Source organism: Girardinichthys multiradiatus, chromosome 3, assembly GCF_021462225.1.
Source record: "Girardinichthys multiradiatus isolate DD_20200921_A chromosome 3, DD_fGirMul_XY1, whole genome shotgun sequence".
NCBI classification, from domain to species: Eukaryota; Metazoa; Chordata; class Actinopteri; order Cyprinodontiformes; family Goodeidae; genus Girardinichthys; species Girardinichthys multiradiatus.
Window position 1 is genome coordinate 9,047,339 of NC_061796.1, and position 576,716 is coordinate 9,624,054.

At 39.0% G+C, this 576,716-nt stretch overlaps 6 protein-coding genes across 17 annotated transcripts; 5 read left to right on the top strand and 1 right to left on the bottom strand.

Annotated features, from left to right (window-relative positions):
* Positions 1-237: 237 nt before the first annotated feature.
* On the top strand, positions 238-10,502 carry mal2 (mal, T cell differentiation protein 2). The gene is made up of 4 exons (XM_047360821.1): positions 238-426; positions 5,678-5,848; positions 7,789-7,989; positions 9,486-10,502. The coding sequence occupies exons 1-4, from the start codon at positions 310-312 to the stop codon at positions 9,555-9,557; spliced, it is 561 nt and encodes a 186-aa protein (XP_047216777.1). The 5' UTR covers positions 238-309; the 3' UTR covers positions 9,558-10,502.
* Positions 10,503-18,056: 7,554 nt separating this feature from the next.
* LOC124865594 (protein MTSS 1-like) lies at positions 18,057-75,208 on the top strand. 9 transcript variants are annotated; one of them, XM_047360811.1, is made up of 17 exons: positions 18,057-18,577; positions 21,564-21,625; positions 28,576-28,649; positions 50,894-50,978; positions 52,308-52,399; positions 52,574-52,648; positions 54,058-54,069; positions 61,942-62,099; positions 62,205-62,312; positions 62,455-62,552; positions 65,016-65,280; positions 66,234-66,344; positions 67,516-67,758; positions 67,963-68,169; positions 69,459-69,621; positions 71,279-71,569; positions 72,544-75,208. In XM_047360811.1, exons 1-17 carry the CDS (start codon positions 18,506-18,508, stop codon positions 72,990-72,992), a joined length of 2,565 nt encoding a protein of 854 aa, XP_047216767.1. In that variant the 5' UTR covers positions 18,057-18,505; the 3' UTR covers positions 72,993-75,208. The 9 variants fall into 9 exon arrangements, with proteins under 9 accessions (XP_047216767.1, XP_047216768.1, XP_047216771.1 ...); XM_047360812.1 differs by having other exon boundaries at positions 69,459-69,618; XM_047360815.1 differs by having other exon boundaries at positions 65,151-65,280.
* A 1,653-nt stretch (positions 75,209-76,861) lies between these two features.
* LOC124865740 (transmembrane protein 65-like) lies at positions 76,862-115,611 on the top strand. Of its 3 annotated transcripts, none has more exons than XM_047361107.1 (8): positions 76,862-77,122; positions 77,375-77,728; positions 99,149-99,193; positions 102,872-102,939; positions 104,285-104,339; positions 106,344-106,386; positions 111,664-111,769; positions 113,833-115,611. In XM_047361107.1, the coding sequence occupies exons 2-8, from the start codon at positions 77,425-77,427 to the stop codon at positions 113,974-113,976; spliced, it is 765 nt and encodes a 254-aa protein (XP_047217063.1). In that variant the 5' UTR covers positions 76,862-77,122; positions 77,375-77,424; the 3' UTR covers positions 113,977-115,611. The 3 variants fall into 3 exon arrangements, with proteins under 3 accessions (XP_047217063.1, XP_047217061.1, XP_047217060.1); XM_047361105.1 differs by having other exon boundaries at positions 76,863-77,122; positions 77,391-77,728; XM_047361104.1 differs by having other exon boundaries at positions 76,863-77,112; positions 77,391-77,728.
* Positions 115,612-121,786: 6,175 nt separating this feature from the next.
* Positions 121,787-139,773, bottom strand: mboat1 (membrane bound O-acyltransferase domain containing 1). Its single transcript, XM_047361379.1, has 14 exons — positions 139,723-139,773; positions 139,507-139,635; positions 138,495-138,634; positions 138,207-138,284; positions 137,066-137,161; positions 131,602-131,657; positions 131,308-131,362; positions 129,457-129,649; positions 129,005-129,197; positions 128,687-128,790; positions 127,431-127,495; positions 127,187-127,319; positions 126,862-127,013; positions 121,787-124,691 (listed from the first exon to the last, which is right to left on the bottom strand). Exons 2-14 carry the CDS (start codon positions 139,594-139,596, stop codon positions 124,499-124,501), a joined length of 1,548 nt encoding a protein of 515 aa, XP_047217335.1. The 5' UTR covers positions 139,597-139,635; positions 139,723-139,773; the 3' UTR covers positions 121,787-124,498.
* Positions 139,774-143,627: 3,854 nt separating this feature from the next.
* LOC124866374 (transcription factor E2F3-like) lies at positions 143,628-171,744 on the top strand. The gene is made up of 8 exons (XM_047362128.1): positions 143,628-144,170; positions 147,430-147,553; positions 149,522-149,652; positions 150,292-150,380; positions 152,091-152,249; positions 153,372-153,486; positions 155,192-155,333; positions 168,815-171,744. The coding sequence occupies exons 1-8, from the start codon at positions 143,892-143,894 to the stop codon at positions 169,105-169,107; spliced, it is 1,332 nt and encodes a 443-aa protein (XP_047218084.1). The 5' UTR covers positions 143,628-143,891; the 3' UTR covers positions 169,108-171,744.
* Positions 171,745-173,768: 2,024 nt separating this feature from the next.
* On the top strand, positions 173,769-455,271 carry cdkal1 (CDK5 regulatory subunit associated protein 1-like 1). 2 transcript variants are annotated; one of them, XM_047361870.1, is made up of 15 exons: positions 173,769-173,919; positions 179,482-179,645; positions 180,832-180,944; positions 214,866-214,950; positions 247,630-247,726; positions 255,533-255,581; positions 264,552-264,672; positions 285,571-285,674; positions 319,305-319,471; positions 343,310-343,455; positions 370,235-370,415; positions 380,735-380,797; positions 427,122-427,205; positions 433,587-433,751; positions 454,450-455,271. In XM_047361870.1, exons 2-15 carry the CDS (start codon positions 179,488-179,490, stop codon positions 454,600-454,602), a joined length of 1,686 nt encoding a protein of 561 aa, XP_047217826.1. In that variant the 5' UTR covers positions 173,769-173,919; positions 179,482-179,487; the 3' UTR covers positions 454,603-455,271. The 2 variants fall into 2 exon arrangements, with proteins under 2 accessions (XP_047217826.1, XP_047217827.1); XM_047361871.1 differs by lacking the exon at positions 427,122-427,205.
* The last annotated feature ends 121,445 nt before the right edge of the window (positions 455,272-576,716 follow it).

Sequence of the window (576,716 nt, forward strand, 5' to 3'; positions counted from 1 at the left end):
AAGCATATTTGATATAAATATATAAAATATTGATAATTTTAAAGGCTCCACTGTGGCTCCTCACACGAAGTTAAAAGGATATGAGGATCTAGAAACTTCCCTGATTTCCTTGAAAGCATCATCACTTTCCAAGGAGTGGCCGCTGCACCTGTCTGACCTGTTCGGGGGATACATGACTCCAGAGGAATTTCTACCCCTTCTCTCGTCTTTTGTTCAGCGGCGAGTCTTCGCTTTTTATTCCTGAGTGAGAGGACAGTGTACGGGCCAGAGGAGAGGAGACGGGGAGACAGACAGAAGACAGAGAGAGAGATGTCGGAACCAGCCGCAAACCCCGCCGCCACCTCGTTTCCAACGCCAACTATCTCTTTACCTTTGGGACTGGATGTGTTGAGGACCTACTCTGGAGCCCTTGTCTGTTTAGAAATTGTAAGTGTCATTTTCAAAAGGGTTATTTCAAGTTGTCTTGGTACACGCTGTCCTCCAGTGTGTACTTAGTTGATATTTCTTCAGAAATTAATGGTTAACTTCTGATAACAGACGTCAAGTTTGAGCTTAAACGCTTTTATTCGGCTCTAATGGACAGGTCGGGGTCAGAGTTGTAAACAAAACAACCCAGACCAGCCATGACTTCCAGCCATAGTAAGAGCATTGTCCATGCTTTCTAACATGGATTTTATTTTTGAATCGTTATTAGCCTCTTTAACATTCTGCTACATTGATGAGGACTTTTTTTGCGGCCCATAAGCTCTGGTTTTACCTGCACTGTAGTTCTTTTACCTGCAAGGTGACCTCTGCGTTGCCTTTAAATGTTAGCTCTATTCTTTTGGATAATTTTACCATTATCTGGAAATTCCTTTGCTGCTGAAGGCTGTCATATTCCCATGGACGGAAACAGTGAAATTTAAACTCTTTCTTTAAGCTGTTATTGAAAGTTGCATCTTCCTGATAGTGACGCCCAATCCATTTTGTTGCCCAATACTTGTTATCAGCTATAATTCATCAACTAATGTTGCTTTGGATTGCAGTAACACTAGTTGTCAGGTTTTTGTGTCTGTACTCTTAGAAGGCATGAAAAGATACAATGGGCTGCTTTGTTAAATCAAAATCCATAAAAGCCAAACTGCAGGCATTTTACAGGATCATTTTAAGTATTGATCCACAATATTAGACGTTGATAGGATGTAGATTTTAGTGTTAAAATTGCAATTACTGTATTAGTCGTCATAAATATAAACCATCTTCACTGCTCCCTTGGTACTTTGTAGTTGTGCCATACTCACTGCAATCACACTGCAATTATTTGGGGGTATTTTCTACCAGCTTTGAACATCTAGTGACTGAAACTGCCTGTTTTTCTTTGCAAAACATCCCAAATTCAGCCAGTGCTCAGTGTTCCGAGTATTTCCACAGATTCTCAATTGGAATTAGATCTGGACTTGGACTGGGGCGTTTTGGATGTGCTTTGATCTAAACCATCCCATTGTAGCTCTGGAGGTTTGTTTAGGGTCGTCCTGGAGGAAAGGACCAGCATCCCTGACCCACTTAAAAAAAGCATCAGTTGAGTTTTGGCCTCGTCTAAACCAAGCACCATTTCCCAAGTCGACTTCATCCACCAGTCAGCTTAGGCGGAAAGCCGTGTCTTAGTAGGTTTATTGTTGTATTCTAAGTTTTCTATTTCTAAATGATGGATAGTAAAACAAACCTGAGGCCTTCACAGAGCAGCTGATGGTATTTTCTGAGTAGTAAAGGATGCTTAATAGAAAAATTAACAGCACAGGCTTTTATTTTTAAAGAAAGCAGAATTTTTCTTCCTCTTCACACAGATGTACTACATTTTCTTGGTCCATGACGTAAAATCCTCATAACATACATTGAAATGAGTGGTGGTACAAAAATGTTCAAAGGGTGTGAAAACTTTTGCAAGGTACTGCATCTTTTGAGATGCGTCGGTAAAAACTGTGAGAATCTACTGCAGTGGGATTTCATGCTGTGGGTGAAATATATTATTGCTGTGCATGAAAGACTATATGTCTCTGCTAGTTGTGCAGCCCTGACTGGAAAGTGAACCATGTTTGTATCTCACTATTAAATATATTGAGCAGATTCTTTTTATCTCGCGTGACAAACTGACAATATGGCACTTATAAATAAAGATGTGCGTTTAGAGATTGGAATATATTTTTTCCTTTGCGGTTTCCCTTTTCTGGGCATCCACAGTTGCTTTCTAAGAGCACATACAAAATGCTTACCTTGCAGTTTTACATCAGACCAGAACACTAAAAGCTGAAACAGAAGTTTACACTGTATAAAAAGACATATAACCGTTTTTCTCACTGTCTGACATTAAATCAGATTAAACGTTTCCAGTTGTATCTCAGTGGGCATTACCAACATTATTTCTATTTCCTAAACGCCAGAAAAAGAGAGAGATGGAATTCTTCAAAGTTAGAAGTTTACATCAATTTCCTTATTATTTGGTAGAATTGCCTTTAAACTGTATAACGTAGGTGAAACATCTGCTATAATATCAGTTAACAATAACAATTTGCTATAATTTTCCTCTTGACAGAACTGGTGTAACTGAGTCAGGTTTGTTGGCTGCCTTTGCAAAATGCTCAGGGTCATTGTCCATTTGAAAGACCCATTTGTCCCCAAGCCCAAACTGTTTGTTATTCATGATGCCATCTATATTGTAAGGTGCACCAGTACCTCCTGCAGCAAACCGCCCACATGCGGCCACCTGGTACTTCACAGTTGGGTTGCACTCAGATCACAGGACATGTCTCCAAAAATTACATTCTTTCTCACTGGCTGCATTTGCAAACTGTAACTGTCTTTTGATGTTGGTTTTGGAGTAATTCCCTTCTGAGCGGTCTTTCAGTTCACATAAATCAGACGTGTCAAGCTTGTGGCCAGTGGGCTACATTTGGTCCGCATATGAGATGATTTCACAGGTTTAATGACTCGGCAGTAGGTAATAAAGTGCTCACACCAATCACATTACATATCCCACAATGCACAGCAACAGTCACCTCATAGGTAAACACTGGTCTGGGTGCACCTTTTGGTCTGCCCAGATGCTTTAACAGTTAAAGCATTTTTTTTAATCCAAACAATGGCAAACCAAGTAACCCCTGCTGTGTTCCCAACTGCACATATTAGTGATAAGCTGAGCACACTCACTGATTTTGAAGTGCGAAAAAAACAGTCTGGAACTGTTTTCTAATCCATTTGGTTTCGATGTCGAGAGAGAACCTGCAAACATCCAGAAAGAGCTAATAGAGCTCCAGTGTAACAGGACACTAAAAGTTACATATGACTCCAAGGGTCCCGTACAGTTTTCCCCTTTCATCCCTGAATCGATGCCCCTGAAGCTCCGCCTTCAAGCTGCTCGAATTCTCTGCATGTTTGGTAGTACTTACTTTGTTTGAGCAGCTGTTCTCTGTGATGAAGATGAACAATACGGCACATAGAAGCCGCTTAACACCTCCAAAGGGCTCAGAACCTAACAGCCAACATTAATAAACTTGTTGCCAAGAAACGAAGCCAAGGACCATCGTCAGACAAAATGGCATCAAGAGCAGAAAAAACAGGGAAAAGAAATAAATGTTTTCACCAGATTTTTGTTCTGCTCTTGGTTAAATGTATTTTTATGGAATACTTATTTGTTTCACTGAGAATAAATACATTTGTTCAACCTAGGGATGGGTACCTTTCACATTTGAACTGATAAGGTACCGATAAGCGGTACCTGGGAATCGATACCAGTGTTTATGTGATGTGTGTTTATGTGGTAATAAATGTTAATTCTTTAATAGTAAAATCTCAAAAATTTTCAATTTAACATATTTATTTCTCAATATATAAACTTTAATGAATATTGCTAAACAGCATCCAGCTGTTTGTATTGTAACATCTCAGTTGTTTCAAATATTTCTTCAACATGAAAACCCTTAACTGACTTTGCAGTGTTTTTTCTTAATAATGCAAAATTAAAACCCAGCCATGTTGCTGGCTGCAGACGACCAGTCGCTAACCGATGCAGGCATACTAACGGTGCCGAATGCAGGAGTTGTAGCTGTAGATCTCAGGCTGACGAAAATTGCTCTTCAGCCTTGTAAAAAATCTGGTGCTTCACCAGGTGCTTCCTCAGATTAGGAGTTTTTCCCGCCGCTGACCTTGCACTTCGCGTCACAAACATTGCCGCGAGCGTAATCTGCATCGCATTTTGAAAATTGGAGCCATACTTTTGAGCGCTTCCTAGGTATTAGCCATGCTTTGTTGTCTATACACATATTTGGTACCAAAACACGGTCCTCTCTGGAACATACTTCCATGCTATTTATTCTTACATATAATTGTTTGAAAAGATGAACGTGGTACCTCCAGGCCTCTGCAAATTGAACCCAATGTTGAATCAAAATTAGGGATAGTGTTTTCCAATGATGTCCCACAGTAAAGTGGTGTGTTTGAGATCTTGCCTTAAAATACATCCACAGGTGCTCTTCCATTTAACTCAGATGTTGTCCATTAACCAAACAATAGCGTACAAAGCCACGACATCATCACCTAGGTTTCCCAAACTGTTTTAAGGGTAGAGTAGTCTTACTGTTGGTAAAAGTCTTAATTTTAAGGCGATAATCAAACTAGAAAATCATTTAGCAAATAGAATTTTTTTTAACAACCCTAACTGAAAGAAATGGTTATGTGTCTTTTTATACGGTTTATTTAAAAGGCTGGATCCAACTGTATTTATATGCGAAAATAATATTTGATCATGTTCTAAATTGGGATTTTCTCAATACCAGATTTTGGAAAAGAGAAACGCTGACATCAACTTAGAAGTTGGCAGTTACCTTAAACTTAAATATTAAAACTACTGTGAGAAAATATTTAAAGATATTTCCATGCAGACTTTATGAATTCACTATTCTGACCAAAAGGCATAACTTTAATTTGTGTACATAGATTATACGAATGTAGGAAGATAGCTGCCCTTGGTAAATAACTCTCCAGCATCTTCTTCGTTCATATCCGACACAATAACATGCTAAATTTGATCATCAGCTATTGCAGGTTCAGGATTTTTTGGGTCATGTCGAAAGCATGAGGATCTCAAGACATCCCACTGCTTCTTAAACATTGGAACAATGATCCAATGATTTAAGAACTTGCTCTCCTGCTGTGCTATGCAAACACCCTGTCTGCACTGATGAAGATTCATTGACCTTGAAATGCCAATTGCTTGGAATGGCATGAATTTATGGCACTTTCTAAATACTTTCTAAATTATTCAGCTAATAATTATTGACCACTTGGGGTCACTCAGACTGCTTATAAATTTAAACTTACCTCCATAGATGTAAACATGGTCTAAAATATATTAAAACAAAATGTTAGAGGAAAGAAAATGTCAGAGGAAAAGTAATGTGTTGTGTCCAGTTAGTGTCTAGTTAGAATACTTTACTTTCTACCCTCCCAGGTAACACACATGTTACAAACTGCATCAAAAGCTTCACATTTTGATATGGCATCATATGTGGTAAAATAAGAAACAATGTTACAGAAACTTAACTTTTTTTCCAAGATCAACATCCAGAGTAGTGCAAAGGAATCACACCCAAATAAAAGCACCACTTTGGAGACTTTTTCTGACCATATTCATTTCTGTTCCCAGTTATTCGGTGCTCTGGTATGGATCCTGGTGGCCTCCTCCAACGTGCCCGTGCCTCTGCTGCAGGGCTGGGTGATGTTTGTGTCTGTCACCACCTTTTTCCTCTCCTCTTTCTACCTCACTCTGCTCATCACTGGCTTGGCTGACCGCATCAACACGGACTGGAACTTCTTGGTAAGCTGCCGACTGAAAAAAACTAAAGACAGTTAAAACCTAACCGAACAATGTATCCTGCTTCTCATCTTTCTTTTAATCCTTAACCATACAGTAGGCTGTTCAGTGAGTCTACCTCCTCATGTGTACACGTTAGATATTACACACAGCGCAGGACGTCCTAGAACTAAACAAGAACTTTAGACAGGTATTCACTAGAAATGTACAGTAGAAAAAAATTATACAGATTTATTTGAGCTTTCACGGTGAAAACAGTATTAAACTCAGGAGTACAAAGTCGAGAGCTTAGTAGTTAAAAAAAATGCAATGAGAAGTGTGGCAGGAACAAAACCGGACTTGACCGGGAGGATTTTTTTACACAGTTACAAACAGACTCAGGTTCTAGAAAATGTAAGGTAGAACGTAACATTGGGATTTGGTAGTCACTTTTCTAAACTTTTATAAACAAGAATGGAAAGGAAAGCTAGAGTAGTGCAAAAGGAATCACACCAAGGATAAATTATTTGAGGATTTATCAAAGTAAAACTGACTTAATGCAAAAAAGGAGACTTATGAAGACTTATGAAGACACCTGAATTAAAAAATAATATATGATGCTGCAAAAAGCATAGAAGTCATCTCACATTACTTAGTATTTTGCTTTAAATGAGCCAGGCTGTCTTGTAATCCTTTAAAGTGGTTCAGAAATATTTCCTCAGGCGCTCTGAGGGTCTTTGAGAGTTTTTCTTCAGATCTTTGCTGCTTTCAGCAAAGATCTGCTCCATTTAGTGTCTACACATAACAGACAGTTTAGCAGTTAACCAGTTTGAAAGTTACATCTCTCTCATCCCCTGTGATAGGGCTTTGCTGGAACATTTCCTCTTCCTTAAAGTCACAATGTTTAGAAACTGTTCATTGGCTGCAGTTAGTTTTTTATGTATATGTGTGCTCTCCATTTGTCTGATTCCTCCACTATTGAACACATGCGGCTGAATATGCAGACGTGGTCCATCTCCAAGAACTGGACAGAGAGTAAGAGGGAAAAAGCAGCCAAAGGCTACAGAAATGAACTCAGAGACATTCAGAGCAACACTACTGTAGGAGATTAAAGGTTGGTTGCTTCAGAATAAGAAAATTAGTTGTGGTTAAAGATTTTGCACTTTACTGTAGCTTATACCTTAATAATCGTATTCTATTGTCATAATCTATTTTTACGAAGTCTCATTTCCAAGAAAAACCTATTAAAGATTGTATCAGAGAGGATACAACAGGCTTGGCACAGAAAACAGGTTTCAGATTTTTCCTGCTCATTTTATGTACCACGTAGTCAGCTGTGTAAAGTCACCAGATTGGGTAAAAAATATTAAAAAGATATTATGTAAGCCAAAAATACAATATTTCATATCACCGTAGTGACCTCACATCTGGGTCAAGTCTGGGCTCTCAGACAGAGCCAACTTTCCTCCGGCTCCATGCCCCAGCTCCTGGGAGTAGCCGGGAGTGTAGGGTTGTTTGTTTTCAGCCGAACAATGAGTGACATGGATGATGAGCTCACACTGAAACACAACAAAGGGCTCCTTCTTGTTCAGCCATGCTCACAGTAGTCAGAAACAAACTCTCATTAACCCTCCTCCTTCTCAGACACACCCTGTCTCATTCCTCCTTCTCTGTCTTTTATCTCTTTTTGGCGTCTTTGTTTGACTATTCGTTCTTGATTTTGGTTTTCTGATTCGATCTTGGTTGTGTTTATTTGTCTTTTATTTGCAAGATAATTCAAAAGGCTACATCTTTGAAAGAAGTGGTATAACCAGTGTCCAGCTGGCATTTTTCTTATAATAACCTTCCTTTCTGTTCTTTGCTCTTAAATACTCAAAATATGTTTGTTGTTTATGGCTGAAACGTAAAAGTCTTCATCAATTTGTTCCATCTATTTCAAATAACTATCCCTTCTGTTTTTTCAGGATGTGTTTTATCACTTCCTAGCATTACTGTTCTACTTTGCTGCGTTTGTGTTGGAGGCGGCGACGACAGCAGCGAATGGAGGAGCTCACATCAATTCACTACCGAACAGCACTGACTCTATCCTGTGTATAACCCACCCTCGGGGCAACATTTTCACTGTGCTGAGTTACAGGCAGTACAGCATTAACGTGGCAGCCACGGTCAGTTAATTTTAGGATAAATCAGTTTAGAAAATGAAGGGTTTTATCTGAACTTTTACCGCTGTTCTGAGCAAATATGTACCAAAATGGGGCAATTTCTGATGCAGTAAAACAGAAGACCTCCATGAATATTTAGTATTTCTAGGATTTACATCATTCAGAGGTTTTCACAAAGCTCAGAAATTATTAGGGATGTTTTTTTTTTTGTTTTTCTGTGAGTGAAAAGCTCATCAGTGTTGATGATTAAAACAGTCATATTGTGCAGACAAAACACTCTCATGGTGCAATTTCATTTACACTACTGTAGGTACAGTAACATTGACTGGTGGACTGGTCTTTTGGTATTTATGAGCTTAAACTGCAGTTTAAATTTGGTATTTCCACAGTAGCAGAAGTTTCAGAAGAATTTCAAGGGTAAATTTCTCAGATGTTGACTGCTTAATTTAGCTCTAGCTAAACTAGGCGTTGAAACCAAATGTTTACATACAGTTTACAACAATTAATAGGATTATGCGATTATTGAAATAATCGTCAACTAATTTAGTAATCGAATAGGCGTTAACTGAAGTATACAGACTAAAAAATGCCATTTACTTAAGGAAAAAGTAATTAAGCCAAAACTGTACAAAAAATAAATACATTTTGCATTTAAGATGAAAAACCTTTGTGTGTAAAAATGCTCTATTCAGAACTGGTCAAGTGGCATAGTTATAGCTTCGCCAGGTTCAAATTCTGTAAAGATCTCCTTTTGGGGACCTTTTTTGTTTTTTTTTTTTCTTCTGTTTTTGCACTAAAAAACCAGGGGAGTGTATCTTGACGCTTACGTACACTACGAGGGTTCCATTTTACCTGGATAAAATTATGCTTTTTGAGGTTGAAAAAAATTCTTTAAAAATCCCAAATCCAATATGCAAGTGACCCTTAAAGCACTTTTTAGTTTGTAGTCATTTTCACTACAGAGGTTTCTGGCACTGTATTGGTCAACTAGAAAGGGTTTAGCTTTTGACATGTTGATGTTAGAACTTTTTGTTTTTCCGGCAGATGCATCCTTTGCTACAAAATGGTAAATAGTGCACGTATTATTGCATTTTAGGCAATACAATGTTGATAGGCTTTAGTTAAATACAAAATATGCAGAATGCGCCAATTTGTTTTTATTCGATTACTCAATTAATTGTCAGAATAATCAATAGAATACTCAATTACTAAAATAATCATTAGCTGCAGGCCTAATACAGTATATTGTATAAAAAGGAACATACCCCTTGTAATTCCATCTGTCGGACATTAAATCAGACTAAATGTTTCCTGTTTAAACTCAGTTAGGATTAGCAAAATCATTTCTATTTGCTAGATGCCAGACTGAGTTTTACAGAAAATGTATCTTTGCATTTTTGAGGTTTTCTTTCTTATATTATTTATGTTTATGCTATAAAACATCTGTTTTAAGTTAGTTTTTGTTGGCTTACTTGTTTATTTTTCCCCGTTTGTCTCAGGTATTTGCATTTGTGGCGACTCTTTGCTACGGCTCCAGTATGGTGATGGGATTCAAGAGATGGAGGAAGTAACCAGGAGAATGAACATAATGTAACATCACATCATCAGCATGTCTGTCTTATTAAAATAACCAAACCATCCAGTGGTTCATTGAGATCCACTGCTGTTCAGTTCATTGAAGTGCAAGCTTTATAATCACCCCAATGTGACGCTTTTTTCAGATAAATTTCTTTGTCGGAAAACATTTTGTTAACACACCAAATGTGTCGGTTTTTATGTAGGTTCAGTCAGGTCCTTCAGCCAAAACCCACTGGAAATTAGAAAGAGAACCAAGAGGACTTTATATTTTAATATACCATTTTTAGACTTCAAAAGTTAATTTTGAGAGATGAAAACGATGCATGAAAAACATTTTTTACCCATGGAATTTAAAAGATGACCCATTTTATTTTTGTAAACTTTGTGTTGGCTACTTTTGGTGTTGATGAGTTGAAAATATATCTGATATTACAGTATGCTGCTTTGAGTACTGTCAGATATTGTCATTAAATTTGGGAATAGCTTTTTTCCCAGTATTATAGCAGACACATAGAATCAAAATTTGGCACGCATAACTGCTAAATGTCATAATTAGAAACCTAGATTAGGTTGATTTGTGAATCTGATGATTTACTTAAAACTAATCATGTAATCCTGTGATCAATTAAAAAAAAAACATACAAAAAATGGTACAATATTTCAAGCATCTTTGTCTATGTGGATCATTTAGCCAAGTATGTTCTGAAAAGCATTGTATTTGTGTTTGGTGTTTATATTGCACTGTGATGTATTATTTAACTGCTTTGATCTAACTGATTTTAAATCTCACATGATTTATTATCTCATTTGTGGTGCACATTTGTTTGTATTAGATGATTAATTTAACAGTTTTAGATTAAATGTTTGTTTTGACTCCTGCTACTTTTGAAAACTGAAATGCATTTTGGATCTAAAGAAATAAAAACATGAAAACCTTACACATGCTTTATTATTGGGTGTTTTATACATGTCATTACACAGAGCTGTCAACAGAAATAAGATTATTAATCATACGCATACAAGCGTTATAAATGTGTAATAAACCTTTCTGGCTGGCAATGACAAAAGCAAGTAATGCATTTTTAGGATATTCATAACTTTTCCCACTTTTTTATGTCTTATTTTTATATAGGACAAGCAGCACTGAACCAAGCTTCATTTAGAATCTGTTGGAAAAATATGTTAAACTGTTTTCTAACCTAACATCACAACTGACTAATAGGAAATGTCAACGGAAACATGCAAAACAAATTATTGTTAATTATTGTATTATATAAGTTCATCGGAACTGGACAAGTCAAATGACCATGTCTCCTGAGTCTTAATGCTGTCGCCTCCTAACTGTCAGTGGCTGCCGCAGGTATCCTCAGGACAGGACTGAATCAGAGGACGGACTAATGCAAGCTCTTAGATTTACTACACATCAGCTACGCAAGATTTGATGTCAGTGATTTTATATAAATATTGAATGATACTATAGTTTTGTATTGTATTTAATTATGTTGAATTATAATCTTTGAGATAATACAATCTTGATCATTGATCGGACTTTAGAAGAAAACATAAACAAGTTAATTAAAGTATTCTTAGATGACTTGTGTGAATTAGCTCAGTCAATTTGAACTGAATGTTATTTCCTGGATAAAAGTTTAAAAATTCCTTTGAATTTAAAAGTGGGGATCAGTTTGAAGTGTGTTTTATAATTACAGTAGAGAATACTTCTGAAACACAGAAGATGTTTACTGATTACATGTTTATCCCTGGAGGAATCATCATGACCTGGACTGATATTTTCTACATACAGATCTTATTACTGGCCTGACTCTGTGTCTACCTGTGACACCTTCCTGGAGGGGGGAATCGTCCGAGCTTCTGCTGGCAACAACTTAATGCTCACCCTCTACCGATGATCCACATTGCCCTGTCTTTCAGTGTTTAACCCTTTCTCTCTCCTAGACATGGGAATTGACTGAGCTTTACTGTGACTAACTCTATGTGCTCTCTTTCAGACTCTAACCTTGAAAACTGGCTCAGAGTTGATCTGTTCTTTCTTTCTAGGTGAAACAACTAAAGGAGCTACATCCATTAACATTTACTTTTCCTTCCCATAGAAAGTACTCCTGGATCAGTGCTTCTGTGTTCTCTTTGTGTCTCTGCTTTGTTCTCTCTAACCCCCAGTCGGTCGTGGCAGATGGCCGCTCACACTGAGCCTGGTTCTGCTGGAGGTTTCTTCCTGTTAAAAGGGAGTTTTTCCTCTCCACTGTCGCTACATGCATGCTCAGTATGAGGGATTGCTGCAAAGTCAACGCCAGTGACTGTCCACTGTCTCTACATGCTCATCCAGGAGGAGTGAATGCTGCAAGTCTCTGACTGGATGCAATCTGCTGGGTTTCTTTAGACAGAAAAACTTTTTATCCCATTTGAATAAATAACTGAATCTGACTGCACTGTTCAATGATTAGGATTAATTGGAATGTATGTAGCTGACTTTGTGAAGTGCCTTGAGACGACATGTGTTGTGAATTGGCGCTATATAAATAAATTGAATTGAATTGAATTGAATTGAACATAAACATGCTGTAATAGCTTGTAGTTTATTGGTTGATATCTTAAATATGGTTCATTTGGAAATCCATAATTTTCCATAGAAAAATTCAAGTATGGTTGATTTAGTAAAACGTGTACAGGTCCTTCTCAAAATATTATCATATTGTGATAAAGTTAATTATTTTCCATAATGTAATGATGAAAATTTAACATTCATATATTTTAGATTCATTGCACACTAACTGAAATATTTCAGGTCTTTTATTGTCTTAATACGGATGATTTTGGCATACAGCTCATGAAAACCCAAAATTCCTATCTCACAAAATTAGCATATTTCATCTGACCAACAAAAGAAAAGTGTTTTTAATACAAAAAACGTCAACCTTCAAATAATCATGTACAGTTATGCACTCAATACTTGGTCGGGAATCCTTTTGCAGAAATGACTGCTTCAATGCGGCGTGGCATGGAGGCAATCAGCCTGTGGCACTGCTGAGGTCTTATGGAGGCCCAGGATGCTTCGATAGCGGCCTTTAGCTCATCCAGAGTGTTGGGTCTTGAGTCTCTCAACGTTCTCTTCACAATATCCCACAATTCTCTATGGGGTTCAGGTCAGGAGAGTTGGCAGGCCAATTGAGCACAGTGATACCATGGTCAGTAAACCATTTACCAGTGGTTTTGGCACTGTGAGCAGGTGCCAGGTCGTGCTGAAAAATGAAATCTTCATCTCCATAAAGCTTTTCAGCAGATGGAAGCATGAAGTGCTCCAAAATCTCCTGATAGCTAGCTGCATTGACCCTGCCCTTGATAAAACACAGTGGACCAACACCAGCAGCTGACACGGCACCCCAGACCATCACTGACTGTGGGTACTTGACACTGGACTTCTGGCATTTTGGCATTTCCTTCTCCCCAGTCTTCCTCCAGACTCTGGCACCTTGATTTCCGAATGACATGCAGAATTTGCTTTCATCCGAAAAAAAGTACTTTGGACCACTGAGCAACAGTCCAGTGCTGCTTCTCTGTAGCCCAGGTCAGGCGCTTCTGCCGCTGTTTCTGGTTCAAAAGTGGCTTGACCTGGGGAATGCGGCACCTGTAGCCCATTTCCTGCACACGCCTGTGCACGGTGGCTCTGGATGTTTCTACTCCAGACTCAGTCCACTGCTTCCGCAGGTCCCCCAAGGTCTGGAATCGGCCCTTCTCCACAATCTTCCTCAGGGTCCGGTCATCTCTTCTCGTTGTGCAGCGTTTTCTGCCACACTTTTTCCTTCCCACAGACTTCCCACTGAGGTGCCTTGATACAGCACTCTGGGAACAGCCTATTCGTTCAGACATTTCTTTCTGTGTCTTACCCTCTTGCTTGAGGGTGTCAATAGTGGCCTTCTGGACAGCAGTCAGGTTGGCAGTCTTACCCATGATTGGGGTTTTGAGTGATGAACCAAGCTGGGAGTTTTAAAGGCCTCAGGAATCTTTTGCAGGTGTTTAGAGTTAACTCGTTGATTCAGATGATTAGGTTCATAGCTCGTTTAGAGACCATTTTAATGATATGCTAATTTTGTGAGATAGGAATTTTGGGTTTTCATGAGCTGTATGCCAAAATCATCCATATTAAGACAATAAAAGACCTGAAATATTTCAGTTAGTGTGCAATGAATCTAAAATATATGAATGTTAAATTTTCATTATTACATTATGGAAAATAATGAACTTTATCACAATATGATAATATTTTGAGAAGGACCTGTATATATTCATATATTTAAATATATCCTGTATACTTTTAATGTTTTGAATTTATTTGTAAACTCAGGACTGTTTCAGAAGAAATAATTATATTTACAAATGTAATATCTGCGTTAATTATTTCAATTATAACCTGCAAAATGATGCAGTTAAATGTGTCCCAGGCATAGTTGTATTAAATGCGTGAAATAAATATTTGTTTTCTAAAAGTGGTGTGTTTTCATATTTTTAACCATATTGCCATCTTGTCTGTACTGACAAACACTGGTCCAAATCCCACCTAGTTGCCCGTAGTTAAGAAAAATTTACCTCTGTGTCACATATTTATAGACCAAGGAGAAAGGAAGTCATGGTTTACTACTACAGCTGAAAGGTAAAGTGTAAAATAATAATAATTTTAAAAAAACTTCAAGTACATTTGTTAAGGAACTGTTCAAAGAGCCAGCAATTGTGGCACCAGGATTTTGGTTAACAACAGCTTGCCGAAAAACAGTACTCAAATCAAAGGTTGGACATTTCTGTAGTTTCAGTGAAATGATGTCACTGCAATAAAATATCTATTCAGTTTTAGGCAGTGACCTTATCTTAACCAGAGGTTAAAATTAAATGTTGAGGGTGCTTGTATAGTTTGTGAATTTGAAAAACTACCACCTGGGTGAAACCATAAATAATAAAGAACAACCAACACTCAAGTGTTTTTTTTTCTCCTTTTTTTGGAGCCATAGTTGAGAACCAGTTTTGACAGGGTCAGAATTGTGGGGTCACCTGAAGAAAGGTGTTGATAAGAGATGTCCTCCAACCTGGAAGATTTGGAGTGAGCATATGTGGTCAAATCAGTATATTGCACTTAAATGTAATCTCCTACCAAAAACTGAGCAAATAATATACAAGAAAAGTCCTGCTTAATAATTTCTTTCTTTGCAAAAAATGTCAATAAACAGTTTCCACAAGCATAATAATTTTATCAGGGCTACACTGAATTGTCCATCAGTGGACTTGGCACCAGGACACCCTAGGCAGGAGGTCGATGATCGACTTTGTTGTCGTATCATCAGACCTTCGGCCGCATGTTTTGGACACTCGGGTGAAGAGAGGGGCTGAGCTGTCCACTGATCATCACCTGGTGGTGAGTTGGATCCGCTGGAGGAGGAGAAAGCCGGACAGACTCGGCAGGCCCAAGCGCATAGTGAGGGTCTGCTGGGAACGCCTGGCGGAGCCCTCGGCCAGGGATGTATTCAACTCCCACCTCCGGGAGAGCTTCGACCAGATCCCGGGGGATGTTGGAGACATAGAGTCAGAGTGGACCATGTTCTCTGCATCTATTGTCGATGCTGCTGCCCATAGCTGCGGCTGTAAGGTCTGCGGTGCCTGTCGTGGCGGCAATCCCAGAACCCGGGGGTGGACACCGGCAGTAAGGGATGCTGTTAAGCTGAAGAAGGAGTCCTATCGGCTGTGGTTGGCTTGTGGGACTCCTGAGGCGGCTGACGGGTACCGTGAGGCCAAGCGTGCTGCGGCCCGGGCTGTGGCAGAGGCAAAAACTCGGGCCTGGGAAGAGTTCGGTGAGGCCATGGAGAAGGACTACTGGTTGGCCTCGAAGCGATTCTGGCAAACCGTCCGACGCCTCAGGAGGGGGAAGCAGTGCTTTGCCAACACTGTTTATAGTGGGGGCGGGAGACTGCTGACCTCGACTGAGGACATTATCGGGCGGTGGAAGGAGTACTTCGAGGATCTCCTCAATCCTGCCATCACGCATTCCGTGGTGGAAACAGAGGCTGGGGACTCGGGGTTGGACTCTTTAATCTTTGTCCCAGCCGTGGAACACTGGACCAGCTCTATACCCTCTACAGGGTGCTCGAGGGTTCATGGGAGTTTGCCCAACCGGTTCACATGTGTTTTGTGGACCTGGAGAAGGCATTCGACTGTGTCCCTCGTGATGCCCTGTGGGGGGTGCTCCAGGAGTATGGAATCGGGGGCCCTTTATTAGGGGCCATCCGGTCCCTGTACGAGCGGAGCAGGAGTTTGGTCCGCATTGCCGGCACTAAGTCGGACCTGTTCCCAGTGCATGTTGGACTCCGGCAGGGCTGCCCTTTGTCGCCGGTCCTGTTCATAACTTTTATGGACAGGATTTCTAGACGCAGCCAAGGGCCGGAGGGGGTCTGGTTTGGGGACCAGTGGATTTCGTCTCTTCTTTTTGCGGATGACGTGGTCCTGCTGGCCCCTCTCTAGCCAAGACCTACAGCATGCGCTGTGGCGGTTCGCAGCCGAGTGTGAAGCGGCTGGGATGGGGATCAGCTCCTCCAAGTCCGAGGCCATGGTACTCGACCGGAAAAGGGTGGCTTGTCCTCTTCAGGTTGGAGGGGAGTTCCTGCCTCAAGTGGAGGAGTTTAAGTATCTCGGGGTCTTGTTCACGAGTGAGGGAAGAATGGAGCGGGAGATCGACAGACGGATCGGTGCAGCTGCCACAGTAATGGGGGCGCTGTGCCGGTCCATTGTGGTGAAGAGAGAGCTGAGCCGAAAAGCAAAGCTCTCAATTTACTGGTCGGTCTACGTTCCTACCCTCACCTATGGCCATGAACTTTGGGTCATGACCGAAAGAACGAGATCACGGATACAAGCGGCTGAAATGAGCTTCCTCCGTAGAGTGGCCGGGCACTCCCTTAGAGATAGGGTGAGGAGCTCGGCCATCCGGGAGGGGCTCGGAGTAGAGCCGCTGCTCCTCCACATCGAGAGGAGCCAGTTGAGGTGGCTCGGGCATCTATACCGGATGCCTCCTGGACGCCTTCCTCGGGAGGTGTTCCAGGCACGTCCCACCGGGAGGAGGCCCAGGGGACGGCCCAGGACACGCTGGAGGGACTATGTCTCTCGGCTGGCCTGGGAACGCCTTGGGCTCCCCCTGGAGGAACTGGAGGAGGTGTCTGGAGAGAGGGACGTCTGGGCGTCTCTGCTGAGTCTGCTGCCCCCGCGACCCGGTCCTGGATAAGCGGAAGACGACGAACGAACGAACACTGAATTGAAAAATGCATTTCAAGTTAGGGCCTATATACACTTTTCAGGTTTTTCTACATACACTTTTTTATTTTTTCTTCCCTTCTAACATATTTGATTGTCTCTAAGTTGAATTGTATATCACATTACAGGCGGAAAACGTTTTAAACAGAAAAAGAAAAAACAGAAAGAAATGTTAACAAGGTTGTTTAGATTGTTGAGAGACTCCCAGATGTCATCCTATCTCTGGGAAATAATGAAAGTGGTTTCTCATTGGGCCTCCAAAAGAACAACAGATGATTTCAAAGAAAGGTCTTAGTAGACTAAAGTTTTATAGTTTTCTTCTTCTTGTTTGTAGTGTTTCACAAACTCACCCTGTGTGGGACGTCACTCAAGTGATTCAGTTGTGTAATAGTTATTTAGGCCACTAAGTGTCCTCCTTTATCTACAGTAGAGTTTCTAAATCTTGAGCTCCTGTTTGTATCATATTTTTCTTTCCTCAACAGTAGAAAAGCGTGGCTTTTTATTACAATTATAAAACTACATCCAGGATATTTTGAAAAATCAAAGGTTTGCAAATTAGTTTATACATTTTTTTATTGGCCTGTGAACTTTAAAATAAAACAAAAATAACTCCTTATGTTTGCTGTTTAGCTTGCGTCTTTTAAGCGTTATCTTTGGCTTTTGGCTAACTTTTCCAGAGAACAAACAGCATTTAACCTATTTGTTTGTTTATTTATTTATTTATTTTACGTGTCCTGTCCGGCAGAGTAGCACTCAGATGTTGTCTGAGTGCCACAAAGAAGCCCAACAGATTTACTTTCACAAGTGGAGCATTGCGACTAACACTACAATGTACCGCTTGATATATATAACTTTACTACAAACTGCTTTGGGATCATTTCACAATTTCAACCCATTTAAATCTATTTGATGCGCGCGAGTGTTTACTTCAGTTACAGGCGACAAACCGGAAGTAAATGCTTGGACTTTCACAATAAAACGGCAACGTGTCACTCATGCATCGCACGTAGCAAGCGAAGCGTGTTAATATTTATGATATATATTCAGTTTTAAGTATATGGTGGTGTTTCTAAGTTGTTGTAATGGGGTACCAACGCCTATTAACATGTTCAGTGAGCTCTTATTTTTGACGAATGCTGCCTTTCGGATGTACATTTCTAAATTAGGAGAGCTTGGGTATCTCAATTTCGTCCTCCCTCAGTTAAGGCAGCGTAGCGAGAGTGAAAAGAGTATGTAGGCTACTTTGGCTACTTACCTGTCGGGATACTGAGTAGCATTACCATATGAACATTTTGGAGTAGATTCATTCACTATCAGCCTTGTAGAGATTAAATTCCCGGTCTAGTCATGGATCTAAACGAGGGGTCGTGGAGGGAAGAATGGGGTTTAAATTTTTCTCTTCCCAACAGCTTCTGATTTTCAGCGCTACCCCAGGGCAGGACTGAGCTGTGTTTTTAAACACACCTGACTGCGGTGAAAACTAGTATTTCTCCGGTGTTTTTTTTTTCTTCTTCACAGTAGACGTGTTTAATTGCTCGTTTGGTTTTTCCTATACATACTTTTTGGGAAGATTTGGCTCCCCTGGGCAGCGGAGGCGGCTGGCGGAGTCAGGTCTGACCACCGGAGCTGGTCCTGAAAAATGGAGGCTGTTATCGAGAAGGAATGCAGCGCTCTTGGAGGACTCTTCCAGACAGTCATTGGAGACATGAAAGTAAGTTAAAGAAACGTTTATGAGCACAACTGGTGTTAGTTGCATCAAATCCCACAAACAGCTTGAACTCCATTTTACCCTTAGTCAAAAATCAGCTAAGTTTACCACTCAAGGTAAGCGTTAAGAGATCTGAGTTCAGCTAAAATACACTTTTTTGGGGGGTTAGAGTTGAGTAGAGCCTATAACCTTTCTACTGCAGCATATTTAGACTGTGCTCCAGTTATAACACTGGACACCTTTTCGATCCAGTTTGAAATGAGTGCAGCAGCCATCACTAATATCCAACTGGGACAATCAAAATCAGGGCATATAACTTTTGATGATATTCTTGAAATAGCCCTGCAAGACCATTTATGCCCTCCCCAGCTGGTGAATGTGTCTGAAGGCATGCTGGGATGTAGCTGTCCCGGCAGAAAACTACCCAAAAGGTAGGAAGACTTTGACACGCACAGGTCAAACGGCCATCCTCCGGGTCAGCTGGAGTGAGGGAGTTGGTTATGAATATGTACTGAGGCCTTCAGCACCTCTCACTGTGCCATACCTCTCTGCATCCCTGTGTCCCTCTCTGTAACTTACTGCAACCTCTAGTAACATGCTGCCAGATGGTCGATGAGAATATTGCAAATGCCGAGGGTATTTTAATCTTTCTATAAACAATTTACATATTTATTCATATATTTTATGGTACAATTAATAGGAGATTGTACACTTGCAGGTCACACTGGCTTTATATCTTTCCGTTTGAATTGTTTTATATGAGCAGGGGAAAAAATGCACACCATCTTGTATTTTAAATATAGAGTTACGGGCAAATTTATAGCAGGGTTAGGTTTTAACAGTATATCTCAGGTTTGAGCACCTCCCACAGCTCCGTTCAACCCATCATCTGAAAATAAAAAGAGAATGGCGCAACTGCAGACCTATCAAGACTTGGCCATCCACCTCAACTGACAGGCAGAAGAAGTGGGCGGTGCAAGACAGTGCCATGGTCAGACACCAAATGTGACCTTTTTGGCCAATGAACAAGTTTCTTTGTTTGACAGAAACGAAACCTCCGCATCTAAGTGAGAATTTCAAGAATAAAACATAGCGGTGGCAGCGTCATGCTGTGGAGATCTTTTTCAGCTGGTAAAAACTTACAGGAATACTAAATACAGGCTAATCCTGGAAGAAAATCAGTCACAGGCTGCAAAAGACTTGAGACTGGGCCAGAGGTTAACCTTCTAACAGGAAAACAACTCTAAATGTACAACTGGAACGTCTATGTTCATGTGTTAGAATGTCCCAGTCAAATCCCAGACGTAAATCCAAAGAGAATTTGTGGCAACCCTTGAGAATTCATTTTCACCAATACTATCCATCCAACCTCACTGAGCTTCAGCTATTTTGCTAAACGACGGGGGTAAAAACTTCAGTCTCTAGAGCTGGTAGAGACATACCTCAAGAGACCTGGCAGGAGCGAAGGGGGGTATTACAGGGCATTGATTTGGGTGGGCTGGTTGTAAACCTATTTATGTTGGTCTATCAAATAACACCCTATAAAATACGTTGAGGATTTTTCTGTAAATAGACAGTTTTCAAAGGGTATGGATACCTTACACTGTACTGTTCTGTAGAAAAACAGAACTATTGGACATAGTGTATAAAACGCAAGGTATAAGTCTTAATGTGCCAAGTCATTATAACTTTGCATTTGTAATGACTGGTAAAAAAGGGACATAATACAGTGGTAAGTCCTAGTAGCTCAGGTAGATATGAAAATAAGGCTTGTAAATTTACAATTTGCACAAGCCAGCACAGTAACATGCCTTGGAGTGTCAATTTCTAAAGAACAAAAGGAAGAAAAAAAAAAAACACTGTGCAAGCTACTACAGAAGAGAACCCCAAAACTATTACAATAAACATGCCAAAAATAGTTGAAATGTTCAGGAGAGACTCAAAGAACACCAGTTCCCAATGACTGGACATGCTTTTATTTAACTATAACATTCAAACTCTAGAACCTTGTGTAGCCTGTTAGGTGGGATGACCTTATTGTTGGTGAAGCTGAACTGCTTCGAGGTCTAGTCTGTGAACAAGGGGTAGAAAAAATATAGGAAGCCAAAGGTGAAGCTGTTAAGTGACTATATTAAAAGAAAGTTCAGTTATAATAAGTAAAGTGAAGGATTAGAGACCTCCAAATGAGGAAAATTGCTGTAGAAACGGACCACAAAACGTGCGGTGGTGATGTAATCCCAAAAGAAATTTAGGGGTCAACTTTATTGTTGGGTGTTATGTTCGACAGTACAACACGACATTCCTCAGGCCCCTAACACTAGTGCCACGGCACTGACAAAAATGTAAAGATTCTTTAGGCATCTTTCTCTCTTTCTTACAAACCTGTTAGCCATCTCTTTCTCATTCATTTGGCCTCGATCTCTGCAACTGTTTGGGTACAGAGCTCTTCAACCTCTTTTAGTCCAGAAATTTGGAGGAAAAAAAAAATCTGTGTCCCATCTGGAACTGGACTCATTATACCATAGCATAAGTGCACTCATTGTTTTGGATTTGTTCCAACGGAGGCCCATGACCCATTTTGCAGCCTAACACACAAGGAGGACATGACGGTAATCTCTATTTTGCAATGAAACGTGGACTAAATTTGACTTTAATTGAAGTAAATGAAACCTAGTTTTTGGGAAAAAATTTGAAGTACTCTAATATGAGATTTTACTCTGTTTTTGTAAAAACATTGTTTCCTGATATCTTAAAATTATGAAACAATCAGGTTTAGTTGCAGGTATTTAAAAAAAAAAAACTGTTATAAATGACTTAACAGAGCTACATCCATGGGAAAGTCCAGGCTGGGGTTAATTCTGGTCAGGTAAGGTCAAGCATCAGGATGGTGCCATATGTTTTGAGCTGCTATGTTTGTAACTTCTGAGAAAAGAAAAATCTGCTCTGAGGGTGAAACTGCATCACGTTGTTTTTATCTTTGCTCCCACAGAGCAGCTGCCCTATCTGGGAAGATTTTATCAACAAGGCAGGGAAACTGCAGTCCCAGCTCAGGTAAGCATGTGACTATGTGCACATATGACATTTCTGTATGTTTGTTCAAGTCTTACTGGTAAAGAAAAAAACAGAAATATAGTTTAAATTAAACTGGAGCGGAAATCTTTTGTAATTTGTCTCTGTCAACTTCAGTAATGCTGGTTTTTGCTTGGTTGTTTTAGCTAGTGGAGCCATGTGGCCCATTTTTTCATAAAAAAAGTTTTTTGCTCTGTAAAAGTGAAAAATTCTCAAAAGGCCATTGTCATAAGTTAAGATTTACATGAAATGTGTGTCTGAACACAGTAGACATGTTAGGAGCGATTTCGCAAATTTATCCAAATATATCTTTCTATTATGCCACTGTGCGGTAATTTGAACTGGTAATGAACTGAACCCAGAAGCTGTTTGAGTCCTGACTGTAATTATATCACTGTAACTTCTGGATTTGGCCAATAATTAGGATTTTCTTTTTTCGTTCAGTGAAATGATACAAAACTTTAAACAAAATGTTTAAAGGAACCAAGGTTATAAAAACAATTCATTTTTGTTAAAGTCCTGCAGTAAATATAACAGTTATTGTCCAGAGACATTCCTTTGGCAGCATGTAAAGCAGCTGCCTCTTAACCTTAATCCCAGTTTTGCTACTGAGTTTGCACCTAAAACAAGTTTTTACTGTAGCCGTGTGGCTTCAGAATAACAACCAACAACATTTACAGGAAAACTTTGTTTCTCAACACTTATACAAAGTCCTTATGTATCCCTTCCCCGTTTCAATCGAAGTTGTCTTATTTAATTCATTCTCCAACGATTGTAAATTTAAACGGCCTCGGGCCTAATCATTCCAAGTCATTGTGAACAATAGACACCAACCCCAGCCACCTCTCCTTGTTGGGTTAAGTGGCCACGTGTCACAAGACAAACAACTTCTGACATCTGAAATAAAAGATCTTTGTCCAACAAGTACTGCAAGTACAGACATCCCGCTGTGTAAATTATTCTTTGATTAACTATGCATGGCATTTCCCCAGCAGTTTAGGTGTCCATGTGTCTTCATGCTGACAGTTACTGACAGTTGTCTAAAGGTTCAGTGACATAATAATAATACTCGCCTGGGTCAGCGCAATGTCCCATTGTTCTGTTTTCCTCACTATTAAGGTTGATTACTGCTGAAATGTTATTCGAGTCTCTCCATCATTCAGGGGTTAAATATGTGACCCTGCCATCCGAAACGTCTGAGGAGTATTTGTTAACTTGTTGTTAATGACTGGCTAAAGTTTGGTCACCAGGTGAGTGTTAAAAAAAAAAAGTCAGACGGGCTACTTTACATCCCCTGTGAAAAAGTAAGTTTAACGTACAGCAATACGCAGCTACAAGTAGGTTGGTAGCTGCATCATTCTGGTTACATCGGTTTACTCATTGCGTCATATGTGTTCACGTGTTCTGCAGCCAAACCTGCAGGCTGCCAAATAATTTTCATGTGGACTGGATATGAGGATGAAAACGTCAGCAGTTTTCATTATTGCAGATATTTGTTAATATTGGGGATCCAGTATGTAGCTCAGCTCAAAAACAATCGACCAATTCAACGTGTTGTCAACAAAATGCTTCAATTTATTTTAGGAATGCATCTCCACACACACGCAAAAAAAAAATCACCCACGTTGAAATACACGTGTGAGAGCAGGAGAAACCATTGCTTTTCACAGCTCCCTGTGTTCAAACCAGATTCACTCATTGAGTGCTTTCAGAAATGCTCCCTTCCTGCTTTACACTGAAAGCCATTCTTAGAAAGATGAATGCTCTGTGGTATATTTAGACTGGACTGGACTTTTCCAGGTAAAGTACAGCCGCCGACCTGCTCCCAACAGAGCAGTGGTTGTAATATTAGGCTGTGCGTAAAGATTTGGCTTCCTTTTGAACATATGAGTGTGTGTTTTTTGGGGATCTACATGTAAGATGCTTTCTGTCCATTTTTTGGCCTGTTTCCAATCATTTGTATAAGAAAAATGACCCTTTACACTCTACTGTTTTGCACATACCTCCAACCGACGGACCTCTGTAATCTGTTTGGGGACTGGGCTATTTTGAGCAGCTAGCACGTGCACACAGTATAACACAAACACACCCCCTTCTCATCTTGGTCGGGATAAGATGAGAAGGTCCCTGGGTATAATGCCACTAAAGGCAGTCTACTCTGTAATTAAGGCCCTCTGTTCACCCTTGCAAAACAACCAGATATCAGCCAGTTACAGCTTAGGAACCATTTAGTGGGTTTTTATTTTCTTTTCAAATGAAATGTGCTTTCTGGTAATAAAAAACAGACCACACTGACACATGCTTTAATATTAGGTAATTTCTCTGCAAATATGCCAGCTAATATTTTGAAGTTTGATGCAGTTATATCAGAGCTGAGCTAAAAGTATATGAAACGTGAAATGCTGAGGGGGGTATATAAATTATTATTATTATTAATGATGTTTCTGAACTAACTTGGGTGGTTTTTAACTGATGGTGGCTTTAGAAGGGGTTCTTAGATAGATAGATAGATAGATAGATAGATAGATAGATAGATAGATAGATAGATAGATAGATAGATAGATAGATAGATAGATAGATAGATAGATAGATAGATAGATAGATAGATAGATAGATAGATAGATAGATAGATAGATAGATAGATAGATAGATAGATAGATAGATAGATAGATAGATAGATAGATAGATAGATAGATAGATAGATAGATAGATAGATAGATAGATAGATAGATAGATAGATAGATAGATAGATAGATAGATAGATAGATAGATAGATAGATAGATAGATAGATAGATAGATAGATAGATGCACAGTTTACCAATGATATGTACTGTACAAGAATACTTTAAACAGCAAGTAATTACTCTAATATAAGTCCTTCATATTATGTTTTCTGAGACAAGCTCAGCCAACACTACAGTCATTCTACAGTTTCAGCGTCTTTAAGAATAGATGAATGCAGCAGGGCTAAATGTATCATTGTTGTAAAGAGCGCTCTACTGTACTGTGACATTCTCTATGAGGAGCTCAGATTGGCCAAGGCCTTGTGGAATGGATATGTTAAAATCATTTGTCTTATAGCAGGGGTGTGTGCAGAGTTTTAAGCCAGTGGTAGCAGTCAGATCCTTGTTGGAATACGGCTCAATGCTTAAGTTCTTATTGTATGTACATTCACACCCCTTGAGCTGTTTAACATTTCGTCGCATAGCAACCACATCTTCAGTCTTCGCCACAGCTCGGGTGGGTGAATCTGTTGACAGAAATGCTATTAGTTGTGCTACATATCTGGCGTTGATGGAAGAACTGCTGGTGAGGTAGAAGTTCCAAGCTTAAAAGCCTGGAGAAAACTGAGAAACCCATTCGGAAGAAGAGTGAAGCGTCTTCAATTAAAAGAACTGAAGTCCAGTTGCTTTGTTTTTTGTTTTTGTTTTACTTTTTTTGGACAATGTGTAGTGGAAATATATAGCTGCACGTCACTCTGGACACAACATTCCCACAGTGACACATGGTGGTGGCAGCATCATGCAGTGGGAATGCTTTTCTTTAGCAGGGACAGGGAATCTATTAATGGGCAGAGTAAAGGAACTAAATGCATGGCAGATCTGGAAAAGCACTACTCATCCAGTCTCACTGAGCTTGAGCTGTTTCGTAAATAAGAACAGACAAAAAAAGAAGTCAAATTTGAATGAAACAAAATGTTATGGCTAGGGCAAGTATTAGCTGAGTTTACTTCACACAAATCCACTATTAGTTAATGATCTAGTTAATGATTTAATCTTTGGTGAATGTGATTTGGCTCCAAGGACCTGAAAAATATAATCCACAGACCAGTGAGTGCATGTAATAAATAAGTGGAGCCAGATATCGAGGTTGTTAAGGTGCCGTACTGGGTTTTAAATAGAAAGGCATCTGCGTATGTTTCTTTTTCCATTTGCAGGACACACCCTTGGATCTTCTGGTCAGCTCTCCCACAAAACACTGCCTGTTAACCAATACTGCAAGAAGTTTCTGAGTGAAAAAAGGAAAAAGATTGTGAAAGAATATTAAGGCCAACCCATCTTTGGTTGACTTTTTTTATTGAGATCCAGTCCGTGAAAGGCTGCTCTGTGATAACCTGAAGCAGTTTCTCAAATCAAACAGAAAGTTCCGACAATACGAGCTAAAAATCACCAAACAAAATAAATATTCAGGTAAAAGGAAAACATTTCAGTCTCATCAATATTGCAGTCTTACCCTTGTCTCATATTTGGGAGTTACATTGTCGCTGTGACGGAGTTACCTCAGTTTAAAGTTGATGGAAATTGCCGAGTTGTTTATGGAGATTTTTTGTTGGCACACGAATAACATGGGTTTGCAAATTACCCACTTGGCTTTGGAACAAAAGAGCCTGTGTGAGTGAACAGACTTTGGAAAAATTCTTGACAATTGTGTTACTTTGTGTGGTATGCATCGCATACAAGTGGCCTAGTCTCCTTAGTGGGGAGATCATATATTATGCACACGCGCTTGTGCACACTAAGCTCCTTTCATCTTCATACCTGTGGTCATAATCCTGCACAGTTTGCTCTTTCTGAACCGGTCCAGTGTTTGTAGGTAAACCAGCTGCCAACCAGCATTTTAACTGCTCTTTCAGGTACCTAGACAAGTAGGCATTCTAGCAAGATAGAGTAATTGTAAATTAAAATTATAATCCTGCACCAGTTAGTTGGTTTTATATGAATAACCAGACTTGGACCTCTCTTCTGCTGCTGCGTATGTTTGTTTTTTTCTCACTTACTAAATAATGTGAAAATTATGCAGAATTAGGAGAGTTTGGGAATCACTTCATGCTCTGTTTTCAGTGTAGGACTCAACAGGGTTGATCCCACGCTGATCCCTCCATTGACCTGGAAGTGAGGCAAACTCAGTGTAATTACATAGACATTCTTCAGTCAGCAAGCCGTGTTCAACCTGTTGTAAAAACATCAGTCTGAATGTTTACAATTTTATCTTTCCAGAGATATCAAATGAATATACGTATGTTAGTCCTTACACTTGTGTAATGTGTTTATTACTCAATTCTACAATCTGATTGATTTAGTTTTATCTTTGGTCGTGTGTAATTCATGCTGTATATTTTGTCTCTTCACCTCTTGTCTATCTAAACGACTCTGGATTTTTATTCCCCTGGCCTCGTATTTACTTCAGTTCAGCTTATTGCTACAGTGTTGTGAAAAATCTCTTCTGTTTTTGCTCTTTTGTCTCACTTTAATGTTTTAAACCATTATAAAGTAATATCAGTGAAAGAAAACCAGAATTAAGACAAAAAATGCTATTATATTGTCAGTCAGTCATTTTCTACTGCTTATTCCACAGTGGGTCGCAGGGGAGCTGGTGCCTATCTCCAGCAGTCTATGGGCGAGAGGCAGGGTACAACCTGGACAGGTCGCCAGTCCATCGCAGGGCAACACACAAACAACCATGCACACACTCATTCATACACCTAAGGGCAATTTAGAGTGACCAACTAACCTAACAGGCATGTCTTTGGACTGTGGGAGGAAGCCAGAGTACCTGGTGAGAACCCACGCATGCACGGGGAGAACATGCAAACTCCATGCAGAAAGACCCCCGGCCAGGAATTGAACCCAGGACCTTCTTGCTGCAAGGCAACAGTGCTATCAACTGCGCCACCGTGCAGCCCACTATTAAATTGTTTACAAATGACATCACATGGGTGAAAAAGCTGTCCAGTTCAACCCGGCCCCATGTGAAAATAAAATCCCCCCCTTGTTAAATCGCTATGATTAACTACATTCTCTTGGTTTTAATTCACTATCCACACCCTGACCATATTACACGTGGTAGGCGAAAAGCGCACAAAACGCAACACATGATGCCCCTGATCTAAAGAAATTCAAGAACAGACCAGGGCTGCAACAACCGATTATTTGAATAATCGACTAATCCGTCGATCATCTTTACGATTAATCAATTAATCAGTTTTTATATTTACTGTTACTGTCATTAACAAAGCAGCGCCCACATCTGCAACATTAAATTAACATTAATTAAATTAATTAACAGTATTTAACGTGTTTAGTTTCTTATTAGGTATATGTTTTTTTTTATCGTGCTGGATCTTTCTCTCCCGCTTCAACTCCGACATGCTTTTGTCTCAGATGTTCATGTAGAGAAGTCGTGCTTCCGTGCCATGCCAGACCGTTTTTGCATATCTTGCAGGTCACTCGTCTTTTTACTGCATCTAGGGTGAATTGCTCCCATACTTTTGATGTCTTTGTTCGTGTTTTTTCTTCTGTTTTCTCGTTTGTTCCCCTTTTCTTCCGTAACTTTTTGTGCTTCAACATCTAGCTTAGTGCAAATGTGTCAGCTCTAGAACAGACAAGAAACGAAGTCACTGACAGCTATCAGTTTGAGAAATGGTACAAAGTTATTTCTATGCTTTGGGACAAAGCTAACCAAAATAAGGAGCAATTTTCCACAAATGGAGAAAACAGGTAACATTGGTGAACGTTCCCAGGAGCAGCTAGCCTCCAGAAATTTCTCCATAAGCACAGTGACAACATACCTTGGTTATGCAGAAGGACAATGATCCAAAGCACACAGAGTCTACTTTTGAATGGCTAAAAACAAACCCAAATGAATGTCTTGGAGTCGCCTATTCAGAGTCTGAGATGCTGTGCATGACCTCAAACACGCTGAGGTGATTTACGAAACAAACGGCTCCAATTCATACCCAATTATGTAGAATCCACTTCGGTCCAAATCAGTTTCAAATTATCCCAGTTCATTTCAATACAATCTGATAATAATATATAGCGTTTAGATCAATTATGATGCAATACTTTGATTGAATTGGACAGTCCACTGATTATCAGCTGTAGTGTGAGGAAAGTAATGTTTCCTTCATAAATCTGTTTTCCTGTCTTAGGGCGACAGCGATGGCTGTGACTGTCTTCCTGGATGCTTTCCAGAAGGTGGCCGACCTGGCTACCAACTCAAGAGGTAGGAATAGTCTGTAATGTAGCTAACCCAACATGTTTGACAGCTGTGTTACTCTGTCTGTCTTTGCAAATGTATTATGATGGAGTCCAGTGTTTCACCCCACGGTGTTAGGAATTTTGGTGGATCGTTGGCTGTATTGTGTGGGTAATAAATCCATCGGTATGCTGTTTGAAGCTCTCTTGTTGGCTCTGTGTTTGACCTCTGCTCACCTTTTTTCCCCGATTTCTGTCGCGCAACCCCCCCCCCCCCCCACCTCTGCTACATCTGGCCACTCTGCTGCTCCGTTTTTATTCTGTATGTGTGAGAGTGGGAAAGTGGGAGAGTAACGGATCTCATCCTTCCCTAGCTTGGACACTTCCAGCCCCGCACCGTCCTATTAATAGGAACTGAAACAGACACACACATTCATTACCTCAATCACAGGAGTGAGGATGATAGTGGAGAGAACAGAGGGAGGTGGGGGAATGCAGGGAGTGATCATCCTCTCCTTCGCTCTCGCAGGTTATATCAGTCCAGATCAGTTAGCTGAAATTACTTTTCCTCTGCTCTTTTCTTACTTTCTCTCCAACTCTTACTTAAAGTCTTTATTTAGATTGAAAGCGATGATATAAAAATGAACTACAGTGTGCAACACTTATGCTTGACTGATATCTGCCTTCACGTGGCTGTGTGCAGGTGTATTACAAGCATTTGTTGCCATGTTGTCTTAACGTATGTCTTTATTAGGACGTTTTTGAGGCATTTTCCTAATTCAGGGCCCTCAGATGGCTTTGGAAAGATGAGTTCTAGACAAGTGATTGGTTTTTCCTACAAATAAGTCCTTTCTTTAATGTAAATTTAAATTATGTTAAATGTTTGTAGTTTAGCAATGAGCATATGCTTTAGCAATTCAGTGTAATGAAAAATTGGACAGATGTTTAAAAAAGCACATTCAGAGTTTCTGTTGTCGTCTAACCCGGCCCAGCTTTAAGGCAAAGGCTTGCTGTTTTTACAAAACCGTGAATATGTTGGATGTTCTGGTTCTCATTATTCAGCTCAGTAGGGAGGTCAAGTATGCCTGCAGTTTAAAAAAAATAAAAACATGTATGAACGTAGCCATGTTTTTCATCTTAACAGCTCTGTATACTGACGTGGATAGCTTCTAATTCAAGGAGTCTCTGTTTCTGTATCTACATCAATTAAAGTACTGACACAATTTTCTGTTGGCGAGTCATGATTGCCAGGAGGCTGCTGAGGACTTATATTGTGAAGCATGTTAATTCCTGCCTTTTTCTATCTTTCTCCTTCCATCTTCGGGTCTTTCTTTCAAGTCTTCTCCTAGTTTCTTTTCCCTTTGCCTGACAGAAAATTCAGTGGTTGGGAGCTCAAGGGTAAAATGTTTGAAGAGCTAGATTAAAAAGCGAACAACAGTTTATCTGCAGTTAAAGCAAAAAATGTCACCATAAAAGCAACCAGTATAATCAGTGAATGCAATTAAGGCCCTTAATCACGAAACCGACCTTTCGGCAGCTTTTGTGAAATGTCTTATGCCTTTGAGATATTAACGTTGATGGCGCCTTATAAAGATTCAAATCTGTAGACTTTATGTTATCTCATTGGAGGAAGGTTTACAGTTTTCAAAATGAAACCTGTTTGAGGACTCTGGACACGACTATCATTTAGGCAGTCTGAATCATAACACATCTAAACATTATTTATATAAAATACTTTGTTGTATTTTAGATTTTTAGGAACATTTTCAGTCAGCGTCAGTCCGGGACGGGATCTATTTTCATCAACAAATACTTCTCGGAAATGTTCTTTATTTTTAAGGCTCAACCACAAACCCTTTGGGCCATTTAGTATGATGGAATGCTTGCAGCAGACAGGATTTCCTCAAACCACCCGCTTTCATTGAGCGTAGGTTCTATGGGTTTCAGCTTCCCATCCAGAAAGAGCTCACTTTGTTGCTCCACGCTCATCTGAAGTAGTCTAAAGTGGTCTTTTGTACATCCAGGCGACTTTTTGTTCAGTCCTTTGGGGAACTTTGACATATAGTTTAGAAATAGCTCCTCTTTATTGAATACTCATTGTTTGTCTTCTCCTAATTTTCCTTTTCTTGTTTCTGAGTAAATTCATTTGCACAGATTATTTTTCTTGCTTTAGCTTTTGTTTACTTTGACAGTAGGTGAAAGGTTGCTTAGCTGTGGCTCCTTCATGTATTTTTAAAACAGATTAGCCATTTTTAAGCATAATATCAATGCTGGTTGGCTGTCCTTGTATGTGAAGGCTACGTTTCTCTAGAGAGAACATGAGCATACTTTTCAACTTTTAATCCTTTTAAAAGGTTTATTGTATACATGAGCTTTAGTTATGTTATGTTTGTGCTGTCCAGTAGAGAAACTCACACCAGCGCTGTAAAACAAACCAAAACTTTAAAAGGAAGGTGGGAATTTGGGAGAACAGCTTGAGGAAAGGGTGACTCTATGCTTTTCTGTTTAAATGCTTTCCCTTTGACCTTCTTTACTCTCTTCCCCCTTGTGTATGTAGATTTTGTATTTTTATATATATTTTTTGAAATTATACATTTATCTGAACATCTATCTGCACATCGGCATAAACCAATTTATGGAAACATCAAATATATTATTATGTTCAAATACAGTGTTTCTCATAAGTTTACAAATCCCCGTTAAAAAGCCAGGTTTTTACAGCGCTAAAAATAGGACCATGATAAATCACTTTCCACTATTAATGTGTCACATTTTCAGCATAATCAGCTGAAAAACAAAAAATATGAGGAAAGAAATGTTAACAGTTAACAAAGCTGTAATAACAATATGATATGGATGCATACTTCTAAATTAAAACTTTATTGACGCAACTTTTGTACCTAATTGTTGTTCATCATTCAATCTTCTTGAGGTCACACCTGCCAACAGTTGAAGAGTCTTACTAACCAGACACAGTGTAGCTGCCCTAGTAGGGTTATCCTGACATTTGCTTATTTGCATCCTTTAGCTAAAGTCCAGACAAGTTACTAAGGATCTAAAAGATCTCATTGTACAATTCAAATTCAATTCAAAAATACTTTATTAATCCCAAAGGGAAAGATCTCCTTACTGTTACAAAAGAGAAGGGGACAAAATGCCATTCTATATGTACCGTGACATGGTGAACACAGTCGTCAGTATTTCTAGAAATAATGGGAAACAGTGATAAAAAATACTCCAAAGTTGATTTTAAAAAAAAGACATAAACTGATCAGGATAAGGATTGTTTGGAACAGAAACCGCCGTACCTTTAAAAGTACCCCATGTTCGCAGCAAAACATGGAGGAATAATTGTGTTCTGGGGTCCAGTCCAGGGATCGGTTCAGGGTTCGGCCCGGTTTACGCTTTGATTTTTTTAGACCGACCAATGAAATACATGCAGTTGCAACGGATTGTTTCAGAGGCACCGAGAAGAAAAAAAGCACGAAGCAGAAAGTCTGTCTCATCGAGATTTCTGCTGCTACTTTGGTTTTCAAATGTAGCACGTCTTTTCTACTCTTTACTTTCTTCTTCTTCTCAAATGTGCCTCTCTTATGTTACATCCTCTCTTCCTGCTCTTACACTGCAAGCGAACCGGTCCAGGGTCCGGATAACTGTTCCGAGACCGGCAGTTGTAACCGTGCCAGGTTACGGTTCTCTGGTCCATTTCTGGGTCCGGGATGGGTTCACATCAGCGGGATCTGCTCCGAAACCAGATTCTGGCACAGTACAAAGTGTTCCAAAGGTCTGGTGTGAAAGCAGTCACATGCAACTAGGTTTTTTTGTCAAGGTGGATGATATTATTGACACGTCCAAATACAAGTTAATTCTGATCCAAACCGTTCAATTTTGAAGACAGAGAGGGATTTCACCTGTCAGCATCACAGTGAGTCCAGGCATACCAGAAGAATTCAAGTTTTAAAATGTTGCCGTGGACACAAGATGTCCTCCCCATCTGATAGATCTGGAGAACTTATTAAAGGCAAAGTGAGCAAAAATGGCCAAGTCAACATTTGGGAGGCTGAGAGACTCTTACCAGAGAAGACTGATTGCTAATTCAGGAGGTGCTTCAACAAAATAGAGGGTTTTGTAGCCATTATTATTTTTAGTTTGGATCCCTGCAAAATGTTTTTGATTTAAATTGTACAGGATGATACAGTTCTTATTTATCCCAGTTTCATTTTCTACACAAAAATGGTTTTAAACGAGTTTTATACATATTTTGTTTTCACTCCCTGAGCATGAATGCAGTTCAAAATGATTTAAATCTTGTTGTATTCTTGGTGTAAACAGACAGCAGGTTAAGTGATTGTAGTCCTACAGAGTTGTTAGTACCTTAAAGCAGTGTGGCTGTTGCTCTAATAGGTCTGATTGTTTGATTTAATTTTAAACCCATGCGCAAGCATTACTGAATTACCATGTTTTTAGACTGATGTTGGAGGTCTAAAGCTTCCTCTGTCTAAGAGACTGTTTCCAGGAGGCTTCTAAATGTACACTCACAACCAACACAACTATAGACTGAACCGCATTGGAGAGACCTTGCCTGTTTCTGGGGTTCCTGCCATCTGGAGAAGTGTGGAAAAAGAAAATACAGAAAAAAATACTTGTCTTTACTATTCTCTTTCCCATAGTCTAGTTAATAATTTTAAATATCTAAAACACCTCAGTCACAGTGTTTGTTTTTCATCATCTATTCACTCCCTCTATTTTTTGTTTTTTTACGGATTCCATATTTAAAGCCTGACCAATGCAAAATAAAATGCTATATTTTCATGTTGACTTTTTATTTTTAGCCTTTATAAATGCATTAATGCACTGGAAACAGCTAAACTGTGAGTCATCAGAGTAGGAAATTTTAACATTGGGAAATGTGTTGAAAGCCTTTTGTTTTTATATAAAAATATTATTTATACTTTCCACACAGCTAAAATACACACAAAACTCATCAATATATATTTCCTTAATTTTTCCCTTTCCTCCAAAAACGTGAAGCTTGCGGGTGGAAAAACGGGACAAAGATCCATTGAATCCATGAAAAAGGCATAACAGCGACATGGGAACATCACAAAAGAACAGTTTCAGAAGGAAATAATCCTCTCTTGTTTCATCAAGCTTCAGTTCATTTTCTGCGTGAATCCCCTTCTTTCTTCTGTTCTCTATCGAGTTACAGACACGTCACAGTTTCCATCATTGTATAACAGCATTATGTCTGTTTCTGTGTGCCTGTTGTCTGTTGTTTACTTAATTGTCTGCGTATCCCTGGATGCCTATTCACAAAACAAATCATGTAGTATTCAGATTACCATGAGACTGTGAAGGAGATTGCTCTTGAGTCAGCAGAAGTAAAACAACTGAGCTATAGAGAGATTTTCTGCCTACAAACGTTGTCTCAATGCTGACGCTGAAGATAATTTAGGTGACTTCTGAAGGCGTGGTGGGCTGTGTGTGGGGGGGAGAATGCAAATGCCCCCCTCACTTTTCAGATTTAGACTTGCTTTACTTGATTTATATTAAACTATATAAAAGATAATGATACGATAATTGGCAGTATTATTAGCTGTTTCTCTCCAGCTGTTAGATGTTGAAACTGCTCAGACTTTCTCACATCACCCAAACGATAGCACTTTTATTAACAGTCATAAAACCATGCATTTTGTCACGTGTTGGTTGGCAGCTATTAGAAAACTGCCTCTGCATGACCTTCCCTGTGTGTGTGCAGAGAATATATGGTTGCTTGGGTCTCTGTGGTAGTATTAATCCCAATGGCTCTTTTAGCAGCTGCAGTGCTGAATCCCTTTAGACAAGTCTGAGTTTGTAGTAATGAAATATACACCTGCCACAAAGCTAGCATGTAGAAGCACGTTGGGTCTGTTTCAGATAAAAAACAGTATTCAGGAGTTGTTAGAATGGCCTAGTTGCCCACCATCAGTGTGTCTTTTCTGTTTCATTAAAAATGTGGTGTTTTTCTGCCCCCCACACAGCTTTATTTTAACTAACTTTACTTAATTTATTTAAATAGGGTCCTGAGAGTCTCCAGCTCAAACTAACAACCAAAACTGAACACTCGTATGATGGTACATGACGAGTCAGAGGCTGAGGGTTCGAGACTTAAGTGAAGGCAACTCAAGCTATACATTTATCTGAATGTTATGAGTCAGTGTAATGGGCAGTGAGACATGGGCCGTTTATGTTTTATGTGATTCTCACCTTTTAAAAACCTTGAGTAAACGATATTCCAACAACGATAAATACTATACTGAGTAGTAGTTTCAGAGGCTTATTGTGGAGAATATTATACTAGTTTTGTTGTGGTTCACTTTATAGAGTAACAAATAACAGCTGATATTAGTCTGGGGTTCTGCCCGGGTAGCCAGACTGTAGTTTTCACATCCTGCAAATATATCTAAACATCCTCATAGGAAAAATGGGATGAACCTTTCCTCAGCCAGCTGACTAGTAGTGTGCAGCAGCAAGTTGAAGGGCAGCAGAAATGCTATGTTGGTAAATGTAAGGGCTTTTAAAATCATGACTTTCAGTGTACATTGATATCTGTAATTGGCCCATACCTTAGTATGGGGTGGAGTATTATAGTATGTATGTAGTATGTTTTCACTGTTATTTATCAAATAAGGAAATATTTTTGGTTTGTTTCTCACTTGGCAGGTCTCTTCTATAAGTAAAACAATTTCTGTAGCGTCTTTCTGACATCTACTCTATAAACTCCATACACTGCTTCTATGCTCTGCCATGCTGCAGCCTCTCCCATCAACTGTCCAAAAGGTTCTCCCCAAGTACCTTTTATGCCTTTTTCAATGTAGGTGAGTACAAAAGTGCTTTTACGTGATGCATTTAATTGCAGTTTAACACATAGAGTATGATACCCTCATCTTGGGTTCGCGGGCTCATCATGGCAGTAATTTGGGTTAGGAGACACTTGGGAAAGCAGTGACTATGTGGCAGCTATTAATGTTTTAAAGGTTGTTAAGTGTTTTCTGGTTTATTTGTGGTTCTTAAGCAGGGCACAGTTTAAGACAGGTTGACCTGGTTAGGGCTCTTTGAGTATTGATGAGATCATCTGATAAATTGCTGATGGCTTCTACAGGGGTTGGACAATGAAACTGAAACACCTGGTTTTAGACCACAATAATTTATTAGTATGGTGTAGGGCCTCCTTTTGCGGCCAATACAGCATCAATTCGTCTTGGGAATGACATATACAAGTCCTGCACAGTGGTCAGAGGGATTTTAAGCCATTCTTCTTGCAGGATAGTGGCCAGGTCACTACGTGATACTGGTGGAGGAAAACGTTTCCTGACTCGCTCCTCCAAAACACCCCAAAGTGGCTCAATAATATTTAGGTCTGGTGACTGTGCAGGCCATGGGAGATGTTCAACTTCACTTTCATGTTCATCAAACCAATCTTTCACCAGTCTTGCTGTGTGTATTGGTGCATTGTCATCCTGATACACGGCACCACCTTCAGGATACAATGTTTGAACCATTGGATGCACATGGTCCTCAAGAATGGTTCGGTAGTCCTTGGCAGTGATGCGCCCATCTAGCACAAGTATTGGGCCAAGAGAATGCCATGATATGGCAGCCCAAACCATCACTGATCCACCCCCATGCTTCACTCTGGGCATGCAACAGTCTGGGTGGTACGCTTCTTTGGGGTTTCTCCACACCGTAACTCTCCCGCATGTGGCAAAAACAGTAAAGGTGGACTCATCAGAGAACAATACATGTTTCACATAGTCCACAGCCCAAGATTTGTGCTCCTTGCACCATTGAAACCGACGTTTGGCATTGGCATGAGTGACCAAAGGTTTGGCTATAGCAGCCTGGTCGTGTATATTGACCCTGTGGAGCTCCTGACGGACAGTTCTGGTGGAAACAGGAGAGTTGAGGTGCACATTTAATTCTGCTGTGATTTGGGCAGCCGTGGTTTTATGTTTTTTGGATACAATCCGGGTTAGCACCCGAACATCCCTTTCAGACAACTTCCTCTTGCGTCCACAGTTAATCCTGTTGGATATGGTTCGTCCTTCTTGGTGGTATGCTGACATTACCCTGGATAACGTGGCTCTCGATACATCACAAAGACTTGCTGTCTTTGTCACAGATGCACCAGCAAGACGTGCACCAACAATTTGTCCTCTTTTGAACTCTTGTATGTCACCCATAATGTTGTGTGCATTTCAATATTTTGAGCAAAACTCTGCTCTTACCCTGCTAATTGAACCTTCACACTCTGCTCTTACTGGTGCAGTGTGCAATCAATGAAGACTGGCTACCAGGCTGGTCCAATTTAGCCATGAAACTTCCCACACTAAAATGACAGGTGTTTCAGTTTCATTGTCCAACCCCTGTAGGTAGTCATAAAAATAAAAATAAATGGTACCGCAAGTGGTGTGAGCCTGTTGTGAGCGGATCTGAATCTAAAATGACTTTTTAAAACACACCTAATACATTCCAAAACTGTAGATAGTAAAAAGGTGGTTATAATGTTACTCCTTTAAGTACTTCCCTCAGGTGACAGGGGTCGTAAATAACAGATGTCTTTAAAGATGTATCTTTCAAACATCTAGTAATGTACTCGGTGCCTCTGCTGGTTTCTGGTCACATCTGGTTAACTTATTTACACAATAAGAATCATTTTTATTATTTATTATTAGTAACCCGTAGACAGAGCTCCAAACATCTCCCTGGTAAAGTAAATGGGTCTTTTTTCTTCTGCACGCTCCCAGTTCATCTCGGCCTCAGATACAGAGCAGCCTCAAGGTCTGAACTAACCCACTGTCTCAACTCTCCATGTGAGACAGCTCTGTTCTGCTTTTCCGGTTTCAGTCCAAGACGAGCCACCGCTCTGTACAATCCCTGTCTTCTGTCCAGGCCAGAGCAACATCCTGTCCCTTAGACAAGCTCTGTGCCTTTCAGTCAGCACACCTCCGCTACTGTATACTAAGAATCTTGTCCTGGGCTTCTTGCAGATCCACACAACCAGCTAATTGACCATTTCAGAGGTTAACTACCCAGCTTGTAAAACAATGAGTATACTTGGATATTTACTGCTGGCTTTTGTAGATTAATTACAGAAAAATCTATTCGCTGCACAAGAAAAAAAAGAATTTGACACAATATCTCTAACTGGACAGACCAGTTATTTATTACATGCTGGAGTTTTTCTCCAAAATAAGTTTCTAATAAGGTTTGGGTAAGTGGGAGGAGTTGTTTTCGGGCCATAACAAGTACATTTTACTGTTTGTCTGACTCAGAATTCCAGCAAATCCTCTACGCTTGCATACTCACGTGTCTGCAGGTGTTGGCTCTGTTTGCTCTCCTGTTTTTGTTTAAACATAAACCTGGTTGGACGAGTGAACTCTGGATGCCAAGCTGAACTCAAAACATTTCTCTGGCAAATTATTGTCAGTCTTGTGTCTCTCAGCGGCTAAAATCCAAAGTCATTGGCAACGCATAACAGTGCTTTGAAAGAAGTTGGCTTCTATTTGTTGGTTCTTTCTTCAAAATGAACATCTAACTCACAGCAAAAGTGAAAGAGTAAAACACAGAGATAGGGTGATAAATCTAACACATTGTGTGTATGTTGACGTTAAGCAGTCAAATCAAAGTGCAGTAAATAGGCTTCATTTACCGTAAATATTTTCATAGCAACCAGTACGCTACAGTGTGAGCAGGTAAATAAAGAGGGCTGCAAATAATTTTCTTTATGCTGACCCACGAGATCCTACATGTAGATTGAAGTTGATTGGAAACCGGGCATTATCAGGCTTGGTGATGATGTCTGTATTTCTAATGACCTCAGAGTTGTTTTTTTTACCAACAGAAGTTTGTTCTCCGTTGCATCATTTCCTGATAACATCTCTACTGTTTGTTTACGTGTGTGTTCCTGATAAAATGAGTACAGCCCTGAGCTGTCTGCTCTGTACACAAGTTTTCTTTAAACACACAAAGTGTGTGTAGGTGTTATCATGACATTTGCATCCATCTCCTGGGTGTATGCGTACTAATTTGTTTACTTTAAGATACTCTTGTGCTTTTGTGTCTAGCTCTTTTACATGTGTGTTAGTGTATGTGCGATAACCTTTAGTTTCTGTTTTTAGTGGTGGGTGTCAAACTCAGTGACCAGACTTTGACCCAGAAGAGGGCACATTGCATTACCAGATGAACATAGTGACCTACGGTGACAGGGCATCATTAGTTTAATCACTGGAGATTTTCTGTCCTAGTACTATTAGGCAGAGATGATTACATGTACATTTTATCATGTAAAAGGCAACCCTGAAGTATTTTAGGATCAAATCCAATACAAATGAATCCACGCCATCTAGTCTGTGTATGACTGTACTGCTGCAGATTATAAGTTTAAATTATATAGTTTCATCCCCTGGTCTTATTTAACACATGAACATTGATCTGTTTTCAGAATATTTAATTCACCTGGTAAGACACTGTTGATAAATGTGGGTTAAAAACTGCTAATGTTGCATTTCTGAATGGCTTTTATTTTTATGAGCCAGTATTGACTTAGCAGTCATTCAGTCAACACCTGTTAATGCATGTGATCAAATCATCCCTTTCTGTATATTAGTATTACACTGAGTTTATAGGCCTTATTTCTCCTTATTGAGTTAGACTATTTGCAGAATTATTAGATTACTATTAAATAAGCATGTTCCAAGGTACATTATGATTTGTAAAACAAAGCACAAATGCATTTTAGTGAGTGACACTTTTATATTTCTGAAATTAACAAAAATCCATCCTTTTTACAATTGCTTAACAGCTAGGAAAGTTGATGTCACAGTTAAGCTAGGTGTCTTTTGTTCTAAAATGAGCTGTTTATTTTCTACTCGTATATACTAATAATACTAATAATTTGATACAGAGATTAGTTGAGAGTTATAGCTGTGGTCGGCATTATATTTGTTTAATAAACATGAACTGATTGTTATAAACCGCAGTAGTCCACAGTCCACAAATATCCATGGCTGTTAGCACAGGCTGTCCCTTTCAAGGTGAATACGTGCCTCCCTGTCAGAGCTGCAGGTTACTTTCACACCTAAATAAATCAAATCAAAAGAGTCCCAAACCTCAGCTCCATGTCAAGTTGAACTCAGGTCTCGAGTCTTTGTGCAACTCAAATGTGACTCGAATACAAGACTCGGACCCGACCTCCGCTGTCCTCTGCAGTAAGGCACATGTTAAATATTATGGTGCTAGAAACATCATTATGGTACATACTCAATGTGTTTCTGCCTTTATGTCTGTAATAAGATCTTAATTTAAGGACAACGCCTTTTAAATGTGATACATCTCTCATACCAAATACTGGTTAAATGTTGAGTGAAATAATAAGCCCATTATGTTGCTATACAAGTAAACAATGTTGAAAATCAGATTACTTAGAAGGTTGATCAAGCTTTTAAAGTCTTTGTTATTTACTCTATAAACTGCTGCATGAGCGATGCATTTGTATGAAGTGTGTGTAATCAGCGGTGAAGATGGATCTGAGCTGACATGGGGTTGGGAGAAGTCCCTTCACTAACTCTCATTTTATGATCAGCATTTACACATGTGAGCACACACACTCGAGCACAAAAACATGCAAAGCCTCCGACATACACATAGTGGATGTAATCTGGTGGTCATTATTGCAAACAAGGCACTGTTGTGTTGCACTGACAAACAGTTCAGTCTGTGTAGCTTGCCTCTGGTTTAAATTATCACCAGTATCCCACAGACCCCTGAGCTCTCAGTCTCAGTGTGGGGAAGGGAAAGGTCACAGGGCTGCTCGCACAGTGAGTGCAAAAGTCCTGCTTGGTTTCATGTTAGTGGTAAGAAAAGTTTCTCATTTATTTCACGCCTCTGTTCACAGTATCACAGAGTGCTTTGCAGTTTGCACTGGTGTTATGTGATAAAAAAAAACACAGAATGACTTTTTAAAATGTGGCCAGGATTCATCGTTCAACCACAGTTTTAGAGTCACTAATCCTTGTTCTCTTGTTGATATTTCTTAAAGCCTAAAACAACTTCTAGAGAGTCAGAGATGAATAAAGCCGGTCAGTGCAGATGTTGTCATCCGAAATTCTCATAACTTGCCTACTATCTTTTAATTAAATTGATCTGGTTATGTATTATCTTCTTTACTTTGCGATGCTTCAATGTTTTGCTGTTTTATCTGATTAATTGTTTCAATTGTTGTGTCTCATCCTTATCACCTTGCTTTTGGCGTCATGCTTCATTATCTCGTGTTTGCAGACAAAATCAGGAAGGTAGACGTATTCATAACAACACTGTGTAACTTGTTTGTGTGGCTTTGATGATTGGTTGTTTTGTTCGTGTCAGGCCAGATAGTGATTAATCTAGACAATTATTTAAGCTGTTTTCAAATTGAAATTATTATTTTGTTAATCACGAAACAAGTATAAATTTGGGAGTGTCTTGCCAATATTTACCAGCTTCTCTTAAAAAAAAAGTGCTTATAAGGTTATAATTAACATTAAGTGGTATCCTCTCCACTCTTCTAACTTGAATTACCAGTTTTTTTTATGAGTATTGCATTGTGAAGCCAAGTTTTCTGTTATTATGTTGTGGTGTTTTTATCTCACTGAGGTTATTAGCTGTGCTTTTCATTCTTGACGGTTGTTGAATCACACGTAGTTTTCCTTGAAAATCTTTCCAAACACCTTTTTCCAAAAGTATGGCCGCTCTTCCGTCTGAACTTTGAGTGTAGTCTGTTGCACAAGCGTGACTTAGACTTAAGCTTATTCAGTCTTTGCAATGAAAACATAAACGTCTGTCCTCCTCACTGTCAATGATTAACTGTGGCATCAGACGTTTTTGCACGTCCTGACCATATGCTTGCAGTGGAAACTGTTCTCAGCTCGAGGTACCATAAAATAACATCGTCGTACCAAAATAACCAGACAATTTAGTTCATTGCTAGAGGTCTTAGTCAATTCTTTCAGTGTCTCTGTGATTAGAATGTGTGTCACACCAAAAAAGGAAGATTAGTTAGAAAGTGGGGCACCAAAGCCCAAAAAAGAGCAAGAAAGGTCTCAGAGGTAATCTATTCTTTTATTCATTCCCTCTCTCTCTCTGGTCATCTCATGGCATGCTTAATCCCCTCGTTGCTGTCTTTAACTGGTCAGATTCGGGGCAAACAGACATATGTAGCCTGATCCTGGCACAATCTATTTAGCAATGAAGTCTCTTATTTTTAGGCTTATTCCTAAATGTTTTTAGGTTTTAATTATTTGTGTAGCATCTTAAGATTCCTCTTGGCTGTTACCTAAAGTTTATACATTGCTACATATCTCTATCACTCTAGATTAAAATGAGACCCGGCACTAAAGATCAATTAACAAACCTTTAAAAGGACGACATTTAGTCCAAGTTCTGAAACATTAAGATGGCACGGATAGTAGGAGTAGCTTTCATTACTATAATGCATGAAGTTTGCATATATGGAGCAGCTTTTACTATTGTGTCAATGGAGAGGATATTTGCAAAGATACGGCTCTTGTTATCAGCACAAACTTTCCCATGGTCTGCTTCAGTCGAAGGGTTTATTTTGTCTTGACTTTGACCGCTCATTGAACTAGGCAACTGCTTATTGACTGGATTAACTCAGACGCTGTGAAAACACTGTGGAACTTTCTTCATACATCAGAGGAGAAGGTTGGGAGCAGAATATTTAGAGTTACTGGGAGAAGATAGAAAACTAAATATAAACAGAGAAAAGAACGATGCACACAGAAAAGCCAAAGACCTAAAAGACTGAAGGATCACTTTAATCAAACACTTTAATCGCTGCTGTCTACATCAGAAAGCAATGTACATTTTAGCCTTCCAGCTAAGAGAATATAGTTGGCCAGTTACCATAGATTTGCTCTTCAACAGTGGCTGAAAATATAGGAGAGGATTCTATTAAAGAAATATTGCCTCCTGTCTTTCTTCTTGTGAGGACTACGGTGTTCAATCAAGGAGGCAGGATAATGAAGACAGCTGCATTAGCAATGCTGGCGACCTACAGTTCTGAGTTACCTCGTATTTTTACCTTTAGGCGGTTTCATTTTTGACACTCAAAATGTTGGTTTTTTTGCCAGAATTTTCCTTTACCTCGGCCATTTATTTGTCACCAGATACCGAGCTGTAATCCCTTCCACTAAATCAGCGTCTGAGAATTAAAATTTGGGATTTTCAGCAATGAGATGATAACTGGTGATTCAGTCACAGCAACTAAAATTTATACCTTAGATAGATTCACTACATTGTGAATCAAATGCATCTGGAAATGAAGAGTTGAAAACAATCATTGTCCGTGGAACTGTCATAGTGCAATTAGGGTTTTTGTTCTACCTTCAAACATTTAGTTGGTATTCAGTGAAGATACCAAGGGCTCAGCTCCTAAAAGTGTTTACGGTTCATTTGGCTGTTGAACAAAGACAAGCAGCACTATATCGACTATCTCTTATAGCCACTGTCTGTTTCCTCATTGTATATCTATAAAAACCCAAACGTGTAGATAGAGTTGTCCCTTGGACTAGAGCTGCACAATATATCGAATCACAACTGCCATCTTAATGTTAATGTGTGCAATATTGCAATACAAAGGTCTACCTGGAGACAGTACATTGGTAAGCAGTGCTATCTCAGGTGCCCTGCAGGAAAATTCTGCATGGCAATAATATATCTGGCCCGTCGGATGGGCCGAAATTTGATATATGTCTTAGATAAAGATATATTAGAAGTATGGTGGAGAAAACAGGGAAATGTGAGTATCATCATCAGTTTTTAGCAATAATATTGAAATGTTATATTTTTATGCGTATCGTGCAGTCCTACTTGAGATCCAATCCACTCAAATGCTATGCAGTATATTTAAAAAACCCTCATCCCTCCTCATCATGTCCCCTCATCTCCTGCTCTTGTCTTGTCTCTGTCTCTTGTCCTGTCTTTGCATGGCAGCTGTTGGGAACTGTAGTCAGACAGGCCAGAGCTTTTCAACGTCAGCACTCGTCACACTACAGCAGGTGCGTGTGTGTTTGCACGCCCACAAGCTGTATGTGTCAGTGCTTGTTGAGGCTAGACTTACTGTCTGTGTATGTGTGTTTGTGTGTGTGTGTGTGTGTGTGTGTGTGTGTGTGTGTGTGTGTTTGTTTGTGTGTGTGTGTGTGTGTGCGTGTGTGTGTGTGGGCAGGCAACACAAGACAGACAAGCTGACTCTCTGTCAACAGCTATAGATGAATGAGGAGATGAGGTTGGTGTCCGAGGAAGCCAGGCCACAGCTGAAGGAATATATTGTCAGTGTGTTGACCTAAAAATTTCAAGCAATATCAATGTAGATCATCTTACTTTACTCCTTTCATTGTTATGTGATATAACAGCAGCGTATCAGAGTGACGGAGTGAATGAAAAGCCAGCTCGTATCTGTGTTGTGTGGGTGTACCAATCTGGGCATGGCAACTGCTCAGCTAGAACCCTCTGGTGTGTATTTGTGTTATGTATTTGCTTAAGACAAAAACTAATTTTCATGCTAAATTTGACTGATTGTGCTACTGTACACAAATAAACTAAAATCTGATCAATATGTGAGACAGAGAGGAAATGGTCCAGCTTCGCCAGTTACAGACAAAACCTACTGTTGGACTTTCACCTTGTTTTTCCCCTTTCATGTACCTCCAGATCATGAAAAATAAAGGTATAACATAATGCCAGGGAAGACTATGGAGTCTGACAAATTGAATGACATCATATTTGTTTTTTAAAGAGATTTCTAGGGCTCTTCTGAGAAACAGAAACATTAGACAAAATACACTATTCTCCATATATATTGGAACCACTGGCAGAGATGTGTTGAAACCTTTAAGATTAAACTATCCTTTATTGCAGTAGCCTCATTTCACTGAGGCCTATTTCTTCAAAATCTTTTTAATGAAAAAGAAAAGAGAATATGCAGTTAAACCAGATGCGTGTTGAAGAAAGTAGCTAACTGACTAAATGTAATAGTTTGAGAAAAAAAACAAATAGGACTGTGACACGGTTATCATGATGCAAAAAAAGGAGGGTGTTAATGGACCTAGAACAAAACCCGCTGATGAAGAACTGCAGCAAAGAGCTGCAACTCAGGGTCACCACAACAATAAACTGTCGACATGGCCTCTAGTTGAATTGGTGGCATACCAGGAAAAACCCGTTTCGGTCCTACAATCACGAAACTAAAACTATGGAGTTTGCAAAACCCTGTTGGGGCTTTAACTGGAACTTTATTGTTTGGTCAGACAAGATTAAAACTGAATTTACGCTCACCCTTGTTGTCAGGAATGGCGCAGACCCGAGATTGGCGGTCGCAAATAAGGAAGAGCAGCGTCTTAGAGTTTCAAAGTAACTTTGTTTAAACAAACATATGTTCAGCTAAACATAACAACAGAAGGAATATTTATTTCAAGATTTTATGTAAACGTCAAACACTGTGTCGGAATGTGGAAAAGCCCCTCATGTCCACTGTTGAGTACGGTGAAGGATCTGTGATGATGTGGGCTTTTCCCTTCTGCAAAGACCCCAGGGGACCTTATTAGTATATGGAATGGTGGGCTCTTTGAAATACCAGAACATTATAAGTAAAAATATTAACATGGGGATCTGTCCACTACATTAAAAGGTTAACTTATATTTTAGGGAGACCTCTGCTCTGTTTGAGTAAAAGGAGAATCTAAGAAGAATAAAACATATTTTTAAAGTTTTGGTGGCTAAGTGTGAAGGGCACTTACCGTTTCTTCGGCTCTGTAATTAACTGCTCACCAGATCTCCATACCTCTGTCCAGCTGGGGTGACGTATGTTTGTCTGTATCCAGCTGTATATAATCCTTGGTCCCTTATCTGCTTAACCACCAGCCTGTAGTTAACTGCAGCCATTTGCTGCCCGTTCACAGAGTTGGTTGTGGCCACCTCTGATCTTCATGTAGCAAATCCCACCACTACACTTTCTAATTCTCAAAGAGTTCTTCCTTATTCCTTTTGGCCTTTCCCTTTTCTGGTTACTTTGGCTTTTACACATTCCTGTATAGAACCAATCATCTTCGACTGGTTCTTCCTTCATATCAGATTTATTGAACATCTATTGAAAACGCAAATATTCATAAACTTATTTTCTTACATTAAACAGCCACAAGTAAACAAAAAAATGAATCTATCTAGTTTGGCTATTATTAGACTTGAGCATCACACTGTTTGCGACTTTATCAGAATTTATCAGAAGACAACTTTTGTTTATTTCCTTTAAAATCTCACTATTTCATCTAACATCTAATGTAATAGCAGTAATTATTGTGTAAGTAAAGTCATTTTGTATTATGACGTATATTTGTATGAAGCTTACATTGCATGCTTACAACAGAATACACAATATTATTTTGCTTCCTGCTTCACTGATGCCATTATTACTGATGGCTTTCAAATTGCATGAAATTAGGTCTCATCTTACCAGCAACCTGAAATTTTATCTTGCCGTGTAAATACAGGCAAAGGAAGGAGATTTGTGCCTCTATCTTTAATTATCCTGTGTTGAAGATCACAAAACCTGCTGTTTCCAGGGAGGTTTCTTTTGTGCGTTTGTTTTAATAAGGGACTTTATGGGAAAAGTATGATTTTGAATCCAGTATAAATAGTGGCAACTAGCATGGGATCATTTTTTGTGCTGTGCTATAGTGTACAGCTATTGACTTCCATCAGGTGAATGTTAACAGTAAAGATGAGTCTAATTGATTTTTATGGAAAATTTCAATACATTTCTACAGAATTGTTCTAATTAACTTGAGTTTTATAGACGTCTCTTTTTTTAGACTCTGTGCAGAAACACTCATGCACTCCGTGTCTGCTGTGTGAATTTCCAGTCTTGACTAGATTCAGGACAGAGGCAGATTTGGTATCTTGACATTAAATCACCATTTTATCGCTCTGTTTATTACGTTGACGCATCGGGCCAATATCTACGCCTCAAGAGCAGAGAAATTCGTTCTGTAAAGTTCTTCCTGGCGAGGATATTTCATACTTCACAACAACTAAGGCGCAGAGCTCCCTGGAGGTCTTCATAGGTCTCTCCCCGTGCTGGACACCCACTTTATATTTCACGGACACCACACAAGAAAACGTTCCTGCCCAGATTGTGCGTCATGAGCAAGCTGCAAGAAGTACCAAACCAGGACTGCCAGAACAGAAGGATATATTTTTGTTCTTGCAGCCCTGGGAGGGTGAACGGATTTCTTTGATCTTGCAATCGCGTATCGGCCTTCATGCGCACATCCCAAATACCCCCATGAACTTTCCACACTGTAGCTCACACAGAAACCCTAAATATCAGAAACCATAATACATTATTATATTGAATAAAATAAAATACTGTAAAACATCAAAATGTGACAGCATTGCTGCATTTTGGCATAGCAAAAATAAAACAACATTAAACACTATTTTTTTACGCGGTTAATTTGATGGAAAGAGGTCATGTTAACCCTCAAAAACTATCATGTTACACAGCCGCCATTTCTGCTGACAGCCTGCTATGCCTCAGCATGCGCCAAACAGACATACAAGGCTTGTTCTGACAGTGAGGCAGTTGGGCCAGGATTTCTGTATTTGTGTGTTTGTCAGACAACTGGAGCTGCATTGCAACTATTTTCATCTTTAGGGATCACTCAGTGCTAGACTACATGTTGTGCATTGGTTTTAGCTTTTCTGCCCTTGTTAAAATAATGTTGGACAAAGTAAACTTCTCCAAGATTCGATCATGTTATTTATTTTACATTTAGAAAACAAGACACAAAGAAAGAAAACAACAATTCGAGCTTAAGCCAATTTTTTGGTTATTTTGATCCTTTGGCAATTTTTACCCCCAGTTCATACCCACATATTGCCATTTTATCCACTCCTACTTTCTTTTCATATATATATAAACAAACATATTGTAACTATGCTCCTAAATCATGGCATCAGTTTATTTTATGTTGCAGTAAAGGATTTTGCCAAGAAATGGTCATAAAAGTGCTCAGATCTCACATGTAATTTAATTCCCTTGTATTTGAATGCTCTATTCCCATTTATTTAGTTTCTGAGTCCAACATTATGGCAGAGAAGGACTGGTGATCAAATGAAAGTAACTCATGAGTGACTTTCTGCTGATAGATACTATTTATTGGAGTCATATAATCCTTACAGTCCACTAGGAGTAGAATATCAAGATTCACTTAACAGGAATTTCCTACCATTGCAAAAGGTCGAGGGGCAAAATTCCCAGCATCAGACTAAGTTAGGTAGTTGCTATTGGATAGAGTAACTGGTAAGTCTTCTTTAAAAAGCTGCCTGCTCTGAGAATAGACCAAATGGAAGTCTGTGCCTCCGTTTTCACATACAGTTTCTAGGACTTGTATGACAATTCAAACATTCGATTGAAAGGGAAGCTCCACTTGTTGACAAACTTCCACCTGAGTTAGATTTGTTTTTGTGGCAAAACTAACATCTCATCAACTTGAGAAGACTCTTTAAATGGAGATGAGTTATGCATTTGACCAACCTGAGGTAGAAAGCTGAGTAACAGTCAGGTTTTTTAGATGTTGCACCTCTGTTTGCCTGATGGAGGGTTTCAGGAGTCTCTAACAATGTTCAGGGTCTGGTTCTTTCTGGGGGTGTGAAGCAGATTCTGGAAAGATCTGTGATGTTTTTCGATACCCTCACTATCATTTACAAGGCCCTCATTTCTGCCACATTGCCATTGGACTGAATGTGTATTATTCTTTATATTAGACCTAGAAGGTTTTTTGGTAAATTTACTATCTAACAGAATAGTGAATTTGAACAGAACTTAACCTTCGTGACTGGTGGTCGAACTCTGGAAATTTTCTAATGAGAAATTGTTCGTGGCGCCCCTGTGGGAGTGTCGCATCAAGCAGGCACACCCACAAGAATAAATAACCAAAACTCACAGCGAGGGAGACGTGGCCTCAAGGATGGCTGGTTATTATGAGTAAATGAAGATTATCGCTTTGTGCAACAGTGAGGTTATTGTGATACCCACGCCCTTTGTAAAAGCAAACCAGCAAAAAGGAAGACTTAATAAAACAGAAAAGGGGTTAATACTGAGCTCAGTAGCCCTTACAGGATATGAAATGTAGTGGAATAGTATAACAAAGTTTTAATTTGCCATTTTGAAAGATTTAATACTCTTTAAGCCAGAGCCTTTGTGCTACACGTTGCCACGCTTTTGTCTGTTATTGAGCAATTAGAAACTCTTGAAAAAGTGAACCAAACAGAAGAGCAAAACCGAGTTAGATTGTGTAGCAAGCTCTTTCACAATGAGTTCATTCAGAAATCACTGCTACTAGAACAACACTAGGCATACTGTTTTATTGCTGCAGTAACATACCAGTAAGCCCATGTTGTATCAGTTATAAAAACATTCACTGTTTAGACAAAACTGAAACCAGAGCTGTGTTTTTTAAACAACTCCCTCTGTTTTACATTAGCATATGTTGGGGATTCTTTTCACACCTTAAGTTGTCAGGGAATCCAACACTTCTGGATGGTATGTTCATCAGTGTAATTATATTTACGCAGTCCAGACAGGGCGGCTAAAACCATCTCACGCAATCTAAGCAACGGGTTTGTTGAGGAATCTGAAATGTCTTTCACAATTTGAAACCATCCTTATCAAGTCATAGCTGTAAACTGTCTGTGTTTTTCCGTTGGAGGCGACAGCAGGAGCTTCCTGCATGCGTTGCGAGCCAATTGTCTGTTGGTGTTTGTTATTAACGTGGGTGGGAGTGGCTGAGTGAGGGACGGCTATGTATCTATCTCTGCATGCTGTACGGACTGTGCCGACAGCAGGATGGCTCGCTCTGGTGGAGATTTTACACTTGATAGGATTGTCGTAGCCACACACACACACACACACACCCAGTGTAAAGCATGGGGCAGAATGGAAAAAAGCTTCAACTCAAGGTTCCCCAGCCCTCTCTTCTCTATATGGGCACTGACACATCAAGAAGTAAACATACACACAGTGGTCCGACAGAGAAGCTATTGATTCCTGCTGAACATCTAGACAATAGTTCTGTCAATCAATGTCACCTCACTGCCAGTGGATGGCTGTGAGGAGGAATCCGACACTTCACCCAATCACATTCTCTTTCCTGCCTCTTATTTTTCCTCAACTGAATATGTATAAGCTATTTGTAAAAAAGCTGTTAGAGGCATTTGTAAGGTCGTTAACTCAGATGGAGTAAATGTTCATGAACTTTCTTTTTAAAGTCCTGCATGTTTATTTACATCTCTCCCAGTTTTGAGGAAGGTTGTTTTCTCATTCACGTCAGCAGCCTTTTGTACACTACATTTTTATTACTATTTAATCTTGTGACGTACAAGAACCGTGCAGGACAGACAACAATTTCCTGTCCGTCTTTTCCCAGAGCAAGCTGATAAAAAAGAAATCCATGAGTCCCTTCCAGATTTCCATGTTTAATTGAGTTCAGGTTTTCTGCAGTTTCTCCTATTTAAAGAATAGTTTGGTGTACAGATAAAAACTCAGATTTTTATAGTTAAAAAAAAAAAGGTATTATCACAAGCGATATATTTTGTACTTATTAATAGACATTTAACTCTAACTGTAATTTTGTTCTGGATTAACTTGCTTCCAACTCTGCCCTGCTGGTTTTAGTGTCCTTATAGCACGCACAAAACTCTCACATATCAGGTCTTTGTCAGGTTGCATTTAGTAATACTGGTTAAGAGAGTGACATCTGTCACTCTCTTAACCACTCAAATCTTTTTATGCAGATGAATAAATATGTTACTGCTATGATATCCCAGTTGCATGTGAATCTTTTTTCCTTCCACTCAACTTTTCAGTAATATGCTTGGATTTAGCAGTTTGTGTCCAACCAGTTTCATTAATAATGATCTTTTGTGGCCTGACTGTTGATGATTGTCCACTAGACAAATGTCAAGTCAGCAGTTTTCCCCATCATTATGTAGGCTGGCATTTCTTAGTACAAACCTTTGCTCCTATTCTTTTTTTAATCTTCTGAGAAACAGAAATTTGTGTTTTCATTTGCTGGAAGCCATAATCTTCAAAATGAGCTAATACATTTCCTTTCATTCTGATTTATTCCGATGCACCTGTATGAAACTTTCATTTATTCATGTTCATTTCTGTTTCAGGTGGCACCAGAGACATCGGCTCGGCATTGACCAAGATGTGCATGAGGCATCGCAGCATAGAGGCTAAACTCAAACAGTTCTCAATGTAAGGAATGTTACACACTGAAATGTTGTTCAGTTGTATACATATTGCTCTTTGACCCGACCACTCAAAAAGAATTGTTTTAACTTCTCCTTGCCTTGCTTGTTTTGACATTTCGGGTGTGTGGACAACTGTGACGCCTTGTCGTGGAATGCTGGGAAAAAGACGACATTTTTCACAGCATGTGCATCTATAGTGTCACAGGAAAGTTGCACACACCATAACGTTCTGCTGTACCCCCTCCCATTACCACACACATCCCAGACAAGAGGCTCTTTAATTTCACTTGGCATTTCAGTACAGATTCCATTTGGATCTCCATAGCAGGAGCCGTACATGTGGGGGCTGCGATCAACAACCACCCACTGACACACACTTTGTGGAGATGTCTGCAGGAGGGAGAGGTCTAATTTTAGCTCGACGCGCTAACGCTGCAGCTGTCCGCATTTTACACACTTTACAAATGTGTCTCGGAAGACGTTCATGCTTGGGTAATGATTGACAGACATAACTGCACAGCTTAGTACTCCGTCCTGTGATGCACAATCAGACACTTGCAGATTCCTTTCTCACAGTCTGTGTTTTTTCTCCCCCTTCCAGTCTGTCAATGATTGACGTGAGATTATATGCCACATAAATAAACCAGACTTGATGTTTGTACATTTTTCAGCGTCTGACAGTCTGGTCTCAACTTACAATGGATGATGAATGTACAGCTGTCCTACATTGTTTCCATGAGCTTAAATGTATTTTATTAGGACTTTGTTACTGTAGCTGTAATAATTTTGAAGTAGCCAAAGGAAAATATCAAATGGTTTTCCGATAAAAATCTGAAAAGTGTGGCCTGCATTTCTGTTTAGCCCTCCTAAATCAATACTTTGTAGTACCTATTTTTGCCGCGGTTAAAGCTGCAAGTCTTTTGTGTCTTTGGCTTGTCTCTACAAGCTTTGTACATCTGTACACTGATGGTTTTGTTAATTCTTCTTGCCGCCACATTGAATCAAGAGCACCAAACCTCTGAGGCTTTCCCAAAACAGCTGCATTAATACCGAGGTTAAACTACACACAGGCCTACATGATTGCATTTAGGGGTATTGGAGTAAAGGGGGCAGAACACAAGTACATGTGTTGGGATGAATAATTCGAGCCACTCTAAAAACAGACGTTTGCCCTTTTTTCTTCAATAATGTCAGCATAGTTTCATTTCACAAGAGCTATATGTTATTCCATTCCAAAAAGTCATCTGAAGGGCAGGAATGGAGAAACTATTTGGTTCATTTGCACTTATCTGACTGACCTCAGATCAGAAGTGATAAACCTCTTTTTGCACAGGTGCTTCCTGGAGGGCTTGATCAACCCTCTGCAGGAACAGATGGAGGATTGGAAAAGAGGTGTCAACACATTAGACAAAGACCATGCAAAAGGTGAGTAGTTGCGTAAAAATCCTCTCAGCCAAAGTAAATCGTTGACTTTGATTCACAATTGACATTCATCTGTTCGTTAGTGTCATTGGTTCTGCTGTTACACCAAATATCTGGGCAAATACATGCTCAATGGAGCAGTTAATTTACCGCTGTTAATTGGTCTCTTTGTAACAGAGTACAAACGAGCTCGACAGGAAATCAAGAAGAAGTCCTCAGACACGCTAAAACTTCAGAAAAAAGCAAAGAAAGGTAAGAAAACCTTTTGTGAAAGCATGCAACCATTTACGTTTGATGTGGTCTGTATCTCTGTGGAAAGTGGAGACAAAGCTTTTACCAACAATTAACAATTCACCGATCCTTCTAAAAAGTTATTCCATCTATAGGCAAATATTTATATGAAAACAAATGTACATCAACTACACTGTATGTATTAGGATTCACATTTTTTTGTAGGCAAACCAGCTATCTGTAGACATTACCTGTTTAACTTTGGGCTCACATGTCATCAAGTCAGCAAGTTAAAGGCTTTTCACCCTTGGATAATTTATTATTAAGTCTGGAAACCTAAAACGTCAATAGTTACTTTCAAACCGTTGTTTTAAGTAGCAGTAGTCCAGTGCCTGGTAGGTTTATTGAAACGAAGCTGCTGTTTTTACCATAGGTGGTGTGTTATTGTTAGCCTAGCCAGACCTGAGGCTTGTTTTTTCCATAGACCTCTTGCTGAATTTGTCTTCTTTAAACATTTAGCCTGGTAGCTGTTCTGGAGTATCTTACAAGAGGTTAGAAAGGGTAAAGCTGTGACTCATTTGTTTGTGACCCACTGGTTTATATGTGAGCTACTGTTGTTTTCTGAGAAGAACAATTTATTCATTAGAAACTGACTGTGTTGTAACTAAACGTAAAAGCTGATGAGAATATTTTCCAACATAGCAAGAAAAGAGTACGGACGGATAAATGATCAATGGAGGGAGAACTTGAATTTAATGGAAAAATGTCTAAACCACGATTGAGTTTTATTTAACAACCTGTGCTCCAAACAAGTGTTTTCCTACTGATGAAGTTGTGCAGCTCTAGTAAGGCTAAACATTTCCTTACTTGGTAAACACTGTGAGAGGACAGGGGCCTGTTCCCTCTGCAGTTCTCTTGGCCTGGGTTTTACGCACTCGCTCACCTAACTGGAAAATAATACCTACAGAAATAGACGGTTGGCTGCCTATCATAGTAGCATGCTTATAGATTCGTGTTGGTTTACGTTTTAAATTAATGGATGTTTGCAGTTTCTTGTGTTTTTACCTCCAGGAACGTGAAGAGGGAAATTGTTTCTGGTTTGTTTTTGCCATCTTTTTTAGTGTGGATAAATGAGTCTGTCAGGATCACACTAATCATTACAGGAACATTATCGTACAAAAGATGCTTTGATTGCATATAATAATATATGGACAACCCAGATAGTGTTATTCATTCAAATCAACATACCCATCACCTTTTAAATTCCTCTTCACATGTTTGAATCCTTAAACAAGGTTTTAGACATTCATGCGCATCATAGATATGATAGATTGGTGTTTAGAGCTGGCAGTTTCTCAGCTCATTAGATTTTTTTCTCTCCCTAACCCCCCCTGTTGTTCTGATATTCTTCACCTTTTGCTGCACTGCAGCAGATAATCATGGTAAGTCACTTTATGGATGCTATTCACATTGTTGCTTATGCTACATTTATTAAGCATCTTGGTTTCATTGTGAAATCACTAATGTAGGACTTGCTATCTTTTCTGTAATGCATTCTCAGTTTTCGTTTATAGAAACCGTAGCTGCATTTTAGAGACTGTACCAACATGTTAGTCCTATTTGGTGTGTCAGTCTTTATTTTTTTAATGTTGGAGCATAGAAACTATAATGAAATATTTGTCCTTCTTTTCATATTCCCTTTTCCAACATTTTTAGTGCCATCCCGTTCATTACTCACAGTTCTGAGTGAGACGCCTTTCATTCTTAAGAACCTGAAAGATTTCAATAAAAAAAGAGAAAACGTTGACTTTTACGGAGGTGCTCCGCACAAATAGTTGTTTGTTTTTTAGCTAAGAGCTAAATCACCAAATGATTCTTAAGCACATCTGTACTTATGTTAACACTGACATTAACAAATAAAAAATGCATTTCAATCAGAGCCCAGAATGCATTCATTTTATAAAAAATGTATTGCAAGATTTTTTTCTGCCTAAACTTTTGCTCCATTAATAAATATACAGGGTTCCCAAGCTAGAAATGTATGGGGTTTGAGTTATGTATTTGTTAGTTCTGGATAGGTATGGAAAAATAATGAAGGATGGAAAAATATAAATTAAATACAGTACAGACCAAAAGTTGTGACACACCTTCTCATTCAAAGAGTTTTCTTTATTTTCATGACTATTAATATCGTAGCTTCACACTGAAAGCATCAAAACTTTGAATTAACACATATGGAATTATATACTGAACAAAAAAGTGTGAAACAACTGAAAATATGTCTTATATTCTAGGTTCTTCAAAGTAGACACCTTTTGCTTTGATTACTGCTCCGCACACTCTTGGCATTCTGTTGATGAGCTTCAAGAGGTAGTCACCTGAAATGGTTTTCCAACAGTCTTGAAGGAGTTCCCAGAGATGCTTAGCACTTGTTGGCCCTTTTGCCTTCACTCTGCGGTCCAGCTCACCCCAAACCATCTGGATTGGGTTCAGGTCCGGTGACTGTGGAGGTCAGGTCGTCTGGCGCAGCACCCCATCACTCTCCTTCTTGGTCAAATAGCCCTTACACAGCCTGGAGGTGTGTTTGGGGTCATTGTCCTGTTGAAAAATAAATGATGGTCCAACTAAACGCAAACCGGATGGAATAGCATGTGGCTGCAAGATGCTGTGGTAGCCATGCTGGTTCAGTATGTCTTCAATTTTGAATAAATCCCCAACAGTGTCACCAGTAATGCACCCCAACACCATCACACCTCCTCCTCCATGCTTCACGGTGGGAACCAGGCATGTAGAGTCCATCCGTTCACCTCTTCTGCGCCGCACAAAGACACGGTGGTTGGAACCAAAGATCTCAAACTTGGACTCATCAGACCAAAGCACCGATATCCACTGGTCTAATGTCCATTCCTTGAGTTCTTTAGCCCAAACAAGTCTCTTCTGCTTGTTGCCTGTCCTCTGCAGTGGTTTCCTAGCAGCTATTTCACCATGAAGGCCTGATTCACACAGTCTCCTCTTAACAGTTGTTCTAGAGATGTGTCTGCTGCTAGAACTCTGTGTGGCATTGACCTGTTCTCTAATCTGAGCTGCTGTTAACCTGCAATTTTTGAGGCTGGTGACTCGGATGAACTTATCGTCCGCAGCAGAGGTGACTCTTGGTCTTCCTTTCCTGGGGCGGTCCTCATGTGAGCCAGTTTCTTTGTAGCGCTTGATGGTTTTTGCGACTGCACTTGGGGACACTTTAAAAGTTTTCCCAATTGTTCGGACTGACTGACCTTTATTTCTTAAAGTAATGATGGCCACTCGTTTTTCTTTACTGAGCTGCTTTTTTCTTGCCATAATACAAATTCTAACAGTCTATTCAGTAACACTATCAGCTGTGTACTGTATCCACTTCCTGCACAACACAACTGAAGGTCAAAAACCCATTTATAAGGCTTGAAATCCTACTTATTAAACCTGACAGGGCACACCTGTGAAGTGAAAACCATTTCAGGTGACTACCTCTTGAAGCTCATCAACAGAATGCCAAGAGTGTGCGGAGCAGTAATCAAAGCAAAAGGTGGCTACTTTAAAGAACCTAGAATATAAGACATATTTTCAGTTGTTTCACACTTTTTTGTTCAGTATATAATTTCACATGTGTTAATTCATAGTTTTGATGCCATCAATGTGAAGCTACAATATTCATAGTCATGAAAATAAAGAAAATTCTTTGAATGAGAAGATGTGTCCAAACTTTTGGTCTGTATTGTATATCTATCCATCCATCCTTGACTCTGTCATGTTAAACTATGTAAGAACACTGAATAGATATTGAATGAAATATAGACATAAACTCATTGCTTTTAGCGGTCTGTAAGCTTTGGTAAACCTTCTTGTCTTTGTTAAAGATGAGATTATTGTTGACTTGATATGTTCAGCTTGATTAACCTTTATGTCCAAGCTTTACAGCTGTCAACAGCTTGGACTTGGGCTTTTGACTAAATCAACACAAGACTACATACTTTCTCTTCTTATTAGCTTCACACTACAAATCAGAGGTTCTGCTACATCTCATCTAAAAGAGCTCAGGCTCTGAACGCTGCTGGACCTGGAGCCGGCAGCTTGAGTTGACACAGGTTAACAACATTGTTGTTGTCTACCACAGTCGCGTCCACTTCAGTAAATTCTACAAATAAGCCCTCAATCTTCTATCATCATCTGTATCTTTTAAAGTGTACCTTCAGCAGCTGGTGCTGTTTTATGTTACTGTAGTCATATCTCCAAGTCAAGCTGAGCGCAGTTGGTGATGAAGACAAAACAGTTACAGTATCTGTTAGTGTACCTCATTCTTTAGTCAATTCAGTCCATTGTCAAGGTTCTTACTTTTCAGATTGGTTCCTTCCATTGACTGATTGCTGCTCCCATCGAGGACAACTCAAATATCGTTAGGCCTGCAGTTAAGCCCAGAATTATTCATACTCCTGGCAAAGTTAGAATAATTTTTATTCAACTTAGATAGTTTTATTTCTGGTAGGAAATGAGACCGTCTCATAAAAGAAAATAAAACAATGTAAAAGAAAAAAGTACATTCATCTTTTTATTTACATTTTATTAAAAATCTAGTAAAAAATCTGTATATCTTTCTCAGTGGAAATCAATGGACAAATCCTAATTTGCATCACAGCAATCAAACGGTTCTTATTATTGCTGACCAACTTTTGCAAGATTTCGCTGGTCTTTGACTATTTATCTTTGGTGATAAGCTCTAAGTCTGAGGTTGGAAGGCCTCATTGCCATTACCCTAATCTTTAGCTCCCCTCAATAGATTCTCTGTCAGTTTCATGTCGGGACTTTGACTGGGCTGCTCTAAAACCTCTAAATCTTTAAATTTTGAATAATATAACATAGTAATTAACAAAGAAGTTAATTTAAAAAAATTAACTCTGAAAGTCAACAGAACTTAAAAAAATAGGAACTCATGAGAATTATACGTTGAAGAAACCTTCTTGCTCTGAGGTGAGAGTAAATCACTAAACTGCCATAATGCCCTCAAAAATGATCCAGCTGTCATAGAAAGTTACAAATTTGATCTAATGTTTTTGTGTTCTAACTTTACTCACTGGTCTCATAGCCACTTGCTTGTTAGCTCTAATAATAGGATTTAAGTATAGGTTTATGCAAATTAGTTAAATGAGGAGAACTTACTCTCTCACCAAAATAACACACCATCCGTTGTCGTCTTGTTGTTTAGACAAGATCTGATGTTTTATCTATCTCATGAGTGTTTTTCTGACCCAAAAGCCCAGTAGCACTCAGAAAAAGTCTAAAATTACAGCCTAATTTAATCATTGGCCATGTGAAAGCTGGAACAGTTAATCCCATTTGTGTCTGGACATGTGTCCTTATGTGTGCAGAATGAGGGACAATTCAGCCCCTCCAGTCAGATAAGTTAAAGCTGCAAATACTATCAAAAAATATCATCATCCTTCCGTTTTGTTGTTTATTCCAAACTTCTTCATTCAAAGTAACTCAATAACAATTGGTCACCTTTAGTGAGATAAAGTAATGTACACTTTTTTGGTACCATTTATTAGTGTCATGGAGAAAACTCACAAAGGTGTTTTTGCACCATTTAATGGCAGGTTGTTTTGATGTTGTAAATCTGTAAAGATAACTAAGGTCTGTCCAAAAGATAGGTCCCCAATATGGATTACAATTTCATTGTTTTTTGTTTTGTTTTTTTAAATAAAACAGTGGTAAAATATAGTGTAGATGTTACTATTCTTCACTCTAGCTTGGTGGTTGAAAGTGCAGCTCCAGGTCAGTCCTCTCTTTGCCAATTGGTATCCCCATTTTCTTCGTGTACATTGGCAAAATTGCTCAAATCCCACATATTTTATTTATCGAGCAGGATTATGTTTTGGAGATTTTGTATCACACCCAATTTCCATTGATTGTAGCTCTGATCCCCATTTGGGCCAGTGGAGTCCAATTAAATCTGACAGTTTATGACTTTTCATCAAACCAGTATAACTGTGATCAACCTCCAGCTGTTGGGTAACATTTATTGGCGTCACATAGTATTTCCTTACAGTAGGCTAGAGCCAGAGTGTATAAAATTGCTTAAAATCAGAAAGGAGTTTTCAAAACAGGAACGAAATGTTCCCAGGTTTGGTACATACTGATTTCCAGTGACAAACAGGTTCTTTTCATACCTAAAAATAGTCAGGTACAAAACCACCCCAACTGCAAAAGTAGGAATTGACAAAGTAAAGAGTATCCACCACAGCAGAAACAAAGCTGCGGGATAACCAAATACCTGTATTGCTTCTGTTTATGTTTGCAACATTTTCAATAATTGTATTTAGATTTATTATTACGTGTATTTTTTTTTTATCTAATTGTGTGCATAAGTGTAAAATATTGCAGCATTTGTTGTAATTTTTATTAAAATGATTCCTAATTGACCAGTCTTTAACAGACCTGTAAGAGGAAGCATTGCCAGGCTGCTCTTGGACTCTACAAATATGGAAATGAAGAAAATATTTGGCTTTCTGTTTGTCTTAGGCAACGTTCCCTAACTTATGGTTCTGCCTCTCCAAAACCACTTTGGTTATGCAAAGAAACCCAATTGTCACTGATTGAATGAGTTATGAGAAAACAAATCTCCCAACAAGACTCATGCCAAAGAGACACCACAGCGTCCTTGGCTTTAGGAGGCAAGAGTTGCTTTTCTCTATTAAAGTCAGCTTAGTCCAGTGTTTTAAAACATAAGGTGTACGTTTCGTTCTCAAATTTGCTTGAACTTTACTGCAAGCCTGCTTTCAGTCGAAGCGTATGTGTTGTCATGACATGTAAAACGCATTTTTAGCCGTTAATTTGCTCTCTGTAGTTTCAGCTGTTGTATATTTTATTTCATAGATCCAAATTACAAATGGTTTTCGCATTATATTACAGTAATGAAAGAGGAGCTGTTTGTAATTAGTGATTACAGGAGTATTTGAGATGTCAACCCAGCTTATGAATAATGTCCAAGGCAACAGGACGGAAAAAGATTTTGCCGGCCGGGACGACGATAATGAAGTAGGTTCTGCTGTGGAAAACAGACTAATGAGTGAGGCTTGTTAGCCTGTTCAGAGTCAGTCATACCCTTGAACAATATATTTGTACGCTGGTCTGGTCAAAAAGTTCCCTTTGGATCAATACTGGACAGAAAAACATGCTGAAGTTTGGACTTTCCATTTAAGCCACCATTAATTTACTTCTACCTAAAACGCTTGCATAACTCACCTTAGCGTTAGAATCACTGTACTAGGCTTGATAAATGGGCTCCATACATTTCCTCATAAGAGTACTTGTCTTTGTGTTGCAACCCAATATTGATTTTCTTTTCAATAGAGAAAGAAAAATATGTAAAGGGCCCCTACAGTGCTGTGATGTTTTTTCTTTTCTTTTTTTAGATGATGTGTGGTTGTTTTAGGATCATCAAACAAATATTTAATACAAGACAGAGATCACTGGAGCAACAGCTATCTTTGCTATCAATTTTAAAATGACTTAATTTATTAAGGGGAAAAAAGACAACAAAACAAATGTGTGGTAAAAGTACTATAATTATCACCTAAAGATACTACTTGGTTGAGCTATAGTATCTAAATTAGAGTTAAGTATGGACTTTGACTAGACCACTCTATCTGGTGAGTCAACAGAAACATTTCCCAAGAATCTTGGTCATTATCAAGACGTTTTTTTGGCAAAGCTGAAGTGTGCCTTCCTGCTGTTTGGTCAGCTATGGTTTTTATCTTGTAATTCTTCTGTGTGTGCCCTTTCTGTCCGACTTCTTTCTTACTGTTGAATGATGAACAATGATCTTGATGAGCTTAGGGTGGTGAGATCACTTCAAGTAATTTGGGTAGTCTGACCTCTCCTGGGAAGGTTCACCACTGTTCTTTTCCTCCATTTTTAGATAATGGTTCTCATGGTGGTTTGCTGGCCTACCTTACAATGGGCTTTTTAACACCTTCTTGCCTTATGACAATAATTCACATTTATTCTTGAATTCCTTTTGTTCAGAACATTTTGTGTTGCTTTTTAAGATCTTTTAGCCTACTTCATATTGTGAGACAGGTTCTATATGTCTGGCAATAACCAGTCCTGGTTGTGGTGAGTTGAATTGAAATTTTGTTGATTACAGTTAATTCATGATTTAACAAGGGGGATTACTTTTTCACATATGGGCAGGTTGATTTGGATATCTTAGTACATTAATATTTACGCTGGTTATCCTGGTCTTTGTCCCGTTTGCTTAGTTTGTTACCAGTGTTAAACTTTAAAAGGTTGTAATGTTTTTTTTTAAACTTGCTAATTCATTGTTGTGTACTAACAGGCTAAGCAGAGATTGATGAATGTAATGTGAGATCTTTGTTAAATTAAAATCTATGATGTCATCATAGTGTTGGTAATGTGTCCCACAATGTCCCTCATAAGCATCCTTGTTGTCCCGCATTTGGGTTTTTGATATCTAGTCACCCTAGCCCAGACGTATGAGCGGACAGAGACCACAGGCCTTGATAGACATAGGTCACAGCATGTTTTTGCGTAACTGTACGTTTAGTGGTTAAATAATGGCTTTGAGGCCCACAATGCAACATACGGCCATGGACAGTTGCTAACCTTCCTGCCTCCTTGGAGAACTCAAGAGGGTCCGATATGGCTTCAGGGCATCTTGTCTTCGAATCATACCCATACACACACACAGTCACAAACTGTACACACACATTTCTGCTTAGACGCACAGCATGGAGGCAGGCAAGGCTGAACGGGAAGATAACCTTGGAATTATAAATGTCCTACTCTGGATTTGCATATTTATATTAAAGCTCAGATATAGACAGCTGGAGGGCCAGGTGGTATTGTTGGTACTTTGCTCTTATGCTGTGATAAAAAGGCTTTGTGAGTTCCTACAGAAACTTCCAGGAATTATTTATTTTTTGTGACACAAAGAGGAAGGTAAAAATGACCCTAAACTTTGGTTGTATTGTAACAACAGTCTACAGATAACAGATTATTCTGAAGAAGATAACCTTTTTGCCCCTCATGCTGAGGGTGATGCCCAAACTAGTGGAGACATTTATGATATGCCACAAGAAATACTCACCAACTTCCTTCTTACCTACAAGATCATACTGTTTTCCATATTCACTCCATGTTATTGTATGGTAAATATTTATTTATTTGCAAAATAATTATCTTCCTATTTTATGTTTTTAGGTTCATGCCTCATGTAATGACCAGTGTATTTTTGTGCATGTGTTTGTACTCTGTTTCTGAAGGCCGTGGTGACTTCCAGCCCCAGCTGAACAGTGCGATGCAGGATGTGAGTGATAAATACATCCTTCTGGAAGAAACTGAGAAGCAAGCTTTGAGGAAAGCTCTCATTGAGGAGAGACAAAGATTCTGCTGTTTTGTGGCTTTGCTGCAGCCCGTAGTGGTGAGTAAAAAAGAGAACACTTGTTTTTATGTTGTCTTACTGTAAAATGGCATAAAATATAATCTGCTGATGGGTTTCTGTTTTGCTTGTGCTCAATGCTTTTAGGATGAAGAGATTTCCATGTTGGCAGAGGTTACCCATCTTCAGACCATCTCTGAGGACCTCAAGGCCTTGACCTCTGACCCACACAAGCTTCCCCCTGCTAGTGAACAGGTATGTAAAAAAACGTGTAAAATTTTATGAAATCATAATTTATTTATTTTTTACATTTTGTGCTTGTTTACAGCCCTGTAAAATAAATGTATTGAATTTTCTCTTACCGTTAAAAATCATGATTAATAATTACTTCTTTAAGGTGATCTCAGACCTGAAAGGCTCAGACTATGGTTGGTCATATCAGACGCCGCCTTCTTCCCCAAGTACTACAATGTCCAGGAAATCTAGCATGTGCAGGTAAGTTTTTATGTTTTTACCTTTATGTTTTAAAGGAAGTAGAGTCTGGAGTACAGATTGTCCTCCTGCATCAAAGAAAACAGCTATGAAATACTGTGTGGCATGAGTACAAAAAATAAGAAATGGTCAACAACTGTAAGAAGAAGGTCACTACTTGTATACATGTACATATTTATATACAACTGTACATATAGCATCTCTAAAAACCTGTAAATCTTTTTATCCAAATCAGAAAAGATGAAGGCATTACAATCTTTAGTTTTCCAAATATTGGCTGACACCTAGTGGCCAGGATGAGCTAGGAAAAAAACATGGTTCTTTTTTTGCATATAAATATTTTCATAGTGATGTGTAATGATCATATTTATCATTCAATGAGAATAAAACCATTATTATACAGAATTATTTGTTTTTTTAGCTGTTCAGACTATGTCTTCTACACTGTCCTTTGTGCTTTCTCTGATGGTATTTGCAGAACTGCTCTGGTTTAAAGTCAGACACCTACTTTCTGGGTAGCTTTGTTCTCTTTGCATCTATCCTGTTAAAATCTAAAATCTGAAATCTAAAGTTTATTCTTGGGTTGTGAGTGAATTTGAATGCTAGATAGATTAGGGCTGATATTTATTTTAAACGGTGTCAAAAACATCCTTTTGCCCATCAAAACGATGATATTTTAAACAGGAACCGCAGGATGAGTTTTATAACCGAGGCTCCGAGTTTAAATAGCAAAGCAGGGATTTCTTTTACTTTTTCAGCTTTTTACTGAAGACTACTTGTGAATAGTCAATTTCTTACTTACCCTAAATTTCTTTTTAAACTATTGAGCAAATGTTCGACAAAGAAGGTCCAATCCTTCCCGTTTTTACTTCTGAGTGACTCATATTTTGTACTAGACCAAACTCAACAACCACACTGATGATAATCTACCGATTTGATTGTCAGATTTCCCCCCCCAGTCTCTATTTGACTTACAGGGGTTGGACAATGAAACTGAAACACCTGGTTTTAGACCACAATCATTTATTAGTATGGTGTAGGGCCTCCTTTTGCGGCCAATACAGCATCAATTCGTCTTGGGAATGACATATACAAGTCCTGCACAGTGATCAGAGGGATTTTAAGCCATTCTTCTTGCAGGATAGTGGCCAGGTCACTACATGATACTGGTGGAGGAAAACGTTTCCTGACTCGCTCCTCCAAAACACCCCAAAATGGCTCAATAATATTTAGATCTGGTGACTGTGCAGGCCATGGGAGATGTTCAACTTCACTTTCATGTTCATCAAACCAATCTTTCACCAGTCTTGCTGTGTGTATTGGTGCATTGTCATCCTGATACACGGCACCGCCTTCAGGATACAATGTTTGAACCATTGGATGCACATGGTCCTCAAGAATGGTTCAGTAGTCCTTGGCAGTGACGCGCCCATCTAGCACAAGTATTGGGCCAAGGGAATGCCATGATATGGCCGTGGTTTTATGTTTTTTGGATACAATCCGGGTTAGCACCCGAACATCCCTTTCAGACAGCTTCCTCTTGCGTCCACAGTTAATCCTGTTGGATGTGGTTCGTCCTTCTTGGTGGTATGCTGACATTACCCTGGATACCGTGGCTCTTGATACATCACAAAGACTTGCTGTCTTGGTCACAGATGCGCCAGCAAGACGTGCACCAACAATTTGTCCTCTTTTGAACTCTGGTATTTCACCCATAATGTTGTGTGCATTTCAATATTTTGAGCTAAACTGTGCTCTTACCCTGCTAATTGAACCTTCACACTCTGCTCTTACTGGTGCAGTGTGCAATCAATGAAGACTGGCTACCAGGCTGGTCCAATTTAGCCATGAAACGTCCCACACTAAAATGACAGGTGTTTCAGTTTCATTGTCCAACCTCTGTATGTAAAATGTTTTTATGTCTTTTACAATCCATGTCCCAGCTTATATGATACATATTTAGGGAAATCTAACTTAAAACAGACACCTTAAAACAAATCAAGACTATTCTCATCCTCTTAAACATATAAATGTTTAGCTAGTATTTGAATTTTGCTTTATATTGTGTACTTGTTGCAACCACATAATATTTTTCAGTTTTTATTTGCAGTGATATGTGTAATTTAAATTGAAATAATAAGTAGAACCAGAATGATTCAGTTTTTGAGTATTTTGTGTACTTTAGTCAAAGTTTACCATCTGTTTTGTGGTTTTATTGGATTGGGTTCTGTTACTGCTTGCTGCATCATGTTGTGCCGTGTTAATCGTTTCCCCAACCCTGTCTCCTCCACATTCCCCGTTATCCTCTGCCCATCTCTCCCGTTATTCCCTTTATCTCCCCTTTACTCAACTCTTCCTGCTAAACCCACGGCTTCTGGTGGACTTACTCGTCTTTAACCCTCCTCGTCGCTGCTAAACTTTCCCCACTGGTCCTCCCTTTGTACCATCCTCCTTCCCCTTTCACAGTAGTCTGAACAGCGTTAACAGTAGTGACTCCAGGAGTTCCAGTGGCTCTCACTCTCACTCTCCTTCCTCGTCTTCTTCTTCCTCTTCCTCTCATCCCCTCTTTCACCATCATCACCCCTGCCATCGATACCGCAGCTCCACGTTTCCCCTGCAGACCCCGGTTCGACTTTCTAGCATCTCTTCCCACGACTCGGGGTTCATTTCTTCATCGCAGGACCAAAATGCATCGTCCAAATCATCTTCACCAATGCCAGCTGAAACAAAGGTAAGAGGGGAAAAAACAGATACCCATTATTTATTCATATTTTCAATCCAGCTCCCTACTGAGAGCAAGTCTCCCTAAGCAGACAGTTGTCTGCCTGTGGTAAGTGTGTGAAGTCATGTCAGTACTATTATTGAAACATAAATATGCAGGAAATTAGTCTGCTTCCTTTCTAGCCCATGGTAAAACAGGTCCGAACCATCCCGCTATAAAAAAACCACTGTGACAGACCACAGTCTTGGCTAAACTTAAAGGCCCCAGAATATGTTCTGCTTTATTTTTATTAAATGAATCATAGCTAAATTATACGCTGCCTGCATGTTTTACATGCATTAAAAGTAAGTCTCTATCATTGGGCTGCGCCGGGCTCAGTCTGACCGTCTGACAAAGGTTACGAGATAATGACGTGTGAGTCAGTCCAAGGGATTGTCAGTGCGGGCTTTGAGGCTTGCGATCGACCGTGAGAGCAGCTGCTTTATTCGACGTTGTGTTGCTCGCCAGCAACCAGAGTTCCTCAGCCCAGAGCATATTGGTTTAGTTGGGGCTCCAAGTTTTTATGATCCACTGAAGGTGGTTTGGCAACTCAGTGCCTGACCCATATACAGTACAGCCCTGGGAATCAGGCCTCATGTTTACTCACTCTGGGTGTAGTTACAGTATCGGATGTTTAAAAGGGGCCATTGCTTTTTGAAGGGCTTTAACTAAGCTTCTTTTTAACATTTTACTCTTGAAGGCCATGCATCTAATGCTGATATAACTCTTCTTCTAGTGCACAGTTTCCTGGCGGTTTTCCTTACTAACCTGTGGTGAAGTTGCTGCAGCTTCCAAACATTCCCTGTGCTTGTACCTGTCAATGTGGCTTTCTTTTAATTCTGTCTTCTCCATCAATGTCTGTTTGTTTCTCCCACCTCCTTGTTCCACTTCCTGCCTGCTGCTCCCTGTCCTCTCTGTCCCAGCCTTGTCCCAGTTTCAGTTCCTCTGAGACACCAGAGAATGAGCAGCTTCAGGGTGACTGCAGCACTGCCTGCTCTCTCACTGCTACTACTCTTCAGCGTGCCACTCACAAGGTGAAAAACTCTTTTAGTATGCACCGTGTTATAAACCACAACCCTTGGCATACCAAGTATCAGCTTCCGTTCAGTGGTAGGAATATGGAGGGAAATGGAGAGGCTTACAAAAAGGATAAATACTGCTTAAATTGTGGTTTCAACCTGTTTTTGTCAGGTTGAAACCACAGACTTCTTGATAGTTTACTGAAAATGTATGCTTTAGACCAACACAGAGTAGTTAATGATATTTAGGTGGAAAAAAATAATACAAGATTTTTAAATTTTTTTAACAAATGAGAATCTGAAAGGTTTTGGTGTGTATTTGTTTCCAGCCTCCATTTTGATGCTTTCACTGCAATCACAAGTCTTTCAGGGCATGTCTCTACCAGCTCTTCCATAAGGGCCAAATTAGTGGAGTGCACAACTAATAGTTGTCCTGCCAATAGTTATTTTCCATCGTAAATCTCTGCAGCTCCTCCAGAGTTATCACGGCTGCTCTATGGTTTGCTATTGTGTGCACTCTTTCAGATGGAGGGCTGAACAAAGCTCTGAGAGATGTTCAGAGCTTGTGGTGTTGTTTTATAATCTAACCCTGCTTTAAAGTCCTGCCCCGACCTGTCTGCTGTGTTCTAATGTCCGATAACAAACTTCTGAGACCTCACAGAACAGCTGCATTTACACTGAGAATAAATAACATACATTTACTAATTCTGAAACTTCTAAAGCCCATCGCATGCACTGGATTTTATTTGGGAGTGTCAGAGTAAAGGGGGCTAAATACAAAAGTGCACCACTATTTTTAGTTTCGGAAATTTAAAAAAGACAAGTATCATTTTCCTTCCCTTTGACAGTAATGTGCTACTTTTTGTGGTTTCTGTTGGTCTGCCATATAAATTGCTAATAAAACACACTGAATCTTGCAGTTTTAACGTGAATACCTGTTTGAATACTTTGGAAAGACAGCCAAACTGAGCTTCCATCTGTCAGTCATTTTTTGTTTTTACATTCAGACTCTCATCTGTATTGATGTGGGTGCATCAACATAGATTATTTTCTTATTTTGTTTTCAATAATTTATCCTGAGTTTTGTCTGTTTTGTTTTTTGTTGTTCATCATTTCAGTTATTGATCCTATTGCTACTTTTATTTGTGTCCCTGTTGCCATCTGTCTGTCCTTCCATCAACACCAGTTCTCCAATGGTTTCGACCTCTACACCCCAGCCAGTCCCTCCTACCTGCATAGCAATGGGGGGAGTTTGGGTTCAGTTTCAGGCACTGCCTTCCCATTCTTCCCCCAATCCTCCCCCTCAGCCTCCACCTCCTGCCCCACTCGTTCCTGGTCACGTCCCGCCTCAGCCTTGCTGCCCGAGTATCCCAACTACTGCACGTTGGGTTCCCCGATGGTACCTTCATCAAAAGTCCCCAGCTGGAAGGTCTGTCATCACCTCAAACCTGATGAGCAAAACATTTCCATTCTCCATTCTGTACAGTTTGTTTAGAAATGCATCAGACAAGTTTACTCAGCAGTTTTAGTTCACTTCTTATTTGTAGTTTCAAGCTTAAATGAAAAAAGGAAAAATGTTTGACCCTAAAGCTGAGAAATGTGGAAAATCATTAATAAACAACTTTGTTTGCAGGACTGGGCAAAGCCAGGGCCTTACGACCAGCCAATGGTCAACACACTGAGGAGGAGGAGAGACAAGCAAGCTCCAGCTGTGGTGGACAATAATGGGAGTATAAATGGTGGTAACAGCCCCCCATCAGGCCAGACATCGATCTCAGCCCCTCCTCCTGCTCAGATACAAACACCAAGCCGGCAGGAAGAGAAGAACACGATCATGAAGGTCCGTTTCAGATACCGTCTTCTACTGCTTCTGATTTTCACTGTATATTTACAGTGGTGTGAAAAGGTATCTGCCTGTTTAGAGATTTCTGTTTTTGTGCCAAACCTAAATAGTCAGTCAGTCATTTTCTACCGCTTATTCCATAGTGGGTCGCGGGGGTGCTGGTGCCTATCTCCAGCAGTCTAAATATCTCAGATAAATATAAACTTGTAAATACAACATGCAGTTTTGAAATAATGATTCTATCTTTAAGGAAATAAATATCAGAAGCAACCTGGCTCTAAGTAGAACAGTGGTTCTCAAACTTTTTGTGTTGTCTTGAAGTACATTAAGATGTCTTTTGGTAAATGTGGGACGGGCAGCTACATTTTTTGCCTTGAAACTCTTCCATGGATGTGATTTTTGCTCAGACTCTTTCTCATAATTAAATCATGAACCCTGACCTTAATTGAGGCCAGTAAGGCCTGCAGTAGATGTTGTGGGTTCATTTGTAAACCTCCTGGATGTTGATGCAATCTTGATCTCATTTGGATAGGTGTTCCATGTGTTTTCCATTTGTAAATAATGACTCTCACTGTGGTTTGCTGGAGTCCCAAAGCCTTACAGAAGACTTTGTAGTGACTTTGTTTCTCGTCTGTTTTTATTTTTTATTTGATTAGGGCCTGATGTGTTGTGTTTTGAGTTCATTAAGCCTACTTCATGTTGTCAGACAGTTTCTATTTAACTAATTTCTTGACTCTTCAGGTCTGGCAGTAATCAGGCCGTGGTGACAGTGAGTTGTGCTGTCCAAATAAATATAAATAGATTACAAATAGTTATTTGTACATTGGTTTTTGTTATTGATTCTGTTTATCTTTTTTCTGGTACAAGTTTTTTTGATGATATGAAACATTTAAGTGAAAAAACTATTTCACACTTTTTTCACTTTTTTTATTATTAGATCCAGAAGAGCTTCTTTTGCATTCAGCAAATTTAGTAATTTCTCTAAACAGCAGACACAATTACAAAATTAGTCAATGAACTGAAATGATAAATGCAAGCAGCTGATTCTTATTCACATGCATTGTTTAACGTGTAACGCCATCTGTTAACTGTCAGTGTACAGCAAAATCCGCCTGCAGCAGACCAATGTTGTTGTAGTAACGTCAACAATTGAATAGTCCGCCACCATTAATGTTCCCATTTAATGGCTTTAGTGGGTTGGACTTAATTACTTTAATGTCTTTAATAAACTGTACTTGGCTGCATCCATTCAGAGTCTAATGTTTTTACTTTTCCCCACATGTCAGGCAGATGAACTTGACTCCCAAAATGATCTGACCCTGGCCTTATCCATGGGGCTGGAGCTGGATGCCCAGAAATCAAGTAGAGACTCCATCCAGTGCTCCAGCGGCTACAGCACACAGACCAACACACCCTGCTGTTCTGAAGACACCATACCATCACAAAGTAGTAAAGTTTATCCCTAATATCTGTCAGGAGTTTTTGTGTCATAATACAGGTCCTTCTCAAAATATTAGCATATTGTGATAAAGTTCATTATTTTCCATAATGTCATGATGAAAATTTAACATTCATATATTTTAGATTCATTGCACACTAACTGAAATATTTCAGGTCTTTCATTGTCTTAATACGGATGATTTTGGCATACAGCTCATGAAAACCCAAAATTCCTATCTCACAAAATGAGCATATCATTAAAAGGGTCTCTAAACGAGCTATGAACCTAATCATCTGAATCAACGAGTTAACTCTAAACACCTGTAAAAGATTCCTGAGGCCTTTAAAACTCCCAGCCTGGTTCATCACTCAAAACCCCAATCATGGGTAAGACTGCCGACCTGACTGCTGTCCAGAAGGCCACTATTGACACCCTCAAGCAAGAGGGTAAGAAACAGAAAGAAATTTCTGAACGAATAGGCTGTTCCCAGAGTGCTGTATCAAGGCACCTCAGTGGGAAGTCTGTGGGAAGGAAAAAGTGTGGCAGAAAACGCTGCACAACGAGAAGAGGTGACCGGACCCTGAGGAAGATTGTGGAGAAGGGCCGATTCCAGACCTTGGGGGACCTGCGGAAGCAGTGGACTGAGTCTGGAGTAGAAACATCCAGAGCCACCGTGCACAGGCGTGTGCAGGAAATGGGCTACAGGTGCCGCATTCCCCAAACCTGGGCTACAGAGAAGCAGCACTGGAGTGTTGCTCAGTGGTCCAAAGTACTTTTTTCGGATGAAAGCAAATTCTGCATGTCATTTGGAAATCAAGGTGCCAGAGTCTGGAGGAAGACTGGGGAGAAGGAAATGCCAGAAGTCCAGTGTCAAGTACCCACAGTCATTGATGGTCTGGGGTGCCGTGTCAGCTGCTGGTGTTGGTCCACTGTGTTTTATCAAGGGCAGGGTCAATGCAGCTAGCTATCAGGAGATTTTGGAGCACTTCATGCTTCCATCTGCTGAAAAGCTTTATGGAGATGAAGATTTCATTTTTCAGCATGACCTGGCACCTGCTCACAGTGCCAAAACCACTGGTAAATGGTTTACTGACCATGGTATCACTGTGCTCAATTGGCCTGCCAACTCTCCTGACCTGAACCCCATAGAGAATCTGTGGGATATTGTGAAGAGAACGTTGAGAGACTCAAGACCCAACACTCTGGATGAGCTAAAGGCCGCTATCGAAGCATCCTGGGCCTCCATAAGACCTCAGCAGTGCCACAGGCTGATTGCCTCCATGCCACGCCGCATTGAAGCAGTCATTTCTGCAAAAGGATTCCCGACCAAGTATTGAGTGCATAACTGTATATGATTATTTGAAGGTTGACGTTTTTTGTATTAAAAACACTTTTCTTTTATTGGTCGGATGAAATATGCTAATTTTGTGAGATAGGAATTTTGGGTTTTCATGAGCTGTATGCCAAAATCATCCGTATTAAGACAATAAAAGACCTGAAATATTTCAGTTAGTGTGCAATGAATCTAAAATATATGAATGTTAAATTTTCATCATTACATTATGGAAAATAATGAACTTTATCACAATATGCTAATTTTTTGAGAAGGACCTGTATATATACACTGTGGTGTGAGTTAACCTCTTCATATTCACCTCTTGACAGTTTCAGATTATGACTACTTTTCCATGGCTGGAGATCAGGAGCCTGAGCAGCAACGGCAGCCGCCATCTGACTTTGACAAGTCCTCCACTATCCCCAGAAACAGTGACATCGGCCAGTCCTACAGACGCATGTTCCAGACCAAACGGCCAGCCTCCACAGCCGGCATGCCCATTACGCAGCCCCCATATCCTGGACAGGGGACCTACCATGGGGGAGCCTATGCTTCCACACCAGTCCACACAGGAGCCTATCCTTCTACTCCCGCTCACCAATACACTGCTACTTCTACTGGTACAAATAACCCTGATCTTATCACATATGTTCACTAGCATACCTTTGGCTTACACAGGACCATTACATATCCATTGGTTTGTTTAAAGATTTGCAAAATGTATTTTAATGTGTTTTCTTACAGCACCTTGCAAAAGAATTTATACAACTTAGCTAATTCACATTTTGTCTTATTGAAACCACTATATTGGGTGTATTTCATTGGGTTTTAGTTGATAGACCAACTCTTTACTCTGATATTCCTAAATAAAATCAACAATAGAAGTACCTGAGGGTAATTTATTCTGAGTATAAATACAACTGTACTGTGAATCCATCAGAGGTATTGTAGACAAAATTAGGAAACAAACTGCATTTTGAGGACCAAGGAACACAGCAGGTCAAGGACAAAGTTGTAGGAAAGTTTAAAGCAGAGTTGGGTTATAAAGCGATATCCCAAACTTTGAGCATTTCTCGGAGCTCAGTCCTTCATCCTTAAGATGCTGTTTTTTTCTGGACAGAACAGATAAACCACAGACACATCCCGAAAGGTTAACTGGTGCATATGCAACAAAAGGTAGAGGGGGACTGAATACAAATTGCATGCCACACCTTTCAGATTTGTATTTATTTTGTTTTTATTTGAAAACTATGTATCATTTTCCATTCCACTTGATATTTTTGCACTGATTTGTGTTGGTTCATCACATAAAATGTAAATAAAATACATGCATGTTTGTTGCTATAAAGTTACAATCCATGGAAGGGTATAGGAGGCATACAAATATTTCAAAGACACCGTGGTTGATTTGGGATCTGATTTTATTTGTTTCTCTTTTCAACCTTGTCTTCTTTTGTCTATAACAAAAGCTACTATATCTGGTTTTATTAATTTCAGATATTAAGAAAAAAGGCATTTTATTAATGTCTGTTTTGTATCATTATACGGTTCTGTTTGTCAAGGATTTATCCCACCTTCGTTTTCCTCTCTGCAGGAAATGGTCCAGTTATTGTCACCCCTGGAGTTGCCACAATCCGCCGCACCCCCTCCTCCAAACCCTGCGCACGTCGCTCAGGCTCTGTGGGTGGAGGCCCCATTCCTATTCGTACTCCGGTCGTGCCTGTGAAGATCCCTACAGTGCCTGATGTGTCAGGAACAGTTAACAGGAGTCCAGAGGAGACTGGAGGAGGAGAGGAAAGCTCGCATTCCCCGACATTTGTAAGACCGGAAAAAGCTGGCGCGCTTCCTATGACGTCCTGGAGTGGTCAGGCCTCCACCAACCCTCCGACGGTTCCCTTGACCAACCAGCTGGTCCAGCACTACCAGCGTGGTGAAGAGGAGGCTGATGAGCAAGATGAAGAAAACATGCTTGTGGCCATCCGCAAGGGGGTCAAGCTCAAAAGAACCCTCACCAATGATCGTTCAGCTCCACGCATCGCCTGATGGCATCGTCCAATTGGAAGGCTGGTTTCACAAGAATTGTGATCTTTTATGATCGAGATTTCTACTGAAAGATATTTGGGAGTGTGGTCAAAAGCTTTAAAAAAAAAAAGAAAAAGCTTTCTGTGTTAATTGTAGACACCCCTGGTACTAAATGTTCACTTGTGAGAACCTGTCACCTCAAAAGCATTTAACATTGACTCAGTGTAGATTTTAAGAGAGCTTTTTAGTTGACCATCAGGTCCATCAGATATAAGCAGAAATGTTGGTGTATACAGCAGAAGTAGACCCTTGTGGTAGTTTCTGTACACGCTGGGCAAATATACAAACTCATGAGCAATAAGAGAGCACTAGGATCCTTCACAGGTCATCAAACAGAAGATCTAAACCAAAAGATGTTTTATTTCTGCAGGGTTGGGTCCTTGTAGTGTGTAGTAATGGTGCGAAATATTAGGAAGAGCTTCTGTGAATATGTTTCTGAAAGAGGGCACAAAACACTTAGCTTGCTGGATTCCTGCTTTTTTTCCAAGTAGAATAGCCACTGTGTCTCATTTTCACTCCATCAGTGTGTCTGGTGTTCATTGCACCATCATGGGAAAAATAAATAGTCCTGTAATTTGGTGGCTTTGCAGCAACCCTTTGGGCACCAAGAGGGCGAAACTCTGGTTCTGTTGAAGGTACTGACAAACGTCTCGACTTCTTTCGTGGAGCTGAAGAAAGATGGGGATGTACATAAAGCCTTCCTCCACTTGGAGCTCAGAGACATGAACGCAACACACATCAGTCCACAAAGCCACCCTGGACCAGAGTGGCCAACCCAGACAGCTGTGGCTTTCAGAGTAATGATCATTACTGTGACCTGCATTAATGGCTTTTTGGTTAAATTATCCAGGCTTTTGTTTTCTAATTTATTCTGCAGTCTACATGCTGAGATTTGCAGAATAAATGAACATTAGTTTTATTAATTAACCCCCTCTAACATACTTGAGTATCTGCCATATCAAAGGACAGCAGCAATAGAAATGTATGACCAGACAAACTATTATTAGATGTAAAGATTCTCTGTTAAAAGTTGTAAAAAAAAATTGCCAAGTTTAACTTTTTTGTTTCCTTTTACTCAAGTAACAGGTACATACTTCTGATCAACATTTCCATCTTTTGCAATACCATCCACTATGTACAGATATTATTTCCCTTAAAACACGGAAGTCACATCAAAATGTGTAATTTTAGGACTATAAATATAATTAACATTTTTGGGGTTTTTTTGGTTTTTTTTTTAGTCCGGACTTGTGCTATAATATGAGATTAATCCTCATATGTCAGCATTAGACTTTAAGCTAAAGAGGCTAGTTAGTGCCACTAACTCTGTATTTCATTTGCATTTCAGTTCAAGCACTGTGAGAGCATGGCTACTACAAGATGTATGAAAGTGTAAATAATTTTTAGGGTTAGCCAGTCCAGGGACTCACACACACAGGTTTAATTTATTTTCTTTTTCAGTGTTTTCATTCTGGCTAGGTTCTCATCTAATTTCTATTTTTATATACGTCCAAAAAAACAGAGTGAGATTGTTGCTTATCAGCTCCAGTGTGAGAAAGATATAAGACAGATGTGCAAATATTACATATTAAAGTCATGCTGTTAGAGAGGCAGGCTGTTTAACTGAGTACATCAGTATTATATGTTCGGACTTCATGACTGTGTACAAAATTATCATATGTTTTCCTCTGATCTAGTAAAAGCGTCTGTGTTATCATTATTAGTTTTTGCCTGTACAGTTATTTTGGCATGGCTGAACAGAGAGTGGACTAACACAAACATATGCATGAACACGACAGCTGTTTCTTAAGGCAATTTCATTTTATGATTTGTGCATTTTTTTTTTTCTGTCTAAATATCTAAAATATACTATGAATCTGTGATTTCCATATTGAAATTTTTAGCATAATTATATATATCTAGATATCTATAGATATCTAGATATATATATATATAGAGAGAGAGATTTCCTATATAACCCTATAAAAGTTTATAGTTGGTGAAATTTTGAACATCCAGTTTGACCTGTGATTATTGTTTAGTTTTCAGCTCATTTTCTCTCAGCAGAGAGTTGACCTCTCACTGCCTGTCCCTGTATAGTTCAAGCTTTGATGCAGTTTGTTTTACGAGACAAAAGCGACAACTTTAGAAATATAATAAACAGAATAATCAACTTGCTCTGGCTTGATTGTGGATTTGTTTTTGTTCAAACTATATAACCAATGTGAATAAAAAAAACAACAACGTTAAATATAGGCCCAGACAGTCTTTTAAACAATTAGAAATGTTATATTCTTTTTTTTCAGACCTGAGAGTAGATTCAAGATGAAAAGACCAACATAAAATTTAAAATCCGATGCACATTTTCTTTGATTAGTGTATTTTCATACAGCTTTCATGCATACAATGACAAAATAAGACTTTAGATGCAAATGATAGAAAATAATCAACACCACAAAAAGGAGAGGAACAAAAAATGATAACACTGAAGGTGAAAGAGAAAACATTACAAAATTATCCAGAGTTGTCATCAAGTTATCTTGTTTACAGCACATTATCTAGAGTCAAAATGCATTCTCAGCTTCCCTACATATAAAATGAAATTGCCATATCATACCAAACCTTCTCATTGATCCATGCAGTGTATATCTAAGTGTATCTAATGTTAATGAAAAATACGAAATCACATATCCATCTGCACAAAGAAGGGGGCTTATATTCCATTGTAGAGATGCAGTCTCCTTGCTAAAGGGGATGGAAAGGCTGTGATATTAAATTGAGACTTGTAGCCAAAGATCTTTTGATAGAACACCAAAGAGTCAAATAAATGCACAGGGGAATATTTTCATTTTTTAACAGGTTACAAACACAAACTTTCATATATGTTAGGAAAGTACTTGGTATCTCCAAAATAAAACCCAGATCTGTCAGTTGCCTTCTGAAATCAACTTAAACAGTAAATGTAAAAAGTCCACCTACAGTATGTGAAGATCAAGGAACACAGCAGACCAATCAGGGAGAAAGTCGTGGGGACGTTTAAAGCAGGGTTAGGCTGTAAAACAACACTTCTACTTCTTTACTACGCACTACTTTGTTTTAATCTGTTATCTTAAACCCCAAACATATACATTTAAAATTCTGAGTGTAACGTGGCAAAAAATGAAACGTTTAAGGGCATTAAACTGAAACAAAGATTATGCCACACTGTGGCCACAAGAGGCCGCTCTCAACCTCACTGATCTCCACATGCCCTCATTAAAGATGTGTAAACACTCCTATAATCAGCAAAACACTTTATCATTCGCACAGAAGACGTTCGTTTTTTTTAACTGGATTTTTATTTTTAGGAATAAGCGTCTTCTAAAAATAACACCATAATATGTTTTCTTTGGGTGTGGACTCAGGTCTGGGTGAACAGTTGAAGTGCCCCACCTGGTTTGTAGCATAGAAAGGAATGGATGGACACACCCGTCTGCTACCCCGTGATTTACGCCTCTGATATCTAATATTTTCATTTTGACTGAGACGATTTTTTGAGTTGCATAAAAACTTCTCAAGCAGTCATAGCCTAGAAATAGTAATCTCAGTAATCACGTGTATCACTTTGACGCCTTTTTATTTCAAACGTCACAGCAAAGGACCTTTATAACATGTAGTTGGTCATCTAAGGACAAACGCTGAATGTTCTCTAACATCAATTTACCATGTTCTTCAGCACAGCAGGCGTTCTGAGCCAAGCAGTCCATAGTTCTAATGAGACGGTGATGAGAGGTGCGTAACTCTGACGTTGCCGTCAGAGTTACGCACGGAGGAAAGCGGCGCTGCCATTGGACAATATTTTCGAGGTCGCTTCCCTCCCATCCGCCTCACTCCATCCTGCCAGCCAGAGGTTAGCTTGGACACACCGAAAATGTGATTTCTCTGTAACTACACAGGTCGGTTTAATGTTTGCGTTTTCTGTGGCGCTGTGTGGAAACTCTCCGAGCGGGTGAAGGAGCGTATGAACCGGAGCGACTGCCGTGTTTTTGGGGGCTTCTCCCGACGGAGGTTGTCGGACGGGACAGAAGAGCATCGACTTTAGGTGCGTCCCAGTAAGTCATGTTGCTGTTTGGGTAATGCAGCTTTTTCTATCGGAAGAAGGTCGAAAACAAAAATGCCTGTTTGTAAATAATGTGCGGGGAAATTGTCAGGGTCGTATTTTGTTCTGACTCGGTTCTCGGATAGAGAAGCTGTTTTTGTGCCACCATTGTGCGGTGGTTGATTAAATTGTAGCAGAAATAATGAAATTATGGGTAATATGACTTGGTTTAGGTTAATAGTTTTACAATAATAATAATAATTAGTCCCGTTGTCCGTCAGGACTCCGGGTTATTTCTCTACCCCCATCCCTAAGATGCTGCCCTGCCTGTGGAGAGTCATGCGGCCTGCCTTCTCCCTGACAGCCGGGAGAAGACTGTCCAGAGCCGGACACAGAAACACCCAACCACCCGCTGTAGTATCAGGCTCCACAGGGCGGCTCGCCTCACAGCTCCCGCTGGTGCAGCGGTGTTACCTGGGCACACACCCCCTGAAGGAGCCCGTGGAGCCTCTTAATTCACCCAGCGGAGCAAAGGACTTCATCTACAGCCTTCATCCGTCGGAACGTAGCTGTCTGCTGCGGGAGCTGCACAAGTTTGAGTCCATAGCCATTGCTCAAGGTAGGTAGTGTTTTACAGTGAGGCAGAAGGTACAGCAAGGTGTTACATCACGGTCAGTATAATAAATTCAGCCCTTTGGGTTCAATCATGTTGGATACAAAAGATTTTCTTTTAAAGACTGGCACAGGAATATTTTTTCCTTGAATATCTGTATTTCAGTCCTCAATTTCTGGAAATATAACCCTTTAAATGTTTTGTTAGTAAAAAAGATGGTGTAACATTGATTCAGATCCATTTCTCCTCCTTGTGTCCCTTGCAGATTAAAGAAAATTCTTGCTAGTGATAAAGTTCAACATATTGTTGTTATAAATGCCTTCATCGCTCGTCATTGTACGTTGCAGAAATTCATTAATTTTCAATAACGGCAATAAATAACTCCAGGGCCATCACCAAGTTGTATGAGGTCTCACTTCCAGCTAAGGTCATCACAATTATTATAGACTGGGGAGAATCAGGAGGGGTGGGGCAAAGATTGTTTTCTCATAAGCAACCATAAGGCTGTTACTCATTTAGGTAATTAAAAACTGTGCATTTCTACACATGTCTTGCGATTTCCAGAACAGCAGGGATTTAAAAAGTTGCAAAGTTTGCTTATGCATTGAGCCAGCTCTTGTTACCTCTGTGCATTTCAGTGATTCACGTGTGGTCTGTTTAATTAGAACAAGAATAAGTTACAGTTTTAGGTCCCAGCAAAAAGAAACAAATCAGATGGTTTATAAAAATGTCCATTTTAATTAAGGTCTGCATGGTCTTCAACAGTGGGCAGAATCTGGTCAAGTTCATTAAAATGAGAACATCCTAATCCCTTAGTGCTGCTCTAAAGCTGACCACAGCCCATTTTTTCAGAGGCGAATGTAATGATGTTCATCTATAGTAACCTTCTGATCAGCTTTGGCCCATTTTTCTGGAGTTTGCATGTATTACTTCAACATGCTCCCAGGTTTCCTCTCTGGCCCTGTAACTTTCTGCAGGATGGATGTAATGTGCAGGAGAACTGATTAGTAGCTGGCACTGTCTTCAAACACACAAGCATCCTTGCCTTTGTTTTGATTTATGTCTTCACAATCCAACGATTTTACAGTTTGGTTTATCGGGAGTCTAAAGGACTTGTATGCGGTGGCGCCGCCGGAGGGGTCAAGGAGAGTCATGGACCCCCTGGAATAACATTGGCCACCCCAATGCCCTTCTCCAGATGTGATAATGTGTTGTCTAACGACTGAAGCTGAGTTGTCCTCGTGTCAGCGAACGCACCTGCCTTTTCCAATTACCAGTGCATGCAGCATCAAACCATGGTTAATTTGCCCTGTTTCTAATGCTTTAAGTCACTAGTTTCTACTTGTAGTGTAATAAAACACTGCTCTATCTCTTTAAATTATCGTTGTGTCTAAGCTGTTGGCCCGGTAACATGTATAGAGTAATCTTTGGGAGGGAGAATTTGTCATGCAGTGTAGAGGGCTGCAACAGGTTCTGATCCAGCTGGTGAGTTGAAGTAATTTGTTTAGCCTTTTCTTTCTGAAAGTCAGATGGTGTCTGTCAGTTATGTTGCTGGGTCTAATGTGGTCGCTTTAACATGGATGCAAACCGTCTATATGTATACATGTGGTATTTTAGCTCTCATGCTGACTCCAGCTAGCTGCATTCCACCTGTGAGAGACCCATGTACCACAGTTTACATGTTTGCAGAAGTTTAGCACCCAAGGCAAGCGAAGTATGTCATATTTTAGATTTATAATGTTCTTAAGTTGACTTATTAGGTACTTTGCATGGTATTCTGTATAAAAGTGTTTGGTTTTATGATTTGGAGTCAGCTTTATTCACATTGATTTTACTACCTAACAAGTCAACTTAAGAACATTATAAATCTAAAATATGACATACTTCGCTTGCCTTGGGTGCTAAACCTAGCAGATTGCATCCAGTCAGTGACTTGCAGGATTCCCTCCTCCTGGATGAGCATGTAGAGACAGTGGACAGTCACTGGCGTTGACTTTGCAGCAATCCCTCATACTGAGCATGCATGTAGTGACAGTGGAGAGGAAAAACTCCCTTTTAACAAGAAGAAACCTCCAGCAGAACCAGGCTCAGTGTGAGCGGCCATCTGCCACGACCGACTGAGGGTTTGAGAGAACAGAGCAGAGACACAAAAAGAACAAAGAAACACTGATCCAGGAGTACTTTCTACGGGAAGGAAAAGTAAATGTTAATGGATGTAGCTCCTTTAGTCGTTTCACCTAGGAAGAAAAACCAGATAAACTCTGAGCCAATTATCAAGTTTAGAGTATGACAAAGAGCACATACATTAGTTACAGTAAAAGCTCACTCACTAGCCATGTCTAGGAGAAAAATAGGGTTAAACACTGAAAGACAGGGCCAAGTGTATCATCTGTAGAAGGTGAGCATTCAGTTGTTGGCAGCAGAAGCTTGGACGATGCCCCTCTCCAGGAAGGTGTCACAGGTAGATACAGAGCCAGGCCAGGTGTAGCTTCTAGGAAGAGAAAAGAGAGAGAACATAGAGTTAAAAGCTGAAATAACAGCAAATAATGCAAAATTGGAGAGTAGTATGAGAATGTAGCAGAGAACGTGAAAGTGGTCATTATGTCCTCCAGCAGCCTAAGCCTATAGCAGCATAACTACAGAGATAGCTCAGGATAACTATAAGCTTTATCAAAAAGGAAAGTTTTAAGCCTAGCCTTAAAAGTAGACAGGGTGTCTGCCTCACGGACTAAAACTGGGAGCTGGTTCCACAGGAGAGGACCCTGATAACTAAAGGATCTGCCTCCCATTCTACTTCTAGAGACTCTAGGAACCACCAGTAAACCTGCAGTCTGAGAACGAAGTGCTCTGTTAGGAACATATGGAACCATCAGATCTCTGATGTATTATGGAGCTAGATCATTAAGGGCTTTATATGTGAGGAGGAGAATTTTAAATTCTATTCTGGATTTAACAGGGAGCCAATGAAGGGAAGCTAAAATAGGAGCAATATGATCTGTCTTTTTCATTTTCATCATAACTTGCTGCAGCATTTTGAATCAGCTGAAGGCTTTTAACTGCATTTTGTGGACATCCTGATAGTAAAGAATTACAATAGTCCAGCCTTGAAGTAACAAATGCATGGACTAGTTTTTTAGCGTCACTCCTGGACAGGATATTTCTAATTTTGGCAATGTTCCGGAGATGAAAGAAGGAAATCCTAGAAACCTGTTTAATATGGGATTTAAATGACATGTCCTGGTCAAAAATAACACCAAGGTTTTTTACTTTATTACCGGAGGTCATTTTAATGCCATCCAGGTTAAGTGATTGACTAAGCAGTTTCTTTTTCAAAGACTCCGGTCCAAAGATGACAATTTCTGTCTTGTCTGAATTTAGAAGCAGAAAATTTAAAGTCGTCCAGGTTTTTATATCTTCAAGACATGCTTGTAGTCTATCTAACTGGTTGGCCTCATCAGGATTTATGGATAAGTAAAGCTGAGTATCATCAGCGTAACAGTGAAAATTTATCCTATGCTGCCTGATAATTTGACCTATTGGAAGCATATTTAGGAGAATTGGCCCAAGTACTGAACCCTGTGGTACTTCACAATTAACCCTGGAGTTTAAAGATGATTTATCATTTACATGAACAAACTGGAATCTGTCAGACAGATAAGATTTAAACCAGCCTAGTGCTGTTCCCCTGATCCGTACAGCATATTCCAGCCTTTTTAAGAGAATATTAAGGTCGACTGTATCAAATGCAGCACTGAGATCTAAGAGGACAAGTACAGACACAAGTCCATTATCTGAGGCCATAAGAATATCATTAGTGACTTTCAGCAGAGCTGTTTCAGTGCTATGATGAGCTCCGAAACCTGACTGAAAATCTTCAAACAGGTCATTGCTGTGTAAATGCTCACACATTTGATTAGCAACTATTTTCTTAAGAATTATAGATAAGAATGGAAGATTGAATATAGGTCTGTAATTTATTAAGTCATCTTGATCAAGGGAAGGTTTCTTAAGTAAAGGTTTAATTACAGCTACATTAAAAGCTTGTGGTACATATCTACTAAGGATAGATGAATCATATCTAAATGGGGCTGCTAATCAGAGGGAACACTTTCTTCATTCCGCGCTGGGGATAAAACACAGCGTTACTGTTTTATGATTTCTAAACAGGTTTTGGTTTCGTATCAGTCAAGTTGGTGGATATCAGATATTCATATTGGATCAACTCTACACTTCTGATAAGAAATTAATATATAATAAATATAAGTTTTAAAAGCTAGAAATCCCATTCAACTATGTCTTCGGCAGCACCAATAAGGAGCTGTGTTTTGTTCTGTCGCACGGTTTTGCTTATTTGTTTCTTTACAGGTTTTACTGGTTGGTCTTAAATCTCTTTTAAAATAATCTACAATGAACTGTCCCACTGACATGAATTGAAAAATGCATTAGTTTATATTCTTGTTTTTTTTTTTTAAATTGACCTGCAGAGCATTACAGCAGTTTTCAATGTATGTCATGTTACAAACATAAACTTAAATGTATCTTATTAGGATTTTCTCTGATTGACCAACACAAAGTATCACATTTAATCTGATACTTCTAAATAAGATCCAGTGTCACTAATTGCCTTCAGAGTCTTGCACAGTGCGTAATTTAGTCACTGTTCTGTGACGGCCTCAGAGGTTTGTTAGAGAAGATCAGGGAACAAACAGCTTCATGAGGACCAAGAAACACAGCAGACAGGTCAGGGATAATGATGTGGAGAAATGTAAAGTAGAGTTAGGTTATTAAGTTGTATAAGTTACTTATATTAAGTAAAACAATGGCACAGATAATAGCTGGAAATCTGAGAACAGCATCAAATAGCAAATGTGCTGAGATGACAAAATGCAGAGGACGTCTGTGGTCCTCCTCTTTCATCTTTAAGCCCTGTCTGATGGGAGCTCGCTGACGTCTTCACCTTCATGCTATAGAAACTCTGTTGTATCCTCTTACCTGCTATGTATGCAGGCTGCAGACAAGCTGAATCAGTGATTTCTGGACTGGTTGACTCGCTGTGGCTGTCGTAGCAGCAGAGAGATAGATTTTGTTTGACAGACTTATCAGCATCCATCATCATTCCACCCAGAGGCTCCAGGACACCTGAAGACTAACCCTTATTTTTTTACCCGTGTTCAGGGTAGGTGAATGGAAGGGTGCAAGATGTCTGGGTGTGACTTAAGCCTGCTGTCGTAACTGTACAGGGCAGTGAATTAATACAGCGTGCTACAGGAGATTTATGATGATGGTGGGCAAATTTGAGTGTGTTCTTTTTAATCAGTTGTTAGAAATTAAGGTTAAAGATTACAATAAACTGTGCAGAGATCGGATCAGCCTGTTTTCCCCCAATCAGCCCTGGTGTGTGATCTGGAGTTCAAATACTAAACAAGCAGATGTTTTCCTGTTCATTGAATGCATCATGACTAAGAACTCCCACCATTTTAAGTCTTTGAATGAATCAACTAGCAACATAAAAAACTTTGAGGCATACATTTTTATAATCTGGTAGTTTGTACATTTTCATTTGGATTCAAACGTACTACCTCAATCAAATCATCTGCAGTACAGTCTACCTCTTTTATGTTACAGTTTTTAAAAAACAAAATCAGGATTAGCAGGTCATAGAAAACTGGAGATCGGTTTTGGCAGGGAAAACCTGATCAGTGCAACTGTAAATATTACAGTGAAGAGTGCCTGCTTTGAAATAAGTGCACAAATCTTAAAATGGGATCCAATGGCTTTCAGCTTAGCTGTCTTTCTCTCCTAGACTAAGCAACTAAAGGAGCTACTACTACCTTTATTTTTTATTTTTCTATCACATAGAAAGTATTCCTAGATCAGTGCTTCTGTGTTCTTTTTTTGCATATGCTTTCTTCTCTCAAACTCCCAGTCGGTCGTGGCAGATGGCCTTTCACACTTAGTCTGGTTCTACTGGAAGTTTCTTTCTGGGTAGTTTAGCTTTCCACTGTCGCTACCATGCTCATCCAGGAGGAGTGAATGCTCCAAGTCACTGACTGTCGATACAATCTGCTACTTTTCCCTATATAGAAAACGATTTAACCAATTTGAACAATAAACTGAACTTGACTGCACAGTTTGGTAACTAGGATCAATTGAAATGTATATATTTGACTTGGAATCTGTATGATTCGATTAAATTGACTTTGTAAACTGCCTTAAAATTAATGCTATAGAAAATGAATTAAATTAAAACCTGTATGTAATTGTTTTATTTAGTTATTTGTTTAGTTACATTAACCTTAACTATTTTCCTCTATCGTAACTCTTGTATTTCATTATGGCTATTTTTGTAGACCTATCACTTTACTTTGCACTAAAATAAATTGTGGTGTTTTAAACATCCCACTCATCATCATCATCTTTTATTCATTTAAAAAGCGCATTACCAACCAAATGGCAACCAAAGTGCTATACAGGTGAATACAAAACTAAAAATGAAGATAAGAATAACAAAATCATAAAAAGCAATAAAATATAAAGTTGACAATTTAAGCAATAAAATCAGTAATAAAAGCCATGGCAGTAACAAGCACTGGCCTAATGGTCATGTTCTCTGGAATTAAAAGCCAGTTTAAAAAGATGAGTTTTTAAAATAGATTTAAAATCATCTAAAGTCCAGCGGATCGTACAGAAAGATACAGAACCCAGAAACTGCGGCTGAAAAAGCTTCTGTCACCCCCTGGTCACGACCCGAGTCAAAACGTAAACTAGTAGCAAACAAAACCAAAGAAGACACGCTGGCGGCATCTTGGACAATCTACATGCAGAAGGAAATGACTAGATGGAGAGAATGTCAGCCTTCCTGAACCAAGTAGGTTTTGAGGACTGCAGGTTGTTTCATTGGAGAAAAACAATGTATTTGTAGGTCATTTATATAGAGGTGGCAGCCTTTACAGTGTCAGAGGTTTGCGTTTTGATGTATATGTCTTACTGTAACAGTTACGAGTAGAAAATGTTTGCAGGCAGCACATGACCTAACAGCTGCATAACTGTGGATCTTCAGTTGAAGAACGTGGAGATATTTGAAAGAGAGGAACAAAGGTAAGAGAGGGAATGAAAAGGAGGGAAGTCAAAACAAGGAGGACGCAGGACTCTAATAATCTGGTGCAAACCGAGTCTATCTCAGAAAAAAATCTATTTTATTTTGAAAATGGTGTTTTATGGGAGGTCATCACTCAGTTCACATAGATTTAGTTGGTTTATTTTTATTATTTAGAGTGGGGAAATTTATGGCCAACGTCAAGATGCGTACATGGGAAGAACAATAACACCTTAAGAATTGATTAGAGCAATTTTGCTTTAGCAGAGTCTAAAAATAAAATCTAAATGAAATATCAAAATAACACTAAACTTTTTAAAAATCCTTTTAAATGCCTAAAATAAACATTAGCCATGTTAAACCCACAGAGTTCTTATTAGTATGTTCTCAGAAATTACTTCTGTAAATGGAGTGTAGATTTTTTTTTCTGATTACACAAAGCAAGGAAATTGTGTGTGCATAAGCACCAGAAAGGTCTAAATTAAATAGAAACTTGGATATTCATATCAAATACTTACTCTCACTCACTTAAAACTGTGCACATATATTTATATTATATTGTAGATATGTTTATACTGTTTAATTTGTACTGTATTGCACCGACTACGCCAAAACAAATTCCTTGTATGTCCAAAAACGTACTTGGCAATAAAGCTTTTCTGATTCTGATTCTGAAATGAGAAAATGATCATTTAGTTTAAGAAATGAAAGAAGCCTCCGATCTAATCATAGCTTAACTCTTCACTGTCACTCATAACCGCAGGATAATGAGATTTCTTTGAGCGGAAATCATTTTGATTTAATTCCATTTATTGTTTACTCAACTCATTATGATGCTTATGTTCAGTCAAAGTAGGAATATTTGAATTTCAGGGTCCAAGTATTAAACATACTTTTTATTAAGCCCACGTTTCTGTATTAAAAATGCGTTGTTTTTTTTATTGCTCTGATGTAATATTCTAATCTTAAATGCCCTTTTTTTCATTAGCTGTAAGCAGAAAATCATCATAATTAACAGAAATAAAGGCTTGTAAACATCAGTCTATGTGTAATGAACCTTTATAATGTGTTTTACTTACTGAAATGAGCTTTTCAATAATACTCTTAATTTATTGAATATGACTGTATATGTTGACACTTAAATACAGTCCTAAAAGATTAGATCACTCTATGAAAGTCTGGGTGTTTTTAATATATTTAAAGTTATGTAAAATAATATAAATATGATTTAAATAAACACTAAAATGTGATTTTAAAAAACAAAAACTGAAAAAAAATGCTTCTAAAGTTTTCTGTAAGATTTAAAAAAGCAATTTCTGTTAAGTAATAATTTAGTACACCCTCACATGTAACGTCAGGATACTCAGCGTTTTAAAGGGTTTTTACCCTGTTTAAACCTCCACCAGACCTACTAAGGTTGGAAGAGGTGTCTGAGGTCTTCAGAAAGAAGATTGCTGCAGATTTTGAGTCTGATGAGGGATTTAAGGAAAGTTGTTCCACTGTAGAGAAAATAGTCTATATGTACAAGCGATGGACATTTGAAACAATTGCCAACATCTCTAGGTCTGGCTGTCTAAGCAGGTTCACTGTGAAAGCAGTCCGCAAGATACTAAAACAAAACAATGTTACCGGACCTACAGCAGTCTGTTGCTGCTGTTGATAAGGTTTAACTTTTCTGGGAGATGTACAAGGAGAAAACATTTCCTCTAAGAAAAAGTGAAGACCAGATGGAACTTTGCCGGAGAACACAGACAAAAACCAAGACTTCTGGAATAATGCTATATTTAGAGATTAGTCTAAAATCGAAGTATTTAAATGCCAGAACAGAGGACCTGTTTGGCATAAATCAAATACATCATTCCAGGAAAGGAACCTCCTACCAAATGTGACGGAAGGATGTGGGAGTGTCATGGTTTGGGGTTGCTTTACTGCAGCAGGACCTTTTCAGCTCAGAGTCCACCATGAATTCTACCGTGTATCAGAGGAGGGTGGTTAGGGGGAAATGCGAGACCATGTGTAGAGACCGTTACAGCAAAGGCAGAACTGAACCCTGGAAGATAACAGTGACCCAAAAAATATCAGTAAATCCACAAATGGCTGTTCAAGAATTAAGATATCTCATTGAGATTCTGTAAGAGTGGCTTACAGGAAATGCTGGAAACAACCGACCACCAGAAGTGAAGAATGTCAGAGACTGGTGGCCACAAGAAGTGTTCCAATAAAGTTATTTTAACCAAATGTGGCAACACCGGCTTTCTTAACTTTTCCTCAGTTAGAATACACACTTTTATTGGTATTTTCAGAAGATGTTGAGTACTGTCAGAGTTGATTAGAATTTCCTTGGCTCTGACAATAAATAGGATGAGGATGCAAAAGATAATCAGAGAGCATTAAAACATAACTCTTAATAACTAATTCTGCATTTGTTTTAATATTTAAAAAATGTTTTCCTGTTATAAATAGGAACTTCCAATGAATAAAAAGGTTCTGCACAAAAGCTTCTTTTCGCCTTTCAATCTGAATAGGGGAGCAATGAGCTCTCACTTCTTTTCACAAGATAACCTTTTCTTAAAGAGCCTTTTCTTGTGTCAGGCTGCCTCAGCTCACACTGTTATATTCATAGTAATTCACACAGACGCTGCTGCAGCATGAGAGTATTTCCTGACATATAACTGACTGTGACTGATGGACAATCACATTACCTTTCCATTAATGTGGAAACGGGAACACTCCTACACATCTGCACACACAGCTATAATGTTTGATTCTCCTTAAATTACTCGACCTACTAACATACCAAGTCAGTTTGCTTGCTCTCTAGTAGTTTCTGAGAGAAAACCATAGCAAAATGTTTTAAATTATATTACATTTACCATGATTTATGTCCAATCTGATGTCCAATCAGACATCTTTTGTTAAGAAAGAAACCCTAAATGTTCAAATTTCTGGTAACTACAGAAATACACTGGAGATCAGTGACTGGTACGCTCATATTGGACATCTCACAAACTGGAGGGTACATGAAATTCTCACTGGTAATACTTAAAAAAGTCAGTAGCATAATGTTTGCCAAGAACACAACTTAATAGTAATGTTTATTCAGTTTAAATATTTAGAGAATAAAGGTTTTTTTCTTTTTGGAGTATACATATATATTTTTTTAATCTTCTTTTTTGGATCGCCTTTTGTCATTTAGATCATCACCGATCTGCCACATTAGTTATGTTTTCTTTCAAAACATGCAACTGGGATAGTGGAACCAAATGGGTGTGGCCTATTATTCAGGAGCATTGAGAGTTTCCACAAAAGGTGTTGGGCATTTCCTGTAAACCTAGTATTATTTGGCTACGTATTGTGTCTTGATTTCCACTCTGGGCGTCCAAAGACAAACAAAGTTGCTGTATCATCCTAACCAAGCATCAGATCGGATTCTGTTTTTCCTTCTGTGTAATTTATTTCCAAATCTCGCCTTCAAACTATCATAGTTTGGCAGATGCCCTCTAAACAAATTAACATTAGACACTGAAAAGACGACGTTTCCTCCCACCTAACAGAAATTGTTCCTAAGAAATGAAAGATGAAAACATTTACAGATAAAATGTCTGTCAGTATCTTAATGTGAATTGATTAAACATACTAAGAAGGCCTGATTTCAAGGGTCTTTCTTTGGGTGAATCTTGAAAAGGACCTATGGGCTAAAAAAAAGTCTGATTTTTAAGGTATTGCCAACCTTAAATAATCATAATAGAGATGTCCATGGACGTCCTGTGTTTGTAGGGTAGATGGAGGTATGAATTAAATGACAGAGCCACAGCGGAAGCCCAGGTTTGGTATTAATAAGCAGAGCATGGCCTGCTTGATATTCAAGGTGGCTTTACGTTTATATGAACCTGTCCACTAAGTATTGAGGTCAGAAGGCGGTGATGGATCATCTAATTTTTTTCTTTATAGGAGACCTTGACCTCTGAAAACAACCCATATTTACAATTTGTCCTAAGCAGGTTTTTATTTACCTTTCTAAAATATAAACTTTTGAATTTTTGACACAGACATTAGTAGGTAGCTTCTAAAAACGTAACAATAATTGCTACATCTGTTTTATTCATTTTAGTTTTAAATAAATGTAGCACCTTTAATCTGAATGTGTTGTTCTTTGACACCTGTGACAAATCAAGCGAGAGTTGGTACCTGAGGCTTCAATACTCCTTCTTGGAGATGGTATTTACTGGAGTCACTTCACTGCTACTGAGTACAGATGTTCAAAGAGTAGAATTGTAAATCATTGGTTTGCAAAGCATATACAGCAGGCCTCCAAGGCGGGTCCAAATTAACACAGTATATGGCAGATGGTCTCTTTTTGCACCTGGAAGAAGTGGCACGAAACGATCAAAACTTCACAAGTACTAATCAGGGTTCCTACACAATTTGGAAAAGTATGGAATTTGAACCTATGTCTGGATAATTATGAAAAAACGAAAACAGAGCATGGAGGAATATTTGTATTTTTAGACTTTATTTGCCGTCCCATTGTATAAATGCTTTATTTATCAATTTATCTTTTCATTCATCTGTCTGAGATCAATCCATGTGTCAGTCTGTCCCTCTGTTTGTTCATTATCTTTTCATTAGTCCAGTCAACCAGTTCATATAATCTGCTTTTGTCAGATTCCATATTTTGTCAGCTTTTAGTTATGTGATTTCATCTTTGAATCTATCATAATATGAATAGAAATACTGGTGTTGATTAACTGTAGTAACTGTTTTAAATAAATATATGAAAATGGGGAAAATTGCCTAACCTCTTTAGAAAAATCTGCACTATATTTATAGTGAAAGTATGTGTTTATAAAAGTTGGCTAAAAATAGAAATGGAAATTTGGATCTGGAAAAGAATGAAGCTTAACTCAGAATAAAATGTGTAGGAGCTCCGATTAATTGTCCAGCAGCACTTCTGAGCACCTGATCTGCTTGTACTCCACGTCAGGACCGAGGAAAATATCTGTGAAGCAGCAAGATTTGAATCTGCTAACACTGTGTTGCACCCTGTTCACATGCCCATGGGAAGAGTAGGCTTAACGTGTTTTTTGAGTTTCATTGTCAAAATAAGAATTGGCAGACACGTTTTGTAGCCGGAATTACTCTACTAATGTTTCAAGTACTGTTGCTGTGTAGATGTTGAGCTGAAGACAGCACATGCTTGGCCATTGCTAGTTATCTTGTTAGTAACAAGACTAAACCCGTCTCATCTTCCTATTGATGTCAGTTTGCTGTTTGCCTGGAGGATCATTAAAAATTGGTTTCTCCATGTGTTCGTCTGCTTAATGTGCCTAATTTGGAGCCAAGGGGACCAAGGTGTTTTTCAGCTACAGCACAAATCTCAGTGAAGTCAAAGGAAAATAAATCTTGAAATTTAAACCTTATGTTTGAAGGTCTGGCTTTAGTTTGTCTGGACTCCAGTTCTGTTGCTTAATAAGTTGGCACTTGCTGAAAAGCTCATCATTAATTTCTGTCAGAGGGGAAAAAAACATTTGACCTTATATTGCTTGCAGAGGTTATCCAGTATATGTGATAGGTATAGCCTCGCTGGTTTTCTTAGTGTAAAGTGCTCAACACACCCAGGACATTTAACTAATAGTTGGATTTAGGACATTTAGAAGCAGATACAGTACAGTTGGTATTGATGCCTGTCAGTATTTGGGATTTGTATGCTAATTGTATGCGTATATCTCATTTCTTATCACCAGGGCTACTAAATCCAGAGTTGCTGCTGTGTTCTTCCTCACATATTAAATTTGCAAATGAATGCCCTGTCAATGAGGTCGACTTTGTTTAATTTCCTACTTTCTGTCTCATACATCACAGGGGGAGGCTGCTGGGTACCTGATGAATGGTTTTAACCTCCTATTGTTCCTCTTCTATTGAACCCTGAGACACACACACAGGCTAAATCAGACACACATCAGTATATTTTCAATCAGGCGACACTGATTCATACGGCACGTGTTTATTGACACACACAGCACACGCCTCCACACAACAGCCTCTCAGATAATGAAACATTTAAATACCATAGATTTCTGAAAGAAAGGACAAAGGTGTCTTTAATTCACATTTGCTGTGTTAGGTTAGTAAATCTCACAAACAGAAATAAAGAATATTGTGCCAGTTTATATCGGTCTGGAATGAAAAATGCAATTGCAGCTTTTCTTGTTTCTGCCTCTTTGACATTAATACCTGAATTTGCAGAAAATTTCACCACCCATATTTTTCTTCGAGGCGAAGGGAGCTCAGTGTGAGCTGACAGTTTCACATATCAAAGCTGAGCCTTGCTTTAGTTCTTGGTTGCCTCAGACCTATCTCCAATTTTCCTACACTCTGTTAGCACTTCAGTTTCACGCTGTACCAGCACCAAGCTGCAGAGTCTGGAATGAGCCATTTGTCAAGACAGAACAGAGTCAACAAAGTGTGACTTTCATTTGTGTTTTTTCTTATTTTTTAACAAAGGCAATAAAGTTCAGTGTTGGTGGCTGATTTATACAAAACAATAACAGAGCAGCAGGCATCTGTGGAAAGCATAAAACAAAGGTGAACAAATAATCTGCAAATACAATCCAACAAACTACCAACACAAATAAAGACAAACCAGACCTTAATTTAACTTCTTCAATACATGAACTGGAAAGGTGTTTTTCTTTCTTACCATTTCTGTACATTTTTCTCTCTTATTGAATGAACCAATTATTTTACAATAATAAAAAGTTTAGTCAAAGAATTCCTGAAAACCATGTGTGTTTTTTTTTCATGCAGCTACATTTATGCCGTTTTTTGAAATATATATATAAGGGGATATTTTAGATGTAGAATCTTGATATATACAATGTCCTCCACATTTATTGACACCTCTGGTAAAGATTTGTAAGAGAATCTTTAATAAAATCATTAAAATATCTCAATTTATAAAAAATTGTAGATCAGACCAGTCAGTCTTAGATCAGTTTCTTTAACATAAAGCTTTGACCTGCTGATGCCGTTTTTTTTTTTAGGAACTAGAATATAAGAAGATATAAGAAAAGCATTCCAACTATTAGCCTTCCTACTGTGATCAGTCATTAATTATTTACATCAGAGGCAATGTTACGCCGCTTGTGTAAGAGAGCTGTCAATGCTGAACAAGATTTTAGTCTTTTAACAAAAACAAAATGATTACACAATGATATTTTAACAGTGATACAAAAATAGCCGTCTTTGTGTTTATTCTCTAATAGATGGAGACCCTTACCTTACCTGTGAGATTTCCAAAGGGCTGATAACATTTTCCATAAAAGTTGAAATGATGAAGCAGCGATTTTGCCGTAACATGTTCAGCCTTCCTGTTATCTGCTGAAAGTCTCGCTTGTTCTTGCAGCCTGAATAAACTGCAGATATGTTTTGGCAGGTTGTGCAAAATATAGTTTCTCTGATTTTTAACTGACTTCACTGATACTGAAAAGAAATTTTCGGTCAGTAACAATGTCCCTATCAGAGAGTGTTGCTTTCAGTGCTGCTTGTTGGCGCGTTCACCGATGAGTAAAAGATTACATTTTTGAGTTTCTCACCGACCACTCATTGGTCAGGGACATTCAAGCTAAAATTTGGTTGATTCCTGCCTCCAGCTGAACTCTAAAAACATAGTTTTTTATAAAGTCACTGGGGCAACAGTTAACAGCACCCCAACAGTATCTCTGTAAAATAAATGTTTCTGAAGCATTGTTGCATTGATGTGCCAAAATTTTCTTCAGCTGAATCAAAACAAAACTGAAGCAATAATCTTTGGACCAAAGGAAGAGCGTTTAAAAGTTAACACACAGCATCAGTTAATACAGCTAGAAACTACCAATCAGGCTTGAAGCCTGGGTGTAGTGATGGACTCAGACCTGAACCTTCAGAGGCACATAAAGGTAGTAACTAGGTCGGCCTTCTATCACCTAAAGAACATCTCCAGGATTAAAGGACTAATGTCTCAGCAGGACCTTGAAAAACTAATTCATGCGTTCATCTTTAGTAGAATTGATTACTGCAACGGTGTCTTCACAGGTCTGCCTAAAAAGTCAATCAGACAGCTGCAGTTGATCCAGAACGCTGCTGCCTGTGTCCTCACTAGAACTAAGAAAGTGGACCACATCACCCCGGTTCTAAAGTCCCCACACTGGCTCCCTGTAGCTCAGAGAATAGACTTTAAAATACTTCTGTTAGTCTATAAATCACTGAATGGCTGAGCACCAAAATACTTTACAGACTTGTTGTCAGTATATCAACACACCAGACCTCTCAGGTCTTCTGGCTCAAATCTGCTCTGCAGAACCAGAACCAAACTTGGAGAAGCAGCTTTTAGTTTTTATGCTCCACTAATCTGGAATAAACTCCCAGAAAACTGTAAAATTGCCGAAACCCTAAGTTGCTTTAAATCAAGATTAAAAACTTATTTGTTTAGGGTGGCCTTTGAACGTGTTATCTAAACATTATTAGTTACGTTTTCAGTCCAATTTTCCTTTCATTTTCTTGTCCATCATTCTATACTCTTTATTTATTTATTTATTTTTTATTATCTTTGTTGTTTGATTTTCTGTATCATTGTAATGTTTTTCCTTGTGTACATCGCCTTTAGTGCCTTGTTGCTGAAAAGCGCTATATAAATAAACTTGACTTAACTTCAAATTTATGCTTTGACTTTTAAAATTTAATCATAGTGTCTAGAAACTTTTAGTTGGTTATCTGGGACTTCCTGTTTCCGTGGGATGCGAACATGACACAGAGGCCCATTTCTCTTAGCCAGTCTTCAAAATGGGAAAGTCAAGAGAACATGGCATTCAAGCAAGGCAGATGTGGGTTGATCTTCATAAGTCAGGGAATAACTTAGAGAAAATAGCTATTAACCTGCGCTTGTCCCTATCCACATTTAGACCAATGATTAAAAAGTTGAAAAACAACAAAAACTGATACAAATAGAGGGATGAGGACCAAAGTTTACTCTTCCACCACACAAATTAGCTTGTGTTGCCACCCAAGTCTCCATAGCAACCATTACTGAGCCTTGTGCACAGTATTTCAATGGGATATTAGTAGTTGTGAAGGGAGCTGTGCATCTTACTTAATGAAACTGCAGTTGCCCCATCATGTATGGTGTAATGAGTTTAACGTATTGCTGAGAGACAGTTTATAGTGTTGTTTCTTCTTATGACTTATTGTTTAAATAATTTTATGTAATAGAATAGTAAACTTCTGAAAGGAAAAAAGGCTGTCATTGGTATGTGGCTTTTTGTGTTTATCTGTAATCATTGTAATCAGTAGGTGTTGCTGATCCTATAGTATTGCTGAAGAGATAACCTGGCTGCTGTGCAGCTGATTAGCAGCTCGTCACAGCCCACTAAACCTTTTCACCACTCGGGTCTGCTGAAATTGAAGTCACTCTGGACAGCAGCTCTTGGAGATACAAGCCTCCATACAATCAATACTCTGAGAACCAGAGGGGTTGTGGAGGCAATACACAACCATGTCAGCTACAGGGGTTGGACAATGAAACTGAAACACCTGGTTTTAGACCACAATAATTTATTAGTATGGTGTAGGGCCTCCTTTTGCGGCCAATACAGCGTCAATTCGTCTTGGGAATAACATATACAAGTCCTGCACAGTGGTCAGAGGGATTTTAAGCCATTCTTCTTGCAGGATAGTGGCCAGGTCACTACGTGATACTGGTGGAGGAAAACGTTTCCTAACTCGCTCCTCCAAAACACCCCAAAGTGGCTCAATAATATTTAGATCTGGTGACTGTGCAGGCCATGGGAGATGTTCAACTTCACTTTCATGTTCATCAAACCAATCTTTCACCAGTCTTGCTGTGTATATTGGTGCATTGTCATCCTCATACATGGCACCGCCTTCAGGATACAATGTTTGAACTATTGGATGCACATGGTCCTCAAGAATGGTTCGGTAGTCCTTGGCAGTGACGCGCCCATCTACCACAAGTATTGGGCCAAGGGAATGCCATGATATGGCAGCCCAAACCATCACTGATCCACCCCCATGCTTCACTCTGGGCATGCAACAGTCTGGGTGGTACGCTTCTTTGGGGCTTCTCCACACCGTAACTCTCCCGGATGTGGGGAAAACAGTAAAGGTGGACTCATCAGAGAACAATACATGTTTCACATTGTCCACGGCCCAAGATTTGCGCTCCTTGCACCACTGAAACCGACGTTTGGCATTGGCATGAGTGACCAAAGGTTTGGCTATAGCAGCCCGGCCGTGTATATTGACTCTGTGGAGCTCCCGACGGACAGTTCTGGTGGAAACAGGAGAGTTGAGGTGCACATTTAATTCTGCCGTGATTTGGGCAGCTGTGGTTTTATGTTTTTTGGATACAATCCGGGTTAGCACCCGAACATCCCTTTCAGACAGCTTCCTCTTGCGTCCACAGTTAATCCTGTTGGATGTGGTTCGTCCTTCTTGGTGGTATGCTGACATTACCCTGGATACTGTGGCTCTTGATACATCACAAAGACTTACTGTCTTGGTCACAGATGCGCCAGCAAGACGTGCACCAACAATTTGTCCTCTTTTGAACTCTGGTATTTCACCCGTAATGTTGTGTGCATTTCAATATTTTGAGCAAAACTGTGCTCTTACCCTGCTAATTGAACCTTCACACTCTGCTCTTACTGGTGCAATGTGCAATCAATGAAGACTGGCTACCAGGCTGGTCCAATTTAGCCATGAAACCTCCCACACTAAAATGACAGGTGTTTCAGTTTCATTGTCCAACCCCTGTACCTTCCTGCTAATGAATGGCTAGAAGAAGTTCAGCAGAATCAGACTGGTTGGGAAATGTTTCAGAATTCACTCTGTGTCTACTATCCTTGAGAGCTATACATTTAAACCACATTTTTAAATTTGTTTAACTTACTAAAATAATAAGAGGGACAAAACCAGTTGTCTGTTTTGAGTCTCCAAAAAGTATAGTTCATACTTCATAGCAGCTTTAGTTAATAGAGATGTTTTTTATGCAGAGTCCCCTTATTTATTAGGCTTCTAAAGTGAAGGTATTTATATGTTCATAGTGGGACAGAAATAAAAGAATTGCTTAAATTGCCCCCTAATAGATTTATTCTCTTTTTGCTTTTTTGTCATTGTAAAATGTTTTAGATCATAAAACAAATTTTTATATCAGAAAACAGTATGAGCAAATACAAAATGCAGTTTTCAAAGGACAATGTCATTTTTTAAGAGTTAAAAGTTATATAAACCAACCTGGCTCTGTGTAAGAAAGTAATTGTCCCCCTTAACCTAGTAACTGGTTGTTTTGGAGTCTTTTGCATCGCTGTGGAGAAATGTTTGACCACGTTCTTTGGAGGATTGTTCGCCAAAATTCAGCTAAATTGGAGGGATTTGAGTATGAACATCCTGTTTAAGGTCATAGCAAAGCATCCAAACTTTGACTAGGCCTCTCAAAAACATTTATCCTTTGACTTATTGAGCTATTCAGGTCAGAACCTGCTAGTGGGCTTCACATCTTTGTTCTTAAGCACAAGTGCACTTCAGTCACAAACTGATGACCAGACATTCTCCTTCATTATGTTGAGGTAGAGCATAGCATTTACGGTTCCATTAATTACGTAAAGTCTTTCACACCATCACACTTCCACCACAAGTCAAGTTACTCACTCAGAAAAACTCAACTAGTTGAGATTTGAATCAACAAGCTTGTTTCTGTGAGAAAACGCAGCCAATTGCTGGAGGTTTAGCAGAAGCAGATTCTTCCTGTTGTTAGTTAAACTAGACAACCACCAGAGGATTCTGTCATCTATGAATCAGAGCTTAACCAAATCACAGTTTTTCTACTGTTCTTTGGCTCCAGCGTGCTCCAACACATCTGATTCTAACGATCTAATTATTTCCCCCAGCGTGTCATTAATGTCAGCACAAGGCTGCTAATCAGTCAACAATTACAATAGGCGTGTTTGACCAGGGACATATCTAAAACCTGAAGGTCAGCGAGTCATGGCGACTAGAACTGACTAGAACAGATCTAAATGACTGATGGTGCAGTCGGCAACTTTGCTTTTTGTAACTTCAGCAGCAGAGATGGGTTCATTTTACAATAGATGATCCTTTAAACACCTGTTTGTCATTATTAAACCGTTGGGATTGGATCTACTAACTGTTGTGCTTACTGGCCAAAAACACTGTAACATGCACAGTTCAATTCTTGTTTATCATTATTATTATTATTGTTGTGTGTATCTTTGTGCTTCTAATTGCCCTTCCCTTTTGCCACTGACAGGTTGTATTTTAAGGATATAAACACTTTACCAGTGTGATATTAGTATTGCAACTTTCACAGGTTTTAGGTCACACCTGATGGATTTTCAGAAGCTGGAAATTACAGCTTTTAGTCTCATTTATGGTCCTTTTGATTTGTTTTTTTTAATGATATTTTGGATTCATTTTTAAAAATCAGTGTGCTATACATTTGGAGATGATGATTATTGCAAGCTTGTGAACAGGGAAGACGTTTTGTGTTGTGGCCTTAGACACATTTTAGGCTAGATATTGCTTCGGTACATGACTATTTCAGCTGAACTTCACGAGTTTCATTTCTGGGAGATTTTTTTATTCACTTAAAAGAAAAGAATAACTGTACTAGTTTAGTTACAAAATTCTGTACGATATTTAGAATGGACAGATTATGTACTTTAACATTGAATGAATTTATAATAGACACGTTCTTATTCTGGGTAGAAGAGAGCTGAGGGTATTTCTGCATCTGTGAGAAAAGCTATAAAGCTGAAACTTGGTGATGGGTCAGCTGCATCAGAGGAAGCTTTTATTTAATACTTTAACAGCTGCTAAATGAGAAATAAAGGTTTGGAGATGGTTTCTGGTACAAAACAATCTTTGCTCTGTGGAAATTACTTTAATCACTGTCGATATGTTCTTCTGCTGTAGTGGAATAATTGATGCTCATTAATCTGCGAGGGTTTTCCACAACCTGCGACCAGAGATAATATTTGATTAGCTGAAAGAATGCCCCAGAGGGAATTTTGAAATGAGCAATACATTTTGTACAAGCTGCTGAAGCTGGAGGCAACAGCAGATATGAAATAAGTTGATGAACACAGTTCATACATTCAAAGTGGGTCTTTAGTTTTCTGTCTTTGTGAGAGCAACATGAGAACCTTGCAATCTGAGTCAGGAGAGAGCTGAATGGGAAAAATGAGAGCAGGAGGAGAAGATGGAGCAGTGGTGTTTTTCCTGGAGCACGAAGGTTGACTGATGCCACTGAGTGAAACTGGAAGCGCTGGTGGCCAAACTCCCATTGGATTTTCCTATAATTGGTCACCAGTCTGTTGCAGATCAACTCCCAGAATCGCTTCTCAGCAGTAACAGTTTTCCTCCTATCTGCCCTCATTCCATCTTATATCAGCACAGACAGCATGTGGGGACTGCAAGTCAATCTGTGTGAATTCTCACACAGAGGTTGAGGAATACTCTGCCGGGAGTTCATTTGGCTTCCTCCCTTTAAATAAACTCTCCCTCCACCTGTCTTTACCATGCAGTGGCAAAATAACACCAGAGAGTGATGTCACAGACTTCATTACTGGGACTTACATTTCCTCTGGGAATCCAGTTTCCAGCAACCCACAAAGGAAACGATCCTTTCTTATCTTCAACCCTAGACTTGTGTAATTGTCTCTAGTTTTACAGCTGTCCTTGTGTTCCTTCACAGTCTGTAGGCTGAACCCGACACCCAGTTTATCCTACAGTCTCTCATCCCAGATACAGGTTACAGAACCTTATCTTCAACCTGTCTTCGCTTTTATTGTCACAACACATAAGAAACTGTCATTTTAGTCTCAGCTTAGTTTTCTTTCGCTAAGTAAGGTCAGAGAACCACATTAAATCAACAAATGATTTGTCTTCTCATCTTTTATCTGCCTGTTTGTCACCACACACTTTCACGAACACTTGTCATATCTGATAGCAGGTCCCGTCTCCAAGGCCTTGTTGGTGGCAGAAATATCCATTTCTGATGTCGCTTTTGTCCTCACATCCATGCTTGCCTCAGATAAAGTGACGAGAGAAAGCCGTTTCCTCTTTCCTGTGACTATCTTCTATCTTCTCTGGCATCTTGCTGCAATTTTATCCCATTCGTCTCCTTTTTATTTATTTTTTTGTGGCCAAACAGTCCTTAATGATCAACTTCGTCATTTGAAATGTAAACATATTATTCATGCTGTGAAATTGCTAGATGCTTTTTGATAACTGTTTTTTCATCCATCTTTTTTCAGGGCAGCTTGAAATTGCACCACCTACTGCAGCCCAGTTGAGATATGGTAAGAAACCTGTTCTTCTCTTGCTTCTAGGAGATCACCATTTCTGAATTCCTGTTCAGAGTGAGTGAGTGAGTCTGTCTGTCTGTCTGTCTGTCTGTCTGTCTGTCTGTCTGTCTGTCTGTCTGTCTGTCTGTCTGTCTGTCTGTCTGTCTGTCTGTCTGTCTGTCTGTCTGTCTGTCTGTCTGTCTGTCTGTCTGTCTGTCTGTCTGTCTGTCTGTCATCAATAAGAAAGAGACCGGGCAAAATGGCTTCCATGGGAGAGTTGTTGACCAAACACAAAGGCCCGTCTTAGATTTGTCAGAAAACATCTTGATGATCACATATGTCTGGAATAACTTGAAATGACATCCTTATTGCTTCCCATAGACATGCTCAGTAGGGATAGGATCTGGACTGTTGGAGGGCTATTTAGGAATAGTGTAGTGTTTTTCTCGGTCATTGCTGTGTGCATTTAGCTGATTTCTTGGGGTCCTTATCTTGTTGGAGGATCCATGAGCTGTGACTGAGGCTGAGCTTTCTGACACTAGGCAGCATGTTACGCTCCACGATGCCTTTGCAGTCTTTATACTGCATCATGCCCTGCACAGATTAAAGGTTCCCTGTTCCAGGATTCAGCAAGCCCTAAAACCAAGCTGAGCCTCCTCCATGTTTTACAGCAGGTCTGGTGTTCTTTTCTGTGAAAGAAAAAAATAATTGTTTCCTTCTGCAAGCATAAAGCTCATGTGACTGGCCTGAAAGCTCCAGTTTTTATCTCATCAGTCCTAAGGATATTTTCCTGGAAACTGTGGGGCTTGTCAGCATGCATGTTGGCTAAATCCACGTTGGCTTTTGTGTTGTTTCTGTTAATAGTGGAGTCCTCCTGGGTCTTCTTTCACGGAGCCAATTATAGTTCTAAATGCAACAGATGGTACAATCTGATGCTGTCTAATCAACCTGGAGTTGCATGTCATTTTGCATCTACGTGCTGGGACACTAACCACACTCCTATCGGCCTTATACTTTGAAAATATGGGAAGCTTTGGTCACAGAAAACATGAAGCTGTTTGCTCTTATAACCTTTACCATTAACAGCTGTAGTCACCTTTCTGAGCTTCTCAAACACATCTTGTCTTTGCTGTCTGTGCTCTATGTTGATTATGGTGCACACAACAGTACCCAAATAACTTGTAGCATGTTTTGTTCCCTTTAAATGGGCTGATAAAAAACTAGAAAACACCTCTAATACTAATTAGTGTCAATCTGCAGGACTTAGAGAATTGTTTAGGAGTTTTGGTCTATTTAAAGTTTCTTCTTTAGTGATTCATGTTCTGTCTTTCTGTGTTACCTGATTTACTTAATACCTTCCCTCAGTGCCTGGGCTTCATACATTAGCACATATGTTCCTCATCTGTTCATTTACTCATCTGTTTTGCATTCAGTTATCAGAATCTCCAGTATATATTATACTGGAGATTCAATATATTATAGTATATATACTCTGGTTCAGTCACCCTATGTCAGATCCTCTGCTGTCCACAGCCCACTATGTCCAATCTAGTCTTTTAATTAAAACCGTCTTTACTTACCACGCCCCTCCTGCCTTGTATCTGCAACGGTCCCCAACAAAACCGAAACATGACATACAGCAAAACACTTCAAAGGCACAGAGTCGGGCATACTTGGGTGTACTTGTGTCACAAAATAATCTGCTCAGCAGGAAACGGTTTTCACATAGAACTGTTTTATATAGGACACCAAGCATTTAACAGGACATACTTTTCCATTTTTATTAGATAGAAGTCTGTAAAACTACAGTTTTATATTAGTTGAAACACCACTGCCTTCCCTTCGGTTGGTCTTAATAAAAATCAGTCCAAAAACATGAGTCAGTTTATTCCAAGACTCACCTCTGACATTATTTGTGACACAGTTTATGGGCTCTCTACCGTACTGGCAGGGGTTGCGGTGGGTGCCCTGGTGGAGAAGAAACGGGGCTAGGCACCCAACTAGCTCATCAAACTTGCCACTGTCCATTCGGAAGTAAAAATGTTTCTCGCTTTTCATCGTCTTCATGTCCTTCACCAGCGTATTGTATTTCCCTTCTTCTTCCCTAGTCTGGTTTAATGCCCTTTTGTACCGCCTTCCTTTCTTTTTTATTTTCCAAAGCTACAAGGTAGATTAGCTTTTCCTCCTCGCCACTGCAGAAAGTGTGGGAAATGTAGGAATCTGGTACGCTCAACAATGAAATCTAAAACATCCGCAGACAGTGCATGTGGAGTCCGCGCCCCTCACAGGACACACACATTACGCCCGACATTTTAAGAGCCTTTAGAACATCTCTGTAATGCAGAACTAGTCTCTTTTAAAAGTACACACAAACTTATTTATACTATTTTTGAAAATATTTAAAATGGGCCAATTAGCAAATAGTTTCTTTGCGCAATTTTCCCTTTTCTCACATACCACGATATTATCACATGTAAAATGCATGCAGGTTTACCTAAACACTTGTTTTTACCTGAATCACTTCAGGTGAAATAAAGTATTTTTTCAATAAGCTGCAGGGTCAAAACCAAACGTCTCCACATCTGTATATATATTGTTTTCTTTTGCGTTAGAAATATGCCTTCATGTCTGGAGATGTTTTTTAACTTGCTTTGCTAAAACAACCCATTTTCCTGCTGCGACACTTCACTGAGGATGACAGAAGTAAGTGAAACTTTAGGTAGTTACAGATAATTGTGAGCTCTTTGTTTTTGTTACAGTAGCAACAGATTTAGTTGTGTCGCACCTACTATGACACAGATTTCATTAAATAGAGCAAAAATATTGAAATACCAGCACCATGAAATCCTACATATTTTATTGGTGTTAGCTAGCTGATTTTACAATGTATGACTATTTTAAGCGGTGACTCACCGCAACAGCTTTTAGATCTCCAGGAGTCTCATTAGGTTTGATGTCAGGATTTCTCGAGACGTATCAAATACTGAGTTTTCACAAATTACAGGGATTGCTTCTCTGCCAGGAATTATGTGCAAACAGGAAAAAAGAACAGTGACCCGTATGAATCCACTGAGTATGGTTTAGCCTGATGGCTGCATTAGAAGAAAGGTCGCAAGCTGACCAGAATCAGTTCACATCCATCATAAAAAGGAAAAACAGGTCCAAAACTCCATGAAAACAAATGGGCAACGAGTAATAAAGATCTGCTACAGTACCTGAAATACTTCACCTTTAAGTCAGAAAATCCTCACTGTGAAAATGTTCTCCTAGGTAGACTATTTTCATTATATAATCCTATTCAATAAAATAGAGTATTACTGAAAAGTTCATTTTTTTCTATACAGTGCAACACACTGTATAGATTAATTACACACAGACTGATGTTTAATAAGCATTTATTTCAGCGCCACACCCATCTTTATCCTGTGGATTAGCCCGACTGAGTTGCCCTGCAGCCATCAAGGTTTCTCCAGCTGCTCCAGCACCATTGGTGTTGTTTTTGTAAATCTTGGTTTAAGGCAACTTTTATTGACGGAAACAGATAGGATCAGCAGATTTTTCAGTCAATCTCTAATTCACTTCATTTGATTAATAACTTAATTAAACTTATGTGTTAATTATGTTTGGAAAATGTGTCTCTTCCTGTCAGGTCTTGTCTGATGAAAGCTTTCTGTTTCTGTTTTTGCGTTACAGTCCTGCTGCATAACGCCATCCCCTTTGTTGGATTTGGATTCTTGGATAACTGCATCATGATTGTTGCTGTAAGTATCAGCTTTATCCACATCTCTCAAGGCAATGTAGGTTTAAACGAACAATAATGTGTTTGCTGAGCATGAATGCATGGAGTTTCCAGATACAGTAAGTTTAAATAAATACATTTCTACTGAGCAAACATATTCCTGCTGAGTGAGCAGAAAAGGTGCTCCCATGGTTATATTTGATCACAGTGGACAGATAGTTATTTTCTCCTCATTTAGCTGAACATGGCTCATAAAAATATAAATGGCAAAACATGGTATTAAAAATGTATATTTTATAGTTTTTGTTTATCTAGTATTTCCTCGATTTTCTCGCGCTGATTATTATTTTAAGTCTTTTTAAAGTTGAAATCCCTATTACAAAATAACAAAAAAATATTTACAAAAAAAGTAGTTGGATCCTCCCGAGTTTTTTATTTTGTTAGTTCAGAGTGAAGGGAACTAATGCTGCCTGAAGGTCCTGTTTTTCTCTTTGAGTCGTTTTGGGTGAGAAGTTACAGAGCTGGACAGGAAACCAGACACTGAGACTGAAAGCTTCTCATCCTATTCTAAGAGGGGATTTTAAAAGGTTATTTAAAGTTTTAGGTTGTAATCGAGCTTAACGCTTTGCTGTGATCTTCTAACCTAGGACAAGAAAAAAAGTAGATGAGACGCCTAAGAGATGCCTAATGTGAAAAACATACAGACAACAAAACTATTCACACATTTATGGTTCACACCAAAAAAGACAGAAAGTTTACCTCAGTTAGATGAGGGATTTTTGTACTCTTGTCTGAATATCACTCATAAATATCAGGAATGGTCATTTATGTCATAATGAGGTTGAAGGAGGATCCAAATAAAGAACATGGTCATGGGTAAAATAAAGTTCTTTTAATATGGAAAATAGGAAAATTTACAGAAATTCAGGAAACACGGGCAGAGAACCAGGCAGAGCAATGGAAACACAGGGAGCACAAACCACAGACCGTCAGGCAGGACAACAGAAGATTCCAGCAAGGAAACCATGACAACCAGTGTATATGCACACACATAGGGAGAGAAGAGACAGGCAGGGCAAGCAGGTGAGAATGAGTAAAAGTTTAGACCAATAAAGGCTGAGGGAACTGATGGAGAGAAGAGTAATGAGAAGAATGAGAGCAATGAGGTAAAACATAAACAAATAAACTGAAAATAGCATCTATATGACTAAAATGAACGCACAGGAAAACCAGAACATACCACCAGTGGATAATGACAATTTACCACAGTACATACATATACAGTATGCCCTTATTGTTTAGAATACAAACGAAACAAAGACTGCCTCCAGTACTCTCCATCTATCTGTGCTTTATTGCTTTCTCAGGGCACACAGATTGAGTTATCCATCGGTGTGGTTCTTGGCATTTCAACTATGGCAGGTAAGAAAGCGTATATTTAATGTTCTGTTCATCCTTATTTAATTTTATTTTTTTTTATAATTTGTTTTCAATGAGGACCGGTGTGCAGGTACACTTAATATTCAGAAAAAGTAGATCCCTGCAGAGAGATCCGTTCTGGTCTTGGCCAGCTAAGCATAAAATTGCCAGATTAAGGTCACCAGACGATTTCTTGGCACATCTTTAATGATCTGCTGTTTGCAGCCATGTACCTCCGACAGCAGCTCAAAGGACTGATCCAAGTACATAAGACCTCGTACTGGATTTGACATTTGAAGTTTTGTGTTGCAGCAGCAATTAATCTGCTGATCTTTTGCCTTTCCCTATGAGGGTTTCTGTGTTTCTGCTTTAATAGTACTTGACATTCAGGGTCATAAACAGCTGAGATGACAGCAAGAAGTGCAAAGCTTTTATTTTCTCAAGCATCTAAATTGTGGTCCCATTTTTTTTTCCACACTACTCCACCCGGTGAAAGAAAATAAGATACTTGGAAACGATTCAATTGATGTGTGCTAAATACTTCATAAAGTTTAGACCATTAGTATGTTTATATATATCTACAGGGGTTGGACAATGAAACTGAAACACGTGTCATTTTAGTGTGAGAGGTTTCATGGCTAAATTGGACCAGCCTGGTAGCCAGTCTTCATTGATTGCACATTGCACCAGTAAGAGCAGAGTGTGAAGGTTCAATTAGCAGGGTAAGAGCACAGTTTAGCTCAAAATATTGAAATGCACACAACATTATGGGTGACATACCAGAGTTCAAAAGAGGACAAATTGTTGGTGCACGTCTTGCTGGCGCATCTGTGATCAAGACAGCAAGTCTTTGTGATGTATCAAGAGCCACGGTATCCAGGGTAATGTCAGCATACCACCAAGAAGGACGAACCACATCCAACAGGATTAACTGTGGACCCAAGAGGAAGCTGTCTGAAAGGGATGTTCGGGTGCTAACCCGGATTGTATCCAAAAAACATAAAACCACAGCTGCCCAAATCATGGCAGAATTAAATGTGCACCTCAACTCTCCTGTTTCCACCAGAACTGTCCGTCGGGAGCTCCACAGGGTCAATATACACGGCCGGGCTGCTATAGCCAAACCTTTGGTCACTCATGCCAATGCCAAACGTCGGTTTCAATGGTGCAAGGAGCGCAAATCTTGGGCTGAGGACAATGTGAAACATGTATTGTTCTCTGATGAGTCCACCTTTACTGTTTTCCCCACATCCGGGAGAGTTACGGTGTGGAGAAGCCCCAAAGAAGCGTACCACCCAGACTGTTGCATGCCCAGAGTGAAGCATGGGGGTGGATCAGTGATGGTTTGGGCTGCCATATCATGGCATTCCCTTGGCCCAATACTTGTGCTAGATGGGCGCGTCACTGCCAAGGACTACCGAACCATTCTTGAGGACCATGTGCATCCAATGGTTCAAACATTGTATCCTGAAGGTGGTGCCGTGTATCAGGATGACAATGCACCAATACACACAGCAAGACTGGTGAAAGATTGGTTTGATGAACATGAAGGTGAAGTTGAACATCTCCCATGGCCTGCACAGTCACCAGATCTAAATATTATTGAGCCACTTTGGGGTGTTTTGGAGGAGCGAGTCAGGAAACGTTTTCCTCCACCAGTATCACGTAGTGACCTGGCCACTATCCTGCAAGAAGAATGGCTTAAAATCCTTCTGACCACTGTGCAGGACTTGTATGTCATTCCCAAGACGAATTGACGCTGTATTGGCCACAAAAGGAGGCCCTACACCATACTAATAAATGGTGGTCTAAAACCAGGTGTTTCAGTTTCATTGTCCAACCCCTGTATAGATATACCCCAAACCCACATCCTCAGTTGGATTAGCATCTTTTAATGAAATTTCCAGGAGAAATGTTGTACCTTCTACCTGTTGACAGCATAAGGTTGTTTAGCAATTCAGGTTATTTATATTATTCATCACTCCTCTCTTCTCACATTTTCTGCAGCTGCTGCTCTTGGCAACCTGGTATCGGATCTGGCGGGACTGGGGTAAAAGCTTTACACATACAGACAGGACACAGGCAAAAGTAAACTGAATCAAGTTCCCTTGCATGTAAAGAATACAAGTTTGAGCAGAGTAGTATGTGTTGATATTAACGACATCATTAATCAGGGCTATGCCAGCACAAACATTTTACTATGTTTTAAGGTTTTCTTTGAAATGTGGATGTTTTTTTTGCTTTTTTCTACAAATTTAAAAATGGTCTAATAAACAGAAAATATATTTATAATGCTTCACGGTCAGAAAAATACTAACAACATTTAAAAGAAGAGTGTATGTATTGCGGGCTATGAAAAAAGCTTTTGTAAATAGGAACATAAAAAATAAAGTTTTTACTCGAGGTTTTGGACACATGATTTCAGAGAGACTCTTAAGACTCCTGGTGCTCTCTGTCAGGGTTCATCAATGTATGAAGCTCATTGTTTACATTTCTTTATGCCAAGTATCCTCATTAATATATGTTTAGCGCCTCCTAGAGTCAACATTAACCATAAACCACATACCATTATCAGTTCACCCACCATAAAACATTATGGTGACCATATCAACAGTCCGCTCTCTAACGTTTAACAGATTTCTATTTGTTCTTATTAGAATGTACAGTGATTGAAGGCGGCGGGGGGATGTGGGCCATGCTTTTACATTTTGATCTTGTCAGTTTGATATATTAATCAAATTGGTCTGAGACTCAGTGGGCACGCTCTGCTTTGCTGCCATTCAATCATGACAGACAGAGTCCTGTTGGTCAGTTTTTCAAGGTGAGACTTGATGGGACCTGTCTGAGTTAATTGTTTTGTACAGTTTTGATGGATTCGTGTCAGTGTGCGTGAAGACTTATCTGTTTCTGGGTGGAGCTCCTTCAGGCACTAAAATCCATGTGCATCACAGACTGCTTTTGTTTCAGTTACAGTAGGTTTTAAGTGTGGGTTTCTGTAGGATCTGGTCCTATAATGGTGGCTCAGGAGGAGGCTCAGTTGAGTTCTGGTTAGCTTTGATTCTAAAGTGAACAGATGAATAGATCTCAGATAAAATTCTTGCACATAGTTTATTGGTTTGAGTTACTAAACCAAGAAGACGTCAAGGAATACCACATACTAAGTCTAATTTCCCATTTTATTTGACTTGTCTAAAACATCTATGTTTTAAAAACATGTGTAAGCTGTAAGCTAACAGTATAGACAAACACCGAATTGTAGAGCTACATCAACCAGAGATATTATTGCCAATTTCCAGTCATTGGTATTTTAAAGCTCTGACCTGCTAGTACTGGGTTTATCAGATTTTTCAATTACTACTAAAAACGTTTTTCTTCTTTCTGCACAAACGGAAAATGCATTTGTCTGTAAAACAAAGAATTTCTTAATAAAAGGCCAAAGTTGCATAGCTGTCCCTCTCTCAATAACTGCAAATGAATCATTGTAAAATCCTACAGGTAATGTCACAAAAGAACCCAAAAAGTATTACAGCATGTCTCATTTACTCCTGCACAAGACAGATTATAGCTCTGCATTTGTTGTTTTATACATCCTAAAATATAGACGTGCAAGAAACTACTTTTTTTTATGTTGTGGGTTATGATCATTTATTTATATTAGAACCGGAGGTGACGTCACACTGTGTGTAAGAGTGAAAGAGAGCAGTCAGTACTACACAGCTCTGCAGTTAGACAGTAGTCCCGTACAATTTTAAAAGAAATAAAATGATCGCAGGGTCGGCTTTTTAAACTTTCTTCAGCATCTTATGTTATGGGATAGCACAGTTAGATTTATCAACTGTAAAACTCAGTCACTGTTAAAGTCTCCTGTGGAGATATGAGACTCATTGCCTAACTGTGAGATTTCCAAAGACTGCGATTATTTCCAAATCCAACATGTTCCATGACACCAGTGACTGAAAGCTTAGAAGGTTAAATAGTTAGTTATTAGTTAGTTGTAATACTTTTAACGATAGCAGCAGGAAGGAACATCCAACATACCTCCATAGAAAATGGTTTTCTTGAAGCTTTTTACATCAGTGCTTCATCTGACTTCCTTCAGACTAATAATGGCTAACGATGGGATTTCTTTCATCAGTAACCATCTCCACACCGAAGTGTTGTCGTCAGCACGACCCACTTGCCTTATTATACGGTGTGTCAGCTGATCTGGCCAGTCCAAAGTGGATTAATTCAGTATTACTCCCCAGCTGAATTCTGGGCGAATATCTACTGAACTGCATAATATTTGTACGTTTTCTAGCCTTTGCTTGTCTTGGTTTGAGTTCGTCTCTCATAATATAAGGTGTGTGATGGAAAACGGAGCATAAAAAACACTTTTTCTGTCAGCATGCTTGTGATGTGTAATTATCCCAAATGAAGTAATCAACAGATGGGATAAAATGCTGCATATTTAGATGAAGCTGCAGGGTTTCAGTTTGTGCTGTAATGGCTCAAAAGGTTCTGGTTTGGCTTGGTTTTGTAATTGCCAGGAGGGTTACTCTGAGGTTAAACACTGTCACTGTTCTATCATGTTTATGTTGGTAAATAAGGGGACAATCTGTGGAATATGATGATGTTTAAGGTCGGATGTTTCATGTCAGGTTTCTTACAGAGCTTTGATGGACAAGATTTAGACCACAGTGGTAGGAACAGAAACAAGCACAGAATGTCAGTAATTAGTGATGACTGTAAATCCTTCATCGCCTCTCGTCTGTCTCCATACGTTATAGTCTGTGTTGGGACCTGTGGTGAACAATCTGTGCTACCTTCACCTACATATAATCCGCTCTGTGCATATAGACCTCGTGTTTCCCTGTGTTCTTCTCCTTGGTGCATGTTTCCATTGACCGATGTAGGAAATTACTCCGTTGATACTCAGTAATTTCGCTCATGAGTCCCTCCCACCTTTCAGGCTCGTTGGTACTGATGCTGCCTCCTGGCAACTCCTGGCTGCTGTTTGCATCTCATGTTCGCAATGCATCAGGGGCTTTCTGGGGCAGACAGTCCAGACAGAAAAGCATTATAGCACTTAGCCAAGGTTGACAAAATAGGATGAAAACTCAGGCCTCCCATTAGTCAGCTCTGGGGAAGAAGTGGGGACCATGGGCTTATTTCTTGACTGAGACGCATTACTTTTCTGTTTTATTTCATAGTCCACCAACTCACTGTTTTGATGCTGAAAATGTTTTATTATCATCCTGAGTTAGAAAATAGGTGTCATGGCATAAATACACAACAGAGATTTCCATTTCTAATATTTTATTTCTGTGTAGCAGTTGATACAGGCTTTGTCATGTTCTATTTATGTATTAAACTTTATATGTCCAGTGATAAAAACAGTAGTATTTATCTTTTGAGTACCAAAGCTATCAAAAATCTATCTGCATTGATTTTCTTTAATGGAGAGATATGTTACTGGAAATGAAGTGGTATGATTTTATGAATTAGTAATCTCACTTGTCTGTTTTAATTATTGTTTAAGTTAGGAAATAAATAAAACCAGAAATCATAAAGGGAACTTTCAATCATCAGTTTTTTAGCTGATTTTAGGTATATCTGCCAAATTGTCTATAATTTAGTTCTGTAAAATTTAGATATGAATGTTTTGTTCATAAATTTGAGTTCTTTTACATGAGTTTAACCTAAGGGAAAAGTCAAAGGAGGAATGAACTCTAAGTAATACCTCCGAACCGCCATGATCAAGCTGGAAACCATGTTTGGACCTCTGCAGGTGCAGTTCCCACATCCCCGTCTCCAACACCGCTAAAGGAAAATATTGGGTTTGTTGTAAAGTCGGCCAAGCTTTCAGAATGGTTCCTAAAAGATTTCTTTCTCAAATATTTCTGCAAATTTGAAGAAACTCAGTGGCCCCCCTTGCTCTTGTCTCAGCACCAACGCCCACAGAGAGGCTTCGCCATCATCTTCTCGGATACACTCAGGGCTGCTATCCGTCCTCCAACTCGACATCTCCAGCTGCAGCTTATTTCTGTGAGCAGTGAACCGAGAATCCATTAGTTCCAGACACTAATCCAAACCCACCGAATCTTCTTCTCAGGCACATTCCCACATTCCTTGCTTTGGGAGCATCAGACTGGCACATTACATCACACATGAATTTGGTCATATGTTTGTTGTTTTTTTTATTTAGTTTGGCTCCTTTTTGTGTTGTGTGAACTAAACAGTCAGAAGCTCTTCTCAGAGCTGTTTCTGAGTTTCTTCAATCCTTCAACTGTCCTACGCAGAGAACTTCAGAAATTCTCTTACAACTAAAAGGTATTGATTGAACTTCCTTCTCAGTTCTCTACATAGCTGCCAGAAATGGCCCTCACTAAAGATTCCTACTATTATTTTATCTGGGATTCAGGAAATTCTCCCAGTTTATGACTTGTCACCATTTTTACTGCAAAGCTCTCTTTGATTTTAGACTTTAGTTGTGCTCTGACTTTTGCCCTCATTAACACAAACATGTACCTTTATTTGCTGTGTGCCTCAATGATTGTTCTGAAAACATCTGAATAGTAATTAAAGCAAATAAAGAGACTCCTGACCTCAGAATAAAAGAGATTTAGGTCTTGGATTTTGTTTGTTTCTTTCCAGACCTGAATTATTTGTAAAAACTGAAATGTTTCAGCACCAAATGATTTGGTGTTTCCCATCAGATAGAACTAAAATAACAATGTTGTAGGTGATTGATTGATTTATGCGTATTTATGAGTATTTCCTCCGCTGTCTTTGGAAAGCAATTTAAAACACCACAATGAATTTATTTATACCCTCCAGACTTCCTCTCTGATTTCTCCCTCATGTTTGAGAACATCCTGCTGCGTTCCTGACAGATGGTGGTTGCTAGGAAAGTTACGGTTTATGATTATTATCACTTCCTTTTCCCCACAGTAAAGTGTTCTTCTGGGGACAGTTTTGTGAATTATAACATGCTGCTCAGACCAATATGAAACTGAACAGGGAACCATCTGAATATCTAGAAAGCATACAAATGTTACAGAATCAGCCTGAAGCGTTTAAAATGTTTTCTGATTATCTAATAAAATATAAATAATTTGGTCAGACAAGATGATTTACTTTTAATGTGTTTAAATGAATGAATATAAAAACTCTCACTTGATGTTTTAATGCCTTTACAGTGTTATTTTACTCTTCTCCGTCCTACTGTTTTATCTTTTTTTTAATCATGCTTTTTTACATATCATTTGCATCATACAATGACAAAATAAAAATTAATTGTTCTGTTCCTTGCCCCAATTACTTGAAGTTTTCTTCTTATGTTCAGGCTGGCGGGTTACGTGGAGGCCTTGGCGTTTCGACTTGGCATGCAGATTCCCGAACTGAGCCCGAAGCAGGCGGATATGTGGCAGACCAGAGTCAGCTGTCACACGGTTTGTATCACAAAGCCCAGAGTCTCTGTAGCATCAAATAATCCATCTGCAACCAGTTTCTGGAAGCATTTCTATGGAGTTTTTAGTTGCTGTATCATGTCTGGTTTTATGAAAACTGAAAGCACTGAAAAAACAATCAATGTTTATGATTACAGCTGAATATATGGTTGTTTGGGATTTACAGCTCTGTTCAAAATAATAGCAGTCCAACATCACTAAATACATCAGTCGCTGTTTTCAAAAGGAATTACAGTTCTGCATGGCAAATAATTTGGATGTAGGTGTAGTAGAGTAATAGAAAACCAACAGACTCAACAGTCATGACCTGCATGCGGCTTATTCTGTGTAACTGAGTCATTAAATGACAGGTAAAATGGGAAGTTATAGAGATTGTTTAGAAGAAAAGAGTTGATTGGGAGGGGAGGGGGGACATAGAAAGAAATGCAGAAAAATGATGGGCTGACCATGTAAATGGATTAAATAATAGCCCAATGGGAGTGACAGCCAATCATCAGCTTCAGGGTGATCTGATAGGATAGGTATAGTAGACACCTGTGTGCAGCTAAACTGTCGGTAAGACGCCCGTCACGCAAGAAGTCCCATTGTTACAAAACTGCATGGCCTGCAGAGGTTTTTGAAGAGTGCATCGACTGGCCTAAAGAGAAATGTGGCAACTTTATGTGGACTGATGGAAGCAAGATTTTGCTTCTGGAGTCAAAAAGCTGCAAACAGGTTGTCAGACGTTCCCCAATCACTGAACACTAGCCACAGTATACTTTGAAGCATGGTGGCTCAGGCATCATGGTATGGGGATGCCCCTTATACCAAGGTTTCAGGCCTGTTTACTGCCAGACCAACAAGATGAAATGTTTGGATGGCCAGCCAAATTCTTCTGATCGTAACTCAATAGGCAACATGTAGGGTAACATCAAACATGTTGTTTCTGGAGGAACTGTGGAATGTAGTCCAATGGTCCAGGGCTGGAATACCTGCTCACTGGATCCAGAAGTTGGTCAACGGCATGCAGCACAGATTCAAAGCAGTTCTTAGAAACAGTGGTTATACATCTCAATTTTAGGGATTCGTACTCGTCGTCTTCTGCTTATCCGGGACCAGGTCGCGGGGGCAGCAGACTCAGCAGAGACGCTCAGACATCCCTCTCCCCAGAGACCTCCTTCAGCTCCTCCGGGGGGAGCCCAAGGCGTTCCCAGGCCAGCCGAGAGACATAGTCCCTCCAGCGTGTCCTGGGTCTCCTCCCGGTGGGACGTGCCTGGAACACCTCCCGAGGAAGGCGTCCAGGAGGCATCCGGTATAGATGCCCGAGCCACTTCAACTGGCTCCTCTCGATGTGAAGGAGCAGCGGCTCTTCTCCGAGCTCCTCACCCTATCTCTAAGGGAGTGCCTGGCCACCCTACGGAGGAAGCTCATTTCAGCCGCTTGTATCCGGGATCTCGTTCTTTCGGTCATGACCCAAAGTTCATGGCCATAGGTGAGGATAGGAACGTAGACCGACCGGTAAATCAAGAGCTTCGCTTTTCGGCTCAGCTCTCTCTTCACCACAACGGACCGGCACAGCGCCCCCATTACTGTGGCAGCCGCACCGATCCATCTGTCGATCTCACGCTCCATTCTTCCCTCACTCGTGAACAAGACCCAGAGATACTTAAACTCCTCCACTTGAGGCAGGAACTCCCCTCCAACCTGAAGAGGACAAGCCACCCTTTTCCAGGCGAGAACCATGGCCTCGGACTTGGAGGAGCTGATCCTCATCCCAACCGCTTCACACTCGGCTGCAAACCAACCCAGCCAAGACCTACATGCTGTAGGTCATGCTGCAAAAAGAAGAGATGAAATCCTCTGGTCCTCAAACCAGACCCCCGCCGGCTCTTGGCTGCGCCTAGAAATCCTGTTCATTCACAGTTTATTAACCTCATAGTATAATTGCCTAAGTCATATTTAACTTTATGATAGAATGTAAATAGAAACGATTGAGTTGTAAAGTTAAAATGTGCGTTTGAGAACAGTGCTTTGACACTTTGTTGGACATTTCTTCTTACCTGCAGGGTAAAGCCATTGGCGTGGGTATCGGCTGCATACTCGGTATGTTTCCTCTTCTTTTCTTTTCTGATGATAATGAGAAGAAGGAAGGACAGACGGAGATGAAAGATGAAACCGCACCTGCTCCAACAACAAGCAACAAAAACTGAAACTTACTCAGGACAGACTTGTAGTCCTCTAGACAACCTGACTGTTTATGAAACTGACTGGTCTGTCCTCACCGTCTGGAGTGTATGAGAACGGATACTTCCCAAGAACCAAACTATCAGGGTATTCTGAGGAGGATTCTACGTAATATATTTGACTAAAGCACAGGAGACTTGTCATGTGTTGGTGGAGTCCAGACTGGAATGCTGCTAAATCACACACCATTATAACCCCTCCCAATCTGATACAGACTCACACCTCCGCTTTAAATCATTTAATTATCAAGCACTGACTTTACATCATCGGAAGGTCAAGTTGGCTGACTGACAGTTGAATCACTGTTTACAATGTTGTAGCAGAGTTTGCTGCCAGTTCAGAGACACCAAACAATACTAGAACATATTTAGATGTAAGCTTTCTGTTACCTTATAGTAAATAGCAGTTAATCACCTGATGTACTTTCAATTATTTATTTATTTCGACTATGCATTAAATGTTCACATACATTAGTTGATAAGCGGTAACCTAACTGCACTGTTACTAATATAAAATCCTTTATAAGACCGAACAAACAGTGTGTTGAAGTGCAGAGGTGAGTTACCTGAGGTGTATGCATGTCTAACTTGCATAACTTCAAAACTCTTTCATTTATCTCCCTCAGCTGAGCAGGAGCTGCCTGGAGAGCAACAGCACTAACTGTACCTCAGTTATAATGTCTGCTCTGCTGCCCTCTGCTGGTCAGCTACAGCTCATGTTTTCTTTTAGTTTTTGTAGAGCTTCTTCACCAGTGCTGCTGAAGGGTTTTCACCTACGCAATGGACCTGATGTCAAGTATTGTTCCCCTTACCACCTAGTGAATCAACATTTTTGTTTGTTTATTTTTTGCATGTGACGTTTATCTAATCAAGAAAGGTTTTTATGAATTTCTTGCTGTCTGGAAGTTAAAATGAAAGAAAGCAACCAAATACAGTGCTGTAAATCAGTTTTTGTCCTCTTAAAGAGTTCATCAGCTTTATCTTTTTGTCATATATAACCTGAGTAAAGTCCAACAAACTTTTTCAGACATGTCTAAACCAACCTGGCCTCTTGCCAAAAAATATGTTATAAAATGGCCTAGCCAAAGTCTCAATTTAAATCAGAGACCTCAAACAGGCCTCTGATGCTTAAAAACCCCTAAAATGTGACTGGATATAAATTCTACTTGAGAAGAAATCTGAAGCGACCTGTGAGGGGGCAAAAACTTTCATACAGCACAGTATTTCTGCTAAGAACTTTATTTATTTGTGTTGTAATATTTATATTGTTTATGATACCACTGAAAATAATACATCGAGACTCCGGAGTATTCATCACAAAAAATACATTTTTCTTCTAAGCAGAAAGACCTTTCAGCTGACTGCTATGTGTTGCAGCTCATGATTAAAATGAGTGAATGCTGTCTAAAAACACTTCAAATAGGGACTCAGTGTCTAAGGCTGTTTCAGTTTTGTACTGTGTGGATAATACAGTTCCTAACAACTCATAAGAATGAACAAAATGTACAGAGAAATTTACATGTCTATGTAGTTTCTTCATTTTCATCTTGCATGCGTTATAATAAATTCAATGGTAATAAATAAAAGTGTTTATCTCTCTAAGGTTTGCAGCACAACATGAAAGATGGGAGGTAAATACAGGTGGAGATTAATCCGGTAGAAGCCTAACATGCAAAGGATGGTGTTTTTGTGCCACACTTTTTGTTACCCTGATCACGCTGATCATTCTGAAATATGATGCGTTTCGTTTTAAAATTAGCCAAAAGTTGCATCAATCAGAAAAAAAGACAGCCCAGCGGTTTATGGCTGCACTAATGATGCATGCTAAAAAAGGATACCTTTGTTTGATGTTTAAGCTGACTGTGTGTAAGTGGTCTTGTTTGCACTGAAAAGGTTAATAACCGCTTCCATTTTTCTGGTGCAAACTTCGGTTTTAAATTCAAACTATGGGCTTTCCTGTTTGGTCTCATGTAAATCACAATGCTATTAAGAGAGATAAGAAAAGAAATAAATAATGGAAATATGAGTATATGTTGTTTTAGACGATTTATGGATACAGATTGTGGCCATCTGAAGATAAAATCAGAAATCTGCAAGTTAAACTCGGCTGTACTCTAGCATTTGAGTAAGAAGTGCAAATTGTGACAATTTTCACAATTAAAACTGATTGGACAGTGACCAAATAAACCAGCGAATCAAAAGAGATTATTTTGTTGCATGTCGAGTACCCAGGAAATGCAGGTGTTAATATGGGTTTAACTGCCCAGCTCAGGTGACTGTATTTAATTCAGTTTTATCTTTTGTTTATGAAGAGCCAAACAACTTCAAATGAAATCTCGTAGCACTTTATAGGTCAAACAGACCCAAGTAATATCCAGGTATGCAGATCCAAGTTTAATTCAGATGAATTAAATTAGTTTCTAAACCTATCCAGTCATATACAGGTACATTTAAAAAAAATAATAGAATATTGTGTAAAAGTGCAATATTTTTTGCCTGGCATTTCAGAAATTGAAACGGTTATTTTATAGAGATTCATTATACATAGAGTAAAATATTTCAAGCTTTTATTCTAAGTAATTTTGATGATTATGGTTTACAGGGAAAGAAAACCCAAAATTCATTGACTCAGAAAATTACAATATCATATCAGACTAATCAAAAAAGAACGTTTCAAGCACTAATGTCAGGCTTCTGGAAAACCCATTTCTATGGACTCAATACCTGGTTGGGTCTCATCTTGCATGAATTACTGCATCAATGCGCCGTGGCATAGAGGTGATCAGCTTGTGGTTCTGCATAGGTGTAATGGAAGCCCACATGCTTTGATAGCTGCCTTCAGGTCATCTGCCTTGTTGGGTCTGGTGTCTCTCATCTTCCTCTTGACAAGAGCCCATAGATTTTCTATGGGGTTCAGGTCAGGGTAGTTTTCTGGCCAATCAAGAACAGGAACACCATGGTCATCGAACCAGCTTTTGGGTACCTTAAGTGCCAAGTCCTGCTGGAAAATAAAGTCCGCATCTCCATACAGCTTATCAGGAGAGGGAAGCATGAAGTGCTCTAGAATTTCCTAGTAGATGGCTGCATTGACTGAGACTTCAGAAAACACAGTGGACCAACACCAGCAGATGTCATGACACCCCAGGCCATCATTGACAGGAAACTTCTCACTGGACTTCAAGTAACATGGATTCTGTGCCTCTCTACTCTTCCTCCAGACTCTGGGATCTTGTTTTCCTAATGAAATGCAGAATTTACTTTAATCTAAAAGCCCAGGTAAGACACTTCTAACTTTGGTGCAGGAGTGGCTCAACACAAGGATTGCAACATTTGTAGCCTATGAGCCAATTCACAACACATGTCGTCTCAAGGCACTTCACAACAGTCAGCTACATACAGGTCCTTCTCAAAATATTAGCATATTGTGATAAAGTTCATTATTTTCCATAATGTCATGATGGAAATTTTACATTCATATATTTTAGATTCATTGCACACTAACTGAAATATTTCAAGTCTTTTATTGTCTTAATACGGATGATTTTGGCATACAGCTCATGAAAACCCAAAATTCCTATCTCACAAAATTAGCATATTTCATCCGACCAATAAAAGAAAAGTGTTTTTAATACAAAAAACGTCAACCTTCAAATAATCATGTACAGTTATGCACTCAATACTTGGTCGGGAATCCTTTTGCAGAAATGACTGCTTCAATGCGGCGTGGCATGGAGGCAATCAGCCTGTGGCACTGCTGAGGTCTTATGGAGGCCCAGGATGCTTCGATAGCGGCCTTTAGCTCATCCAGAGTGTTGGGTCTTGAGTCTCTCAACGTTCTCTTCACAATATCCCACAGATTCTCTATGGGGTTCAGGTCAGGAGAGTTGGCAGGCCAATTGAGCACAGTGATACCATGGTCAGTAAACCATTTACCAGTGGTTTTGGCACTGTGAGCAGGTGCCAGGTCGTGCTGAAAAACTAAATCTTCATCTCCATAAAGCTTTTCAGCAGATGGAAGCATGAAGTGCTCCAAAATCTCCTGATAGCTAGCTGCATTGACCCTACCCTTGATAAAACACAGTGGACCAACACCAGCAGCTGACACGGCACCCCAGACCATCACTGACTGTGGGTACTTGACACTGGACTTCTGGCATTTTGGCATTTCCTTCTCCCCAGTCTTCCTCCAGACTCTGGCACCTTGATTTCCGAATGACATGCAGAATTTGCTTTCATCTGAAAAAAGTACTTTGGACCACTGAGCAACAGTCCAGTGCTGCTTCTCTGTAGCCCAGGTCAGGGGAATGCGGCACCTGTAGCCCATTTCCTGCACACGCCTGTGCACGGTGGCTCTGGATGTTTCTACTCCAGACTCAGTCCACTGCTTCCGCAGGTCCCCCAAGGTCTGGAATCGGCCCTTCTCCACAATCTTCCTCAGGGTCCGGTCACCTCTTCTCGTTGTGCAGCGTTTTCTGCCACACTTTTTCCTTGCCACAGACTTCCCACTGAGGTGCCTTGATACAGCACTCTGGGAACAGCCTATTCGTTATTTCTGTCTCTTACCTTCTTGCTTGAGGGTGTCAATAGTGGCCTTCTGGACAGCAGTCAGGTCGGCAGTCTTACCCATGATTGGGGTTTTGAGTGATGAACCAGGCTGGGAGATTTAAAGGCCTCAGGAATCTTTTGCAGGTGTTTAGAGTTAACTCGTTGATTCAGATGATTAGGTTCATAGCTCGTTTAGAGACCCTTTTAATGATATGCTAATTTTGTGAGATAGGAATTTTGGGTTTTCATGAGCTGTATGCCAAAATCATCCGTATTAAGACAATAAAAGACCTGAAATATTTCAGTTAGTGTGCAATGAATCTAAAATATATCAATGTTAAATTTTCATCATGACATTATGGAAAATAATGAACTTTAACACAATATGCTAATATTTTGAGAAGGACCTGTACATTCCAATTAATCCTAACCATTGAACAGTGCAGTCAGATTCAGTTATTTATTCAAATTGGATAAAAGGTTTTTCTATCTAAGGAAACCCAGCAGATTGCGTCCAGTCAATGACTTGTAGCATTCACTCCTCCTGGATGAGCATGTAGAGACAGTGGACAGTGACTGGCTTTGACTTTGCAGCAATCCCTCATACTGAGCATGCATGTAGCGACAGTGGAGAGGAAAAACTCCCTTTTAACAGGAAGAAACCTCCAGCAGAACCAGGCTCAGTGTGAGCGGCCATCTGCCACAACCGACTGGGGGTTTGAGAGAACAGAGCAGAGACACAAAGAGAACAAAGAAGCACTGATCCAGGAGTACTTTCTATGGGAAGGAAAAGTAAATGTTAATGGATGTAGCTGCTTTAGTTGTTTCACCTAGAAAGAAAGAACAGATCAACTCTGAGCCAGTTTTCAAGGTTAGAGTCTGAAAGAGAGCACATAGAGTTAGTCACAGTAAAGCTCAGTCAATTCCCATGTCTAGGAGAGAGAAAGGGTTAAACACTGAAAGACAGGGCTATGTGGATCATCGGTAGAAGGTGAGCATTAAGTTGTTGCCAGCAGAAGCTTGGACGATGCCCCCCTCCAGGAAGGTGTCACAACTAGGCACAGAGTCAGGCCAGGAGTAGCTTCTAGAAGAGGAAGACAAAAGAGAGAGAACATAAAGTTAAAAGCTGAAATAACAGCAAATAATGCAAAATTGGAGAGTAGTATGAGAATGTAGCAGAGAGAGTGAAAGTGGTCATTATGTCCTCCAGCAGCCTGAGCCTATAGCAGCATAACTACAGAGATAGCTCAGGATAACCTAAGCCACTCTAACTATGAGCTTTATCAAAAAGGAAAGTTTTAAGCCTAGCCTTAAAAGTAGACAGGGTGTCTGCCTCACGGACTAAAACTGGGAGCTGGTTCTACAGAAGAGGAGTCTGATAACTAAAGGATCTGCCTCCCATTCTACTTCTAGAGACTCTAGGAACCACCAGTAAACCTGCAGTCTGAGAACGAAGTGCTCTGTTAGGAACATATGGAACAATCAGATCTCTGATGTATGATGGAGCTAGATCATTAAGGACTTTATATGTGAGGAGAATTTTAAATTCTCTTCTGGATTTAACAGGGAGCCAATGAAGGGAAGCTAAAATAGGAGAAATATGATCTATCTTTTTCATTTTCATCAGAACTCTTGCTGCAGCATTTTGAATCAGCTGAAGGCTTTTAACTGCATTTTGTGGACATTGGCATAAATGTTTCTTAGCAGGTAGTTGTCTAAAGACAGATGTTACACGCACCTAACCAAACACATGCTAACACTACATCATGCGATAAAATCCAGGAACATTAGGCTTAATTTACATCCTTAGACCTGTCATTCTTTACCATAATTCAGAACATCACAGGTTATCTAACTGCACTAAAAATTGTCAGTTCTGATTTACAGATTTCCTCCCATATTTTACTGGATACAAAAGTCTGATCGAATATAGTCAGCGATAGCTGCACATTATCTTGCTGTTTTAGAAAGTACTATTTAAGTTGTAATTAAGAATCCTAAAATGAGTTATTTGGTTTTAGAAGCATATTGGCTACAGACAGCTAGCTGCGGTAAAACATCCTAATTTTATAGAATATTTCCAGCTGGACTACCCTATATTTATTTTTCAGATAAATGTGAAAAGGACAATAAGGCCGCGAATGTTAATTACACAGGAGGTACACCTCTTTGTTTCCTGGTAACTGTAAACACAATCAATCTCTCTTCTCATTGGTCAGTTTGATTGGGTACCATCCAATCTGCTTGACTGTGCCACAATGTACATGTGTAATCTAAGGAGCAGGTGCAAAGCAGCTGTGATGAAGTGGGGAGCCTTCCTGGGTGTGCCTGCTAGGGATAAGCAGAGGGAGAGAGAGATAGAAAACGACTTTATCCCACAGATTCTTGCTCTGTACCTTTTATCAGATGTTCACAAACTGCATACAGCAGAATCACAAAAGAGCCCTTTTCCACAGCTCCACAAATTGCTTTTTTATTTATTTCACAAAGTCACCAAGCTAGATGTCCTGATAGAAGCAGTTATTTTGGCCCAGATGTTTGGTACTTTACTGAAACATTTTTCAAAAGTGTGGTAAATATCTTGCCTGAGTGCCCCTATAATGCTGGTAAGTGCTGTATGATAGTGTTTAGTTAATGCTGTATCCAATTCAGCTAAAACAATTATTTGTATTGTATGTTAAAAAAAAAAAAAAAACATAAACCTGGTTTAAATGATCCTCCAGGGAAAATCTAATTGCACCTGGTTAACAGTTTATGTCATGCAGCTTCCCCAAACAATATGGATTTAGTTTGTAAAACCTTTTCTTACTCAGAAATGGATACAGACACCCTCTGCAGAGAGGTCAGTTATCCACCTTGATGCTAATTTAAAATTAATTTAGCCAGATTTGTTTTTTAACATCCGACTGGTTTTCTCATGCTGAGAATGTTTTATCTATAAAATCTTGTTTGTGCAGGTTTTATTGTACCACATTTTTGTAATATAGTCATACCAATTTTTGGATGTAATTGTGATGTTTGTTGTTAAGATTACTCAACTTCTGTTTCTTTCTAGTCATTTTGAGATAACCATAAACTCGGGGGGGGGGGGGGGGGCAGCGCGCGCACACACACACACACACACACACACACATACATACAGACGGAGCCACTCTTCTGTGGGTACCAGGGAGGTTACAGCATGGAGAGGGTTCAACTCCTCGAGTCTGACACAAAAAGATGCTTGTTTACATTATTGTTCAATAAAACTTTATTTCACTTTCAGATTAATGTTTAACCACTCACTTTTTCCTCTAAAACAAACAATAATGGATCAGTGGTGTCATAATAAAATAAAACAGTCCAACAGACACTCTTCCAGTCAATGCATGTAGATAGCAAGGCTGCCAACACAACAAATCTTCATTAAATTGTGTTAAATCATTCAAATAGCTGTTCATTCTGACAACACACTCATACTGTATATGTGCCGCACCTTTCCCTGCTCCCATGACACTTTACTCACATGTAGATAAACAATGCAGTGTTATTTTAACAACAATAAATTCAGAAGTTCCTATGCGTGGGGAAAGCTTCATGTTACATGCCCAGCATTTCTTGAAGAGCCTGCATGCCTCAGCCTTAAACACTGTATCGCCAGACTGACGTCTATAATAAAAAAAACTAGTCAACTAGTCATCAATGCAACTTCATACACTGTGAGTTACCGGTAGGCATTTAAAGGTTAACACAATTAACATCATTATAATGCCATGTTTTAGCTGAAAATATTTAGTAAGAAAATGAACTCAGTTCTTTTAGCCTTTGCTTGCATCCGCTTTTGTTTTATTGCACATTGCACTGATGTCTTCTCAGTTAAAAATGTTGAATACCTCCCCTTCCATTAATGTTATTTTCTCCGATCCTTTTTTCAGGCCACCACCCAGTAGCTATTATGGATTGGTGCCATGTGGGCAATTAACCAGGGTGGCATTAGTGGGGAGCATAGATAAAAACAAATGAAACCTGTCAGTTGCACCTGTCAGCAGGTTTTGTATTGCTTTCATGCATGTGGAGTAAGTGGGACCCACTGCTTGCTCCTGAGAACAGGGACGCTTTATGGTGGACTGCAGTGATTTTATCTCACCCCAGAATTACCCTTATTTGCTACATTTGATTGGTTGCTGGATGGCAGAAGGCGGGACTTGCCAAGGTAATTCATACACGAACCGCTACGTTCACAATTTCTCTGCAAACTGGATGTTCACATCGCACATCAATACTTATAACTCTAAAGATTGATAAATTAAGTACAGTAGGCGAAGAAGATCAATCTTTGACATAAGCAGAAACAAGGACAGGCACAATGCACATCTACCTGGGGGTATGACAGGATTAAACAGTCAGAGTTGGCATGCCATCCTGCTATAAGGTCTTTTAAATCAATACTGGACATTAGGTCATTTATATATATATAAACTACTTATATAAATGTAGCTGGAATTTCAATAAGCCTACAGATAACACCATTAACAACCACATCAATTTAAAAATGGCCAAACACATCATCAAGTAAATTAAGTAAAGCCTCATCTGTGATCAAAACACAAACATCAGTTCAAAATGTGCAAAAGTGGTAACAAGTGTTACAAAATTGTAAGATAACAAAAATCGACATTTTAGGATTTCTAGCAGGTAAACAGTGTTGGAAGAAGCTGGATTTTAGTCAGTTTCAGCTAAATTCCTTTCACTGTTTAACGGATTAGGTTTTGCAACCAACCACCAGATGTCTCTGTTCAATCGGCATGTCCTACAGGGAAAATCAGTTTAAGAACAAACTCTTCTCTTTCCGTATTGTCCATTTCTCAGAGCCCAGTGTTTACTGCCTAACCATGGATAGTCTAAGCACGTTTCTTCTCGTTTAACCCAACTTCTTGTGCAGTTCCTTTCTATCATAGTAATAGGTATTCAGCCCCGAACACATGATTAAACACATTTAGAACCGTGTCACTAATAAATTGGTACCTCTTCAGCTGAGAAAGAGATACAAGAAAAGCGGATAAATTACATTCACTAACCTATAAAACAGTGTTTCACCATTAAATCTCTTATTACAGTTACGCAAAAACCTTTCTACTCGTGTTTACTGCAGGTCACAGATTTAGCTCCTGATTATCTGTGGCATCATGAATATGAATCTTTTTCTTTTACAGGGATTGCGTTGCATCAAGTATTTCCTGTAGTTCTCATCCCATTCTAAATGCAGTGAGACTAATACTGCTGGACACAACGGGTGTTGGTGTGTAACTGTGGGCAAATCATCATTCACAGACTCACCCACACAAATTGAAAACATTCTCTGGGTAAAGTAGGCGTAGCGTCTGCAGCCCTGTGCCCTCTGCACCCTCTTTTGTGAATTCACAAGGCCAGCCTTTGTGTACGATCAGAGTGTGACTGAGTGCAAGCATGTCAGAGGAGCATGTGCATATTTGCTTCCTCAAGTCTGTTTGTGGATGAGTCTCTGTGTACGGGCTCTGGTATTTGCCACTCTCCTACTGCAATAGCCCCCACTTCACCAGTTTGGGGGGGGGGGGCTGTCTTTTTACATTCGGCTATTGCAGTTGAAGCAGGCACGTTGGTGTCGAGGTGGGTGGAGGAGTGGAAAAGCTTCAGGGAACAGGGGTGGGGGGTTGGGAGAGACGTCAGCCATCATGGCAGGGGTGGCATCAGAGATATTCCCTCAGATTTTGCTTCTCCTTACAGTCTGTGTGCTGTTGGTGCAGGCTCCTAATTGTCTAACATGGCTGAAGGCTCTTATTGTGTACATCCAGTGCATCAGGAATACAGCCTGAATCTTCTATATTGTGTCAGAAAAATAAATAGATCCATTTTTTCACATTTGAGGCAGGCAGAGCGCACTAAGAAAACTATATGCCTGGTTAAGAACCATGTGAAGATGGGATTTTCAGTTTTCTTTGTCATTATTGTTGGAGTGGACAGGCTGGCACTGGGCTGGGCACGCAGCCGTGGAGGAAGAGGAGGAGAGGGAGACGGGGGGAGCAGAATTGTTGGCGGCGGAGGTTTCTCTGGGTTTATGTTTCCGATGCAGGGCAACTGCAGCCAGAATACTGATGATGTGGACATGGAAGTACATAGATCTAGGGAAAAAAAACGGAAAACTAAGCGTGACTTTTTTGTTATAGGCATTTAAACACTGAGCACAAAGAGCATTGCTAGCTAAAATAGTCCCTACATCATGAAAAGCCTTCAAATTTATCCACACTTCTCTTATAAATATAGATATCAGAAAACATTGTGAAACTGTGAATCTCACCAAAACGTTCCAGAAACAGACATGCAAGCCCGGAAACCCATTTAATTTATCAAAACGTTTTAAGATTTTCTTTTCCAGCCTTTTGTAAAAGCTTCTGAGATATTTAATGCGTGCAAAGTTGCCTGTTTTACTTGCAAGTTCACCTAAACAAATCAGCTAACCAAGCTAGACTACTTTCTGTGTCACTTTCTGTGTCACACAGAACCATGAACCTCAGGATTTAACAATAAACGCAGTGCTGTGAAACGCTACAAATACAAATCTGACAACTGCGGCGTCCATTTTCTCTGATACTCCTAAAAAAAAATCCAGTTCATCCAATTGCCCTCTAGACATTGCCTACTTAGTAATTAGAGTTAAAATGTGTAGAATTTATTTTCAATATAATAACAAAAGCTGCATGGTGGCGCAGTTGGTAGCACTGTTGCCTTGCAGCAAGAAGGTCCTGGGTTCGATTCCTGGCCAGGGGTCTTTCTGCATGGAGTTTGCATGTTCTCCCTGTGCATGTGTGGGTTCTCACCGGGTACTCCAGGTTCCTCCCACAGTCCAAAGACATGCCTGTTAGGTTAATTGGTCTCTCTAAATTGCCCTTAGGTGTATGAATGAGTGTGTGCATGGTTGTTTGTGTGTTTCCCTGTGATGGACTGGCCACCTGTCCAGGGTGTACCCTGCCTCTTGCCCATAGACTGCTGGAGATAGGCACCAGCTCCCCTGTGACCCACTATGGAATAAGCAGTATAGAAAATAGAAAATGACTGACTGACTAATAAAAGCTGTTCTGTGAAGGCCTCAGAAGCTTGTTATAGAACATTAGTGAACAGATAGCATCATAAAGACCAAAGACTGTGATTGGTTGTTAAAAAAACAACAAACAAACAAATGTGCTCCTAGTAATCGATGGAGAGAAATAAACCAAGGATAGAATTTCGATAGGATTCAGAAATGAATGATGGGGTGACGGTGGGGGCAGCGGTATCCCTGCTCTGTCTGTCTCAGTTGTTGTGTCCCTGGCCATGACACTTCACCTGCCTTGCCTGCTGATGGTGGCGCCTGTGTATGACACCCTCACTTCTGTCAGTGTGACCCAGGGCAGCTGTGGCTATATTCTACACCACGGTGAATGACTGATTGTAGTGTGAAGCGCTTTGAGGTCTCTGGGGACTTGATAAAGTGCTATACAAGTACTGGCCATTTACCATCTAACATTTACCATGACGACTTAGCAAAACAAGATTAATTGTTACGCAGCATCAACATGTTTGACCGTAGCTTATTTACATGCTCATCATTTTGATTTGCTTATGCCATGCAGGTAGTTTTCATACTGCATCTATTTCATATTAATATTAAAATTCAGCATTTTTACTATAATTACCTTCTTGTATAATGAGGTTTAGTTTGGTAAAATGGCCAAAACAAAACAGAAAAAAAGGTGGAGAAAACCAAACTGAACAGAGGAGCAGAGCCTGCTGGTGGAGGAGAAGAGAGGAGTGTTGAAAGGTAGGTTTGGTCCTGGGATCACAGTACGAAAAAACAGACATTCCTGAGCAGATCAATGCGTCGTTCCCTCTGCTCTCAGCACCAGCCTGGAATGTGAGCAAGTCTGGTACCTGCTGCAATCAGAAGCTAGAGAGGAGATAGCAGCCAACCATAGAACCTCTCCGCAGATGGGGAGAGTTGTGGATGACTATTTAGGTTTAGGCTGCTGACATCATCACGTGCAATACAGCACTGCATGAGGCAAATGGTAGTTACACCAGATACTGACTGGTTTTCAGACCTCCCCAATAAAGCAAAACAGCACATTTCAGAGTGGTCTTTTATTGCGGCCAGCCTAAGGCACACCTGTGCAATAATCATGCTGTCTAATCAGCATCTTGATATGCCACACCTGCAAGGTGTGATGGATTATCTATGAAAAGGAGAAGTGCTCACTACTTTTTCAAGGCACTGTAGATTCAGTGCCATGCGGTTTAATAGCAGGTCATACATACCTGTAGTAAACTATAGTGTGCTCTACTGAGAGAAGAAGAAAAGGCATGACAGTGTAGCAAATGGCTAGCTGGGTTGCCGCCCAAGTTACAATGTCGTAACAAAGCTTTAAGACTTTGGAGCCAATGAAGTAGTGCCTAATGGACCTCCGTATCTGGTGCAGAGAGACAGACAAAATAAAGATAAATAACTTTTTCTACACAAATTCAAATACGATCCATTTTACATTAACTGTTGCCATATAATATGCTTAAACTCAGCTTCAATTTCAATTTGCATAATTTCTTTTTTCCAGTGCAGAATTTCCAAAGGAGGGGGTTTACTCACAGCTCTTGCTGCTATGGTAATGGGGATAGCAGTGAGGAAGGTAAAATAGTAGCCTGGATAAACACCATGCCACAGGGCAGACAGGATGAAGGTCAACGGCAAGCGGTGCTTCGGAGCTCGGTCATAACACACCCTGAGAACAGGTAGAACATGACAAGAATATTTTAAGTGAAGCATACATTTATTCTAGGTTCTGTCTGTAAAATTGTGTGAACGGGTCTGCAATATTATTCTGTGAACTTACGTTTTGAGCCAAATTCCTGTTTGAATATTCCAGTTGTCAATGAAGGTCTTAAAGCTGGTTGCCGTCTGGAAAGAGTCAGTGAATGTTGGAAGTGTTTCCATCGGGATCGAAGTTCAGAATGCACGAACGTGCATGAATTAGAAAAGGCTCAAAGATTATTCATTACTGGTCAAAACTTTACATATGCTCATTGTTGGCATGAATGTCGTGTTTAATTGATGCATTCAAACCTTCTTTTTCAGGATGAAATGATAATACATCATACAACTGCGGTGTGTTTTAAACAAGAATAGTGTGTTTCACAGTGTGAAAATTACATATACAAGCTCAAATGTACGCATACACACAGCTATTATTTGACAATCCCTTAGCAAGCTGCAGAGAAACCACATTCTATTGTAACCATAAACCATAAACTTCAAGCAGCATTCTGACATGATGTTTGACCTCTTTTTATCAGATCTAGCAGAGCTCATTTTAATAAAAAATCTAACTAAAACATAGCCCACATGTTTTTTAGTAAGTTGGAGGTATTGGCTATTCCAGAAGCTAAATGTTTCCAAAACCAGTTTGTGTTTTAGACCATTGTCCTGTTGGAAGACCCAACTGTGTCCAGGTTTCAACCATCTCAGCTGAGGATTTGAGGTGACGTGGAAGATTCCTGTTTTCATTATTATATTCACTTTATGATGGTTTATTCTGAAACACCAAAACCAATTTTCTTTCCACTGAGGAAAGTACCTTTTTAGGTTAAACAGTAAAAGGGCACAGTGGGGTGTTCCAAAAGGACATTGATCCTACATGTTGATAAAAACTACTTTTAAAAGTTTTATATTGGGCATGGCCTTCCCAAAGCCCAGAGCCCAGTTTTAGATGCAACTTCAGGACTACGCTTAAAAGCTGGATTTGGGTCAGAACAATGACCAAGTTAAACGAGCTCTACCATTTCTGAGAAGAAGAGAAATCAAACATCCAGTCAGCCAACATAAAGTGTGTGGTCGATCTGAAGCTGTATGTATACATGTGAACCTGAATTTATAAACTTGATCTTCCGTGGATCACAGAAATTTCCCCAACAGTTCTGCCACCAACTCTTGTAGTTGCATGTTGTACCATTGTTACACAGTGAAAAAATGAAAGGTTCAAATGTATTATTAGAAACCCAGAATAAACTTGACATTCATCTGCATAAGAAAACACCTCATCAGAACTTTTTTTATTTTTTTTATTTTATTCAAGGGAAACAAAGAACTTACTTCAATTCCTATTATGTTGAGATTGGAGACGAGGTCCCATGAGGGTTTTCCGCTCTCATCCATCCCCAGAAAACCATAACCTGCTGCATTGTTTACTGCGTCAGCTGAAAACACACAAGAAAACAGTCATTAAGGGCTGAAGAAATACAAATCTCTATCAAACATTGTTGGAAAAAGAAGAGGGGATACACAACAGATTCCAACTTCTATAAAATCTAAGCTGACAAATAACTTACTTTCAAGAGCTAACATGTTTGTCTATGTTGTAGCTTTAAATCCCTATTTAATCAGGGGACAGGGCACATGCACAGAGCTTACCGAGCGTCCAGGCAAAGTAGAACTTGGGTCTTGCTGCTTGTATGGAGAAGAAGGCATAGGTGAGCCTGGTGAGGAAGGAGGCGTGACCGACAAAGTGGTTGTCTGCGTTATAAGTAATCGGCAACGACCGAGTGATAACGAGGAAGAGGAACATGCAGCCGCAGCAGACCAGCAGCTTTCGACAGACTGCGTTCTGGGAAAAAAATCCAGCTTCATCAAAACACATCGAAGAAGCTCAAAATTATACACGGACCAATAAACTACCGTAAACAAAGCAAAAACATAAGGAAATAATTAAATCCATACAGTTTATTTCAATTTGTTTCACTTTAATAACTTAGGTCTATGATTTAACCTTTTAGAGAAGAAAAACCCAACGTTTATTTCTGATTGGGCTTTGCTCAGTTCACATTTCAGCGACGCTTCAGCCACACATGGCTTGATGAACTTACAAGAGGGGATAGGTCAGGTGTCTTGTCGTAACCGTTCTGCCCGTTACACGTTCCAGGGTGCTGCTTTAGCCTGCAGCTGATGTGTTTGCCCTCTATGAAGTCAACGTAGTCCCTATAGTTGCTGCAAGGCCCGACCAAGACACTCAGGAAGTTCAGATTATAACTCAGATACTCAATGAGAGACGGCCTCACACTGGAGAGAGAACGAAAAGCAAATTAAAATAGATTTTTCTTTCTTCTAAAAATCAACAAAAAAGAAAAATTGAGGCAGTCGATCTGTTAATGTTATGTCTGATCACTTGAGGTCAGGTGCTCCATTATTGCTGCAGTCCATTCCACTGAACATTTCCCCATTTTATCACATTACAACCCCAAACGCTTATGTATTTAATTGAGATTTTATGTGAGCAGTACATAACCATGAAGTGGAAGAGAAATAATACACGGTTTAAACCTTTTTTTTTGTACAAATAAAACTTTGGAAAATGTGGCATGCATTTGCATTCAGCCCTGGGAAAGTAGAGCATTAATCAAAAGAAGAAGAGAACAAAGAGACAAGGCAGCTTTTAGTCATGGACTCCAAAGATGTGGTTTTATTATAAAAATAACAACAAGAAAACCATCTTATTTACAGTTTGCCAAATGCCATGGAGGGCTCACAGCAAATATTTTAACAAATATGGTCTGGTTGGACTGAGACCAAAACTAAACAGTTTGAAGTGGATGGAACAATGAACACACCATCCCTAAAGTGAAACATGGCAGTAGCTGCATCATGCTGTGGGATGCATTTCTTCCACAGGACAGGACAGAGAAGCTGGTTTGAGCTGAAAGGACGATGGATGGAGCTAAATACAGGGCAATCCTGGAAGAAAGGTCAACGTTCCAGCAGAACAATGACATTACTCATACAGTCCGAACTACAGTGGAAGGACTTAAATCAAACCGCGTTCGTGTGTTTGAACGGCCCAGTCAAAGTCCATCCATTGTCCAGGTGTCTGACTAAGCTTGAGCCATTTTGCAAAGAACCCCAAACAAGTAGCAGCTGTACTTGCAGCAGAAGGTGGATTTACAGTACTGACTCAGGAGGCAGAATACAAAAACAGATGACAGTCTGCAGAAATTTATAGGTAAAACATTGTCAAAACCATGCATCATTTTCCTTCCACTTCTCACTTATGTGCTACTTCTATCACATAGAATCCCCACTAGAACATGCCAAAATGTGCAAAAGTTAAAGGGGGAGTGAATACTTTTCTAAGGTGTTGTATATTTTCTTGCCACTTTTAGATGAAAACAAAAATAACTGCCCTACAAAGCTGTTATTCCTTTCAGGTGAATTAAACTTACACTGGAACGCTTCAGGTAACAAAAAGTAACTTTGCTCCTGACCCTCTGGTCAGAGAGGTCACATTAAAAGACAATAAAGGTCAGGTTGTAAACTAACAACAGTAATTGAAGATTTATAACCAGCAAGTGTGACACTAATCTTTATGTTTAAATCCTTCTTGTTTTTACACGCAGTTTATATTTAATTGGTCATGCGTGGTTGATGACTGATTTGAATTCGCATGCAGAAAAATGTAAGATGTTTCATGCAAAATGATGTTTTTGTTCAAAGTTTACAGCATGCTGCTTTTAGGAACAGGCTATTCACCATGATTTCACCTCCTTGTCATTGTCCTTTGTTGCTAAAAGAAAAGAAAATGTTATTTACTCTTTAAATAAGGTGTTAGTTCAGATACAATCCTCTAGTTTTTATACCAGACCTCCTTCCTATTTATTCCATTGATGCTTGACAGAAAAAGAGAGGGTGAGAGCAACTGAAACCGTCTTTCAGGGAAAACTTACCGTATAGCCACATGCTTCTGCTCCGATGTCAGCTGCTCGCTTTTCTTACAGATGCCTGAAATAATATCATAAAAAATGAAAAAAATCTAAAACTGTTCTCCACTCTGCAATACGTTTTTAGAAACATTCAAATTAGAAGGGAACCACTGGTTAATATCAAAACATGACTTTTCTTGTTTACAACAGCTCAGAAATTCAGATTATCCAGAGAGCTTTTTGCAGACTTTAAAAATGGCTGCCCTGCATTTGTTGAGCTGTTGTTTGTGTTTCTATGGAAATATTTTGGTGTCTTACCATCATGGAGCTGGAAGGCGAGTGTGGTTATCTTCTGGGTTACAATCATCAAAGGTCTGTGCAGAAAGAGGAGGAGCATCAGTTTATTGATTAATTAGGTTTTAGAGATTGTGAAATATTTATAACAAATTAAATTAAAACACCAAAATAGGAAAAAATACAATCTATGCAAATGATGAACAGAATTATGTGCAGTGATAAAAGTAACGGGCCAGAGTGTCTCTGATTTCACATCTGGGTGGCAGGAGAGACTTGTTACATAAAAGCAACTTTGAAACATCTAAGGAAAATTGATGATGGGAGCTTAGAACACAAGGAAGGCTCAAAAAGAAATAGGTTTTACAGGAATGCTGCCAAAAGCAACATTTATATTTAAATTTAGAGAAAAACATCTAGAAAGTGCAGAGCCCTTGCAGATACAGTTACAGCCAGAGTTACTGGCACCCCTGGTAAAGTTATTTAAAAAGCCTTAAAATAGATAAACATTTTCTTGCCGTAGCATTTTCTAAGACTGGAAGTTTTAGAAAATTCCAACCTCCAGTTTGAGTCTATTTTTGAATTGGTGGGGAGAAAAAGTCCCATGTTAAAGAAAAGAGGGTTTGTAAGAGAATTACCAGTAGCACAATGGCTGATACCCCTATAAAATCAATTTTGTGTTGCTTTACTTTAACCTGCGATGGGGTGCCAACCTCCACCCTACTGGCTGCTGGAGACAGACACTGAGATCCTGCAAGGATCAGGTGGGACAGAAAATTGATGGATGGATGAACTTTATTTTATTCATTTATTTATTTTAATAATCAGACTTTCTAGGAACTTCTAATTATTTATTCATGACTTTCGGTTTTCCGGAGGTATAAATATGACATGACACAGAGGCTCATTCTCTTTGCCACTGGTCACTAGGCTGGACTCATAGGCCAATATTAATGCTGCCACTACGCACAGTGAGCAAGGTTGGTACGGGAGGGCAGAAAAATCCCCAAAGCTCACTGTTAGATAAAAATTCATTAAAAAAAGTACATCTGGTCACCAAGTCTCCATAACAACCATCAGACCCTATCTACATGCAAGGCAGCTGTTTCAGACCTCATTCCTGTAGAAACCTGCGGCTGAGCCGAGGAGGAGAGTGCAGAAGAGAGGCCGAAGGGCTCTGGGCCATCTAGAAAAACTGAGCAAAGATCCTTTTTCTCTGTTTGCTCCATTCTTGTCAAATGTTACTAGAGAGGACTAAGAACTGCCCTAATGGAAAAGTATTGTACAAAGTATTGACAGCAGGAGTACTAATATTTAGTTTTTGTCCTCTAAATAAAATGGGCTCAAATTAAAGACATTTTTTAAAGTGATATTTTGGCACTATAGTTGAAGACCAGTTTAATGCACATTTTGCAACATCTTTACACAGAATAAATGGAAATGAAGTAAAACAAAACTACAACGTCTGCTTAGGTGACATTGGCCACATTACTATGTACTGAACAAGAGCCTGGAATTACAAACAGGAGATTATTATGATGAGCTCTGAGCATCAGAGCCCAAACCCCTCATTACCAACATCCATGGATGGATGCATTAAAAACATTTTAAACAGTTTTGAAGACCTTTTAAAATCATAATTTGGTGTAAACTGAGATACTTCAGAGGCATGAGTAAGATCACTGGTTGATTCTATTGTGATCCAGCTTTGAGCAACACTGATGTTAGAGGGTGTGCTCTAAAACACCAGCAAATATCAAATTAAGGGTTATCCATAGGACAAGTACACAACATAACTGAAGTTATTTCAAAAGGCAGGAACCATGGTACCTCTAAACAGTCTCGCTGCTTTAGCAGCAGGATTTTTTTCTAAAACAAGGTCATTTTCTGACATTTATTAGAGCCATTTCTTGGTTAGAGTTTGCTGTTTGGAGGCTACAGAGTGTATTTTCTTTGGTGAATCTCAGCGTTCTGTCTCAGTAGAGCCAAAGCAGGTCACTTATTAATCCTGTGCTATTTCTTCTAATCCTCTGAGTTTGGCTGAATCATCTTCTCTATTTGAACCATCTACCTCCACTTTTTAGCTTGTGAAAAAACACAACCTAAAGTTTCTACAGCATCAAAACAGCAGTGTCTTCTCCCCTCAGTTTTAGTGTCATGCAGTTTCAGTTTTAATACGTTTTTCTTCGAATACTGCCTTCTATCGCAATATACTATCCTCAAAAGTGCCTGATGAGAAGCGACCTGACATACAGAGTCCAAAACTTCAATTCTCCCACACCTTCTCCTGGTTTCATTCACATACGGATCTCTCTGTCGCAGGAATGTGATAGCGTGTGTTCACAAAGGCATGTATACACTGCATCTCTCTCCCCCTGACACAAACACACTCTCATTCCTCTCTCTGAGTGGGCTGCATTGTATGCATGGAAAGCTGTGGAAGAAAGGGGGCAGGCCATGCGGCTGGCAGTGCCAGCTCATCAGAAATTGGCAGGGGGTTGGGGGTGTAAAAGAAGCATAATTACCACACAGCATGCTTACTGCTCCACCACTGTGGTCCACACACTCAATTTTACCTGCAGACTGTACAATAATTATCTCATGGAGAAGTCCATGAGCATAAAACCTTACAGGTTAATCCGAACCAACCAGAACCTCTCTCTGCAAAAAAACAACAACACAGAAGCAGACGATCAGAGCACCACGATGATTTCGTTTCCCAGTGCTTTGCATATGTATCAACCTTTTCCACCTTTAGCACATTACAACCACAAACTTTCATGTATTTCACTGGGATTTGATGGGAAAGACTAAAATAAAATAGTTTATTGTTGTGGAAGAAAAATTATGCTGTTTTATTTATTTTTTTTTTACAAATACAAATCTGAAAAGAGTGGCATGCATTTGCATTCAGTCTCATTGAGTGAATACTTTGTAGAACTTCTGTTTGCTACAAATATAGGGGTCTTTATTTTGGCCTGTGCCACTACCAGCTTTGCACATCTAGAAATTGCCCATTTGTTTTTTTTTTTTACGATGAACATCAATTTTTATGTTTTGTCACAGATTTTGAGTTGGACTTAATTCAGGACTTTGATTAGGCCGTTCTAACACATGAATGTGCTTTTATCTAAACCATTCCCCTTGTAGTTCTGGCTGTACGTTTAGGGCCTTTGTCCTGGTAGAAGGTAAACCTCGTCCCAGGTCTCAAGTCTTTTGCAGCCAGTAACCGGTTTTCCTCAAGTATTTTTCAGTCTGTAGCTCCATCCCTCTTCTCATCAACGCTAAGAGGTTTTTTTTGTCCCTGTTGAAGAAGAGCATCTCCACAGCATGATGCTACCACCACCATGTTCCAGTTGATGTGTGGTGTTAAGTTTCACTCCACACATTGTGTTCTGTTTGTAGATCAAAAAGTTGATCGAAAAGTTCACATGTGTTTTGTGGACCTGGAGAAAGCATTCGACTGTGTCCCTCGTGGTGCCCTGTGGGGGGTGCTCCAGGAGTACGGAATCGGGGGCCCTTTATTAGGGGCCTTCCGGTCCCTGTACGAGCGGAGCAGGAGTTTGGTTCGCATTGCCGGCACTAAGTCGGACCTGTTCCCGGTGCATGTTGGACTCCGGCAGGCCTGCCCTTTGTCGCCGGTCCTGTTCATAACTTTTATGGACAGGATTTCTAGGCGCAGCCAAGGGCCGGAGGGGGTCTGGTTTGGGGACCAGAGGATTTCGTCTCTTCTTTTTGCGGATGACGTGGTCCTGACGGCCCCCTCTAGCCAAGACCTACAGCATGCGCTGTGGCGGTTCACAGCCAAGCGTGAAGGGGCTTTGATGAAGATCAGTTCCTACAAGTCCGAGGCCATGGTTCTCGACCGGAAAAGGGTGGCTTGTCCTCTTCAGGTTGGAGGGGAGTTCCTGCCTCAAGTGGAGGAGTTTAAGTATCTCGGGGTCTTGTTCACGAGTGAGGGAAAAATGGAGCGGGAGATCGACAGACGGATCGGTGCGGCTGCCACAGTAATGGGGGCGCTGTGCCGGTCCATTGTGGTGAAGAGAGAGCTGAGCCGAAAAGCGAAGCTCTTGATTTACTGGTCGGTCTACGTTCCTACCCTCACCTATGGCCATGAACTTTGGGTCATGACCGAAAGAACGAGATCACGGATACAAGCTGCTGAAATGAGCTTCCTCCGTAGTGTGGCTGGGCACTCCCTTAGAGATAGGGTGAGGAGCAGAGCCGCTGCTTCTCCACATCGAGAGGAGCCAGTTGAGGTGGCTCGGGCATCTATACCGGATGCCTCCTGGACGCCTGTTCCAGGCACGTCCCACCGGGAGGAGGCCCAGGACACGCTGGAGGGACAATGTCTCTCGGCTGGCCTGGGAACGCCTTGGGCTCCCCCCGGAGGAGCTGGAGGAGGTCTCTGGGGAGAGGGATGTCTGAGCGTCTCTGCTGAGTCTGCTGCCCCCGCGACCCGGTCCCGGATAAAGCGGAAGACAACTATTACGAGTATGACGAGTATTTGCAAAAAATTTTTTAATGCATGTGTGATTTTGCTCCACTATTATGCACCAATTTGTGTTGGTCTATCAAATAAAATCCTCATAAAATACACTAAGGTTTGTGGTTATAACGTCAAAGATTCAAGGGGTGCAAATACTATGTGGAAGTCCCAAAACATCATCTGCTAAGATTTCTCAGTTTATTCTGGACAGGTACTGCATATGCTTTCTGAGATTCCCAACCCTTCATACAGAGTGGCTATGAAGAAAAAACAAAAAAAAAAAAAAAAAGCCTGACAGAGTTGGATGCCTAATTCAATATATGACCGTAGGATGAGCTGGCTCACAGGCCTGGCTGGAAGCAAAGTCACACGGAGGACAACTGAGGCTGCCAACCAGTTCATCTACAGTGGAACGAAGCAAAAACACTGGGGACTAAAGTTTACTGTTCCCTTTATAAAATCGAAGTGAAAAAAGTATTCTGAAAACACACATTTTACCTGGAATTAATGTTTCAAATGATATAATGCAGTACCAACGTTATTTAATCCAACTCATATCTGCTTTATATTGAATAATTGCATTTCTCCAAGAACTCCTATGAAGGTTCGATCCAATGGGGGGGGGGGGGGGGGTGGGGGGGGGGGGACACCTTCTGTGGAAGGTAATCTGATCTCACCTTCCTGCTTGAACTCCTTCCTGACCCCAACACACAACAATCAAACACACCACATAAAGAAAATCACAACAAGAGTGCTCACTCTTCAGACACAACTGAAGTACAGTTCACTGTACCTGGATGGACAGTGTCAACTGTGAGCAGCTCTTCCTGCTCCATTCAAACCAGTGGGGTTATATTTACACAAGGCTGTGGCGACCGCGGAACGCTCGCTGTTTGAAAAAGTTCACTGGCAACAAAGGAGCTGTTCTACAACCGAACATCAAGAAGGTGTGGCGAAGCATAACAACCGAGGCAACAAAACAATTTAGTTCGTCCTCACCCGGAGAAGTCCGTGGAAAGTATGCCGTAGTTATAGATGAAGACTCGACTCATGTGACACGCTGTAAGATAGCCCATAGCTGTCACCATGGAGTACCTGTGTGGGAGGAGTAAACATTAGTAATGCAGACCAAAAGCCATTCAGATATTCCATAGGAATGATTGCAGAAATTACAGGAGGCTTTTTCCACCTCTGTGAGTCATTAGATGACTCACAATCTCTAAGTGCTGGAGTATTTCGCGACACTTCTTAGAAAACCATTTTTGCTGATAAAGCTCTTAAGAAACTGTGAGAAATATTAGGAGAAAAGGAGGGGTTTGATCCTTCAAACTGCCTGGACAGGATGATTGCCACATGAGTACCCTACAGGCTCTCTGGCTCTGTGAGTTTCCATTTCTAGTTATTTCCGTTTCTTTTTGGTTTTTGAAAGGTTTTTCCATTTTACTGCCATCTATAGTCTGAAAGAGAAAAGATTTATTTTTTGAAGTCAAGAAGAATCTCGAGGTTAAGTATTCACACCCCTTAAACATTTCCACGTTGTACCACGAAACAACCACAAACTACAATGTATTTTATTGGCATTTTATGTTTTAGGTCACCACAAAGCAGACAGAACTGTCAAGTGGTAGGAAGGAGATGGAGGCGTGGTTTTCGAAAGGTTTCATCTACGGTTAATACAGTAATGCTGATTTCTTTATTGTTCGGGAAAATCAGGCTGCCTAACACCTGGCATGTTCCTCATTAGCTTTGAGGTTTTGGAGACAATAATCATATAAAGATGAATTATGTGGCTGACTCCAGTGCACAAATGTTAAGTGTGGGAATGCATAGACACAAGGACTTTAAACTGTTAAACTATTAAACCTACAAGACACTAAAAAAAAGATCCAACAATGTTCTACAAGAAATAAATTATTGCCGTCATGGTCACTGGGTAAAGTAAGTCCACCTGTAGTTGTTAATAGTTTCTGGGAGGGACTGATCTAGTCTGACAAGATCAACCTGAAATCAAGAGTAACTAGGATTGCTTAACGAACTGATAGGAGTCATGTGTAGAAATCACAGACATGATTGTCAGGTCTGGAAACATGACAGGTGGCTCCTGACACATTTCCTTAAATGTATGAAGAAAAACACTTGCCTGTGTACATTGTTAAGGTCAGCTTTAATGATGAACAAATAGTTTACAGCCACCACAGCTAGAATATGAGCTGAATACCTGCAGAAAAGAACAAACACAATCAATAAACAGTGCTGCAAAGTAAGATAGAGAGATTTAGTGCATTTATCAGTACAGCTGTCAAGTATTTAAAAAATGCATCCTGTGCTACCAGATTTTGTTCTTTTTACCTACAAGAATCATGTCAACTGTCTCTGATTAGACAATACTCCATATGAGGCACATCAGTGGGACAGTATTATACAGTACCATCCAAAGCAGAAGAAGAGAAAAAAGATCCCAAGGAGCGTGGCGACGGCGTGCCGGACTATGGAGCTCGCATGACTGAGGTAGAGACGAAACCAGAAGGCAGCAACCAGGGCGAATAGCTGGCAGGCTAGGAAATTTACCTGCATTGGAGGGGTGGGGGATCACAAAAGGTAATCGATGAGTCTAGAGCGAGGCTTTGTCATGGCCACCCCAAAATGAGGCTCCACAGTGTATAAAATCTCACTCATTATGAGCAATATAACACAAAATCTATCTATCTATCTATCTATCTATCTATTGTGTGTTTTTATTATTTGTTCTAAAACCTAGAATTAAAAAATAACCTTAACCAGATAAGCAACATATACACTTAAAAAGAATGTTTTTTTTCCAAGGGTCAGCTAAGTTCTGTGGCTCAAGACAAATTTCCTCCAGTATGAAGAGGACAAAAGAAGACTTTTTGGATTGTAAAGGTTGCAGACCCCTGATCTAGGAAGTATTAATTCTACAGAGATAGTCAGGATTGGGGATCCAGGTCATATTGTTTAGGAACATGACATTAAGAGAGAGGAAGACAGGTTTCTAAAAATTATTTATTTACTTAAGTCATATGTTGTGTTTGATAGAAACTCCTGGCTGCTCACCGACGAGGAGCATAATTAAACCTCCATGACAGAGCAGTGATGGCATTTTGGTTTGAATATTATTGGTGAACTAGCCACACTTTGGAGACTTTCTGGTGGCGCTCCCCGACGATTACCTGTAATATCAACCTGCGATAAGGCGCTAAATATGTATGCTTCGTAATTGAAACAGGCCAGCTACGGTATTGATTTTGGACATGAATGAACGTCTAGTCTCTGACGTCATTCACAACAAGGATGGCGTAAACGTCTCCTCACAAACTCAAGGTTTAATTCTATAAGCCCAAACATTAACCATTACCGCGCCTACATTTACGTTTAATTTTGTTTCTGCGATATGAGCTTGACTCGTGTCCAGTTTGTCCTACCTGGTCCAGAGATAAGCCCAGGTATCCACTGACAGGGAGAAGCCACTTGGAACCAGTGGTTTTAAACATTGCATCTTCCCGTTCGTCCATCCTGTGTCGTTTTTCAGTCACGACGCCACAGTTTCGCGGCTTTTTAATGAAAAGAAAACCCCTCCGTGATATTGTCAGTGAGTGAAATACATTGCTCTGCCTCACAGGGCGTGTGACAAGCCAAACCTGTCCGGTGAACAGTGGGGACAATCCTCCGCTCTCTCCTCCCTCTCGCAGTTTTTCTCTACATCAAGCGCAACGTAATAAGAACCGATACTTGTTCCGGTCGCTGCTTTCAAAATAAAGGTATGTGGAAACTTTTTCACAATCAGTATCCCGAAGGAGCGACGCTTTGATAACATGTAGTTACCAGTAAACATATTTTAAAAAAAATACGGCACATTGTTTGCCCTGCGATGGACTGGCGACCTGTCCAGGGTGTACCCCGCCTCTCGCCCATAGACTGCTGGAGATAGACACCAGCTCCCCCGTGACCCACTATGGAATAAGCGGTAGAAAATGACTGACGGCACATTGTCTGTAAACTTACTTCTCGCTCGTCTTGTTCTTTTAAACAGAATGGCAACTGTTTAACATCACTTCCGGTGAAATTCAGACTATCTTTACAACAGACATAAAGTAATGTGGAAACAAGATTTTATCAAAAGCTTCGCCTGATAAATTGTGATTTGTCCTTGGAAATCCCACGTAAAACAAGTAAATGCGAAATCTAGAGTATGGATGCAGAATTAATTTATTCAAAACCACATTTAACTCTGTAAGTTGAAAATGTGTATGACAAAGTATCTCAGTGACTTAAAATAAGAAAGATGGCTTACTTTGTTATCCATATGACTTTTGAACATAGGTGAAAAATCTATTTTCAAATCATTTAATATCTATAAGCAGAAATAATAATTAGATCTTTAAAATAGTGTTTCTTGGATTATTAAGGTTGGTTCTAGATTTGTGGAATACACCGAAATCAGGTTTTTGATCTTTTGCTCACTTGTACATACTGAAAGTAGATTTACTAGTTAGCTTAGTTGTGCATAGATTTCAGCTTATCATTATGATCTCCAATGCATGGTAAAAAAAGGGAATATATTTAGTTTCTGAATAATCTCCTAGCTAATAAGTGGAATTTGGCGACACTTTAACTGATGATTTCTAGTTCAGTATTACAGGAAACTAACTTGTGTTCATCTTGTGCACAATTCCAACTGATGCAATAGCATCCAGTTGTGTAAGTTACATTATAGTAAATTCAGACTTGCTAAAGTATATCTAATTATGATTTATGTTGGAAAATTATTTAAATGTTGAGGGGCAAGAAATTGAACCTTCTCCAAGATCTACAACTTAATGGTCAAATACACTGCTCAAAAAAATAAAGGGAACACTTAAACAACACAATATAACTCCAAGTAAATCAAACTTCTGTGAAATCAAACTGTCCACTTAGGAAGCAACACTGATTGACCATCAGTTTCACATGTTGTTGTGCAAATGAAATAGACAACAGGGGGAAATCTTTGGTGATTAGCAAGACATACTCAATAAAGGAGTGGTTCTGCAGGTGGGGACCACAGACCACTTCTTAGTACCGATGCTTTCTGGCAGATGTTTTGGTCACTTTTGAATGTTGGTGGTGCTTTCACACTCGTGGTAGCATGAAACGGACTCTACAACCCACACAAGTGGCTCAGGTAGTGCAGCTCATCCAGGATGGCACATCAATGCGAGCTGTGGCAAGAAGGTTTGCTGTGTCTGTCAGCGTAGTGTCCAGAGCCTGGAGGCGCTACCAGGAGACAGGCCAGTACACCAGGAGATGTGGAGGAGGCCGTAGGAGGGCAACAACCCAGCAGCAGGACCGCTACCTCTGCCTTTGTGCAAGGAGGAACAGGAGGAGCACTGCCAGAGCCCTGCAAAATGACCTCCAGCAGGCTACAAATGTGCATGTGTCTGCACAAACGGTTAGAAACCAACTCCATGAGGATGGTATGAGGGCCCGACGTCCACAAATGGGGGTTGTGCTCACAGCCCAACACCGTGCAGGACGCTTGGCATTTGCCTGAGAACACCAGGATTGGCAAATTCGCCACTGGAGCCCTGTGTTCTTCACAGATGAAAGCAGATTCACACTGAGCACATGTGACAGACGTGACAGAGTCTGGAGACACCGTGGAGAGAGATCTGCTGCCTGCAACATCCTTCAGCATGACCAGTTTGGCAGTGGGTCAGTGATGGTGTGGGGTGGTATTTCTTTGGAGGCCTGCATGGCCCTCCATGTGCTCGCCAGAGGTAGCCTGACTGCCATTAGGTACCGAGATGAGATCCTCAGACCCCTTGTGAGACCATATGCTGGTGTGGTTGACCCTGGGTTCCTCCTAATGGAGGACAATGTTAGACCTCATGTGGCTGGAATGTGTCAGCAGTTCCTGCAAGATGGAGACATTGAAGCTATGGACTGGCCCGCCCGTTCCCCAGACCTGAATCCGATTGAGCACATCTGGAACATCATGTCTCGCTCCATCCACCAACGTCACATTGGACCACAGACTGTCCAGGAGTTGGCAGATGCTTTAGTCCAGGTCTGGGAGGAGATCCCTCAGGGACCATCCGTCTCATCAGGAGCCCAGGCGTTGTAGGGAGGTCATACAGACACCTGGAGGCCACACACAATACTGAGCCTCATTTTGACTTGTTTTAAGGACATTACATGAAAGTTGGATCAGCCTGTAGTGTGTTTCTCCACTTTAATTTTGTGTGTGGCACCAAATCCAGGCCTCCATTGGTTAATAAATTTGATTTCCATTGATGATATTTGTGTGATTTTGTTGTCAGCACATTCAACTTTGTACAGAACAAAGTATTCAATGAGAATATTTCATTCATTCAGATCTAGGATGTGTTATTTGAGTGTTCCCTTTATTTTTTTGAGCAGTGTATAATAAAATGTTTCCCTCTAATAGGACATTGAAGGTTAATTTTGTTTTGAAAAGACAGATAATCTTTAAATTCCCGGTTTAACAGAAAGATTTTATAATCTCTCGATTACTTATGTTAAAAAACTAAAATCTCTTCCTCTAAATGTATTGTTTTGGCTCACTCTTTTTGCCACTTGTACTCTGAGCACAACGTTTCCTTAGTTTTTACTTTAAATAAATCTCTGCATTTATAAATTCTGATTCAAACATTAAAAATGTCCAAAACATTATTGAAGTAATATTTGACGTATGTTCAAATCTACCATTCAACAGTGAAAACAGTGGTCAAAAATCTACCAAAAGACTGCAATGAAAAGCTTTAGTATCTTTCCAGATTGCAGCTGATCTGTTGATTTGTAAGTGTCTCTTAACTGTCCTCTTATTGCCTATTTACACAATACGCAGATCATACTGACCTAATGGCCTTGCTGTTTTACTATTCCAATATGTATAATATGTAATATATTACTCACTCATCCTGTTTTAATGATATTGATACTATGTATTGTATTTTCTTAGAAAAATGATATCTTCCTAAGTGTTGTAAGGGTCAAAAATCTATCCAGAGGTCCATCCTTGGATAAAACGTTTTTTATGGCATTTACAGGTTTTACACCCCAAGGTTTTGATACTGAGTATACATGAAGCTTTTTAACAGTTCTAGAGACATGTACTGAAGGCCTCACTATACCGAATTCTTTTTAACTTGCTTTAGCATGTTTTCTATACGTTTTTGCCAATTGTTTTCAAAGTCATAGCAAGCATTCATCTGATCTGCAAGTTGCATTGCAGAAAGACAAGAGTTATAGCCTCAATTTTACGGTGGGTCTGTTTAGCAGGACTGCCATTTGTGTCCTCCTCCTTTCACCTTAGCAGATCACTTGCGCCACCTAGCGTCCACACTTGAAACACGCAGTGCGTGACCAGTGACGTCCCCTGTTTACAACTGCCAATTAACACGTGGCGAACCCAAAGTAGAGCCTCCATTGGTCAGAATGGAACCGAAATGGGCGGAAACTCAAGTGCGAAGGACCAATGGAGTCTAGCATGCAAATTCCGTTTGAAATTTTGCCGGGAAATCTGAGTTTCGCGGGAGGGCTCTTGAGCGCGTAAACCGTATCCCTTCATTCATCAGGCCGTTTCCTGAAGCCATTTCTAGACGAGACGAGCGAGAGTTGCGCTACTTTTAAATCCGTTGCATCTGCCTAAATGCACGTTCTTAAGGAAAAATACTTTTTAAAAATCGATCATTTAGACATTCATCTTCACTTCGGTGGGATTATTTGTGTCTCTGCCGCGACGGATTAGCAGCTGTACGGGCTTTAAAGTTGAGACACAAGGAAGGGGTTACCCCGAATACGCAAGATGAGAAGAGGGATCTCCTCGGCTCCGGACAAAGTGATTTTAGCAGGGGTTGGGGGCTCCTCTCTGGATAATATCATTTTAACAACTGTCTCGGATCGTTTAAACCCTGGTCAATCCAATACCACGTATATCCAAATAATAACCACCCCACCGCCTTGTAACGTTACACAGACATCAAGTGTGTGTTTATCCGAACCTCAAGTTAACAGCGTTTATACAACTCCGCAACAAGCTGCTGCAAACGGAACCGGACAACGAGCCGTTCTGGGAAGACCGCCGGTAATAACCTCAACAGCTCATTTTTCACACATTTCTCAACTGCAAGCAGCCTCCAGTGTGATAAACGTTAGCCTGCTAAGCTAGCCGAGCTTGTTGTTCGGATAGCTAATGTTAGCTGCTTGGCCGGGAAATTCCCGCAACTAAACCCCAGCTATCAAGCTAACTAACTAAACCAAAGATGTTGCTTAGGAGTTTTGTTTACTCCGTGAAGGCAGGAGACAGATTTAGGTTTTCCAGGAATGCAGAGCTGACGTGTAACAGCGAGCTAGCGAACTTCAGGGTGCTTTAGGGTCCGCTTCACCTTTGAAGCCAGATGGAAAATATCGGTAAGGGATGAGTAGCGTTAGCGTTGGCCTAGTAGCTGCTGTTGATGTTTTTTATTTGAGGTTAATGGGGGTTGTTTGGCTGCTTGGTTTTAAATAAAGCTTCCTTATGAGACACAGGTAGCGAAGCTTGCAAAAAACACAAACTTCTACACGAATACAGCTTCGCCTCAGTTTGTAAACTACTCGATAATGATCTCCTGTCCTTTTCTAAAGATGCAAGCCAAGTTAAATCTAGCGTTAAACTGTATTAGCTTTCAAAGCTAGTAGGACTATTGATTATTACAACATGACGCGTTGTTCTCCCTGACCGATATTTTGCGCATGATTTTATAGGCATTTCTCTTTGTTAATAAAGTGACGCTGTGGTTCCTTTAATGCCAAGTAAAGAGAAACTCAAGTTTGCTGCTTTGACTCCCTTTGCACGTTTCCTGTTAATTGAACATGCACAAACCGCATGCATCAGTTTATGCAGAATTCAGGGCGTAGAGCTGTTCATGTTGGGAACCAGTTAGTGTGTCAGGCTGTAGCCATGGCCAGGCTGAGGGGTGAGGGGATCTGCTTGATGATATAAAATGGCTGACACTTAAACTGTCAGAGGACATATGCTTCCTTAGTCTTGTTATATTTTAAAGAATCAAAGACAAGCCTTTTGCATTTAACCATCTCCTGCAGAAGCCTCTACCCTCAGAGAAATTCAGTGTATATAAACATTGCTGCTTTGAAACCAAAACAGGGTGGGTTCTTGCAAAACACCTTTTGAAGGGGTGTTTTTAATATAGTATTTCAAATTTGATTTTGAATCCGACATATATGCAGGGATGTGTTGGAGCCCTGCAAGGCAACATGTCCCCAGGACATTAACTGGGGACCATTGTACTGTGTAATAATGACCCAAGTTGTGGTTGGGGGAGGTGTTGAAGAAACTGAAGCATACCGTTTCAGGAATGATTTAAAACCTTGACATTTGCCCGTGGTGCTTCTATACTGAAATAAGAAAAAATGAACTTTGTTGGACCTTATCAGCCAAAGTATATTAAAATTGCACTCATATGGTCTTTTGCTGGGCAATGATTTGACCTATACAATCTAAATGTTTGGTGTATCCCTGAAGTCTTTTGGGTTGTCCTGGTTAAACAGATTGGGGAAAAAATACCCAATCCTTCACAAATTCTGTAATACCATGTAGTCAGAAATGATGGCACAGGAGTTTGGAAATGATTGTGGCGCCATGAGGATTATGCACATTTGGCTGATCTTATGCACTCTTTGCGTAGGTAATATGGTGTGTTTCTATCTATGGGCTTTACTACTTAGTTGTGGGAAATGATGCATACCTTCACATTGCACTCAAGCCTGTTGTCAGATGATAGGTGACTATAAAGATTAAGTAGAACGTGCCTTGCATGGATCTATGATGTGGCCTTAACATTTTAAAAGTGGTTCCAGTTAGGTGTGAACCTGCATGGGGTTCTTTAAAGTATAACTGAGTGAAGTACAACAGTTTGACTTGATTCAAGCAAAAATGTACCACACACCATAATTGAAAACAGAAAGTAGCACCTGTTCTCACAGCCACTTAAAGAACATATTGATTACATTTAGAAGTTTGGTATTCTCTTTATTCTGATACAGATTTAGCAAACATTTAGAACATACCACTTTTTAGTTTTCAAGTAAATGCTTTTTGTGCAAATATTAAACATTTTAGTCATTCTGCTCCTTTTTTTTTTTTTTCTTTAGCAACAAATTACAATAGTTTAGTCAGGCACTCTGCTCAAGTAGCCAGATTGTGTTTGGCTTGACCGATAAGCCTATTGCAGTTTTCCCACTGTAGCTTTAAAACAACGGTATTTCATTACAAGTGATCGGAGCCACCACTAGACGAGCCATGACTGTTCGGTGTTTTTTTTAGAAATGTTTCCAAGTGGAATATTTTGTCTTTCTTGTAAGCCAGAAGAAGGGAAGTAGTAATCTTTCAGCCTGCTGACCGGCAGTGTACAGCAGCTGGTGTTAAAGGGCCAGTGCTGCCATACAGACAGAGCAAACACACAAGAACAATATTATGAAAATGAATTGCATTTCCAAAGTTGATCATACTTTCAGACCAGTGGCTTTTATATTCTTACTGTTGGGATGATTGCTCAGCATACCTGCAAACCAATAAGGTTTGGCATTAGGTGCTGGATGACAAACGTATTTATTTTAATAATGCATCTGCTCTACTACACAACAGTAATAGCATTCAGTCATATTTTGGAAAGTAGTGGAACCCACTGTGGGAAAGAAGTTTGCAACAAAATGAATTTCAACCATACCTGGTAGGGCTGCAATGATTAATCAATAGAAATAATCGTCAATTTAGTAATCGAATAATCGTTTACTGGAGTATACATACTCTAAAACATGCCGTTCAAAGAACAACCCACTAAGGGCAGTAAGTAGATGGAAGACTATATGATATTGCCCATCTATAGTTTTAAGTATTTGAGTTAGGATTTGGTTGTCAAGCTTCGTCAGACAAATGCCAATAACTTAAGCAGGGAGAAGTAATAACCTACTGCAAACATGTGGGATAAAAACATATTCAAATTTTGTGCTTTTCCACTCTTTCATAATATGCACGTATACAGTTGGCCGTTTTCAGGTCCATCTGTGACTTAGTCGAGCCTTTTGACAGCATTTTAGGGTGTGTGCACCAAGACTCAAACGAACAAGACCCTTACAGCAGAGATCCTCAGAGTAGTTGCATTGAGGTGTGCCTCTGTGAAACCTTTCATTAGTTCTGCTGTTGTGCCCATGGGTCTGGAGGCAGAGATGCACCACCTGTTGCATCCTATGTGAAAGCAACTTTATTACTTACCTATTTATTACATGCCTGCCAAATACCCAACATGAGCACACTTTTCTGTTACCACTCGCTTGTTCCCTTCCAGGCAAAAAGGCGATTGGCGCTTGATGATTCAGACCACCAGTACCAGTCAGAACCAGCCAAAACACCAAGAGGCAGAGGAGGAGCTGCTGCAGCAGCCAACGGGACACGATTAAAGACACCCAGAAGTAAGTCACAGGCTTTAGGGAATCGTCCAGCTCCTGCTTGTGCAATCAGGTCTGTAATTTACAGCACTGATTCATGACGGTCCAATTACGAGGTGCTCTGGAAACACTGAACCTTTGAACAGGTTTTTTAATCCACTTCCTGTCCTTTTTTATTTTTTTGCATTTTATATAATGCCGTCGTTTTGTTGGTATGGCTGCTTTTATTGTCTTTCCCTTTTTTTTAGGTCCTGCTTAAGAGTTGCCACTTTTTTTTGTTTTTTTTGTTTTTGAAACTCAGCAATAATTTATGAATGTCACTGGAGAACTGATTGGTTAAAGGCTTTAAAATGTTCAGTTTAGTCAAACACATCTACTTTAAACAACCTGTTTTGCTAGTGAAGAATTTGGTCTGATGTAGGAAAGCACAAAAGCTTTTGCAGGCAAAAACACAACAAGGAGCGGCAAGTGGTGCAAATTATTGAACTCAATTGTTAGTGGATCTTGGGGTTCCTACACAGTCTTAAAAATTCAGCTTTTGTGATTTTCTGCTCTGAATTAGTATAGAAAAGCAAAAAGACCACATACTGAAAATATTTGAATTTCCACAATTATCTTGGATAATTTAGAAGATTAAAGATTTAGAATTTTCTTAAAGTGCTTTTTTCACATTAAATACTGTTTAAATGAGATCTTCCATGCTTATTTACCACAGTCACAATATGTGTTTTTAAACACACAGTAAAGGAGTCAAAGGTCACCAGGTCGATTTTTATTTAGTTTTCTACCCATACGCCCAGACTGTTATAGAAACCGATGAAGAGAAAATTGAAATTCAAGTCCAGAAATTTGACGTCTACGAGTTCTGCATTCTTTGACTCTCCCAGTGGTGCTGAATCACTAGTGTCCAGTCTTCTTGAAGATTTTAGATGGTGAACATTGTGCTGAAACAGTTCTTCAGGAACCAGAAGCTAAGAGTTCTTCTCCGAGCCCATAAGAACTAGTTGGAAACCCATTCAGGTTCCTGGTGTAAACCTCTCTGACTCATACATAGCTGTAGGGAAATATGTTTTTAGATTATTATTCTTGAATGCTTAAATGTCTTGACGTGCCCTAATATATTTCAAATAGTGTTTTTTTTTTATTTAATAATGTTCTGGGGATTTCTTAGGTCAGTAGAGGGTTTAAAAAGTGTAATATTTCACAAAAGTGTGAGTTAAAGAAAATTTTGGTCTAAAAGTAGTGGTCTTTAAAGTATAATAAACGAGTGTACCGAGTGGGTTGAGCTGAAAAAGGTAACATAATGGCATACAACCTTTACTCCTTTATTATAACAACATTTTCACATGCAGATTATTGAGCCTAATGCTCTCCATGTGTGTCCTACAAAGCCTTTGGGTGGCGGCTGGGGTCGCCACAGCAAGTCGGTACGACTCCCACACGAACTTGTGAAACTTTTTATGCAGAATGCCCATCCTGATGCACCCAAGAATCGGACCCGGGTCCCCCGTATCAACAACACAGATTTAGCTCGCCGCAGCACAAAGACTCCATACAGCCTATGGAATACAGTATATTTGAAAAAGGAGTAAATTTGGTTTGATATTTTACTTTATTTTTAAAAGAGTTGTCATTCATGTGTTTCTGTTGGTTTGAGATGCCTGTCAGGTTCTGTTTTTTTACTCATTAAACCATAAGGAAAAGATGTGCTTCTCACCTTAAAGGACACGAAAGACTAAATCTGGGTTTGGTCTAATAAAAGCTAGTGTATGATAGTTCTTGCACATGTGGAATCGATTACACCTCTGTGTCGGTTTTGGAAAAAAGCACATCTGTGTTTAATGTTTTCTGATCATTCCTGGTATGAGTAATTATGGTTTTAGTTTGCTGGTAAAAATGAAAATCCTGGGTCTGTGTAAGCAAGAATATTCATATTTCAAGAAAAAAAGGTTGTTGGAGGTGTTAAATGTCTTTTTTTCCCCTCACTCTTAGCCCCCAAGTCTCCACATGAGAAGACGCGATACGACACTTCGTTGGGCCTGCTCACCAAGAAGTTTGTGGATCTGCTTGCTCAGTCATCTGATGGTGTTTTGGACCTCAACCTTGCTGCCGAAACCTTACAGGTGAATTCATATTTAAAAAGAAGAAACTTAAGTTTGTGTAAGTTGGAAGTAATGTAAATTATTTTTAATCCATTGCAGTGTGTTAGCCAGAAATAGGAAAACTAGATGTGTAAATTTGAGAACTCAGTGTGTGCATTTCAACATGAATCAACTTTCATCAGAGAACAACACTGAGGCCCACTGGTCCTTATTCCAGAGTAAATACTCCCTGGCCCATGCAAGATGATGATGCCTGTGCCTGGTGGTGTGGTCAGGTACCCTTGCAGGTCGTCTAGCACACAGACCACACTGATGTAAACCGATCATGGTCTGATGTGACATTTGGGTGCCTCTCAACTCCCTTAAATGTGCTTGAACTTCAGTGGCATTCAACATCCAGTTCTGCAGGGCACTGTTCACAATGAAACGGTGTGCGATGTGGACAAAGGACGTCCACTTCTGTGCCTTTCTGTGACTTCCAGTCTCGCTGATTCTCTGTTACAACCTGCCGACGACACTCTGTGCCATCAGCTGTGCCATCTTGGATGTAGACTGTATGAAGGCATTAGGCAAAGCTGATTTGCATGGAAGTGTATTGCTGAGTTTAGCAGGTTGTTAAAATGACCATCGCTACCTGGCTTATCCCGTATTCTTTTTCAGGTCCAAAAACGGCGGCTGTACGATATCACCAATGTGTTAGAAGGTATTCATCTAATCAAGAAGAAGTCAAAGAATAACATTCAGTGGATGTAAGTAATCATTGTCTCACACTCTGTCCTGCACATATAGATTTAAAATGTTTAATGATGTACAGTGATGCTGGGTGCCTAAATAAAAGGCTGTTAATCATCCTTCTAAAACTGAAGCAGTTCATTTCTCGTCTAATTTATCTACAAACACCTTCCTGTGATCTGTAGATCGACACTTAGAGCCAACAGGTCTGTCCTTTACAGCAATGCAACGACTTTGCTGGTATCTTACGTTGTTTAATAGAACACACTGCATCACAAACAAAACCCCCTGAATTTTTATCAACAAACATCCCCACCTGAAAGTAGCCTCAGGTGAAACCTTGCTGCATTTGATGTCTCCTAATTTTGCATCTGAATACCTCCTTCATCACCTTCTAATCATTTCAGCTAAATGAAAAGGAAAGCGCCTCTAGTATTTCTGTCCGAATCAGAGATGGTTTCAACATACGTTTCAGCTGTACAGGTGCCAAAATAATGGCAAGATGATGAAATCTGCTAGTACCACCGTGCATTTGGGAACAGTCTTGCCCTGAGCCTTTTTGTCACGTCACATTCACTAACTTCCATGTGTTTTTATTGAGATTTTATGTGATGATTAGTACAGCAGCACATGGTTGTTAAGTGGATAGAAAAGGATACCGTCAGGAGTGCCATCAGGAGTTACCCAATTAGTAAACTTATTGTCGCCGGAAATGTATTGGAGAACAAATTGCATCATGAAGAACAAGGAACACGGCAGACAGGTCAGGGAAAAAGTTGATAAGCAGGATTATGTTATAAAACATTGCGAGCTTTGAACATCTTACTCAATCAATCGGTGATCTGAAAATAAGAGTACGGCACAACTGCAAACCTACTAAGCTATAGGCACAAACCTTAAATTGACAGGCCATACAAAGAGAGCATTAATCACAGATGCAACAAAGAGGCCCACACTATGGAAGATCTGCAGAGGTCCTTCATGCGGGCGGTAGAATGTAACGAGAGGAAAACTATTAGTCGTGCCCCCCATAAATCTGGCCTCTGTTTGGGAGAGGCAGGAAGAATAAGATGTTTGCCACAAGCTGTGTAGAAGACACAGCCACATTCTCTGGTAAGATGAGAACCAAATTGGAACTTCATCTTTACGGTAAACGCTTTTCTTCACAAGCGACTGGGAAGTTGGTAGGAGTTAACTAAATCCAGGCCCCTCCTGAAAATAAACTTGTTAGAGGCGGCAAAGGACTGGAGATTTAGGCGGAGGTTCATCTTCTATCAGGTCACCAACCCTAAACGTACAGCCAGAGCTGTATCAGAAGGAATGAGTCATTATTAGGACTCTGCAGAACATGATAACATGTTTAGGTGGTACTTTTGCCAGTTCAATAAAGTGTGGTGGAGCAGGGATAGATTTTCAAGTTGCAGGACTAAGGTTCAAGAGGCCTAGAGTTGGAGATCCCTGCCTGATGTACAAAGCTGTTAGGGACATGAATCAAAAGAACAGCAGCTGTACCTGAAATTAGGGTCTTCAACGTATTATTATTACAGGGGCAGAATATATATGCATCCCACACTTTTTAGATTTCAATTTAGAAAAATAGTTTTATGCATCTTTTTTCCCCTCTTCACAATTATGCACCACTTCGTGTTTATGACATAAAATTCTTAGAAGTTTGTGGTGGTAACATGCATGAACTCATACCTCATCATTTTTCTCTTTCTCTTTAGGGGCTGCAGTCTGTTGGAGGTAGAGGGGGCTCTGAGCCAAAGGCAAAGCCTCACAGCCGAGGTTTCTGCGCTGGGCGAAGAAGAGCAAAGGCTTGAACAACTCATCCAGAGATGCAGCCTCGATATAAGACACATGAGCGAATTACCAGGAAACCAGAAATATCCTTTTTCTAATGTGTTGATTTTTGTACGTGTCTTAATTTCTGCTTAAACCCCGGAGTGTCAACATTTTTACAGAACACAACTATCATTTATTTTTTTGGCCCTTTCCTGAGTCAGGTTTCTAGGTTGCCCTGCTCCCAGTCATCTCTTCAGTTTTCACCTCAAATCTTCTATGAGATTCAGATCAGGGCTTTTTCGTTGGCCACTCCAAAGCAACTAACTTGGTGGTATGCTTAGGGTAATTCTCCATTTGGAAAACCCGTTTGCGTTACGCGTTCCTTGATGAACTTTTGAGATGTTTCTTTATCATTTTTACATAATGTACTTTCCTTATGATGTCATCTATTTTGAAGAGTTCATTTTTCTCTCCGGCATCAAAACACTGATACCAAATTATGCGGCCGCCTCCATACTTCACAGTTGGGGTCGTTTTCTCAGGCTTACAAGATCCCCCTTTGTGTATCAATGGTCATCATGGCCAGACACTTCACTTTTAGTTTCATCAGACCACAAAATATGTCTTGAAATTAAGGTCCTTGTGAGTTCATTTGCAATCTGTCTTTTTATGTTGCTTTTAGAGTGATGGTGTCTTCCTCTCTGCGTGGCCTTTCGGCCTTTGTTCATTACATCAAATGCTTTTGTTTTTGGGTAGATACACACATTTTGCACCAATAGCTCTTCTTCTCTAGCACACAGAACCTGTGTCCTTCCTGAATTGTATGATGGCATATATAATTGCTGAAGAGATGAGCATGGCACCTTCAGACATGCGTACGTTGTATGCAAATATGAACCAGACTTGTGGAGGTCCAGAGTTTTCTTCCTGATGGCTTATCTAATCTCTTTCTTTCATGTCATACAAGGAAGCTTGTTGACTGAGATATTGCCCTAAAATTAACTTGTGAATTAATGACAGCATCACTCGAGTTTCCCAAGCTGTTTAAAGGCATTTTAATCTTAGCAAGAATGCTTCTGAATTTGAAGAAAGAATAAAAAAAAATCATTACAAATTATTTCTCTCATTATTCTGGCATTAAGCAAAAATATATATATTAGGTAATCCTACCTGCGGCATGTCGTTTGGCTATAGTCATATTTCTTTAACCCCGTTGTTTGCACATATGCTTATATAACGTACCAAGACATCAAGCAGTTGGGGAGCCTGAAAGAACAGACTGTTATTGTCGTCAAAGCGCCGACAGACACTAAACTGGAAGTGCCAGACCCTAATGAGGTTTGTTCAAGTTCCCACAGACGCACAGGCTGGATTTGTTTGTTCGTTGTTCTCTCGTCATCTGACGTATGAGATGCATTTTGCCGAATGATGATGCTTAACATTTGATAAAACCTGTTAGTATTGAATTCAACTGTAGATTATGTGTTGCTTTAATTTTTGCATATATTGTAATCTGCAATTATGTGGACAGAATGGAGATTTGTTTTATTAGTCTGTAAATCTCACAGATGTGTTTTACTCAGCTTTACACTGGACATACACTCCTGATCAAAATCTTAAGAAATCTTGGGGAAAAAAATGGTCAGAATTAGCATTTTGCACTGTTGGATCTTAAGAAGTTTCCAAGTAGAGCTTCACAATGATAACAGAAGAAATGGGAGCAAAAGACAAAACGTTTTGAGCAATTTATTGAGAACTGCATTTCAACTCAAACATGCTTTTGTCAGCAGATCAAATGTTTAAGACCATAGCTTTTAAAAGCCAAAATCTGCATAGATGTTTGGATTCCATGTCATTTTCTGTCAAATATTCACACTGTCAGGACCTCCTGATGGCAAAAACGTCCACTGCCTGTTGGTGTTTGGATTGTTGAGTATAAGCAAGGTCGCTCACAGCGTGCCATCACTGCTGAGGTTGGACACATTAAGACAGCCATTTTGAATTTCTGAAAAGATAATAAAGGTTATGAAACAAAACAATTCTAGTTGTAAACCCAAAAACATTTCACTGGCCCTGAGCTGTAGGGATCCGATTGGCTGTCCGTCTAGACACGGGACGATCCTCGACCTAAATTAAGGCCGTGGTGTCGGTGACCGCACCAATAACCATCAGACGGCAACTGCGCGAGACATGTCTCCTTCAACGACACAAATTTGCCCGCTTGGACTTTGCAAGGGACTGCCATCATGTTATGCCGGGTCGCCAAACTGCGGCTGGCCATGTTTAGATGCACTGGGCATCCCTCATTACTGAGGGCCCTTGTCTGTCTGGTAATAACTGGGTTTTTCAACAGGACGATGCTGCAGTTCACAATGCCTGCCTGACAAAGGACTTCCTCCAGGAGATTATCGTCACTCTTTTAGACCATCCTGCCTGTTCGCCTGATCTAAATCCGACCGAGATCATCTGGAGTTGGATGGCAAGGGATGTTTACAAAAATGGACATCAGTTCCAGACAGTGATGCCCTTTGTGAAGCAATTTGAATTTAGTTGGAGCAACGTTCGCACTTGTCTGGAAGCACTTACTTCCAGGATGCCTAAACGACTGTTAGAAGTGATGAAGAATGGTGGAGCTACTCATTACCGAGTCCTTTTCTGTGTTCAGGTTGTTTTCAGGTTGTTTTTGAGCCGACGTCTTAAACGTTTGATCAACTCATGAACAGCCTATTTCAATTAAATTGCTGTCAATAAATTGCTCAAAATATTTTGTCTCTTGCTCCTATTTCTACTTTGACATTGTGAAGCTCTACTTAAAACCTTCTTAAGATCCAGTAGTGGAAAAAAAAAAATTCAAATTTTCTAACTGGTCTTAAGATTTTGATCAGATGTTGATATGTAGTATTTTTGCATATTTTGGCAGTTTTCTTTTTACCCATTTCTTAAGGCAGATTTACAAATTGTCTCTTGTGACTGACCTCGACTGCATTTATTGTAGATGCAGGTATAATGCTGGTATGTTTGAATTCTTGTTTTCTTTCTCCAGAGTCTGTCCATCCACCTCAGCAGCACGAAGGGTCCTATTGAAGTGCTTTTGTGCCCAGATGAGGAGAATGACATGAGAAGTCCTGTTAAAAACGGCGACACTGACATTAATGGAAACTCTCCTTTCCTAAAAGTTGTGCAAGGTTGGTTTCAGATATCATTGAGCAGTATTTTACATACACTGGTTTTTATAGACTAATATAATGCAGGGCTGATGGCACTCTGGTGCCATGCCAGATGTCCAGCGCACCTGTGGGCGATAAAAATCGGGTTTGCCCAGAGATTAAACAGACATTCCTCTGGATCTAACATAGCGTTTTACCACCAAGGGAACTGTCATTCTTGAACTGGTTTGTTTCATGTGGGGGGGAGAAGCTTAATAGGACCACAGTGGAGCTTGCTGAGCTGCGTGCAGTGTTCCCTCTAATCCAACAATACAGCATCCATAACTACAGTTAATACGGAAAAGGAGACGGCGACCCGTCTCCAGCTTGAACCTGCCCACGGGTGACGTTACGGTTCACGCAGAAGCATAAAGTATTCTGTGGCGTTTGTGCTTTGGAACCTCTTCTTGTTGGTGGAAACACTCGTCACCGCTTCGAAATCACTCTGGGATTCAGAACGGGCTCCGAACCATGTTGGTGGGAAAGGGGTATCAAGAGTTTAATAGAGTTTTAAAGAGCTCTATCTGAAAAGCTAAAGAGTGGCAGGTTTTCACTCATCATCGATGAAGCCAAGGACAATGGTGTGGATAGAATTTTAAATGTACTGGTCCGATTTTATGACGAGGATGCAAAAACAAAGTGTAATAAAAACTGGCACTGTTTGGAAAGCAGACCATACAAAAACCTAATGACACTTAATGACAACAGTCACAACCTTTAAAAGTGTCGTTAATGCTCATGATTCATGTCATGTTTCTGACAGGTTCATGACTCCCTTACGCCATTCCCTTTAATTAAAGTCATTTTACTAATTCTTCTCGCTCTTGTCAATAGGAAGTGAATTACTTCTGGTGATTTTACAGCTTTAGTAGCTGTTGTTGTGAAAGCACACTTAGAGCAATAGGCACGCAGTGAAGTGCTTAGTTAAAAGCAGGGATGGATTGCTGAACTTGTCTACCAGGCCCACGGGCCTAAGAGCTCAGAGGGCCTTGAAGTCTGGGGCTCTGCCCAAAGAATCTACTGTATAGGGTCACATTGGGTTTGGCCATCACCTGTCGTCTATTTACATCCTCAAATTTCATCAGAATCTATCCTTTAGAGGGCTATTTTTCAATAATTTCTCCTGGGGAAGTATATTATTATATCCTTGATTAAAATGCATGGATGACCAGTGCTTCTTATACAGGTCCTTCTTAAAATATTAGCATATTGTGATAAAGTTCATTATTTTCCATAATGTCATGATGAAAATTTAACATTCATATATTTTAGATTCATTGCACACTAACTGAAATATTTCAGGTCTTTTATTGTCTTAATACGGATGATTTTGGCATACAGCTCATGAAAACCCAAAATTACTATCTCACAAAATTAGCATATCATTAAAAGGGTCTCTAAACGAGCTATGAACCTAATCATCTGAATCAACGAGTTAACTCTAAACACCTGCAAAAGATTCCTGAGGCCTTTAAAACTCCCAGCCTGGTTCATCACTCAAAACCCCAATCATGGGTAAGACTACCGACCTGACTGCTGTCCAGAAGGCCACTATTGACACCCTCAAGCAAGAGGGTAAGACACAGAAAGAAATTTCTGAATGAATAGGCTGTTCCCAGAGTGCTGTATCAAGGCACCTCAGTGGGAAGTCTGTGGGAAGGAAAAAGTGTGGCAGAAAACGCTGCACAACGAGAAGAGGTGACCGGACCCTGAGGAAGATTGTGGAGAAGGGCCGATTCCAGACCTTGGGGGACCTGCGGAAGCAGTGGACTGAGTCTGGAGTAGAAACATCCAGAGCCACCGTGCACAGGCGTGTGCAGGAAATGGGCTACAGGTGCCGCATTCCCCAGACCTGGGCTACAGAGAAGCAGCACTGGACTGTTGCTCAGTGGTCCAAAGTACATTTTTTGGATGAAAGCAAATTCTGCATGTCATTCGGAAATTAAGGTGCCAGAGTCTGGAGGAAGACTGGGGAGAAGGAAATGCCAAAATGCCAGAAGTCCAGTGTCAAGTACCCACAGTCAGTGATGGTCTGGGGTGCCGTGTCAGCTGCTGGTGTTGGTCCACTGTGTTTTATCAAGGGCAGGGTCAATGCAGCTAGCTATCAGGAGATTTTGGAGCACTTCATGCTTCCATCTGCTGAAAAGCTTTATGGAGATGAAGATTTCATTTTTCAGCACGACCTGGCACCTGCTCACAGTGCCAAAACCACTGGTAAATGGTTTACTGACCATGGTATCACTGTGCTCAATTGGCCTGCCAACTCGCCTGACCTGAACCCCATAGAGAATCTGTGGGATATTGTGAAGAGAACGTTGAGAGACTCAAGACCCAACACTCTGGATGAGCTAAAGGCCGCTATCGAAGCATCCTGGGCCTCCATAAGACCTCAGCAGTGCCACAGGCTGATTGCCTCCATGCCACGCCGCATTGAAGCAGTCATTTCTGCAAAAGGATTCCCGACCAAGTATTGAGTGCATAACTGGACATGATTATTTGAAGGTTGACGTTTTTTGTATTAAAAACACTTTTCTTTTATTGGTCGGATGAAATATGCTAATTTTGTGAGATAGGAATTTTGGGTTTTCATGAGATGTATGCCAAAATCATCCGTATTAAGAAAATAAAAGACCTGAAATATTTCAGTTAGTGTGCAATGAATCTAAAATATATGAATGTTAAATTTTCATCATTACATTATGGAAAATAATGAACTTTATCACAATATGCTAATATTTTGAGAAGGACCTGTATGTCTGAGCCCACAAGACCATGAGCCCACAAGACCATAAATCCCCATGATTTTAAGGGTTTAAATGTAAAGGTTATTTTCACATAATATTATATGTTACGTGATAAAAGTGCGTTAGCCCACCCCCACCTCATGTCCACCTTCCAGTCATGGAAAAAAATTCAGGCTCAGGATTTTTCCATTTTCTGCTCTGCATAATGTCTTAATTGTTGCTTTTTGTATATATAATAGATCATTACAGTTTATAGACTTTTCTAGTTCAGCTTTATACTGGCTCTGTAAGCAGGTGATCATTAGAGAATTTTAGCTCGTATATCACAAGTTTTTGGTACATTTATGTCAGAAAAATTGTCATTCCAAACAGTTGTACTTAAAGTAACCTGGAGAAAAAAGATAAACTGAAGAATGGATGGTCCCAATCATATCTAAGGTATCGAATCAGTAAAGTTATTTTTTATTTGGATATTTTTAGGATGAACCAAGATGGCGCCGACGATGGCCGCCTCGGAGCTTTGCTCTCTCTTTGTTTTTGTATTTTGTGTGTTTTTATGTTTTTCGAGCCATAGTACTGCGGTCTCGAGCCACAATCCTGTGGTCTCATTCAGTAGAGAGGAACTTCTCAACATCAGAGAGTCCTCTCTTGGGATTTTTTCACCATCTTTCATTGATCCGAGGTTCACTGAGCTTCTGGCGAGCAGAGCCGCAGCACTCCATGGGATACTGCACCGAAAGCGTCGGAGGGGAAAGCACGCTGGTAAAACTCCGCAAAAGAGGACTTCGCCAACCACTGCCTTCAATCCACCTGGCAAATGTCCGCTCTCTAAGCAACAAGATGGACGAGCTGCTTCTTCTCACCGGTAAAAAAACGGACCTCCGCGGATCAGCGGTTCTCTGCTTCACCGAGACATGGCTGACTGAAAACATCCCGGACCACGCACTGCTGATGCCGGTCTTCCAGCTGTTCAGAGCGGATCGCAGCGCGGAGCTATCGGGGAAGAAGCGAGGTGGCGGAATCTGCTTTTATATAAATGAAGGTTGGTGCAGAGACGTAAAAGTGCTGGGAAAACATGTAGTCCTGATCTGGAGTCATTTTATATAAACTGTAAACTGTTTTATTCGCCGAGGGAGTTTTCCTCGTTTATAATAATTGGCTCATATTTTCCACCGCATGGCTGCACTTCTACCGCTAAGAAAAGCTGAGCTGATTACAGACGTGGAGGAAAAAATACACGGACTCTTTCATCATAATACTGGGAGATTTTAACAGCGCAAACCTCTCAGATGAACTCCCCAAATACAGACAGCATATTATGTGTCCCACCAGAGACAAAAACACATTGGACCATTGTTACACAGCTTTAAAGGACTCATATCATGCTGTTACCAGGGCTGCTCTGGGTTTTTCGGATCATAATCTAATCCACCTCATCCCAACCTACAGACAGAGACTAAGAGCTTCCAAACCCAAGGTTCACACTGTTAAGAAGTGGACTGAGGAATCAAAGCAGCTGCTACAGGCCTGCTTTGAATGCACAGACTGGACTGTTTTTGAAACCTCAGCCACTGACCTAAACCAACTAACTGATGTGGTGACATCATACATCAGTTTCTGTGAGGACATGTTTGTGCAGACCAAGACCTTCTGCACGTTTGGGAATAACAAGACATGGTTTACTCCACACCTCAGGAATCTGCGCAGGGAAAAGGAAGAAGCTCACAGCAGTGGAGATTAGGCGCGGTACAAGCAGGCCAGGAACAGAATCAGAATCAGCTTTATTGCCAAGTTCGTACATACAAACAAGGAATTTGACTCCGGTACACTTTGCTCTTTTGTTCTGTTTTTGCATTACAGAATATACATATTTACAATGTACAATGCAATATTCTGCATTACATAATATACAAATGTACAATTTACAATGTACAATATACACATATCTAATAGAAAAGGTGCATTTGCAACATCTGTATGCTGTTGTTCTGTACTCTATTGAATGTTCATCAGAGAAACAGCCTGGGGGAAGAAATTGTCTCTGGCGGCTGGTTTTAGTAAACAGTGCTCTGTAGCGGCGGGCTGAAGGTAAAACTCTATAAACAGTTTATGTGCAGGGTGTGTGGGGTCTGCAGAGATTTTGGCAGCTCTTTTCTTGACCCTAGACCTGTATAAGTCCTGGATGGAGGGAAGGTCAGCCCTGATTATTCTCTCTGCAGTCCTGATTATTCGTTGCAGTCTGGACCTGTCCTGTTTTGTGGATGAGCCGAACCACACTGAGATGGATGAAGACAGGACAGACTGAATGATGGCAGTGTAGAAGATGACCAGCAGCTCCTGTGGAAGGTTGAACTTCTTGAGTTGCCTCAGGAATTAAAGTCTCTGCTGGGCCTTCTTTCGAACACTGTCTATGTGTGAAGACCATCTCAGGTCCTCAGAGATGGTGGTTCCTAAGAACCTGAAGTGGTCCACGGCCGATACAGTGTTGTTGAGGATGGTGAGGGGGGTGGTGTTCTCCGAAAGTCCACCACCATTTCCACAGTCTTGAGTGGGTTGAGTTCCAGGTAGTTCTGACTGCACCAGTGTATCAGCCGATCCACCTGCTGTCTGTATGCAGACTCATCACCGTCCTGGATCAGACCAATGACAGTGGTGTCATCTGCAAACTTAAGGAGTTTCACGGACGAGTCCGATGAGGTGCAGTCATTTGTGTACAGGGAGAAGAGTGGGGATAGAATACACCCCTGGGGGGCACCAGTACTTATTGATCTACTGCGGGAGAAGATGACCCCCAGTCTCACCTGCTGTTGTCGGTCTGTCAGGAAGCTGTTGATCCACTGACAGGTGGAGGCTGGGACGTTGAGCTGGGTGAGCTTCTGGTGGAGGATGTCTGGTATGATGGTGTTGAAGGCCGAGCTGAAGTCTACAAACAGGATCCTGGTGTACACCCCTGGATGGTCGAGGTGTTGCAGGATGAAGTGTAGACCTAAGTTAACAGCATCATCTGCCGACCTGTTTGCTCGGTGCTCGCATGAAAACAAAGAAAGCTGGAGGACCTGATAATGTCTCCCCATCATGTCTGAAAGCCTGTGCAAATCAACTCGCTCCAATCTTCACCCGGATCTTCAACAAGTCACTGGAGAAATGTGAGGTCCCCTCCTGCCTCAAACGATCCACCATCATCCTGGTGCCCAAGAAACCCACCATCCTAGGATTAAATGACTACAGGCCTGTAGCCCTGACGTCTGTGGTCATGAAATCCTTTGAGCGGGTGGTGTTGAAGCACCTGAAAGACATCACAGGTCCCCTGCTGGACCCCCTGCAATTTGCTTACCGAGAAAACAGGTCAGCAGATGATGCTGTCAACTTAGGTCTACACTTCATCCTGCAACACCTCGACCACCCAGGGACGTACACCAGGATCCTGTTTGTAGACTTCAGCTCGGCCTTCAACACCATCATACCAGACATCCTCCATCAGAAGCTCACCCAGCTCAACGTCCCAGCCTCCATCTGTCAGTGGATCAACGGCTTCCTGACAGACCGACAGCAGCAGGTGAGACTGGGGAGCATCCTCCCCCGAACCAGATCAATAAGTACTGGTGCCCCCCAGGGGTGTGTTCTATCCCCACTCTTCTCCCTTTACACAAATGACTGCACCTCAGCGGACTCGTCCGTGAAACTCCTGAAATTTGCAAATGACACCACTGTCATTGGACTGATCCAGGATGGTGATGAGTCTGCATACAGACAGGAGGTGGATCGGCTGGTACACTGGTGCTGTCAGAACTACCTGGAACTCAACCCACTCAAGACTGTGGAAATGGTGGTGGACGTTTGAAGAACACCACCCCCATACACCCCCCTCACCATCCTCAACAACACTGTATCGGTTCTTAGGAACCACCATCTCTGAGGACCTGAGATGGTCTTCACACATAGACACAGTTTGAAAGAAGGCCCAGCAGAGACTGTACTTCCTGAGGCAACTCAAGAAGTTCAACCTTCCACAGGAGCTGCTGGTCATCTTCTACACTGCCATCATTCAGTCTGTCCTGTCTTCATCCATCTCAGTGTGGTTTGGATCATCCACAAAACAGGACAGGTCCAGACTGCAACGAATAATCAGGTCTGCAGAGAGAATAATCAGGGCTGACCTTCCCTCCATCCAGGACTTATACAGGTCTAGGGTCAAGAAAAGATCTGCTAAAATCTCTGCAGACCCCACACACCCTGCGTATAAACTGTTCAGAGCTTTACCTTCAGGCCGCCGCTACAGAGCACTGTTTACTAAAACCAGCTGCCACAGAGACAGTTTCTTCCCCCAGGCTGTTTCTGCAAATGCACCTTTTTATTTATATATGTGTATATTTGTATATTGTATATATGTATACTCTTTAATGCAAAAAACAAAAACGAGAGAGCAAAGTGTACCGGAGTCAAATTCCTTGTTTGTATGTACGAACTTGGCAATAAAGCTGATTCTGATCAGGATTACTGAGGACACCTCTGTAACCGTAGAAGTTTAACTGCACTACAGAAATGTGACCGGACAAATATTTTTCTTAGGATGCCTTCTGTCACACCTCTCAAACTCCCAGCAGTCTGTTTAGTCTCCTCAAGCTATCGTTCCTAGCCTCAGCAATAACTATGCCATTCAATTCAAAAATACTTTATTAATCCCAAAGGGAAATTAAATGTTGTTGTAGCTCATATTATGAAGGTTTCCTCAAAGAGCCGTTGTAGATGCTAATGGCTGTGAGCAGGAAGGATCTCCTGTAGCGCTCCGTCTTACAGCAGATCTGCAGAAGCCTCTGACTGAAGACACTCTGTTGTTGTAGGACAGTCTCATGAAGAGGATGCTCAAGGTTCTCCATAATGTTCTTCATTTTATGAAGAATCCGTCTTTCCACAATGATCTCCAGAGGTTCCAGAGGAGTCCCCAGAACAGAACCAGCCTTTTTTATCAGCTTGTTGAGCTCTTTTAAGTCCCTGGCTCTGATGCTGCTTCCCCAGCAGATGATGGTAGAAGAGATCACACTCTCCACAACAGACTTATAGAAGATATGCAGCATCTTGCTGCAAACACCAAAGGACCTAAGCTTCCTCAAGAAGTACAGTCTGCTCTGTCCCTTCTTGTAGATGGCTTCACAGTTGCATCTCCACTCTAGTCTGTGTTCCAGGTGAACACCGAGGTATTTATACTCCTCCACCACCTCCACTTCTCCCATGATAGAAATAGTTTTTGACTTATTCCTGTTTCTCTTAAAATCTACAATCATCTCCTTTGTTTTAGTCACGTTCAAAATGAGATGATTGTTTCCACACCATGCCACAAAGCGGTCCACCACCTTCCTGTACTCAGCTTCTTGTCCATCTCTGATCCACCCCACGACTGCAGAATCATCCGAGTATTTCTGCAGATGACAGGAGTCTGTCTTGTACTGGAAGTCTGAGGTGTACGGAGTGAAAAGGAATGGTGAGAGTACAGTCCCCTGTGGTGCTCCTGTGCTGCTGACTACCTGGTTAGACTCACAACCCTTCAGTCTCACAAACTGTGGTCTGTTTGTCAGGTAGTCTTTGATCCAAGAGATTGTTGAGGCCTCCACCTGAGTCTTCTGGAGTTTCTGACAAAGCAAATCAGGTTGGATTGTATTAAATGCACTGGAGAAATCAAAGAACATGATCCTCACAGTGCTACTGGCTTTGTCCACATGAGAGTGGGTTTGTTGAAGCAGGTGTATGATGGCATCTTCAACTCCAACTCCACAGCAATAAGCAAACTGAAGGGGGTCCTGATGGCTTACTGTTTGCTTACTCAGGTGGGCCAACAGGAGTCTCTCTAGGACCTTCATGATGTGAGATGTCAGGACAACAGGTCTATAGTCATTGAGGACTGATGGGTGAGTTTTCTTTGGTACCGGAACAAGACAGGAGGTCTTCCACAACACCGGAACCTTCTTCTGGGCCAGGCTAAGGTTGAAGAGGTGCTGCAGAATCCCACAGAGCTGCTCTGCACAGGCCTTCAGGACTCTAGGGCTGACATGATCTGGACCTGCAGCCTTATTCCTATTCAGTCTCTTCAGTTGTCTCTTCACCTGACTTCTTGAGACACACAGGTGGAAAAGGGGAAGCAAAGGAAGCATCAGCATCTTCATATATGGTTGAAGGCAAACATGTAGAAGCAGAAGGGTCTAGGGCTGAGGTGGAAGATAAAAAATGTGAGGTGTTACTGGACAGCTGTGGGTCAAAGGAAAGTGGAATGTCTGTTTGGCTGTGAGCAGGAGAGGAGGATGCGAAGCTTGTTTCTGAACTGAACCTATTGAAGAATGTGTTCTGTTCATTGGCTCTGTCCAGACCTCCATCGGTCTGATCATCCTTCTGCTTGAAGCCTGTGATCTTCTTCATCCCTGTCCACACATCTCTGATATTGTTTTGCTGGAGCTTGCTCTCCAGCTTCTTCTTGTACACCTCCTTGCTGTCTCTTATCTTGACTTTATGTAGCTTCTGTATAATTCTCAATAATTCTCTGTCTCCCTCTCTGAAGGCTCTTTTTTTCTTGTTAAGCAGGTCCTTCAGGTCATTGGTGATCCAAGGTTTGTTATTGGGGAAGCATCTCACGGTTCTGCTGGGGATGATGTTATCCACACAGAAGTTTATGTAGTCAGTTACATACTCAGTCATGGCATTGATGTCCTCTCCATGTGGCTGGCACAGTGCATCCCAGTCTGTAGCCTCAAAGCAACCTTGCAGAGCTTCTTCAGCTTCCTGTGACCATTTTCTCACAGTCCTCTTTATTACAGGTTGCCTCTGAACAAGGGGCTTATATTTCGAGCAGAGAAAAACACGATTGTGATCTGATTTGCCTAGAGGAGGTCTTGCTGTAGAGATGTATGAGTCCTTAACATTTGCATAAAACAAATCCAATGTTTTGTTTTCTCTGGTAGAGCAGCTGACAAATTGTTGAAACGTTGGAAGTGTAGCAGAGAGTGAAGCATGGTTAAAATCACCAGAAATTGCCACAAAAGCATTGGGGTTTTGTGTCTGTAGCTTAGCAACAACTGAGCTGATGGCATCACATGCAGTGTCAGCAACAGTGGAAGGTGGAACGTAAACTGTTGCCAAAATAACACTGGTGAACTCTCTGGGTAAATAATATGGACAAAAACTTACTGCCAACAGTTCAATATCTGGACTGCAGAGATGACACTTCACAGTTACATGTCCTGGATTACACCATCTGTTGTTCACAAGTACTGCCAGTCCACCTCCTTTATATTTGCCGCTCCTCTTTAAATCTCTGTCTGCTCGTATGGTTAAAAAGCCCGGCAGAGAGACGCTGGAGTCGGGGATATGATCCTGCAGCCATGTCTCAGTAAAACACATGATACTGCATGCCCGGTACTCTGGCTGGGTCCTTTGTAGGGCTTGGAGTTCATCCAACTTGTTTCCCAACAATCTCACATTGCCCATCAAAATCGACGGAAAAGATGGTTTGAACTTCTTCCTTCTCTCTCTTCTCTTAGCTCCTGCTCTGCATCCATGGCGTCTCCTTTTCAACTCATCAGGGATTTGGGGTTGTAGCTGAAGTATTATTTGAGCTTTTGAGATATTAATCAGCTGCTCCCGGTTGTAAGAAACAACCCCGTTGCCATGGCAATGCATCATAACAAATGTCCAAAAATAGAAAGTATTAAGAAAAATCCTCCAAGCTGCACGACATCTGACAACGGAGTGGACAGTCGTCCAAAAAAAATCAACTGTATCCACCACAAGAGGAATAGTTCCCAAAAAAGAATAAATCAGAATCAAAAGTAACAGAGCTACTCCAACCTGCTGCCACCTTGAGCGGCGCAATTCTAGAATGCCCTCCTCCCTCAGCTTTGGGTTGTTTTTTTTCCCTTAAATCCAAGATGGGAATGGGTTTTATAATCCTTGTAAAAAAAAATTGGGATGTGACAAAAATCCTTCTCCACTTGTGTTTACTTTCTTGAAACTCACCCATGTTTTGTGCATAGATGACCGTTGCACCGAAAAGTTCTTCATGCATATTTTACCTAGTTGCTAACAAGCTTCAATACACCACTTCAGATTGATGTATTCTTGTTGGAATGGTCTTTTTATCACTACCTGCCTCACTCGTTATGGCAAAAAAATTGGGAAAGGACACAGAAGAATGTTTAACAACTATTTGCCAGAAAATAGCAGAAAATGAACAAGTCTGGTGTTGTAATTATGAATATGAATATATTATTTAATATTAATAATTTAATATTTTATCAAATAATATTTCAGTCTGTTAAGGGTTGTCCTGTAAATACCAGCCCAGTAAGGCGGAGGTATTAGGACAAAATCAAAAGGGATGAGCCAAGCTCTGACATTATTGAACAGCTTAAACTCTGCACACACATGGAATGAATTCACACAATTTCTTAAAATACAAGAATTTATTAACAAAAATAAGTCAACTCAAAGTCAAACATATTTCAATCAACAAACTTCACTATACTAAAACAATTCAACTAAACTACCAAGCAGAATTAAAGAATAATCAAGACTAATGGGCTTTGTACAATATAAACAAGTTGATTAAAGATGATTGAAAATCATGACCAAAAGAGTGATGCAACATTACCATGCAATGTTTATGTTTGAGAACCAAGGATTATCTTGAAGAATCTGAAAGTGAAGTTAAGTTAGGTTTGGAACTAGCTTAAGCAATAATCAGCAAACGTTTAGACAACCATTCACAATGCAAGATCAGATAAAATATTATTTTAATAAATTAATGTTTTAAGAATGATCTGCTGAATAAAACCAACCTTCTGGATGACTAATTCTCAACGGTGTTTAATTAGCTGCCTTTATTTAATAAAATAATATTTAAAGAAATATTGTTAAAGACATAGTAAAATAATATTTAAGGAAATATTATTTTGAATAAGAACCAAATCTTTGGGAAATGGGCTTAATTGTGTTACTTAGTTATCAAGTTTAGTAAAATAATATTTAGGGAAATATTTCCTGGATTGAAAATCAACAACCTTTTTGAGTAAATGATCTTTAGCAGGCAAGCACGTGTTCTTAGCTGTTAGCAGTTAAAGCTAACAAAAAAAACTTATAGCTCATCATCAGAATCAAACACATACCTTTAAAATACCATTAATAAAATGGTTAAAATGCATAAGCATGGACGACACGTTATGGCCGATCTTCTGTGTTTAAAATCACCCTTTAAATAAAGTTTGTCTTAAAAAACACAGAACACAAAACTGAGCACATGTGCTGAACAGATAATCTGCTAGCCCTAAGATGGCTGAGTTTCAACACAAACAAAACCAACGTCATAAAATGAAAAATGTTTAGATTATTTCATTCTAAACTATTTCTCTCTGCCGAAACCTAATCTCTTATGTGAACCGTGCTGAGGGAAAGTTGTCCAGGGCGACTAAGTTTGAAGAAAGCTTCCACAGCGAACAAAGGGTTAACTGCAGCTAACCTCCGTAGCTGTGGGGTGGCTCGTTTTGTCGGCCGGCCAAACTGTACGTTACTGCTGTAACCACGGTGATGCAGTCCCGTTGTCCTTCCTTCACACCGGAAAAACTGCTCCACTCGGCGTCGTAGAGACAGGGTCTCTGCTGGGAACTCTCTGGAGCACAGTTTGCTTCTGTAGACCTCAGAGAGAAAAGTCAAGCAACGCTTGTACCTTAATTATCTCCGTTCATGAATGAATACCGGATAAACAAACAGAAATTCATTCCTACTTAATTTAGTGCATATGATCGCGGGATTGTATGACACTCTTGGATCCAGTTTGAAGAGTTATGTCTGTTTGCCCACAAAGAGACATTAGCGCGCTGTGTCCCTCCGTCCAGTTCCGCTGGGGACCTGCATGGAAGAGGTCAGCTTGTTGCAATAGCTGTGATTTTATTTGGACAGTGACATCACGGGAAGTCCGCTGTTACCCCTTTTCCTGGCTATGCTGGAAGTAGGTTAATGCGATTTATTTTGAAAGTTCCAGAAAGGTTTGTACTGGCCTTTCATTTTGTAACCCTGGCCGGGGTCCCAACAGTGGTGTATGAAGTCAGTAAAATCAGTCATGTCAACCTTAGAGACTATGTTGAATGCAAATGTTGAGTGTTAAATGAAGCAAGCCAAAGGCAAACAAATCTGACCCAGGATGATAAGAATGGCAAAGACTGAGGAAAGATGAGCCCATTTATAATAGGGGTGAAGGTCCAACTCGGGTGTTCTGAATGAGTTTGCATGCTGGACTCCAGCCAGTGGCTCCGGCACTGCAACCGCTTGAACAATTAATTGCGCTGTAGTGCCGTCCCCTTTTTTTAAATCAAGAATACAGTCTATTGTGTGATTGGTTGACATTTGTTGGTCAGGCTGATTTTATATAGCTGAACAAAAACAATACAATAATAATGCAATGCAACTCTTAGCTTTGTTTATTGCTTGAAATATTTTGTAGACTTGTATTCCTAGGGTTGTGCATTAAAACTCTGATTTCCTATAAAACAGTCTATCTAGCTCCTTGGATGGGCGTTATGTTTTCATATTGTTCAGTGGGAGTGGTGGGAAGATTATGATAGTCATGATAAAAATGTGGATTAATTATAAGTCATGGTAATATTTAACAATATTTCAGTGTCATGTTTTCCTAACATCACTCAGAACTAAAAAAGCAGTTGTCTTTTATTTTTCCAGATTCCAGCTGTACAACCTCATCCCCTGGCACCTTCCTGTCTCCACCCGCATCTTCCTCAGCCGTCTCCGTGACAACGCTGTCCCCCATCTCGTCCCCGTACACCAGCCTCCTCCAGCAGACTGAAGACCAGGACCATTCATCCCAAGCTCCCTTCTTAAGCCTTGTGCCTCCCATCCTGGAAGACGACTACCTGTTGGGCTTAGAAGATGACCAGGGAATCAGTGACTTGTTTGATGCCTGTGACTTTGATAAAATTCCCTCACTTGGCCTGGATGATCTCCTGTGCAGCTAGCAGCAGCTACAAGAAGATAGAGATGAAACACAAGAGGGCTCTCATGGTGTATTTTTTTTTTTTTTCCCCCCCTTGCGTATATTTTTACTCCGATGGCAGAAACATGTAGGTAAAGGGAATCGGTTCTCCGTACAATGCAGCGTTTGTCATTCGTTGTACAGAGATAATTTGAAGGAGTTCTGGTTGACTCGGTTGAGTTTAGCATGGTGGGATGATCACACAAGTCCATATGCAGGAAAAAGGAACCAGGCAATCGGTTTTCGTTTCAGTGCAAACAATTTCAGGTTTATTTTTATATGTGGGTGCACAATGAAACCCCTGATTTGTCAATGCCGTCAAAAAAATTTAAAAATAGATTTCATTCTACTACACCAACGATACTGTGTGTGATTGAAGGCTAATACTATTTTATTATAAATGTGGCACACTTTTGTGCAAATGTAGAACATTTTAGACTAGAACATTTGAAATTATAAAAGGTAAGGGTCAGTGGGTAGTTTTGGGTCACCTGTGTATGTTGCGAGCTGCGTGTCAGACTGTTGTGGTGCACATGTGAATAATAGGTGCTCTTTAATGCTCCTAAACAAGACAGGTTGACCGGAGTTGGTCGCGCGGTGATCAAGTGGGACACTGCAAATTATAACTGTGCAATGATGTATACAAGGCGAATGTTTTGTGTTTTTTGAAAATGCAGACCACCATGAGGGGCTTAGCAAAAAATTTTTAAAAAAAAGCACCTAATGTACCTAAGTGTATAAGCCCTATGAGGACACATGATCTATAAACCTAATAACCATCAGCAGTTTATACTTTTTGATCCGCTGTAAATTCAAGATTCAAACTGCTTCAGATCAGGCGTGTCGCCTAATGCCCAACAGTTACGCCCTGTGTTGAACAACATCGAGTTTGAAGGAGTTACGGCTACTGTTCAGTGTGTCTGGAGGCAGTCCTGGGCAACCTTTTCTTTTTTTAGGTTCAATAGTTTAGCATTTTTAAAAGGTTTTAATACTTAAGCAAATGACTTACTGATCCGCTGTGGAACAAAAGCACTGAATGAAACTACAGTATGTGATCATTTCTTCCAGACACACAATTTTTTTATATTTACAACAAATTCTAGTAACATCTTAAACTGAGGTTCTGAATAAAACCTTGTTAAATATAGAAGCTGCCTAAATGTCAACCGCCTGGCTTTTATCGGTCTCAGATTATCCTTCTGCTGCTATTGTTGACCCCCAACCCCTCGACTTGACTAATGTGTAACTGAGTGTAAAGCATGAATGAGTTGTCGGATTAAGCCAGCTGTGTGTAAATTCGTGTACAGTTTTCTAACTTTTTTGTCAATGCACAAGGTACTGTAGGCTACCTCTCACTAAATGTTAGACTATAGTAGTAGAGCATAGAGGTCTATGCCATAGTGTGTGAGGATATTTGAATTCCCCATTTGGTGTAGAGGTCGTATAAATCAGCAGTGAGGTTTTCCAACCTGAAATGTTAAGACTGAAAATACCAATGCTTTTACATCAGATTCATGACATCCTATTTTAAACTGAAGTCAACAGGGTGCACATTTGATGGGCAAAAACAAAAAAGACTTATTGAAATGGATTTGTAGATCATTTTCAAATTTACAATAGAAATTGCAGAAAAAACATCAGAAATTTGAGTCTTGAAAAGTTAAGAATTTTGAAACAGAAAACTTAGAACCCTGTGTCTTACAGTTTTTAATATCAGGGAGAAAGAAAATGCAGTTTTCACTTATTACAGAGTGCCAAGATCAGTTGACTCTGAGGTTAACCCTCGATCTTAATTTTTCTAGAAAATCCATTATCTGAACTGGCTGGAAAAAAAGAGCTGATTTGCCAACATTAGCTTCATTCCCAATCCCTTATATTTATATCATGTATTTTTTATTTTTTTTAATGTATTCAGAAAATGTCCTTTCCCAGTTTGATTCTTGAACCTCTACACCACACTCTATTGGTGTAGGTAACCTAATTCTGCATTCATTTCAGGCCACCAACTATGTTCGTGACGGGAACCTTGTGTTTGGAAATTCTGCACTTTTCAATAGATTTCATAAGAAATGTTAAGATTTTAAAAGCACTGCTAAAGGATAGTGTTTTGTACAACTATCGGTGACTTACAACTGCAGCTTGTTTTTCTGTTGTATGCTTCTGATTTATGATTAGATATTGCAGAAATAATTATGATTATTATCGCAGCTGAAGTCCACACCAAATGAATTTCTGGCTGTTCTACGACTGTTCTTAAGCCTTTACCAAATACATACTTACACATAAATATTCTGCAAAGATTATGTGTCAAATTAATTATTAAGTAGGAAAAATCTGATGGTGAAAATTACAATATCATTGCTTGGTTTCACTAACCACAGAGAAAAGTAGTTGGCAGGTATTTTTCAGTTTGAATGCATGAGTGACAGTGCTGTTGAATGTTAAGTAAACTAATTGGATGTTTTTGATGTGTGTTATTGAGTTCTGTTTTCTACGTAAAGTGGGGAATTTTGAGTTGTTTGCGGGCAGGTGGGTCGGGAGAGGGGGGTAATTTGATGCTTTTTTTGTACTCTGGAAATTTGCAATGGAAGAAAAAAAATAAAGCAATATAAGCAAATAATTATTTGGTTTGTGTTATTTAAGCGTTGTTTGCATACTGGTGAATCAAAGTATTGGAAGAATATTAAATTTTTTTAAGTTACAGTATGTGTCACACTTGCGAGTAAATTGTTGCTGTTGCTTAGATTTTGTACAAGTATAAGGTGTTGAAATAGTGCTGAATCCAAGGAATATAAACATACATGTTTCATTATGTTATATAGTAAATGAAGTGAGAAATGTACGAGGTATACCTATGTTATACCAAGAGGATCTATGCCGAAGGTTCTAAAACTGTTGTATAAGGTACTTTTCCGGGAATATGCAGCCCAACACCGGAGTTATTAAAGATCAACAGCCACTACTTGATCATTGCATTATCAGAAACTTCTCCAAATGTTGAGAGCTTCTTTGTGGGTATTAAACTTAATTTATCTCTGTCCAAACTTTGATCTGGGGATGGCAACACTCCTTAACATTGTCCAATGTCAAGTTCAAAAACCAGCAGTCTCCTACTGTTACTTGGTACTCGTTCCGAAACGTTTTAGTGTGTGTGTAATGATGACCAGAGTTATATTATGTATGTGCAAACAGGTTGGCATGCAGATTGTAAACATGCACGTATTGTGTTAAAATTGCCCTTTTTTTAGACACTATTTATAGTGCCTTAGTCTGGTCCACCTGCAGAAAAGACTGGAAAAACCTGAAGGAATTTCCAGTGCAAGCCACGGGTTTGTCTTAAGCCTCCCATACATGTACTTTGAGAAATTTTAGAAAGTAAACATCGGCATTTATTAGTCAACTAATTGACTCCAAAATCTGATACATGTACCTGCACTAAATAATATAATGTGCACTTAATTCTTGTAACACTGGAACAAGTAACCATGTGTACCACAATTACAACAATGTTATGTTTTTGGATATGTTTTATGTTTTGTTGTTGTATGCTTTTAATCGTATTTGCAATTGATATTGTTTGTATAGACTGATGTGTGTGAAGTATAGTTGAAGTATTCTTGATATGACGGCACAGGGTTTAAACACATTTTCATGTCAATTTAATATTTTTCTAGGCTCAAAATTGAAAATGATGGGGATTTATTTATTTTTGCAAATTTTGTATAAGTGTGAATACAACATTTCTTTATGAATTAACTCATGATATTACTACAGAAATCGGACCGAGACAAAAAAAAGAAAAAAAAAAGAAAAAAGAAAAGTGATGAACGGACGGACAAATGAATAATTTACGAACAATGGGTCAGGAAATAGTCTGGAAATAGATATTTTTCTATACTGATTCAGACTAAGATAATCATATTTTTTACTATTCCAGGATGGGTAAAATCTCTGCCTGTAGTCATTCCCATCCCATTACGTAACCTAGAATTCTGTAAGGAGAAAACGCACAAGGCAATTGATGAAGTCGAAGCATGGTCCAATAAAGGAGTTTCAAGGGAACGAGGTGCAAGCAGAGCATCATTATCAAATATTTATCAGTCTCTTATGCAGTCAACTATACTATGGCAGTATTACTTATATGGGAGCAGCAGACACCAATTTGAAACTCGATATAGAACAATCAAAGGCTCTAAGATATTGTTGTGGAGCATTCAGAACATCACCCGTTGCAGCGCTACGAGTTGAAATGGGAGAAATGCCTCTACGAATTACAAGACTTAAATGTTAGTATTTTGAGTAAATGTTAAAGGTCATGAACAGTCACATCCGGTCAAAAGAGTCTTACAGGACTGTTGGGAACACAGTAAAACAGATATATTTGGTTTTGGATGGATTGGTAAAATAAAGGCTCAATATTAAACTGAAAGGCGACAGTTTAGAGAAACAATGGATAAAATCAAATCAAATTCAAAAATTAAAATATTTTTAATGTAGGCCTAAATGAATTAAAAGGTCCAATCTTGTTTTTGAAAAATACAAAATTATTAGAGAATGTAGTTTATGTTTTCTTTCTATTCCGCCATAAAACACAAGAAGAACAGTTCCCATTACGTATACCAAAAAAGCTTTTGTCCCGTTTGTCCCTCGTTGCTTGCTGTACACTTACAGTTATGGCTGTTCTTGAGTTGTGATATCTGTTTTTGTTGTGTAAATCATCGTAACTTTTTCATTTTAAACAACGTTTTCGTCGGGACTTGACTTTCCCTGACCTAATAAAGACATTGCAACCCAGGTGAGGTACATCGATGGTCATGTAAGATGCGTGTTTGCAAAGAAATACAGACACGTGGGTAGTAGTTAGCCTGGTGATGCTAGTGGAGCTAACTGTTAGCTGATGTTTCCTAGCAGAAAGTATCAGCAGTTATGTCATTTTTTAGCACAGCTGTTTCTAATTTGTGTCTTTATCCACGCACAAGGTACTCTAATAATCAGTGCGTGTCGGTGTCAAAATAACGAAAAACAGACGGGGCAGTAAAAACCGCAGCTAGGAATGATGATATTTACGAAATAGTTAACATGTTTAATGTGATTGTGACACTACATTCGACGAGTGTTATTAGAAACCGTGAATATATGCGGTTAACGTTACATTTTACACCAAGTTAGTAAGGTGACGAGGTTCATGTTGCTCATGAATGCTTCATCTTTAAATTATATTTCTATATTTTAATCCTATTAATAAGCATTGACAGATAAATAACATACACCCAGAGCTAAAATATAAGACCAAGTACTGTTTTCTGTAAATGTGATTTTGGAAGCAATGTGTTTAAAAAAGTTGCTGTTGCATGATGGATGCAAGTACTGCAGAGTAGGAATGTATGGAGGACCAATCCTGCCATAGTTAAGAATACTTGCAAAAATAAATAAATCACCAAAAAGTAGCTAGAAATAAATATTAGTGCGGCATTAAATGCAACAAAATAACAAAAAGTAGAGATGTATTCAATAATTGGTCAAATAATATAAAATATTATATAATATAATTATATTATTTGACCAATTATTCAATTAATAATAATAATAATAAATATAATAATATAAATGTATATATTTTTATTTTAATCCACTAATTTTATTTAATTATTTATTTTTTTAGATCTCTATATTTTCTCTTTGTTTTTTTTAATGCAAGTGAATTTTTTGCTTTTTTTGTTGCTTTTCCTAGCCCTTTTATTTCTTTCATATTTGTCACGACCCAGATATATTTAAAGCATGTTTTTTCCCTCAAACAAAAAAAAAAAAAATCTAATTTAACTGTGCTTTTAATTCTTAAGCATTGATATATTTTCTCAACTAATATATGAGACAAAAATCATCCTGGACAGCTTTGTTTTATAAAAAAAATGCTGATGTAGGTAATTTCCCTATGTTTATGAGGCTTTAATTTAGAAATGATAATAATATTGGCCATATTTTTACTGGATCAGTCAAAGTAGATACGAGAAAAACCATTTCTCACTCATTTTAATAAAACAATAAAATGTGAGGTTTTAAAGTGACAATGTTGTGAATAAAGAACAGTAAACACAGTCACTAATATTAATTCCATTCCTCTGTTTATGTGCAAAATTAGTGAAAAAAGTTACTGAATCCTATTCTAAAGAATATCTAAAGACATATCTTAAACTAAACAAACATTCAACAGTAGTTGTCATGTTTATTGATTTAATATATATCATATATTAAATACTATATATCTATATAGATATATAGATATAGATATACAGGGGTTGGACAATGAAACTGAAACACCTGTCATTTTAGTGTGGGAGGTTTCATGGCTAAATTGGACCAGCCTGGTAGCCAGTCTTCATTAATTGCACATTGCACCAGTAAGAGCAGAGTGTGATGGTTCAATTAGCAGGGTAAGAGCACAATTTTGCTCAAAATATTGAAATGCACACAAAATTATGGGTGACATACCAGAGTTCAAAAGAGGACAAATTGTTGGTGCACGTCTTGCTGGCGCATCTGTGACCAAGACAGCAAGTCTTTGTGATGTATCAAGAGCCACAGTATCCAGGGTAATGTCAGCATACCACCAAGAAGGACGAACCACATCCAACAGGATTAACTGTGGACGCAAGAGGAAGCTGTCTGAAAGGGATGTTCGGGTGCTAACCCGGATTGTATCCAAAAAACATAAAACCACAGCTGCCCAAATCATGGCAGAATTAAAATTGCACCAGAACTGTCCGTCGGGAGCTCCACAGGGTCAATATACACGGCCGGGCTGCTATAGCCAAACCTTTGGTCACTCATGCCAATGCCAAACGTTGGTTTCAGTGGTGCAAGGAGCACAAATCTTGGGCTGTGGACAATGTGAAACATGTATTGTTCTCTGATGAGTCCACCTTTACTGTTTTCCCCACATCCTGGAGATTTACGGTGTGGAGAAGCCCCAAAGAAGCGTACCACCCAGACTGTTGCATGCCCAGAGTGAAGCATGGGGGTGGATCAGTGATGTTTGGGCTGCTATATCATGGCATTCCCTTGGCCCAATACTTGTGCTAGATGGGCGCATCACTGCCAAGGACTACCGAACCATTCTTGAGGATCATGTGCCTCCAATGGTTCAAACAATGTATCCTGAAGGCGGTGCCGTGTATCAGGATGACAATGCACCAATACACACAGCAAGACTGGTGAAAGATTAGTTTGATGAACTTGAAACTGAAGTTGAACATCTCCCATGGCCTGCACAGTCACCAGATCTAAATATTATTGAGCCACTTTGGGGTGTTTTGGAGGAACGAGTCAGGAAACGTTTTCCTCCACCAGTATCACGTAGTGACCTGGCCACTATCCTGCAAGAAGAATGGCTTAAAATCCCTCTGACCACTGTGCAGGACTTGTATATGTCATTCTCAAAATATTAGCATATTGTGATAAAGTTCATTATTTTCCATAATGTAATAATGAAAATTTAACATTCATATATTTTAGATTCATTGCACACTAACTGAAATATTTCAGGTCTTTTATTGTCTTAATACGGATGATTTTGGCATACAGCTCATGAAAACCCACAATTCCTATCTCACAAAATTAGCATATTTCATCCGACCAATAAAAGAAAAGTGTTTTTAATACAAAAAACGTCAACCTTCAAATAATCATGTACAGTTATGCACTCAATACTTGGTCGGGAATCCTTTTGCAGAAATGACTGCTTCAATGCGGCGTGGCATGGAGGCAATCAGCTTGTGGCACTGCTGAGGTCTTATGGAGGCCCAGGATGCTTCAATAGCGGCCTTTAGCTCATCCAGAGTGTTGGGTCTTGAGTCTCTCAACGTTCTCTTCACAATATCCCACAGATTCTCTATGGGGTTCAGGTCAGGAGAGTTGGCAGGCTAATTGAGCACAGTGATACCATGGTCAGTAAACCATTTACCAGTGGTTTTGGCACTGTGAGCAGGTGCCAGGTTGTGCTGAAAAATGAAATCTTCATCTCCATAAAGCTTTTCAGCAGATGGAAGCATGAAGTGCTCCAAAATCTCCTGATAGCTTGCTGCATTGACCCTGCCCTTGATAAAACACAGTGGACCAACACCAGCAGCTGACACGGCACCCCAGACCATCACTGACTGTGGGTACTTGACACTGGACTTCTGGCATTTTGGCATTTCCTTCTCCCCAGTCTTCCTCCAGACTCTGGCACCTTGATTTCCGAAACACATGCAGAATTTGCTTTCATCCGAAAAAAGTACTTTGGACCACTGAGCAACAGTCCAGTGCTGCTTCTCTGTAGCCCAGGTCAGGCGCTTCTGCCGCTGTTTCTGGTTCAAAAGTGGCTTGACCTGGGGAATGCGGCACCTGTAGCCCATTTCCTGCACACGCTTGTGCACGGTGGTTCTGGATGTTTCTACTCCTAGACTCAGTCCACTGCTTCCGCAGGTCCCCCAAGGTCTGGAATCGGCCCTTCTCCACAATCTTCCTCAGGGTCCGGTCACCTCTTCTCGTTGTGCAGCGTTTTCTGCCACACTTTTTCCTTCCCACAGACTTCCCACTGAGGTGCCTTGATACAGCACTCTGGGAACAGCCTATTCGTTCAGAAATTTCTTTCTGTGTCTTACCCTCTTGCTTGAGGGTGTCAATAGTGGCCTTCTGGACAGCAGTCAGGTCGGCAGTCTTACCCATGATTGGGGTTTTGAGTGATGAACCAGGCTGGGAGTTTTAAAGGCCTCAGGAATCTTTTGCAGGTGTTTAGAGTTAACTCGTTGATTCAGATGATTAGGTTCATAGCTCGTTTAGAGACCCTTTTAATGATATGCTAATTTTGTGAGATAGAAATTTTGGGTTTTCATGAGCTGTATGCTAAAATCATCCGTATTAAGACAATAAAAGACCTGAAATATTTCAGTTAGTGTGCAATGAATCTAAAATATATGAATGTTAAATTTTCATCATGACATTATGGAAAATAATGAACTTTATCACAATATGCTAATATTTTGAGAAGGACTTGTATATGTCATTCTCAAGACGAATTGACGCTGTATTTGCCGCAAAAGGAGGCCCTACACTATACTAATAAATTATTGTGGTCTAAAACCAGGTGTTTCAGTTTCATTGTCCAACCCCTGTATAAATATCAAGATATATCTATATATATATATATATCTATATATATATATATATATATATATATATATATATATATATATATATATATATAGATATATATATATATATCTATATATATATATATATATATAGATATATAGATAGATAGATAGATAGATAGATAGAGATATATATTCCAAGATATATCATATTAATTACATATCTGATTCTTTTTGTTTAATATGTGAACTCAAAATACTCTCCATGTAGGCAAATCATAATCAATCTGTTTCACTAAACAGGTGCTGAAAAGTAGAATATTTTTCAGTCTTTACTAAAGTCTTCACAGAAACATGTGTTTGTATCAGTGTAGATGCTTTAAGGTTCAGTGAGTAGAGCTGCGAAGGAACATTTCTTTGGTTACAGACCACAGCTGCCTTTGGTGCATCGAAACCAGGGGATGCTGATTTACCCAAAAACCAAGAGTGGAGATAAAAACGACGCGCTTTCTACACATATAAGTTAAAAATCGAGATATCTGGGACCGCTGCCAGAATATATATTTTCACCCAACAGTGAAGCTTGGAGTTTCCTTGCAGGTTTGGTAAGAAGTTCTGAATATACAGTAGATCTGGAGGTTGAACTATTAGCCATCCCTTAAGTACCACAGTAATGAGGTTACATCTAATCTGAATGTATTCTAAAGCATGGCAGTGGTCCCAAAACATACAGAGTCAAAAACAACTCTTTAACAAAAAGAAAACCATAAGTCCTCCCAGTCTGGGAATAAACAGTGAGAGTGAGACAGACTAAATCACCAAAACTGTAGTAGTTTGTCCCAGATGTTTAGATTGCCTGTTAATTTAATGCCTTGGTTAGTCAACTGAGCAACAGGTCAGAAGGATGGAAAATCTGTTTGCTAATAAAAAAGCTGCTGGTTCAATTATAGCTTCCTCCACCACTTGTTGAAGTGTACTTGGGCAAGACAACGCATCCGATGTAGGAATCTGTGTTTTTTAATAAATGTATGTTACTGATCTTTTTTTTTTTTTGTCTTTCATGCTGCCATTCAGATCTTTAGTATACTCATTCATACACAATGTTGGTATGTTGACTTCAGTTCAATTTTCAGCTTTGGATTGTAGGGTCTAGAATTTCAACTCAGGTGTTAAGTGTCTGTGAGTCTTTAAATCCATGCTGTGCTACCCAATAATTGCTTTTTTAGCTCACCATGCCGTCCGCCAGTGACTCTCTGATTGAAGACATTGAAGACATGGTGTCTTTCAATGACCCCACTCCTCAAGACAGACAGTCTGCAAGAAAGAATATTATGCCAAGGTCAAGAAAGAAGAAAGAGCTTCTGAGCACTGAGGAGCTCCAAGCAGACAGGTGATTTATGTTTATTCAGACCTCCTTTAAAGATTTGATCAATATAAACTGAAGCCACAGGTAAACAGGATATGGTGAAAAGTTCAAAATTGTGTCACTCATTTCAGAAAGTGAAACGTGTATATTTATATAAATTCATTACAAAGAGTGAAATATTTCAAGCCTTTATTTCTTCTCATTTTAATGATTATGGTTTACAGATAATGAAAACCCTTTATTCAGTGTTTTAGAAAATGTTAATGTTACACAAAAAATATATTTTAAACAGAAATGTCAGGGTTCTGGAAAGTGTTTATTTCTAAATACCTGGCTTCCTTTTTGCATGAATTACTGCATCATTGCAGCGTAGCATGGAGGTGAACAGCCTGTGGTTCTGTTGAGGTGTAATGGAAGCCCAGATTGCTTTGATAGTAGCCTTCAGATGTTTTTCCATTGTTGGGTCTGGTGCCTCCCATCTTGATCTTGACAATAGCCTATATATTTTTTATGGGCTTCAGGTCAGGGACGTTTGCTGGCTGATCAAGCACAGTAACACCATGGTCATTGAACCAGCTTTTGGTACCTTTGGCAGTGTGGGCAGGCGCCAATACCTGCGGGAAAACTTAATTAGTATTCCTATGAAGCTTGCCACCTTTTCCTACACACCTTTTTCTTCCACTCAACTTTCTATGATTGTGCTTGGATACAGGGCTGAATTACCTCCTCATACACTCTACAGAGTCCTGCTAATTACCTAAATATGTGATTCAGGTGTGTTGACTCAAGGACTGAAGTTTGACACCTGATCCAGAGGCTCGGGAAACTGTTGCCGGTGTTTTAAGTTAGTAAGCTGATTAGGGTGTAACGTCACGAGCTTCCAGTAGTTAACTGTTTCACATATTTACATTTTTTGAGATGTTGCATTTTAGGTTTTCAGGATGGGGAAGCCATGATCATCAACATTACGAGAAATAAAGGCTTGAAAAATTCACTCTATGTGTAATTAGTCTATAAGTTTCACTTTCTGAAATGAGTGACAAACAGTATTGAACTTTTTCACGATATTCTAATTTTTTACAACGTACCCATACTTGGCTATTGGATCTAAAGCTGGTTGAAGGCAGTCACGATTCAAGGCTGGGCTGCTATACAGTTTTCATAATTTTGGCATGCTATAAAATACATATTAATGGTTTTCTGTTTTCAGTTTGATCCCTGGCACCCAAAAGATCTGGATGAAGACATGGGGCTGCAGTCATAATAACTCGGATGGAGAGTACATGGCTGGACAGCTTGCAGCCAGCGGATACAAGATGACTGGTAAGAAATCTGGTATATTGATTGACTCGATGTCAGAAAGCAACATGACACAACAATACTGGTAGATCCACACAGAGATGGGTGGATTGTGGATGTGCATAAGCAGCTAAATTTGAGCATTATTCACCCAGAAAACCTATGTCAATAATATTAATGAACACAAGAGGGCAGTGTTGTGCTATCTATCAGCACCCTGTGTATTATTCTAGTTGGATAACACACTTGACAAGCTCACTGTATTTTCTATAGAAATTATTGGTCTATTTGGGCATTTATTATGTTGTTCAGGGTTTGCTAATCCTTTAAGCCCCATACAATTTGATTTGTGACTTGAAAATATATATCTGCCTTTTAGAAATGCTCATTATTGTTGTCCAAATGCTCTAGGTTGACAGAGCAATTCCTCTAAAAATACACAAGACTTTACAGTTGGCAGGCAACAAATGCTTGAAAGAACTTGACTAAATAGAATGCCTCCTTTCATTTTAAGATTTGCATGCCTTTTGCATAGAAACTAGACATATGTTCTTGATCATAGTTGTATTTATTTACCAGGTTATGTGTGATTAGTTGTATTTTTCATGGAGAGATAGTTCTTGTGTTCTCCCTCTTTATGAGCAGAAGCATGTATGTGTGTTTTTTAAAGACAAAAGAAGAAAAGGAGTCTATCCTTTAGGCATTTTTCTCATGGAATCTCCAAGGCCATTTAGGGGCATTAATCACATATTTCCAAAAATGCAAACGTACCCATTCATTCACAAACATACAGACTCTATTCACAATACCCTCCTTAGCATGAGCCAACCGTTTTTCCTTCATCTGGTCATTTAAACCCCTGATCTCTTTATCTTTTCCACCTTCCTTTGTTTTGCAGCTTCTTTTTTTTTTATTCCCATGAGATTTTCTGTGATATCATGCATCTTTCTCACACAATTCCTCTTCACTTTGTGGTGTCTCACCTGTTCCTGTGGTTGGAAGCAGATTTTTTGTTCAAGCATCTGGTGGAGTTTGATAGTTTGTGCGTTATTAGTCACGCTACAGAAGTGTCTGTTTAAACGTGGAACAGGAAAGTTGAGGCTCTTGTTTTCTATTTATAGATGTTCTCTGTTTCTAGGTGCATAAAGTGTGTTTCATAATGGGATTTCAGTACACAATTAGTTCCCTGGCTGACTGAAAGTTCCGTGCAAATGAAAATCCAGGTGTATTACAGTGTTATTTGTTAGATAAGGTTAGTTTGCAGTTACAAAATTAGATTTTCTTATCTCTGAATTGAGTTAGTTTCTGCCTAATCTTCTGATTTGAAACAGGACTCTGCAGTAATCACCCAATTATAGCGGGTCCTAATAGTGTTCAGCATTTGTATTAGATCTAAGCGTGGAATTATTTTCAATTTGCTCTCATGGGAAGGTTCCATTTTTTTCTGTACTTAATTCATAACAGATATTTGCACAGAAAAAAAACCCTACTGTGTGCCTGTAATAAAGTGATAAAGATAAAAAGAGAGTGCTGTAATGTATCTCACCATGGTGTCCTCAATAAAATGTGAAAACTGGACATGCATGGTAGGAAATTAAATGGCTCCCTTAAAAAAACAATCTTAGTTGTGATAAGAACCTGAGAAACTGTTTCTGGACTTTCAGTTAATCTCCCCTTTCACTAAAAACTCGTTTGAATTTTTTTTTTTATTCTAGAAGTCTCAATCATTATCATAAAGTCTTAATAAAAACAAACCGTTTTAATGCTCGATGACCGCGCCTAGGTGGTCAAGCTAGCTGGTTTAAGGGGGAACCCAGAAAGTGTGTTCGGATGCCTTCAGTTTGAACAGTTCAGCATATGGAGGTGAGGGAATCTTCATCTGTGCAGACAGTCTCTGCAAAGGGTAGCATGTAATTAAACAATAATAATACTCAATAGATGCAGCTGAATTTATGTAGCAATGAAGCATATATCTGCAGAAGACGTGCCGGTGTTGGGACACTCATGTCACATCATTTTCCGACACGTCCAGAATAATTTGTTACAACCTGATGCAAGATGATCCTGGAGAGTTCTAACAATATTGAAATGCTTGGCAGATATGCAGTAGTGTGATAGAGGTATTAAGAACTATACGTGAAATCATTGGCGTCATAATCATAAAGCTTGATTAATTCAAATGCTTTTGTTTCTTTGTTTTAAATCTATTCACTTTCACAGTGAAGGACTCTGTTGTGGTTTGGAGTTGCAAACCTGAACTCTTGGATCATACCTGGATGAGAAATTCCTTGGCATTATTAAACCTGCGCAGCATCACTTTTATAGAGAATTTCACAAATCTAAAGAGTAGTTTGATAATGTCCTTTTTTAAAGAAGTGGAAACATTTTTCTCATCAAAATAAAATAAAAGTTTCAACTTCTAGTTTCAGTTTGAAAGTTCAAAGCAAAATCCGAAGGAATTATGTGTAGTTAAACTTTTAAAAGTGTTTATACCCATTATAACTTGCATTCCAACAACAACGATATTAACAATAAAATAATTTTATTGGGATTTTATTTGGTGAATGAAAAGTTCATGGGAAGTGGGCGGAGAACTCTACTTGTTTTCAAAATTCCTTCCTACTTCCTACACATGTCTGTTCAGCCCCCTTTACTCTGATACCATTAAATAAAATACAGTTCAATCATTAGCATCAGTAGTTGCAAATGAGTTAATGGAGTCCACTTGTGTTTAATTTAATCAGACTATAAATCCAGGCCTTAAGAGGTCGTTTGGAGAACATTAGTGAACAAGCGGCATCATGAAGACCAACGAGGGAAGCAGAGACGGGTTATAAAACAGTATCTGAGCAACTAAAAGAGCACTTCTCCGTCCATCTTCTGGAGAACGAGATTCATAAATGCAAATCTGCAGAAACCTGGTCCACCTGTGTTGGTCTGTCACCTAAAACATCTCGGATAATCATACAGACCACATAAACAAGTTCTGTTATTGACTGTTGTTTTACGTTTGCTTGATTACTTTCACTGTTTTAGGGTAATTATTTCAGTACATACTTGTCACCCTGGCATGTCTTTGTCTCCCTGCGCTGGTAGGTAGGTGTGCGACTAACAGAGACGTGTTGTACAAGCAGGTTTTTTTTAAATTTTTATTTAGTGGCAGAGCTTTTGTGGCCAAATGAATGATGGGAAATGATGTTTTGAAGACAGTAGTAACCTTCTTTTTGATGCAACCCTGGTTGTTAAAATTACTCTTTTCACCAAAAACAAAGATATAAATTACAACCCACATGGGATTTCCTCCAGTTTGGTAATTGTATGGCAAAGTCTCCTTACTACAGTTTCTGTATAAAGGCAACAAATGCAACTTTAGGAAAATTATTTGTTTCTTAGATCATAATTCTTCATTTTTAAGGAAAAATCATTTGTTAAGAATAAATACTTTTTGTTTCTCTTGATCTCTTTCATAACCTTCTACAGTGATTGCTAGACTTTCAAGGTATTCAGTATAAATTGTCCTAGAATAATGCCAGAGGGGGGGGTAAATCATCTTTGTCACACAGAAGCAGAGTGGAACCTGAAGCCCCCCCCCCCCCCCCGGTTACTTATCAACCCAGATTACTGTGATGTAGAACTGCAGTTTGAGAACATTTTGTCCTTGGGTTAGTTCTGATTCTGTTAATACTGATACTGTTAAACTGCTTGCTGCGCATGTTTTTCATGGTACAGTTTAACAACTTAATCATTGCCTAAAATTAATTTCACTTGAACCAAATCAATTGGGTTTTGTCATGTTTTTACTCAAGAGGTTTTGTTCCATCTATCTGCTAGAACGATGCTTTTCTTTTTCTCCAAAAACTGAAAATCTGCGCTCATTCATCATCTTTTCAATATGAGAGAAAAATATTGTCCTGTGTAGCATCAGTGAAGGTTACACTTGGTGCTGAGGGTGACTGTTTACAAGGGTATGTAGTGTAAAGAAGTGCGGTTGCATAAAAGCCTCACATCCATGGTCAAGTATGCTGTTATTGACCAGATTAAACATTAGATTGTTTTTTTTGCCTACAATCATAGAAAGAAGAAAATCAGACCTTACCTCTGTATTGTTTTCTCCATTCTATCGTGGTTTTACACATTTTAATGAGACTGAAGACAAAGACAGCTTTCACTGCACTGAAAACATGACATCATCTCTTCCTTTCTCTCATTCTTTGCGTCTGTTTTCTCTCTTTCACATCCTTGCCCTCCCTTGTCTCCTTCTCTAACCCAACTCTAAATCTTTCTCTCAAACTATGACATCACCTGGTGTGAGACATAGTAGTAGTTCTTACGTCAGCCTGTAGGGGGCAGGCTTGGCCCACGTAGGAGATTTTTCTCAAAGAAAACATCTCTGCAGTATCAGGATGAGGTCATACTTCTGAAAAACAACACCTATTCATATTTTTAGGATTTTCAACTTGAACCTTTTAACATGATCTTGTGTATTATTTAAAACAGGGCCACCTTTGATTATTGTTTTATTATTGCTAACATGTAAGACACATAAATGAACACAGGGTGGTCTTTCATTTAAAGAAATTGGGGTGTCTTTTTTTTAAATCAATTTGCTCTTAACTAATTCTCCAACAGGACCCCATGTGGCTCTTATAAGCAGTATTTCTAAGTACTTTTGTACATGTAAGGTTTAGTGTCGTCATGTTTCTTTGAATCTTTAATGTATTTTGAATTAAACATACTACAACATTGTGTTCTGTAGCTGTCAAAGTAACCCACCTGTAATGTTGCTGTCTACCCTCATTGTCTCAGCACATGGGGGACTGTTTTTCATCCAGTGTTGTTCCTGTGTTGAACCAAGGAGGGCACTGTTTACCAATTTTAATGCAAGAGCTCAAACAAACCTCATTTGAGTAGCAGATCAGTGTGCCAAATAGTGACATTATTGAATAGCATGTACACACACACACACACACCCTTCATGGAAAGTCACACTAAGATATTTTGATTGTTTTTGGCTGGTCCCTCTCCCCTCCCAGCCTCTGCACAATCAGCCGCACACATAGCTCTTCAGTTAGGATTTTACATACCGGTTAGGCAAAATTACTCCCTGGTAGACAATGTCATCCAAATGAGGCGTTCGCAGTTCCTGGTTTGGACGCAGGCGGATAGAAGATATGGGTTTTAGAGAGCGGGTGTGAGTTGTTTAGACAAAAATGATCTGAAAACTGATCTGCAAGTATTACTGTACAGCATTATTAGATCATGTGAGGGGCGTAGGCTTTCCAGTTTTGCATTTTAAGTGAAAAAGTAAAAGAATTTAATTTTAAAAGAAGCTTGAAAGATCTTTTTCTTGCACTTGACTGCTCCTCCGGTACCGCCTTAAATCTGCTTGCATTAAAAATGGAAAACTTGTTACACACTTAATCTTCAGCACATTTCTCATAAAACCTGCTCTAGATATTAGAGCTTAAACCTCTTCAGCTCATTCTATCAGGACTTCGTACTGCTTTTGCTTAAAGCGCTGCAGCTCCATGCAGTTGTGTGACATCACTTTAGAGTATGTTCACTCCGGGTGTTTGTACCTTGCATGCATGCTATCTCATTCATAAAACGACTGTTTCTAAATGATCTGATTGGTCGTCTGTGCACGACGCAGCGTCAGACGCCGCAGCGTTATAGCCAATGAAAACATACTATGTTGTGTCTGACTCCACCTCTTATACATACCCGCACACATCGGCTCGCTCTGCCGGCTCACACAGACTTTCGCTCCTCTCACACACAGTTGACGGCGTAGTGGGAATTGGAGTTGTAGAAGGGAAGCGTGTGAGAGACGGTTCTGTTTTCGACAGTCCTCATTCTGCAAGATTACACAGATCGCCTGGTGTCTTTTAGGAAGACACTGTGTGCTCCCTTGCCGTTCCTATGTAGTTAAAGAGTCTGTGTCAAGGCAATCTTACCTTGCCTAATTTGGAGAGTGAGAATAAGGAAGAATGAAGGAGAGATCCATGTAGGGAGTGAAGAGGAGAAAAAAAATCAACTGCGGACTGTAGGATCTTGCGGTAATGTTAAAACATATTAGAAAAGCAGGCTGGCAGTGAAGGAGTCTGACCAGTAATGTTATTCCCTGGCAAAGCTAGAATAGAAACAAGCATTGCACTACAAACTGAGTGAATCAGACTATCTCTCAATAATGAGAATGATGTTTGATCCCAAAATACCACAATCTTTAGTGTTTTTAATGTGATAGGCCAACATGTACTACTGCTGTAACTGTGAAGGAAAATGATACACAGTTTTTAATTTTTTCCTTTCTTTTTTAAGTCTGAAAATATTAGTCTGCATTTGTATTCAGCCTCCTTGAGTCAGAACTTAGTAGAACACAGTAATTACACCAGCTAATCTTTTGGGGTTTTTTGCTATAAGCTTTACTGACAGAAACTGAATTTTTTTGCCCATTCTTTGCAAACTAGCTCAAGCTCAGTCAGACAGGATGGAAGGGCATCTGTGAACATCAGTATTTAGGACTTGCTACAAATGCTCAGTTAGATTCTGATGTGGACTTTGACTCGGCCATTCTAACTCGTGCATATTCTGTGATTTACACCTTTCTATTGTAGCTCTGGCTCAATGTTTGTGGTAGTTTTCTACCAGGATTGTCCTCTGTTTAGCTCCATACATCTTCTCACTAACTCCGACCAGCTCCCCCATCCCTGTTGAAGAAAAGCATCTCCACAGCATTACACTGTCTCTACCGTGTTTCACCATGCAGATGTTAAGGATAAAGTGCATTGTTGGTCTTCTGCAGAGTTTTACATGTAAGTCAGAAAGTTTAAAAGTTGACCTAATCTGACCAATCGTACATTCTTCTACATGTTTGGTGCACCCCTTGGTTGCTGCTTTCTTTCATCAATACCTTCTGTCAGGTTCGAGAGGCTGCACAACTAATAGTAACCCTGTTGACAAATACTCCCACATAAGCTCCAGGTCCTTCACCACGGGACTCTTGGCTATTAGTAAATCTCTCCTTGCTTTGCCTGTCAGTTTGGTGTTGGTGTTGATAGATTTGCAGCTTTGCTATATCCTTTCCATTTTTCAATCATTGATTGATCAGTAATTTGTGAGATGATAAAAACTTGGGATGTTGTTTTATGACCTAATTCTGCTTTAATCTTCTCTGCAACTTTATCCCGGACGGACCTTTCTGCCGTGGTCCGTGGTCTTCCTGATGCTGTTTGTTAACTAATATTGTCTCTGTGGCCTTCAGAGAATAATAATTTGAGCTTTGCTTAATTATTAGATAACTTCTGAAGGTAATTGGTTGCAGGTTTTTTTTTAGGGGTATTTGAATAACAGGGGCCTAATACAAATGCATGCCACACTTTTTCTTTGCAAAAAAATGTTAAAAGCCATGAATTATTTTCTTGCTTCTCCTCAATTGAATGCCTCTTTGATATGATTTATTACATAAAGTCCTATTATAATACAACGATGTTTGTTGTTGTAATGTGACAAAATGTAGAAATGTTGAAGAAATGAATATTTTTGCAGGGCATTGTAGTTACACTGAAACTAATTACTACAATTTAGGAGTTAATGTTTATTTCCAGTTAACGTTTGGGTTTGTTTCTCCATTTTTCTTTTTTTTAATGTTCCTGTACATGTACATACAATTTCCAAGGCTTTTAGTGTCTCTCCAGTCCTTTTAACATATGTAAACCAAGAAGGTAAGGTTCAACTGTATAGATAAGAGATTAGATTGATCCCGAGACCCGTGGATGTTGGTGTGTGCACTTAATGAATCTTACAAGGTGACTAATGTTTAGGCATCAACCCAGGAATCATTTAAAGGCAGGAATTAAGGACTCTGTCCATCCTGCTTGTATTGATTACTTTCAAAGAAGGAATTTTAACACTACCGACTGACTTATCAAATCCAAATTAGTTTTTTATTATATTTTAACAACAGCAGGTACTTTGGGGACACTTACTAAATGAGATACTTAATTACTTTTGAGAAAGCATTGAAAAAATAATGCATTCATTAAAAAAAAGAAACTTAAGGAATTTTTGCCTTTTTTGTTTTCTTATTTTTCTAACATGACTGGAAGACAAAGGTTGGCCAAGTCAACAGCTGAGTGGAGTAATATTCCCATCAGCTAGTTGGTTATCCCATTTCTGTTTTCCAAACTCCAAATATTAAAGAGAAAAGGGATTGCAACCATAAATGAGTGTTCCAGTCCACCCTGAGTCCAGTCATTTGTTTACTTGGGCTTTAGTGTCTTCAAAGAAGGCAAAAGATAAATGATGTAGGATGGTGGGAAGACCCCTTTATTTTCCTGACTTGGTGAGAAACATATTTCTGATTAGCTTTGGAGGCTACCTACTGAGAGAACCTCTTGCCTTGCAGGAACACTGTTGCTCAGGGGTTGCATATTCCTCAAAAGGATATAATGGGAAGTGTATGGAGAGGCTGTGAGTAATGGGACAAGGTAGGAGCTGAGAGAATCGTGGTGAATATAGCTGGATGAAGGAAAAGATAAAAAATATATAGGTGCACACCAAAGGTTTGAAGATGAGCTTCATTTTGCTGATATTAATTATGGATATTGTGGATCACAGGTTATTCCAGGCCAGACAGGATTCATAGTCACTTCAGCGAGTTCTGGGTCGTCCCCCGGGGTCTCCTCCCAGTGAGCGCCTGAAAAGCCTCCAGAAGGGGGGGCCCAGGAGGCATCCTAATCAGAAGCCCAAACCACCTCCACTCACTCCATTTGATGCGGAGAAGCAGGGGTTCTGCTTCGAGGTCCTCAACATATATCCAAGACTGAATCCCGCCACCCTTCAGGAGAAACTCATTTTGGTAGCTTGTATCTAGGTTCTCGTTCTTTCGGTGGGCATCCATATGACGATGGATGAGGGTAATTTAACCATTACAAAAAACTGTACAGTGCATATTTAAAACAAACAAAAACTAAATACTGATTAAAAGACTGATAAAATAAGCCATTGCCTTTAGAGGAAAGCTCTACTAAGCCATGTTTTCCTTCCTGATTTGAAGTAGCCAACTGTGTCCGCATCTTTCAGGAAGCGTCTTGTCCCACAACCCTTCACAGAAATGTCTTAGGAATACCAAACTGCTCTGGGTCAGTGTGCCCTTTTTGGCAATTTGCATTTCCATTTCATACCTGTAAACAAACCGTGGCTACCCATGACCTTAGCTGTTCTGTATCACTTATTCTCTTTGTAGTCGATTATTTTGGGTTTATTGTGGAGATGAATAGTCATAAAATGCTCAAATCACTTAAATACTTTAATTCATTTATTTTTAGTTTTGCTGTCAATTTTATATTATACGTTATTTTCATTAATTGTGGTTGTGACACAGTTAATGGTCCACTTTACTCAAATGAAATTTGGCGTTGTTGCCTCTGATCAAAGCAGAATAACTCTGCTTACTCCTTATGGTAGATATTATTTATCAGTCATCCAACACCCAGGCTCCATTGATTATATTGGTCTACCCTTCGGTGTTTTAGATCAGTGGTCTATTCATACACAACAGGTATAATTGTGCAGGAATAATCATTTATGTCTTAGAGTTCTTACCATAAACAGGTTTGCAAAACTGAACACTAGTGGTCGTCTTGTGTCGCCGTCAGTCTGTTTTCACCCATCAGCTGCATCTTAAAAACCGAGGTTCATATGAAGCAGCCATATTTCTGTTTTATGTTTCTCGGTCATCAAACAGCAGTGCGTAGATGTGTGTCATCCATGCTGAGTTCATTCAAAGAATTAACACCGTTTAGTGAAGGCCACATGATTTTATTAGAAATAAATGCATAGAAATAAACAAGTTGTTTCACCTCCTGAACTCAATGTTTTCTGTGTTTATTACACCAACACAATAGTTTTTAATGAAATTCATTTCTTCTTGCAAAAAGAGTTGGAGAGCTTTTATTATTTCATTAACAGAGAAGCCGACCACACTGATCTCATTGGTTCTTTTTTTCATTTTTGAATAATTATCCTGTCCTGCGTTTTTTTATTTTATTTTATTTTATTTTCCATCACCTCTTTGATTTCCCTATCATTTCAACTCAACAAGGAAAACAAATGTAATTCTCCTCATGTGAAGGGAATTAAAGCTTAAAACATTTGTAATTACTGTGGGATTCAAGGCTGCTGGCTGGAATGTGGGTCATGTTGGAATAAAACGAAGGCAAGTGATATTTATGCACTCAGGGACATGTTTGAAATGACTTTTTAAAGCACCCCTGAGGTTTTTCGCTCTTGTTTTTGGAATATGACCTCCCCTTTCTGTTTGGCTGTTCAATGTTCAGCCATCAGTGGGTCTACTCACTGACCACCTGCTGAAATGGAAAGCATGGATGACCCGCATCGCTACGTGTGGATGTTCATGTTAGCCCACCTGCTGAAATAAAAGCATTTTCTACCTCTGTGTGTGGACCAAAGTGGGCAATGTGTCTGCGTGAGGTTTGAATACACAAAGTGTGTAACATTCAGTCAGCATTTTAAACAAAATAATTACTTACTAGGGTAAGACTGTCAGAGGTCCTCACAATACTTATTACTTGTGTGTATTTTAGCATTAATGATGTATTAGTTTAACCTTATATTTACATAATCAACAATAGTACAAAGCCTCTGTCCTTTGTATGAATTTAATTTCTGCCTTATTGTTCCTTCATACATAAATACATGTCTTCTAGATTTACTCGCAGGACCTCAGATAATTAAGTGTCTTTAAAAGCTTTGTATAATTTGAGCTATGAATTTATTTGAATCATAACCATCCTTCAGAAGCAAGCTGACAAACTAACTTGGAGAAGCTTGACTATGAAACGTTTGACCCGATAGAAATTCTGGACGATTATAAGTATGCGGTCTTTCACAGATTAGACTAAGCCGTGAATGTTTCTGCTCAGTACAAGGCACCGTCTACACCAGTAATAACTGAGCTTCATTGTTGACCGCTTGTGTTACAGGTTGGATTTGATGCGTCTTACTTGTCTTTAAGGCTGTGAACTTCTCGTCGACCTTGCTCTCGTCTCATCCTGTGGTTACATTGGCAATAGAAATCAATGCGGAGTGAAGTTAGCAGCATCAATACAAGTAATGTTTAGCCTTGAAAGAGATCGATTGCAACACATTGATTAAGCATCAGACATGGCCGCTAGTAATTTCCTGTTGTCCTGTGTGTGACTCTGTGTTAGAAGGTGAGTGATTGAGTTTAGTGTTGTAGTTTTAGGACAGTGGTAAACAAGATGGGAATAACAAATGAAAAGGTTTGGGGTCGTCTAAAGGAGGAGATGTTTATGTTCATTATATTTTTAGTTATTTATTCAGTGCCGTTGATACAGACTTGAGTTTCTCCCTCCCGGAAGCTGATCAAACACTCCGGCTCATTGATGCATGCACATAGGGAGAAGTGTGTGAAGTTTCTTGATAATCAGTTGCGTTCCACATGGCTGACAGATGGCTCTTCTAATCTTTCAGACAGACAACGGCATTCCAGATCTGATGATTGCTGCGCGTTTGCAAATGTTTACACGTGTGTCCTTCTATGGTTTCCCCAGTTGAACTCAATAAATCTATCATCGCAGGGCTCCATGAGCGGTTGTGTGGTCTTCAGCTGTTTGATGCTACTCATTTTACAATTTTGGTTGGACTGCGTCCATTCTCTTGTCATTATTCTTGATATATGATGAGTAGTTGAGGATAAATATTATGACATACTTCCTAACCTGAACTTTGCCTGTTCTTTGGTCTTGTGTCAGCCATGTTTTGATTGGTTTAGTTAATAACGAGGTTATTAATTATTTGCCTCTTCTTTTCATAAACTATATACACAAAGGAGAGTGAAAATGGTACAAAGTGGGAAAGTTGTTTACAGTTTATCTCAAGCTGAAGGTATTTTATAATTGTTATCAATTAATGCACAATTGTGTCTGTTTTTAATCTGGCACTGTATATTTCCAGTATAGGACCCAGAAATGACAAGAAAAAGCAGTAGTTGATTCCATTTACTCAATTTTGAACTTCTGGGGAAAAAAATCAACTCTTTTTCCCACAGGGGCCAATATACTTTATTCAAATGATTCTTTATTTATTCCAGTATTTTATTTCAAATAACCATTTTCTCACATTTCTCACTGAGTCTATTACTATTACTGCTACTCCTACAATAATACTAATAATAATCACACCAACAACATTTATGCTGCAGGTTAATTGAGTAACGCTACTTGCTCCACCTTTATTGCAATAAATTCAGCTTGGGATTATTTGTTTCCTTTCAATATTTTTTAACAAAAATATTAATAACCATGATGAATTTGCACACACCATCATTATACCTTTACATCCCTGGCTGTAGATGGAAACAAGGTGGGATGTAGTTCATGACAGATGAGCTTTATTTAGAGTATTTAATCTTCTACAAATAGATTTTTGTTAGCAATCTTTTTTTTGGGTACGATTCTAGTACCTGAATGCCACCACTGCTTTTTTCACTTTCATTTCAAAAAATATTTTGAAACTGTTGGAACCGGCTTTAAGCCTCAATAATGGCTTCATGTAACATGGGAGCTGTGCAGAAAACAACAGTGACCATGAGGCCTGAGTGACAAAATGACTGTCAGTAAATGGCGATAAATAGATATTATGGAAAGAAAATGTGTAACGCTGAAAAATCAACATCATTTTTAGAAATGAAAGCAACACCACGCTTTGCCTGAATCGCATGACATTAAGAGTATTGATACATTCCCTGTATGACTACCTGTCTGGGGGTATTGTAATTCCCTGGCAGCATGGCTGTCTCGGCTTGATTTAGTTTCTCTGACCTGATATCTGATTAAAGAGACTCAGACGTGTGTAGGAGCTGGATTAGCATATAAAAAGACAGTGACAGGACATCAGATAATTCTGATGCCATCTGCTTTTAATGGAATCTGTTGGAGGGAGAAAAGTCTGTGTGTTTGTGTGTCGTCCTCTCTGTGTGCTCCCCTCCCACAACTCTGTGCTTCTCATAATTGTCCTTCCAAATGTTTTAGCCTATTTGTATTTTGTACTACAGTTTTGTCCTTTCATTTTCCTTCGACGCATTCTGTTCTCAGAAAGAGCACATCAACATTAAAGTAGATTTTGAACAAAAACATCAATTATTTATATCTGAATTGCCCCATAATTTAACTGATTTATTGATTAGGAGCCACATTTCCCAGCATTGTGATTTATGCCTGCTCTAACTATTTATGCATGCTTGTTTGTGGGCCCAATCACGCACACACTAATGTAAAGGCAGTTTAGTGGTATTAAATTGCATCTGTTTCACGGGATTATCCATTGAGATGTCAGTTCTAAGCTTTCACAAATCAGATTTTGATAGATTCTGCAAACCTCAAGTAAAGAGAACAGCCTGGTTTGCAAACTGTAGAATAGGAGCATGTATTTTCAGCAAGGCTTAGCTATTTACAAAACATGTGGAAAAGCTCCATGATTGAAAAAGAAAAGCAAAATCAAAATGGAAAAACTTCTTTTCAGGCTTTCGTGCTAAACATAAAACAAGTTGTCGACTGCTTTGGTAGATTGGTATATAAGTAAAGGGCTGCAACCTGTACTAATATTTTGCGATGTATCTGTGCAGTGACTGTTACTGGCTGCATACCATAAGCAGTCCAGTCAGTCTTATCACCTGCTGACATCTTCGTCTTTTAAACTCCACCACTCTATTCACATCAGCCCATGTTGTTTTCTGTCTACGTAAAATGCTGTAGCTTTGAAGTATTTATTTTAGATGTGGTAGTGCTGCAGGGTAAAATAGTGAGGGGCAGCCTTGGAATTTATTTAAAAGCCTTGTAATGATTTTATTGGAATCACAGGTGGAGACTGGCGGATTGATAGGTGTATATTTGTGTTACTGTGGACTTTGGAAATGATGCATGTGTTTTCAGGTGGGACTGTCAACTAAAAACATTCTGGTGTATTTAATGTATCCTGGATAGTACCGACACAGTGTATCTCTATGTTTTTCTTATTCTCTTGATGTCACGTGTCTCAAGCTTTTTCTGTTAGGTTCTTCTGCTTGTCTCTGTATTAAGCTTTCAAAAATGTGTTGCAGTGGCTTTTTGTCTTTCTCAGTCCTTTTTTAAATTGTGAATTCCTACATTTTTTTCTCTTTTTGGTTTCTCTGCTCTGCCTTTTCTTCCATATATGGTTGATTTGCATTTAAATTTAACATTTTGCTCTTACAATCCTAGTCTTTTTTGGTTGTGACTTGGTTTCGGTGTTGATCATTGATTAAGCTGATAACACCGTCTGGTTTAAGGTTGTGAAATAACTTTTGCCCCGACTCTTCTCTTCATCCGTTCCTCAGTTATCTCTATTTCTTCCTCTGTTGTTAATTATTGAAGTGCTATTGTAAAACGTATGAGCATCGGAGGAAGGAAACATGAGTTGTGAGCTCTGTCTGACTGTTAAACCCGAGCAACTGTTCTCTGTATTGCAAGAAATAAGGACTTTGCGTCGAGTTTATTTGCATACAATTTGCATATGAACCCCAACTGACTGTTTTTGGAATGCCAAGAGGCTAAATTCAGCATTTATTACCCAGGCCATAAAACTACTTTTCACTTTTCTGCTGGTAATTTGCATCTAATTTGCATGTCCCATAGCTTGGTTCTGGGAATAAGGGGCCAGATGACCTAAATTGTTTCAATTTCACATAAAAATAAAAACACAGAGGAAGGTCTAATTATTACTATTAATCAAATTAGGACAGTTCATGTGGAGCGTAAATATGTGAATGTGTTTTCTACTATAGCAAGCTGAGGCTAAGTGTGCTCTATATAATCTGCATGAAAGCTCCCGAATGAGTTTTTTATTATTATCTCGTAAAACCATTTTACTGTATTTTAACTGTTATCCAGTTTTAATGAAACCAAATGTGCTTTTAATTTTACATTTTTACAACATTCCTGGTCATTTGACTGTGTATTTTGACAACAAACGAGGTTTCTGCTTTGTTGGGTGTTGTTTATGAATAACCATTTTTAATGTTCTGAAGTCATTTCTAAAGAAAACTGAACTGGTTTCCATTAGGTGTTTTCCTGGGGCTACATACCTTTACACGCACAAGTTTAAGACATTTACCAGGATGAGCAAAGTTTCCACTCTGACAGAGTCGTTATGAACGGATTAGATGACAATTACGTTTTTTAAATAACATTGCATCATCCTCAGAACAGGATCACCATGGGATGCCTTCAGTTGAAAGAAAGGTTTACTTTGAAACCCATCTATGCTAATTACCACAATATTACACTAGATTTCTGAGTGGAATTTTTTTATTGGTTAAAAGATCATAGCAAATGTTTGTGATTGTTGAAGGATTTTGCAGAAACATTGAAAAAGCGACATTTAATAAGGTTTGACATTACAATTAAAAAAGTTGAATCAAAAGATTAAAGTAGAATGTTTTTCAAAAAAGAGAGATTTTTCTATCTGTTTGGTTCTAGACAACTTTAAATTAGGGTTACACCGGACCATTGGTTCTTAAACTGTCTCTAAAATGCCAAGCAAAGCAATACATCTCAAACAAATTGAATATTGTGATTAAATTCAGTATTTTTTGTCACTCATTTCAGAAAGTGAAACTCATATATCATTCAGTGGGGGGAACAAGTATTTGATACACTCCAGATTTTGCAGGTTTCCACACTTTCCAAGCATGTAGAAGTCTTTAATTTTTATCCGAACTGTGAGTGACAGAATATAAAACAAAAATCCAGAAAATCACATAGTGTGATTTTTAAGTAATTCATTTATATTTTTTTGCATGACATAAGTATTTGATACATCAAAAAAAAAAAAAACTCTATTAATCTTTGTTTGCAATTACAGATATCAGATGTTTCCTGTAGTTCTTGACGAGGTTTGCAAACACTGCAGCAGGATTTTGGAGCACTCCTCCATACAGATCGTCTCCAGATCCTTCAGGTTTCAGGGATGTCGCTGGGCAATACGGACTTTCAGCTTCCTCCAAAAATTTAAATAAACATTTTAGCAATATGTTGTTACATTACTTTAGGACCCAAACGATATCACAACTAGACAGTTGTTGAAGCAATTTAAGGTATTTCTATGTCCACAAGGCTTTGAAAATGCAGAAACAAATCTAGAACTTCAAGTCTGGAAAAGTGTTATGTTAAACTGTGTAGGAATCCCAGTGTTCATTGCTACACAGTATATATCTGAACAGAACCCTAAACCGCAGAACATCGATCTCTGTCTTGTGTTTAAGGATGAGGTGTCCCAGAATAACTAAACCACTGAACATGTTTGTTCTTTTGAGGTGTTGTCTATTTAAATCCTGCTCCTTTTAGCTACCACCTCCGTTTGTTTTACTAAGGTTAAAGCCGCAGCTGCCTCAGTTCACATTCAGCATTGAACTCTGTTTTATTTTCCTTTCAAAGGACAGGTGAGCTTTTACATACAGGTGGCTCCTACTGTTCTTCTTTTCTTTAGCTTGCTCTCAGTCTTTGTTTCTCTTGCAGGTGACAGGCGGGAGAAACACACACGCACACACACCAGTTTTGGATCTTTCTCGCTCTTCTACCTCAATATTTTGCGAACAAACTAAGGTGTTCTATCAGTTCCATCAGGCCTGTATATAAATTTCTGAACCTACTCCCACAGTGTTTCACACGAAGGGTCAAATATCCTTTTTAATATTACCTGCCATCTCCTTGAGCAAACAGCAAGTATAATCACATTTGTATTGTCAGACAAATGGTGTGTCAATATTTGCCCACTCTGTTATTGTTGTGAAATGGGGAACTGACTGTGGTTACAGGGCTGTGCACGATTTTGACAGTTGGCTTTGAGGCTCAGGCACATCTTTATTTCTGCCACCAGCCACAAACGCACTCATAAAAAACCTGTAATTTTAAAAATAAATTTGTGAAATTCTATTTGATGATTGGATTGAGTATTTTTCTTTTATTTGCTAACCAATGATGCTGCCTGACGCATCTAAGAGATTGGAAAAATTAACCCTAAGCTCAAAAGGATAAAACAGAGCAACTTTGCTTAAAAGGGTTCAGCCTTATTGGTATCTGCTGAAATTGGCTTTGTGTCATGTCCCCGAGGCAGGAACAAATTCAGGAAAAAGCCGTTTAGAAAACGATCAAAATGGGAAAGGAGTGAAATGACCACGCTCGCCAAAGTCTGGTTATCTGTTGTAGCCTGACTAAGGAGCAGACGTGCCTCTTTAGAAAATACACTCTCCTTTTAAATAACTTCTTGCATCTTTTGGCCTTTATCTAACCTTATTTTTAAATGCCTCACTTATACTAAAAATACTTAACTTTGAGTCTCTTTCCTGCAGTAACAGCGTCTGCACCAGTGAGTGTTGTAGTTGGCACGACGTGATAATGCTCAGTTATGGTGCATTCACTGTCAAGCTGAAAATTGGTAGATTCTGGTCATCTGCCAGTTTTGTGGTGCATCCATAATTATTATTAATGGTCAATTAGATAATACCATCAAAAAGCCTAATTGCACAAAAAAACTCAAAATCTTAAATTCCACTGTCTGTTATAGTCTACAAAGGTGTTCCATATGTTTTATTCAGAGATATACAGCAATTTTATCATTTTGTCGCAGTTTTATTATTTTTCTTTGATATTCCTGGGTTACAGTTTGAACTAAGATGTAAAACTATCACAATCATTCTGGAAATGTACATGGTAAGATTTTTCTATCAAAAATGGCAATAGATTGAAAACAGGATCTCTATATCCGTCCAGCTATTGCATCTTCCCCTCCCTGGAACTAGAAAGTGAATCCGGGTGTCATGTCTCACTCTGAGGTGTGTTTTAAAGTGAAATCCCTGGTATATTACTCTGTCATTCAGTAACCTTCCTGCTCCTTCTTTCTCCCAGACACACTGACTTCAGTGCCCTTGACTCTAATAATCCCTTTCTCACTGTGTGAAATATCTTTTCATGCCTGCACTGATGATCATAATGGTTTTCTGTCTGAGCTGCAGACTAGTGATTGGCCCCAATTATCGCATGAACTTGAGGCTTCAAATCATCTTCTCTTTGCAAGGTGAGACAAGTAATGGCAAAAGGCCTGGTTTCCATCCCATGCCTTTATACAGCTCAATAAATCACATTTAATGTCCATGTAAGATCTCACCGACTCGACTGCCAGATGTTTATCATTACTTACCTCTGTTGTACATGTTGCCCCAGAAGGCCTCCCGTCTTCTTTAGCAGTGACGGCTTTGAAGCCTAATCCTTCAAAATTAATCTAATTTTTCTTTTTTACGCGTTTCATGCAGAGTGCCCATTTCCACATTTACTTCAAGCTTCCAGCTTTAAATATTATATATTGACCACTTTGGTTAGAATATAAACACAGATCACAATCAGTAATTGGATGTGGTTATTTGTGGTTCCATTTTTTATTGATTTCCTCTAGTTTTAGCCTTAGAAAAGTATAGTCGTGTGGACTGGTGTGCACCCACTGTGACTTTGTGATCAAACGTAAGAGAGACAGATTGACTCCAACCTCTAGCCCCGTGAAAACAAGACCCTGCCATCCAAATTAGCAGCTTTCATGACTTGCAGCATTCATCATTCCTGCTCCACTTTCAGCTGAACCTGCCTGCTATTTTTCACTAAAATACCCCTACTTAATCTTCTAATACTGTCTCTTTTCAGCATCTTCATGTTGCTACGTTTCTCTCTGTTTCTCCTGCATATTTTAACTTTTCTCGTCCTCATTTTCTCCAGCCTATCTGTCTTAAGTCATTAGATTCTTTATTCATCTCGACTCTCTTGATTCTTTCCCTCCCTCTCAGCGCTCCATCCTTTTAGCTGCTGTCTCTTACAGCTTCTGTCTGTCACACTGACTCTAACTCTCTAACAGCAAAGTACTTAGAGTTGTTAGGGACAGTGGAAAAATCCCAAGTGAATAGATCTTTTGGAGATGTTGTCAAACTGTTGACGTGAGTCCTATCATGGACCCCTGCTGTGCTTAACTCAGTGTACCCTCCCTCCTTCCCAGAGTACACTGATGCACAGACACACTTTTACCCAGCTGAATCTGAGATGATAGATAATGCACATAGTATAGTATCATCGCTTTGAGTTGCAGATAATTACCTCTCATAGATTGCGAATCTGTTTAGAATACATTGTGGCACACATTTTTTTTTTTTTTGTATGTGTATAGAGGGGGAAATGCAGATGGAAGAAAGAATGCCAACTGATGTTGATGCTTTTTTTTACATTTTACTGCTATTCTAAAAAAAAAAAAAATGAATCCTTTTAGGAAGCCAAGGAAATGTAAAACCAAGTACATCTTTCTTCCAATCACTAATTTATTTTAGCAAGTTTTCAAGATAGTTATTGGTTTTAATATTATATGTGACAGTGCAGGGGGAGTGCAGATTGTCAGTTGAGTGTTTTTCATCTACTTTACATACTGACTTACTTATGCCGTCAACATAGTTTCATTGAGGTATTCTTTTGCTGTAGTTACACGTTCTGCAAAATAATACCCCCATCACAGTATTGCCTATATGCCTTTTGTTTAAATGGCATTGTTGCAAAGACACAATGCCTTAGGAAAACATTACCATGTTATCGTTTCTATGTATTCTGCAGTGTAGCATACACATTTAGATTACCACATAAATCTGGCTTTTACAGATTTCTTGGCATCTGCCTAGGATTCTGCCAAATGAGCGCCTCAGCTGTTACATACTGTCCAGATGCTTGACTCACCTCTACAAACAGGATGCTTGAAGCTGGAATTGAAACTGATGTTACTATTTGCTTTTATTTGGGGGACCCTCATAAAGCATTAAATTTTAATTCCCAGGCAGTCAGTGGATCCTTCTAATATGAAAAAAACACAGATGTGGTAAGATCACAGTAAAAGTAACGTACACGGTCCTCACGCAGTTGAACACTGGGAATCCCAGTGTTCAACTGCGTGCACATATTCAAATGTGCTTTGAATATGTGAGCATAAGAACAGGAATGCATCTAAAGTGACACAGATACCAAAATGAATTGATGTTCATTTTCTTACTTTTAGACTTATGTAACAACCGTTTAACAATAAATCAGCATACAAGGCAATTTGGGAAACTGTGTGACAGCAGCTTAGGGACTGTTGATATTCTTTAAATGTGGATGGACTTGGTATAGTGCCTCAAAAAGCTGATATCTCAGTCTTCTAAGATGAGGCCAAATGGAGATTGGTTAATTGGTAGGATGCGACAAAAAAGTCCAAACAAGAATAATAAAAACTTTAAATAAAACAAAGCAGACGAGAAACATAGATAATGGATGCGGTGGACAATGTCAGCACCAAACTGAAGTTGAAGGAACAAAAACAAAATACTTTGACAAAACAGCTTCATGTTATGGCGATAAATACAAGCCTCCTTGGCTTATCACATGTACCACTATAACCATCCCATCACTTCTAGGTGAAACAGAGGAAGAGTTTCAGGTTTTATCAGGAACTGAGGTTGGGCTCATGAAGACTAATAACCAGTCAAAATGGTCGGAATAGTATTCATGTCCATTCTTTCCTTTGTGTCTGTATCAACGTGCTTAAAAACAAGTGCATTGGATCATAGTGTTTGCAAGAGTAATATTTCAATATGTTGGACATGTTTTTTTTAAGATATAAAATAACAATTGCATCCTCACTTGTCCTTACAAGTTGGACAGGAAAATATTTGTTGGAACTTACTTTTATAAACATTTTTTATGTTTTTGTTTATAATCATCACTTAAACCGTGTTCATATACTTACTTCGTAGGAAGTATACAGTTTTGATTGACAGGTTGTAGCATATTGTTGGTGTGTGTGTGTGTTTGTGTTTAGTCAGCCTCTAATGACAGTTGATTGCATTATCATCCACGGCTGAGTGGTTGCTCACACAGCTAGACGGATGGACCAACTGCCAAACCCCAAGGCCCCTCAGTGTGTCTGTGTGTGTGCGCGCGCCCGTCTTCGTGTGGATATGACTGTGTGCTTGTGCAAGTCTTTGCTTGTAAAATGTGATTGGAGGTGAAAATCGCAAGTCCTCTATGACCCATTTACAATTTGCCACGTCAGTGAGGCAATTGCAACAATGTACGCATGTGCACACTCACTTATGCTTAGTTATTCCCCAAGGAAAAGGAACCTTTTAGACTGAAATATTGTCTGCTGGGACTCCGTCTTGTCCTTACCAGAAATTCCCAAGTTGCTTCGCTGTACACATCCACTCTCACGGACATGCTGTGGCAGTGTAGAGATATCAGCACAGACATCCAGTTACTTTTAATGATAAAGCTTATCATCTTTAGTTCATGCTGCCTTTGACAACTTTAATCATCATGGATGTATTGTGTTTTAGGCTAAACATGTTATTGTTTAGGCAAAAGTAATCTTAAGAAAACCCTCCATTTGATTTTTCAGCATGCATTCTTAATTGTTGAGAACTGACTAATTTCACTCAAAACATACTCAGAGAATTTTGTTCTTTTAGTGGCAAGAATAAGAACGTTCTTCATGGTCAGAGCATTTCATATTGGCTTTCATATTTTGTATTATAATTACATAAAGTATACAACAGAAACGCAGGACTGTCTGTTATCATTTAAAGAACACATCATTCTGGATTTAAACTTGACATCTGACAATTCAGATTACCTCGCAATTCACCAGAAAAGGTTTTGATTTTACAAAAACAAAGTTTAGATTCAAAAAGTTCCCTGAACCGACGGTTCATTTCTGACCCAAATACATTGTTTCATTAATACGAATTTCTCTTTTGTACTTTTTTAAGCCTCTTCGTCCCTGAGAATCAGTTTTGCATAGATATCTGGGTAGATATTTTAGATTATTGTATTTCACCTCTGGTTGCTTGATGGATTTTTATCATTATATATTTTTTGTTTAAAGTATTCTAAATAGATCCAGTTGCATTTAAACTCGGCACCATTTTTAGGGAGGTCATAGTTTGAATATCTTTCTACATGTCTTGAGTGGTGGGTTTTGGATTATTATGTTAAAATATATGCCCTGCTGCTGGAGGGCACGTTGCATGCCAAGATTTTGTTTATCTCCTGGCATTCATTATGTTATCTACAAATGTGTAGTTCAAACTATCTTTTATATCCATGTAAATCATCCTTTTCCATCCATTTTTATTGCCAAACCTACTTTATCCCATCCAAGCTAAAAGAAAAAGTAATGTTTTGTCTCATTTAAAAACATGCTTAGAATATTACGTTTTTTTTTTCTCTTTCAGTTGTGAAGCAAAGTTTGTTTGTACTAAACAAACTTTGCTTCACAACTGAATGAGAAAAAAAAAGTTTGTTTGTACTAAACAAACTTTGAAAAAACTATTTTTCACACCATTTGTTTTTTAAATTAAAGTTGGCACTGTTGCAATGCTGTAACAGAAACTGATTTCTGTTGACAACTCATGTTTCGAAAGCATTTACCTGCCAGTCTTTCAGATGTGCTTTGTGCAGATGGAGCTCTGTACATGGCGCCATTTTGGGATTCAGTTCTTTATATTATTAATAATAAGGCTTCGTTGCTGTAATCACTTTCTTAGTTGTGGGTTTCTGTTTTAGGTCCTTTGTGTTCGGCTTTATCTTTTGTGGTTGATTTCCGTGTTTATCGTCTCTAAAAGGTGGCCAGCCAGTTGAAACCTCAAAAATCTGTTACAATGAGGAAACGGATCATGCAGTAGCACTTAGCTGAGTGTGCTGACAACAACACCCTTCGTTGTGGATGCTGTGACTGAAGGAAGGAGACTCAAAGTTAGATTTTCTGTGTCAGCAAGGTGTTTAAATGAAGACAGAGGAAACGGAGACATAAGCCATACTATATCACATATGTGTGAGTCATTATGGTCAGTGTGACTTTCAGCAGACAACAGGAAGGCTGAATAGAGTACAGCAATGTTGCTATTATTTCATTTTGAGTTTTCAACCTTTTCTGTCATGGAAAATGATGGATTTGGAAATGGTGGCATGCTTTTGGAAATTTCCGAGTTTAACCAAAGATCTGCGTTCTCCAGGGGGTCCACACGGAGAGGGCCATTTTCATAATACAACCCATGCTATCTGCTGCAGCGATGCTAGGCCGTTTTGTTTCCGTTACATTTTTATTTTATGGTTTCAAGAGAAACTGGTATTTCGAGATGAAAGCTTTGCAAAATGTAAGGATGGTAAAAAGGAAACTAAGTTTTGACGGAATTAATGACAAACGATGGCTTTATTTAATTATAAGTACGCTGAAAATGTCTTCCTTTCTACTGTTTGGCATTTAACACAATGTGAGTCTGACATTGATTGCACTGTTTAATCTGATTTTATTGTGCTATGTTAGTGTTTTTAGATTTCATTTCATTTTATCTGTCTTGTTTATTTAATTTTTTGGTCAGCCTTTTTCTTTTTTTTCAAAGTGCGATATAAATGATCAGGGTCTTGTATGGTATTTCATAACTTGACCATTTATTTTGCTCTCTCCATTTGAGCAATTCACTTTTTTTTCCAATGCACCATAAATCAAACATTTAACATCCTACACATTGTAGGATGCTTTTTTTTTTTTTTTAACATAATCAAGTGGCGATGCAACCTTGGACTAAAATGTTTGAATACATTTTGTTGAGTTATTGTCCACATAAAAGAAATTGCCGCTGACCACTAAAATTCTAGAGAAATATAGTTCACGACAGTGATGTCACTTTTTGAGATGTATAGCACTGGAGAGTGGGTCACTGCCCTACCCTGCCCTCCAGTCCACCTGTCCTCCCAGCCTGTAAGCCTAGCACTCAGCTGTCTGGTCAGCCTATCAGCCATTCATCCCTTGCTGGCTCAGTCAAGTGTGTCTATTCACCCCTAAGCCACCCCTTGCCCTTGCTTGCTTTCCCCAATAAACCAACAGTGCAGTATTTCCCAAGGTCATTTTGTGTGTGTGTGTGTGTGTGTGTGTTTGTGCTTGTGCGTGCGTGTGTGTGTTTGTGCTTGTGCATGCGTGCGTGTGTGTGTGTGTGTGTGTGTGTGTAAGAGAGAGTTGAGCAATTTTAGGGGGCAATGAAGAAGGAATGATGGTGTGTTTGAAATGTGTGGGATGGATGGAGCGTGGAGGGCAAAAATAACAAGAAGGAAGAGTGTCTGTGTGTATGGGGGTAATTGGGGGTGTGTGGGGGATCGGTTGGAAAGTGGGTCATGGTGTGATTTGTGAAGCACCAGGAGCATCATATTGACCCCTAGGGTAACTGTTTGCCTTTTTTCTCTCTTACTTGTAGACCCACAGACACATACCAACTTAATTGTCTTTAGCTCTTATATATCATTTACCATAACTGAAGAGCAGGAGATCAGAGATGCTACTCAGCTGCTTCTTCGCTGTAGAAATGTGTGGTTGGTATTATATTCTAATTATTCCACATGTAAAAACAACTGAACAGACTCAAAGGCAGTGGAGAGATAATCAGTGTCAGAAATTCATCCACAGTACCCCATATACTTCATGTGAAGACGATCATTTCATTCGGTCAGATGTTTTCTTTCGTTGCTACAATATTGATGATATATTTTACACTGTGTATCTATAGCTGGCAAGAGAATTTTGGGAGAAAGTTTGAAAACCTGTCAAATAATCTACCTGAAAGGAAAGAAAAATATGATCCTCTACCCATCATTAGTGGAACTGGGGTTATTTCTGGTGCATATCCATCATACTGTGAGGAATTAAAGTGATCTTCATGAAAACGTTATGGTGCTTGGACAGTCTGGAGTTTTTTTCACTTACATAAATATACATAATCTGGCTGCAGTGTACTTCCTTGAACTGCCTGAAATAAAAAGAGAGATTGTCTATAATGAAAACAGATTTAAGGTGAAAAATGCTCTGCTTGTGAACAGTAAACAAACATGTTTTGAGGTTTTAATGAAACCTTCATAGTGACATTTCACTTAGAGTTTAAACTACAGTCAAATAAAATCAATTCTTTTATAAAAATCTGGAAACATTAAGACTATAGAATTTAAAACTGACATATTCTGACTTAACCCTGTATTAATGTGCTTGACAGCTTTATTTTGAAGTTATGATTCTGACAAATTGTATATTTGTGTCGTGAAAAACACAAACTTGATGCACTAAATAAAATATAGATCTCTGTGGTTTAGATGGCATGATATACAAATCTTGATTTTTATTCTTAATGCTTTAAAAGGAAAACCTGCTTGCTTGGTGAATGTGGCTCTTTTGTACCTCCAATAATTCTTTTAACCAGATCTTTTAATAATTATCTAACAATGTAGACAAAGAATAATGCAAACAGTCCTGAAGGACAACACTAAACAGCTTGGACCCCCACCCCATTTAACATTTTAGTTATTGGAGTCTTAGAACATTTCATTACAGCATTTACAAATAGACGCACAGTTGGTATGAAACGTCCAATTACATGAAGCAATCCCAGGCATGCTCCTTTAACTATATTTTCTCACAGGAATGTAAAGTTTGATGCAAGTGGTGCAACTGTAGCTGCTGTTATCAAAGCCCACATTTCTGGTTCAGAACAGATATTATGAAAATGAATTCTTATAAGGGGAGGAGATTATTTTAGAGAGGAAGTTCAGTCAAGCTTATCTTAAAACCAAAATGTACTTGCTGCCTAACACAGAGACCCCTGCAGCCATAGTAACGCCAAATATTTCTTGGCTTGTTTGCACACAATTTTATTTTCATTAAAAACTTGGTCTGATCTGTACTGTTCTTGTTTTTATGTCCCGAGTATGGCTAACATTTCAGATAAAACCCGAGTTTGAAGTTTCTGCAAACAAAAGTCGTACTTTTCCATTTAGCTGTGAACAGCAGTAATTAACAGCTGACTTTAATTCACAATTTGGAGTTTCCATCGGGGATTTGGCACGCATGCATGTGTGTTGTTCGCCTTTGACCCTGCAGCTGAGCCTGATCTTTGATTCCTTATGGAATGCTGCTTACACCTGTGGGTAAATTGGCATCCACACACGCAAATATAGCAACAAGAAAACCATTATTTTGCCATTTGTTATAAAAGAAAATGTAATTACATATTGGCATGATCACAGAATTATTCATTTTGGTTTAAAAACAGAACTGTTTTATGTCCCGTCATAGTAGGGACATCTGGTATTGTTTTTACTCATCTTACCATCCCCTGCATCCATGGATTTAGTTGTTTGCTCATCTGCAGTCCCGTGTAGTTATTCTTCTATCCATTTCTTTTTTAATGTATAGCTGCAACCCTCCAGTTCTTGCTTGAACCCTCTCATCTTTGTCTGTGATTCCATCCATACTTATTTTTTTTTAATGCACCTGCTCCCACTACTCCTTTGCTTCATCTCCATAGGGAGTAGTGTAATTTGACTGTGTTATGTATGACCCTGTGTATATGTGTACCCAAACACACACAGATTCAAATACTGACCACAGGTGCTGCATCCCCAACATGCCAGTGTCTCAGATAATTCAGTCATAACCACGAATAACCTCACGGATTAGATTTAGTCGTCCAGTTATGCTTGTGGAGATGTTTTCCAAAGAAAAAAAACATCTCCAGGTCTACACATACGTGATATTTCTATACATTCACACTGAAGCAGACTGAGGCAAAGTTGTACACACACACACACACACAGACACACCAGTTTATTATGCAAGGGTCAACAGCATGACATTGGACAATTTCTATCTAATTCCTATTCAGGAGCAAAACCGAAAAAACCAACTCCTCTGTGGTCAGATGAATTCTGTGTCTGTGTAGGAAAATGCATATAAAATATAGCTGGACTACTATTACTGCTGTCACTACTGCAATTTTGTGCAACGGTAAAAATATATTAAACGTCAATATTATAAAAATCATTATTGCCAAAGATATGTTCATCATTATTTAAATATTTTTGTATAGGAGCACATTTGTTTCCACTAATGCTGTGTTTAGAAGCAGGTATAACACCACACCCTACTGGAGAGTCTCTTTCCAACAGATGCATGCACCTGAGTTATGCACATGGTTACTCTCTGGCCTTATTTTCATCAGATAGGTCAACAGTTTTTGTCCACATTTAGCTCTGGTCAACTCTCTCACGCTTGTCTAATCCATGACAGGTAAAAAATACACAAATGACTTTAAAGCAATTGGCTGCACGTCCATGCTCATGCAAATCTTATGCAAATAAGAGATTCCCAAAATGTTCCAACAGTTCAACATGTTGGGGAAAATTGTTGCTATGTCAGCAAAGGCTGCTTTCTCACAGTGAGATGAAAGATAAGCTGATAACAGAACTGTTCATTTTAATGTAGCATTTTCCCAAAAGGGAAAACTATCTATCGTGTCTTTTTTTCCCCCCTTTTGTACAAGATAAATAAGGAAAGTTTAATTTACTTATTTAATCTTGAGGTTTATCCATACTAGCTTATGATTGTTATTTAGTACTTTGGAAAGTTAATTTCAGCTTCACTATTTAACTGTGAATATTTCTTTTTTGTGCTCTTCGCTGCATATATTTTTACTGATTGCTATTTATTGTTCAATTTAGCTTTGTGTGTTATACTTAGTTCTTTTTTTACTTGAGTATTAGGCTGCTTAACCGGGACCTGAGTCTGAATTTCATCCCGTAAATGTGAGGCGGTATGACGATAAAACATCATTGAATCCTTATGCAAGGGAAAAGCATGTTTAAGGCTGAAATAGCTATGGAGCTAAAGTCAAATTCCATTTCCTTCACTTTCCTAGCCTTCAACTTAAGGTGGTTAAATTATTTTACACAACATACATTAGGTTTGACCAAGTCTATTAAAATTAATTCATGTGGCTTTAATATGTCTATGTTTGCCATGTTAAGCTAGTTTTCTAGTTTGCAGACACCAGTGATTCCTCATGCTTATTGAGAGAGATAGATATTTATTCAAATGTAATGCATCAGAGTGTTTCAAACTGGCCCTCACGGTGCTATTTGTGACAAAAAGGTTCACAAGCATAAAAGACCCATATTTGCCAAATAGCTCTTACTGCTCTGATCTGCCCCAAAGTGAGAAATAAAAAATTCCCATTAATAAGTGATCATTCAAAATATAAGTGTAGGGCTAAATCTTTGTAAGAAGCATTGCAATAAGATTTTGTTTAGGCTTAATATGCTCGCATGCACTGAAACCATTTTCCGAGTGCAAGTTTTAATCCTTGATCACAAAATTTGTGCTGAATCTGTGTCAGAGAGAGTTGCAGATCTTTTTTGTTTCTGTGCGTTTATGTGATGCTGGGTGTAGTGTACACTTTAGACCGATAGTGAGCTTGTAATTAGTGCTCTTGGAAACTCCCATGTGGTAGAGAGGAAACAGCATCAACACAGCTGAGACTTCTCCCGGCTCTGTGTTGTATACGTATGTGTTTTTATTGTTAGACAAATAATGAAGAAAAAGTGCACACTAAGCTGAATGTCTCCTTCTGTATTTTGTTTTTCTTTCTGATGATCAGTTACATTTCTAGAGTTTGTATTTTACTTTATAGCTTTGTCCTAAGTGAGATAATTCCTCAAGACACAACTGCACAAGCAAGCTAACACAAATCTAATCATGCTTATCGCAGTGTGATTCTTATAGTTTCTGTAAGGAGTGGTAACATTAACAATACAATATTTTTTTTGTTTAGGTAAAGTGTTGGGAAGTGCCATCTAAGTGTCCAGCAGCATGCGACTTGATCTGGTGAAGGCACGTGTCTTGCGATGTTCGAGACTTTTATTCTGTAGTAAGGAAGGAAGCTAATAAGAGGTATCATGTAGTGATGGCCACTAGCACTGAGAAACAAACGTTGTTGAAAATCGTCTGTTTGGCAGCGTTTTGAGTATGAAAGGTAGCCAGGTTTTCTTTTCCCGTATGCTTGCATATGTGTTATTTATTAAATTTGGTATGGTACCAACGTGGTTCACTCATACTCCAGAGACAGGGATTTCTGTTGTTTCTCTGTAGAGTAACAGAAGAAGTAGTAGTTTCCCTCAGGCGGTGTTCTGTTGAACGGTTAATCTTTTTTTCTTAGAAAAACACGGCTGGTGTATATCAGATGAACATATGCTGAGAACAAAATATGTTTGGCCGCTTTGGTGCAGCAGGAAAATTGATTTAGAGTAAAATATCTAGTTCAGTGCGCCCTAAATGAGCACGGCTCTAGTTTGCCTCTGCCCCTGTGCTGCAACTTCTTGAATGTGTTTTGGTGTGAGGCAGTTCTCTGGCAGTGGTGCTTTACATCTTCAATCATTATCCTGAGTAATAACTAAGTTTTACAAAAACAGATCATTATTGTATGTTCACATGTTGATGAAGCATCTTGCTTAAATCATTGGGTAAGACTAGAAAGGTTGATTGACTTCTCTAAACATGAATATTATTTTGGTTTTAAGTCTTTATTTAATGAGGTTTATGAATGACTGTATGGTATTAAGCTTCTCCAGTGGAGCAAAAAAGCCCTTTTAAAGCCCCAAATAGCTTATCAGTACAACCTTGAGACCAGACTGTTTAGTCAGAAATATTTTTCCAGGTCCAGAAATTTGTTGTTTTGCTCAATCTGTATTTACAAAAATACTTAAATTGATCTTACACATGAGTATGCTTATGCCCTCATTGTGAAGTGTTCCAATGTTTAAACATGTCATTTTACACCCAAAATGACTAGTAAGAGTATGGAAGCAAATCGTTACCATATTTCAAATGAAAAAGCATTTCAGAAAATGCTTTTTCATTTGAAATATGGTAACGATTTGCTTCCATAGTAAGAGAAGGTGCTGCACCTTTAATGATGCTACCAGTTTAATAGTTTTATCAAAAATGTACACAGATGTTAAGTCACCCTTTGTGTTATGACTGACCTGTCTGTGTTGTCAGAAATAGATGTTTTCATCTTAAACAGCCACAACTTAGATTCACCTTGATATGTTTTTATCCTTTAGTTTAGACTGACTGACTGACATCAGGTTTGTAATGTAATTCTCACACTGCGAGTCAAAGGACGTAGTAGTCGAATCAACCATCATGGGCAGAAAAACTCATGGCGTCAGATTTCCGCCAAAAATCAGAGGAGCGTATTAAGCGATCACAACAGCGCATCTTTTAATCGAGAGAGCGCATAGCTCTGATCGGGGGCGTGCACCTTTATTCGAGAGCCTTTGAACACAGCACGGCGAGGAGTAAAACACGCCCCCTTCACCCATCTGTTCGCTCTCGCAGAAAAAGTACGCTCTCTATCTCTGTTTAGTGGGCGTATTTGTACGTTGGGGGCAGAAACTCTTCTGATTGATCTGATTGGCCGGATTTTCACCTCATATCCGGTCGCAGCCGGCACAGGACTTTGCCTTATAAGAGAAGAAGAAGAGCAGGGAACTTGACGTGGATTCAAAGCGTTGAAGAAAACGAGGAATAAATAAGTAAATAAGGAAAGGAAAAGTTGGTTGTTGGTTGCAACACTTTTTTTTTTTTTACCAGTGACATTTATCCTAAAAGAAATCGAGATTCTTACAGATGTTAAGAGTGGTGTGAGACTCACTTCCTCTGACATCTCACAAAATGAACTCTTCAATGCTGTCCTCAACTGTATCAAACAACAGTGTCAATAAAACGGCTATTATAATCAGCATCCAGAATTTAGAGAAAACCTCCTCTCAGAAACATACTGTTAGTGTTGAGATTTTGACATCTACAATTAGAAATTGTCTCAGGCTAATTAATTTAGCATATCTACAGCTAACCGATTACTAATAAAGTAATCAATAATCATTCAAGAATCTTTACTGTCATTATGAGACCATAATAAAATTCTGTTGAGACATCCGGCTCAGAATGCAACATAGGATACAGTCAGAAATTTAAAACACTTAGAAAACACGTAGAAAAAGAAAAAGAAACAATCCTTATAGGACACCCTTTAAAAATATACATAAAATAAATGTCACTGGTAAACAAGTGTTGCAATCAACAACCAGCTTTTCCTTTCCTTACCTTCTTATTTATTCATCGTTTTCTTCAACGCTTTGAATCCACGTCACGTTCCCTGTTCTTCTTCTTCTCCTATAATGGTGCGTTCACACCAAACGCGATTTCTGCGAATTTTTTGCCGCATGAACTCCGCGCTGACATTCGGCAACAAGCGGCAACGCTTCGCCGCGTCATCAAATAGGAGGAGCTTCCATCTGCTGGTTTCAACTGAACATGCTGGACATGGATTTCACGAATAATCACGGTGTTTTACCTGTGGAGAACCGACAAACGCCGCCGACATCAATGTCCCTGGGTTCACCAGATTCTTCAGGGACAGGAACAGTTTGGAGATTACCACCACCTACTCCAGGAGCTGCGTCTGGATGACGGTCGATTTCAGCGGTACTTCCATCTATCCAGGACCCAGTTCGAAGATCTGCTGCCCCGCGTTGGGAGACGAATCGGCCTCCGGGACGCCAACTACCGGCGACCGCAGTGAAGCCAGCCCGAAGCCGGACACCGGACACTCAAGCTCTGCGGAGCCAGCGGCATCCAACCCACAGCCGATCCGAGGCAGGCACCCAGATTTCGGCTAGCTGCTCTCTGTTGCTCCCTCTTCTGACGCGCGGTGGTTCACTAGGGACCGTCAATAGGTTTCCGTACCAAACAATCGTGGAAAATCTGAGTGCCTGAATCGGATCAATCCTGAGCTAGATGCCGCTAACTCCGCGGAGCTTGAACATCCAACTTCAAACTAACTTCACCGCGGTTTACCGGCGCTGTATCCCCGCTGCTGAACACCTGTCCATCTGTCTTCGGTGAGTAAATAAATCTCAGCTCAGTAAAAAAAACAGCCGATTTTTAATGTCCACATCTCCTAAATATAAGATATTTGTGCCTAAACATAACCAGGCCAGGTCCTTTCTGTACTTGTCTCGGTAAAAGTAATTAGTTGAATCATACAACTCTGGCTTGCCGCACACCGCCACTATGATCTGGTCCTCCATCATTGACAACTGCTTCTTCTCCGCTTTGGTCCTTCACCCTACGTCACAGCCACATCCAGTCCCTGATTGGTTGACGCGACGCGAATTTAAGAAAAAGTTCAGATTTTTCAACTCGTCCTTCGCACCGCACCGCGCCGCTCCTGAACGCGCCTCTACATAGGGATAACATGTAAATTGGCCGCTCCTTTCGCAGAAATCGCGTTTGGTGTGAACGCACCTTAAGGCAATGTCCTGTGCCGGCTGCGACCGGATATGAGGTGAAAATCCGGCCAATCAGATCAATCAGAAGAGTTTCTGCCCCCAACGTACAAATACGCCCACTAAACAGAGATAGAGAGCGTACTTTTGCTGCGAGAGCGAACAGATGGGTGCAGGAGGCGTGTTTTACTCCTCGCCGTGCTGTGTTCAAAGGCTCTCGAATAAAGGTGCACGCCCCCGATCAGAGCTATGCGCTCTCTCGATTAAAAGATGCGCTGTTGTGATCGCTTAATACGCTCCTCTGATTTTAGGCAGGAATGGGACGCCATAAAAACTACTCAACGAAACATCCAGAAGGTCTAGAACCTGTCAAAAATTTTGTGTTTTATGAAACAAAGTTATTTCTACTTGTAAAGGCAAGAAAAACTCCACATTCAGAACTATACAAACATTTCCTTACTGTTGGTAGAGTTGCCTATGACTTATTTTAGATGTTTTGCATTTCCTTCCAAATTCTTCCACAATTGATGTGACAATTCCCGTCATATTGTGAGTCATGTTTGTAGGACACCTCGCTAACAAACACCTTTTTCACCTCTACCCACAAATTACTATTGAGATCAGGCCTTTGTGATGGCCACGCCAAAGCATGTTTGTTGTTCTCAAACTACTTAGTTATTAATTTGCCTATATTCTTAGAGCTACTATCCATCTGTGGGACCCATTTGGGCATAAGGTTTTTGTATCCAAGGATCAGACTTTTTAGAGGTCTACTGCTCTCTTCCTGATTTTTTGGTTGATTTCTTTTAATTTTAATTTTTAAGATGCTACACAAGGAAGTAGTGTGTTTAAAAGCATTGCAGTCTTAGTATGTGTATACTTATGGTTTTGAGCATAGCAAGAAAAAAAAAATCAGTCTATTCTGGCATTTAGTTATTACGAAACGCTTTTTTCATCCTGGATTAAAAAAGGAAAAGTTGAATATGATTTAATGTGAAAATAATGACAGTGTTACTTTTTATGGAAATATCTTGTTTCAGCAGTATTTCAGTTTAGAAGTGGACCTAATATCTTCCTTTTCCTTATGCCACAGATTAACATCCTTCGCATTAAGTTCCCTATGTTTAGGTGTCCGAGCTACCGCACCCTGTGAGCAGTCAGACATCTCAGACGAAGAGCCCCGATAAAAGGTCACAAATAGTTTTATATCTGGCACTCCAATGCAATGGATGTGCTCTCCCTCAGTGATTATCAGTAGACTATGTGTCACCATTGTGGTGTCTATCTGTTAGATTGTGTAGTAGCGGGTGTCCATACTTAATCTAATGTGCTGTAGCTTTCTAATCAAACCAGGTATACCGGTTGCTCCACTATCAACCCCAGTGCCCCAGCCTCAGGTCATTTATGACAAACCTTGGGCCATTTATCTTTGTAACATGTGTCAATGAGCATTCTTATCCTATTTTAACAAAAGGGAAAAATTAGAACTTATACTTTATATCACTATGGTATAAATGGGAAAAACAACTACGAGTCATATTAATAAAGGTTATTCCTAACATAGGAATTTAAGTGCTTGGTTGAAACCTGTGTTTGCGTTTCAGTCTTGGTATGTTTGTGTGGTCTTACCAAATACAAAAACTAAACTTTGTTTCTACAGATGATCCAGCAGAAGCAGACGTGTGGTTGCTCAACAGCTGCACAGTGAAAAACCCTGCAGAGGACCACTTCAGAAACTCAATCAAGTATGTCGAATACAAAAACAACACACAAACTACTCTCTCAAACACTTTCCTCATTTATTGGGTTTAGTCCAGCCTGCTGAGGAGCCTAAACGTCCTGAAACTAGATGCGCTCTGTACATTACCCTCTTTATGGCAGGAAATTACATAATTTTGTGCATAATGAGGTAATTCAGTTCTGTGTGTTGCCAGTTGAACTGATATCGTAAAATTATCTTTTGGAACTAAACTGAACCTGAATGTCTACATCTGTTGTACCCATCAGGAAATTCCTTTGGACATTTTTGACTCCAGCTTTCCCCTTAAAATAACCACAGTCCTTTTCTGAAAGGAGACCTATTTTCATGCAGAAACTCATCTAAAATCATGTGTGGTAGACCTTTTGAGCTTGTCTGTTTCAGCCTCCACCTACTTATTGTTTTCAGAGGTTGTGCGCACAGAGAGAAAAGAAGAACCACATACACTTTTTGCATAAACACTGCAAAATTAAGCTAGAAATTGTTTTGCATTTTGATTATTTTTGCAAGGAGCTTACACACCTGGCCAATATGTGCTCATGTTCGAAATTGGGCGGCTTGATTATTTTTTTTTAAGTAACATTGTGGTATTTTATAGCTTTTATTGCAGATCTTCTCAGACTGCAAAAAAAATAAAAAATCCAAATGTCATCAGTGAAGAGTAAAAATCAAGGTGTTTCAAAGGTGTTTAACATAACAAAATTATTTCTAATCCCACCTTTTAAAATGAAGAAAATATGAGGAAATATGACTCTTTCTCTTCTTTCATCACTTTGTTGACCAGCATCAGGATCACAGTTGCCCATTACTCTGTTGTCCTCCACTACTGAGCACATTGCAGCTGGCTTGCACGACTAATTATGCATTACCACACAAATACAGACAAAGAGAAGCGGATGGTTTTACAACATTTTGATCAGTTTTCTTCATTTATTTGGGGAATAAATCACACTTCAATGTGTGATATTTATATTTAGGTAGTCCTGAGAAAACCTGCTGTTGAAGTCAGCGGTATTTTCCATTGGTGCCATCGTTATCTAATGGTAAAAAGGTCAGCGTTTTAGCTTTTTCACAAGATGAAATGATTAACATTTAAAATGAATTTAAATGAATTTCTTTTTTACTGGGTGAAATGGTCGTTTTAAGGGAGAACATTTTCACTTGATAAGTGCAATCTCCCGGTCTTTCTTCTGCAGCAACATCCTTATGCTAACTCCTTTTTTTTCTTTCTGTCGCACCATTTCTTATGCAAAAGAGTCAATTAGAAAAAAAATCCAAAATAATAACACACTTCAAGAAAATGTCCTCTTTGTTAGTGCCCGACTTTTCTTTGACAGCAGATCACCCAGCTGTATTGCTAATGCAATTAATGCTGTATTCACTAAGAAGAACACGCACGTACACACCCTCACACACACATGCATATGGGAGGCATAAAGTTTTCCTGCCTTTCATCGCTCACTACCCGAGCTGTCAGGTGGATAGATGCCAAGGCAGCTTGTGTCAAGGTTTTTAAGGGTGTTTGTATGAGTGCAGGAGAACACTTATCAGTATGCATGAGGTTTCTTTTGTGTCGACACTACATTTGTGTATGTGTAGGCGTTGATGTGTTTGCGTATTGTGCATTTGCAAATATCACATTCAATTTTGTTTATCCAAATAAACTCATTAGATTGATTTGTAGTGTGTAGGGAAATGTTGTTCAAAGATATGGTTTGTTTTTCGTTGATGAAGGAAATAATTTCTGCTTAATATCGAAACTCAGAACTTGATTATTGTTGCCTTTTTATCTGGTGGCATCTTTTTTTTTTTTATTGCAGTTTTTCTGTCATTTTAGTAATCGTATCAAGGTTGTATCAAGACTTCCTTTTTGACACACATGTTTTCTACATCTGGAATTTATTAAAACAGCACAGAGGACTAGCAGAATGCTAAAAAGTCAATTAGAATGGGTATTTAAATATGCGTGTGTGTGTGTGTTTTAAATGCCAAAATCTATAGTGTAATTCAATGTCGGAGACCTCGAATCAATAAATGCTAAATGTATTAAAAACAGTTGCTCAACAGCATGCGATTAAGCGGCTCTGTGTTGGTGTGCATCTGTGCATGTGTTGAATTTCTCCGCTTGGTGGTTTCTACTAATTTGTATGATCAAGGGAATGTATGCTAAATGAGTAAGTTCCTAGCTCTGCGCTTTGTACGTCTGTTTTTCAAAATACACCAATTCCCATGTTGTATTTACATTCATTTCAATATAGTTTTAATATGCATGAACCAACCATAAGAAAGGAAAAATCATTTATGGTAATTAAAAAGGGACTCACAATACACAGAATGAACTCTTGGAAGAAGTCTTGTGCTTATGTTGTGCATTTATAACCGATGTGTAGGCTGGATAGTGAATATGTCTAAATGTCCCCAGCTGGCAGGACAGTCTTTATCAGTGTTAACATAAGTTTGTTTACAGATTTATGCCTTTGGGTGTGTTAGCCATAGGTTGCCAAAAAATAATATAAAAACAGGACATGGTTTGCTGCTTTAGAGTTATCTCAACCCAACATATCTTAGCGGAGGAAAATTTGTCAGTAAAACGGTAGTTGCAATCTGTAAAGATCTGAATAAATTGTATATTATATGGCTTCATATATAACACACAGCGTGACGTATCTCCAATAAGTTCTTTTTATGGCTTTCCAAAAGCAATCTGAATATTCTAAGACCAAACTGGAAAATGTGAAACACATGAATGTTATGTTGTGACCTACACAAAGAAAAGACTGCTGACCTGCTGGTTGGCCAGCTGACAGTGACTAAAACCTGCCACTAGGAGGTTAATCCAATAGAGGTCATAGCTAAAGTAGCTGGCTGTTCAGGGAAGGAAACAGGTGTGTGAAAGAACAGCAAAACTATAGCATTTCTTGTGTTAAACCACTCCTGATCCAGAGAAAACAATCAGAGGCATCTTATCTGGCCTAAGGAAAAAAAGGACCGCTTTCACAGTCAGTATTTATTTAGGCAGGTGTCTCATCTGCCGATGTTCCATAGTGTAGTCCAAAATTAGTATCTACCAGGATGTTTTTGAGCTCCTCATGCCTCCCTCTGCTGACAAACACCACGGAGTTGCCAGTTTCATTTTCCAGCAGGCTTTGTGACCTGACCACGCTTCTGCTTTAATGATGATTGAATCACTGTCCTTGATTTGTCAGCAGACTAGAAAAATTATGTGAAGAGGAACAGGCGGATTGCCTCTCTACCACGCTGCATTGATGTAGTAAGTCGTGTAAAAGGAACTCCAACAACCAAGCATTCAATTAAAATTCAAAAATACTTTATTAATCCCAAAGGGAAATTAAATTTAAATTACAGTACATGGAAATCCTTTTAACAGGCCAAAAACAATCCATGTTTATTGGGCTTTTTTATATTAACATTTTCTGAGAAACCTTTTCTTTTGAGAAACAGTTTTTTTTCTCCCTTGAGCTGAAAGCCATCATCATATAAATTAATATAAATATAAATTAATCAGTCTTTAAAATAGGAGTTTCACTTTTTGAATCTGAAATACTAAAATCAGCTTTTCGATGACTTGAATTTATTGATTTACCTGTGTGTTACTGCTATAGTAGTTTGTTAGTGCTTTTAAAAATTCTGTGTCACAGTTTGCCAATGAATGTGCCTTTTTTTTCCTTCTGTTTAAACCATTATTTTAAAAGTAGGGATGCACAGATTTGAATTTTGTGTCTGATTTCCGATATTTCAGTTCCCTGATAATGAACGAGAAGAAGCTTCTTTCGCTTCTTCTACCTAGTGATAAGCTTAACTCTGAGATGTCCAAAATGAGACCAACATTTCCAAATTGACATTCTCTGAAGTTTTAAACACTTCACTATACAGATATATATATGAAATATATGACAATAGCTAACATTTAGATGTCTTCACTTAATATCAGCGTGCACACCGAAGAGTGGTTTTGGCAGCTGGTAATGCTTAGGTATAGCGCATTTCTAAATAGAGAAAAATTACCACTTAGCTAAAAAAAAAAAAAAATCAATAAAAAGAAAAAGCTGGCTGGCATTTTATTTACTTTAAAATCCTTGAATATTTTTTTTTATATTTCTATATTTACATTTTAAATATAGCTATTTGATTAAAAAAACAATTTTTATTTCACTTTGAGTAATATACTGGTAAAAAAAAAAAAAGGAACATTTCAGATTATAACATCAGGTCAGTTAAACTTCTGGAATATTGATCTGGTCAGTTAATTAATCATCAGCTGTTTTGGTCTTAATGAAATTAACAACAGGTGCACTAAAGAGGCAACAATAAGACAAACCCCAAAAACAGGAATGGTTCTGCAGGTGTGGCCACAGACATTTTTTCCCTTCTCACGTTTTTGACTGCTTTTCAGTGGTTTTGTATTTAGAATCATAACACAACATTAGAAACATACTTCATGAAGGTGACCTGAGGGCCTGAGGTCCTCTTGTAGGGTCCTGTGCTCACTGGCCATCACCATGGAGCTTGACTAGCATGTGAAAGGGTTTGGAGAAGCTATGAACGTGAACGTTATGCTGCCTGCAACACAGTTTAGCATGGTGGGTCAGTGTTGTTCTGGGGAGACATATGCATGGAGGGGAGGCACAGACTTCTACAGGATACACGATGGACCCTGACTGCCATTAGGTATCGGAACGAAATCCTTAGAGCTATTGTTAGACCGTTCGCTGGTGCAGAGGGTCCTGGCTTCCTCCTGGTGCATGATTACACTCAGCCTCCTGTGGCAAGAGTCTGCAGGCAGTTCTTGGAGAATGGAGGAACTGATACCATTGACTGCCCTCAACGCTCCTCTGACATAAATCCAATAGAACATCTCTGGAACATCATGTTTCGGTCCATCTGACACCACCAGGTTGCACCTCAGACTATCCAGAAGCTCATTGATCCCCTAGTCAGGATCTGGGAGGAGATACCCCTGGACACCATCCAACATCTCATAAGGAGCATACCCCGACGTTGTCAGGCATGCATACAACCACATGGGGGTCATACAAACTACTGAGTACTATTCTGAGTTGCTGCAAAGACATGTCAGCAAATTGGACCAGCCTGCTGCATCAGTTTTTAAAGTGCAGTGAATTGTGATCATTGATGAGCAGCAGAGGACAGCCGTTGTGATCGATGGTGAAACACGAGAAAGTGGTAAAATACCAAGGACACAGGCAAGAGTTAGCTATAACTAGTGAAAAATATGTGCTACCCATGACTTTTAGATTCTGGTAAAAATCTAAGCATTAACAGAGTTTTACTTAGTCTCTTGCCCTGGATCTGAACTTTTAAGTGAACTGAAAACATTTAGCATTAGTCCTGCAGTCTGTCACAACTACTCGACATGACACATTGCTTCAGTAATGAACTGTGTAGTGACCCCAGAAAACCATAAATGCCACTCGCCAAGATTGAGATATATTCAGAAATATCATACAAAATGTTGACATTGCTGGACAGTCACCGAAGTGTTATTATTTAAGTGCCTATAATATAAGAAACAGCGTTACAAGCCTCACAGTGTGTTGTTTTAAATGAACAGATGCATAGAAGTGAGTGACATTAAGGCCAGAGCTGTTTGCTTTTCATCAAAATGACATCGAAGTGTAAACAATCTGAAATCTGCAGTGACCTTTTGAGTTGTTTACTCGGGACAGTTGTTTTATGTCTGTGCTCCAGACACCAGGCATTGGTTTGTATCTGGCTGGAGATACACACACACACACACACACACACACACACACACACACACACACTCAGCACTTGATGCCTGGGGCTGGTTTTGGTACAACCCAGGGATTGGCATTTAATCTGTCAGTTCTACAGGGCATTAGCCTACATTTTCGGGTATGCAGACGCTAAAATAGTCTTGGGGATGGAAAGACAGACTGACAGCTACAGAGGGGTAAAAGGCACGGTGAAAGAAAGGAGTATGCTGCTCAACTCAGACGTCCTGCGTTTGTAGCATTGAGCCCAGGGCAATCTGAGAACCACACCAAGGGCGAAGCTGACCAGAACATGACCTTGCTGTAATATTGTCTTTTAAATTGCATAGTTGGTGTGGATACCTTTTTACTGATTTAAGAAAAAAAAATGTTTACCTCAAGAAGTAATCAAATCAAACATGGACTATGACTCTACATCTGTATCTGGATTTTCAGAAGTTCTTGTGGTGTTCAGAGTGTTTCGAAATGCAGGCAGATGTCTCACTTAAAGCTTTAGTTGATTTATCTTTAGTCGGATCCCCAAATTTGAGCGACAAGCATATGTTTTTATTAGGAATCTTTCAATCAGATCCCAGGTATCGGATTAGCAGCATTTTAAGGCAGTCCCTCACTTACTCCACTTCTTCTCGTATTCGTGATGACTTTGTCGGCTGCATCCCATGTGAGACTTGTAACTATTCTTTTAAAGACACCGAGTAGTTTTGCGTGCACGGCTTGCAAATCTGTACTTTAGGTGTTTTCTACATAATCAAAGATATCCTTTACCATAATTTACCATAATCACTCATTGTTGGTCTCTAAGTTTATGAAGGAGAAAAACCACTTTTTCTGTAAGTTCTGTCCACACAGTGAAGAAATAAAACTGCTGCAAAATATGTTATGAGCAAGTCTTATCAAAACAGAGAGTAGACACTAGCATTAGCCTGGCACTGCTACAAACTGCTCTGCATAATCATCGACAGCAGTTGCAAGAAACAATGTTTAGAGACAAATGATAAAGCTATATACATTTTATGTGACCCATTGTCGTTGTAAAATAGTCTTCGTAGCTTACTTAACTAAGCTAAACAAGTGTTAATGCAGCATATTGATGTCGAGACAAAATATTCATTGTTCTCCAGAATAGATTGATGAGACTGAAGCATCATCAACTTAATGGTGACACAAAACAAAGCTAATGCAGACGATGTAAAACTGAGAAAATGTAGTATGATATCTTACTTCACTAAAAGCTTGAGTTTTCTAGCATATAGATGGCATTATTTTCAAATAATTATCAGGTACCTGGCATCATCAAATAGGTATTCCTAAATGACTTAGATCTGTACTGAGGACTACAGGACTGTAGATGTAAAGGTTTCACTTTTGAGATGTAAGTATCTTTGAATTTGAATTGAATTGAATTATTCAACAAACCACGTCTTCCATTTACTGTCTTAAAAAGCTATACTGAAAACTGCACACAGCTCAGAAATCATGTAATAATTGATATAACAATGATTACTTGTGCTTATGTTAATGACAAAAAATATACAATAAACATTTCTCTTGTATCTTCTGAACAAAAAAATGACATTCAATAAAAGACACATGATTTTAAATATCTGGGTCAACTGGGAATCTCTGGAAACAAATTCAAATTAGCTATGTCCAATTACTGGCCCTAATTTCTATCCTTTTCATATTACCTGGAAGTAGAAACACATACAGGTCCTTCTCAAAATATTAGCATATTGTGATAAAGTTCATTATTTTCCATAATGTTATGATGAAAATTTAACATTCATATATTTTAGATTCATTGCACACTAACTGAAATATTTCAGGTCTTTTATTGTCTTAATATGGATGATTTTGGCATACAGCTCATGAAAACCCGAAATTCCTATCTCACAAAATTAGCATATTTCATCCGACCAATAAAAGAAAAGTGTTTTTAATACAAAAAACGTCAACCTTCAAATAATCATGTACAGTTATGCACTCAATACTTGGTCGGGAATCCTTTTGCAGAAATGACTGCTTCAATGCGGCGTGGCATGGAGGCAATCAGCCTGTGGCACTGCTGAGGTCTTATGGAAGCCCAGGATGCTTCAATAGCGGCCTTTAGCTCATCCAGAGTGTTGGGTCTTGAGTCTCAACGTTCTCTTCACAATATCCCACAGATTCTCTATGGGGTTCAGGTCAGGAGAGTTGGCAGGCCAATTGAGCACAGTGATACCATGGTCAGTAAACCATTTACCAGTGGTTTTGGCACTGTGAGCAGGTGCCAGGTCGTGCTGAAAAATGAAATCTTCATCTCCATAAGCTTTTCAGCAGATGGAAGCATGAAGTGCTCCAAAATCTCCTGATAGCTAGCTGCATTGACCCTGCCCTTGATAAAACACAGTGGACCAACACCAGCAGCTGACACGGCACCCCAGACCATCACTGACTGTGGGTACTTGACACTGGACTTCTGGCATTTTGGCATTTCCTTCTCCCCAGTCTTCCTCCAGACTCTGGCACCTTGATTTCCGAATGACATGCAGAATTTGCTTTCATCTAAAAAAAGTACTTTGGACCACTGAGCAACAGTCCAGTGCTGCTTCTCTGTAGCCCAGGTTCTAAGTGGCCTGGAATGCGGCACCTGGTAGCCCATTTCCTGCACACACCTGTGCACGGTGGCTCTGGATGTTTCTACTCAGTCCACTGCTTCCGCAGGTCCCCCAAGGTCTGGAATCGGCCCTTCTCCACAATCTTCCTCAGGGTCCGGTCACCTCTTCTCGTTGTGCAGCGTTTTCTGTCACACTTTTTCCTTCCCACAGACTTCCCACTGAGGTGCCTTGATACAGCACTCTGTGAACAGCCTATTAGTTCAGAAATTTCTTTCTGTTTCTTACCCTCTTGCTTGAGGGTGTCAATAGTGGCCTTCTGGACAGCAGTCAGGTCGGCAGTCTTACCCATGATTGGGGTTTTGAGTGATGAACCAGGCTGGGAGTTTTAAAGGCCTCAGGAATCTTTTGCAGGTGTTTAGAGTTAACTCGTTGATTCAGATGATTAGGTTCATAGCTCGTTTAGAGACCCTTTTAATGATATGCTAATTTTGTGAGATAGGAATTTTGGGTTTTCATGAGCTGTATGCCAAAATCATCCGTATTAAGACAATAAAAGACCTGAAATATTTCAGTTAGTGTGCAATGAATCTAAAATATATGAATGTTAAATTTTCATCATGACATTATGGAAAATAATGAACTTTATCACAATATGCTAATATTTTGAAAAGGACCTGTACATACGCAGGGCATTTTTTTTCTTTAGATGCAGTATGAGGGTGACATTGGTAGTTCGTAAAAGAACCAATAGATTAAGTGGTCACAGGATCTCTGGCAATCATTTCAGATGATTTTTTGAAGCTTTTCTCTGACCATTGTTGACTTTTGCAAGTTTTCCCAGGATGTAGTTATACATGACCATGTGGATGTTGGTAGTGTATTTTTAAAGTGGTATTCCAGACACAAACAGCCTGTCACATCAGCTTTACATAATGGTCTGGAGTCCAGGTTCAGCTCAGTGTGAGGCCCTGGTATCCAGAGCCAGGTATGGGTGTATGTGGTCACAGGGGAGAAAGGATATGTGCATGGCACTGCTAATCACAACCTCCCTAACTGGCCAAACACAGCTCTTTAACCACAACTTTATTCTTCCTTTCTGCAACAAATTTCTTTACTGTTCTTTGTTTATTTGTATTACACAGAGTTACTTTGATTTTATGTGACTCATGGTTACTAAAGTGCTTATGACATTTATGACTTTTAAATTGCTCTTAATAAGGTTCAAGTTCAGGTTACTTTACTATTACCAAAAGAAAGATTGCTTTTCAGTGAGACAATAATGACGTGTGTTTTATTCTCTCACACACACACACACACACACACACACACACACACACACACACACACACACACACACACACACACACAGTAAGACTAACACATAGTAGGGCCAAAAACATTATACTTTTAAAAAGTACACTGAGTACTCATGGCTCTTCCAATCAGGGCATTCGAGAGAGGGTACACATAATTGCCTACAAAAAATGTATCCAATAAATGACAAATATTGCCATCATAATTAAAACAAAGTTAGAATCAAGCTAGGGCATATCATTTTAGGAAAAAATACATTAAAAATAAAAAAATAAAATAAGCCTGTACCATGTAGTCTATTATATTTGCAAAGTGTCTCTAGATCTTATTCAACAGCCACAGGAATAAAGCTTATTCTTAAAATGGAAGAAGCTGTTCACTGCCTCTGCCTGGTGTACAGAGTCAGAAGAGACTGTGGTCTCTTCTATCAGTGTAATATATGTCAGATATTCTATGTGGTGGGCACACATCATGGGTTTCAGGCTTATGGACTTCGTTCCTAAAATAGACTTCAGTAAAGAGATTAAATTGGTATAGTTGCCTACAACTTGAACAACTAATTTAGTGTAACGTGGATGAAGACGAATGTCCAACATCGGTTTAAAAACACAATCCGATCAAAACCTGTCAAAGCATCCTCAGCTTTTTACCCAATCGATCATAAGCTCAAACCTGCTGAAAACAAATAGGAATTCATTGTAATTGTTTGGTTGTGTGTGGATGTGTGACCCTTCATAAAATGTTACATAATTACTATCTGTCACTTTGTATCAGTCCTTTAAAGGTCTTCCTGAACAGCAGTCACAAACAACTACTCGTCAATTTTGTCTGGTGGAGCTTCGTGCTCTTGGCTTTTCTCACTTGCCCAGTTGTGGTTTTATACCACATGAAGTCAAGGTAATATAAGGATCAAAGATCAGTGGGAACGGTGATGCTTTACAAGTTACTTGGTCTCTTAGTTATATTGGGATTTTTATATTTTGGATTTTGTATAGGGAATTGCTTGAGGTTTCCATGTATTTGATAGATTTTAAGAAATCTCCTCCCCATGCCTAGAAACTCTGCAGAGTATATTTGCCATTTGGTTCTTTATGAATGTTTGGTAGATCAAATTCTCATTAAATTAACTATGGTATTTCATTCAAAGGTTTTGTTTAGGGCTGTGACACACTTCTGAAAAGATATATCTGTAAAGAAGGCAAGCTTTTATTTCATTTATTTAATTTCTACAAATTATGTTTTATCAAATTCCTATAAATAAATATTCTGAAATTGTTCTTTTTTGTAAAGTTATAATGTATGTATTGAAAATTAAACTGGACTGGCTGTTTGTATATTTGATAAAATGAGTGAACCTAGTTGTTAAAACTATGGCAAAGTAAGTTATTAAATAACAGAATGTGTCTCGTGATCAAGAGCTCATGCGAACCGTTCTTTTTTTAATTCGCTTTTTAAAACGTTGATTTAGCGCAGCTGATATCCCCGTATTAATATTTATGGTTAACATTACATAATTTCCCAATATCGTAAAGCCCTTTTCTTAATTAATAACCATTAGGGAGCTAAGAAAGTGGTCGAAAACATTGTTGTTTGAAATATTTTTTTACATTTCTTTCTTAGAATGCAGTTATTCAAACCAATTTTTTTCTGTGTTCCTTTACAGTTTGGGGATATGTTTTTGTACAGTTACTTATTAAAACGTTGTAAACATTTTCCTGTTCTTATGAATCAACCTAAAGGTCTATCCTAATTAAGAGAGCACACAAGATATGGCTCCGGAGTAAAGGTTACCACATAGCAGAGTTGGTCCAAATATCTCAGAGTCCTTCATTAAGAGATGCTTTTTGAAGAACAGAGTTGAGTCTTGTTTGCAGGTAATCAAAACTTTCAAAAAGCAGAGCACAGCTATCTAAAAGAAAGTTGTAGTGTGTCTGCAATACTTTGTGAAGTGTTACCTAAACATATGCCACGAGGGACTCTGACTGTGTGTCTGCAATTTAAATGACAAAAAAGTGTGTAGGTGTGGGGTGTTAAGGAGAAAAGCATAATGAGTAGGGAAGCAGGGCAGATTGAAATGCGGTGTCAGCTGCAGTCTGCAGTAAGAAAATGAATTATGTTTAAATGGATGGGCTCAGCGAGAGGCTGACAGGATGTTGTTTTTATTTGGCCTGTATATTGTTTTTTGTGAGAAAGGTAATATTGTTGAGTGATGATTTGTGTAACAGTCATTATGCTGTTTCATAAATATGCACTGACCCCAACTAAAGGTCATGTTATAGAGGTCCGAGGTCCTCCTAAAGATTCTGGAGGTGATGCTTTGCTGCAGGTGATGGATCACCTGGCTGTGTCTATGGGACTTTGTACAGGCTCTGTGTGTCCGTGTGTGTTTGTAGTTCAAAGAATCATGGATTGAGAGACCTAGCCTTTTTTATATGTCAATATTAGCGTGGTGATATTTAATCCTTATTTTGGGAGATGTTCCTGTTTGGCTTGGTTCTATTTTTGTGTAGAGCTGGCCTTGGGTTTTAATCTTGTGTTTTTTATTACACTATAGCAGTTTTATCATTATGTACCACTTTAGAGAACACTTTACATGCCAGCTATTATTGCTCTCTAAACTGCAGTTTTTTCCTCTATGAAATGTATTTTTTGACTGGGTTTTAGTAATTTAAAGCTGCATTACACAGATAACAGCTGTGACCTTTAGGTTTACGGTCCTAAGAAAATGAGTACAAAAATAAAGTACATTTAGTAGTCAATAGCTGAAGCTAGATTGTTTTTCAAGATTGTGTGCCCATGTTAACTGTCTGTGTGTGTGCCTGTTGGTTTATATGACAGTGTTATCCTATTATTAGGCATGTAGATTTTAGCTTCCATGGACATCTGTTCCTGCTTTTGTGACAGGTTTGAAACGAAGACAGATTCTGCAAACCTATTTCCTGATTTAATTTAGAAATTTCCACCTCACCTAACTTTATACACACCAGTTTCACTCAGCTTTAACAATGTGATAACATGAATAAACAACTACCCGAAGAAGACATGGCTAAAAAAAGGTGACTTACCACATATTTCCTATTTCAATATTACTGGTCTGCATTGTGTCCTGGAAATAAGCATAGCTCTCCAGTCCATATACGAAATGTTCTTGCCCTTCACCAGCAATCTGTGCTATACATGTAAACCAGTTCAAACTTACTGAAAGTAAGCATGCCAGGAAATTCAGTGAGAGTAGAATGAAAGATGTTGCTTTTCTGATATTTAACAACATGGCTAATTAAAAAACGGCACTTAAATTTTTATAGTACACACTAGAGTATGAACCATAAACACAATATATATTTAGCAAATTTATCATTATAGAAATATCACTGTACACAAAAGACATATTGTGAGAACTGCCTGGGCTGTAATAAATGTTATTAATAGCTAATTATTTAAGTAACATGCTTTCAAACTCTTTCTGCCTGTAATATACTAGGCACCTCTTGTTTAATGCTGCATAAAAGGTGAAGAGGTGGTAAGGTTGTCAAATCATTAAGCAGCTACAGATACATTGTTTCAATGCCAAAGCAGCAGACAATAGGGAGAAATAACTGTTATAATATTTTGTTGATATTTGAAACATTAAATTATATTTTTCTTAGACTAATAAATAAACTACTCATTATCTGGGGTCTATGTTTGCTATGAACCCAAAGCAAATAGCAGATAACTCTTTTAAATAATGTGTTTATTAATCATGAGTCATAACGCTATCTCGACTTTCCAGTATTATTGCGCAATGCACTTTTTCCTCATATAATGCACCCTGACATTATAAACACAGCTTTGAAATACTGGAATAGCTGAAAGAGTGAATTTAGTAATTGCAGCTTAATTTGTAACTGTAAATTGCTGTATATTGCCTATGACGTTAACTTGAAGCAGTTGAAATGGGATGAGAATAAAGCAAGATAGGGTGTCGCTTGGAGCAGGATATGCAGGACTTGTTCAAACATGTGGCTGTGAGGCTGTGCATCCCTTGGCTGGCTGGAGGTTGTAAATCTCGGTTTGACAGAAAAAAGCTACCAAAGGCTTGGAAGACCTTAAAGCTTGTACCGCGTGTTTTTTCTGGAGCTTTTTTTGGAGCCGTAGGCCTCATGGTTATTCAGGAGCAGGCATACGAGCTTTGGCTCACCAACCTGATGACCTGGTAAAAGGAGGACCTACTTGTCACCCCAGTCATATTTCACAGTCTGTTCAGTGCAGCGGTCAACACCATGCAAAAGAGATGTGAGGCGAAAAAGTGGGATGATGTGGCGGTAAAATATTGTCTGCCAAAAAAAGTATATCCTGCTGCCGCTGCCACCGCTTCAGTTGCCCGTCAGTTGTATGGATTGGCTGCCGTTTGCCCAACCCTGGCTTTCGGGATCCCCAAGGTGCCTAAAGCAAAGGCCACAACAGCAGCCTTTTGAAGCCTGAAGAACCCGTGAACTAGGAAGCAGTGTCTTCATGCATGTCCTGAACGTCATCCTCGCAGGCTTCCTGACTCAGGGCATCACTATAGGCGGCATCTCTGCCTGAAAAGTGGTCACTACAGGGCGCGGCGCTGGTGGTGTAGTGGTTAAGCTCGTGACCCATGTATGGGAGGCTACAATCCTCGAAGTGGCCATCCCAGGTTCGAGTCCCAAACCTGGAGACCTTTGCTGAATGTCTTCCCCCTCTCTCCCCCCCTATTTCCTGTCTGCCTACTGTTGAAAACGTTTAAAAAAATAAAGGCCTCTAGTGGTGCAAACCCCCCCCCCCCCCCCCCCCTCCCCCCCCAAAAAAAACCAAAAGTTGTCACTGCAGATGACTGTCTGGTAGTCTGGGATCCTACTCATGATGGAAAATGTATAAATGGAAAAAAGGGGGATTGCATGCGCTCAACTCCCCTAAATTGTCTATAGCTGATGGTTGTTCATCTAGCTCTGAAACATTTTCTCCCTTGGCTCAGAGGAAGCAATGTTTTGGTGAGAACAGACAATCCCACATTGTAGATGTAGTGGCCTACATCAACAGTCAAGGGGGACTAAGCTTTCCCTTGTTTGCACATGTTGGCAAACAAACGGAGCAGTTTGAACTTGGAGTCTCTGAAAGCAACTCATATAGCAGGAGCCCTGAATTATGGTGCAGTGGATTAGAATATTCACCCTGAGGTGGTCAACCAGATCTGGATGAGGTTTAGTCAGGCAGTTGTGGATGTGTTTGCGTTGAGAGAGAACGCTGCAGAACCAGGGAGCTGTGCTGGAGGTGGGTGCTCTGGCACACAGGTGGCCAGTGTCTCTTCTCTATGAATTCCCTCCAGTAGCTCTTATTGCTCAGATGCTTGAAAGCTGGTGCACAGACTCTCACTCCATCTCCTGTCGGTTCTTGGTGGCAGTGATCTTGTCAGTTTTACAGAAGCTTATTGATAAAGGCAAAGCCTTTTCAAACATAAATATATACAGGGGTTGGACAATGAAACTGAAACACCTGTCATTTTAGTGTGGGAGGTTTCATGGCTAAATTGGACCAGCCTGGTAGCCAGTCTTCATTGATTGCACACTGCACCAGTAAGAGCAGAGTGTGATGGTTCAATTAGCAGGGTAAGAGCACAGTTTTGCTCAAAATATTGAAATGCACACAACATTATGGGTGACATACCAGAGTTCAAAAGAGGACAAATTGTTGGTGCACCTCTTGCTGGCGCATCTGTGACCAAGACAGCAAGTCTTTGTGATGTATCAAGAGCCACGGTATCCAGGGTAATGTCAGCATACCACCAAGAAGGACGAACCACATCCCACAGGATTAACTGTGGACGCAAGAGGAAGCTGTCTGAAAGGGATGTTCGGGTGCTAACCCGGATTGTATCCAAAAAACATAAAACCACGACTGCCCAAATCACGGCAGAATTAAATGTGCACCTCAACTCTCCTGTTTCCACCAGAACTGTCCGTCGGGAGCTCCACAGGGTCAATATACACGGCTGGGCTGCTATAGCCAAATCTTTGGTCACTCATGCCAATGCCAAACGTCGGTTTCAATGGTGCAAGGAGCACAAATCTTGGGCTGTGGACAATGTGAAACATGTATTGTTCTCTGATGAGTCCACCTTTACTGTTTTCCCCACATCCGGGAGAGTTACGGTGTGGAGAAGCCCCAAAGAAGCGTACCACCCAGACTGTTGCATGCCCAGAGTGAAGCATGGGGGTGGATCAGTGATGGTTTGGGCTGCCATATCATGGCATTCCCTTGGCCCAATACTTGTGCTAGATGGGCGCGTCACTGCCAAGGACTACCGAACCATTCTTGAGGACCATGTGCATCCAATGGTTCAAACATTGTATCCTGAAGGCGGTGCCATGTATCAGGATGACAATGCACCAATACACATAGCAAGACTGGTGAAAGATTGGTTTGATGAACATGAAAGTGAAGCTGAACATCTCCCATGGCCTGCACAGTCACCAGATCTAAATATTATTGAGCCACTTTGGGGTGTTTTGGAGGAGCGAGTCAGGAAACGTTTTCCTCCACCAGTATCACGTAGTGACCTGGCCACTATCCTGCAAGAAGAATGGCTTAAAATCCCTCTGACAACTGTGCAGGACTTGTATATGTCATTCCCAAGACGAATTGACGCTGTATTGGCTGCAAAAGGAGGCCCTACACCATACTAATAAATTATTGTGGTCTAAAACCAGGTGTTTCAGTTTCATTGTCCAACCCCTGTATATTTGGCTGCTCTTTCAGTCTGTCATGTTGGCTTTGGGGGAATAACAGTAGGCCAACATCCACAGGTTTGTCATTTAATGAAAAGGGCTTGCCTTAAATTGCTCACATCCAGGCTTTTGGCCCCACAGTGGAACCTCCCCACTGTTGTAGAAGTTCTGTTTTGTTCTCCTTTAGAACCTTTGGAAGAAGTTGATCTTAGATTATTAACCCTCAAAATAACCTTACTGCTTGCTCTGGTTTCAGCTAAGCGAATTAGTAAAATTCATGTCCTTTCAAGCCTGTGTTAATTTGTTCCCTAATGACTCACCCTGAAACGTAACCCAACTTTTGTTTCCAAAGTGGTGGGTTCATGCTCTTCGATAGAGCTGACTGCCTTTACCCCTATCCTGCTGCTTTAGTGTGGTAAAGGCAGCTACATAATTTGTGTCAAGTGCATGGACATTTACTTGGACAGGACACAAGGTTTTAGAAAAACCAATCAGTTATTTGCGTCTTGGGCAAAGCCACATGTAGGTAATCCTGTATCAAAGCAGTGTCCTCTCCACTGGATTGTGTAAGATATTCATTTGGTATATTCTAACAGGGGCCTCCAGCCTCGGCCTGGTCTTTGTGCACATTCCACCATAGGGCTAGAATCCTCATGGGCTCTTTTTAGTTGTCTCTATCCAGGAGGTGTGTACAGCTGTGGGCCCAGCTTCTCCCAATACATTTGCTAGATTTTACTAGCATTATGTGACTGCTCCTGTGTTGGCACATTCAGCTCTTATGGTGTGGCCCCTTACTGATTGGCCACAGTGAAACAACTGTCATTTAAACAGGCTTGTCTGGTAATCCAGGAGTCAGAATTTCTCCTCATAATGAAGCACAAAACGAATGCTATGAAATAGGACCTAAGGTTATAAATATAGCCCTGGTTGTCTGATTAGCATGAGGTGGCGTCTCACAAGACCACCCTCCTTGGTGTGAAAGCGAGGAAGAGGTGAGCATGTTTTTGTATGACGACTGACGCTATATATAGGGTGATGGTCAAGGCCCCTCCTGACATAGACATCACTGATGCCGGCCATTCAGGGCCAGCAAGGTTATATTCGTGACCTTAGGTTTCCTATCCTCTTACATTAATTGAAGCCAATTTTCTGCTTATATATTACATTAACCGTAAATATGTGTTGGTGTGTTGCTATAACAACAACGGTTGTCTCTTACAAAGCAATCACCTTCTACTATGGCGATTGATTTGATCACATATTCACACACATCCTCTGAATCAATGTAATGTTGTTACTGTAACTATAACTTCGGCATGAAGCAGTTTTGTTCATATCTAATGATCTTGGTGCCTCGCTAATGCCGTAATAATGCATTTAATTAAATTTCTAGTTAAAATGATAAAAATGGAAGAGATGAAGACAAATGATGGTTAAATAGGGAAGGAAAAATAGGAAGAGACTGATTAAATAGGTGGACATAATTTAAGAGTATTTTATGAAAGTGAAGCTGTTTTACTCCCAGTTAAATGATAAGTTGAACCACCAGAGTCACTTCCGTTCCAATTTAATTAAGTTTGGTTTTAGTAACATTTTTACTTTTTGGGCATTGAACTGGAAGAGGTATTAAAAATCTTTGGAATAGAGGGATGCCTCTCAGATGTTGATATGGTGTTTCCTTTTTTCTGGAGGTATTTTGTTTCACAAGGATACACAATTACCTCTCTCTGTTATGCTGTCACTGTTTATCTTTTACCTGTAATGTGCTCTCTACCGTAGCCTGTTCTATAGTAACTGTTTTTGTGTTTTTCGGATGTTTCTCAATAAATCCTAAGAAATCTGTTTTAAAGCTTTTATCGCAGAAAAATCAAGACGAAGACAATATGTCAAATTATCAAAAGTTAGGAATTTAAATACTTAAACATTTGAGTGGAATGACGAAAATAGTGAAAGGAGTGAGCTATTTTAAAAATGGCAAAGAAACGTTTAGGGAGATTAAAAAGACCATTGGCTGAGTCATTCTGAAGTTAAACCTGCAGAGGTTGTGAATAGCATGTGTGATCCAGCACTTTAATAAATGGTCTTTCTCAAACAAATCACATATAGTATTTTCATCATAATTAGGCTGAACAGTTTCATTTTTTTTATCATTTTGTTTAATTTAAATCTTTTCCCAATGTCTCCTTATTTTATGCTGTTTTTGTTTTGGAAATTTTAACCTGTCTCTGCAAATCACTGAGAAAACAAGCCAGCTTAATGATTAAAATTCACAAAGAAAAATAACAGTAATGCTGCAACATCATCATAACTCCTATCTACTCTGTTTTGTTGTAGTACTGTCTGCTATTTAGTTAAAAAAAATGTTTTTTGTTTTTGTGCTCAAGATACTTGTCTGTAAAGTGAAATTTTTTCTTCCACTTTGTAAAAATACAAGGCTGTCATGTTGATAAATAGTTCACTCGTGTGATTTCAAACCAGTGATTTGAAGACTTTATTTATAATTCACTGTAATCTCATTTAGACAAGGACCGAGAATCTCATCAGTGCCTCATTAGGATTTTTAGTGGAAGAGAGAGAAGAGGAGGAAAATACGGACAGAAAACTTCAGAAAAGAGGAGGGGAGTCGTGCTTATTTTTTTTCTTTTGAAATTTCCTGTGATTTAAAGCTTTTTGTTTTTCATGGTTAATGCTTTTGTTCGAAGAGCTGCTGAAACATTTTGAATTTACTTTTGATCACAGGTTCAATAAACACTGTCAAAATAAAAAGAAATGCTTTCAACTGACTTGTTTTAGTTAGTTTAGTTTAAATTCTCAAAGTAAAATGTTGACCTAATCTATGCTTCTAAAGGTGATTTTATTTATTTTTCAAAGCAAAGTTTTATTCCATTTAGTGAGCAAACTTTTACAGCGTTTAAGTCCGGTTATAAACACTCTTATAGTTGTGGAAAAATGTCCAGCTTTTTCCAGGGAAGTGTTGATTTGGTATTGTTTCAGTGGAGAAAATGCCTTTGGGAAACATGTGACAGATGGTATATGGAGAGGACTGCTCTGACCCAATGTTCACCTGACAAAACACAGGTAAACTACAGTACCTGCTGCTGCGTGTCTTTGCTTTTGTCCCCCTACTGATTGCAGTCAAACCGTGTCATGAACACAACTGGATCTTTATTTTGTCTTCAGCTATGCTTCTTACAGTAATATCATATACTATATGTTTTTTAAAAGGGCAAGCCAGGTTGTGTTTCCTACAGAAGGTCCTGTTCCTGGAACTGAGCTGCTCAGCTTACAAGCCTGTCCATATGTGTTTGGTGCACTGCACAAAGATGATTGCAGATAGTGTAGTAAAGCTTTCCACTCGGAGCTTAGCCTGTGTCAGTTTATGCTGGAACAAATACACCTAGCACAAATTTAATAAGTAAACATAGAAAGCTGCAGGAGGCGAAAGGGCAATGGCAGGTTAAAGAAGCCCCTGTAAGCTTTTGACATTCTCCCTTTGGTCTTGTTTTAAGTTGAAGATTGCCAAAGCTGACATTTGCTGGTGTTAGCTAAACAAGCACTGACCTGGAAATTCCTGAGCCACTTGGATACTATATACTCACTGCATCGTATATATTATGACATACATACCCTCTGCAATAGAGTGCTCTTTCTCTGTGCACCTTTGGGGTGAGACGTGAAGCAGAATTAGCTGACAAACTTTGCAGTGCTACTTTCATAATGGTTACAATGCAGTTTTTCAGTGTATCAGCCAAATCATTGTCACTTCCAAATTTAATAAGTTAAGGTATGGAGAGGTGCTTGATATAAATTGAGTCACGTAGGATGACAGTGAGATCTTTGACCTTTAAAGGTTTGTGTCTAAATCCTGAAGAGTGTCCTCAGCAGATGAGAAAAGGTTATGAAACATGACACTGTAAGGATAATCATCAAAAAAAACTTGAAGAATAAACGTACAAACTTTAAAAGATTGGGTATCATGGGGACGGTCTTTTTCACGCTTCTGCAGCATTAGTTATGTAAACATGTATAGGTGTGTAAAGTGCCTTACTAAATGTTGATACTTTGTTTTTTCTTACATAATTGTAAAGTGGGATTAAACAGAGACTGGGTTTTCAATGTTTTTTCCAATACTAATCTGAAAATTGTAGTGTTCATAACCATTAAGCCCCGTCAAATGTTTTTACTCTAAAATAAAATCCAGTGCTGCCAATTGCCTTTTTAAAGTGACGTTTTAATTATATCTTGAACTCCCAGCCGTAAGGAACAGCCTGTTTAAGGTCATACCAGAGCAACTGTATCATCTATCATCCTAGTCAAAGTAAAGACTTAGACTAGGACACTCCAAAACCTGCTTCCTTTATCTTCGTCCTGCTGCATAACCCCAGCGAGCTTGTGCTTAAGGTCACAAACTGATGGCTCGACATTCTGCTGTAGGACTTTCTACTAGAAAGCAGAATTCATTGTTCAAATCAACTGCAGTAAGTTGTCAAAAGGAAGCAAAGCAGCCTCATATCATCACACTACCACCGTCATGTGTGACTCTTCGTTTAATGCTCTTTTTCTGAGATGTTGTGTTAGTCTCGGTGTGCACTGCTGTTTTTTAAGGAATGTTATTTAGAGTCAGGGTTTTTCTTCTGGAGGATTGTAGTCCAACATAGAATCTCTTGAAGCTGTGCAATAATATACAATAGCAATGAAAAATAGCATCCAGGAAAATAACCAGGGAAAATTGGTACATTTTGTAGCTCTGCAATCATTTATCTAAAGTCACTGTGGTGTCACTCCTAGTCTAATTGGACTTCTGTGTTTTCTATTTCTACGTATGGACACATACAATAAAAAGCTAAATCTTCTCATTAGTAATTTCATCACTTTAACTGTCTTGGTGTTGTTTTTTACATAGTTTAGATTTCATTAAAACTGATTGCAACAGAGAGTACAGAAGTCATTGCTAAAATGTTTTAACAGATATTGGGGTGAATCTAAACTCTGTTGTTACAGCCTTGTTCTGAGACTGCAAGAGGGCACAAAGAATATTTTAAATGAAAAGGATGAAATAAAGATAAACTAAAGCTCGGTAAATTAGATTTCCATTTTAGGCTATTAAAACCCAAGGCTTTGGTATAAAAAGACAGCCATGTCTTCTGTAAATGTGCAATGAAGTGAAAGCTATCATGACCATTTATTAAGGTTGTTTTGGGAATTTTAGTACCTGCAAAGACAACACAGGTTGCTTTTCCCCTGGCAGGATTCCTTCTATCGTTTCCATTTTATCCTCATTAATCAACTAACGCGCAACACTTAGTCTGTGACAAGTTTTCAAGAAGTAAACATTTTTATGGGTTTATTGATGCCTGCTTTGCTACTTTAAATGCTGTAATTATTCTGTCTTTCTATTATTTTGATTGCTGCTGGTTTGCAGATTGTTGGAATGATTCCAGGTCGCTGAGCACGGCAAATTGCGAATCTTCAAGAAAGGTCTTAATAATTTATGACCTTGAAACCAACCTTGATTGTTTACGCTTGGACTAGTTTTGTCTGAATGCATTCAGCCAAGAGTGGCCTTTCACCTGTGTCGCCATAACAAAGACTCACGCCTTGTCTGATATTTCGGATTCAAATAATTACACAGCAACAGCCACTCTCATACAGGACAGTGCAGCTTCACGCAGACAGTCAAAACCAGATGCTTACATACTCTGCAATATATGCAATAAATATTGTAGGTGAGGTAGGATCACCAAAATTGTAACATTGGTTTGCTTTTATTCACAAGGGAGCAATTGTGAACATTTAATTCATTAGCAGTGTATAGTGCAGGACTTCCAGAGAAAAGAACCAACATGAAAAAATGGAAAAAACTGCATTCCTGCTACAAACAGAGGCTTTGACTGATCAGACTGAACAATATCCCTACCTTCGTATTCAGTCATCTGTCGAATCTTTCTGTGTATGATGTGATGAGATATTGCAATATCACTGGGAGTTTGTAACCTTGTACAGAATGGGGAAGTAATCTTTGAGTTTGTGACATGCCTGTGTGTTCTTCTTTTGTGTTGCCTCACTGCCTCTATTGACAGAACATTATTAAACGATATGCTGAAGAATGTTTTGTAGGAATATTGTACTTCAGTAAATCAAATTTGTGGAATTTTATGAAGTTATTCCTGATCCTCAGACATTCCAGCCCTAAGATTCATCCAGAATATTCCTTAAAAAATATTTAGATTCACATAACCGTTTTTATGCCCTTGTTTTGTGACAAATAATTGAACACAATGTAAAGTTGTAATGCTGAAACAGTGAAGACTTGAATACTTGCCCTTAAACACAGGATGAGTTCCAGTTTTAATTTTCATAATGTGATTTAAATTCACAAATTAACTCCTTTTAAATACGCGGCCTCCGTGGATTTGTACTGAGATATTTGTCATCTGAAATATTCACTTTTTATTCAGCTTTTTTTTTGTCACAGGCTACTATCACATTAATTCCTATAATAGCCTTTTCTCTATAAATAAAAAGACATGGCAAAGGAAATAGGACTCCCTGGGCTCCTTTAGGATTCAGCTACTTCCTTCTTGAGGTTTATTCAAGTGCTCACCTCTTATGTAATTTCCAGCACATCTGTGCAGGTGTCTGTGTTGGTCTTTTTTGTTTGCCCTACCCTTTTTTCTTTTATTAGCCCTTTCTCCATTATGAAGCATTCAAGCGGTCAATACAGGTCATTTACAGTAATATGATATTTATTACGCATTCATCTGATTTTACATGACAGATTTTGCTTCCTTTTACGGCGGTGGGTATGTGTGTCCAGTGTTTTTTAAAGGGCATAACCTAAAAGCTTCGCATAACATCTGACATTACTTTACAAGGCCCATGCGGATGGTGGAGGAGCTTCCTAGCTACAGCATCACCAAAGGCTGAGTGAGTCGGCCATAAAAGTCGCCATGTTATAGTAGTCTATTGATCGGTCAACAGATTGCCTGTATCTTGTGAAACCTGTACAGGTGAAGTTTATTGGCACTTAATAACTTTAAAGTTAACATGCAACTCATTGTGATTTTAATGTCTACGTCTCCCAAGAATTTTTATTTTCTTTCACTTTGTCACAGACACGCACTCTATTTCTGCATTCTACACACACAAACACACACACACACACACACACACACACACACACACACACACACACACACACACACACACAAGAAGCCACTTGAAATACAAATTTAATTAATTAATCACATGGAATGCACGTGGAATGGGAAATAATATTTAAAGGACTAAATTCATCGATAAACTAGAACAGCTTATAGCAGACATTGTCTTACTTCAGGAAATCCAAATGTGGAATTAATGCTCTAAGGACACCAGAAGTTGGTACTGACATGAACATTTAAAGAAGTCATAGTTTTCATGTTTCTGTCATAACAGTAATCAGTCCATAAAATCAATATAAACAGAATATATTTTAACAGTTGGAACAAACACTCCTTTATGTATCCGTCCATGTATATATCTAAATATATATTTATATCTTTATCTTTCCATTTTGTTCCTGTTTCTCTCCATCTGTCCTCATCTATTTCTTTATCTCCATCTTTCTAGCTTTATTTATCTATCTGTCTTTATCTATTTAGACCCATTAGTGCAGGGCAACTATTACAATTCTTAATGAAGATTAATTGCACTATGTGCAAAATTCAGTAATGAATTCACAAGTTGTGTTTTGTGGACTTACTTTAAAAGTACTTCTATATGAACAAAATGTGTAATAACATTTGGTTTGTAAAGCGTTCAAACAAATAAAATGCTCATTAACTTTAATAGTAAATACACATTTATTATGGTTTAATAGTTAATCCGATGTTTAAATAAACAACTGAATAAGTTTGATTTTGTTCAGTTTCTCCTGATGCACATTTGTTTAACATGTGAATGACTGAGAGTGGCAGCAGGTTTTATTTTTAAATCCTGCCTCCGTCCCTGTCAGGACAATTCAAAATATTTGCTTGTTCCTACATTTTCTTTTACCAAATAAAGACGTGTTTTATTTGAAGTGGGTGCCTAAAACGCCAGTTAGGGCGCCAAAGTTTTGGCCCATACTAGCTTCCATACAGGAGATAAACCACCGTGATTGATTTCTCTTTTCCTCTCTAGCATTATTTAGAAAATAAGTCTGAGGGAGCAGCTGTGGTGCAGGTGGTGCTTTGGATAATGGTATGAGAAACACTGAAGTGCTGTGATCTCTACGTGATAGAATACCTTGGTGAAAAAAGAGCAACGACTGCCAGAACGAAAGCCAGACCTTCTCATCCAACATCAGTGGCTGACCTCACAAATGTCATAGCTGCGAAGGGTGGGCCAATATTGTATTAAACCCCGACTGATCACCTTGCGCTAGCTATACAGGTCCTTCTCAAAATATTAGCATATTGTGATAAAGTTCATTATTTTCCATAATGTAATGATGAAAATTTAACATTCATATATTTTAGATTCATTGCACACTAACTGAAATATTTCAGGTCTTTTATTGTCTTAATACGGATGATTGTGGCATACAGCTCATGAAAACCCAAAATTCCTATCTCACAAAATTAGCATATTTCATCCGACAAATAAAAGAAAAGTGTTTTTAATACAAAAAACGTCAACCTTCAAATAATCATGTACAATTATGCACTCAATACTTGGTCGGGAATCCTTTGGCAGAAATGACTGCTTCAATGCGGCGTGGCATGGAGGCAATCAGCCTGTGGCACTGCTGAGGTCTTATGGAGGCCCAGGATGCTTCGATAGCGGCCTTTAGCTCATCCAGAGTGTTGGGTCTTGAGTCTCTCAACGTTCTCTTCACAATATCCCACAGATTCTCTATGGGGTTCAGGTCAGGAGAGTTGGCAGGCCAATTGAGCACAGTGATACCATGGTCAGTAAACCATTTACCAGTGGTTTTGGCACTGTGAGCAGGTGCCAGGTTGTGCTGAAAAATGAAATCTTCATCTCCATAAAGCTTTTCAGCAGATGGAAGCATGAAGTGCTCCAAAATCTCCTGATAGCTAGCTGCATTGACCCTGCCCTTGATAAAACACAGTGGACCAACACCAGCAGCTGACACGGCACCCCAGACCATCACTGACTGTGGGTACTTGACACTGGACTTCTGGCATTTTGGTCAGGCGCTTCTGCCACTGTTTCTGGTTCAAACGTGGCTTGACCTGGGGAATGCGGCACCTGTAGCCCATTTCCTGCACACGCCTGTGCACGGTGGCTCTGGATGTTTCTACTCCAGACTCAGTCCACTGCTTCCGCAGGTCCCCCAAGGTCTGGAATCGGCCCTTTTCCACAATCTTCCTCAGGGTCCGGTCACCTCTTCTCGTTGTGCAGCGTTTTCTGCCACACTTTTTCCTTCCCACAGACTTCCCAGTGAGGTGCCTTGATACAGCACTCTGGGAACAGCCTATTCGTTCAGAAATTTATTTCTGTGTCTTACCCTCTTGCTTGAGGGTGTCAATAGTGGCCTTCTGGACAGCAGTCAGGTCGGCAGTCTTACCCATGATTGGGGTTTTGAGTGATGAACCAGGCTGGGAGTTTTAAAGGCCTCAGGAATCTTTTGCAGGTGTGTAGAGTTAACTCGTTGATTCAGATGATTAGGTTCATAGCTCGTTTAGAGACTCTTTTAATGATATGCTAATTTTGTGAGATACGAATTTTGGGTTTTCATGAGCTGTATGCCAAAATCATCCGTATTAAGACAATAAAAGACCTGAAATATTTCAGTTAGTGTGCAATGAATCTAAAATATATGAATGTTAAATTTTCATTATGACATTATGGAAAATAATGAACTTTATCACAATATGCTAATATTTTGAGAAGGACCTGTACATCTAATAAGCCATAGCAATCATATTAGGTGATTCAAATTTAGTTAAAAAATAAATTCAAGTGTAACTTATACTGAAAGCTTTGGTTGCTTTATGCTCTGCACATTCAGCCATCTAAACAGCTTTTCATTGCAGTGGAATTATTAATGTAAGATATCAGTGTTTGTTGATCTTTCGGCATTGTTAGCTGAAACAGTGAACTTGTGAATTTATCCTATCTTTAACAGTAACCTTGCTTTTAAGGTTACTGTTAAAACTGGCTGCCCCTCTTGCTTTACCTGTCATGGGTTTTTTTGTCTTTTGGTTGCACTGGTTGTAAACATTAACTGTGTCCCTCTGGACTCATTGGCAACACACCTTTCTGTTTCTTGCTCATAAAAAGATGTCCTTCTGACAGTTGCCTCTTAGTCACTGTTTTCTCTTCCCTGTTCTCCAAGAGTCTTCACTACAATCTGTAATGTGTTTTAGATTGCCCATGTTCAGGTCCCACAGGTGCAGAGTTAGCTGTTTTTTTATTTTTACTGTTTTGTCAAACTCTACCTGAAGAGTAATCCACATAGGAATGCGTACAGTCTCTATCAGAGTAACAGTGTTTTTCTTAAGGGCGTTCAGTGTCTTCTGTGAGGCGGTGGAGGTAAATCTTCTTCTGCTTTACCAAAAGTACACAGGAATATAAATATGGAGCAATGAATAAAAAAATAAACATGATTTGTGGATCCCCCAGTTGATAAAATCAGGTAACGTCCTGGATTGCAGTAGCTGTTGTGAAATATAAATTGCCTCAGTGACCAAGAGTAAGACTACATTATTGAATCAGCAGGAGTTTGTAGAAGTGGAAAATATGTGAAGGAGCAATTTAAAACATTTGCTCACTCTCACTTACTCACACTCACAAACACTCACAAACACTCATGCACACATCGACTCACATGTTAATTACCGAGGCTTGATGGGTACTTAACCTTGCCCCTTGCTGCTTATGCTAATGCAGAGAGGTCATGGGTGTAGTGAGTGGCTGGCTCGCTGTCGAATCAACCAGAAACGGCCGTTGAAGTGAGGATGAGAGGGTGAGGGAGACAAAAGGAGCAAGGACAAGCCAAACATGGTCAAGAGACAAGAGAAGAAGACATGTAACGGAGCTACATCTTTAAAGTGCCACTTCATTTTATCGGTTTGTGAAAGTACATCTATTTCTCTAGTTTAATTTAAAGTTATAGTCCTCTCAGGCACACAAAGTTCTTCACTGCTCGTCACACTATGACCTCATCCTTAAGCAACATGTTTGTTAAGGAACATATGGCAGAGGCTGTCTGTGTGTAATGAGCTCATCCTTTCCCCCGCTATGTAGGCAAAAGTTACCTGTATATGGCCGAGGACACCAAGGAGTCATGGAGAGCAACAACACACTCATAAATGTGTCACAAATTCACTTTGCTGCTGGTACATGTGAATTTCCCCTCTGTGTGACAATAAAGAGTGTTTCTATTATATTCAGAAATAAATGCAAGTCGGTTTTAGATGTTTGGCAACTGAACCAAAATTAACCACTGTCTAATCTAAAGCATCGTTGCATTACAAGCCAAAATTTCTGTAATGTAATAAATAAATCTATCACTAGAAAGGTTTCTTCATTTCATAAATTAAAAAGGTTGGAAATTAATACTTTTTTAATAAATGTGAAATGCCTTATTACAATTTGAAATCATTTTATTGTAAAGGAATATAGTCATTTTAACATTAAGTTAAATTATTTCAACGTTCCTGTGCTGAAGTGCACCATGAAATACAAGCTCATTGACTAGTTAATTTATTTCAGTAATTGATTTTAAAAAGTTAAAATGTTCTTTTATATAGATTAATTACATACAGAGTGTGTAATGAATCAAATTTAAATTCTGTTAATTTTGTTGTTCATAGCACGTCATTCAGACACTGGGATCTTGATTTCCAGATGAAACGCTAAATTTACTTTCATCTGTCTATGGACTACTGACCACTTTAGGGTCAGTCCGGTCCTTTTTCTAATGAGCCCAGATAAGACGTTTTTTACTTTGGCTCTGGTTCAGCATTGGCTTAACACAAGGATGCAACAGTTGTAGCCAATGTCCTCTGTACATCTGTGTGAGGTGGCTCTCCAAACACTGACACCAGCATTAGTTTAAGCCTTGTGAATCCTCCCCAAACCCTTTAACAGACCTTGCTTCACATTTATTAAAATATTGCAGTTATCCCTGTTGCTTATGTGCTTTTTTTCTGACACACGTTTTTCTTCCACTCAATTTTTCATTACTAGGTTATATACAGCACTCATTAAACCAGCTTCTTTAGCAATGACCTTTTGTGACTGAGCCTAATTGTAGAGGATCTTAGTTAGTATTTGAGATCATACTTCTGCAACAAACGCATGAAACCACCATTACTAATCACTTTGTTTTTCACATCATATGAGTCAGTCCACCGAGATAATGGGCCTCATATGCTTTTGCTGATGCAATTTGAAAACCAGAACCAAAGTGGCATGGCTTAACTTTCACTTCCATGGCTTCAGGTGTACAACGTTTTTTTTTTTGGAGAGCAGAAGCTGCAATTCTGGTTTTCTCATCTTACTATAAACACCCCCCTAAACCTTGTAGAAGATGTTTACAGGTAATAGGTAAAGCTTCTATTGCTGGCAGCTGTCGGTTCATCAAGAAATGGGACTTTTTATAGATTAAGGATAGGATGTCATCGAAGTTTATGTACATGTAAAAGTAGACCGACAAATACTTTAGTCAATATAGTGTGTGTAGATATATTCCAAGACTGACATCACTAACATGAATATGAGAACATTGTAGACGCTCTGCGCTTTCTAGATATTGTGATGCGATTATGCCACTAAATGTTGTGTTGCCATCATTGAAAGAGCCCAGTGGAAGACTGCCCCAATCCTCTAAGGAACACTTTCTCTTTCACTTCAGATTTTGCTTTGTGAAAGCTGAAGATTCTCCTATATAGGTCATGTTCTCTGGCCTATCTAATGCCTAGGGTAACTTAATGTCATATTCCTAGCATGGGGCATCTCAAAGTCAACCTGATCAATTCAGTTGGACATTTAGTCCAGTCCAATTTGACTTATTCATTGTGTCCACTCAGCTGTTACAAACAAGTATGTACAGCACAGCACTGCTTCCACATATACCACAGAGGTTAGCCATCTATGTGCAGACCTTTGAATACTGCACCCATCACCAGCCCTGACTGCTGGAACATGTATGTACAGCATGTTCAGACACTGTTTGATCCTGTGGTGTCAGGACTGTGAGGAGCTGCAGAGATTTGGGGCGTGTGCACATGCTAGCACACATACCTCCCCACACACACACATATCCCTGCCGTCTGATCTAGGGGGACATCTGCTCCAGTCTGGGTCATTGGCAACGAGAGCTCTATTAGACTATTAGGCATCACCATGGCAACCGCATCCTATAATCCCCCTCCGTCTCATCCCACCCAGGAATTGTGCGCAACGTGATTGGCCTGTTCCCACCGGGGCGCTCAGACGGCAACTCAGGCGCTTTCTGCTTCCTCATCATGTCAGCTATGGCTGTGGGTCTATGGGCAGGGAGCGAGAAGCACATTAAAGGAACGTTTTGTGCATTTTGGCATGGAACGATGTCAATTAGGCAGCTGCACCCCTGCTGTGTGCGTGTCTGAATGTGCTCTAATGCTAGAAACACATTTTCATGGCTATGTTGGCGAGAGCAAGGCACACTTATCAGATGCATCTCTGAGTGTTTGGTTGTATTTGTGGCTTATTTATTTAACCAATTGAATTTGTTATTTTTGTAAGAGAAAAAGTGACAATTGTTTACTGAGATATCCTTACTAAACCTATATTTCACCAGGCAAAACAGTAAGAACAATTTCCCATTTACAATGTTAGCCTGCAAGTATGAAAACACTCGAAGGAAAAATGAGTAGAGGACAACAGACATTTACAAACATACAACAAGCTCTATATCTATGCAGATTAACTTAAATTCTCCAAATTCTGCTCACAAATACATCCTTTCTGTTAGTTACTTGGATCATTTTGCTTTTACTGCTCCACCCTTCCCTCCTTTTGTGTATTTTTACAGTCTGTTGACACCATAAAAAGGCAGTTGCAATAACATGGGTTTTGTTCCGTAGTCTCTGACAGTGGCAGAAGGCCAGTAGATAAAACCCTGACAGTTTGCATGCACATTGTAAATAGACATTGGAGCAGTCGTGTAAAATGAGCCATTGTATCCAACATTGTGTTATCTTTAGTTATTTGTCAGCCGTCTTTGTAATTACCTATCAGTCCACTTAGTAATGTGTAAGTGTGTAAGGACGTTAAAACACACCTCATGTAGTGTAAACCTTTACAGTGTCTCTGAGACCATATATTGCGCAATTGGCCCAAAGTGATGATTCTGTTTCTAAAATAAACAACGAACACTTTTTAATTTTTCCTTCATCTTCTACCCTTTTTTCATCTATCCTTCCAGTTCTCATTCGTGTGACTGTGTACACAGGCTTTGAATTGAGTTGTCTGTCTTCACATTCCGTTCTCTTACACTGTCCTCCTCCATCACTAGCTCTCTTTGTTTTGTTGAAGAATACAAACGGTGTGAATTAAAACACTACTGACAGTTTGCATCCAGCCTCACTGCTGCTCCATCCTGCGATTTCTCCCTGCTTATGTGCCTCCCCTTTTTATTCCTTCCCTCCCTCTCCCACTCCAGCTGTCAGGAGGCTTCATTATTAAAGATTTATGGCAGTCTGGGCAGCTCCTCCAAAAGCTTTTGTCAGACAGACCGCGTGTCTCAAATCTCACTGCCACTAACTGGAGGTGACACGGAGACTTGCACAGCACGCACACACACACACACACACACACACACACACACACACACATCTCTGTTTGCTACACTGTTTAAGAATCTGCATAGCGTTTTTGTTCGGCTCATTTAAATATGATCATACAGGATCTATGACATGTCTTGTTGTTTTCAGTAACAATATAATAATAATTTCCCTGTAAATTTAAATAACTGATAGTTGCCGCTTTACAATACATGCATTAAGAAAACTGTACATATTTGACAAAGGTGTGTTATTACTATGGGTTTCTGATCGCTTTTCCCCAGACCCTAATCCACCAGAACCTTTTTGGTGGTTATAGTTTAAAAGCCTAGTACAGTTTGTGGACTTTTTGGAAATGGTAAACTAGAACAGATTTCTAATGTGCTACACTGATCCCGGCTGAGTGTGCTTGAGGGGAAGGAAATGAGTTCTAGTTGTCAAAATAACAAGCATGATTTTCAGCAATAAAACCATAACTGTTAATTCTGTCACAGCGACCACTCTTTATAAGTTATGTAGAGTGACTCTAACAAACTTTAGATGTTTTTAGACACTTGTGCTTGTTCGCATTTGAAGAACAGCTCAGGCATGTAGCAGCTGCAGCCTCTCCTCCTTTCAAACTATAGATTAATGATCTACAATCCTTAGTTGCTATGATAATTTACATTTTTTTCTCAGTGCAGAAGCACTGTAAAATATTGCAAATCTACCGGTTGTTTAGCATAAACTCTTACTGTGTCTTCCTGATATCCACACATCCAGTTCGACAGGTGGTGACCTACAATATTTGGTTGCTTTCTAGTGTCTTTATAAAAATAAAATCACCTTACCTCTCAACCAGTTTTCTGGACCATTTCCTACAGTTTTCTTTTGCCCCACATTTATATTGTGTTGACAGTGGCGATTCAGTAAAGTGTGCAGCTCTAATCAAGAGCAAAATTGACAGTTTTCATGTTTAGGTCTTTGATTTAGTCACTTTGATATTAACCTGTCCCTATTAGTTGAAAAAGGTGTACCATCCTCTGATTTTAAGGCAGATCCAACACCATTCCTCCTTCAAAATACCTTTATAGTTTGAGTTCAGAAATTCAGATGATCACAAATTTGCAATTCATATGAGAAACAAACAGTTGCAACCAGTTTGGAGGTGGATTTAATTTGGTGCTGGATGCAAAAAAAGTCTAAACCTTTTGATTCTTGTGTGTGGGTTTGCGGGTATCTACATTTGAGTTCCATGAACCTACAGCATTTCTTAACTGTCTTAGGAATGCTTATTAACCATCATTGAAAACTGCTGTTGGAACAGGTTAACTTCTGAGATTTTATCTGTGCAGTTACAATGCTAAATGTGCATACCCCTCTTCTCATTAAGGGTTGTTTTGACAGTCATTGTAATAAAGATTTTACTTACAATAGTAGACTGGTGAATTCAAGCTGTAGACCAATGTTAATTTCATCTTGGACTTTTCTTCTATGTGTTTGTGCAGAAAAGCCCAGGACCAGCAGAAAAAGGTGGTTGTTGCTGGATGTGTTCCCCAGGCTCAACCACGGATGGACTACCTCAAAGATCTCAGCATTATTGGGGTACGTGTTTTTGTACTTTCACTTTTGCAGTATTTTGTCTAACTTGAAAAGTGGCAACTTGGGTTGGGAAATGACATTACAAAGAACTGAACCATCTTTTAGTTGCAAGTCCGAAAACCAGTTGGATATGCAAATAGCTTCTTGGTGAGCATGCTATCTACTGTTAGCTGTGTGTGAATAAGTCAATAACAATACTTTTCTCTGTGCAGTTAAACTCTGCTGTAGTAATCTGTCTATGGGAGGTTGAACTCTACTATGTCAGGTTTATTGGGCAGAAACATATTGGATTTTAAGGTTGCAATTAAGGATGCACTGATCGGAGATGCGTGATGTCTCGTTTTTGTAAAGCATTGACCTGCTGATACAAATTTTTGGTGATTCAGTTTTGTCTTCAAGAACAATAATACGTTTATTTATGCATGACACTTCTTGCTTTCAGTAAAAAAGTCCCAGTGGGAAAAATGGCTTGAAAGCACAGTATGGATGAAGGGAAGAAAGTATTTAATATGCCTTTATTGTAAAAGGCTAATTCATTTAAAACAATCCTGAACAACACATTGCAACCAAGCTTGGTCTTCAACAGGGTCATGGTCTGCTGTGGCGTACACTCCTGTTCTGTGTTAGTTTAACAAGCTGATTGAAAAAACAGTCGGTAAAGTCCTCTAAAGGGAAATCACTTTGTGAAGTGAAAATAATAAAAAAGGAAAGAAAAAAACTGAATGATTGCAACTACAAAAATTAAAGAGAAGATACCCAAAAATGGAATATCGCTGTATTTGTATAATTGTATTAAAACATTTCTTTATAGCTTCCCTGCGACGAGCAGTAACTGTAAAACTGGGTTTTACTCATTTAAAACAAAGACTTGGATTAGCATATTTACAACATGTGAACACCCTAAAATGTGTGTAATTTCTGCAGAATTTTCTAAAAGACAGCTAGCATTTCTAAATCATTATATACAGTACAGACCAAAAGTTTGGACACATTTTCAATACTATGAATATTGTAACTTCACACTGAAGGTATCAAAACTATGAATTAACACATGTGGAATTATATACTGAACAAAAAAGTGAAACAACTGAAAATATGTCTTATATTCTTGGTTCTTCAAAGTAGCCACCTTTTGCTTTGATTACTGCTCCGCACACTCTTGGCATTCTGTTGATGAGCTTCAAGAGGTCGTCACCTGAAATGGTTTTCCAACAATCTTGAAGGAGTTCCCGGAGATGCTTAGCACTTGTTGGCCCTTTTGCCTTCACTCTGCGGTCCAGCTCACCCCAAACCATCTCGATTGGGTTCAGGTCCGGTGACTGTGGAGGCCAGGTCATCTGGCGCAGCACCCCATCACTCTCCTTCTTGGTCAAATAGCCCTTACACAGCCTGGAGGTGTGCTTGGAGTCATTGTCCTGTTGAAAAATAAATGATGGTCCAACTAAACGCAAACCGGATGGAATAGCATGCCGCTGCAAGATGCTGTGGTAGCCATGCTGGTTCAATATGCCTTCAATTTTTAATAAATCCCCAACAGTGTCACCAGCAAAGCACCCCCACACCATCACACCTCCTCCTCCATGCTTCCCAGTGGGAACCAGGCATGTAGAGTTCATCCGTTCACCTCTTCTGCGCCACTCAAAGACACGGTGGTTGGAACGAAACATCTCAAACTTGGACTCATCAGACCAAAGGACAGATTTCCACTGGTTTAATGTCCATTCCTTGTGTTCTTTAGCCCAAACAAGTCTCTTCTGCTTGTTGCCTGTCCTCAGCAGTGGTTTCCTAGCAGCTATGTTACCATGAAGGGCTGATTCACACAGTATCCTCTTAACAGTTGTTCTAGAGATGTGTTGCTACTAGAACTCTGTGTGGCATTGACCTGTTCTCTAATCTGAGCTGCTGTTAACGTGTGATTTCTGAGGCTGGTGACTCGGATGAACTTATCGTCCGCAGCAGAGGTGACTCTTGGTCTTCCTTTCCTGGGGCGGTCCTCATGTGAGCCAGTTTCTTTGTAGCACTTGATGGTTTTTGCGACTGCACTTGGGGACACTTTCAAAGTTTTCCTAATTGTTCGGACTGACTGATCTTCATTTCCTAAAGTAATGATGGCCACTCATTGTTCTTTACTTAGTTGCTATTTCTTGCCATAATACAAATTCTAACAGTCTATTCAGTAGGACTATCAGCTGTGTACTGTATCCACCTCCTGCACAACACAACTGATGGTCCCAGCCCCATTTATAAGGCTTGAAATCCCACTTGACAGGGCACACCTGTGAAGTGAAAACCATTTCAGGTGACTACCTCTTGAAGCAGAATGCCAAGAGTGTGCGGAGCAGTAATCAAAGCAAAAGGTGGCTACTTTGAAGAACCTAGAATATAAGACATATTTTCAGTTGTTTCACACTTTTTTGTTCAGTATATAATTCCACATGTGTTAATTCATAGTTTTGATGCCTTCAGTGTGAAGCTACAATATTCATAGTCATGAAAATAAAGACAACTCTTTGAATGAGAAGGTGTGTCCAAACGTTTGGTCTGTACTTTATTCCACAAGCAACACAGAGGGAAAAGTAAAATATAACAGATCAATGTCAATGTAATATGTTCAGACTTCCTGGTATCTTCTGAATTCGGCTCCAGGTCAGTTTGGTGACGGATCCTTTAAATTCAAACAACCAAAATTTGCTAAAATCCAGGTGTATGTTGTAGCAGCCTGAAGCGAGTGCTGACATGCCACTTAAAATGGCTCTTTACAGCTTATGTGCTTCATCTGGTTTCCTTTTTGAATACTTGACAGAACCTGAAAATAGCTATTTGTGAGTCGTCCTGTGTGGAAAAACTTCCACACTAAAAAGTGCTGTTGTTAGCATGACCTAGTAGTTATGATGCGTTCACTGATGGTGCGTTTCCACCTTAACTGGCCCTGATCAGTCACTGGTCAGGGCCAGTTAAGGTTAAAAACGACCGATTCCGGTCACCAGCATCTGTATTTGTCTGTGTTGAGAAACCTCAGATTTTTCAAGTCAGAATTCCAACCTTAGTTGTCATTTTTCATACTTGGAATTCAGAAATTATGATTTTTCTGAACAAATGGAGCACAGCACTTATATACAGTAAACTAGTGTGCTGTTATAGAGTTCACACAGTCTGTTGTGTGTTTCTGTGCACGCTTCAGCATTACTTTCATCAAGACTTAGAAAATTATTGATGACAGTTATATTGTTATATCAAGATCTGCTTTCTCCCAGACATTAAACTACATTACTTAAAGAAAGCTATTTAAGCACTGTGCACTATATTTCATTATATTTAATGACTGCTTTAGATAATTATCCGTTCAAGTAAACATGCCATGTGGCACAGTCGTTACAGTCATAGCGGTTCATTTCTGCAACCTCTCCACATTTAGATTGACAGGGATGTATCTGTGGAAGCTTCCAGTGTGCAACAAACAAGTGGGAAGCTCACCTTTTGTAACTCTGCTTATTGTCATGAGTCAGTTGAGTTTATGGGCTGATACAGGCAAACATTCACACACCCATTCTCCTGTGTTTGTGGGATCCTGTCAGATTTATGTTTTTATGTTTTATGCTTTTATTTCATTACCTAATTCTAAACCTAAGATAAAATCCCAGCTCTGGAGTATCTGTTGAAATAATGGGATCCTTAATTTTATTGTTTGCTTGTTTCAGCATGTCATTTGGTAAAACATTGTATTTATGCACTTTCATTCAAAGCCATTTAAAACCACAACTTTAATATAATCTCCTGTAGATTTTTTACTTGTTATAAACATGGCTGAACCTGCCTATGCATTTAAAGATGCATGCATGCATGAACAAGCTTTACACAGGGCTAAATGAGAAAAGACACACACGGCTTATGTTTTTGTGGTGGCTACAATAAACTACATAATGACCGTGGCAGTTGGTGGGTTATTCAAATTAGATGCAAATAAGCTCTGAATTTGTCTATTGTGGTTACGCTAACGGCTAGATAAGGGATCTGGTTAGAAAAGGTACTTCCTTTTTACTTCATTCTATTTAATTGACCATTGTGTCTCTTCTTTTTTGTGTAGATTTGTTTTCATGTCTAAGTGAATGACAGTGCACTTTGTGTAGGGTACATAGGCAGTCACGCAAGCCTGCAGTGGTTCGCCCATCTTAACTAGACTTGTCATCTTCTGAATCCAACACAGCACACAGGCACTCATGCACACACACACACACACACACACACACACATTCATTCACTCACTCATGGTACTGGTCAAATAAGAAGAGAACTGCAAGAGGTTTGGGAATTTAAACACATTCATACCTTAAACCCGGCTTCTCCTTGTCGATGTTCTTTCATGTTCTTTCATGATGCTTTCATTCAATCAATTTACTCAAGAAACAAGGATAGAAAATAAGTTCATTTAAGATCCATACAAAGACATACTGAAGAATAGTAAATAGAGGTCACACTATTAGGATTGTAAAAATAAATTAAACCCATTACTGATTCCAAATGATACTTTTTTTTTTACTTTAAATGGCCTGAGCAATGGGCTTATAAGATTCTCACTGTATGATAATCTTTACCAGAAATACCACAGTTTTACAGTATGACATTATTTACGGATACATGTACAAAAATTATAATTCTTTAATAAAGTACAGTATTTTATGGTAAATGGACTGAACTTATATAGCGCTTTTCCAGTCATACAGACCGCTCAAAGCGCTTTACACTAGCGCCACATTCACCCAATCGCACTCACTAACGCTCACACATTCATACACCGATACGCAGATCGGTAGGCAACTTGAGGTTAAGTGCCTTGCCCAGGGGCAGGAGGAAGCTGGAATCGAACCCACAACCTTCTGATTGCAAGACGACTACTCTTCCTACTGAGCCACAGTTGCCTATGTCACTCAGTTTAGAAAGTGCAACTCATACAGATTCATTACACATAGTGAAATATTTCAAACCTTTTTTCCTGTAATTTTGATGATTATGGCTTACAGATAATGAAATCCCATAATTCAGTCTTTTAGAAAATTAAAATATTACCTAGGATCAATATAAAACGATATTTTGAACAGAAATGTCAGGCTTCCGAAAGCTATGTTCATTTCTATATATTCAATTCTTGGCTGGCCCCTTTTTGCATAAATATTGCATCAGTATGGCATGGCATGGAAGTGGTCAGCCTGTGCCTCTGCTGAGGTGTTCAGGTAGCCCAGGTAGCTTTGATAGCGTCCCTCACTGGACTTCAAGCAATGTGGAGTGTGTAACTCTCCACTCTTCATCCAGACTCTGGGGCCTTGATTTCCAAATGAAATGCCAACTTTGGTTTCATCTCATTAAGAGGACTTTGGACCACTGAGCAACCGTCCAGTTCTTTTTTTTTTTTCCTTTACCCAAGTTAGATGCTTCTGAGATCTCTGGTTCTGGTGTGGCTTGACAAAAGGAATGCAACATTTGTAGCCCATGTGAAGGATTTGTATTTGGGTCGTGACCCCTAATGTAATGACTTCAGGCTCAGTCCAGTTCATTATCTTTAAGTCCAAATCAGAAATAAAAGCTTGAAATATTTCACTCTGTGTAATTAATGAATATGAGTTTCACTCTCTGAAATGATCTGACTAAAATATTAAACTTATTCAAAAATTTGTTTAGATGTAACTGTATATATTAAGCAGACAAGCAACAATTTTTTGCTGCTGCTAATATTTAATAACATGAATAGAGCTGCTAAATAAAGTAGTGGTTTTGAAGTGTCTGTTGCACAGAAAATCAAATGTTTTTGCCATTGTGCTCCTTACAGAGTAACACAAGTATAACGAGGAGATCTTCAGCTGCCTAATTTTCGCTGGTTAGTTGGGCATCTGCTCACGCTACAGTCAGATGCTTACAAATTGCCAGCCATAGTTATAAAACACTGTGTTGCCGTGATAAGAGTGATAGGTGCCGCTCTATGAAGCTTCTACGCCAGGACTGTCTGGATTTCGACCTGAGATAATTGCATACAACTGATTTTATTGTGATCATGTAAAAGGTGTTGGGGGTTTCCTTCAGCTATCTGACTGGTAGTCTACAGAAACAGGTGGAGGACAAGCATCTTCTGCACTGCTCTGTTCACTCTTACTATTTTATGGCTTCCATCCAAAAGACTTCCAACCATTGCAACAGTATGATCCAAACATTTTTGGTATTTTTATAGTTTTTAAACCTTGGTATACCTTGACACCACTGACCGGTCAGTACCTAAAACTGACTTGTTGGAACTGCCTATATCTCTGGTATTGGTGCAGATCCTGGAGCAGAGCCTGAACTAAACAAATATTACATTAAGGTGATACCTTGACACAGTTGTACATTGCCAAGACTGGATAAGTGGTGATAATTTACCGATCTTTTACCTTCCTGCTATTATTATGTTACAGATCATTAGGACATTACCTTCAACAAAATTGTAGCTCCCCTTTCTGATCAACATTTTTCAACTCTCTGATTGTAACACAGATTGCCTTCAAAAATGCATGTTTTGTACAAGGTTGTATAATAATCCTTTTTAAACAAAAAAGATTAGCAAAATCTGAATTCTCAGGATATTATGATTTCTGTTCCAAAATATTTATGGCAAACCATAATCTGACTGGCTTCATTTGTTTTTAACATTCTTCCATTTCTGAGCTAAGGAGTATCCTATGAATATAAAGTAGGATTTGACAACAGAGTTGAAAGGGGAGATCTAAATTAGTTTGCAAAGTGTAAGCATTACCAAACCTTTACTGTACAAAGGGACACCCGCTGCTGCTCTGAATGGGTCCAGATTGCTTGACTATTACAAGGAAATAGGTTTTATTTCAGTGTGTAACATGCATGCAACGGCTGCCTGCATAGCACAGTGTGGCTCCATGTTAATGTATTTGGAAAAATAATCTGGGTAATGGACCTGTGGGCAGCCGGAGCCAATGGCAAGTCCACAGCACAAACCTCCGAGAGCAGAGGAAGAGAGACTTAGTGTAACGCGTTGGGAGAATGAATGGATAAATTATGTCAAAGAAAATTATACAATTTATTTTTTTTACCTCTTAAGGTTTCTTTTTATCTCCCTTTTGGAATTCTCCTTTTACCGCTCTTCACAATAACTTAGAATGGTGGAATAATAAAATCAGTTCTATTCAGTATGAACATTTTTTCTCCCTTTTTGTATTTAGTTCAGCTTTCTAACAGTCTAATTAAATTTAAGCTGTAGCCAAGTGGGTCTGCTTATTATCTTTGCATTAATGAAAGAGGTTTTAAGCTGCCAGAACTGCAGGATTTCTCTTTCAACTTAGGAGATGAAAAGGAGAATAACTCATACTTTATTATAACTTGATTGTTTTTTTAGATGTTCTTTAGCGATCTTTTTTGAAAGGTCCTTCTAATTATCTATATATTTCGTGCTTCATCTTCTTTACCTCTCTTTCTTTGATTCTTGGTTCACATCATTAAAACTCTGCTGCATTTTCAATACACTGGTCAATACAAAGCAAACAAACATGCGGTTGTGCCTATGTACACACACTGATTGCCATTTAGGAAATCCATATTGCTTAATCCTAATTTTGAAAGTTTGCTGTGATTGTATTGTTCTGCACCTGTTTACCTTTCTGCTTTTTACATGATGCTTTTGTTTAGATTTACATACCCACCTTCAATAAACCTGGATAAGTATATGTGTGTTGTCAATATCCCGTGTTTGACTGTGTGGGCTTGTTTTGCCTCTATCAATAAATGTATTCCCTGGTGTCTCTGTCTGTACTGCAGGTCCAACAGATTGATCGGGTGGTGGAAGTAGTGGACGAAGCCGTTAAAGGTATTTCAAATCAACAGGATGCTCCTGCTAAGCATGTTCATGGGATTGTGTAAGCTCAGGAAATGAAGGAACATGTGGCAGTCTGTAATACATTTCAAATTTACACCTTCTTCTTTAAATAAAGTGACTCGTAAATGTATACATTTTTACATTTGTCAGGTTTAAACCGTAAATTTCTTTGATTTTTATTGGGATTTTATGTAATAGTTCAAAACAAAGTACTGCATAATTATAAAGTAGAACAAAAATTATATTTACAAGTGAAATGCTTAAAAGTGTGGCATGCAGGTTTTCAGCTCCATTTACTCTTGATTCCCCTAAATAAAATATAATGCAATCAATTACATTTAAAGGTCTAATTGGTAAATGAAGTCCCACTTTGTGTAAACAATGCAAACCGGTCAGGTCCATTTAGCAATGGAGAGATAAAAAACAGGATTAGATTATTAAAAAGTATTGCAACCTTTAAACATGTCATGGAGCACTGTTCAATTCATCAGTGGAAAATTGGTAAATTATGGCACAGCTTCAAACCTACACAGACGTGGCCATCCACCTAAATATATGGGCCGGGCAGGAAGAAAATGAGAGATACAACCTAGAGGCCCATTGAAACTCTGGAGGAGCTGCAGAGATCCTAAGTGGGACAATCAGTTGACGATCGGTTATTACTAGTTGTTTTGTCCTCAAGCTGGCTTTTATGCAAGATCAGCAATAAGAAAGCTATTGTTAATGGATATCCATAAGTCGTCCCATTTGTTTCCTGAAAGCCATGAAGGTGAGACAACAAACATCTGCAAGAACAAGGCATGACCATAAAACTGAACTACATGGAATACATAATTTAGGGGGAAAACTACCAGTGCACATCAACCCTTAACATATTTTCCCCACAATGAAACATTACTGTGGATTCAACATGCTGTGGAGATGCTTTTCTTGAGCGGTACACAGGAGAACTGGGATAAAACTTGTTAGATGCTGCAAAAGATTTGAGACAGAGGCGGGGGTTCACCAAGCAGCAGGACAGCACTAAACATGCAGTGAGTGAGACACTGGAATGGTTCAGACCAAAGGATATTTGGACCATTCAAAGCCCAGTCCTAAAAACAGTGGGGAGACTCTGACCAGAGCTTAAAACAGCTGATCAGAGATGCTCTGAATCTGACTGAGCTTTAGCTATTTTTATGGTAAAAATAAATTCAATGTTATGGCTTGCGAGATATAGGACCCCAGAATGCAAACTAGAAGGCAGCATGTCGGTAAGTAAAAATTTAATTAACAAAAATTCACTCTAAGAAGAGGCAGGAACAAAACAACGAACGGGCAGGCAAAACAGGCAACAAACAGACTAGGCCAGGCTGGTGAGACAGGCGTGGCTTGACTACAGGACAAGGGCATTATCTGAATAATGTTTCCGCAAAAAACAACTGAACAGGAGTGAATATATGGAAAGTAAACCAGGTGGAGCTAGGAGACAGATTAGTTTGGAGCAGGTGAACCGGATAAAGATAATTAAGAGACAGAACAGAATGTGGCTGGAGCAAGAACAGAGACTCTTGAATACAAACAAAAACTAAAGCATGACCAGAGCCAAAAACCAAACTTGACAGAACATGAACAAGACTAAAACATGACAAGAAAAATAATAAACAGAAGCATGATTCAAAAATAAAGTGATTTAACCGTCTCATAGATTAGAGTCTCCTAATTATTCAAACAACATTCAGATTCTTTAAATCACGTAGTCCAGTCATTATTGTATGTTTTATTGCTGTATTTAAAAAAAGAAATAAAATTCGTTTTTTATTAGAATTGCACACGTCTGAATGACTACATTCACTGTTTAATTTATGATAGAAGCATTTCAGTTTTATTAAGCAAATACAGATCAGCATTTTAAAATTTTGAAGATTAATGATGGGAAATTGTGTTTGTAATTAACATTGGTTTAGCTGACTGAGATGCTTGTTAAAAAGATCTTTGTTGTGTGTTAAGCTTATTGACAGGCTCACATGTCAATGATCAGGTCACCCATTTAAACTGTTAGTGGACCACTACATCTAACAGTTTTATGAAGGTCAGAGAGAGTTTCCAGTGAGAGAGTCCAGTCAAGATGTCATACACCCCCAGCTGTTTTTTTTTTTTAATAAAGAACAGATTGAGTTTGAACTGCTTGTGTAAGTTTATCAGTTTGCACTCCAGGCTTGGTTTTAATGAAGGACAGCTGAACTAAGGCTTAATTTTTAAAACGTGCAATCACCTCTAAATTAGCTGCTTATATTTATTGCGTATGTGTGAATGAATATATGATTCTTTTCCCCCTTTCCTTCGTTATGTCGTTTTTTTACCCCTTTCCACCCATTTCTTACTTGCACCCTCTTCTAAGCCTTTATTTGATCCCTCTGTTTTTTTCGTCACATTCTCCCTCTTCTTTTTCTCCTCCCACCATCACCCCCTCCACAGAAACCAATTTCCCCAGTATCATTACAGTCCTTTATGACCTCGTATAAACTGAGAGCTGTTTTCTTGTCTCGGAGGCCTGGGCATAAACCCTTTAAGACGGGGGATTTGCCTTTCGTAATGGCTACTAAAATACTAACGTCAATGAACTGGTAATAGTTGCATGTCTTTTCTGAGCGAGAACTGCTTGCAGGTCTGTTTTCCACATGACACAAGTACATAGTATGCTTTTATGAACTTGGTTTTTAGGCAGTGAAATTGTCCATTCTGTCCATGAAAAAAGTTCAGTGTATAGAATTACTATTACTGTTATGCCTGTAAAAGTGCTTTATAATATGCATTACCTCAGTTGGGTTTAATTACTATGTATTGACATAATTTATACAGTTGCACAAATTACAATTACCGCTGCTCAGTGTTGTGTTGCTAACCATTTTATAGCAATAGTGGTTTGCTGGCTGTTAGACTGCTTCCATTGTTCTAAGTTTGTTTACACAGATACATTTTTTAACTGTGCCAGATGCTAATTTACTTTTTAACTGTGGACACAGCTGTGACTATTCTTAGTATTTTCTAGGCCAGTGGCACATACAAAAAAATGAAACATGTTGAAAACGTGTTGGATTTTCTTTTTTTTTTTTTTTTTTCTTCAGTGCACAACCAATTAACATGGAAAGTATGTTTAGGAAGAAAAAAAAAAAAAACATTTAATAAACTAGAAGAGGTTTTGGCAATTTTGGTTTATTGTTGCAAATCCATTATGTTTGATTTTAACAAGAACTTTAATTTCTACAGAACTCCTAACAATAATAATATTCTCAATTTGTCTTGCAGATTAGTCTTGCGTCAACGTTCTTCTCTTTGTGTTACAGAAACAGTGAAGCTGTATTATAAAATAGTCGGAATAGAAAGAGGTAGAAAAGCTTAGTATGTTTGTAGCTAAAATGTTGCCCACATAACCTTTTGATGTTGGTTTTCCATTGTAAACACACTGTTTGCCAATGTCAGTGATGAAAGAATAAAGCTCATATGAAAATGGGAAAAAGGAAATTAAGGTTTTCTATAAGAAGACAAGTAAACATTCACATTTCTCGGAAGACATCAGAAGAAATAAGAGGCGTGTTTTTTTTTTTAATGCTCTGTGAGCCCCCTTCAACAGCATGGTGAAGCTGTGTTGAGTTTGTACCTGTCAGGCTTCAAAGCTTTAAGCTTTGCTGATTTGTTTTTTTTTTTTTTTTTTGGTTTGAAACACTTTGCATTAAGGAACATCGCAAGGCACAACTTGGCTCTACGTTCCTTTTTTTACCGGGAAGGTTTTCAGAGAGATCAAAATCTTTTCCTCCAGTCAGTTCGGATCAAGGTCAGAATGAAACGTCTTGAGAAAGAATTTCACATTAAAGTTCCCCCAACATGGTGGCAAATTTCAAAAGTAAAATAGGTATTTTAAAAAAAGGAGAGAAAGATGAACAAGTGATAACTAAATCCAAAATAAATATCTTCCACTTGAAAGTCGATGTAAAAAAAAGTGTTTTGTGTGCATAGTACCTGAAATAATGAATAGAATGAACAGTTTTTAAATTATTGGGTTTTGATGTTCTTTCCAGGTATAAAATGATGCATTATTTACCCATGGGAACATCATAACAGTACAGATAACAATACTAATAGGAGATGGTTCAGATTAACAGTTCCTGAAATACTCAGACCGGCCCGTCTGGCACCAACAACCATGCCAGGTTCAAAGTCACTTAAATCACCTTTCTTCCCCGTTCTGATGCTCGGTTTGAACCGCAGCAGATCATCTTGAACATGTCTACATGCCTAAATGCACTGAGTTGCTGCCATGAGATTGGCTGATTAGAAATTTGCGTTAACGATGTGTACCTAATAAAGTGGCCGGTGAGTGTATGTTACTAGTTTAACATGCGTTCCACTCATTATTAATATTATATTTATAAAAAAATAAATCTTAGTCACATTTAGCAGATGTTTTCCAGTTAAAGAGACATCTCTGCACAAATGCTTAGATTGAAAAAATATGTGGACAGTTTTTTATCACGGGCGACTGTGGCTCAGTAGGAATAGTAGTCGTCTTGCAATCAGGAAGTTGTGGGTTCGATTCCAGCTTCCTCCTGCCATATGTTGATGTGCCCCTGGGCAAGGCACTTAACCTCAAGTTGCCTACCGATCTGCGTATCGGTGTATGAATGTGTGAGCGTTAGTGAGTGTGTGAATGTGGCTCTAGTGTAAAGCGCTTTGAGTGATCTGTATGACTGGAAAAATATCCCCATCCCCCTGAAATCCTACTTGTGATTCTCAATCGAACTAGTGAGCAACAGGACCAAACACGTAGAAGACATCACGCACAGGTTGACAGGTCATCCTTTAAGAAATCTGCCTCTCTTGCCATCCATCCATCCTGCTCTATTGTACATCGTTCATTTATTTCTGTCACCTTCCATTCATTCACCAGTATACCACTTCCTCTCCTTTTCTCTGGAATGTTTTAATGGGCTCTTATGAGTGCACAGAAAGATTTATATTTATGAACAGGAGAAAGGAACAAGGACAGATAGGAAAAAGAGGATGGGAGAAATGAGGAGGAGCCCAATCAATAACAAGAAAATATGGCACAGAGTGATGTGTCTCTATGTGGTGATGTCACAGCAGTTGGGCTCTCTAACTCTGTAATTGCGATGACAAATAGGGTAGCTCTCTTAGCTTTCCTTCAGTAAGTCATGATGGCTATTTTATTTCTTGCTTATCATTTATGGACACCCTGGGTCTGAAATTGAATTTGGCTTTGGAAACATTCCTGGAGTGATTCCCTGCTGGTATAGAGATCATTCCTTGAGTCTCAGTCTGTGGTCACATTCACAAAGGGGGGTGTGTGACAATTTCCATGTTTATTAGAATGGGCAGTTTCATAATTGGAGAAACATCTGGAACATCCGTCACCATACACGTAATTGCTTTCTCCTGACATACTGTATTTCCTATCTAATTATGTATTTAGTTTGCTTATTTACTCACAATCCTAAAGCAAATTATGAACTGCAAAATCCAAAATCCTGCTCCAACCTGCCTGTACTTAAATTATTGTGATGGCTATACAAGTTGTGTAAATCTTATATCGATCGATCGATATAAAAGAAATAACTATTTTTGTTCCCTGGTACTATTAAAGGACATTTGAAGATATCAGAAGGTTAATTTTTATTTACAGATTTATTTTTAAGAATAAACAATGTAAAAGAAATATAAAAAGACAAAACTTGCTCTCATCTGGGATTGTAAAGTTTTACATTCTGCGTGCTCCAGGGGGAGCCACTGGTTCAAGTGGTTAAACAGATTGGTGGTTTTCCGTAACTTTCTCAGAACATTTGCTCAACATAATTTGCACACTACTTAGTTTTGTGTCTGACTTTAAATATCCAAAATGCCTCCACACAACTAAACTGTCTGGGCACTTCTTGTCGAAGATGTAATTCGCTGTGTCTTCCATCTTTTCTTCTTTCGGCACACAGGCAATCAATTTTTCTCTTTTTTTCCATTGATTTCCTACCTGTTACCTGAAATAAGAGGCTACAGCTGCACAAACATGAGACACGTTAGCTCGTCTGGCTACTGCTACTGTGCAGTCGGCATCAAATAAACTCTATTCCAGCCACATGATTGGTCCAGTGTGGAGCAACTCTTATTATCATTGCCTATTCATCTTATTTGTATATTAAAGGTCTATTTTGACCCTTTCTCATATGTCTATAGTGGATAAATTATTTCAAGATATTTATAGCAATCGTTTTATTGCCTAGCTCTACTTTCAACTTTTAATTGGTTAATAATTTAAAAAAATAAGCAGTGAGCAGACACTAGTTACAGCTTTATAGGAGCATGCAGCAGCTTTGTGTCCTTGTTTCATCCTCACACGTTGACTCTGACATCTTGAAGAAAGGACGGCCAAATGTGCTCAAAGTCTCAGCTGTTTTCCACTGGGGAACGTTTCTCATTTCCTTGCTTGTTCTGGGATATTACGAGCAGTCACGCCTCACTGATTGGCTCTTTGTCCTCCTCTGGGGCAGATTGTCATTTTTATCTACCAATTGATAACTGTGCTTCCCGGTCTGATCCCTCCCTCCCTCGAGACTCATGTAGAGCGCATGAAAACAGGAAGACAATTCCATCCCTCAGTGCCTCCATTTTGCACACCTACAGCTGGTACCTTGTTGGATCAGTAGAGTTAAGGAGGCTTCATCACTTTGTTTACAGTCACCAAAGTATGGACATTGCAAGCAATTACACTCAGTGGTGGATTTTCATTCAAAATTTGAATGAGGCAGAAACCTTTAATTTGACCTATTCATTCATTTATGTGTACCCTTCATTGTCTGTACTTGTAATAGCTAGAAAATAATTATAGGAAATAATTTATGCAAATTGGTGCCCTACTTACCACAATGTATATTATGTCTCACGTCCCAAATGCATGCCCTTTCAAGTCAAGTCAAATACTTTGCCAAAGCAAAGTCATTGCTTGGAATTTAGTTTGGTGCTCAGAGCACACAGACAAACTACACAAAAATATACAATCCCCTGGTAAAAATTATATTAGCAGCTTGAGATTAGTCTTTAGCTTGAATCAGAATCAGGCATTCTTAGACTGCCCTAGATCAGTCATTTTTTGTTTCTTTGTTGAATTTGTTTTTGCTCAACTTGTTTTCATCTGTGCAGTCACAAAATTGTACTGCTACATAGAAATAAGAATACAAACATTGCAGTCCTGTAATAGTGCTGTACTCCATCTTTAGAAACAGAAAACTTTCTTAAGCTGTCGTGTAAAGACCAAACATTTATTAGGTTTTTTTCAAAAAAAAAAAAAAGGGCTGATATGTTCATTCCATTTAGGTCTGGAGAAATAGGTGTAGCTAAGAAGTTAAAGGGCATATTTCATCTATCTATATTTTCTAAAAAAAAAAATGTCCAATTTTCTTTTTCAATTGTGTTCAGGCTTGTAGCCCATGATAGTTATTTTTCTTCCTATGATGAAAATCAAGACAAAAAAAACTGTAAAACCAGTACAAGTAAGCCAAAAGCACAAAAGATTGAAATCCTGACCTTGGCTACCCAGGACAAAAGTAAGGATGGCAAATTCACCAGATCAGGGTGAAAATTTATTCAGAGAGGAAGAAGGGGGCCCAAGAGAAATGTTGCCTAAGAGGAGTAGCTTGGAGACGTAACAAACCGGCAACCTGTGGAGGGATTTAAAGGTGCTTTGTCTTCATTCCAATTAAATTCACTGCACTTGTAGAAAAAAATTGTAGAAAAAAAAAAAAAAAATGCTGAAAGCATTCAGACTCATGTAAATTTTGCACCGGAGTTGACCAACATTGTTACTCTTATGTGCACAGGCAAATTTAGTTTCGGGGTATTCTTTATTTCTTTTAGTGCAAAAGAGATTGATAAGAATTGTGAGTTTGCAAACCCAAACTAACATTATAGTTGGGAATCTTACTTTTGCTTGTTCCCATTGTGTGTTCAATCAAAACATCAATTCCTATCAGCATTTTTAAAAAGAAGAGTACATTTAATTATTGTGTGCTTATTAGTGGTACATTGTGGCAAATATGTTACTTTTTAAAAATCTTTTAGTCCACTTTGTTTATTAGACAGATTCCATTCAAATTGTTTCTTGATTTTTACAAGTCTGTCAGTAATTAGGCTTGAGTGTAGCCGCTTAAATTGGACCAAACAAAACGCAGCTAATTACAGTTAATTCATGATTTAACAAGACGAACCGTTGTATTTTCACATATGGCCCAGTTGCTTTGAAGAGCTTTTTTCCATTATAAATACCGCATCTTGTATTTACTCATGCTATAAATTTTATATTAACATTTGTTGAATCCGACCCGTTTAAGTGACAGCTGAACAGAGAAAATATACAAAAACCTTTTACAAAATTGTCTTTATTTGTCCCCACATCTTATGTATGGTAAAGATACTTTACTAATGGAACTGTTCTTACGATGCGTCCCTTTCACACAAACATATTAAATAGGCAGTTGTAGACAGAAATAATGAACTTTGCTGACAGAACTTCTGCACACGTGGAGTTGAAATCCTGCGTTGCATAAATAAATGAATGGATAAATGGTTGTAGTCTGTTGTTATAATCAATGATTGTTTATATTGCATGTTTGAGTGTCCGTGGAGACAGATCACAGACAGTGTAAGCCTACACTTCAAAAGTGTAAATGTTTTATTTTACCTAATGTCTGACCACCTTTGTTTGCAAGTATGTCCTTCTGGTAATTTTATTGCAGAATAATTGTGTTCAAATAATTGAAACATTACATTTTTATTCAATGTTCTTTAGTTGTCCATGTCCTTCCACTCTTCCAACAGTAGCTTCGCTAATAAAATTTGATTTGTCACCCAGTGTGACAAAGATTGTGTGTTTTAGATGAGGTAGATATGTTTGTAAAATTATACTTTTAATACTTCCAGGTCACTCTGTCCGCCTGCTGGGTCAGAAGAAAGATGGAGGAAGGAGACTCGGAGGTGCGAGACTGGATCTGCCAAAGATCAGAAAAAACCCGCTGATTGAAATCATCTCCATTAACACGGGGTAGGACTTCTCAGTGGCAAACAGAGAACCCAGCTCATAAAATATTCAGCTTTAACCGAATTCTGCTCCACTGCCCACCTGCTGCTCTAGTTCACTGTGTGTGAATGTTGGAGTGCTCTCCAGCTCTATTTGCTCAACCAAGCATCCCCTTTAGGCTATTTGTTGTGGCTCTAATTTTATCCATTTGCAAGCTTTGTTTTGGATTTGTGTATTCTGTGGCTATACATATCTACATATACTTCTATTTCTTAAATGCAAATGAACTTTAATAGACAGCAAGCAAATTCATGACCTTTTTTAAGTCCATTTTTTGCTCCTATATTTAGAGCACAGGGAAATGCTGGCACAGTTCCAGTTATTTTCACATCTGGAATATGGTGCATTACCTCTTACAATTTTTGTTGCTGCGTATGTCAGAGGCATGTTGATTTTCCTATACTTAACCATGAAAGAATTAATTTGTCAATCCAAAATGATTTCATCATTAACATAGATATTCTATATATATTTTTTTTCTGAATATGTAAACAAATAGAGAGACCTTCGTGTTTTTACGTTGTATATGAACAAACACGGACACATTTTTATGGGTTATTTTCACTTTGCTTACAGAAACGTGCTTGTTTCTGTAATCTATGTGGTCTATACTCAGTGGCCTAGTTAAAAAAGGTTATAGCAGACCAATTCCTCTGTGTGGGAGTTTTACTGATGGCAATCCATCAGTTGCCTGTCTTGAAGGTGACTTGTTGTGACCGTTTACAGCAAGGAAGTAAAGATCTTGCAGACACATTACTTTTGTTCCTTTAAGAAAAGAAACAATTTATTTTTTAAATATGCTTTTTATCACAATGATAGATGTTTCGAGGTTTTTTTTACACGGTTTTAGTGAAATAAGTATTCGTTTGTTTTATCCTTATCAAGAAGCCATAGACTACAATTGTTTTCTGTCTGTGTAAAGGTATTATAATTTCTACTACTGTCCTTGAACCCTCTTAGCTTATTACAGCAGCGTTCTTGGCCATTTAACAGAGGGACCAACCAGCAAAGAGAACTGTGGTCTTTTCTTTAGGTCACGACCCATTATTTATGACACCTATATAATTAGAATTGGTGTTTTATGATTACTTTGGTCGTTACCATAATGCTGGAGATGCTTCACTTTGTAGCAATAAATCTCATGAATTTACATCTTTATGCTTGTTATTGGGGGACCTTTGTGTGCTTAAATATTTATTACCAGTCATTATAAGGAAAAGATTAAACTCCCACATTATATGTTGTAAGTGTAACATATTATAAAACATGATCATTTTTTTATGAATCTGCGCTTTTGAACCTTTTTGGGAACTAATCCAGTGTTTAAATGAGTGTCAAATACTTGTTTTTGTGCATTTCTAGTGTGTGATGCAAGCATTGCTTTAAACAAGCCAGTTTTATTCAGTCAGCTGTTTATGCATAAATATGACCATGAGCATTGCAGGGTTTTTTGATTAGATGGATACATCCGCTATTGGCAACTTAGTGTCTAAGTATATTGCCATCTGCTGTTGTTAGTTGACTTTGCCAGCTTGGGAAATTTTAACATATTACCCATTTTTAGTGCAACATTTCTCATGTGGGGATCTGTGTTAATGTAAGACAGCTGCTCAGGTCAAGAAGAAAAAGAGAGGCAATTTTCTTTAGAAATGCGTATTAGATTAGTAGTCTGCAGTGATTGCCATTTTTCATATATTTCATTCTTTTTATTTTTAAACCTTAGAGCTGCCAGCAACATTTATTAGAACATCATTTTTGTTTTTGGAAAAAAGAATTGAGCACTTAAGGCTTCTATGAACATTTGATTGTCTAAGTTTTCAATAAATAAATACGGAGTTCGAAGAATTTCCTCGATAATTTTTTGCCTTTGGTCTTTGTTTTAAGTTATTTTTATGCTGGCACATTGTGGCATTTGCTTAAGGTTTTCACTTTGTTTGAGGTAAGGATTCATTGTTGACTTGTTTTTCAGTCAGTATAAGGGATGTGTTCAGAGCCAAACAAGCCTCTTTCAAGTGTTAAGATTCCTTTTTCATTAGATATTCAGTTGTCACCAATATATAAAACATCCACTGCATACCCAAACTGTTCTGCTCTGGGTTCATGGAACATTTTCTTTTCCTTTTCCATTTAAATGTTTTCTTTAACAAAAATATATTTTTATACCTTTTATTTCAATATTGTCAAGTTCTCTTGGCTCCTAACCATGGAGCCCAATTTTGCTTCTGTTTTTCCCATAGAGATCTCATACTATCTCAGCACACTTAGTTTAAATGTCTTTTTAACATCACAAACCTGATTTAAAGGCTTAAAAGGCATTTTAAAATATGGAAGTTAGATTGTTTAACATAGGGAGGTCGGTGTGAATTATTATTATTATTGGTTTTATTTTTGATATTGTATAGTAGTTGTTGTAGCATAAATATAAATAGATGTATATCATCTTTTTTTATTTATTTCTAGAGCTACACATTCTAATCTTAAGAGTGTAAGGAGGGAGCTTGCATACGTAAATCTTTTCGATAACTGAATGAGAGTCATCCCTTGGTTGTTCAGTAACTTTGCACCTTTTATTTAGCAATATTTTAACTTTATGTAACAAACAATAATGCTGTCAAACTTTAAAAGTTTTGTTTACTTTCTTTTCCTACAGAAATTGTGTTGTCGATGATTATGGTGTGTCTTGTATGTTGTAGTGTGTGTGCAGATGTCAGTTTCTTGTCAGGCTACCTCCAGCAGGGGCTCTGTGTCTACTCCAGATGACCTTAGTGGTGGTGTTTTTTTTTTTTTCAAAAGAGTCAGACTGGCTGCAAACAAAACTTCTTCTTTTTACTCTTTGCACTGGAATAGATTTAGTGCAACTTTGGATCTACACACATGCTTGACGGGATAAATGAACTGTTGACCAAATCTCCCCAAAATAGGCCTTTAAGTATTGAAAATGCAAGCTTAACGAAGCCTTTTGTTCAGATTTCTAAGTAAGCGGTGTCCCTAAACTGATGTGGTCTTCATCTCAGGAAATTAGAAAGACAAGAGACAATGTGTCTTTATGTGCTTTTTCTTGTTGGACAATCTGTTTTCATTGCATTTGTCTGAGATAGTGGTGACATCATTGGTAACATTTGTCCTTTGCCAAAACAGAAATTTTTGTGTGTCAAGTGGTATTCACACATGCACATCTACATTTAGAGTTTTTATCCAAACTCCTCCTGCATCACAGGGAACAGTTGGAACCATTAATTTGTTGTGCATGTGGCCTTTGATGTCTTTGATTTGTTGCTAATTTGTCTTTTTGTATGAGCATGTGGTATCACTTAAGCACTTTCTCGCTCATGTTGTCCTGCTAAATGTTAAACTGATGTTTTCCTTTGAATTGGAGTTTATCCTCATGATGTTTTCAAGTCCTTTGAAAATCTTGAATCTCATATAATTCATATGACATAGAAGCTGAAGATGTTGGGATTCAATTAAACGATAGTGTTTTAGACTTTGAAACAGATATTTCCTCATCCACATGTATGGCTAGGGATTTTGGAAGATTTCCTCTCTTCCGTAATAAAGTAACTAGTTTAACAAAATAAGAAAAAAATGCTAGTTAAACACACCTTTTAAGCTGCTTAGTAGGCTTAAAAGGCTAATTGATGCCAAACGGGCCTGGTCTGGGTTTTCTGCCCATCTTGTTAGGACAGGGATCTTTATTCTGGAGTTTTCAAGTCTATTGGCTACGATAGAAAAATGTTTAACATAAAAAATCCCATCTGTGCATCTGGGTATAAAATACAAATCCATGACCACAAATGTACTGACTTCTTTCGTTTTTTTCTGTCATCGACTGTACTAATGCACATGAAACCAGGAAAGAATGACCTCCAGTTAATCCTTTGAGTTTTTAATTACTTTTATGTTGCTGGGTCCAGTGATTAGAAAATGTTCAGTATAAATATACACAATTAACTTCTTAAATCAGACTCATCAAAGTATTCAGTTTGTCTCTCAAATGTGAGCAGATTTTATATAAAGTACAGCCCCATGGGTTCAGCTGTGTACTGACTGAATTAGTTAGTTGACAACATTTTTAAATCAAGGTTAAAAGAAACCACCGGAGACCCAAAAATAATTTTTTGTTACACTTCTAAAACCTTCAAATACTTTTTAACTGTAGACTATGATTATCTGAAGATTAATTTTCTTGTGTAAAACCCCCACCTCCTTTCAAATTACTCTGCACACAGTCGTGTTATGACAACCTTCTTTATTATCGTCGCCACTTTATTAGTGCAGATCCTCACAACACCTTAGTATAGCATCTCACCCGGGAGCACCCATGAAAATTTAATTTTGCGTTCAAATTGATCCGCAATATTAGTTTCATTAAGTTGCATATTAATTTCATTTGCACCTTTTAAATCCAAATTAGATTGCCTTTTTTTTTAACCAAGGTCATATTAGCGCCCATCAGAAAACACAGTCAGCTTAGTCCAGCTAGGCCTCCAATAGCTTCTGCCTTTGTAATAAAGGAACATCATCAGGCTTCTCTTGGGCTATTAGCTTACTTTTTAGAGAATCTCTTTACTTGATTCATACATTAACAAAAGCTTGAGTGCAAGGTTCAGTCCATAAGAGTCATGTCAAATATATTTTAGAGTTTGGCATTTCTGGTAGTAATTATTGCTTAAATAATAATAATAAATATATGCACTGCTGAAAAAACTGAAGGAACACGTTGAAAACACACCAGATCTTAAATGTGAAAAAAAAAAAAAAAGTCATGCTGGATATCCGTACTGAAATATATGTTCGGAACAAAATAATGCCACATTGTTTGATGAAAATGAAAATGATCAACCCACTGAGGACATTATCCGAAGTCAGAGAAATTTAAACTGAAAAACCAATGCAGCATGCTGCTCCAATTTGCTGAAATGTCGTTGCAGCATCTCACAATGGTACTCAGTAGTTTGTATTGCCCCAAAATGCTTGTATGCATGCCTGACAACGTCAGGGCATGCATCTTATGAGATGATGGATGGTGTCCTGGGGTATCTCCTCCCAGATCCTGACCAGGACAACACTGAGCTCCTGGACAGTTTGAGGTGCAACCTGGTGGCGTCAGATGGACCTAAACATGATGTTCCAGAGATGTTCCATTGGATTTAGGTCGTGGGGGTGTTGAGGGCAGTCAATGGTATCAGTTCCTCCATCCTCCAGGAACTGCCTGCAGACTCATGAGGCTGAGTATTATCATGCACCAGGAGGAACCCAGGACACACTGCACCAGCAAAGGGTCTAACAGTGGGACTATGGATTTCATCCCGATACCTAATGGCAGTCGGGGTCCATTGTGTATCCTGTACAGGTCAGTGCGTCCCTCCATGGATATGCCTCCCCAGAACAACATTGACCCACCACCAAACCGATCATGCTTAGCAATGTTGAAGGCAGCATAACGTTCACCGTAGCTTCTCCAGTTCCTTTCACGTCTGTCACATGAGCTCAGAGTGAACCTGTTCTCATCTGTGAAAAAAACAGGGCACCAGTGCCGAACCTGCCAAATCTGGTGCTCCCCAGCAAATGCTAGTTGATCTCCATGTTACCGGGCAGTAAGCACAGGACCTACTGGAGGCCCTCAGGCCAACCTTATTGAAGTCTGTTTCTAATGGTTTGGTCAGAGACATTCATTCCACTTGCCCGTTGGAGGTTCATTTTTAGGCCTGTGCCAGTACTCATCCTATTCTCCTTGCACATAAGAGCAGATACTGGTTCATCTAATGGGTTAAGGACTTCTGACGGTCCTGTCCAGCTTTCCAAGAGTAATTGCATGTCCCCTGAAATCTCCTCCATGCTTTTGAGACTCTGCAGGGAGACTCGGCAAACATTCTGGCAATGGTACATATTGATTTGCTGGTGGAGTTGGACTGCCTGTGCCATCTCTGTATGCTCCAGGTATCGCCTCATGCTACCAGTAGTGACACTGATGCTGGTCAAATGCAAAACTATTGAAAAGCATTGGAAAAAAAATGAGAAGGGGAAAAATGTCTCCAACTGGAAAACCATTCCTGTTTTTGTTTTTGACTCATTGTTGTCCCTTAAGTGCACCAGCTGACACTGATTAACAACCCCCTCTATTAATTAACTGACCAGATCAATATTCTAGAGGTTTAACTGACTTGATGTTATTCTCTAATTAAAAATGTTCCTTTAAATTTTTTGTGTATTTGCTTGCATCTTAAGGATTCACAAATTTCCTAACAGTGACTTTTCACATTACAACTCATAGTGCTCAAGATAGTTGCTTTGGTTTTCTAAAACAGTGGAAGTCCACGAATGTCTGATGGGATGTGATTGGTTCAGTTATAGGACTCTGGTTATTCAAGAAGTTTATAGCTCAGCCATCATCTACTGCATTTATCCTGTGAATAGCCGTCTACTCTTGAAGATTGGCTACATTTACTAAGAAAGAGGGGGAAAAAACCAAGGTGAAGTCGATGCTTGATTGAGCCGATGTGCAACTAAAGACATGCAAGCATGATGGCTGCTCATACTAAGCCTGATTCTGCAGGCTTCTTCTTGTCAGAATGGCTTCTCTTCGGTGTCTCCACATTCTTGCTCAGGATCAGCAATTGCTGCAAAGTTAAATGAGTTGATGCTTTAAATATTAAACTGAATCTGACTGTAATCAGTTCTAATTGGGCTGAATCTGGCTTCATGTAATTGGATCTGAATTTGACAATATGCCAATTATCTGTGTGGACGTAATACAAAGTACGAGAACTTTTAGTGATTTTTTTCTTTGGTAATTATTAGTGTCCATTTTTTCTAAAATGGTTGACGGCTCTATTAAATATTGTTCATTCATTGATGGTTATTAAACCTCAGAATAACAGTTTTTTGTCTAGTACCAAATCAGAATCACAGTCAGCTTTCTTGGCCAGGATTGTGGGCACAAACAAGGACTTTGACTTTGGTTTCACACGCTCACAGCGTACAGAAAAGGATGGGATGCAACACTGCAGTGATAAAACAGCTCTTTAGACCTCATTGTTGTTTTGATGAATATCGCTCACATGATGCTGAAACCTAACAGCTGCTACTCAACCACAGCTTTCCTCTGGAAAAACAAAGACAGAGACCTGCTTTGTAGGAGGACTAAAGGCTCTTACAGAGTCGGGTATGCTGTGTGTGTGCTGTGTGCGTTGCGGACTCCTCATGAACTGTATGTGGACGTTTTAGATTTCATAGTCGAATGTACCATTTTCCTACATTTCTTGTGACAAATTCCTACATTTCCCACACTTTTTGCCATGGCCTCATTGGGCAAGGATGAAGAGCTAATTTGCCTTGTAGCGTTAGAACCACTAACGAAATGAAGGTGGCATATAGGGCCCAGACACTGCCAGCTTTCGTCTAGGGTATCACTCTGTTAAATGTTCAACATCAAACATAAAACAGTTCGATGTGAAGACTTCCTCCCGCTGAGCAGTTTATTGTGCGATGCCAAGTACACAAATGCGGTCGTAAAAATTTTGATTTGTGTGGACGACCGCTTTGAGTCCACATTGAGTATGCCCAGATGTATGTGGAGTTTAGTACTCTGTGGGAGCTATAGGAGTCCCTATAGCTAACCCTGAGACCTTATAGTTGTTTGGTTCGGAATTGTATAATATTTTCCTCTGATGTGTCCAGACCTGTTTGTCCATTTTATGATATTGCTCATGATAGCAGAGCAATAAGAGGTTTAAATAGGAGCTGTCTCACTCCAAAGCATGGTGTATTTCACATTCTGCGTGTGGATTTAATGTTTGAATGTTCACCAAAGTCGAAAACATCTAACAATGTATTTATACTGTATTTCCTGGGTCACAAATTTGCTACATTAGGATTGAGTTGCATAAAACGTTTCTATTTACCCTGATGTGTACCATCTATTTTCTCCCCAAAAAAGGCAATCATCACCTAGGTGAGCTTAGAAACATTTTTGCAAACTTCTTTTTTCCGTGCAACCCTTTCTTTTACACAACTTCTAAATGTGTTACAGGTCATTACATTTCATTAGCTGTCTTGTCCTCGTTCTGCATTTACTTGCTTTTGTGGCTGTCAGTATCTCGTTCATTTGCATTGGGTCATGCTAAACACAGGTGGTAATGATTCTCTACTCTCATCCTAAGCCAAAAACCATCTTCATCAAGTGTATCCTCTGGGCAGACAGGAAGACCGGATGATTCAGAGTAACAGAGACTGACAGTAGAATCCTGGTTTGAGAATTTCTCCTTAACTCAACAAGTAAGGAATTACTGGCAGGCTGGAAGTGATGATCTGGCATCTCATAGATTAAACTAAGTAGCTTTAAGGGCAAATTACTGCTGATTGCTACAGTGCTGTTAGGACCAGTGTAAAAATTGCATCTATTATTTGTGATCCTGCATGTAGCAAATGCTTCAAACCTGTTTTTAGTTGCATCTTCTCAATGAGTTTTACTGTTTTTTTCTCTGTTTTGTTTTCTTTGTTTTTATCTTTGTTATGATAAAAAATAGTAGATAGTGTACATTAAAGTGTACATTAAAAGACTTATTAGGGGAAAATAAAACAGGTTAATCTAGCTTAATATAAGCTTTAGCTCACCATATAAAATACATTGTCTTTACTTATTCAATAAAAAAAGTACTGTAGGTGGAATGTTAAGTACCATTTGACTTCATAAATAGAAATTAAATGTGTTTGGTAATTTAATTAGTAGATCACCAGATCGTCAGCAAGTGGTTTGAAGCATTAAGGTGTGTGATAAATGCATTTTAAGGACAAAAGCTATTAACACTTATGTTTTAGTGGCACTTGAGGGTGTTATAAGGCAATTTACAAAAAAATAGAAGAAATACTATCCATTGGTAAAAAAGATTAACTGTTGTAAAACATTTCAAATGGTTGTCAGTAATCACAGATGTGAAGATTTTTGCAAGGTTACCCTAAGGTCAGTATGTGCTAAACTTAGTAAGGATGCAAAACCTAAAAGGTACATCTCACAGTTTAAAGATATCAAAGTCTTAAAGGTCTTCTCCTAGCTATTTCTTTTCACCACAAACAGGAAAACTAACACAAACCTAGTTTGCTCGATTTTTTTGTTTTGTTGGAAATATGCCAAATGAGTGTTCTGCAGTTTTCATTGTAACATAAAAGAATAAGGAGATTGTACACGAACCGATCAATATCTGTCACATCTCCTGATTGCTGCAAATGTGACACAAATCCATGTCACACAGATTCATATGCTATTAACATACTGACAGGTGTCAATGATCATATTAATCTTTAAATGACCAGTAAGTAGAAGGGAATGAAGAAGCAAGTTGGCATTGATTCACAGTAGCAGGAAAAATACATAGCGCTGTGCTCTGAACAGCTGTGTTGCCAACCAAATTTGTTTACAATCGCTTCATTCAGTCCTATTATAATAAACGACAAAGGAAAGTAATTATTCTCAGCCTATTTCTGCTAAATCTGTAGCCATACAGGACATAGTCTAGAAGGATGCTGTAAATACTACCACTGCCCTGGGTCTCAGCTACAGTTTATTTGTTTACATTAGCCCGCGTCGGCAAAACCATGGATTAAAACAATGATGAAGACTCTATACATAGACACCAAAGAAAAGATCTTCTAAACATTGGCAAAACGCCTCATACACGCCTCAACATCCTCTTTAATGCTCCCAGTCTGTCTACAAAAAAAATCCTTTGCAGTACCCTGACTGTAGTTCTCTTTATTTCTATCTTTTTAGCAGGAAGCCATTCTGCTGCCATGTGTAAAACTGGGCCTTCTTCCTCCCACTACGCTGCACCCCTGGGGACGGCCTTAGGCAAGTTTGGGGGTACCTAAGTTTATATGTTAATATTAACCTGGACATTAACTTAACCATTTCTTTATCTTAGCTGAGGTTGTTCAGACGACTGCCTAATGTAGGAACGGTACTACTGCCTGCTGATAACAAATCGATCCTCCAAAAAAAAAAAAAAAAACATCTGAGATATTCATTTAGGTCAATCCTGAACTATTATGTGGTCAAATAATATGAGGATTGTCTCGGTCGAGACAAGCAAAATAATCATCTACATGGTGACTGAAAAATAATAAAAATTAAAGAATAAGAGATTTTGTGGCAAATGCAGCCCTCCACCTGATTTGAAATGAAGAAAGCTTTTCAGATGTGAATTAACATATTTGTCCCATTCCTATGCTCTCATCAGGAAAAGCAACACAGGAAAGAAAAGCTGGACAGAATTCCTTCACACCAATATGGATTTTATAACCTTTTGAGAAAAAGGGAATTTATTATTTCCAGCAATATAAAACTTAAGCTTGAAAAAGTTCATGCTGAATTTCTTAACATGACATGTAGATGTCCTTCAAATTCCATTTGGATTATGATTTGAAATGTTTGACAAATACAAATTTCTACATCTCATTAATACAGACAAACACTGAAGGATTTAATTTCACCAGGGTTGCTTTATTCCAGAAGAAGGTACATTTATACCTTTTGCCTAAACATAATGGATAACCTTGCAGCCCAAACAACATTTTATCTCTTTTTTCTTTGCTCCTTCTATTCAGTTAAAGATGAGGTTTTTTTCACTATGTTTTCCCTCTTGCTCTAGCGTTGCCATATTTATCTACTTAACGGAAACATAATTCTGGCCATTAAGCCGTGTTGAATATTGCTTGATTTCTTTGTGAGGTTTTCCGGGTTGGAAGCTTAATTCAAGCTAAATAGAATTCATCTCTTTTTTTTGTGCTGTTTTCTGCTTGTTTCAGGTCTGTGGTTTGCTTACTGTAAACCATTTTAGCAGACTTGTGGCTTATTTCTAATAGACCTTTATCCCTGCCAAATGTTTAGTTTATGTAGTTGCCAGCAGTCACTGTATCAAATTGCACATATGCACTTACAGACACTATAAACAAAACCAGCTGAGACAGAACAAAATGGATCTGTGTGGTTGTATGTTGGAATGTATTGTGTTAGCAGTGAGGCCCAAACTGTGTTAGTTCCTTGTTTTTTTTTTTTTTTTTTGCGGTTTGCATTTTGGTGCCCTGGTTTCTTCATGTACCATCCAGGCTAACACAGTGGAAAAGTAGATAATATCATCCCCAGTGCTAAGATTTATGCAGATTCTTTTCTCGAAGTGTTTAGCCTTCTGAAAATCGCAACTGCATCAACTGAAAAAAAGAAAAAAAGATGTGTTAAATGTTTAATCATTCAGCTGCTGCCACTTAGTTTGCTAGATTACCAAGTATGCTCGCATTTTGAGAAACACGGTTTATGCGGGTCAAAATGTCAGGAATGTTGTGAAACATCCAATTGTCATGGGTGGAGCAGGAAACATTGTTGCTGCAGAGGATGCTCCCTGCTCAGGTGTTGCAGCATCGAGGATGTTCTGTTATGGAGTGCTAATTCAGTTCTGCAGTACACGCACTGCACCGTGTTTTCTTTTCTCTTATGTTTAAAGTGATCCCTCACTTTAGACACTTTCAGTCATTTTCTCTGCGCTCCTCTTTGAAATTGATGATATTTCTATTAATAGTTCAAATAGAACAATCAAAGGCAGCTCTAAACATATGGATTTTTAATCTTGGTTTAAAGGAACTAAGGGATTCAGCATTTTTGCAGTTTTCTAGAAGTTTGTTCCAGATCATGTTTGGTTCTGGTTCTGGGGATGCAGAGTAGACTAGAACCAGAAGACCTGAGTGATCTAGAAGCTTGATATAATGAAAACAAATCCTTAATATATTTTGGTGCCAATCCATTCAGTGATTCATAAACTAGTAGCAGTATTTTAAAGTATATTCTCTAAGATGGAAGGAGTCAGAGTAGGGACTTTAGAACTGGGCTGATGTGATCTACTTTCTTAGTTTAATGAGGACGCGGGCAGCAGCGTTGCGCATCATTCAACGCAGTGCACTGAATAGTTAAACAGAATTTAACTCAATTACCAAAATTCCTTGAGGCAAATTATCTGCCTCGAGGAATTTCAGTAATCGAGTTACTCGAATTATTTGAAGAATCCTTTCAGCCGTATTCAACTGTATAGGACATTTGGACCGGGCTGCAAACAGTACATGTGTAATGCTGACAGATCCTACTGCGAGGTTTCCTGCTACTCGTCCAGTTTGACTGTGCACACCGATTTGCACGAAGCATTTTTAAATTGACTACTTTTAATTATGTTTGATGCACAATTTTATATTTGTACTCTTTTCAAATTTTGATCTATGTCATATTTTTATATTTTTAATTCTAGTTTTATGTTTGTGTCTTTTTGTTTGTGTAATTATGGAGCCGAGTCTGCTCATAAGATTTGAACTGAATTCAGTTGATCTTAGTGTATCTTCTACAGCTTCATGCTAGAGTTTATATTGTATTAGCCACTACTGAGGTATCACATGCTGTTCACTTCACATGTTCCTTTTTTCCCCCCATGTCTTATAAGCTATTTATAAGCAGCACTGGACTTCCTCACCGATTTGTTTTCAATAAGTGCTGGTCACTGTCAAATCTTTTTTCCTCCAAGAAGCAGAAATGAAAAGTCTTTTGTCAAGCAGTAACAAAAACAAAAGTAGAACAGAATGTTCTGATCTGCTTCAGAAAAGCAGAATTACAGCAGAGTGAGGAGTGTTTACAAAAGGTTTTCTGATCACGTACATACGTGTGCAGGATTGTTGTAACGGATGGATGGCCACAGTACACACAATCTAGTTTGATTTTACACTGTTCAGCACATACAAAGACGCTTCACCACAAAGAAATTCCTTTTTTTTTTTTTGTCTTGACACACATTATTGTATCCTTACTCAGTGCTTTCTTTCTCTCTCATGCACCCACTTACACACAAACTTCTTCAAGTCATGTACCGTCCTGTTTATCAAACCAATGTATGGGTAGTTTTCAGCTCCAGTGGTCTGAACATTTTATTCCATTTCACTCTTCCCCATTGACTAACACACAAACACTCAAATATCTGTCCGAGACTTTGACACACACATGCACACACATTGTTCTTTTGGTGTTCTCTCCACATGCATTCAGCAGGAAAGACACTGATCTCCCCAGTATATCCAAAAGATTGATGTGTCTCCTTGGGCAAAATGAGATTTTCTGCCATTACAAGGTAATACAGTGCACAACCCCTGAGAAACTGAATAAGTCCTACTGTGTCACAGTAAAATGGAGTTTGTACATACAGGTCCTTCTCAAAATATTAGCATATTGTGATAAAGTTCATTATTTTCCATAATGTAATGATGAAAATTTAACATTCATATATTTTAGATTCATTGCACACTAACTGAAATATTTCAGGTCTTTTATTGTCTTAATATGGATGATTTTGGCATACAGCTCATGAAAACCCAAAATTCCTATCTCACAAAATTAGCATATCATTAAAAGGGTCTCTAAACGAGCTATGAACCTAATCATCTGAATCAACGAGTTAACTCTAAACATCTGCAAAAGATTCCTGAGGCCTTTAAAACTCCCAGCCTGGTTCATCACTCAAAACCCCAATCATGGGTAAGACTGCCGACCTGACTGCTGTCCAGAAGGCCACTATTGACACCCTCAAGCAAGAGGGTAAGACACAGAAAGAAATTTCTGAACAAATAGGCTGTTCCCAGAGTGCTGTATCAAGGCACCTCAGTGGGAAGTCTGTGGGAAGGAAAAAGAGTGGCAGAAAACGCTGTTTAGAGTTAACTCGTTGATTCAGATGATTAGGTTCATAGCTCGTTTAGAGACCCTTTCAATGATATGCTAATTTTGTGAGATAGGAATTTTGGGTTTTCATGAGCTGTATGTCAAAATCATCCATATTAAGACAATAAAAGACCCTACCAGTGTTGTGCAAGAACTATAGCATTTATCAAATCTCAAATCACATGTAAGCATTTTTTTAAAAATCAGTTCAGATTCCCCATGAACAGAGTACATATGGGAAGCAGCTGCAACTGCACCAGAAAATCTTGAGTTTTGCAAAGTAGCCATGTTCATATGGATGAATAAGAATTTGGCTCTCAAAGTGAGAGCTTAGATGATGACTCAAGATTAGATAACTCTATGCATCCTGATAAGGATCAATAAAAGGATTTAACAAACTTAGATGTTGACACATCGTTACATTTACAACTACTGAGTATAGGAATTACAACTTCCACTTGGATTTTTTTTTAAACAAATGCAAATCTGTTATATTACTGGATGTAACTGTTTAAATATCTGTCCAATGCTTACACCAACAGAAGGGCAAAATACAGCTGGAAGATTATAATTTAAAACTGCGGTGAATAGGCAACCAGCAGGAATTCTGCCTTTTATTATCAGTTCAGCATGCCTAAACATTAATAACCAATAAATTTTTAACTGGTTATACCCAGAAACATTGCCCAAAAAATAAATCTAATATAATAATAGCACACATCCTGTGCCTTTTTAAAAAGGCTTCAGTGCGACTAAAGGAAGCAAACTTATTTTAAGCTTGTCTTTGAGAATTGTTTCATGTCAGAATATTAAATACTGAGGCTAATGCATAGAAGCATCAGAGAAGCAAGTGTAACATTGGTGGGATTTATCAGTCAGCTAAGTTGCAAAGTGCTCATTGTTGCAGTTGGGTTCATCAGCTGTTCAAGCTGTGGCGTGTCTGTAAGCTCAGATCTTATCTCTATGCAAGACTTGTACTGACTGTTAGTAAGCCTGAAGGTTAAGTAATAAACATCTTACTGTTCTCTTCCAACAATGGCCTGGTTGATTCTGTACAAACATAGTTAAAAGGTCTGCCTACAGACAAAACCGTCAGTCTTAAAAACTGTTTCTTTGTAGACATGGAGTTGTGGTTTCACACACAAATCCACATGACCTTGCAGGCATTCCAAAGCTACATTTTTTTTGTTTTAGTCAAAACAACAAAGAAGTGGCTGTAGAAGTTGCTAAAACCTGAAGCCTGCACACAGCACATTTTTTTAAAACTGAGTTCTTTCAGCATCTAATACCAGAAACATGAGACTCTAACTAAAATGAACTGGGCAGATAGAGCAGCTGAGTTTGAACATGGTGTGAAATGAGCCCCAGCTACATTTCATACACGCACACGCATGGTGGAGGACAAAAAAAAAATTTCTTGACAAGTGTGATGTTACTGACAAAACTTGATTTATTTACAATTAAGCCCAGAATTATTTATATCCCTGACAGATTTAGATTTAAAGTATTCTTATAATTTTAGCATGTTTTTTCTGAATTGAAGTAATATTAACATTTGGAAGTAGCCTAAATCCTGTCTTAAATCTTATAGAGAAGTTGTGGATGGCGCTAAAGATTAGGTTGATGAAAAGAAGGTCTTCCAACTTCAAAGACTTGTAGCTCATTAGGATAAATTGTCAAATTACAAATGGTCAGCCATGACTAGGGTTTGATTGCTGTAATGCCAATTCTATTGACTTCTGTTGATTGTTTTTTAAAAAACAAAGGTTTCAATGATTTAAAATGTAAAATATGTGTTTTTTTATTGATAATACTTTTGCATTGTTTTATTATCGTTTGGGAGATGCTAGTTTTATTTCCAATCAGTAACAAACGTCTTGGTTGAATGAAAGTATTTTAAAATCTACATCTACCAGGGGTATGAGTAATTTTGGGCTGAATAGTATGTGTCAATACCTCTTACCAAGAAAGGTCACACGCACCATCTGTCTTTTGGGTCTTTTTATGTATACTTGATGATATAAAGTAATCTACAGTATGGAACTAGTCAAACGTGTCTTCAAAAAGATTAACCAGCAGGAATTCACTTATTTCTTTTTAGTGTGATCCAGGGTCATGATCTCTCAAATTGTGATAAGAGTTAAGTGGACCCAATGAAAATTAAACCACTACGGAAATATGGCGTTATATTAGATTTGTAGAAAAATACAAGAAAATTACATTAAATACTAAATGCCATCTTAGCATTTATTGAATATATATGATTTATATAGATGGTAAAAAAACAAACATATTAAACATTGACAAACCAACATGTTAGCACTGACATTTTTACCTGTCCTTTGAGATCCATCATAAACCCTAGAGCTTATTCTGTACTGTGTGTACAGTTAAAAACAACAGGTTACTTAAATGAATTTGCTGTGCTGACATCTTGTACTTTTTTTTTTGCACAACAAAAAAACGTCAAACCATGATTCTAAAAATGTGACTGTAATTAAAGAATCTGGCTTTTAAACACTGACATCATTTAGCTCCAGGTTTATTCTAAGTATTTCAGTCTTTTGCCACCTTGTGGAGGCACAAAGTGGCAAATTAGTGAAATACCAAAGAGCCATTGAAAGATCATAATGTACATCTTTGAGCAAAATGAATCTTATAAAGATTTTCTATCACCTAGTATTCCATATCCACAGAAGATGAGCAGGTCTCTCAATACACTGTTGATACAGCTGACTACTCTTACAAAATATTGTTTTGCTTGAAAGTTGAGCCAAGATAGCTTAGCTCTGTAGGAAGCTCTAAACATTGACAGATTGCTTTAATCCTAAATCCCCATTATGGCTTAATATAGATAAATATACAGAATATCAGGGTACTTGGTGTGCTTGCAGAGAGCTCATATAATTCGTAGTAGGTTAAAATTACTAATCACCTTCGTATTAGCTCTTCTCTCCATTGTGCTGGCATTCTTTGTTTTTTGACTCCATATTATTCAGGCTCCTCCACTTTGACTTTGAGATGACACTAACAATAAATGTACAGGATTTATGCATTGTTCAGACATATAATGGAAGTTTTAAGAAGTTATTTGGTCAAATACCCACTTCATCCGTCTCCAAATCCCATCAATAACCAAAGTGAATAATCTGTCTTTACAATTTGCAAAGAGCCCACACTCCCCCCGTACAGTCTAAGCTTTGTTTTCTTAATTGCATTTTGAAGCTGGCACAATGCAAACCCCCATAAACACATACATGCTCTTATTTGAATACACCAATGGCCCGATTTGTGTATGCATAATGCAGTTTCCTAATTAATGTGTAGATACAAAGTGCTTATAAGTTGTAAACCTTTTTCTTGCTCCACTCACTTCCAGTGCATCTCTTTTAAAAATTTTGCATAAGTGAGCTTCTGCAAAGGCAACTATACTCTCGTGTATGAGCGAATGTGTCAAGGGAGGTTTGCAAATAGTGCACATAGAGAAATCTCCAGACTTTCCTTTCTTTGTTGTACTTTGAAGGCTACAGTAACACAATAGTCTTTGTCTAAAAATTACCTACATAAAGTACTCAGATACACGAGGGAGGTAGCCTTTTTCATTCTAACAGATTAATAAATTACACTGATGTCAGGTGCAGGAGCCACCTCTGTGGTTTAATTAACAGGAACGAAGCAGAAGGGTTAGGACAGGTACAAAGTGGGAAAGGGATGGTAGCTAATAGGAGGATGGTCACAGAATATTTAGTTCGAAGTGTTCTTGACAAATAAAATCTTTTGAAAACCTGTAAAACCCTAATTTAGAAAGATACAGTCATAGACAAGTTCAGAAGTCACTGTCGCTGCTACTAATGCTGTGACAGAGCTGTCAGTGTTGTGAATATATGCATGCAGCTGATTAGCATACGTTCTCCCTTTATCACTGTCGGCACTATCAGGGGCAGTTAGTGCTTTTTTAACTAACTCCAAATGTTTATTTATTGTCAGTTTGATGTCAGACAGAAACATCATGATGAGTGACCCTTTAGGGTATTCAGTAAACGTTATATATATCGTCAATGGGGAGAGGGAAGTCTGGGTTGAAACTGCTGCCCTCGCGACCCTGTCCCGGATGAAGCGGAAGACAAAGAGTACGAGAATGGCTACTAAATTTCTGTACAAAACATAGCCAACAGCTATCTTGTATTTTTTTAGCCATAAAAGATTTGTTGAAGCACAGAGCCCTCTGCTAGTACACTATCCACCGACAGTAGGCCTCTGTAAGAGACATACTCTGTTTTAAACTTGAAGCAATCTGCTAAATCATTAAAATACATCAGTTGCTTATATATGGTGTATTAGATTTCTCTGTACAAGTTGCTACTCAAATGTGGAACATTTTTTTTTGTCTGTAAGCTTAAGAATCAATAGTAGAATTAACCAGAATAGGACCTGAAGTGACACAGGACCAGGCCTTTTGGATCGGTAACCTCAGCCTGATATTTATTCCAAGAATGATGTCAGTTCCAGGTCGGATACTGATATTGGCCCCATATCTAGAGCATCTTAGGTGGCAGTTTGACTGTTGGATGTCATCTTCTCGATGTTTGTTTGGTATATCAGAGGAATACCTGTTTGTTTGATGCCTTCGATTAATTTGTACTATCCTTGCAATTTCATGCTTCTTCTAAATTGGAGAAGTCATTTAAAATTACCTTAATTGCAAGCTGCTATTCTGCAGCCCAGCTTCAATACACGACAAGCTTGCGTCAGAGAGGTTGATGCTGATTCACTCACTCAGTAAGTCTTACAGTGTTGACTAGTTTTTGTAGCTTGTTCAAGCTTATGGAGAAGTCAGATCTGCTAATGTGTTGTTGTGATACTGGCCAAATGTTTAGCAGCAGTGTGCTCACACATCCATATGAACAAACGTGCGCATAATTAATGCAAATACACACACTGACATCCAAGCCACTGACTGTCTCTTGAGATTAATGTTGGTGTGATCCACTCAGCTGGGCCTGATCACATTAGAATGGATGGACCCTCCGGTGTTGTGTGTGTGCTTGTGCACAGGACCCCATCTGTCTGTGTTTTCTCCACAGCTAGGTTTTGTGACCTAGCTACCGTCTTCATTCCCCTCAGCTAGACTCAGCAATACACTTAAAAGGAGACTGATGGACGGACGGCCATGCTATGTTATCTTCTTCTGTGTTTGTTACATTAATAATGTTGCTATCAGTGTGGTTCTAAAATACAATGTTGTAGATGGACACCTGCAGCATATATCTTTTATTCATAAATATAGAATAAGGGAGTGGATGATAATATTGTTTTTGGTTATGTAATCACCTTCAGGAATGTTAGATCACTTTTGGACCAACATTATTGCTTAGAGTGTTAGATATGAATCTACTTTGTGGTTAGGAGCTGTGGACTCTGGTAAAACTTGGTATTCAGTAGGAATTTGTTATGGCATTAAACTAAGAAGTAGTAGTAAAATAACATTTTCTACAAATATTTCATTTCCTATTCCTCCTGAGTCATTTTAAAGCATTTAGTTGTAATGGTGTAAGGAAAATTAGTTAATCCCCACTAGTTATGCGATTAAATTTTTGTCTGAAATGCCAGAATATACAGGTTTTTTATTTTAGTGCAATGGTTTAGGATAGATGAACCGATGACTTAGCCAGAGTTTGTAACTGGCCAATTTTCCTTTGATATACTCTAATGGGTTGATCAAATACTGCAAAAACAAAAAGATATTTTTCATAAGATGAAAAACTTACACCATTTCATGTCTATAAACACACCGACCAACAGCTTGTACTTTGATCTAATCCACTTCTTCTGACCCATCTGCTTTAATGCAAAAATTGGATTGCTGAATTTAAACTACTACCTATATCTGCAGCACTTTTTGTGTGTGTGTGTTTGTTTTAGTCTTCAGGAAAAAAAACTGTTAAAATTGAAATTGACTGATCAGACTTCAAGGAATACTGGAAATTGGTATCCGCAAGGAAAGCCTGATTGTTGCATTAATTAGGATGTTTTTATTGAAGCGGTGAGGCAGATCCAACAAAAAATTGTTAGGATGTAGTGTTAAGCTACAAGTGAAGCTGTTATGTGTTGTAAAAGCTTCCATTAATGGTGTTGTGTTAACTGACACACATGTGTAATTTATTAATAGCTTGAGTTTGTTCTACTGGGAATTCTTAAGAAAACCAGAGTTTCTATGTTGTTTTGCTTATGAGATATGAGTCAACACTCTCCAAAGCGTTTTTAACAACAAGCCAGAAATAGTATCAGAAATTAAATGTCATCTATATTTAACAATAAGCAGTTGCAAAAAATGACCTATTTTTGATCCTGGTGTGACAAATTAGAGGTCAGAAATAATTGCAAATGCTGTTTATATTGATAGAGGCCATTCTGCTGCTTTTCAGCTGTGATCTACACACAGAAAAATCCCCTTAATCTGAAACAAAGAGACCTCCCCCCTCCCAGACTTCTCACCCTGCCATGCTTCTGCAGCTTGGTTTGAGACAGCACTTCTTTTTTTTTTTCAGTTTTCTTCCTCCTGCTTTATTCTCCAACTCCCGTCTTTTCATGGTCAATTTAAATGAAGCTTCTCTATTTTTGTAACACAAAGCAATGCATTGTGTCAAGACCTTTCACTGCTTCCCTCGGTCTAAGAGACAGCGGTCTATGTTTTTTTGGAATTAGCTTTGTGAGAGTTTTGGAGGAAAAGGATAGTTTTGACTTTTCTTGTATAGTAAACCTGATCTATTGAATCAAAATCTGTTGTTTTAATTTAGAGTTTTGTTTCTTCAGTTAACTTGTTTATTACAGTTTCCATTTGTTTTCATGAACATTTGCAGTTAATTGTTTTGTTTTAAACTATTTGTATTCAGAAGATGAATCATCATTGTTTTATATTGCTTCACTTTATTTTTTGCTTAGGTTTTATACTGTCTGTATGTTAAATGATTGTTTTTTAATGTCAGGCACTTTAAAACCTTGCTTTTAAAAGCGAGCTGTATGAATATATTTGTTATACTTAAGTTGAAGCAAATAAATTTAAGCACCAAGCAGTAGTAGTGATGAGTCCACTTTCTATTTTCTGTCTGTCCATGTTGGTCCAGGTGTCTGAATGCATGTACCTACTGCAAGACGAAACATGCTCGTGGAGACTTGGCCAGCTATCCCATAGAGGAACTTGTGGAAAGAGCCAGGCAGTCTTTCCAGGGTGAGTATCCTAATATTCCTGTACACATACAACCATCATGTTACCCATAATGCTACTGTTTATAATAGGCAATTTAAAAATCATTTAAAAGAGATGGCAATAAGAAAACCTGCAGAAAATACACAAACCATAATTATTGACATAACATGTTGTAGACATGTACATGTCATGGGTATCTATGTTCGTGCATAAAGTATAGTGGGGTAGTTTAATTTCTAATTCAGTATGTACCCATGAGTGTTGCTCTTGGTTTGCTGTGCAGTTGCAGCATATTTGCATGTTTGTGTGTCTTATTGAGAGGCTCTCGATCTTAGTAACACATGTTGATGTTTTTGTTCTTGGGGAGAGGCTCCTGCCACTTGGCCCTAGTTTTATGCCAGAGGAACAGCTGTTGTGCCCTGGCATCTGTTTCTTAAGAGCACACTACCAGGATCCCAAACTGCACAGCAGGCTACTCTTCCTTCAGCGCCCCAGGCGGGTAAAACAAGGGCAAGTTTACACACTGATAGCCCAGGAGCCAAGCTATTTTACCCAGGAGTAGTGGTGTCATCAGTTTTAGGAAATGCAGTAATTTTGTGGCATATATTCTTGAAGTGCTAGTATGAAATTCCTTAGCTTCATTTGAGAGGATTGAAACAATAGTGGCAATAATATTGGTGGGAATGTTACACGTTTTTAGAATGTTAGTGCCATTAAACACAAGGTCTAAGTAGGTTCATAACCATTAACAGATGTGCAATAAGCTATGGTCACCTCTATCAGCATGTTGAAGTTGTATTCTGTGCAGAAATTTAAAATGCTGGTAGACCTTAAAATGTAACCTTAGCCAAAAAAAAGCTTAATCAGAGAGAACAAAGTTTCAATTTTTATGGGCACTTTTGAAATAAAGAGAAGTAAAATTGTTCTCTACTTTTACAAACACATACATATTCTGCTGTTTTTTTGACTAAAATACAGAAATGACTTGGACTAAAAAAATATCCATAACTCAAAAGCTCTTTGTTAAAAAGTGCAGAAAAAATATATTTTTAACCTTGGTGTTACATGTAGAAACAAGATTTTTTCAATAAGCTCTCAATAGAAGATTAATTAGGTATAATTTATATAATGAGTAACTGTGTTGCTGGTAAGCACCATGAAGCTATTTAGACATTCTGCTGAAAACAACCAAGCAACAATGTAACCGTTGACATTGTATGCAAAGCTTTTTACCAGTGGTCATTCTTGATCTACGCTGCTAGTCAAAGTTTGGACACACCTTTTATTCAATGGCTTTTCCTTATTTTTATTCCTTTCTATATTGTAGAAACACAGTGAAGACATCAAAACTATGAAGTAAAAGTAAACAGAATTATGTAGCAAACATAAGATTGTGAAGTACCTCAAAGCATATATTTTTCAAAATAGTCCCTCTTTGCTTTGATTACTGCTTAGCATACTCTTAGCATTCTTTCGATGAGCTTTATGACGTAATCACCTGAAATGGTTTCTAACAGTTCCCAGAAGTGTTTGGTATGCACCATGTTCTTATGGGACATTTTCAGGATTCTGCTGTGTCAGTGCAGCAACATTTGTACGAGCAAGGACTTTTTAAAATAGTGCAACTTTTGTTTTGAAGAGGCTCTTACAATATATAGGGGCAATGGAAAGCTAAAAAGAAGATGCCCTTGTCAAGGACAGTTCTTAGTAAATCTCCCCCAGAACCCTTCAAAACAGCTGCATCCATGAGACTGCCACAGGGTGGGCAGTCAAGGGCAAACACACCAGCTGCCCAGACCTTGATGTGTGTTTTTTAGACATAAGTGATGCATTTAAGAAAAAAAACAACATAAAAAAACAGTTTGTTGAGAAAGGTTTGACAAGACCAACATTTTGATATTTTGGGAAGATCGTTTGTCATTTTTTCTGATTCATATCAGGTGCATGGGTAATGCTTCTTTTGGAGGAACACCTACCAATGCCAAGTGAAACTAAATCAATGCCCCAATAAAAATGGTAGTTCATAACTGTTACATAAAAATTTAACATTAACTAACCAACTCTTAGTTAATGTTAACGTTAATGCTGACTGATGCAAATGCAATACCAGTCCTAGCAGATCCAATTTTCTTCCAATGCACTTTAAAGCAAATAAAGTCATGTTTTTAAGTTGACAATTTTATGTAACATTGATCAAAATAAAAAAGAGCCACAGGGTACTCGATAGAGGTAGTTTTTAATCCAACAGAAAGTGGATACAAAGTCATACCAATTTATTAATCGAAGATTATTATCCTTACCGTTGTCTCAGTTAAAAAGTAAACTAGCATAAAAACAAAGTCTATTAAAGACCATGTTATTTGTTAAACCTAGTTTTAGGTTTCAGAACCCTTAGGAATGCAGAAGGCTGTCATTTTCACTCTGTCATTGGTGCTGTAACAGAGACATATAAGTGCAACACAAAAAACAAACCTCACACTTAGAGGTGAAATATTAATAATCAGAATCAAAGCAGTTGAGCTACACAGTTGAGTCATAACCACACTCACTAAAAGTCATCCTGAGTAAATATGCAGCACTGTAGTTTACAATACTCATTCATGTGGTAGTTAGCTCTGGCATTAGCAACAGTAAGCACACATAACAGCAATCTGACTAAAACATAAAATCTTTCTACAGTAAACCCCCGAAACATTACAACTTACTTGTTACTGACACACATCTAAGGAAAACAGACATAAATGCAGGTAAAGTTTGACATAAATGTAGGTTCTACTACCACACTTCCCCACAAGGTGTCAACAACATCAATAAATTGAGATGTTGACATGATGACATCATTGCCCTAAACTACGGGTCCGGTTTTGTTTTTATCTAATATATATTTTACCTTAGTTGCGTTCAATTCCCCTGAAAGGACAGCATAATTATTTTTATATATATATATATATACAGGGGTTGGACAATGACACTGAAACACCTGGTTTTAGACCACATTAATTTATTAGTATGGTGTAGGGCTTCCTTTTGCTTCCAATACAGCGTCAATTCATCTTGGGAATGACATATACAAGTCCTGCACAGTGGTCAGAGGGATTTTAAGACATTCTTCTTGCAGGATAGTGGCCAGGTCACTACGTGATACTGGTGGAGGAAAACGTTTCCTGACTCGCTCCTCCAAAACACCCCAAAGTGGCTCAATAATATTTAGATCTGGTGACTGTGCAGGCCATGGGAGATGTTCAACTTCACTTTCATGTTCATCAAACCAATCTTTCACCAGTCTTGCTGTGTGTATTGGTGCATTGTCATCCTGATACACGGCACCACCTTCAGGATACAATGTTTGAACCATTGGATGCACATGGTCCATGGTCAAGAATGGTTCGGTAGTCCTTGGCAGTGACGCGCCCATCTAGCACACGTATTGGGCCAAGGGAATGCCATGATACGGCAGCCCAAACCATCACTGATCCACCCCCATGCTTCACTCTGGGCATGCAACAGTCTGGGTGGTTCGCTTCTTTGGGGCTTCTCCACACCGTAACTCTCCCGGATGTGGGGAAAACAGTAAAGGTGGACTCATCAGAGAACAATACATGTTTCACATTGTCCACAGCCCAAGATTTGCGCTCCTTGCACCATTGAAACCGACGTTTGGCATTGGCATGAGTGACCAAAGGTTTGGCTATCGCAGCCCGGCCGTGTATATTGACCCTGTGGAGTTCCCGACGAACAGTTCTGGTGGAAACAGGAGAGTTGAGGTGCACATTTAATTCTGCCATGATTTGGGCAGCCGTGGTTTTATGTTTTTTGGATACAATCCGGGTTAGCACCCGAACATCCCTTTCAGACAGCTTCCTCTTGCATCCACAGTTAATCCTGTTGGATGTGGTTTGTCCTTCTTGGTGGTATGCTGACATTACCCTGGATACCGTGGCTCTTGATACATCACAAAGACTTGCTGTCTTGGTCACAGATGCGCCAGCAAGACGTGCACCAACAATTTGTCCTCTTTTGAACTCTGGTATGTCACCCATAATGTTGTGTGCATTTCAATATTTTGAGCAAAACTATGCTCTTACCCTGCAATCAATGAAGACTGGCTACCAGGCTGGTCCAATTTAGCCATGAAACCTCCCACACTAAAATGACAGGTGTTTCAGTTTCATTGTCCAACCCCTGTATATGTGTATGTATATATGTGTGTGTGTGTGTGTGTTTATACCCATACTGCCCCCACAGGATGGGTTTATTAAAGACTCCGGAATGTGGGAGTGGAAAACACTAAATGGCTTGCCTGCAGTTATGAAGCCAACCCAACTGAACACTTGTGGGATCAGTTTGGACCTGATGTTTGTGCAAGAATCTCCAACACAACCACACTGGCTGACTTGCAGAACATGCTGGTTGAAGAGTGGTTTGCCATGCCACAGCAGTGTGTGACCTGCATGAGGCTGTGAAAAGCTACTTTTGTATGGTGCTCACACGCACTACTGAGTCACCTGTTTTTTTAAAGAAATACATAGTGAATAGCCTATATGTCTTATTTATTTTAACTTGAATAATTCAATCCAATAAACAACACCAAACAAGAGTTAATAGCTGAATAAGCTGTTTGATGTTGGCAGAGAAGATCTGATAAGTTTTTTGGAGCCACAACCCACATACTGAACTCTGCTGCTCAACCCACAAATGCATTTTCCTTACAAATGTGGCAAAATTTAAAGGGAAATAAACAGGCTTTCCAGAAAACGTTTTATTGCCCAAAAGCATTGATGTAACAAAGAATCATATTCTTACACATGCATCCTCACGCCTAGCAGTACATACTCAGTGGCATTATTGATGAGCAGGTTTGATTCTTTTTATTTAGAAATAGTTAGCCATTTGACCATCTGATGTATATATATTCTGTCACATATAATTTCTGTTTTCTTAAACAGATGAAATCATAAGTCACCTTTCTGCATGAAATGTTTTTGTTAGATTTTAAATTACATTATGGTGGTGTAGCAATTCCCCTATTCTCTCTGTCTCACTCTATTAACCACCTTTTTCTTATCTCAAATAAATTGAGTCTTACAAATGGACTCTGCAATTTGATTTACTATTTGATCTATTCTGAATAAAAATACGCTGAAAGTATGAATTGCTAATTTTGATTGGCCAACCTGCCAGCTTTAGAGGTATTTGATTGGTTTATCTCAGAGAACTTTGAAAGGATTTATGGGATTTATTCAAATGCGATTTGAGGTAAATAGCTTTCATTCCGTCTGGAAAAGGAAGGGAGAGTGTGAGTGCGCGGCTTTTAAAGCAATCTGAATTATTCAAATGTATGAATGTATAATTTTTAACATCAGAGAGGTTTGTTAAGGTATGCAGGTAATGGAGGCTGTGAATGTCATTGCAAATGACAAGCTGGTGGGTGTGTATGACTGTTTGGGAGAGGAGTGGAGAGGTTTATATATGGAGTTATGTGTGACACATGGTGAGAAATAAAGAGTGGGTTGTCCTGTGTGTCAGGTGGAAAGGGTGCATCTTAAGGTGCATATTTGTTTCAAAAAAAGAATGTGCAAAACCTGGTGTTTGGTGTTCTTCTAGAAGCGGGTGTAACCTCCTTAAGTTCTCGTATAAATGATAGAAATCCTCTTAGTTCCCTCAGGTTTTCTTACTAATTATAGTTCTAGTTCACTGACTTTAAAAGTAGTTCTTCATTTGTCTACTTGTACCTTTCACATTTTACACTTTTACCTACTCATTGGTCTATTTGTCCCTTCTTTGATATTGGTCATGGTGACTAAAGAACGTGAGACCTCTCATTTATCCTTGTGTATGGTGTTCTGCTGTCGCTGTCAAGGAGAAGGTTGTAGCCCATCCCAGCGGACAAAAGCCTGGACAGGTTGGCTTTAGGGGGTGGGTGATTATGGCCTCAAAATTATTTCACAGTCTTTCAGCAACAATTTGCACTAATTATAATGATATACCAAAAAGATGGAGGATTCTAATAAATCATATAAAAGAAATATTAAAAAATGTGGAAGCAATAGCAACATTTAATGCAACAAATTATTGGTATTTATGTTGCAATAGCAGAGGCATGTTTATATTAACCGAATCCTAAGTATAAGGATAACATAGTCAAGCTAAAAAGAAAGTACTCCCCCTTTAAATTCTAGGGTTTTTTATATTTAGTATTAATGGTTTTGGGGTGTTTTTTCACAAGATTTTTTGCATGTGTATAGGGATATAAAATAAGAAATAATGAGGGCGTCCTCATGGTAAATGATTATTAGCCGAATTAATCTGGATGTAAGCGAACCCGTCAGTTTTAGGTGTCCATCATGCGTGAGATAAGTGAAGGGTCTGCATAGCATAGTGTTATGGGATGTTTCTATGAGGTCTATGGGGCTACCATATTTGCAGTTGCAGTTATATTGATTCTGTAGCTATGTCCCACTAGAGTGGTAGACATATTTTGTTCGAGCTGTGACGCTCATGCAGTAAAGTTTTTTTGGTCATGTCCAAAATCAATCCATGGTAAACTGGCCTATGTGGTGATAAAACTGTATGCTAGAGTGCAAAATGTGTAAGGTGATGCTGTACAGTCATTCTCCAATAGTATGATATCTTTCTATGCAAAAAGCCACAATGCAAGCAGACCTTTTAAAATCTATTTAATTTCCCTAAAATGGCAGATTTTCATGTCATTCAAAGTTTTATTGTTATCATTCTTATTATTGACTTTTATTTAACCAGGACAACACCCATTGAGATTGACATCTCTTTTCCAAAGGTGATTTACCTGCAAAGGGACTGGGCCACAAAACTGTCACTTTTTGCTGTTTTCTGGTCATAGTTCAGAGTTTACTGTGCCTTTTTAATTTGTTGGATATGTTTATATTGAATTTGTTGCCTCAGCATAATTGATTGCTGCAGTCATTTGTTTACCTTTAGACTGCACACACACCAGTATCGATCTCCTCTTTAAGTCTGTTCACCTCTTTCTGATCCCTCGTTTTACTCCTCTGTATTTTTTGTCGTCAAATGATGAAACACATTTGTGCTTGTTTTATGGGATACTATGCTTCGTTAGCTATCTATTCTCTTGTATAGAACCAGTCTCACATCAGTAAAGTAGCATACAGAGGCTAACTACCTGCTCTTACCCTCACTGGCTCCTTTCTATGAGCTTTGGATTTGAGCTGAAAATCTGCTGTTCAAAGCATGAGAGAATTCCTGTTTGCAACGTTTTTTACACTGAGTGTTCTCCTATGTGGGTTGATGTGAAAATGGCGAGAGATATTGTTGTTATGGAGTTTTAAAAGCAGGTAAATCAAGTGAAAGATGTATTACCACCACTACCTAGAGAAAACTGTAACCAGGAATTTTGTGTACTCTGGGCCACATTAATTGTGTTGTGAGGTTCATATTACAAAGTCACTTTTTTTTTAACATGTGACAATTTACACCGGTGTTATTGTGGATTGTATGATAGGGGAAAGCTCTAATTTCCATTGTTTTTTAGGGCCAACAACTCTGTTTGCAATATTTTTTGTTTACAATATGTGCTTAATTCTCATATTAAAGTTAGAACTCAGGTCAGCTACTTGCTTAAATAGCTTTAATATGATAGCTGTAGGTAGCCTGTCAAGTAAACATTATTGGCCTACTCTGAGAAATAACAGAGCCAAACAGATAGGGTAAGGTGCCTGGACTGGCTAGAGAGAAAAAAGCTCTATTTGTGTTGCGGTCCTCAAACTCCTCACTGTTGCTGACGCCTTGTCATTTTAAACTGTCACTAGGGTGTGTTAGAAATGGTCCTGTCTAAAACAGGATGTGACGCTTCCTAGACACAGGCACACAGGGATCATTCCCACATGACACAGTAGATTAGCGTGACACGCATTGCAGCAATCATGACGCAACTTACGTTTTGGACTGAAGCTGAAGCTGGAGGCTTGCATAATGAAAACCCACAAATTGTTTGCTGTGCTTAAAGAGTATAATCAGATTTTAGGAGTTAGTGTATTACTTCCCATATTACAAGTTCCCTTTTTCTGATGACTTGATACACTGGAGGCAAAAATACCCACTAATGTTAACAGACATCATCTACTTTTTTTTCTCATTTCCACATGACTGCTAGCATCAGTGTTAAACACAGATATTAACAGAAATGACACCGCTTAGTTTCTGGGTTCCAGCTGGATGACATATGACAGATAGCTACAGATAGATAGACGGATATATGGGTGAGCTCGTTGGGTAGGTCCAACATCTGTGACAGGTGTCAGGTCCTGTTTGCCTCTGCTGCTACACTTATGCCAGATGAGGCTGCCAAAGTTCGCCGGACATGATCCTGTATGGCTGAGTGGATCTTTCAGGTTGCAAGATCTAGTTTAGTGCCTTTGAATTACACCTTGAATCAGATTACATGAAGGGTCATTGAACCTTGCAGGGGATGTCTGGTCATCACCTCAGAACAGAAAAGGTTGGAGAAAAGACTTTGGTCATGCAGGAAACACATTTGACAGAATCACTGGGTCAAAGTAGATGTGATTGTGCAGACGTTCAGAAGCTGTTAGTATTATAACAGCATCTTGCAGAGTGCAGAGATTGAAAAGAAAACTCAAACCAAAGGGAGAACTACCAAGAGATTAAAATATAGATGGGAGCATTGATCACAGTTTTGTCACCGGAGTGCCATTTATTGAAAAGTAGTGGAAAAGTGCTGAGGATGCAAGAACGAGTACAAATTTCCTGTATGAAGGCAGTCAAATTCATTATCCTCTGTAAGAGCTCTCTGAGAAGCTAAAATGGATTTTCTGAATCGCTTCCAGGCCAATAACTCGCTGATGTTTTTCGCACAGACAGAGGTTTTCCCCATGTGTGCTACAACTGAGATATAACCCAGACTACAGCAACACAGAGTGTGCCAGAGTTCAGCCATACATTATGTCACCACTTCTGTAACAAAGCACTATGCATCAATAACAAATCGTATATGCGCAGAGCTCTGAAACATTTCAACAGATGTATATCAGTGTCAGTTGCACTAAATGTTTTTTTCCCCAACTATGTATTTGGCCCAAAAAAACCCCAAAACCTACTTGCAATAAGCCATAAAAACATGAACACTAGGGTTCATAAACTTCATGTGCAGTGTTATGTAAGCTGGTCAAGGCTTTAGCAATAAGGCATGTTCTTTTGCTGTACACTACATGCATTTCAGTGTGAAACTATGCACTAATCATGTGTCGATGTGGGGATATGTTTTCAGTCTCTCTTAGACCTAATAATAAATTATATATTCTGATCTATTTTAATATTAAACGTATTAGAGAACTAATATTAGGAAAAAAGCTGGTGCGTTTGATTGTAATTACACCTTTTGAGTCCATCTAATAATACCGAAGCATCTCAGTAAATTAGAGCTGACAAAGGTAACCTATTTATTTCAGTAATTCAATCCAGGAAGTGGCGCTTGTTTTGTACATTTATTACACATAATAATATTTCAAGTGTTTCTGTTAACTTTGATCATCATGGCTTACATCTAATGAAAACCCAAAATTCAGTTTCTCAGAAATGTTAAAAATTACAAAATACCACTAACAAAATAATTATCATGGAAATGTGGGCGTACTGCACAGTATATGCACTCAATAGTCAGGGCTCTGTTAGCATGAATTACTGCATCAGTGTTGTGTGGCATGGAGACAATTATCCTGTGGTTCTGCCAAGGTGTAATATGGGCTTTCAGCTCGTTTGCATCGATGTCATCTCTCTTTCTCCTCCTGACAATACCTCATGGGTGTCTATTGGATTTGGGTCAGTTTTGTTGGCCAATCAAGCACATCAATCAAGTGGTGCCATGATCATTAAAGCAGCTATTGGTCCTTTTGGCAGTGTGGGTGTAAAGTCTTGGTGGAAAAGAGAATCGGCATCTTCACAAAACTTGTCAGCTAGGGAAGCATGGGAACAAATCATCACTGACTGGGAAAGCGTCATGCTTGATCTCAAACAACTTTGATTCTGTACTCGTATCTGAAAAGATGCCTGAGCAACAGTCCATTCCTTTTTTTTTCCTTTTTAGCCCAGGTACAACTCTTCTGATATCTCTGGTTCATAAGTAGTTTAACGCAAGTTTTGTGACAGGTGTAGCCCATGTCCTGTACTTTTCTTTGTGTGGTGTGTCTTAAACCTCTGAGTCCCGCTGCTGTCCCTGCCTTGGACTCTCCCTTAAAGTGTTAAATGGACTTTGCTTCACAATCCTCTCATCAACATAGCTGTCCCTATTGCTTCTGCACATTTTTTCCTTCCACTTAACCTTCCATTAATATGCTTGGATACAGCACTGTGTGAACAGCCAGCGCTTTTTAACAGTACCCATTTGAGACGTACCCTTCTTATGGTAGTTGTCAGTGACTCTCTGCCTTTTCAAGCAGCAGTTTTCCTCATGATAGTGTAAGTAAAAACACAGAATTTCTGTTATATTTTTTTATTCGTCTTCTGTAATATTAAAATGCTGAATTTTGTGTTTTTATTGGCTATAAACCATAGTCATCAAAATTAACTGAAATAATATGAAGAAAAATCAGTTTTTTTATCTCAAAATTGGGGGAAAAAGAGCCCGTGGATCATATTTTTTTTTGTGGTATTTGTGTTCACACACACCCACACTCTCCAACACACACAATGAATACTTCCCGAGGCTGTCTCTTCAGGCAACGTTTGTGTAACCCAGCTGCAGCCTCACCTCTACCACAACTCATTATGCATGGACATGAGGCTCTTTGTGTGTTCGTGTGCGTCTGTCTGTTTATTCTTGGTTTGACAAGTTGAAAGCCACTGGGACTATAAAGAGGAGAGGGGGACTGTTATTTTCTTGTCTCAGTTCTTGTACCATTTAAATATATAATTTTTTCTAGTTTACCCCTAAAGTTCAGCTAAACTGCTGCTGTCCTTCATTTGTGCCTCTGCCTCTATATTCTTGTTCGACCTCTTTTAATTCTCTCCCCGAACTGGACAAAAAGACAGCAGAGGGTGGTGTGTGTCCATGCGGGTGTGTTTGCGTGTAGGCGCGGGTGTGTGTACCGTCTCCTCCTGTGATTTAGTGCCAAGCTGGCAACCGAGAGCAGTGAATAGGGGGCCCCTTCCATACAAAGAGAGCACATATACAGAGAGACACGGACAACTCCCAGTCAATGCCAGACTGCAAGCCACCAACCACACACCTGGCATGCTGCTATTATGTCACCAGTGTGTTGTGTGTCTGTGTGCACTAGTGTGTGTTTGTGTGTGTGTGATTGTGTAAGTCCAGCAGACACCATCTGCTCTGTCCTCTGTGAACTTGTCCACACCCCTCCTCTCGCTGTTCCACTTTGCCACATCAGAATAGTTTACAAACCCTAACAGTCACTTTAGTTTACTCTCCTACTGTATTTCCACTGAAATGCATTGTGCTACTAAATACTCCATATTGTGTTACACCTGGGCTTCACTGGTGTTTACAGTTGTAAGGGCTAACGCGTGTGCCTCTCTGCAATGTTGCTGTGTTACTATGTGTAATTCGAACGAAATCTGCAACTCTACATTTCTTTACTACATTATGAGACAAGTGCATTCTGTTAAATCTTTGGGCTTTTTAGTCACTGTGGTTTTTGTTTTAGACATTAAATGCTTTCTAAAAGGAAAAGCTAGAAGAAATACAATTAAAGAAATGTAAGCACCTGTAAATGAGCTAAGATTATGTTTCTAATAACACAGGAAAATAGTATCAGGTTGTTTCTTAGGGGGTGTTTAAAAAAATTTTATTTTTCACCCTGGTAAAGATTATTTCACTGCTCTAATTACTTATTTTTCTGAAATCTTTTATCCACCTGATATTCTCCCTACTCGATTTTTCCCCCTCTTTTCTCACTGAAAGAGTGGTGTGTTTTACAGTGTTTTTCTTCTATGCAACATGTTGTGGGGGAAGGGCGAGCTGTTCCCCTCTCAATCAATAGGTGGCAGTAAAAGACTTAAATTAATGCTTGAGCCATGTGCTTGGCTTCCTGGCCTTGTTATTGTCTGGGAGTCCTCTTGTGCCTGGTAAAATGTTTAACTGCTGGAAATCCTCTGACTCACATTTGGGTTTTATTTCCTTCTCCTAAAGTGTGTTTCTGTTTGTGTGTGTTCCCCCTTCTTTAGCTGTTCAGCACACTGCTGTTCTATCATGTAGTAACCAATTCTTGACAGTATATGAAACTGACAAATTTAAAAACATTTCTTGAGAAATATTTCTCCAAGAAATGTCGCAAATGCAAAATAGTGCATAACAAATAGATGAATGACTCATTCTTACTTTACTACATTAGTCTACTGTAAAGAGCCTTTTACTCGGATACATAACTCTTAATCTGCAGTTTTCTTTAGATTTATACATTGCAGTGATTTATCAGAATAAATGCTTGTAGCACTCAGCTGCATGCCACAATTCTCCTTTTAAAAGAGCGATGCTACTATGTTATATGTTGTGAATCAGGTCCTAAGCAGTAAAGCCTGTGAAAACTATACATTTGTTAACCCAAACTGAGATATGTTACAGTAAACACACACACAGGAGCAAAAAAGCAGCAAACAACAAAAACAAGCTACTCAAATTATGCTATTTGTAGGCTTTAATATCTACCTGGAGAGGGAGTAGGGGGAAAGAGTAAGATTAATCCATTTTGTACTGGTATGACCACTATTCGTGAAACACAAGATATAATGTGACTTCCTGGGCCTCTGTCATTGAAATTAACACATCCAGTTTTCAAATTATTGTATCTCTACAAGTCAAGTGATAGAAAACAAGCAAACATCTGATTATTTTTTCTTGTTCATTTGGCAGATTTCTTGAAAGATCTTGTCTCCACCAAAAAAACACTTTACTACCGAGGGAGGGTCTGCTAAAGAGTCACTTCTTTTAATTGTGTTCTTTAGCACTTCTATTAAAGGGGTCTGTGGTTTAATTTGTTCAATAAGTTAAATATATGCCAACATGGAAGTCCCCTTAGTTTCAACTGAAAGCTTTGGCCATTGCGTGATTCGTTTAAATCATTACTTTTCAACATTGTCACAAATCTCTGTGTTAAGTGCACTCCTACTTAACTCTTTTATCTGATGTGGACATTGTTGTAGCACAGTCTGGCCATCTTAGCCTTTAACAAGTGACCCACTTGAGCATCCTGCTCAAATGAAGCTGGCAACGAGTGGAAGCAGTGGTGTTGGATATTATGAGCGCATCCTCTCTCACTGTCTTCTTGGAGGCTTAAAGGCAAAATATGCATTGGTTAACATCCACCCCTCCATGTGGCCTGGGGTCTCACTCGGGTCACTCTAATGCAGCTAGACGGCTTCTTGGGCCTGACTCATTTCGTTTCTTATGAAAGGAGGTAAAGAGACAGACTAGTTTATTTGAATGAGTAAGAAGCTAAAATAGTATTGATTGTCCTGTCAGGTATTCATTGTGTTATTACAAATTCGCTATTAACTCAGATTTGACCTTTCAGCTACAAGATCTGCTTTTCTCCAGGTCTATTCAGAATTCAAAGTCAAACTAACTTCTTGTTCCACACAGGTTGCATCCCAAGGTCTCAAAATATGAGCAGTAAATTATGTTACCAGTTACAAACCAGTTACTCAACCAAACTATATGTTTGGTCGGAGTACAAGCTGTCAATGATCCAATCTGTTCTTTAAGCCTATGTCAACAGCCTATGCCGGACTGAAGTAAGGCTCTCCCTTCCTGCATTATCAGGGTTTGTCCGGTGCTGAAAATAGATGGGTACAGGTGGTTCCAAGACTTTGAGTTTTTTCTTTTTTAGTTTCTTCTCTTAAAACCTTTTGCAACAAAGAACTGATCCACAAATTTCCTTTTCTTCAGACTTATGAGAAACATTTTTGATAAATCATTAATTTTAATTACTTTTCTCTCAAAGCTTGAATTGTTCATTCCCCACTTTAGTCAGCAGTTAGTTTTAGATTTATTAAGGTTGTCTGTCCTTGCTTGTTTTGTTTGTTTATTTTAGCTATTTAATCATTAGTGTATATATTTTTAGTTCAATAATAATTTCTGAATATTGATAATTAGCTCTTTTTGATTTTTCTTAGTCTTCTTTAGACATTATCGTCTATGTGGCGAAAATAGGCAGTTTATTTTAGTTTCCCTTCCATATCTAAACATAACTAGATGATTAACTGTCTATTAACTCTGTGTGAATTGCTAAATGACATATATTACCTCCATTTTATATCCACATTGGATTTAAAGTCTATTTTAATTTGATCTCTCTAATAGTTGGAAAGTCAATTTAAAAAAGTGAACAAATATCCTCTGCTTTCTGGTTTCGAAAGTATTGACCACCTACTTTGTTGAAGCCATATGCAAACACTGATATGTACACCAGCATAACCCACACATCACAATTAAATAGTGTGTCTACCTGTAATTGACTTGAACCTAATATCAATGCTGTGATCAACACACCTCATTACCTGTAAAAGAAAGATAAATCAAATGGAGTCTAATGAAACGCTGACAAGAAAGACTAAAAAGTGCCGGAAAGAAAATGAGGAGAAAATTGTTGTGCTCTGATAGAATAAATCTTAATTAAATCCAAAGATGTGTTGGCATATAACTTTATGATGGAAGTTTTTAAAGTGATCTGCATAAGCAAAGTGTCCCTTTATATCAGTTTTCATGCTGATCCTGATCCAGACCACAGAGTTGAGTTGAAAGATTTCTTCCAAAAAAAACAGTCTTCACAAAATCAATAAAATGTTTGCTCAGTTGTGGATCCAATCAGTTCGTCCAGCTTCACTTAGTTTTATGTTCTTTTTTTACACAATAAAAAGGTCTGTTTGAACATTCCAGCTTACACTTGGCTGTAGTATTTCTTATTTTTACACAACACGATAAACATTTGACCAAAAAGTTATTATAAAATGTCTCCGCAGACAACAAATATATACGTAGACAATATCCCGGGATTTATTATTGCTCTATTCATATAAGATGTATTGCAACATGTCCCTTTGTAGAAGTCTGTACCCGGTTTGGGACAATGTTGTGTTTTAGAAATCTTGCCATCTTTACTTGAAAGTTAATATTCTGGGTGTTTGCTTAGGATTTCCAATTCATTCTGAAACCCCACCATCAGAGCAGATGTGCTAATATGTAAGCCAAACATTTCAATAGCTCAATAAATGCTAAACAGCATCAGATTAAGTTTATGAGAGAGCATTTAGTAGAATAGAGTTACAACAGATGTATGACGGAAGCTTAGTAATAAATACGATTTTTAAGGAGCACATTCAAAATCCACACTCTATTTTAATGTGTACCTTCAGTTATAAATGGATAATTTGAGAGGTATAGAAACCATATTGAAATGTGGTGACAAACAGAGACTGAGCAAGGAAGAAAGGACAGTTATGCTGTATGGCTTCCACATTAACCATGTTTGAGACATGTTGGGACTTAGTTTTATCTTCTGTTTGACGCAAAACCACTATGGTCATATGTGATTGCAGATAGATAAATAATTACACATTTTATAAATAGGCCAAATATCAGCCGATGCTAAAAGGCAGATTTGATAAGCAAGCCTTTAAATTTTTGTTAGGGTGAAAACTTGAAGTGAATTGAGGCAATTTGACTATATTTACATATTTTTTTCAGGTTATAGTTACCTGATTAATTTTCACATCTACCAATCTGAACCAATGTTACCACTGTAATAATAATAATATGGCCAACTCTAAGTGTGCATATTATTTATTTTAGATTTAAATTGCTCGTTTTAATAAGTTAATTGTAAACAGTCCTCATACTAAAATGGTAGCTAACCAGCAGACATTCAAAATTCAGCGTTTTGGAAAGACTGCTGAAGGGAGTGGGAGTCTATTTAAGAATATAAAAATAAACTTGGGCTTTTTCTAACCCTGTGACCCAAAAGCAAAAAAGGAACTGCCATCTTAGCTGAAGTGCAAAACACTCACATCCTTTTGGTGCGATTTGCAGCTCTCTGTGGTATTTAGGCATACATTTGTGTGTCTTTCATCCCACTGTGGTATATATTTTGATACCATCAGGGGGTCTCTTCACACCCCCTGCAGGAAGCAGTTCTCAAGTTTTGGACCACCCATGGCCACAGCTACAAGCCCCTAGTGTTGGGTGACATGTAAAGGCTACAGGGGAGACAGCTGATGCACACACGCATACACAATTAAGTGCAACCACGCACCAAGACCTCAGAGAAATGTTCTACAAATGCTTGAATGTATAGTTAATCAGTGAGTTAATGTTTCCTCTAATTGTTTTAACTCAACCTACTTATTAATGCTTTAGGTTGTGCCTGACATTGTTCCTTGATAAATGACCTTTCTTTTTATCAGCCCCAGTATTAGACAGTTATATTTTGGACATTATTTCAATGAAAGCAACAAAGAGCCATTCTTCTTTTCTCATTTGGGTTTACTACACCAAAGTTATTCCTCGTCATTATTTTATACGCTTTTGGTGTAAAAAGGCTTGATGCTGTTGCATTTCTTTTTTATTTTTATACTGGTTTTACAGACTCTGTTATATACTATACAAACATTTTCTTTGTCTGTGTTGATCCACAGTGCAGCAGTAACAATTTTCATTACTATCCTTAATAAAGTATAAAATATATACTAGTTGTAAAATTTCTGTTAAAATATTTAACTATTATAACTGGTCTGAGAAAAGTATATTTAGACGTAATCTGAACACAATAAAAAGGTCTGTTTGAACATTCCAGCTTACACTTGGCTGTAGTATTTCTTATTTTTACACAACACGATAAACATTTGACCAAAAAGTTATTATAAAATGTCTCCACAGACAAAAAATATATACGTAGACAATACCCCGGGATTTATTATTGCTCTATTCATATAAGATGTATTGCAACATGTCCCTTTGTAGAAGTCTGTACCCGGTTTGGGACAATGTTGTGTTTTAGAAATCTTGCCATCTTTACTTGAAAGTTAATATTCTGGGTGTTTGCTTAGGATTTCCAATTCATTCTGAAACCCCACCATCAGAGCAGATGTGCTAATATGTAAGCCAAACATTTCAATAGCTCAATAAATGCTAAACAGAATCAGATTAAGTTTATGAGAGAGCATTTTGTAGAATAGAGTTACAACAGATGTATGACGGAAGCTTAGTAATAAATACGATTTTTAAGGAGCACATTCAAAATCCACACTCTATTTTAATGTGTACCTTCAGTTATAAATGGATAATTTGAGAGGTATAGAAACCATATTGAAATGTGGTGACAAACAGAGACTGAGCAAGGAAGAAAGGACAGTTATGCTGTATGGCTTCCACATTAACCATGTTTGAGACATGTTGGGACTTGTCTGCAGCATTCATCTCTCTGTCTCTCTCCTTTTCCCCACTTGCCTCTTGTTACAGTTTTCCATTTTACCTTTAGTTATCTATTCAGCTACAGTAACCGACTAATCATGGAATAAATTGACACTGTTTTTAAAACTGTTTTTCAAGTGTTTTGTCAGGTGTGCTGTTATATATTTATAAAAAGATTGGCATGAATATACAACTGGAGCTGCACAGAATGGAGGCAAATAAAGGCAGTTCTCAAATGAAAAGCATAAAACAGACAATTAAAAGAACAAGGGACACGCCAAAACTAAAAGCAATATAGGCAAAATATCAGAGCAGTTGGTCTGATAAGAGAAACAGAAACAGGGCAAATGTTATAATGGTTTTGTTCCTGGATTGGACTTAAATGCAAAGGCTCTGCATAGAGTGATGGAATAATGAGCACGTTACTGTAGTTGATTAGCCTAAGTATTAATTATCTGGTGATAAACTGTCCAGCTGGTTCCATATTGCCGCCATTAGAAACAGTATTTAACTTGAAACTTCCCACATTTTCCTTTCTAGGCACAAACAGCCGCCACCGTAACAATTTATTTCACCTGCACAATAATCTCTTCCAACACGGTGGCATACATATTTATTGTATTGAGCATCTTGCCTGGTAGCACAGATTATCTTTGTTCAGATAGACATGTGGATAATTTTTTAAACAATATAAAAGATTCTATAAATCCTCTTGAGAAAATTACTTTTCTGGAGTCAGAAAATCTTGATTAGGATGTAGACATGTTTACACACTGAACAACATTTATAGAACATGATAGGAAACCTGCTTTTTGCATTACTTTAGGGAGCACTCACTGGTAAAATGTGCTGAAGCAAAACTGAAGAATGACAATAAATGTGTTTCTTGTGTTCTTCCTTGAATTAGATGGACTACAGGCTACAAAGGTTCAGAATGATGTTTTCATATTGCTATCAAGAATTTCTAGGTGGTCTACAATTGGTCTGAGGATCCAAACCACTTCCTCTATTGAGAAACGTTATCTGACCCAACTAGTTCAAAGGAACAATCATCACAACTACAACCAGCACCAACCATGTTGACTAGCGCTGAACGATACATTGCCAATATGTTATCATCATGTTCATTTGCAACTTTAATATTTGCAAAGGAGATTTTGAATTAAAATATTTTCTTGATTTTTTTGTTTTGTTTTTTTGAAGAGTCACAAATTCTCACTTTGCATGCCAGAGATATGTTCAACCAGTGGGATGGAATCTCAATGCTGACAGTCCTTCAATGCTTAAAGTCACAGCGCTGCAAGCCTCGAAAACAAGCAAGAAAACATGGATTATTGCAAATAATATTTTTATAACAAATTCAACAGTAATTTTGTCCCAATGGTGTAAATACAACTAGTAATCTCTATTTACCTACATACTGGATATTTGTTTTATTAATTTTGTATTTGATATAAAATGTTTCATAATCGGATCTAAAATACACAATGTTGGTTAATACGTATGGGGTAGTTTACGGCCTCTTAGTATCTAGTGATCAATTATGGTATTTGAATAATGAAGCTTTAATTAATGTGCAGCAGATTGGGATCAGTAGCCCTGCCTTATGGCCTATCTCTGCCTCTACTGTTTCATTCAGTAAACAAACTACAGTCAGTTTTCCAAAGTCTCAATAGAGGAAGATGTCCCATATGTCTACATAACAAATGCTAACATTTACATAATCAGATAATGTTTTATGGCATAGTACTTTATTAATGCATGCTTGTCTTTATAATAAATAACATTAACTTAATTAACACTTGCACATCCACAAGTCTGAGAGCATGGCTCGTCCAGGCTTTGCCAGTTTAACTAATTCCAAACGAACACACAGATACACCCCGCACACCCTGCCTAAATGAATTTACAAACACAAACATGATGCCTGCTAGTGACTCATAAATATATTAGCATAAATACTGACCAGACATATTATTATTTATCAAATTACTGCCTGCGTGGGCACACACGTTCACACAAACAACTCTCAAAAAAATGAGGTCAACAGCCTGGAATTGAATGGAGTTAAACCCTATTATGTCTGATTAATAACACAACTGTAGTGCTATATGTGTGTGGATGTGTGTGAATTTTAGTCTTGTTGCAGTGTGTCCACTGCCTTGACTTCTTGACAGGCGATATGAACCATTACCACTTCAATGACTTTTTAATAGGAACTCATTTCCATATATAATCTCAGTTTTGGGATGTGTGTGTGTGCATGCGTGTGTCTCTCATGCCCCAAGCACTGTGGAGTTTCTGGGGTCTCTGAACCATACAGAAATTAGATCTACCCTTGTAGCTTCCTTTAAATCTCTCTTCCCTCACATTCTCGGTAATCCAATCGTCCCACCAGCCTGCTGTCTTCTTCTCAGCTTCATTTCATGTGCTTTTAATGACGTATGGTACAAGTTCATTATCTTGATAGGCTTACACTGGGCCAGCTCTTAAGAGAGTGGGTAAGCCCTTGTTTTATTCACTCTACAACTCATAACAAAGTTTGCATGTTTTTCTTGAAGGAAATTCACTCATCAACACACTTTCCTGTAGAAAAAAAAGACGATTGTACAAATAACTACTAAGTAGCTGTGTAAAATGAAATCTCATGTTAAAAAAAACACAACATTGTTTCCCATCGTAATGAAGTCTGTCTCACTAAGCGTTATCTAGTTGTTGTTTGGTTATTACTATGGGCCCTGGATCAGAAGATGTCTCCTTGAAATCCCCTAAATTTGTTTAAGAGGCAGAAGTTTTAAAAGTACTAGTGGCTTTTTTCATTACTAGTTGGACAGGAAGTAGGGCAGAGAGTGAAGGGGACGACATGCAGTAAATGACCCCGGGCCGGGAACCCTGGACAGCTGCATTGAGGACTGTAGCCTCAGCATTTGGTGCGACTGCTCTACACGATGCCCCGTCCCCACCTTTTTTAAATATTTTTTGTCGCAGGGTTTTAGGTTTAAAAAGAAATGATAACAAAGTGACAGGTAAGATGAGCAGGTGGCAAGCACTGTAAGAATGCTGCAACTGCCAACCATTGTTTGCTACCGATGCAGATAATGCTTATGAATAGTATCTGCTTTGGAGCTTCGTATTGGTACTAAACTATTAAGGGATGTCTTAATTTCTAGGACATTTTGAAGTTGTGCATCTCTAGTTTAAAATCTAAAATAAGCTGTTCACGCCTCAGCTGGATACTCACACACTGAACAGAGATGCTTTGAAACACAGTTTTAGATTTAGGAAGCCTTCATTCTCTTTGTGAAACAGACAAGAGCATTGTCAGTTCTTTTTGTCTGCATCAAGCATGAAAACTATGATATTTCTGAAACAAAAACATTTATTTGGATTGTTTTCCCAGACATATTTTCTTGTCTCAGCTAGTTCTTGTTAACCCAATATCGTGTATCATCTGGTTAGCCAGATGTGATGTTACCTCTATGTCTAACCCATTAGATTTGTCTTTGATGTACTTTGTTCAGTTTATTGGTTAATAATATATGCATGATTATTTGTTTCATATGCATTCCTTATGTTTAACTTGCATTTTTAGAAAACAGCTGTCATTGTTCTTGGAAGATCATGCTGGTACTTTGCCTGTCCGGTATTATGGGATAGCCAAGGCACAAAGCCTCCTTCATGTTTGCAGAATTTTCTAATGCTGGATTTCACCTTAGACGATGAGAAAAAATAAGTTGCTCATTTTCAGTATGTCTTCAAGGAAATACTGTTCTCAGTTATGACAGAAAAGTAACCTGATAACACCTCCAATCAGTCTCACTGGCAACATGTTGAAACATGACAACCACCATCTTTCAGAGTGGAGGTTTTGAGGTTTCGCCATAACATTTACTGGATAAAAGTCAAACCAGGTACATATGTTCAAATTAATCCTAACTATCAAACAGTGCAGTCAAATTCAGTTTATTATTCAAATTAGTTGAAAACGTTGTCTATCTAAGGAAACCCAGCAGATTGCATCAAGTCTGTGACTTGTAGCATTCACTCCTCCCGGATGAGCATGTAGAGACAGTGGACAGTCACTTGCATTGACTTTGCAGCAATCCCTCATACTGAGCATGCATGTAGCGACAGTGGAGAGAAAAACTCCCTTTTAACAGGAAGAAACCTACAGCAGAATCAGGCTCAGTGTGAGCGGCCATCTGCCACGACCGACTGGGGGTTAGAGAGAACAGAGCAGAGACACGAAAAGAACACAGAAGCACTGATCCAGGAGTACTTTCTATGGGAAAGAAAAGTAAAACATTGATGGTTGTGGCTCCTTTAGTGGCATCATCTAGGAGGGAAAGATGATTTATCATTTACATGAACAAACTAGAATCTGTCAGACAAATAAGATTTAAACCAGCCTAGCGCTGTTTCCTTGATCCCTACAGCATGTTCCAGCCTTTCTAAGAGAATATTATGATCGACACATAGCTTGCCAACTTTAAAGGACATTGTCTGTTTTTTGCTTGAGATAAAATTTGTTTAAAAAACAATCATGTGGAATAAAATAGGGTCAGAAGTTAAATCTCCTTCCTTTTTTCTTTTTGCATGCATGCAGGGTTGGTCTTGAGCACTTAAGAGCAATGTTTTTTGATTCCTGCAGATTCACACAATGTGTTCCTTGCAGCAATCCATCTGTTTTAGAGGCTACAAAATAAGCTTTGTTTTTGACAACCAACATTCATGACATTCGCAGAGAAAATGATTGAAGATGTGGTATAAGATCTCCTTCCCCCTCCTTTTTCTAACCCTAACCCTTCCCTCCTTTTGAATTCTCATGCACTCACTGTCCCCAGTGTACACTTATTTAATACACATGAACACAGATGCCCAACTGGACAGAACTTGCTGCCCACTTGACAATTACTGTTGATAAATCAATAAAATATGTGTGACCCCATAAAAGGGCATGCCTTTTCTTCAACCACACACAAGACCCGAGGACTTATATTTATATATATATATATATATATATATATATATATATATATATATATATACACACACATATTTTGATGTATCTCGACATTCCATCTCATGCACAGTCACACACAAAAGGTTGCGCCTGCAGTTCAGAACTCTGTGTGAAAGTAGGCTAAACTTGATGTGCCGGTATTTAAAGGATTGTGTGGGCTGCTGACAAAGCCATGTATGTACAGAAGTCACACGTAAATAAACACATGCATTTGGAACATGAACACGTCTATGTGCATTCACATAAGAATGCCTTTATTAAACTTGCCTGTGAGAAGATGATTGCATGTAAAAGTGTATGTGTTAGGTGTATCCGTGATGATTATGCTACATGCCAAGACACCCACACACCATGTCAACAGTCACAGTCGTTGCTCTAAATTAGGGTGGGTAATTACTGCAATTAAACTCTTGTGTGTTGTGTCAGTGTATGAATTGTAGTGTTGAGTTTTGTGAGATGAACTTACGTTTTTTTTTTTTTTCAATTCGGAGCTGCCTGCAAGACAGAAAATATTTCTTTCAGGAAAGTTTAAGAATTATTACAAGTGCTTTTTTCTTTGTTGGGAACATTAGCTGTATCAGATTCATATTTGTTATTTTTTGAAATAGGTGTAAATAGGTGAATAAAATACTCAGAATTGTGATGTATGGTATTTATGCTCCGCTAGAAATTGAATTTATGTTAGTTTGTTTTAGAAAGTTTTAAATTATGCATGTACTGGTACATTTACTATGATTATAAAACATTAAAAATGCACTTTGATATATTAATTAGTATTTGTGTGCTCCTCTTAATGTGTAATAATTCCTATTTTCTAACCTTAGTGTGTAAAAGCTTTATTTTCTCTCCTTGGAGTTTGCCTGATATCATAAACTCTGTGTGCTGACATCTTCCCACGATTTCATTCTCTCTGTGCTGAGTGAGGAGATTTACTGTGGAATAAGATAGCCAGCGGGAGGCTGTTGAGGAAAGGGAAACAAGCTAATGTGATTGAAGGTCAGACAAGCCTTCCAGTCACTGGCACTGTACGAAAGTGTTGCTTGGTTGTAATGAGCTGTTTGTAATTCATGTTGTGAAGAAGTGAATCATTTCTAGAAAGCTCTTGGTTTAAAAGACTGTGGCATTTATGCATATACATCTTTTTAACAGGAATATGATTTGTAGTCTGATGCACATTGATGTTAAACAAATTAACTGATTGCTTCTAGCAACTTCTAATTGATGTGCTTATGTCTTTGGATTGCTTTTAAAACAAGTTTACATTTAAAATAAGTTTCTGTTGCTTAAGAAGCAGTTTAGCTGTTTGTATTAAAATATTTCAAATATCCATAAGTAGCTTAGGAACTATGATTAACATTTTCATGATCCACCTAAAGATCGGCAACCCCCACTGCCTGGTGACAGAGCTCTTAAATCATAATGCACTCAGCCCCTTGCCTTACATTTGGGCGATGTTACAGCAACTTTTAAAAAGCCCGGATTTTGTTTTGTTTTTTCTAAAAAGCTGCCCATCAATCATAACCCTAATTTTACCACATTTACTTCAAGATTCAGCTGTTTTATTGGGATGCTACTTTGCATAGACTACAAAGTAAGAACTACATGGAGGAGCTTTGTGTTTTTTTTTTTATTTGTTGCAAAGTTGAATACGTTTTTCATCTTTAACGAGGTAGTCAAGTGATCCAAACCGGCAAAAATCTATCATTTTGCCGTTGGGCTGAAAAATCCCAAAACTATTCATTTTGTTTTTCGTTTATTTAATTTGTTTTAGCTAAACTATATATACTCTAACACACTGTTCTCTGTTTTGACTTATGCCATTTGAAATGGAGATGTCCGACAGTTCAGTGGCATCTTTATAATTTGCACGTATATTATAATTTGCATTACTGCCTGTGGCACCTAATCCATATGTACATACTGCCAGAAAGATAATGTGAAATATCATTAAACATGACCATAAATAATAGGGATAGGATGGAATTTGCTCCATTTTCTTCGTTTGTTCGCAATCTGCATATAGTGTACATGTTTAAACAAACACCTACTCTGTGGGGTTGTTTTATCCCACATGATCATATTATCTTAACAATTTTAGTGAATGACTATCTACTTAGGGCATGATCCTCAAAGATCCCCAATAGGGGGGCGCTAAATTGCTTGTACAAAAAAAAAAAATTGCACATGTCCCCAAAAAAGTGGGCGTGTTGCATGTGATTTTCAAAAATTGAGTGTGCAATGAATAACAGGTGCAAAGAGGTGCAATTTAAATGAGGAAATTGCGTGTGCTACTGGCTGGCTGCTACAGCCCCAAGCAGGGGTTGTTGCACTGCATCATTATAAACTAACCAGTTACTGATTTTTATTTTTTCCTTCTGTACCGTTCTACTCCTGCTTTTCTGGGCTGTTACATTTAGATAACCTTTGTCGTAGCAGCAGGTTTGTCATTGTAGCCTCTGTCCTGATGAGTTTATATCTCCTCTCTGTTAATGCTGGGCATTACTCAGTGCGTAATTGCGCTGCAGAAGTCTGCGTTTGAGGATACTTTATGTTTGGGGTTTGGACGGACCCACTGAGGCAAAGACTACATTCTGCTTCACCTTTAATAAAAATATTGGTTTACAGGCTATTGCGCAGGAGGGCCGGACTGTGTCCAGAGTAGGGCTCCTCCGCCATGGGTGTGCCGGTCTAGGCTGACAGCTTTGGATTGCGTACACCTTGTTAACTGTGTTGCTGGATGTAACTCGCAACAAATTGGCCAATCAATGTTAATAATATAAAAGACAAACATGCCTGTTAATTAATTTATTAGAGGTTTGCCTCCCGTGATCTTTTAAATTAGAAACTCATCGTTTTTTTTTTTTTTTTTTGAGACTATATGTTTGAAGAGTTCAGAGTTTATTATAAACAGCCACAATATTTAATAAGCCTGAATGTAACAGGTTTGGATGTGGTTTTGTACAAACAAACCTGTTGAAGATCAGGCCCTTAGTCTTATTATTAGATATGATTTTCTCCATTGGAAGTATTTTTATAGTAATGAAGTCTGGTGGCCATCCATTAGTAATTTACGTTTTGACACACAGGGATGTGTTGGATAATCAGCTTTGCCAGTTTGTCCAAATATTTGCTTAAGGACCTGTTATTTACAGCATATGTAGATTCAGTTTATTTCAGGTAAAATATCAATAGAGACCCATCAATCAGTGTTTGTAAGCTGTTTTTCGGCCTAAGCACAGCTATAGTATTGTTAAACAACCAGTACATCCTGTCTCTTGCTGTCACAGATCTAAAGCTGAATTCAAGCTAAAAGAAATAAATTGGTGAGGAGCTAAACCTTGTTGTGTCCCAGGTCTTGCTGTCTTGACTCACAAGTAATCTCTGCCTAACTACTCACTCTGTAAGAACACTTCATTAAAAAGTTAGCATTTTCTGGAATGCACTAAGCTTTAGCCTGCAGAGCTATTGGTATTCACTTATTTTCTAAGGACGTTTATCTAAAGCTCTCTCAAGACCTTTTGAAGTTGTAAGAATTGTGGCAAATGTCCTCCCAGAACACCTATATTTTAATGTCGCTGTCGTGTGATAAAAGCCACATAAACTAAATATACACTCACATGGAACGCAAACACATGTTTGGCAGAGAGCTGAAGTGATGATTGTTTGGAATGAAGAACTCATTGTCTGGCTTACTCTTGTGTTGTTCTTGGACAAAGACGAAAGGAAGTTCGTCATAGCACAACTGTTTCCTCTCTCTGCTGTTTCTTTATTTACCTTTATATCACATTTACCCTAGAAAGTTAAATACTAATTTACTGAGCTCTTACTTAGCTTTTATTTGTTTTTGCATTGTATTTTTTAAAACAAAATAAATTGCTCTACAGGAGCATTTAATTAATGTTCCCTTTGCATTGTTCTTCAAGATTATTGGACTCCATTTGTTGTTGGGGCGTGACATGCTGTGATCAGAAACACAACAGCATCTTTAAAATAGTTTTGCTGTCTGGTTATGTCAAGCACATTAAGTCAGGTCATGTAGGTTAGAAGGGCCTAGTAAAAAGAAATTTAAAAAAAGTAGTCACCTACAGTTTGAATCTAATCTTTTTGGTTATAGAAATGATAATATTGTTGTGAATATGTAATATTTAGATTTGTAACAATTATTTAGACAGTGATTAGAATCAGCCAGTTTTCCCTTGATAAGTTCTGATTGGTGATTGGTACCTCAAACACAGAAAAAAACAAAACAATTTCTTGTTTCTAATTACAAACAGGAAAATTATAATTTTTCAATCTGTAAGCACATCACCCAACATCGGCTACTTCGATGAACGTTTTTGAGTTCAAAAATCTGATAAAGGCAAGGGGTTTATGCTTTTTTTTCCTGAGGTAATCACATTTTTACATCAAAGATAATGAGAAAAAAAGAAGTAATTATTAAATAATGAACAGTTATTAAAGGAAAAGAAATATCCAAACCAACCAGGCCCTTTGTGGAAATATAACTGCCCCACTTGTTAATTCATGAATTAACAATGATAAACCAAATTTAATTTGTTGGGTTTCACTAGCTACACCCAATACTGTCTCACCTGTAGAATGACAAAATTACTTAAAGTGAGCCTTTTTTAAGAATCTAAATTTGGGTAAATAATCTCATAAAGCATCATGGCACGATCTTAAGAAATTCATGAGTTGTTGAGAAACAGAATCATAAACATATATCAGTCTTGACATGGTTACTAAGCCATTTCTAAGGCTTTGGGTCCCCAGCAAACCGCAGTGAGACTCATTATGGACAAATAGTGAAAACATGGAACAGTGGGGAGGTTTACCAGACGAGCACATTGATGACTCTTCCAGGAGGTCACAAAAGAACCCAAAACAGTACCTAAAGCTCTGCAGACCTCACATGCCTTAGTTAAGGTCAGTGTTCATGATTCAGTGATAGGAAACAGACTGGGCATAGAATGCATCCATGGGAGGGTTATAAGGTGAAAACCTCTGCTAACCAAAAAGAAAACAATTTCACAAAGAACAATTTAATGGTTCCCAAGACATTTGGGAAAATATTCTGTGGATTAATGACAAACACTTTTTGGAAGGTGTGCATCCTTTCACATCTGCCATAAAACTAACACACCTTTTCAGAAAGTGTTTTGTATTTACTCCTGTTTTGCTAATGCTAAAATTTGTTTAATGAGGGTGAGAAAAAGGCAAAAACAGAAAACATCTGTAAGGGAGCACTTTAAATAGAGATATCTTGATTCCATCATATATTGTTGGAATCAGAACTGCCTCCTCTAGGAAAGGTTCTGCAGCACATTTTCTGCCTTCTGTCTCATAAGAATCGGCAGGTAAAACCCTAAACAAAACCAGAAATCAATATTGGCTGGAAAGGCCTGATCATTACATTTCTAGTAATAATTGAAACATAATTAGTGTTTAGAATTAAACTTGGGGACATTATTTCAGCCTGACACCACTGCCTGTACCCAGAGGAAGCAGCTGTGCAGCTTATATTCAACCAGATGCAGAGAGGAGAGTAAGCAGGCCTTTCCTGATGGCTATCTTCCCTACATTCCTGGCCAACAATAACACCATTGGTACACCTAATGACAAGGAGCAGAGAGAGGCAAGCCAAAGGCCATATTATTGGTCAGGTTATTGGGTTTATCTGGAGATCTACAAATAACTATGGCCTTCAGTAAACATGTTTTTTTTTTTTTTCCAAAGCATCACCCTTCACAAAACACAATTAACAATGAAGCAATGAATAGCTATGTATAAGCAGATAATACACAGGCTTAGTACCTCAGCAGCATTGTGTTGCTGGAATCTTAGGAATGTTGTTTTGGGAGGAATACATTCAGCTTTCAGACCCATTAGATGCAGGTCTGACCCTGTATTAAGCTACCTCTCAGCCATAGCACCTCTGGGGCAGATATGATATAATTAAAATGACTGCTGATGGTCTAGGTGTTGGAAAAAAGTCACTCCCAGAATGCAGATGTTGCAGGACCTTGACATGGCAGTGACACTGGCATAATTCATCCCACACAAGCTGATATTAGGTGCCTGGAAAACTCCATTCAACACTCTCCGTTAGGCCTGAAAGATTAAAAACATCACAAATTATGGATAAATCATTTCGCAGCAAACCAGCACTTCAATAATATATTTTTAACAGATTCTTTTTAATTATGAATACTGACGGAGGGTAATGATATGTCCCTGTGTGGAGCTTGACCTCGAGCTTTTCAGGCGGCCCTTAGAAGAAAGATTGCTGTTGCATCGAATATGTTCTTGAAACAGCATTGGTCTACCCAGAAAGTTACGTTTAAAGAAACCTGAAAAGGGGAAAAAAAGAATTAACGAACACCGCTGTTACTGAGTCGCCCACAAAGGACATCATTCTTTGTATTTTGTGTGTTTGTGTGTGTCTGTGTTAATTTTAGAATGATATGATCTGAAAGTGTGAGATTGGTTGTTGGTTTTGATGTGATTTCAGACATGGATGGCTTTGGAAATCTTCATTGCATTTTAATGTTAATGATGATATCTGCAAGCCTTTTGAATAAGCTTCTGACTATTACACTTCGATCAATTTTAATTCATCCCTCCCATGAATATCTATCTAACTCCTACTTTATATCTTTGTATCTCTGTCAGATGCAACCACAGCACACACACACACACACCATGGTCCAATTAGCCAAGCATAATCTAAATGACCACATGCATCTTTCTGTCTGTCCCCGCACAGTTAATGATAATGATGGTTGCACACATTTTTATGCCAGTGTGCGTGCAATTTGCCTTGTTCCTCTGTAAGTGCAAATCTATTTTTGTGTGCCTGCCTGGGATAATATGTCGTAACACATAGCTTAAGCAGACACTCAGCCATTTCCAAACCTACAGCCAAGTGACAGATCATTAGACAGAGCGTGGCTCTAATTTACTATGAAGCCGGTCATCCCCTCTTGCTGCATCTGACCTTCCCATTTCGGCAGTAATTGTTTGTAGAATGGTTATTTTTAATGCTCGTCACTAACTGTCATGAATAGGGTTCTACTTAAGCCTTAGAGCATTTAGGCAATGACAGCAAAGGGCTTTGTGAGGTAAAGAACTAATAGCATTCAGAGGGGACTGTAGAGGATTTAGGCTAGGTTGGTAAAATATGTAGCTTGAACAAATTGCCGCTATTGACAAAGCTAAGCTGAGCCAGAAAAATAGATCTGATAGATTTTCAGTATTATTATCAAGCTTTTTTTTGTTTTTGTTTATATTCTCTGGATTTGTACAAAACATTCTCTTTTTCCAAATAGTCTACATTAGACATTAGCCGACATCCAGCATGAAGGTACGCCAAAGTTTCAAAATGTTGAAACTTTTTTTATCATACCTTAATGGTCTTTTTAATGAGATGCCAGAAAAAGAGACACAGTGACATGAGTTTTTAGTTCAGCTGTTATGACCCCAGGTCGAGGGGATCAGGGGGTGGTAACATAAAAATGAGTCCAGAGGTAAAAGGAGAACATTTAAGGGGATTTGTTACAAGGAGTAGGGTTCCAACATACAATACGGCTGACAGAAAATGACAAATCCAGCCCAATCTTCTCAAATACAACACTCTAGATTGAACTAGAAAACAAACAAGCACTTAACCAAACTGGTAAGCAGATCAAGGAGGGTCAGCACTACCAAAATAATGTGCAGCTGCCAAAACAGTCTCCAAACAAAGCAAAGTGGGGGTCAGCTGTACAAAACCTCTTCCAAAAGCTATCCCACTGAAAGAATGAATCAAGGAGCCTTTTGTAGGATGCAAGTGGGTCTCATTGTCCACTGATTGGCTTGGTGATTCGGCAGGTCCAATCAGGTTCCTCAGCAGCCTCCAGGCAGCCAATCATCTGAGTGTGCTCCTACACCTGAATCTGCATAGAAGAAAAGACTGCAAGGCCAGCAGCCATAACACTGTATAATGCATAGTTACTTACTGCTGTCCCTCTGCCATGTTGGGATTATGATTATTGATTAATTAATATTTATCAATAATTATAATTAAAAATCACGATAAAAAAAATGTATTTCATAACCAAAAATCCTCATTTATTAATCGAAACCAGAGATGTCTTCTGGTGTTGTAATTGTGGCTCAACAACTTTGAGAATTACAACCGTTAAATACATTTTTTTTTTTTTTACTGTGTCCTGTCCGGCAGAGTATCGCTCAGAATTGTTGTCTGAGTGCCAAGAAATTGCCCAAAAGATTTACTTTCACAAGCGGAGCATCACAGCTAATGCTTTAAAGCTCTGCTTGATATTTATATTATTATAAATATATTATATTATATTGATATTATATTTATAATCAACCGTTTCTGCCGAAACGTGGGGAACTTTAACCTTATTTTGACTGACAAATCACTCTTGCACAAAATAAACACTAACGACTTCTCTTTATCTACATGAAAATGTATCAACCGCATGATCCACCTCACTATTCCGATTCAATAATCTTCACCTAATCAAACATGCAAAGTTCTACACAGAAGGGTAAAATATCTAACTACACAAAATAAAAACAGCAGTGAGTGTGTATGAAATCAAACCAGCAGTTATAGCAAAAGTACAAAGGGAATATGGTTGGACGAAGCTTTGGGAGCGCAGTCCACCAGAAAGTGTAGCTCAGTGAGATACAGGCAGTCATAAAACTTCCCCCGCCGCTGGGGATGTTACAGAACACAAAGGGTTATAAGACAAAGAAAATGATTGATTTTCACCATAAGGTTATTATAACGGTGCAGTTTCACAGCGCACCTGCTCTCAGGTGTTCACACAGTAAAAGCACAATACTGCGAGACTCGGCGGCCTCAGAAAACAACAGTAATCACGTTTCAAAAGAACAATGGCATGCACATACAATTCAGAACACCTTAGACTCTAAGTGGCGATTCTACATCACACTAAATCTCCTCTACCCTGCCCAAGCTATTCCTAATAAAAAAATGAAAATAAAAGGTGGATTTTACTTGTTGAAGTCTTCCTTCTGGGGCAGCGAGTGAGAGAGAAAAGGGGGTGAAGAGTTCCTGCGCGTCCGTAGTTAAACTCCAAGAAAGTGGTCAATCTCCGTCTTTTGGTCTCCTTGGCGAAAAGGAAAAATATGATCTGACCGTCAGCAGTCGACTAGAACAAAACAAGGTGGCGATCTGTCTCCTTGAAACCTCTGTGAGGGTTTTTTCTTCTGTTACGTGTTAAGCTCACATCTTCGATCGGCAAAGTGACATTTCTGGCCTTCTTATTCCAGAAACCTCTTTCATGAATTTTACGTTGGCCAACGGGGAGAACAAATGAAGTCCACTTGGGATCTTCTTCTCCAGAGGGATGCTTCAGTTGCGTGGTAACCGTGTCGAGGTCCCCAGCTGAAGGCAACTCTTTAAAGGGGGTCACCTTCCTTTATAATCTCCTGTGACGTCAGACTTGGGACGCCCCGTCATATCAGCCGCAGTGTCCGCTGGGGTTTGTAGTAGCGGTCTATCCTGGGATACAAAATGGCTGATGATGCCAAAAGGCCTGGTAGCGTCCAGCAACGTGCAAATGGTCCAATATTCAGCACATGTGGTCCAACAGCCATCTGTTGCTGGTCAGCTGAAAGAAGGTTTCTTCACTTTCCCCTTAATTAAATGAAAGACACATTTTGTAGTTTTAAAATAGTTTTTGTCATGTTTGTTTGTTATTTTTGTTAAAAAGCAGAACAGCAAAAAGAGCAGAATATTTGGTGCATTAAGCTTCTGCGAATTCTACTGAATTTAGTAGGTACTTAGTAAAACTCTTGGATAAACTGTGCTTAAAAATTAAAACAAGCAACGAATAATGGTGTAGAGAAGATAACTGGAATAATCAAAATGTTATTTTGCAGCGTTAGGAGTAATAGTTCCTTTTCTGTTTTGGAAAAAGGTTATTTGATCATGTTATTTTTGCATGGTTATTTTCACCAGGTTATTATGCCTGAGGAATATACTTCTAGCTTAAGTCAAGTCTACACTATAGAGCTTTTCAAAATATATCTAATTTCAAATTAGTTCTACCAATTTTTCAGGAGCAATATCATTTCTATAATATATAAATCAGTTGGTAGCTCTTAAGTAAGCCAAGTTCATTAAAAGCTATAAAACATTCTCAGAAAATAGACTTGACTTTGGTTGGTTTATAAATCACTGAATAGCTTAGCACCAAAATACATTAAAGATCTATTGCTGTTGTATCAACCTTCCAGACCACTCAGGTCTTCTGGTTCAAGTCTACTCTGCATCCCCAGAACCAGAACCAAACATGGAGAAGCAGCATTTAGTTCTTATGCTACACTAATCTGGAAGTTCTCATCAATTCCTTTAAATCAGGATTAAATCCCATTTGTTTAGAGTTAGCTTCGACTGTTTTATTTAAACTATTAACTGAAAAATCATTCATTTTAGTCTGCAGTCCATTTTTTCTTTATTTTCCTTTATTGTGCCACCACAATGTACTTTGTGTTATGTAATGTTTTCACCATCTAAACGACTTTGAATTTGCTTGTTGCTGAAATGTGCCATACAAATAAACTTACCTTGCCATAATAAGCACCTCAAGTTGCGCACAAGATAGATAAAGGCTATAAAGCTATATAAAGTTATGCTTGGGTTCCTTGATCAAAATGTTAAATTATTTTCACATTGTAAAAAAAAACATGACTCCTGTTTCATTGTTCAATCATTTTTAACAAAATGATTGAACAAGGGGTGAGAATCTATGAGCCACATTATCAGCAGTATTGAGTATTTTAACAAAAAAAATGTAAAGGGTGTCCCATAACTGATTTGTTTGGGCAAATACAGGTTACTTTTGTTTCAAATTCTCCCTGGCTTTCAAACTTGAGGTTTAATATTCATGACCTACAACAGTTGAAGTTATTTAAATTCAGCTAATGAAACGTGAGATTCCCTTAAGTGTAAAGGCAGCTTCAATCAAAGCAAATAAAGCCCACGTGGGAGCCTTTGACTTAATTCAGCATTTTGTTGTTTTTCCTTTTGCAATAATTTCCTGTGAATGATCCTAAATGTATTATTGGTTATTATATGGTTATCCTATGTTATAGCAGAGCTTTCTAATCTCTTTTTTTTATTTTGTGTAATTGTTTTTTCCATTAATCTCTCCAGAGGGAGTGTGTGAGATCTGGTTGACAAGTGAAGACACAGGTGCTTATGGCAGAGACATAGGGACAGACCTGCCTACTTTACTGTGGAGGTTGGTGCAGGAGATTCCTGAAGGAGCCATGCTGAGGCTGGGTATGACCAACCCACCTTATATCCTGGAACATCTGGAGGTATGGAAAGCAACCTCATTGCTTTACAGGACATAACATAACATACCTTGTTTTCCCAGTCATAACTCCCAGCAGTTACTGTGCTAATTATAAACCTAACCCAGGTCCTCATAGTATCATTAATGATCTGCATGATAATTTCAGAGATTCATCATAATCCTCACATTGTAACTGTAATTTGATTTGTGGCTCCGTGATACCAACAGCTTGACTCTAGACATTTCACCCAAAAGTATCATCAGACATAATGATACATTTTTGTCAAATTAAACTAAAATACTCAGGGTCATAAGACCATTTCCTCCCCACTGTTCTGTTTTTCAGCCACCCAAAGCTCACATGCTGTCCTCTTTGTTAAAAAAACAATATTGCTTTGCTTAGATTTAATAAACTAAATGGCCGTCCGTTCTGCTTACCAAGCAGTTTAGGTCCAGCCTTCTCTCTGCTCATTAGTTAATTTTCTCCCTCTCTAATGAGTCAATTAAAGACCATTCTGTATTCTTTAGGCACCCCAATTCTATCAGTCATTATTGCCTTTTCTAATGGAACAATGGGCATTGTTTACCCCTCCTTTTTCCAGTTTGCTCCTTTTACTTTCTGCATCACCATGAAAGATTCAGGATTTTATTTTTCTTATTGTTGGCATGTCATCTGTTTTTGGAACAGTCTGGAAATACAGGTCCTTCTCAAAATATTAGCATATTGTGATAAAGTTCATTATTTTCCATAATGTCATGAAGAAAATTTAACATTCATACATTTTAGATTCATTGCACACTAACTGAAATATTTCAGGTCTTTTATTGTCTTAATACAGATGATTTTGGCATACAGCTCATGAAAACCCAAACTTCCTATCTCACAAAATTAGCATATTTCATCCGACCAATAAAAGAAAAGTGTTTTTAATACAAAAAACGTCAACCTTCAAATACAGTACAGTTATGCACTCAATACTTGGTCGGGAATCCTTTTGCAGAAATGACTGCTTCAATGCGGCGTGGCATGGAGGCAATCAGCCTGTGGCACTGCTGAGGTCTTATGGAGGCCCAGGATGCTTCGATAGCGGCCTTTAGCTCATCCAGAGTGTTGGGTCTTGAGTCTCTCAACGTTCTCTTCACAATATCCCACAGATTCTCTATGGGGTTCAGGTCAGGAGAGTTGGCAGGCCAATTGAGCACATTGATACCATGGTCAGTAAACCATTTACCAGTGGTTTTGGCACTGTGAGCAGGTGCCAGGTTGTGCTGAAAAATGAAATCTTCATCTCCATAAAGCTTTTCAGCAGATGGAAGCATGAAGTGCTCCAAAATCTCCTGATAGCTAGCTGCATTGACCCTGCCCTTGATAAAACACAGTGGACCAACACCAGCAGCTGACACGGCACCCCAGACCATCACTGACTGTGGGTACTTGACACTGGACTTCTGGCATTTTGGCATTTCCTTCTCCCCAGTCTTCCTCCAGACTCTGGCACCTTGATTTCCGAATGACATGCAGAATTTGCTTTCATCCGAAAAAAGTACTTTGGACCACTGAGCAACAGTCCAGTGCTGCTTCTCTGTAGCCCAGGTCAGGCGCTTCTGCCGCTGTTTCTGGTTCAAAAGTGGCTTGACCTGGGGAATGCGGCACCTGTAGCCCATTTCCTGCACACGCCTGTGCACGGTGGCTCTGGATGTTTCTACTCCAGACTCAGTCCACTGCTTCCGCAGGTCCCCCAAGGTCTGGAATCGGCCCTTCTCCACAATCTTCCTCAGGGTCCGGTCACCTCTTCTTGTTGCGCAGCGTTTTCTGCCACACTTTTTCCTTCCCACAGACTTCCCACTGAGGTGCCTTGATACAGCACTCTGGGAACAGCCTATTCGTTCAGAAATGTCTTTCTGTGTCTTACCCTCTTGCTTGAGGGTGTCAATAGTGGCCTTCTGGACAGCAGTCAGGTCGGCAGTCTTACCCATGATTGGGGTTTGGAGTGATGAACCAGGCTGGGAGTTTTAAAGGCCTCAGGAATCTTTTGCAGGTGTTTAGAGTTAACTCGTTGATTCAGATAATTAGGTTCATAGCTCGTTTAGAGACCCTTTTAATGATATGCTAATTTTGTGAGATAAGAATTTTGGGTTTTCATGAGCTGTATGCCAAAATCATCCGTATTAAGACAATAAAAGACCTGAAATATTTCAGTTAGTGTGCAATTAATCTAAAATATATGAATGTTAAATTTTCATCATGGCATTATGGAAAATAATGAACTTTATCACAATATGCTAATATTTTGAGAAGGACCTGTAATTGGCTAACAATTTATTATTGTTACCACAGATTTTTACCACAGGTTGACTATGCATATATTTGTGGTGTGAGGTTAGGCATTGAAGTAAGTCAGAGTGGAGTCTAGGAAGGTTAAGATGAAACAAGGGTATTAAATTTAGCAGAGAATGGCACAAAAGCAAATTGCAAAGAAATATGTGGCTACATAAAGCATGTTGTCTTGATCACTTTAATTAAGGATCAGTAAATTCCTAATAGATAGGGCTATGATGTGCACTTAAGGCTGCATGCTGAGCAGAGAAACTTTCCCCTTAAGATCAAGGGATATATGGACATGTTCTTTGCTCAACAGCCCCCACCAGCTTGGCTGCAGGAGCTAGGGGGTAAATGAAGTTCTAAGGTAGATATTTCATCCTACAAAGATCCAAGCCTGTGTAAATCCACCTAGATGATGACATACTGCGGTTTTTGGTCAAAAAATCTGAAAAACAAATAAAGAGTGGTTGCAATTATTATTAAAACTAGACATTAAATTGCTGAAATAAATGAATAATCATTGTTTTATTGTGCTTTTAAGGCACCAATAAAACTACCTCTGCTTTTGTTAGGCTGCTGTGGTCCGTGTTGTGGCCTCAAACAAAAGCAAGCAAGTTTATGTTTTACACTTAAGTAGGCATAATTTGCCAAAAGCATCCTATAGTTAAGGTCTTAGCAGAGAGGCACAAGATTTATGGCATAATAATCTCTCTGATCCCTAAAAAGCTTTAAAACACAAGCGGCTTCTGTTTAAAAAAAAAACTCTTGTAACCTTTCTTTTAATGAAAGCTTCCACCTTTGCAGAAAAGGTTGATTTTTAGATTCTATGAAGCTACAGCCAGCAATTTGAGAATTGCTCTCAGCAGTTAAAATGCTCAGAACAAGAAGTGCAAATATCATCCTCAACAGAGATGATTTCTGTCCATGTAGCTTGGGTTCAATTTAGTTGTAAGTCCTGCATTGAGATCATTAACGGAGTTGCAAATGTCAGCAGGGATAGTAAGACGTTATTCAGGCAAAAACTTGCAACTTCCCCTTCAGATTCCTTCAGTTTTAGCTTTTTTTGTCACACTTTAGTGTTTCAGATAATCAAACAAGTTTTTATACCAGGCAAAAATGATTTCATCAGCCCTACCCGTGATGGATTAACTACCTGACCTCTACAATAAAGAAATCCCTTGCATTCAGACCAGGAAAGTCCTTTTGGTCCGCTTGTTTGGTCCAAACCAAAAGGTGCAGTTTCACATTGTACTTTTTGCAAGTGAACTATAACTTGTAAACAAAGCGACGCATGTGATGATCGTTGCTTCCATTAGACAGAAATGACCAGAGCGGGTTAAAGCCAAGACCCAGAAATGGAGGAAAACTCATATACCTTGTGGCTTTAGATAACTTTGACAGAGTTTTTTCAATTTCAAGTGGCATTGTTCGGTAGACCATTCAGACACCGTCTCCTCCATTTACTTGCTAAACATGCAGAACGCGAGCGTGTTCTTGTGTGTCTTTTGTAGCAGTTGTGTTATCTGCCCATCTGTCCAATGATCTGCCCTAGGTGTGTTCACGGCTCATCGTTTGTAGCATCCATGCAGTAGTAGCATTAGCAGTGCTGAAGGGCTAATTGTTCCCCACGATGTCCTGCTCATTAAGTATAAGTATGTTTCTTGTAGATGGGTCTGATCGAGGCCGGTTCTTATTCCCATCAGAAGCGAACCGTACTAGAGTCCGTTTTGAAGCAGACCAAGGCCACCTCAAAAAGTAGGTCACGGTCTAGTTGTTGTGGCATGAGTGTATTACCATCTGCACAAAAGGTCTGGACCAAGTGGGGAAATAAACCCTGGTCCATTTAAAGCTGACCAAAAGTGGCTGGTATGAATACACCCTTAAATAGAACCTGTCTGACAAGATAAAGGAGGCTAAAAGATCTAAAAATGCAACAAATTCATCAACACTGGAGAAACAAAAATGGGTCTGTAAAGAGAGTGTGAGACTCCAGTGACCCACTGTGACAGCCATAACCCACAAATGGAGAAACCATTGAAAAGTGACGTACCAAAAATGTCCAACCTACCCAAAATTACTCTGAGTACATTGACGACTCATCAAGGAGGTCACAAAAGAACCCAGAACAATATCTACAGACCTGCATTTCTCACTTGCCTCAGATAGTTCATGATTCAACAATAAAACAATGGGCCAAAATAGCCTCCATGGGAGAGTTCGTTGGTCAAAACCACTGCTGACCAAGAAGAACACGAAGACCTGTCTCACACTCCCCAAATAAACATCTTCATGATTCCTAAGACCTATTGGAAATATTCTGTGGACTGATGGGATAACTTTTCATTAGTTGTGCATCCTGTTACATATGGTTGAATACTAACATAACATTTCAGAAAGAAATAACAGGCTTCTGACAATCAAATGTGTGGTGTGATGGTCTGGTGCTGCTTTCCTGCTTTATGACCTGGTGATAATTAAAAATTGTCCAGTCATCAGTTTGTGACTATGAGCTTAAGCACAGTGCATGTAGGCCGCAGAGTAATTATCTGAAGCACAGCAGCAAGCACACCTCTAAAAAACAGAAGACAAATATGAAAGTTTTGGAGTGGCCAAGTGAGAGAACATACATAAATCTGATCATTTATGTTCAGCAAACCTTCAAGTGTGGCCAAAAAAAGAGTGGGTCACAGCAATGTAACGAATAAGTGCCAGAAACATTCAATGACAGTGCTTTATATACTGTTATTAGGTTTAGGAGGAAGTTACTCTTTTACAAAGAAGCAGGTCGGTTATTACTCGTTAACTAATATTAAAAATCGTTTGATGATCTGAAACATTTAAATGTGACAAAAAAGCAAAAAGAAAAGAAATCTTTTAGAGGACAAATACTCCAGGGTTTTTTTTAGGATACCCATGATGTCTTTTGTTCATTAATGGAGGCGCCCCCATAGATATTTGGAGGTTTTGGTCAATCTTCTGTCTTAGCAGCGTTCTTTTTTTGTTGCTGTTAATTTTTGCTACTGTTGTTTGATTTGCCAAAGCTTTAGATATCAAGTTAGGCTGCTGCTGTACAAAAAATATTCAAAAAGGTAGAAAACAAATCACAAAACAACATAGTGGCGTTTCTTTTTTTGTGATGTTGGACTTGATTGTGTGAGGATCTCCAACTGAAAATGCACTAAATCCCATAATTAAAGACCTTCACCGCTACATTACAATGCTGGTGTGACTCACTGAAGTTTCTCCTAGACTTCATAGCTGCAGTACTTTAATTTCTTCATAAGTAAAACTTGCCTCATTTCATCCTTAAGTGCTGCTGTGTCTTAACAGCAGCACTAGTTTTGCCTCATTTCCCCTAGAAACAGTTTAGAACAGATTGTACTGAACCACTGCCTTTTTTAAAAGCATTTTTTCTTTTAATCTTCAATTCCCAAACAGTTTCTGTTCTCATGTTAAATTGAATCATTTTATTTATTCAAAAATTGGATTGTTCACTTTAATTTTTGTGTTTTCTTCAAAACTTATTTATTTTGGACCTCAGTACGAATGTTCATTGGTGACCTTAATGCCTTAATTCCAGTTATGAAGAAATATTTCTCGCCTCAGCATGATTTTGGCACTTTTCTCCTCAGTTGTAGAGTATACTTCCACCACTGTTAGAGTTCTCCTTAATAAAATGTTGTCCCTGAAGCAGGAGCCACAGTACCAGCTGAATGTTCTTCGTAAGAGGTGTGAGATAGTCATCAAGAAACTGGGTTCTACTCGTGGATGTGACATATTCAGATAAATTTGATTCCTTATCCAGATTGGCATTAGCTTTGCCGCAGTTCTGTAGCTCAGCTTTTATGCTCGCATTCCCAGTCTCACCAGTGATAAACTCATGGAAAAAGTAGAAAGAAAAATATACATAAAGTTTGGGAGGAAGAACAGTTGGAGCAAATACAGGGCCATTGTAACCTAGATAGATCAGTGTTTTTTTAGTCAAGTTTACAACATCTACCTAAAGTTGAAGAATGAAGGATGATTGAGATCTTAGATAAGTGAAATGAGGGCAGAAATGTAAAAAAGAAGAAAAACAGGGGGATGAAGGCCTGGGGATAGAGATGAGGGGTAAGGAAGAGTATAAAATAAGTGCTGTGGGAAGCAGCAATGGAGGTTGTAATTAACCAGGGGTTAATGGGGGTGTCTAATTGTCCCCCTCATGTATAGGTAGGCTTTCTGCTTGGCTACATTACAATTAAAAAACCATCCTCCTAATGATTGGGAATAACAATTAACTGATAATTAGAAATATACTTGGGTGCCACACTAGCTTAGTCTATGTGGATGTATGTTAAGAATCATTTCATATGCCACCAGCTCTTTTATGGGCAACGTCTATGCAATAAATTGAATTATATCTTTTCTCTGCTTTAATTCCTCAGTCAATTAACCTACATAAAAAATGATAACAATGGTCTTCCTTAAGTTGTCATTTTCTTTTGTTGCTCCTGTCCCCTATTTACCCTTTCTCCTTTCCCTCCTCCCCTAGTTTCATTTTCTGCTAGCTGTAGTCATTTTATTGTGCTTTTTTTTTTTATCGTATACCATGGAAATTAAATTATATACTGTAGCGTTATTAGTTAAAAGATTCAGCTTTTAGCTTTCTCTGTGCTTAGTTTTAACTGTAAATTATTTTCTTCCCTTTAAGAAGGTACTCATAGGCTTTGAGCTTCCTGTGTTTTTTCTAACTTTTCATGATTTTATTTATAAATGCTGTGATGAGGGCCAGTTCTCAGAAGTATATTTATCCATCATCTTTTAGTAAGCCCCAATAATACCCTGCTGTCTTTGCTTTTCTATGGCAGACCGGCACTTATATAAGATCATCAAACTGAATGGCTCTGATTGAAGCTGAAAAGGCCAAGTAACTTCACCACTAGCCTGCTAAAGATCACCCTCTCGCACAAATTCAGATCGACACTTTTGTGCTGTCTCCTTCTGTCACACAAGAGCACAATTTCTTTCTTGTCTGCAGCCTGTTTTTCTTGACAGATGTCTGCAGCCTCATAGCACCATTTGTTGATTGGAGCAGTTAAAGGCCCAATCGCCTCTCATGGGCCACTTCTCGCTGACATTTTAGTTGATTGCATTGTGCTGTCAGGAGTTCCTTTTTGAGTAGCCACATAGAAAAAAATAAAAATCTGTCATTTTCTGATATTTTTTTCCACTCTCAGCTGTATATTTTTGAGCTTCAATTTCTATCAGTCTCCACTTAGATTTCTCCACAAAAACTGTGTATATTATCTATGAGACTGAATATATCACAAAACTAAGAGGAGTAAATAATAAGAGATATGATGATCAGGCATACCAGTATGGCCACCTCCCAAATAATGGACATCAGTTGTCACCTGGGCAACCATCACCAGTCAAAGCACTAATGAGGGACATTTCAGAGAGATGAGGTCTCTAGAACCAGTAGCAATAGATGTGACATGATAGAGGCCCTATTCAGCCCTGATCCTTTATTCAACCAGGAAGTCCTGCTTAGATCAGAAATGTCTTTAATAAAGGACACCAGGCTAAGTAAGCAGCCACACACATAATGTCTCTATATTCAGATAAAAGCAGACAAGCTTTAAAACATGCATTCACACCTGCCATTAAAATCCATCCTGAATCATCAGATTTGAGTTACCTGCTACAACTGCCGATAAATACATAACCATGGCAAAGTTGCAAAAGATTGACCTAAGAGATGTGGAATTGCTCGGAGTACGGAGTCCACATGAGGACACAGCAAAAGACTTAATGTGTTGCCATGTTATTCTATGTAATCCTATGTTATAATTTCAATGTTCTATGTAGTTAGATTTGCTGAAGGAATGTTCTGAATCATGTTAATCCATTTATACTTGCAAGTTGTGATATTCAGCTCTAGAGGTTTGACATGACCAATGTTCTCCGTTACAAAGGTTTTGGTAATAGGAATGACAAAGCAGGACCTGATTGGCATTAATGGTCCTTTAAATAGATGATAATGACACATATTAGATTCAAAACAGAGATCTCTCGTTCAGATTGGCCGAGAATGGGATTTCTCTGAGGCCTCCAGACGTTTTTCCCCGCCTTTTAGGACGGGTGGGTTTTTTGGCTGGTGTGCCCCAAGCCGACCTGAAGGTCCCCTTCATCAATACGTAAGTTTGTGAGTTTGACAGACATGGATGTTTCCATGGGTGAGTTGATGAGATGTGTTCCTGAAGGAGACTTTTGGGAAGAGCTACAGAGTAGCTGGATTTGGTCTAATTAGTGAATAGGTTTAGTTTATCATAGTCTAACACAGTTAAAATAATGTGCGCATAGGAGCTCTAAATAGGATCTTACTTAATTAGTTGAACCCGAAATTTCAGATCTAAACTAGAATAATCATTTAGAGTTGCTTATTAATTTTGTACACAAATTAATTTCACTACCTTTCATAATCCTTCACATTTTTCCTTTTATTCACTCATAAACATCACTTATACTTACAGGATATTTACAACATGAATATAAGATCTTTCTCAGCTGTTAATTAGATTGAAAACCTAATTAAAGGGGGGATATATGTGGAAGCGTAAAGCTCTGTTTAACTAGATCAAAAAGTGTTATTATTGTCTTTACCATAATAAAATGAACTCTGTGATAAATTCACTCTGAGTGGAGACATGCAAGCTGTCTGTCTGGAAAAACAGATTATATTAGAGAAAAGTTCTTGGCGAGAGGAATGATTAATGGGCTTGTTATTGCAGGAAATCTTGTGATATGTTGGCCTCTGCCAGGTCAATTTGACCTTAGAGGTTGCATCCAGATAAGTGATGAAATTGTTAGTGTAAAACTGTCACGTACGCCAATTTGATGTTTTCCAGATGTTTGGCTAAAGGTCTCCTGATGTTTTTGTAAAATCCTCAAAACGTTACTGTAACTTCAATATATTAATATTCTGAAATTCACATGTTTGAGATTGACCTGAGTCATGTTTTGTGGAGTTATTTAGGCTAGATTATACTTGATCAGTCACAATACGAAGCATAAATGTTAGAATAAGAAAGAAGCAAACAAGAATAATTCATGTTTCCATTCACAGAAGTTAGTATAAGCACAAAGACACTTAGGATTTTAATCCCAGAATAGCGCTGCAGACTGCTCCATGCACCTTTATTACACAGAGCAAGCTAATGTGCGATACATGCCTTGTGGAGCTCATATTCTTGGAACATGGGTTGACATGGGGCAGTACAGTATGGTTACAAGAACTCTCAGTCACAATCAGATAAAACAACACATGACAGGCACACTCTTGGTGTTTGACTAAATGGCTTGTTGTCATGGAGAATTTTAGTAAGGAGTTTTTTTTTTTTGTTTTTTTTTTGCCAGGGGTTTCAGAACATCAGGAAAAATTTTATCCATTACAATAAGCCCACCTTTCTTTCTCCCGTTTCTTTCTCTTTACAATTAAGCAGTGTCCCCACTAACCTGTTCGGTTTAGCATCTCAGCCACTAAATTCCCATCAGGTGTTGGCTTTAAGTGCAGTTAGAGTACATCCAATTAGCCAAATATAGAATATAAACTAATATAGATATAAGTGTCCCAGACCACCTTCTAAGATGGTCTAAGAAAGTTTGTTCACACTTTTACTTAAGTTACAATGTGTGATCAGATCACACTGGAAGGATGTTAGTGCCAGGTCTAAACAGGGTCACTTTTTTCCACTAAAGTGGTTGCGATGTTAGGTGAAGGCTTTTGTTTGGGAACCGTTTTTTACTGCTTTAATTTTCCACATTAATGGAGATAACATGAAGTCACATCTTAGTTATATAAACATCTCTTCTAGAACATGTTTGATCTACCCAGTAATGTGTTCTTTGGTGGAAGACCAACGTGTGTTTAATACACATATATTAAGAGAGTTTGTCCAGCTTTAATTGTAAACAGATGGTTAAAAATCCCCGTCCATTTGTTTCTATCAGAATCAGAATACCTGCTTAATCCATGCAGGGCCATGGAGAGGCACCCAGGATAGGTTGATAGTTCGTCACAGGGCATCACAGAAACACAAAACCATGCATGCACGCACTCTCATACCTAAGGCAATTAGACTGGAAGTAAATGCATGTACCGGGAGAAAACAGTAACTCCTAGAAGAAAGGGCACAGTCTACAATCAAACCCTGGACATCCTGGTTCTATGGCAGACTTGCTAACTACTGCTCCACCATCGTATATGCAATATTTATCTATTTATCAACTGAATCCGTAAAATGCAATTTCCAGCTGCGTTTATAAAACATTCTTTAGCAGGTGATTGGATGACAATAATCATGCAATCATCAAGTTAGTATTTCTTCAAAAGCATAAGCCCCTCCCCTCCAGATGGTTCCCACAGAACGCTTTTCAGATGTTTCTGTGTGAAAAGCCCCTTAATATGTTAGGTCACCAGGTTTCACAAAGGTTGATGAACTACCAAACTATTCGATGGCCTAAGCAAACATTCATATACACACATGCGCACTTATCTTTCAGAAAGCAAACTAAATTATCAGTACTTTACAATCTAACCTCCAGCTGCAAAACCCAGGTGAATTCATAATCTTGTTTAATGTGTGGTTATCTTGGAGTGCTTCCTGTTTACTTGCCTTAATCTTTTCCTGCTTAAAGCAAACTTTGTTATGATATCAATATTTAAAGCAAACTGACAAAATGGGATGTCTGACTTTTACACTTCACAGTTAAAATTTAAAAACAGCATATTAACCCAGTGTGACATTAAAATGCCAAAATAATTCCATTTTAATTATTTTAAATATTTTTTCAAAAGATGGATATATGAGAATAGTGTGAAGGGTTTGTCCACCAGGAAGAGATGCTTATGAGAATTGTCTAGCTATTCCAGTTTCAGTACTTAGATTCTTCCTGTTTTCTATATCGTATGTAAGCTGAAGATCCAAAGATACATTTGTGGGTTTGTTTGAATGAAATACAGTCAGTGTGGGAAGACAGAAAGCTAAAATCACATAAGTTTTGTTTTGTTAGGGTTTGCCTAGGACTTATCACAATTAACACAGTTCTTGAATTTTGCCATCAGTGAATGCTAAGATGTAATTTGCATTTTGTGGTTGATATTCTTTCCTTTTATAGATTATTCTTGTGTTGAAATCAGGAGTAAACTTTAGCTCAGGTTGGCATGTGGTCCTTTAAGGTCTCATATTCCTTGCAAAACACAATTAGTCTTGGTGTTCTTGTCATTTGTATGTATTTGAATATATTTATTAAGGATGAACACGCTGTTTTTTCATTATTATTATCTGAAGTGCTTGTGCTAAATTTTAAAAAAAATATTTTTCTTTATAACATCAAGAATAAAACTGTGCAAAAATGAGAAAGAAAATAAAACCCAATAGGAGAGATAAAAAAAAAAAATGCTCACGAAGGGCTGTAAATGTACATAAAAATCCCTCTTTCGCAGATTTAAGTCAAGTTTCAGGTTTTATGCAGAACATTATTCCTGAAACTCTGTATATTTCCAATGTGGGGTCCATAACCAGAACATTATTTTAAATTACGTCTGCCAACACTATGCAGGTAATCCCTCCTACTGCAGAAGTATTGACTGACCTTATTTTTAACCACCGTGGGAGAGAAGCAATAAAAAACTATACGGAAGATTCTGTCAGAGTGGTTACACTTTGTAATGAATTTAAATAAGTCCATGGAAAGGTGAAAATGCTGCAAGCCATGAAGGGTTTTTGCCAACACAGATTCTATTTGTCTTTTTTGCTTTTGAAGTCAGAGTAAGGTAGAGGAGACTTCCGATTGACGCTTTCCATTTGGGAAACAGTTAAAGGGCAAGTTCACCTCGTTTTTCATTACCTTGAGCAACTTTAAGCTGCTCCAGCTCAAAAACTACAACACTTCAAACCTGGACTGGATTGTTCTACAGTGTACTAGCAGAATCCTATAAGCAAAATATGGGATTTGTGAAAGCTTTATTTGATTTGTTAAAGTTTAATAAAGGATCATATCAGTGCTTTTTTAGTTTAGTTTTGGTTTTGTTTTTTTTAGAATTTTTTCGGCACTAGAGGCCTTTATTTTTGATAGTAGGCAGACAGGAAGGAGGGGCAAAGAGAGGGGGAGACATTTGGCAAAGGTCACCGGGTCTGGGACTCGAACCCAAGACGGCTGCTTCGAGGACTATAGCCTCTATATGCAGTCGGGCGCTAACCCCTACACCACCAGCGCCGTGCCCCATATCAGTGCTTTTTTTGCACCTACACTACATTAGAGCTGATCCTGCTCCAGAACTACAGTACTTGGACATTTCAAACCTAGATTAGATTGTTCTACACTAATAGCAAATAATGAGCATAACTTAAAGAAAACTCAAAACAGGCTAAAGGGTGTGTGTTTGTGGGTGGGTGGGTGCTTGTCAAACTTGTACAATATTTTTATTATTAATGCAGTTCATCAAGATTTTCTTGTATTTCAAAGATTTTCATGTTTGATTTTCATGCTCCCAGCTGCAACAGAATCTCCTTTCTCTCACTGCAAAAAAGGAATACAGCTATGGGTTTTTTCAGAAATAATTTTGTTCTTTGTTTTTACATGATTGTTTTTGATGCTCCTCTTTCCTCTTCTCTTACCTCACGTCTATCTGGTCACGCTCAGTTTGTTCCATTGCCTCAGCCCTGGTTAGCTTTCTGATCTTTTCCAAACCAGTGATTGATGCCTAAATTAGCCTACATCACAAATGAAGTGTTATAAAGCTTCTTAAAACAACCCAATAGTTACTGCCCAACACTTTGTTTTCAACAGTTGTTGAAAACAAACTAAATAAACCATATTGAAAACAATTCATTTTACTTTCCACTAACATGTTTCATAATTTCAGACCCTGCTTCTCCTCACCTACTCCTGCTCTGAGCTACCATCTGTTTGTTGATAGGACCTCCGGACTGTAGGAAAAACTACTTTCTTTTTTGTGGCATGGGTGGCCTTTATTCATTAGTAGCTGGCAGAAAGAGAAGGGGAAGACATGCAGTAAATGGCTCCGGAACTGAACTCAGAACAGCTTCATGAAGGACTAGACCCTTCCTGCTACGGTGCACCTGCTCTACCACTGAGTTACTCATTTCTTCATGACTTTGCTTTGTATTATTGCTTCTGCATAATTCTCAGATATTTCTTGCTTTTTTTTCTGTTGATTTAGTTAATTTAATAAAGTTTACCATTACACTTCTTGTAAATTCTGAAATAGAAAAATATCTGTAGACATGAGCTTAAAAAAAGGACTCAGTCGTGGGACCTGGTAGGTGGAAGACCTCGCCAAAGATTTGGAGGACTACACAAAATATGAGTCACAGATGTCTTTTCGTCTGCTCTGTGAGCAATAAGACGTCCATTTGCCATATTTATGATTTATTGGCATTAAAATGAATAATTTGTTGGTAAAACTTTTCTCTCTCCTTCTGCAATTGTTTGTGTGGCCAGCTGGTCACATAGACTGTATGAGCTCACTACATTCAAGGCCAGATTTCTCTTTCAAAACGTTTGCTAGGTTGATTAAATGATGCAACAGCAACAACCTCCTTGCCCCCCAAACCTGTTCAGTAAATGCATCAGATGGTACAAAGTCATCTTATTTCAATGTAGAATTGTTTTGTGAAAATGGCTACAAGCTGCTTTATTGAGGCTGTTTGCATATCATTTTTCATAAATCCACCAGCCACTTAACAGGCTTCAATTAAAAAACATTTAAAAATAGACAGTGACATAAATGGCAGTGACATAATTTCATGAAAATTATTATAATCTTAAAATATGCGAGGCAATTGGATAGCCTGATAAAATTTTAATCACCTGTTATTATATCAAACCTTATTTACAAAAGTCTAACTTACTTCAGCTACAAGAGCTTCCACCAAACATCCAAGTGCAATTCGTAAAGCTTGACAGTCTGAACCACTTGGGAATGGTGAGAGTATGAGTAAAATAATTGTAGGAGCATAATATTAATGCTGTATGGTAATGTAACATGGTGTAAACATGTCTGGAATAAACATGTCTGTCTGACTTTAAGTTATAATTTCGGAGTCGGAGCCAGGTGCCTTTTATTAGGGGCCATCCAGTCTCTGTACAAGTGGAGCAAGAGTTTGGTCCGGATTGCCGGCACTAAGTCGGACCTGTTCCCAGTGCATGTTGGACTTCGGCAGGGCTGCCCTTTGTCACCGGTCCTGTTCATCTTTATGGACAGGATTTTTTGGTGCAGCCAAGGGCCGGTGGGGGTCTGGTTTGGGCACCAGTGGATTTTGTCTCTTCTTCTTGCAGATGACGTGGTCCTGCTGGCCCCCTCTAGCCGGGATCTACAGCATGCGCTGTGGTGGTTCACAGCCGAGTGTGAAGCAGCTGGGATGAAGATCAGTTCCTCCAAGTCCGAGGCCATGGTTCTCGACCGGAAAAGGATGGCTTGTCCTCTTCAGGTTGGAGGGGAGTTCCTGCCTCAAGTGGAGGAATTTAAGTATCTCGGGGTCTTGTTCACGAGTGAGGGAAGAATGGAGCGGGAGATCGACAGATGGATCGGTGCGGCTGCCGCAGTAATGGGGGCGCTGTGCCGGTCCGTTGTGGTGAAGAGAGACCCGAGCCAAAAAGCGAAGCTCTCGATTTACCGGTCGGTCTACGTTCCTACCCTCACCAAAAGAATGAGCAAGAACAGGCACTCCCTTAGAGATAGGGTGAGGAGCTCGACCATCCGGGAGAAGCTCGGAGCAGAGCCGCTGCTCCTCCACATCGAGAGGGGCCAGTTGAGGCGGCTCAGGCATGTATACTGGGTGCCTCCTGGATGGCTCCCTTGGCAGGTGCTCCAGGCACGTCCCACTGGGGGGAGGCCCAGGGGACGGCCCAGGGGACAACTCAGGACCCCAGGGACTATGTCTCTAGTAAAATGTCGATGTCTAGTAAAATGTCGATGGCCAGGTTCAGGTTGGGGTCAAGGCTGGGGTCGTCGGGCTTCTGGTGGTGCCTGCCCTAGTCTGAACAGGTTGCTGGAGAGGTCTGCCTGTCTCCACCCCGGAATGAAGAGACCACCTCCTTGGTACAGGGCCAGTTGCCCCTCTGAGGTATCGGTACCGGGACCTTGGAGTATAGAGTATGTATGGGGAGTGAGTGTACGGTGTCCATTGTTGTGTGTCTTTATGTTGGGTGTGTGAGTGTAATGTATTGCGATGTATTCAAAAAAATATTGTGCCGGCTTATACAAAATCTTAAAATGTTAATTCTTTATAAAGTACTTTAGCCTGTGGAGTTTTCACCTTTTTGTTTTTTCCTGAAAATGTTAAGGTTTAAGAGCCTTGTGAAAGTATTTTACATAAATCCTATCAGCTTGTACATTTACAACGATTGATCACATACACTTTCCTTTTATAAATCCACTTGAATCACATCCTAGTTTGTGTAAATTTTTCTAAACTCTAAATTTATGGTCTAATTCACAATTTTAAAGAAAAAATTGCTTTTGCTTTAGTTGTCTTTCCCTTTGTCAAAGAGAGAGAAAAACCAACTGTTACGGAGCTTTCTCCTGACACCGAGAAATGTTCTTAATTTCTTATCAGCATCTATCATACTGATAAGACTTTATTGCAAAGGATTCACACATGGTTTATATCAGCATATGCACTGTGACCTGCAAACACATGTTCTCAATAAACACTGTGTTGTCCCTGATGTTAGACAAATTAATTTAGTGGATTATAGAATGCAGTCCACTCTTACTATATTCTAACAGAAGTGTTTTAACATTTATTTCCACTGGTAAAGTTTGGGGCAATTGTATTGGCATTTGAAGAGTGATTTATTTTTGTTACATCCAGTGTTAAACAGTTAGAAAATATTGATTATGGTTGTTTCTGTGTTTTATGCTGCATTTTAGATTTATTCATGCCGGATATTTAAAGACATGATATCAAAAAGACATCCACTCTTTTAAGAATAAGAAGAAAGCCTATACTCAATATGAAGCTAAATTAACCTTTAAAAAATTCAACAAAATGCAATCTCCGTTATATGTTTCCCTTTTTTTTCACACAACCACATTTTCACACTCATGCAGCAGCCTGATTTCTGTCACCAATCAAGCTCCATTTTCCAACCAAATTAATTCTTTCTAATTTGGAGCTTCCTGCGGTCAACCCCCTGTGGCGCTGCCACTGAGCTGTGTCTTTGTGTGGGTTCCTGTGCACATATGCTTTAGTGTCTTCGTATGAAGGAGAGACCGTTCAACAATAGATCTTAATTGAGCAAATGGACTGCAATCAGCATATTCTTGTAGGGAATCATTAAACCATTCCTTCTTCCCCTCTCTTTTTTTCCTCTTTTCTTTTTCGTGTGGTGATTAGCATGATGATGATACCATCTTGATTATGTCCATCACGAAAAAACCTCACATCTGTGGTCTCTCAAGCTGTGTTAAAGAGGAAATAGTTTGAGTAAAAGAAAACCAAAAGATAAAATAAAAATGTAATATTCAGGTTTAAAAGTGTAAGAGACGGACAGAAAAAGTCTAACTCCTCAGGCTGTTTTAATTGGCCGTTATGGTTTGGTTGACCGATGTTAATCCATCTGGAGGCATTTACATGTACTGTATTTATGATCAAATAAAAGACTGTTGGGCTTCCTTTTGTCACAATTAAAGATCCCAACTTTCTATCTTAAAAAACACAAAATTAAGCTGATTTTTGTATTAGGGTACAAGTTTGCTCTTGTCATTTCATATCAAAAGGTCAATTGTGGACATTTTACCCTAATTTTACACAGATTAAATCATGTCAAGAATCTTAACCGCCATCATCTTTATCTGATTCTCCTCACTAAGAATAAAAACTGTGGATTATTAATATAAATAAATATTTATTTAAATAAATCAAGTATTTCATTGTGTCTTTATTAGATCTTAAGTTTTTTTTAAGTAACTGTAGTTTCTTTCATCTAACAGAAACTCCAGAACAAAGTGTTCCATAAGCATTTTAGTAAAAACAGTTAGCCACCTCAGGGCCCGAAATCTTCAGTGAGTTAATTATAGACTTTATGTGTTTTCCTTTTTCTTCTTCTTCATTTTGAAATGGGGACCTGCGTGTCTCAGTAGCAGCTATCAGCTTTTCTGATACAAAGGGTCTCTGCAGCAACAACCTTGACTCATGGGACTTTGCATCTACTGGGAGCACAACAAATTCCCACTGCTGTGTCTCTTTTAGCAATATGAAAAAGATAAATGAAAACCCGAAAGCATTATTGAAGGTCTGTAGGGAAAAGATTGCTCAAAGAAGCAGGAATGTTAATGGAGCCTTCATTTTATTCAGTAAGCCAACAGAGAGATGTTGATTCCTTCTCCTTGAGTGGGTCTAGATTAACTTGTATAAAAATATTTGAGTTTCTCTTTCTGGACTCAAATTATTGGCTATCAGGGATCACTTGGTAAGAATGTTCATCTCTTGGCCTCCACAACTGCAATACTCTAGCTGCTGCTTCTGTACCGAAGAACATTTACTGTATTAGGAAGGTTTTTGGAAAGAATCTATATTAGAACTTCTTTTTTTGTGTACAGATTTCTGTCCTTTTCAGATGTGCTCTTTAAAAACCTCAATAGAAAAGCTGAATTATTTTAGCTTTGTACATTTCTAAGCTTTGAACTTTAAAACATTTATTATTCACACCCACCAGTTCTTTCCTCTGGTTGATTTTATTTTAACGGTTTCTACTATTCTTAATTGATTTGACTAGTTTTTTCTTGTCAAGATTTTTTTTTCATATTGAAACTTTAATGAAAAACTATTAAAAGATAGTGAGTGAAAATGTACTTTTTGCATTGTGAGCTTTTTGTTTAACAAATATGAGGGACCAAAAATGACAAAATGAAAAATAAATATGTAAATAAATAAATACACATATAAATAAATAAATACACATACAGGTCCTTCTCAAAAACTTGCATATTGTGATAAATTTCATTATTTTCCATAATGTCATGATTAAAATTTAACATTCATATATTTTAGATTCATTGCACACTAACTGAAATATTTCAGGTCTTTTATTGTCTTAATACGGATGATTTTGGCATACAGCTCATGAAAACCCAAAATTCCTATCTCACAAAATTAGCATATTTCATACAACCAATAAAAGAAAAGTGTTTTTAATACAAAAAAACGTCAACCTTCAAATAATCATGTACAGTTATGCACTCAATACTTGGTCGGGAATCCTTTTGCAGAAATGACTGCTTCAATGCGGCGTGGCATGGAGGCAATCAGCCTGTGGCACTGCTGAGGTCTTATGGAGGCCCAGGATGCTTCGATAGCGGCCTTTAGCTCATCCAGAGTGTTGGGTCTTGAGTCTCTCAACGTTCTCTTCACAATATCCCACAGATTTTCTATGGGGTTCAGGTCAGGAGAGTTGGCAGGCCAATTGAGTACAGTGATACCATGGTCAGTAAACCATTTACCAGTGGTTTTGGCACTGTGAGCAGGTGCCAGGTCGTGCTGAAAAATGAAATCTTCATCTCCATAAAGCTTTTCAGCAGATGGAAGCATGAAGTGCTCCAAAATCTCCTGATAGCTAGCTGCATTGACCCTGCCCTTGATAAAACACAGTGGACCAACACCAGCAGCTGACACGGCACCCCAGACCATCAATGACTGTAGGTACTTGACACTGGACTTCTGACATTTTGGCATTTCCTTCTCCCCAGTCTTCCTCCAGACTCTGGCACCTTGATTTCCGAATGACATGCAGAATTTGCTTTCATCCGAAAAAAGTACTTTGGACCACTGAGCAACAGTCCAGTGCTGCTTCTCTGTAGCCCAGGTCTGGGGAATGCGGCACCTGTAGCCCATTTCCTGCACACGCCTGTACACGGTGGCTCTGGATGTTTCTACTCCAGACTCAGTCCACTGCTTCCGCAGGTCCCCCAAGGTCTGGAATCGGCCCTTCTCCAAAATCTTCCTCAGGGTCCGGTCACCTCTTCTCGTTGTGCAGCGTTTTCTGCCACACTTTTTCCTTCCCACAGACTTCCCACTGAGGTGCCTTGATACAGCACTCTGGGAACAGCCTATTCGTTCAGAAATTTCTTTCTGTGTCTTACCCTCTTGCTTGAGGGTGCCAATAGTGGCCTTCTGGACAGCAGTCAGGTCGGCAGTCTTACCCATGATTGGGGTTTTGAGTGATGAACCAGGCTGGGAGTTTTAAAGGCCTCAGGAATCTTTTGCAGGTGTTTAGAGTTAACTCGTTGATTCAGATGATTAGGTTCATAGCTCGTTTAGAGACCCTTTTAATGATATGCTAATTTTGTGAGATAGGAATTTTGGGTTTTCATGAGCTGTATGCCAAAATCATCCGTATTAAGACAATAAAAGACCTGAAATATTTCAGTTAGTGTGCAATGAATCTAAAATATATGAATGTTAAATTTTCATCATGACATTATGGAAAATAATGAACTTTATCACAATATGCTAATTATTTGAGAAGGACCTGTATAAATGTATAAATAAACAAATATAAGAAGAAATAAATACACATATAAATAAAATATATAAATATAGGCAAATATGCAGCTATATAAAATTTGCATAAAATGGTCAATAACTTCACTATAGTCTGTTGTAGTGCCATCAAACTCATAGCACACATAGAGCTCCTCATTTTGAATCTTTTGAATAAATATAACATTGCCTTTATTGATGCAGACTTGCTTATACTGATAATAACTCTGTATTACAACCAAATAATATTAAACTTTTCCTTTACTGTTTGCAGTGTGTCACAACCTGAGGTCAGACACCATTACATGAGCACACAAAAAAGTCGTACAGCTTGTTTGTGCAATATGACATAAAATAAAATCACAATGAATAATAAAAATCCCAATATTAAAGAAGCCCTTACAGCTGCACACAAAATCCTGTTCACCTGAATACCATTTTCTGTCTTGTTTCTTGCATTATAATGAGGGAGACTGCAGTGGGAATTGCCTGCAGGCTCCACATCACTCCAACTTGCTCACTGACAAAAGAAGAATTTAACTGGAATGACATATTTTAGTTCTAGTTAGTATTTTCAATTAAACTATGATTTTATGTATAGTAGCTTCATAATATGTTAATAAATAAATTAACAATGTGTTATTTGTTATATTTTGAGGAGCAAACAAGCAGTAACAGATACAGTGCCTTGCGAACGTACTCGGCTGCCTTGAACTGGTCAACCTCTTGCCACATTTCAGGCTTCAAACATAAAGATTCATTCAAATGTTTTGTCCAGAATCAACAACAAGTGGGACACAATCGTGAAGTGGAATGAAATTTATTGGATGTGTCAAACTTTTTTAACAAATAAAAAACTGAAAACCACAGGCAATTCCCACTGTAGTCTCCCTCATAATGCAAGAAACGACAGAAAATGGTTTTCAGGTGAACAGGATTTTGTGTGCAGCTGTAAGGACTTCTTTAATATTGGGATTTTCATTATTCATTGAGATTTTATTTTATGTCATATTGCATGAACAAATAATAACAAATAATAATAAGACTTTTTTGTGTGCTCATGTAATGGTGTCTGATCTCAGGTTGTGACACACTGCAAACAGTAAAGGAAAGGTTTAATATTATTTGGTTGTAATACAGAGTTATTATTAGTATAAGCAAGTCTGTATCAATAAAGTCAATGTTATGTTTATTCAAAAGATTCAAGATGAGGTGCTCTATGTGTGCTATGAGTTTGATGGCACTACAACATGCTATAGTGAAGTTATTGACCATTTCATACTTATTTTAATGGTAAACAAATGACAAAAAACTATTTAAGTACATTTTCTTAAAGTAAGAGTTGTAGTATGATCAAGATGAGGTGATCTATGTGTGCTATGAGTTTGTTGGCACTACAACATGCTATAGTGAAGTTATCGACCATTTTATGCATATTTTACTGAATATTTGGCTATTTAGGCTATAGTCTTTGGGAAATTCCAATTTTTTTAAAGTATTAATTTCCAATCCAAGAAATGTGGTATGAAAAACGTGAGATCACATACACATACAATGATTTTAATGACAATACACCTCTCCTTGGCAACTTTATTGAATATTTCTCCATCATATTTTTCTGGTGTTGCAATTTGCAGACTGTCCCTGCGCATTTGAGGAGCAGCGAGCTCTGCATAGAGGCCAATGCGAGTCTCCCAGCGCGGTGTTATGCTCGTTTTGAGGAAAATACGATTGTAGCTCACTGTCTGCCTTGCTGTGGTTGTAGAGAAGTGTTGGTTTTCTAGAGGCAATGTTCCGCTGATGAGTTATTGATCCGGAAAAGCCGAATCTGTGAATATCTTTCTAACTTTACCGAAGTAAGTTGGCGACCAACTTCCTCCAGACTGTCCAATATAGTGGAGTCAACCTCCACATCCATCTCAGCTTTGAGCTGATTGAAATCCTCCATGACCCGTGCAAAACAAAAATGGAGGTAGTCATTTTGGTCAATATCATTTGCCAATGACCTTAAATCATTGGCAATGGCTGTAAGAGAACCCTCCATCGTGCCTACCAAAAGAACTTCGGTACCGGAGTCTAGGCAGTAGCAGCATGATCGGGATCATACACACAATTCTAACCAATGGTGCTGAAGACAAATGTTAGAACCACCCACCTCATTAACATACGGAGACAGAAAAGCAGAAATAAATAAATGTAGAAATGTAGAAATACAGAAATAAATGTAGGAGTAAATAAATAAAAGTATAAACACATGAATGTATGAATAAATAAATGTATAAATGAGAAAATTTATAAATAAATGAACGAATAAATACATAAATGTATAAATGCACAAAAAGGCGAAAATAAATGAATAAATAGATAAATAAATACATTTATATGTGTATTTATGTATTTTTATTTGTATATTTATTCATTTATATATTTATATGTGTGTTTATTCTTATATTTATTTATGTATTTATTTTTTTATACATGTATATGTGTATTTATTTATTTATATGTGTATTTATTTATTTACATATTTATTTTTCATTTTGTCATTTTTGGTCCCTCATAAACAAAGGCCTCCAGTACTGCTTTTATATTAGGTGTTTTAAATACATTGTATACAATTAAGTCCAAAATTATTTCTATCCCTGGCAGATTTTGATTTGAAGTGATTTTTTTCCAACCAAGAAGTTGTTGGGCCAGTGTATGATGTAGCTGTGGAATGGGCGTTAATATTTTCAATAGCTAACCATTTTAACAATTTTAGCAATGTGTTTGTGTTCACTGTTGGTGTGAAACATCCAGTGTTGCCCAAGATCAAGTTTCTCTGCAGACTGTTTGATATTGTTGGTCTTGATGTAGTCTTAGATTGCCTGTCTCATTGGCTGGAAAACATCCCCAAACCATTATGTTACCACCACCAAGTTCGACTATAGGGGTGGTCTACTTCAGGTTGAATGCTTCTCCATTTTGCCACCAAATGAAAGCTACTTCATTGTAGCCAAACAGGTTGATCTTTTTTCACAAAACAGAAGACCAGAAGTCTTATTTGCCCTGATGAGATGTTATTAATGGTTTAGCAGGCTTAGGTGTTTTCCATATTTGGAGAAGTGGCTTTCTCTTTGGTCTGCATCCACGGAATCCAGCAGGATGCAGCCTATTGGACTGTCTGCCTGAGATGTTTCCACTGGCATGGTCCATCATTCTTTAGAACAATCTTGGTGATCCTTGAATTCTTTTTTGCCTCTCACACCATCAGCCTTGTCGGTGCAGGTGTCATTTTTGACTTCCAATCACATTCTCTGAGATTCTTCACTGTGTGAAACATCTTGTATTTTTTAATAGTACTGCTGGAATTTGAAAACATTTGGACATGGCCTTGTAGCCATTCCCTGAGTTGTGGGTAGCTAAAACGTGCTGCTAGAATGTCCTGAGCTCTTCGGTTTTAGCCGTGAGTTACCACAAACCACGTGCAGAGAGCTGCTTTTCTCACCTCTCGGGTTCATGGAAATGGCTGTTTCCATTTAATTAGGTTAGTAGGGTTGCTTTGGAACAGCAGGGACTATTTGGAACATTGTAGAACATTGAATTTCATTAGACTCTCCCAGTTTGCAATGGGTAGAAATAATAATACATGTCTTTTTACATAAAATGTAAAACAAACGCTGAAATAGTTTTTTTTTTTCTGCAGATATTTATGGCACATCCTGGTACCATAATTAGATCAAAATTAGATCTCTTTTCCATTCTGAGAGAACATGTTGGTGAAGTTAGAATATTACTTTAAATCTAAATCTACAAGGATTATGCATAATTTTGAGTTTGCTTGATGCTCCTTTGATGCTCAAGCTCACTAACGGTTTAACTTAGACTTGTACAGGAAACATTCAGACAAGTATTTTAGTGACTTTCTAGCCCATCTTTGTTTTTATTAATTACTTTTCCATCTTTCTTTCCATGCCTCCTTCTCCTTCCCTGTGTACCCCATTAGGAGATGGCAAAGATTTTGAATCATCCACGTGTTTATGCCTTCCTTCATGTTCCCGTGCAGTCGGCCTCAGACAGTGTCCTGATGGACATGAAGAGAGAATACTGCATTGATGATTTCAGAAAAGTTGTGGACTTCCTCAAAGACAGGTAAGGCCTGATATTCGCTACTCATTTATTGTATTTTCTTTCGATTTTCCAAATGATTTATAGATATAAAATTAAAATAACTACACAAAAATGTTGTGATAAGCAAAGTTCCAAGTTGTGTTTAAACTAAGTTTTATTTTACATATTTCTTTCTGCTTTGTGGAAGATAGAAAATGATGGATGGTGATTGAAGTGTTCTTTCAGTCCCTCACTGAGAAGTTTTCAATATGTCTGCCAGGCACAAATTTCCAGGTGGCTTTGTGTAGCAAACCATCTGGTGCTTTTCGGTTAGTTCTAACTTGGATATTCTAACAATGGTGTTATATTGCAAAATAAATTTCATGTATCTAAAAAGCATGTATGGTTTGAAACTCATGTATCTTTTCTAAAATCCACACCTTCTCTTTTATGAACCTTTAATTCGTTGACCTACTTATTGGAGCGTCACTTTAAGTCTGAAATGTGAATTGACTTGAAAAAGTTAGAGATGACAGTAGGATCGTAGAGCCCTGATTCCTAACGTCCTGGACTTCATGCTAGAAAAAAAAACCTTACACAATAAAAAATGGGGCAATTTTACACAGATTGCTAGTATAGGTATAAGGTACTAATGTGAAAAAACCTTTGCTGTTGCCTGAAAGTGAAAAGTTAATCTTCTCTTTGGAAAATAGATTATCTGTTATGGAAAGATTAATCATTGGAGTACGCAGTGGCATGTTGAACATGCTTTAGTTGTATTCTTTTAAAGAGATTTCTGAAATATGTCACATTTCCATGTTAAAGCTCTCGGTATCACAAGATTTATCGGCATCTGTATGTCATTATTTCTGGAATTAAAGGGCAACAAACATGTAGATAAGTTCACTACATTGCAAACAGATTCACTACTTTGTATAGTCTGTACAAGAGTTTATAGAAAGTCAGACCGTAAAAAGATGTAATTTCCTATTAATAATGTCAGAATCTTGAGGTACTTGAGATACCTTTTTCAGCACGTTTAATATCTGAACAAAGAAGCAATTTAATACTTTGAATCAGGGTTGTTAGGTTTCAGCGTAAACAGTAAACCCTCGTATCTTTGCAAACATGCCTTTTTAATGTTGTTTATTTCATGCAGAATTTTCTTTAAGCAGCTGAAATCCATGCACAGCAGCAGCCATCAATAGATTTTATGTAACTGCCTCAAATAGGTCAGAGTCAAGCAAGATTAAATATAAAATGTAAAGCCAAGCTGTGGTTTATATTCAGGACACTGTGCTCACTTTGAAAACTGTCTGTGCAGATTCTAGCTGTATTAACAGAGTTAGATGCAGAACAACTCACAGTGGTAGCCACACGTGAAGGAAATCAAGGTTAATATTTACTCAACTGTTGAACTTTTTTAATGCCAACTCTTATTTACATTTAGATTTATCTTTCTGTTTACCCTCTTCTCCTTTTTATTCTTCTCACTCCTTTTTTCAGTGAGTTTCCTATGGTAACATAGCCAAACTAAGCACATTCTGCAGTCATGCATATTTATTTACCAGGCAACATTATGCTGGAAGTAGAATTATGTAGAATTAAAAATAATTTTCCATTATATGCTGCTTCATGTATCTTTCTGAGTTTGGTCTACAGCTGATGTGGGTTTATATAAAAGTAGTGTTTATATTCAGGCAAATCTTCAGCTGGAGCTAGATGTCTCTTTGTCTGTATTTCTTTAAGGGTTTAGTTAAAACTCTAAGTGTAGTGGCATTTAACTGGTTTCTGTTTGTCATTTTTAACACTAATAAATAATCACTGAAGACAGGAAAAGACAATGTGCAGAAACACACACACACACACACACACACACACACACACATACACAAGCTACCACATGTGAGGCATTATCTGCCTCTTTTCCTGAGTTGGTGTTTGTTTCCAGCATCTGTTGCATAAACACGCATCCGAACAAGAATGTTTGCTGTTGTCTTTGTAAAATTTAGTATATTTATAGCAGTGTGACCCATTTGGCTGCAGTTGTTTTATTCAATTCAATTCAATTCAAAAATACTTTATTAATCCCAAAGGGAAATAAAATGTTGTTATAGCTCATATTATGAAGGTTTCCTCAAAGAGCCGTTGTAGATGCTGATGGCTGTGGGCAGGAAGGATCTCCTGTAGCGCTCCGTCTTACAGCAGATCTGAAGAAGCCTCTGATTGAAGACACTCTGTTGTTGTAGGACAGTCTCATGAAGAGGATGCTCAGGGTTCTCCATAATGTTCTTCATTTTATGAAGAATCCGTCTTTCCACAATGATCTCCAGATGTTCCAGATGAGTCCCCAGAACAGAGCCAGCCTTCTTTATCAGCTTGTTGAGCTTTTTTAAGTCCCTGGCTCTGATGCTGCTTCCCCAGCAGATGATGGCAGAAGAGATCACACTCTCCACAACAGACTTATAGAAGATATGCAGCATCTTGCTGCAAACACCAAAGGACCTAAGCTTCCTCAAGAAGTACAGTCTGCTCTGTCCCTTCTTGTAGATGGCTTCACAGTTGCATCTCCACTCTAGTCTGTTGTCCAGGTGAACACCGAGGTATTTATACTCCTCCACCACCTCCACTTCTTCTCCCATGATAGAAATAGTTTTTGGCTTATTCCTGTTTCTCTTAAAATCTACAATCATCTGCTTTGTTTTAGTCACGTTCAAAATGAGATGATTGTTTCCACACCATGCCACAAAGCGGTCCACCACCTTCCTGTACTCAGCTTCTTGTCCATCTCTGATCCACCCCACAACTGCAGAATCATCCGAGTATTTCTGCAGATGACAGGAGTCTGTCTTGTACTGGAAGTCTGAGGTGTACAGAGTGAAAATGAATGGTGAGAGTACAGTCCCCTGTGGTGCTCCTGTGCTGCTGACTACCTGGGTAGACTCACAACCCTTCAGTCTCACAAACTGTGGTCTGTTTGTCAGGTAGTCTTTGATCCAGGAGATTGTTGAGGCCTCCACCTGAGTCTTGTGGAGTTTCTGACAAAGCAAATCAGGTTTGATTGTATTAAATGCACTGGAGAAATCAAAGAACATGATCCTCACAGTGCTACTGGCTTTGTCCAGATGACAGTGGGTTTGTTGAAGCAGGTGTATGATGGCATCTTCAACTCCAACTCCACAGCGACAGGCAAACTGAATGGGGTCCTGATGGTTTACTGTTTGCTTACTCAGGTGGGCCAACAGGAGTCTCTCTAGGACCTTCATGATGTGAGATGTCAGGGCAACAGGTCTATAGTCATTGAGGACTGATGGGTGAGTTTTCTTTGGTACCGGAACAAGACAGGAGGTCTTCCACAACACCGGAACCTTCTTCTGGGCCAGGCTAAGGTTGAAGAGGTGCTGCAGAATCCCACAGAGCTGCTCTGCACAGGCCTTCAGGACTCTAGGGCTGACATGATCTGGACCTGCAGCCTTATTCCTATTCAGTCTCTCCAGTTGTCTCTTCACCTGACTTCTTGAGACACACAGGTGGAAGGGGAAAGCAAAGGAAGTATCACCATCTTCTGATATGGTTGAAGGCAAACATGTAGAAGCAGAAGGGTCTAGGGCTGAGGTGGAAGATAAAAAATGTGAGGTGTTACTGGACAGCTGTGGGTCAAAGGAAAGTGGAATGTCTGTTTGGCTGTGAGCAGGAGAGGAGGATGTGAAGCTTGTTTCTGAACTGAACCTATTGAAGAATGTGTTGGTTCATTGGCTCTGTCCAGACCTCCATCGGTCTGATCATCCTTCTGCTTGAAGCCTGTGATCTTCTTCATCCCTGTCCATACATCTCTGATATTGTTTTGCTGGAGCTTGCTCTCCAGCTTCTTCTTGTACACCTCCTTGCTGTCTCTTATCTTGACTTTAAGTTGCTTCTGTATAATCCTCAATAATTCTCTGTCTCCCTCTCTGAAGGCTCTTTTTTTCTTGTTAAGCAGGTCCTCCAGGTCACTGGTGATCCAAGGTTTGTTATTGGGGAAGCATCTCACGGTTCTGGTGGGGATGATGTTATCCACACAGAAGTTTATATAGTCGGTTACACACTCAGTCATGGCATTGATGTCCTCTCCATGTGGCTGGCACAGTGCGTCCCAGTCTGTAGCCTCAAAGCAACCTTGCAGAGTTTCTTCAGCTTTCTGTGACCATTTTTTCACAGTCCTCTTTATTACAGGTTGCCTCTGAACAAGGGGATTATATTTCGAGCAGAGAAAAACAGGATTGTGATCTGATTTGCCTAGAGGAGGTCTTGCTGTAGAGATGTATGAGTCCTTGACATTTGCATAAAACAAATCCAATGTTTTGTTCTCTCTGGTAGAGCAGCTGACAAACTGTTGAAACGTTGGAAGTGTAGCAGAGAGTGAAGCATGGTTAAAATCACCAGAAATTGCCACAAAAGCATTGGGGTTTTGTGTCTGTAGCTTAGCAACAACTGAGCTGATGGCATCACATGCAGTGTCAGCTGCAGCGGAAGGTGGAACGTAAACTGTTGCCAAAATAACACTGGTGAACTCTCTAGGTAAATAATATGGATGAAAACTTACTGCCAACAGTTCAATATCTGCACTGCAGAGATGACACTTCACAGTTACATGTCCTGGATTACACCATCTGTTGTTCACAAGTACTGCCAGTCCACCTCCTTTACATTTGCCACTCCTCTTTAAATCTCTGTCTGCTCGTATGGTTAAAAAGCCTGGCAGAGAGACGCTGGAGTCGGGGATATGATCTGGCAGCCATGTCTCAGTAAAACACATGATACTGCATGCCCGGTACTCTGGCTGGGTCCTTTGTAGGGCTTGGAGCTCATCCAACTTGTTTCCCAATGATCTCACATTGCCCATCAAAATCGACGGAAGAGATGGTTTGAACTTCTTCCTTCTCTCTCTTCTCTTAGCTCCTGCTCTGCATCCACGGCGTCTCCTTTTCAACTCATCAGGGATTTGGGGTTGTAGCTGAAGTATTATTTGAGCTTTTGAGATATTAACCAGCTGCTCCCGGTTGTAAGAAACAACCCCGTTGCCATGGCAATACATCATAACAAATGTCCAAAAATAGAAAGTATTAAGAAAAATCCTCCAAGCTGCACAGCATCCGACACTGGAGTGGACAGTCATCCAAAAAAAATCAACTGTATCCACCACAAGAGGAATAGTTCCCAAAAAGAATAAATCAGAATCAAAAGTAACAGAGCTACTCCAACCTGCTGCCACCTTGAGCGGCGCAATTCTAGAATACCAGAATATCAGGGGTGCTGTTCATGTTCTGGGAGAGTGGCCAGCAATTTGGGCAGGCCAAATACACACACCCGTTTGTGTGTGTCTGTAGTCGCAGTAATACTTAAGAACATATAATTCATCTACAGCCCCCAATGTTTTTTATATGTTCCATTCAGTTAGGCAGACTTTCTTGTATTTTTTGGACTGTAAATGAGTAAAAAAGACAGCAAGAGTATAAAAGACAACCAGAAAGCTTGTAGAAATGTCCAGTCTATTTCAAAAGAGGAAAGTCTGGCTCTTAAGAATCAAAATACAGAAATGGAATTAGTTGAAGACCTTTGCACCCTAACCTGTTAAAGTTGTTAAACACCCAACTGTGATACTGTTTCTACTAAGATAAGCTGTTCCCAAGCAGGTAATATGGTTATTCCATCTAAATGCTGTGGTCCAAGCACCTCCCACAGTTGCCCACATTGGAGTTAGAACTGGAAAATTTGAAGGCCATTCAAGCTGATGAATGTGTCCTTCTGCTATTCCAACCTTTGTTGAAAACCTTTATTGCAAAATGCCTTGATTAAAGGAACCTTTGCCATAAATAAATGCAATTTCAATAAAACAAAATATTTATTAATGAAAGAATCTTATATTTTTTACACCTTTTTATATTTTGTCCTGATAGTTTATTCTGTTGCCGTCTCTTTTTCCTGGGAGCAGCCATCTACCTTATATAAACTGAAAGTGGATCCATAAGACCTGGCCAACTTTTTCCATTGCTGTTTAGTTTCAACACTTTTAGGGGTGGACCCAGGTCAGCTTGGGTCCCCTGGCTGGTCTGCAGGTTTACATCACATCTATATTGCAACTAGTGGAGCATTTTTCTTCAGTGTGAGCTACAGTACATATTCTGTTGGATCATTCAACCAAATCTTTTGTGATATAAATAACTGTTTATACATGTGTTGTTTTTTTTTCTTTCAAACTGTTACCAAGCTGGTAACATGGTTTTGCATGCTTTTGTTTAATAAACATTAAGTAAATGGAAATCATTTGGAAATCATCGTGGGGATTTCATGACAGTTCCTTCTTACTGACACACATGTAATACACCAAAGTTTATCAGCCACTTTAAACGGCAGGCAACAAATTGGTTTTCAGAAAATACCCATATATTTATGAATATATCTGTTAATTCAAAAGAAAGAATTCACAGATCATCAAAACTCTCAGGCTGATTTCTGTTGGTAATGGAGTTGAACTAAGGGGTGACTCCCTAGAAATGTAAGAATTGCTTTATTGTTAAAGTGTATATTTTCACTACATCTTTTATTTGTGGACCTTATTCATATTCCCTGTGTATATAATTCTCTATGAAAGCCATCCCCTCTGCACATTTGGAGAAGGAAAAGATTACATTTATTTTTCTTTGAGTAACGTCACAGAATTTTGTCATTATTAAAATCACACAGTTTTCTGCCTTAAAAAAATCCTAACAATAGGTTGAATAATAATTAAAATTAATGGCTAATTTGTAGTTTTCCGCTAATATAGCACCAGTTTTTTCACTCTCTCCTCTGTCCTTTACTGAAATAAAATTATATAAGGATTTAAACCATTCATCTAATGGTGTTTGGTGAAAATCCTGTTAGGGTGGAAAAAGCCCTTACAGACTGTGTGAACATGGTCATAGGATTTTCCACTCTTAGTTTATAGTTTGCTATAATGTCTGGGCATATTTTCCCAGAACTCTCATTCAGGATTAAATATGCTAGAACCACAGGGACTGGAGATAAAACATTTGGAATGAAATAGCTATGTGCCTGCGAGCAGGGGATTTCTTGTGTATGTGTCCAGAGGAGCCGAAACTGGCTGCATTAATTTGAAATTCTAGGGTTAGCTAAGATGAGAGGAGGAAGAGTAAAGGGACAAAATCATTCCACCAATATAGTGAATAATAATTTATGTGCTGGCACTGAATGGCTTTTAGCCTGGGATTTCCCTTGGGTTTAACCTTCTTTTTAAGTGAGGGAAATGCATAGGAGCGATTTTTTTATCAAACTGATTGGCAGTGTGCAGCAACAAGTGTGGGAGTGCCCGTGTTACTCTGTATAGTACACAGCCAGAGAAAATTCTGGTCACTTATGAAAATGACTATATGAATGGCATTGCATTAGTTTTAATAGTTTTAAAATATTAACATGAATTTCTTGTTGTAGCCTGATACTACCAACTGGGGCCACTATACTCACACACAGCTGTTTCCGCTCTGCCAATAAATGTGCTTTTTGAGTGAGATCAAGGCTTATAATGGCTGCTCCAAAAGATTTACTTTCTTGTCCTTAAGCCTCTTTGTAACTAATTAGATTTAGTCTAATCGGTCTGTTTGGAAGACCGATTAGACTAAAAACTTTAACTTCTTAGCTGATGTATCGATATCTTGCTTCAGTATTACTACATTATGTTCGTTTCTCATAATGCTCTCTTTTTTGTATAGTGCACCAGTCCCTCTTGCATCAAAACACCTGTATCACACGACGTGGCCACCCCTGTACTTCACAGTTTGGATGGCTTTTTTAGGCATGTATGCTTCCCCTGTTTTCCTCCAAATATAATGATGGTCATTATGGCTCTTTAAAACTCTTAAATTCTACATTCATCAGACAACAGAATATGTCTTAAAAATGTAATTCTTTGTCTTTGTGTGTCTTTTGCAAACTGCAATCTGACTTTTTGATGTTGGCTTTGGGGGAAATGTTTTTTTTCCCCTCTGAGTAGCCTTTTAGTCCCTGTGTATACAGGACTATCTAAGGCACAGACATCACACCAAAACATATACATTTCTGAGATATGGAATTGTCATCTTGCTAAACAGTATAATTTCTGGACATTTCCCTGCTTTTTATATTTGATGATTGTTTAAACAAATAAACCTGCACTCTTCAGGCATCTGGAAATAGTACCATAGGATGAACCAGAGCTGCAGAAGTCCACAATTCTTTTCCTGATATCTTGGCTGAATGCTTTTTGTTTTGCTATGATTTCACACAAGGAAGCAGTGTGTCCGAGGTGTTGCATTGAAAAACATTCACATCTCTGCCTTTATTAGACACACAGGCTTATAAAGCCACGCCATCATCATCCAGGCTTTCCCAAATTGTTTATGGATATGGTCACCTTAGTGTATGTAAACTGATTTTCATGAAAGTGATAAAAGGCTTTCTTTCTTTATTCTAGCATTTGGCAAATAGGAATAATTTGGTAATCGTAACTGAGCTAAAGCAGGAAAGGTGTGGTCTTATTTAATCACAGACAAAACGTTATCTTTTTTATACAGTGTGAAAATATCTGTTTTCATCTGTACTATAATTTGACCTCATCTGGTACTGGGAATAGTAGTTTTCCCTCTCTATAGTCTTTAGAACTATATAATTATTTGTGTGGTGTTTGTAGTATTAGTGGCATGTATTTGATGGTCATATCTCAGAATGAATAGCCAAAGCGACAGTTTGAGTGTTAGTAAAATATGTTGATAAGAGACTCAGTTTGTTTGTGTGAGCCTCCGTTGGTCCTGAATGCAGCGGTAGGTTCTGACGAGCACAAGGCTCCAAAGCAGTTGTTTGTGTCCTGTCTGTGCATGATATCTTATGTTAGTCATTGCCATCAGTCATGAGGTGTGACAGGGTTATATCAAACCTCCCTGGGTTACGGCAGGACACATGCATCAGTAGCGTGACTACACAGTGTTGTGTGTGCAGTGTGGACACAGTCTTTGCTCTGTTTGTTGTTGAAGATACCTTTCTAGCACGCACTCACATAGTTAAGGGTTTAGGGTATCGGTGAGGGTTAATGTTCCACCTGAATAGTGGGTGGGAGAGACGGCATTCCCCCAAAGGCACTGGAAAGAAACAAAAAGCAAAGAAGAGAAAAAAAAATTGGTGTGACTTTTGAAGGAGAGAAAGTTAGGAGGAGCAACAGAGGCGGCAAGAGAGAAATTAGTGAAAATAGTTTACCGCGATAACCTGGCATGCTGGCGGGAGTCGTCAACATCACCCTCTTTTTTTCCCTCCACCCGATGATTCAGCAACCAAACTAAATGGAGCGTCAGGTTTCTGTGTTTGTTTTGGCTCTCAGTCTTTGAATTAAAACTGTTTAGTCACAGCAAAAGCACGTACAGCAAACAGACTGCTTTAGTCATCTCAGACACCATGAATAATTTTCTTACAACAGCAATAAACTTTTTAATATTTCCTTCTAAACATTTGGTGGCTTTTCTTCCGATCACAGATTTTGGCCCAAACATTTTGCCAGACTTGTGTCTAACGTGTATCTGTGCTTTAACTTGTATCTGACCAAGAAAACTCAATTAGGTGATGCAATAATAAACATGGTTCTGTTGATTTATCATTCTGATTATGCTGTTTGTGTGTAGAAATTAAGTGTTTAAAAGATGTAGCCTTCCTCCCTTCAGATGTGATTATAAATATCAGTAAGCCTAACACTGTGAACTGGTCCCTTTTTTTAATAACAGGAAACAGGCAGAAACGAATCATTAACTTCACAACAAGCTGAAACTAAACTGTGAGGGTTTTCTCTGTAAAGCTAGAGTCAGCATGTGGATAATTGCTCCTGCCAACTCCTAACACATTGTTGTCTTATTGACACTTCCTCTGGATTAAACCTCATTTCCTTCTCATAACCCCCACACATGCAGCCAGAAAATAAAAACAGCTTCTCTATAATTACAGGAGTTAGGCTTTCCTTCATTAGGGTGATCATTTTCATTAAGCCTCTTAGACCACCGATCATTCCTGTCTTTAGAAATAATAGATGAGCAGAGGGGTATGCATCTCCATTGATTGATTCCTATGACAAACTTTCAAATCAGTCAAACTTTGTATGTGCTACTGATGTCCAACCGCAGGTGGCAAAACAATCCAATATGCAAACTACCAAATTAACAGAGAATAGATTTTTTTTTTATTGCATCAGTCTGTTCTTGACCTGTTTTAATTTAAATATAAAAACCTTAATTTTTCAAACATGATGTCATCACCTCCGGTGGTTATTAACAACTTGTCTTCCTTGGGAAATGTTTATACAGGTCAGATATCTTAAAAGAGGTAATTCAATATCGTCTTTAACCAAATTGCTGCAGTCTGTCATTGTCATTTTTATCAGTTAAATCTTTTGATGTGGTTTTCACTTAAGAGTCCTAAGGTTATCTGTGTTTGTGGAAGACTGAGGGTATGTTTAGTTTAGCACAGTGGCCCTACCTGTTTCACATTGTGTGCATTTGTCTAGACCCAAGCCGTGGTATTTGTTTTTCTCTTGTTTCACAACCAAATGTATTTGTGCTTTGGTATGGGAAACTACTTTCAGTGATTTTCTTCGTAGAAAATACAAGGAACACAGACGGTCGACTTAATTTACCTCAAAGATCAAGCTGTTTGTTTATATGCTATACCCATTTGTCCAGTTATGGTTATAAATTTGGTTAGGATAGATTTTATTTAAGTTTTTCAGAATATAATTTATTTAACAGCTAAAAGATACTTTAAATTTATGATCGAACTGATTTTTAAAAGGCAGTAGCTTAACTTAATGAATTCCTGAAAAAGTAGGATCATTTTTGCGTATTCAGACTGCTCATCTTAAAAAAAAGAACAAATAAAATTCTGTTGTGGTTGGGGCATAAGATTTTACTAAACAATAAGTTGTGTAAATCTACTCTAACAAGATGGCATGTTGACCTTTTTCCTGGCAACCTCAGCTAAGATGTGTCGTTCCTTGGCAACGACTGCCTCAGGATTAAGAGATGAAGCCTGCTAGTAAGTTTGACTGTAACAGTAGTACCAACACTAAAATTTAACACTAACTTGATTTACTGATAAATGATCAAATTCATCAAATCCAGTGCTGTGAAAAAAGTATTGGCTGTCAGTGAGATCTGTTTTTTTTTTGTCTTTTTGTTTTTTGCGAAATGGCATGTTTCAGATCATCAAACACATTTTAATAAGAAGCTGAATAAATACAAAATGTTTTATTTTATTGATGAAACTCAAAAGTGTAAAAACTTAATTGTTCCCTCAACATAAGTATTTGTCCTACCCCTAACAGCAACCAGTGCCATAAAGCATGTGGAATGACTGGCAATCAGTCTTTTACTTTACTGATAAGAAATCTTTGGCCCTCTCTTCTTTGCAGAACTGTTTTAATTCAACCATGTTGATGGATTCCTGTTAAAGGTCCAACTTAAGCATCTGAATTGACTAGGCCACTCCAGGATTTTCATTTTGTTTTGATCTTTGAGTTAGATTGTTCTGATAGAGAGCAAGCTACACTTCAGCAAGTCTTCTAGGTTCTACCACCACCATGTTTGACTGTTGGTATGATGTTCTCTTTCTGAAATGGTATTTTACACCCAATGTAATGGGATACACACCTTCCAAAACATTCCACTTTAGTCTTGATACTGCAAAATATTTTCCCAACAGACTTTTTTTTGCAAATGTCAGATGGTCCTTTATCTTCTTTTTGGTTAGCAGTGGATTTCCCCTTGGAGCTCACTAAGGGTTCAAATATTTGCCCAGTCTTGTTGTTATTGTTGAATCATGAACACTGGCCTTCATTGAGGCAAGCAAGGCCTACAGAGCTTTAGATGTTGTTCTGGGTCCTTTTAATGAGTTCTTGGATGACTCATTGATGTACTCTTGAAGTAGTGTTTGTAGGCTGGGCCCTACTGGGAATGTTCACCACTTCTCCATGTTTTTTCCATTTGTAAATAATGACTCTCAATGTGGTTTGCTGGAGCCCCAAAGTCTTAACAATGGCTTTGCAACACTTAACATCAGACTAATACATGTCCTATGCTTTGTTTTTCATCTGCTCTTGAGATTCTTTGGTCTGTGTCATGATGTGTTGCTTTTTGAGATCTTTTTGCCTCCTTCATGTTTTCAGACAGGTTCAATTTAGTTAATTTCTTGATTGCACATGTCTCACAGTAATCAGACTTTGGTGTGGCTAGTGAAATTAAGCCCATCTATCAAAAAATCTGGTTATAATCAGTATAACTAATGACTTAGTTAACCAACATCTTCAACTGAGTTCAATTTTCTTAAGATCTTGTGGTGTTAGTGGTCCTTATTTATAATAACCGGACAGAGAGAAGGAGAACACATGATGCAGCAAATAGTCCAGGGCTAACAGTCTCCATATTAGCTCTGCCTGCTCCAGCCACATGACCCTAGGCAGGATTTACAAAGAGGTAAGGTATAATATAAATCACTGTCAAATTATGAAATATTTTATTTTTGCACACAGTGTGCAAACCCTTAGTACATGGATATTGAATGGTACCCATTGGGATACCATACTGGACCTGTATTTCAATTCAATTCAATTCAAAAATACTTTATTAATCCCAAAGGGAAATTAAATATTGTAGCTCATTATGAATTTTCACAAGCCTATGTGACTTGAAGTGAGGTGGTCAGGCAGTAGAATGTGAAAAAGCCCGTCACAATAAAATAGTTGCCAACAAGCACTTTGTACCTTTCCATATACTTCCACTGTCACAGTGCACACAAACGTGGCTTCACTCAAGGTCAATATTTCACTGCTTGAATCGACTTTCACTTTGTTGGCCATCATATTTCCCTTTTATTAGGTTTTCGGTCACTCCTGCCTTTGAACCTTTCTTTTGCTTTTGAACAGTTTCACTCATTTAACTAGTTTTAATACAGGTCCTTCTCAAAATATTAGCATATTGTGATAAAGTTCATTATTTTCCATAATGTAATGATGAAAATGTAACATTCATATATTTTAGATTCATTGCACACTAACTGAAATATTTCAGGTCTTTTATTGTCTTAATACGGATGATTTTGGCATACAGCTCATGAAAACCCAAAATTCCTATCTCACAAAATTAGCATATCATTAAAAGGGTCTCTAAACGAGCTATGAACCTAATCATCTGAATCAACGAGTTAACTCTAAACACCTGCAAAAGATTCCTGAGGCCTTTAAAACTCCCAGCCTGGTTCATCACTCAAAACCCCAATCATGGGTAAGACTGCCGACCAGACTGCTGTCCAGAAGGTCACTATTGACACCCTCAAGCAAGAGGGTAAGACACAGAAATAAATTTCTGAACGGATAGGCTGTTCACAGAGTGCTGTATCAAGGCACCTCAGTGGGAAGTCTGTGGGAAGGAAAAAGTGTGGCAGAAAACGCTGCACAACGAGAAGAGGTGACCGGACCCTGAGGAAGATTGTGGAGAAGGGCCGATTCCAGACCTTGGGGGACCTGCGGAAGCAGTGGACGGAGTAGAAACATCCAGAGCCACCGTGCACAGGCGTGTGCAGGAAATGGGCTACAGGTGCCGCATTCCCCAGGTCAAGCCACTTTTGAACCAGAAACAGCGGCAGAAGCGCCTGACCTGGGCTACAGAAAAGCAGCACTGGACTGTTGCTCAGTGGTTCAAAGTACTTTTTTCAGATGAAAGCAAATTCTGCATGTCATTCGGAAATCAAGGTGCCAGAGTCTGGAGGAAGACTGGGGAGAAGGAAATGCCAAAATGCCAGAAGTCCAGTGTCAAGTACCCACAGTCAGTGATGGTCTGGGGTGCCGTGTCAGCTGCTGGTGTTGGTCCACTGTGTTTTATCAAGGGCAGGGTCAATGCAGCTAGCTATCAGGAGATTTTGGAGCACTTCATGCTTCCATCTGCTGAAAAGCTTTATGGAGATGAAGATTTCATTTTTCAGCACTATCTGGCACCTGCTCACAGTGCCAAAACCACTGGTAAATGGTTTACTGACCATGGTATCACTGTGCTCAATTGGCCTGCCAACACTCCTGACCTGAACCCCCAAAGAGAATCTGTGGGATATTGTGAAGAGAACGTTGAGAGACTCAAGACCCAACACTCTGGATGAGCTAAAGGCCGCTATCGAAGCATCCTGGGCCTCCATAAGACCTCAGCAGTGCCACAGGCTGATTGCCTCCATGCCACGCCGCATTGAAGCAGTCATTTCTGCAAAAGGATTCCCGACCAAGTATTGAGTGCATAACTGTACATGATTATTTGAAGGTTGACGTTTTTTGTATTAAAAATACTTTTCTTTTATTGGTCGGATGAAATATGCTAATTTTGTGAGATAGGAATTTTGGGTTTTCATGAGCTGTATGCCAAAATCATCCATTTTAAGACAATAAAAGACCTGAAATATTTCAGTTAGTGTGCAATGAATCTAAAATATATGAATGTTAAATTTTCATCATTACATTATAGAAAATAATTAACTTTATAATATGCTAATATTTTGAGAAGGACCTGTAGTTTAATAATAGTATGTATGAGATATCTAGATTTATAGCAATTTAATCACTTTGAAAAAATTGTTTGAAGGACCAGAGTTGGAGGACCATCTACCTTTTATTTAAGAACAAATAACAATAAAATCCCAGGATTCCAAAATGTCATTTTGAAAGATAAAACACTTTATTGAAATAATTTTCTGATGTGGTGACTGTTGCATGTGGACTAAACTAAACACATTCAGATGCTCCAGGAACTGGAAAAAAACTCCTCTCCTGTCCTTCTGCCTGAGATTGGCGTTATTGCTCCTATAATCAGGCGTAAGGCTGTATCCTCTTAGAGCACTGCTCTCTCTGTGGAGTCCTAAATAGCTTCACACAGAGCATTATTGAAAGGATGAGAGACATGAGAGTATCATTGTTAATCTATAAACCTTTGTTGGCTTTCTAACCAGGAAAGAGAGAGGCTGGAAAAATGCTCCCACTATAAGTAACTCGGGTGTCTGTAAAAGAGAGTGACACAAGAAGAGGATCTTTGTCCAGCTATCACAGGAAGAGCTGGGAGGACTGCTAAATAAGTAGACAGTAGGTATATAGTTCCTCCCTGAAGTCTGAACTAATGAGAGTAACCACTATTGCTTTTATTAGATTGAAGAAAAAAGAAATCAACTACAAGTATTTTCTACACAATGTGAAATATAAACAGTTAAGCTTCTTTTAATACCACACAATATGTATGTATGATGACATGCTTCAGGATAATTTACTATGGGAAATACTGCATTGTTACAGTTTTCCAATAAGTATTGCAAATTGATATAGCTTTAAGCCCTGGAAGAGTAAAAACAATGCTTTAAACATGAACATAATTTTCACGATCTATTATTTCTGTCTTTCATTGTTTTAAAGCATAAATGCAGCTTTTTAAAACAAATTGAATTTTGACATGTTTTGTGGAGTTTAAACAAGCTGATCACTGAAAAGTTCCTGTATATCAGAAACTGAATTCACAAAGTGAAACATGGTATATACAGTACAGACCAAAGGTTTGGACACCTTCTCATTCAAAGAGTTTTCTTTATTTTCATGACTATGAATATTGTAGCTTCACACTGAAGGCATCAAAACTATGAATTAACACATGTGGAATTATATACTGAACAAAAAAGTGTGAAACAACTGAAAATATGTCTTATATTCTAGGTTCTTCAAAGTAGCCACCTTTTGCTTTGATTACTGCTCCATTCACTCTTGGCATTCTGTTGATGAGCTTCAAGACCTGAAATGGTTTTCCAACAGTCTTGAAGGAGTTCCCAGAGATGCTTAGCACTTGTTGGCCCTTTTGCCTTCACTCTGCGGTCCAGCTCACCCCAAACCATCTCGATTGGGTTCAGGTCCGGTGACTGTGGAGGCCAGGTCATCTGGCGCAGCACCCCATCACTCTCCTTCTTGGTCAAATAGCCCTTACACAGCCTGGAGGTATGTTTGGGGTCATTGTCCTGTTGAAAAATAAATGATGGTCCAACTAAACGCAAACCGGATGGAATAGCATGCCGCTGCAAGATGCTGTGGAAACCATGCTGGTTCAGTATTCCTTCAATTTTGAATAAATCCCCAACAGTGTCACCAGCAAAGCACCCCCACACCATCACACCTCCTCCTCCATGCTTCACGGTGGGAACCAGGGATGTAGAGTCCATCCGTTTACCTCTTCTGGGCCGCACAAAGACACGGTGGTTTGAACCAAAGATCTCAAACTTGGACTCATCAGACCAAAGCACAGATTTCCACTGGTCTAATGTCCATTCCTTGTGTTCTTTAGCCCAAACAAGTCTCTTCTGCTTGTTGCCTGTCCTCTGCAGTGGTTTCCTAGCAGCTATTTTACCATGAAGGGCTGATTCACACTGTCTCCTCTTAACAGTTGTTCTAGAGATGTGTCTGCTGCTAGAACTCTGTGCGGCATCGACCTGTTCTCTAATCTGAGCTGCTGTTAACGTGCAATTTCTGAGGCTGGTGACTCGGATAAACTTACCGTCTGCAGCAGAGGTGACTCTTGGTCTTCCTTTCCTGGGGCGGTCCTCATGTGAGCCAGTTTCTTTGTAGCGCTTGATGGTTTTTGCGACTACACTTGGGGACACTTTCATAGTTTTCCCAATTGTTCGGACTGACTGACCTTCATTTTTTTAAACTAATGATAGCCACTCGTTTTTCTTTACTTAGCTGCTTTTTTCTTGCCATAATACAAATTCTAACAGTCTATTCAGTAGGACTATCAGCTGTGTACTGTATCCACCTGCACAACACAACTGATGGTCCAAACCCCATTTATAAGGCTTGAAATCCCACTTATTAAACCTGACAGGGCACACCTGTGAAGTGAAAACCATTTCAGGTGACTACCTCTTGAAGCTCATCAACAGAATGCCAAGAGTGTGCGGAGCAGTAATCAAAGAAAAAGGTGGCTACTTTGAAGAACCTAGAATATAAGACATATTTTCAGTTGTTTCACACTTTTTTGTTCAGTATATAATTCCACATGTGTTAATTCATAGTTTTGATGCCTTCAGTGTGAAGCTACAATATTCATAGTCATGAAAATAAAGACAACTCTTTGAATGAGAAGGTGTGTCCAAACTTTTGGTCTGTACTGTATATGAATTAAACACAGACTGCTGTTATTCTTATTTTTGTTAGTTCAGATTTTACGTTCATAGCTAATGGAAACACGACATTTAGGTTTAGAATATTAATCCTGACAAATAAAAACAACATTTTAATACAGAAATGTGGGCTTATTTAAAGTATATTTAATTTCTGCTAAAGGATTGTTATTTTGAAAAGGTACTTTTATTTGACAAACAAACCTCATTACAATGCACATACTAATTGGTTAGGATAGATGAGAATAGAATAGAATAGAATAGAATGGAAATTTAAAAAGTAGAATAGGAAAAACAGAATTGTCCCATAGTGGGGAATTTCAGGTCTACCAGGAGCAAAGTGAAAGACAAATTAAAGCATACTGATTCACACAAGGGTAGAAATATAAAAACCAAAAATAAGATTAAAAACTGTATAGTGAGGTCAAATTTACATCATAAGATACAATAATGAACAGTTATAAAAATACTACATTCAGTTTAAAAGAAATGGGCAACTGATTTGGGTAATTTAAAAACAATGTGCATCTATAGTTGAATATGACTATATGTTCATGTTTTGTCTGTTATCTGAAGGAAAAGGAAAGCATCTCTTCAACAAATCCTGGGAAGCAGGATTATGCTGCCAGTATTTCACTCATTCTGTTTACTCTGTTAAAGTCTGACGCAGGTCATTTTACTCGAGATATTACAATGTTTTTAAGAAAACTCCACAAAGTGATGTTCTTTAGCTCTGGTGCCCATCAGTTTAATGATTCATTAAATGAGTACTTAATAGAGGATGATTAGAATCCTGTGCAGCATCAATCTCAGCTCAGTATTGGATAACACATTTACACTTCTACATTTTTACATGTATTTTTAACATCAAACCAGAAAGGTGTTGTTGTTTTTTTGTTCGTCCTTAATCATTAGTCAAGCTTGCTTATTGTTATTTTAGGATTTAAATTTTTACAGTGCCATTAACTGATCACCACAGCTAGGTCTGCCTACGACTAGGTTGGTAGATAGAAAAAACTATTTCAAGCTTTTCAGTATGTGCTTAAAGTTTCTCTTTAGAACCAAAAGCCTGAAGATATGTAACATTTTAAATATTGGTAATTGCCATCCTAACATTTACCTTAGTGATTCTTTTGACTTCCTCCAGCCCATTTTATGAAAAGCTCTTTCGGACTTTGAAAATGTCACTTTTAATTACTGGACTTTTTACCATTTTGGAGCTTTGACTCATCTTTTTCCAAAACGGATGAAGTTACTTTAGCTTTTAGCGATGTATGTTATTAACTGTATTTCCAGCTTTATGTGGGTGAACTGTGAGCTGCATGATGAAAAGAACACCAAAGCCTACTTTAAAGTCCTGTCGACCATTGATTAGATTCAGGAAAGGCTTTTATGTCCAGAAGTTGTCCAGTGTCTTGATGTTCCACATATCTGCATGGGTCAGGTTAGAAATGATGAATCACATCTGGCATGCCAGTGGAGGTTGGATTAAATTGAAATGAAGTGCAAAGGTTCGGTCCATTTAATGCCAGGCCAGACAGTCACAAGTTTTAAGTCTTTGCACCGCTGCCCTCTTCAAGTGTGTGAGCGTCTGTGTGTAGATAGATTTGTGGTGTCTCGGCTCTCATTACTTCCAGCTCAGACTAATGAAATGTGTATGTGTGTTCTCATTACCCTTCTCCAAGGCTAATGATGTATGTCTGTGCTGGCGCATGTGTGTGTGTGTGTGTGTGTGTGTGTGTGTGTGTGTGTGTGTGTGTGTGTGGAATTGAGCTGCTGTTCTGCCCAGGTGTGTTCAGGCCGTTTCATTAAATGATAAAGTTTACTGATGACTCCGGTTGAATCATCATTTACTCTGCTTCCCATTCATCCCACAGCAGCCACCTCGATCTTTACAAATGACCTGCTACAGAGACTGATCGAGATTATTTAACGGTGCAGCTTTAAAGCTTTGGCCCCCATTTAATAGAGTTCCAACATTTCCAACATGTTTACACTTCCCATACACACACATATGTCCACAATCTCAATCTCTTCTTCGAGATAAACACAATAAAAAAAAAAAATATGTTGATTGTTTTTGATAATTTAATTGTTTTTTAGGGCAACTGAAGCAACTTAATATGTCACTTTTATATATTTAATACATTATTTTGATCTTTCTGTCTCTGAAATGTTAATCAGCAGGTTTAAGTACTAATTTTTCTCATCGATCTTGCTGCAGTGAGGAGATCATCACCTCCAGCCCAATGTGATCAGGATTTTAGGTCATGGTACCTGCCACTGTGATATCTAAAGTCATTTAATAGTACCTTTAGTTTATGTTAGGAACACAATAAGAACCACCGTCTGCTCAGATAGCTTTCATCATTCTGAAATGCTTTTATTATACACTCCATAACCTGATAGGTGCTTTGCTGTTACTGACAGTCTCCCACTTCATCCTTCATCATGTCAGTGAGTGATAGCCAGACAGACCTCTTTTTCTGTCTCTCTCAGCTCTCACTCTTCATAAATGGAGCTGTGACAAGACAGTGTCATTACCTAAAGATGCCACTGCTAAATCGTACTCTTAAGGCTCTAAATGATCCCACCATCCTGTCAAGTCGACTTTTTTTCTTGTCCCTCTCTCAGATTCATGTTTTTTCTATCCCAGAATTGAGCCTTTTCTGTTTAATGTGGATGAAATAGTTCTGTGGTTTGTTTAATGAGTAAGGTAAAAACATTTATCAAAGGTATATTCCATTATAAGACTATCAAGCAGTGAAGTAAAAATGTAGGGAGATAATCAAAGTGCAAAAGGGGGGTTGTTTCTTGCTGGAAAATATAGTTGTAGAAACATTTAACTGAATTATTATGACAACCCTCCAAGTTAGGTGTAAGGAGTAATGACAGAACTTATGGATGTGTGGATAAGTGTTTGTCCCCTTACATAATGCTACAATTTTTGCTTTTGTTTTGTCACACTTGGACGTTTTAGATTTTTTTTCTATCAGAGGTAGATGATATATACACAAAGGCATTTTCAGATAATGATTTATTTAGGGGGGGAAATTTATCTAAACTAAATAAAATCTAAACACTGGTTGTGCCACCTTGGGTAAGAACTGCTGTCAAGAATTGATCATAACTGGAGTCTTTTGCATCATTCTGTAGGGATTTTGGATTTTTGCTTTGCATCATTGTCCTGCTGCATAAACCAAGTGCCTTTCAAGTTCAAAACACAAAACATTTTTTAATAAAGGTCAAAGTTCCATCTATTTCAGCGAGCAATCCAGCTCCTGGACACCCCAGATCACTATTCTACCACTGCCATGTTTGGCAGGCGGTAGGAACGTCTCTGAAATGCAGTTAGTTTTATTTCAGAGGTTATAGGACATATTGTACATAGTCTAAAAAGTTCTCCTTTTGTTGCGTCAGTCTGCATAATATTTTCCCAAAAGTCTTTTGAATTATCAAGATTATTTTTGGCAAACGGGCCTTTTGTGTTCTTTTCGGTCCTTAGTGGTTTCCACCTCGAGACTTTTTCATAAATCCTATTTTTGCAAACTCGGTTTCTTTAATTGGAATTATCAACAATTCAGTGTATTTATTTTATTTGGTTTTCTTTTGTTTTGTTTTTGTTGCTATTTTGACTATGAAAATGAAGCTTGAAGGTGCTTGTGTGTTTTATGAGATATCATTTTTAACAACAAAACAGTGTCAACATATGGCAGTTTTTTAAATCATACCACAATGAATCCAGAAACCAATGAAACTGAAGATGAGGTGTTTCTGAATGTTTTGTTGGCTGGAGAGTTATATAGCTGAAAATAATTTGAAAAAAATGTCACATCTGATAATGTGAGATGTGAATTTAATTTTCACACAATATGCCAGATTTCTGTCATTCTCACACCTGAGTCCTTGCAATATTCACTCTGACTCTAGATACCGTTCTTCTCACTCACAGCTACAGATTGTAGTAAAGCCATCAGATAATGTATGGATAAAAGCTAAAAGCTTTTTAAAACTTTTTTCACTGTTAACAACACTCAAGTCCTCAAGCCACTTTTGCTCAGTATCCTTCTCTTTAACTTCCATGTGTTGCTTCCTTTCACTGTCTGTCTCCTACGCTGCAGCAGACTCCACATTTTCATTTCAGAAAAGACACATCCAACATGCAGCAGCAGCACAGATGGATAGTATGCTCTCTTTCTGACATGTGAATAAGTAAATATTTACCTTCCCAGATTGTATTTAATTATTTGTTCCATCTTTCCTCACAACAGCTTCCTAAGCACATCACCAAACTGCTCTTGTTTGGTTCTCCTTATGTTCATTTTTTAAGGCTTTCTCTGTAAAACTCTTCACTCCTTTGCATCATCACGAGGACCACTCATAGACTTCTGTTTTGCGAAGAGCCATTCACAAGTTTTGACCAAAGGATTAAGAGGCTACAGATGTTTAAAACCTGTTTGGACCTTGGTGAATGAAAATATATGTTTTATGAAACCAGTTTCAGTCTATTGAGGCAGATGATGGAATAATTGTGTTAATTGGTGTTTATGAATGCACTCCCAGATTGCTAACATTGTCCCTTACTGCTCTATTGTTAAAGAAGGGTGCTCTCTGCAGTTATAGAAGGATAAAAATACACTCATTATTATATTTTCTGTGAGTAAAAAATACAGAAAAATGTGAATTCCTCAATAACCATAACCTGTTCTGTGGTAGAGCTGCACCACATGAGAAAAATCATCAGATTGCTCTTTAATTGTTAAATATTCTTAAAATGTCTTTAGTTGCGTTATATCTACAATTTCTGCAGTCTGACCTATAGTGTCTTGGGCTCTATAATCTGTCTCAGGTTCTGGCATCTTTTGCTGCGAGGGTCCATTCAAAAGACTGAGCTTTCTACTGACACAGAAAGCATGAATTTATGACAACTATAATATTCAACAATATTACATTTTAAGCAGTGCTTTGCAGTGTTAATCCTGTGCATGCTGTTGTTGCAGTGATGATATACAGTTATTGGTCACTTTATTTGGTTTAAAGTGCTAGTACCGGGTTGGAATCCCTTTCAGTTCAGAACTGAACACAGATTTAAAAGGTCCACGTTGACATGTTAGTATCCAGAGGTAGCAGCAAATTATTTGGCTACACATCCATTCTGGGATTATCCTGTTCTACCACATTGAAGGCTGCTCTGTTGGACTGCAGTCTGGTAATATGGAGGCCACTGGAGTACAGTAAACCTCTGATCACGTTCAAGAAACCAGTTTGAGTTGATTAGAGATTTGTAACATCGTGCATTTCTCTATGAAAGTTGGGTATTAACCAATCTGTTATTGTCCTATTTTGGACTATAACAGATTGGATATTTTTATTTTTTTCAGATGATTCCCTGAGATCTCCAACGAGTGTTGGGAGTAACATACTTCATAGATCAGCAGTTTCTGAAGTACCCACACCAGCATGTCTGGCACCAACAACGCACAACCAAAGTCACCTAAATCCTTCTTCCCTGTTCTGATGCTTGGTTTGAAAGTCAGCAAGTTGTTTTCACCACTTCTAGATTCATTGAGGTTCAACTGCCTTTAAGATGATCCAGGGCAAAACGCTACAGTTTTCAGACTAACAAACATGCAGTTTTAGGTTGTTCTGTTTTCTCTGCCTCGGCTCCTTGTCAAGATAACATCAAATTCCTTTAAACGTCTCTGGGCAGTGGTGTGATCACAGACCAAATCTTGTTCAGAATTTTTGTAAAAACAAACAATTATTTAAAACATATTACCAATAAATAAATGATAAATTAGTGAAGTATTCTTTTAGTTTTTGTGCTCAGAAGTAAGCATACCTAAAGGTGAGATTAGGTGGACATGCCTTTTGTCATTCCAAGAGAAGGAACCACTGCTCTGAATTACCATCACCAAGCACAAAACAGTGAAATATATCTTTGCAGCATAAAGTAACAGTCCTTTAGTGGACTTTCAGAGATGGTTAAAAATAATGACAAAGAAGCAAGAAATCTACTCAAGGAGAGAAGTTGAAATCTCTGACCTTAAAAGAAACATTTTATGGACCCTGACATTTTTAAACTTTTAAACAAATGGGACTTATTACCTATAAACTTGCTTAACTTTCATTCATCATCAGCATTTGTTTAACTTGTTTCTTGTATTTGTTTTTTAGCTCTCTGTGTTTCTGCCTCAAACAATTTGGGCTGTCCTTCTGGCAGCAACATGCCCATCTACTGTTCTTCATATGTTAACTGGCAGAGAAGGCTATCTTCAACATCTCTTACCATTCAATGCTAAACAATCACCCCATTCCCCATGCCTGACCATGCTTGATAATGCCTCCTTCAATTGATCCTGTTGTGTTTTTATCTCCTTTCAGCAAAGATTTTCATGTTGTTTCATCTTAGTTTCTTAGTTTAGCTTTTGTAAAATCTGCTCACGTCTGCATTTAATTAAAAGCAAGCTGAGCTGAAATGTCATATGTAGTCTTGATTCATTTTTTCTTTCTATCATATTTCCTTTCCTCACTATTTTTCCAGAGGTAACCAATAACAAAATATGTTTCTCTTCTTTTATTTTTAACAAGGGAAGTATCACTGGTTTTTATTCATTAGTATCACACATCACACCTCTATCACCCTTAGATCTGAGAGAGGCAGAGGTGTCAAAATGACAGTATGAGCACAAGTTTCTTTTCTTTCGTCTTTTTTTTTAACCTTCACACCTTCTGCCTTTGAAAAATCCACAAAAGTCAATTTACACCACCCTCCTCTGCTTCATTTCTCTGTTCAAGCTCCTTCACTTATTTTGAAGCACTGGTCTGAATTGTGCTGTTTTTTTCCAACAGTTGTGTAAATTTTTTAGTACTCCTGCAATGATGAAATAAGATACATTTCCTATCCGTATTTTTGTATCACCGCTCCCTAAAAAACAATTATAGACTGTAGATGTTAGGTGTAGGGGACTGATAATGACTACCTAAATTATATTTATGTATCAAAACATCAAACTAAAATCAGTCTGAAAGGTAAATACTTTTTCTTAATCAATCAGCTTTACTTTACAGATTAATCCTCTGTGATCTCATGAGGCATTAATCACCTGACTGGAAGAGGAATTTAGGAAAGCGTGTGTGTGCTAGCACCAAAGAACCAGAGCCACCCCAGGCCCCATTCACAGCTGGGCAAGAAAACAGAACCATCAGCACCCAGTCAAAATGTTGTGCAGCCATGTTTGATTTGTCAAATTTGAAACAGAAATTGCTGGAGTTGCGGAACGTTCACAAGCACTACTCACTGTTTAAAGCAGCGTTAATAAACTAAAATTGTCTCCATGAACTGGTGGAAAACGCAAACCAGAACCACTTAAGACCTGGCACTAGAACCAGCGCTGGTTAAAAACTGAAACTGGTGGAAAAGAGATAGAGAACCTGTGGAGGAAGCTAAAGATTCGGGTGATGGGAAGAAGTCCATTGGAAACTTGCAAAATACTTCTCAGAAATTACAGGAGCGGTTAGATTAATTAAATACCATTTAAGGTATTTCTGTTAGTTATTAAAAAGGGTATACATCTTTTTTGGTTTTGTTAAAATGTAAAAAGAAAAAGAAATTTCTTTTTTTATGATTCTGCTTTAGTCTTGTTTTAGTATCTTTTTGGGAGATCCTTTTCTCATTTATTTCACAGAAACAACCTTTTTTGTTAAATAAAAATAAATAAAATCTAAATCTGCTAACAGTATGAATGGCTTGGAGCTTAATTGAATATGTCCAGGAAAAAAAGACAGATTTTGGAAAGTCTGCATCAGTCTGGAGGTATGTTTGTTTTTAGAAATGTTCTGAATGCTCTAGAGTTACTGGGGAGCTGTAGGAGGGAACTGTATTGTTGTTAGTAGAGCCTATATTTTGAACTCTTTGCTAAATGCACCTTCTGAATGAAGCGATCCAAATGGAAACACATTGACACTTGGAAAAATGTTTTATTGTTTCCATTCTCCTGTACACAGTTAATTATTTACTGCAAATCCTACAGGCTCCAGAGAGTCATTTGTTTATCTAATAAGATAAGGGACTAACCATTCATTCTGTGTCAAATTCTCAGAGGTTTAAAACAACCAAATGACCAGCCTAAAAAATAGCTGTAACAATAATCATGTTTGTATTCCCTTTTCACCATAAACATGTTTTTCTGCTTTTTTATATCTATGAAGTTTGACTTTTCTTTTACCCATCAGGTACATCTAAAAGGTCAAGGATGTCTTTGCCTGGGAGCCACTGGTTAATATTAATGACAATGAGCCAATTGAAACTCATCAATAGGTCAAAGGTTATCACAGGGTTGCAGATGCAGGAAGTTAATGCAATTAAAAATGCATCATGTTGTCTATGGTAGAGAAAATGTCTTTACCAATTTTTGTTTTGCTTTTGATGTCTTTGCTGATCCATCTTTTGGTTTGTGGTGCAGTTGAAGACACTTTTTTATGACTTGTTTTTATGTCTGTTAGAGTTCCTATTAATTTTTAACAAGAGAGAAACAATTTCTTGTGTCCTTGCTTTTTTGCTTAATGTTGTCTGTCTTGTAGCATTTCCAGGAGTAATTTTTCTGTTTTTATGAGAAAACACTGAAAAAAAAGGTGTGAATAGAGATAAATCCAAACTACTTGTCACTTTTTGATTACTAACAGCATCTTGGCTTTATGTAGTAGAATGGTCTCATGTAAGCAACCACACTAAAAGTCTTTGATTGTTTTTCTATTGTATTGCATCTGTAGCTTGTATACAAAATGTGTAATCAATGGCTCGGTTTGCTTGAATTGAGAATGATTTCCAATTGTTTCAATTAGGATACCTTTACAGCTATGACTTTAGGATGTTAGAGTCAGCAAATATCTAGCTCCTTAAAAAAAACTACCCTGTAAAATATGTATTTACTTATGTAATTGTTTAGCTAATTTAGTACTTTATATCTAGCAATTAAAATCCTTTGGCATTCTTATCTTAATAATTCAGACTCTATGTTGACGTGTGCAAGAAAGGCTTCTCTTTTTATTCTGAAGGTCAAGAATGTCCTCCAGTGGAAGATTGTTTCCTGACAGATAGTGATACCATCGCTTTGAAGCTATTTTACAACCTTCTGACTGCTGCCATTACAAACAATATACATGCAGGAAATCAATCCCTTCCCTGCAAAGCTGTCCTACTGGCCACAGTTAATCGAATGAGCAGGCCTGTGCCAATAATCTATAGGTAGTGATTTGCACAGGAGGTTGCTAATCAGATTTTGATTGGCTGAATGAATCCATGGGGAAAAGCATTAGCATCCTGTAAGTGCTGAAGTGCCTCAAGAAGTTAGTTTTTCTTATTTTAAAGTGCAGTTTAGAAAATGTTAGAAACAGTTAGAAAATGTCTTTGAACTTTAAACTGCATTTTAACTGAAAAGTGACTAAACAAGTTATACAAATACATCCACATTAGTTTTTTGTAGTAGTGTGATGGGCCAGGAGTGTTAACTGACTGAACTGGTCCTAAAGGCACATTCAAACTTTGTTACCCAACAACAACCAAATGTTTCTGTCTTTCTTGTAGAGTACCTGGGGTAACAATTGCTACAGATATAATCTGCGGGTTTCCTGGTGAGACTGAGGAGGACTTCCAGGACACCTTAGAGCTTGTGAAGCACTATCATTTTCCCAGTCTGTTCATCAACCAGTTCTACCCCAGACCCGGTACACCTGCTGCTAAGATGGAGCAAGTCCCAGCACACGTGGTAAGTGGAGACATAAAAATATATCAGAAATGACTGGTATTATATGGCCACATTGGTGCACAATGCTCTTTAAATTGTCTGTAGATTTATGGTCACATAGGTCATGGTAAGCCACTTTTCATCAATGCAAAAGATTAAAAATCATTGTGAAAAGCTCTTAGAATCAGAATTGTCTTTACTGGCCAACTCTGTGTTCATAAACAAAGAATTTGACTTTCCGGCTCTCACATCTTACCAACATTAACTACAAATATATAAACTTTAGATGAACATAAAATAAAGATAAAGGAGCAGTATGTACATGTGTGTGTATGTACAGCCATTTGTTTTTTTATAATGATAAAATAAAGCAAGGTTGTGATAGTCCAAATATGCTTATTTTTGTTTCACAGCAGCGTATCTGACCACTCTGGCTGTAAGGTGTTTATTATGTTTATCAGACAGCCTAGGGGAAGAAACTGTTTCTGTGGCGGCTGGTTTTTGCAAATAGTGCTCTGTAGTGCTGACCTGAGGGTAAGAGTCAAAACAGTTTGTGTTCAGGATGTGTGGAGTCTGCAGAGATGTTAGCTGCCTTTTTCCTGATCCTATACCAGTGCAGGTCCTGGATGGAGGGAATGTCAGCCATGATGATCCTTTCTGCAGATCTAGTTGTTCGTTGCAGTCTGGAAATGTCCTGTTTTGCAAATGAACCAAACCACACAGTGATAGTTGAACACAGAATAGACTGAATAATGGCAGTGGAGAAGATGACCAAAAGCTCATGTGGAAGGTTTTACTTCTTCAGTTGCTTCAGGAACCCAAGAAGTACAACACAACCTGCTTACTATTACTATACTATATACTATTTTTGTTGGCGGTTCAAACCCCCGCTCCGTCAGTCTCAGTTGTTGTGTCCTTGGGCAAGACGCATCACCCGCCATGCCTGCTGATGGTGGTCAGAGGGCCTGGTGGTGCTGATTGTATGGTAGCTACACTTCTGCCAGTCTGACCCAGGACAGCTGTGGCTACAATGTAGCATACAGCTGTCAATGTGTGAATGTGTGTATGAATGGGTGGATGATTGTAGTGTAAATCACTTTGGAGTCTTTGGACCTGATAAAGCGCTAGACAGGTGCTGAGCAATTTACCATATGTATTCAGGTCCTGAATAAGGTGGGTTGCAAGGAGCCGGAAGTGATCCGGCATCCTGTGCTGAAGTGCCTCAAGAAGTTAGTCTAAGCTTAAATCTTATACTAAGTTTAACAAAGCTTAGAGTACAAATTTAGGAAGCTAGCAACCCAGGACCTGCTGTAGTTGATTGACTTCTATTTAAACTCACAGATAGATTAATTTCAGCTGTTGTTTACAAATGTCAACTTCTCTGAGTTTAACTTGGCAGGAAAACTATACCGTGGGTTTTATTGACTCTAGAATAGAAGCTCACAAAGCATTACTAGAACATCATGAAATTATTTTGTACTGAAGCCCTGACTGTCTTAATGCTGACAGTGGTGTCACCTTTTAACAAACAGCATCTTTTCTAATTGTATTGTCTTGAACCTTAACATCTAACATGCTAACTGAGCCCTGCAGTGACAGTAATGTTACTCTTGGGTCTTTTGCAATTTCTCTGAGCATAATGTCTTCAGACCTGAAGGTGAACATACTGAAGCATTCACACCAGGGAAGACTAGCAGCTTGAATGTTTTTTTTTTTTGTGAATGATCTTTCTCACCTTTAGAATATTGAACACAGAATAGCTAGAAAAAGGCCCAATGAACCTTTTCAAATTGATGGACAGCGTAAATAAAGATTGTTGATGGTGCTTTTTCTATTTATGTTAACACAGACCTACATGCTCCAGCTCTGCACATTTCCACAGCATCTGCTTTTACAAAGACATTGCTACTTGATTATGATCATGTAATGAAGTTCATTTGACAGGACCTGGCTGCTGCATTTTTTTCACTTTAGGTGTAGGCATTAAGTGGGTTGCATTTAATCTGAGAATATATTTGCAGAATTTTAGGATCTATTAAAGAAAATATGTTTTTTTATTATATTTCCTAGCTTAGCATTGATGTAGGGTGTTCTTTATTTTGCTGAGTCTAATGACAATTAGTAATGATGCAGATTTTCCATCCATTGAGTTTAATACAGAAAAAGTGATTCCACATCCAGAACAGTTTTTTGTGAGTGATTGTAATTGTGAGAATATTGCGCCAGACTCAGAATGCTGAAAAGTGAGAGAGTCATAGAAAAACGTGCTGTATTTTTTTCTGTTTGCAGGACACCTGCTACAGTGGATAAAGTGCACAAAACCTCACTTCATCAATCAGCATGCACCTGTTTTTTTTTTGCGACATCTAAACCGTGTAGGGTCAGTCATTAATAAAGTGCACCAGATGGTTTGTCTGGAACACAATGGTGTTGAATAACCACAGGAGGGAGGGATGGAGAACTAGATGGACTAGGCAGAGAGGCACAGAAAAGACAGAACCTCTAAAAAAGGAAGGCTAAAAATTAACATTACAGTTAAGATGTATGAAAAAATGAGAAAAAACAGCGAATAACAAATAAAAGGCTTAATCTTAGCGCAGTATTTAGGAGTGACTAGGAGCTTTCAGCATATATGTGGCCAAATAAGTTGTGAGTTTATCGCTAAGTTTGGTTGTGAAAAAAAAATATTTTCACACTGAATGTCTAGTCTTTTTGGGACTTACACTCAATTAGTGACTGTTTTATTTTATGGTGTTTTTCCAGTTACACTGTTAAGTTCAGCAAAATTAATCAGATTTATTTAAGTTTACTTTTCTGGTTTGGGGCATTTCACCATGTAAAAGAAAACTAACTAACTAATTAAAACTAAATTAGTTAATTTTTTTAGAACTGATATTTCATCCTTACAATAAATTACAAAGGTTTTTGAAAAAACACACTCAGTACTTGAAGAATTAAAAACTCATTTTAGGAGAATGTTTATCACAACATGGAAGTTGACTAAATAACCTTAAAAAGCAACACTTCATGCATCAGTATAAAGAATTTCGAGAACAGATGGGGAGCAACATCATTGACATCTAGCAGTCTGGAGTTTGAGGTTGCAAAGTCATTTCTAAGGGTATAGAAATCCTGCGAACCACAGTTAGAGCCATGATCTACAAATGAAGAAAACATGGAACAGTGGTGAACCTTCCCAGGAGTCACTGCCGACAGCCTAGAAAGGTTTATTGAAGACTCATCCAAGAGGTTAAAAAGAACTCAGATCAACATCTAAAAACTGACACAAGTGTTGGTCTCTCAATTTTCAAAAAAAACATTTTGTTGATCTCCAAAATGAGACAGAAGTGAGACAAAAAGTGTAACTTTTTCCTCTGACATGTAACATACACAGCATTTCAGAGAAAAGAACATGATATGGACAGTTGTCAAACATGATGGTGGTACCATGATATCTGGGGCTGCTTTGCTGCTTCAGGATACAAGCTGATAAACTTGTAATTGCTAAAAAGAATTTGAGGATTTGTTTTAGGAAAATTGGCTGGCCTATTCAAAGTGTTCATGAAAGTATTCATGACGTTAAACAGGTTATTTGTGCTTGAAAACCCTTAATTGTAGATTAATTAATACAGTTCTGCAAAAAAGGAGTGATCCAAACTCACTCTGCAGCAAAGTTTAAGGTTCTTTAAATAGATTTTTGTCTTTTATAAATAAAACCTTCCTTTGAAAACTTAATCTATTATAAGGTTATCTTTGTTGGATATTACATTTAAAACACAGTGTGACAAAAAATCAAAACAAGAAATTTTGTAAGAGTGCATATACTTTTTTTACAGTGCTCTAAAACATTTTTTTGTTATAGTAAGGTGGTTTACCCATCACAAAACACACATTTAAAAACATCACCAATGAGGTAGCGAGAAAAACTGTCCACCTGTTATGGGGTCCAGGTGTTTGGTATTTTTTGTGCGTCTACCCCCTTACCTGCTATAATAAATGATGTATGAGAAAACATTGGATGCACAGGAGAGTAGACGCAGATGGAGAAAATAGCAGACCACAGGGATGGAGGAAGAAAAGGGGGCATGTTAAGAATAAAGGGATGCGAATGCTATTAGCTTGGATCTCCATAATCATCCCATAGGGACCAGAACTTAGCCTTGATAAATGGACTTAGTGAATGGATGCTGAGTGTCTGTGTATTTGGATGTCTCTTGGTATAGATGTGTAGAGAAGTAGCAGCTGCAGGAGGGAACCAAAAAAAAAAAGTGATAGTTGATTAGCTGCTCTTGTGGGACAATGTTTTTAATTTCCCCAGGTTGGAATTAGGTAAGAACTCCATTACCCATGAGGCACCAGAGCAGCAGCTTTCAAAGTTAAACAGCTGGCCAGCCCCTAGTATCGCTATCTTCTGGCTTTGCTGTCATTTATCTTTGCCTGGCCACGGACATAAGCATTATTGTATTCTTGCTTTGTTGATGTGTCAAAACCCTCTGACACTTATCAGGCCAAAAGATAATTCTGGGTTAAATGTAGTCAAATAGGCCTAAAATCAAAAGCCAATGATTACGTTTCTGTCTGGGACTGAAAATAAGTGTTAAAAATAAACAAAAAGTACAATATCATGTAACATTTATTTAAAAAGTTATTATTAAATTGTGACACTACTGAGAAAAAGTTTACATCCCTAATTTCTGTAGACTTGGCTCCAAAAGGAGAAAGACTCATCTATACAGGTATGTCCCAGTAAATCAGAATATGCTTTCTGATGAGATTCGTTTGTCTGATTAAAAATACTTTCTGAAAATATCGTTGAAGTAAGTATAAAACATACTTTCATGAGGATGTTTTGAGCTCACAATTCTGTAGTCAGAATGTTTTTTTATTGGTTGGATGTAATATTCTAATCTCGAATGTCAGGATTTTTATCATAACAGAGATGAAGGCTTGACAACATCAGTCTGTTAATAATCTATTATGTGTTTCTCTTAATAAATTGACTTAGTAATATAACTGAACTTTTAAATAAAATTCTAATTTATTGACATGTGCTTGTTATGCAGATTTTCTAAAGACCATTGAAGCTCTTTGTTTAGACGTTCGCTGCCTTTTTCTCTCATTCTCTGTCCTGTCCTACCTGTCGATGGTACTGCATTATGCATTGTTTGTTTAAAAGTTGTTTTCTATCTGCTGACACCAGACTACAGATACTACACCTTGAATAAAATGTCATTTTAGACCTGAATAATTTGTAGATCAGAGTAAATAGTGAGATAATATCCTAAAATGTAATAGAGCAACCAATGTCCAAAGAAAAACTTTGAGCAGTATTTCTCAAGGTCACTTTAGAAGATTACCAAAAGATCTGGCTGCTTAGAAGATAAAGACATAACAGATGACAAGAATATTGCACTGTTTTATATGTTTATAAAAGTGTGAGTTAGACTTTCCTTCCTATTCTTTTCTTCTTTTCTTTTTCTACTCTGATTAAACTAAAGGGCAAAACATGGTCAGGCATACTTGACGTCGGGACTCAAAGTGGACATGTCCGTGCAAAGCTCAATTTTTACGACCGCATACATGTACGCGGTGCCGCATAATAAACTTCTCGGTGGGAAAAAGTCTCCACATCGAACTGTGTTATATGTGACACACAGCTCTGAGCAGCCGGTTTCGAGTATGCGCAGCGTCACAGCCACTCTCTGCCATGCACAAACAAGTGGATTCCTCTTGTTCGTCCCTAGTCTGGTTTATTGGCCTTTAACACCACCTTTTTTTTATTTATATTTTTCCAAAGCTACACTGTGAATTAGTTCGGCCTCCCCGTCCGACGTGGTCATGGCAAAAAGTGTGGGAAATATAGGCATTTGTCACCAGAAATATAGGAAATGTATACACTCTGAACTCTCACTATGAAGCCGCGGACAGTGAGCACGGAGTATGTGCTGCTCACAGAACGCTCGACTATTTTCTGCCCTTCAGATTGTTTTTCAGTTCTGCTCTAGTAGAAAGCCACCAATAATCTATAGAATATCAATCTTTTCTTTAAGCTAAACAAAAACAAAGGATAATCTAGTGCCTCAAAGTTCAACCCTCTTTGAATGCGAGACCTTGCCCGCTCAGCACAACAACAGAAGATGCCATAATAGCACAGACAGAAACATAAAATATATTGCATCTACCCTTTTAGAACAATGTATAAAATGGCTTTTAAGCAGTGCACTAATTAAAAGACAGAATTTTAGTCTTTAGACAGAACACAAAACATCCCTGAAATCCTAACATGTGCACAGAAACAAAGAAAACAACTATAATTTAAAGCATATATGTTGTACTGGGTGGTATTTGTAGTTTCTGGTCTTAGGGTTCAGAGGCTACCAGTGTCTGGAGATAACGATCTCCATGTTTAATTACAGTTCATTTGTCACATCTCAATTTTTGCACACTGTAGTCTTGTCATAGTAATCCCTCTTCAGCATTGTGCTGATATCTCAGTGTTACAGTAAACCTGTTTTATCCTGACTGTTAAAACACTTTCCTCTGTTATGATTCTGGCACGTCTGTTCTATCCTGTCTCCCTGGCTGCAGTCAGCAGATTAGATGCACCTGGTGGCTGCTGCAGTGTAGTGCAATCTGTGGCATGCCAAGCACCTGTGTCTTCCCTGATATATACTGACTTTGACAAGCAGATGGTGCAAGATTTTTGAAAGCCATCGTTTGAGTAGATATCCAGCGTTCCTTCCTGTCTGATCATTGTTCTTGACCTTGCCTTGGCTTTTGGATTTATGCCTCTGCCTGCCCCTTGCCTGACGCCTCTTGTTCCGATCGTTGACCCTGTTTCTGTCCTTGGATTATTGAACCAGCCTAGTCCTCGGATTATTCAGCCTGGAGTCACTTCTTACCTGTGCTGTGGAGATCACCGCCTGCCGCCCACTGAGGTTTTCCCCTGAGGTTTCAAGTTCCACTCAAGACAAAAGCAGGGATTCCTGGAAGCTGTGAGGAGTGTTACCTGTGTGACATTTTCCTGTGGCTGAATAAACCTTTTAAACTTTCAGTACTGTGTCTGGCTGAATCTTGGGTCCGCCTTTTTTCTGATTCATAGCATCCTCGCATCATATTAAAGAAAGATTATATTCAGAAGACAGTCTCGGCTCACGATGCAGTCTAGATAAGAAGGCATGTGTTAGGTAAATACAATGCACTCTTCAGTAGCAGTAATACACTAATCTTTCTTTTGTACATTTTATTTTAAACTTTATACTACTATACTGTTTACCCGCATGTTTATATTAATTATATTTTCCCTCTGCTTTTCAAATGTGGTGCTTTTTCTAAAGTTACATTTGGCTAAGGCAATCGGCTCTAGGTCCCAAACGTTCATATAATTGGGGTCAAAGATTTGCATCCTTTGTCTCAGATAGACTTGTCAGTCTATCTGAGATCTTACACTGCCATGATTTATTGTTCTGAACCAGTTGTGAATATCTTAGTGGAACAAATATGTGTGGATTGTAAAGTGGTAATAATTGTTGATATTATGGCAGCTTTATTTGCATTATTGTTAATGGTTAGTTATTAGTTAATGGTTGTATAAAATAAATTAGATAAAACAGAGCCCTCCTACACTTTAAGAAATTTCATTAGATATTAGAGCTGTGTTGCACTAAAAGATAATTATTTAGTGCTGTAATTTTTTTTTTTTTTAATGTTAATCTGTGTGTAAACATTTTGTATGCATGTGTACACTATACAACTGAATAAATTCTGATGGCAATCATCAGGTTATGACAAAACCTAACCTGTAATAACATTTATCTCAGAGTCCACAAGACGCAGTTTTCTATCTCAGCAACCAGAGTTATAAGAAGTGATGAAAGCACCGCAGGAGGAGAAAAAAATGCTGTTGAAGAGCAGTGATTGTTCTCATCCAAGGTGCTCCTGGCAAAAAAAAGAGAGCGATTGAGAGAAATTGTGTAGGGACAGACTTGTGAAGAGAAGGATGTGTAAGATAGTGGAGACTGAATGATTAGTGAGTTTTTGCCCTCTGGAAAAAAACAAAAGAAGCAATGGGGGGGGGGGGGGGGAAGCTCTGAGGAACATGAGGAAAGTAAAAAGAAAATGAGTTAAAAAAAAAAAAGGATTTGGAGATTTTGAAGGGCCTTCTGGCTGAAGAAGAAAGAGGGAATCATACAAAAACAAGAATGAGTGGATGGTAGTAAGACAAGGCCAATGATTACAGGATTGTGTGGATCGGAGGAGCCTTGTGTGAGTTAGAGATGAGTAGAAATGTACCGCAGGGAAGCAAAAGAAGTGAAGAGATACACAGATGGGAAGAAGGGAGATTAAAGCAACAGGCAATGAGAGATTCATTGAAGCACGGTTCTCAGTAGAGGGAGAGAAGTATACAATTTCAAAGGTATGTTCCCCATTAAAACACTTCTTACCTGATACATTAATATCACCCTTCATTCCAACATTTTGTTTTTTGAATTTCTCTTCACTTGTCTACATTTTCTTATTGGCATTCTTCATCTTTCTAATTTAGGAACATCTCAGCCTGTCAAATCAAGCTTACGTCTCTGTCCATCATTGTCCACTTTACCACAGATACAGTGCAGTTTGAAAGAGGATTTTTTCCCCCTCTCTTTGTCTGTATTGCAAGAATCATGATGTCTTTACCTATCCTCAGGCTGCATATGTCTGTCAAGCTATAATGATGCCAGTGTATGAAGGCATATTGAATAAGATGTATGCAGAGATCTGGGTTAGAGACAACGAATCCTATTACAATAAATGCATGCTCTCCCAGTTACAGTAAACCAGTGTTGTTAAACAAATACAGTATTTTCCTATAGATTTATTGAAATATTAGAAGCACAGCTGCAAGCCATGGTAATGCTTCTAATGTGGCCCAATAAGTTTTGCATTCAAGATATAAAAAAAAATGTCAATACATGTTTATCTACACTTTGTTTTTAGTACAGTTGCTTCAGTGCAGGATTTCTGGGTTCCAATCGGATCCCATCTTTTGAATTTGAGTATCTAATAAGACCAATATTTTACAAACCGTGACGCTTTCACTCAAATGTTTAGTGTTTTGTCCTAATGCTTATATAAACAAACCACATAATTACTGTCAGCTACTGGATGCGATTTCTACCCATATATTCATTTGGGTTTCCATGAACAAAACTGATAATAACATAATAAGCTTCTGAACAATACTCTCAGGCCTGTATGTATAGTCTTTGTAGCTGCAGAAAAGCTGAATCTAAATACAAGCTACTGAGAAACAGAGGGATAAATGGTGGGGAGCAAACTTCACAACATAATGGTAGATAATAAAAACTTATGCTGTTTATTATTAAAATGATAAAAAAAAAACGCTTCATCCAGGGACGAAAGTTTAATTTCTGTTTGATTTACACAATTATTCACGAACAAAAGTGATGTTTTATTATTTGTTCAGGATATTGAAAAAAACACAAAAAAGTCCATGAGTTGTTCTTTTACTGAACATATACTTTTAAACTGCTAAGTGGTTGGTAGGGGTTGGGTGTAAAATAAATTTTTTGATGCATTGAGGTGTGGACATGGACAATCCTGAATAGAATAACAAATATCAAACTTGATTATCCTAATGTTCATTTACCACCATCATTTTTTAAGGAATGCAGAAGGTGAAACATGGAAGCGCAAACTGAAGTACTTAACAGCTTGTAGTAAACACATAACTATAAACGGTCTCAGGGAAAAAAGGATAAAGGAACTGAAAATAAATATTAATTTGATTTCTTATTGGCAATCACTTCTGTTTTTTTTTTTTTTCTTCTGGTTCCTGAGGGAGATGTTCTCCAGATAGGAAAATGACAGATCTCCCTAAGAAATCTGCAGTGTAAATGGAACCACCATTTGACTGAGTGTATCAGTATTTACAGTAAGTGCAAGTGAGTGGTGTTTCCATTAAGTGTGCTAACCTGCTCCAATGAAGCGATCCGACCAATTCATGTGAGTGCGGCATGTTTCTGGTGAAATCCGCAGTTTCTCCGTTTTCAGTCTGTAGCAGCAACCAGCCGCAGTACAGCATCAGGGTAATTGCAGCCCTTGGACTCACCATTCCTGATTCTGTATGAAGATTTGAATCATTAATCCGAGTGATTCAGGAACCAACCAGCTCTAGCAAACAAACAATGTCAATTAGATCCAGTGACAATATTGGATCAGATATGGCCAATCTCTTCTTTATAGTGGTTGTGATCAAGGACATCTATTTTAAACTGTAATCATAAAAACTGTTTTAATTATTTTGAAACTAACAATACTTTTTTTGTTTCCTGCAGAAGAAGCAAAGGACTAAACAACTCTCTGAACTCTTCCATTCTTACAACCCCTACGACCACAAGGTAAGATCTGGTACCTTTTTGCACTTAAGGAACTTCTCTTTATCTCAGATGTGTCTTAGCTCTATTGTAAAGCGCTTTGAGTGGTCAGTAATACTTGGAAGCTTCTACATAAATTTAGGTTTATTTACCATTCAGTCTACTTTCCTAAATTTGGGATGTTCTATTTTTCAGCCAGTTAGTTTCTGATCACCATCTGTTATTTGATGAGCACAGCCTCAAGTGTTTTAGCACCACTTAACGTAGACCAGAGGCCATTAACAGAACCAGGCAAAGCTTTTGTAGGTCACTGTCACCAGCATTACATCACATTTATAGTTGCAGTGAGTTTGTTTGTCTCCTCAAGACAGCCATCTGTTGTCAACAGTGTAGTGGATAAGGACAGCACAAGTGATTACATTGTGAAAGGCTGAAGTCAGCGATTGATCTAAATCAACATGTGTGTACTTCTGCATCTGTGAGTTTGGGTTTCTGTGCTAGCTGGCGACACACAGAACCTCCCAAGTTTTTACCCATGATCATTTTATCGTGACTGCAGTTTATATGCAAAGACCATTTTTGAGCTGTGTTCTTACAGAAAGAGGATCAAAAAGTGATGTCATCATAGCGGTGTACCTTACAAAAACATTTACTAAAAAGAGCTACATTTTGGAGTTTTTTTTTAGTTGAAAGAAAAGGTTTAGTTACACAGTCAACCATTTATCTGATCTGTAGTATAAAAGATACATTTTATGAACTGATCACGAAGTAGAGAAAAGGAAAAATGGGAAGCATAAATGTTTTAAATAGTCTAACCTCGATGCTAAGACTAGATGTTGTGCTACAAAGCTTGGGTTTAGCCATTTTTTAAAATCTTTTATGCAGTTTTCTTTCTGAATTATACAATGGAGTTTTAGTGCCATTGTAGATCAAAGGAAAAATTGATGTGGTCACAGAAGAGTAAATTTCCACCAAAAATCTCAGGCATTTCTACATAAATTTTACATATTTACAAGACAACACTTGGATATTCTCAAGATAATTTTACATGATGACCAAGGTCAGTCTGGCCAATTTGACTGTGGCTCCTCGGTGCGAGTTTGTAGAAGCCGCGTGTCCAGAGTTTCCGCATCGGAGGTACCCGGTCGGCACTTAGCTGGTGCACATGATCAGTCCTGAAGGAGCTACTCAAGATCGCGTCTGGTCACAGCATCGTGGACACACACTTGATCTTGTTATATCACATGCTCTGCCTGTTTCTAACGTTGAAAACCATGATGATGTGTTTTTTGATCACATTCCAGTGTTGTTTTAGTTAACTCGGGGCCCAGGTGCAGTAAAAGGAGATGCCACTGCTTGTCTCTGTGGAGTTATTATCCCCTCTGCTGCTTGCCTGAATTTGGTTTTCGGCTGCTTTCACATAGATTGCTGTTGTTCCCAAGGGCCTTGGTACTGAAGAGCACACTGCCTAGGTTTATTCAGCTTGCCGATCTGTCTTAGATCTGGTGGCTCCTCTGACAATCAGGCAGCCTAAAGCAAAACCTGAGACCCGGCTGAATGATCAGACTTGTGATACGAGGCATTGATACCGTAGCTTGACCTCTGGTGTCTTCACTGCAAAATTTTAAAATTCTGTGGTGCAACCTCTAAATGAAAAATCTAATTTGGTTCCCGGATTCAAGTCCTGGACCTGGCGACCTTTGCCAAATGTCTACTGAGATGCTACACCCTTACACACCTCCCCTTTCTCTCAGATTTGCTAATCAACTTTGTAGTGTACCCAGAACCAGGTCTGTGCTCAGAGGGGATTGGGCATTTGCTGTGCTGGGTCCTCAGCTTTGGAATCACCTCCCATTACACATCAGACAGACCTCTTCATTAGCTGCTTTTAAAACTTCTCTCGAGACCACTTTGCTCTCTTTGAGGGTTTTTAAAGGGCTTTCAAATAAAATTGGATTTGACTGGATCTCCTAAATTTACCATTTAGACTTTAAAGGAGTCCTGACACTTTGTTCTGCAAATTTCTGACTTTACTATGTCATAGATTATCCTAATTTAAATGTTGTACATTTGTGCCTTAAATATTGTTTTTAAATAATCATTTTTGTCTTGCAAATTTACAGCTTTTCGACATCAGATAATTTTTTGTTGTAAATTTATGAAAATAATGTAGAATTTGTAGAAAATATTATAGAAAGAGTTGTTTGGCAGAGCATTGGTCCTCCGTGGCCACATTCTTTTTTCCTTTGAGCTACACTGGCCTTGATACTTCATCTTAGAATTCAAACCTCGTGGTGCACTATTTGTTCCACACTAATTAAAAGAATTCAAGAAAGATCACGTTTTCACATTTGCCAGCATTCATTCTTGCCTCCTACACAAAGAAAGAAAAGAAGATGCACAAAAGCATGAATACTTTTCAGCAAACAACATAGAACACACATACACATACAAGAGTCTATAATAACAGAACACAAAATGTGAATAGAACCTTGTTAGTGGAAAATGTTTATAATTCATTAACACATTTGTTTCTAAATCAGGTACTTGGTATTTGTGAACTTGCTCACTAATATGATATATTGGAAAATGGACAGTGTTGCCATGATTGAACTGCTGTGCTGAGCTGCTCCACCTCGCAAACATTACTCAGTTCTTCATTTTTCTTTCCTCTTTAGTAGTATACTTGGTGAACATCTTGAATATACTTCTGCCTACATAAAACATGACTGTTATAAGTGGTTCATCTACAAAAAGGTCTCTCAGTTGAAGTCTTGCTTTTCACTTCATGTTTATTCGTTACATGCTAGTCTGTTCACAAGAAAAACACGAAAATGTTGCAAATGCATAGACTTTTTGTTTTGTGTGTAAATTATTGTTTTAAAGGCACTATCTTGTAGGGTAGTCAGCGTAATATATGATGTAATTGATCTTAAAAAAGGAAGTATTTAAAAACACGATTTAAGGGAGCAGCGCTGTAGACACAGAAACAATCAGTCCCTCCCCTTCCTTGGAAAGACTTACCTGATGGTTGGGAATAAAAACGATGGGCTTTTGCTGGAAATTTCAAACTCCACTAAAAGCAAGTACATTTGGAGGAAATCCTTTGTGACCCTCTTTAGTCATCCAGACAAAGGCAAAAGTGTTGTTTTTTTACTTGTTAAGACAAGCAAAGAATGCAAATACGTTCTGATGCTTGCTATACTAGAGAGCGGTGACTACAAAGAAGTAACACTAAAACCCTGGTGAAATGTCTTAAAGATTGACAGTAAAGTTTATGAAGAATTTAAAGAGGTCAGTATAGCCCATGAATCTGAAGAATAAAGGTGGTAAACTGGCCGGACCTTGTCAGCTACTTTTATCTGTTTAAATATTGTCAACTTACTGATAGCCTTGTCAGTATTAGATCCCCTATAGCTATGTGTTTTCTCCCCTCTAATTTCACCCAGTGCAATGCATCTGTCCTACTAACAGTATGAATTGATGGCTCTATTGGGAATGAAATGGTAAAGTGATAAAATGACCAGCACACCCCCCTTTATTACTTCTCTGCTCAGTATTAAAACAGTTGGGAGCTAAAATTGTGAAAAATAAAATGAGTAAACATTAAAAAACGGTGGATCCAGACTGAAGCCTGCAATTAGAGCAGTAAATAGCCAGAGCAAGTGGCAAATTACCCTGCTGACACCAGTTGATTACCAAAACGGTTATGATGGAAAATGACTTGAAATGCAAAAACTGAACAGGGCAAAAAAGAAGATTGGTTTCCATTTTAGTGAATCCAAAGTACATACTTCCATAAAGAATATCAACCCTTCTTGTTGTTATTTTTTCTACTGTTTTTCTATATAGGAAAGCAAGTTTATGGGTTTTCTTTTCCAAATGGGTGCTGAAATTCTACAACCTGTTGATTTTTTCCCCCCAATTCAGAGCAAAAATACTCTCAAATTGATTGGTTGTATGTTTTTTAAATCTTTACTTGAAAGATCCCTATGTTGTCTAAAAAGGGTTCTGCCGTATTGAAAATTTATTTTTCCTGGTATCAATATCGAGTTCAAACGCTCACTTCCCAATCTTATTTAAACCATCAGTATGATGTCTGAAATGTCAGCCATTACATCCATAAGCTTCCTTTTTCACTTTTTTCTTGTGTATAAATTATATCTGAAAAAACCCAAATCATCACTTAGTGTTTTCTATACATGAATATTCTTAACTTGTCATATTTCTTTTTATTTGAATATGCTCAAGCTCCAGCCATATTCTTTTTCTATAGATAGTGAAAATATGCAAATAAATCTCTACATTACAAATTAGCTGTAAGCTACGATTTAATGATAATACATCAAATGTGAAGCATGCTTCCTCGCAGATCAACCACAGCTCTGCCTATCCTTGCTCGTGTTCCTACGCAACAGAGATATTGAGCAGATCAGCTTATATTAAGCAAACAAAGCCCCTTGAATAGAAATAAATTAAGTCTGATAAGATCCTTGATTTTACCATAAGTTCCTTCTGGCTAAGGTAATGTATTTATAGTGTGTGTTATTTGTTTATGTGTGTGATACAGAGACTGTGATCAAAGTTAGGCGGAGGTACTGACGTTTTAAACCTTTTTGTTTTTTTTTGACATTGTTACTTTTTACTTTGTCTGCATTTTGAACCCAGGGCTGATGTGTGTGTCCAGTTTTCTCTTGTGTGTTTACATGAGCTACACTTGCCCTTCTCTATTGGATGTGTGTTAAAGGGATTGGAGTGTGTGCTGGTGTGTGTGTTTGTGATGATTAATGTGAGGTATCCTTTAGCCAGATGGTGCTGAACAAGGCCAATCCATCAGCATTGAAAGGACCGGTGGGCAGAAAGCTGGCAGAGCACTTTATCTAGGGCCAATGCCCCCACTGGACACACACAAACACACACTTGCAGACAAACAATTTTGTAGGCTTTGACTGTGTAGCCCTCTAGGCGGTCGTGGAAGCAAGTATTGTGTTTTCAAATGAATGGATTTGCTTGTTTTGTGGCTACGGCTGTCCTACATAAGTTGTTTTGCTCTAGTGATTAAAACGATGGTGGTATGGCACCAAGACCTGTCAGATTTTAGTACTGCTCAGATATTAAGTCAATCTCAATGTTTCTTTGTGTGTGTATTTAAACACAACCTATCACGTGGCTCCTGAGTATCTCCTTGCATTCTGGTTCTATCGAACCTCAAACCCTGACAATTTTAAGTTGAAAATCTTTTTTTCACCTTTTAGGGCAAGGGTTGGTGACCGGCCAAATTGGTTCAAATCCTTAACTTGTGGTCTGGGGCCAAACAAAATCAGGGGTGTCCAAACCACATCGCAGTGACAACACCACTCCTCTTTGTGGAAGTTACCAAGGGAAGACGTCTGCATACAAACACATTTTAGCTGTTTAAAAATGAAGTCAGAAAAAGCACAGAGATGTTTGAAGCTTTTGAAAAGGAACCTGTGTTTGAAGAACATGTTGACAGTTTTTTTTAAACTGTAGGAGAGTGAGCAGATGACAGAAAGGATGGATAGAGTAAAGCAATGCTGTTTTATCCTTTGGAGCACACCAATAATAGTTTTACAAACATGAGCAGGGCATCTATTTTTTTAAACTTCAACGTAACGTCTTAGCGTAAGTACATATATTAAAAAAACCCAAAACCAAACAAACTAGACAGTAATTGATCATTTAACTGTACTTGCTTACTGAAGTGTAGGTTGTTAAACTAAAAGCTTGCTCCTGGTAGCACTTGGCAATATTTAAATGAAAACGGCAAATGGTTACCTTACCGGTTATAACAGCTGTGTTTTGTGCTATGCAAGCCACTGACACAATTCTTACCAAATGAGACGTGAACCTGTTTTTCAGCAGCCTAAACACTCCTAATTCAAACTATATATGCTCTCTGGCATCTAGTATGGGTAAATTTGTAATTTTCCCTGGAAATGGTATAATATTCCTTTAATAATATCTTTTAATTTTTGCTTTTTCCAATATTCCTGCATGTGCCATCAACAATCATTTGTTTTAGAATAGCAGAAACCTATTTTGCAGCGACTGCTGTGAGACATGATGTGATGTCGCCTCTTGTGATAGAAATAATTGAGGACAACTCAGTCAGAAAAATATTATAAATGTTTTTGCGCCTTCCTATGTTGTTCTGAAATCCGATTGGTCCATCTTCTAAAAAAAACAGTTTTGTTTACTAGTCAACACCGTAGGACAATTTAAAAAACAATTATTTTTCTTTTCCAATTCTCTTACTTTGTGCTCAGACACATTCAAAATTAGTTTGTTTGCACATCTAGCAGTATTTCCAACCATTTGATTTAGGATTTTCTCAGTTTAATGTAAAAACAAAAATTTTATATTTAGCTCCAGAAATTCAAAGTATGTTTCCTTGACTGAACTTGTGTTGTTAGTAAAAAAGGTACCTAAACCTTCCTCCACACACTCATACTTCTGTCCATTTGCTCCATTGCTGTGTCATCCTGTGTAAAGTTGTGCTCCCTGAAGGATCTGCATTTCCAGGTTGAATTTGTGAAGCACCCATTATGCCGAAGTTGGTCTCTGCAATGTGTGTGGCGCTCCTTGCATTCAACTGGGAAAGCTAACAGGAAAACCTCTCCTCTCTCACTGTGCAAGTCTCCTGAGAGCAAACAGTGAGACAGAAACGAACATACATTCTCCACGCTGTGTTCATGGACCTGAATGACAGAGGTGACAGTTTTCCCCATGGCAAGAGAGGAGGGACAAGCTGTCAACATGGCCCGCTTCACCTGCCCAGCCGTGCGAGACGCATGCACAGGGCAAGGAAGACAGAAAAAGGAAGACTGGAAAAAAAGTGGAGGCGGCAGAAAAGAGAGACCGATAATGAAAGATTAAAAAGGTATAGAAGTCATTTATAGAAAATAAGGCATTTAATTAAACCTGGTAAACTTTTCTCTGCAGTTAGTGTAAACGTTTGCCTCAGAGTAGCCGAGATAATTATCATCTAAAGAAAGAAAAAAGTGTAATTAGTCTAATAATTCCCCTCCGCTCCCCAGATTTTTTAGCAGTATTCTCTACATGTTGTTTAAGGGAGCAATTAGCAATCTTTTTTCTCCCTTTTGGCATTTGAATTACTTTTAAATTTTAGCTGTCGGTAACTAACCTCTGTCTTGTTCAAACTTGACATTTGTTTAATCTTGTTGAACAAGTTTGACTGGAACAAAAAACAAGTCATATAAATAACTGGCATCAGGGCTGTGTAATAGGTTGCAATGCACTTTAATATTACACTTACCTGATGAGAAAAAACAGCCATTAGACTAAATTCATCTGCATGTATCGTTGTGAATGTGCATCCACTTATTGCTCACAAAAAGAAGTAAATTTTCCAAAATTCTGTTTACATTGATCAGCATCGCTGTACCTTGCAGGCTCAACTTAATGGATTCAGGCACAGCATTCTATTAGCCAGAAGTTCTATGTTCTGTGTTGAAAAAATGCAACTGTTTAAATGCTTTGGTCAGCACATGAGGAAACTATGAGGAGCATCATCTTCAAGTTTTGTTTTTTTATTGACTTATTTTTTGTATTACATTACAAGAAATCAATTTACTATGAACAGAAATAAAATAAAAGTAATGTAAAAAATAGAGGTAAAAAAATCAAATATTCAGTTGCTTATGGATTAGGTTCTAAGACTTAGATCATACTACCTGTGTTACTGCAAAAGGAGTATACTTTGAATGGCTTCTGCTTGCTGCACAGTAGTTGATTTATTAATTAATTGTTTTTGCCTGGTTCCACTCATAATGATTATGATCTGGAAACAGTTTTTTTTGTAATGCCTGGTTTACACGGCGGGGTTTTTATGCCGATTTTTGCCCCAATCTTCCCCTTCTGACATGCCCTGATAATCGTGATGGCTCTAAGGGTAATCTTATGAGATATTCCTGCTGTATGTGGTGTGTTAAGAGTGATCTAGTGTGCTCGGTAGGACATTGGGACCGCTCTGACCTCAAATCGGGGATATTCAACATGTAGGATTGTGTTGGCCCGATATCCTACCGTGTGGGGTGTTCCCCGAGGGCAAACGAGCATGCAACCTATTATATGAGACGTTCATTCAATCAGAAAGCGAGGTGACGGAAACACAGATGGGAATTAAACTGAACTCACATTTGATCTCGAGAGTTTTGAGAGATTTCCTGTCTGACATCTGAATGGTTGTGAGTGAAATCTGTTTATGTGCATGCGTAGTGCCTGCCGTGTGGCTCGACACCATACACTGCAGGACCAAACATGTTATACCAATGATCTTTTTTTTTTATCGCCACTTGTGGGGTCTCTCAGGTTTAAAAAATCAACTGACAATTTTTTTAAAACTATCCACAATATCAGTGACACTTACAATTCAGGGTGATGGCTCCAAAACCAAATAAAAACGTTGCTACATCAGAAAAAAATAAAATAAATATATATACAGGTCCTTCTCAAAATATTAGCATATTGTGATAAAGTTCATTATTTTCCATAATGTAATGATGAAAATGTAACATTCATATATTTTAGATTCATTGCACACTAACTGAAATATTTCAGGTCTTTTATTGTCTTAATACGGATGATTTTGGCATACAGCTCATGAAAACCCAAAATTCCTATCTCACAAAATTAGCATATCATTAAAAGGGTCTCTAAACGAGCTATGAACCTAATCATCTGAATCAACGAGTTAACTCTAAACACCTGCAAAAGATTCCTGAGGCCTTTAAAACTCCCAGCCTGGTTCATCACTCAAAACCCCAATCATGGGTAAGACTGCCGACCTGACTGCTGTCCAGAAGGCCACTATTGACACCCTCAAGCAAGAGGGTAAGACACAGAAAGAAATTTCTGAACGAATAGGCTGTTCCCAGAGTGCTGTATCAAGGCACCTCAGTGGGAAGTCTGTGGGAAGGAAAAAGTGTGGCAGAAAATGCTGCACAACGAGAAGAGGTGACCGGACCCTGAGGAAGATTGTGGAGAAGGGCCGATTCCAGACCTTGGGGGACCTGCGGAAGCAGTGGACTGAGTCTGGAGTAGAAACATCCAGAGCCACCGTGCACAGGCGTGTGCAGGAAATGGGCTACAGGTGCCGCATTCCCCAGGTCAAGCCACTTTTGAACCAGAAACAGCGGCAGAAGCGCCTGACCTGGGCTACAGAGAAGCAGCACTGCACTGTTGCTCAGTGATCCAAAGTACTTTTTTCGGATGAAAGCAAATTCTGCATGTCATTCGGAAATCAAGGTGCCAGAGTCTGGAGGAAGACTGGGGAGAAGGAAATGCCAAAATGCCAGAAGTCCAGTGTCAAGTACCCACATTCAGTGATGGTCTGGGGTGCCGTGTCAGCTGCTGGTGTTGGTCCACTGTGTTTTATCAAGGGCAGGGTCAATGCAGCTAGCTATCAGGAGATTTTGGAGCACTTCATGCTTCCATCTGCTGAAAAGCTTTATGGAGATGAAGATTTCATTTTTCAGCACGACCTGGCACCTGCTCACAGTGCCAAAACCACTGGTAAATGGTTTACCGACCATGGTATCACTGTGCTCAATTGGCCTGCCAACTCTCCTGACCTGAACCCCATAGAGAATCTGTGGGATATTGTGAAGAGAACGTTGAGAGACTCAAGACCCAACACTCTGGATGAGCTAAAGGCCGCTATCGAAGCATTCTTGGCCTCCATAAGACCTCAGCAGTGCCACAGGCTGATTGCCTCCATGCCACGCCGCATTGAAGCAGTCATTTCTGCAAAAGGATTCCCAACCAAGTATTGAGTGCATAACTGTACATGATTATTTGAAGGTTGACGTTTTTTGTATTAAAAACACTTTTCTTTTATTGGTCGGATGAAATATGCTAATTTTGTGAGATAGGAATTTTGGGTTTTCATGACCTGTATGCCAAAATCATCCGTATTAAGACAATAAAAGACCTGAAATATTTCAATTAGTGTGCAATGAATCTAAAATATATGAATGTTAAATTTTCATCATTACATTATGGAAAATAATAGGTTTCATGGCTAAATTGGACCAGCCTGGTAGCTAGTCTTCATTGATTGCACATTGCACCAGTAAGAGCAGAGTGTGAAGGTTCAATTAGCAGGGTAAGAGCAAAGTTTTGCTCAAAATATTGAAATGCACACAACATTATGGGTGACATACCAGAGTTCAAAAGAGGACAAATTGTTGGTGCATATCTTGCTGGCGCATCTGTGACCAAGACATCAAGTCTTTGTGATGTATCAAGAGCCATGGTATCCAGGGTAATGTCAGCATACCACCAAGAAGGACGAACCACATCCAACAGGATTAACTGTGGACACAAGAGGAAGCTGTCTGAAAGGGATGTTCAGGTGCTAACCCGGATTGTATCCAAAAAACATAAAACCACGGCTGCCCAAATCACGGCAGAATTAAATGTGCACCTCAACTCTCCTGTTTCCACCAGAACTGTCCGTCAGGAGCTCCACAGGGTCAATATACACGGCCGGGCTGCTATAGCCAAACCTTTGGTCACTCATGCCAATGCCAAACGTGGGTTTCAATGGTGCAAGGAGCGCAAATCTTGGGCTGTGGACAATGTGAAACATGTATTGTTCTCTGATGAGTTCACCTTTACTGTTTTCCCCACATCCGGGAGAGTTACGGTGTGGAGAAGCCCCAAAGAAGCGAACCACCCAGACTGTTGCATGCCCAGAGTGAAGCATGGGGGTGGATCAGTGATGGTTTGGGCTGCCATATCATGGCATTCCCTTGGCCCAATACATGTGCTAGATGGGCGCGTCACTGCCAAGGACTACCGAACCATTCTTGAGGACCATGTGCATCCAATGGTTCAAACATTGTATCCTGAAGGCGGTGCCGTGTATCAGGACGACAATGCACCAATACACACAGCAAGACTGGTGAAAGATTGGTTTGATGAACATGAAAGTGAAGTTGAACATCTCCCATGGCCTGCACAGTCACTAGATCTAAATATTATTGAGCCACTTTGGGGTGTTTTGGAGGAGCGAGTCAGGAAACGTTTTCCTCCACCAGTATCACGTAGTGACCTGGCCACTATCCTGCAAGAAGAATGGCTTAAAATCCCTCTGACCACTGTGCAGGACTTGTATATGTCATTCCCAAGACAAATTGACGCTGTATTGGCCGCAAAAGGAGGCCCTACACCATACTAATAAATTATTGTGGTCTAAAACCAGGTGTTTCAGTTTCATTGTCCAACCCCTGTACAAATATATACGTTTATATATATATATATATATATATATATATATATATATATATATATATATTTATGTAGGTCTGTGTGTGTGTATGTATGTTGTGTTATTTTTATCTAAGTTTTGCTAAAGTTTGTCCCATTCATGTGAAACTGATATTGTAGATCGTCTTGACTCATGAGCTCTTTGCGTCCCTACATCAAACCTGTTGATAGGCTGATTCTTCATGACAAAGACGGACAGAGAGCTCTGCTGGAAAAATTAAAAACCATTGCAGGTTATCATTGGAAGTTGTCTATTGAGCATCACTGATATTTGTCAGTCTCTCACTTCTTCTCAGTCGGTCTTACTGGTTTCTTTCTTTTCCTAACAACGGTTTGGGTGTATTGTTCAATGACATTATTTTAATATTAGTATCATCCCTATAGCCAGTTTCAGTTAAAGGTATCACTACATTAGAGTTTATTCATCAAATTGATACATTTTAAAATAAATTACTAGTTTAAACAAAGTAGTTTTATTGGCCATTCCTCTGCTAACGATCTTTTAACAGGCTGTTACTGTAGTAAGTAAGTATTACTTACTAGTTAAATGGGTTTCTAAACATTGAATAGAATAACGCATGTACTACTTTATGGACAGGAATAAATATTCTACACTTGAATCTAAAACTGTAAGAAGAATAAAAACAGAGAAAGCTATCTAAAAACATATTTCAAAAGCTTCTTGTTGTTTCAGTTGTTGTTGTATTGGAGGGTTTCCAGCAAGTCCCAGTCACTCCTTCCCCCTCTGCTCTGCAGCCTGGACGTCTGCACCAGCTTACATGGAGCTCAAACAAGAGAACGCCCCCGTTTAACATATCGTGTTTTTCCCTCTTGAACACAGAACAACAATACAGATTGTAAAAAATAATGTAAATAAATGTTTCAAATGAATGTTTTTAAAAGCCCACTTTTTTGCTATTTATAAATTTACTCCACAAACACTCAAAGCAGTGGTTCATTAAAACAGGGTTTGTATCTGCTTTAGCACATTTTGTGATTAAGATCTAAACAGTGGAGTAGGGAGAGTATTAGTGGGGAGGGAGTTTGAAGTGGCGGAAAACTGAATGACAGAGGGGTGTTGGGCCTTGTGTTACTAAATGGCTTCCTAGACAGAAGAGTGAATGCTTTCCCATTCAATCAAAATGCCTACTGTTCATCTAGGTTCTTTTAAAAAGGCATGTGTGTTTTATTGTAGATGTAGGTGTGTATTTCTTTTCTTTCTTCTGTATGATGCAGCTGCTCTCTGTGCAAGTATTTCTTTTTGTGTCTTTTTATAAATGTTATCTGCTGATACATAAATAATATATACAATTTCTCTACAGTGTTTATTTTCTCTGACTTCATTGGCTGAGCTAATGTTTATTATTGCATATATAACAGTATCTGCATTTAAAACGAGAAGTTAAATAGTTTTTTCTTCTCAAATATTGCCGTCATGAGTCAAACCGTTAAATAAGTGTTCATGAATCATTGCTACCTTGTTTTATGGAAGTGTTCATAATTTTGCATTAAGAATGTGATTATAAAAGGAGACACATTCACTTAATTGAAACATTTCACAATAAAAAATATGCTTCAATATACAGCAGACTTCTAACATAATACCAAATTCTCATTGCGTTCTGCCAAACCGCCTCTAGATGTGTAGATATACTGTGCTAGAGATAAAAACAGAAGAACCACTAAGATAAATCAACAAGTGAAAGCAAGATTTTAAATGGTGCTAACAAACAATTTACAATGGGAGATAAGCTGTCCACCGCCTGTAAAGTGTGAAGATAAAGTTGCCCACAAAGAAGCTTGAGCAGTTTATCATTTATTTATTCACTATCGACAAAGTGAATTGATTATTCAGAGAATGGCTGACTAAGCTATTCTTCTTGATAAAGAGTCTGTGACTTTAGAGGTGTAAATCTGTGATAAACTGGGATTTCAGTGGAGGTAGTAAATGAAAAGAAACATTTTCGAAGACCCACAACAGACCCACTCTAAAGAATATCCCCAGACCCATACTGCTACCTCTGTACTTGTTCCCATGTTTATTTGTGAGTCATCAAATACACTGTACTTGTTGGTAGCATTTTTTGGCCTTTTTGGTAATTAATCTAAAAAGAAATGAAACATATTTGTTTAAAATATTTCAAACTGTTGTAGTTGGTGATTCATGTAGCTTACAGAATATAGGAAAAGGTTATGGCCAAAATGAGCTACAAGGGAAAACTCTGAAAACTCAACCAATGGGCTCTGAATTCTACTTAGAGCCCATTGGTTGAAATCATTTTTGGCACTGTTGTTATTTGTTGTGTCATTTTGTTTTTGAATAGACCAATATACCTTGATAGTGTGGCACATAACATTCACCCAAAGGCATTGGAAGACAAACTAACCTTGCTTTTAGTAAATAAAGACAAAACCGACAGTTCATTTTTGAGCAGCCTTACATTTTAAAGGCAGTTGAAAGTTTACTTTAAAGTGCCTGCAAGCAGTTATGTATTTTGCTAAATAAGGTCTTGTGTTAGATGTTAATGTGCATGTAGCATGAATTGGAGAATTTATTTTATTCCTCTCCAAAATGTTACTTAGTTGGCCCAGTGAGGCTTCCTCTGCAAGTCTGTATCCCTTCCTTTGACTTTTCCTCTTTGGCTCTCATGAAAAATCCAGCATCACTAATTTAGGTGTAAAATGGACCCCAGCCTAAAGCTTGACTCGCATGTCAACGCTGTGGTTTAGTCCTCTTTCTTTCAGTCAAGGCAGCTGTCAAAAACCAAGCCCCTCCTGTCTAGACACCTCCTTGAGACACTGATCCATGCTTTTATCACATCACGCCTGGATTATTGTAACTCCCTTATTATTGGAGTTAGTCAGGCCTTCCCTCTCACATCTAAAGCTAGTACAAAATGCTGCTGCACGATTTGTAACAGTTGTAAGCAAACAAGAGCAAATCACTCTGCTCTTAACCGTTCCTTCACTGGCTTCCCGTTCATTTTTGTATCCATTTTAACTATCTTAAAGGTCTTCTTATTTATCTGAGATGCTCCACCCTTACATGCCCATCGCAGGCTCTTAGATTGGCTGACCAGATGTTTTTGACTGTCCCGAAGACATTTTATAAATCAAAGGAGACAGAGCGTTTGCAGTTTTGGTCCCTAAAACATGGAATGAGCTGCTGGCTCCATCTCTTGCTGCCTTTGAAGCCCCTTTAAAAACACCCTTTTTCTCTTAAGCTTTTAACCCAGAGTGAGTTAATCCAGTGCTGAACTGTTACTGTTAATGCTTATGTAGTACCAGATCTTTGTGTTTCCACTGAGCTACTGTATCTAGATTGCTCTAGTAGAGAGCTAGAACTATGCCAGTCCCAGTTTGCAGCTGAGCTGGAGAAAAGAACCACTTTCATCAGGAACTGGGGTCCTGATCTTAAGTAACAGCAGCCTGTCAAAACATTGTGGGCTGTATGTTTACAATACTGAAGTTTAGTGTTGTTTTTGATCAGTCAAACATAAAACATTAAATCAGTAAACATATCACACTTCAATGAGGCTAAAATATCAGATAAGCGTCAGAATAATAGAAGCTAGCTGTCCTCTAACTGTCTGTGGTTTAATTTGAAGTCCCCCATTTCATTTCAAGCATAATATGAGATATTGACATGTGGTCATACCCAGGGATTGTCCTGTGGATCTAGCTATGCTCACAAAGTGGTGCTCATTGGTGAGAGTTACAGCATGGAGCTAGCCTTCCAGAAGGTACTTTAGTAATAAGAACATGCTTTTGAAACTGGAAAACGGACTTTTAACAGAGAACAGGTTCCTACAAAATGCAAAAGAGAGAAACTGGGATATTTAGGGAGGTGTGTTTTCTTTACTTGGTGGATGTTGTAATTGTACTCAGCATGCAATTAACTTAGATCTAGAATATTTGCTACTGCAGTGTATATTTAAATGTTAGTAATTTATTAATTCATAAATGTTATTTTTACACGAATTACCATGGTCCTTCTTTAACCTTTTGCTGTATTAAATATTGTTTAATACCAGTTTTCTTCAAATATTGTGTAATAATTTTGAGACATTATCAATCCCCCTGTACTTCATAAGTAACTTGAAATAAACCTGCTGCTGATTCCTATTATTGTTTAAGGAGAATACCAAATATACGTCTTAAATTTATAAGCATGTTACAGTGGTTCATTTACATAGAAATTATGTAATGCATAGATGACATGCAAGTGGTTTTTACATATCTTCTGTTAATTGTTTACTATATAAATCAATGTGACTGAAATTAAATAATTTTTGGTTGTGTTTTATGAGTTCATGATGTTTGTTTTTGTTCGTACATGAATGAAAGGTTTTTTGTTTAGTTTATTTATTTATTTTTACACATTACACATAGTTTAATTGACAAAGCCAAGCAAAGCAAATAGGGCTGAACACAGATTGACCGAGCTAATCTGATATTACTCACCAGTCCAGGAGCAACAGACCACATCAGCCTTCATGGCATCAGATCTTCCTTCTCTTTCTCCTTTGGGAACATAATGTTTAGTTTTCCAGCTTTCTTTGTCCACTAAATTTTCTTCCTCTTTCTTGCTGCCTCTGTTTGTTCTGTCTCTATAATTTACATAAACTTCTAGTTTGCATTTATTTATTTTTTTTCTTTTGTTTAAACTAAACATAAACTTTATCTCAGGCGTCTTTTTAAAAGCAGATAAGTCACCATCTAAAGGCCAGAGTCCATTACCCACCTGCTCAGGTGCTCTAGACTTGGCCTTGACCTTGGAGTGAACAAAAGAAATGAACGTGTTGCATCAAAATCTGAAACAGATACACATTTTATTTTTTAAATTGAGGGCTGTTAAAAATAGTGGCAACAGATTTGTTGTTTGTGTTCTTTGTGCTCTTTCTTATTCATTTCTGACTTGTCATGTTTTGATATGTTCCCAAACTAATATTTATTTTTATCACAAATAGATTAAAAAAAAGTTTCTTTACTTCATCTTGCCTTCATCATATTTGTCTGTATTTTTGAAGAGTGTGATGGAATTATTAATTTAGGATGACATAAAGTTGAGAATACATTTTTTAAAACTCTTCTAACTACTGTATGTATTTATATAAACTTTGGTTGCAAGGTTATAGTTGTGCTTGTTATCTCCTCTATTCTTCACCAGCACTCACCCTTCCCTTTCCTAAGAGTGATGTGGTTGACCAAGCCTCATCACTCAGAGCTTTCCCAAAGTTGCCATGCTAGGGAACAGGGAAATCACTTAGAAATAACTGAGTGAGACAAAAAGCTAAAACAACAAAGCACCTTAGTTCAAAAGGAGTAGAGTATTTATGCTGCTGAAAATGAAAACTAAGTACTTAAATTGTTTTGGAATTGTTTTTTTTAGGTGTTGTGTTTATTTTCTTCTATATTTTGTGGATTTATTGTTCATTTATTGCTGCTGATTATGGTGCTAAAGATCTCCTATTGGGTGGCTGGAGCCGATAAACGGTTGTATTTAGTAGAAATGACAGATGAGTTAGCATGGAAAATATAACTCCTCAAAACAGTGAGCTACAATATGGCAACTTTCATATAAAACCTTTTATGCATTGGAATATTTTAGTCAAATATTCAACAACTTAATAGACTAGCTTATTTAATAATTTTCAGGTGAGACTGATTAGGTACAGTCTCAGTCCAAAATGCATACAATTGGCATGCAATGTTCTTAAACTTGAAATTAAATTAGAAATTAAATTAGATGTGCCGGAATAAATGATGTAGTAGTCTCTTTACTTTGGCTGAAAAAATACTATTCTTTTCAAGGTCGTTATCCAGGAAGGAAATTCCAAAATACAAAGGTGGGAAAAATGATTAAGAGAAAGTAGATACATAAATCATATTACACATGCAGCACTAGTAAGTAAGATAAAAGAAACAAACAAAAAATCAAATGCACATTAAAAAGGGTTAAACTTCTGAAAATTAAAAAAATAAACGCTAGGTAAAACTTGCTACTTGTAAACTGCAGTAAACGTCCAAATCACAACAGTTTCATAATGTGGAATCAGTACACTTGTAATCATGGAGTATGGTCATCAAGTATGGTCTTAGATGTTGTTCTGTGTTTGTTTTGTAACCTCCTGGATAAGTTGTCAGTGCATTCTTGGAGTAATTTTGTGATAATCTGATTCTGCAGGTCTGCAGTAATCAGTGTTTCAAATGCATTGTGTATTTACTCTGGTTATCATTTCTGACATTAAAATTTGTTTGTCTGAAAAAATTGACAGAAAGCCAAAATAAAAAAATCAAAATAAAAAAAACGATAAGGGAAATGTTCTTTTTCACAGCAATGTGAAGTTACTTGTGAAACATTTCATGATGTGGTGAAATACAATACCTTCTCATTCAGTGGTTTGTATTTTTATTATTGCCTCATGTGACTACCTCATTAATCCCATCGAGAGAATACCAAGCAGTAATCTCAAAGATGTTTTAAGTTATTTCACAATTATTTGTTTTGCCACATAATTCTATAAACTTTTGCTTCATAGTTTTGATTTCATCACTGTGTATCTACAATGTAGAAAGTAATAAAAATAATAAAAAGCCATTGAATGACAAAGGTCTGTCCAAACCTTGGCTTGTAATGTAGGTTAAAGAAAAATGTGTAAAACAGACGAGTCTGCTTTTATTTTTATGCATTCTTTTCTTACATATCTTTATTTTTGACCTTACTTTTAGACAACTTCAAACATTTTTTGTTTTCATTCAAACCTTCTGATTACTGAAAACCAGGTGATAGTCCATAGATTACCAAGTTGTCTCATGTTGTTTCTCCTTTCTGCTCACCATCTCGTACTGCGTTTGAAAGCTGCTCGTCTCTGTTCTAATGTATGAAAGCCAGACTTGTTGAAACGAGGTACGGTTGTTTGAAGTTGTGCCAGTGAAAAAATTGAACTCTAAGCTCATTAAACAGCCAAGAGCATTTGGGATTTTCTTTCTTTTTGGTGGAACAGACAGTTTTTTTACTCTGCAGTTGGTTTTAATGTTTGAGGAAAAAAAGTAAATAAAAAGGTGAATGGGTACAGGTGGGGATCAGACATTAACCTCATGGCTCAGTTCCTTTAGCCACGCCTACTTGTTTGATGGATTCTTTACTGGTATAGGTAATCAGGAAAATGCTTCACTGGGCTAAATTTGAAAGGTGGTGCCAGCAGCATGAAAATGTCAAAATTCACCTTAAAGAATGATTTTTCTGCTCATTTAAACAAAAATTTCAGCCACTATATATTTTCCTGAGGTTTTCCCTTGCTTTACAAAACTATAGAGCTCTGTATACCCTTCTTTTAATTTACATAGATACCCTGTCAGAAAAATATCAGGTCCATATATTTTTTATTAAACTTTTTTTTGTCTTTTTTATGTTGGTCTCTCTCTCAAGCAGCTGTCTTTGAGTGTTTTTTTCAGTTACTAACTTTAAATAGACCCTTCTTTGAAGGGAGGGAGCAGCCCCCTGAGGGCTTGTCAGCTAACTTGATGATGTGAAGCTTCTGTTAGAAGAAACCAAGGAAGATTAAGTGCCTAATACCCACCTGTGTGTACTTTGTAATTGTACTTGTAAAACCTTTCAAAATCTTCTCTCATTTGAAGTCCCTTTAAGTGCCGCCTAAGAACATTGTATGGACTTAATGTATTGATCAGTTTGGTTTGATTATTTAAAATTGAATTTGGTTTAATTTAACACTGCAGAAGGAATTAAAAGACATGCAATGGATCAACTCTAATAATTGTTGATTTCTAAGTGCAAAACTATTGTCTACAATGCAGACAGTTTTCATATTCTGTAACTTTACATAACAAGCTTCAGTGTATTTTATTATATAAAAAGAAAAAAATTGTAGGATTGAAGCTGCACTATAATGTGTTTTCAGATGTTCAATTGAATGGTGCTTCATGAGTTTTGCTTCATAACCTAACCCTTCTTTAAGCTTTCTACAGCTTCATCCTGGAGCTGTCCGGTGCTTCCTTGTGGTTCATGATGCCGCTTGTTCAATAATGTTCAAACCTCTGAGGCCTTAACAGGGTAGCTTTATTTATTCTCATATTTAATTACACACAGATGGTGTCTTTACTAACTTGGTGACTTCTAGAGGCAAATGGTTTTACAGGCTTTTATTTGGAGGCATCATATTAAAATGGGGTCAATACATATTCATGTCACAGTATTGATATTTTTATTTTTCAAACAATTTTAAAACTATGTATTCCTTTCTTCGACCTTCTACATATAATATTCCAGTAAAACACAATGTCTGCAGTTGTACTGGGACAACTTTTTATTTCTACTCTCATACCAGCACATGGTTTTGCCCACTTTCATACATGTAAGAGCTAAGGATTGAATCCTCAATTTTCTGGACTGGGAGGGGATCAATTCTTCACCTTATTCAAAGTCTACTTATTTGAAATAAGGTGAACATTTTTAAACTGGGCACATTTGTTTGTGGATGGCTATAAATAACACCAGAAAAACAGGAGTTAGATGAAACAACAACACAAAATTAAAGGACAGACAGACCACTTCCAGTCATCTTCTCTCATGCAGAAGCAATGGGCTGCCTTGAGCGCAGTCCTTTCCAGGAACTACAGCATAAACAAATTAAGTCAAAGTGTTCTTACAGCTCTGTGTTTGTGCTTATCTGGAGATTTATATGCCTCTGAGTGTATTTTAAATTTGTGTTTTTCCAAACTATCTGGGCTTTAGCTTTTTTATAGCTGTGTGTGTGTGTGTGTGTGTGTGTGTGCGTACGCACTCGTGTGAGTTTGAGTGGGAGAGAGAAATAGCCATTGTTTATAAGTATGGTATCTCTGTTATGGCTCTAACGGGAAAGCCTGTCTGTCCTCATGCATGCGAGTACTTAGTTCATTCTGACGGCTGCACTCTAAGGCAGTGCATGTAAAAGTAACTGCGAGGCCATATTGTAATTACATTGTTTGGGGAGTATTTATCATCTGAATACTACATAGTGACAACAGTATTTCAGCCTAAAACTAGATTTGGACCACTGTGTTTGGAGAATTTTCTTTCTCATTAGAAACATTACAGACTGGAGGATAAGTCAGTTTTCTCCTTAACATCTTTCCTTTTGACATTTCTAACATTAGAACGAGAACTCAGGTTAGTATTTCGGACAATAGTTTTTTTTTGTTAGGTATGTTTGACTGGATGGCTAAAACAGATTATCTGAATTATCTTTTGTATTACATGTGTGTTGTAGTTGTGTTGTTGTGTGTTGTTGTAGCACCAATTTACTACAAAAGTTATCTAAAGGCAAGTTAAAAGACAAACTGATCCAATACATATCTGAATACACAACACATGATTTATTTGCATAGCATTTTAATGTTTAACAGTTTAATGTGTTGCTGTTCATTTAAGTGCTTCTCATAAATCTAGAGAAAACTAGTTCCAATAGAAAATATAATAATTTCTGAATCCCCAGATTTGGCCCTACTCAGGAGTTGAATACTCTATCATACTGCTGTGCTTAAGGCTCTACCAGTAAATGTATTGCACTGTAGATGTGTTATTGTGTCTTTACTTTATACTTTCAGGGCTTACAAAAGCCTTAAGTCTCTAAGTCAGGTTGAAAACGGCACAGTGTTATGTATCATTTTATTAGTAAGCAACACTTTGGATAGTAATGTTTGTCAAATGCCTTAGGCCTTCACTGAGAATGTTTATATATTTAATGCATAAAACATAAATGAATAAACTTTGCTGGTAATTATGGATCAAATAAGAACATGCCTCCGACCTGTGGAGGCCAGGCTTGTTTAAATTCTAATGTTTCTGGGGCCATTCTGTTGCTTTTGACTTGTTCACTGGCAAACATTGACATCAGAGAATGACTGTGCATGCCCATTAGCAAGGTGGCTTTTAAAGTTAACATGACAGCCAGGGTATCCTACTGGATGTGCAGGATTATTTACATATCAAGTGTACCACAGGTCAATATGCCTTTTAAAATGTGTACGAGTATGGGAAAAAATAGGATGTGCTCAGACAGACAGTCACTATAGCCTCTTAAGGGATGTCAACTAATTGAAATGTATGGCATTATTTTAAAAGACCCTGTATGCAATAAAAGTAACTTATGCTGACATATTTAAATGTGTATGTAAGGGAAACTGCGCAATTACAAATCCACATTAACTTAGCCAGCCAAGACCTTTGTGGCATGCATTCAGACCTCGTCCGTATTAAAGAATTACAGCCATCATTTGCTTTTCTTTCACTATTTGTTTAGATTAAAATGCTTTGAATCTCTATTGTAAGCATTATGTATTGTGGTATTGTAATTTCTGAAATCATCTCAAATCCTGTTGGCCAAATATCAGGCAGTTTTGTGAAGGGTAGTATGTTAAACACTTGCTCAGATAGAGGGGCTAATTGGTTTCACTTCATTAAAATATAACATGCACTGAAACATTTATACATTTAAAAAGTCATAAATCTGACACCAAATTTAGGTCATTGAGTAAGGGGTTCCAGATTGATTATATTTGATTTATTTGTTATATACAGTGAACAAAATATTAGCTGATGACATGTAACACTTCCTTGCTAAAACTATGTTGAGCATAACAGTGCTTTTTCAACCAGCTTTGACTTTTTTTTTTTTTCAAAAATGTGTTCAAAATCTGAATTAATGCCTTTTTTAAGCTTTTCTAATTCGTATACTATCAGTCTAGATGCAGCTTTTGAGTACAATCACTTGATATGACTGCTTTTTGGATAAGATTTGCAGAGTCCATTTTACAAATCAAACACCTAAGAGTGCACGTGTTTTTTATGGATGGTAACTATGGAGAGTTCAGTTTTCAAACACCGTCGAGTATTTAGTCAGACCTCAGTTGTTTGGCTTGTCACACGCATGGACATTGAGTTCTCACAAAGACAGACAGCCCAGTCTATTTCATTGCCCTGCCTATCTGCCATATGTCACCCAGGGCCCTGACATCTGCTGGAAAACAAACACATAGCAAAAAGAGATGTTTTTTATGTAGTGTACATAAAACATTTGCATGTGTATTCACTCACTTGATTCAAAATACACACTCCTTTAAGCAATTCTATGTGGTCTCTGTCATTTAAACAAGTCAATCACTGTATTTACAGAGCATGTATAGACCTAACAATCTGCTGACTGTGCAACTGCTATTATAGATAGCTGAACTAAGCTCCCAATGTATAAAAAGGCACACACCTAGTCAAATGCTTACATATGAAATTCAGTGATATTAATTCATAATTTCCGACAGAATGGTTATGTGCTGCATTGCTGAAAGTATTTTCCTCCAGGTTTCTTTTGTTCTGCCTTATTTCCAACTTAAGTATCCATAAAATTTTAATATCAATATTAACAAAATGCAGTTTCCAAACAATTTCACTGTGAAAAACGAATTGCACCTACATCTAATAACTGGTTGTGCCACCCTTGGCAGCAAAAAATGCCATTTTGTGATAACTGGCAGTGAGTCTTTCATGTATGTATGCATGAATGAATGAATTTATTTCTGTCTTTATTTAATTCAGCTACATTTCAGGGTTTATTTTGACTGGATGGAAAAGTCAGAGGGACAGACAAGATCCTGGTTCAGACTGCGAGCTAAAAGGATGTTGAAGAAGAGAAAGAGAAAAACACAGATTACACACATTCCACTACCCACCTTGTGAAATCGGTTGAACTTGCAACATTTTTTTTGTTTCATAAGGGCCCCATTGGAAATTTTTTTTGGTTTTCATTGTATATACACACTTTTATTTTTATTTACCTGTAAATTTTAATTTGTTTAATTGTGTACATGGCATGTTTTCTTCTTTTTTAGAAGAATATACGAGTTTCTACTTAACGTTCCTCTCGGTGTTCATCATTTTGTTGCTGCTCAACTCCTTGGCTCTTTTCTGATAGTACCCCTACATTTCTGCACTACAAATAAACTGTAATCTACCTTTATTTTGCAAACTTGGTTACATGTGCCTTTTATGTTCTTTTGGTCAGCTGTTGTTTCTGCCTTGGTGTTTTAGTGGTTTGTACGGGATTGTTTTGTGACCTACTGGATAAGTTGTTAGTGCGCTCTTGGAGTAAGTTTGGAAGGAAGACCACTTCTGCGATAGTTCACCACTGTTGATCCATGTGAATAAAAACTCTCACTGTGGTAACAATGTCTTTGTATCACATCTGTTTTCTAGTTACATTCTATTGGATCTGTTGCTTTTTGAGATAGTTTAGCCTACTATATTTTTTCAGTCAGATTCTATTTAGGGTATTTATTATTCCACATAGGGCCAATTCTTTTATGTATTTTTTTTTGCTTGGTTAATGAAAACATTTTAGGTTTTTAATTTACTTAGGTTATGCACGGGCCTAGGCTCAAACTCATAATTTAATGTACACAAAAGAAAAGATGTTGCAGCTAAGAAATTCAGAAGTATTATATGCTTGTATAGCTCTAGGTCTAGCAAAAATATTTATGTATATGTAAGTATGCATATGTTCACTTCTTGTCATTTTGTTGTCTCAACTCACTGGAACCCCAGAGTTTAAACAAGTTTCCAAAATAAATCTGTATTAGCCAAATATGTGAGTTGAGGCTCTCTGACTTTTGTTTTACAGTCAAGTCTGCTTTCCTCACCACATGTCAGGATGACCTTCTGGGCTGGATTATGCAACAGGCTTGAGACAGAAACGACTTGCAGACTAACAAGGTGTTTATTCACCGACAATGAAGAGATACACTAACATACAAAAACCCCTGTTCAGCAGCTCATATGAGGTCCCAGCAGCCCACAGTGGTCTTAACACACAGCCTGTTTATAACCTTCTTCTCCCTCCGTTAAACAGCCCTAGTAGGGATGGGCAATTATTGTTCCAACATTATTGTGACATTTTATTTATTGTCATAGGAATTCTAGTCAATTGTTATAATGATAAACGCTACAGCATTTGGTTCCATGAGAGCAGCAATACATTGTAATATCTTTAAAAATAAAATTATTTGCAGTCTTTTGTGTGCTGCTTAGGCATAACACTGGCGCTATATGAATAATCTGGTGTCCTGCAGTAGCCTATTCAATAATCTGTAAATTGTTCCTGGTTGACTTTTTTCCAGTTTGGGTTTTTTGTTTTTGGGGCGTTGACTGCAGTGATATGCAGGCCTAGCCATTCATCCTTTTCCCAAAAAAGACTGCAATTGATTTTTAAATACTGTTTATCATCAGTTTAATTTTTCTCACAATAAATACCACAAAAAATGGGTATATGCTTTTGAATCCATATCGCCCATCCCTTAGCCCTGCTATGAAAAGGGGTAACGAGAACATATATTATGTCCTAACAAACATCTACAAAATAAAACTTCCAAGCACTCTATTTAACAAATATTATATAACATTAGAAAATATTTAGAGACACTTTTCAGTTTCTGTTTTTAAATATATAATATCATACCCCAATGTTTACCTCCGCCCTTCTCAATCAACATATCTTTCGAACCTTTGAATGGGGCGCGGGTCCCCCAGAACCTTTTAGTCTGAGCACCCTGCATAGGAAGAGTCAGAAGTAATTGATCTGCACTAGACAATATTGCAATTTACCTTAAAACATTAATCATTTACAGTTCATGTCGGAGATTATTAGGTAGAGCATTACTTGTTGACTTTACACAAACATCCATTAGGTTGTTTCCTTAGTTTACAGGACAGGCCTTCATCAGTACCAGCTGAAAAAGAACTCTGAAAGCACGACCACAAACCAGAACAATAAAACACTTATTTTTCTTATTGTGTAATTAGTTCAATCAATATGATGTCAAAAGCAACTTCATATTTTAAATTAATTTCCATATAAGTAATACATTGCTTTCACCACAGTACTGTAAAACAAAAATAATAATTTCACCCACAGCCTAATCCACCAAGCTTTTGTCTTGGCTGCCGATTTCCCCAATGCCTTTGGATGCTACTGCCCACCAAAGAAAATAGGCAAAAGAATAAGAAACCTTTTTTTCTTGGCTTCCTGACTAAACCATGAAAAGAAAAACAATAATTGACAATCCATCATTGTAACGTTGCAAAGTATACCTCAGGTATAACAGATGTAGAAGACACGAGTGTATAAAACCACACGATCACACAAAAATATACCCTGACAGGAATTGTTAGCAGATGGCTTGGATCTCAATGTTCAGTGTACATAAGCAAGCACACCAGAGAACTTTAGCCCTCTGTCAGTTTTCTCTATGCACAAAGGGAGACAGTTTCCTTAACAGAAACTGAACTTGTTTTACTTCTCATTCAGTAAATGAATGAAACATCCCATAACAAATTAAAGCACAAGAAAATTCAAAGAACATAGAAGACAATTACAGATATTTTACAGATTTTTTTATTATTAATTTACAAATTATTAAATACATTTTATAAATCTATCACAGTCTGGCTTTGACCCTACCCTATCTTGAGAGATATTTTAGAAAAGTGTTAACTATTTGAGCAACCACAATGCTGAATTACAAAGCCACATTCAAACCTTTCAAATAAAAATGTTATATAATGCCTGCATTGGTAGCTAAAGGTTTTTAAAGAATATTCATGGTTTCATTTTAGAATGATGAACAGAAGGGAGTAGCTGTAGAGCCCCATTCTATGATAATTATTATCATTAATTATTGATTGAAATGAGTCACGGTTAAATATTAGTTTTTTTTTTTATATGGGCACATTTAAAGGACCTTATTGCCCAACATTGGCATCCAATTACGAACCTGAAGGAAAGTCAATATCCAAAGACACATTATATGGTTTGTTCAGTGCAAAGGGGCTTTTCAGACTCTGGCTGCAAAAAACGAAAAAGAGAAGGGTGCATAAAAACCTTTGCTAATGTTTCAGCTGAGTGTCAACTCTTCCCCTTTATTTGTATTCGAAATTTTGCACAGTCTTGGAAAAATCTGAGAGAAAAGAAACAGGGAGACAGAGATTTGGTATTCATCAAAGGTTATGATCTAACTTTTAACCCAAACAGACATTAGGAAGATCTTTGCCTTGTCCCATAGGGCCACCAGGACAGCCTTGTGTTTTCCTTTTTGTTATCACATCTCATGTTTCTCTCATTCTACCCAGAGTACTTTAAGGCTAGCCCTCAACAAATATCAGACTGGTTTGCCAGTTAGGCCATCATTGATGTGACTTATCTTTAGTTGTGCCTTGTAGTGATAATCACAATCACACTGCTTTTGCCAACACCCTACTATCAGCTGAAATTATACATTAATGTGGATGAATAGATGTGTGCCTCACGCATGCATTTTCTCTTCCTCACCATCATTTTCTGTTGCTTTCTCCATCTCTGACTTATACACATATCCACATAAATTACACACAACAAGGCCTCCAGGCCCACAGGGACATAACGGACAATCAGCTTGACAATCACAGCTGAGCTCCAATTCATAGTGTAGTTGGACACACAATTTCAGACACATAGATGCTGCAACGCCAAAGGCTTAGTCTCCCCCTCCACACCCATCTTGGACACAGACGCCCACACAAAGGATTGCACATTTGCTGTGTTGGAGAAGCCCCACAGTCAGGGAATAGATAAAGAAGAGTTGAATTTTGTTTGTCACTGGTGTTGTAAGATTGTTATTCTAGCAGAGAACATAAATATATAATCATATGGTAAAAGTATTTTTTAAATGTTTTGTTTGTAATTTTAAGATGATTTGTGTTATTCTTATGAGATTTGATGCATGCATATTTAAGGGAAAAGAATGAGAGGTTGAAGAACTTATCAGGTCCAAAGGGGCACAAGTTACATCATCTATCAGAAGTCTTGCTCTGCAACATTACCTGTAATTAAAGTTACCATACACACATTTACCTTTTTGTTTATGTAGTTATTGCCTTTGTTGTTTGTTGCTGTGCATGTAAATATTTTATATCCTTCTTATTTTTATTTTTGTTACATCAGTTCATAGAATACTAATGAAAATTCTGCAAGGCAAACTTCTTTACAACTCAACCAGGTGCCTTAAACCGTGTGCCTTCTTTTTCTTGACACTTTCTAATCTTTGCTCAAAGGCTTGCACTTTCTTATTTTATCACTAAGTTTGAGTGTTTTAAGTATTTTTTTTTTATTTTGTGTGTGTTGTGCCATTTATTTTAGTAAGAAATGTTTTGGAGGCTTTCGTTCTGTGTTTTCTGCCCTGTCTTGGTTATGATGTGATTTATTCTAGCATCTCAGACACTCAACAGCCTTTGGGCTACTGTCACAGGGCCTGTGTACTTTTGTGCATGTGTGAGAGACATCTATCTGTCTCTTCACTGACGAACCAAAATTGTCACACTGGTGGCAGACTTGACTGCCTTTTCTTCCAAAATTGTTCTCGTTTATGTTGTATACTTTGTATGTGCTTAGCAGATTATGTATTCAAAAATGAAACATACATGATACATTCATATACCACCAATGGTTTTGTGAAAAAAAAGCAACTATAGTGCCTTAAAAAAATAATTCTTATCCCTTCAACTCCTCTTTTTTACCTTCATCAAGTACAAAGTAGCCTATATCTGCATAAAGTAGAAGGCAAATTATGCATGTTTTTAACTTTTTTATAAAAATAAAAAAAACGACGATGTGGCATGTGGCATAGCGGTAGAGTGCGTGACCCAATACGGAGGCTTCAGTCCTCGAAGCAGCTGACCGGGATCCGAGCCCCAACCCCAGTGACCTGTGCGGCATTAAAAACTTTGTTGAACTCAATTTGGATCAACAGGTCAACTGGGCGTTTATAGGGATCACATTGAGTTAAAAGACAAAGCATTACGGCGATAAACATGAGATTTAAAACAATCATGCACAATGTGATATATCTCTTTATTTTTATTTCAAACACAACAGCAACAATTACACCTACTGATTCGAAAATAAGAAAATAGGAATTACATTGGTTGTAATCATGTTATCTAACATTCATTTATTGTTTTTTTAATATACAGATTCATGTGGTGACTCAAAGAACACCAATTAATGTGGTGGCAGTTATTGTGTTACAAATACCTACAGTTAAAACCAGATATTTACATACACTGTAAAAAAATACTTTATTCTCACCATCTGACATTAAATCAGACTAAACGCTTCCTTAATGATTAAGAGATTTATTTGTTTCTTCAATTTCAGAGGTTTACATACACTAAGGGTGTATTCACACTTGCCACTTTTAGTCTGCCTTAAACGGACCAGAGTTCGTTTCCCCCCTTGTTCCGGACCTTTTGTGCAGGTGTGAATACCTTCAAGCGAACCCTGGTCCGGACCAAACAACCGGACCGAGACCCACTTTTTGACGTCCGCTTCCAAACGGACTCTGGTGCAGTTCGTTTATGGTCTGAATACAAACCGGCCCCAATCCGAACCAACTACAAAAAGCGTACGTCTGTTTGGGCATAAAAACCCACCGTAGCCAGTAGCAAAGGTGTGTGTTGTAAGGTAATCATACCTGATAAGCTGTGTGTTGCTTAGCAACGCTACCGGCTTGTTGTGGGACAAGGCACGTAGAGAACGTCGGCATTCAGCATGCATTCTCCGACAGGGTTCCAAAATTATAAATAGAACATCTCAAAGTCTGTGTTGAATGAGCTGCTCTTCACCCTCACAATAATATTGCAGCTGTAATAACGACACAAATATGCAGAACAGAGGTTCTGCACGCAGCACGTCTACAGCTGTTTCCGGGTCTGCGCTCTGTCCCACCCCCGTCATTTCTGTCCAATGGGAACAAAGATCATCACCCGCGTGGCTTTGTTTACAAGTAATAGTTCACTTGCAAAAAGTACAATGTGAAAACAAACTGGACCAAATGAAAAAAATAAAGATCGCTTTTGGTCCGGACCATACAAGCGGACCAAAGGACTTTCCTGGTGTGAATACACCCTAAGATTACTATGAATTTCAATTTGATTTGGTTTACAATATATGTATCAACCAAAAATAAAACCAAAGGACCTTGTTAAGATGCTTGCTGAGGAAGAGGGTGCCATTATGTGTTGATAAAGGCTGAAAGGAGAGCAGCACACTATTACTCGTAAAGCAACATAAAAGCCAAAATTATACTTTGTAAATGCACTTGGGGACAAAGACCCAAATTTTTGCATACATGCTTTGTGGTCTAAAACTAAGGTGTTTTACCATAATGCCCATCATTATATTTGAAGGATATAGAGGTAAACTGGCCAGCCTGAGAACATCATCCTAGCTGGGAAGATGTTTGGACATTTATGTGGCCGTTTTGCAGTGGGAGGGAACGTTAACCTTTACAAATTAGATGGCATCTTAAAGAAAAAAACATTATGTGGAATTGAAGAAACATCTCAAGACATGAGCCAAGAAGTTAAAACTTGGGCCTATATCGGCATTCCAAATGGACAATGTCCTTTAGCATCCTGGCATATTAGCTACAAGTCGGTTTAAGGACAACAAATTCATTGTTTTGGAGCGACCATCACTGACCTCTTACCTCAGTCTCATAGAAAATTTGTTGGCAGAACTGTTTTTGTAAACAAGGCGGCCTACAAACTTGAATGAGTTACACCAGTTCTTTTTATAATATGGATTAAAATTCCACCAAACTATTGTGAAAAGCTTGAGGAAGGATACCCAAATAATTTGGCATTTGGTAAATAAAAATAATTTTGGTAATTCTGGCTGACCTAGAACAGCAAAATTTAGTCTAGGTTAGTCTGATTTAATATATTTTTTCACAGTGTGTATTAAAATCTGGTTGACCTGATATCTGTAACCTCATGGCAGTGATTTTCCAATCAGTGAAACAAAAATGAACAATTATTATTATTATTATTATCATCTGCTCAGATAGCCAGCCTCCCTTACCAACTTTAATTTCAAGAAAAGCATTACTTTGATTAAACCAATGGGTACCACTCCTTTAGTTTTCATGCAATGACTTACAAACAACCTGCTTTATCTTTCTTGTTAGCAGGAGAAATGTTTAGAAGTAACTGGTGGTGGCTGACAACAGGTAGGGAAGTGGCAGCTCAGAACCTGCACCATACTGCCAAAGAAAACTTTAGCCACTACAGAACCTTTTATAGTGTCTTATTGAACAAGACATTATGGAAAATTTAAGCAGTTGTGAAATAGCAACTTTTTAAAATCTTTGATTACCCTTATACCGGAAACTGGTCCGTGCCCTAATGGTCATGGAAGGCAATGCTGGCTATAAAGGCACCTAACATTTTGTCTTTAGCTGAAAAGGGTAGAAATCTCCATTAAGTCCTATTTAGGTGACTCTGCAGTAGTGTTTTGTTTGTAGTTGGAAAATATGTTGGAAAAAGGGACAAATGTAATATCTAGATGAACTCTTTTGTGTCCAGAAGCGCAGCCCTGATATAAGTTTCAAACATACAAAATTACTGTCAAAAAGGTCTCACACTGAAGCTTTGAAAATTTCAATGATCGCCAGCCTGCAGATAAAATGACAACTTTCCATTTTATTGTATGGTCTTTCTGCAATGTTACGTAAGTCTCTTTCCCACAGTCCAGTCAGAAATATTGTTATATTTATCTCGAGGGGAGAAGGGCAGGAGATGTATTTGCTGTATTCATGAGATCTGTGACAGAGATCCGTGAGAATGTTCTTGAGCAGGTTATCACAAGTGATATCCAAACTTGTTGTTATAGAGCATCATGTACTGACCTTGCTTCTGTTTACATTCTTTATTGCTGTCTCACTCTCCCTCTGAAACTTTCAAGACCTTGTAGGACTGTTTTATGACCTCATTGTTCCTGAAAACTAATTACATCACATTGTTTTGAGAATGGAAAATATACACATTTTCAATCCTGGAAACTCCTGCTGAGTAAACCTTCAGGGTTCTTTTGAGGCCAACACTAAAACATGGTTTTCTTACATGTCATTTCAGATGATTTGTGACATGGTGCATTATCCTGTCAGAAGTAGTCATGAGAAAATGGGTATGCTTCGGTAATAATGAGATAGCTATCATCAGCAACAATAGTTATATCGGCTGTAGTGTTTAAACAATTCTCAGTTACTACTATTGGCTCTACAGTTGTGCTGAAAACACTGTCTCACATGGTTACACAACCATCTGAACTGCTGACATAAGATGTAATGGATCTGTGAATTCATGTCGTTTACACAAAATCCTGACCCTACCATCTAAATGTTGTAACAGAAATTGAGATTCATCAGATTAATTAAAATTCTTTCCAGTCTGACCACTGAAATAAACAGGAGATTTTCTCCACAAATGGCAGTTGCCTGATATTTTATGATAATTGGAGGGGTGATTGTGCATTAAAATCACAGATCAGCAGTTTTGAATTACTCAGCCCGTTGGGTACTAACAACCATGACACATTCAAAGTAAATTAAAACCTCTTTCCTTGCCATTCTGATGATCAATTTGAACTGCAATAAGTTGTCTTCACCTAATTTGCTATTTGTGTTCAAAATAAATTTTCCAAATAAATTGACTGTTATAATTACCCATTTTATAGTACTTTTGCTAGCAGAATTATGAGCATCTATTTTATCGCACCAGTCGGTATACTCCTTGAAATGTGGATGGTTGTAGTTGCTAATCATTCAGTCTTGATTTTTAGAGCACTGTTTATACAGAGTAAGGCAAATACAAAGGGCTTTACACGAGATTAGAGAAGTTGGTAATCAAAAACAGACTACAAGGAGTTAAGCCTATCTATATATCCATGTCCTAAACCCACTTATCCTTTCAGGGTCGTGGGTGGCTGGTGTTTATCTCCAGCAATCATTGGACGAGAGGGGGGTTACACCTGGGACAGGTCGTGAGTCAGAAGACAAACAACCATTCACACACACACACACACACACACACACACACACTTCAAGGGTAATTTAGAGAGACCAGTTATCCTAACAGTGATGTTTTTGGATTGTTGGGGAAGCCGGAGTACCCAGAGAGAACCAAGGCATGCACAGAGAGAACATGCAAGCTCTATGCAGAGAGACCCCTCGCTGGACTTTGAAACCAGGATGATCTTCAGAATCAGAACCAGCTTGTACAGACAAACTTCAGTATGGGTTTAAATCAGTGGCTGAAGTTTCAAAAACAGTCCAATCTGTGCAGTCAAAGCAGGCCTGTAACATCTGCTTTGAGTCATCAATCCACTTCTTAACAGCCTGAACCACAGGTTTGGAACCTTTTAATTTCTACCTGTAGGTTGGGATGAGATGGACTAGACCAGAGAATGGTCAGAAAGTCCTAAAGTAGCCCTGGTGACAGCACGACATGCATCCTTTAAAGTTGTGTAGCAGTGGTCCAGAGTGTTTTTATCCCTGATGGGACACTTAATTTGCTGTCTTATTTGGGAAGTTCATTGGGGAGGTTTACTGTTAAAATCCCCAAGAGCAATGATGCGATAGTCTGGATGGTTTTTTCTCCACGCCTGTTATTAGCTCAGCCAGTTGTTTTTCAACTGAAGTGGAGCCTTGAGGAGGTATGAAAGCACCAACCAATACAGAAGAATAGATCTCCCTTGGTGAAACATTTTATAGTTTATGAAAAATGACTCTAGGCCAGTAATAAATTTCTTCTTCAACACTTTGATGTCTCTGCACCAACCTTCGATTATATAAAAGCAGGATCCACCTCCTCGCTTTTTGCCTGATAAAGCCGTGTTGCGGTCCGCTCTACACAGCTGAAGGCCTGGTATTAGAAGTGTGCAGTCTCGGGTGTTCTCATTCAGCCAGGTTTCGGTAAAGCAGAGGGTCGCAGATCTGCGAAGGTCCGAGTTTTTACATGTAAAGGTAGAAGCAGTTTGTCCATCTTGTTGGCCAGGGAACGCACATTTGTCAGGTGGATTGAAGTCAAGGGTGCGAGTTGTCCCCGCTGTCGGAGCTTCACGAGGAGGTTGGCTCTCTTCCCTCTCTGACGGTATATCTGGCGGTATATCTCTCTGAAGCTGGCGTCAATGAATGATGGTGAAAAATGCCAAGAGAGGACTGTCTGATGTTTAGACGTTCCTCTCTTCTAAAAGAGACCACCAAATGGTAGCAGAAAGCACCACAAAAACACACAGAAAACGAGAGAGCAAAGCTCCGAGGGTGCCATCAGCGGTGCCATCTTGGATCTATCTCGCTGCAAGGTAACAGTGCTACCAACTGCTCCGCCGTGCCGCTCGCTAATGAACCAAACAAGGCTAAATATTGGTTGGACAAAATACAGAAAATGTACATAGAAGTGATGTCAGTTTGAAGGACTGATGAAAAGCTATTGTGTCGATGGTGATGAAGAGGAATCAAATGACATCATTGATCACCAAATTTAGTGTTGGAGTATTCGCTTATTTTTTCAAAATATTTTGATCTTTCAATTTTTCTGATAGGAAGAATGTAAAATATTTATATTATGTGTGGGGCAGTGCAGCTTACATTTTCAAGCAGGTGGCACATGCTTTTTATTGCATGGACTAGTTTTAGGGTCTATGCCCCCTTTTGCCCCATTTGTTCCCCACACATTGCCATTTAGTCCCGACTCATTCCGATTTTGTAAACAAACCATTTTCATATTCATGTATTTAACCATACAGTGTAAGTTTGTAAATCTGGGTAGTTCATGTTAATAGATTAGGAACATTATTAATCACAACAGGGGTAAAATACCATGTATTTATGCAGAATTGAATAACGTTACGTTCTGAAAATTTTATATTACACCTTGTTTCCATTTATTGTAGTTCTGATATCCATTCAAACAAAGACAGACACCAAGTGAAGCATGGTCTGTGCAAAACATGTTGGGGAACAGAAACCAAGAACAAAAACTGCAAAGTTATGAAATGGAGAAGGGCTGAAATGAGTAGTCCCCAACTATTTTAAAGAGAGAGTAATATCCAGTTGTTTGAACAGCATTCTAGGAATACATTATCCATTTCCAAAGGAAAATAAAAAATTTAAAGTGTTTATTTACTGAGGATTAGATCAGCATGTTCTGAGCAAAGCTGTTATCCCCATACTTCTGTCAGCAGTTGTTCCCTGGGTTTACGGTCATAAAGATTCTGAACTACTAAAAATTACTTTCCTGAATTTGTCTTAAGCTGCCTGTGTTTGGGGTTTGGAGTTTGAGTTCTTATCACTTTTCTCTGCATTACCATGTTCTTCACTTGCTTTATTTCATTTCATATGTGTTTGATTCATTCTCAGGCTTAGGTGTTCATTACTTCCCTGGATTCCTACGTTAAATGTGTTAGTTTGTATTTCTTTAAAGATCTGGTTCCTCCATGTTTGTTCTTTTGGCAGGCCCAATGTTTACTTATTTTAGTTCACTTAGATGTTTTCTGTTACCTCATTGCTCATCAGTGTTTATTATTCACTCTCCCTCAGTTTCCTTCAGTCTCTCTCCCACACCAGCTGCTCCTGATTCTCTCCTGATTAGCTCCCTTAGTTCATTCGTCCATTCTCCACCTTCCCTCAGCATTTATACTCTGGTTTTCTGTTCTCACATCTGGTTTCTCCTGCTTGCTACCCGTTGCCTTGTCAGATTGTTCCTTGCCTCTTTACTACCCTGAGTTATTCCAGCCTCATTATCTGCCTTTATTCCAAGACCCGGAATTATTGTAAGCTCCTGTTTTCATTATTAAAAAAACCTTTCAACTCACCATGCCGCTTCCTCGCTCTGCTCTCTGGTCCTACACAGCTCTAACAAACCCTGACACAATTTGAGTTTCATATAGTATTCTAGAGGTTATCTCTACCTATTTTTTGTTTAATTCACTTCATCCTTAATTTCTATCAGTTCTTATTGTGTCCTCTGTCTGCATTCATCATTCAAAAAACTAAAATGTTGGTAAATTACAGCTAACTACAGTCTTTAATTTAGTTTTTTTCTTCCATCATAATTTAACTTCTCTCTACACCATATTCACAAAATTGTTATATTCATCAGGCATGTAATTAAAGTCACAGTTCAACTGTATTCCACTGTTGCTTTTTTGTTGCCAATTTTCTACAATGTTTAATTTTTACAGTCATAACAATAGGATTATCAGTGTATTAGTATTCAAAGAGTGCCTCCAGGGTCCATGAAGTAGAAAACAAGCAAGAAAATACTTTTTCTCTTGATCCTGGCAAAACAAACCAACTGAAATAAACAAACATTGAGTGTAAATCCTAACATTTAAAAGAGGTGCCCAGTATTAATTAAAATTATAAGCATGGCTAAACATGACAAAACACAAAAGTCCCTTTTTTTGGTTGGAGAAAAATATTAAACATGTATACTGAAGACGTATTAGGAAATAACATTCCAACTCCAGATAGATTTGTAGTAATGCATGGAAAAAAAGCTGTTCCCAGTTACATTCATGTCAATCATGGTGATGAGCTTAAAACAGTAAAAACATACACCTGTTGTTGCCTATAAAAGTAATCTGAATTGCCAGCTTCATAAAAAATGAGTACCACAGCCAAGAGGCAAAACATATTTGTGCCAGATCATTAATCAGTCTTCAATCACCAAACACACATTTTTTTCTCTTTGCTTTTAACTGTTTCAAATACACAAGTCAACTAATTTTTCTGCTCTCAAGTCTGTCTAAATAAAACCACTTTCTTCATTTCAAAGCACATACCAGGTTTTATCGGGCAGGACTGTTTGCTCCAACTTGGACCCAGACTGAATGAGTCCCCACTGTTTACTCAGTGTTACCACTAATATGTTTAATCTGTTCTCAAGAGTGTAGTTCCTTCCTTAAACTCTGAGGCCAATGATTACAGTGTTCCCACTGCTTTGTATTCTATCAGACCACTGTGTCATCAACATTGTAAGTACCCAAGATTGAAGAGGTATTATGATTGTTCACTTATTGCAATTTTTCATTAATCAAAATTAGAACACAGTTACTGACATATCTAGAATGGTTTCTATTGGATAGTTTACTCTATTGGATAATTTACTATTTCTTTAAGACTGTAAAATATACTCTCTTCAGAGGGGCATTTAGATGGTGTACATGTTGAATATCTTTTAGTGATAACAATTTAAATTCCGGAAAAGACAACTACTGGATAAAGATAATCCCTCATCAAAACTATATTTTGCAGTATCCCCTCACTCCAAAATGACAAATCTAGCAAACCACATGTACCTCAGAGGATATCATAGCCACCTGATCTCCTTTACTCAAGGTTATTTTCCACCTTTTCTTATCATCCACCTGGAAATTTCCTTGCATGCTAGAAAGGTTTGGAAGTCTCAGAGAAAAAACGACATGACTGGATTGTAAAAACCAGATGGACATAGTTTATTGGCCGGAAAAGCACCTCCAGCTGCTGTTGATAACTGGGTTTGTAAACGACACAACTGTGTCAGCTGCAGAGCATTGTAAAGTATTTTACAACTTAAGGATTTAACAGCTTGAAGGCTTTTCTAGTATTTGTACAATTTGATACAATTTTGTTTTAACTTGCTTCACTATTTTATTTTCATTGCAAGTTATATTTTTTAGTGTCCTCATTTCTGCTTTGTAGCCTTACATCTTCCATGTCTGTTTTAGGCTCCTTTTAAAGTAGCTAATTTGTAGAACTTTGGTCTGGTTTGATTTTACATTTGCCCCTGCAAACATAAAACCAAAGCTCTTCGTAATCCTCTAGTTCTTGTGGCCAACACAGAAAAGTTTCAGTGGCTTTGAATTTAACTTTGAGGCTAAAACAAAACACCCCAACCAACAGGGGAGATTTTTTTTTCAGTTATCTTTCAAGAAGCTTATTCAAAAACAACCTCCAAAAGATCAGAGGATCTCTCTTTAACCCTGTTATATCACTCCCCACAGCAATTGTTTTTCAGTGAACAAAACAAATTCCTAGGCTTGTTTGTGTTGAAGTGTGTTCATGATTGCATGTTATGATAATCTGAGAAGCTGAATAAGTGAGTTCTCTGCATAGAAAGTCCAAATCCCAGTTCAGTGTCCCCCCTTATTCTTACTCCTGACCCCTATTTAGTTCATTAATATAGCATCACGGTTACACTCACAGGCCAAACGCATTTATATTTGTTTACTCAAAAACGTTTACTCACCCCCCCCCCTCGCCCAAAAAAAACCAAAAAACAAATGTGCACCTAGTAATCAATGGAGAGAAATTAACCAATGACACAATTTAGACTGGATTCAGAAATGTGTAAATTATGATGACGAATGGGCAAAATTAAAGTAATTGTCATACAGCACCAACATGTTTGACTGTAGCTTATTTACATGCTCATCAGTATTTTGATTTGCTTATTATTATGTTTACTCGCCATGCGGGGGATTTTCATAACATCTATTTTATATTAATTAATTTTAATATGAAAATTCAGCATTTTACTGTGATCTCCTTCTTGTATAATGAGGTTTAGTTTGGTAAAATGACCAAAACAAAATGGAGAAAAAAAGGTGGTGAAAACCGAACTGAACAGAGGAGCAGAGCCTGCTGCTGGAGGAGAAGAGAGGAGGGTTGAAAGGTAGATTTGGTCTTGGGATCATGTTGCGAAAAAACAGACATTCCCGGACAGATCAATGCGTCGTTCCTTCTGCTTTCAGCACCAGCCTGGAATGTGAGCAGCTCTACCTGCTGCAATCAGAAGCTAGAGAGGAGATAGCAGCCAACCATAGAACTTCTCCACAGATGTGAAGGGTTGTAGATGACTATTTAGGCTTAGGCTGCTGACATCATCATGAACCATACAGCAAATACTTATTCACCTCATTTACATCTTCCTTCTGTGTATATAGTGCTTAGATTATTGTACTGTTGTTTGGAGTTTGAATTTATGTATAAATACACTGCCTAGCCAAAAAAAGAAGTCGCCACCAAAAAAAAAAGGCCACACACTCTAATATTACGTTGGACCGCCTTTAGCTTTGTTTACGGCACGCATTCACTGTGGCATTGTTTTGATAAGTTTCTGCAATGTCACATGATTTGTTTCCAACCAATGTTGTATCAATTTTTCACCAAGATCTTGGTTTGATGATGGTAGAGTCTGACCGCTGCGCAAAGCCTTCTCCAGCACATCCCAAAGATTCTCAATGGGGTTAAGCTCTGGACTCTGTGGTGGCCAATCTATGTGTGAGAATGATGTCTCATGCTCCCTGAACCACTCTTTCACAATTCGAGCTCTATGAATCCTGGCATTGTCATCTGGGAATATGCCTGTGCCATCAGGGAAGAAAAAATCCATTGATGGAATAACCTGGTCATTCAGTATATTCAGGTAGTCAGCTGACCTCATTCTTTGAACACATACTGTTACTGAACCCAGACCTGACCAACTGCAGCAACCCCAGATCATAGCACTGCCCCCACAGGCTTGTACAGTAGGTACTAGGCATGATGGGTGCATCACTTCACCTGCCTCTCTTCTTACCCTGATGCGCCCGTCACTCTAGAACAGGGTAAATTTGGACTCATCAGACCAAATGACCTTCTTCCATTACTTCAGACCCCAATCTTTATGCTCCCTAAAAAATTGAAGCCTTTTTTCCGGTTAGCCTCACTGTTTAGTGGTTTTCTTAAGGCTACACAGCTGTTCAGTCCCAATCTCTTGAGTTCCCTTCATATTGTGTGTGTGGAAATGCTCTTACTTTCAATATTAAACATAGCCCGGAGTTCTACTGTTGTTTTTCTTCGATTTGATTTCACCAAACGTTAAAGTGATCGCCAATCACGATCAATCAGGATTTTTTTTCCGGCCACATTTCTTCCTCGAAGGCGACGGGTCATCACCATCCTTCCAATTTTTAATAATGCGTTGGACAGTTCTTAACCCAATTTTGGTAGTTTCTGCAATCTCCTTAGATGTTTTCTCTGCTTGATGCATGCCAATAATTTGACTCTTCTGAAACAGACTGACATCCTTTCCACGACGACGGGATGTGTCTTTCAACATGGTTGTTTAAGAAACGAGAAGCAACTCATTGCACCAGTTGGGCTTAAATAACTTGCTGCCAGCTGAAACATAATCACCTATGCAGTAATTATCCAATGGAGGCTCGTAACTCTTTGCTTAGTTAAATCCAGGGCGACCTTTTTTTTTGGCCAGGCAGTGTATGTAAGGATTTTTTGAGTTTTTCCAATTTTATCCAAATGTATCTTTTGAAAGCATTTTACAGTCTGTAAATATTTAAATAATTCCTTACTATATTCTTAGTAATTTTGTTAACTTTTTATTTATGGTTATTTGTTTCTATTATTTATTCATCCTTCCTGACATTACCTTACGAGTGGTACATCTTTAACCTGTCCTGCTGCTGAAACTATTTATTTCGCCCTAGGGGGATGCTATAGTTAATCTCATCTCTATAATATTAATTGTATGATTGTTATAGAAGTTTATGTGCTCATTTACTCGACTGTTTAGTGGGTGAATTCCTGCATGGTTGAGCCGGTAGCGTTTTATTAATTTGCTGTTATTCATTGTTCAGAGAATATCTCTCCTTTCTCTCTGTCTTTCCGACATCTTGTCTGCTTAAGACACTCTTAGGCTCACTGAAAGTCCTCCCCACTGCTCTTAACATTTCCTTACGTTAGGAGCTCTCTTAAGGCCTAAGATGCTTCATGTGTAACTTTTATCTTACCGAGGAAAAATCCTAAGAAAAGTCTACGATTTTTCTTAGGATGACGTCACTAGGAGCTACTTTTAGTCTTAGGATTCTTTGTGAATACGGGCCCTGGAATCATTGGAGTGTTTCAGTTTTTAGAAAAACAAGGAATTTTGACTTAATCTTTTTGTTTAAAAATAATTATATTGAATAATTTGGTTTAGGGTTTTTTAACCCTTGGGTTAGATTAAAATAATTTTAGAATTAGGTAAAGACCAGCTAATTTATTCTGGCACAGTACACTCTGTGCCATGAAAGTGGCAGAGAGTGTAATTACTTTTTACAAGGGTTGTTGGCTAAAATTTTAAACACAATGTCTTTACCATATTCATATGTTTCTTTTAATCTTGGAATTGAATTGTCCCTGTATTGAGACACCTGTTTTGCTCAATAAGAAAAACAGGCTCCTTTTTTGTAAGAAATATTTATTACTGTGAATTTTTGAGATCCTTCACAGTAAAATGACAGCCCCTTTTGAACTTTTCACTCTGGCTAGAAATGTAACCCAGTCTGGTTCTAAAACTCTCTAAAAAGCTAGAAAAAACGGGTTTGGAAACAGATGAACAGCTGATATGAATTCAAAGCTGCGTTTCTCATTATTTCTGTTATGATGTGGATTAATTATCAATTAAACTCAGGATCCTACAAATGTGCAATAGCTCTGCTGTGTATCATGGGATGTTATTTTCTCAATGATGAAGTAAATAAATGCCCTGGTGTACAAAGACTTTCATGCACTGTTTAGTATGCTGTAACTCACTTCAACAGATGGAGTAAATAGAAAGCTATATGCAGGCAACCAAATATGCATTGCTGCAAGGAAAGACAAACAGTTAACGGAAACCAAAACCAATAAATATTTTGCATGCACATAAATTATTTGGAGTACGAAGGTGTTTGTGTAAGAGTTTGAAATGATGACATAATCCGTTTTATTGATAGGCAATTATAGACTTGGCCACCAAAATAAAAACAAAATCAGTTGAAAAATGGACACTGGGAATGCCGTTATGAACTACAAATAGAGGAATGTGAGTAAAGAATCTAACATTTGTTCAACTGATGCCCAGGTTGTTTTGTACAATCTGCAAGAATTTCTACATACACTTGTATTACTACACTAGTCTACTTTTACATGTACATGAACTTTGATGACATCCTTTTCTTAATCTATAGGGTCCAATTTGTTGATAAACCCACCCTTGCCAGCAACTTTAATTATTTTGTAAACATCTTCCACAAGGTTTAGGAGTGTGTTTATAATTAGATGAGACAACCAGAATTGCAGGCTCTGCTCTAATCCATCCCAAAGGTGTTCAAGAAGGTTGAGATCAGGACTCTGAGCAGGCCAGTCAAGTTTCTCCACACCAACCTCTTTTACACCTGCAGCCACTGCAGTGATTGTAACACTGGAATTCATTGGTTTGGTGGTGGTACCCAATACTTTGGCAACATAGTACATGACTGAATTTTAGACCAAATATTTACATATATTTAATTGTAGTCTTTAATTTTTTCCACTCACTCAAAGCCACATTTTGTATCTAACACATGTTTATGTAATATTTGTCTGAATTGCAGGAAATATTCCACAAAGTAAACTTTATGTATTTCAAAATCACTTATTCTCAATTCTATAAAAACAACTGTAGTATAAAAGAAATGTAACAAATTATACCTGTGTTCTTTATGGACCTTATGAAATACGTTTTTTGTTTTTTTTTTTCAAATTCCATGAAATTCTTTTTTCCAAATATTTTATTTTTCTGAATTTGACGCTTCCAAAATAAACAATTTTTTTTAACATAAAAATATTCTATAATCATGTCATTAATGAATACAATATTAACATTTTAATATAAAAATAAATCTAGTTTGACGTGATTATTTTAATAATTTATTGTTTTTGTACACCTAAAACAAAAGATCCACCTGTTAATCATAAATAAGAATTTTAGTAATTTAAAAAGGTAGTCCACATTATTGTGAGGGAACAGTCCAAGTGCAGTACAACAATGTGAACTTAAAATTTGCCCATTTCATCAGTATGTATAAATGTGTTATGATTATATTCTACCTAAGTCACTCATATAGATCTTTGACATATATTGAACCTCTCAAAACACTCAACGTAAAGCGCTATGGCTACAGTAAACTGTAGAAGAGTTTACAGAAACAGCAGACCAATGTTAGCTCCCCTTTTTGATGAAACAAGTTGATTACTCTGCTCTCAACCCTTTTCCAGTTGTTTATGTCCCAGAATGCACAGGCAGACTTGTTCTACAGCTTCATAAACAAAGCACTTTGAACGTCGCCATTCGTAATGTTTAGTATTACAACAGCATGCTGCTGTACATGTTTCTCTCTCACTGCTGTCGATCTGAATCAGAGATGAGCTCCATCTCCATTAAGTGAGTCATATCAAACAGACTGGCAGCTCAGGGCCATTGCTGCCCTCAAGAAGTTTGTTGTTGAACGTAAACACGTTTCCCATGTTTAGATTGCAAGTCTGCTATTATGGTTTGTTGGTTAATCAAATTTACCTGCCACTTCATAAATTTACCTGCATTTGACCAATGGCGGGTGCTTATTACCGCCCCTGATTGCAGTGACGATATTGATTGTCCTACCCTCCATTTTCCAAACTATTCTTTTTTTTCACCATGATCACAATGCTCCCACTATTTTCCTTAGGCTTTAGAGTCACAGTCCCTGAATTCTGGAGTTTGATGAACACCCCTAAAATATTCTGATCTATCCAATATTGAATCCAAAATCCGTTTAGGATTTGATAAATTGTGCGGCTCTAATATACATTTTCATCTAGGCTCATAAAACATCACTTCTTTTTAAATGTTGCTTGTTTTTGTGATTGTATTGATTCTTGTAAATTATTTTGAAGCTCTACAACGTGACTGGCATTTTGTTATCAATGATAAACTTAACAACAGTGTGGGCCACCCATCAAAATATAGACCGATCTTCTGATACAAACTGTCAAGACAATTTTATTCAATTAGTTTTGTCTTTGGGTGCAGCTACTTGTAGTATTTATTCAAGTCAAATTCTCTACTCTACAATGTGTTGTGGATTGTGCAGAGGGCTTTAATGTGTAATTGCCTTCTGAGTTGTGGTTCAATCAACGTAATCAAGAATATGCCTCAATCCCAGCTCACTGTTTCTTACCCATCACTGTGGTGAGGATTAGATATTACTAATTCCAGGGGATCTACACATCCGTCATGCTTAGCTCCTCTGCCTTCAATGCATATCTGATTATGTATAAAGCTTGTATTGTAAGTAATACAAAAAACCTGTAAAAGTCACAGTCTTTAAGGCTTAGCACACTGTACTAAAACTATTAAAAGTAAAAAGGTCAGTAACTTAGGTAAAATTATTTTTGGTAATTTATTCTAAACCTCAAAATGTGTCGGATGGAGTAGGCCTCTCTTGCTGCAACCAAAATAGGCTCACCCAGCAAGTGAAACAACCAATCCATTAATCCATACCAATAATTACATTATGTTAAGGCCCTTGTCACAGAGATCAATATGCATGGGCTTCTTGTAGAATAGGGTACCCAGTGGAAGAGAACCACACATCATCAACTTGTCTATAATCAATTTGGCGGGAGATTGAATGAGGTTATGAGTGTTTTAGGCTACAGTTCAATTTCCAAACAAGTTATCAAGCTGTCAAAAAAAGACCTGACATTGTCTTTAGTACTGAGGACAGGATAAAAGTACAAAACCAACTTAATGCTAAAGTGGATTGGTCTGACCAGAAGTGAAAAACAGGATTCCTTCTGACTACATTCTCTTAGATATGTACGCAAAGCTGTGCTTTAGTTTAAAGGTAATGTGGAGGATGGCATGCTTGGTGGTGTACAGTAATCTCTGCAAAAAAAAAACCTCTCCTCTCATGCTGCTGATGGTGTTTCCTAAGGTTGATATTTATCGTAGAGGTACATAAACTTCCCATAGAAATGCAATGGATTGCTAAGGAGCATCCTAGTACAGATATGATATGCCTGTCAGCAATTCTGTGAGCGGGTGGTTAAGTTCCAAGTACTAAGAAGGCAATAGTGTCATGATTACCTTGACACTGAAATTAGGTTTTTAGAAATTTGCTCCGACATGCAGGCATGGGCAAACAAGGAATTCTTGCTCACTGTAGGATGGTTTTAAGGTGATGGACGTTTGTAACAGCTGAATAGCTATCCTAGCAATGTAACTTTTGTCATCTTAACCCTTAATAAAAATAAAATTGTGATATTAAAAACATGTGAGCCTTTGCAATTCTATAAATCAATAAAGAAATAGGAAGGGAGGACCAGATGAGAGGAATTTTTGAGGATGAAAGAGGTTTGAACAACAGGGGAACACCCAGAAAAAATAGTCACATGGAGGCAAATGGATAAGTCTACAAAGAGAGAAGAAAAGAGCAAGGATTATGGGTGTCTGCAAAAATGGAAAAACCCTGGGCTATATGTCAGAACCGTGACTTCTAAGGCTTTGACATATTGCCAAGGAAATGATCAGTCAGCACAGTTTTATAGTACAGGGCTCATCACTGACAGACTTAAAATGCATATATTTCCTGCTAAGCCTACAGGATTCCCTGTTCCCATCATTTTCAAGTATGAGCTTCAGATATTTATGGCCCGGGTGGTTTTGCATTGTAGCAGTATTTCCTAAATTGCTGGCTTGGGTCTAAACTTTACTTTTGACATGACAAGAACATTTGCATGTTTCTTGTACAATGGATAATAATATTGTGCCTCTGTGCAATATATCTTAATATGCATTTTTAAACTTAATGGCAATAGGTAGTATATAGTAATGAACTTAGGTTTACTATAACAAATTCACGCCATTTAGCTCACTTTACATAGAGAAATGAATGACAGAGTTGGCTATCATGCCCCTCTCTTACCCTGTAGCTACGCTACTCAGGTGGGTGTAGGGAAGCAAAAAGTGAGATGTTTCACAATGCTTTTGAAAAAGAAATAAATTCTTCATTTCAGCAAACCTAATGACCTTTATTGTTCAAGACATAATAAGCAGAGATAGGCTGAAGTTTGATGTATAGAAATACCTACAATTCTACACAGAAAGCATTTTATTCAACGCAGTGTAACATTTTATAGAGTTAAATTACATTAGCTTTTTTCATATTTAAAATCATGGTAAATATTAAAAAGATTTTATGCCATCTCACTGTATTTGAAGTGTTTTGATATAACATAGATAAGTTGTACATCAGGAATAAATACTTCAGGAAATACTTTCTGTTGGACTAACAGCTAAATTATTTTACATACAGAAAAACAATGAGAGAGTGTAGATGGAGTTCTAAGGTATGAAAATATAGCAGTTAGAAATTTGATCTGTTTGGATTTCTAATTTTGAAAAGTTACCTTCCTTTAATTTTAGCACAACACTGAGGTGGTTTTTTGGAGTTTGAGGTGCTTTCAGTGGAGCTCCTTTGCTCTTCATCTCTTTCTCCTCCCATGGAGTCAACAGCATTCTTTGACAAAACATTAGCTTTTTATCATTATGTCGAATATTACATAGCTAGATTGGGAGGCCTTGTCGTATTTGATTTTCTGGCTTTCTGAATACTTTGTATTCTGTACTCATTGAATTGTATCCTTTTATGGACTTTTCTAATTCAGTTTCTTTTTTTTTTTTTGCAAGGACCTGGGCTGAATAGTGCTTTCTGTCGTCTCTGCAAAGTGTTAAAATGAAGTGGCTTAGAAACCTTGAAATTGTAATTAAAAGGTGAATCTCGACAATAAAAAACTTAAAAAAGGAAATATGTAAGAGCAAAGCCTTTATTGCATTTGTGATCTTTGTGAATAGAGGCATGATTGAGGAAGTCTGTTCCTGTCAAATAAAACTGCGGACGATTCATAGCTTTATGCACTGCCTGTCGGACAAACCTGTTAACACCTTGCCGGGGCTATCGTTTTTAATTAGACATTTAGACATATCTGCTTTACATGGTTTAGTTATCCTGTGAAGGTGGCAGACAAAATGTATTCTCTCCAGCTTACACTAAAACCAATTTGGTCCTAAAGAAAGAATCCTTAATTATTTGAAACTCAGAGTTAAATAAATATAAAATTAGACAAACTTACATGTCCAGGAAGCAATCCGCCTACTGACTGATGGATAAAATGCTACAAATGAAAAGCCAAGTTTCACAATTGTTTGAATGGTTTTTAAGTTAATATTTATCCTTTCACTACTTTAGACTTTTTGGGTAATAAAATAGAATATCTTGTGTTTTTGTCTTTGTGTATCTGTTTGTAGGTAGGAGAAAGACAATTTGTGTTGGTGACAGAGGAGTCCTTTGATGCGCAATACTATGTTTCCCACAACAAGTTTTACGAACAGGTAAGGAAGCTGTTAATTATGGAAATCAGGTTTACTTTGTAGGATCAAAAATCATTCAGTTCAAGTTTTTAGATATCGTTGTAGTACAACAGAACGCACAAATTACAAATGCATCATTTTAAAACAAATGTCATCTCAAAGCAAACAGGTCAAATTCATGTCCAGGTGAACTTTAGTTAAAAACCAATCCACGTAATCCCATTGCAATCCAATCATAGTCGCATTTGGGTTTAAGTACACGCGTTCTAAATTTTATGATCATTACACAATCAATTGATCATAAAATTATTTTCAAACTTGAACTCAAATCCAGTGTGATGTAAATTTTGTCATATGCATTTTCCCATTGAGTCAGCCAGGACCGTGCTAGCGTCTATCTGCAGTCAAGATTTTTGTGACCGCACTCACTCTGCACCAATATACAGGCAGTATATAAAGAAGACCTAGTATTAGATAAATAGTAAAAGAAAAAAAGAGCAATGACGCTTGGTTTTTAGTAATGGAGTTTGGTTAGATCTGCTGTTTTCCTTTTTTGGAATTATTTATTTCCTAGGGTAAAAAAGACAAAAAACTGCACTAGGTCACTGTCGGGTAGAAACCTCATATCTCCATTTTTAGTGTTTATGGTTTCTTCTGAAAATCAACTCTATTGATCACCCTTCACATCTGCCTGGGGAGTTATTTGTGCACTGAAATATGATCATGTAGGTTTGAACACAAAATTAAGAATTTACATTTGGAAGCGATATTGCGCTTTTTTTCATATCCAATTTCAAATCCAAATTCTTTGGATTTACAAAGTTTCTTTCCAACAGCAGCAAATGAGAAATTATTTATCCTTTCTTATTAGTTTTTTCTTCTCTTCTGAATAGACAGTAACAACCCCCCCACCCCCCCCATATGCATACAGGAGAGGTATGCTTAGACCTTAAGGCTGAACTGGGAGAGGAGAAGAAGATAGATGAAAATAAAAAGCATTTAGTCTACAGATTATATAATTTATAGTAATGTTGCCTCAGGCGATGCTCTTTAATGCTTCAAGGGCTTTTATGTATAGCAGTTTCTGCTGAATGACATTTCAGCAGAACGAACATCTGACATTAGATTCATAATAGACTAGCCACTCTGCTATGCACATGGCTATCTCTGCTCACAATGTACAGTAAACAAAACTTTCAATAAATCAGAATTAGAGTTTTTGTTTCTTGGATCTGGAACTAAACCAACTCTCACTTCTCATTTTCACACTTAGTAAATTTTAGGGTGTGCTTTGGCTGTCACATGGAGCACTCGCAGCAGGTGTCAGAGGCTTGGCTTATATTCACCAAAGTAGGTTAGCTATAATATTTGACATACTCACAAATGGACACCAACACACCCTACGGTGTTCATGAGAGAATTTGGCAGCTGATAACACCAATACTTTTTTTTCTTTTTTACTGTACTAACATTAAGGTCAGCCCTAAAGACATACACATTTCATACACACGACACACACACGCACAGCAGTTGCATGGCTTCAAAGACCTGAAGTCAAACTGTAAAAAATTTACTTTAAAACATCTTCAAATAAATCAATTTCCTCCTGCTTTAACCATCATCAGAAATATGTTTGAAGTTGTTTTTTTATTAGCAGAGAGGGCATGGGACGGTAATAATTTTTTCCTCCCTTCTACTTCCCTCCCCTCCCCTTTCCTCCTCCTGCTTTGCACCTCCTTCTGCAGGCTATAAAACCTAAGTCACAAGTGTTACCCGGTTCATGCGTGTTGTTGGAGTGCACACGCCGGAGTCATCCAAGTGTGCGTTTCCAGGCATATGTGTCAGTTGAAAAGAGATGTTGTTTGATATTTTAGTCTCAAAACCCTCTTGTACTCTTAAATTACATTTCGCTTTAAAAAAGCAACAGCTTTGCGAAAAACTATGAACCAGTATGTCACTGAATCTGTTTCTCTGAAGCTGCTGCCTATACCCACAGGACACAAGGAGTTATAGTTGTGTGAATTCTATAGAGTCTTCACACTACAGTGATCCTCTCGTTCTTTCAACTGCTTCTCTATGTTTTTTGGCATTTAACTGCTACTTCAGTTTTTGTGACCTTTCAACTATTCAAATATCAAAACATTCATCTCTTTCAGGACACGCTGGCTGTGACTTCTGCTTTTTATAGCTTTAATACTGTTTAAAATATTTCACAAGTAAAACATTTCCTAGAATGGAACTGCACAGGCTTTGAAATCATTCAAACACCTTGCTATTTGAAGCCTCATTGCTTCCCCTTACTTCTAACCATTTAAACTTTAAAGAGGCCTAACTTTTATGACGGTTCTAAGTGCATACTCATTTTCCCACCTTAAACTGATAACATCAACCACTGTGACGTTCAGCTGATCTCCTGCATTCTACAGTTTTTGGGAAACAAATTGCTTTTACTGCCACACATTTAACCAGTGGTGTCCAAGCTTTTCCATTTTAAAGTACTCTACAAAAATGTTTTTTGTTTTTGTTGTTGATTTAATTTAAAAATGCTGAACTGATTTTTATTATTTTACCAACAATAATCATAATAGATAATCATCATTTTAATTAAACTAAGATCTTATTGTAGATCTTAGGTAATGCCTACAATTTTCTAAATTATTTTGGATTTCTTGTTTTCTATTTTTGTGGTGTAGAATATATTTTTTCTGTACGTTTGCAACAACAACAGTGTGGATCCCTGTTTCTTCAAATGCTTTAGGTAATTAAGAAAGTTTAGAGAATGGCCTGGTTTTGATTAAAGTTGCTAGATGTTTGTGGTCCGTTTTACTATAAAATTAAAATGAAACAAAAAAACATGGTTAATAACCAAACATCCTTGGAGTTGTACCCAACATTTTCCATTTTAACATGATCTTTCATTCTGTAAAAATTTACCACAAACATTTCTAAAAACATTTTTACAATTCATTTTTTTATTTTGCTGTTTTTAGATTAACATAAAATAACATTAAAAGCATGCAGAGCAATAGTCATCTTCCTTAAACAAAAACATGAGATTCAGCAGAAAAGTTCAGAGTGAGAAAGAAATAAAAGTAACAATAGCCAAGTGACCATTCCTAAGCTGCCGTCCAAGGTGCCCCAAATGGCGCCCGGGCAGCTTGGGACTCCCCTGCCTTTAACCATGATCAAATCATACACCACAACACAGAAACATTTTTCTTTTTCTCATGAAAGCACTTTTAAACTATAATATTTTAAGCAATTTGAACTACATGTCTCTGAATTTGGAGAAGTTGAATTTTCCAAAGACCATAATACAAAAATCAGCTCAGTTTTGCGAAGACGTTAAAGATGGATCATTGCTTTTAAAAATTCAAGTCAATAGCATATTGAAAATACTTAATCTTTTCCAAAGGGAAATTAAATGTTGTTTTCTACTCAAACTATCCAAGTTTCTCCAGAGACTTATTATAGATCCTGATGGCTGTGGGCAGAAAGGATCTCCTGTAGCGGCCTGCAATACAGTGGATCCTAAAAGGCCTCTGAATACTCTACTGTTGCTTTACAGTCTTGTGAAGAGGATGCTCAGAAGATGGATATGTAGCTGAAGGGTCTAAGCTTTTCTCAAGAAAACAGTCTTCTCTGTCCCTGTTTGTATACAGCTTCTCTGTTGGATCTCCAGTCCAGTATGTTGTATTGATTGACGAGGATCACCTGTTCACTCACACACAGCCCTTCTTTCTAACAAACTGTGATCTGTTTGATCAAGTAGTGAAGGATCCAGGCGATGTGTACACCTTTCCTGTGGACAATTCCACGTTCATTGACTCCCTTACGGGGTCCACATTTCTGTCTCTAGGAAAAGGAAATCTACATGTCTGTGCTCGTCCAACCATCTGTCTCAAGCTCTTCATAAAAGAGCTTATGCAGTTGAAGAAAAAAAACATTGTCTGAGGGTTGTCCCTGTGGCTCATTAAATGGAAACTGGTTCCTGCCTCTGCCTCTTTCAAGGCAGATCATTTTACTTAAACATAATGGGCATTAAAGATGTAAATCACAAATCTAAAATACAAATATAACACAAATTACTTTAAGATATGATAGAATGGACCCTTTGGAAATTATTAGATTAGGAAAACCACCTCAATAAGTCAGTCAGTCTGTAGCATTCACTACTCTGAGCAAATCTTACATACATACTTGCTGCCCTGAATTGGTTTCAAGTCACTGTGCACTTTCACCCCGATTCAAACACATTTAATCAATTTTTTTCTACATTTCATCACATCTTTGCTTTCTTTATGGAAGCTGGGTTATACCTCTTTGCTGTTGCACAGTAAAATCAACACAGAATAGGTTTTTACTTTTTTTTTTAAATTTTACCAGGAAAATCCCTTTGAGGATAAAAATCTCCTTTTCAAGGGAGTTCTGGCCAAAATTATACCAATATTAAAAGGTTTAATGAGATCTAAACCTTAAAAAGTTATTCAAATTTACATATTCCAATATTGCCTCTGACACTGGGCTTCTCAGACTTCTTGATTACATCTAATTCTTTAAGTTCTGCTATTCATGTTATACTGTATATTTTCAACAGATTTTTTTCTCAGATTTTACAGGGCAAAAAGCATTGGTTTTAGATAGAATATAGGACAATCTGATAGAGAGATGGGGGGATTAAGTGGTCAAAGTAGAGAAAGGGGCAGAGGGAGGTTTACAGGTGAACTTTCATTAGAGGGAACTGTGTACAAAGGTAGAGCAAGGTGTGACTATGATTAAGTAGTCTGGTTTTACTTTACAAAATCAGATTATATCTGTGTGGCAATTAAATTAGGTAGGTCATTTAACCCCTCTCAGTATGCTCGTGTGTTTGCAGTTCAATGAGGAAGTAGGAGTCGATGTTTTAATGAAATTGGACATGCTCTTTCATCATTTAATCACCATGTTATGGTCCAGGAATGACCCGTGCCCACCTGCACGAACAGGCCTGCTGTTCCACCTCTCTACTCACAGGCTGCTTGCTGGCTACTTGCATGCACACGCACACTCTCTCACAGAGGTCAGAGTGTTGAGCAGCAGGTGTTTTGATTGGATAGGTCTGCAGCCGGCTGCGTGTCCATTTGGCCTGAGCTCCCTCACCTATCATATTCCACCAGGCGGATAAAGAGCGACAGATTAACAGGGAGGCAGGAAGAGTCCTGCCAGCACAGCAGTGACCATCTCCCCACCAGTTCATATGCTATTATCTTCCCAGTCAGTGACTTAGCCCAGGAGAATTGTGTAATGGTTAGACCGACCACCAGATGATCTGAGTCAGCATGTTGCCACCCTGCTGATGTGAGTCACTAATTCCCAGTTATTTCAAGACTGCCAATTCTGATGCCTGTAAAGAGCAACAAAATAATTTATGAATAGGTATTATTTTTAAACCTTTATGAACACTAAAATATAAAAGAAATATTTGAAATTGATTTATTTGCCTTAATTGAAGGTGTTTTGTTAAAACATGTATGTTATTGTTGAGCCCTGAAGTTATTACTTATAACAAAGAGTCATTTTCTTTTACTCAGGACATACATTTTGTTATGTTTACAAGAAACAGAAGAAATGCTAAAAATGAAGTTGTGAATATATTTCATTTAAGCTTTCACAGCTGCAGTTTGAAATCCTTTCAGTAATCACACAACACAAGCCATCCAATTAGTGTTCACAAAAAAAGATTTACTCTTGAAACAAAACAGTAAATCAGTGTTATAATAATCTATTATACATCATTTCAAACTTGTCAGATCTGTAGTTTAAAAAGTGTTTTGAAGGGAAGGGATTTTCATACAATTTTTATTCACAGGGATAATCATTAAGAACACATTTCAATTCACAGGCAGCATAATTATAATTCTTTTTTTTCTCTTTTCCCTCCTGCTGTGATCAGCCAAGGTTTATGGTTGCCATGGTGAAATAACAGGACAAACTCAAATCCCTCTGGTTTATCACGCAGCTGTTGCCATACTTTTTGACCTTGAGGACTTACATAAATGGAACAGAACGCTGTTTATTCTTAGGAAGGCAGTGACAAATCAAAATATAACAGCTTTGAGCATCAGTTAATTAAAAATGTAATTGACAGATATGAAGGAACGTGCAGAGTGTAGATCAGTCAGTGAAAATTCTGTTTATGCAGGGCTGCTGTTTTGGGCAAATTACAGCAAAATGCTGCATTGATCCAAAATCTGTTACTAAATGACTCGCAGAAATGTTCGCAAAAATACTACTTTAAAATTTTTTTTTGAGAAGGTTACTTGGATATTTTACAGTGGACTGTAAAAAATGAAATTATACATTTTTATCAAATTTTTGGTGCTTTGACGTTTTTCTTTAACTGCAGTGATCTCCTATTTGCAGGTGCTGGTACCTAAAAGAGCTGAATTCAAAGGGAAGATGATTGAAGTAGACGTCTACGAGGCAGGAAAACACTTTATGAAAGGACAACCAGTAGAAAACAGTAAGCCATTCACTCCCTCCATTTCCATGCCTCTTAGGAAAGGAGAAGTGTCTGGGCTAATGCAGGTAAGCACAAGGACACTTAGACAGATTCAAACGTTTGAAAGAAATGTCTGTTTTCCAAGCACTTGCTATAACACAAAAAAGCAATGTCACATACGTTATTGTGGCGGGTTCAATAGTTGGAACTCCTGCCACTCTATATGTCTCTAAGTGTTATTGGGCAACAGTGAGCCACACATTGCCTATGCTGAGTTTGTTGTGGTAATTTTGGCCCCATGTTGCACTAAGTAGATAACATTTGTGTGAACTATTGGGATCTAAGATACAGCCCAGAGAAGATTTCTTTATTTATCAGGAATGTCCCATTGAGATGCAAATCTGTTTTGCCAAGAAGTCCTGATCAAGATGCACAACGAATCTTTCACACGTAAGCACATCGACTGGAAAACACAGAGCTGAAAGACAAACACAGCAGTCAGTAAAAACAAAAACTCATTACCCTCATAAAGAGCATATGTTAGGAATGCAGCTTAATCTGACCTTTACATGAACTAGGAACTATCAAAAGCACCTTTTCTGAAGAACAACAGTTGTGTACATTGGAACAATGTTTAAGCAGACAAATATGTAAAATAGTAACTTCCCTTTTGTGTGAGTGTGCGTGTTTTAAATTTAAATGAAAGTTTTTCTTCACAGTAATGATGGTGTCCAGATGACAGTTTGCTATGATGACTTCTTGTTCTTGAACTCGTAAAAAAGTAACATTAAACCTTTTTTTTTTTATTTGTCCTTTTACTCGTACTCGTCGTCTTCCCCGTCATCTGGGGCTGGGTCGCGGGGGCAGCAGACTCAGACTCACTAGGGACAGCCAGACTTCCCTCTACCTAGACACCTTCTGTAGCTCTTTCGGGGGAAGCCCAAGGCGTTCCCAGGCCAGCCGAGAGACATAGTCCCTCCGGCATGTCCTGGGCTGTCCCCAGTGCATCCTCACGGTGGGATGTGCCTGGAACATCTCCCAAGGGAGGCGTCCAGGGGGCATTCAATACAGATGCCCGAGCCACCTCAACTGGCTCCTCTCGATGTGGAGGAGCAGTGGCTCTACTCTGAGCTCCTCCCACCGAGTTCTCACCAGCGCATTTCACCGGTGACACTGAAAGTTGTCATTATTACACAAAGATTTGGCCGATACGCAAATTTCTTATGAATATATTGGCCCTTTGACTGACATCTGGGCTCCCTCCATTTGGTTTTTATGTTGAGTATTGTGCATGCGCTGAGTCTGTTCCCGCTTCCTTTCACCCTTTGACACTGTGCAACCACTAACGGTACAGCTTTCTAAAATCATGTCAGCTTCGAAGGGTGGGTATAAACGGCACCATATCCCAGCGTTCTTCCCGGTAGCTGCTAAGCACAAATCGGGTGACAGTCATTCCACTAACGGCGAGGAGCAATATGACGGGCCTGCAGCCAGTACTAGCACTGCGTCAGTTATAGACAAGGGTCTCATTTCTGCTGTTGGAGGACTTAACAAGCAGAAGAAACTGAGGTCTGGCATCGATCCAGCATGGAAAGAAGCCTTCCAGTGGCTGTAAATAACCGCAGATGAAGCTGGTATGCCTTCACATTGGGTTATTTGCGCTCACCTTTGAACCTATGATTTTACTTAATGCCGCCTAGTCACCAAATATAAATAAAGTATTTATCTCTGACTGTGTGCTGCCCATGTACTTACCTATGTTAAAGTTATGTAAAACAGTTGAATTAATTGCTAAAACTCACTCAATAATAATGCCCCTCCTAACAACAAGGTAACCCTTCCAAACACCTTAAAATCCAATAGCTTTTAATAGCTTAAAAAAATCTGTTTTTTTAGCACCCCCCCTTAAAAAAAATCGTTTCTCCTTAGCATGTCCATGAAAGTTATGACCAGGACCAGTGACAAAAAACAGCCCTGCCGGAGTCCAACATGCACCGGGAACATGTCCAACTTAGTGCCCGCAATGCTGACCAAACTCCTGCTTCGCTTGAAGAGACCGGATGGCCCCTACAGGACACCGTGAGGGAAACGGTCAGATGCCCTCTCCAGGTCCACAATACACATGTGGAACAGTTGAGCAAACTGATCCCTCGAGCACCCTGTAGAGGGTTTAAGGCTGGTCCAGTGTTCCACGGCCAGGACGAAAACTACACTGCTCCTCCTGAAGCCAAAGTTTGACTATCTGCTAGACTCTCCTCTCCGATACCCTGGCATAGGCTTTACCAGGGTAGCTGAGGAGTGTGATCCCCCTGTAGTTGGAAAACACCCTCCAGTCCCCCTTGTGAAGTGGGAACACCACCCCGGTCTGCCAGTCCATAGGCACTGTCCCCGATCACCACGTAATGTTAAAGAGGCTTGTCAGCCAGCCCCACAACATCCAGAGACTTATGGTACTCAGGGCAGATTTCATCCACCCCCAAAGTCTTGCCACCTGGAGCTTTTTAACCACATCAGTGACTTCAGCCTGGTTGATGAAAGACTCCAACTCTGAGTCCCCAGTCTCTGCTTCCGTCAGGGAAGGCGTGATGGTAGAATTGAGGAGATCCTTGAAGTACTCCTTCCACCTCCTTATAATGTCCCCAGTCGAGGTGAGCAGCTCCATACCCCAATTGTAAACACTGTTTGCGAAGCACTGCTTCCCTCTCCTGAGGCACCGGACGGTTTGGCAGAATCGCTTAGAGGCCGACCGGAAGTCCTTCTCCATGTCCTCACCAAACTCCTCCCAGGCCTGAGTTTTGCTTCTGCCAGAGCCCGTGCCATGGCACGCTTGGGTTTAGATCGGGGATGCCATTCCTCCCAATCCCACCCCTCCAGGTGTCTCTGTTGTTTCGCACGTGGCCGTTGAAGTCCCCCAGCAGAATGATGGAATCCATGAAAGAGGCACTTTCCAGCTCCCCCAACAGGGACACCAAGAAGACCAGGTGCTCTGCACCACCGCTCAGCCTATGGGCTGACACAACAGTCAGAGACCTGTCCCTGACACGAAGATACAGGGATTCGACCATCTTATTCACCGAGGTAAACCCTAACATCAGACGGCTGAGCTGGGGCGCGACAAACAAACCTACCCCAGCCCGCCGCCTCTCGCCACAGGCCACTTTAGAGTGGAAGACAGTTCAGCCTCTCTGGAGGACCTCCAGAACCCACTGGATAGCCTATTTCTAGCCTATCTCTCGACCTCCCCCACAAGCTCAGGATCCATCCCGCCACGTCCTTAGAGCCAGTTTAAGCATCCAGATGACATTATGTGCCTTGTTCTAGTGGTCCTCATGAAGGCATCTGAACCACTCTTTGTCTGACCCGTCCCCCAGAGCCTGTTTGCCATGGGAGACCCTACCAGTGGCATTTAAGCTCCGGTCAACATAGCCTCTATGAACAATCGAGCACTCAAACCCCTTCACCACATTAAGGTAGGGTTGTTAAATACAAAAAAATTAACTTTAATGTTTTTTGGGGCCTTTGGAGCATTTTAGAATTGAACAAATGACGCAAAAATGGAATGGATTGTTATACACTGAGTAGGTTCTTTAAAACATAGTTTGACGTTGTTTCTGTGAACTTAGTATCACATATGGTCAAGTCCTGGGACTTATTTAAGGAACATGCATTTAGGTTCTATATGCCTATAATACATTAAGGCTACGTTGACATTGTTTGCAAATGCGTACCAAATCCAACTTCTTTGCCTGTATGCAACCCATATCTGACTTTTCTCATGGCATTCAGAACGGCCCAATTCCGATCTTTTGTCCTCCAAAAACAATCAGAATTCCGCCATGTGGTACTAAATTGAACACGTTTCCTATAGTTTTCAAAATGTCCGAACGTAGCCTTAGGCAAATGTGTTATTATATGCAGCATTAAAAGTTTTATAAGGGTAAGGCTGGTAAGGTGGTCAGTTCATTAATAAACTGCAGTTAGAATGTATTCCCAGCAATCTTTGCACACGGTAAAATAGACATCAGGTCAAATTATGAAATCTACTAGGGGCTTCCTCTCAGCTCTCACCGTGGGCTCGTGTACTTAATTTTATACTGAACGGGTTTGTGAATAATCGGAATCAATTTATAGTAAAACGCACAAAATTTCCCAGCTGATGCTTCCAGGTAGTGACAGAAGCCGAATTCTGTATCTTCATAGCTCTAAATGTGCCTCCTTTCCTCCACACATTTGTGAAACCTGCATTTACAGCCTGCTATTCAGTTTCTTTGCTCTTTAGCAAACAAATAGGGCGTGAATACATGTGTCCTTATTTTAAATCTGCCCTCACCTCTGGAGTTTGTGAAGAAGCAGAAGTGTATCATGCCTGAGATAAGTAATTTTAGATAAGCTGTTGCTGGCTAAACTGTTCTCTATCTGCCTTTCACCTCACACACACAGCAGCACACAAAACCATGTTAATGTATCTGTTTCACTGCATGTTATTTTTCACTCTGACTAGCTGTAGCTTATAGCTTAGGACATGGAGCCACTGAGCAGAATATGATACACTTTCTAATTTCACACTCCATCAGCCTTTACTTCCAGACAGAGAGGGAGGGGAAGAAAGGTACAGACATGTGCGGGAGGGGGGGCATGGATGTTGAGGAAAGCAAGCAGAGAAAAGAATGGATAGCAGAGAATAAATTTAAAATAAGGAAAGCAAAAAGGAAGATTACCTATCAAACCAAGCGACATGTCACTCAGCCTAAAAAAGTTTAGGGCAATGGAGCCCAAAGCTAGTTGGACCATAATGTGTTCAGTCCACATTCTGTCTACAAGCATCTTGTCCCTGTCCCATAGTCTTTTTCCCATAGATTCATACACAAAACATATCACCTTCATCACACTGTTGTTGACATTTTGACTTTCTTTTATTTCTTGAATGTTTTAATCAATTAAAAGAAAAATCTATATTGTAAAGGACTTCGTCTGTAGTGATTGGTCAATAGTTATGTGCTTGGTTTAGCAGGTGAAAGACAGAAACTACAAAACCTAATGAAAGTGCATTATAGATTAAAATATGAGCACATAAAAAATATCTAATTAAAAAAGGACTACAAAAACAGAATAACAAAGCCTGGGTAATTCAGAAACTAGGGGCAGGGGGAGATAGGTTTGTTTTGATTTTCTGGTGTCTCTTAACTCATAGAAATGTATTAATTCTTGCCTTTGCTTTCCACAGTATATGTGTTGTAGGCACTTGATTTATTAAGTTATCTCCAATGATGCTGTGACAGATTTCTAATTCGTAAATGACCCGGATTAGATGCTTTTATTGGTTGTGCAATAAGTGACCTAATGTTGTGGAAACATAGCAGAATCTGTAAGCTGCTCACTCCACTGTCGAGCATCCTGGTAAACGTAATATTTCTGACAGGTGCGTGAAAACTGCATCAGTTTTATCAATATTGAATGTGTTTTTTTACCCACTTTATTTCCAACTGAACCTTTTTTTAATAAAAACACAGGTAATTCTGCCTAAAGATCAACTGATCAGGATTTTGTGGCCATTTTCGTATCTTTATCGTTTGTGAAGGTTTGGGATGCCGATACTGATTTTAGCTATAAACTAAGAAGATATAAGATTAGAAAAGGGTTTTTCCCACTTTGCTAAAATTTTATTTAAGTTAGTTTTAGTTTCAATATCTCAGTTCATCTGTAATCCTACCTTAAATATTACGTAGCTTCCTAAACTTTACATTAAATACTCTGACAGGCTTGGCAAATGCACTTCTTACTAGCATAGTCTGTTGCTGCTACTGTGGACAGTTGCAGAAATATGTGGATTACTGTTGTGTTGGCCATCTTTGGTTGTGTTAGTGCTTTGAATTTGTAGTGATGAAATGGTGACCATTCCATGACTTCACATGGTTCTTAGAGATGTAGAACATTTATAAGCTTCATATTTTCAAGGTACGAGGACTCCACTCCTTATCTTTTGGCAGCTTGCCATGATAAGTACTGTTTTTAGCTGTCTTCTCTTTTCCCTACAACCAGGTTGTTTACTAAAACATCCCTGGTATTGGTACCTCAAATTGTGCTAATGCCCTTTAGCCATTACAATCCTTTAGCTTTAATAAGCTTTGCACAACCTACTGAGGAATGTCAATTTGACAAAAATGATACCATTGTGCAACCATGCCAGAGTGAGGTATAAGTGTAAAGAATAGACCCCTCTGATGTAAGCTGAGGTGGAGCATCTATGCACCACATTTGCACAATATTCCCCTGTTTAGAACCATCCTAAAGATGAACCCTACTCTCAGTTGTTTAACACATGTTCACTTGACATCTTGACTTTTCAGACTCTGGAGATCAGTGTAAGGTCTGAGGTGTTTTTAAGTTTAATCACTTCTAACCTTCTAGTTCAACATATTTAGCTAATGTCATTCACAATAATCAGATGTTTCAGCTTTAGGTGTAGTCAGAATTTTTATTTGCTTTGGTAATAAAGCTTTGTAGCACTTAACTGCATCAAATTATTTTGGTAGGGATATTGCCTGCATTGGTGGTAATGTATAAATTTTTAGGCTTAGCACATTTATTTTACACATTTAAAACAAAAAAGTACATTTTCAATTATTTAAATTATATATCCCTTTTGGAACACTACAAGTAGATTTATAGTCTTATGCATGTGCAATATCAGTATACAAATAATTGTTGCATTAGGTTGGTTTATGAGGATGCTGCAAAGGTACCTTCATTATTAAAACATAAACTGGCACTGCATTATTACATATCTGGATACAAGATTTGGCAGAAGTTGTAAGTAGTTGACTGACTGCATAACTACAAGAATGTCATGCCTGCAATAGGATCATGCTGTTGGTTGTAATACATGCATTCACATTTATCCTGCTAGAAGATTTTTCAGCTGCAAATGACATTAGTGATAAGAATAAGGGAAAAGGAACAACAAACCTAAATGATTTTGGTTTATTAGCACCTATCATTAGGGATGTGGAACAACAATGATAAAAGGAAACAATAGCAAGAGTCAAATTCCAAAGGTTACTTTTCTTTTACTTTAACAGAGATCAGCCTTTACCAAAACAGTGGACAAAACCATGAGGCCCACAAAGCAGCAGAAAGTGAAAAATGTTTCTTTTGAAACAGGTTGATTGTTTGGGGCAGAGATGTTAGGCTCCAGATTGTGCTCTGTAACAGCTCCACAACTCTTCCAGTCAAGCTTCTCTCACTCTTCCCACTCTTCAGTTGTGGGAGCTTAGCCCAAAGCTGAAGCCAAATTTAAGTGACACACTAAAGAGAACCGAACTAAAGATGAATTCTTAAAACAGGTTGGAGTATTTACCACTGCTCATGTCTAACATTTTAGCATAGGCTACTTATTGCCGTGTTTTCTCAGTGTAGCCATAAACAAAAACTAAAGTTTGAATGTTTTAGTATTCCTGTTGATGCTGATATGGAATGAGTTTAATAAATTCCTGAACAGTAACGCAATTTAGGACTTTTCGTATGATGCACAATACGTTTGATTGCTGGGTGCAAAGAAGATACTCAAAGATGTGGATGTGGGTTTCTTATTTTATGCACAATCATAAAAGTATTTATTCTGAATTCTAAAGTCTTTGTTTAAAATAGGTTAATTTATTTAAAAAAAACTCCTCGTTTTATGTGTTTTTAATCAAAAAACATGTTACATATTATTTACGAAGTTGATATTTTTGTCATTTATGTAGGTCTTAAGTTTTAATCCCTATGTTCTTAAAAAGGACTTTAAAAATTGTAAATTGAACTCGCTACAACTTGCAGAAACTTTGACACAACCAATAAATTTCATTCCACTTCACGATTGTGTCTCACTTGTTGTTGATGCTTCACAAAAAATTAGAATTTTATATCTTTATGTTTGAAGCCTGAAATTTGGCAAAAGGTTGAAAAGTTCAAGAGGGCCGAGTACTTTCGCAAGGCACTGTAAGTGGGTGATTGGGTAGGCTGAGGTCTATAATGTGTGTCTCAGAAAAGGAGTGAAGTGAAAGATCTATCATCTCAGAAGTAGACGGAGAAATGATTACATACCAACCAACATCCATAGTGATATATGTGGGAAGGAAGCAATATGGTTAAATGGATAGAATTGTATTTAGAAGTAGGGAATGGATGGACCTTAGAGAAGACAGAAATATGTCTGAATTATACAGTGGTGTGAAAAAAGGGTTTGTTCCCTTTCTGATTTCGTATTTGTTTGGATGTTTGTCATACTTAAGTGTTTAACAGTAATGTAAGCCTTGATGGCAGTGAAGCAAATAACTGATCGATGAGGAGTTAAACAGATGCATGTATGAGCAGCCAATGCAATAAAATAGAAGGGACAGATTAATTGTGTGTTGATATCACCCTGCTGATGTCCAGGAGATCTGCAGATTGAAAATGTGTGTATACATAAAGAGAAATGTATTAATCAGAAACAAAAATCCTGTGTTTTTAATTTATCTAATCACATTAGTTATTATTGAACCTACTATCAGATTGGTGGCCCTTTTTTCTAGTTATTGATGCAAGAAAGTCAGTTCATTGTATTATTGATGACTAGCAAGATTTAAAGAACAGCAAAATATCTTTTAAGTGTTAATTTTGTTCGTAATGTGCATTTTAGTTGAGCCTTACGTTATTCTTTAGCATGAAAACATGCTGGTCAAACTCTGTTAAAGTTATGAACTGTGGGGTAAAAATATATATATTTTTTTAAACATTTTGTCCTGTGAAACTGCATCTTGTCCATGACATGACAGCTTTATTAAATACCCTTTATGATTTTGGCAGTTCATTTCAGAAAAGAAGATCCTGGTCTTCCTGAGAGATAAATGTCTTTTATTGACTTGGGTGGACTTTTCTTGATCTGTCCCATCATTCTGTTTTTCACTCTCTCCATGTCTTTTAGATTGTCATTCATAGAAAAATACACTTGCAGCAGAGGAGGAAGGGTAGTAAATGAATCTTTTTCGGTGGGACACAATAGTGTAGAAGGGATTCACCATCATGGTAATGGAAAGAAAGCAGAATGCTCCTTCACCTCTTCACATCCTCAGATTAAATTAAATTATAAAAGAGAGAGGCCAAAAAAATGAGGCAAGAATGAAGGACAGTGAGTGAAGTAGATGGAGAGATGAGGACACAGCGAGGCAGCTTGGAAGCCATCTAATAATCAGCTCTTTTCAAGGCATACTTTTTCAAGAAGACAGAGAGAATCACAGAAAGAGGAAAAGTGGTTCTGATCTTGCAGAGGGGAACAAGCACATAGCTTGTGTGAAATGCAGCATAGCAAAAAGAAAGGCTTGAGAGTTTACTAGAAGGGTCCAATGCCCCTTTCCAGTAACTATGGAGGACGAATCCTGTCATAGTTAAAAAATATGTTTTAAATATATATGAGTGTAATAAATATGAAAGAAGTAAAAGGAGTAGGAAAAAAAAACGAAGAAAAAGAAATTCACTTGTATTAAATAAACAAAGGTAAAATGAAGGAAAACATTTTAAGAAAAAACTTTATGATTTGAAACTTTGTAGTTTAAATAGAAATAGTGGATTAAAATAGAAATATATATATATATTTATATCTGATAAATTGATCAATTATTGAATACATTTCTTTTCTTATTTTGTTGCATTTACAAGTGGCTGAAATGAGCTTCCTCCATAGGGTGGCCGGGCACTCCCTCAGAGACAGGGTGAGGAGCTCGGCCATCCGGGAGGAGCTCGGGGTAGAGCCGCTGCTCCTCCACATCGAGAGGAGCCAGTTGAGGTGGCTCGGGCATCTATACCGGATGCCTCCTGGACGTAGGTGGAGGTGTCTGGGGAGAGAGAAGTCTGGGTGTCTCTACCAAGTATGCTGCCCCTATCTATTTATACACCATGCATATATGGATGTCATGTTTGTAATAGTCTTTTGTATTTAAATTTCAAAAGTCTATCAGGAGGACAGGGAGCTCTGGAAATTTGACTCTGGAAAACTATGAAGTTTTTAAAAACCTTTAGGAGCCCTTCGACACAGAAAGCTATACAAATAAGACGGACCCTCCTGCCCTCCTCTAAAAGCAGAGCTTCTACGTGCATGAAACATAGATCTGGTCATTGTTTGATTTCTTGCACTTTGCATCATAAAACTTAAACAAACGCTAACTGAACATAGCTTACATCATTAGTATATTGTTTAAACTGATCACATATACACATTGAGATCCTTGTGCACATCATGCTAGTATAAAGATGCACCCTGATGCAGCCCCCCTGGTGTGGCTGGCAGAATCCGACCTGTCTCCGGCTTTATGCGGCACATAAAGACAATATACAAGCTCGCATGACGCACACAATGAAGCTTTTCAAAATCTCAGAGAACATGCAGCCGTCATGGATTGTTGCTGTGATGTTGCGTTATTCTCACACATTGTCAAATATACTGACAGGACACGGGAAATGAAATCGGAGATTATGCTGTCTTTCTGGTGGAGATACAATTAATCCTCTCAAATCTATTTTTAGACTTAAAAGAGCTCAAAACACCAAAAGGTTGAGTTGGCCTTTGAATGTTTTTTTTTCTCAAATAGCAACTAAATAGTGTTATCAAGACAGCAGGAGGAGCTATTTTAAGGTTTTATTTAGCATGTCAAACCATATTACATGACCTGCACTTCTGAACCAAGATCACCAGAACAGGAATATATACTATGCCATCATAATATCAGTCAGTTCTATTTTCTGTGATGTTACCTAACATGTCGAAAAGCATGAAGAGGACTCATTCTGTTTTGTGCATTTTGAATGTCAGGTGGCTTTAAATTCCCGTGAAATGAGCTTGTGAACGAAAGATGAAAGATCCAAATTAGAGGGAGTTTAGTCCATAACTGTCAAGGCACAATGCAAGACGTTACTGAGTGCATTTTAAGGAGTTATTTTCCACTAGTGATGTTAATGATCGGAGTTTTATGAGCCTTTTTAAAAAAAATCTTTGTCAAGACTCACTCATGTTTTTAATTACCTTTTATTAAAGACACAGCACAGTTTTCTCATATTTAATGCTTGATGTCAAACATATGCACACACCTCATTGTAGAGACTCATTCTTTTCTTAATCTTTTACTGCATGTGCAATACTGGTAAAAATATTGGAAAAGAGCCGTCATTATATTGGACTTTCAGTGCAACTTTGATGGCCAAAGTAATCCCAAATAATGTGATTCCAGAATTTTCAGTATACAGTGCCTTGAAACATATTCCTCGAACTTAACCCGTTTCGTCACGTTAAACCATAAACTTCTATGTATTTCCTTACAATTTTAAGTGATCTACCAACACCAAGTGTTACATAAATTTGAAGAGGAAGAAAAAGAAAAATCCTACAAATTAAAATCGGAAAGGTACGATGTGCATTTATATTTAGGTCTCTTTACCCTGATACCCCTAAATGTAATTCAATAAAACCTGCTGTCTTCACATAATTGATAAAGAGAATCCACCTGCATGCGATTTAATCTGAAAGCCTCAGAGGTTTCTTAGACAACATTAGTGAACAAACAGCATCATGCAGATCAATAAATACACCAGGCAGGTCAGGAAGAAAGCTGTGGAGAAGTTAAAAGCAGAAACTTAAAACAATATCCCAAGCTTAGAACATTTACTGGAGCACTTTTCAATCTATCTCCAGGAATGAAAAGAGTAGGTAGCAGCTGCAAGCCTTCCAGGCCATGGCCTGGAAGGTTGAAACTAACTGACTTTGCCTAGGGAAGGAGAACTTTAATCAGAAAGGCAGCCAAGAGGCCCATGTTAACTCTGGAGAAGCTGCAGAGATTCACAGTTCAGTTGGGAGTCAACAGGACAACTACTAGTCATGCACTGAAAATTGCTAATAGAAAGCCTTAGAGGCTCTCTTTACAGGTCCAACATTGCAACGTTATTTTTAGTGACTGTCTTCATGTTTTCAATGCATTTATTACTTTGGCATGATTGTAAAACAATTGGCAGTGTATGGCAGAAAGCTAACACTGCACTTCAGCCTAAACACACCATCACCAAATGTGACACATGGTGGTGGTAGCATCATGCTGTGGGGATGCTTCTCTTTAGTAGGGACAGGGAAGCTGATTAGAGACACATAGATATTTGCAAGGCAATCCTGGTAGACAGGAGCCATTGTTTTAAATCAAAGTATATTCATTTATTTGAATGGTCTACTAAAGTCCAAACCTAAATCTAACCAAGTCTCTGTGGCAAGACTTGAGAGTTGATGTTCACAGATATTCCTTATCCATACTGACAGAGCTTGAGCTATTTTGTAAAGATGAATGAGCAAAGGTTTTAGGCTCAAAACCAAGATGTACTGTACATAGCTTTAATTGCTCAGAAAGGGGTTTCTGCAAAATATTTGCTCTGGGTCATCTGAGTACAAATGCATGGGACACTTTCCATAATTTTACCCATTTATCCCTTTTTCTTCCAGTATACAGTTATGCACTATTTTCTAGTAATCTGTCACATTACGTCCCAATAACATTTGTTGAAGTTTTTGATGGTAATGTGACAAAATGTGAAAAAGTTCAAAGGGCATCACAACGTTTGCAAGGCATTGAACAGCTATCAGTTAATTTTACCTTTAAATTTGATTGGCTTGATGATAATGTTGCATCCTGCTTACACAAGAGACTCAATGATATTTTTCTCTTGGCATTTTCAGAAGCATTGTGCTATACTTGTTATTATTAGTAAACACCAAATGTTTATACTTTAATGCTGGTATAATAAAAAAAGATTAAAGCTAAAATAAACCAACAGGCACTGGGGTGAAATTGGCTCTCAGGAAGAGAGGAGATTTGCATCTGCTGCAGAAGATGGGTTCTGTAGAATTACAAGCCTTTAAAAAGCATCAACCCAGCTTAGAGCCCACATCAGTGTTTTCCCTAGAGTACCGGGAGCTGACACATCTCTCCATCAGCTGGTCAGAGGAGACTGCATGGATCAGGCTTTCATGAACAAGTATCAGGGGCTCTGCATTAGATCAGAAGTCTGTTTCGGGCTTGAAGAATTGCTGAAAGTACATGGTGCGGGGAGTCACTGTCCCATCATGTTTACCTTTTGGTTCTATCTCTTTTCCTCTGGGTGAGGCTGTGTACTTGGTTTATTATTACAGCATTTCAGATTAAACTATTTTGTCCTCTCAAAGTTCATATGCAGAATAAGACATTTCTACAACTGTGAAGATGCATTATGTATTTTTTATTGTGAAGCAAACAACAAATAGGACTAAACTTTAGTGTGCATAACTGTTCACCCCGTCTAAAGTTAGTACTTTGTAGAGCAGGCTTTGGCAGCAATTACAGCTGCAAGTTGCTTTGCATAAGTCTAGCTGAGCTCGCTACATCTTGCCAATAGGAGTTTTGCCCATTCCTCGAGGCAAAACCGCTCCAGCTCCTTCATGTTGGATGGTTTTTGCTTGTGAACAGCGATCTTCAAGTACAATCACAGATTCTCAATTGGATTGCGGTCTGGACTTTGACGAGGCCATTCCAACACATTTAAATATTTCTCCTTAAACCACTCAAGAGTTGCTTTATGCTTCGGGTCATTATCCTGCTGGAAGGTCAACCTACATCCCAGTCTCAAATTACAGACAGTGTGTCCCAGATTTTGCTTAAGAATATATCTGTACTCATCCATCATTCAATATTTCTCTTAACATGCCCCAGTTTCCCAGTCCTTGCTGCTGAATAACATTCCCACAGCATGATGCTGCCACTACCATGTTTCACTCTGGGCATGGTGTTCTTGGGGTGATGGGATGTGTTGGATTTTCTGCAGACATAGCATTTTCCTTGGTGGTCCAGTTTTAGTATCTGATCAGAGCACCTTCCTCCATACATTTGGGGAGTTGCCCACTCACCTTTTAGCAAACCTCAAAATCTGCCTTCTTATTTTTAACACTAAGTAATGGCTCTTTTTTCTTTTTGCTTAGTAGTATTGCAGCCTCTGGGGTCTTTCACACTGAAAGATCATGTGACATTTAGATTGCACACAGGTGGACTTCATTCACTAATTAAGTAACTTTAGAAGGTAATTGGCTGCACCAGAACTCTAGGGGCTTCATAGCAAAGGGGTCAATAGATATAAACATGCAAATTTTCAGTTTTCTATATATTTTTTTCTCATTTCACTTCAACGACGTAGACTATTTTGTGCAGATCCATCACATAAAAAACATTTTAAAAAATGTAAATTATAAGTTGCAATGTAACAAAATATGCAAAAAGCCAAGGGGGGTAAATACTTTTTTAAGACACTGCTTTCCATTAAAAAGGTTCTTTGTGATTATGTAAATGTGTGTCTGTATCCGTCCAGCTGCACCTAAGGACTGGGCTGGTCATGTTATTTCTGAAACAAAAGCAAGAAATGCAGAGGAGTCCAATGGTCCTGGACTGGAATACCTCTTCACAGGTGCCAGAAGTTGGTCAACTCCATGCAGCACAGATGTTAGTCTTAGTTAAGCTAATTTTCAAGCATTTTACAGGTTATACAGTTAAGTTTGTAACGAAAATTGCAGACACAGCTATTTTTCTGCGTAATCTAATTTCCCTTTTTTACTCACTTTCTTTAGAGTGAAAACAAATTAGATCAGTTTTTCATCTTTTGGTGTGCAGTGAATGCACAGTTCCCAATGCATGTTTGGAAATAAAAGCTATTCTAATCATTTTGAGCTTATTTTTTAAAACACAATTGTACAAACTGGGTAAACACACATTTGGTAGGTCTAATTGGGTGTAGAGAGACCTAAATTTGTTTTTTAGATGCTTTATAGCTTTGTGAGTGGAGAGTGCCAGCAGATATCCCTGTTATGCCTGTCTGTCTTGAGTGATACATTTTGAAAGTTGAGATCGGAGCGTTGAAAATTTGTAAGATGAAAAAGACAGAACATTTGCATCTCCCCCACTGCTCCCCTTTTTGTTCGTTGTTTTCCTCTCTTTGTATTCAGTCTCATGACTAGAGGTTTTATGATTAATAGTATTCCATAATAAATTTGTCTCTACTGTCCGTCTGCTCTGTAACTTTAGCCACAGCTCACACAATGATCGTCACTTTGGCTTTGTTATATCAGCCATGACTAAAGAAGCTTCTGCAGTATCCATTTACATGCACACACACACTTCCATAGTTTTTGTGTGTTGAGAGCGACACTGACAGCTGGTGAGGATCATGTGAGAAACATGACCACTGTGCTTTATACTTTAGCTCCAGTGAAGTGCATGCCACATTGTGTGTGTGCTTTTTAGTGAAAACAATGGTAAGGTAGTGAAGGTTGCACTGGTTTCTGAAATGTGGAATGAGAACAGGAGGGTTTTTCTTGTTTTTAAGAGACAGAAAGACATTTGAGAGCTAGAGTTTTGAGGGAAAGTTTCTGCTGTGGAAGCCAGTCTGGTACCCCTAGTGTTAGATGATTTTCAGGGGGGATTATTTTGGTCTGTTCCACTGCTGTGAGCAGAGACAGACAATATCCACCACTGGTCTACACGCACACACACACACACACACACACACACACACACACACACACAAACTCAACAATACTGCTTCCCTTTCTCACAGACAAATGCACAAACTCAGCATGCCAGCTAGCAGGTGGTGAACTATCACTGAAAGCCACATCTCTTATTTTTCTTGTGCTCCCTTTCTTCCTCTCCATATTTTGGCTCTTTTTCTACGCCCCTCTCCTCCCATCCCTCCCCACTGTGCTGACATGCACCTACTGGCACTTGGATTTTCACTTATCCTCCCTAGTAGTAATAGATTTTAGACTAGTATTCAGTGAGTCTCCAGGCACCCCGTTGTTAAAAGACACCTGCAGAGAAACAGATAAATAAAAGCATCAAGAAGAAGATAGTGCCTTGAGCCTGTCAGCAAGAAGAAGGATAATACTTTAGGTGCTCAACTTTGTTTGTCATTATTAGGTTTGTGCTCTCTATAATTCCTTTTTTTCTTTTTATAAATTAGTAATTTTAAGCTTTAATTAAGAGAAATAAGTTTACTAAACTTTTATCTTGGGTAATTAATATACTTGCAGTGTCTCCTGTCAGGAAACACACTATCTCTTTTTTTCTCTCCAGTCATTCAGCCAATGTTTAAAACCTAAGAAGAACTTTCCAGTGAAGAAGTTTAGTCACAAAAACCTTTGGCACATTTTTCTTAACAGTCCCTTTGGGAATTTTACAATAGTCCGTACCTGAAAGCACCACAGTAGTTCATAATCATATTTCAAAAGGAAAAAAAAGGCATATCAGTTTTACCATTAGGCATTCTAATCAGGATCCTGACATTAGAAAAAAGTTGATGTGTCACTCAGTTTCATGTTACTGATTCTCTGTCCTTGGATGTGTCATTAAGGCTGCCGTGGTCATAGAATCCATCCACCTTTGTGCAATCTAACAGAGGGAGGCATTCATAATGAAGCTGTGAAAGGAGGAGTGGGTGACAAGCTGGTGTTTGTAACCATGAGTGAGAGCGAGGAAAACAGGAGAAATGTCAAGGATAGTGAGACAGAGGGGCAGACGCTGAGCAGCTGCTCAGACATCCAGCCATGTGCATGCAACACGCGCAGGTGTACTCGTCTACATGCTGATACAGACTCCACATACCAGCTGGTGTTAGAAAAGGTATTCTTAAAGCAGGTTTGTCACTTCTCTATAGTAGCTCACAGAGCAAACGTATATGAAAGGCAAATATTTCAAGCAGATTTCTAAGTTTTTGTTTACAAAGAATTTTTTCATTGTTGCATATTTGTGGATGGCTGTAAACCTCCAGAGATGTAAAACCTGCTTTTACTGCATGTTAGTCTAAATTCCAATATTATTTGTGCAGACTTGTGACTCCTCAGAGGCATAAAAGACATTTGTTTGAAGTTAATTTTTTAACATTAAAATGTAGAAAAGATTCTGAAAGCTTCTACATTAAAGTAGATATAAATAGATTTATACACTTTGAACTTTTTCACAAACCTAAATATGCATCGTTGTGAAGCTTAAGGAAAACCATACAACAAAATAAAAATGTGGATTTGAATTCAGCCTCTGAGTCATTCTTTGGGGAACCACCTTTCAATGCATTTAAACCTGCAAATTGTAAATTTCTAGCAGTTTCGAACATCTAGAAACTGAACTTTTTCCTATTCTCCTTTTCAAAATACCTCAAGCTGAGTCAGATTGGATGGAGAGTATCTGTGAACACAAAATATTTCTTGCCTTTGACTCAATTGGATTTGGGTCAGGACTTGTCCTGGACCCTGCTGACATATCAACATGTTTTGATCTAAACCATTGCATTGTAGCTCTGGCTGTACATTTAGGATCATCATCCTGCTGGAAGGTGAAGCTCCTCTCCAGTCTTAAGACATTTACAGCATCTACAGGTTTTTATGGATTGCCCTGTGTTTAACTCCATCTGTCTTCCCATCATGTGATCTCCATTGTTAGTTTGCTGCTGTACATAACATTGAGGATGAAGGCCAAATGTTCTATTTTGTTTTTATCTGACCAGAATACATTCTTCTATGCGTGTCACCTACATTGCTTGCAGCAAACCTCAATCAGGACTTTCTTTGGCTTTCTTTCAACAATGTTTTTTTTTCTTTCCACTCCATTAAGGCTAGATTGGTAGCAAGCACAAATACCAGTTGTCATGTCAACATGTTTTTTTTTTTTTTAACCATGTCTCCATTTCCTTCCACATCATATTTATGCATTACTGTGTGTAGGTCCGGCAGATAAAATATTTTTTATATATAATTTCATCATTTAATACTTAATGACAATATGGCAATATCTTCATATGACTATATGATGAAACTGAATTGAAAATTTGATGGAAACGAAAGCAGAGAAGGATTAAATGAGTCGATATGTACCTACCAGCCAAGCCTCCTACAATAAGCTATAGAGTGAACTTAAAGGCTATTCTAGATATCTGGATCAATTCGTCAATACTGTTCTGCATAATTTACCATGTTGAAATGTCATTTTACCAACTGTTATGCATCCAGGAGGCACCTCAAAGTAATCCACATTGATTTCCACTCCACCCAAACATGTTATGTGTTGGTGTCCTCATCCAATTTGTTTAATGCTCAAACTAAAATGATCACATTGTGTGCAGCTTTTAAAATTTATTTTGCAATTATTTGGCTTAGCATTAGCTGTCACGGCAGGTCTCCATTTTCATACCAGCGGACAAAATTAAATAAAGGTTTAATCAGTCATAACAATGAGGCGGGATGGAGGCTTAAAAAAAGAAATAATAAAAACACAACCTATACCTGTACACAGTTTAGATTTGCATGATTGATTATTAGTGACAGACCAGGTATTCAACAACCTCAGACTACAACAATCACTGTTTTAGATGCACGACTCCCCTTAATGTAAAATAAACAGTGTTGTTTTAGCTGTAACAATGTGCAAAATAACTTTTCTCATCTTCCTGCAAGCTTACTTAAGTGCATCGACATCCACCCTCTCATCATCCTTTATTCAATAGAGAGCACTCTGCTGTAATCAGATCAGTGTAAAACTGCAATACCTGCTTACACAGATGTAATTGAAATACACTCATTTGCATAAGCAAATGGCTGCTTTTATGATCGCTTTCATTTAGGAAAAATGGAAAGAACACTTTAGTAAAAAAAAAAGATTCAATCTGTTGTCATTTAAGAAAGACAACAGATGTTACAATTGTAAATGTGGAGTATAAGCAGTCAGCAAGTAACATGAAAAGTCTAATATCACACTGCTAGAATATTTTTGAATCCTAATATAAGGCACCATTAATATGTGTTTCTGAATGTAAATGATGATTAAAAGCAGTTATCTATAAAGAGTTGTGCCTTATTTTAAAAAAAAAACTAAGTTATGTTGTTATATAAACTTGCGATATGCAGTGCCACTCACAATTAGTGGTATTGTTGACAAAGCTGCAACAACAGTATAAAAATAAATGGATCTTAAAATCACATGGAGACTTCGTGACCCCAGAATCTCACCTTTTACTGCAGTTTTCTTATCGATGAGCTTTGGAGATGTTTTTTTTTTTGTTTTTTTTTTATACCTCTTTTTCAAAATCCTCTCTGTTTGGGGGCAAAATAAATTTGGGTTCTGGTCCAGCCTTGTTTGCCACAGTTCCAGTTGTTTAAAACCGTATATACAGTCAAACAACTATGCTTTTTCTTTCTTTATTTCGTGATCAACTAGGACAGTTGCTAAAATTTTTTTTGTTATTGTGTTGACTAAAGGATTTCTAAATTATACATTTTCCTACAAAAGTCAAACATTTGTTTCTTTAACAACCAAACTTGGCCGTGATTGTTTCAAAACAAAATCATGGATGAGGCAAATGTTGTACGCTACGCTGCTGACCCAGAAGACTTATGCAAATTGTAGCCAGAGGTTTCTCCTCACTATGACGATGACGAGAAAAACAATAAAAAATTTAATTCTTGAAAATGTCTACAAAAGTAATGATTTTGTCAACTAGTCCTGGCAATGGGCCTTGGTTGCACCATTGCCTTGCAGCAAGATGGTCCTGGGTTCAAATCCCTGCCAAAGCTCTTTCTGTGAGTTTACATGTTCTCCCTGTGCATGGGTGGGCTCTCTTTGGGTACTCCAGCTTTCTCCCACAGTCCGAAAACATGGATGTTAGTGTAATTTGCATGTTCCCCTGCGATGTGGGTAGTAAAGATGGATGGATAGTCTCAACATTCCTAAGATCAACACACACCTGCCTTACTTGAATGCCTTGTTCTCTTGTCTTTCCCATTTTGAAGAGTAAAATTCCTCTGTGTTTGGCCATATGTATATCACAAATGAAGCCACATTACTAATAAAACGTAGTCAGACACTGTTCTACTTAATAAAATATGAATAAATAAATGTTTCAGTTTCATAAATGCTTATAGAAAATGTGAGGGGTATGAATGTGTGGCACCAGCGATTTTGCTAAAAGAAAATAATTTCTGTAAGCCAGATTTTTTTCTATGCCTGAGTAAAAGCACTTCAATTAAAGGTTGGAATTAGCTGTTACCATGACATTATGCTGCTGTAATAAGGGTTTTTTGCATATCTCTACCAGGAATGCAAACCTTTGTACTTTATGTTTAAACAAACCCAGTCTGAGCTTCTTCCTTCTCTCTTCTTAACAGTTCATCTTTCTCCTCTAATCACTGTTTACCATCATTCACTGTCCCCTCTTTTCCTGGATGGACATCTTTTTATTGCATTGGCACATTTAGAGTAAACAGAGGTACTGCCTGATGTGTGAATGTGGTTAGCTGATTTGATCTAAACACACTTCTGTAAATATGAATTACAGACTCCCTTTGCAATGAGTTGCATTGATCTGTGTCCACAAGTCAGTGTGAGATAAGACTTAGTGCTGCTGTGTGCTTGTCAGTGTGTTGGCACATATCAACGGGATATTACACTGGATGTTGAAATTCACTTATTTACTTAATAAGCAGGGAGACTGAGGCTGTGAGCTCATATTAGTAATACTTTATCTACCATTCAGTTTGATTACTGTCAGGTCAATGTCTGAAGCTGCGATAGGAATCTTTATCTCTTATAAGACGAGAGCAATCAGTAACATTCTCTCTTAAGAAGTCAGAAAAGTAGCATATTATTGCAAGTGTATGGACACATAAATATGCATAAAAATGGTTTCATGGAGCTTTCATAATGTGTGTGTTTCTTTCCACAGGAACTTGTGGTCAATGGAGTCAAAGGAGCTGCTTCTGTGCGACCTGACTCTGCGCTCCAGGTTGGCTCCTACAGTGAACTGCTGAAGAAACTGGGGATAGGCATTGCACTAGCAGCCGCCATCTTAGCCTTTATTGTAGAGAAGCTGTATTGAAGGTGATGAATCAAGAAATAATTAGGCAAATGACAGGTTTAAATTGTTCACAGCAGATTTTTTTATTCAAGCATTCACCGCAGGTTTTGTGTTTTTGTATGGAAATGGCTACATTAAGGTTTTTTGTCTTTCTTCACCACACTCTGCATCCTGACATTTTATTTTACAGATACATCAAAAACAACTGAACAGATATTTCAGTATCTGTTTTGCCAATGGCTCTGCTGGGAATGCATTTTATTATGTGGAAATGAGTGAGACAGTTTCTTTGCTTTTACATTCATTTCAGAGTATTTATTTTTACAAACTAGACAATGTATTTTATAGCTGCATGATAAATCTCATTCATGTTGTTTTTACATATTTAGTTGTGGTTCAAAATGTTGTCATCTGACAAGAATGCAAATTCACTCCACACTCTTCAGATTTTTATTTGTAAAAGAGTCTGAAAACCGTGTAATTTTCCTTCCACCTCCCAATTAATTAATACTTTGTGTTGGAATATCTCATAAACTCTTTATAAAATTGACAGAAGTTGAAAAATGGAAAAAAGGTTTAAGGAGTAAAATGCTTTTGAAAAGGACTGCACCATGTATTAATAATTGTCTTTTTTCATTGTAACAGAATCCTCTAATAAAGGTCAAAATCAGTTAATTCTGAGTAAAACTGCGAAAGTGTTGATTGATTTACTGACTCACTGAATTATTGATTGTCTAGTTGCTGTCATAGATCAAGTCTGCCTGTCATGCTGTCTGCTGTCTATTCTTAGATACAAATATCCCAACACAAGCTGTGGAATGTCATCAGTTAATAATGCATGCCCCAATTTCTGCTGTACTACACAGCATCTATTCTTTGTGCCGCTGGCTGTGTGTGTGCGCACACGTCCGTCCTCTTCATATATCCAAGCAGCTGAGATGTTGAACTTGTCCATGTGTGAGCAGATGTGGCTGGACTTCCCTGCACAGTGTGATGTGGTGTGTTTAGGTTCTTCTGATGATTCATTTAGCAGAAAATCTTAGAGCATGTTGACACAACACATTGGTCTCTGAGAGTCCTCTTTTTATATTTGTAGATTTTATGCACATTTGGTTGGTTGTCTCAAGTTAGTAAATCATGCAGGCGACACATTTATTGTACAGATACATGCATGTTTGCTGGAGTTTTCTGCCCAGCTGATGCATGTTTTTCTCTCTCCTATACAAACACATATTCACTCACATCACAGTGAAGCTTTGGGTTATACAGGCAAATGATGCACATTGAACAAACTTTCACACTAACATGGGCACCCAATCAAACGTTGCATGTTGTACAGGAAGACACTCTGTGCTTGTTTTGTTTGATCAAATGATATGTGGAGCTGTTGAGCTTGTTACATCCATCCAGCAGCATCTTGCATTATTCCACAGCTCTCCATACAGCTCCTTTGATGCGATGCAAGCACATTTTTCTGCCTCTGTGCGTGTCAGTTATACAGCATTGTTCTCTGGTGAAATATGGATGCAACAGCACCCCTTATGTTTAGGAGATCTTTGCTTACTTTGAAACATTGAGGCAGAAACCAATGAGAGGAGATCATTACTCAATTTGTATCATCCACTGTGTTGCTGCTAATAAAAGCAGGAGCTCTGGATTCTTGTCTTGTTGGCAGCTGTTGTCAATTTGTCACCTGTGAAGTGGTGTGAAACTTTAAACATGAGGAAATATGAAATGAATGTGGATCGTTAAGTGCTTTTCCTGTGTCATTTCTAATTTTTTGTGCCCTTTAATTGAAGTGTGATAAAGTTTGACTTTGATCTGGACAGATAATTACACTAATAGTGACAAAAAGTGGTTAAATTTAAAGAGAATCTTTTGTTCAGGAGCTAAGATATAAGGCATAACTCAAAGTAAAACGTGGTTCTATAAAGCTACGGCTGTCATCTTCACTCAGACGATGTTAGAGACCAAAATTGTTTTTTAAACCGATGTGAAATATTTTTGACGATCACAGCTTTGAGTGTAAAATTTAAATCGAGGTTGCATGTTCAACATAATGAGAGAATAAACCCTGCAGACTTGGTTGGATCTATCAGGCATAACATTATTACCACTAACGGTCAAAGTTCATTAAACTTCATATTTTTCTTTATCTTTGCACCTGTCTTTGGGCAGGATATATTAGGGAGCAGGTAAATATTTTGTGCTCTAAAATTAAAGGATGAGTTAGAAGCAGGAAAAATGGGCTGACACAATTGTGATGGCTTTATCAGAACTGGACCGTTGTGCAATGGAAGAAGGTGGCCTAAACTGATGTGGTTTATTTTTAGATCACCTGGATGGCCTAATATGTGTGTGTGTGTGTGTGTGTGCGTGTGTGTGTGTGTGTGTGTGTGTGTGTCAGTTAGCTGGGAGATACATGATACCTGGATGCACAATGCAGTGTATTGCTTTGAGCAATATCCTGCTGTGAAATCTTGGGTACTGCCATCCATGTAAATGTTACTCTGACATGTAACATCTACCAAAGCCTTCTACCAGACCATGTACCTCCTTTCGTGCAAACTGTATCGTTCCCAAATTGATGTGGCCTCTTTCAGCAAGACAATGTCCCCTGGAACAGACCAGAAATGGCTCAGAAATCGTTTGAGATTCCCCCAAATTCCCCCATATGTCAATCTAATTCAGCATGTGTGGGATGCGACGGACAAAACAAGTCCAATACATGGAGGTTCCACCAAAAGGATCTCCTGCTACCAACTTGGTTCTAGACATAATAACACACCATCAGGAATCTAGTTGATTTCATACCTCTGCAAGTCTGTTTGGGCAGCAAAAGGAAGACCAACACATGGTTATGTGTTCACCACGGAAACACAGAGAAAATGGACTTTGTCTGAAACACTTAAACAATCCACCAAACGGGTTGGTTTACTTGGCAGAAGATCCAAATCATTTTTACTGAACTTTAATGAACATGTCGCTTTATATGCTAAGATGACTGCTTTTATTTTTCATTTCACTGCTTATAAAACATAATTATTCATGCATGTAAACTCCCCGTTCATCATTCAAAATGCGCAAAGGTCAGAAAGAGGATTGTCGAGCTTCTTTTTGTGGCTTTAAAACTTCTGATCACTATCATGAATCTCTGATATGAGGTGCATTACTGTCAGTCGGTACTGTTTATAGACAGTGAACAAAGATTTCACATACAGTATACAGGATGTTTTCTGTGGGTGACCCCAGGACATATCGTACCAGACAATTCTCAACATAACTGATACCTGATAGATGCAGGACACTACGTGTGTCTGATTGTGGCAGTGCAGCTGACAAATGAGTCCAAATTTGTCAAGGATGCGAGTGCTAAAACAGAACGTATTTTAAGAGTTTGTGGAGGAGGAAGAGGAAACGTTTGCAGACCATCATAAAGACCAGTCTGCTGTAACAGAGGGTAACAATTAATAAAATGTTCCCTGAGTTTGACCTGCACAAATGCTGACACGCAATGCTGTGTACACTGCCCATAATACAAAGTAGATGGGAATGGCTATTATTTATTTTACTGTACATACATATGAACTTAAAGAATAATGACATAGATCATTTTTTGTCAGTTTTAATCTCCACATAATTCTATAGTCTTCCATTCAAAGTTGGCAAAATTAAATTCTGTGTTTTAAATGAAATCTTAAAGGGTTTAATCTTAGCTGATCTTCTCTCCCAGCTTCTTGTTACCCTTTATGCTGAGCCGATCCAAAGTTCAGGTCAGCACAATTAATTTAAGATTAAACCTCAATTTCACAGATGATGACTTATCGTCACATGAATGTGCTTTCACCTATTCATAAATCCAAATTGATGCCTGTAACCGAAGTTTGAGCAAATCCAGAGCATCTTGACACTAACTATACGCTGACAGAGATTCTCATTAGCTGCCGTCGGAAGGTTTGACCTTTAAGTCTTTGCCTTACAAAGTCAATTCCTCCCAATCTGCAGCATTTGTCAATGTTTCCCCTCGTGTGTTTACCTGAATATGAATTATTCATTTGACTAATGGAAACTTGAACAGTGCGGCTAGATTTACTTTTTTTTTGTTCATCACATGTATTTCATTAATTGACACAAGATGTAGTCATTGACAGCCTTTGGCTAAATCTGAAAATTCTTTTTTTTTGCTATGTTGGTGTAAGAGAGTATGCCTGCTTAACCTGAGGGCAGACACACACAAAGCGCAGTGGACTGCCACTACCTTACAACTGAGGCCTGTTTTAGACAACCTCTGTTAATAATGTGTGAGTGTCTGTGGGCATTTTCAGTGAGTATGCCCTAATTTGCAGCTTCCACTGTTAGCGTATTGGGCTGAAAAAGAGAAACGAGGACATGAGTCTGATTCTTCATCTCGTTCAGTTTGCAGATCATTACTCGTAACCTTGACATAAAGCAGTGTAAGAGGAAAACCCTTGAGTGAGCTTTTGTTATCACATTACATGTAGAATATATTAGCATTCTACATGCAGGTACATCTCCTTAAATTAAAATATATTGAGAAGTTCATTTCATTTTAGTGATTTAATTCAAAGAGTGAAACCCATTAATTGCATGCATTCCTTACACGCAGAGTGATATAATACAAACATTTACTTAACTAAAATTAAAACTGCAATATTACATAGGACAAGTGTTATGGTCTACATGATCATGGGAACACAGGAACACTGCTGACTTCACAAGTGTCCAAGAGTTGGTCATTGGCACCCTCCACAAGCATACTAATGGAAAGTTGAGTGGAAGGATCCATACAAGAGATGAGAGGATGTTCACAAGGGGGTGAACTGTGGCTGTCGGGGCTTCAAGTGCCACCACAGAAGTATCCAGGACAGGGGCTACAACCATTTCCTTGTCTTAAACCACCCATAAACTAGGGACGTCAGAAGAAAAGTCCTCTTTTCAGCAGAAAGCAAATGTTCAATTTTATTTTGAAATTAAGCTCCAATTCAGTTTATTTATTTATATAGCGCCAATTCACAACACATGTTGTCTCAAGGCACTTCACAACAGTCAGGTACATACATTCCAATTAATCCTAACAATTGAACAGTGCAGTCGGAGTTAGTTATTTATTCAAATTGGATAAAAGGTTTTTCTATCTAAGGAAACCCAGCAGATTGCATCCAGTCAGTGACTTGCAGCATTCCCTCCTCCTGGATGAGCATGTAGAGACAGTGGACAGTCACTGGTGTTGACTTTGCAGCAATCCCTCATACTGAGCATGCATGTAGCGACAGCGGAGAGGAAAAACTCCCTTTTAACAGGAAGAAACCTCCAGCAGAATCAGGCTCAGTGTGAGCGGCCATCTGCCACGACCGACTGGGGGTTTGAGAGAACAGAACAGAGACACACAAAGAACAAAGAAGCACTGATCCAGAAGTCCTTTCTATTGGAAGGAAAAGTAAATGTTAATGAATGTAGCTCCTTTAGTCATTTCACCTAGAAAGAAAGAAAGAACAGATAAACTCTGAGCCAGTTTTCAAGGTTAGAGTCTGAAAGAGAGAACATATAATTAGTCACAGTAAAAGCTCAGTCAATTTCCATGTCTAGGAGAGAGAAAGGGTTAAACACTAAAAGACAGGGCTATGTGGATCATCGGTAGAAGGTGAGCATTAAGTTGTTGCCAGCAGAAGCTTGGACAATGCCCCTCTCCAGAAAGGTGTCACAGGCAGACACAGAGCCAGGCCAGGTGTAGCTTCTAGGAAGAGAATAGAGAGAACAAAGTTAAAAGCTGAAATAACAGCAAACAATGCAAAATTGGAGAGTAGTGTGAGAATGTAGTGAAGAGGGTGAAAGTGGTCGTTATGTCCTCCAGCAGCCTGAGCCTATAGCAGCATAACTACAGAGATAGTTTCAGTTCCAAGTTTCTAAAGAATCCAATTTGCTTGACGTCATAGATGATTTGGGAAACCATGCATCTATCTGTTTGTTTTGGTCCACTCTGTTTTATCAAGTCCAAAGTCCGTGCAGAACATTTTTGAGTACGTCATCCTTTCCTCTGCTGACAGACTTTATGGTAATGCAGATTCACTTTTCCAGCAGGATTTTGCACCTGCCCACATTGCCAAAGGTACCAAAAGCTGGTTCAATGACCATCGCATTACTGTGCTTGATTGGCCAGCAAACTGGCCTGACCTGAACCCCACAATGAATCTAGTGTTTTATCAAGAGACACACCTGACCCAGAATACAATGCAGACGACCTGAAGACCACTATTACAGCAACCTGAGCTTCTTTAACACCTCAGCAGAGCGAAATGCTGATCTCTTCCCTGCCATCCTTTATTGATGCAGGAATTCATGCAAAAGGAGCCACAACCAAATACTGAGTACATACTATGCTGAACAGTAAATTTTCTCAATACACTATATGGACTGATACTTGGTATAGACTGATAATTATCGTACTTGTACTTGTCGTCTTCCGCTTCATCCTGGACCGGGTTGCAGGGGTAGCAGACTCAGCAGAGACGCCCAGACGTCCCTCTCCCCAGACACCTCCTCCAGCTCCTCTGGGGGGAGCCTAAGGCGTTCCTAGGCCAGCCGAGAGACATAGTCCCTCCAGCGTGTCCTGGGTCTCCTCTCGGTGGGACGTGCCTGGAACACCTCCCGAGGAAGGCGTCTAGGAGGCATCCGGTATAGATGCCTGAGCCACCTCAACTGGCTCCTCTCGATGTGGAGGAGCAGTGGCTCTACTCCGAGCTCCTCCCGGATGGCTGAGCTCCTCACCCTTTCTCTAAGGGAGTGCCCGGCCACCCTACACCTTTCGGCCTAGCTCTCTCTTCACCACAACGGACCGGCACAGTGTCACCACTACTGCGGCGGCCACACCAATCTGTCTGTCAATCCATTCTCCCCTCACTCGTGTACAAGACCCCAAGATACTTCAACTTCTCCACTGGAGGCAGAAGCTCCCATCCAACCTGAAGAGGACAAGACACCCTTTTCCGGTCGAGAACCACAGCCTCGGACTTGGGGGAGCTGATCTTCATCCTAGCTGCCTCACACTCGGCTGCAAACTGCCCCAGTGCATGCTGTAGGTCCACATACGCCTGTATATGTAATTCTATTTAAAAAAAACAAAAACATATTGATCTTATTTAAATACAAATAAACGGAATTTAGGGTTTTCATTAACTGTAAGCCCAAATCATCAAAGATAGCAAGAATAGACTGTGTGATGAATCTAAACAAGTTTAACTTTTTGAGTTGCATTACTGGGAAAAAAATAATTTCTCAATTAGGATTTTTGTGAAAGGAAACTTTGCATTGGTTCAATAAAACGTGATAAAATGATTTTTTTCTTGGTTGTCAACATGTGCTGCTGAGAATCTTACCAATAATCTAACTAAAAAGGTACATTTTAGCAGGAATCTAGTACGGCTTGGAAATAGTTCTTCTGGTGTCTGTTTCCAGGGAAAATATAGGAAAACTACTGCCGTCTTATTTCCTACACTTAGATCCAAGTGCACATGCTGGATGCAAATGCAAATCCACGTCTGTGTGACCAATTAATTTCTGCAATTTTGGTGACCGGCATGCTTTATTGCTTGTGTCTTTGTACCTCCCCTCTCCCTCCATCGCACACCGCCTTTTCATTTATTTAGGCTGAGTTCTGTTGGCTGTGTGTTCTGAACCTTAGTGCTTTCTGGTACTGAGGGGAAACCATCTTGGCAAGCATATCCAATCCTAATCACATATAAGGAAATGTGTGTGTTTGTGTGTGTGTCTTTATGTGTGCGTACACAAGTCTTAATGCCAGCTTGGCCAAGCATTCAGTTTGGTGGCTCTTGTGCCTGCATTCGGTGATTGCTGTGTTATTTTTTATCTGCATGCACGCACGCACGCATACACACACACGCACACACACACACACACACACACACACACACCCTATTGTCACTGCAAAGCAAACTGGGAATTCACAGCCTGCAATGTGAGGAGGAGATTGGCTCCGTTGAGTGTCTTGGTGGATTGCCAGCTCTAGCTTCTCTTTGTGCATCAGTGTGTGCTTGTGGTTTATTTTTGATGGACTTACATACATCTTTTGCTTTCAGTGATTAAGGTTATTTGCAATATCAGTGGAACAGAAATTGTATGTAAATATTTTACATTTTAGCAATTTTCTAGAACACTTTTAATGAATATAAATCTAATCTGATACTGTCTTAGTTTTTTACCACCTTCTCATCCTGTGAACACTGCCAGCATATGACTCATTGCGGCAGGAAGTTTTATAACAGTGGCTATTAATCACTGATAAAGCACAGCAACTCCAAACCTGGAAAGTACTGAACTCACTCACTGTAATATTTAGCTGCTTAAATGGTTGCTACAAGGTCATAAACAATCATATGACTTAAAGCGGCGTCATGCTGGCCTGCGGTGCTAATGCTTGCATGTTCCAGCTGTTCTATTTTTTATTCTATTTCTATTATATATTCAATTCCATCATATAATGGAAAAATGTTATGTTGTGTGTGTGAAGTTACTTTTTAAGTTTATTTTCACCTCTCGCATTATAGCTGTAGAGTTTTTAATACATCTAACAGCAGGTTAGTTGCCATGGTGCATTGTCAATACATAAAAACAATTAACATGTACCTAACGTACATAGTTCATGTTTAATTAAAGACGTATATATGTATGAAAGAAAAAATAACACGTTTTCTTTTTATTTCTTATTAAATTACAAGCTTTGCAATTTAATTTTCGACAAACACTTTTTAGAATCAAGGTTATTTAAAACTGCTGCAGTCAAGATTTTCCGCCATCTCACCTCCTTTTAGTCCACCAGGTCAGTGTCAAGATAAAAGGTTTAGTTCCCCACTATTACCTGCTCCATAGAAAATCTGTTTTGTTCTTTGATCAGTAGGGCAAGTGGTAGGGTTTCTCACAAGAGGACAAACATTAGTTCTTTGCAAAGTGACAGATAGATTAATGTAATAAAATGAGAAAACCATGTATCAAGCATGTACTAAAAATAACATGTACTAAATAAAATTTCAAGTTTCCATACCTTGCATCATATCTTGACTTCACTTCATAACATCAAGGTATCTTGTCATATTTACCCGAATTTCACAAGCAGCTTTAAAGCACCAACTTTTCAGCGAAGGAAAGGTCTGCACTTAAAAACCTTTGCATGTGATTATCTCACTGAATCAAATTAGAGCTTTCAGGTTTAGTGTGTGCTTGACTAATCAGCACTGAGCTGGTTGAGACCTTCCTGCTGGCACTCTTGAACAATGTCAGCAGTTAATGAACAAAAGCACTGCCACTGTGGAAGTATATGACAGACTCTGATTTAGATTGATTCAGAAACTTTTCATTCTGTAGAAAAAAAAGCGACAACACAAGCTTGATTATAAACAGTTAAAATTTCAGTTAGTTTGTCCTGTCAAGTTGGGTGGGTTGGATTGGGTTGGAGGGGTGGGGGGCAGTGCAACTTGATGTTTTTAAGCCAGCTATAATTATTAGTGTTTGATGTTTCTCCTATGATAAAATAAATTTAACTCATACATCTCTCATAAAAATCATTGCAGACATTGATCTATTAAGCTTTATTCTGCAATTACAGATCAAGGCTCAAGACAACTACAACTACAAATAACACCTTTTTGCACTATTCTGATTGTATTTTTAAGCACTAGCAGAATGATCAAATCATGCTTGCAACAGTTTAATCTGAACACAGAAAATTATCAAAAGCAAATAAGTTTTTTTTTAACTGTTTGTCATGCTCATTGTCATCATGGCCAACAAAAATAATTGAGTTTTTGTCTCATTTGCCCACAAGGTTTATAGGTAAGAATGATGGTTTTGGGCTATCATTGCAGTGGCAGTGATGTGGTGTGTTTGTGTAGTTGCGGGGTTGTGTTGGGGTACGCCGGCCCCAAGTTCTTGCCGCCGTCCGGGGATCTCTTGTCAGGTGAGTTTGTCCCATATTGGTGTGGGGTTGGGGTTCCGTTGTGGGCGTGGTGCTTGATGGTGTCTGCCCTGTTGCGCCTGTGGGCGGTGGCTGGGCTAGCCTTGCGCGGGGCCCCTGCCTTGCTTTCGCGGTGTGCTGTGTGGTGGTGACGTAATGCTAGGTGCTTTGAGCAGGGCTGTGTGTGGAGCTTGAGCTGTGTGGGTGTGGCTTTGTTGGCTTTTCGGGAATGAAGCCCACCTGTGGGGCAAGCCCCTATGCTGTGGGGAGGGGATTCATGGCATTTGGGTTCAAGAGCATATGTTCGATATCTATGTCCTAGTTGGGGGTGGCCCTGTGGGGAAATTCATGTTGGGGTTCATTGGGGATGGGGGGCCAGTTTGGACCATGTAAACCCCTCTCTTGTACATGGCCCCCTTTCCGGATGAGGATGGGGCTTAGGGGGCTGGGGTTGGTGCAGGGGGTTTGGGCACCAGCCTGGGCTAGCCCAGCCCAGGTTCAGGTGCTTTAACGGTGTACCTGTGTCCACCTGTGTACCTGGTTGGGGTACCGGCACCTGGACCTGGGAGTATAGAGTATGTATGGGGAATGTGAGTGTATGACGTCCATTGTTTGTCTTTAGATTGGGAGCGTGGGTGTGAGTGTTTTTATGTGTATGCATGAGGGTGGTGTCGCAGGAATTGAAGTGGCTGAATTGAAACCTGCCAAATGCTGTCTTTTCCACCGCCAGGTTGCCTATCTTGGCCACATAGTGTCTGAACATGGTGTGGCCACTGACCCCAGTAAGGTTCAGAAGGTTCAACTGTGGCCCACACCCACGTCAGACGGTTCATTGGCCTGGCCTCATACTATCGCCGGTTTGTAAAAGACTTCGCTTCTGTAGCTGGCCCCATCCACAATCTCACTAGGAAAAATGCTCTTTTCCGGTGGCAGGCTGAGCACCAGGCTGCTTTTGATGAACTAAAGAGTCGCCTCACATCAGCCCCCATCCTCGGTTATCCAATGGACTATGGTGAGATGATACTGGACACTGATGCTTATGACACAGGCATCGGTGCTGTGTTGTCGCAAATGCGGGAGGGCGTGGAACATGTGTTGGCTTATGGCAGTCGCAAGCTTGCAAAGGCCAAACAAAACTACTGCACAACGAGTCAAAACACCTCTACCAACCCAGACACTGCATCACAAACAATTCATACCCACACCAACAGATCACATCAGAACATTCCCACTGATAAATGTACTATAAAGCTAACTGAGAAAATATATCTCACTAAGACTTTTGATACTGCCAAAACAAATTCCTTGTATGTCCAAAAACGTACTTGGCAATAAAGCTTTTCTGATTCTGATTCTGATTCATGGCTGGACCATGGGGGAGCTGAGCCAAGCCCAGGTAGCCGATGTGGACATGGCTCCCCTATGCGCCTGGATGGGGGCCAGCAATGAACGCCCCCCATGGACTACTGTCTCGCCATGCAGCCCAGCCACTAAGATGTACTGGACTCAATGGAACCGACTTTATTTTAGGGATGGGGTCCTGGTCCGTCGCTTCTATTGCCTTGATGACACCAAGTTCTACCCGCAGATTGTGCTGCCACGCAAGCTTCAACCAGAGGTGATGGGCCAGATGCAAGAAAGGCCAGTGGGTAGACATTTGGTGTAGAGCGAACCTTGGCCAGATTAAGAACTCGATACTACCGGTACCGTATGAGGGAGGATGTTGCTCTCTGGTGCCGAACCTGCACCAGTTGTGCATCCAGGGCTCAACCCCAGAAAACACCACAAGCTCCAATGGGGACTGTGCGGGTAGGGGCTCCTATGGAGCGCATTGCAGTAGACATTATAAGACCTCTGAATGAAACTGAACGTGGAAACCACTGTGTGCTTGTGATACAAGATTATTTCACAAAATGGACAGAAGCATTTCCAATCCCAGATGAGTGAGCGGTGACTGTCGCTGGTGTTGTTGCAGCTGATTGGGTGTACCGCTACAGAACACCTCAGGTGCTGCACAGTGACCAGGGACACAATTTCGAGTCTGAGGTGTTCCAGGGGATGTGTAGTTTGTTTGGAATAAACAAGACTCACACAACACCTTTCAAACCCCATTCAGATGGCCAGGTTGAACGTTTCAATGCCACTCTTCAAAAAATCCTGGCCTCCACAGCAGAAAGTTGTCATTGGGACTGGGACCTGATGATCCCATATGCTGTTATGGCCTACAGGGCGACTAAGCACAGTGCCACAGGTTTCACCCCGAACTTCATGATGTTTGCCCGAGAAGTAAGTGAACCAGTTGACCTGGCTGCAGGCCTGCCCCCTGACTCAGACAAATAACCTTCGGCCCCCGAATACGTGCAACAGATGCATGAGCAGTTGGAGCTGGCCCACCTCATCACCAGAGAACCTCTGGGTGAGTCAGTCACACGTGCGAAGAGACAATATGACAAAAACTACTGCCACACAGTATAAGATTGGGGATCCTGTGTGGTATCTCATAAAAGGAAAACGTCGTGTCAAGAACAAAGTCAAAAAGTGTCTCCCATCATATGAAGGACCCTTCTTTGTTCTTGGACATCTGGACAACCTAGTTTACCGAATACAGAAGAGCCCTAGGTCCAGAGTGAAAGTCGTCCACCATGACCAGCTGAAGCGTTACGTCTGTCGTGAGCCCCTGGACAGCACCTGGGTTCTGGACCAAGTTCAACAGTGGGAACCTATGGAGGTCCCACCACCAAATTTAGAGGAGGAGCAGGCAGACAGTGATCTGGGTCTGCACAGTTTTTTCTCCACTGCAATCAGCAGTGGTTTCAGCTCTCCCCGGCCACCTGTCCCAGTTGCGGCTAAACCCAATTCAGATGTGTTTGTCTCATTTTCCCCTTCCCATGTAAATTCTGAGAATGGTGGCGGTGCGGTGGGAGATTCGCACCATCTGGCCCAGCCGGAGCAACAGTCAAAGCGTCAGCACAAAACACCGGACCGGTATGGTGAGTGGATCACATAGGTTTAGTTAAAATTCTAGTAATTCCAGTTCTCTGCAGTGTAGTTAAACGCGGTTTAACAAAGTTTTCTTTTCCACTGAGGAGCCAATGGCTTTATCTGCAAGCACTCTGGGTGGATGTTATGATTCTGGCACGTCTGCTCTACCCTGTCTCCCTGGCTGCAATCAGCGGATTAGATGCACCTGGTGGCTGCTGCGGTGTAGTGCAATCTGTGGCATACCAAGCACCTGTGTCTTCCCTGATATATACTGACTCTGACAAGCAGACAGTACCAGATTTTTGAAAGCCATCGTGTGAGTAGATATCCAGCGATCCTTCCTGTCTGATCATTGTTCTTGACCTTGCCTTGCTTTTTGGATTTATGCCTCTGCCTGCTCTCTGTCGGACTATTTGGATTTTGGTTGTCGACCTTGTTTCCTACATCTGGTTTATGCCTCTGCCTGCCCCTTGCCTGACGCCTCTTGTTCCGATCGTTGACCCTGTTTCTGTCCTTGGATTATTGAGCCAGCCTAGCCCTCGGATTATTCAGCCTGGAGTCACTTCTGTGGAGATCACCGCCTGCCGCCCACTGAGGTTTCCCCTCTGGGTTTCAAGTTCCACTCAAGACAAAAGCAGGTTAGGGACTTTTCTGATCCCTGCAAAATCTGGAGAGACTACAAGTCACTAATCCCTCTTTCTGCCTCAATGATTCCTGGAAGCTGTGAGGAGTGTTACCTGTGTGACGTTTTCCTGTGGCTGAATAAACCTTTTAAACTTTCAGTACTGTGTCTGGCTGAATCTTGGGTCCGCCTTTTTCTGATTCATAGCAGAAAAATCTGGCAAAATGGCTAAACCCCAGACAGGCTCTGTTTTTCGGTCGTTTTAATTTCTCCCTGTCTTACAGGCCAGGGAGTAAAAATGGCAAACCTGACGCCCTATCCTGGATTCAAGAGCCTGAAGAATCTCAGTCTGCGGGTGAAGAGGAGTTTATCCTTCCTGAAACCGTCAGGTTGTCTGTGTCCCGAGTGGAGGTGGAAAGGGAGGTCCAGGTAACCATTAGGGATCTGCCTATCCCACCATCATGTCCACCTGACCGCTGTTTTGTCCCTGAACGCCTTGTGCCTATGGTACTGGAGTCTTGTCATTGCTCTCGTTTAGTTTGTCATCCAGGAATCAGCAGAACCATTCAGACAGTTCGAACTCAGCTTTGGTGGCCATCGCTGGTCAAGGATGTCAAAGACTTTGTTGCTGAATGCACTCAATGTTGTCGAGCCAAGCCTTCTCGTCGCCCCCCTGCGGGGTTGTTGCACCCTTTGCCAATTCCCCCTCCCCCATGGTCACATATTGCGATGGATTTTGTGACAGGTCTACCGGTTTCTAATGGTCACTCTGTACTACTAACCATAATTGACAGATTTTCAAAAATGGTTCATCTGGTGCCCTTGGAGAAGCTTCCATCTGCTAAGGAGATGGGTGAGATATTGACCCGATAAGTTTTCAGGCTCCATGGAATCCCAAATGACATTGTTTCCGATAGAGGACCCCAATTTGTGTCACGTTTCTGGAAGGAGTTTTGTTCTTTGTTGGGAATTTCTGTTAGTCTTTCCTCAGGGTTTCATCCTTACATAGAGAATCCAATTTGGTCATAATTTAAATCAAATCAATCTTGTTTATTCCAATACAATCCAATCCAATCATATCATTTCTAATTTCATACAATGCAAATGTATCCTAATAATAATACTGGACAGACAAAGTCAGTTGATCCATATGAAAGGTTATCTTTCTAACAATGCCCAGCTGTTATTGACCATGCAGCCATACCTCATCCTAAGCAAGCATATGGGAACAGTGGAAAGGAACCAGTCTTTTTTTAACAGGAGTAAGCCTCCAGTAGAACCAGGCTCCCATCTGCAGGGATTGGCTGAGGGATGAAAGAACAGAACTTAAATCGAGTAGATGAATCTGAACTTTTAGGCCTGTTTTTTTTTTTTTTTTTTTTTTCTATGACCCACCATTTTTATTGTTTTATGTACATTTTTAATTGGATGCAGCATTCTGACCTGCACTGCCTGTCTCGGTGACAATTATTCACTGCATTCCTTATCTGTCCATGATGCACAGGAAGGCAGAGAGCTTACCTGCCTCAACTTTCCCCTGTGGAGTTCCAAATGGATCTCACACCTGCCCATTATTCACACACATACTGGGATATCTAAAGTACAATTAAGCCTAGGAAGGAAGCTGTTATTACAAAGGCACCTCTTATTCTGAGCGTGTGTGTGGGAAAGTATTGAGTGGTGACATCTTAGAGGCGACTTAATTCCAGAACTTATTTATTTCACACACATCCCTTTCATGCATGTTGTGGGAGATTTGTATTATTATTTTAGTTTCAATTATGGCTTTTGATGGCAGTTTTTCAAGGCAGCCAGTCACTTCAGCACAATGCAACACAACAATCGCATATACAGCACTGAGAAGTCTTTCACAGGGTGGCCTTGCTGCAAGAAGAGTTGAAGATAAGAAAATGAACAAAAGTGAAAAATGATAACTGCCTCCAAAATGCCCTCAATACATTCTCATCACATTTTTGATTTCATTGAGTTTTTCCTTTCTGTTCTATATCTGTCTGCTCTACTCTTTGTTATTCTCCTCCTTACTTTACCCCTTTTATACCTCGTGCTCTTATTTTTTCTTCTCTCTTGGCCAGCCTCCCTCCTCTTGTTGACAGTTCCAGTTAATTTAATGTCAGCTCTGTCAACAGATCCGAGTGCCGGAAAGTGTGAGAGTGATGGAAAAGAAAGGTGCAGGGAAGAAGTAAAAAGGTACCAAATGCCAAACAAAATGAAAAATCGATAAATGGGTAAGAAAATAAGGAATGCCAGCTATCCCCCCCACTCTCTTTCTCTGCCAGCCTTCCCACAATCCTTTGCCTCTTACAAGAGAGGCAATTACATTTTCACAGGTTGAAATTAAAATTCCCTGTGGTACTTTGTGTGTGTGTGTGTGTGTGTGTGTGTGTGTGTGAGTGTGTATTCCATGAGATACAGCAGGTTGTCAAAGTGATTTCAAGCTGTTTATAGCCTAAGCTCACAAAATGGATCCTTGTGGAGCAAAAAGAGGGATAGAATCTAAATCTGCCCTCCACCCCCTTTCCTCTCCCCTCTGTCCTTTTTTTCTTAAAAAAATCTAATTCCTTGAATATTAATAGCCTGGCTTAGTCTTGACAATCAGCTTATTTGTTTGTTATGCGGCTGCAAAAGAAAAGCATCCATAATCCCTGTCTATTCCCCACTCTTGTGCATTTATCTCTCTTTTTGCCCTTTTTTAGTTGCTCCTTTCTCCCTGTGTTCTTCAAATGGAACATACAGGTCCTTCTCAAAATATTAGCATATTGTGATAAAGTTAATTATTTTCCATAATGTAATGATGAAAATTTAACATTCATATATTTTAGATTCATTGCACACTAACTGAAATATTTCAGGTCTTTTATTGTCTTAATACGGATGATTTTGGCATACAGCTCATGAAAACCCAAAATTCCTATCTCACAAAATTAGCATATCATTAAAAGGGTCTCTAAATGAGCTATGAACCTAATCATCTGAATCAACGAGTTAACTCTAAACACCTGCAAAAGATTCCTGAGGCCTTTAAAACTCCCAGCCTGGTTCATCACTCAAAACCCCAATCATGGGTAAGACTGCCGACCTGACTGCTGTCCAGAAGGCCACTATTGACACCCTCAAGCAAGACGGTAAGACACAGAAAGAAATTTCTGAACGAATAGGCTGTTCCCAAAGTGCTGTATCAAGGCACCTCAGTGGGAAGTCTGTGGGAAGGAAAAAGTGTGGCAGAAAACGCTGCACAACGAGAAGAGGTGACCGGACCCTGAGGAAGATTGTGGAGAAGGGCCGATTCCAGACCTTGGGGGACCTGCGGAAGCAGTGGACTGAGTCTGGAGTAGAAACATCCAGAGTCACCGTGCACAGGCGTGTGCAGGAAATGGGCTAAAGGTGCCGCATTCCCCAGGTCAAGCCACTTTTGAACCAGAAACAGCGGCAGAAGCGCCTGACCTGGGCTACAGAGAAGCAGCACTGGACTGTTGCTCAGTGGTCCAAAGTACTTTTTTCGGATGAAAGCAAATTCTGCATGTCATTCCGAAATCAAGGTGCCAGAGTCTGGAGGAAGACTGGGGAGAAGGAAATCCCAAAATGCCAGAAGTCCAGTGTCAAGTACCCACAGTCATTGATGGTCTGGGGTGCCGTGTCAGCTGCTGATGTTGGTCCACTGTGTTTTATCAAGAGCAGGGTCAATGCAGCTAGCTATCAGGAGATTTTGGAGCACTTCATGGTTCCATCTGCTGAAAAGCTTTATGGAGATGAAGATTTCATTTTTCAGCACGACCTGGCACCTGCTCACAGTGCCAAAACCACTGGTAAATGGTTTACTGACCATGGTATCACTGTGCTCAATTGGCCTGCCAACTCTCCTGACCTGAACCCCAAAGAGAATCTGTGGGATATTGTGAAGAGAACGTTGAGAGACTCAAGACCCAACACTCTGGATGAGCTAAAGGCCGCTATTGAAGCATCCTGGGTCTCCATAAGACCTCAGCAGTGCCACAGGCATATTGCCTCCATGCCACGCCGCATTGAAGCAGTCATTTCTGCAAAAGGATACCCGACCAAGTATTGAGTGCATAACTGTACATGATTATTTGAAGGTTGACGTTTTTTGTATTAAAAACACTTTTCTTTTATTGGTCGGATGACATATGCTAATTTTGTGAGATAGGAATTTTGGGTTTTCATGAGCTGTATACCAAAATCATCCGTATTAAGACAATAAAAGACCTGAAATATTTCAGTTAGTGTGCAATGAATCTAAAATATATGAATGTTAAATTTTCATCATTACATTGTGGAAAATAATGAACTTTTTCACAATATGCTAATATTTTGAGAAGGACCTGTATTTGTTTGCATTTTATTTCCAGGTAAAAAAATGTGCTTTTTTTTGGTGAGGCCACATCAATTGATATTGAAGCTCTAATATCTGATTTCTCTTGCCGCATTATTTAAATCCCTGAAGATTTATAACCCACGTCAGGTTTTGTTATCAAGCACCAGAGTTGAGCTTTATGTACTCCCATTAAAAGAGTAACTGCACCTTCCAGTCAGTCTTTTCGATTCTCCTCGGGACTCTTTGCAGGCTACATGATCCCTCAGAGTGTTCTAATGGTCATCAGTTTTATGGGGTATCAACTATATATTTAACCAGACTCAACTGAGCAGAAATTGTTTTTGGGTTATAACAAAAAACTTACAGCTGGTAGCTACATTCATCATTTAGTCATTTAAGGAAATATCTTACTGTTTTATCACTTAACCACTTAAACCAGAGATGTAAGTGGTTCTCAGTCAAGGTTCTCAGGGCCCACAGTCTTTCGTGTTTTAGATATCTCCATTCCAACACACTTGATTCAAATGATTGCTTTACCTCTTCAGCATACCATTAAGTGCATCTGGAGCCTGTTAATCCCATATTCATATAAATCAAGTGTGTGGTAAAGACAAAATAGCTAAAAAAGCAGGTCCATGGCTGAGAAACATAGTTTCAAAACACACCAGTTTAACAGGTTGTCTAAACTAATTAAATATCTAACTCAGGTTAAAGACTGGTTATGTGTTGATAATGATTTTTAAAATTCCAGTAAAATAGAAAGAAAAAAATGAATGATGTTTTAACTGTTGTAAATAGTTACAATATGTTCAGCAAATACTATATACTAAATAACCAAATCTGTAACTGCATACTGGGCATACTGGTGTTGTATTGTCTGTAGACCATCATTCATGGTGAACCCAGAATTAAGATTCCAGACCCAGATTTGAACCTTGAATTCACTTATTGTAAACATTTGATGAACTGATTCTAAGTCTGCCTTCTGATGCTTTAACAAAGTATACAGTTGTTGAACAGGCAAAAATACTTTTATTAATATTTTGGTTGTTCTGAAAAGTACAAGCAGGTACAATGCTGCCAGTTCAAGGAATCTGACAAGCCAGTAACATTTTTACCAGACAAACTAGAACAGTCTGATGACAGATAAAATGTACCTTACTTAGCCACTAGTAAGCTAGAGTTGCCTATTAAATACCTATTAATTGCTAATATGCATCTATATTTAACACCGGATTCTTTTTGGTGACTGAAATAATCTTGGGTTACTTTCAATGCCTTCTACTTATCTGTGGGAACATCTTAGGGATGTTGCATTAGATGGACTATCTAAAAAGCCTTGAGTTTTTATTGCCGTGGTCATCAAGAATGGTTTAAATGATAAATACATTTTAAAACAGTTAAACTTTCTGTCAGAAATGTTATGAATTCTATTAAAACAGAAAGTCGTTTCCTTCCTAATGGGAACAGAGTTTGAGTTCATGATTTGTTTTAGTGACTGTTGACCTAAATTGAGATGTCTTGATAGAAATAAGCTCAACGCAGACTGCAGACCTTTAAACAATATTCATAAAGCTAGAAGCCCTTTACTGTTCATATGCAATGCTCTAGTGTAGATGTTTGAAATGCACAGGAGTTTGTTACATGTGGTTTCTGCAAATTAAACACGTCTGACTATAATTTTTATATAAAATTGTTTTATTATCATTAACATTACTATTATTATTATAAGTAGTAGAAGTAGTAGTATTTATGTGAGTTGTTATAATCCTATGGCTGGTTGTTCTATGTCTTAACAGTCCATAGTGCAGTTTGGTGCATCAAAGGTGTTAAGACAAACTGAATCTGTTTGAAGAGGTAGGAGTTCTTTTTTCTCTGCATGGGCAGATAGAAATCCCTCAGCAGCTGGATGCAGAGTGATTACAGAATGCTCTGTACAGCAGTGGACATTGCTGCTGCTGTTCTCCTCTGTTGCCTAACTCCCTCTGTGTAGATTGCGGACTTCAGTAAGGTTGACGAGGTCACACCTCAGGCAAAACCCTGCTCATTCACTTTCATCTGCATTTGTGTTGTCTCCTGCCCCTACTATGTGAACAGGTTTAAGGACTCTCCACCAAAGTGTAGGGTTCTTTGTTGGAGTGGATGCCACACAGATGGAAACACTAAAGTCCTATTAGAGGACCTTCTTTTAGAGGTCATTTCCCCTTATTTTCTGTATTCAGTTGACAATTATTTTTAAAAGTCCCTTTTTATGGAATCAAGGAGAACTAAAACTTTTACATTAAGGAAAATGGGGCATTGAAACTCTGTCACCATGCAGAGTGACAGAGTGGTGCCAAATAAAAACATTGTTCAGTTCAAAGTTCTCTAAATGTGAGCTCCACTCCACTCATTGATTCGAACATGTTAATGCACAGCACTGGAGGCACATATTATGTACAACATCCTTCAAATTGTTCTGCAGCCATGGTAGAAGTGCTATTATACAAGATGTGTCAAATTCAATAAAATGATCACTTTTTTGCTAATACATTTTTTCTAAACATTTTTTGAGTGCAATAATTTAGTGGGTGTAAAATCCCATGTTAAGACATATTTTTTAATGTGGAATCATATGTACTATAGGTATTAAATCTCCTGCTGTTAGTACTTTGTACAGCCCCAGTAGGACAGTCCTAGGTCTTCTCCTGTAAGCTTTAACAAGGTTGGAGCATATTTAGAGAGGGATGTTTGACCATTCCTATTTGTACATCTTTTATAAAAGAGTGCTGGGACTTCTCTTATGGGTCCTATAGCTTACTCCAGCAGGACAATAATCAAAGCACACAGGTTAAGTTAACTTTAGAATGGCTACACAAACACAATTCAAAGACTGGACAGGCTGACTTGTGTGAGATGATGTGGCAAGACTCGTCGTCTTCCGCTTATCCGGGACCGGGTCGCGGGGGCAACAGACTCAGCAGAGATGCCCAGACGTCCCTCTCTCCAGACACCTCCTCCAGTTCCTCCAGGGGGAGCCCAAGGCGTTCCCAGGCCAGCCGAGAGACATAGTCCCTCCAGCGTGTCCTGGGCCGTCCCCTGGGCCTCCTCCCGGTGGGACGTGCCTGGAACACCTCCTGAGGAAGGTGTCCAGGAGGCATCCGGTATAGATGCCTGAGCCACCTCAACTGGCTCCTCTCGATGTGGAGGAGCAGCGGCTCTACTCCGAGCCCCTCCCGGATGGCCGAGCTCCTCACCCTATCTCTAAGGGAGTGCCCGGCCACCCTACGGAGGAAGCTCATTTCAGCCGCTTGTATCCGGGATCTCGTTCTTTCGGTCATGACCCAAAGTTCATGGCCATAGGTGAGGGTAGGAACGTAGACCGACCAGTAAATTGAGAGCTTTGCTTTTCGGCTCAGCTCTCTCTTCACCACAATGGACCGGCACAGTGCCCCCATTACTGTGGCAGCCGCACAGATCCGTCTGTCGATCTCCCGCTCCATTCTTCCCGCACTCGTGAACAAGACCCCGAGATACTTAAACTCCTCCACTTGAGGCAGGAACTCCCCTCCAACCTGAAGAGGACAAGCCACCCTTTTCCGGCCGAGTACCATGGCCTCGGACTTGGAGGAGCTGATCCTCATCCCAGCTGCTTCACACACGGCTGCGAACCGCCACAGCGCATGCTGTAGGTCTTGGCTAGAGGGGGCCAGCAGGAACACGTCATCTGCAAAAAGAAGAGACGAAATCCACTGGTCCCCAAACCAGACCCCCTCCGGCCCTTGGCTGCGTCTAGAAATCCTGTCCATAAAAGTTATGAACAGGACCGGTGACAAAGGGCAGCCCTGCCGGAGTCCAACATGCACTGGGAACAGGTCCGACTTAGTGCCGGCAATGCGGACCAAACTCCTGCTCCGCTCGTACAGGGACCGGATGGCCCCTAATAAAGGGCCCCCGATTCCATACTCCTGGAGCACCCCCCACAGGGCATCACGAGGGACACAGTCGAATGCCTTCTCCAGGTCCACAAAACACATGTGAACCGGTTGGGCAAACTCCCATGAACCCTCGAGCACCCTGTAGAAGGTATAGAGCTGGTCCAGTGTTCCACGGCCGGGACGAAAACCACACTGCTCCTCCTGAAGCCGAGGTTCGACTATCGGTCGGACTCTCCTCTCCAATATCCTGGCGTAGGCCTTACCAGGGAGGCTGAGGAGTGTGATCCCCCTGTAGTTGGAACACACCCTCCGGTCCACCTTCTTATAGAGGGGGACCACCACCCCAGTCTGCCAGTCCAGAGGCACTGTCCCCGACCGCCACGCAATGTTAAAGAGGCGTGTCAACCATGACAGCCCTACAACATCCAGAGACTTGAGGTACTCAGGGCGGATCTCATCCACCCCCGAAGCCTTGCCACCGCGGAGCTTTTTAACCACCTCGGTGACTTCAGCCTGGGTGATGAAAGAGTCCAACCCCGAGTCCCCAGCCTCTGTTTCCACCACGGAATGCGTGATGGCAGGATTGAGGAGATCCTCGAAGTACTCCTTCCACCACCCGATAATGTCCTCAGTCGAGGTCAGCAGTCTCCTGCCCCCACTATAAACAGTGTTGGCGAAGCACTGCTTCCCCCTCCTGAGGTGCCGGACGGTTTGCCAGAATCGCTTCGAGGCCAACCGGTAGTCCTTCTCCATGGCCTCACCAAACTCTTCCCAGGCCCGGGTTTTTGCCTCTGCCACAGCCCGGGCCACAGCACGCTTGGCCTCACGGTACCCGTCAGCCGCCTCAGGAGTCCCACAAGCCAACCACAGCCGATAGGACTCCTTCTTCAGCTTAACAGCATCCCTTACTGCCGGTGTCCACCACTGGGTTCTGGGATTGCCGCCACGACAGACACCGCAGACCTTACGGCCGCAGCTATGGGCAGCAGCATCGACAATAGATGCGGAGAACATGGTCCACTCGGACTCTATGTCTCCAACATCCCCTGGGATCTGGTCGAAGCTCTCCCGGAGGTGAGAGTTGAATACATCCCTGGCCGAGGGCTCCGCCAGGCGTTCCCAGCAGACCCTCACTATGTGCTTGGGCCTGCCAAGTCTGTCTGGCTTTCTCCTCCTCCAGCGGATCCAACTCACCACCAGGTGATGATCAGTGGACAGCTCAGCCCCTCTCTTCACCCGAGTGTCCAAAACATGCGGCCGAAGGTCTGATGATACGACAACAAAGTCGATCATCGACCTCCTGCCTAGGGTGTCCTGGTGCCAAGTGCACTGATGGACACCCTTATGTTTGAACATTGTGTTCGTTATGGACAATCCGTGACTAGCAAGGAAGTCCAATAACAAAACACCACTCGGATTCAGATCGGGTAGGCCATTCCTCCCGATCACGCCTCTCCAGGTGTCACTGTCGTTCCCCACGTGGGCGTTGAAGTCCCCCAGCAGAATAATGGAGTCCCCGGGAGGGGCACTATCTAGCACCCCCGACAGGGACACCAAGAAGGCCGGGTACTGCGCTACCACTCGGCCCGTAGGCTGAAATGATAGTCAGAGACCTCTCCCCAACCCGAAGGCGCAGGGACACAACCCTCTCATCCACTGGGTTAAACCCCAACACGAGACGGCTGAGCTGGGGGGCAACAAGCAAACCCACACCAGCCCGCCACCTCTCCCCGTTGGCCACTCCAGAGTAGAAGAGAGTCCAACCCCTCTCAAGGAGATGGGTTCCAGAGCCCACGCTGTGCGTGGAGGCGAGCCCGACTATTTCTAGTCGATATCTCTCGACCTCCCGCACAAGCTCAGGCTCCTTCCCCCCCAGCGAGGTGACATTCCACGTCCCTAGAGCCAGCCTAAGCATCCGGGGATCGGGCCGCTGAGGTCTCCACCTTCGTCCGCCACCCAATCCTCTTTGCACCAGTCCCTCACGGTTCCCCCTGCAGGTGGAGGGCCCACTGGGGGATGGCCTCGCGTCTCTCGTTCGGGCTTGGCCCGTCCGGGTCCCGCGAGGAGCAATCCGGCCACCAGGCGCTCTCCGATGAGTCCCGACCCCAGGCCTGGCTCCAGGGTGGGACCCCGGCTCCGCCGTACCGGGCGACGTCACGTGCCTCGATATTTTGTTCTTCATGAGGGATTCTTGAACCACTCTTTGTCTGACCCATCACCCAGAGCCTGTTTGCCATGGGAGACCCTACCAGGAGCATTTAGGCCCCAGACAACATAGCCTCTAGGATCATTTGAGCACTCAAACCCCTCCACCACGTTAAGGTGACAGTTCAAGTAGCCAAATTAAAATTAAAACAGTTCTGCAAACTTCTGCAAACAACAATGGTATAAATGGGGCCATATACATTTTCACAACAAACTTTCCACTAGAACCTACTCAGCTTGGCTCGACTCAGCACTACTAGGTTATTAGGTTTTTCCATTAGTAACTAGTAGTTACTTAGCATCACACCTTTTTTTTAGTACCTACTTGGTTCCAAGTGAGCTGAGTCAGGCTGAAAACACAACGCAGCAACAGCTCAGACCCAGCTCAGCACAACGAAGCAACGTGCTGTCCTGTAGTCTACCAGAAGCATTTCCAACAATCACCCGTGCTCCACTGAATTTTTGGTTGAACATATGTAGTTCTAAAGTCAGTCACCTTGTGTCATGGAATGGAGGATAAGCAGAGATGTCACAGAGGATGTAATAGCCAGATGTCACCGTACTAATGTTTTTCATGTGAGCTGGGCATACGTAGATTTCCCTGGCTGGCTAACTCCAGTGTGGACAGTTTCAAAACCCCTAGCATCATGCAAGCTCCCTGGCAATCCAGCAAACACACTCCAGAACGATCTCTTTCCATCCACAAAACCCTGAAAAATATGGAGTGCCAGCTTTTATGATTAAAACAGACAGTATGAGAGTGCTGTGGTGCTATAATGGGTATGTTGGAGCCATCATGAGCACCCATACAGTGAAGAAGCCCCCATCTGTTCTCAATGTAGATGGCCATTTCTCTGAACCTCTCCACCAACAATGTCTCTGCAGCAGCACAAAACTCATGCAAACACCTGCACACAGTTGTAATGCAGACTCCAAACAAATGTCCAATACTCTTGTACTCTAAGCCTGTAGCTAGCTTCCACAGCACAATGGGCACTCTCTTCCTTATAGGCACCCATTGGTGGAAAGTTGTATCTTGTCGCTTCACAGTTGGATGTAGTTTTTTGCACAGGTAGCTAAACGTTTGTTCAGACATTCGGCAGTTCTATGTACAACCAATGTGCATTTGTGAAACCAGAAACAAAAACATCCCACTACTGGGAGGCACGTTAAACAGCCAGATCAATATGTTGAGATAATTTCACAACAGGAGAGCCATCTGAAACACACAATTACAATACCCAGGACATATATATATTACAATGCCTAATATCTCCAAGAATAAATTGATGTACACTAGGCTTTTTGCGTATATTATAGACCACTATAGCAAACTAGCATTAGCGTTAGCTTACCCTCACACGTCATCTAGCTCATTTCCTTTGCGTGTCCCTCAGCTTTTTAGAGGCCTGATAACTACCCGTTCCTTTGATTCATGTCTGTTGGAGAAGGGATGCATCTAAAAGTTGCTGGGTAGTGGCTCTCAAGGACTGGACTTGGGTGCCCCTGAGGTAGAAAAAGTATCAGAGTTATTCTACAGAAAAGAATTTACCGTATTTGATATACAAATCCAAACGTGCTCTGCTTTTACCGTCTTTTAAGAACACTAATCAGTCTCCACTAATCCTCTTGTCTGACAACCTCCTCCTCCTTCCCACTCTATTTTGTAACTTCATTCTTCATCTGCATTTTATTGGTATGAAAGATGAGAACGTGAGTTCTTTTAGCCCCTCTCACCTTACCCCCTACAGCTTTATTTTATCTTTTTTCCCTTCTTCATCTGTGTTCCTTCCCAGTCAGATTTAATCCAGTTAGTCATGGTGCATACATAGAGTCCCAGTCTGTGTGCGACTCTGTTTTACAGAGACATTCCACACTACGACCCTATACAGATTTAGTTACATCCACACAGCATTGATTTACTTCTGCTAAAAATGCAATCACACTAAGTACATCTATGTTCAGATACAAATCCTTACTGTTTATGCTGTAAATGACACGTAAATAAGATTTAAAAAAAAATACTTATAGCTTCTTGTGGAATGTGTTACAGCTTTACCCATTTGAGATCGTTGTCTTCCAACCTGTATATCTTTCAGCTGTTCACTTTTGTTGCATGGATAAAACACTAATCCAAAATATTACCACTTTTATTCAACTGTTCCACAATAAAGGACTTTAAATGTCTATGTTTTTCCATAAGTTCTCAGATTTTACAATATTTCTCCACAGTATGCAGTCATTTCATCTCTGAATGCATGTTTCTGTGTTATAAAATTGACATTAAGACAAAAACAGATTTAAATCTAGTCATCACAGTCTATACACTAGTAGATTTTGTTGCGATGGGAGTCGCATGGATATAAAAGGAATATACTTAGCTGTTAAATTAAAAACATATGTATAATAAAAAAAGTAATAATTAGTCATTTTAGATTAAACTTCAATCATGTGCCAGAGAGTTTGAGGCAATATTTTTAATCCACAGAATGCTTTGAAGGATCTCATTGAATATTAGCTTATTTCAGCATGCTCGCCAAGTCCCTTCTGAGACTGTCTCATGACCCGCAGATTAAGACCCACAGCTCTTTTAAACCCAAGATATCCTTCATTTACAGGCGTGCTTCGCTTTGATCTACCACATCGCTGAATCTAGAGCCTTTCAGAAGACATCAAGAATGGAAAGAGAGTTTACACATCTTTAAGCTTACTGTCATTTAAAACAGCGTTTAATATCGCTCTCGTAAAAGTTTGTGCACATTTATTTGGGAGAAATCGTAAAAGAAAATTCAACATGCCTGCCACGGGGGATTTTAAATCTGGTATTTTAAAGCATATGTCAGACATGTTGTTAAAGTGTTTTTTCACAGTTGTCTGTGTTTACTACTTTAGGTGAGCATTAGTGTTGAGCTGTTAAGTACTTGAACAGAGCATGTTCATGGCATAATGTCATGTGAAGTTTAAAACATTTGGATCCAGAGGCCATGTCTATGCAGAATCTCTCTCATACACTCAAGTGAAGGGGTGGCAGCATTAGACTGAAACTGTTATTGACTCAGTGGGAATCATGGTTATTGTGATACGTACTAATTTTGTCTTTAAATGACTTTTATTAGGCATTTCAAAACACCCCCAAACAACAATATACAAAGGCTGAATTAGACCCATTTCAATATTAAGGAAACACATTCAGCACCTTACATTCATATTGGCCTGCGTAGTCAAGATATGTAAAAATGTTAAGCAATAAGTCTGAAAACCCGGAGATCGTGGCAGTCAAGTAAGGCTGATGTGTGTTGATCTTTAATAGGTACTTTTTGGCACTGTCTTTAGTTGTTTTTTTGGGATTTTGTTTGAAAGCAGGTTTATAGGAAATCGGGTGGAGAGAGCAGGAGAAGGGAATGCAGTATATGTCGACAGGCCATGATTCGAACCCCCAAAAGCCTGCGTCGAGGACTAAGGCGCGTTTAACCCCCTGTCTTGATTTGTGTTGAGCTTAAGTCAGGAAATGGTATCAAGTAAAAAGATATTTACCTGAACTTGCTCCTTTTTACAGGCAAAACAATGATTAAGTTAAAAACAACTGGAACTTTGAATAAGACTGTAGTTTATCTTGCCGCAAGACATGGTGTCGGGCATGGAAAGAGAGGTAAGAAAATGGTTAAAGTTCACTGTTAGAGAAGTACACCAATGTTTCTCAGTGTGATATTATGCTACTGTTAAAAAACAATACAGTTGCTGAAGGCTTTTTATTAGGTGGTACGGCATTAAAATGCTATGATATTTCTTGCCAATGTAAGGAAAATATCTTGTTAAGGGGTATTTATTTGTTGTATCAGTGCGTAACTTTGTTTGGTGAAGTAAGTGTAAGCTGTTTGAGCCCCAGATATGAAGGTGACCTCTTTAGGTTCACACCCTGTATCTATGTTTAAAACTCTTCTTGTGAAGGACAGGACGTTATTTTTGAGTTGCCCCTGGTGTCGACAGAATCGAGAAACAAGCACTGAATTTTTGTCATCAGACTGGCTGGTTACACTTGGTTACAAAAGCATTGAAAAAGCTTCCTCCACTTTTAAATTGTTTGTTTGGGAGCATTCTGTGACAGACAAGATGTGAATGTTTTGTAAACACTGATAATATCACAACTCAATACTGGGTTACATCTTAGATGTCGGCACGCGTTTGTGCAGCTGAATTAAATACAAGCACCTTCTTAAAATCTGGTGTGGCCACACTGGAAAATCCATAAATACAAACATTAAAAAGAGGTAACTGCATTAAATTTAAGAAACCACACCACCATCAAAAATTGGCAAGGCATTGCAAGGCAAGTTGATTAAGGTGGCACATTTCAGCAACAAGACAATTCATAATGGTTTAAATGATGAAAAAGTACTTTTACAGTGGCATGATAATGGAAAATAAAAAAAAGTTAAGAAAAGGCACCAGCACGGGGTAGCTGTTCCCCCAAAGGGGGATTCACTCCAGTGCTTTAGTGCCCACCTCCTCCGCCTTCTGTACTGGTACATAAATCAGCATCCCATCTGCTGCTCTTTCAACCTGGAGGGTGGAGCACTAACAGGTGCCACTGGTTACATCACACCCATTCAAAATGCATTGGCGACCTGTCGATGAACTAGAAAAACAAAACACTGCAATTCAGTCATTAACGTCAGAAAGTTCAGTCTTGAGCACGTTGATTGGGTTAGAATGCTGCCCGGCAGTCTTCCTAGATTATCTGTGGGGTTCTGTTGGGACATTCTCCGTGTCTAACTCATCCTCCTTCCCAGGATGAGTTAAAAAATATAAAAAATTTGATTTTTATCCTTTTCTGTAAATATTTTTTAAAACCTTGTTTCTTCTTAGAAAAGCAATATTGTGTATTCTTTCAATATGATAGCTAGATGTATCACTACACCCCTACTTTTTACACATCTCTACCCAGGTTGCTGATAGCTGTGGAATAGTTGTGGAATGTGCTGAACAAACTTCAATTCCTGATCTGCATTTCTCTTACTCCTCGCCTGTTTTAGAGTGTTTCTAGCTGCAATACTATATTTTTTATTTGTCTATGCTCTCTCATGTATCCCGTTCTCAGGTTTGCAGCAGGGAACGGTTTCATGTCTCATGAACTGTGTGTGCGTACTTTCTGATTAAAGTCTTCTCGGTGGGTTCCCCTCCGATTTTAATTAAACAGCAGATGCACTACCCTCGTACCGTCTGCCGCCCTTATGTGTGTGTGTGTGTGTGTTAAACCCAACTTCGCCTCACCATGTGGAAGTTTCAAACCATATTGTACCCAGGACTGTTAGTGTCCTCCGTATGGCAGATAAAATATGCAGAAAGAATGAATCCTCAGGAGGGCTTAATGCAGCACTTCTACAGGAATACCTATTGTAACAGGTTACAAAGTGTGAATTGTTTGAAACACACCAGAAAACAGACTGAATCACCTACATCCTCATATTTTTCACAAATGTATTAGGATGTAGAAATGCTTGGCACTGACTTGGAATAGGGGTGTTTATCACTGTAACTCTAAGCAATGATTTAATTTTTGTGGGATTGAGCTGCACTAAGAGTTTACGTGTGTGTGTGTGTGTGTGTGTGTGTGTGCAGTGAGAGAGAAGTCGATATGAGATCTGCTATGTAGACTCAAAGACAGCTAATTCTCAGCCGTTGCCTCCTGTTACATCAGCCCACAGTTCAATGAGGATTCAGATAAATACCAAGTAACACCTTTTTGGAAGAATGTAACAAACACAGATTCACACAAAGCAGATGCTTACCGATAGTGAAAGAAGCTAAAATATAAAGGGAATTCTTGTCAATTGAATATGGACGCATTATTACCCATTAGCCATAATCAACAATTAGTTTTTAGACGGAAATATAGTCATGTAATATACATTTTCAAAATGCAATAAACTAATCAGAGTTGTTCTGTAGAAGGTACAAAAGAAGCACATAACCTAAGTATACATTATGAATATAGAGTGCTTTGCAGTAATATTCACATCCATATACACATCAATGTTTTTTATTGGGATTTTAAGTGAGCAAACAACAAAAAGTAGTTCATAATGGTGATGAGGAGGAAGGTAATATCCCTGCTGAAGAAAATTATTCCCACAGCATAATCTTGACAACACCATGATTCACTGTGGGGATATTGTGTATAGGGTGATGTCCATTATATACATATATAAATTACTCTGTTGGTAAAGCTAATGGTGTAACATTTTTACTCAAGTTTCTCAAATAAAGGTAATCATTATTCGGATGATTTTAAGCATCCGGCCTTTTAGACCCTGATCTTTTACCATAATTATACCACCAAACATTTTTAGACATATTTGTTCACCAGTGGTATAAAGAGCATTTTTTAATTATTGTTTTGAGGCATGGAGTTTGCATGTTCTCCCCGTGCATGCGTGGGTTCTCACCGGGTACTCCGGCTTCCTCCCACAGTCCAAAGACATGCCTGTTAGGTTAATTGGTCACTCTAAATTGCCCTTAGGTATATGAATGAGTGTGTGCATGGTTGTTTGTGTGTTGCCCTGCGATGGACTGGCGACCTGTCCAGGGTGTACCCTGCCTCTCGCCCATAGACTGCTGGAGATAGGCACCAGCTCCCCCGCGACCCACTATGGAATAAACGGTAGAAAATGACTGACTGACTGTTTTGAGACAACTATGGGTATAATGCCACTTCTGTGTTTATGTAGATTGGTGGAGGGGCTAAACAGAACGGAGGTGTCGTTTCTGGTCATGAAGCCATATTACACATGTGTTGCATTATGCCTACAGTTTTACACACAAGCACACTAATGCACAGTACCCCAGGCACAGGGCCCGCAATGCTTACCAGAGGCTTGGCAAGTCCCTTAATACTGAAACTGTTTTTTTGTGCATGTGTTGCCAGGTCATTACAACATCTCTGATACCGTCAGTCAACCCGATCTATCTATCTATCTATCTATCTATCTATCTATCTATCTATCTATCTATCTATCTATCTATCTATCTATCTATCTATCTATCTATCTATCTATCTATCTATCTATCTATCTATCTATCTATCTATCTATCTATCTATCTATCTATCTATCTATCTATCTATCTATCTATCTATCTATCTATCTATCTATCTATCTATCTATCTATCTATCTATCTATCTATCTATCTATCTATCTATCTATCTATCTATCTATCTATCTATCTATCTATCTATCTATCTATCTATCTATCTATCTATCTATCTATCTATCTATCTATCTATCTATCTATCTATCTATCTATCTATCTATCTATCTATCTATCTATCTATCTATCTATCCATCCATCCATCCATCCATCCATCCATCCATCCATCCATCCATCCATCCATCCATCCATCCATCCATCCATCCATCCATCCATCCATCCATCCATCCATCCATCCATCCATCCATCCATCCAATATACACAATATAAGGATTTGATAGAGGATGTGATCTTCCTCTCACCCACACTGAAACATGCCCCTAACTCATCCTCTCTGCCTCCCTCTGCTCTTCCTCCTATGGATCGTTTGATGTCTCCTCTGCTGCGGATCAATGGACCAGCTTTCTTCCCTACAGCATTGTACACACATCTGCTGCGGAAACAGAGCCAGTAGCTGGTCTGCTGGGACACACACACACAATACTGCTAGCAAACTAGAGCGAGATATTGATGAGGCAGGATTCTGCTGAAGGAAGCCTGACCTCTTGAAAACCAATATGGCAGACTGACCCTGGGGTGGGGGTGGGGGGGGGGGGGGGGGTGGGGGGGGGGGCACCATCTGAACCATTTGAATTTTGGATTTATTGACATTCTGACTTCAGGAGCTCACTGTGGTTATGATATTGTGGAAGTAGTCTATATTTGTATTATATGTGTATAAATTTATGGCATATTTCTTCTTACTTTTAACACATTCAAACGATAAATACTAAACAAAGATTTAACTTTTAGATATAACTTTTCTCTAAACATCCAACATTAATAAACAGTTATATTTGTGCAGAACAATTTTTCCATCTTACTTTCATCTCATATCAGCACATTTCCTTTGATTAACAAATTTTAGAGTTTACTTATTTATACATCTTCTCTATTTGCATATGGCTATACCCATCTTCAGTCCATATTTGTGACATCCCTGGTAAACAAAAACAAAAAAACCCTTACAAGACATTCATCATTTACTGCATAATCCTGCATGGAAAACTATTGATAAATCCAAACTTTATTTATTAAAAACGAATGAATTCATGGAAGAGCCCACAGGTGGAGGAGCTATGATGCTGTGGGCCTATTTTTCTTCCAAATGACCTGCAAACCTTGTTAGAGTGCATGGTATCAAGCACTCTGTGAAATACCAGATTTTAAACAAAAATGTAAATTGTGTCATTATTAGGTCTTTTAATAACAGTATAGTAATCTAGAACATGCAAGACAATAAGGAGAGGTTGCAGAACGGAATGACACTGTGTATAAATTGGCACTTATGGTTTTAAAACTGTCTCTCATTAGGCCCTCAGCTTTATACGAACTACTGCATGAACACACAAAGAGAAGAGCAAAACCGATGCAAATCTAATTGCGTAAATAAATGAATCAAAGACAAACTGCAAAAACAAAGATGTGGTTAGACTGTACAGTCAAGACATAATTCATCTGTCTGTATTATTTCAGCTGTAAAACATTAAAAAGAGAGAAAAAAATTAATTCCTTTTGCCTATTTTAATAACATTTTCTTTTTAGGAACCGATGCAACCATTACACTGCTTTGAATGTTCTACCTTTTGGCTCCACACTGCTTATTGAAATTGGAAAAATAAGATATGCCTTTTGGATCCTCCAACTACATAATGGAGGTAAATCATGGGCATGGAGAGTGCCTCTGATGTTCACAGAAAACCCTTGACAATGTTGTTACGGAGTTTGTTATTCAGCCAAGCAAAGAGTAGGACAGCTATTGGGAACGCTGTCATCAGGAAACAGAAGTGCTTTGCTTTGTGGCAGAGGAAGGCATTCATTGGTCAGTCACACCTTAGATCAGAAAGCCTCAATTGATTCTGTCATATCGTACACTCATTACATTATGTGTCAAGGGAGAACCAGTTGGGGGACGTTACTGGCCATGAAAAATACAAGGGATGCAATAGGAGGACATATTCGTGAATATTAATTAAAAAAAGGACACAAACACATATATTACATCCAATGTGCTTGCTTATTACTTTTAGAGTAATATGCATGTCTTTGTTCTCATGCCTATTATAAATATGAAACACATGAGGCCATTTAAGTCTTATCATCAGGCGTTTCTAAGCACATAAACATTGCCTGTTTATATGTTTTGATTTTTATTAGAGGAAACAAAAATTTCACGATTACTAATCCTTCAAAACAGATGTGTGAATGTGTCCCAGCAGATGTTTGATAGTGAGTATATGTTTGATAAAGCTTAGATACTATTTGCTTGTTGTAATCAAAATTCAGAGCAGTTTCAATTAGGAGAAAATCAATGCAATGGATGTGAGGAGTAAGCCTGTCCATGATTAAATATCTGATTGTTTATTTGACAACTCCTGCATTCTAGATTTCATGAAAAAAACTGATTTTCCATGATGTTCCTGCTGTTGCAAAGAAAACTTAGTCATCATAATTCTGTTGTATACTTTATTCTGCATCTCTGAGTAAATAAAGCTGAGGGTAAGAAAAAGCCATCAAATATATAGATTTATAATTGCATTAGTATATCACACACTGTAATATGTAAAGAAGCTAACAGTGGGCATAGCTCCACCAGACCCACCTGTAGTGTCTGTTGCCAAAGTATACAGTTCCTCTTGAAGTCGTAGCAGAGTTTAGCAAACCTCACGTTTACATTTGTGTTTGCAGGATACAAAATGCTTTTTTTCTGGGATCCCTCGCACACAACTGGCTGGCATGCAGATAGACTCTAATGTTCTTTGTTTCATTTTTATTTTGTGGCACTAGTTGCCTTTATTTTGTAAGTTGAATGACAGGAAATGGGGTGAAGAGAGAGAAGAGAAGACATGCAGCAAAGGTCAACGGGCTGGGATTCAAACCTATGACGGCTGTCAAGGACTGTAGCCTCCGTACATAAGTCGCATGCTTTACCCCTGCCTCATCGCCACTCCCTGAGCCAAATGTTTTTTTAAGTGAGAATTGGTGACCTCAAGATGTCACTCATTACTCTGATGTTACTCTGAGGTTTTTTTGGAGAGTTTTTACCCCCACTTATCCTCGTCGCTTTACATGTTAGCAAGATAAACTTACGTCGACATACAGCTCAATGGCAACAAGAATGGGTCTCTGTTTTTTTGTTCTTAGTATTGTAAGGATTATAATTATTGATTAATTAATATTTATCAAAACTTATAATAAAATTTATAATTCAGAAATATAATTTCTTAACCAAAAATCATTAATTATGAATAGAAATCAGAGATGTCCTCTGGTGTTGTGATTATAGGCTCAAAGCTCTTAATAATTACAATCAGTTATTTATCATTAATAATTGATAACCAAATCCACTAAATGTCACTGTTTAATCGGCTGCATCACCGATCGGTGGGGGAACTTTGACCTTATTTTGACAGATAAATCACTGTTGCACAAAATAAACACAAACGCTTCTCCTAAATATATATATATATGTGAAAATGTATTAAAGCCATATAGCCTTGACATACCACCATTCGGGTCCAAAAGCTTCACCTAACTAACAAGCACTCTTCTACACAAAGGGCATAAAAAATTACTACCTAGCAATAATAAAAAAAGAAAATATATGCACATTGAGTGTCTATGAAGATCAAACCAGCAGTTTTATAGACAAAATGTTCAATTTGGGTTAACTTGAAAAGAGAAGCCCTCCTGGTGTGCTGATGTCTTGATTGCGGCAATCAGCTTGTAGACGGTGGGTTGCGCCCTTAGCCGTTAGCAGCTGATTGCCCCAAATGAACAAAGGGTCATAAAACTCTGAGGCGGGAACTCAGTGGAAAAACTCCAATAATAAAACTGGAACAAAGGAGTGGTCAGGCTACGAGGCCCAGACTGCAGCTGCTTTGAATGGAAAAAGTTTAAAAGTCCAACTTCTAACTCGTGGCTGATTTGGGATCAGCCGGACAAAACACATACCTTGCTGATCGCATCCACGCTCCGTGATTGAGGACACTTGCACAGCAAAACAAAACAGCTCACCATAAAATACTTCAATCGGTATTTCATGCAACAAGTTGATACCTTGGATTAACTATTGGTGATTCTATGTCACCTTAAAAAGGAAAATATGAAGAACTGTTTAGTCGACTGAATCACAAGGGGTCTCCTTGGAAATAAAACCTCTGTGGGTTTCCACCTGCGCCGGGTGTCGGCGTGGTCTTCAATTGGTATATGAATCTTCTGACCTTCTTCTACTTCCGCCTCTCTGCCTGCTCAGATGCTTTTCTCCTAAGCTCCCCGCTGGCTTGCATTCTTTTACTTCTAACTTTTTATCTCTTAGCCAAAATTATGGAAATATTAGACTAAAACTACTAAAACCAGCGACTCCCAGGGATTATTATTATTATTCTTTTTTTTTTTCTAAAGGATTTTGATATTTTTATAATTGAACTCGAAAGAAGGACAAGTTGACACCAGCTAATCAGCACAAAGTGCCTCCCTTCACCACAGAGGACTTTGACAAACCTTTACAGAAACTGGCTGTTTTGGAGATGAAAATCCATCAACTAGAAGTGAATGTGGAGGTGAATATGGGGTACAACGATGATTCAACTCTGCCTGTGATCCCAAACAATGACAACCAGCTCAACAACTCAGCCGGCAATCAGAACACTGAGAATAAACATACCAGCAGAAAATCACGCCCAGATTTCTTAGGCTTGGTTTAGCAGACGAGCTCAAGTCTCCCAAATACTGGTTGATTCCAGGAACGACATCGTCTGGAGCAATCACCAGCACCTCAGTCTTATCGGAGTTTAACTGCAGAGTTATCGCCAAGCCACTGTTTAATTTTCACAAGGCAGTTCTTTAAATAGCCCAGTTTATGAATCTCAGTGGGCTTAAAGGAGCAATATAGCTGGATATCATCTGCATAAAGATGATAGGAGACATTAGCAAACTCTTGGAAAATATTACCCAAGGGAAAAACATATAACAAAATAGAATAGGTCCCAACACAGAACCCTGGGGCACTCCACACACCAAATCTGCAGAGTCAGAAATAACTGGTTAGCCAAGACACTAAAACTCCAACCGGACAAATAAGACGAGAACCATGCTAGTACAGATCCTGTTAGACCAACCAGATCACGCAATCTTCTCAACAGGATTTCATGAACTACAGTGTCAAATGCTGAAGAGAGGTCCAGCAAGACCAAAACAGTGCATTTCTCAGCATCCGCAGCCATCATAATGTCACTTGAAACTTTGATCAGGGCAGTTTCCGTAGAATGGTGCTTACGGAAACCAGATTGAAAATGGTCAAAAATCTCAGAATTTTCTAAGAACACAATAAATTGTTCAGAGACCACCTTCTCCAAATGTTTGGACAAAAACGGAAGTTTTGAAATAGGCCAGAAATTACCTAACACAGTAGGGTCCAAATTGGGTTTTTTAAGAAGAGGTTCCACAAAGGCATGCTTAAAAAAGCTGGAAAATATGCCAGAAGATAATGACAAATTTATTAACTTGGTAACCCAGGGGCCAATAACATCAAATACTTTTAAGAATAGTCCAAAAGGAAGAGCATCTGAAGGACAAGAAGAAGGCTTCATCTTGGCTACCAGGGCTAAGATAGCCTGAGATACAGGCTTAAAAGAGGACCAGTTATGACAAGCAGGCTCAACAGCAGCAGTGCTAAGCATGGACTGAGTTTGAGGTGAAAATGTAATATCCTGGCTTTTGGAGACAAAAAACCTTAAAAGTCCATTACTGTCTGCTTTGCAAAAAATGGGGGTAACAGGAACAGTGGGACACACAATAGAGCTGATGGTATCAAACAAAACCTGTGGTCTCCTCTTATTTAAAATTATCAGCTGGCGAAAATAATCAGATCTAGAGTTTTTAATGGTTTCATTTAAAGAAGACATAAGTTCCTTAAGGTGCAATCTGTGGACCTCAAGTTTATGGGACTTCCACAAACGCTCAGTTCTACGGCATTAATGCTTTAGCTCCTGAATGGTGTCATTGATCCAAGGGCGTATGGTCTTCCTAGTCACCAAATTAGATCTAACAGGAGCAACTTGATCCAAAATGGCCTCACAATGACTGTTAAAGGTAAGAAGGAAACTGTCCACATCATGACATTCCACAAACAATTTTGGATCAAATATAGAAGAAAACCTAGTAGCTGAATTGTCAGAGATAATACACCTCTGCGACCTAATTAAAGTAGGCTTAGGATCTGGAGAAAAGAATACATCAAACAAAACACAACAATGATCACTTATAAGGACATCCTCCACAGATGGATTGGCAATATTTAGGCCTTTTTGGTGGGTGGGACCAGAGACATGTTGCACAGAATTAAACGTTTCAGTCAATGTTAAAAATTCCAATGCTTCACTAGAAGCACTATTATCAATATGAATATTAAAATCACCAATTAATACAACATTATCCAACTTAATTATCAAGGATAAAAAGTCACTAAAATCCTTTAAAAAGACAGCTGCATGGGCAGGAGGGCGATAGACCAGCACACAGTGGAAAGAGTCTTTGGAGCCCACTTTGACCATCATTAATTCAAACGAAGAAAAGGACTGCATATTCATCATCTTACAGGTGAAACTGTCTCTGAATACCACCGCAAGACCCCCTCCACGTCTTGAGCGGCGGGGTAACCCGAAGACTGAGCATCCATCAGGACAGAGTTCATTTAGATGAATGAACTGCCCTTCTCTCTGCCAAATCTCCGTAAGAAACAAGAAATCAAGGTCTCGTCTGCTAAAAAGTGCATTCAATAAAAATTATTTATTTGCAACTGAAGGGACATTTAGAAGACCAATGCGAGGCGATGATGACGTCACAATCTTCGCATCAACAGGACACAGCGGGATCGGTAGAAGGCACGCAGCACTGTCACGCAGTCTCCAGCCGGGTCGGGAAAACAGCTGTTGCATGGCTGCCGTGGATACGGGAAAGCACTTCCCCGGAGCATCCCACCAGTCGCAATCCCAGCATTTCACTGGCTCCTGAGCATCAGCTGCGGGTCTCCCAGATGACAGCGACGGGGGTGTGCCACCACAACACACATCGAGGAGAGGAATCCACCGCAGCCACCTGACACGTTGGTAGGGACCGGGACTAAATAGTCGTAAAGCATGTCTGCATTTTACCTGTCCGCGGACCTGGAGCCACGTTTCCTGCGTTTCCTCCCAGGTGCCCGAAACAGGAACACGTACTCAGGTGAGTCGGGCAAAACAACAAAAAGAGGAGGAAAAGTTTGATTGTACTTTCCCCAATCACCAAAAAGAGATTCCATAGACTCCTTTATACCAAAAAGAGAGCTACGATCATAGAACAGTAGAGCAGAAACATATCCAGGTGAAAATTGTGCCGATATAACCACAAATATTGCTGTAACAATACATAAAAACTTGCAAAGGAGATGAGCAGTGGCAGTGGCGTGGCCAAACACAGGCCCATCTTGCCTACTGCATTACAGAGAAATGCCCCCGTTTCCCCTGGGAAAAGGAGACCTCGACTGCGAGCTGCTGTCACAACAACTGATAGGAGTGAGACAGCTGGAAATAATGGAATTCCCCTCCAAAACAGATTTGTCCCACTACAGAATGAAAACCAGGAAAATGATCCATCTTCTGAAAATAACCTTCATTCTAAACAGTCTTCTCCTAAGCTGCCAGAGAAAAACGCCCCACCAGACCAAGAACCCTAATAGTGGGCAACACAGCTGTGTTTGCACCGATTTTCTGTGGAGATGAGATTTTTTTTGAGACTTCTGATGATTAATAAGTGGTTGAAAAAAACATGTGCTACTACATCTGTGAACTTCTTTGACAAACCTCAGTATTTTTTGGGAAAAAATATACCTCTTCAAGTAAGATCAGAATCAGAATCAGAATAAGCTTTATTGCCAGGTTCATACATAAAACGAACAAGGAATTTGACTCCGGTACACTTTGCTCTCTGGGCTTTTTTTTTTTTTTTTTGTGTTATAAGATAAATTCTGCATATATCTTTATGTCCTTAAATACATATATACAATATACACATATACAAGGTGGAATTGCGACTTCAGTATGAGGCTGTTTTGTACTCTATTAAATGTTCATCAGAGAAACAGCCTGGGGGAAGAAACTGTCTCTGTGGTGGCTGGTTTTAGTAAACAGTGCTCTGTAGCGGCGGCCTGAAGGTAAAACTCTAAACAGTTTATGTGCAGGGTGTGTGGGGTCTGCAGAGATTTTGGCAGCTCTTTTCTTGACCCTAGACCTGTATAAGTCCTGGATGGAGGGAAGGTCAGCCCTGATTATTCTCTCTGCAGCCCTGATTATTCGTTGCAGTCTGGACCTGTCCTGTTTTGTGGATGAACCAAACCACACTGAGAAGGATGAAGACAGGACAGACTGAATGATGGCAGTGTATAAGATGACCAGCAGCTCCTGTAGAAGGTTGTACTTCTTGAGTTGTCTCAGGAAGTACAGTCTCTACTGGGCTTTCTTCCGAACAGTGTCTGTGTGTGAAGACCATCTCAGTTCCTCAGAGATGGTGGTTCCTAGGAACCTGAAGTGGTCCACAGCTGACACGATGTTGTTGAGGATGGTGAGGGGGACGTATGGGGATGGTGTTCCCCATCCACCACCATTTCCACAGATGGTTTCTGTTTGAACAAGCTGGGAGCCAGACGTCTCACATCTAATCTCTTATATTCAGTAAATAATCTGCCAGCAGCTTCGACCTTCAGCAGACAACATTGAGTATCAAAAACAATGATAACGCTACCACCAACAGCTCCAGCAGAGACAACCAGAAAGTTGGCTGAGAAAGAGAGGTCATCACAAAAGGTCTCCCTGCCGAATTCCACAGGAGACGTGGACCAACCCCCCCCCCCCCCCTGAAACCTTTAACCAGATTTACTCGGACAGAATCTCGGACATCATTAGTTCAATTGCTCCAATTAAAATGAAAGTCGTTTCTGGGAAGAAAATGTTTCCATGGAGAAGTGCTCCAACAGTCAGAAGTGAAAAAAAGGAGTGTCGAAAAGCTGAACGCAGGTGGCGAAAGACTGGACTCCAAGTTCACTATATTATCTATAAAGGGAGACTATACAGATATAACCTACAACTGAAAAATGCAAGGGAATCTTTCTTTTCTGAGATCATCAGCAAAAACATTAACAATGCTCGTGCATTATTTGCCACAGTCGACAGGTTAACAAACCCTTGTGCAACTGTAGCATCTGAACTCCACTCTACCAGGGCCTGCAATAAATTTGCTAACTTCTTCACTGAAAAAAACCCAAAAGATCAGAGGGGCAGTCAGCACATCCACATCAACTCCAGTACCAATATTGTCTCCAACTAGAACTGATTTTGACAAAATTTCACTAAATAAACTACAAAAACTTAGAAGAAATTGTACAGCAACTAAGCTATTCTTCCTGCTGTCTCGATCTGCTGTCTCGATCTTTTGCCCGTAATAACATCTGATTTAACTCAAATAATAAACACGTCCCTTTTGTCAGGTGTTTTCCCCCAGGCCCTGAAAACAGCAATTATCAAACCTTTATTGAAAAAGAGTAACTTGGACAAGCTGCTACTACAGAACTACAGGCCTATATCAAACCTCCCCTTCATCAGTAAGATTATTGAAAAAGCTGTGTTTCAGCAGTTAAACAACTTCCTAACAGCAACCAACCGCTTCGATGTCTTCCAGTCAGGCTTCCTGCTCACCACAGTACAGAGACTGCTCTTGTCAAGGTGTTCAATGACATCTGTATAAATGCAGACTGTGGAAGAACCACAGTGCTGGTATTATTGGACCTTAGTGCAGCATTTGACACTGTTAATCACTCCATTTTATTAGAGCACCTGGAAAACTGGGTCGGCCTTTCTGGTACAGCACTCAACTGGTTTAAATCCTACTTGAAGGACAGGGACTTTTTTGTGTCAGTAGGTAACTACATCAGAGACCACAAAAATCACATGTGGTCTTCCCCAGGGGTCCATCTTAGGGCCCCTTCTATTCAATATCTACATGCTCCCCCTAACTCAGATTTTAATAAACAACGATGTAAGTTATCATAACTATGCAGACGACACACAGCTATACGTTAAGATGTCACCAGGTGACCATGAACCCATTCAAGCGCTGGGTAAATGCTTAGAAGAAATCAATGCATGGATGGGCCAAAATGTTCTTCAGCTGAATCAAAACAAAAATGAAGTAATAATCTTTGGACCAAAAGAAGAGCGTTTAAAAGTTAGCACACAGCTTCAGTTAATACAGCTAGAAACCACCAATCAGGCTTGAAGCCTGGGTGTAGTGATGGACTCAGTCCTGAACCTTCAGAGGCACATAAAGGTAGTAACTAGGTCAGCCTTCCATCACCTAAAGAACATCTCCAGGATTAAAGTATTAATGTCTCAGCAGGACCTTGAAAAACTAATTCATGCGTTCATCTTTAGTAGAATTGATTACTGCAACGGTGTCTTCACAGGTCTGCCTAAAAAGTCAATCAGACAGCTGCAGTTGATCCAGAACGCTGCTGCCCGCGTCCGCACTACAACTACGAAAGTGGAGCTCATCACCCCGGTTCTAAAGTCCCTACAATGGCTCCCTGCAGCTCAGAGAATAGACTTTAAAATACTTATGTTAATCTATAAATCACTGAATGGCTTTGCACCAAAATACATTACAGACTTGTTGTCAGTGTATCAACCAGCCAGACCTCTCAGGTCATCTCGCTCAAATCTACTCTGCGTACCCAAAACCAGAACCAAACATGGAGAAGCAGCTTTTAGTTCTTATGGTCCACTAACCTGGAATAAACTCCCAGAAAACTGTAAAACGCCAAAACCCTAAGTTGCTTTAAATCAAGATAAAAAACGTATTTGTTTAGAATGGCCTTTGAATGTGTTATCTAAACATTATTAGTTACGTTTTCAGTCCAATTTTCCTTTCATTTTCTTATACATCATTCTATTCTCTTTATTTTTTTTAAATTACCTCTGTTGTTTGATTTTCTGTATCATTGTAATGTTTTTCCTTATGTACTGCGCCTTGAGTGCCTTGTTGCTGAAAAGCGCTATATAAATGAACTTGACTTGACTTGTATCAGACAGAATTCCAGCTTTCATGTTCTTCCGGGAATGGCTGTGTGGAGGAGAGTTCGCCTGAGAGCTTTTGTCACTCCAGATATGGCCAAGAAAGTTTATTTCAGAGCTGCGACGTCTGTTGAGCTGCACATGTCGAATGACGCAGTCCAGCCAATCTATCCCTCAAAATGGATGACCCCAACAGTACATATCTTTTCTAAGGGCCCGAGTGATTGTGGCCTGCCACGTCTTTTCTTTCTTCCTCTGTCATTTTTAACTTTAAAAATATTTTAAATAAAATATTGAGTACCACCTGGTTCATTTACAGCACCTTTACAGGAGCCATAAAATGTCTCTGTTGGCGTGTAAACCCTTGATGTGATACTAAATGTCAGGAGCTGACATTATTCAGCTGGAAGCAATCAATAGGTAGTGTTTGTCTAAATGCATAACTTTGAATGATAAGGACACATGCCCTCAGTAGGCTGTAGCTCAATACGCTAGACGCAGCGATGATTAAAAAAAATAAAAAACACGTTTCTGTTTTTTCTTTTGCAGATTTTTTACAGTACTTTCACTCTGTTTCTCCTACACATATCTGCAAAGCTGAATGTTTTTTTCTCCATAATATAACCGAGTTAAAACTGAAAAACTAATTTCATGAACCACTGCATCTTTTCGTTGAATCACCTCCTACCATTCAACGCTTCTAACCATGGTGGTTTCAAAAATAATGTTTGTATTGTACTTTGCTTGAATCCTGAAATTCACAGAAAAGAACCTGAAAAATGCATTTAACCCTTCAAAAACAAAACAGCATATCTAACAACTTAACAAAACCCTGTAAAATGGCCAACCATGAGCAAATGCAGTCAGTTAATGGACTATCGTGTTCTTAAAAGACATTTTCTTTGATTAAAGTCAGTAAATGAGGGGAAAAACACTTCAAAGTCTTTTGCATCTCTTACTTGAAAGTCCTGCATATGAAAGACATTGTGTCCTGCTAATGCCAAGAACACTCATACATTTACATAGATGTAGGTGATCACATCTGATCCCTTGCCTCAGAAACCTCAAAGCACTTGTTTTGCAAAAAAATATTCATAAAAAGCTGCAGAAAAACAGGGCTGCACTCGATCAGAGTAATAATGACCCTGCAGGCAGAGCAGAGCAATTAAAAGAGAGTCCAGGGGAGAGATGAGAACTATTAACAGCCACAGAGGACCTTCTCTTCCCCAGTTTAACTCTTTGTGTCTCAGCCAAGGCTAGTAAAAGCTGTAAACTGATGAAAACATTGCTGGATATTGTGAAAAGGCGCTAATTACACACTGGGAGGGGGAAGTGGTGGGGGGTCGCTGAGAAGGGTGGGGAACATGACGATCCCCTGTGCTTCCAAGACATTTCCTGTCCAGTTTAATATCTTGCATCAGCTATTGTTGATCTGTTTCTGGCATATTACTGTGGATTCCACTGGGTTTACATTTTGACCTGAGTCCAAGTCATGCAAACTATGATAAAATGGAAAACCTGGCAGGGAAATAACGGTGTAGGAAGTTAACAGTATGTGTCTTTACACTGTATGACTGTTAACATACAGTGGTCATGCATGTACATCGTTGTAATGTACATGTGCAATGACCAATAAAGATGATGATGATTAAACGTTTGTGTTGTTTCTATTAAGAATTATTTGGCAAGTGAGCAAATGCTGATTAAAATTTTGATTACTTATAAATACTTTTAAAAAGCAATACTAGTTACAGGAGCACAATGGTAGGATAATTAACATTGTCTTTTCCCAACAGGAAGTTTTCAGTTTTAACCAGGCCGTTCTATATGCTGTGTGTATGATCCACCAGTCTTGCAAGCTCTGGATTTCCTTCTACTACAAACAAACTGCATGATATTTCACCTGCTTATTCTAAATTGTTTGCTGGTATTGCAGCACTCTGTCTTCAGACCTGTGATAGAACAACGACCTGTCCATTGAATCCATCGTTCTTTTTTTCATCCTGAGCATACATCCAAACTTGCATGTACAGAATGGAGGAGATACAGGTGCATGATCACCTGCTGCTTTTCTCGGGTTGTCCAAAGTGACCCACACCTAATTGTTTTTTTATGGGTTAACTCTGCTTAGGCTACAGTTTTCCTCTAAATAAATTCTGAAATGAAAATCAATCTGGTTCCCAAAGGTTATTTTGATCCTTCACCTGAAGTCATCAGAGATGCCTCATAGCTAATTAGCTAACTATTAGCCAACTACAGCCATGATTCCTAACCTTTTTTGTGAAGCCCATATTTTGCATTGATAAAAAAACTTGCCTTTCCCCCTACCTAAATTATTTTTCAATAATGCGATAATGCATTATTGAAATGCATTATCTATGCATATTAGTTAAGTTTTCTTTGTTCCATCTCTGGCTAGTGATCAGAAATTAGAACTCTTGTGGATACCGGGTGGTGACATAAACTTATTGTTACTGTAAATTCAAGCGTTTACTTCAATATGCATATAGTTAATGAGAAAACAGGCCATATTTTCTGACTGAAACTTTGGGGTTTATAAAGAAAAGCTGGATATTTAGCTGTCAGTCGCAGGTTACTCAGCAAACTCACCAGTTTAGCCATTTCCTGGACTTACCAGCACCTGCCAATGCAGATGGTTAGTAACAACGATATTTACAATTTGTCTGATAGATTTAGCAAAGCTTTGAAACAAACCCAGAGTGCTAACATAAATAAATCACCTTGCCTCACCAGGAGTGAGGCTAGGTTTGTTGTAGACTGTAGTTATGTGTGTTCAGTCAGATATGTGTCTATTACAAAATCATAAAGCCATGCATGTTTTAGGTGATGAGTTATCCTAACATTATAGTAATTCTACTGCTGGAGCAGCATATTAATGCTATCCTGTAGAAACAGATAGGAGAGACTCTAGTGTCCGGAACCTCCTTAATAACTAAGATAAAGAGGATCCTATCAAAATACTGTAAACTGTAGTGTTATTTCATTATATTTGGAAGGATATACCATTGATTTTAATGAAGCCTCAGACTATTACTTTTTGCAAATGCTCATTTTTAAATTACTTGGGTTAGGGGAAAAAATCAAATTTGAAAATACCTATACAAGACATTTATAAAGCTTTGCAATAATTCCAGAAATCAAACCTTAATGTAACCAAACATATTCTTATGCTCATAAAAAATTAGGGTCCACAAAGAACTTTCTGCAGCATTTGTAGCAAACCTGTGACCAGGTTCTTACACAGGAGCAGAGTGGAATCCACAGGTCAGCACAGTTAGTTCAGAAAGCTACAGAGGATCATTCTAAATTGCCTTTGTGCAAAAGGTTACCACTACAGGGTCAAGCATCAGCATTATTTAAAATGTCACTGATACGATAAGGACACGTTCCTGGAGTATGGTGCGCGCTGGCTCATGAGCAAGCATAGCAGTGGTTGAGAAGAGCTATCATAGCCTGGCCTTAAAGTCACATTTAATTGGCGAATTCCCCTAAGTAAATAAAAAGGTGACATTTTCTCTTTGGTGCCTGGACTAGAATCCTAAAACCGATGGGCTGAGGTCCCTGAAATGTCAAGGAGGAATAATTTCCATCACATACTCTGCCAGCTTTTTGTACCTTGCCTCTGCTCTGCTTTGGGACATCCAGAAAGGTCATCTGTGCGTTTGACTTATTTTGTGTCAACATTTGGTCTAGAATCAATCACAACTTTTCGTGATCAAAGATAAGTAGGCCACTGTTAAATGTTGCCCTCTGCTTGGTGCAGACTACTTCTCTTTTTGATGCATTGATGCATTAAGGCTTAGATGTCGAATTTCTACCTACGTTTGCATCATCCACGGTTAGATGGTTCTCCCACTTACACCAACAGGAGAACACGTTCACATACTCACAAACACACACAGCCTGAAAGCCCCCTTGGCACAGAAACCAACTTTAAGCACCCAGGAAAACAAACAGATAAAAGCACGCCTTTGACATGAAAACATGACAATTTCCCTCTAAGAACCTCTCAGAAAAATAAAATCCTGAGAGAGAGAAAAGGGCTTTACTGACAAGAACAGACACCATTGACTAAATCCATGTTATTTATTATCTGGCATAGCTCTTTGGCCGGCTTTAGGCCAATACACCCAGAATTACCTGCTGCAACATCAAAACACTCCCTTGTAATCATCCAGCTATTCTAGGCCGCAAAGCATCTTAACAGAAGCAACATATTTGTTTGTTGCTGCTCTGTGAAATGATTTCTAAAGCAAAGACTGCAAATCTTTAACACACTCCCTCTTCCTGCCTTCATTTGTCTCTGCCTCTCCATCTGTGTGCATTTAATGGCATCTCAGATAATGCTAATCAAATCCTGTGCAATCAGGTTTGATGCTTTCATTGACAAGGATTTGTCAGCGCTGGTTTCCCACCAGGAAAGACTTAACATTGATAATGGCGTCAGAACACCTCTTCTCCTAAACCGTTTCTTGTTTTAGGATTTGTGACTTACGCTTTAGAAGGTTGAAGCACAAAGTGAAGGCTTTTTTCAACCTTTGATGTCAGTTTTGTGGAGGTTGATAAATCTTTGTGGGCTGTAGTATACTTTGATATGGGTGTGTGTATGAACTGCATCCAATCGCCTTACTGGGTATAGGATGTGTGTGTGTGTCTCTGTGTGTGTGTGTGTTTCCAGGCAATTTCAATATTGGAGCAAAATTATGTTATTAATTGATCAAAACAATTTGGACTTTGTGTTTTCGAGTTGCATTTCAGTGTGATCCTGTGAGTACAGGCTATACTGCAACACAAGAGAAATAAAAAGGAGATTAGAGACAAATCTCATAAGAGAGATCACAAAACTAAATTCTGGAAATTTCTTATTTCAAGAACCTTCCAGAAAATTCAAACACTTTACAAAACCAAGCACTGTCTTGCAAAAGTATACAGTTAAGTTAAAAAGACTCATAGCCTTTGTTTCTGATGACAGCCATCTCTCAAAAGATAATCAGACAATTGAGAATCATCCATCCATCCATTTTCTATACCCACTTCTTCCGTACAGGGTCATTGGGGAGCTGGTGCCTATCTCCAGCAGTCTACAGCCGACAGATGGGGTACACCCTGGACAGGTCGCCAGTCCATCACAGGGCGAAACAGAGGACAAACAACCATGCACACCTTAGGGCAATTTAGAGAGACAGATTGACCTAACAGTCATGTTTTTGGACTGTGGGAGGAAGCCAGTACCCAGAAAGAGCACACAGGTAGAACATGCAAACTCCATGCAGAAAGACCCCTGGGCAGGAGTCAAATCCAGGACCTTCCTGCTGCCATTCAGTAGTGCTACGAACTGCACCACTGTGCAGCCCAATTGAGAATCATTTGAAAGAAAATACCTGTTTGCTATCACTCCAATCTTTAACCCCCTCCAGATATTCTCTAACAGAGATAATTTTGAACTTTGGCTGGGCCACTGACAAACATTAATACTACTTCAGGTCTGAAAAAGATTTTTTGATAAAATTAAAGATTACTTTAAACCTAAATCTTTCAGCAATATGAACCATTTGTCTGGAGGCATTTTTCTTCAACACGTTTGCTGTATCCCATATGTTGTTTGTGGCTAACTTTAAATCTGACTTCTTATGGCTTTCATTCAACATGGCAATCCTCTTGTTAGACTTGTGGTGGGCAGGACAATAAGGATCCTGCGAATAGATTCTCCTACATGAGCTGTGGATTTCTGCAGCTCCTCTAGAGTTACCTTGGGTCTTTTGACTGCTTTTCTAATTAATGTTCTGCTTGCCTGGTGGACAACCATATCTAGCAAGGTTGGCTGTTATCCAACTACTGCGGGGCTGTGTCAGATTAATTTCTGTACAAATGTAAATATAAATCATCCCACACTTTAAAGTGTTTCATTTGTAAGAAAACTAATCCTTCCTTCCATTTCATATTTATACACCCATTTGTGTTAGTCTATCACATACATTCTCAATAAAAAATGTCGAGGCTGGTTTCTACAATGTGACATAATACAAAAATGGGAGTGTGAATACTTTTGGAAAGGACTTTACAGACTTTTCCAAGGGTGTTTAAGGACACTGAGTACAAAAAGTCTAATCTGTTGTATAACTGAGTCAAACTCCTAAGCTGAATCAAACTCACTGCCATGATATAAAAAAAAAACAAAAAAGAAAACAACAACAAACAATCAGGCAGATAGACAGCCTCCAAAATTAGATGCACGCTAGAGGTCCATTATCTCATCTCATATTTAACAAGTAAGTGCCTGATTAACAAACAAGGGTTTTAACAAGCTTTGATTGTTTAATGATGAGTTGCATTAAGAAGAGTAATTTTAGACTGATAAACTGTACCAAGTTAAAGCTGATGATCAGGATTGTTAAAAGGAAAAATGTAAAATTCAAACCCTTGATAGTCAAAAGAATTTTTAACTCTTCATTGTTTGAACAAACTTAACTAATCAGTACATTTCCTCATTAGTTTTTAAAAATATGATAGAAACATGGAAAGAATAGAAAGCAACCCTTACCATTATTCTCAAAATGCCTAAAAATATACATGTATTTTACTACATGCACAAAATAAACAGGTACTATAGCCTAAGATATATGCTTTGTTAAATTCTGCAAACAAAAATATATTTTCTGTGAAGAAATATATGTGTTTAAATAAAGTTTTATATAGAGTTCTCTCTTGAAAGTAAAGAGCTAAAACTGACTTAGACTGACCCTAAAGACTCCGGTCTCTGCAGGAGCTTGTATTGAAGTGTTGCTTCTGAAGCTTCTATACTCCTCTGCTGTTTACTATCAAACAGACCAATGGTCACCGAGATGAGAGAGAAACAGAAAGAGGCGCCTTGAGGCATCTCAGCCTCTCTTTCATCTTTTTCATGAATGTCAGTCATCCTTAAACAGCCTAGGTGAATCCTGTGTGTGATCCTTTAAGAGAATCCAAGTTTTTTTTTTTTTTTATTGGTGTATCACAGTGTTTTTTATAAGTAAAAAATAAATGGGCTGATATTGAACAGTGGTATTTACGGGCATCCATACATAATGATTCCAGTGGAGCAAAGCAGTAGATGCATTACATTGGTCTCAGTGAAGCAGTATTTGATTTATGGTGCCACCTATTACCCCCTGTGTCACTGAAATGCCTGGAACTTTAGAAAAATGTGACCATTTAGTCAGTTTCAGTGTGTTATATGCTTTTTCTGGATGTAAATGATTCACATTATTACATAGCCTGAAGTGTAAACCAGTTTTACTCAACAAAACATTTGCAAAGAAATCAGAACTCCTATAGAACTTTACTAACTTAATGTTCTCTGTGTCTCACCCCATAGATAGCACCACTGGGTTACCGATTGTCCGTTTAGCTGTGTTTCTCTCTTTGTTAAGACCACTAATGTCTGGGAGTGATTGTAAATGTCTGGATATAAATTGGGACTGTTTGTCCAGCATTGAAATTACATTTGTTGTGAGTCAGTGATACATAAATAAAATGAAAAATTAAAGCCAACACAGAATCTCACAGAACATGCACACAAAGAAAAGCAAATTTGAGTGGCCATTTAATCTAGCATGCTTGTATTTTGGCTTTAGGAAGAAGTTGGAGTACACAGAGAAAACCCACACAGACAACATCTAAACTCCATACAAAAGGTCCTGGCCAGGGTTTGAACTCAGGCTCGTGCTACTAGGCAGGACCTAGTCACCAGTCCTACGTTCATCAAAAGAGGAACTGATTCTGTATTTTTGCTAAACGTTTTTAAATCAGTGTTGCTGAACTCTGAAACATTAGAAGTGCAGGCTTTTTATTTCTTACTGCATTATGTCTTATTTGGACATTGCATACCAAGTGCCTAGTAATATGTATTTTTTAAAAGTTATTTGCCCCATCCGACATCAAAACTGGTGCTTACAGGAGTAAATCTCCTATCTCCAAGTGCAAGTGAATACGTGGAAGAATGTTATGCCGCTACAAAGCGCTTCCAACTTCCCCTCCTTGTTTTACCAGTGGTGGGGCGCATCGAACAGTTAGCATGGAGTTATGAGAGCAGCACGATTAATGATGGTGTTGCACGATTAAACAGCACTGCAAAGACAGAGAAATTAAGTCAGGGAAATTTACTGATGAATAACATTACAGTACAAATGTCTTGAAGTGACAATAAAATTGTCATTACATGACACATCCCAAAATATTGTATAATTATGTAGAAAAAAAGTTTTTTTAAGAGGTATTAAATATGGAAGTTTTTTTTTTTTTTGCAATAATTTAATTTGATGATTTGTTGATGAAAATCACAACACTGAAAAGTCTGAGCCAGGGAAAACATTTAGATAAACCTTGGAGAAACAAAACAAACATAAAGCAAAGATGTGATATCCACAGATCTCTCCTTTTTGTGCCTAAACATTTTGGAATTCATTATCTTTTGCCAGCAGCAGAGTACTTTTGAACAGCTCTTTGAAAGAAATAGATTCCCAAGACCTGGCTCCCTTTTAAAGAGCCTCATGTCGTACCTCTAAATGAACAGCACCACCAACAAATGACAGATCCAAATATACTTTAATTAATTAGAATGTTTACACTACCATTACACTCTAAATTGAGTTACTTGTAACTTTGACCCATAGCATTTTAAAAGTAACCCACCCAGCCCTCTTTAATCTCAGTGTAAATCCAGCTGTTCTGTAAAGGTCTAATAGGATTTCAGGAAACTTTAGTGAACAATTAGCATAATGACCTAGGAACTCACCAGAGCTTTAAAACAGGCCATGTAAGGGACAAAGCAAACATGAGAGAGAAGGTAATCTGGACAAAAATTGAACATTCTGGCCTACATCAAAATTTTTTTGTGACGGGGAATAGTAACACAACAGAAAGCATCATCCTTGCACTGAAACATGGGGGTGGTAGAATAATGCTGTGGGATGCTTTTCTTCAGTGGAAACAGGGAAGTTGGTGAGTTGATTAAAAGATGGATGGAGAGAAATACAGGGCAATCCTGGAAGAAAACCTGTTGTAGGCTGCATTCACTTGAGACTGTGGTAAGGTTCACCTTCCAGCAGGACAAGAACATAAAGCCAGAGCTACAATGGAATAGTTAACAACAGCCTAATATGGAAACTGTAACTTGGTGTTTTAAATCTTATAATGTTTTTTACATTGTGATGCTGTACTACAGTTCAATTACACTAGAAATGTTCATGCCTATCTGATGGCAAGAAATTAAATGTTCCATAACTGGATCAATATATTTCTCTTTAACGACTGCTATCGCAATAACATCCTTTTCCCTGTCTGTCAACAAAATGGATGATACCACAACAAAGAGCAGATTCAAAAAGGAAAAACGTGACATACTGTTGGTTGCAGGGGTTATGCCTTATTGCTCCACTGCTACTGTACAAATTCATCATGTTTGTGACAATGGGAGGATGATGTTTTTAATTGCTACAACCGTCAGTGGCACTGAAGCCTGGCCCTGAGGGACCAGATGGATATATGATCCAAAGTGTGTTAGAGAGAGAAAAGGTGTCTACATGTGTGCATGCGTGTACAAATTTAAGGATGTTGGAGCTTCTTGATGATCAGAATATTAGCAGATGAGGTTTTAGTTTGATCACTTGAGTCTGCCTCCATGGGGAAATATTACATCAAAGGTCAATGGTTCTAATTCTAACAGACATAATATATAACCTAAAGCAGCTTAAAACTGAATAACGAAAATTCAAAGATGTTTTAATATGTTAATTCTCTTTGTTGCTTTCAAATAATTTTTAGACAGAAGAAAAGACACGAACACGGATCCTATTCAGTGTTTATTTATCTCTGACAAAAAATGCACCTGACATATTCACCATTCCTCTTCGCTTACTGCACAGTTCCCCTCTCAACACGCATTAGAGCTCCTTGCTAATGTCTCTCACACTCTTAGACACACACTTGCACACACGCATGGCCCCCCTTTACTAATGAAGCCTACCTCAAACACATTTGCATCTTTCTAAATTAGTTTGATTATTTCACTGTAATTAGCATAAGTGTATGGAAATTAAATTGGCTATAGTGGTGTGGCAGCCTCAAGGTGACAGGCTGCATTTGATGCTCTCTCACTAGATATGTAATTCATCTTGGTTAGTGTAAGGCCAAGGTTTTTTTTACATCCAAAAAGCTTGTGAGGTTTCTCAAATTAGACAGGGGCTTCATTAAATTACATACACTGATTTAAAATGTGAGCTATAGGCAAAACTTTTTCATTAGTAGGATATAAAAATAAGTGTTTTACTTATTGAAAAGTGTGTGATTGTCATTAGCTGTTGGATTTGCAGTACAATTTACTGCAAGGCCACTGAGCTGAGTGTTGAATTATCACCAGCAGTTTTATGCCATAAACCTCAGTGGGTGATTCCAGCCCATTAGCTTGTAGGAGAAAGCTGGAGTCACTGAATATAAAACAAATTAGTAATTTTGTTTTAACATATTTAGAGTTAAGAGGCAGTGTGTGTCATCTTCCTTCGTCCTCACCCATAGCTCCCTTAGGTTCTACTCATCAACAGTAATAGGGGCCTGAAAACCTCATCCTCTAATAAGCCAGCCATGGATTATTAATTAATATGTTCAAAGTACACCCTCTCATTCTAACCACCCATCCACATCTACAGCTAATTCAAACTCTATGAACTTGCTTTTGGCGAGATTCACAAAATTCAGAGGGTGGTTGTAGGGAAATTAAAATTCTCGGAAACCCTTTTTAGATTTAGGAGTAATCGCTGAACTAGAGAGAACATCAGTGAACAAACAGCATTATGAAGACTTAATTAAGTATAAGAGAACACCAGAGAGATTAGGGATAAAGCTGTGGACATGGTTAAAGCAGTTTAAGGCTATAAAAACAATATCTCCAGCTTTGGACCTCTCATAGAGCAATGCTTAACCCATGATCTGAAAAAGAAAAGAATATGGTACAACTACAAACCTACCAATACATCGGCAATGAGAACACAAATCAGAGAAGCAGCCGAGAGGTCTAGTGTAACTCTGGAGAAGCTGCAGATATCCATAGCTCAGGTGGAAAATTATGGTCTCTATGGAAGAGTGGCAAGGCATGCAATTTACCACAAGCAGTGCAGGGGACACAGATAACATGTCAGAGAAAGTGCTCTAGTCAGATGAGATCAAAATCTTAATTTTTGACCTACATGCAAAATACTATGAGTGGAAGAAAACTAACACAGCGAAAACCCATCACATCCCAATGTTAAGGGCACGGGTATTTAACTAAAACTTAAAGTGGTCCAGTTAGAGAAAACTTGCTTAAGCAGCAGTCTGGAAGATTATAAAATATCACTATTCAATGTGATATATATATATATATATATATATTTAAGCAGCCTTGTAGCTGTCTTATATATAAGTGAATACATATAAGTGAAGTTAATTCACTGTAACTCATAAAATGTTTTCACAGTATTTATTGTTGTTATATTGTGACTTATCACAGAACTGAACATATGTGTAATAACTGCCCATATGTGCAATTTTCTTTCATTTACTAAATAAAATTTAGGGCTACATTTGCAAATATGAAAATATAAATGAAATGATATATCTAATTTTAAGTTAAAATTCAGAATATGGAACAAACTAAAACAAAGAGCTAGAAAATTTCTCTTGTTTTACATCAACATTCTCAAGCCTCCAGATGGCGGTTTGCGCATGGCTTCATTTTGAGATAGCACATCATGGGTCAATATTTCACCTCTTTTTGTTGATGATGATGCTGATAGGGGTATTTGCTTTATTTTTTTCATTCAGCTCTTGTTTTTATTTCCCTTTAAGTAGTGTTTCAGCCACTGCACTCATGCATTTGTTGACAACCCCTGCCTTAGTCAACGCCTTTTTGTGTTGACCCAAAATCCAAGCAACTCTGAGGGAACATTCATAAGCTCGTTGTTGGGCAGAGAAAGTGTGGCTCAGGATCCTGGTGGACTGGTCATTCTGGGCTCTCTGACAACTTATTTTTTGTGCTCTTACTATGACTGGGTATGTTTGTTCAAAACATTTATGATATGTGTCATACTGATGTTTCACATTGGCACTTCTAATAAGTGCTATGGTTTCTGAACATACAAACTGGTTTAGTGCTTCCAGTGGGAAGCAGGAACAAAATGACTCTTTCCATTCTAGATTAAAGACCCTATCTTCGCTGTCAACTCTTATTTTTTTTTAGAAAGCGCCATCTATTCCTTATATTTCCGTTTCTCTGTTCACGTGTCCTGTCTTTCTCCCTTTCTTTAGCACAGTTGTTACTCTCCCTTTCTTTGTCTAACTTGTCTTTTTCTTTACTTTACATAACGCGGCTGTCTGTATCTCCTCAACTTTCTCCTTTTGTTTCCCTCATCTTTCGTGTCACTCACCTGACTTGTCTGCACTTGCTGCAGTCGCAGATTTTATTGCCAGGAATGCACAGACTTGTTAGGCTGAGAGGTATCAAGTGGTGTAGCTTAGCTGCCATGTAATTGGTCTGTCCTTTTCCTAATACACCAAGACGCTACCATAAAGTCTACAAAAGCTGCACAAGTTAAAATAAAATAAAAGCTTTAAATATTACCCCTCTGATTTTTTATAGGTACGGGTCCGAATGGGACAGCTTCTGGGTCCAGACCCAGACCGCAGTCTACCAGTTAATGACCTCTGGTCTAGGGGGTAGGACTATTACTGCCAATTTTACATGGGGACACACCGTCATTAGTTCTGGCATAACTGTTTGGTAAATGTACTGTAAAGGGTATGACAGCAAGTAATGATTCAGGGAGCCCTGATAACACAGTTTTACATAAGTGATATCCGAGGCCTGCATGTGATACTTTTCCTGAGATGGCTCCTTGGTTGTCTTGTAACAAAAAAAATGCCTGCCTCATGTTGAGGTGCTCCTGTGGCCAGCCAGGCCTACCAGTTTTTTTCCCAGGTAGAATGTGTGGAATTACCTCAGATTTCAGTCCCAACTCAGTGCTGATCTGTTAGGATTTGGAGTTCTGCTGCCTGCTGCTTACACCTTTTCAACACTAGGTGCCGCCAGTAGGAGTGTACCTGAGGCGACAGGTGTTGTTCATCTACTCATCAGCTGGGAAGCATATAGAGGAAGGTTGCCAACACCTCGGCGCCTGAATGTTTTTGCCTTTGTGGTAATTTCTGGCCAGCTCTGAAATCTTTGCATGAGTTTTACCATGGATATCTTTTGAAGGATCTGTTGTTGTGAACTCTAACTTGCTTTGTTACCTGTTCCAGGTCTGAATCCTACCTGATCTGTTCCAGTCCTCCGTAGTGGCTAAGGCTACTTCCTGATCTAGTTTGTGCATGGCAAGCTGAACTTCTTTCCTGACATTTATTCTCTCCCTGGCGGGTTATTCCGGAATCTCCAGTAAGATACGTTTATGTTGGTTCATGTTTCTGAAGTTCAGCTATTTATCTTTTCTCTTTGTGTTTTCACAGTAAGGAAGATTAGACTCATCGCTCCTGTTGTTCCTGATCAATCTTTCAATAAAAACTTATTCCTTTTACAAAGTTCTCTGAGAGTCTCTGCATGGGTTAAGTCGGCTGTAAAAATCATGACAGAACACTCAGGCCAGCCTAACCCAGCGGAGAACCTTCAGAGAACTTTAGCTGAACATAGTCAGCAAATTCATACGCACAGTTCTACTCTCCAAACCCTCCTAGATACACCGCTGCAAACAAACCAGCAGCTGGAGCATTTGGCATCACTGTTTCAAGGTGCTTGTAGTTCTGAGTCTGCCGCACCCATTGGGGGTGCTGCTGAGCCACTGGAGGCCCAACATCCACCACCTTTTCCAGATGTTTCTTCTCCTCATCCTGAGAGGTTTTCCAGAGAGATGGGTGGATGTCGTGGTTTTTTACTTCAGTGTAGGTTGGTCTTTAACTGGTCACCTCGAGCTTTTTCGCATGATGAGGGTAAGATTTCTGATGTTTTGAGTTTGTTAACTGGAAGGGCGCTCCGATGGGCGGAGGCAAGGTTTTCCAACTGCACTGGTTTCGGGTTGTCATATGAGGATTTCAATAAGGAGTTTAAACAGACGTTTGATGTAGCTTCAGATCAGTCCTGTATTGCCCGCAAATTGTGGGCGTTGAAACAGCAGAATCGTCCTTTAGCGGACTTTTCTATCGATTTTCGTACATAAGCTGTATCCTCAGGCTGGAACGCAAGCGCGTTAAAAGCGGCGTTTTTCCAGTCTTTGAACGAGCCCATAAAGGACGAACTAGTCCTTGTAGATGAACCAAAAGAATTAGATAAGTACATTGATTTAGCTATCCGCATTGATTCTCGCCTACGGGAAAGGAGGAGGAATCGCTCCGAGAGAGCGTTGGAGCGAACCTCTCCGTTTCCTCCGTCCCCGTTACCAGTGTCATTAGGGCCTCAAATCAGCCACCCCGAGACCGAACCTATGCAGATTGAGAGAGCTAGCTTTCCGCCTGGAGAACAACAACGACGTCAAGAGGTCAACCAGTGCTTCTATTGTGGTGCTTCCGATCATTTCATTTCCGGTTGTCCGGTTCGGCCAAAAGGGCGGGTCCGTCGGCTGTGATGGGGCAACCGACGGACCGATCCTCCAGTAGTAAGACCCCACGCTTCACGTTACCGGCTACTTTGTTTGTGAACCATCACTCTGAGGTTTTATCTGCCCTAGTTGACTCAGATTGTGATCTGAACTTAATTGATTTTGATTTTGTTTCAAAGAAAGGGATTTCCACAGAAAGATTTACCCAGCCACGTCGGGTTTTGGCCTTGGATGGTTTATCTCTTCATGAGATCACCCATCAAACACTGCCTCTAGAGCTTGTTTTGTCCGGTAATCACCGAGAACAGGTATCTTTTTTTGTTTTTCCCATAGCTCAGAGTACGTTAGTACTTGGTTTTCCCTGGCTCCAGCGCCATAATCCCCACATAAATTGGGTAGAATTACGGGTAGAAGCGTGGTCTGAGGGATGTCTCAATTCATGTTTACAGTCAGCCATCTGTCCTACAACCCCTGGTGAGGAAGGTATGGAGGAGTAACTCTCAGACTTAACCAGAGTTCCCCCCGAGTATCATGATCTTAAGATGGTCTTTAGCAAGTCTCGGGCCCTGTCTCTACCGCCTCATCGACCATACGACTGTGCCATTAATCTTCTTCCTGGTGCCCCTTTACCCTCCAGCCAACTCTACAGCATCTCCGGGCCGGAAAGAAAAGTAATGGAAAAATATAGTGCTGAGTCTTTAGCTGCTGGGGTTATTCATCCCTCTTCGTCTCCTTTAGGGGCAGGTTTCTTCTTTGTTCCTGATCAATCTTTCAATAAAAACGTATTCCTTTTACAAAGTTCTCTGAGAGTCTCTGCATGTGGGTTAAGTCGGCTGTAAAAATCATAACATGATCTGCAGGACCTCAATAACAAGTTAAACCAGGAGCCAATTTTCATAGTAGAGGAGACAATGCTTATAAAACTACACCTTCACCAAGCCCAGGAGCAGCCCCCCATGTTCATGGACAAAAACTGTAGCAGTGTGCGGCAGGAACTGACCCGAGATACAACAAAGAGCATAGGGTTTAGATAAGACCAAGGGCCCCCATGGCCAATCATTGGTCACACATCCCACTTACCTAAAGCATACAATACCCCCCTCCTCGCATCACCATCTGTAATGGTTTGTGAAAATCATTGCCTATTTGACAGCTCTTTCTTGCATCCAAATGCTCACTAAGACAGAAGTTGACTGAATAAACACTTGTGAACAATAACATACAGACATGCAGTACAGACCAAAGGTTTGGACACACCTTCTCATTCAAAGAGGAAAGGAAGACCAAGAGTCACCTCTGCTGCGGACGATAAGTTCATCTGAGTCACCAGCCTCAGAAATCGCAGGTTAACAGCAGCTCAGATTAGAGAACAGGTCAATGCCACACAGAGTTCTAGCAGCAGACACATCTCTAGAACAATTGTTAAGAGGAGACTGTGTGAATCAGGCCTTTATGGTAAAATAGCTGCTAGGAAACCACTGCAGAGGACAGGCAACAAGCAGAAGAAACTTGTTTGGGCTAAAGAACACAAGGAATGGACATTAGACCAGTGGAAATCTGTGCTTTGGTCTGATGAGTCCAAGTTTGAGATGTTTGGTTCCAACCACCTTTGTGCGGCACAGAAGAAGTGAACGGATGGACTCTACATGTCTGGTTCCCACCGTGAAGCATGGACGAGGAGGTTTGATGGTGTGGGGGTGCTTTGCTGGTGACACTGTTGGGTATTTATCCAAAATTGAAGGCATACTGAACCAGCATGGCTACCACTATCATGAATTGCTTAGATAGTCGAATTAGAACAAAACCAGAGGATGAAACAGACTCAGCACACAGGATAAGATGGTAAATGAGGTTTATTTCTACTGTAGACTTTGTTTAAGGAATCTTGAGTTGGAGTTGTCCAGAAGCCAGAGGAGGAGGAGGTAAACCCAGGAATCCAAGGAGACAGAGAGAAAAAGAGTACTGGTGATGAGAATATTTACAGTGCAGTCCTTAGGAGGGAGTATTACCAGATGTTGGCAGGCAGGTAGGCAGATAGGCAGGTCGACAGGCAGGCAGACGGATAGGCAGACAGACAGGAGTCCACATAACTGAGGTTATGTTCCAGCAAAGGTCTGTATCAGCAGCTACCTTAAGAAGCCCATGAGCTCATTAGGAGAATGCGTTGCAGCTGCACACAATGAGCTGCCAGAACCAACCAGAAGGGGAGGAGCAGAGATCCTACAACCACAGCATCTTGCAGCGGCATGCTATTCCATCCGGTTTGCGTTTAGTTGGACCATCATTTATTTTTCAACAGGACAATGACCCCAAACACACCTCCAGGCTGTCTAAGGGCTATTTGACCAAGAAGGAGAGTGATGGGGTGCTGCGCCAGATGACCTGGCCTCCAGTCACCAGACCTGAACCCAATCGTGATGGTGAGCTGGACCGCAGAGTGAAGGCAAAAGGGCCAACAAGTGCTAAGCATCTCTGGGAACTCCTTCAAGACTGTAGGAAAACCATATCAGGTGACTACCTCTTGAAGCTCATCAACAGAATGCCAAGAGTGTGCGGACCAGTAATCAAAGCAAAAGGTGGCTACTTTGAAGAACCTAGAATATAAGACATATTTTCAGTTGTTTCACACTTTTTTGTTCAGTATATAATTCCACATGTGTTAATTCATAGTTTTGATGCCTTCAGTGTGAAGCTACAATATTCATAGTCATAAAAATAAAGACAACTCTTTGAATGAGAAGGTGTGTCCAAACTTCTGGTCTGTACTGTATATTTCCAAATTTTATTCAGTACTAGTGAGCTAACATACAACCAACATTTGTAACAGAAGGAAAAATGTGCTTACTTTTGAATGTTCTTTTAATGACCAGATACCAAGTTGACATGATGCCTCTACAAGTATCACCATTAAAGGGAGAAAACTCTGAGCCACAGTGAGAACAGTCTCCACTGACATTACCAAAGATAACAACACTCTAAACATGACGTTCACTCTTGGGAAGTTATTGCATACATTCACAATAAAATTTTAATTAATCTGAGTTGATTCACAGCTTATTAACTCTATTTAGTTCTCTCTCAAACACAAAACCCGCACTTAGACACAACTGACAGAACATACCATGTAGTGCCATACATTGAGATAATGATAACATTTATGAGCATGAGCCTGTTTCACAGAGGAGCTATGTACGTTATTGATGAGTCTCACACTGTGTTATTACTTATGAATGAAAAGAAGGCCAAAGGGAGGGATAGAGATGAGAAGAAGGTATGGACACCATAGCCTCATCCCTTGAACTATATTTCATCAAAGCTTATGGCTTGAGAATCTTGCAGTAGACATGGCTTGCACAGGTTTCAAAACTCAATTTATTTTTTTTAAACTTGAAGGACGCTTTCATGAGCTTTTGATTGATTTGATAGTACACAGTGTTGAGAGATCAGACAGCCTAGAGACAAGAGCTGAGGGAAGGGAACCGGCATATGACAGACCTCATGAACTGGGTCATTACTTAGATTTACAAAAGAATACTGCATGGCGCAATAGTAAAAGACTGAATAGTAATGCATATTGCTAAACCCAACTTGTTTGCCGAGTATTCCAGTTTCCAAGTATGCGAAACATTATATGTTAAAAACTACCCACTTATTTTACCCTCTTGATCCTTCCAGGGTCACATAGCGCTGGTGCATATCCCCAGCAATCAATGGGCAACGTTGCCAATCTAAACAAAATCTAAATAAAACCAGTGATTAGCAGCAAATGTGCAGCCCTGTTGTTTCACCTCACATGTTTGTAAAAAAACTGCTAAATAGACAGCAAAGTCTTTCTCCACCTTTTAAAGTCTTGTTTTACTTGACTTTTGACAAGATAAATGACCTGCTACACAGTTGTCTTGACAAAAAATAGGTCAGTAAAATCAAAGTTTAATTCATTTTCTTTGTTAAGATCTGCCTGATGTGTTTAATATTACAGATAATTCTTCCAATTAAAAAAATGTTTGTATGTAAACTTGTATGTAAAATCATGTATTTGCTTTCTAAATTCAGAAAAGAAACATCATGATTGTTGAACTTTACAACAGATCATTCACATGCAGATGTTAATGAACAGAACTTGAATAAATGAACCCCATAAGGATGATTTATCTACAAAACTGAGATGCACTGAGGGCTCTCTAAGTAGCTCTGCTGCAGCACTCAGTGTGAGACAAGGGACTCCAGTCTCTCACAATCTGCGGCAACATGGGTTGATTTACAAACACCAATCTGATGTGAATCCTTCAGGCAGATTCTGTTCCTGGTGTTCTGAGAACTACCTTATCGGTTCAGGATCTGAAGTTTCCTGTTAATTACAAAACTTTTTTTCTGTGTCTCTTTGACCACTTCACTGCACCTGCAGTGTTTGCTGCTTAATATAGGCAACTGCACCTTAAGCCAAAAATAGTTCAAATCACTCTAATCTGTGGGATTATATAGATTGTTTTGGATCTGCATGTATTTTGTGCAGATCCTGGCCCTGTGTCTTAAACCAAACTTGATAAAAGCTGTGTTTTGTAAAATAGTTGTCACCAGCCTTGGTCCTGCTGCTTGGTCCTTACTGCACACATCTCATGTACAGAAGTGGGTCAGAGCTAAGACATGCAGGAGAGTGTTGCCTGGTAAACAGGGTTGGGGACCACTGTTGTAAATAAGGCTTTTACTCTTATGTACAAGGTTTTCTTCTGTTTTCTTATTTTTCCAAACAAGGATATTATATCTATATAATCACAGTGTTTTACTTGTTTTTACCAATACAATAAAAAATGACAAATAATAATAAAAAATCCTAAAGAAACTCCCTGCTTATTTAAGTTATGAACTTAAAAGAAACAAGTAAGGTTCTCTCTCAAATAAACTAAGGGGGTTGAAACATCAGAAATGGATTTGTATTCAAGTACAAATCTTTAGTCATCTTTGTAAGAGAAATACCACACAATCAAGCCTCCTGAGTGCGTAAATACTACAACAAATTAGGAAAATCAGATAGGCAAAAATCAGAACAAACAACCTTCTGTCTCTGAAAGCTGACTAAAAAAACGGAAACTTGTTTTACAAACTAAAATATTTCCATCTTTGAAACTTTATTGTATGGTCCTAAAAAAAGACCAAATTATTAATTTTTGAAAGTTTCAGATCACAATTTAGATTATACAAGACTTAAAATAATATAAAAAATATTTAAAGACTAAATACAATCAAAATTTAATAGATGACTAATTTGTAAAAAAAAAAGAAGATATTATCTAATTAATCATCATTAGGAGTTTGCTGAATACCTCTGAATGTAGAACAAGATATTAGATAATATTAAAATATAACATTGAAATATCCCCTCTGCTGTGGCTCAGTGAGGGAGCATTATAGCATGAAAGCAGTTTGAGTGGTTGCTAAGATTAGAAAACTGCTTTCTAAATGCAGTCAATTACAGTTCAAACTGCTTGAGAATCAATCAGAAGATACTACATTAATAAAACATTAGAATGAAATTTGATAATACAAAACTGTGAAATTGAATATGTTCAGAATTTGCTCCCAGTCAGCTCAATCAAAGACCCAAAATATCAACTAATCAAACTAATATAGGCCTGTTTAATGTTCTGTTATAAATATTGTGAGCTGATTGAACAGCTAAGATAAATACTGGATTTCCCCCTCTATGAAACAGTGGATAAATGAACTTTCAGAATGTCTTGGTTTGTAAAAATTAACGTACATTGTCACATTGTCAGGAAAATGACAGGAGTTTGAGCACCTATGAGAAACATGTGCTGTGTAAGCATCATAGAAGTGGTAAAGTAGCTACAAACTATAAAAATTAGGATTGTCATTATGTCTACACTGTTTATGTTTTATTTTGCAATATTGAAACATATTTGTGGGTACTCAGTGCAAGTCTTTTTTTAATCTACGTGTGTGCGTGTGTGTTTATCTATTGGTTGATTTGTGACGTATGCTTTTGTGGTCCAATCTTTATACTGTATTGATTTCATAAAATTATGATTAATAAAGCTAATGATGGGGGAAAAAAATGCTGGATTTTTATTGGTTTCTTTGTTATCTAAAAAAACTTACTAAAGGGAATGAGTTTGCAGTAAGGGGGACAATCCTTAACAAGGAACTATAAAGAATTTAGTAGTGAGTGTTAGTGATATGTTAATGTGTGTATTAAAAGTTGTTAAGTTGGCGATGAAGAAGGTTAGTTAGTTAAAATGAGTTAGAAATGTTGATCTTTTTAAATGTTGACCTTCTGGGCTCTCAAGACATTATTAAAAGCATTTAAATCATGTTTAAATATTTTTTCAGAAATCTCAGTCCAGTTTTTCTGCACCTCGTCCCATACTTTATCTGTATTTAGACATTAGACAGTCTTGACCTTGATATTTGCTTTCTGCTGGGTAACACCTGTAGGGAAACATATGCCCCTTTTCCACTAGCTCTATTTAGCTGGCTCCACTCCACCCAGCCTGCTTTGCGAGCGTTTCTAATACTGTTTTTCCATACCAGTAGCTACTTTTTTCGTCCTTGCTCTACAGCAGGTTCGACTGGGGCTGAATGGGGACTACATGTGACATGAACAGACTGCTGTTCACTGATTGGCCATGGAAGCAGGACAAATGAGAAGGTCTTCGCTGATGTCGTGCAGGGAAAAGTTAATAAAACTCAAGAGCGACTACAATAATATTAAAGACCACAATGGCTTGAGCAGGTGAAAACCAAAATTTTATTTTACTATTTACAAATTATAAACCATGCCGGAAGGCTGAAAGAAAAGAAAAAGGACACATCAGCTTTCTGAATTACACGCAGGTCGGGGGAGCTGTATTTAATAACATCCTAAATAAGCTGATTATGCATAAAATCAGCTGTTTAGATGCACAAACATTTTCCCCAAAACACACAAAACAATACTAACATGAAACAGCATGTTTGGTACAGAAATTTAATTACGTTCCTTAAGCAAACCATCGTGTTCAGGAGGAGGGGGCAGGAAGAGAGCAGCGACCCATAATCAGACTGCCTGCATTGGGTAAAACAGGAGGAAGACCCTTCTGAATGCTCAAGCACAAATATCCAATATCCAACCTAGAACTAACTTGACCGTGGTCAAAAGTCTGTGGTTTTGCACTTTAAAGTCCATGTCCTTGTTATTGCCATGGCTGAGACAAAAACTTCTCCAAATTGTAACTTCTTTAGGCAAACTTTAGAGCTTCACTTGACCAGACACCAGCATCTCTCCTCTCTGCTGCTCCTGCTCCTGCTACAACCCCTCTCATCAGAACCCCTGAGCCTAATTTTATGTTCTGGCTGGGCTGTGGTTTAGATATTTATCAAAGTGAATCATTTTATACATGAACAAAACATATATAAGACATTTTTGCATATACATTCCTATAAACATTATTTGTATTTTGTTTATTTGTTTTTATTTTCTAGGTACCATACAGAGTAGAGAGAAACTGAGTGGAGCGAAGTTGTGCGGCCCATAGAGAGCCCCTAAAAAAGAAGCAGTACTGTAGTTTGTTCCCTGTAGACAACAAACTATCAGACAAGACACACCTAATTGGTTCCCAATACAGCATCAAACAATGATAATGGTTGTCATTAATCATAATTTATTGAACATCCATTTTAATGATAATGTGTGCATATTGGCCAGTTATCTACACTGCCATTCACACTGTGTGCTACTTCTGGTGTACAAAAGCATTAAATTCAATGGTTGTTGTGGAGATTTGGTGACCCCAAGATACCAAACTTTGCTGTAGTTCTCCAACAGTGAGTTTTGATTTTTATTACCTCCCTTACAGTTCTCCCCATTGAACATAATGTCAAGATAAGTTTGGGTCCTTGCCCAGCTGTTTGAAAATTTTATTTATTGCTCTGACTGTATTTATGTGTAAGTACAGTCATACAGTTATTTCCTTGCAGCCATTTCCATACTAATGCAGATCACCACAAATATACCTTATTGAATAAAATGTTTTCTTGTCTTTCTAATTTTGAAATGCAATTTAGAGGAATGGCCCCCTTTGTTCCATCATATTCATACCCCACAAGTAGTATCAGGAAACAAAACTTAATGGATTATTGATTTAAGTTTTCTAGATACTGATCATATCTAGAAAGTAAAGAATTCATTAAAATGTTTTAGTTACATTTGCTTTGTGAGAATCGTAAGGGGAGACTCCAGTGGCACAATTGTTATCGCTGTTGACTTGCAGGAAAAGGGTCCCTTTCTGTATCTAGTTTGCTTATTCTTTTCGTGCATGTGTAGGTTTTCTCGGGGTACTCCAGCTTCCCTCCAGAGTCAAAAAACATGCATGGTAGGTAATTAACTTTTTTATACTCATACTCGTACTCGTCGTCTTCCGCTTATCCTGGACCTGTTCGCGGGGGCAGCAGACTCAGCAGAGACACCCAGACATCCCTCTCCCTAGAAACCTGCTCCACCTCCTCCAGGGAGAGCCCAGGGTGTTCCCATGCCAGCCGAGAGACATAGTCCCTCCAGCGTGTCCTGGGCCGTCCCCTGGGCCTCTTCTCGGTGGGACGTGCCTGGAACACCTCCCGAGGAAGGCGTCCAGGAGGCATCCGGTATAGATGCCCGAGCCACCTCAAATGGCTTCTCTCGATGTGGAGGAGCAGCGGCTCTACTCCGAACCCCTTCCGGATTGCCGAGCTCCTCACCCTATCTCTAAGGGAGTGCCTGGCCACCCTACGGAGGAAGCTCATTTCAATCGCTTGTATCCGGGATCTCGTTCTTTCGGTCATGACCCAAAGTTTATGGCCATAGGTGAGGGTAGGAACGTAGACCGACCGGTAAATCGAGAGCTTCGCTTTTTGGCTCGTGTATCTCTTCACCACAACGGACTGGCAGAGCGCCCCCATTATTGTGAACAAGACCCTGAGATACTTAAACTCCTCCACTTGAGGCAGAAACTCCCCTCCAACCTGAAGAGGACAAGCCACCCTTTTCCGGTCGAGAACCATGGCCTCGGACTTGGAGGAGCTGATCCTCATCCCAGCCGCTTCACACTCGGCTGCGAACCGCCCCAGCACATGCTGTAGGTCTTGGATAGAGGGGGCCAGCAGGACCACGTCATCTGCAAAAAGAAGAGACAAAATCTTCTGGTCCCCAAACCAGACCCCCTCCGGCCCTTGGCTGCACCAAGAAATCCTGTCCATAAAAGTTATGAACAGGACCGGTGACAAAAGGCAGCCCTGCCGGAGTCCAACATGCACTAGGAACAGGTCTGACTTAGTGCCAGCAATGCGAACCAAACTCCTGCTCCGCTTGTACAGAGACCGGATGGCCCCTAATAAAGGGCCCCCAACTCCATACTCCTGGAGCACCCCCAACAGGGCATCACGAGGGACACAGTCGAATGCTTTCTCCAGGTCCACAAAACACATGTAGACAAACATGTCTACATGTTTGGCAAACTCCCATGAACCCTCTAGCACCCTGTAGAGGGTGTAGAGCTGGTCCAGTGTTCCATGGCCGGGACAAAAACCACACTGCTCCTCCTGAAGCCAAGGTTCGAGTATCGGCCAGACTCTCCAAGACCCTGGCGCAGGCCTTACCAGGGAGGCCGAGGAGTGTGATCCCCCTGTAGTTGGAACACACCCTCCGGTCACCCTTCTTATGAAGGGGTACCGGACAGGCACCACAGACCTTATGGCCGCAGCTACGTGGAGCAGCATCGACAATAGATGCAGAGAACATGGTCCACTCGGACTCTATGTCTTCAACATCCCCGGAATCTTGTCAAAGCTCTCCCGGAGGTGGGAGTTGAATACATCCCTGGCCGAGGGCTCTGCCAGACGTTCCCAGGAGAGCCTCACTATGCTCTTGGGCCTGCCAGGTCTGTCCGGATTTCTCCTCCTCCAGTGGATCCCACTCACCACCAGGTGGTGATCAGTGGACAGCTCAGCCCCTCTCTCTACCCAAGTGTCCAAAACATGCGGCCGAAGGTCTGATGATACGACAACAAAGTCGATCATTGACCTCCTGCCTAGGGTGTCCTGGTGCCAAGTGCACTGATGGACACCCTTATGTTTGAACATGGTGTTTTGTTATTGGACTTCTGTGCTAGTCACGGATTGTCCATAATGAACTCGGATTCAGATCGGGGAGGCCATTCCTCCCGATCACGTCTCTCCAGGTGTCACTGTCATTTCCCACGCGAGCGTTGAAGTCCCCTAGCAGAATAATGAAGTCCCCGGGAGGGGACCAATAAGGCCGGGTACTCCGCACTACCGCTCGGCCCGTAAGCCGAAACGACAGTGAGAGACCTGTCCCCAACCCGAAGGCGCAGGGATGTGACCCTCTCATCCACTGGGGTAAACCCCAACATGAGATGGCTGAGCTGGGGGGCAACAACCAAACCCACCCCACACTGTGCGTGGGCTCTGGAACCCAAAGTTAAATCTTTGTTTTTCAAAACCTTTTTGTGAAAAGATGCAGCTATAGATGATTAATTCTGTACCAGGGTGTTATATGTGGGTAGAGTGCTGTAGGTAACTGATCGATATGCATCACAATATTATTATAATGGACAATAGTTAAGTGATGATAGTGGCTCTTTAATATATCTCGCTAATCCCTAGTAACTAACAAGAAGACACATAGTTCTGTTGCAGTAAAGCTGCTATAATTTATTTTTTAGTAGTTTATTACCTTCCATTTTCAGGCATCAGCTTTTTGATTCTAATTTACACAGTCAACACTATAGAAAATTCTTTCATCAAATCTTTAATGCTCCTTTGGTACACTCTACATTGTTTGAATAGAATAACTTTATTCAGATAAAAAGAAACATTTGTCATATGCTAGGTGTTTCTATCAGTCAGGAACAAAATTAATTGCAGCGTTCGTGACATTGTCATCAGGAATTTCAGTCCTTTGGCACTAAGTCAAAAGTAAAAAGGACGCTTATCTGTTATGTATTCTACATTGGTTTAGTGACACTGAAAGACAAATATTGCCACCGCTTCTGCAGCGGATAAAAAGTAAACACATTCTTTTCTTTATATTGCTGACTTACGCAGTTCCTCTTTTGTTAATATCCAGCAGCATTTCTGCCAAACACAGGCTTTTGACATAAATGAAAGATAAGCTATGTATTGAAGAATGTGAATGTAAAAAAATACCATTAAAGATTATTAATTTTTATTGAAATTTACAAAATATGGCTTCTATTTTCAGATCTTTTTACTTTTTTTCTTTTGTTTACCAGAAATTTGGAAAACTAATACTTTGTTTTTTAGGAAACCAAGATAAATCATTTTTCGATTTCTCCCAAAGTCTTCCAGTAGTAAAAGAAAGACATACTTGGTCTTGTTCCTGCTCATTAAGGCCTCCTAACAAAAAGATCTCATGCTATACATCTGGTTTTAAAAGTTAAAGAATATAAAAACAGGAAAAATAAAAACAAAACAGAAGTCCTCTTAGCTTAATTGCTCTCAGTGAGAAGTAAGCAGTTATTAACGAATGGCAAGCAGGATAAAGGGGTTTCAAACTGGGAGGGAGGTGGGAGGAGAACGAGGGAGGAACTTGTCAAATGAGAATGAGCGAGATGAAGGGTGATGAAAAGGAAAACTGGGAATGGGAGAAAAACTGAGTGCAGAAGTAAGAACAAAAAATAAATCACCTCGCTGTGACAAAGCTACTTGCATTTTAGGATTTCCGGCACTATAAAAATTGTTTCAAGTTCTTCCTCATTCTTATTTATCTTTCTTTCTAATCCAGTGCACCTCCTCTACTTAGAGGAGTCCCCCACATTTCCACCCCATCTCAGTTTTTCCCTCGTTCTCTCTCTCCTTTAATTTTCTTTTCTTTGAATAATTTACTGCAGCAGGGGATAGTGGAAGTGTGTTTATTTTGAGTGTGTTTGCACTTTAAACAGAATGCTTAATGATTGCCAATGGGAGAGAGACTGCATTAATCCCATTTATGTTGAGACCTTTTAGATGTACTGACACCCGTGGCAGACAAGCGGGGCCAAGGCAGTGTGCATGTGTTTGCGAGAGCGTGTGTGTGCTTGCACAAATGATCCCCCTTCACATCTTTGTGCAGAAGCCCCCATATCACTCTCGCAGTGTATATGTAGGTGGGGGTAGATAGGATCAAAATGCCAGCACTCTGCATATAACTCCACTTGTGATCAAGGTGACGCCTTTTGGGCAAGCCCTTACTGGCTCAGTTGATTTTAAAAATCTTCTCACAAAATTTCCATTTTTCAAAGAGTATGCACTTCATACTGTTTTTGCATTTGCAAAAATGTGCCAACAGCTTTAAAACTTTTGCATTAGCTTTTGCCCAAAGGTGCTTCATGACATAAAAAAAAAAAAAAACATTATTGTTTTGCATTGTTTGCGTTAGGCATGGGCTACACAGGGAAATGGCACAAATTTATTCCGAAGCCATTAAATTCAATCCATACATTCAATGATTAATACTGTGACAATATTTCTGACGGTTCAAACTATTTTTTTTTATTACCAATACAACAATAAGGTAAAAACTAACTCTAGGTATTTGGTAAAGGTTTTAAAGAAATGCTGTAATGGTTTACAGCAGTGGTCGCCAACGTTTTTTAGCCAAAGATCCTCTAATTCTATATGAGAAGAAAATAAGATATGTCAACTGTAAAGTAAACAAAAATAGACAACAACAATAGTACTTCCAATAGGAGATCACTTTCTTCTAACAGTATTTCAATGAATTGATTAAAACTGCTGTTTTGTTTTAACATTTTTATAAAGATTTAACAAGCTTCAACTATACCCAATATGGAACAAATTTAGTGCAAACAAACAAATCACACACACACACTGCAAACAACAATTTCTGTGCAAAGTAGTTTAAACTACAGAAAACATCAGTACTGTGGTGCCACATTAGGGTCAACAAGACAGTTGTCAGACATTGTATTAAGTCAGCGTGATGACTGAGACTGGACCTCCTCTGGCAGTGGTTTGTCATTTCTACTGAGTTCCCATAATTATGACCCATGAATAATTTAAAAGTTGTGAACTTTTCTTCAATACTTTTAATTCTGAGTGCCGTTGGCCTTCCCAAAAATACATATTTATTAATCAAACAACGAACCAAATGAATGATAACCTTCTTACTTACTTCTCCCAGGTGTATGGTGTAAATAGGGTTTACACCACACACCTTTTTAGCTTACGTTTAGTTTACCAGACATAATCCCATGCTGACCAAATGCTGATAGCCATCGACTAGCGCTTCCCAAGGTAAACCTCCCTTTAAGGAGAAATATTACAACGTTTTGATTTAACGAGATCTGACTTTACCATCAGAATATTTTTTAGTCTCTGTTTTCGTGCTAAAACAGCTCTGACACACCAATGAAAAGACATCTTTGATGAAAGGGACCTCTGGGAGTGTCCTTGTGTCTGTTGTTAGTTCCCTCTGGTCCTATAGGCAGTTGGAAAGGTCCTCTATAAATTAGGAATATTCTGTTTTTTTCCCTGGATGTTTACATTGATTTGAAAATGGTAAAGTTTTCTGCAGCAAATTGAACCCTGTGGCTTTAGACAATACTTCATTCTTCTGGTGAAGACTACTGTGATGGGTGATGCCATTGTTCAGTAATGATACAAAAAAAAGTTTAATTAGTTATTTCGTTTTTTTTTGTCCTTATCCTGTTGTTGCCTATTGGTATTTATAAATGCGAACCTTAGAGTCCTATACAAAAACCTACAATACTTTAAAAACGATCTTCCAGTTTGTGTTTAAAGTGAATTAGACCTATTAATCCTCATGTGCTTGTTGTGCCAATGCTCTACTGTTCCATAGTCATATTAACAGGGAACAGTTTTAGCCAAGCACAAAACTATCAGTCAATCTTGCTTCAATTATATAGTTTCTAATCTTTGTCACTGTGTGCCTCTGGTATTGGTTTATCAATTTCTGAACATCTGGCACATCCCTCTGTGAATCAGCATTTGGCAACTCAATGTTTCATTTCAGTTTAGATTCAAGAAACGAAGAAAAACAGAGAAAGAAGAAAACAACCTTGGTTTTGTGGGTATTGTTTTGCATTCTATGTCAAAATTATCCACATCCTTCTATCTTTATTTCCTTTAGATTCCAGAAGAATAAAAAAGAAAAAGGCCTTTAGCGAAACAGTGAAACATTCAATACTAATATTATAATGGATTGGTTCTCAATGTCTCAAACCCAATGTGCACGCCTCTGTTGATACGTGTGTTTTCTGTGTTACTTCAAATACATGTGTGAGAGTATAACTATTATACCTCTGCTTCAGGCAAAAAGGAGAAGCACAACATTCATTTTAGATTTTCTACCTAATGTTTAAATACAGGGGTTGGACAATGAAACTGAAACACCTGTCATTTTAGTGTGGGAGGTTTCATGGCTAAATTGGACCAGTCTGGTACCCAGTCTTCATTGATTGCACATTGCACCAGTAAGAGCAGAGTTTGAAGGTTCAATTAGCAGGGTAAGAGCACAGTTTTGCTCAAAATATTGAAATGCACACAACATTACGGGTGACATACCAGAGTTCAAAAGAGGACAAATTGTTGGTGCACGTCTTGCTGGTGCATCTGTGACCAAGACAGCAAGTCTTTGTGATATATCAAGAGCCACGGTATCCAGAGTAATGTCCGCATACCACCAAGAAGGACGAACCACATCCAACAGGATTAACTGTGGACGCAAGAGGAAGCTGTCTGAAAGGGATGTTCGGGTGCTAACCCGGATTGTATCCAAAAAACATAAAACCATGGCTGCCCAAATCACGGCAGAATTAAATGTGCACCTCAACTGTCCTGTTTCCACCAGAACTGTGCGTCGGGAGCTCCACAGGGTCAATATACTCGGCCAGGCTGCTAAAGCCAAACCTTTGGTCACTCATGCCAATGCCAAACGTCGGTTTCAGTGGTGCAAGGAGCGCAAATCTTGGGCTGTGGACAATGTGAAACATGTATTGTTCTCTGATGAGTCCACCTTTACTGTTTTCCCCACATCTGGGAGAGTTACGGTGTGGAGAAGCCCCAAAGAAGCGTACCACCCAGACTGTTGCATGCCCAGAGTGAAGCATGGGGGTGGATCAGTGATGGTTTGGGCTGCCATATCATGGCATTCCCTTGGCCCAATACTTGTGCTAGATGGGTGCGTCACTGCCAAGGACTACCGAACCATTCTTGAGGACCATGTGCATCCAATGGTTCAAACATTGTATCCTGAAGGCGGTGCACCAATACACACAGCAAGACTGGTGAAAGATTGGTTTGATGAACATGAAACTGAAGTTGAACATCTCCCATGGCCTGCACCGTCACCAGATCTAAATATTATTGAGAAACTTTGGGGTGTTTTGGAGGAGCGAGTCAGGAAACATTTTCCTCCACCAGTATCACGTAGTGACCTGGCCACTATCCTGCAAGAAGAATGGCTTACAATCCCTCTGACCACTGTGCAGGACTTGTATATGTCATTCCCAAGACGAATTGACGCTGTATTGGCCGCAAAAGGAGGCCCTACACCATACTAATAAATTATTGTGGTCTAAAACCAGGTGTTTCAGTTTCATTGTCCAACCCCTGTAGGTTTCACTTTAAGAAATGTTCTATAAGCTCTTCACACTTTACATATATTTTAACCTGATAGAGTATGATTTACAAACAGTATATCTGATGACATTTGAACAACTCTGTAAAACAGATTTTTTCTCTTATTCTTTGTGTTTCTGCATGGAGTTTGCATGTTCTCCTTGTGATGGACTGGTGACCAGTCCAGGGTATACCTCGCCTCTCGCCCATAGACTGCTTGAGATAGGCACCAGCTCCCCGCGACCCTGTACGGAAGGAGCGGGTATAGAAAATGGGTGGATGGATGGATGGATTGATGGATGGAATTTTATAATCCTTTCTGATATTTTGTACAATCTGAGAATTCAACCTGAGTTTCCTAAGGTGCTGGATGCTGGTCTGTCTTGGACGACACCTTTTCAACACTATGAAGATGGCATAGTGCCCTTGGAATGGTTGGTCTGGTCTCGCTTATTAAACAAGGGGAACACAGGGTTTGTCATAGAAGTTTTTATGAGGATCTCGAAGAGTGTGTGGAAGCTTGCCCAACCAATCTTTATGTGTTTTGTGAACTTGGAGAAGGGATACAGCAGTAAACCTCACGGTGTGTTTTGAAAAGAGTTCTTGGGGGTATTGAGCAATTCCATAAGGTTCTCTTCAAAATTGCATGAGTTTGGTTAAAAGGTCAGACCTGTTTCTGGTGGGTGTTGGAATTTGTCTAAGCAGAACTTTGTTAATGACTATTTATAACTTTATAGCGAACATGTCAAGATGCTGACGCATGAGGGAGAGCTTGTAGTTCCTTCTTCTTTTCTGTAGACAGTGAGTAGTTGGCTTCAACATGTAAAGTGACGCCAAGGTGGGCCAGATGGGTCTGGATCTCTGTTCTGTTGAATCTGTTCCCTATTCAGCAGAGAGTAGAGCAGCTTGCTTCCAGTGAATGGAGAATGGATAAGTAGTTGATTGAAAGGCAGACTGAGGCAAAATCCCTGGAAAGTGTATGCTTTAGTGTCTGTTAAGAGGTTACTAGAAAGCTAGCAATGTTACAGTCAATCTACTCAAGTTTGAATATTTGCTGAAATCATGTTCCCCTAATTCAATTTTTTCCCACAGTTTTATGAAACTTCTAGCTGACTTCTTAGTTAAGTAGAAATATGTAAACATTCCTCAAAGAGTTAGTTCCGTCTTGCTTTAATCCAATAAAACAACTTCCGGCTCAATCCACTTTTTCACAAGAACTTCAAATTACTTTAATATTGCCTTTATGGAGATTATGTTTATATTGTTAGAACTACAGAGCTGTATTTGGCACCATGTGCTGATTACTCACTATCAGAGTAGGTACTCTTTAAAATAGCTTAGATGTCTGTGCATGTGTGTGTATGTGTGTGAAGACGGTTTCAAATCAACTTCATGCTAATCCTGTTCCACGCCTTGATAGTCTTAGTGAGAAGAGCCATTAGCATAACTAGCTAGTTATTGCAGTGAAGAACAGAAGCTTGCTGTTTCACATGTAACGTGCAGATGTGTGTTTCTTACTCTGTTTGATAGGAGAACTTTAAAGGGGCAAAATGTTAGTCTTTCCCTTTGTTTGCTCCTTCACTCTGTCTCAGTTAGGGAAAAATCTCTGCGCATATGAATACACATAAAAAATATACAGTACATTGACAAGTCCTGGTGCCAAGTATTTGCCCCCTTACATATTTCTCATGTTCTTGCTTTTTGTCACACCAGAGTGTTTCATTTCATCAAACAAATGTTAATGTCAGACAAAGATAACTTAGTAAATACGATAAGCTGTCTTGAACTGAGGATCTGATTTATTTATGGAAAAAAGCTGTTCAAAACAATCAGGCCTGAAAGTGTAATTTCCCCCATCTTAAATTACATACAGTTAATGACATTTTTTGTTCACTCACCAAACCAGACCTGATTACTACCTTACCTTTAAAATGAAGAAACCACTGAAATAGAATCTATCCGACAACATACTAAAATATCATAAAAAGCAACACAACACTCCCATATCTAAAGAAACTATTGGGGAACAAAGTATTTGAAATCTATCATTCTACAAAGACATTTCTGGGAGTTTGGGACTCTAGTGAACCAAAATGACTGCCATTATCTACAAATAGAGAAAAAAATGGAACAGCGATGAACCTTCCCAGGAGTCAGTGGCCAACTAAATTAACTCTAAGAATACATCGACAACTAATCAAGGAGGTCACAAAAAAGCTCATAACATCATCTAAAGCATTACAGGCCTTACTTGACTTAGTAAAGGTCAGTGTTCAGGATTCAGCAAGAGTTATGTAGGTTATTGTACACAGTTGATGGCTGCCATAGCTACCAGTTATTAGGTTTAGGGGACAATAGCTTTATACCTATAATTAATGGATTTTTAACTTTGATTTTTGTATTTACTCAGGTTATCGTTGTCTGATGTTAAAATTTATGAGATGATCTGAAACATGTTTTTAAAAAGTGAAATCAAAATATGCTTTTCTCCAATTTTATTCATATTTAAATTGTTATGGCAAAAAAAAATGAAAAAAAAAAAAACATGAGAATCTGTTGAACAATCAAACAAATATTGTTCTTCAAATCAGTTACTAAAATGAGAAATCAAGATGAATGCGGACCACTGAAATTTTGGAGGTTTGTTCCATTCACCTGGTTGACAAGAGGCCCAACGGGGGAAAATCCTTATCCCATTTTGTACTTGGACTACAACAATCACAACAAAAACATCACCTTGTAAAAATAATTACAAGCATTGCTTAGAGCAAATCAGGTATAATTTTAGTTGCATGTAATAACAAGTAATACAGTTACATGATTTTACTACAGATAATACAGTCTTTCCATCTCTCACAGCATTCTCAAACTTGAACAGAAAGTTGCCACATAAATCTGTCAAATAAACAATTTATGGGCTCTCATCAGACTTAAACATGATATCAGTATATGATTAATGCGACCTTACCACTGTGTGTGATCTGAGAACAATTTAGAGCTTTTTTTTTTTTTTTTACTTTCTTATACCTTGTTGCAGTTGATAAAAGCAAAGCAGATAAATATGGTTGTGTACACAATCAAAACCCATTTCTTCAGGTCATCTTCCCAATCTCTGAACAATGAAAGTATAGCTATCCTTGTATAATTGCATTTCTTTATATACTCTCTTGAATGCTTACCTAGAAGTCAAATGCATTATTCACAAAAAAAAAAAAAAAAACACACAAAAAAAACATGATCGGTTATGGGAATATGGTGGATTGGCTATCCTAAAAGTTGCTAGAAGTTAATAAATGTTATCATCTTATTTGCATAATTAACAATGTGTTTATACTTCTAATGAATGCTGTATGAGAGAGGATAACATCATGGGAGAGAAGAAAAGTCTTTTTTATTTGTATGCATTATGTTTATACAAATGAACTTCTATTGAATCTTTTTTAAATCAGCAATTGGGGTATACTTACAGTCTGGACATTAGGTGAACATCTCCTGTTCTTACTCATCTTTATAAGATGTGTAGGAATGAGCTTACAAAAATTTTGAATCTAAAGAAAGGAGCTGAGCTGACAACACTGTTCCTGGCAGAAAATCATTCTTTTTAACCCTTTTCTTCTCTTCTGAGCAGTTGACCAACCAGCTGAATACCCCTGCCTATGAAGCTGTAGTGAAAAATGTATATCTGTGAGTAGAATGCTGTAGTTCACCTGTGCTAAAAAGAGGATGAATCCCTGTTTAATGCATGTACATGCAAGCATTGTCATTGTATGTGGAGAACCTTAGTAGTATGACCAGGAGAGCACTTGCAGTTTATTAGTGCCTGCTAAGTTTAAAGCAATGAAGGGAGTTTGTGAGTCTACAGTTTACGCTCCTGCAGACATGCGAACCAGATGATAGCACTGCTGAGTCTTTTTCAGTCCATATTCCACTCCACTCCATTTGCCAGTGATTTAACATTCATTATGAAGTTCACAGTGAAAAAAAAAAAAAAAAATTTGTTTAGATATTGTTTAGAAGCCACATAGTCTACTTTATCTACTTTATTAATTGATTTGTTTTTTTTAAGTAACAGGGAGCCCATATACACGCGAGACAGTTGAGTGAGGCAAATTTGACAAAACAAGCGCACGATCATTGGCCTTATAGCTCCTGCTGGCACAGAGCCATTCTGTCTGGGTCTGTCTCAGTGCATAGGGTGAGCTGTCTGCCCTCATCAGTGCCAACATGTCGCCTGTATCTGTACTGCTTCAGGGGGGACCTGGGTGTATGTGTGTTTATGCGTTTTCTAGTGCTTATCGTTAGTTTTTTTTTTACTACCACTACCCACTGACCATGTGGGTACAACAAAGCTCATTATACTGGTGACCCCATTCCTGTTTGATATGTGTATCCACAGTTTAGTCATACACACATGCATACACACACTTGTACTCACAGATTTTGCATACATTGAGGGAGATGAAAGTCTAGGCGAATATAGATACATAAACATCAGAGCGATGCCCAAAAGGCCGAAACAGTCTTAAGAAAAAATGATATAAAGTCATGTAAACAGAGTTTTTGTGGTAGATTATTTATATTTTGCCTATTTTGAAAAGATCTCAAGGGTTTGCATGAGTTTTGTAATGTTCATAAACAAAGCAGAATTAAACAAGAATAAAAGCATTTCATATATTAGAACATTTGAATCACAGCTCATCAGGTGCAGTTTTCATTATGCATATGCACTGTGCTATAAACCATGAAGGGGTACTTACATTCGTCAATAAACCAGAATAATGTGCAGTTTTAAGATAAACATGAAGTGTTAACTTTCAGAAAAATTTAAGACATTTTGGTTTGTCAGTTTAGCTGTTTTATCTTATACATTTCTGATCTTTTTTAGACCTAAATCTTTCCTATATCAGTAATTTTTAAATAGATGGTTTTAGTTTGTTTTTGCATAAAAACCAAACAGAAACTGTAACTCCCGCTAAAAAAAAAGATTTATCTATTTTTATTGTCTCTATGGAAACATAAAATCAATCAGTTTTCTTGCTGAAGAAATTTGATCCTAAATATTTTGGAAATTAAAACAAAATGTCTCTCATAAAGATGAGAGGTTGAACTGAGAGCAGATTTGTGTCACTTTAAGGGCTAAATTCAGAAGATTTTAGACTGATATATAGATAGGCATGGCAGGAATACAGGTTCTGATTACTATTTATCATAAGGACAGTGACAATAGTTTAGAAAAACACAACTTTTGTTGAGATTTTACAGTTTTAGGAACTTAGTATACAGACTAGAAGTAAGCCTAGCACATTTTTGCTTAATCTCCTCAACCCACCACATGCTCAGATAGAAAACAAAGAAACAAAGAAAAAAGCTTGTTTCAGGATAATAAATTGTGTACAAGGATCCCATTTATTACTTTAATTGCATGCTAATTTATTTTATTTTTGTCATTCTTGGATGCATTAAGAGGGCATAAAGAGAGCCATAGTACTGCATACCTTAATCTCGGATTATTGCTTATCCTTTTATATGGGAATTATCCTGTAAAAAAGGCAAATTATTAGTGAAAACAAAATATTCTTCAAGTATTCTCTTCAAGTATTTAAATGTTTATATTTTTTATTTCAAAGGTAAAAACAGTTTTACTCCAACCCCTACTGCCTGTGTGCATTTCCCTTATGACTGGCATTTGCACATAGTACTGACACATTGGACCTAGCTGGCATTTACAGATGAGGCAGAAGGGCTGTGTCTTCAGCACTGATACGCCCACACATAGATGCAAAAATGGAGAGACACAGTCTTAACCCTGCATATGTGAAAGATAAATAAGTTAAGAAATAATGCATTTATGACTACAAATTAAAATATGCCAATGAAATGTGTTTTTGTCATGCTCTTGGCATGTATTTGAGTGTTCATGCTTGTGTGAGTGTGTGTGTATGTGTGTTTGTGTGTGTCTGTGTGTGTGATAGAGCTGTCTTGTCTCAGAAGCTTCAATGTCAGGAAGTATTGCAGTCGACAGTGAGCATGCTCGCTGGGTTCACTGGCCTATGGAACACTGATCTTTGTGTCAGCTCAAAGAAAAAGAATCACCCTTTTCCCTGTTAACCATCGTGTGTCTGTCAGAAGCAAGAAAAAGACAGAAAGATTTAGCCCAGCTTTAAACTCTGTCACGTTGGTATAATGACTACATGCTGTCTGTCTTCACTCTCTGGCTGAGTCCTTGTCATCTCTTTTTTTAACAATATCTTCCTCTATGGTTTCCTTACATCACTGGGTACATTTTATAATTTGTTCTGCACAAAGAATTTGTCAGTAAAAATGCATCAAAAACCACATTTGAGACTCTTTCATTATAGCAGTAGGCAGCAGGTATTTGGGTGGACATAATCTCTCCTTTGAGGTCTCTTCTTGTGGTGTAGTTACAACTTGAAGCTTGTCACCATTAAGACATGTTTGTTCTTAAAGCAATGAGACACATTTCCATTTTCAGGCATTAACTCCTTGTGAACCCAAATATGGATAAGGATTAAAATAAAGGCTTAGTATAGATAAGGTAACTCTTTGAATATAATAATCTGAAAATATTTCAACATACCTTCATTTACAAAAAGCTACCCCTAAATCAAGTAAAACATAAAATATTAAAAATTAATGTCTAATATATTTCTCCAGTGATCTAGCTTAGCTTGGTATGGCCCAATCAGCACTTCTGTATAAAACAGTGCTGCAGCATTTTTGCTCCATCAAGCCAGCACCCCTCATTTTTGCTGTGGGTGTCAAACAAAGATCATATTCAAACTGATATTGTACAAAACTGTTAGTGTGGAGTGTTACTGACCTTATTGTGTGGCTGCAGGTGTGGCTATCCCTTTCTTTCAGAAAAAGACTTTGTATCATAGTTATTGAACACTTACAAAACAGCTGGATCTCTAAGACAATGAGCCTCAATGCAAAATGACAGATATGCCATACAACAGATGTGCTTATGAGTCTTTCAGTATCTTAATAGTAAAAAAATAATAATTAGGTTATGAACAATGACATAAAAGGGAAAATGTAAATTTCCTGCCATAAACAAAATGCAAAAAAAAAATAATTTTACTTGTAAAATAACTACCACACAACTTATAATAATGGTGGTGAATGTCCCATAATGATTTGAGTTGCAATAAATGAACAAATACTTACCTAACAGTTATAACATCTTTGTGATTAAATATGGATGTAGATACCAAATACTTAGTACTCTATCCAGCAACTGCAAAAAATGACTGTCACTATTTCCATTTTAACATGTTTTTTATTAAGAATGCACCAACACCAGATCTTTTCCAACCCGAGTACAAGTACTTACATTTTACTAGTTGCTAATGTATGAGTATCAAATTGAGTATTAAAGAAAAGCCTTGTCATTATGAAAAGTTTTGATCATAGTCTCTGATATGCTAAGTAGACAAAGATGGACTTTTACCTTGGATCCAGTACAGTTGAGATGCAGAACATAGAACACTTGCAAAAAAGGTGACAAAACTCCTGCACTTAACGCTGCTGTTAAATGGTTGCAGCTGCTGCTTCTTCTTTATATTTTTGTGGCTTTCATTCATTTTTCTATGCTGTATTAATGTTGCTCACATAGCTGAAGTATTTTAGGGCAAATTAATACTGGCTGTTGGAAGGAAAATGACACTGGTATGGGGTCAAAGTATAAGTACACACACATGGTATCGGGCCTGATATCAGTATCGGTGCATTCCTAGTTTTTATTTAAAAATTTGCATCTGCTTGCATCTGCTAATTTGGCAAAGAAACACTGAAAGACTTTAATAGATCATCTTAGTGCTAACCTAAAAATATTTTCCTTTGTGTTAAAAATGAAACATAAGCAAATTTATCACTGGAATAGAGATCCTAAATGTATGATTAGTTGACATTTATTGCAATCCAAGCAGTTTTTTTATAACTTGATACAAAGATATTGGCAGAACATAGTGCTGCAAATCAGAATGATGCACTGATCCCATGTCATTCATTAAGGTGTTTCTCAAAGAATAATAATTAATATACATGATCAGGAAAAATTAGAAGACACTGGGCTGATGAGCTCCTAAAAACTCTTCTGGTATTTATTTTGTCACTCTTGCCCCAGTTCACTTCCCAAACAGTTGGAGTTAGTTCTGAAAGAAATTGTTTTCCTCTCCAGAAAATGTATGAATTGATAGGATTTTATGATACAGACATTTAAACACCAACGTATCTAGATTTCCTCCTATAACTGCACCTAATCCCAGCTGCTTTAACGATGCACAAGCTGGGTACAGGCTTATGTTTGTGTAACGTTAAAGATCTGATCATCTTCATTTTCCAAATACATAAGTATATATAGGTTTTGGTATAAAATTGCAAAGAGATAAAATAAATATTTGTTTTCTGTTTACCCATCCTAATACCAAAAGGCAAATTTTTAACATTTACATTTAATGGCAGATCATTAAGAAAAGGCTTCAGAACAACCTGTGAAACAACATGCAGTAGGCTAAAATATATATAAAAAGCCATATACTCCAATTCAAAGAAACTGAGAAGCAGAGACAGAAAAACAAGTTACAGGCATTGATCATTCTGGAAAGGGTTACAAGCCATTTCTAAGCCTTTGGAACTCTAACAAATCACAGTAGGAAACATTACCCACAAATGGAGAAAACGCAGATCATTGCTCCACCTTTACAGACTTCCCAATCTACCAAAAAAATCCCCATGAGTGTAGCAACGACTGTTTCAGTAACCCATAACTACATCTAAAACAGTGCAGACCTTTTAAAGTGCATTTGAAGAACAGAATATCATACAAACACTCAAAAATGGTGGTGGTAGTGTGATGGTCTAAGGCTGCTTTGCTTCCTTAGTATCTGGAGGCCATATTTTGGAGTGGCCTAGTCAAATTCTGGATTTAAATCGTATTGAATTTCTGTGGCATGACCTTTAGCAGGTCTTTTATGCTAGAAAACCCTCTCATTTGGCTGAATTTAAACATGGCTGCAATTATATTACAGTGATGTAAAATACATGTTATTACAGTTATTACAAACTTGCCTTTAATGACAGTTGCTGCTGCCAAGGGTGGCAAAAGGAGTCATTAGGTTTAAGGGGCAATTACATTTTCACGTAGTGCAAGGTTGCTTTGGATAGTTTTTTTTTCCCTTAATAAATTAAATCATGATTTTATATTTACTTATGTTATGTGATCTAAAATTATTATATCGTTTTTAAATTCTCTGAAACGTTTAAGTCTGAAAAAAATGTATATACAGAAGAAATCTGTGAGGGGACAAAGCATTTTTCATAGCACTGTTTATGTCAAGTATCTTACACATTTACTGCCCCAAAACGACAGTACAGCTGGTAAATCCAACATAAAATTGACTCTGTCCTTTTCAACACCTCCAGAAATGCCAATTAAAGCCCTGCGCTTCATTTGAATATTTCAGATTATTATGCAGCTCCCTCTCTTACGTATTCAAAACAGGGTTTTCAATCCAATTAAATGGGCCATGTGCTGTAAAGGCGTGGGCAAACATGATTGAAGGCAGAGCTTAGGATGACAAACAGGAGCAATCTGAGGAGATGGAAAACCGCTTGCTGTGAAGTTAATGGAAGACTCTGCGATAATCACTGATGGAGCAATGGGTGGAGCTGTGTTTGTGTGTGTGTGTGTGTGTGTGTGTGTGTGTGTGTGTGTGTGTGCGCGTGTGTGTTTGAAAGAGAGGAACACAGGAAAAAGAAAGGACTTAAAGGAAAGTGTGAATAAGAACATAAGAGGGTGAAAATGAAATCTAGGTATAAACTTGGAAAAAATAGGAGGAAAATATGTTTGCAGAAGTGCGTATGCTTGCAGAGTCCATTTTATTTTTATGTATGCTCTTTGCTTAAATAAAATCTATTGCTACTGCATTTTCCTAAAAGGCACTCATGGAATATTCAAATAAAATTTAGATTTCCCTGCTAACATGCAGAGGCAGACAGCGATTAAAGTAATAACATTTTATTTAGAAAAGACCTAACAAAACAATTCACGAAGCAAAAAGCAATTACTCTAATAGCTATGGCACAGCATGTTGTGTTATCTAGAGAGAGTGTTATTTGGAGAGAATATTTAATTGGCTTGTTCAAAAGCACCAAGTGTCAGAGGTGCCCTTTTACTCCCACCGTCAAGACATTATGTTGATAAAAAAGGAGAAGAAAGTCAGTGAATGCAATGGTGTGTTTTGTGTTTATAATTGTGGCCCTTCATCTGCCCTTCGCTCAAAACCCAATCAGTGTCTTTGCATGTGTGTTCGCGAGCAGCCTGATGCTTTTCTGTCAGACTCCTGCCTGACGAATGCCTTGGCGTCCCACCGGTTCACTAAATATGTGCAGTGAAATGAGCTGAAACACGGGCCTTAATTAAAAAGTGCAGGCCCACGAAGATGTGATTAAAGCATCGCTCAGCGGATTACAGTAACTAAAGCGTCTCCAAAGGCATACAGACAGAGAAATGGAGACACAGAATAAAAGAAGGGAATAAGTGAGTGATTAAAACACCATCTTCTGTCTTTCTTCTTGATATTTTGTCTTCTTTTGCAGGATAAATTCTCAAGCAGGATACATTTTTGTCTTTGCCTTAGCTATGAGTCTGAACCTAATGTAGAATAGGTTGGAAGAGGCATATGACAAGCAGAACCTCTTTATTTACCTCATATCAGTGCTCACAAAGACTAAATATGTTTCCCAAAAATTATGATTTTCTTGAAACATTTAAATTTCATAAAAAAACCTTCTCCTACAATAAGTGATGTTCAATGATCATGATGCTTTTTTTTCAGTATTGCAAGCTTTAATATAAGTTATCTCTTGGACAACTTCTGATTAATAGGAACCACCCATTCTCAGGACACTGTTTAGAAAAAGGCCCAGCACAGACTGTACTTGAGAAGTACAACCTTCCACAGGAGCTGCTGGTCATGTTTTACGTGGACATTATTCAGTCTGTCCTGTGATCACTGTGCGGTGTGGATTATCCACAAAACAGGACGGGTCCAAACTGCAATGACCGATTAGGTCTGCAGAGAGGACCATCAGGGCTTCTTTGCAGACCCCACATATCCTGGACACAAACAGTTAAGAGTTTTACCTTCAGGTTGATGCTACAGAGCGCTATTTCCAAAAAAAAAAAAAAAAAAAAAACAGCTGCCACAGAGACAGCTTCTCCCACAAAGCTATCTCTCTAAAGAACGCTTTACAGTTAATATCCAGAGTGATACCATTGCAGCCAAGTCTTTCTCTTTTGTAAAGACACTGTATATACACTGCTCAGACCCTAACCCTAAGGGAACACTCAAATAACACATCCTAGATCTGAATGAATGAAAAATTCTCTTTGAATACTTTGTTCTCTACAAAGTTGAATGTGCTGACAACAAAATCACACAAAAATCATCAATGGAAATCAAATTTATTAACCAATGGAGGCCTGGATTTGGAGTCATACACAAAATTAAAGTGGAAAAACACACTACAGGCTGATCCAACTTTGATGTAATGTCCTTAAAACAAGTCAGACAACAAAAAATATTTAGAGCAAAGTCTTTACAGGTTGACCACTGATTTATATAAAACATTTGAAATCACTATTCTTAATAGTTGCACTTATGTGACAGTATGCCTATGTCTTGGGTTAGCTCTGTTAACTGGGTTTAGACCATATTATTTTTTCGCTGTCTTAACCAAAATCCTTTGTCATGAAAGAATTGGTTTGTGGCTCATGTACGTTTCTCTAGATTATGAGAAAGTAAATCTCACCATCATTTAGACAAAAACATTTTTTTTTTTTATCTTGGAGCAAAACGTCAATGAATTGTAAGACGACACTTTATTGCTCATGGCTTGGACACGGACAGGGTACCGGGCGAGCACACAAACACAAACATCACATAAGGAACCAGCGGGAACAAAGGAAACAAACGGGCTTAAATAGAAATCTGGAGAGCAGGGGGAACCAATGACACATGTTACCAGACAATCAGGGGAAATCACAGAACAGGTGTGGGCTTGGGGTGCAGGGAGACATAAAACAAAGACTAGACCAGGCAAAATAACAAAGCACAAACTCAAGAACTCAAAACACAAGCAGGTATGATCTGATCTCCCTTTAAGGGCAGATCCCAGACGCCCACAAAACAAAAACAAAACAAACATCCGACCAGGGCAGGCGGAGGGGCCTCGGAATGAGGGCAAGAGTTCAGACGGCTGGCCTGGAGGCCGTCCCCGGCCGATCCTGCTATCAGCGGCCCGGTGACGTAGGAGCAGGCGATCAGCAGGGCAACGGCTTAGGAGCTGAGCAGGCTGGTAACGCAGGAGCCGATGATCTGATGGCTGGCGGCAGGACCAGAAGAACCCACGGTGGAGCTCAGAGGTGCGGTGCAAAGACTGCTGGGGCCTTCAGCGAGGCTGTGGAGATCTGCGGTGGAGCCACCGAGACACAGCGAGTAGAGAGGGTGCGTCCTCGCACCCGTCAGGGACAGGAACAGGAAGTGGAGACAGGTCCTCCACGAACTCCGCCAGAACGGGAGTGGATGGAGGCAGTTCGTCTTCGGAGGTCTCCAGGACAGGAACGGGAACAGGAGCAGGGAGTGGAGGCAGTCCATTCACGAGCCCCTCACGGACAGGAACAGAGTGTGAGGGTGGCTCAGCTTGGGACCCTCCGGAACAGGACCAGGAACAGGATCAGGGTGTGGAGGTGGTCCATCCATGAACCCTTGTGGAACTGGACCAGGAACAGGATTAGGAGTAGGGAGCAGTGGCGATGGCTGATCAGGAGTGAAGCCATGAGCCGGAAAACCATGTCGAGCTTCGGTGGAGAGGCGAGTTGATGAGGGAGCAGGAGATCTCCTCATAGAAGCGCCTCGAGCCAGTCTTGGAGTCTGCCAGCTTTTTCCAGCCTTCTCCATGGTGAGCTAGGAGAGGTCACCAGATGAAAAAATTATTTGGCCAGAACCTCACCCCTCTTGAATTCCCTCACCGCTTGGTCCGGTAGGCTGGTTCATAATGTAGGTTTCTGTTGGACCAATATGCAGGGAAGAACTCCTGAAGCTCGAAGTTTGCAGGTAAGACGACACTTTATTTCTCATGGCTTGGACACGGACAGGGTACCAGGCGAGCACACAAACACAAACAACACATAAGAAACCAGCGGGAACAAAGGAAACAAACGGGCTTAAATAGAAAACTGAACAGCAGGGGGAACCAATGACAAACGTGACAAGACAATCAGGGCAAAACACAGAACAGGTGTGGGGTTGGGGTGCAGGGAGACATAAAACAAAGACTAGACCAGGTCAAATAACAAAGCACAAACTCAAGAACTCAAAACACAAGCAGGTATGACAGAAAATGTGTTTTGGTGTTTTGTCAGCTTTATTTTGTTATCTAGAAGTTGTTGCAATACTTTTTTCGATTTTCAAATAGAACATACAATTGCGCTCATGTTTTATGTTCCCTTATATAAGTAATTATAGCTGCACTAAATATTGTGAAAAAAAGAAAGATAATAAAAACATTTGGGGAAATTTTGTTTTATTTAGCATTTACTATCAATAAATTGATATGAATATTTAATTAAACTGATTTACTTACAGAACTCAAACAACAAACTGTTTGCAAGCAAATATTGTGAAGTAATAAAAAAGCACATCATAACTTTTTATTTAAATATTGTATTTGTGCTAAGCAGAGCATCTCTTTAAAAAAGCCTACTGAAAGTTTAAGCACTGCATCACTAACAAGACAGTCTTTAACAAAGACTTTACTAAATGCAAATAGCAAATATATATAATGGTTTTCAATTACTTTTACTCACAATGGTATAAAACTATTCAATCTAACACTATCCAATAACTTTTAGAAACAAAAAAGACTTTTCCAAGGCTAAAATGCTTGACTGCAGATTTACTGTGTACGACCCTGATGCTGACACAAAGTAATGTATCTGATATTAGCAGGAACTAAACTAAAGCTATGATACAGCTGATTATATAAAATATAGTTCCTAAAACATTGGAAGGTCAGAGTTATAGTCCAAAGAAACACAACTTAATATTTTTGAATTCAGTCTTCTGTCAAAACCCTCATCTTTAATTCAGATTTATTTGTGTGTAGATAAGTAACATTTTTGTGTTTTATTGTTTTTGAGTAAGACAATTTATCTAAAATGAGAAATGGAGGAAGAATGTGAAGATAGGTCAATGGAGCAAGGGCAGACTATGAACACTAAAAACAGGCAGAGGAATAAAATATATAAAATAATTAATGAGAGCATAAAGGAGAGGGAATGCATAAATTACTAGGAAAATAAGGATGGAAAGCTGCAAATTGTGAAAAACAATGTAAAAGAACAGTTAGACTGTTTTTTTAGAGGATCATCTCTACGCAGCCACACCTCCTTCACTTCCTTATAACTGACACCTTACAGATTCCATGTCTCCTACTGACAATTACATATTATGAACATTTGAAGGCCTGTCTCACCCTTCATCATGACACTCAAACCAACCAGCCCTGTCATCCTATTTAGTGTTCATAGTTACAGTGTTTTTGAAAGAACTTTAAAGAAAAAAAGGCATCAGAAAATGTCACCAGTAGGCTTTTAGAAAATGAAATACAATCAGTTCAGGTTTCAGTTAGTGCAAGCTACAGGAGGATCCTAGGACTTCTGCAGGTTAGCTCAACAGAACTTTTCACATGCAGTGCTAAAATGTTGCATTTTTTTCACAAGATGAAATGGTAACCTTAGTCCTGTAACCTGTGATGCTTTGCCCTCCAGACTGGCATTCTTACATGTAAACATAACAAATTCTTCATGGTTCCTCGTCTGTTCGTAACAGATGGAAACTGAACCTGCAATCACAGTAATAGTCATGCCACATTTTAACTGCATGTTTAACAAAGATTTTTTGAAGCTCTGATTTTTCCTGTTTATAGGTGCAGCCGCATAAATCTCAACAAGCCCCTGGCCTTTAACAAGATTTTTCACAAAGGTCACTGTACATAAACATAAAAGATTTTGAGAAGCCAATAAACTGCTTTGCACTTCATACTTTTGAAAATTACCAAAATAATGGTCATTTTTAGTTTATTTTTTAGTTAGAATTCCTGATTGTTTTTGATTTCGACAACAGATTTGGAATGAAAATTTAGCCATATCAAAATACATCAAGTGCAGAGAACAGAATAGAAACAAACAGATGCGAAGGGCTGGCAGGGGGCAAAAATATGATGAGCGTATGAATAAGATTTGGTAATTACAGCTTAATGTCATCTTACAACACTTAAGACTTCTAAAAAAGTATCTTAAGTCACATCAATTTGTTAAATGAATGTAATGATGATTGTTCTTCTCGAGAGCGTGAATTTTCGTAAGAACTTTAAAGAGGTGAAATACTATTTTAACACTTTTAGGGAGAACTTGTACAAGACCGATTCTGGGTTCATTTGAATGTTTTTTCACTCATCCCTTCGGAGTTAATTCCCAGTGCTCTCTGTTTAATAAAGCTTGACCTTGAGATCAGTGACCTTGTTGAGAAGTAGATGATCTATGTAGCACTTTTGACATGAATATATATTTTACGGTTTCAAACATTTATTAAGTTACCAGCATTTATTCAAGCAAACTGTTATAGAAAATTAAACAAATTAAATGAAATAGTGAGGAAGAATGCAATTTCTAGTTGTGTCCCCTCTCTTGCTGTAAGCGTTGTAACACTGTATCTAATCCTGATAAGGCATGAATTAAAATTTCCATTACTCCAATACATTGTGGTGTTCAGATGACAAGACATTGTGGTGTCACCTGTCCTGCTGTGAGAACATCCAGTGTTGAAAAGGTCAAGGTGTTATTGCTACAAAGAAGTGAGATTTTACAGCTTAAATGGACACTTAACTGTTTCTTTGTGTCGTGGTTTTTGCCAACATCACTTTCACTCAGTACGTATAAGTAGTCTGTGACTTCAAACAGAGATAGTGACCTGACTGAGAACTAGTTGATACATTTCAATGCCATGCACCTTAGCTGTCAGACAGCTTATTTTAATGTGATTGAGTGGGATGTTTTTGTACACGATTTGTCACTCAAGTCATATATTCAGTCATTTTTGGTCTGTTTTAGATGCTGCTGTTCTTCTTTTTCTTAAGTGTTGGTAATGACTGTACATACCCTTCCTCCTTAATCTAGCAAGTTGAAAGAACCTCCAACTGGCTTCTTGGAGATTTCCTGGAAGATTCACTTTTTTTGTTTCCTGACATTCATCCCATGAGTCTCTTGGAAAAGGTCAGCACACTATCAAAACAGTACGTATGCTTGCAGAGTCCAATCAGAAATCAAGGCTACTCGATTACGAAAATAAAATAGATTCACAATTATTTTGAACTTCAAAACAAGACTGCGTAATCCCAGCTGGTTCAGAATTTGAAAGGGGGGTCAGCAGACCTTACAAAAAAACATAATAATATTCAAAAATAATCAATGGTGATTACATTGTTTTTGTGATATTTTAGAGGCAAATTTAACCTTGCATGATAAATAGATTAATTGCTCAGAGCTAACTGAAATGTCATGTCATGCTACACAATAATGGGAAAGGCTGCTGACTTGGCAGTTGTCAAGCAGACAGTCACTGGCACCTTCCCTAAGGAGGATAAGGCACAAATGGTCATTCCTAAAAGAGGTTGGAGGTTCTTTAAGATTTCTACCCATGCATCCTTATGGAAAGTTGAGTGGATGGAAAAATCATCTTATATAAAATGTGCATTATCAACAGGGAAGGTAAATATTGCATTTCATCAGGAAATCAAGGTCCTAAAGTCTGAAGGAAGATTGAAGAGGCGCAGAATCCAAAGTGCTTCAGGTCGAGTGTGAAGTTGCAGTCAATGAATATTTGAAGAGCCATGTCATTTGCAAGTGTTGGTCCACTGTGTTGTATCCAATTCAGTCTCATGGCAGCCATCTACCAGATATTTTTGAAGTTATATGCTTCCCTCTGCTGACAAGCTTTATGGAGATGTTGATTTTAATTTCCAACAGTACTTGGCACCTGCCCACACTGCCAAAGGTTTTACCACCTTGTTTTTATGACCATGGTACGACTGTGCTTAATTGGCTAACACACAGGCATGACCTAAACCCCATAGAGGAGAAGAGGAGAGACACCAAAGGCAACAATGCAACAAGTCGAGCTGAAGACCACTATTAAAGCAACTCAGGAGGGCCACAGGTTGATCATCTCAATGTTATTGGTCATATGTAATATTAGTTGTTATTTTTTTATTACATACTGTTTTTTGGTGTTAGCTGTAAGTCATAATTGTCAAAATGAACATAAATTACTGCTGTGTATCATGATTCAACATAAATTTCACTTTTTAGATTAAATGACTGAAATAAATACTTTTTTTCTATGATATTCAAATTTATCCAGATACACCTGCATTTCTGAATATTCCACAAGAAACACAGAAAAGCAAACTTCACTTTTCAGGAGTTCGTAATAGCATCTGCTTTCCTAGTTCTCTGCCCCTTAATACTTGTTTAATCAACCATGTCCTACACAGAAAGGACCTACATGAAATTTCAAAAATACAACCCAATAAGCTCTGTGTAATTGTTAGATATGTCTTCTTCCCTTTCAATTGCTGTTCTACTCCCTCTATTTTCATTGTATGCAATCCTTGGCTCAACCAACACCCACTTGATGATTAACTCTAAAGAGAACGCACAAAGATCATAAAAATGTCATCACATTTGCTGCTGATTTACAAAGAGATAGAATAAGACACTTTCCTTTTGCTTAATGGCCAGGCCAAAATGTGAAAGAAAGTGACAATTTAATTTTAATATGACGCAGCCTCAGAAAGTGGAAGAGAAATAGGTGCTTTGTTTGAGTATCAGAAGCTTGTAATATGTAGTTTGTGTTTGTGAGAACGTGTACCTGTTGGAAAGTGAAATGACAGAGGTTAGACAGCAAGGCTAAAAATACTCTGAAACAGGAACTTAGCAGGGCTATCAGTGCAAAGCACTGTGAGAACACCACAGCTCGGTGAAACCACCTGATGAGATGTCTCACTCCTACACACACAAGTTCAGCTGTGTGACATTATGTCAATGACTCCCTTTTTCTCATTATAGAAGCCTGTTCCCTCCTTTGGTGAAACTGTGATCTAGTTACTGAAGCAAAGAGGATTGAGTTCATTTTCTGTACATGATGCAAAAATGCATAATTTAAAGTCAGTTTTGTTTGTCTTTTGTCAATGTTAAAAAATGTGATACAAGTTAAATATATAAGATGTTACAAATGTTAGGCAGATGCAGCATGCTATTGTTATTAGCAGAAAATAAACTAAGACTTTCCTTTGCTGAATGCTGCTACACTGTGTACAATACAGTTTGTAAATCAGGAAAGACCTGTGGGTTGTTTGCACTTTAGCAAAGTGCCTGAATACTTCCTCTGAGTTTCACGCTAAGATGTGTCTGCCTGGTGGCTTTTGCATGTTTCTCTCTGTTTCATGTTTCAGTCAAATATACACACTGCACCACAAAGTCAACCATAGCCATCTAAGCTCCAAGGTTTCATTGCCATCTGTTAACTGTGAGCTCCACAAACACTAATCACATTTAGATTTAATTAATAATTGTGTAATAGATCATTACCAGTTAATAAATGAGTGGTAAAATATGCGATCGTCTATTACTGCATGCAATCTTTTATTTTTTTATTTTACTTCGCTGTAAATATCATCTCTACTACTGTCAATTTTTATAGAAATAAATTCCATTTATATGACATCTGTCAACTATGTGCACCACTACCACATCACACTATTGTATATGTCAGCTTTAACTAAATAACATTCCATCATTGCCTTTCTCAGCACCTTATGTGGTAGCATTATGTGCTTCTCAGCTTAGCCAGGCTGTCATGGATTTTTTGGACATTTTGTAAAAAATTTTGTGGGATGAGGACTTCAACTCAGAGGCACCACATATAGTATACCACGCATGTGTACCACCGCTAAGGAATTATGTAAGCTCTAGTCTAAAGGCAACTGTGGCTGCAATGCACCAGTAATAATGTTACTTTAACCCATGCTAAGCTATGCAGAAATTCTGTTTTCACTGATGAAGATTCGCTCACCTCAGCACCCTAAATGCTTTGAGAGGCTGACATAGCAGCAGTCATTTTCTGATTAATACACATTAAAATTATCTGACCACTCGGGGGCAAACAAAGAGAACTTAAGTGAACTTTCAGTCCAAGATGGTCAGGTGATCATTAAGTGTGGAAAAAGAAAAACAGATAGTCATACTTTTGTATAAAGTAACTCACTCTGCACTTATCCAGGAGTATCCTGTTAACTTTACAAACCTTATTCCAGTACACACACACACACACACACACACACACACACACCCACACACCCACACACACACACACACAAATGCTCTAAAAGGGCAAAGATGAAACACATACTTCATTAACATAACAGGACTTATTTCTTAAGAATGCATGTTCAAGTGTAAACAGGAAGGAACCACAAAAGTCTTTCATTGTTAATCCCAGAGGAAATGTGATCTACTTTCAGGTTCATGGAACCACAGCAACCACAGACTAATTATCTTATGTTGTTACAGTAGAGCAAGAAAAGGTTAGAGGTACCCCACGCATTAAGTATGACTCCACCAACTGAGCAGAATACCAGCTACTTTGTTACTTCTTTCTCTTTAAAACCTTTTTTTAGCATGTCTTACTTATTTTTTGTCAACTTTAGTCCTTTATCTCCTCTGACCTGCACAGTAATGCCCACACATAGGCTTAAACAAGTAAATACAGATTCAGGAATCATCAACCAACCTAATTTTGGTCTTCTGGTTCTGTTCTGAAGGTCCAACATTAGTAGACCTGGTATGTCACTGCACATTATTGCTCCTGGGAAGATCCTTGCAGGCTACTACAGCAAGAGGGATGGCATAACAATTTTATAAAGAGTTCAACAAAGCAAAATTTTGGGTGAGCATCCTTGAAAAAAAGGCTAGTTCAATTTATTGGTCTGGTGTTTAACAGCGTGAGCCATGTAGTCATCCTGCTGCTGGATAAATTGATCAGTCCTTTAACTGCCATTTACTGCCACTTTTTTATGGGCCTCTGTATGACGCTTTAATTTAAGACTGCATTTGTCCAGCACCTAGTGCACTATGCACCCAGTGTGTCCACTGAAGAAATATATTTATCCCAGCCAAATTGTGCTAGGACTGATATTATCTACAGTTCCTTGCAAAAACATTATTTCCCTTTTGTTTTTTTTGGGGTTTTTTTCATCTAAGAACCATATACTCAATATATTTTTGTGATATTTTATATCATGGATCAACACAAAGTAGCACCGATTAGTGGGAAAAGAAAGAATAAAATAAAAAATCTTCCCTGTTCAAGCAGGGACTGTTCTGACTTGAAGGTGGATGGAGCCACTGTAAATTAATTAAGACAAGGCTGAGGTTCAACTTCTAACAGGACAGGGACCCTAAACAAACAGCCTCAACCACAATGGAATAGTATCGATCAAAGCATAATCATGTCTAAGAATGGCCTTGAACTATTTTGCAAAGAAAAATAGGTAGATATTTCAGTGTTTAGATATAAAACGCTGGTAGAGACATACCCCAAAAGACGTACAATAGTGACAAGCACTAAATACAACTGCATGTTACACTTTTTTATTTTCATTTCACATAAGATGCTCCACTTTTTACAGTTGTGTACTACATTGTGTTTATTTATGACTTATACATTGAGGTTTGTAGTCATGACATGACAAATAATAAGCTAACAATTATAGGTAATAATAATTGCAAGGTTTCCCTCAACAAGTGGGTTACATCTTTTCTATGGAGGGGTAGGTTCTATTCAAATGATGTAAAACTGATTTGTATGTTAACAAAGCTCTCAGAATTTGATTTTCCACATAGAGGTGTCTAGGTGGGCAGAGTATCCAAAATTGTAGTCAAATAAGTATTTGAGGTATTGATTACCAGGAAGTAAATAAACTGTCATTAGATGTTCAGGTTTATTATGACCAAAGCGGCAACAGGACATCGGCAGACGCCTGGTGAGGAAGGATGTTTTAATGAGACCAGTGATAAACACTCAGAAACACGCAGACACACAGAAACGTGGACATGGCAACAGATGACCCAACAAGGGAGGAACAGAAAAAATGGACCTAAGTACAACTGAAATTAAAAGAACGACATGGAAAACCAATGGGTGCAATTAACAGAAACACAAACAGGTCCAGATCATGGCAACTATACAGTATCTGTTCTTCACCAGAAATTACCATAATAGATTCAAGATCAACAACTGCACAGGGTCAGTGTTTCGTTATATTTACATTGCTCAGCTTACATGTTTTCATCTTGATCTCTGCAGCTCTATCATTTCCCTCCAGCCCTCATCTCCTCTGGCCAGACCGATGTTACTAAAAATAATATGCATGATCAGGAATTAATTTATCTGCTCGACATGCAGCCTGCAACAACTTCCAGGGCAATTTGTAACTGTTTGAAGTTTTGGGTGCTCTGAGGTAGCGGCTAACACAATCTTATCAAGCCACAGCGGGCTGGCCGGAGAATCGGAGCAGGCTCCCCCCCAATCTGTTGGATTTTATTCACTCCGGTGGCTTCAAGAGCTTTATCGGTGTGCCAGAAATACTAAGTAACCGAGTAAAGCCCATTTCTGTTTCTGGCAGAGCCTCTGCAAACACAAACTTTAGCTTGTTTAAGCACCTGAAGTTCCACTTAGATGTGCTGTATGTTTGTATACTCACATGTTAAATAAGCCCATTTTAAAGTGGGCACTGAAAGAAATGGACTGGCCATGCAGTCGCAGACATACTGCCTGTCAACCTCCTACCGTCGCAGTCACACATATAATCACACACACACGCACACACACACACGCACACACACACACACGCACACACACACACACGCACACACACACACACACACACACACACACACACACACACACACACACACACACACACACACACTGGATTGGTCCCAGCGCCTGCCATCTGCGTGTGTTTGTATGTTGGCCTATTGTACCAGGAAATGTGTTATATTAATGTGTGAAAGTGAATGAATGGGTGTTGAAATGAGTCTTTTGATATTTGGAAAGTACAGAAGGTCAGCCTGTTATGCTGTCAAGGCCAATGTTGTTTCTTTGAAGAAAGTTAAGACTCAAGTTTGTTCTCTCAGAGCAACTTGGACCACATAACTCTGTAAGGCAAAAAAAGCTTATTTTTGTTTGAAAAGAAATTGGATGCAATTTAAGTAATTTTATTGAAACAGAAAGAAGAAACAAAACATCTTTACATTATTGATGGATGTGTTTTTGACTGAGAAGTATTGACAAAGATGAACTGTTGGTTTTTAGTCATCTTTGTTACTCTGTTTATTTGCTATTTATTTAAAAGCGATGTCCTTCCGGATGCTATCTGTCTAAAGAAATGTGTTTTCTCTTCATATCTGTCATATTATTAGGTGTTTGTTGATTGCAGAGACAAAAAAAGATTTGTTCTTGACCTCTATTCTATCTGTTAAAACAAATTATATGTGTGCTTTGTGAACAGTTGAGCTGCCCGAGGTCAATTAAACATAAAATAAATAAAAAAAACAACTGGATGAGAACAGACTTTTCTCTTAACCCAGTGCTACGTTTTACATTTCTCTACATTAGAACATTCACTGTTCTTAATATTAGACTCAATAGCTATTAAATGTTTTTTTTATTCTACATGCCTTCACCGCATAGCATATAAAACAGAAAAAGAAAATCTGAAGAATAGTTGAAGGTGAAAGTTTTTATTTATTTATACCAGAGCAACTATAGACCGTGAATATGTTCAAGAGGGAAATATAATTATCTTACTACGCTATCCACGTTACAGGTGAACATGCATTTGACCTTCTGTGAGGAATATTGTGGTATTGTCATAATGCTGGGTTTGTGGTAGGACCAAAGTGCACGATGAATGAAGGTAAGTTTAATATTTCCACACTCACAGAGGCAGGCAGGGAAACCAGGAGTATCCAAAACATAGAGCCAGACCAGAACTGAGAGTAACCACAGAACTGAGTGCAACACAGGGTATCAACGACAAGGATTTCAATGACATAAACAACAAACACAGAAGAATCCAGCCGGGAACTAAGACAATTAAGGAACTTGGATACACACAGGAAATGCAGTGAGAACCAATGAACTACAAGACCAGGTAATCAAGGAAAACACAGACCAAGTGTGGGTGACACTACTGGGAAACAGTGAGAGTGAAACCAATTAACAAGGAAAGACACAGAACTAAAGGTAAACAGAGATCCAGACCAAGTATAAAAAACTAAAACACAAAACTCAGTCACTGGCTGGGTATGTCAAGTGTTAACTGGCTCTTGTGTTTAAATGGAGTTGTATAAGTGAACCCAGGGTGGGGGGGCTGAATTTTAAATAACTACGTTAATTTAAATAAAACTTTTCACAGGTTGAAAACTCTGTCCCAGAGTGCTTTACAATGAATAAAGCAACACATATACATAATAAACTAAAATAATACATTATATTAAATATAGCATATAGTTAAGGAGAAATACAGCTTGTCTTGATTTTAACTCTTATTCCACAACATTCCAAAGAATGTCAACTAAACTAGAAACGGTTGACCAAAGACAAAATTAACCTTTTTACATGGCCGACCCAGTCCCCCGAATTAGCTCTTTCTGAAAACTTAGAGGGATGGGGTGAAGACAGGTGTGCATAAGAGAATACCATGGACTCTGGGAGAACTTGCCTGTTAAGCCCTAAGGGTTTTAGAAGCAATTTCCGCCTGAAATTACATACCTAAACTAAATCAAGTATAGCTCCACAGTTATATGGTCTACATGCAAACTTTTGGTACCAGTGTAAAGGTAAGACATAAAAGAATATTTTTCAAGTGGAAGCACTATTGCCACTGTTAATATGCCTGATTTAATTGTGATTAAAAAAAAGAAAAATCAAACACATCACACACAGCCCATACTGGTACCAGCAGGCTTGTGCTTAAGGGGCAGAGACATTGTGTAAAGATGAATGGTCAAATATCTTTTCTCAGCATAATCCAACTTTGTGAAACGTTAACAAGATTAAGCGCTTTCCTATTGGCAAAAGAGGGTACAAATGTTTTGGAGCAAGGGTGCCTATAATTGTGGCACCAAAGTTTTTTTGAGAGGAATTTGTCATTCCTCTTACAATTCTTTCCCATCAGTCCCAGTAAATTTGGTGGTCAGTGTGTAACATTTGTCACTTTTAGGAATTGACCATTACCTTATGCGAAATGTGGAAGTAAATATTCATTAGAATAAATCTTTTCCAGAATGACATAAATGTTTACTTCTAAGATTAACATTTAGCAGTTTAGCATATGTTTGCTTTGCTTCAGTATGTTTAGTCTCATGGCAAGATTACCTATTTCATAAATGTTTAAGACATACCAATTTTCAAACTCTTTTCCATGTCGGCCAGTGCTTAACAGTAGTTAAAAAAATCATGCAACTTCTCATATGGCACTAGGACAGAAAAGAGTTTGAGTATCCAGAAACTGTTTCCCCAGTGTGAATGGCACTAGCACCCTCTATCATCTCACTAATGGCACACATACAGCAACTTGTCATTACACATTACACTTTGGGATGAATCTCAGCAAACCAACAGAAATGAAAATACTGACTGTCCACCCGCACCCGTATCAAGATGTCCAGCTACTTCATAGCAACTCACAGTTGACACAAGTTTTTAAGTGTTACTGTTGGCAGTTGATGTAGTCTCAGTCTGTCCTGCACTGCTCTTTTGGTCACAGATGGACATCGAGCTGCAAATAACACATAACTAGACCTTATTCCTTTATGCATTACTTAGCTGAGTTTGCAAATAAACCTCAACAGTATTTATGCAAATAGATAAAGGGAAGATGTTTCTCACTCAGTATCTCCAATGCTTTGCACACAAGCATCTGTATATATAGGCAAACAGCTCCTTTTATGGGATATTAGTTTGGAATTGACTTGATGTTGCTGCAGCATTAATGTAACTGTTTTGCAGCTAGTTTTCTTTCACTGTAATGATGCAGTGTTTTTATTTATATACTTGCAAAACTGCTGACATTGACAAAAAATTGTTTGAACTCCACATAGTTTTCCACCCAGACATCTAATTGATACATGTCTATTATTTAAAAAAAACTTTGGTACTTGGTTGAAGGGCATATATCATCCTTTTCATAACTTTTTCTATTTAATTGTGTTTTGTATTGTAGTTAATGATGATTAAATTAATTTCCTTGTACAAAATCACTACATTTGTAGAAAAGCATGAAAAAACACAGCTGAAAATTGTTGTTGACTAAAGATTTTACCTACAGAACACTGAACTCGGTCACCGTTTCATAACACTATGGCTACCTGGAACAAAAACAGTGACAGTGTCTCCTGCTCAAATAGGAGCTCATAAGACAAAACCCGATATAAAAAAACAAAAACAAACAAGCTAGAATTCTGGCAACATTCAGGTTGATGTAATAATTTCTACTCCTGTACTGAGTAGCACTGTCACTGTGATGCACATGGGCATGCACCAACGCATCCATTTCTCCCACCTGTTATCAGTGAACTAAAGTAGCTGAAGGTCTCACTTTTTTAAAACATAAACAGACGGTGTTTTGGTTGTGATGATTAATGGGGCCGTGTCCGTCACCCAGTTTAAACTCTAAAATTCCATCCACTGTGGGTTTTTCTACTGCAACATGGCATGTTACCTGAAGAAATGACTAGTACAAGTTTAGTGGCTGAAAGGAGAGACCGAATACTGATTTTGAGTTCATTGGCCTTGTCTACAAGAGTTCACATATCCATTTTTCTCACAGTAACAACTGCGAGAAAGGTGCATTGATTTTGGGCCGTTGCCTAGGGTTCCAGGACAACGTGTCATCATCCTGTTTTAAACAAATGTTGCTCCAACAGTTTGTTTACCATCAGTAAAGTGTATTTTAAAATTACTTATTTCCCTTACAAAAGAGGAAAACAGATTGTGATTTAGTGGGGTTTCATACTTTCAAGATTTTTTGTTTTATGGCTCCAAAATTGTTTAATTTTGTAAATATGAAAATAAAATAGTGACTGGATGCACAATCTGGGGTTATAATAAAATGATTCAGTTTATGAAAGAAAAAAACTCCCCAACCCCCTTTTTTCATTATTTTTTTCTAATTATTGAAAGTTAAATGCATCAATTTAAATCAAATAAACAAATACAACAGCATAACAGACTGAAAATTAGTTATTAATCAATTATTCTTTGCTGCATTTTAACACAGTTGATTGCAGATAAACTCTAAATGGTCTTAAATAATCAGAACCAAAAACAACTGAAGACACACAAGAGACAGAGGATAATGTTTGGACTTAGTCTTTGTTCATTACATATTTAAAATTTTTTACTGTGTGCCAAAACAACATTGACTGGAATATAAAACAAGCTATGTGAAAAAGCTATTTTTAATTCATGAGCTTCATTTATTTTCGAAAAAAGTAGAGGCACAGAATTGGTTTGGTCCCACAAAATACTTTTAAGTAACTTGTTATCTTTGAAAACCTTTATATTTTGCCCTGCATTATTATCCTATTATTATTTATTAAAAACAATATAATCATTAGTAAAACAAATTCTCTACTTTTTTACTTTTACTATTTTGGTTCAGAACCCATCTTTTAAAGAAGGGGATGATGCATCTTCCTGTTTTTATAAAACCACAACCATCTGTTTTTGTTTTTAATAAACCTCAAATAAAAAACTTATTTCATAAACAGACCCCAGCTGGATCACAGTATGTTACAGTTATCTCCTAAAACTCCTAAAACAAATCATCTAGCATGTTTGACAGTCAAACACAAGAAGAGAATCTGCATCCCTAAATGCTTCACATGATCTCTGCCAGTCTCTATCTGGAGAGATGAGGGAATGCGACGGAGAACACAGAACAGACATGCTGAGAGGAAATGAGTCTAAGGAGAGAATAAGCTACTGTACTACATGGTGCTGTAGTGGCAGATAAGTGTTTTTCTGGTTTGCAAGATTAAAAGACTACAGTCTTCAGATGAATGTATTAACATTTTATGAGGCAAATCGGGGAATGGCAATTTCTTCCCTTGCATAAATAATGAGCTGGTTTAATATGACTGCCTGGTTGGGAGTCTCCTCTGACATGTGTGAAATTGAATGGGATTCTGTGTGTGCCCTTGCCAAATGTGTGTAAATAAAAGTAACAATGAGTGTGTTTGCTGGAGGACGGATGAGGGCTGCATGCTGCAGTGAACAGTTGGGGTTTGGCTGGAGGTTCATGTGTGTATGCTTTGCATTTTGTACTGGCTTGTGTGTGTGTGTGTGTGTGTGTGTGTGTGTGTGTGTGTGTGTGTGTGTGTGTGTGTGTGTGTGTGTGTGTACAGGCAGCATGCTAATGACAGGATCACTGGCACTTACACCAGGACATTACACACATGTACATACAAATAGAAGAGCACAAGCACCTTGATAAAATTTGCAATTAGGAGCTGTTAAGCTGCAAATTAGACTGTACAAAGCCTTCCAGATTGCAGTTTGAAAAAGGCTCACCCAAGTGCACCATCTTTTTCTATAACCTTTTGATGTGCTTCGGCACTATTTGTTGTTCGCAACAAATTTTCCTTTTAAAAGACCACATAGTTATATGTTTTACTAAGTACATTTTGTGATACTATATTAGGAAAGCTGGACAAATCAAAAACTGTCCATTTGTGAAACATAATATTTTTTAAAATAGATGTCAAAGAAAATAGGACAAACACAAATATACCAAGATGTTTACTCTTTCACTGGTCTGCCCTTGACATTGAAGTTCTTTTTGAAGTTCTTGCCTAGCAGAATGTCAACTCTCATATTCTACAAGCAGTTAATGGCATTTAACAGCGCTACATGAAAACACCCGGTGACTGAAAAGCAAAAAGATGGTAACAAAAGATAGACATTGAAAGTCTGTATCTTGTTATAAATGGTAGTTTTTAACCATTACCACTGAAGAATACTCAGATTTCAAGGATGGCAGCAATCTGGAGTCAAGGGTGACAAACTAGTGGTGCAAAACATAAAAAACAATGTGCTGAAGTGAATACCTGTGCCACATAATAACCGGGCAAAAAAATTATTAACTTCACATCTTTTGTAAAGGGATGAAAAGAAAAAATTGTTATGTGAGGATTTTCACATTAATTCATCTCAAAACAACCCGAGTTTTTATTTTTTGATTTAGGGAAATATGCTGCAGTTCAAATGTGAGAGTAAGCTGAGTAAGATACAAACTTTTGCTTAGCTGAAGAGAAAAATGTATGAAAAACAAATTGTTTCAATTTACTCCTGATCTATTGACCTATATCTCCTTTCTGTTAATGGGATGAGATAAAGACTGAACTCTACACAAAATTTATTTACCATGCCAGTCCTTGAAAAGCATTTACCTTTTTTCCTTAGGGGGCCTTCCTTAACATTTGCCAAACAGTGAGTGTATTTCTTTCTTTCAACATTTAGAGCAATTAGCAAGACTTCATAAATTAAATCCAGTCACGAATAACCTGTTCAAAAATCTATGTCTCAAGAGCAAATATTTGATTTTAGACATTTTTTTAGGCACTAGTGGCCTTAATTTTTTTCTCATTTTCATGAAAGTGACCTGGCAGGAAATGGGGTGAAGGGAGACGGAAGACATGCAGTAAATGGTATTGAGCCAGGACTTGAACACGCAACAGCCTGAATTGAGAACTAAGCCCTGTGTACATGCGTTGCACACTTTTATTCCTTGTGCCACCGCTGCACCCAAGAGCAAATAATCTTGCCAGGGAACATGACGGTGTCATTAGATTCCCAAACAAGTAACAACTTGTTTGTGTCCCACTCAGCACTCTTCTTTCCTGATTTTGGCCCAAGCCCTGCAGCAAATGATGCACCTGCCACTTTCTATGGGAAAGCAGCCCAACAATAAACAACAACCTAAACAGACCATTACCATGGTGACACATGGTGGTGACAGCATCATGCTGTGGGAATGCTTTTCTTCAGTAGGGACAAGGAACCTGGTCAGAGTTGATGGAAACATGGATAGAGTCAAATAAAGGGCAATCATGGAAGAAAACCCATTAGACAATGCACAACACTAGAGAGTGAAGCTTACATTTACCCCTAAACATACAGCCCGAGCTACAATGAAATGGTTTATGGTAAAGCATGTTTTAGGTGAGCACGGCCCAAAGTCCAGCGCTCCTATAAAATCCTTATCAGGAATCTGTGGCTAGACTTGAAAACAGATTTTCACTGATGCGCTCCTTCCAGTTTGAGCTATTTTGGTGATGCCAGTCTGTAGACACATACAGACGTTTTATTTGTAAAGAAATGTTGAAAACCATTGAGATATTGCTTCCACTTTTTCTTGTGTTGGTCCATCACATAAAATTGCAACAAAATAAACATATATTTTTGGTTGTAACCTGACATAATGTGAAAATTTTCATGGACCATGAATACCTCTGCAAGGGACTGTATATATTTTTTGGTCATACTAGTGTAAAAGGAAGAGGAAGCAAGAAGCTATAAGGAAAAAAAAAATCACATGAATAAAATAGCAACACAGAATAAAAAGTAGAAAGTAAAATTTAAATCATGCACAAAAATAACTATAGTTAAAACGATAATATCTTTTTAATCTTGATACACTCAGACAAAAGATGGCAGGGAGATTCTTGGTGTGTGCCATGAGTATGTCTGATTAGTGAAGTAGGGTCATACCAAACTTACACTGTAAGGCCGGATTGCAAGGAGAAAATGAGCAAGAAAAGTTGAAAATGAGAGATCTTTCACCTTGCTCCACTATGATGAAATATCCCAGGACATAAGTAACTGATCCGGCATAAAGGTCATCTTATTATTGTGTTTTGTGTGTGCAAGCGAACACATCTCAGCATGTACATGTGAACTCTTAAGATTTGTACCTAGCAGGGACAGGATGGTAGAAGCCTTTATAATACAGAGCGGAGCCATGTGGCTCTGACCTACTGTGATGAAGTATGAATGCTATGCCCCCTGAGAAGTGTGGAAACACAAAGAAACAGCTCAAAGTAGAGCATGACTTTGGCAGGTCATTAACAACACAGAGCTCAGTGCTCCTGCTGTGACTAACTTGGCTGAAGGGTAATTTTATTTTGACTGGTTGTGTGCCATAAAAGAGATTCCAAGAACTACAGCAGACACCTTTGTATTATTATTGGCTTAAAAATGAGTGGTAGGACATCAGACACCTAATGCAAATGTACTCCGGGTTTGTGTTTTTGATTCAACAGCTTAATAAGGATCAGGTAATAGTGTTGGAATTATGTGCTGTGATGAACGTGATACACTTCAGTAACTGTGCAGCTGAAGAATAAGTTGTTGCATTGAAGTTTTAAAAAAACAATTTCATTAAATGTTAAATGAAATTCTAATTATAGCGATGATTAATAGCTCTAATAATAAATAAATAAAGTGGTACATTCCATGCAAAACTAAAATATATTATATAAATATATAATAATAAATAAATACAGATACAGCTAATTCTTTTAAACGTAAAATAATTTCAGTGTTTTTCTCAGAACAAGAAATCTTGGGGGGGGGGGGGATCAACAATCTGTGAAAAGCATGGATTTGTCATCCCCAGCAGATCATTAGAGAAGGCTATATTTTTAAACAATATAAAAATAAAGATGCAAAAAAGGAAATCCGCTATTCATCAAACACAACGATGCATTGTTGGCACAATGGTTAGATCAATTGTAACCTAAGCTGACAACCGCACACCGACACAGCATTTCAGTCGGAGAAGCAGAGGAGCTGTGTCTAAAAATCACAAATAACTGACCTCCATTAAGTAGCTACTTAAAACAAAAGACTTGTCACACATTTTATTTACTTCCACTTTTCAACAAAATAAAACAATAAAACATTTGGAATCAGATTGCATTTTGTTCACCTGAATACTTCAGTGGAATCTTGTGACAGACTGCCATGTAATGCCATGTAAATCAAAACTGGCTACATTAGCTAAATATTTTTGACAAATTGGAACTTTTTTGTTGATGGTATTAAATATTTGTATAAACAAAGTGTTTACAAAAACTCGTAATTCAAGAGTTTGAAAAGGAAAGGAGGGGCCAAGCATTGTGAGTGGCCGAGCGCCGCATGGTGTGTGAAAGAGCTGAGACTGAGAGGAGAGAAAAGAGAGAGCAGAGCAAGTGACAGCAGATAGACAAAAAAAGAGAGCAAAAGCATCAAAAACACACAAAATGTCCCAACAATTTTTGACTATGGCTCAATTATTGAAATCTTTGCCAATTCTAATTCAGATAGCAATAATTACCCTCTGGTGACAAGCCTTTTTTGAGTGGTGAATTGTAATCATTAATATTACTATTAATATAACGATTAAATATATTTGGCATTGCCATTTCAACCAACTTAATTACTAATTAGTCAGTATATCGAAGCAGTTCTGATAATGTTCCAACTGTACATTTTATAACAGTACATTTCACTGTATCTGTAGATTTCAAGATGGCGCTGACGATGGCAGCCTCGGAGCTTCGCTCTCTCTTTGTTTTTGTATTTTGTGTGTTTTTATGTTTTTCGAGCCACAGTTCTGTGGTGTTGGGCCACAATTCTGTGGTCTCATTCAGTAGAGAGGAACATCTCAACACCAGAAAGTCCTCTCTTGGGTTTTTTTTCACCATCTTTCATTGATCCGAGGTTCACTGAGCTCCTGGCAAGCGGAGCTGCGGCTCTATATGGGATTCTGCGCCGAAAACGGCGGAGGGGAAAGCGTGCTGGCGCGCTGGTAAAGCTCCGCAAAAGAGGACTTCGCACACCACTGCCTTCAATCCACCTGGCAAATGTCCGCTCTCTCAACAACAAGATGGACGAGCTGCTTCTTCTCACCGGTAAAAACACGGACCTCCGTGGATCAGCGGTTCTCTGCTTCACCGAGACATGGCTGAGTGAAAACATCCCGGACCATGCAATGCTGATGCCGGACTTCCAGCTGATCAGAGCGGATCGCAGCGCGGAGCTATCGGGGAAGAAGCAAGGTGGTGGAATCTGCTTTTATATAAATGAAAGTTGGTGCAGAGACGTAAACGTGCTGGGAAAAACATGTAGCCCGGATCTGGAGTCATTTTCCATAATCTGTAAGCCGTTTTATTCACCGAGAGAGTTTTCCTCGTTTATAATAATATATAATAATATTATAATAATATAATAATAATAATAATAATAATAATTTATAATAATAAATAATATTTTCCACTGCATGGCTGCACTTCTGCCGCGGAAAAACATCTTGCTGAGCTGATTACAGACCTGGAGAAAAAATACATGGACTCTTTCATCATAATACTGGGAGATTTTAACAGAGCAAACCTCTCAAATGAACTCCCCAAATACAGACAGCATATTATGTGTCCCACCAGAGACAAAAACACATTGGACCATTGTTACACAGCTTTAAAGGACTCATATCATGCTGTTACCAGGGCTGCTCTGGGTTTTTCGGATCATAATCTAATCCACCTCATTTCAATTTACAGACAGAGACTAAGAGCTTCCAAACCCAAGGTTCAAACTGTTAAGAAGTGGACGGAGGAATCAAAGCAGCTGCTACAGGCCTGCTTTGAATGCACCAACTAACTGATGTGGTGACATCATACATCAGTTTCTGTGAGGACATGTTTGTGCAGACCAAGACCTTCTGCACCTTTGGGAATAACAAGACATGGTTTACTCCACACCTCGGGAATCTGCGCAGGGAAAAGGAAGAAACTCACAGCAGTGGAGATTGGGCGCGGTACAGGCAGGCCAGGAACAGACTAACAAAAGAGATCAAAGCAGCTAAGAGAAGCTACAGTGAGAAACTTAAGAACAGCCTTTCTACTGGTGACACTTCAGCTGTATGGACTGGTCTGAGAAACCTGACTGCCTACAAGAGCCCCTCCACCCATCCTGAACAGAGTCGTCTCCTGGCCAACCGTCTGAATGGCTTCTACTGCAGACATGACAAGAAGCCATTCACACCTCAAATCATCCCCTCCACATCCCATTCAGGAACAAATTCCTCCCATAAAGCAACCAACCCCCCACCATCAGATCCTTTGCCTGCACTAAAGATCTCCAAGGAAGAGGTAAACAGGCTCTTTCAGCGCATGAAAACAAAGAAAGCTGGAGGACCTGATAACGTAACCCCATCATGTCTGAAAGCCCGCGCACATCAACTTGCTCCAATCTTCACAAGGATCTTCAACAAGTCACTGGAGAAATGTGAGGTCCCCTCCTGCCTCAAACGATCCACCATCATCCCGGTTCCCAAGAAACCCACCATCGTAGGATTAAATGACTACAGGCCTGTAGCCCTGACGTCTGTGGTCATGAAATCCTTTGAGCGGCTGGTGTTGAAGCACCTGAAAGACATCACAGGCCTCCTGCTGGACCCCCTGCAATTTGCTTATTGAGCAAACAGGTCAGCAGATGATGCTGTTAACTTAGGTCTACACTTCATCCTGCAACACCTCGATCGTCCAGGGACGTACACCAGGATCCTGTTTGTAGACTTCAGCTCGGCCTTCAACACTATCATACCAGACATCCTCCACCAGAGGCTCACACAGCTCAATGTCCCAGCCTCCACCTGTCAGTGGATCAACAGCTTCCTGACAGACCGACAGCAGCAGGTGAGAATGGGGAGCATCTTCTCCCGATCCAGATCAATAAGTACTGGTGCCCCCCAGGGGTGTGTTCTATCCCCACTCCTCTTCTCTCTGTACACAAATGACTGCACCTCATCGGACTCGTCCGAGAAACTCCTTAAGTTTGCAGACGACACCACTGTCATTGGACTGATCCAGGACGGTGATGAGTCTGCACACAGACAGCAGGTGGATCGGCTGGTACACTGGTGCAGTCAGAACTACCTTGAACTGAATCCACTCAAGACTGTGGAAATGGTGGTGGACCTTCGGAGAACACCACCCCCATACACCCCCCTCACCATCCTCAACAACACTGTATCGGCCGTGGACCACTTCAGGTTCTTAGGAACCACCATCTCTGAGGACCTGAGATGGTCTTCACACATAGACACTGTTCGAAAGAAGGCCCAGCAGAGACTGTACTTCCTGAGGCAACTCAAGAAGTTCAACCTTCCACAGGAGCTGTTGGTCATCTTCTGCACTGCCATCATTCAGTCTGTCCTGTCTTCATCCATCTCAGTGTGGTTTGGCTCATCCACAAAACAGGACAGGCCCAGACTGCAACGAATAATCAGGACTGCAGAGAGAATAATCAGAGCTGACCTTCCCTCCATCCAGGACTTATACAGGTCTAGGGTCAAGAAAAGAGCTGCCAAAATCTCTGCAGACCTCACACACCCTGCACATAAACTGTTTAGAGTTTTAGTTTCAGGCCGCCGCTACAGAGCACTGTTTACTAAAACCAGCCGCCACAGAGACAGTTTCTTCCCCCAGGCTGTTTCTCTGATGAACATTCAATAGAGTACAGAACAACAGCATACAGATGTTGCAAATGCACCTTTTCTATTAGATATGTGTATATTGTACATTGTAAATTTGTATATTCTGTAATGCAAAAACAGAACAAAAGAGCAAAGTGTACTGGAGTCAAATTCCTTGTTTGTTTGTACGAACTTGGCAATAAAGCTGACTCTGATTCTGATCTTTGGCCTCCACCCAAAAAAATGCTCTTGGAAATCTCTCTATTTATTGTCGCCTCCCAACAATGAAATGGAATTTACGCCCTTGCCTAAAGGATCTGCGACACAGCTTACAAGGATAGGAACATCAGCAAATGAAAATGGAGGACTCTTATGGACTATTTTGGCCAAGATAGACTGCTGTATTCATTGCCTGATCTGTGCTTGTTATATGTTGTAAAAGGCTTCTTTTGACTACAAGATGTGAAGAATGCAAGCAAAGCTATCACCCAAGCACATTTTTTGCAAACAAGTTTGTATAACTATCAGATATACCTCACTCACTAATGTTGCATTAAGTTACACATCTTTGGGTTATACATATTCCACTGCAAAAGTATTCATACCCGCTGAACATTTTCTACATTTTTTATTGGTTAAGAATGCAGTGGATGGAAACGCATGCATGACTTATATTTTGTACAAGTACAAACTTACCAAGAATTGATAATAAATCTAAACTTACAAGCCATGCAAGGAGAGCACTTTTTAGAGAACCAGCCAAGAGCCCTACATTAACTCTGGAGGAACTGCAGAGATCCATAGAGAATCTAATGACACAACAAATATCAGTGTGATCTTACTAAAAGTGACAAGGCATAAAAAGCAGTATTGACACTTTGTTACAAGCCATGTAAAGAACAAATGCAAACATGCAGAGAAAGGTGCTATATTCAAGGTTGTTTTTTTGTTCTATATGCAAAACACTATGAAAAAAACTAACACTGTACATCACTCTGAACACACCATCATCACAGTAAGGAATGGTGTTGGAAGCATGATTGGAAGGGGGTGCTTTTCTTTAACAGGGACAGGGAAGCTGGTCAGAGTTGACACAAGGAAAGCTGGAAATAATAATAGGTATATACTGAAAGAAAACATGTCAAAAGCTGGAAAAGAGTTTAAACTGGAGCTCAGCGTCACCTTCAAATTGGGCAACAGCCCTACACATATAGCCAGAGCTACAACAGTAATTTAGTAATAAAGTAATAGATTTAAATGGCCCGTTCGAGGTCAAGACCTAAATTCAACTGATTCTGCCCAAAAACATTGGGGGAAGTTAAGTTAATTTCTTGTAAAAAGTTTGTGTTGATGCCTGACAAAATAATATAGGCGATAATACACAGTTGAATAGCCGGGGTCCCACCCTGGAGCCAGGCCTGGGGTCGGGACTCGTCAGAGAGCGCCTGGTGGCCGGGTTGCTCCTCGCGGGACCCGGCTGGGCCAAGCCCAAACGAGAGACGCGAGGCCATCCCCCAGTGGGCCCACCACCTGCAGGGGGAACCGTGAGGGACCGGTGCAAAGAGGATTGGGTGGCAGACGAACGTGGAGACCTCAGTGGCCCGATCCCCGGATGCTTAGGCTGGCTCTAGGGGTGTAGAATGTCACCTCGCTGGGGGGGAAGGAGCCTGAGCTTGTGTGGGAGGTCGAGAGATATCGACTAGAAATAGTTGGGCTCTCCTCTACGCACAGCGGGGGCTCAGGAACCCATCTCCTTGAGAGGGGTTGGACTCTCTTCTACTCTGGAGTGGCCCACGGGGAGAGGCGGCGGGCTGGTTTGCTTGTTGCCACCCAGCTCAGCCGTCTCGTGTTGGGGTTTACCCCAGTGGATGAGAGGGTCGTATCCCTGCGCCTTCGGGTTGGGGAGAGGTCTCTGACTATCATTTCAGCCTACGGGCCGAGTGGTAGTGCAGTGTACCCGGCCTTCTTGGCATCCCTGTCGGGGGTGCTGGATAGTGCCCCTCCCGGGGACTCCATTATTCTGCTGGGGGACTTCAACGCCCACGTGGGGAACGACAGTGACATCTAGAGAGGCGTAATCGGGAGGAATGGCCTCCCCGATCTGAATCCGAGTGGTGTTTTGTTATTGGACCTCTGTGCTAGTCACGGATTGTCCATAACGAACACCATGTTCAAACATAAGGGTGTCCATCAGTGCACTTGGCACCAGGACACCCTAGGCAGGAGGTCGATGATCGACTTTGTTGTCGTATCATCAGACCTTCGGCCGCATGTTTTGGACACTCGGGTGAAGAGAGGGGCTGAGCTGTCCACTGATCACCACCTGGTGGTGAGTTGGATCCGCTGGAGGAGGAGAAAGCCGGACAGACTTGGCAGGCCCAAGCCCATAGTGAGGGTTTGCTGGGAACACCGGGCGGAGCCCTCGGCCAGGGATGTATTCAACTCCCACCTCCGGGAGAGCTTCGACCAGATCCCGGGGGATGTTGGAGACATAGAGTCTGAGTGGACCATGTTCTCTGCATCTATTGTCGATGCTGCTGCCCGTAGCTGTGGCTGTAAGGTCTGCGGTGCCTGTCGCGGTGGCAATCCCAGAACCTGGTGGTGGACACCGGCAGTAAGGGATGCTGTCAAGCTGAAGAAGGAGTCCTATCGGCTGTGGTTGGCTTGTGGGACTCCTGAGGCGGCTGACGGGTACCGTGAGGCCAAGCGTGCTGCAGCCCGGGCTGTGGCAGAGGCAAAAACTCGGGCCTGGGAGGAGTTCGGTGAAGCCATGGAGACGGACTACCGGTTGGCTTCGAAGCGATTCTGGCAAACCGTCCGGCGCCTCGTGAGGGGGAAGCAGTGCTTCGCCAACACTGTTTATAGTGGGGGTGGGAGACTGCTGACCTCGACTGAGGACATTATCGGGCGGTGGAAGGAGTACTTCGAGGATCTCCTCAATCCTGCCATCACGCATTCTGTGTTGGAAACAGAGGCTGGGGACTTGGGGTTGGACTTTTTCATCACCCAGGCTGAAGTCACCGAGGTGGTTAAAAAGCTCCGCGGTGGCAAGGCTTCGGGGGTGGATGAGATCCGCCTGAGTACCTCAAGTCTCTGGATGTTGTAGGTCTTTCATGGTTGACACGCCTCTTCAACATTGCGTGGTGGTCGGGGACAGTGCCTCTGGACTGGAAGACTGGGGTGGTGGTCCCCCTTTATAAGAAGGGGGACCGGAGGGTGTGTTCCAACTACAGGGGGATCACACTCCTCAGCCTCCCTGGTAAGGCCTACGCCAGGGTATTGGAGAGGAAAGTCCAGCCGATAGTCGAACCTCGGCTTCAGGAGGAGCAGTGTGGTTTTCGTCCCGGCCGTGGAACACTGGACCAGCTCTATACCCTCTACAGGGTACTCGAGGGTTCATGGGAGTTTGCCCAACCGGTTCACATGTGTTTTGTGGACCTGGAGAAGGCATTCGACTGTGTCCCTCGTGATACCCTGTGGGGGGTGCTCCAGGAGTATGGAATCGGGGGCCCTTTATTAGGGGCCATCCGGTCCCTGTACGAGCGGAGCAGGAGTTTGGTCCACATTGCCGGCACTAAGTCGGACCTGTTCCCGGTGCATGTTGGACTCCGGCAGGGCTGCCCTTTGTCACCGGTCCTGTTCATAACTTTTATGGACAGGATTTCTAGACGCAGCCAAGGGCCGGAGGGGGTCTGGTTTGGGGACCAGTGGATTTTGTCTCTTCTTTTTGCGGATGACGTGGTCCTGCTGGCCCCCTCTAGCCAAGACCTACAGCATGCGCTGTGGCGGTTTGCAGCCGAGTGTGAAGCGGCTGGGATGAGGATCAGCTCCTCCAAGTCCGAGGCCATGGTACTCGACCGGAAAAGGGTGGCTTGTCCTCTTCAGGTTGGAGGGGAGTTCCTGCCTCAAGTAGAGGAGTTTAAGTATCTCGGGGTCTTGTTCACGAGTGAAGGAAGAATGGAGCGGGAGATCGACAGACGGATCGGTGCGGCTGCCACAGTAATGGGGGCACTGTGCCGGTCCGTTGTGGTGAAGAGAGAGCTGAGCCGAAAAGCAAAGCTCTCAATTTACCGGTCGGTCTATGTTCCTACCCTCACCTATGGCCATGAACTTTGGGTCATGACCGAAAGAACGAGATCCCGGATACAAGCGGCTGAAATGAGCTTCCTCCGTAGGGTGGCCGGGCACTCCCTTAGAGATAGGGCTCGGAGCTCGGCCATCCGGGAGGGGCTCGGAGTAGAGCCACTGCTCCTCCACATCGAGAGGAGCCAGTTGAGGTGGCTCGGGCATCTATACCGGATGCCTCCTGGACGCCTTCCTCGGGAGGTGTTCCAGGCACATCCCACCGGGAGGAGGCCCAGGGGACGGCCCAGAACACGCTGGAGGGACCATGTCTCTCGGCTGGCCTGGGAACGCCTTGGGCTCCCCCTGGAGGAGCTGGAGGAGGTGTCTGGAGAAAGGGACGTCTGGGCGTCTCTGCTGAGTCTGCTGCCCCCGCGACCCGGTCCCGGATAAGCGGAAGACGACGAGTACGAGTACGAGTACACAGTTGAATATACATCTGACACGAATAATGATTTACAGACACAGAGGCTATTAGTCAAGAATCAATGGCAATATCAACCATAAAAACCTTTTAATTGCTAACCAGCTTATTGCATGTTTTCACTGGTATTATGATTATTTATCTTGGTGATGAGCTCCAAGTCTTTGAGGTTGGAAGGCCACCTTGCCATCCCCCTTTAGCTCCCATCACAGATTTCTTATCAGATTCAGTTCAAGACTCCAAAATATTAATATTAGTTCCACTCTGAAAATAAGATAAAGGTCAAATTAAAATATTACTTAACACCCAAAATCTGCCAATGGGAAGGAATATTAATAAAGGTGAGTGGGACGGATATTTTGCTTTCATATCTTTCATTCCTCTATTTTGGAATAGTACATTTTTAAATAGTCAGTATAAACAAGACAAAATGTGGGAAAGAACAAAACAGAGGGATTGTTTAACTGTTTAATTGGTTTTCTTGAGGCTATTCTTGATGTTGTCTTGCTAACCTTGTGTAAAATAAATTCAAGGTCATGTTTACAAATAAAGTCACAAAATTGTGAATGCATTCAATTTTTCTCCACCTCTGGCACATGTGATTCTTTTTTATTTTTTTAAGATATTTTTTCAGCACTAATGGCCTTTATTTTTGACAGTAGGTAGACAGGAAAGGGGGTAGAGAGAGGGGGAGACATTCGGTAAATGTCACCGGGTCCGGGACTCGAAACCAGGACAGCTGCTTCGAGGACTGTAGACTCTGTACATGGTCGCGCACTTAACCCTTACACCATCAGCGCCACGCCCCACATGTGATTCTTATGGAACAATTTCAAAGCCCGACTTTTGAGTTACTTTTGACTTGGACACAGGCCTGAAAAGGAGCACCAAGTATATGCAGTGGGATGTTTCTAAAGTCAGTGGGTTAGGTCTTGATACTGTACATAGTGTAAATCTAGTGCACACTGTGTCCCGAAACTGTCCCTCTCTGCTACCAAGAATGTGTGTGTGTACAGTTCTCAGCATTGTGTACACACACTTGTGTGCATCCTTGCAGTATGTGCAAATAATAAATTTTGTTCCTGAGCTCTTCTGTCTGTGTGCATGTTTATTCCCTGCGCAGCTCGTGTCCACTGTCTGTGTCAAAGTCTATCCAATGAGCCTTTCAGTGGACAGGTGGCGATAGACTGGCCCCTAATGAGTCCATATGGGACTGTCTGGGAGAGAGGTGTGTGTATATGTGCTTTTCTGTGCATGTATGTGTGTATAGGTCAGACAAATGAGTGTGTACTGTTGGCATACCACTGGCTTTTGCACTTATGTGCATTTGTAAGATAGAAACCCCACTGCAAGATCCAGAGTGTACAATGGCTAAGACAAAAGTTGCCTCCGAGGCTAAAATTTCAAAAACCTGCTAAAGCCATATGTACTAGAACTTGTTTTTTACATTGCCGGATTGGCTGAACACTACGTTTGTACACAGGAGCCAGCATATTTTTATCTTACCTGTCCTGACGAACTGCTGCACGTGCGCAATCTTAATGGATGTTTACCTGTCTTTGTGCCCTAAGTGTCAAATAGATATTTGAGTTATGTATCAGCTGCCCCCAGGACCGCCATGTCAATGAGGAGCTACCATTGCATTCATTCTTCCAGCAACACATTTTATTGTTATGCACAAATATTTATTGATTCACCTTATAGGTTAGTGCATAATCTTCAGACCAGTACACATCGGCATAAATACTTGTTTGTGCAAACTACTTGGGTCTTTTATATTTTAATCCTGTGTTACTAAGGAGCAAGGCATATCAAAAATAATAAAAATAATAATTTAAAAAAGTTGATTAATACATATCATTAGTTTGGTCAAGAACCCTTCAATAGATTACGAGACAGTTTAGATCCACAGAAGCAAAATACAAAGGAATATATAATACTATATATAATATATAATACAAAGGACGACAGGAGATCTATGTTCTATATATGATAGTTTAGTGGTTGCTGAGATCCAATTGTGTTATTAAACCAGTCAAAATGTGGATTCAGTACAGATTGCACTAAGTCATATTTTGCTTGTTTTGAGGATTATGAACCGGAGGTCAATTTAAACTATGCAGTCATATTCAATAAGTTGTAATATGCAGAGGTACTGAAATAAATAAACTTTTCAATACTATTCCAATTTTGTGATTATGACTGAATGCACAGAAATAATAATTTTGTTCCAAACAAACATTGTTCTGCTTTGTAGAGAAAGTGCACAAATAAAACAATCAAAAGCAGGCTTTTTTCTTTAAATAGTTTGTTAAGACTTTCAAATTATCTCCAGTGTTTTAGTCACATGTTTAAACAAATATCAAAGCTGCACTTAAGCCCAAATTGTTTCATACTTGCAGATTTAGACATACAATTATTTTCATTCAAGTAAGAAGCTGATCTTATAGGAAATGAAACAGACATCTCTCAAATATAGTAAAAGAATGTACAATGAGTATCAATATAAAAAAAGATCTGTTTCCATTTCCATTTATGTACAAATTAACATTCAAATTCATCTATAACCTTTCTGATAATCAAGGAAAAGCATTACAGGATTACACCATTTTTAGAATTAGTGACCAGCTTTTTGCTTGTTTCCACTGGTGTTTTGACAAATTTTCTTTGGTGATGAGCTCCAAGTCTTTGAGGTTGGAAGGCCTCATTGCCATAACCCTAATTTTAGTTCCCTCTACAGATTTTCTATTCGAGTTGTCTCATATCTGTGTAGCCGAGTCCAGAACCAGTGTTTGTGTCTGTGTGCAGTCCTGTGCTGTCTCTCTGCTGCAAGCATGACTGGCATGTGCAGCCACCCAAAGCAGTGGCTCATTAAGGCTCATCAGGGGGCAGCTTAAAGGAGGGACTGAGGCAGAGTAGAGTCACTGGTTTGTTCTCCACATCACAATGGTAAACTTATTTTCTAATTGCTAAGATGTCATCCTCACTTCTAGTTCAGACCTGCTGCCTTTTTTCCTGAACACTTGAGTGCTTGATCCAGGATGGTGATCCCATCCTTTCCTTGTTCCTCATTGAGCTTCCATACCAATCTCCAACGTCCTCTTCCTCACCCTGAACTTGTTTTCCTTGCCGCATCTCAAGGCAGCTCCTAGAATGGAGCTTGCCTTCCTTGTAGGAAACACTCACCTGGTTGCTTGCCCTTTGCTGACATTTTCAACCGTTCGCTGCTGCCCTGCAACATTTAGATGCATCCCTGATAAAAACGCAGTTCCCACCAGAATAAACACTGCTCAGTGTGAGTTGTTTCAAAATGCTAAAATTAGCTAAGATGGAGGCCCTCATCTGACTAGCTGTCAGCCTTAAAAGACTGAGGATTTCTTCACTTTTCTACAAACTCACTGCGATATGACACCTGTTTGCTGACAATAACTTAGCCGAACGTCTCTTACAAAATCTGAACTAACCCCTTAAAGTAAAAATTAAAGTGTAAATGGTCCTGTTGACAAAAAACAGATCAGTTGAAGCAGTTTAACTGAACATCGGGGAATAAACAGATTTCCTGTGTCTCTGTTGATATTGTGTACACTCAATTAGGGTGTGTGTGTGTGTGTGTGTGTGTGTGTGTGTCTCTTTGATTTAGTTTCCATTAGAGTTATCTCTCTTTCTGTTGACACAACATGATGAGTGTGAGTCACTGAGTTGAGTCAATGGTTTAGAAACTGGTTCAACCTGTCTGTTACACAAAACCTGCTTCTTATCTCCCGGACAAGAAGAGTGCAGCAGAAACAATAACAAAAAAGGGCCCTCATGTCTTGAGCATGACAAATGTTTTGAGCGGCAAGTGTCAGCATACACAGTGAAATTAAAACGAGACCAGTCAGTGTTGTTAATATGCTATTGTTAAAAATATATTTGAATTACAGATGCACAGACCAGGCTTCTCTGGGCCAATGCTTGTGTTATTTTGAGGTTTGAACTGCATCATTGTGTTTTTTTCTATGTACTATAAGTCATAAAAAAGAAAAATGTGATGTAGGGTTTTTAGTAGAGATAGTAGCTTTAAATCCAACAGAAAATGAAGAAACTACAAGAATATCCAGTGTATACATTGAAGCATATGTCACCAGGCTTTATCTTTATGAAAGTGCATCAAAGTACAGTACAGTAGTTGGAGTTCTTAATATTGATGCATTACATTAAAAGGAAAAAAAAAAAAAAAGATTTCAACAGCTGAACATCCATTTAACAGAAATCCTGTGCACTTCAGATTCCAACATGAATAAGTTCAGCACAGAGCTTGTTAAATTATGCAAAAGTAATCACACTTGCATATGCCAGGCTGAGTACAAAACAGGGTAATAATGGATCAATGCAACTTCCCTCTTGATGCAGTGACAACTAGAGAGAGCTGGTGTTGGTTAAGGAATTATGAATTTGAATGACTTTATCAATTCTTAGCTTGAAGTCCCCAAGCAAAGGCAAAAATGAAATGACAGTAAAAAATTATAAAACAAAACATTTTTTAATGTCATTGTATATTTTGTTGTCAAGTTTATTTCTATCTAAAAATCTTCTATCTTCACTTCTATCTAAAAATCAAAGTGAGTGCATTGTAGCTACATTCCACCACAACATGATTATCCATAATCCCCCTCCCTTCACACAGCAGATGCAAGCCTGTCACAGATATAACTGGGAAAACAAGAAGACAGTAGGAGGCCTGTAAACAACTCATTCTTTCTTCACAGAGGTTTAAAAATCCTTATTTCTATTCAGTGAGTGGAATTTATATCTGCTGCCTGTTTACCACTGTAATATAACATTCTCTTCATAAACATCCAAGTCTGAAGAATGAATTAAGTGTAGGAAATTCGTATCACAAATGCAAATGAGGGAAGCAACCACAAACAGGAGGATTTAATGAAACATTTTACCCACCTACTGAGAGCTGACTTGGATCAAACACAGGGAGGAAATTAAGCTTAACACAAAAAACGTGACTTATGAAAGGGGAAGGCATTGTTACTCGATTAGGACAATGTGCAGTGGTCAGTCAAACATTTGATCTATTAGAATTACTGTCATTGGTAACCTCTGGATTCTGAATTTCATGAAAGAAACAAATTACGGAGCCAATTAAACATGCACCAATCAGAGTTTTGTGACAGATGTTGGATTTTGTGGAGATTTGACTTTACTTTAATGATTTTGTCAAATTACATTTTCTCTTTCAGAATTAAAATCAACAGTGCCCAAAATTTATTTTTTCCAGCTGTCTTGCCACTTGATTGATGATGTCGCTCTGTGTGAGAGAGAACAGTGGCTGTAAAACTGTTTAACTGTTATTTTGATAGAAAGATGTGAAAAATGTTTAAGACATGGCCATTTAAAGCTCTCTTTTGCATCTTATATTAGTGATTAGTGTGGTTTGATGCCTGTACACAACTGTAAACAGCAGTCTCCTTGTGTAATTACCTAGAGAATCTTACCTAAACTCTGCGATTTCCAGAGGGCTGCCAACATTTTCAAATCCAGCATGTCCCATGATAGGCTGAAAGCTCAAAAAAATAAAACAGACATGTTGTAGTGAAATGCACAGACTTCTTGTTATCTGTTAGTCTCACTGCCTATTTAAAAGTAGCAGCCTGAGTATACATGTCTCTATAGAACACACAGTTTCCTTTTCTAAAAATTTCTTACATGTTTGAATTAATTCAAAATCACGTTTGAATTAATTTAAAAACACCTTACTAAACGTTCAGTTGCGCATTTACTGTAACTTCCACACAGAAGAATGTTGTTGTTAGCATTAACTATTTTCTTAGGTATGGTGCCCTTACTGACCAGCAAAAACAAATTTCCGCATCTCTAATTCATTTCTGCACTGTAAAACACTTTGTCGTTGTGTTCACCACTGTTACCAGATAACTGTGCTAATTTTTTCTTTGCAGACATTGAATTCTATCCCAAAGTCACAAAGAGTTTAAAAAGAATCATTGCACAAACTGTCTTTCACAACAAATGAGATATTTGGTTCAGCAAACTTCCTAATACACTTTTTATACTTCAGAGATTGGACACTTTCTTTGTTTTCTTTTCGCTTAAACTACCACCTTAAAGGAGACAATTTCTCCTAAACAATATCCAGCATATACTGTATATAGAATGTTTAAAGTGAAGCCCTGAAAAAATCCCAAAACTATCACAAAGAATGGCTCTCTCACATCATTTTACAAATTGATGCTATTAATTTTAAGATGTTCAGAGCAGAGACTTATTGTCATCTTCTGTAAAGGCCTGTAGAGTTTTTCCAATTTTGTAGCACTTTTTGGGCCATATTTCTTATCTTGCATTGTGTTCCATGCACTCTAATGATAATAATGCACTATAGGATGCTGAAGTAACTCCAGTCCTTTGATTTAGTTTTATTTTTCAATTCCCCTTAGATTAGTTTAGATTTGAAAGCCGGGCTTCAACAGAAGACAGAAGAGTAGGAAGAAAAGCGGCACATATAGAGGGTAATTTTGACTCACAAAGACAGAGCACCTCAGCACAAATAGATGTGAGTGACTATAAGTGGCTTAAAGCGACAAATGTGCTGTGTAGTTGCCATTTACAAATAATGGACCTGTCATGATGTGGGAAGATGGCAGTATGGCAAATTGGGGGGAGGAGGCTGCTGGTTCATTTGATGCATGTTTATGTAAAGGTCAACTTTATTATGTTGAAATAGAAAGAATGCAGCTGCCTAAACTGGGTTGTCAACTAGAGAAAAGCAAGTGTCTGTCAGGGGCACAAGAAGGAGACAGGCGTAGTTTGCAATGATGAGAAAACAGTAATATGAGATAAAAATCTATAATACTATGTAGGCCAAGTGATGTAGCCACATCACTTGGCCTACTAGCTCCAAGGGCTAAAGTAAAGTATAACGATTGTACTGTGGATTCAGGCAGCCAAAGTCAAGTTGCAGTTATATCTGCAAGTTTCTTGGTGTTTGCCTCCACCTGCTTTGCACATCCTACAGTTTATGCAATAGCTCAAGCTCAGTCAGCCCCAAATCTTAAGTCTTTCCGTTACTGCCCTGTATTTAGCTCCATCCACTCCACCATGAACTCTGACCAGCCTCCCCGTCCCTGCTTAATAAAAGCATCCCTGCAACATTATACTGCAACTACAATGTGTAATAGCCAGGATGGTGTGTGCTGATTGGCAGGTGGTGTCATTTTTTAAAGCATTTGAATGCTGTCCAAAAAGCTTAGTTGTGGTCTAATCCCATTTCATCACCAGAACACCTTCCACAGGTTTCTGATGGAAGGTGTCCCTGACATTAAAAACTGTAAACAGAGCTTCTTATAGCTTTCTTTTCACCACTCTTCTATAAAGACCAGATTTGCGGGGACACGACTAGTAATTGTTTTATCCATCTATGTTGGAGATCTCTGCAGCTCCTTTAAAGTTACTCTGGTCCTCTTGGCCACGGCTCTGGTTAATGGTGTCTTTGCCCAGTAGCTTAACAGTTGTGTCATACTCTTTTCATTTTCAGATGATACAGCTAACAGTGCTCAATGAGATGTTTAACACTTTGGAAATTGTTTCATAACCTAAACCTGATGTAAACTTCCCAGTTTCCTTTTTCTTCTTGATGCTGCTTGTTTACTAATGTTTTCTAACACAACTGTGAGGCTTTCAGAGAACATTACTCTTGAATGGCAATAGATTTAGTTTAGTGCTATCAGAGAACAAGGGAATGAATACATATGCACTCAATATTTTTTGCAGTTTTATTCCTAAAAATAACTGGAAACCACATATCACTTTTCCTCCACTTCACAATTATGAACTACTTTGCATGGGAGAAATGTCTTGCCCAAAGTTGTATTCTTCATTGATTCTTTGAAGAAACTTGTATGGTTTGAGTTACTGCAACATTTAATTTCCCTTTCAGATGAATAAAGTAGTTTTGAACTGAATTTGTATTGACCTATCACATAAAATCCCATTCCTTAACTGTCACAACAACTGTGTCTATAAAAACAGAAATATGTAGGGAGGAGTTGTTTCTTCATGAAAATTTGAACCACTAAAAGATCGAAAACTACACTAACAATGTGTTAGTAATCTTAAAATGAAACGACTTTACCAGTGACTCTGAAAGGGGGTACGGTTGTTTCCTTTTCTAGTGAGTATGAAAAGAAACAAAATTAGGACTTTGATCAAGCTTATTCAGGAAAGTGAAAGCAAAGTAATTTTGTGTAATGAATAATTTATTTCCTTCCCCTTCCCAACCTTCATTTTTCAGACAGATGCCAGTGTGTCCTCCTCATTACCCATGTCATTCATTCTCTTTCAACAGCATTTCCCATTTGTGTCCTTAACATTGATCCCTAAAGTGGGGCAAGGGACGGAGGAGGAAGGGGGTATAAAATCTTGAAAAAGAGCATTAAAAACTAGTAAAATATGTGCAATAAGAAAGCGAAGTGGGATATAATTGCTTTTTTCCACTCTAAAACATAGATAGACAAGCAGACTTATAGACAAGACAGTTGGGAACTTATCTAAGCCATGTCTAAGTCAAAATGCCAGTCTGAAACCTTGTGGTATGACAGTACAAAAACCACTACTGCCAGATGGACAAATACTCAGCCTGCCAGGCAAGCAGTCACACTTCAGTTTACCACCTTACCAACTGTACGCTCAGCTACAAAAAAAGCTGCAAGAAGCAGCTCGTGAGCTGCCAGCATTTCAGACTGACAGCTTTCCATCCATAAGGCACACCGACAGATATAAGGACAGCTCAGAAAAAGAGAAGCCTTTCCCCCACAAAGGTTTCCACTAATCTGATGGCAAATTAACCTGTTGGTGTCATGTGTGAAGTCCCCTGCTAGTGCTTTTTTTGCAGAACGTTGAGAGAGATCTCAAAAGGTGCATTGCAAAACTTTTAAACCTTTCTCATAATTCCAATCAGACTTTACTTTAATCTATCAAAGTGGACTTGATAAGCGGTAATGGATGGTAGCTGAAGAGATGAAGAATTAGGAAGCTGGACCAAAGGAGAACAAAAAAAATCCTTTCAGGCCTAAATAGCTATCAACAGCAGCTGATCATTACCTAGAAGACATATCAAAAAAGTAAATAAAGCAGAGATCTAGGCATCAGATATACATTGTTTCTCAGCTCCAGAGGTCTCAGTACTTTATTGACACTAAAATACTATTTTATGAGTTTGACAATTGGCTTCTTTCATTGATTCAACTAAAGAAATGAAAATAAACTACAAGGTGCTAATAACAAAATTAGCAATGATCTAATCTAACACTGGTTCTTTTTCTGCTATGTGTACACACAGAACTGATTTATTGCTTACATTTCAGAGTCATTTATATATCTAGAAAAGTCTTAGAGCAATATTGAATGACTTGATATGCAAACAAAACAACATTCATCTGAATATGGTCTCAGATGGGAAAGAAAGAAAATAACAGCTGTTGTATAAAGAAAAACATTGTAAGATGTTTAAAAAGTCCTAAAATATTACTCAAGATCACTTAAAAAATTACAAAAGGCAATTTAATAGCAACAAACATAGGAATTATTATTTAAGAGTTTAAGATACTACTCTTGTAACATGGGTGAATTAATTTTATAATAAACAGAATGATGTGGGTCCTTTAAGGTACTTAAGTCATGGACTTCCAGCTGATCAGTTTTTGCGTATCCACCATATTTATTTCTGGCTGTGATTTTGTAGTGTAAGCTCAAGTATGCACATGCTGAAAGAGGATAACTTTGGTTCGGTTGTTGGGTGGATTAACGCACACAATTCATTCATACACTTTCCCCCGGGATCAGGACCTGCCTGGTTAATTTTATTTTTTAATGGAAATCTACCCACATTAGTGGGGAAATTCATAGTTCCCCACTTCTAGGACGAGTGCTTTGAGCAACCTTTGCCAGTATCAAGAAGGATTTGCAGAAAGATTTAATCTGACTGAGGGATCAGTTCCTTCTGTCTATGGAAATCATGAACACAGCAAAGTGGTAAGCTACAAATAACGCTAAAATGACAACAATCTTTATTTTAGACATGAATTTATTGTGTGTTGATATGACATCCTGGCTATTGTTTTGATAGCAGTAGTATCATTCCTCATGTTACTGATGTGTGCTGCTTTTAGCTCCTTG

Excerpts from the sequence above, each read along its gene's own strand:
- cdkal1 (XM_047361870.1), top strand. The coding sequence starts at position 179,488 with ATGCCGTCCGCCAGTGACTCTCTGATTGAAGACATTGAAGACATGGTG. Across the intron at positions 247,727-255,532 it reads AAGATCTCAGCATTATTGGG|GTCCAACAGATTGATCGGGT; the intron begins GTACGTGTTTTT and ends TCTGTACTGCAG. Across the intron at positions 264,673-285,570 it reads ATCATCTCCATTAACACGGG|GTGTCTGAATGCATGTACCT; the intron begins GTAGGACTTCTC and ends ATGTTGGTCCAG.
- LOC124866374 (XM_047362128.1), top strand. The coding sequence starts at position 143,892 with ATGAGAAGAGGGATCTCCTCGGCTCCGGACAAAGTGATTTTAGCAGGG. Across the intron at positions 147,554-149,521 it reads ACGATTAAAGACACCCAGAA|CCCCCAAGTCTCCACATGAG; the intron begins GTAAGTCACAGG and ends CCTCACTCTTAG. Across the intron at positions 155,334-168,814 it reads TTTCCTAAAAGTTGTGCAAG|ATTCCAGCTGTACAACCTCA; the intron begins GTTGGTTTCAGA and ends TTATTTTTCCAG.
- mboat1 (XM_047361379.1), bottom strand. The coding sequence starts at position 139,596 with ATGGACGAACGGGAAGATGCAATGTTTAAAACCACTGGTTCCAAGTGG. Across the intron at positions 138,635-139,506 it reads TGGGCTTATCTCTGGACCAG|GTAAATTTCCTAGCCTGCCA; the intron begins GTAGGACAAACT and ends CCTCCAATGCAG. Across the intron at positions 129,198-129,456 it reads CACCTGACCTATCCCCTCTT|AACGCAGTCTGTCGAAAGCT; the intron begins GTAAGTTCATCA and ends TTTTTTTCCCAG.
- mal2 (XM_047360821.1), top strand. The coding sequence starts at position 310 with ATGTCGGAACCAGCCGCAAACCCCGCCGCCACCTCGTTTCCAACGCCA. Across the intron at positions 5,849-7,788 it reads ACACGGACTGGAACTTCTTG|GATGTGTTTTATCACTTCCT; the intron begins GTAAGCTGCCGA and ends CTGTTTTTTCAG. Across the intron at positions 7,990-9,485 it reads GCATTAACGTGGCAGCCACG|GTATTTGCATTTGTGGCGAC; the intron begins GTCAGTTAATTT and ends CGTTTGTCTCAG.
- LOC124865594 (XM_047360811.1), top strand. The coding sequence starts at position 18,506 with ATGGAGGCTGTTATCGAGAAGGAATGCAGCGCTCTTGGAGGACTCTTC. Across the intron at positions 28,650-50,893 it reads CCTGGCTACCAACTCAAGAG|GTGGCACCAGAGACATCGGC; the intron begins GTAGGAATAGTC and ends TTTCTGTTTCAG. Across the intron at positions 68,170-69,458 it reads AGAAGAACACGATCATGAAG|GCAGATGAACTTGACTCCCA; the intron begins GTCCGTTTCAGA and ends CCCACATGTCAG.
- LOC124865740 (XM_047361107.1), top strand. The coding sequence starts at position 77,425 with ATGCTGCCCTGCCTGTGGAGAGTCATGCGGCCTGCCTTCTCCCTGACA. Across the intron at positions 106,387-111,663 it reads TCGGATCTGGCGGGACTGGG|GCTGGCGGGTTACGTGGAGG; the intron begins GTAAAAGCTTTA and ends TCTTATGTTCAG. Across the intron at positions 111,770-113,832 it reads CCAGAGTCAGCTGTCACACG|GGTAAAGCCATTGGCGTGGG; the intron begins GTTTGTATCACA and ends TCTTACCTGCAG.